The sequence below is a fragment of the Anarhichas minor genome, unplaced genomic scaffold (assembly GCF_050575085.1).
Source record: "Anarhichas minor isolate MPS153535 unplaced genomic scaffold, ASM5057508v1 ptg000074l, whole genome shotgun sequence".
NCBI classification, from domain to species: Eukaryota; Metazoa; Chordata; class Actinopteri; order Perciformes; family Anarhichadidae; genus Anarhichas; species Anarhichas minor.
The window spans coordinates 9,649,064-10,121,199 of record NW_027466520.1 but is presented as its reverse complement, the minus strand read 5'-3'; the positions used below and the strand labels follow the sequence as shown (position 1 = coordinate 10,121,199).

At 41.1% G+C, this 472,136-nt stretch overlaps 10 protein-coding genes across 16 annotated transcripts; 2 read left to right on the top strand and 8 right to left on the bottom strand.

Annotated features, from left to right (window-relative positions):
• The first annotated feature begins 48,948 nt into the window (after positions 1-48,948).
• cntnap2a (contactin associated protein 2a) lies at positions 48,949-326,858 on the top strand. The gene is made up of 26 exons (XM_076080696.1): positions 48,949-49,051; positions 158,936-159,046; positions 171,863-172,056; positions 185,943-186,090; positions 193,123-193,175; positions 193,429-193,579; positions 194,660-194,844; positions 198,000-198,143; positions 199,356-199,617; positions 217,764-217,913; positions 226,905-227,067; positions 232,273-232,379; positions 234,696-234,815; positions 235,791-235,906; positions 238,065-238,149; positions 275,201-275,357; positions 277,477-277,604; positions 290,470-290,640; positions 297,126-297,344; positions 301,695-301,931; positions 306,257-306,490; positions 307,440-307,573; positions 314,240-314,333; positions 323,874-324,158; positions 325,870-325,941; positions 326,213-326,858. The coding sequence occupies exons 1-26, from the start codon at positions 48,949-48,951 to the stop codon at positions 326,410-326,412; spliced, it is 4,023 nt and encodes a 1,340-aa protein (XP_075936811.1). The 3' UTR covers positions 326,413-326,858.
• A 3,405-nt stretch (positions 326,859-330,263) lies between these two features.
• LOC142937612 (lipocalin-like) lies at positions 330,264-331,878 on the bottom strand. Its single transcript, XM_076080637.1, has 6 exons — positions 331,758-331,878; positions 331,336-331,472; positions 331,152-331,231; positions 330,946-331,059; positions 330,718-330,819; positions 330,264-330,604 (listed from the first exon to the last, which is right to left on the bottom strand). Exons 1-6 carry the CDS (start codon positions 331,851-331,853, stop codon positions 330,585-330,587), a joined length of 549 nt encoding a protein of 182 aa, XP_075936752.1. The 5' UTR covers positions 331,854-331,878; the 3' UTR covers positions 330,264-330,584.
• A 1,486-nt stretch (positions 331,879-333,364) lies between these two features.
• On the bottom strand, positions 333,365-337,162 carry c8g (complement component 8, gamma polypeptide). Its single transcript, XM_076080751.1, has 7 exons — positions 336,980-337,162; positions 335,916-336,055; positions 335,245-335,315; positions 335,045-335,152; positions 334,774-334,878; positions 334,523-334,558; positions 333,365-333,384 (listed from the first exon to the last, which is right to left on the bottom strand). Exons 1-7 carry the CDS (start codon positions 337,160-337,162, stop codon positions 333,365-333,367), a joined length of 663 nt encoding a protein of 220 aa, XP_075936866.1.
• Positions 337,163-339,531: 2,369 nt separating this feature from the next.
• Positions 339,532-341,630, bottom strand: msrb2 (methionine sulfoxide reductase B2). Its single transcript, XM_076080144.1, has 5 exons — positions 341,516-341,630; positions 340,814-340,911; positions 340,352-340,428; positions 339,911-340,058; positions 339,532-339,680 (listed from the first exon to the last, which is right to left on the bottom strand). The coding sequence occupies exons 1-5, from the start codon at positions 341,628-341,630 to the stop codon at positions 339,549-339,551; spliced, it is 570 nt and encodes a 189-aa protein (XP_075936259.1). The 3' UTR covers positions 339,532-339,548.
• A 133-nt stretch (positions 341,631-341,763) lies between these two features.
• Positions 341,764-351,359, bottom strand: armc3 (armadillo repeat containing 3). Its single transcript, XM_076080890.1, has 17 exons — positions 351,290-351,359; positions 350,076-350,131; positions 349,801-349,918; positions 349,303-349,428; positions 349,001-349,069; positions 348,741-348,916; positions 348,344-348,538; positions 347,910-348,093; positions 347,629-347,781; positions 347,432-347,540; positions 346,589-346,838; positions 346,184-346,320; positions 345,732-345,900; positions 345,482-345,576; positions 343,381-343,548; positions 342,947-343,109; positions 341,764-342,731 (listed from the first exon to the last, which is right to left on the bottom strand). The coding sequence occupies exons 1-17, from the start codon at positions 351,357-351,359 to the stop codon at positions 342,525-342,527; spliced, it is 2,445 nt and encodes an 814-aa protein (XP_075937005.1). The 3' UTR covers positions 341,764-342,524.
• pip4k2aa (phosphatidylinositol-5-phosphate 4-kinase, type II, alpha a) lies at positions 351,255-377,385 on the top strand. Of its 3 annotated transcripts, none has more exons than XM_076080229.1 (11): positions 351,255-352,220; positions 362,244-362,341; positions 362,475-362,571; positions 363,769-363,921; positions 364,723-364,869; positions 365,110-365,148; positions 368,767-368,874; positions 372,158-372,271; positions 372,427-372,667; positions 372,918-373,021; positions 373,160-377,385. In XM_076080229.1, the coding sequence occupies exons 1-11, from the start codon at positions 352,080-352,082 to the stop codon at positions 373,238-373,240; spliced, it is 1,323 nt and encodes a 440-aa protein (XP_075936344.1). In that variant the 5' UTR covers positions 351,255-352,079; the 3' UTR covers positions 373,241-377,385. The 3 variants fall into 3 exon arrangements, with proteins under 3 accessions (XP_075936344.1, XP_075936343.1, XP_075936345.1); XM_076080228.1 differs by having other exon boundaries at positions 368,767-368,883; XM_076080230.1 differs by lacking the exon at positions 368,767-368,874 and having other exon boundaries at positions 351,257-352,220.
• A 1,603-nt stretch (positions 377,386-378,988) lies between these two features.
• Positions 378,989-388,631, bottom strand: spag6 (sperm associated antigen 6). Its single transcript, XM_076080227.1, has 11 exons — positions 388,607-388,631; positions 388,422-388,517; positions 388,167-388,333; positions 387,059-387,242; positions 386,714-386,919; positions 385,775-385,948; positions 385,546-385,698; positions 385,215-385,406; positions 380,286-380,402; positions 380,033-380,178; positions 378,989-379,508 (listed from the first exon to the last, which is right to left on the bottom strand). The coding sequence occupies exons 1-11, from the start codon at positions 388,629-388,631 to the stop codon at positions 379,445-379,447; spliced, it is 1,524 nt and encodes a 507-aa protein (XP_075936342.1). The 3' UTR covers positions 378,989-379,444.
• Positions 388,632-390,456: 1,825 nt separating this feature from the next.
• bmi1a (bmi1 polycomb ring finger oncogene 1a) lies at positions 390,457-400,412 on the bottom strand. The gene is made up of 10 exons (XM_076080374.1): positions 400,112-400,412; positions 396,337-396,471; positions 395,971-396,067; positions 395,237-395,292; positions 394,507-394,554; positions 394,213-394,321; positions 393,398-393,443; positions 392,949-393,047; positions 392,676-392,756; positions 390,457-391,801 (listed from the first exon to the last, which is right to left on the bottom strand). Exons 2-10 carry the CDS (start codon positions 396,446-396,448, stop codon positions 391,436-391,438), a joined length of 1,014 nt encoding a protein of 337 aa, XP_075936489.1. The 5' UTR covers positions 396,449-396,471; positions 400,112-400,412; the 3' UTR covers positions 390,457-391,435.
• Positions 400,413-401,730: 1,318 nt separating this feature from the next.
• commd3 (COMM domain containing 3) lies at positions 401,731-406,375 on the bottom strand. Its single transcript, XM_076080375.1, has 8 exons — positions 406,046-406,375; positions 405,028-405,139; positions 403,955-404,018; positions 403,811-403,845; positions 402,986-403,046; positions 402,842-402,898; positions 402,692-402,745; positions 401,731-401,970 (listed from the first exon to the last, which is right to left on the bottom strand). The coding sequence occupies exons 1-8, from the start codon at positions 406,182-406,184 to the stop codon at positions 401,911-401,913; spliced, it is 582 nt and encodes a 193-aa protein (XP_075936490.1). The 5' UTR covers positions 406,185-406,375; the 3' UTR covers positions 401,731-401,910.
• Positions 406,376-429,566: 23,191 nt separating this feature from the next.
• On the bottom strand, positions 429,567-471,688 carry mllt10 (MLLT10 histone lysine methyltransferase DOT1L cofactor). Of its 5 annotated transcripts, XM_076080231.1 has the most exons (19): positions 471,300-471,688; positions 466,805-466,884; positions 462,668-462,722; positions 460,056-460,165; positions 459,820-459,923; positions 459,478-459,571; positions 450,609-450,707; positions 449,950-450,286; positions 448,924-449,142; positions 448,180-448,674; positions 442,726-442,889; positions 439,131-439,248; positions 436,546-436,624; positions 435,168-435,361; positions 434,050-434,199; positions 433,632-433,687; positions 433,067-433,353; positions 432,367-432,454; positions 429,567-432,002 (listed from the first exon to the last, which is right to left on the bottom strand). In XM_076080231.1, the coding sequence occupies exons 1-19, from the start codon at positions 471,460-471,462 to the stop codon at positions 431,724-431,726; spliced, it is 3,171 nt and encodes a 1,056-aa protein (XP_075936346.1). In that variant the 5' UTR covers positions 471,463-471,688; the 3' UTR covers positions 429,567-431,723. The 5 variants fall into 5 exon arrangements, with proteins under 5 accessions (XP_075936346.1, XP_075936347.1, XP_075936348.1 ...); XM_076080232.1 differs by lacking the exon at positions 466,805-466,884; XM_076080233.1 differs by lacking the exons at positions 459,478-459,571; positions 459,820-459,923; positions 460,056-460,165; ... (1 more) ...; positions 466,805-466,884; positions 471,300-471,688 and adding exons at positions 455,755-455,844; positions 456,760-457,589.
• Between the last annotated feature and the right edge of the window lie 448 nt (positions 471,689-472,136).

The following is a 472,136-nucleotide window of genomic DNA, read 5'->3' as shown; positions in this document are numbered from 1 at the left end:
ACTAAATTCTTCCAATGCAAGCTTTAAAATGTTTAAAATGTCAAAAACCTTTAAAAAGAGATATGCATTAATACCACTGAACCATACATGATGTAACTTTTATTATAGGAGGTTATTTTAATGTTTAATTCTGGTTGAGCTTAATGGAGAATTAACCGTCAGACAATTAGATGCTTCATTGATCCCCCTCCACGGGGAGAACTACCAGGTATACAATCTTTGTTGTAGCTTAAAAAATGTACTGCAAGGTGGATGAACCAGGATCTTCCAAACTATCTATGTCATCCTGCTGTCTAAAAGTGGGATAATAAAAACAGGGGAGAGGTTGTGAACTGACACCAAAACAGCAAACTGCATTTCTTCATTATCATCTGACTGGAACAACATGGAAATTAAATTATCGTGATTTGGCTGAGGAGTCCCTGCAAACCAGTGCTGCAGGTTCATCTGAAGACACTGAGGTCATATCCTGATATTTTATTCTGGGAATGTGTGAGTACAAACTTGGGGGGTGTAACATATACATTGTAGGTATTGTATAAGCTGATTCCACTGTTTTAAAACATGATATATCTGACTGAATCTGACTGCTTTTAGTGACATTTAAATATATATTTCCAGATATTGAACTCAAAATATTTGTCCTCAGATGATATGTGTTCTAAACATTTACCGAAGCTGAAACTATCACTAAATTGGAGTGATTCTTTTTTAATTAGTCTCTCTATGTTTAATAAATATAGCCAAATACCCACTGGAAAAATATTTGAATTCATATATGAATTAATATGATATTTAGGACATGAGTGAAAGAAATGGCAATTGCAAAGACAAAAAAAAGACAAAAACCTAAAATGGTCCACAATCAATATTTTATAGCACACACATAAACACACCCTCTCACTCACACAGTACTTGCAAACAGCACGCAGCCAGACTTCACAATAACACACAAGCGCACCCAAAATTCAGACACATCAGAAAACTCACACAAGCTGCACAAATATACACGAGCAAAACACACACAGGTAAACAAACACCATGAGCACACACAGGCACACAAGCAGTGGACTGATGGTGTATGCTTCAGATATCTTCAGACAGTGGTAGAAGCAATGTAAACCGAGAAATCAAATCTCTCTCAAGGTGAATCCACTCCGGAAGCTCGTTAAAACAAATGTTCTCTCATCAATCAGCACTTGTCCTGTCTCTTAGATAGACTTCACATGGGGGGGAAATAATACACACACTTAACACACAGTTTTGCACAGGCGTGTACGGGCTGAGCACACACACACACACACACACACACACACACACACACACACACACTCACACGCACACATGCCATGCTCAGATGCATGGGAAGTAATTCATTCTGTTGGCATGCATTATAAATACATCTATGAATAAATTCCAGGCTGAGTGCATTCTTCATTGGATTTTTATTTTTTTACAAGGCCACACCACCTGAATGTTTGAAAGGATCTCTCTCTCTTCTCTCTGCATCTACGTAGCTCACCTTTCATGTCCATCATCCTTTCTAATATTTAACCCTTTCCTTTCTTCCCATGTCTGCACCTCTGTCTTTTTAAACTCATGGTATTGTTTTTCACTCACTCTCCAATCATTTTTTGGATCCGGCTCTTTCCCCTTCACTTCTTCTGTTCTTAATTCCCAAATATTATCTGTGTTATTCTTGGGAAGGACATGGGTGAGAAAGAAGAAGAGGGTCAGTGGTGGTAAAGAAAGAGACTAGCTAAAGATTACAATGCAGCGACATTCTTCTTGCAGGAAGGATGTTTATTGGGGCCAGTGGGCCAATCATTAAACCTCTGTGCAGACAGCGGCTCTTTCCAAACACTGATCAAACCTACAGGTGTTTTTTTTTAAAATTCTATTACTAATTACAGAACGCACAAAATGAAGCAAACAACATTGAGCAAATATTTTGGAATGATGCAGCCACAAAAAAAACATGAACTTTTTTGTTTCAATATCTCACACAGCTTGAACATCAGGACGCTTCAATGGTTTTCTAAGTTGGTTTTCTAACTTTCCCCGAACGTTAGTGGGAGGTTGATTTTTCTTTTTCATATCTGTAGTACATTTAAAGCTACAGCCATTTAGCTTAGCTTAGCATTACTACTGGGAACTGGGGAAAACAGACAGCCTAGCTCTGTCCAAATGTAAGAAACTGCATACCAGCAGCTTTAAAACTCACTAATTGACAAATTATATCTTTTTCTTAAAATCTGTGTTTGTTGTCATTGTTGTTTCACATTTCAACAGAGCCAGGCTAGCCTGTCCACCTCTCATCTATCTGTCTTCAAAGAAGCTAATGAGCATATTTGCCAAAATATTTGCATTACGTAGCTGAGATAATTTAGCTAAAATAATAGCTGTTAAAAAAAAAACAATAACTGAAAAAAAGCCATAGCTGTGGAAACGTGGATGAGTAACTTTCTATGTTTTTCATATCTCCCCATAATATCTGTCTTTCATTAAAATAAAGAGACGCCTGAGTCACATTTAATGCACAGCAGGAAAATCATCACAGCTGGCAGATGATTGTACCACAGAAAAACCCCATTCTCAAGAAGTGAACCTCTGCCAGGCGCAGTCTTTCTTTCTACTATGCAAAGTAATACAACAAGTTTATCAATATCTCTTGCCAATTTCTTTTTTTATTCTCCCTCTCTCTTTGCAGGAAATTGTGGTTGGGCTCCAGGTTTTGGCTATCTATCTTTTGCAGCTAATTACCATCATAGTTTGGCACATCAGATCCAGCAGGACTGTTGCCAATTTCTCACTTGGAATAACAGTGAGGTTACGTGAGGTCACAAACACTAATGTTAGTTGCTAAAGCTGAGATACCTATGTCATTTCTTCCTAAATGACCACCTGTTTACAGAGAAGCATATACTGAGAAGTATTGCTGTGGACATTTTCATAACGTCCTCTCCTAAAGGTCATATCACAGTGAAGTGAATGTGTTTGTCTTGAGTTCAATTGAATGTCTTCTATCAGCGAATACACGAGTCGCATTACAGTATTACCCCACTTACCCCTGGCAGAATACACCAGTTATTGTGAGAGATAATAAAACAAAAAATGGACTTAACTAACATGCAAATTCAGACTCTCTCCCTCCCTTTCATGAAATATTTCTCCCTTTAATATTTCCATTAGTTTAACTCCTTTCTGTCATTTCTCTTTCACCTGTTTGTTCGTTTTTTCCTCACTAATGCGCTTTTGACTTTGTCTCCTTTATTCCTTTTTATCTGCCTTGCCTTTTTCCCCGCTCCCCTTTTGTCTCTTCCTTTGCTTTCAGCTTTACTTCACCGCATTGTACGTCTGCTCTTTTCCATCATGCTCTTGGGTTTTGTATTTGTTCAACATCTTTATTTCACTAAATAATGATTTTTGTGACATTTGATAAACGTGGATAGCAGCTCAAACAAGTCGGTTCAGGTTGCTCGGGGGATCTTGCAGCTCTTCTCAGTTTGGCAACTGCTTAATAAGTAGTTGCAGGGGCTAAGTGCAGCAGAATTAGGGCTAAGTAGGCCATTTTTCTTTTTCATCTGCCAGTGACGATGACCCATTTTAGTTAGAAGTGAACAAGACACAAGAGCAATGGAGGACAGCCTCTTTTTCAGTTGTTTTGAGTCTCCTGCTGCCATGGTCAACTAGGGTAAAAACAGCATAGTGCAATCCGACGCTTGGAGGGGGATTTCTCTCACAGCTAGCAAATGCCCCTCAGTGGAAAGAGGCAGGGGTTAACTTACTATAGGTACACCTCAGCTCAGAGGAATGGGTCACCAAGAACAAAGAGAACACATTACAGGTGATTGTGACCCAGGATGTGGAAATGGAGGTGTCCGCTCTTTTAACTCCAATACATTATTATCAGCAACTTGGCAGCTTCTTCCCTGTGGCATTGCCTTTGCTGTACCGTACTTAATACCCCGACAGGCTTTCTGTCACATTTCCAGGGGAAACTGGTGGATTTCCTTGTGCTCACGATATTACTGCCTGAGGGCTGGTGTCCCTCACCTGCCTGTCCAGAAGCAGGGATAAACACCGACCTTGAGTACGGAGTGGCACCATTCCAGCAGCTAGTAAACTCATATCTGTTGAAGAGGCCAACGGATGTGCTCTTAGAGAGGACTGGGGCTGGCAGCTTAATGCTAGACAGTTATTTCTTGTTCCCCAAATGAAGCCAAAAATGAGCTCCATGGGTTATTAATCACTCATGCCTCTGATTCCACAGAGGCCTGGCACCCGCTGGGGTATACATTAGTGGATGGTGTATAGAGTGTATGGAAAGGGGTGAGATAGAAGTCTATCATCCGAAAAATGAATATGTTCACTACAACCCAAAGGCAGATTTCTGTGAAGGCCGGTATCACAAAGTTGGAGCACAACCTCTCTCACTTAGGGGGTAGAGAAAAAAAAGAGTTGGACTGGACTGGCCTCCCAGAAACGGCTGGAGGGGTTCATGGGGGAGCTGCTGTGGGCCCTGCCAGGCGCTGTGAGGGATGATGCAGATGGTGCCCGGTGATGCCACAGGGGAGGACATTTTTGAGCTCCCTGCGGTGCAGATATCAGCAGAAACTGGGGCTTGGCAGGGGGGAACGGAAGCAAACTTTCAGTGCTGTGTGGGAGGGTTGTTTTAGCCTCTTGTACACGGCATGTGTTAAGGTCAGACAGCCCAGCGAACACTTTGATGTTGATTGGATGTTGACATGAAAACCTGTGTGAATGCCTGTTAAAATGCACTGCTAATAAGTAAGTTGAAACATTGGGGCAGAATAGTTCAAGATTTAAATATCGTGTGCTATCTGAATATCAACGTTTCTTTTCCACAACTGAAAATGTGCTGAATATTTGAAACTCTGTTTGCCAAAACTTCAACAGCTTGCTAAGACCACCAGGGGCCGGAGGACAACAGCACTCCGTTAGAGGTCAACAAACCTGCAGATGGCTTTTGGCAAATAACCTAGTTTCACATTGTTACTTCATTGCCCACAGGCTTCAAGTGTTTTAACAGGCTCAGTACCTACTCAGTGTAATGGAGGAAAACATTGGGTGGGCGTCATCAGGCGTATGTGTTCTTTATGTTAAAAATAAAACACATGTTTTGCTGAATTCTTTGTTTTGAGGCCAAGTTAGCTGCTTGGGTGATGCACAAGATAAGGATGAGTGGTTAGGTCTCAGGGAGCGCTGAAAGAGATGGTCTCAGTCTCATGCCTGAGGGTGATGGAAATGTCTTCTTCTTTTTCTCTCGAAATTATATTGCCATGGGGGCAAAATGTTTAGGGCATGTGAACTGGAAGAAGATGTCCGACTGTTTGCATTCCATTCTCAGTGATGCTTGTGTGCGTCTGCTGACAATGTGGATTTCTGGGGGCTCTTCTCAGTTTCGTGGTTGTTTCTGCAATTTCTGTGTGTGTGTGTGTGTGTGTGTGTGTGTGTGAGAGAGAGAGAGAAAGAGAGAGAGAGAGAGAGTGACAGAGTGAGTTGTGTGAGTTGAGTGCTGGAAATACAAAATCAAATATATTATATTTTGATTCAATACTTGACTCAGAGAGGGTGGGTAATGAGGTAACATCAATATGCTCTTGATATGTTACCTCATGATGTGAGAGTGTAATGATATTTCCTGTATGACTATTGATGCTTTTATTTGAATCTTAACCAGGGAGCAGGATGTTGCGGCTGACTGAAAATCACAATCAAGAAAAAAAACCTAGAATATCATATTGTCTCATAACATGAAGATTGATATGTGATAAAAGAAGAATGAGATATAGCTAACACATCTTGGTGTGTGTGGGAGTTGATGAGTTACACTGTCTTGTTGAGGTATGTTACATTAATAGCAATCATTTTGAATTGTGTGTGTGTGCCCCCAGCCCATCTCCCTCTCTCACACACACTCCATCTATATCACTTTCTTCCATTAAAACACCATTGATCTGTCTCTCCCTCTCCTGCACAGTCTCTTGGGTTATGTGTTGTCTAAACACACAGACTCTGTGAATGTGACAATGAATCAATCAGTTTAATGAACGAAGTCCCTTTCTGACTCTCCATTCCTCTAAAGGACTATTAGCAGAACCCCTCCCGTCCAAATGTTTTGTCTTTCTTTTCTACTCTATATTTTATTTTAATAAAATAACTACAACCAAATAAGAAGTCTTGCATTTGTTTAATTAAGACTTCCCCTATTACTGAGTTCTCTTTCTCTCAGACTGCCCCCCCCAACCTGGTAGAAATTCAAATATTGACTCATTTTTTAAGACACTTGGAATCTCCCATTCCTAATTGTCTGAAGGCCCACTCTCAGGGTTCAGTAAGTGCATGTGTGACAGAAAGATGTTGGTGATGAAAAAACAAAGACTAAAGTCAAATGATTTTTATATTGTAAATGTGACATACAGACAGGCTGTGAGTTATTTGATTATTATGATTATTTAAGTATTGTAGCCTATTTGGATTATTTTAACAATTTAGTTCATGCGGGAGAGACCTTTTCTGACCTGAGCAAAGCTTCTTTGTGCATTTTGTGCTTATTACTTCTTATTACGGGGATCAAAAGCAACCAGATACTATTGTAATGTTTAGTATGCAGTCATTTTACAATTGATTTTATATTGATTTATGGATTACAAATTTGAACTTTTGGCTAATTTCAAGAAGTTATGGAGCACTTTCATAATGCATAATGTTGATAATGATGTACAGAAAACAACTCGTGCTACAGTATGTGTCTCCAGGAGCACATTTTGCCTTGATGACACACACACACACATAGACTCACGACACCAGCGCTGCTGTTCCGGCTGTTAAAAACACACGTTGCTATTGTTTCAGAATGTCTAATTTGTCATTAGCTGGTGCTCTTATCTATACTAAATTAACGTTGACGTCGCCTTGTCTGTTTATGATTAGCACTCTAAATTTCTTACTGTAGCTCGACTTACGAACCTTAAGTGACGTGTAATTACCCAGGAGTGAGTAACACTGGTTGCTGCGTTATCAACAATTCAAATGCACGAATCAAACGAAACTCTGGCAACAGCTCTCCCGTCACAGAGCTGATGGCCTCCAGGGAGTGCTATTTGTGAGTCCCATGTTTCTCTTCTTCTGCTCTCTTTCATTGGCGAAAAGAACATAAAAGACACTTATTCATCTTTTTTTTCCTCTTTTTTTTTGTCACACTGAATGGATTGGTGTAATCTCAGGAGAGGGTTTTTCTGGGGTTATTTGTGTGTTTGTGTGTGTGTGTGTGTGTGTGTAAGCGTGTGAGCACTCTCTGTGGGATGTTCTTCATACAGCAAGTGTTTGAGAAAAATACCAGAGTGCTACATTTTGCTTACCTTTCAGATATCACAACAGTAGCTGCATGGTGGATTTACTGGTAAGAAAGGCAGTCCACTTTTTGATCTATTGTGTTTTTCATGGAATTCAGACCTGATAAGAAATTGGAGACACACAACCCACAATATGGACTTGATCCATCAACTTGTATCTACAGTGTTATGTAAATCTGCCCGCTGAGTTTGGGTTGCATTGCTTTCATTGAAACAGCTGGGTTCCTTTACGAAGGCAAGCTGATTTTCTGTGCCTTTTTGATTTCCCTTAATCCGAGTCACCATTGCACTTGACTCCGAGAAGCCCCAAGGAAACGTAATTCAAAGATTTTCAAATGGGCTCAGGTTTGGATTATATTTCAGAACATGGGATGGACAGATGTCGGTGAGTCTGAAATTCAGAAAATCACACTTTTTGAAGGCCCTTTTATAAAGTGATAAAGGGTTTTCAGGGTGTATACTCCTTTGCAGCCATATCCTGCTGCACACTCACACTTTCTATCCAGTCACACCAAGAGGCTGCTCAGTCCAAATACCGAACGTTTTTTTACAATTGGAACTTGAGTGGAGAAGATGAGGGTCAAGTGCTTCGCCCGAGGCCCCTCTTTAAATGTCCCTTTTTCAGGTGGGATAAAGAAATACTTCTCCTCTTCCCCTGTCCTGATTTTCACAGCTTGTCCAGGGATTCAAACTGGTAATCTTCTGGTCCCAAGCTCGGGTCTCTAATCTTCTGGTTAGTATTGCCCAAATTTATGTGTAAAAAGTATCGGGTAAAGAGTTGGGGACCTGTGAAATCCTCTGGCTTCAGCACCAGGGAGAACTTGTGACAGAACAGCAATGTAATAACTTTGCTCTTCATAAAATACGTCCTCAGGCCATAACTTAAATCTTCCATCAGTATGTGCTCGCACAGATTGAGCTTTAAACTCGGCAAGGTATGAGTTGGAGACTTTTTAGCTTAGTTTGGGAGGTATGCTGCCTTAAGTCTGCATCCTCTCCAAATTACTTTTTACCTACACTCCAACTCTTTCTGCAAAAAAACATTATGCCAAAAATATACTGGATGTGGCTTCACTGACAAAAAAGAAATAGTCCCCCTCAGAGAAAGAAACCAAGCGCAAAAGAGCAAGAGAGACGCTTTTTGTGCCTTCAGACTGTTGTTGTCATTCAGAACAAGGTGCTCAAGATGCAGACAATGAACAGCTGTGTTTCTTTCTTTTTGTGTGCATACTTTGTCACGACGACTGAAGAGAAATGCATGTGTTTTGTCTGACATCAACACGTTTTATTCAGCAAGCAAGTCACGAAATAACCGTGTGTGTCTGTCACTCTCACACACACACACACACACACACACACACACACACACACACACACACACACACAAACACAAACATTCTCACAAAGTCACAATGACATAATTAATACTATACTAAAACATACATATGTGGTAACATATATGACGCCCATGTCTATAACGCATTATAAACATGAAACGCATTATAATCTGCTCATAGCACATAGTTAATGTTATAGTTAAAACATTATAAAATTGATTTATACTCTGCTTTGTATTGTACAGTGCTGTAAGCAGATTATAACGCATTATGAGTTTGTTTATACTGCATTATAGACATGGGCGTCATAGAAAGTGTTGCGGTTTATTCCACTGACAGTCAGTGGAACGTTCCACTGCCCACGCTCTCTCTTCTACACAAACTCACACACCAACACATACTTGAATCTTAATTCTGCTGTTGTTTAAGGAGGATAATAAGGTTATTGCTTCTTCCACTTCATAAATAGGAGCTCTGGATTAAGTCAGCGCTCGGTGATGACATCATTACAAAGAGCGAGGGATTATTTGGGTTTAGTAAGAGTGTCCGTGATGTTTACTCAATGTGTGTGCTTACCTCGAGAGTCTCTTCGGGGAATGTAATTCAAATTTGCTTTTGGTTTGGTTTCATTTGTTTCTGTTTCTGACTAGCGGTCCATTTCAAATCTGTAAATGAAAAGCATTGTGAGGTACATCGGTAAGGAAACAACAGGTGTGTGGAGGAGAAAATATCTTTGACTTTCGTGTTTTGACCGTTGACTTCAGGTGATATGCCTTGTGCCCGTACTGTTATATAGAATTGTTGCCATATTAGTTTGGTTAATTACCTGAGATTTTGTTGCCAGTATATACTATTTACTTATGTGCGTTTATCACCTAATCTAAGGGAATAAATTCCATTTAGTTTGGGACCAGGCATTTGTTATAGAAACAATGCTATTGGAGTTGGAAAGTTAATACAACTCAGCTAAATCAGGCAAGCATGTCAAACAGGGTAGGGAAAACAAAATCCTTGATGAAGCTCCTGTCGTACCCTTTAGATTGTTCTCAACTAGGTCAAATGTGTGACTTTTAGTTACCTTCTTTGATTGTTTATTTATGTTTTATTCAGGCATTGTTGTGTAGCAAGTAAAGCGAAGGGAGAAGATTATGAACAGGAGTTTATTACAGCTCTATTGGTTGTCCAAAATATACACTGACGATAATTGATGAGTACAATGTGCATCAGTGCCTGGAGGCTTTGAACGGACCAGGCCAGGGAGATTAGCCCTGTTTAAACAGTGTTACAGTCACTTTTATGATCTTTCATTAGAGCTGATCGTCTCAAGGTTTGTTGTGCATTTCATAGGCTTCTCTTTTTTATTACTTTATCTCTGTTTTTAATGGAATTTAGAAATACAGCTTATCTCAGAAAGCAAAGAGTCAGATGAAGCAAAGAGAAGGGAAAAAGCAGGCAGGAAAGACAAAAAAAATGAAGAGAGAAAGGGTCAAAGGAAGGAAAGGAAGGAGGGAAGAAAAATATTCATTTTGTCAGAAGCAGAGTAGAATAGATTACCCTGCAAAAAGCTGCTGTTAGGGCTAGATTTAACCTACAAGCAATCTTCCTGGAGAGTGTTTGCATGTGTGTGTGTTACTCTGCTCTACGTCTCTTGGGGCAGCTCTTTTATCCCTCAGCACAACATACCACACACAGTCTCTGCTCTCCATCTTTTTCCTTTTCTCTCTCGCATGCTTTCTATCTCACAGATGTAAAAACATACTCTTACGCAAACATTCACTCTGCCTCTAAAAATCTCCTGTTGCATTTTGTCACACATAAGCCGCTTCTCTCTCACCGACACAGCACATTTAGTGGAATAAGACCTCAAGGGTCATGTATTGTACTCAGCAATTATGTGAATTGCATTCTTTCGCTTTGTAGATTGGGAGAATAGTCACAGAGAATCGAATTACCTTCCATCCAAAATGTTTTGTCTTCACCTTTTTTGCTGGCCAGTAGGCTTTGCATGGTTTTGGGTTGCATCATTTCTTCAACACAGGATAGTGCGGAAGGATGCGCATTTTAAATATTCAAGTGAAAATTGGATAGAAAATAATACAAAAAGACATTAAAATTGGATTATTAAAATCCAGTCGCGCTGCTCAGTAGTTTCATTGTTAAAGGAATAGTATATGAGAAGATCAATACCCTATTGTCTGCAAGTTTAATATGAAGCTATTCAGCTTCAGAATCATAATCATAATACTGTATTGATCCCTGGGGGGAGATCGGTACGTTACAGTTGTTAAACTATAAGAAAAACTGAAATAATGATGTAAATAACGATGTAAATGTAAATAAATCACTATGTAAATTGTAAATAATGCCCATAATACTACAATATAGAACACCATATATACAGATAATCTAGGTAAATAATAAAAATAATAAATAAGTAATGAGAAATATAAGAAAGAAGGCATCCTCTCTGCCTCCACTGTGACTTAAGTGACGGTGCCAAATCCCCTTTATTGTGGAAAGCTAAGAAAGCTAAGGATAAAGTTTAGGAGTTATTAGATTATACTGTATCAAACTTTGTCAAAAGGGTTTTCTTGCTCTTTCTTCCAGCGGATAAAAAAAAAAAAGGCAAGTCAGTGGTTAAATGTAGAATATGCTACATGACAATTACTTGTTTCGTATGTTCAATAACAATTGAATGCTTGTTTCACGATTTTGCCCTGAAGGTATTTAGAACAACATCATACAGACGCACAGATAATCACTCAGTGTTTCCTCTCCGGTAGCACACCAGATGCTTTTGTTTATGTCTCTGATATGACATTAATTAGGAAAACAATGATGCAAGAAAATGTTCGACGGACTGGGAAACTGACTGGCTGTTTGGCTTTCTAATTCATGAGGTATACTGTAGCTGCTGACTGACTTGCAGGGCGGAAGCTTTGATGGCTGGCAGATTGGCTGTCTTGATTGACAGATTCGCCTGCATTGCTGACCGGCCGACTGCTGAGGTGATGCACCAGCAGCTATAGAAATACAATGCCCTGCACCGGGAGAGGCTGTGTAAAGAAAAAGCAGCTTGAAGATTTCACAAGTATGGAGCCACGTTGTACCTTCAATTTTAACTAAACTAAATGCCTTTAAGGGGTTATAAATGTTGACTGAAAAGAAGCAGCATGAGACAGATCATACGCAAGACTGCGAGCTCAAGCACCCAAAGCAATGGTTCTACCACTCAACAAAGGCATTCTTTAGCAGAAAGCACAAAAGGCTTTGTTAGACATAAGTTTTAGTAGGCTTGGTCTGTTTCAAGGTATTACAGTATAATATATGCTGCACGCAAAATGACTTGCACATTTTCGTGTCATTCATACGCAATTTGGTCAGCGCTGGCTGGATTTTCAATACCTTTAAAAACACAGACGCCGCTCTTTCCAGTACTGTAACAGGTATTTTCCATAGAAATGAATAAAGTTGCAATTTAAAAGGGACAGTTAGGTTAGATAACATTATATCCTTGTTCTTCCACCAGCTGTGAAATGAGGCGCTGGTTCATGTGCTTTTGTCTGGCAGTGGGCTGTTGGACCTTCAACTGTTATAACACTTTGAGACTATAGGTCATAGTGTGCACCATTGAATGTTAAGGAATATTATTAACAAATGAATTTAGTTCCCAAATGGTTGGTTATGTGGCATACTGTGGAATGCAGATACAAACCAATGCAGTGCTTTGTGAAATCAGTTACTTTTTAGGCCCATTTCCACCTTTCTCTTGTATTGCCATGAATTTTAAAATAAAAAGCCTGTGAAGGTGAACGTATATATTGTCCTCCATCACAGCTGATGTAACTTTTGAATTAAATGGAGGCCATGGCCATGTTTGCTAGTCACCAGTGAAATATTTTGACAGTGACCAGTGGAAAGTACAACATTCATTGGACTTGTCAGCCTGTCCTGCATTGATGGATCATCAACATGGGTCACTGGACACGAGTCAACTCTACCATAGACAAACTGACCTGATGCGGGTGAAGAGGTTGGTGTAAACACTATAATGCATTTTCTTTTTGGCTGGATAATTGTCTGGCTGGTTTGCAAGCTGACTAGCTGGCAGTCCAGATACTTCATCAGTACAGGCAACATATTGAACAAATGGGGTAGTCTGAAAATCAGTTTTTTTTCTCAGACCTGGATGTCAAGAGTCAGATACTTTACGCAACCTCTCCCTGCAGTGGATGGATTTCTAACAAGATGACAGCATTCTCATGAAGTTATCTTTTAAAGACCAATTCAAAAATATATTTTACCGGAGAAAAGGAGATGATCAAAGTGGGTTTGCGGGATGACCATGCCAAGTCATCGCTGTCTTGCTCTCATGTGGTCAATAAGGATTATTGATGGCTTCTTGAGTGGAACATTTTGCCCTGATCATACAGAATTTCTTAGTCTGTAAGTCTGCCTGCCAGCCATTATTGATTCTTTCCAGTGACGGAGCAAGGCAGCACAGACTGATACGAGTAAGTGAAAGAGTGAATGTTTATGTGTTTGTTTTAGTGTGCACACAAGCCAGTGTAGCGAGGGGGATGATTTTACAGAAAAAGAGACAGTTAGATTCCATGGGTTCAATCTCAAAAGAGAAATACCTCTGAGGCGACATTAATTTAGTCTCTGCAATTGTGCTCATTGCCGACTGCTGAGATATTGACTCCCCACAGCCTCACATGCAAAATGATCTTTTCTACGGCGCTGTATAATTTACTTGGGGTTTTTCCCCATATCTGCAAGTCTGTTAACTTGATATGCATCATCATTATTGCCCATGCGGGAAAGAAGTGTAAGATCATTAGAATATTGGGAAGATGAAAGATACAAAACACAGAATGATTGCTCTCTCCTGACTCCTGACATATCGTGAAAGAATATGCAATATGCAAGTATAGAGGGAAAAATATGCAATATACAAGTATTATTGGTTCAAATCATGAAGCATTGCCACTGCTTGAAAGTGCTATACTTATATTATGCTACAATTGGGTAGCATTTTGAGATGGGCTCAGGAGATAACACGTGCCAGATCTGCATTTATCAGATGCAAAAGAGAGACGCGAATGACAGAAAGTCAAGGTGGAAAGTAAGCAAGTGGGGAAGAAAACTGAGGCGACAAGTCTTGATACGGTGATATTCAGCAGACCGTGTGTATGTGATCCCAGGGATAATGGTATCGGCTGATTTGGGAAGCCTCCCTCAGAGTACACGGTTCCTTCACCCTGGAAACAAATCATGTCACAGGGAACCTCCAATGTCAATCTTAATGTGATCTCCCATCCCAGAGAATGCCATGTATATCAACCAGTGCCCCTCACTGAGAGGGAAAGAGTCAGAGGGGTTTTGTCTCAGCATAAGACATATTACTTTCTGTAGGTGTCACGAAAAGGAATACTGACCAGTGACGTGGATGTTTTTTTTCTTCCACATCTTAGTCCGTCTATTTGACTGAAACAGCCAATTAAAAAATTAAATAAGTATTAATTCCGTAGTCCACTAAAATAATGTTATTGTTTTTTCTTTCTGAAAGATGTGGAACTTGCTTCCGTACAGCGACATTCTTTTTCAGGTCTATCAGGGCAATTATTGAGCTGGGTGTTCAAATAACTAACTGTTCACAGTCTGTCACTCATCTCAGTGGGTGTCGGCCTCCTTTGACCTCTTTTATTAAGGGGCCATTTTTGACCACAATCCTGCAGTGAGCCGCATGTCCTTCGGGAGGTTGGACCAATCTAGATACACACAGGACAGTGCAGAGCTTATAAAGCCCAGCAGCAGTGTTGCAGTGCCTTACAAACTCACACAAACCAGCGTGGCAATTTCCATCATGCCCTCAAAGGCACATACATTTTTATTTTGTTAATTCTCTCACTCGCACAATCAAAATTCTTGTGCGTAAGACTTAAAAATCCGTTGTATAACCCAGATATTTGTAACTTCAGATTGAGCATCCCATTTTGGGTTCATGCATGTGTAAATGATGCCTTCAATTTTTAGGAGTTTTGTGAAAAACACATCTTCCCTTTATGTCAATCAGTCATTTTCAAAAGCAGGCACACAAGCTTCCAGTTACTCAACTTCAACTGCACCTATTTATATTTGATTTAATGAGTTTTTGACATCTTTTCAACAACATGTTGCCAGGAGGCTCATTTTACATCCTTGAATACTGCAGCTGCTCCACCAGAGGGGCTGTTTAAAAGAATCCTGCTATGAAAGATGACACATGGACAGAGACAAGCTACCACGTAGCCCTTAATAACCAATTTTCTGAAGTCAACAAATGTGAGAAGAGGATGTTCATGAGCCAGAGGCATGTTATAGATTCGGTTTGTTACAGCCTAATCTATATGGAGAATTCCAAGCTTAAAGCGACCCATTCACTCTACTCAGGCATGTATTTGCAAACCAATATGGCTGCTCTAAGTATACCCCCTGATGTGACAACCCAGCCAATGAAAGTATGCTGAAATTGTTACATCACGTGCACAGTTTCATAGGCACAGGAGCACAGTAAGCCCTCACAGATAACCAGAAACGCCAATAATTCCTTTTCACAAACACCCAGTTAGGGCAAAGGCAGCAGAGCAACCATCAGACGGCAGTAAAAAGACGGGGACCTACTGTGATAACGGCTTTGTCAAAGTAACCTCCAGACACACACAAACCCCACACACACACTCATACAAAAACAAACACAATACTCCAAAAGTAAATCTGAAACATTATAGCTATGATCTGCAGGTTAAACCGGTAATAACAGTGTTTTGCAGATTTAAAGTTCCTACTTTAAACACTTTAAATCCCTTGCAACAGCAAAAAACAATTTCTCTTTTCAACTCAGGCTTATAACTCATTTAAATTACACTGCTAGGGGGCATTCAATGACAGTGCAGCAACATGGCATCAATCACAGTAATTCACACCTTTTTCAAGAACAGAAAAACAAATGCATATTTAACTATTTGCTTATACCTATAGGTCCCACGGTAGTGGTGCATCGATGCTTTAATACCCTCTACATATTTAGAATATGTACTGCATGGCTCATGATTCATATCGATTTCCATATGGCTTTATGGATTAAACTCTTTGGGGAATTTTGAGTTTAAAGTGGAGCAATAGATTGGTTTAAACACTGAGGGGGAGCACAGGCGTTTTACAAAGCGTTAAATCGCAAAGAGAACGGACGGTTTAAGTTGAAGCTCACCGAAAACCACATACACATACCCTAGAGCGCATGCACAAAGAGCCTGTGGATGGGCGGGTTAAACAGAATGAAATTAGAAAGAGGTTGGGTACTTTTAAAATCCCATCTGGGACTCAGTGAAGCAGTCATGACACCAAATTAGCATTTACGGCGAGGAGCAATTACCGAGAGAAAAGCTAACTGCGCTCAGCGTTCTGCGACTGTACCTGCCTTTAATACCTGGGACATCGTCTCTTTCTGTCACACACAAAGACCCTACGCACACTTATGCTGACTCTCTCTCGCACACTTCTATTGCTCTTTGACGCCCTCCTTATCAGATCCACACAATTTCTAATTTATCACCACTTCCTTCATATGCACACATGAACACATTCCCATGATCCTGCTATGACATCAATTTTATGAGCTGTGCAACCAAAAGCAAAGGGAACAAGAGCAAGATATGGAAGGAGGGCATGGAGGCGGGGGTGGAAGGAATTAGAGTGAATAAGTGGCAAACGAGTAGACGTGGTTGAGAAATTCATTTTATGCATTACGCGCTAAGCCATGGCTCCTCATCCACGGGTTCTTCTTTTTGGTCCCTTATGCATTTGGAACAATATAGGGTCACCCTCCCATCGACACTAAGCCCCTGAATCTCTCTCCATGTCCCTCGCGGCTTTTGTCTGTCCACTGCTGAGACAGCAAGTAGCCCTCCACTAGGAAATGACAGGGTATTACAAAGTATTAAGAAAGAGTCAGAGTGGGAATTGGAAGCGATAAGACATGAAAGTTTACATACAGCAGCACTGCTATCTTTGGGGTTTTCCACTTAGAAAGGGATTAGTGCAAGCGGGGGGTGGCATCACGGTTGTGGACGCATATCAAAATAGTTGAGAAGATAGATATAAACGATGATCTAAAATTATCTAAAATAAACCAGGATTTCATTTGTGAATTTCCAATTTTTTGAAAGACTTAAAATTGGACTCAAATTTATTTTTTTCCATCAAACTGTTACAACTTTAAGAGAACTTAAAGTTGGATTTCGAGCCTCCTATTATTTCAAAGCAAGAGAGACAGCAAGCGCAGCAGCCATCGAGGCCCATCATAAACGTACCATTACAGAAAGAGTGTGTGAGACGCAGAGTCATATCTTGATGCCACAGGCCATATGCTCTTAAACTAACTCATATACATATAGATTACTCTCACAAACATGTATTGTCAAAAGGTTACTTTTGCATTCAATAATGAATTCTAAGTGTTTCTAATCACGGGTAGATAACATGACCAGAGCTTTGATTTGCAGCTGCTCGGAACAGTGAGTCGCCTCATCTTCCGCCTCCCAAGCTGACCACAGACTCTCTCTCGATTAGCAATCACCATGTGTTTGCTGTGTTTACAAGGGCAAAATCTGATGCATTTGGTCATTTACATGTTATTCACACCTTTGACTTTTGCATATATATGAGCCCATTTCCTTGCCTCGGCCCTCAATGAGTGCTCTTAGGCAGAGTTATGACTCGCTTCAATGAATGGCAATCGGCACGCCTAAAATCCTAAATCAGGAGTGTGTGTAAACGTTTGCTGGCAAACTTTAGGGGGATCAAGCGTGTTTGTCAACAGATTTATATTAGACTATTTATCATGAAAGTAAATATAATGTTCAATGACTATAGTTTTATAGTGGAATACACGACAGAAAATGAACATTTAAAATCCTGGAATTGACATTTTAGACACCAGTGTAACCTGGTCTTGTTTTTGTTTGTTTAATTTATTGCAGCGCTCGTGTTTTTCACTTGGAATCAGTAGGCCTTTTGCCTAACAAACCCTTTTCTTTGAGGGTGTTTTGGACTGTGGGGGGAAATTACAGCACACATAAACTTCACAATGAAAGAAATAGGGCTATTAGTTTAAGACAACAGTGGTAACCACACAGCTTCTGCTGTTCCGGCTACACTGATCCATCAATGAACAAGGAAGTTTCAGTGGTTGTGTCCTCTTGGTTTGTTTTGGAACACACACACACACACACACACACACACACACACACACACACACACACACACACACACACACACACACACACACACACACACACACACACAAGCAATGCCTTGATCATGTAGACTAAAAGGATGATGAAAACTCTAAAAACATATTCGTTAGTTCTAGTCTTTCAGCAAGCAGAAATCTGGCAGAGACAGATGCATCATCGACTTTGTACCACAAACGCAATGCTCATCGGTGAAAAACAATTACAAACATAGCTGCACCCTAAATCCAGGCTTAAATTCTCAGAACTCAAGGACTCCATCACCTTCAAAGGTACCGCACAAGCGGACATGTATTCATAGTGAATTCCCAATGCTCTATGTATGAAGACAGGCTTTTTACACCCTATGACTGCTTTCACCCTTTGGTATAATAACATGCTGCTACTCGGTGATCCAATATACAGATTGGAATTTCTTTTCTTTTAGCTATTAACGCTCCTCAAGACAAGGAGTTTCTCTGTCGTCAGTCAGTTTTTCAGCGTGTGGGTCACTTGTATTTTATTAGCGAATAATTTAATTTCTATAAAATCACGTGTGGCTCTACATTCCCCTGTGGTTCTCTGCTCTACAGCTCAAGCATTTCTTATTTTTTTTTTGCCTTTTTTTTCTGCTGTAAATCCTTGCCTCTGCAAGACCTCAACAATCTCAGTAATAACTCTCCTGACCCCAGTCCCTCACCGCTGAGGATCCCAGTGAGACCACCAGCAACCTTTTAAACCTCACTTTGCCACGACGCGGTTCAGAAGATTTATAACATCCGTGAAATCTGGCCCTTTCTCACCAGGGATTCGGCTCAAGTCCTTGTCCAAGCCCCAGTCGTTCCTTGACGAGACCCCCTGTTGGCTCAGCTCCCTGTGCACTTCTGTCTGTGCCATGCTATTCAACCATTACACCTTTATAAATTCCTCCGAGTCACTTCAGTGCTGACAACAATATAAAGGATCCGACAGGAACTGCACCCCCTACCTCCAGGCAATGGTCAACCTTATATTCCAGCTTTGCACTCAGTAGTTAATAGGCGCTCAGCATTCTCCTCCCTGTGGCGACCCGGCTATCACTGCTCTCTGTCTGGACTATTTGCCCTCCTGGGTCCTCAGCGGTGAAATGATCCATCCTGTCAGCTGCAAGACAGGAGAATCACTCCTTATCTAATGTATAATGAAAACTTCAGGCAACACCTCACCCCAGACTTTGTCCAGCCTTCGCTTTACTCCCCCCCTCCCCCCCTTTTTTACACTTACAGTTACAACAAAAAATCGACACTGTTCCTGAACCATAGTATTATCCTTTTTGTTGCCCTTTGACATCTTTCTATTGCCAGGCTACTTTTGATTTTTCTAAATTCTGTCAGTAATGTCCATGTCGTATTTGTTTAGACACACACACCGTGCTCCACCACCTCTTGCTCTCTCTGCATGACGTTTGTGAAATTATAAGTGGCCGACAGACCGGCTCATTCACATGCACACTGAAGAGTCACATGGTGTGTCAGTGAGAAAGGGGCTCTCTTATCAGCTCGAGCATCTTTTGTTTTTTTCTGAGTGCATAAAATATGTAGTTCTTTATTTAATGCACGGTTCGTGTCGTCCGTCTGATGTACTATGTAGACTATATATTATGTATATTTATATACATCATATTATATCAGTCAAATCTCAGGATATGCGAGCAAAAATACTTGCTAAGTCATGACAGAAATGTTGTTTTTAAAATCTGAAATTTAAAGGGTTTGACTGTCGAATGAAAAATATTTATCTTCTTCACTTCATGCAAAGTTTATTTCCCAAATGTTAACCAGGATTGTTTAAGAACTCCCTTGTCAGTGTCAAGTCAAAGCATATGTATTTGTCCGTGGTTGTGTATGTATGTGTGTGTGTGAGAGTGTGTTTGTGTGTAGTTATGCCACAAGAGAGTCAGACAGAGTTAAATAAGAGAAGGCATTACCATCCATCCCAGTCTCTTCCCATCGCTGGAGATGACAGGCAAATGCTGACACCGCCCTCCTTTCAAATTGAATTTGAGATATAATATATTCCTGTTTTAATATGAGTGGTAAATCATGTGGGAATAACCCACGCTCACTCACTTTTGTGCTATCTCTCTGTTTCTCTGGATCAGTGGGGGGTGGATGGATGGATGAATGGAGAGGTTAAATGTGATTTGATAAAAATCTTGCTTTCTTTGTAGCATGCAGACAGGAAAACATTAGTACATAGAGAGATACACAACAAATTCTGTCACAGCCAATCTTCTGCATACATTACAGCTTGTTTTGTACCATAGACTGTATGTAGGAAGTAGTCACTGTGACGTCACCCATTGGTTTGTGGACTACGGTTATTAAGCCTTGAGTTCGGCCTTTTGCCCGTCGCCATCTTGGCTTTTTGAAACCAGAAGGGACAAGAGAGGGTGGAGCTAAGTGCAAACGGACGCTGAATAATACCTGACCATAATTAACGGAATGAACATCATGGTGTATTGAAGAAGACTTGAATATAGCTATTGAGAGCATAATCTCATATTTATCATGTTTACTAAGGTAATAAATCAAGTGAGAAGTAGGATACCTTTCTCATATACTTCTATACAATCAAGAGGAGTCACCTCCTGATGGCTATTAGAGAGAATGCTAGTTTAACGCACATCTGTATTGGCTTCACTTTTCAGACCACAATGAAGATTTGTACCTCCCTGGCTTCACTTCACCATTTAGACATTTAAAAAATTCTGTTAAAAGTTGTTCTTCAACACATCACAAAGACTACAGCTGATAGCCAACTGACTGCTGCACTAATAGGAAAATTAATCGCTTCTTTGGCAAAAGTTAGAGTAGAGAAGACCAATGCCCGTTCACTCTCTATATGCTAAAAATAAAGCCACTGCCCCGGAGAAGTTGACCGGCAAAGAGGCTACTATTGTATGTTCCAAAACAAAAAATATACTGTATAACCCCCTGTATAACAGCAATTTTATTTTTAATTTTTGTCTCTATCACAGGAAAAAAAATGTAAGTTGCTTTGCAGAAAGACAAATACTAGACACTGTTGTGAATCTAACATGTTATGTTATAGGCCTGGAACATGAAGCGAGACCATGTGTAAAAAAGTTGAAACTTGTGATGTTTGTTTATGAAGAGTTAAAGGCAAAAATTAGGAAAATCCGGGTTTTAAATCACTGATTACCTTGACAGAACAACCAGTCACTTATTCAAGATGCTCAATTGGCATAAAAGGGAAAAATAAGATCCAACCTGTACCAACAGTGCCAGACATAATGCAACAACTTGGCCAATGACAATGGCCCAACAGCACCCGATGGCCAACCGTGAGCCTGGCGTGTGAGCTAACAGCTTAACAACAGCCCTGAGGTGATAACACCTTGTCTGCTGTGCCATCAGTCATAGTGACACCATTTAGTTTTAAATTGTTTGACTTCGTTACTTGTTCAGAATTGCGCCATTTATCAAAATTCCCATCTGCGACAAAAAGCCATGAATAATTGAGAGAGAAAAATGAAAAAATAAATAAAAATAAAATGAGGCTCTTCCATTCAGCCTTTATTCTTCATGTACTTTTCATGTTCAACAGGAAAATCGGTAAACCCTAGGAGCTAAATAGCAGCATAATGCGTTAAAAGTCTAAAATCAATTCATTTGACAGCACATATAAATGTTCTTGTACTCTGAAGTCAAACTCAGGATGCAGAATGTGTCGGATTTAAATTCTCACCTCCTGGCAATTGTTTTTCTTTCCTTTTATATTGGCACTAAATCTAGAATAGCTCAATCATATACACAAATACTTTACACACACATACACACACACACACACAAAGTGCAGAGATGAATTTGAATAATCACACCGGCTCCTACATAAAAGCCCTCGAGCTAATGCCCCATACACACATTGTTGCTGAATTTCTCCTCTGTGTTGTGATAATTACTGTAGGCAGACCGTGTAGTTTAGCAGAGATGCAAAAATTTGATGTGGCCTGCAGTCTTACCTTCCATTCATTGCTCTCAATAGAGCTCATGGAGAGATTAGGCAAAAGTCATTAACTACAGCAGAGACAAGGAGAGATGGTGAGAGAATCAAACTCACTTACTGAGCTCAATACGCGAGATAAAAAGGCACTGGTGCATGAGGGTGTGTGTGTGTGTGTGTGTGTGTGTGTGTGTGTGTGTGTGTGTGTGTGTGTGCAACCGTCCCTGTGTATGCATATACAGTAGCCTCTGTGTACGTGAGTGTGTTTGTGCATTAAAGAGAAACAGTGAATGACTTCATGCTTGCATTAGTAATTTGTATCTAAGGCTCAAACCGGAAACCCCATAAGCTTTGTTTTGTTTATGCTGTGATGCAGTGCGGAACAGTGACGCTGTCAGTGATACATTCACTGACTAATGTGAGGTGTATCAATTCTCTCTATTCATCTGTGGGCCAAGCATATTGGCTTGCAAGACCTACTGGAGGATTCACAAAAACCCGCCTGCCCTCGTGCACACTGACGGCCCTTTATACTTCAACATTCAGTCTCAGAATAAAAATAGAGATGGTAACGTCCCTGCAAATGTCAACATATGCCAAAAACCGCCCCAAAAACATTGGCATTTGCTTTCATATTCAATTCGGTTCTCCCATGATATGCAGTTAAAGGAGAAAAACAGCTGTGTAAACAACATCTTGAAATATATAACCTAGAGATCCATCCCTGTGTTCACTGTAACCTCTGCTTTGATGCATGTATTTCATTACATCCACATGTACCCATCAGTGCTTTGAGGTATTATCAACAATTTATATCTATAAAGGAGGAATAAAAACACCCAGTGGTGTCATTTTTCAAAACTCGTTTTCAGTTTCCTCTTTTGAACACCTTTTCCATATTTTGAGCCTGACATCTAAAATAGTAAAATGGTTTCGTATGTCTGTGTGAGCATGAGTGTGTGTGTGTGTGTGTGTGTCAACTGGTACCAAATGAGCAAGACTTAAGAAGCATTTATCATGATTAGTCTTTCATCAGTGGACCAGAAGAGGCCTTTAATATCATTGACAGTCATTCCTTGCTTTTTCCATCTTCATTTTACCCCACCCGTCCCTGATTCACTCAGCGCTGCTTTCCACAGGCTGTTTTCATCAAAGGAGCTCAATAATCAGCAGCCCCCACCCCACCCTCTCCACCCATCACCTCAGGCCTATAAAAGCCTTCATTAGCTTGACCTTGCTCGCTGTTTGGGCATAGGGGTGAGGGGTTGTTATCCACATTCTGGTGTCACAGACTCATCTGAGCAAGCTAACGACTGACCATTTCTCTCTCTTCGGCATTAATATGGAAAAAATAAGACTGAACTGAAGTCTGTGCACATTAAAGCGTAACCATCTTTGCCTTGTTTTCTATAAATAACAGTAAGCAGTGTAAAACCGATGATGTTACTACATCAAGAACTGTGCATATATTCTTGGGTCAAGCAAAAACTATACGAAATATTAATGTTCTAGATCTATTATTTCATCATTGAGATAATCTGATCTAAGTTGTTGAGAGTGCAGACTTTTACCCACCAGACAAAACAAACAGGAAAATCTCAATATGACCGCCTCCAGGGCTTTAAACTAAGCCCACCTGCTATTTATCATCACATCACCAGTTGAGAAATAGCTCAACTGGCAGGACAGAGCCCCATAAAGCCTGGGTCCATGTTCTCTTTTCGCATCGTTCTCAAGAACAGTAGTAGCTACCAGCACTCAGCCCTTTTATGTGTCTTTTAACGACACAGTATCTGTCTAGTTCACTTTTGATCTCCAGCGAGACAAAGGGTGACAGAGAAATGCTAGACAGTCATTTCTTACCTTTCTTGGAGGGCTGAGGAAATCAAGTGCGGTGTTAAATCTGATCCTGTCAGTGCAGTTGACGGCTAAAGGGGACTCTGTCAGAGGCTTTTCTGCTGTGTGTCTGTTGTCTGTGGGATTGTTCTTTAAAAGCTAAAGGGAAGTAAAAGAAAGTCTTTGGGAGCTTGCAGTCAGAAAAAGAAGTCATTGTATTCTGTCTGACAGAAAAAATCAATTCTTCTTTGATTTTACTCTATGGTGTTTGGATTATAACAACAGAAGATACTCACACACCTGCTGCATACAGTATGGGATGCACATAAATACATGCATACACATGTAGAACTCTCAAAACACACACTGATATGGTATGTTTTTTCTTCCTATACCTTTGGTCCTTGTTTCCCTCTATCCTTGCAAAATGATGATGGAGCAGCTCCATTTTGTAAATCATTTGTTTGGTGAAAAGATATCAGTACACCGTAGAATGTCCCAAACGTTATTTTTAGTGTCACAGTATATAGTTGATAGTTGTTAATAATAGTTAAAAGTATATCAGAAACCCTTTTACACATTCTCTGACCTAGTGCACCTTTTACATATCATGCTCATTTTCATGTTCATACTTGTATTTTGGGTTTCTACAAGAACATGTTCAGGCTACATGCTTTAATGTTCAATGTTTGTTTTAGTGCCTGTATCTTTAAGCCCTGCTCCCGAAAAAGCTCAGTAGCCTATGCTCTGATTGGCTTTTAAGAAAAATATGGTGCACCTTAGTTCTCAAGCCGTGGGTCGAGATTATAGATTTCATATAAGAAGTTGATGTAGTCACCGTGACGTCACCCATTGGTTTGTAGACTGCAGTTTTGAAGCCTTGAGTTCGGCATTTTGGTCGTTACCGCCTTGGTTTTTTGCAACCGGAAGTAACAGGAGAGGTTGGCGCTAAGTAAAACCAAACGCTGAATAACAAATGGTTTAGGTGACCAAAAAGGTTACTATTGACTCTCATGAACGGAAAACTCACTGTGAGTGTTAAAGTTGTAAGACAAAAAAACAGATAACACCCAGACCACACAACTCTGTGGTAGGGACCTGCCAATCATAAGGTAGCCACGCCCTAAAGCATACCCTGCTTTGTCATCTGTTTTACTCCAAATTGGACCGTAATTGAATAAATTAACATAATCCTGTTTTGAAGAGACTTGAAACTAGCGATTGAGACACTAAAATGAGAAGTAGGGTAACTTTCTCATAGACTTCTAAACAGTTCAACTTCTGCCTGTACTTTGTGCAACCACAGGAGTTGATGGCCAGTAGAGAGAGTGCAAATTGCCAGAGGTTGCCGCCTGGTGGAGATGGGGGAAGTATATCTTATATTTATTCTAATGTGCCTGCAAGTGGCATAGGAAGGGGAGCCAGATCTGAGTGGCTGAATGTTTTCTGACAGCTCACAAAAAATTGGGTTATCTTATTCCACAGTTTGTGGGTAGGCACCCCCGGTACCCAAATGTATGTGCACAAGCACTGAATAATTGAGCCACAAATCTGTTGTTCTCAGATAGGAGAATTTTACTTGAGTTATGCACCTTGAACTGTCTTACCAAGTAAATCAATGTGATTGTAAAAGTGCAGGCAAGGCAACAAAGCTACAATGTTTCTTTGAGTTGTGCCTACAACACAGCGAAAGGCTCAACACTGTGTCCCAACATCCATGAACTACATCCACATTTAACTGCAACCACACACCCAACACAACCCCCCCCATAGCAAGTCCACAATAGCCTATCACCCGCTAATAGCATGCTAACCAACTTCAACCAACACATCACTGTAGCGAGCAACACATACACCCCTATCTACCACATCACGTTAGGCTAAGAATATGTCAGACTAACTAGCCTCCTGTTTAGTGGAGGCTTGGTGGTCGCGTGTATGTCTGTGTGTGTGTGTGTGTGTGTGTGTGTGTTTGTGTGTGTGTGTGTGTGTGTGTGCATCACAAGCCTCAGTAGGGGAGCCGTTACTGGCCGGGTGACAGATTGTCCAGACAATTGCTTTTAACAAGCTGGAGGGAAAGTAGGGCAAAAATACTAATGTCTCGCCTCACCGATCCATTCCACCTCAATATATATTTTCTTTCGCTCTCTATAATTTATCAGTGGACGGTTCTTCCCTGCACCTCTCACACATGTATACACGCGCTAATGTGAACGTACATGTACGCACCAACATGCACAAAGGAGAGCACAGCCACAGGCACACACAGAGGAGCGGCAGGTTGGCAGAAAATGGCAACTTTATCTGTTTTTGTTTTGTCATTCTCTAGGTTTTGTTTTGGTAAAGTAAATACCAACAGCCCAAGGGAGAAGCACCTTGATTTAGAAATGATGTGTTTGTGCATATAAGTATGTGTCTATTTATTTGCATTCTGGTCACATTGGCCTGGGGCCAATGAGACCATCTAAAGTCTTAGCAGAGTGTGGTAAGTGCAAGATAGCCAGTGTAGGACAACTAATCAATTATATGGATTCATTGTTAGCTCCCAACTGCATGCAATATGGTCAGGGAGAGGGGTCTGTCAGTCAAAGAATGGAATAAAGTGTGTTTGTTTGTATGAGAGCATGCATGGAAGGGAAAAAAAAGAAAGACGGGGAAAGGAAGAAATGCAGTTTCCTGTAACAGGCGGACTGTGGGGAAGGCTGGGAGTGTATTCTCTCTAGTTTGTTCTACCTGGCAAAACAGGAAAATTAGATATTGACTGCAGAATAAATTGGTTTTTTTTCATTTCAACCAAAGCGTGTCATGAACAAGCTGAACAAGCTGCTGCATTACTGAAACAAACAGGCTAAACACGCCAGCAAATACAGTACAGAACATGTGGGCATTAGATTAGCCTTTGGACTCATGTAAATATTGACATCTGCTTATCTTAGAATCCAAAGTTGTAGGTAAAAGGCATTTCTTACAGCTACATGTGTCCTTCAGCACTGTTATTACAATAAATGAAAATACATTTTTGACCATTGCATACTTTTCCAGTGTGATATTGCTTTTGTTCATACAATCAATATAGCACTAATTAAGTGCAAATTGCCTACTGGTGTGCTAAATATAATTTGATCTAAAATCACATCATGCGAAAATTTGTTTTCATGAAAATACAGTATTCTGTCTTATTTCAATCATGTAGTCATTCCTCTGTTTTCTGTGCTTTTCACTGTCAGCCAATTCATATTGAGAAGGCGGCTGATGAACACAATCACATAATCATAGCAGAGCAGTGGCCTAAGTAGTGGCAGAAATGGAGCTAATTCAAACTACCGGCAGGGGTGGGAGTGCGACATTAAAGTAGCTTTCATTAGGGTGCCAATGGAAACTGAAACCCATGGTGGAGCTCATTTGGAGCATTATTAAAAGGCATAATTTGACCCATAATTATCCTTTCGCGCTTTTTTCCCGAGCACTTGACAATCTGCTCACAGAAGTTCTGCTCACTGTGGAGGCAATTATCAAGACGATATTCTGAGTGTGAAGAAAAGGGCAAAATTCAATCTGTTGTTGCTAGGAGATTTACGGTAAAAGAGGTGCAGCAGTAGCCAAATGCAAAATTCATTCATCTGAACTCATGATTTATAGATGGAGCAAGTGAAATGTTATCTTTGAACTGTCAAAAACGCGGTAATTTGTCCAAATCTCTGGAGTTGTGTTGTTGAATGTCAATGCCGATGAAGTAATTTCTAAACTACACCTGTTACTCAGGGTGAAATAAATATGTTTAATTGTTATTAAGTGATAAATGTGTTTCTAAATAGGAAAAATGGAATATGAGGTTCTGATAACACTTAAAACAACCAGCAGGACAAATGCTGATGAGCTCTGGAGCACCTACAGCCCCCTCAGGCCAGTTCATGTGGAGAATATTTGCAACATCTCTCTAGTTTACTGTTTAAAAAAAAAATAAAAAAATCATATTAACATCATATTGTAATGAGCTATTATTTTTTCACTCACAAATGTTGACTTCTTCCTTGCATTCGCCAACTTTATTAACAAAGGCCATACACTGTAAGAGTTATTCCAGTTAACGAACAATAAGGCAATTGCTTTCTCTCACAATTGGTTTCTATGAAAAACAAACGCTACAAATGCAAAGCCTAAGTGAAAAAGACCTGAGATGCTATGATACTTTTGAATATTTATATATAAATATAATTATTTGCTAACCTCGAAGACTCTTATCTGTCGCTGTTATGGATCTGTCGGCTTCTCTCTGCCTCTTTGTGCTCTTTTTCAGCTGAGGCAAAGTATCAACCCATGCATAAATGATTAGAGCATTTTGTTACAAAAGGATTATCATTTCTATCCCTCCTGCACAAGAACCTTTGATTGTGTAGCGCACAACAACACACCCGCAGACGCACAGGCACACATTCACACGTTTGAGTTGCATGGAGCAGCGCGTGCATTGATCTGCGGGACTCTGCTTGCTTGTCGACACAAGTGCCATTGCTGGTCCAAAATGTAAGTGTGTGCGTGTATGCGTGTGTGGGCGTGTGTGTGAGTACGTGTGCGTGAGACTGTATTTGACAGAATCAAAGGTACTTGTGCAGAGGGGATAGAAATGATAATCCTTTGGTAACAAAATTCTCTTAACATGTATGCATGGATTAAAACGTTTCTTCTCCTCTAATGTTGCATCCCAGAGAAAGAGACAGAGACAGAACTCTGACATTATTAATTTATGGATTAATTTTAAGCACTATAGCTACCACAGCTGCAAACGCTGCTGGGAAGATAACCAACTTCAAAGACCAAAGAAACTCCCAAATAAGGACAGCATAGGGTCCTTCAAATTGGGGGCTGCCAACCATATGGAGCTTTAAGATTTGTAATAAAACACATGCAATTTGGTGGGAGAGCTTTAATTCAAAGTACTTAACTGCATGGAAGGGCAAGGAAGTTGTTATTCATGATCAGTCAAACCAAATAGGTCAACATAGAAAAAAAAGTCTGGTTTTACTTTTACACTTATACAGTTAACTTAACATGAAATTAAACAATCTTATTTCTCCAAAAACACTTTTGCATTGACATCTTCAGACTTATTGCAAACAAATCTACTTTATTACCACGTTATCTGATCTCAAAATCTCACCCTCACTGTTATTTGGCTTTATTGTAAATCGGCAGGCGTATGAGACGGGAGCTGTCATTTCCTCTAACCTAATTTCAGCTGATCTATAATGGGAGAAAGTACACAGTCCATACGCACGACTGTCACGCTTGCAGAAGTCGAGGATCATTAGAGTGTCTGTAAGTATGTAGTATGTCCGTGCATGTTTATTCCACTGAACGGAAAAAGATCTGTCTATCTGGCATTACTTTGAAATGCTAAATGTGGACAGTTTGTAATGCATATTTGCATCCCAGTTCATTCTGTAACCATCCATACACATTAGTGTCAAGTCTGGGATGATTTCCTTCCTTCCCATTTGAGAGAAAATGCCCATTATTAATAATTGCACCAAGGATCAGTTAGGATCTTTTTATTCTATTGTGGCTAATATCGACATACCCTCTTGTCCTCAACAGCTATTAGCAATTTTCGTTTCAATTCTTTAACGTTGTTGGTTAACACGAATCTTACTGTAGCTGAAACTATTTTACATTATCAACCAACGATCCACACAATATGGAACTGATTATGCATAGCTGCTGATAGTGTTTTCTGCGTTAATGTGTAATACCTTGTTAAAATCCCTACTAATCAGATCCCTACTCATCAGAATGCTAATGTGAACATGTTAACACGCTCACAATGACAATGCTAACATGCGGATGTTTAGGGGGTATAATGTTACCACGCTAACATTTGGTTCCTAGCACTAAATACAAAGTACAGCTGAGGCCGATTGGAATATCATTTGTTTGGGATCAACAAAGTCACTAGGATTTATTGTCTCGGAATAATGAATATCAGATCAGATCAGATCAGATTCACAATTTATCCAATAGTTGTTGAGATAAATTGTTTAAAAGTGTGCAGCGTTGTGAGCTCAATGGCCATTCAGTTTTGGATTGTGTGGTGTCTGTTTTTTTTTTACATGTTTTCTCAATCTGATGATGAAAGCTCAGCAGGGGCTCGTGTACAGCGAGCTGGAATGATCATTAAATCCAAATGTTTCCCTATTTTTTATTTTTTTCTCTTTGAGAGCAGTGAAAACTTGGATCGACTGAGACAATGTTCCTTTGGTGTCTCTACCGGTAGAAAAGGGGAGGGGAACGGGAGCATTATTGAAGAAAGAAAGAAAACAAGGTGAGCCGCAGAGCTGGAACAAGAGATTGAATTTGAATATTAGAGTTCAGAGGGTAGCATGGGGCGCACAGGATAACGGAGGTGTGTGTGAGGATGATAAAACAGATGCAGGGTTAAGGGAGTGTGGAGGCAAGAGAGAGGAAAATGCTGAATAGAGGCCCAAAAATACTGAAGTGCTGACTCAGCTACTTGACTTAACAACCAAAAAGTGCTCAGTCCCAAACTCAGACACGTGTACAGACACAATCTGTAAGTGCACTGTAGAAAAAGAAAATTGTGTTACAATTGTTATTAAAATAAACCAGTAAAGACAAAACACCCTTTCTCTCTCAATGATTAAAGTAATAGACATCGTTGTCGTATATTGCTGACTGATATGCACACAAGTTACTCTTAATGTTCCAGCAGAAATTGACATGTTCTGACATGCAATTGAGATTTACTCAATCACTTTCTGTTTAGGTTCGTGAAGATTTGACAAAGCCAGATGGGATATTGCAGCAAAACATTTGAGGAGGGGACAAAATGATGGTGCTGTTCCCGTGTTGGTTTTTCAGTAGTGTTTGTCTGGAGCATGAGATAAGTGAAATGATGGGGCTGTGACAAATTGCAGACGTGTTGCACTCCTTTTATGAGTGTTCACTAACACTGGCTTACAATCCAGGGGCCAGGAGACCACTGTTAGTGTCCCGTCTGAAACAAAAAGTCAGCGTTGACTTATTTGTTCACGTCACTCAGTAGAAATGTGACTTGTTAATCATTCGTTAGTCATGTCAATCGCCAAGTAACGTAACTGGTTGGGCACTCACTACTCACGTGAGTAGTTAGTCAGTCAAGAAAATGTCAGCCACGATCTTTTCCACAGTGGTTTTGTTGCCTAAACCCAACTTCCTGTGAAGACGGAAGTTTATTTGAAAAGATACTACGCATTGAGCAAGTATACTGTATATTGACAAGAAAAAATACTTTATAAAACTTACGTTTTCACAACTCATTCACTGACACTCCAACATCTGGAAAAAAAGACTGTGGGTCTGATAAAACACACAAACCTACCCAACATCACCTACAAAAGCCTGGAACCAAGCTGTCCTTTTAATAAACATATACGTCAATACTAACAAATATTATGTGGCTGTCTCTGGTGGCATTTCTCCCATGGTCTTAGATACTCTTAGGAGGGCATTGCTAACTGGCCTCTGCCTTTTATGTAATGGATTTACTCTATAATGGTTTGTTTCCATGTGTACTAGATCCATTAGGAGGGTTTCATGTATTCTCTGCTAACCTCTCTCAACACAGATAACATGCTGTAGCCATGGAGATATTTCTTATTTTTTTTAATTTGGCCACGTACTGACCCGGTTTAGCAAATGATACGTTTATAATTATCTTGGAAAAGGCTGCAACACCAGCATCAGCAAATTGGAGCAGGAAGGATTTAACTTCGGGCTTTCAAGTTGGGATTTTAATCGAGCCGTATCTACATTTGGGAAAACACAACTCAATGTTTCCCAGAGCGAGAATGAGAGAATGAAGTGAGAAGCTTCTCCGGAACATCGCTTGTTTTTTCTCGAAGGAATGCATACTTGAGGTTTAACATGAAGTGATTTTTGCACAAGCTCCACATTTTTCAGCCACTGTGTCTGCAAAGTTGGTCTGTGAGTCAGTGATAATGGAGCAATTACAGGTTATAGTTGACTTGACATTGGTCTTCACTTGTGCTGGCTTTCTTATACCCTAAATGTAACCATGATCGTTTTTTTTTTAACAAATCAGTGCTGAATTTACTGGATTGAAGCAATGTAGCGTTAATATGATTTTGGATCAAATCTAAGGACAATTTCATATTCCAAATTAATTGACTTTGACTTGGTTTGATGCTGAGATACAAGTTCATTTCCCACGGTCCCTTTTACTTCGTAATTTCCCTGCATGTGAAACGGAACGTTTTGTAATTTGGAAAGTTGCACCGTTCTTCATAATTTAAATGTGACATCTGTGTATTGATGACAAAATGTTGGCCTTTTTGTACATATGTTTGTGTGTGTGTGTGTGAGCAGATGTGCATGTGTCTTGAGAGGGGTTCCCTATGGCTGTGAGGTTTAGATGGAAAACAGATGTCTCCAGTTGGAGAGAGAATTGAGGAACTTACAGGAACTTACAGGCTGTCAAACACAATTAATAATAATAATTAATAACACACACACACACATACATACATACACACAGAACTACAAGTAATGCACTGGCTCCCTGTTTCTTCATTGTAAGGAAAGTGATACCTAGTTTTTTTGTAACATTGTCATGCAGACTTGGAATGAGTGTCTATGGCTAAGCTATACAAATGTACCAGAATCACTCCATTATATATGTAAAAAGCTTCTGGAGAAGTTAATTTGGAGGAACGCTGCAGGTGGAGGAAGTGGCTTCAAGAGCAAACCAAGGAGGAAAAAAAAAAAAAAGAGTCCCTCTCTGTGTCGCTCTCTTTCATACTTTTCCTTTGTGACTTTTGTGGCTGATGAGAATTTCACTGCCTCCATCTGCTCAACCATCCAATGTTTGTGCTGCCTTGCTAACAGCTAATTGTAATTCGAATAAATTATGACATCCATCAATTTATCTGCTCAACTCAAAAATAAACACCAAAATAAACCAAACCAATACCATTAAATGAGAACAGTGTCTGCATCCATGTTTACAAAATTAGCTTTTCATGGATTGGACGTAGTTGACCTACTGTGTGTCTTTGGATGTGTGTTGCACAATTGATCTGTGGTTTGGAATGATTCCTAAGACAAACCATAGGTCTGGACTCACGTGTTTACTTGTACTAGACAGTCAGTTTACTTGAGGTCATCGGTCAAGTGCTCCCTCGTTTCTGTTGGCAAAGGTGGTTTCTTTCTTGAGCTGAGGGCTCAAGGTTATCATTGAGCCCTCAGCATTGGGTGGCAGCACTGCTGGCTGCTATACCTGGATCATTAGCTTATTAGATCATTAGACTTACCCACTGGCATCCAGCATTGGTACGCCAACAAACCGAGTTACAAGGCTGCAATTCCCCATGGACTGTTTTTGTCAAATTCTGCAGCAGATGCCAGGAGAGAGTGTCAATGTGTGTAACAGAAGGACTTGGAACTTCATTGTGAAAGAAACAACCACTTCTGTAATGAACACATGGGCAGCTCTTAAGAGCCTATCATTAAAATGTTCACGCTAACAGTGGATCACATGACTACTTTTGTGAGAAAAGGGTCACTTGTAATGACAAAGCCTCAGAGAATCATCACTCAACTCGGCTCCATGTACTGTACAGATATTGGTGGAGAGTAAAAACAAAGCTAAGAGGGAGTGAATGTTGGACTTGAATTCATCAGGGGGCCGTAAACACAACTCCAACTGAATGCTAATGTTGCATGCAAGATTGCAGATCAACTTGTGATAATATGCCAGTGTTGTGTTTTAAAAGTTGTTTCCACACAAGTGGCCAAACAATGCAATAAAGGCAAGTTGATTAATATGTGCAGGAGTTGAAGGTAGCTTGTTAACATGCAAATGTCGATTGGATCAGACATTGGACCAATGCCATTGTTTAGGTCGATTTGATGATGGATTTGTTTATCTGTTTTGATCTAAATCCATAATAAGTTATTCTTTTAAGATCGCTGAACATTTAAGATTGAATTAGTGATGGAAAATGTTTTTTTATGTGTCTTCAAGCCTCCGCCACACAGTGTCACAAATCCTCTGCCAGCAACCGAGACAAATACTTTTCTGCTTAGCCAGGGACGATTTTTTTCAGCGAACACGACACATTTCGCCCCGGCACACAGTTGAGAAACAAGATCTGCCAACAGCACATAATCTCTCCCTTCCTATTTTCTCTCATGCATTTTTACCCTTTCATTTGTACATTTATTTACTTCTTTTTGCTCTCTCCATGTTTCACTTATTCCCATTTCTCCCACACAATTCCAAATGCAGCTCAGATACAGTAGGAATAAAGAGGTGAGCTCTTATAAAGAATATTTCCCTTCCCTGGTATTTCTCTGCATGATCTCTATATAATGCATCCTTAGCCTTTTTCTCTTGTGTTCAATGGGCTGCTTTTAAGATCTGGCACCGGATCAAGTTGTTTAAGAGGAAAACATTACACTGTGTGTGTGTGTGGGTTTCTGTGTGTGTCTCAATTTCTTTGTGCATGTGGTGTATAAGCATGCACACCTGCTTCTGGGTAATGTTGTGCATGTGTGTGTGTGTGTGTGTGTGTGTGTGTGTGTCTCAGTATTCCTGCTATGTGTGCATCTTTCTGATAGGGTTTTCAGTCGTCTGTAACGGCTGAAATTGTATTTGCTAATGGAGCCATTTTGGGACAAGCAGGCTCAGACAGAAACAGAGCTATCTGACCCAAGATAATGCCTTTGTTTGGTGGCATTTCTTCCCATTGGTGCACCTCATTCATCAGCCATTTGGGCTGTGCTATTTATTCTCTATTAAACTCACATAGCATAGAAATTCAGTTCAGTTACAGTACATCTTGCTGCGTTTCTGAGATCAGCTTTATCAGTCATAACACGAGATCCCTTGATCAAGGCACTTAATGCTCCCATTCCTCCAGCAGGGCCGTTCAGTCACTGACAATAAAAAACTGATTTTCCCCTAGGTTTCAATGTGAGTGACTGTTTGAATATAAAACAGGGCGATGCTGAGCAATAACATCAGCACCAATACCATTAACTTTTTGTGTGGATAAATACAGGTTTAAAGAAACAAATTGATACATTTTGGGTGAGTTCATCTTATAATAGCTCCCTGTCCAAATTACTAATGCCAATCTCAGTACACATATAATGGTATTCATTCTCATGGGGGATAATGATGGATCATCGGTTCATCAGTTCAGTGCAGTTGCCATAAAAAAAATATTACCACCCACCATTAAATTGCTAGCATGTGACATCTGCATGCACATCTGGAGATTAAAAGCAGTTTGGTATCAGCACAGCATCGTATAGCATTACGCAACAGTGAGTTACCACCTACACCGAGTCCAATTGGGTGAATGAGGAAATCTGTTCTAAAATGAGAAGGCAACAGCCTGAAAAAGCAACACCTTGCACATTAATTGATGGTATGAATTTAAATCAAAATGTTGTTTTGTCGACAACTACACTGCTGGCCCCTAATGTCATTATTAGACAGCATTACATTTGTAAAACAGGTGTTGAAAATGCACGTGAAAGATACTGAATGATGACCATTGGGTACTGATGTTTTAAAATATGTTTTTTACAAATCAATTGTTCAAATAAACCTTCTGGTGCAAACACGTCATTTTGGATGGAACATATGAGATGGTTGTTTGTACAGGAAGCTAAGCAAAACATTGCAAATGTAACATTCAATTTCCCAATCACAGAGGATTATACGTATTGTATTCAGTCGATTATCTAATCCATCCAGTTTTACCCCTAAAGGCCAAAAGGCCCCTGGCATTTCATTAATAAAAAATAGTAGAACATGACTGTAAGATTATCTTGGGCTCCCAGCCTCCTGATTATTATGGCGTTATTGCCAATCATATATATATGGTGAAATGGGTCGTCCTCTCACCTCCAAAGTAATTGAAAAGGTTTCTATCTTTCTTGAGCCCTGGTCACTTTCCCATTAACCCCACACTCTGTAATGAAATGAGTCGTCGGGCTTCCCAATTGGAATTACCTGGGACAAGACATTACCATCATTGGTGAAAATATATTACATCGTCAAAGTTTTAATAATAAAATGGTGTGAGGGAAAGGTGCTATTGGTGGTGAGAGGGGTGATAATGAAATTGAAAGGTATGGTATGAGGTGAGTTTGAGTTCATGGTTGAAATAATGAGGGTGTTAGGTGAACTAATATTTTTGAGTCGGGGATGTGAATACGTGAATGTGAAAGGTAGCTCTTATAAATTCCTGTCTACCAAATCTATGCATATTTTAAAACGTGGGATGGCTTGGCTAAAGCTCTGAGGAAAATATTGCTGTAATATTGAGATGAATCTGGTGGCCATTACGTTTTTTATGCTATTGAGTAATGTGCCTGTCATTAAATGTAATCATGAAAGTTATACTCGCTCTAAGGGTGCAAGTTTAAGTTCAAGGGGCCGAGTATTATATTTTGAAAAGGGAAATTTATTATACTGTAAAAAGCAGAGATCATCGGATCATTTTGCTGTTTCTTTTTTTTGTGTGAACTTGATACTTACAGTATCTTACCATGAAAAAGAGCAGCCAGAAGCAGTATTGACTTTTCATCTCTTGAGCATATATTCTTCATTTTGCGCTCTTTCTCAGTCAAGGTAAGACACATCAATGAATACATACTTCTTGTGTGAACCTGCATTGATTGACCTCAAAACTGCAGTTAAAACAAAAAAAGAATATAAATTATTCAATTGTTCATCCATGTTGTTGTTGAAATTGTCTAGTAGGGTCAATGCAATGTTAAAAAGTTGGAACAATACTGTATGTTTTATGTATTCTGTGGAACATTTTATTGGCTGCACTGGAGAGATTTGGCAGGAGGATGTAAGAGGAGAGAAGAGGTGTCTGTGTGTGTGTGTGGTGTGTGTGTGTGTGTGTGTGTGTGTGCTCGGAGGTAGGGGTGGTGGGGTACAAGAAGACTTGGGAGCAGGGTGTGGGATTTTAGACTTGAGGACTGCAGCAGCACAAGGGCAAAAGGGCAGCTGTCCATATTTGTAGGTAGCCAGCAGCCAGCCAATCATCACGGATTAGGAGGCATCAAGACCTTCAGCCTCCAACGAGAAGTAAAATACGTGCACCTGCACACACAGACACACACACACACACACACACGCACACACACAAACAGACTTCCACGCTCACACACATTAGTTGAGAGTAAGGACTAGCCGGTAAAAAAAGCCTTGGATTTGCTACTATAAATCCAGCTTATGGACGAATGGCCACCACAAACAGAGAAAATGCCTTCACAGCAAAATCACAAACGCTGAGTGTTAGCAAGAGCCGGAGGGTCTGTTTAGGACTTTGCGGGTGAGAGTGATAAAGACTGGAGCAATGACAAAAGCGGGTGGGCATTTCAAGGATGGAAAAAAAGATAAAGCATTGGGCGCATGAGAGAGATCAGTATTTCTCTTACCTGCCTTATTTCGGGAGACACAGTTTGGAATCGTGCCATGGCCTCTCCAACTTATCCTCATGTTGATGGAGTGAAAGCCACGCAGATATTTAAACAAGTCTACAGCCATGCTAGTAGTTTTGTAAAGTTATACTTTAGGCACAGCATTGCCGGTTTAGCGTGTATAATGTTTACCATGTTCACCATTTTAGTTTCGCAAGCTAACATTTCCTCGTTGGCACTAGTAGAGCTGAGGCTGATTGGTATTGCAGGTATTTGGTCATACACCAAAGTATTGGCACATTTTGATTTCTGATTTGATAAAGGCGCTACATGAAAAGCTAAGGTACCACCGAAGTTTTCATCCTGACGGGACATGAATGTCTCTACTAGATTTCATGGTATTCCACCCAATAGTTGTCAAGACACTTCATTTAAAGCCACAAACATGAATCTCATGGTGGTGCTAAGTGAGGTACCACTTAAGTGATTAGGATACATCGTCTGGGAACAATAAATGTCTCTATAATGTTTTGCACCAATCCACAAAGTGAAACTACTGAACTGCAGTTATCCTATCGTTAACGTAACGTCCTCTTCATTTGAATGTGGGACATCCTCATTCAGATCTGATGGCGATCAGCCTGCTAATTCCATTTTGATTCGCCATCTCTTAGTGCCACACCTGCTCGGACACGCGCCACCGCCCCACCCCCTCGTTAGGGGGAGAACATTCCATCATTAACGAGGCGCCCAATAACCACAGTGACCTGGCAACACATTCCCAAAACATTCCATCAGTCAGTAGAGCATGTGCATGAGATCGTTAACGGAGCACTCATTAATTAGGCGATGGGATTGGCTGGGTTTGGGGTCGCTGTGGCACTTGAGATGATAAAGGATATGGCTAATGTGATCAGTCATTAGCATTTAACAGTAGGCAACTGAGATGAAACATGCTTTATAATCATCTCATCGCAGGAGAAGGGTGAAGTGAGAAGAGCAAGGTGACGCAAATATGCAAAGTTGTGTTTTAAAGGAGGACGGGAGGGAGAGAGCATGAAATAACAAAAATCTGAAGAGATCACAGAGAGAAAACCTAAAGCAAGGAAGGAAAGGAGGAGAGGAAGGGTGGGAGTTAATGAGCTCAACAGCTTTTTTTTTATTATTCCAGCTCCTTTGCAGACTTTAATGTTCCTTACAGGTCTCTGGCTCAAGCAGTTGTCCTTTTTTTATCACACGCTGAAAATGCAATTAGTGTTTTCAATTTTCCAGGCCCTTCTTCTCCACTCGGTCATAAAGTGAGGCCAGGTAATGTCCAAAGATGTTACTTCATAAAGGTAATTGGACGACTGCTTTCACATAAAAAGAAAAATACCAATGTGCTTCACCTTAATGTAAACTGTTAGAAATCAAAATCTCAAACTGTGAGGTGAATTGAAAGAAGAAACTGATACAGTATGCTGAAATGGACATGTGAAGAATGAGACATTTTGACACACCACCAGAGCACAAAATCATAAAACCAGTTATTTCCTCAAATCAACATTGGTATTCAAGGACGATTTAGACTCATAGACAACCTTCATGTCAATCAACAACTCCCTTCTTCAATCTGTCTGTTTTCAGAAGTTTACTCTGATTCCAAGAGCACCTTCCGAAGTGGAAGTTGAATTTTTCCAAAATACAACTATAGCTTTTGTTTCGTTATGTCTGCATAATGTAGTCTGTCATTGTCAGTTCAGCATATCAAAGGTGTAAAAATGTACCGAAATATGATTAGCATGGGGGAAAAAATGGAAATGATTCATGAGATAGAGGAAATTGCAACCTTGCCAGACACCTATGTGGAGCCACACAAGCCAGTCAGTGTGACAACTACAAGGCCATGACCCTATCTGTTGATGCTTTTTTGTCTTTTATTGTCTGTCTTTTTCCGCCTGGGGGTCTGTGGTTGGTCTCCTTGTAGCCTTCAGTATGATTGCCTGCACCTGTAAAGGAGAATATAAAGCTCACTTGCGGCCCACCCATCTTGTTGCCTTGGTCCTGCCTAAAAGGGCGAGCATCTCGGCCCTTTTTGGCTTTGTTTTGTTTCTTTTTGCTTATTTATTTATTGGTTTATTTGATAAGGCACATTAATAAAAACATTTCTGTAAATGCGCCAGAGTTAGCCAAAAGGCTATGTTTCATCTGTAGTCCCAAGTCCCAAGCTTGCTGCCTGCTTCTTTCTTTCTTCTTCTTCTTCTTCTACACTCACGACATGCCTGTCCACCACACAACTAACACCTACCAAATGGGAAGTTAAAAGCAGCTGCTGTGGTTGAAGGAAAGCCTCCCTCCTGAGCACATCACCCTGCAACTAAAGTACAATGTCTGGTCGTGTCTTGCACATCCCCCATCACTCATGTTCTTCATGACAGTAGCTGGGAGGTTTTTATAGGTGCAAACTCTGTTCGGTACTCACCAGAAAATGACTGTTACCTCGCTCCTGACCTGAGGCCATTGGCTAGAAATCGCACCGTATCTGTAAAATGTGCAAATACGCAAATACAAATAATACACTTATGACATTCGATAGGCCTTCGGTTTTCTTTATTTCAGATGTTCTGTAACTTCTAGAGGAGGTGACAATGCAATCAGAGGTGTGACTCCATCCAATGATTAAACGTAAAGCGGATTCATGATATTTATACACTCTATATTTCTACTGAATGTCATTACTGTTACAACAATTACTTTATTAATCTTCAACCTCTTACATATAGTTGTATTATAATCTTTAAGCATCACATAAAAGAAGGTTTGATTGTGCCACAGAGAGAATATGCAAAAACGCTGGTGCTTAAAGCCAGTTGCTGACCTTATCAACTGTATCAACATGAACTTCAGCAGCATCTGCTTATAACTGTTAAGGTTTTAATTTCAGAAATGTTAAAAAAAATACGTTGGGGATAAATATGTAGTGAAAACTCTTTTTTTCTAAATGTACTTTCTCGGTCAAAAACAGAGTTTGCACCCCACACTTTTCAACAATTCATATTATTCTGAATTATTCATCTTCTTCCAAGTTATCAGTAACTAACCAATACATAATTACTGTATAGTTTTCAGCAATGTGTTTTACAAAAAGGCATCAGCACTATTCTATAAATACACAACAGCATCTACTGAACAACACCTTCATTTTCTGTGCTATACAGTATAATCAAATGAAAGGATGCAGCCCACACGTCAACACAATTATTCCTGTAATGAGATAAAACATCAACTGGATTGGACCAAAATGTCATTCAGTCTGCCAGCCCAGAGCCCAGTTAATCCTGTTTTTTTGTTCTTTCTTTCTCTCTTTAATGTACTTCCTTTGCACACATATTGCAGAAATGCACATGATCCCGTACTAGTAGTACTAACACTCAAATAAGGAGAATCAGTCAGCAAATAAGAAGCTTAAAAACAAATCTTTATTGTAACATAAAAACAGCCAAACCTTTTAAAACTTCCATTCATGTGCAACCGTTTTAAATCGGTAATTATTTTCTCGGAGAAAGCCCTGCAATGTTCTCAATGCAATCATTTTTGACTTGGTTACTCCTAAAATATCTGTGCATGGCTATTTAAGTATGGTTAGGGTAGGGCAATTAAGAGGGTAAGGATTTGAGTCACTATGTGTGTGTTTTTTTTTTGTGATGTGCATCTTTGAAATTATTCCGATGGTATGACTTTGTGTTTGTAAAAAAGCAAAAAGAGAGAACTGGTGAAAGTTGGTGCAGTCTAAGTGTTTCCTTCTATTTTGCCTAAAACGTAATTACTAATGCAGAGTAGTTGCATAAATGTAATTTTTAGGAGACCAAGATGTTACGAAACTAATGCAAATCAACCCTTGAGGTAGAAACTTTGGCAATCCATATGAGACATGAAAAATGCCATAGTCTCGACTTGATGCTTCGTAGCACTGAGCATTCAGAGTGTTCAGTGCTCCCACAAAAAAATTCAGCCCATAGTCAGCTGCTTATTTTTATCCAGCTTGTGCTGGAGACAGCCTGTGAATGGGAAGTCGATTCATTTGAGCTGAGAGAAGGAAACCTTTTGAGAGTGAGGGTGAGAGGAGGACCAGGAATGAATAGCAGACTTGTGAACTGAAGAGATAAGGTATCTGATCTCAATCGCTTGTATTAGTCCTTGCTCTGCTTCTCTCTTTTCCCTTCCTCCTCTTTTCCCCTGCCCCTCGCTGATTCCTTTAGGCCCATTTAGTTAATTAAGGCCATGAAATGTTTCAGAAACCAATTATGCTGTGACATTATTAAAAGACCACCCTGCCTTGTAAGCGTAGATTGTGTCTGTCTCTTGTCTTCCAACTGAAAGCAAACTTGTCTGACCTGAGCAGCCATTGAAATAGGGTTTGGATTTATACAGTGAAATGTAACATCAGCAACTTTCAGTTTCTTTTGTACATTTTATTTTTCACTTCACTTGTGGATCCACATTTACTTCTATTACTTTATAACTAGAGAGCTCGACATTCTTTGCAAGTGGATTTTCTATTATGGATAAGAAGGGCCTGACATCAGTTTACAGACCATGCTTGGCCAGAGAGGATCTCTTATTAATTATGGGGAGGCGGGTGGTGGGGGAGGACTAGTAGCTGGAGATTTTTAAGAAATCCTCTAAAACACTGCTAAGACTAAGAGGAAACCGTCTGACTCGAACCATTGATACTGCGTTTATTGTTTTAACACACAACAACCCAAGTGTTGCCTCTAGACTTTGACTTAAAGGGCAGTGATGCTGTCCCCCAACAGTAATCAATGTATTTACCACTGCTGATAGATCAATTTCTATGCATGGCATTGAAATAGCCGACTGTTGTATTTACGAGAATACCATCATATCTTATCGTGATAAAATTGAACGTACGCAAAAAGATATAATCCATGTAAATGATGAGCTCCAAATTCCGAGAACATACATGTTTCTTCTTTTATACAATGAGCACGCTAGTTCATGATTCTTACTTGCTGCACAGAGAAAGACAAAAACAAATGTATCAAGACACGGAAGACTGAGATAATTTGCTCATGCTAATCAACACGACGCACAAGTTACAGTGATTCGTACAAAATGCAGAGTGGTTTGTATTGCAGTGCTGTTGTGTGTTTGAAGGGGGAGAAGCAAGGAGACATTCACAGTAGTACAGATGTTGATTTTCCTACTTCTAGCGCTATTTTGAGAACATGCAAATATTCTGCGGAACGATTGACACCAAAGGTCGTTAATTAACATAAGTCAATTCCACTGAGCTCCTTTTGGCAGTGAAATGTAGCAGCATTCTAGTACCTCTCCTCCCTGTACACGTACAATGCAAATGAAAGGCAGGCACATGCACTAAATAGCAAGCAGCAACTGCAATAAGTTGAGTGAGATACGGATGAAATGTTTCCAAATTTTTAAGATTTTTACTATTTTTTTTACATAGATTTTTACATATATTACATATGTGAAGTGTGTGAGAGTAGGGAAGAACCCTGGAAAGCTCTCTCTGTCCACCACAACATGGTGTAAGTAGGGACACCTGTTGCTGAGTAGGTAAAACACATCTCTATGGGCTCATACTTAATTGTGATAATTGTTACAAGCTGTGAAGTAATTGTCTGAATGTCACATGTATTACAGGGCTTGATACAGCAGAATAGAGTGTTGCTGACATTTGGAAATGATATCTTGTGTTCTTTATTTATTTATTTTTTGGCTTCATCATTAACAAATGTGAAACCATAACATGTAAAATTCCCCAAATTGTATATATATATATATATATATATATATATATATATATATATAGTGTAGCGACCTTGTACAGTTTGGAGTTTTGTATTAGGGGAGTCAGTCTGTCATCTCCCTCTCTCTGGCCAATCAAGGGAATGCACTGTACGTGTTGGTCAAGGTGCATGGCTGTGATTGGTAGAGCAGAGGGCTTACCTGTTCTGTGTCGTAAGCCACTGTATGAAACTTCATGTTCACTTGTGTGGTTTACGTTAATAAACCAGTTCATGCCAAGACTTTACTGTCGTCTCCGACTCGTAAGTGGATATATATCTTCCATAAGAAAAGAAAAGAAGAATGACAAAGAGTGTTGCACGTCTGACGTTTGTTATTGTTTGTTTGCAAGGGGTGGACACAAAGAAGAACTGGAAAATAAAGAACAATACGGGTAAGTTACTGTCATAAGTTGACTATTGTTTTCAACTGAGAGAAGTTAAAGCTAACGTTAACTTGAGTGCTGACAGCCCCTTCTAAGTCTAACGTTACTGCAAAAACATTTTTTTAGGCTTTACTACCAGCTTTCAACTCTCTAAGAAGAGAAGACAGGTAATTTGGGGTTTACCACCGAGGAGTATTCTATTTATTGTTTTCTATAAAACATAAATAGCCTAACTATTTATTTATTTATTTATTTATTAACTATTTATCATTTGAGTTGGTTAACGTCAGCTAATGCATGCCATTGGTGACGTTAATGTTTCTCACACCTGACACTAATAGTTGTCAAACACAGGTGTAGCTAATCGTAACTAATCACTTTACAGCTGCATTCAGGTGTGCCAATTAGGCCTCTGGTAGTGGGAACGCTGGCTCACTGGCGTGGCTGATAGGCATATCTAAATGGGAACGAGCCAGCATTAATGTTATTAGGTAAGGTTACACCTGTACTTTTCCCGACATGACGAGTCAAAACCTTTCCTGTGAGAAACTGTTCCAGCTAACAGACATAATATCAAAGTGTTCTTGACAGTTTCTCGTAATGCAATGGACTGGATAGTACATTTGTATTTTGACTGCACTTACAGGTCAAGATACAATCTACTGTATGTTCACAGCACCTCGGTCGGCTACAAGAAAGTTATTATTGCCATAATACAGCTGTACTTATACTGTACTTATCATTTTTCTCTTTTAGTAAGGTAGTGGCTTGCAGATCTATAATGAGGAGAGCAACCCACTGCTAACTTGGATGCATTTTATATATATTTAATTCTATGAACTATAAACAGTCGTTTGAAAAACACGTTTATCAGACTTACTTCTAATTGCTTTTACTTTTGACATTTTCATCCGAGTGCAGGATCTGAAGTTTATCGAGACACTTTAATGATCCAGAAATACAGTGCCTACATTGCAGAGGATCTCTATCCAGCCCCTCTCCGGGTGTTTGATGACATGATGAATTGGTGTTGCTTTCCACCAATTTGAGTCCTAATTCTCTCCCTCTCCTCTCTTTGTCCTTATCCCTTACCCTCTCGCCTCTCCCGTTCTCCTCCTCCTTTCTTCCTCACCTTCCATCCCCACATCTTCTCCTTTCTCTTTGATCTTCCTTTTTCCTTCCCCGCCTACTATGTCTTCTCTCATTTCTATACCTCTTTTTCAATCTCTCGCGTCAGGCGTTTGCAATGTTTGTTCAGGCTCCAACCCCTTTTTAAATGTTTTGAGGTGCCGATCCTGGAGGGAATGTCTAGCAGGTAGCATTTGCATGTACGTGTGATTTATTACTGTAGCTTGTGTAAAGGTGAGCGTGAAAGAGATTCACTCATCATTTATTAACCGGTCAGAGGTGAAAGATTTTTCTTTTATATATTTCATCTATATTGGCAATTATGTAAAGGTATGGAAATGTTATGAGCAACAGTGGCTGTTTGAAGTTACAGTTGTCATTGCCCATAACACTGATTGAAATATGGCATTAATGAAATTATATCACCGTGTCTGACATAACTACTGTATGAAAATTAGCAGTTATTATCCAATCCAAGAAATACTACAGTGTTGTGTAGGGGAATTATTTGTGAGATGTTGTTTGGAAAATCTGTTGAAACCCTGAAACACTATTTTAAAAATAACCCCATATCTGCTTGCTCTGGAGTGTTTGAGATATTGCTAGAGTTATTCAATTTTTTATGTGTGAGCCTTCTCTGAACTAAAGTGAGTGCTTTTTTTTCTCTAGGACTGCTATGTTTGCATGATTTGACTTGACTATGGGCCATTCCCTTTGGTTTAAACACATCAGGATTTGTTGTACACAGTTTATTGTTTGTTTCACTTAGACAAAACATTTTCTTATCACATGCGCTTCAGAAACGTAGAGCCTCATGAGAAACTTCCTTTCCCTTTTCATTTTCAGTAGGATGTTTTTTTTTTTGAAACATCTAAAAAAATCAAGCTTGTCCACTAAGTAACACAAGTAGTTTCATCTTATTCTGTGGCTGTCTTTGACACAATAACTGATGAGGGATGCTTGTGTTCCTTTTTATTTTTACTTTCCTCACAGCAGTGAACCACTCTATAGACCACTCCTGAGTTCCTCCCTGGGGTAAAATTTGGTCACATCATTCTCCAACCCTCCAGCTGTATTGGGTATTTCAACAGTAAATTCACCTTAGATCGCTTTCATTGTGCATCCAATCATTTCCTCTCCAGCGTGTATTGAACACAGTCTAGTGTTTTAACTTTAGTAAGAGTCCACTTTATTGTGCTGAGTCAGGATCCGTAATAATGCTTGTTATCGCCACAGTAATTTCCTCTCATAAAACAGACCAGAGATTCTAATCCAAACCTTGTTCATGTCTCTCTAGAGAAACCTCTTCTTAAGAAAACCTCTTCTTAAGCCCCACAGACATTTCCTCATATTGTTTGTGAGAGATAACGGCGGCTCCTTTTCTAATGATCCCACAAACACTATACGTGACATCACCTCAGAGCATTATTTTCTCTCTCTCTCTTCTACAGTGGGTAGATGACAGCAGTGAGTCTGCCAGGATAGCAGCCGTCTGTAAAAAATCTCTCCTTTCTCACAAACGTTTTGCTTAATAAAACAGTCTTACTCTGGAGATCCATCACTGCTGTCATCAACTTTTTTTCTTCAAAATCTATGGGCCATCAGTCATCACTGTGTTTTTTTTATGATACGAGCGATGGCTGTAAATTACCATGCATGACATATTGACAAACCCATTTGCAGTCCTTGTTGAGAAAGACCAATGTCATACAGCAAAAGGCATAGCGGAGGGGTGACTGGAGTAATCAACAAGCAGGGGAGGGAGACTGCAGGGAGATGATGGAAACAGACGAGAGGAAAAGGAGAGGAAAAGGAGATATAGAGGCTTATTCCTTGACATATCCCTGGCTACAGATAAGAAATCAGACTTGATATTGTGGCTCTATGGATGACAGTTTCAGCCTGTCAGGCCTCCGCCTCACTACTTTTGTCCAGATTGAAATATATCAACAACCATTTGGTACAGACATGTTGGTCACCACAGGATGAACAGACATCAGGGATGGCTGTCGCTCAGGAGGTGGAGCGGGACGTTCACTCATGCAAAGATTGTCCAGTCCACATGTCGAAGTATTATTGGGCAAAATACTGAAGCCCAAATTACTATCAGTGTATGAGTGAGCATTAGTTAATACTCTGATGAGCAGGAGGCACATTGTTTGGCAGTCTCTACTGTGTGTGTGTGTGTGTGTGTGTGTGTGTGTGTGTGTGTGTGTGTGTGTGTGTGTGTGTGTGTGTGTGTGTGTGTGTGTGTGTGTGTGTGTGTGTGTGTGTGTGTGTGTGTGTGTGTGTGTGTGTTGACATGTAGTGTAAAGCGCTTTGAATGGTTAGAAGACTAGAATGGCACGATATAAGTGCAAGTCCATTTTCCATTCACCACGAAAGACGTTACTTCCAGCATCCATGGTAATAGCATGCTGCTTTCATAATTAATCCTTCATTTGAAGAAATAAGTGAGACTTTACCACTGATGGAGCTGTCTGTTATGAATTCCATCTCAACTCACCATTTTGAAAAATGCTCCCTGCAGTAGTGATAATCGCATATTATCTTCCTGACAGATGACATGATGGGGACAAATGCGGACAGGCAGATATGGAAAGTTATTAGTTATTATGGAAACATGTTGTAGCTTCTAAAGGATGTTTCTATATTGCTTTTCGTTGGTCATATAGCAAAAACACCACAGCCACAATTCCCCTTATGATGAAGGAAAGCAGATGTGTACAATTCATACTTTCTCGTAGAAACTGCATGTCTCTACAGTTCGGGGGAAGAATTAAACAGAGCATTACACATAGGGAAATGTAACCACCTTTAAGAGCTTGGGAGCTCTTGTTCAACACTAGAACAACTACCTGGCAGTCATTTTGAATCCAAACATTTAGGACTAAAGTCTTCTAGAGCTGGACATCCATCTACAATGAGCAAAAGGATTAGAAGACATCAGAGCTGCTATGAACCAATAGTTTAGTCTGAGGGAACTTAGTTTGACTAAAATGATCTTCTTAATAATGAACACTACTGTGTAATGATGGCAGAACTGGAAGGAGCCTAAGTTAGTTCAATACTTCAAGATTACATTTCTTGCGAACATAAGATGTATGTCCCATTCAACAATTATAGAGCTAAATAACAAGTGTGATGTCTTGCTGAGCCAAATCCAGCCCTGACGTTTTGAGAATTACTTGAAAATAACTGTATTTGCTCCCCAAACAGCTCAACTTGTGCTATCTGGAAGCAATAAAACTGAAATGTGCCACGTTATTATACTTAAGTAAAATAAAAGTGCATAATCACCGACAGATGTCTCTTTACTGTGGATAGACTTTTCAATAAATGTGCAATTTCTAAAAACTTTTTTTTCCCTTTATAGTTATATTTTTGTGTTGTGTACAGCAACTATGAACCCTGTTCTCTGCAACCCTGTAAAGTGCCAGGACAAGTTGAGATACATTTCTAAATTAATTGTGTAAAAGTGATGTAACTAATATGACCGTATTCCTATTTAGCCTCCCACTGACACACCGACAAGCTTATGTGGGAATTGTACTTCCCACAAATGTCAAGGACTGTTTGTTAATAAATCCTCCTGACATTACTTATCCTCATACTTGCCCAAAAAGCATTTTGACAACGACAGCTGATAAATAAAAGAAGGAAATAAGTAGATAGTAGAGTGACTGTATTGTTGTGAGGAAAGGAGACAAATGCACAAGGCTACCACCGTCTAGAGAAGGAGGGGGGCACTGTCTGGCTATAAGAAACGGAAAAGACATTAGAGAGGGAGAGAGCCAGTAAGACTGAGATAAGTTCAGTTCAGCACCACGGACACTGCACCGGAGCGCTGGAGAGGAGAAGTCACTTCAGTGGATTTAAGCTGCGCACAGTCGTGCCTTCTTGAACTACTGGAGCCATACTGTACACTACAGTCGTACTTAGTCGTGCTCATCCTGTGCTTGTGCAGACGGTTGTTGTTTGTTTTATTTTATTCGGGAATAGCTAAATAAGGAGGCAAGATAGCTGCAGAGAGAAGTGCGGTGCATGGGCTTGCAAGCACAGGCCAGCCTGTTAGTCGGCGCGATCCTTACATCATCTCTTTATTGGAACGAGAGAGAAAGAGAGAGAGAGGGGGGGGGAGAGAGAGAGAGAGAGAGAGTGTGAGATGAGAGTGAGAGAGAGAGAGTCAGTGCAGCCAGGCTCCTCTTCGCCAGTCCTCAACTGCGAAGCGAGGCTGACGGACCGACTGGCGTTACCACCACCCTGCTGTTTATTCTGAGTGTTTCCTCTCCCTCTCCCACACTGCTGCGTCTGCACCGGCCGTGAAGATGCACCGGCACCGTCCTGCCCAGGGATCGACGTTCTTATTGTCGGTGGCTTTGTGGATTTTCAGCCACGTCAACTGTGTGCACGGAGCTTTGCCAACAACCCGTAAGTTGTTGTTCTTTATTTTTGGGATGTGTCTGCCAGCGCTGAGCGGGTGAGTCTGGATGCGGGAAGCAGACCGAGCCTGTCTCTGGAGCAGAACAGTAGAGGCAGAAAGGTGCGCTTACCGGCGAGGCTGCAGGTGCGCCCGCGGTGGTGCCAGCTGGGGCACTCTGGAGCTATAGAGCCAGGCTGCACCGGGGAGAGGGAGCGGGAGCGGGCGTACCTTCTGACTTTAGATCTACACGTGTTAACTCTCGGGGATTTCTCCTCTATTGATTTTAGCGCCCGGGATTTTATGACCGTCGGGTGATTTTTTTTGATCACGGGTTCTCACGGCTACATTTCAGTGTGTTGGTTGAGGTTTCTTGTCTTTTGTGCCGTCTCAATCCTGAGGCAGAGTGCTTTTGAGTGAACAGTTTCAAACCATTTCACAAATGGCCATTGATTCGGTCAATCCTTTCAGGGTTTTTCTGGATTAACATTATATAAGGTCACTGTATTTGTTTCCATTACATTGGATTTGCCCAACATCAATCCAAATACAGAGGTTTCGTTGAATCTCCAAATTTGTAGGAGGGAGTTATGGTCTATAGGACTTTGTGGAAGATAAATGTCTTTGCGGTCAGTGACCAGGGGATCATTAAAGATGTCTAATTGTGAGCCCATGCTTGTGTCTAAATCAGGTTGTTCATGAAGTTTCAGTGCAATTTTAATTTTGATTAATCTCTCCACTATTACCAGGTCTGGGTCTATTTTAGCCAACTTTATTTTTCAGCAAACGGTCAAACTTATGCTCAGAGATACTTTAAATACAAAGGCTTAATTTGCCTGGTTAATTAAAGGTTTTTGCGTATCAATAATTAACAACCTGTAATATTAGGATCGAGTTTGAATAGAAATTTGACTACTCAAAATTGCACTATTGTTTCCTCTTGTTTCATTGACATCTACCAAGGGGAGTCACGGCATTTAGGTCTGTAGCTTTTAGGCTTTGCTATTCTTATTGGTATGGTATTAAATGTCCATCTTAAAATAACCAATTATGTTTGGTTCGGTGTCATTCCGATGTCGCTGACGGTGACTGAGTCGGTGTGAATGATTCCCCCGGTGATCGCCAGGGCTTCTCGGGTCCCGGATGAATGTATCCGGGGACGCGCCTCATTAATCATCCCGTCCGACAGACAACAACCCGGAGACGGCACCGCGAACTATTTGCGCGTGCCTGCACATATGTCTGCGTGTGCGCGTCAGCCAATGTTACAGAGGAGAGACGTAGAGTTAAGAGGAGATGGGCTGTGCGTTTTTCTTTCACAAAGCTGTGGCTTATAAGAGCGCGCTCACAGCGAATATGAGTCACAGTCACAACATTGTATTTATAAATAACTGTATTGATCCCTTTATGGAAATCCTCCGTCCTCTTGCTCCCGTCAATTGACTGGTCTGACTGGGTCAGCAGCAGTGTCCCTGGAGCAAGTAGAGATTCAGTGTCTATCTATACAAAATAAAATCAGCTGCGGGCTTGAACCAGGTTGATTCAAAGATTTGTAATGAATGGAATATAACATATTTAGACCTGTTGAATCTTTCAAACAAGAAAGTCTATATGAATGATTTCTTATCATATATACATTTTATATGTATTTTTTTTAATACAAATCCAATAACTTGATCAATCACTTCACTATCTATTTCATATTGATATATGTTGCACTGCACAATATAAGACAACAGTACAACACAACAGGGATATTAAAGTGCGGAGAAGGATCAGGGTAGGATTTGCAAGATGGGGGGGCAAGCAGTGTGATGGAGAGCACGACGGAGAGAAAGTCATACGAACAGCATGTTGAATCGGACCAGCAGTTCCACCGCTGAGCTTAAATCTGAGTGCTGACTTTATCCTCAGGGACTAGATGTGCAACACTTGGGGGGGAATAGACAATGTCATTGTGACCAATGGTCTGAGGCATGGACTAAAAAAGATTAACATTTATATCCTACCGAGGCAAACACACTTCCAGACTAAAAGTCAATAGGCTGGTTGAACCAGACTGTGTGAAGTTTCAAGTGCACACTGCAATTCTGCTTCTATGCTTCTATGAGGTATGTTTCCTAAAATTAAAAGAGAGCATTAAGGAGATCTTTATTCTGTTTGCCCATTTGTATATGTATGTTAATTTATACAGTATGTTCATGCATTTCTGGTTTCCCAAATGATTGCATGTTGAACTATAATCTCCTAGGATTTTCTCCTATGCAAATTTAGCCTAAAGCGTCTGCAGTTTTATGTTGCATTCCATTATCACTTAATTGGCTAGCACAGCGCTATCAATGCTAAAATCTATAGCGGTCCGACAAAATTAAATGAACAGACACAGACGCATGCAACTCACATCAGCACAACGGTGCATACACAATCACAGGCACTCGCATAACTGGACAAAAGTAAGTTGCATTTGTCCTTGTTGTACTTCAGCTATATTTGTGTATTAATATGCGACTGTACTTGAAGTGTATTTTATATGCACAGATATTTGGCCCAGTCGTACAGTATTCATGAATGTTAAGTTTACTCGAACCTCGTTTTTTTTTTTAAAAGGGAAAGTCTTTCATCTAATCAGCCTCAAACCCTCCTGCCCTGCTTTGCACCATTGCTATTCATCATTCTTTGCGTAAAGGACAGGGTATATGATGTAAACACTCTCGGCACCAGTGTGAAAAGTCAAGGAGTTAGTGACACTGTGGGTGGCTTAATGGGATGTCCCTATAGAGCCTGTCTGTTATAGAATCAGATTAGGCTTTTCTCATTTCATTAAGCATGCCAGGCCCTTTGACATAAACGTCAGTCTGGTTGCACCTCCAGGGCCACACAGGGCAAGGCTAGACAAGGGTTTCCTGTTATTCAATATAATTCATTATATATATATATATATATATATATACCATGCAAAACAAAAAGTATTCAATTGCATTCTGTTGCCAAAATGTTCTTGTTTGAGTTTGAAGCATTAATAGTTCACCCCATTATATTTGACTGGGGCCTTGGCTAAGGGGTGCCCATTTAGACTCTGTATCTAAGTGGCTAATTTTAACATTTGACTGGTTGTGACTGATCCAGAGCAAACAAAAGAATACTCTGACATGTCCTCACACTCCTTCCACAGTAGCATTGATGAAAGCAGCATTTCTACTGTCAACAACTGAGTCACTGTGACCAACACACAAGTAAACCTGGTGCCTGTTGTGTAGCCCTGTATCGTGTGTGTGTGTGTGTGTGTGTGTGTGTGTGTGTGTTTGTAATGCCTCCCAGTAGGAGGTGGTAATAATGGGATTAGAGCTGGAGGAAGCGGACTGGTTTGTCTCAGATTAGATCAGCTCAATACTTGGTGTTTAGCTTTGTGTGGCGCCTGTGTATTTATGTGTGTGCACCTGCCTGTGTCTTGGTTGTGTGTGTGTGTGTGTGTTTGTCCACGTTGGTAGATTTCTAATGTATTGAGTCAAGTGAGCCAGAGTTAGGAAACAAGGTTGAGTTGTTAATTGCCATTGTTCTCGTCTCACCTGTCCTCCTCTGTCTAAATTGCCCTCTTCCTCCTTTTCTTTTATCTATCACTCCTTTGCACTCCCTTTATTTTCCTGCCATTTTGTCTTATCCCTAACTACCCCTGATGATTCCTCTTACTCCCTCACTCACCCCCCCCTCACTCCCCCCCCCCCCCCCATAGTCTGATTCCCCAGCCTTTCTCTCATCATTCTGTTTTTTCCCTCTTGCCTCCTGCCCTTTTTCTTGCCCCCAACTATCTCTAATCCTCTCTATCTCTACGTGGCTCTCATCACTGGTTTTATCATCTGGCCATAATCACTCTGTCCCTCCTTGTATGTTTTCACCCACCCAGTCTCTCTCCTCACAATCTGTCCCCTTCTCGTTGCACTACTGATTACTAATATGTTTGATTAAAAGGTTCCCACGAGCCACTTTCAAGGGAGTAGTGTGATGCATCTGCTTGTGCATGCTCATACAAACTCTGGAAACAGCACCTACTCTATGTGTCCACTGCACCAACCAGACTGACATGGATCACAGCCAAACAGACACAGAGACACTGTGTTCTCCTCTTTCAGTCTCATACAGCTCTTAAACTTTCCTTGCCCCATCAAAGTATGAATATTTTATCCCACTTAAACATGAATTCACGACGATGCTTTTGAGACAAAAATGCTTGACCACTGCTTTCCAAAAAGCACTTTATTTTCACAGCACAATGAATCCGAATTGCTTCATTTCACAGCAGTCCATAATAAATGAATATGAATTTTGTCTTGACAAGGATATTTTCACAACTTCTATGGTAACACATCCTGATGTTATACACAAGTTTACTGATGAGCCTTTACCCTTGCACACTTCAATATATGCATTCAAACATGTTTAAAGTCAATCTGTTGCTAAAGCGTTCTCCTATTTACAGTACATAGAGGCTGTTTGCTGAATGTCGTATAATTCCATAGATCATAAGCATAGCAAACATCTAATAGTAAGAAACAAATTGTCAGAGCCAGACCACCATGACTGTTTTGTTTTTGTCCATTTCCTGTCGGCTTTATACGAGGACTGCTGTATCGGTCCCCCTGCAGAATTGAAATGTCTCTCTTGAAAGTGAATGCTTCTGTGCGACTATCTATGTTTCATCATGGGAGCAAGGCCGCAGTGATACAAATCCACACTGACAGGTCATGCAGCATAATTCCCTTAACAATGTCAGTAACGTAACATGCACACACAGAGGCCTTCACCACACCACACCATGCACGGTAAGTGTGTGTGTGTGTGTGTGAGAACATGTGCAAATACGCAGGATCTCAAAGTTATTCTAGTGGAATGTGTTCTCATTAGAACCCGTTAGGATCTGTCCACCTCGTGAGACCAAGGCATTCTGAGACGGAGAGGAGGCTGGCAGGGTATGGGGAGGAAGAGAGAAGGACAAGAAAAGAGGCAGCATTTATTAGAAAAGAGGGAAGGATGAGGAGACAGCTTGTGAAAAGATGTCCAGAAGCCGAGGATTTTCTCTGACACCTTGTCGTCCGATATTACCGCTGTTATGAGCTGCATCAGAGCGCAGACTTGCATTAGTTAGAAAATGGACCGGGCTATGTCACCTACTGTAATACTGCACTTCACTTTGTGATAGCTTGATTGATCATATAACAGCCTTCATAACTGCTTGTTCAGTTAATGTTAATATCCACTACACATCATCTACATCATCATCGCTATCATCATCATAATTTAAAATATGTTTTTATAGGTACAGTATGAACACAAATTGTCAGTAAAACGTATATATTAAAAAATTATAAAATAATTAAAACGATGAAACTGCAAATGTATAAGGTTGTTCTAAATCTGCTAACCTGAGAATCCTGAAATCTCACAAGCTCTACAACAAAATGTTAATTTAGAAATCCACTGAGTCAACATGCCCCATCATCAGGCTATTTAGTGAGGCTTAGATGATAATGTGACTTTTCAGCCTTTGAAACTTCTGAACCATATTAACTATTACTGTGGACATTGCAGGTGTAAAATGAAGCAAGGTTTTTTGCTTCAACCTGACTGAGTTACCCTCTGTATTTAGTTCTGAACCCCACTTTACAGCTGGTTTTGCTGCAAGCTTAAAATAGGCCAGTATGTTTCCAAAACTGTACAGATTACAGTTTAAACTTTGTTGTTATATTACTAAGAGGAAGCTAATTGATAGGGTACAACATCTGTTCTAGATTCATCTTTGGGGAATGCCAGAATTGAGTTGCACCAGGGTACTGGAGGTGTTAGAGCAGTTAAAAGCAGTGTAAGTGAACCTGACCCAAATCATCGGTGTCAAAACAATCGTGTCAAAAGCAGCACAAAGTAAAACTGGGCAGTCCCCTCCGTCAGTGGCAGAGAGAAGGTTTAGACACACTGACTAGAGCGTAGAGTGTTATAACCGCTGTACATGCTCTTGAAGTAAATCCAATGGAAGGCATCAGTGTAAATAAATACAGCTGCTAGTGCAATAATGAGGACATGATCCCTCACTGGCATCCCACCCAGTTGTGTTGGTTGTAGCTGGCTGCAGCTAGGGACTGAATCCCAGGGGCAAGCATTTCCAGTGAGGTGACGTTGGGGTTCTGTTTTAATTGTCTCCGCCACATTCAGGAGTGTTGTAAAAATGATTAATAAATGCACATGAATGTTCACGTAGAGGTGACTGAAGATCTATACTAATACCACAGGCGCTATATTACTTGGCAGAATCGATGTATTATAGGTAGTGTTAATCGTTATTGATGATAGTGTAGCATTTATAGAAAATGTGCTGCATTTTTTAAATTACAGTGGCATGTTATTGTTTTACTACATATTGCTGTTGTAAAGCACAGCCTCTCACTGTATGCTTTTATATTTAAACCTCCTGGTTTGTTGACTTCACTTTGAGTTTGGGTTCCCCTGCCACATGGAGGCAGTAAACTCCTCAGTGGTCTGTTCTTGGATTGCTCTTTTTTTTCTTTCTTTTTTTTTTGTTATATCTTTTGTCCTTTCTGTTTGCTTTAATCCAAGCTGATAGTTCCCCAGCTAACATCCTATTGGTAATTAACGCATGCACTAAGGAAATATACAATTTCTTTGTAATAATAATTTTGATTGTAGAGCCAATATAGCATGTCTGATGTGATCCCTGACTTGGAATGCAAAAGGGATCCATAGTGACGGGCAAAATGACGTCACAAGTACAGTCATTAAAATAAGTCATTAACTATGTTGATGATAATCAGAACTACAGAGAAGTAACTGTCCTAATGACACAAAAAACAGCCATCTTCAAAATATGTCAAAGGTTTAGTAATTGAGAAAAAACACATGAGACATGAGTGTGATGGTATCAAAGTATCGATTTGCCACATGACATGGACACATTAAATGATTTAGTCAGTGTATATTACATAGTGAGTACAGTAATTTAATGAGACATTGAGACAATTACATTAACTATTTAGTTATTGCTCATGTAAAAATCATCTGCAATCATTTCTAAGTCATTAGCCAAGTGTTTGCCAGTGCTCAAGCAACATAAATCTACAATCCTTGAATTATATAGGGTTGCACAGAGAGCGTATTGTCGGTGGATAATTTAACTTTTGCTTTTGCTTGCTTCCCTCTGAGTTTAACCTATATTCTGGAACATTAACCCTTTGATCTGCACATGCCTAATGGCTGGCATGATGAATCTTGGGGATTACACATTAAAAACTGCAGCACAACATCTGTCCAGCTGTCTCACTTACGCATGCACACACACAAACGTACACAGCCAGACTCTCAGCTCGTTGATGTTGAGTCTCACCATGTCTTTCCCTCTCTATCCTTTTGTCACTCCACACATACAGTAGGGAGTCTAGTAAAAATGTCTGTGTATGTGTGTGAGAGAGCGAGTTGGTGTGTTTCTCAGGCCGTGCATGTACGTACATGTGCATATGCACAAGTCCCTTTCTGTCATAATGGATGTTGGATGAGCCACCAGCTCATGTGGAAGACTGTGGTGGAAAACGGCACTGTGGCGCAGCTAAGACAAATGTTGTTATTACTCTCAGCCTTTGCGTTCAATTTGTTTTTTAAGCCGCTTGAATACCCCATTTACAGCCCAAGATTAAGTGAATTAATCTTTGGGCTAGTTCCACTGAAGAAACACTCCTTTTTCTCTTTAGAGTCAGAGGGAAAAGCACAGAGGCTGAATGGTAACATACTGTAGCCAGCCAGTCACTTGGAAAACATAACCTGTGTATTTCTGTGTGTGTATCTCTATTTCAGTATAGTGAAGCTACAATGTACGTGTGTGCATGACTTGGTCTGTGTGAGTCTCACCGTGGTGCACGTATGAGTGTTTGTGGAAATAAAGAGAAGGGAGAAAGTAAACGGGAAAAGAAAGATAACTGGAAAGGTAAACTGGAGTTGTCTAAAATCACAGAACTACTTTCAATAGTGTTATCTTAGTGATGAATAGATCTCTCTCTTTCTCTGTCTGTGCGTGTGCATGTGTGTTTTGATCTGTTGGATTTACAAATGTTCGTTGTGTTCCCTTACTCGCTTGAATGAACATGTGTATGTTTCTTCCCGTGTGGTTGCATGCATTAAGCACACATTCTGTAGTGTGTGTGTATTTGTGTACTTGTGCAGCTATCTTTGCGAGGACCAATTTGAGTTTCAGAACTTCACAGTGACGACGTTTTTGGAAAGTGAGGACAGACCTTCAAAAGGTTCGCTTGAGGGTTCAGACTTGATTTTAAGTTTCAGGTTAGAGTTAGATAGGGTTAGGATGTGGATCAGGCACTTAGTTGTGATAGTAAAGGATACATATGCTCATATATGGATTTTTGAGTTTCTACGAGAACATATTTACATGCTTTATTGTTAAAAATGGGGCTAGGAAATGTCAATTATAGAAAGTGAAAGATAGAAGTACAAGGTTTTGTGTGTGTGTGTGTGTGTGTGTGTGTGTGTGTGTGTTTATGATCCTGATCCGTGCTCTTTAATGCTGGGTGTCTGTCGATAGAGTCTGATTCGATACTTCTAATTCCCTAATAATTTATGAAATATGCATCTGACACATCGAAAATAACAGATTTGGCCTGCCTTATATTTGATGAGCTACCTGATCCAAATACTGATTCTGAAGCATACATGTGATAAGCTTAGATTATTGATTGATTTTTAAAGGAAGGTTTAACTGGAAGAATGCGACTCCTGAAACTGACGTCAGCTACAGGGGACGTTACGTGTCGGCTGTTTGTCATTTCAATTGCTGAAAGCGATGGTCTGCACCAGCTAAAAATTAGCGTTTGTTGAGGCAAGATGTGGTCCATCAGCTCTGGTTGTAAGCTAAGATTAGTCAGACAGGGGTCACTGCTTCCTCTTTATACAGTTCTTTCACCTTCCACCTCTCTGCCTTCCTCTATATTTTTCTGTGCACATTTCACCTCTTCCTCAAGCTGTCTAGATCACCAGGTCTAAACAACACTGACACAACAAATGCGTTTACCTGACAAAAGCAAGCATTGGTCTCGTGACAACAACACTGATGTTGGTCCCACAGCTTCTCTCATGTCAGTTTTAAGACAAAGTAACAGACACACCACATTTGTGGTTTTAAAAAAAAATTAAAATGTTTGTCTTTTATAGAGAGTGGCTTTAGTTCTGCCTGGAATGCCTTCACTGGCATCTTGAGCTTTATTTTAGTTAAATATTTTCTTAAAGGAGTGAAATATCTCTGCAACATATACAGACACTTTCAGAAACTGAGTTGTCCTCACGTCCTTTTACTCGTGCCTTTTGCTCTTTATCAATCAACCAGTTGGTAAGAGCATTCCCCTAAATTCGATGCCTGAATAGCTTGTCACCAATCAAATGATTGATGAGTGATTTTCATTACTGCCAACTCTACCTCACCACTTACTGGCTCAAGGAAATGTGCGTCAGCTGCTTGGAATCTTTGCAAAATATAATAAAGTTCTTGAAAGGGTTTTGGTTACTGGGAAATGTTTCTGTATTGAAATGTGTCTTTTCTCCCACCACCCCTCCTCCAACAGACAGTGCAGTCTGTTAATATGCTCTCCAGCAATAATTCTGGTTAATCCTGACCTTTGTGCAAAGAGGTCAAATTACTAATTAATAAAAGCTGTGTGAGTTTATTAAGAATGAGCTCAATTTAGAGCTGCTGAAAGTGCCACAAAGACAATATTGAAGACGGCAGCACAGCTGTAGATTGAGTTAGGTCAATCCTTTAGCGGCTCAGTTGATTAATTTGGAGATTCATTAATTCCTCATTAAACTGTTGGTTAATGAATGTAGAACATTGAAATTCACTGTGTGCTTCACATTTCCAAACTGCGATTCCAAATGGAAATATTTGGGAGTTAGTTTTAATATCATTACTTAATAAATGCTCATCCCGTCTGCTGGCATCTCTATCGGTTGCCTAGAGATGAAATGATGGTGGCCAAATGGATGCGATTACAGCATGGCTGATCACAGATCAGTTTCAGCTCTTTAATCTGTGTCTGGGATGAACAGAGATGCTGACTGAGTACATGGCAGAGAGAAGCACACACGCGCACACAGGAAACATCAAATCTGATTTGTAGATTTATCTACTCAGCCAGCACCCTACCATGCTCCTGTATTTCAGCCGCTCCAGTGATAGATGGAATTTGTAAACATTCTGATTTCTACGTGCATGTCTTAGTATGAATGGGTGAGTGAATGTGCAGGTATGTAAGTTTGACTGCGCAGGATGTTCCTTGTTGTTTGGGAAATAGACAGTCAGATGCGACTTTAACTCACACACACACACACACACACACACACACACACACACACACACACACACACACACACACCCTTGCGTAGTGCAGCAGATATCTTCTTTGCTTTTCACTAAGGAGGCAGAAAAGTGTGCAGTCGATTGACTGTGAGAGCAGAGGAGAGGTGAATGCTTTTTGGGATTCTTTGAAGGACGCAGTGCAAAGTGCTGCCCTAAAAGCTCAGTGTGGGGTCTGATTCTTTGGCTGAATGTGAAGCTAGTGTAGTCCTGTATGTCAGGGTGTGTAGTCAAGTCTTTATAGTCCCTGCTGGATAATGACTTGTTGCTTAGTAAAATAATCTTTATTTTGTATTTTAATGGTTATTCACTTTTTGTTTTTTGAGAATAGTTCCCGCGCACTCATGGTGCTCATCCCATCAGCTGTTTAAATTAATAATCGTGGGTTATTAGGTATGCTTGGACTGTCATTGATTTTATTATATATTTACATATACTTAGACCTTCACTCATTCAACTCTCCAAAGTAAAACTTTTAAAAATATCACAAGATGATCTACGACAGAGTTTCTCAGTCCAGTTTGTTGGTTAGTAGCTTAATTGTTTGAATTCATTTTGAGTATTGTTTAAATTTGAACAGTTTGTTTGTTTTTTGTGTGATTTATTGAGTCTGTATTAGTCAGTTCATTTTCTATGTTTTATAGAAACAGAAAAAAAAACATTCACACTGAATATGTACTTTCAATAAGTCAACATGAATGACAGTGTTGATTATCATATTTATAGACTGTATAGACACTATAATGTAACATTAATTGGAACAGGAAATAAACTTAAATTGCCTATTGCCGTACATCTGAATCAGATAAACACTATTTATAACAGAACTGGAAAGGTGGTTAGTTTAAAAAGCACTGCAGTCGTCCCACACACTTTGGACTTTATCAAGAGAATGTAGCAACATTAACCAATTTAAAAGAGGGACATTTTCGTCCTATAAAACCCGATGGCTACCACTTTTATTGGGCTTTAGTTCAATATAGATGTCAATAGTCAATTGGCAATTAATGAGTTTAAGTGCACTGTTTGATTTGCCAAACTCCAACATACTTTGGATAAAAGCATCCATTAAAAGGCTTACACTTGGATGAGACCATAAATGAACTGCAGATGTTTTATTCATTTGGCCATTTAAAAAGAATCGAAGTCTGTACTCATCCAATAAATTATCCAAACCTAAAGTTAAATGCCAAATAGTTTAGTCCTTCTCTTTTGGTCTTATGAATTGATCAAACAAAAGCAGGCAATTTCATTTACACCTGTTCTCGATATGTGCAGACATACAAACGAACACAGAGACACAGAAACACACAAAATCAGAGCTCCTTTCATCTCCCAGATGAAGGGGAACAGAGGACAAGGTCACTGGAAGTGTTGTGTTTAGTCAGCAGAGTGTGTCAGCTAATGGACAGACAGGCCACAGACTCTCCCTGAATGGGATCCAACACCATTAGCAACTCGCACATTTCAAAGGGTGGTAATGGGTGATCTTGTGAAACCATCCTTGTGTGTGTGTGTGTGTGTGTGTGTGTGTGTGTGTGTGTGTGTGTGTGTGTGTGTGTGTGTGTGTGTGTGTGTGTGTGTGTGTGTGTGTGTGTGTGTGTGTGTGTGTGTGTGTGTGTGTGTGTGTGTGTGTGTGTGTGTGTGTGTGTGTCTTATTTACCTCTGTGCATCAAGGCTTGTTTGTGCATGTGAGGTTCAGCACGTTAATCCTTTGACTTCCCGGTGAAGACGGGTTGATGAGGACATAAATCACCCTACAATACAATGGCTTTTCACCTGGAATCTTCAATGGGGTTGTATGGGTTAGCATAGTATGTGCTATGATGTTAAACTATAACATCATATGGGTCAGAGATGTCCATATTAATGGGGGTTGATCTTAATAACTTATAATAAACCTGAATTTAGGCCTTGAGAATATGAATCTGTTCACTCCACCAAGTTGTGTACATAGTTGTGTATATATTTTGTAGAGGTGGAATTAGGTTGGATACGAGTGCGGTGACATGCATTGACCAAAAAACAGATTTATAACCTGTAATACCTGAGATCAATGTCTTATTTACTAGCCTTGTTGGCGGCATGCAGACTAAAATATCTTGACATCTATTAGATGGATTGCCATGACGATGTGTACAGACATCCATGGTTTCCAGAGGATGAATCTTCCGGACTGATCCACTGACCGTTCTTCATAACAGAATGCTTTAATCAATCCACCCGTCTATTCAGACCGTGTAACCGCATACTTTTATCTTGCATTACATGCAAAGTACACTATATGCGGAATACCGATGACCTACACTCAAGACTGTGTCTGAACACATCCGGTTTAGACACAGATGGCATGGCGTGTTATGGCATGTCGAAACAGGAAGCAGTCCAGCTAGGTTTTCCCCTTGGTACTTTTAAGCAAGACACTTGCATGCAGGCAGTTTTTCTTAATGCAATGCAGAACTATTAAATTGTCACGCTTATACACTGGATTGATTTTCATAACTTTAATGTACTTGAAGTGTGCACTCTGCCGCTGTATTATCTAGGAAAATAAAAGTACCGGATTGGGACTCTGTATGTTATGCATTTAACATTATGTATTGAATGAAACTCATGTGTTGGTTATTGTCTTATAGAAGCATTGTTTGTTCTGTGTTCTGAATGCAAATGGTGGAGTTATTTCTTACACGTTTTTAATTCACCTACATTTATCTGGAAACAATGTAAATAGCATTTAGCAAAAATATATTTCTATCCAACAGCATCATAAACCTCTACTGTTCTGGCAAGTGAAAGACAGTAATGTTATTTATGTCAAGGCAGGTTCACACTGTCAAAGCCCATACTGTATTCCCTCTGCTGGCATGAGAGGTGCGCTAATAAGGATCTTAGCTGCCTACAATTTGACTTGCCTCAGGGACGGGAAAATAAGTAGTAATGTTGCTACACTTTAACTTGAATCAGTGACGACTTTTCAAGCTCTCTCAAGCATTTGTGCTCTTCTCTGGAGAATCAGCCAGCATTATTATTGAAATTCATCAAAATTTGGCTAGATTGCACTCTGCCAGACTGTGCAGATTTAGGAGCATTTGTAGATAACGGTCAGTCCTGATATGACGACATATCATATTGTAGGTCTCTGATCAAAGCATCCTAACCCTGATCCATGGTGATTACTGCCATTTGTGTTTCCAGGTAATAACTCTGGCCTTTGGTATTTAGTTTAAAGTAATATAATTTAGTATAATCATCAAGGTGAAAAGAAACAGGTTGTTTTGCTATTACCTGGCTCCTCTCCCCTAAGTTACCACAACATACCCGCATTATTAAAAACAACCTGCCAAGAGGCAAATATGAGTAATGCCACATAGGTCACATGCATGCATGCATCGTCTTTGTTCATGCTATACTTGAATGACTACCCACCATTTCAAGCATAACGGCAGAAGGTCTCCCTCTCGACAAAGCATGACACTTGACAAGAATGGCTGGCAAAATCCACTAACATCCAAGTACACTTAAAGTGTTCATTTTGGGTCCTTTCATACATGATAACATGTGGAAACAATATTTTAGACTACAGTAAATCTATTTATTTTTCGCTTTACTCCCATGCTACTTTGCCTTGTGGTAACCTGTCTGCTTCCGGCTGGCTACCTGAGGATGGTGCTGCGTGCACATTGAAATCATGTGGGGAATAAGAAAGTAATTTCCTCTAAATGAAAAACATCCATAGTATACGGTTGCATCAGAGACTCCTATAGTGGTGTAGAATGTTATTGTATTTGTGAGATGTTATTGTATTTGCAGTTACTTTTCACTTTTACTGTTTGCTAGCCCTTGAAGGTCTAAGTCTAAGTATTTAAGTATGTAGCATGTAGATGTCTACTATGGTATTTGATAGTTTAGTATAACAATTGTGTTGTAGTAATGGATACTAATTGCCATTGGCATTTTTTCCATTAACATCAATGTTAAAATAAGTTTAGATGCCAACTAGTCAGGCAAGCCTCATGATAATGGCTGCTCATTTTTCTTACATGAAAGTTACATGAAATTATAGTTTCGTATTCATGTCTATGTATAAGGACAGTATGTATACGGTCATATTTAATTTCTTCATGTAATAAATGTACAAATGTAGATGGATGCTAATGTGCAAGAGAACTATAGAAAAAGAAAAAAATGGTTATAATAATGATTTATTATTGTGATCAATTTGACCCAGACAGCCGTGATCACTGTAAGAGGTTTCCACTGTATTTCTTTATTGAGAGAGTAGTGCCTATGAGCAGAGGAGACATAGAAGATAATCAATCTGTGGCCAGTGGATACATGTGGTTCCAGAGGTAGGGCTTGGAACAACTACACCATCTAATTTCTTTCTCTACTGTTCAAAGTGATGTTTTGTCCAGAGCCAGGAATGCCCAGGGCCTTCTCCTCACCCCTGAGAGCTGTGAACCAAATTTTATATGGCAGTAAATATTGATGCCGCGAGAACGACAAAGGATAGCAACCAGCTGTACTGAAGGACGAGGATAATATGAAGGGATGATCAAGGATGTTTGAAGTCCTGCAGAGCTTTCACTTTGTGATGTGAGACTTTCTTTGTTATACACCGAATGCAGTGTGTCTGTGTGTGTGTGTGTGTGTGTGTGTGTGTCTGTGTGTTTTTCTTGTTTTGTGTAAGACCGTTCTTCCAGACTTCCATTGATATCAAATGGTTGGCTGCAGGTAGCACCTTTCCATTGAGGTTGTGTTTGTTAAATAATGTACCAAATTGGCAATTATTAATGATATTTGACTTCACCTCATTGCTCCCCTTACTTTCCTTCACCTTACAATTATTAAAATGCCCTCTGACCATCACCTCCCCTTTTTGTTCTTCACATTTTACATCTTTCGTCACACTTTCATCTCACATTCCCTCCCCCTCTTTTGCTCTCTGTCCTGGTTTCACTTCCTTTAGCACTGATTCAGAAAAGTTCCTCTCCAGCTAACTCATAAGTAGTGTGCCCATAGTGTCCACCTGAGGCAGAGTTAAAAGCTTTATACTTCGATTGCGTCAGCGTATTAACCATTATGCATAATTGTATTATCTGGCCTTGTTACTGAGATAAAAAACCTTGATGTTCCTCAGAGTCACTTTGGCTTTTTTTTCTTTAAATCCTCATCAAACTTTTCTTTCGTGAAAGCAACCCACACACTGCCGCTCACTGCAGCCGCACCACATGAAACTTCTCTTTTTTTTCTAATTTGTCCTTGATTCTTCTTTCAACCTCCATTTATTTTGTCACCTACCACAGTGAGAAAAACAAAACACATAAAATCATTTGCCCGTGATCTCCCACATTCACATGCACACACACAAACACTCTCCCACAGACAGACACACAATCAACAGCAGGTTCTACGACAGCATGTGGTGACAAGGACGAGGAAAGACCACAGGAGAGGAGATAGGTGAAAATCTTCAGCTAGAATGGAGACGGTTCCAAATACCTACCGGAAAATCACACACGCATGGACATTAAATGGTCTATTTTTGCACTTCCAATTATTTATTTTGCAAGTTTTTAATACTTCATAACAACTATGACACTATTTAGATACAGAGTGATAGAGGAGCTGATGACAATGGGTTTTTGGGTGGAAAAAGAGCTACACAGAGGGACTGATTGAGAGCAAGAAAAAAGAGAGACTGACAAACAATGAAAGGAGAAATTGTTGCAGAGATGGATAAACTGCGAAAACAGTCGGGCAGAAAAAAGCCGAGACAAAGAAAAGGAGAAACTATTTTAGTGGAGAACGTGGCTACCTAGATCCCAAAAGGCAAACGTATATACTGGCTGTCTTTGTCTCTGTTTTCCCAGACTTCACTTCAAGGACTATACTAAATGGTGGAAGATAAAGTTCACTCATATTCTTTGTTTTTTGCTTCACTAAAAAAGAACCACATCCATTCAAACAGATTTTTAGACAGAAAGTCTCCATGCTCCCAAAAGTTATGCCTCCTGCTGCAAAAAGATGCTGACCACCTTGAACAATGTCCTCGTGTACTAAGCACAATCTAGAAAGTGAAGAGAAAAATGTGGAGACAAACACAAATGCATTGTTTATAATGCATCAAATTTTTTTTTTGAAAAAGCAAGATATAGTTTAGTGGTTCAAGTTTTATTTATCTTCAAAAATCCTTGGATTTTTGTGTTACTGTTAGCGGAGTTTCACTTGTTTATTGATATTTTCAAACACTGATATGGGTTATGTGTGTGACAAATAAACCCTTTGAATGCATCATAACTAAATTACAGTTTTATTCCAGTAAGGACTGATAGTAGTAGGCTTGAAGGATAGGGTAACCCACATTTACACATTCTTAAATTTAAATTAGTCAGAAATCTAATCTTTCAATTTGCCTGGCATTGGAAGAAGTATCAGCCCAAATGACATTATTGTCTTGTCTTGAGGATAGATGTGAAAGAAAACGCACATATTTCATGAATAAAGCTTCCATATTTTCAACACTGCAGCATGTGCTGTGTTTGGAGGCACAAAGCTATTCAACATCCCCTCTCCTCCTTTCTCTGCAGGCTGTCTAATGAGCCCATGTTTGAAGTGCCTTCTTTGTGTGTGTGTGTGTGTGTGTGTGTGTGTGTGTGTGTGTGTTTATTTGAGCTTTCAGGGATTTATGTGTTTATCTGCCCACATATATCTGCATCAGTGTATGTCTTCCTTTCTGTGTCAGTGTGTATGTGAGTGGTATGCAATTATTTGCATTTAGGCACCCGGCGTTGGGTTTTGGGGTGAGACTATCAGCTTATAGCTTTTTAGAACAAATTGAGGGTGTGACGCTGTCATGCACGGACACAATTTTCCGCGGCGTAATCAAGAGTAGATCGATTTTATTCAAATAAAGCCAGAGGTTGCTCTGAGCCAAATTCACGCCTGAAGGGCTTGGAAATAATGAAGCAGAGCACATGAGCAGAGAGGGAGGTGTTTCGGATAACCTAGTCTGACTATAGCTTCCTGCGGCCAAAGCATCCAGGGGGCAAACTATGTAGGTTGAAGCTGTTAAGTTAGTAATCCTCCACAACAAGGTGTCACTTTGTATGATCTAATATGCCACACAGAAGCGTCTGCCATTTGATGGACCTAATAAAGGGATGAGAAATAACTTGGTACTCTTGTAAACAATTTAATCATAAACACATTGGTTTTATAGAAAAAATAATATCCACAAAGGGTGGTTCCAAGCCAACCTACAGCTGGTTGTGGCGCATTGCCATGGAGGAAATAAGCCCGGCCCGGGCCAGCCAGCACCAGGGAGAGATCCCAAAAGGGGATCCTCCCGCACCGAGAGAGTGTCTTTGACCCGCCAAATTGAATCCCCCGAGCAGACTGCGGAGACCCGACCCATTGAGAAGTGTGAAAGATTTTCGGTTCATTAGGAAACTGTGCCAAATTTGACATGTTAATGTGGCCGAAGACATCACTGAAACTCATTCCAATGACTTTTGGGATTGCCAGATACAGTATTCTGTAAAAAAAAAAAAAAAAGTAAATCCAAACAAGGAACCAATCAAATCTTCATGTTGTACAGCCAATCCGTTTTAAATGAGACAATTCTGATATGGCTACAGCCTTCAATAATTAGCCACTGAATTGTAGTGCATAAGATGTAGTCAGCTTTGTTCCACACCCAAAATACACAAGTGTATTAATTCTTAAATCAGTGTAAAGTTGTTGCTAACAACACATCTCCACTAGTGCTGGCATATTGTTTGACACATGAGCAGTGTGTTGCATCTCATCATTTATGTCCCTACATGCAGGTTGATTTAAAGATCTCCGAAGTGTTTTACGGAATGTCTTTCTTTCATAGTAAATTATCTTTTATTTGGTTTGTTCTAATAAGCTTTTAGCTTGTTCCGCTCCAGTTGTTTCCAGTTATTGCGATCAACAAAACATTGCTATGAATCATTAGGGTGAAATAACTGTTATGAAATAATTGAGCGTTCATAATTCCCAGAAGCAATAGTTGATTGCTGTTTCTTGGAATAACATGTATTATAGCATGTAAACCCCTAGAACTGACTCATTTCTTTCTTCTTGAAAATCCCAATTATTTACATCCTGAGGGATGTTGAAACGCATGATGCCTCCAGTTGGCTCCTCAGCAGTTTGTGGAGTCCCAGAGCCACTCTCACTGCTAAACAAGCTGGACCAACCTGAACCTGCCTAATTCGCAACATCACCCAGTCATTTCCAAACTCACTTCTGGTCTCAATGGGAGAGAACCTAACTTCAAACAGCATTCTGATGCCAACGTTTGCCACATGCGAAGGCGAAGGGTGTTAACCCCAACAACTATGTAACAGGTGCTTGAGTAAGGACTCATTTACAAAAATCCTATGAAGTCCAAATTGCTCAGTGTACACAGTTTATCATTTTCTCTGGGGAACTAGAATCTGTTGTAGTAACGGCTAACTTTTTATCGTACTTCACTCTTGTGGTTGTGTCCATAGCTTCGCAGTGGTGAGCATAATGTCACGAAATGATTGTGTAAATTATGTCAAAGCCAAAGTCTGCGCTGTGAAGCTTTCATTCATGACTTTCAGAAAACATCTGCATTATTCAATGATGGAACATGTGTGCAGCTCTTTGTAGCACATTTTATTTTATTTTTTTTCTTCATCTTTTTTTTCCCATAATTCATCTTTGATGTGATCTTGTTTCCTTGATTTCTGGTATCGCATCATGTCTGTGTGCACAAGTTTAATCAGATTTCCCTCTTTTTCCAGACACTGTTGTCAGAGTTGTAAGCCCAAAATCGCTTCACAACTTCAAAGGATCTGTGTGTCTGTGAACCCATAAAGGCCTGTCTAAACCCAGGCTTTATCACTCTCTCTTCATGTCTGTCTGCTCCTCTTCCCTCGTTCATTCTGCACTGCCCTTCCTTAATCTGTCCTCACTTTCTTTAAACACACTTTTCTCCCTCTGTCAGTTTGGCTGATCAATAGGACCACCCCACCTGCCAACCAGTCATTTGCATTGCGTTTCTGTGTGTGTATCTCATAGTCGATTATCAATTCATGCATTTATCCATTTCCACAAACCTCAAATCTCTCACGTCTTCCCAGAGTTGTCTGTTCAAACCTATGTGAACCGTTGCCATGGCACTCAGACTGTCAGGCCAAGGTTGATGGGCAGAAAGATACTTGGACTTGTGTGTGTCTGTGTGAGTGTGTTTGCTAAGATGATTGGGTGAGAGCAGAGCAGAGTGAGCACTGATTGAAGCTCCGAATAACATTAAGGCAAACCTTTCTTTTCTCCGTCTCTGTCTCCTTAGCTCTCCTTTACATCCTGTCACTCATTGGCTGCCCCATCCGTCTCATCACTTACACCCCGTCTCTGAATCTTTGTCTCTATTCGTCCTATCTTCTTTCAAGCTGCCCGGATTAATCTTTTTGCTGTATTTTTGCCTTTCCGACGTCTTCAATTTTCTTTTCTCATGGAAATGTTTTCAAGAAATGCACACACAAGTAAGATAGATATGGAAAATGCAAATGCGTCTGCCTTTAGTCACACACATACTGTAAACCTCCATCATCAATCACTGTGCGTGTTTCAAAGACTACATTAGCGACTATGCAAAGCCTCTGATCCAGGTTTTGAAGGGCGTCTGTGTATTTGTATGTCTGAGTCTGCTTGGTTAACTGTATCTATGACTGCATATTTGTTATGTTGTGTATTAAAACGTGTGTGTAAGGGTCTCCTTAGTATGAGCAATTATTTTGTTTTGCTTGTGACAAATTGAAAGCAAATGCAGCGTTATTGCCAGTAGCTTTGGTGGTTTGTGCCTCCTTTGAATGCTCACCCTGTTATTAGCAGAGCCGGTTCTTGTTAGTCACTCTTTTGGAGGACTTTATAACTGAGGCAAATTATATTTCTTCTCGTTTTTTGATCACAATTCTTTCTCTTTAGGTCTTTGCTGGAGATATGACTACTGTGTATAGATACACACAGATAAAAAGAAAAAGGGCTTCAGTTACACTCATAATCATTGGTCATAACCATAAACTGTATGAAATCAATCACCCATAGGGTTCTGAAGAGGAGTGGTGTAGGGGTGGGCCTGTAGTAAAACCACAGAATTCAGCATTTTCTGAATCATTTGATTGATTTGCTTCCATACGTTAGCTTTTAAGCCAGGGATTGCCAGTGAGATTGTATCTATATTCGGCTGCTCAAGGTCAGCCGCCCTTGTCTAGTTTAGACCGTAAACAAGACTCACATGTATTATGTCTGTTGCGTTCAGGGGCAGCGGTAAGGAATGGACAACCCGGTGTCACAGAATTGTTTCAGGCGATCATAACGTTATAAATTGAGTTTAACCGATTGCTGTTTTCTTTGCAGATTTCCATTTAAAAAAAATCTCTTCTGCTTCTCACTTCTTCTATGCTGCTCTCCTCTCTGGCTCTCATGTTGTTCTTGTCTCATTACCAGTGTTGTTTATTGGCCTTACAATTTTTCTTCATACTTAGCACTGCTGCAATTTATTTAAATGTGGTTTAACTCAATGTAGTTTTGATTTTATACAGATTATGTGTAACTTAAGGGTGTTCATTTAAATGTTGACGTTCGATTTAAGATAATAAGACTGTGGTTTGTTTATTAAACCCCACAGCACCACAGAGAGGTTGGTTTTTTTTCCTGGGGCAACTTTGGGTTGTGCCTGACAAGACCCACAGTAAGGTTACACCCTAGGGAAGACTTTTTGAGGTAGTTAAAAAATGCTGTCTGTCAGGAAAAGTAGGTTTTGTTGTGTTTATTTACAGCCTCAGAGTCCTAGGCCCTGATTGGTATAGTTAACTCGAGGCAAAGTACTTTCTTCATTTTCGTATTAGAAATACAAATGTTCTCCACTGATGTAGAAAAGATATGAAAAGAGAAGAAGAGAATGGAGACCGTTTGATGCTGCTGCAGTGTCTGTATGTGCTGATTAGGATTCTTTTTTTTCACTTTTTACTATTATTATATTATATTTATTTTCCATCTTATTTTCAATTAAATATAGCATTCTATCCCTGTTTTATGTTCATTCTGTCTATTTTCCCTTATTGTAAAATACTTTGTGCTAAATTTCTTGTGTGCAAGGTGCTATTCACATGCATTGTCCACTCTTGCATGCCTCTCCATTTTGTGCTCTCTCCTTGTGAAGTTTGCGATAGGAACTCAGCAGCAAAAGAAGACAAAATATAAAGGGTGCACCCTTTTAGTAAAGGGTGCATATCCCTTTTTATATGCATGTGTTGTGAGCCTGTGTTTGTTTATTTCTGTGTGTGTGTGTGTGTGTGTGTGTGTGTGTACGTGTGTGTGCTGGGGTGTGCTTGCGTGCTCCTCTCCATACTGTGTGAAAATCCCTTTGTGACTAATGGAAAGGGTGGTACAGAGTCCAGTTCTGAACCCCTACCATCGTCACTCCAAGCCAAATGGACTCCTGTTGTCAACAGGTTTCTAGTGTTGTTGGGAGGCTCATATAACAGGGGTCAGACACAGAGCACACCACTTTCACTTTCTCTCCGTCTCCACCACTCTTGCTTTCTGCTACCCTTTCTGTTTCTGTCTTTTCCTTATTTCTCCACCTTTTACTCTGTCTGTGTCCCTCTGCCTCATCTGTGCATCATGTGTTTTCTTTGACAAATGTACATACTGCAAATACATAATGTATGTCAAGTTTCCCTCTGCTTATACATAGATTAGCGAATTAAACGGCAAGACAATTATTTTTGTAATTGTGGCTGTATAGAAACATAGACACATAGATGTACATGTGTGGATTGTGTGTCAGTACGATATGGTCAGCTCTAAAACGGTAGCTATCCTCAGCATGACCTACTGAACGGCCGGATTAAGCCCATCATCTGCATTCGGTTTGGAGTTAAGTCCCTTTGCTCACACACACGCACACACACACACACACACACACACACACACACTTGCCTATCCAAACGGAGCCAGCTGTCATCCCCTCCCCCACATATCATTTATAGCCACAAAATCAAAATGGATAGACGGGGTTAAGCTGTGTAAAAATCACCATTCACGAGTGGTCATTTTAGCATAATGCACGTGTGGCAAAGGGTTAATTGTGGCTAAGGCATTACCTCCCACAAAATCATTGTGATACTGGCTGAGTCTCACTACAGTTAAATCAGTGCACGTTTAAGTAGGAAACAGTATACTGTATACGTGTATTCTTTTTTCTTTTAAATAAACAGACTCATTTTAAGTATAATTTGGTCAAATAACAGCTTAAATCATTATATCATCAAAATAAAAAAGAACATGACACTATATATATATAATATATATTTTGCTCCAAGCATAACATCTGTGCATGATAACCTTTTTTGAATGAGGCTGTAGTCATTGGGAGCAGTAATTGGGGGTACGACACATGCAAACTCCAAGTTTTGGCGAGACATCGCAATCGGAAGAAGCGGCTTTAGGGCGCTCATTCTCACGGTGCAGCGCACACCAGCGCGTGTGTTGGATATTCTGACCGAATCCATGGAAGAATCCACTCCAACTCTGTTTTTAGTTTTACTTTGTAGTCCCACACGGTGATGTGTATGCTTGTGTGTCTGAATGTGTAACAATCATGTAAGCAAAGCAGCAGGCATATGACAGTGGCCTTCCTTTGAATGCTGTTCAGACAGTAGTTTGCTTGGCGGTGCGGTGAAACCACTCCTGATGTTCCATATCAAAGGGACGGCTGGCACACATGCTGTTTCCTGTCACAACGTAGTGCTGGTGTGGGAGCCATGCCAACTACAGAACAGAAGTGGAAAAACAAAAAAAGCATTTTGAAAACCAGATTTTATGGCATTTCATATACAGTCTCTGTTTGTGTCTATGGAATGCCTCTTCATTCAATATTAAATAAATAAATAAAAAGATCAACATGGTAAATGGACTTGTGCTTTAGCGCTTTTCTAGTCTTCCGACCACTCAAAGCGCTTCAACACATATCATTTACCATTCACAACCATTCACACACTGACAGCAGGGGCTACCGTGCAAGGTGCCACCTGCCCAACAAGACCAACTAACCCATTCATATTTTAAAATAAAAACCTTTTCATTTATTTATTTCAGGATTTATTTTGTAGCCGTATTTATTTATTTCATAGGCATATTTATTTGTGTGTATTTATTTGATATTGCATGAAATTACATTCATATCTGTGTAAAACATGTGTGCCACAACATATTCAGGAATTGGTGATTTTAATGTTTGTTTCATCTCCGCAAATACAAGGAGATGTTTGGTGGAGGGACTACTTGTACAGCCGTCTCCACTGGGTTGCTCTATGAACCTGCTCGAGCCGAGAGTGGGATTAGCGCTGCATGATTGCTTTCTCTGTGTACAAACACACTTCTACACACACCTTACACACCTTAGTACACTTGCTCATTTCCATCCTAATCCTATTTGAAAGTGCATTATGCACTGTCCCTGTTTTGTATCTTAGAATTAGCAAGAGAGAAATGAAAGAAAGCTAGGAAACGAGGACCAGGGGACGACAAGTCCAGTCTGCTGTCCTTGTCATCGGTAACCACATTACGATAACTGCACTTTCATAGTGTTGACTTGAGTAGAACATTTTAGATTGACGATATACAGGAGGTGAGTCTACTGAATTTTCTTAAGCTTTGAACCCATTCAAATGAGATAGCTGCCTCGTTATTCTTCACAAATCTGCAGCTGTAGCCCCGTACACAATACTGCCTGTAAGTAAGTAGCGAAGAAAGTTGAGTTGAAAGAAGTTGAGTCTTTACAAAAGCTAAGTAGTCTGTGACCTTCGTTCCATCCAGGTCAGAAAGGAGGTTGTGAAGTCAGTTTGGATGATGTGCATTGATCCATTGTTATCGACCGGCACCGCAGGTTTTACCCACATCCCTGTGACTACCTGAAACGGGTATCACTCATTCTCACACCCCCCCACCCTTCTATGCCCTCCATCTTTTGAGCCACCCAGAGTCCCACTCTAATCCCCCAGCAGGCCCACTCTCCATGGGACAGGATTAGAGACCTGTCCCCTACATCCAGCGAGGCTCTGGGCTATTTCTCTGCATGTGTGTGTGTGTGTGTGTGTGTGTGCGTGCATGTGTCCTTGTGTCTGTGTGTTCGCAGGAGTATCTGTGTAGAGGCACACAAGAAAGAAATGGACAATGAGCTTGAGCTACAAGGAGGTAAAATTGAATGGGACAGAAAGACACGGAGGGGGAGAGGGAAAGAGAGAGGTAGAGGTGCAGAGGTATAAATCACTAGAGCACAATGTGTCAGACGAAGGACAGAAACGTCTCCTGCAGCCCTCTGGGGTACAGACTGAAAGAGCTTCATGAGAGCGATGCCAGGGTGGAGATACCTTAAGACAGATGAGCGAAGAAGGTATAGCGTAGTGGGATGTAAAATCATAGTGAGGAGTTGGCATGATAACATTGTGATGTGAAAGTTGAAAACCAAAATCTGAAGGGTTGAAACTATTATTTGAAACAAGGTATCGTGAGTATTAGGGCTGTGTGAACCGATTGAAATTTGGGATGATGGAGTTTGGGTAATAGCTGTCTGTGACTAGTGTTGTAGGCAAGACGGGAGATGAGAGAGAGGCTGATGGAAGAGACAGTCAATAGGCGAGTAATTATACAGAATAGATTGACAGTGAAGTTACTGGCTGTAATCCTGAGTTGTTTAACAAAAGGTGCAATAAGTTTGTCATGATCTAAGCAATAGCTTTTCACTGCCCACGCTGTCTGCAATGAGGTTCGAGAAATCGTTTGTTCTTTCGTTGCTAAGGCTGCGGGACATTTATTTGTTGTATATCGAGTTGCTCAGCAAAGTGTCACTCTAATTTATCCAAAATCATCCACCATCCTTTGATCTTTGGATATGTGTACTTTTACACTTCTGCAGTACTATTTTACAATATTCAACACCTCTGGAGTCACAGTCACACTGGAAATACCAATGAATCAGAATATTGGGTGAATAGTGTAAATAAATGTGTCCCTGCATGTTTTCCATTTAACCAAATAATGCTGATGTTGTAGCGTGTATTGAAAATATGTATACGTAGATAGACTTCACATGTCCCAAGACAACATTTCCTTGAATATTATGATGATGGAGGGCCCAGTCCTTCATCATACCAAAACAAATATTAGCATAATGTTCTACGGTTTAAGTTGGGCTTAGACAAGTGTGCTTGTCAAGTGTTTCTGAGGAAACCATTTTCAAACATGACTGACTGAAGTGCAGATTATATACTCCTGTGATCAGATTACCAAATGCACAATGCCATTTATTCTCTGAACTTGTGTAGGTATGTATGTATTTATGCACTATTTCTCTTTCTTTTTGCCCTTCCTCTGTCTCCATTATGTCATCATATCAGCTCTCTTTGTCCACTCATCCTCCTGTCTCTCTCCATCCCTTTACATTACTTATCACTGCACTACTTTCTTCCTTTCTCCTCCTACCACTCTGTCTCTCTCCTTCCTCTTACTGTATCTGAAGCCACATGACCTGAGTCAGCAGTCTTTGCTTCCTCTGAGTGGAGCTCACTTGCTCTCACGCTGATGTGTCTCATGCTGTTGGCTCTGTTACAGGAAGTAAATCATGCTGGCCAATAAGTACCAGTTATCATATTTCACGATGTTGTACAAACTAACCTTGCTTCTATCTTGTTTTATTTATTATTACAGTGTTTGTGTTTGTGTTGAAAGTGCTTTTTCATCTCACTGACCGACTGGTAGCCACAAAAGTAGATTTCCTGGAAAGAGACATACACTTTTGGATGAACACACATGCGTGCACTTACACGCACACACACACACACACTGTATATATATTCAGAGACTTCTGCATTCCCCATTGAGATCACAGGTGGCACTGTTGCTGTCCAACTGTGTGTTGTAATTGGTAGCCTCCTGTTCCACTTCACTAGCCAGAATCCTCAAGTCATTTCAGACAGTGGCACACGCTATGTTAACAGTTGTGATCTGCAGCAAATATAAATTATAAAGATTTGCTTTTTCGTGCCTTCAACATGATTTCACCAAATATAATTCTGTGGATACAGCTGCTGATACTTTTTTTTTTTTTATTTGCTCACATGCAACAGCATAAAACCAGATAATAGACATAAAACGGATTGACTGGAGAGGTCAACAAGCCAAAGGCTTATACATTGGGCCTCCATCCAACTCTATTTAACAAAAGGAAATGGAAATAGAACAGAGGAAAAAAAGCAGACGATCATATGCAACATGATTTGCAAAATACAAAGAATTAATGACAATTTGAAACGCACAAAATGAACTTAAGAGCTCACAAAACCAGCAGACTTATTTCAATCAGGGGAGACTGCATTTTGATTGTACAGTAATTTATTATAAGGTCCACAATAAGATAAGATGGAACGACTTACTATTTATGAATGATGAGTGTAGAGAGAGTCTTCCCAACTAAACTTCCACTAGGCTTCATATAAAGGTAAAGTAAAGATAAGAAAGTGTTCAACATCATGAAGCTTATGGATACAAGAACAGTTTATATTAGCCAAAACTATTTTATATAATAGTAAAGCATTACGCATTATTGGAAGGAGTGGTCTCATGTCTTGCATGCATGCCTTACTTTTGCTGTGCTGCCATACATCATCCGCAAAGACGATCTGTTTTGAATTATACTGTAGATGGTGTGTTGTGTATTATTCAACATAATGTAACTGTACTGCAGTGGAGGAGAAGACAGAGATTCCACTTTCCATAGGGATTGAAAATAATAATGTAAATAAATATTCTGGTCATTGTCACATAACATCCACGCTATGTACTTTCATCTTTCTGGTTTGCCTTTTGTCTCTCTTTGTGTGGGCAGACCTGAAGAGGTGAACCAGACAGTCGGTGAAGATCGATAAGAGAACAGTCTATACTGTACCTCTAGGGCCTTACTGCATGCTTTAACCAGGCTATTGTATGATCTGGCATCTCTCATTCACACCTACAGAATGCACACACACACACACACACACACACACACACACAATGCACATATGCACACACAGCGCACACACGCTTAACACTTGCATGAAAAAAAGCTGTAGGGCTATTTATCACCATTATATTGAAAACTGGAGCAGACAATCTAATATACACTGTACAGAGAAGAGAGAGAGTGTGTGCATGCATATATCCCCGTTTGTGCATGGCCATTAGTGTGCGCTTGTGCTGTGAATTTTCAATACGAGCCTGCAATTTATGTGTGTGTGTGTGTGTGTGTGTGTGCACAAAGCCCTATTATCCCCCCACCAACAGAATGTTTAATTGGTTAAGGCGAGTGTCGAAATGAACCATTTGACCCGTCAGAGTTCAGATTTCAACTGTCTGGACGAGCAGCTTTGAACCTCAGAGGCCAGTGTGCAAAAAGGCCAAAAGGTTTTAACCTCAGAAAGGCAAATGGGCTGTTTGGAAATGGGCTGAATGTAAAAGAGGAGTCAAATTTGGAGAGAAAAATTAGAGCAGAGCAGCCGAGAGGGTAGCTGATGGAGAAAAAAAACGACACACGTAGTTACACTTGATAGAGGGTGAACGGACATGAGGGCGAGAGGAGGGAAAATGATTTATACTTAATATTGTATGTTTTGGTGGATTTGACGATGACTGGCGGTCACATTAGGAGGGCTTTCATAACACACATGGTAAAAGTTCAGTGTGAAACTAAATGTGAAGTATCTGCTAAGTGGCAGAAAAAAAGACCGTCTGGCATTAACAATATTCGCTGACAATTCATTAGTTACTCATCTGTACTTCTACACCCACAAACAAAAGCATCAAGGTCAAACCGGTAGCACAAGTGTACTGCATCTGTATATCTTTTCAACGGGCTTTCAGAAATAGCCCTGTCAGCTCATTAGCTCGTCGTCTGATTCCTAAGAGCTTTGTGGTGCATTACGCATCACCTCCTCTGATTCACATTTGACTCGTACAATTTTCTGCGTCTGCCTTAAATTTACATATTGTAGTTTAACGGATGAGCACCATTGAAACTAGCATAGAGTAGTGCTTACAGAACGCAAATAGGTTGAATCATCTTGTCTTTCGCTTACTTTTTACTGCATAATAATAATACATTTAATTATACATTTTATTTTTAGCGCGCTTTGAAAAGGTACTTAGAGGCACTTTAAATGGTATAGACAGAAACAATTAAAGCAATAACATTATAAACAAGACATGTGTTTTTTTCTTTCACAGTCTTTCCACATCAGCACGATCATTGCCTCTAACACACAAAGTGAGCCAACAGGTCATGATGTTAACCCATGGATAAAGGATGAATGGATAATCGGCTCAAATAATGACCTGCAGGCCAGTAAAAGCAACAAAAGGAATAGATTTGTTCATGGTATTGGCCGCTCATAGCCTATAGCAGGTACAGAGAAAACCCATGCACATTGATGTTTTTAGCCCCGCCTTTTTTTAGTCGGTCAGTCCTGGCTGAATCGATTCTGCTGCTGTGAGTCAAGCTTTACAGCCACCTCTGAGACACCTTCAGCATGGAGATTTGGAAACCGATGAGTGGAAGTGGCAGGGGATGGACACATGGAGCACATGGAAAACAGCATGAGAGAAGGAGGGAGGGGAAAGATGTTTGTGGCATCACGTCAATCAGTAACATTTTAGCAGCGGTGCTTTGAAGACACAGATTAGACGTTAACTGATCTTAATGTAAGAGGTACTTCGTGGTTGTCGCTGAATATCTTGTCGGCATGTTTGTGATTGTGTGTACTTGTGTGTGTGCGCAGGACACACAGGGTATGATTTATGTGAACACAGTTTATTTGTTTAACTGACTGTATTTTATACTATATAATTCAAAATGGCATTCTATTGTGCATAACACGAACACACGCAGAAACACATCGTTGCAGTCATTATGAAAGGTTGACCGTGTTTACTCGGTGCTCTACTATTGCAACAGAATTGCTTCGAAACATTTGAAATGTCAGTAGTTGCACATCTGCTTCTTCGTTTATTTAAGCACTTTGCTGTCTTAACCTTGGAGCACAAGTGAGACGTGTTAGTGGGCTTACGGAGGAATACACAGAGAAGGTGGAAAGGAAGGAAAGGGTGAGGTGAGGATGAAGAGGAAAAGCCTGAAGGCAATCTAAGGGCATGCAACATTTTACAGGGCATTTACTTGAGCTCCAATGACTTCAGCATACATACGGATTTGCAGCATATGACAAAAAATCAATGTGGGTCGCAGAATGTCTGTGTGTGCAAGAGATGGAAAAATACTGCAGGTGATAATTGTTGGAAGTTGGCTCTATCTGTCTTCATGAGTAAATTAAATGAAGTACATAATTGAGACAGAAAAGGGAGGTGTAAGGAATCGACGAGTGGATAAGGCTTAGAAGATGAACTATGAATTCCCTTTGACCTAAAGGTTCAGGCGTAAACCATAGTTTTTGCAGGAGGCTTGTTTGCGCGTAGCTTAAATCTGGAGCTGTCGACTCTCTGCCTCTGCCTCCGTTTGGAACGGAGGCAGAGCTAAGCTGTGTCGACGCCAAGCGGATCATCTCATTTGATGGCTCTCTGCAATGACACTGACAAAGAAAGAAAGACAGGGCTACATAGAAATAGAAGAAAGTAGAGAGAAGGTGTGTGGGTGCTGAGAGAGAGAGACAACAGACAGACAGAAAGTGAGAGGTAAACAGCAGGAGAAAGATAGCAAAGCAAATGATATCGGAGGAAAGAAATACATGAGAGAAATATATCTTGAATAAATCCCTCTAACCTGGAGGTGTTTGTGTGGGGATGATTTAGATCTTCTTGGCTTAGGAGAATGGAGCTTTGTCAACAACAACTACTACAGTCACCTCATATCTCCTCTTGCTCTCCGTTCTGTATTCTCTCTTTTTCCTTTGCTTGTACCTGAATGGTGTTTGTGTATGTATACCGAAAATGTGAATCCATACACTATGTTTGCACACGGTCCCTTATATGTTTTGTCTTTCTCTTACTCCTTTTCTCTGCATCTCTCTCTTCGCTTCTCCAAACAGATTTACATGAAGCAGGCATTTGGAGCTGCTTAAACTTTGTTTAAATGTTTGATTACCAGCCGCAACGTTGGTGCTTTTTTCACCTTGTGAGTGTGTGTGTGTGTGTGTGTGTGTGTGTGTGTGTGTGTGTGTGTCATCATGGCAAAATGTGGTACTGGAGACGGTATCTGTAGCAGGAACTACCACATAAGCGGTTTGGATTGCTTTGCCAGGTGTTTATACGTTTGTCTGTGGACAAATATATAGATCTATATAGAGCACTAGTTCTCTTATTGTAGTATCTCCATTTCATGACAGCGTTATACAGGGCCTTTCCTCAAGATAAGTTAAGTTATTTTATTGTTCTGTTCTTTTTCATTTTAAGTCAAGATAAACTGTGCCAACCTCTTTCTTACCCTTTGCAAGAAAGACAATTGTTTTCCTCCATTTTATGTCACTGTTTCAACACCCAGCCAGTTTCCACCCCCCCCCCCCCCCCCCCACACAACTACACAAAGTGATTTAATTCAAGATGCGGCGAGTGAACACTACCCATATTTCCAGAGATGTATTGTATCTACAGCCAAGATGAAACCTGCAATTGCTGAAAAGCTGTCAGAAATTGTATCACAGTGACATTATTTCCCTCACTCCATTTTCCCTTTAAGTATGGGGCTGAAAATGTCCTTCTTTACGACTGCATGTACGGGGCCACGGCTGTTTAGTTCAAAATTGTCCCCTATTCAAGAAACTCTGAAGAAAACGTATTACTTTTTTCTTTTTTCTCTTACCCTCTGGGTTGCTCCTTTGCGGTAGTCTTTTGTGCTTCAAAACTCTGCACCGAGGAAAAGAGGACAGTGATTGTTGAGGGTCATATTTAGTATGACTCATAACTTTATCTCCAACTACTTAGATTACACACACACACGCCTCTGAGTGAGCATGCACACACACACACATTATCTTGGGGTTATTGTCATTGTAGCAGAAATCAGAAAGCCATTCATATGAAGGGCCCTGCTGACTCGGCTTATACATGGCGCACCGTGTATTGGGAAATTGGCAAATAATGCTTTCAGTGTGTGTGTGTGCGCGCGTGTGTGTGTGTAGGTGTGTTTGTGTGTGATGGAGACAAGAGGAAGTGAATAGAAACAAGTGAAATAAGCACAAGGCATACAAAGGGAAGAGGGAGAAAGTTAGAAAAGATGGAAAGACATTTTAAAGCTGGATGAAGATGGAGAAAAGATTTCTTTCTTTTCCCCCCCCCCTTGAAGCACAATGTGATTGTCACTTCAAGAGTCTTGTATTGTCAGTCAGAGCGAGTAATATATTCCTGTTGCACTCGACTGCTTGGTACGGCAACCAAAACACTGATGCATCAACGTGTCCAAAAATAATCAGCTTTTTCCGACACAAGTAGCAGCTGAAAAATTGGATTGGTCGATCTTTGTTGTATTGTCCTTCTCTAACCTCTACAAGTCTTTCTTTCATGATGTTTCAACGTGTTTGTCTTTGTTGGCTACAGTTTTAGTCTCACATTCCCCAGGGTCTACCCATTTCACCACCTCCATACTATCCTTCTCCCTTCCAGCTTTTCTTTAACTTTATTTTTAGCCTTTGTTTGCTCCAGCAGCCATGTGCTGTATCCTTCCATACTTTGTGTGCGTGTGTGTGTGTGTGCATGCTGAGCAGGTGGGACTATGTGAGTGTTCGCTGTATGCGTGTATGTATGTGTGATTGCTTTTGTGTGTTTGTTCAGTCTGTGCTAAATGTCAGCCTCTGAAAGAGCAGATGCTGAGTTAAATGCTAATTTGAGCAAATGGTTGACATTGGCTTGATGACAGCACAGAGGTGTGTGTAGGCGTGTACTGTACTTCCACATAAGCAGTTAAATCTACGGTAGTGTGTATAAAAGATGGATAGAGGGATAGTTGGATAGATAGACAGAGCGGTCTAAACTGTCTAATGCCTGCAGCAGCCACAATATTGAATCTTAGCACTTATTAGCTCTGGTTGTTTTTACTTGTGACTGACTCAGTCTTGCCGGTTTGGCTGAGGCCTGAGGCCTGAGGCTTGGAGATGAGAAAGCAGAGGAGAGGAAATGGGAGAGCGAAGGAGAGGGAGATGAATGAACACAATTGGGTCCTAAATGTGACAGAAGCACCAGCTGTTCAGGAGCATCAGAAGTTTATTTTCTTTGTGTTGCTCACTGTAAAGGTTGGAACATCGTGTCACATTGCTTTCATTGGATAATCATGATTTTTGCCTCTAGTAGCTCCAAAAAGTGTGCTGCTTTGCTCGCTGACACTGATGTGTCTGTGTGCTTTAATGCCTCGGGTTTCTTTTTGCGGTGCAATGAAGAATGATGAGAATCCTTTGGGAGGTAACACTCCACTCAAATTACAGAGAATGCTTTGCTGTTGGCAGGCTGCTGTCAGTCCTGTGTTGCTAAATACAGTCAGAGCAGTGAAATCCACAACCTAAAGCATCCCAGGCTACTCATGTAATAACTTAACAGCACAGAATAATTTAATACAGTAGTAGTAGTAGTAGTGGTAGTAGTAGTAGTAGTAGTAGTAGTTGGAGTAAAACTAGTAGTTTTGGCATCAACCTTCACATGGAAGGAGAAATTGTGGCCTCTTATTATATTCTGGTGGCCTGGATTTCATCTACACAATATAAATATTAAGCATTGAGGAGACTGAGCACCTCGCAAAAAACAACACATAACAACTTACAATGCAATTGTATAAATACAGCCTCATTTGCTTTATTGAATTTACAGCAATATGTGTTGCAGAGTCAGCTGCTTACCTGCACATATCGCCGTCCTGCTTTGTTGAGCAGTTGAACTGAAATGTTGGTATCGATCAACAAACCTAACCGATCTCATTTTGTGCCCCCAAGTAGTGCAACATTAAAACATGTTTTTTTTTTTGTATTAACGATTTGTATTGATTTTAAAGCTTGGCACATGTCCACAAAGGTCACAGGCATAGACAGTTCTAAAATACATGGAACAAAATATGTACGGAATTCCACAAAAATGCATCAACAATGACAGTAAATGAAGAGAAAGGCAAACATACAGAGGAGTCTGTCACTTTAAGATCAAATACATTTATGATAATAAAAGCCTTATTACTTCATTGTATTTATTGTAATTTGAGATACAAGAAACATCTACACTTTTACGTATAATGCATTTCAGTTGCTTGTAGTAGTACTGACGTAGTATATGAGTCATACATAACGTCATATAATGACATATTTGTGATCAGATCAGCAGAAGAGTGCTTAATAACCTAAAATGAGCAAAATCTGTAAAAGGTGCGCCCCGGAATGAAGACTTCGACGTGCAGCAAAATTGAGTGAATAGCTATCATCAGCAGTCCAATTTAAGCTCTGACGGTGAAGTCAGCAGGGAAGGATCACCACAGTGTGAGCCTTGTGGGAGAGAGTGGGCGAGGAATAGACCAGGAAGGGGTGATGCTTTGTTTACAGGGCACAATGGAAGGTCAGTTTAAAGTGAGGGAATGAGAGAGGTGAGGAGAAACGGAAAGAAAGTGAGAGAGAGAGAGAGATTTGGAGAGTGAAAAGGGGTGTGGAGGGCCATGATGAAAGGCCATGCAGAAGTGGAGTAGGTGTTGGATGGTCGACAGAGTGAAAAACAGGTGAGACCTGTTACTTACGAGAGGACAATGGAGAGCTACTTTAAAGAGAGAGAGAGAGGTAATGATGCTCAGTGCAGAGGGGCCATTGAAGTCTGCTCTTTGAATTTAGAGAGCGCTCTTGCCTTTGGTCCTTCATGATTCTCTTCTGTGTGTGTTTGTGTGTATTTGGTGGTGGGGGGTTACTTTGAGAGAGTCTTTCGTAGCTGCCAGATATACTCTTTGTTTGTTTCCTGATTCTTTGCTGAAAGCCAAAGCGATATCAACAATGTTTGTTAGAAGTCAAAATATACTTTTACTTCTGTCTTACAGAGAGACAGCTTTCGCTTTTCTATGTTTGTGGCTATTTTAATTAGAAATACCACCCCTGCTGAGATTTTTTTCCCATTTTTTTTTTAAAATAATGTAAAAATACACAGGGAAGGCTGTTGAGCTACCAATTCATCCAATTTAAATTACAGTGCAATGCATGATTACTGCCCCAAATTGTTACACAGGCAATGAATTGATAGAATTGAAGTAAGTCATTACTAACTTACGTAAGCTATTATTGAAGTAAAACATTGCAGGATTTCTCAAGAATCATTTTTCTAGAACCTGCTTGGGTCCACAAAGAAGACGGAGAACACGCATCAGGGAGACTAATGCTGTTTTGGCTTTGATTTGGCTGATAGGTGCTGACAACCACACTTCTCCCTCACCCTTTTTCCAAATGTTCATTAGTTTCTGACTTAATTGAATTTCTGGCAAAACACTGACTTTGGCAAAAGCAAGAATGCAAGCACACAGACACAGACACACACACACACACACACACATATACACACACACACACACACACACACTCTATAACAGTGCTTCTGGCTTTCCCCGAGTGATCACCATTCACAAGGTATTTACACCTTGGTGCTGATTAATGTAGCTGTGTGTGTGTGTGTGTGTGTGTGTGTGTGTGTGTGTGTGTGTGTGTGTGTGTGTGTGTGTGTGTGTGTGTGTGTGTGTGTGTGTGTGTGTGTGTGTGTGTGTGTGTGTGTGTGTGTGACAGTGTAGATAACCATACTGAGACAGTGTGTTTTTACTGCCCTGCAGTGCTGGAATTCAAGAAGCCCTTATAAAAAAGAGAGGAGCTCTTCCATAACAAGCTTTTTACCCCTTTAACAATGTTCCACCAAGTTAAAAGCTGTTTTTATCTTGATATATATGAATTCAAACTATGCTCAGTTTAATACAATAGAAATACATAAATTCAAGTCATTTTGTAAGATTTTACAGTGGCTATGATTACATAACATTTTGGCCTTTAAACCGTTCAATAGGTTGAATTGCTGACACACTTAAGTGAATGCTTAGGCAAAAGCATAACTTTTGTAACCATGCTTTAAAGAAAGGCACCTAAAGTACAAACGTGCATAGAAACAAGAGGTCTTCTATTCCTCTATTGAGTGTATATTTTATCAGCCTAATCAAATTGTTTACAGGATATTCAGCCATGGTTTCTTTATAATGCATGTGATACTTGACTTCTTTCTTTACAGGGCTTTTACAAAGGCAATAAAGTAGTCCATGAATATGAGATCTGAGTTTACAGATGATTACAATCCGTCCTCGGCATTGTGGAGTTTGATTTATGGCTTTTTGCCGGTTACGCCCACAGTCTATCGGTATATATATATATATGGGTTACACTCATTGTCTTTTCGATTCTTCACAGTTCATTTTGTTCGTACGCCCTCTGGCGCCTCGGAGAATAATGCTGCGAACAGCGCAGAGAGTATAAACGCCCCCGTTCATGCTCGGAGCTCACGCGCCGTCTTGCGGAGGCTCGCACTACAGCGCCAAGCACGAGTATGAACACAGCTTTAGACACACATGTCCGAGAATAAAATCTCTTGGAATCATTGGGAAGACACTTCTATTCATAATCCAAAACATATCGGAACTTGGCAACCCATATACACACACACATGGAAACGCTTATATTTTAATTGAAAAATTTGAGTTTTGACACAATGAACCAAATTCCACAACAAGTGTGTAAGAAATGGCAAAGAAACCGTAAAATAAAATGAACCCCCAGTTTTAGTTACATGTCATACATTTCTCATCAGTCCCACAGCAATTAGAGTGGTCGTGCTAGAAAACCACAAGCAGTAATTAACAATATTCCACTGAGCCAATTACCGAGGCAACAGTATCCCTACTTTGCCTTTTTGAACCACAACATAGATAAGACAAATCTTGCCTCTTTCTATATAATATCTTCTTTTGTCATAAAATAGTCGTATTTCTTTATGATTGCTTTATTTTTCCTAAATTTTTCCTCCTATATAATCTAGCATACATCTTTGTTTCCCTTTTGACCCTTTCCATTTCCAATCATTTAACTTCGCTCACAACATGGACCTCATGGGATTGGCAGCTTTTATCAGGCAGTCCAAAAGTGATTGGCAGCTTTTATCACTAGACCAAAGGCTATTAGCTGTATGTGGTTTCGCTAATGTGGCTCTGTTATTTAGAGAAATAAACTATTTGAACTTTGACACATTGCTCTTCTTATCCAAGTTGGAATAAATTAAGGTTACAGGAATGAAGTTTTCCTCATTATAGCCAGGGTTCCCTGTTGAATCACCACAGGTCAAAAAGGTCTTGGCTGCTGTCTCAATAGTCCCAAACGTGCAAAAGAAATGCAATATTTTGTACCCTTTGCTTTTATTATCAAGTGTAATATACTTAATGTAATACTATTTCTGTATTTAATTTACTTTGGATTTACTTCACTCTTTGCTCTTCCATCAAGTGGGTGTGATTTTGACCTATTACCTAAAACTTTTGCTATTGTTTCTCCATATGAAGAGCAACATCTTAAACATTAGCATTACTCTGGATATGGACCTGTTATATGAATGGCTCTGAAACATTTATATTTCAACCAAAACTTTTACACAAGGAAAGCTACAGTTGCAGCTCTGAGTCTGCCAGCAAAAGAATAATTATATGTGATGTTTTCATTATACACACGCATTGACATTCATTCTTTGTTTGTTATTGTATTGTTTACAGGAACAAGATCTCATGACATTTATTTTTTTTATATGAGCAGGCATATCGTAAAAATGTTTTAATGGGCTGAAAGCAGAATTTTTGGCCACAATATCCCAAAGTGAAGATTTCACGGAAGGCCTGCAGCGCTGTCTGTCTAAAATGCACAGCTGCCTCCAGCATGCCCTCTTCTTACTGAATACAATGAATCCTGATTGAGTTTGGGGCACTGGGAGTTCAGCAGTGTTCAGGAATAATACCACACTCTATTTGAGACAGATCCCTTTTCAAGGCAATTCAATATGGAAGTCTTGCAAATTTCAACAAACGGAAGAACACTTATAGTCTCTTTTGAAAAAGAAAAGAAAAAGTATAATAGCGTAGCAAAAATAAAGCTTCCTTTTGCCATTTGGCTCAGTGCAGCACCTTTTATTTGTATCACTTGCTACAGTGATCAAAATATCATCCCAAATAGAGCTGTTGACGAACATCTCTTGCATTCTGGGATTGTGATGTTTCGCTACATCTAGTCCTTGTGCATCAATGTGTGTTTATCAGTGTTGTTCTTTGATGTCCATATCAAATCAACTAAACTAACCTTTCTTTCTGTTTAAATAAATAAACCATGCTTTTGAAGCCTTTGCTTATTCATATTTTTTAATAGACTGAAGCTCAAGAATGTGACTGAGCCTATCTACATTTATGCTGTTGACTTTTGTTCAGCATCACTTCCCACTACATCTCATCCATCCAATCACTGCCTAAGTTCACTGTCCTGCCTCTTGCCATTCACAAGTTTGTCCTTTCCCTCATTTTCTGTGTTGCTTATTTCACATGCCAGCATCGGAACAACAGCCGCGCTGGTGAAGACTTGATGACTCATGGCTCCCCACCGGGGCACACTCAGACACCCCCCCACTGAGAGCGCTACTCCAGACAGAAGTGTTTGCCAAAACTTCAGTCATATTTTTTCAACTTATTAATACCAAAGTCTCTTCATACTGAGCTCCCTTTGGTCCTTACTCTTCTACTTCCACTTTCAGATTTGGCAGGGACTCCCTCACATGGCCCTTATCTTTAACCATCTGACAGGCCGACAACACCAATCAATATGTTTCCCATCTAGCCTAGATTGATTCATAGTTATGGGACTTTTACATGGTGGGCGTTATCTTGTGATCTCTGAAAGTTGATGATGTCTAGCAATGTGTCCAATGTGTTGCTACAGGCATGGCAAGCTCTCTAACAATCAGTTCTTGTTCAAGGTGAGGGAGAATGAGTGCACTGTGCTTGCGCCTTGGTCAGAGTGCTGCGCGATTGCATTGTTAAACTGAATTTAAATGATTTCATGCCATTTTAGTATTTCACTCCATGTTTCTTTTCCTCTGACACTCGCTGCTTCCAGAATCTAAAGATGACAGGGTTTTTCTTACATTGAAAAATAATTGGCCCTCCTCCAAAGAGGTTTTAGCCAATGTCAAAGAACTATCACCGGCACCAAAATGACAAGAATTGAGAATAGAAATACCAACTCTTATCCTGAGGGAAAATGTAACTGCCACCTTGACAATGGTTAAAACTATAAACCAGTACAAAAATACCACATTCTTAACAATACCATATTCTGAACAGACATATTACATTACAAACACTAACACATTATAATATAATATAATAGCAAAAAGGAAAATTTGCATTTTGTAATATAAAACGGCAAACTTGGGGGGTTGGGGTCAGCGTCCAAGGGTATCAGGTGTACAATGCCAAATGTAAACAAAAACCATGGCTGACCATGAAAAACCGATCATGTTAACTGTCGGAGTAAGCAAGCGTAGTCACCCAACAAAGACCCATTCTGAGCCATAAAAAACCCTGGAGATCGTTTTCAATTGTTAGCCTTCTGGTTAACATGTCTTGTAGGTTTCAGAATTCAATATGCATTTACAATTACGGCCTCTTTTGATGCTGTACATTGCTGTTATTATGGGCTTGATTCCATCTGGGGAAACATACAGAAAAAGATGCCTCCAGGGGCCACAGGAATTTACAGCAAGATAAGCAGGTATGAAAAATGGTCAAAGGGATGGATGGCTTTCTGATAATGTCTCGTGAACATTAGCGTGCACTTGCAATCTTGCTTTCAGTCACTCGTTCATCTACTTTCATAGAGTGTATTTACACACAAGCACACATTTTGGCACACGACATATGATCGTGATCAATGTGATCAATGGGTAATAATGAAAGACCTTTTCTTAAATGTCACAAATTAGATTCAGTTTCGACATAAGATGGGGCAAATGTTCAAGTTTCTTTTCAGTAAACACTTTAAATGGATTTGAAATGGCCTTTAACAGAGCTGTATTTAACATCCAGAGCATTAATATAGCAGTAAAGAGAACAAATTGAAGAAAAACACCTCTTTTGTGTTGTCAAACAATGTGTATCACTAACGCACTGTAAACTGTGAACATTGCATCGTGAATGGCAGCAAGGGAAATGGCGTCCCCTTATTGACACACATTTTGAAAAATACCTTTATTTGCTCTGTACAGCCATGATGCTATTTCAAATAGTTTAGAAGCAAAAAGGGATACAGACCTATATTTAGTGCCTATTACTTCAAGGACTGTAGCTGAACTTTATTGTGTTTTGTAGGACTTTGCCATCAATTCTTTTTTTTTTTCTTATATTGTGTGCTTGCATTGCAGCTATGGTCCTAGATCTGTAAATGTCACCAAGCTGTAACATTATCAAAGCCAGGGGTTTGACTCTACACCCAATATATATGGGGCGAAGTCCTGTAGCTCAGTGGTATCGGCGGTTTGGATAGCTAGTCCATGCCGATGTGTCCTTGAGCAAGACACTTAAGCTGCACACTGTGTCAGCGGTGTATGAATGGGTATGAATGGTTAGATAGTCCTGATGGGCAGGTGGCACCTTGCATGGTAGCCCCTGCCATCAGTGTATGAATGTGTGTGAATGGGTTAAGGATGACATGACATGATGACTTATTTTTTTCCTGTTCGTCTACAGGTGTTATATAAAGTTAATCCTAGCAGTTGATAGCATATCCTAGTGCTGAAATGGCCTGTAATCCACTACAACCTCCTCGCTGACTCATGTCAGCTGAAGACCAATACTATTACAGTATTCATGAGCTTGTTTTGCTGTACGTCTCTTTGGATTTTGTGCTTGTGTGCACTGTGCAGCAACTTGACTGACAGACAGTATAACCTTGTAGTATGAATGTCAAAGTGAAGTTACCTCGGCCATGTACATGTGTCCGGGAGAGGGAAAGTGGGAGGTCCCACAGGAAGCCTCCAGTTTTTTTTCTTTGCCTACTGCCTCAGGCAGAACATATTGCAACACAAAAAAAAAAACCACACATTTAAACATATATGATGACCAAAAGAAAACATCCTCCTCTGTTTATGTTTTCTCCAAACACTCCCTGTATACAATTGTAATGTGTTAAGCATGCATTATCTGTGAATTCTATAAACGCAGCAAAGTTTGTAAAATATCTCATTCATTACACAAATCTAAATGACCGTGTGTAGCTTTATATACCAAGTGGTTCAAATGGAAAATGTAGCCGAGAGATTATTCAGAAATCTTTAACATCTTTGACTCTAACAAACTGTACAAGCTGGATAACTGTTGAACTGAACATCTAAGTCAAAGTAATAATAGGAATACCAGTCGTTCGCTTGCTGCACAATCCTCTCTTCACCAGGGCCGCTACGCTTCAGCCAACATTTTCTAACCATATCGGCAGAATAATGCGTCACAGGTTTTTGGAGTTTTTATCAAGTGGACAAATTATTTCTGAAAAAATGATCTCTGATGTAGTCTAAATAGAAAAACATTATTCATTAGTGACTGGAGCGCACTGAGTGACAGTTCCCCCATTTTCACAGTCTCGTAAAGTCTTTAACAGTGGCTTAGATTATTAATGGGACTTAATCACATTCACACAGACATTTTCAGCAAAAGTGGATATTATGTGAATGAAGCCTTTCATGTAAAATGGTGATATACAACCGTAACTGATGGCATCTGCACAGCCATCAGCCACTATTAAATCCCACTTCCACCAATAACGATAGATTGTAAAATATCCCATCTCCGCCACCTCTGGTCTCCGTTTGATTTCGGTTGGCATGTGTGTTTTTGCGTGCATCTGTATGCCATGTATAGGTATCTTAGCCAGGTTTGTGTGTATTTATCTGGGTCTAAAATTTCAATAACATTTGACACATTTATTGTCAAAGATTAAGTACAGTATACTGTGCACCAAATTACTGGAATAGAGAGGAACACAACAAGGTTGGCCATCTGAAGTGTCAATGAGGTGAATGCATTATCTGTCTCTGTGTAATTGCGAGAGGCTGTCAGCCACAGGCCACAGTGGCATATGACAGTGTTACCCTGAGGTTCTGTCCTTCCTACTTCATTAGTTCACTCAGCTTCACCGTGTCACGCCAAGAACACAGAACACCTCTCCATTCCAGCAGGACCAGTTCATGGTTAATGGCTCTGGACATGTTTAATTTTGTGGTCTTGGCTTTATTATGTAGGCTACAGTATAGAGCTTTGCAAACCAAACGCTACACAGGTATGGTTTTAGAATTGGACTTCTGGAGACTGGGGCTCTGGAGTCGATGTTTCAGAGTGCCTCTGGCACCCTTGCAGATAATAGTATTACATCAACTGTAAAACCTTTGGTCATGATCAGATAGAACATTGTTTCTGTTGCTCAAACACAAAGCACCGTTCACAGCATTGCTGGTAATGATCAAAATGAGTTTAAAGGGTGCAATGTGAGTTGCATAACCGTGTTTTCCAGCACAATGTGGAAAATAAATATAAAAATACAAACAAGAAATTTAGAAAGTAGCTCAGTTTGCATTTTGCAGAAAACATAGCATATTCCAAGTGTCCTTACTGGGTGATGTAATTCATGTGCAATAAACTATTTAAGTGAAATAATACAAGAGTCAATTAACAGCATTCCTGCTTAGCCCTGTAGAGGAGACTGGGGTTAGTCTTGTGAGACTCAATTAACTCCATGTTAACTGTGTCTCACATAGCTGGCCTGATCTTCACATGTAATCTAATTGGCCAAAGCTGTTCTCACGGTCCACCGTTCATGAACTCTCACGCTTTATACTACGTCAGTTGCTCTGTTACATACACCCACAAATTAATGTAGAACTTGCACAACTACCATAATACACAAATAGAATGGATTCATATATTGTAATTATTATACCCATGTGTTTCATCCCAGCTATGGCAATTTCAGACCTCATTCCCACCACAATTGAACAGGCAGGAATTCTGATTTATTATTTTTCCTGATCGTATCATTATAAATCCCACCTTTACAGCATTTCATTCAGATTTTATGGGCTGCCGTGACTGTGACTCATTTGGCCATAAATTCAGCCCTCAAATTCTTATTCTTATTTTCTCTACAGACTTATTAGTTCATTTCTTCCTTCGCTCTTCTCTTTGTGTCGTGCACAAGAGTGTGGTTTGTTTCACTCTCTGTGTGTGAGTGTTCATGGAAATTGAAGTGTAAATGTGTGTGTGTGTGTGTGTCCGCTATGCATATTTGAAGAACAAATAAGTGCCAGTGAGCTCTTAACACTTGCACAGATGCACTTTTTTTTCTTCTACAACTACGTTTGAAAAGTCATACATGTCATTAGCTGTCTTCAAGTGGGCTGAGAGACTGAGAGAGAAAGAGAGGGACAGAAAATGAAGGAGAGAGAGTAATTATGATCACAAGGAGGGTGAGAAGAAGAAGTTTCTCACCCAACAGAATCTCTCTTTACTATCTTCTAGTGTATCCCTCTAAGCTTTTTACCTCTCTACTATCACTCTGCGCCTCCCTCATTGGTTTTTCCTTAGCCCTCTTTTTTTACAATATACATCCATCTTCCTTCCTATAGTCGTCATCACATACCTCTTAGTCTCTTCCTTTATACCGTCTTTATTTCCCTCTATTACGCAATGTTTTCCAGGCTTAGTGACCCATATCCCTACTGTCCTAATGCCCTGCCCATTTATCTAGGAGACATCTGGGCTAACACAGACATGTGCACACAAAAAGAAAAATACGTGGTGAAAGTGGAGCTGGAAAGGGTTTAAGGAGAAGTAGGAGGGAATGATGCATCGTTTCTGTTTCAAACAGTATTAGAGGACATATCCCATCATTTCCTGGTGTTTCATGGAAGCATGGTAGTCTCTGGTCATTCCACTTTAGAAGAAGCATGCCAAAAGCTACCCTATGACAAACAGGCACTACATAAAAAAAACAAAAAAACATTAACAATACTGAAGAACAACATCAGAGGTTTTTAGAGGATTAATATATGCAAAGCACTCTTTCTTCTTGACACATTAGAGAAGAAGTTCCCTCCTCCCACAAATGAACGTGCATTCATTTGAAAAAAAATACACTGTTTTGCATATCTAAGAAGAAGAAGAAGAACAGAAATGTGTTTTCATCTGTTTTCACATTTGAAACAAATCAAAAAAAGAGAATGCTTTCATGCCTTCATTTGTAGCCATGTATGTCCTCTCTAATGAGAACTTTCACTTCACCCCCCACAGAGTAGTACTTATCTGTTGCCTGGATGCTGAGTAAATATGACTTTTCTTTCACAGCGGCAGCCACTGTAGCAAAGTACTACTCTCTCCCCAAGGTTCAGGGCAAACACATCTGGCTCAGCGAGAAATATTGTCTTCTACCAGACAGGCAAACATTTCATCTCCCATATTGGAGCGCAGCCGAAATTGAAAGTCTCATTCAGAGATGATGCCTCCTCCTCCCCCTTTTTTTTTTTTTCACCATTGACTTTATTTTATATTCACTTTTTTCTCTTTTTACGCTCCTCCACTATTTACCCCATTCCCAAATTACCTCCAAATTACCCCTGAAGTCAAATCTAATGATGGTGTTTCAAAGCGCAAATTACATCCATCATAAATTGTGGCCTGGATCCTGTTATGCATATGGTCAGGAGGCTGTCTAAAACCTGTGGAGCTCTAATTGATGCAAATGAGATAATAGCATTAAGTTGATAAAGCCGTCCGTACATGATCATCTGGCTGTGCCATTGTTTTCCTATTTGGAGAGCGGTGGGGCCTAACATGGCCCACCGCTCGAAATTTGCCACAAAGAGCTGCGCTCAAAGTTCAAATTATTTCAACTTTGACCTCGGTTGCTGCTGACCTTTTCAAAGTGCAACCAATGAGATAAGAGCTGTGTGTGACTGAGCCACTTTTTGATGACTTATACCTGCGCTGTGCTTTGCCTCTGCCTCTGCAAGTGTATGCACCGTGCTCTGCGCTCTTCCTCGCTGGGAGCCAAGATCGAATTCCTTATCATCTGAAGGCAGCTTAACTGTTCATTAGATTACCTTGTTGTAATTGTTTTCTATTGCTTCTCAGATAAACCCTTAACCTGTCCAATTTAAAATCAATCAGTCTTATTGGATGCTATTTAATATTGGTTTATTAGATCTTGTTTATTTAGAGTGGGGGCGACACGGTATGAAGGTCACCTGGACGTCAAGAAACACACACGCCTTTCTCCTCATGTTAAAACAAATTAAACACATGCAACATGCAGTAAAGTTCAATTAAAGTTCAGTGGTCTCACATTATACATGTAGCCAAGATAACTACGCTCACACCTGTGTACATGTGTGTTTGTGCGTATGTGCATCAGTCTGTATATGTGTGTGTGTGTGTGTGTGTGTGTGTGTGTCAATTGCCACCTCTCCTCATTAAAGGTAAACTGAGGCGAGGCCTGGCCGTTTGTTGGGTTGGTAATTGATGTGCGCAGCTCAGTGGGATACAAGGTTTAATTCCTCAGCGTTAACAAACAATATATCACACATGCACTCATACACACACTCGCACAAACACACTGCGAAGGAGACATAAATCAAAATCTAAGGGCCTGCCACTGCCTGCCTTACTGCAATGACAATATCATGCCACCGCTCCCTCTCTCTGTTTTTCTTTCTCAATCTTTCTTTCAATCTCCGTTAATCCCTCTCTACCTACGACTGTAGTTACACTATCGGTGCACATATCTCCTCTCTCTACCCCTCAGTTCAATTCCACTTTGACTGCAATTACAATATCACAGCACTGCTCGTCTCTCCCCTACTCTGTCTGACTCTCTGTCTCTCTCCCTCAATCCCTTTCAAGCTCTCTCTGAACAACAGATGGTCACCTCATCCCTCCCACAGATAGAGGGATAGAGAGTCAGAGAGAAGGCTGATGGGGGAGGAAGGATAGAAAGTGGAGCAATCGACTGAATGTGTGTCGAGAGAGAGAGAGAGAGAGAGAGAGAGAGAGAGAGAGAGAGAGAGAGAGAGAGAGAGAGAGAGAGAGAGAGAGAGAGAGAGAGAGAGAGCATATACATACATAAACACAGAAAACACACTACACACACCATACCCATGCAGAGAATTTAGATTAGAGCACTCTTGACAAACACTCAAATACACACAACATGCACGCAAAGAAGCGTTCCAGAATTCGCCTGCACAGATTGCATCCTGATCCCACCTGATGGCATCGGGTCAGATAATTACTTTAAGCATGATTTACATATGAATCACTAAAAGGAGATTTTGGGTGGGGAATGGAGAGGAGGGGGAGAAAGATGCAGAGGGAAAGAGACGATTGGAAGATGAGGGAGAGGCGTAGTGGCAGATTGAAGTGCAGCGTGGTGTAGGATGAGATGGAGGTGACACAAGGTGAATTACAGCGGCACTGGAGAGGGGAAACCAGGCCAAGCTTCCGTCGCTCTCGATTTTTGCTGGCTAGCAGGATTTCTGACCACCCCTCAACCCCCCCCCCCCCTGTGTCCCCTATCACCCCTCAAATTGGTATTCATGGTGTATTGTGGTGGTCACTTCATAATTGAGCCACAACCGGTGATACAGAATGATGAGCGAGGAGGAAAGAGGGAGAACGTGAGAGGGAGACGAGTACCCGATCATGGCACTAAAGCATTAAATAGTGGGGGTGCTATTTAATAGCATATTGTTGCTGAAAGTGCAGATTTGATCCCGGAGACAAAATATAGTCGAATCAAAACATTGTTATGGTGGAGATCCTAGCAGAACGTTGACCAATAATAGGATGATCATTCACTCTAAAAGGTTTATGACATGTGCATGAGAAAAGAACAGTGGGTTTTGTCAAGGCTGCCTCTTTCAGGGCACCAGTAAACTTAATGAAGCATACTGCTCATGGGAGACAGCATTTGCCCCCCTCTGACAAGCTCTATCTTCCAACCGTGTGTTTCATTACACGAGTGATAGTACGCTGAACACAAAGCAGGCACACGTCGAACGGAGACTTCCGCCTCAGCAGCAACTCTTTACCACTGGATGGATAAGTGGTGGGAACCAGAAGTTTAAAGTTAGTTAAATGGCATTTTATATTTATATTGACATTGAGTGTACTGTAGCTGTGAACAATTGTATTTATTATTATTAAAGCATTTCATTTCCGTTAAACTACACTGCAGGTTATGCGTGATTTAACATTGTCTTATCACAGTAATTAAGTTTGTACTATTAATCAGCCGAAATGAAATGGGCAGTTCTGTATCAGTTGTACCACACACTAGTGTTGCAAAACAGTGAGCCTTCTCTCATGTTTAGGTCATTACACTCTTTTAGACTGAGGCAAACATCTACAGGGGAAATCGTAGTGTATTTTTGGTTGGAGGGCAATTCTTTTCACTATTATTATTATGAGGAACACTGCGAGATTAATTTGTACTGCCTGAAGCTAAGGCATGGTAATTTGTAGGGATGACTCAGTATTCACAGCAGTGTTGTCATCTTCTCATCAGCTTTATTGACACAGAATGATGATACAAGATCCTGCAAAGTGTAAAGAAAAAATACCTAATATGTTTTCGGGTACTGAAATACAGCTGCTGAATACAGATGGGGATAACAATATTGAACAAGGGACACTGTAATAAAAACCTAAATGGCAAAGATAAAAAAAACTGCAGGACCACTCTTAAAGGGGCAGACCAATACAGCATGTAGTAAATGTCAATGTTGTGTGGATTAATATGTTTTTATTGATGGGCATTTGGGTTTAATGGATGAATCGGGTCATTTTAGCCCACTGTATCAAGATCATGAAGCATAGGAGTTCAGTTTAAACTTCACTCTGTTTTGTCCACTAACTGCCATTCAAATTGAGTGGGCTGTTGGGTAAAGCTTATGTAGACTTGTACATCTTGTTTGTCCAGTGATTACATTATCATGTTTATTTACAGTATGGTACCCACTGTTAGCTTTGTTTGCTTTTTGGGAATGCGTGTTATTATAACATAAATTACAGGAATAAGAGGTTGTAAAATATCTAGAACCACCTTTAAGTCTGATGAGAATACACTTAAAATTGCCTAGATATATGTGCAATGAGCCCATCCAGCATGAATCTCTTGGAACAATGATAACTTTCCAAGTCTATTGTTTCGCTGACACACATTCTGGCAGACATCCAGCACAGAGGAAAAACAGTCTCTAAAGAAAGCCACAGAAGTGCTTCTAGGAACTTACCGGTGCAGATTTCCCCCTTACGAACGCAACATTACATTGAATTTGTTCAGGAGATTTGCCAGGATCTGTATAGTGCTTACCCATCTTTAGAAATCTGCCACTCTCTACAGAGCTTCACATCAGCAGACGTTTGATCAGCAGAAATGACTTTATTGCTGATGTCAGTTTTTGAGTTATTGCTGCCTGATTGTGTTCAATAAATAATCTATAGGGACTAATTACATGGGGCTGAGATTGGGTATTGATAATTCCCTGCGCCTAATGATGTGTGAGAAGTTGGGGGTGTGTGTTCGTAGGTGTGTGTTTAAGAGGTGGGGGAGCAGGTTTACCAGTTTCTAAAGTCTGACATCATCATGCATGTGGGTGTGTCCGTGTTCGCTCCTGTTCTTTAAATAGCTCAGGCTTTCTAAATCCATCCTTCATGATGGACAGTTGGAAGTGAAATAGGCCAGTTTTAATTTGCTGCATGGATACCCTCCTCGGTTCTCCCTGGGGCTCTCTGCTTACCACCTCTCCTGTTAAACCAACACACTCTCAGCAGCACGCACACACCAACAGTGCATCCACGCTCACACAGAAACCTGTGCTGCTCACTTCCTGTATGTACATCTGCTTTGCACTGACATGCAGATGCATGCACACATTTATGCAGATAAAAACACACCTGCATGCAGATGTGTGTTTGTACACGCGCAACCTCGGATGGATCTCAGGAGGTGCCCTATTTAGATGAAATGAGTCAGAGATGTCATTACTACTGTCTAGACTCTTTATCACTTTTTAGAGGATATGCTCTGCTTGAGAGGCAGGAGGAACAGACAAAGTGAGCAGGGAAGTGAAAACATTGACAGTGACACAAAGCAGGGTACAGTAGAAAGTATGAGGAAGAGAGAAGTCAGAAAATAAGTCAGCGAGAAGAAGAGAAGCTGTGTCACATTCAGTAGACAGTCCTGTGTCATCATATTAAACGGCATGTAAGCCTTTATTCTCAGTAGAGCTCTCCCCAGATTTCTCATATAATCACCTCGCAATAGCATCACCATGACTGTCATGTCTGCAGGTCTGATCTGAAGACATTATACAGATTGTATAGTACACTTACTAAAAAGTAGATGTGGACACAGTGAAGTCCATTTTTACAATCCATGAACTATTTCCCCCCCCCGAGATAAATCCTGTAATACTATTATCATGTACTTTGAATTTTGGCTCTCATCAAAAGCAGTCAAGGCATCAATACAGACTGAAATATAATTCTAATATAAAGCCTACATTATTATGACAAATGAAAGATATTGTTTACATTCTGTGTATTGCATAAACGTTTATGGATGCAACAGAAGTGCCAGCAATGTTGTTGATTAGAGAGTCTTATCATCCAACTGTGCATCGTGCATAGCATTTAGCTGTAGATGTTTTTTTTGTTTGCTTATGCTCTTGAGATGAAAAGTAAAACACTCACTCACTTGCTTTAGGGCTGCAACTAAAATACATTTTCATTATTGGTTCGTCTACCGATTATTTTCTCACCGAATCAATACTTTTGCCTATAAATTGTCAGTTAAATAGTGAAATAGAAATATCACTTTCCTGTCCAGTGACATCTTCAATTTCCATGTTTTTTTTTTCCAACCATCTTGTCAAAACACAAAAACATATTCTGAAATAATAGAATGTTTGGCATTTGTGCTCGAAAAACGATGAACATCCAAAAATCATTGCCAATGAATTTTCCGTCAATGGAATTAATGTCGGAGATAAAAAGCTTATTGGTATTAACGCCACTAAAACTATCTGCAACTGTTGCCACTGCAGCCAGCGATGCTGTCCATACTCCTGCTACTACAGTACTCCACATCTAAAACTGCTGCTACTGACGATGCTAGTACTGCTTTATTGCCATTATGTTGCTGCTGCAACTATTTCTAATTCAACCAAAGCTGCAGTGCTTCTACCAATCTGGCGTCTTTGTCATCTGCGCAGCGTCAGTTGTTACTGAGGACCAGGGACAGTTCCAGTCCTTCGCCATAAGTCACTTTAAGGTTCAGCACCATGGAGAGCTCCTCAGCTGTTCACTAAAGGCTCATTCAGCCTCTGTCACACTTTTCTCACATAATTGCATTCTCACACCTCGTCGCCATCTTTATTCATTTCCCCCCTCTCTTCTCCATTTTCTCATTCTTCCCAAAGGGCCTCAGAGTGGTGGCAAAGCATTCCAAAGAGACGAAATGTCGACACAGAAGTAGTTACAGTGGCGCCCAATTAAAATGCACAGCGCAGCAGCCTGGATATGTGTCAACGATCAACATCACAGACAATTTTTGGTATGCTGGTTTGCGCTGTGAAGTTTCTTGAGACAAGTTGAGGTGTGTGATGCCGTAGAATGCCAAAATAGCTGGAGTGGTTCAAATGATTTAAACACCTGCAACACACATACAGAAGGTTAATATACCCTATTGGCACCTCTCTATAGGACCACTGAGGAAGAAGGTATTTTGAGCATTGTTACAGCAGGAGCTGTGTTCATTATTTATATCAACGGTGAAGGCTGCTGCATTCAAAGACAATAAAAAGACCCGGGGAAGAAAAAGGCGCTGGAAATTAATAGAGGTGTTGTTTGGGTGTGTAACATATTTTCTCGTACCTCTGCATGTGTATACCTTTGTGCAAGCGGTGATGATTGCAAAAGAAAATAAATCAAAAATTCTTGAAGAAAAACACAAAAAACATTTACCCACAGTAACACACACACACACACATACACACACATACAAAGCTGTTTGAGACCAGGAGGTGCTAAGTGAAGGGTGATTGCAGACAGCATTTAATTGGTTTACGGAAGAGAACAGCTGTGAGGATTGACACACAGAGATGGAGAAAGACGCACCAAAAGATGAAAGGGAAAGACATTAAGATGTAGATGTTGAGAGAGGTAAAGAGATAGAGATGGACAGATGGAGAGATTGAATAAGAGATGGAGAGAAAGGTGGAAAGAGGGTTATGAGTTTAGAGGAAAGTCCTTTGAGGGTAAACTTCAAGGATCTACCTTTTTTATCATCCCTCCAGTTTACCTACTATATAAACTTGTTTCTCTCTCTGTTTGTTTCTAACTCTGGTTTTTCTTGGTTTGTTTATTTCCTGTCGCATGCTTTCCCCGATCTTTCATTCCCTTCCCCACCGACCCCCTCTGCACCCTACAACACACATACATGTACAATAGCATCGCCCCTTCTTCACCAGAAGCCACACGGGATTCTTAATATCCATTTGCAGGGGGCTTGCATCATGCCCGGCTTTCTGTAACCCAATGTCTTTGCAGCTCCACATTCACAGCAGGGGGAAGCCTTGATGAGCACCCGCTGGCCTTAAAGGTGCTTCCCTATTAGAAGGAAGACCATGTCTAATTGGCACAGTTAAGACTTTGAAACCTTGATGGTAGATAAATCAGAAAAGTTCTTTAGTCTTAGTTGACTTCTTGGGGTGGTTGTGATTTCACAAGGTTGCATGTCCGGAGGAGGAATGTAGTCCAAAACAAGAGGCCACAGGTTAGGATTCTTACACTGGATGTGGAAATACTCTTCGGTCTCCTTTCTCACTAAAACAGCAACTAGTTATAATTGCTCTGCCCTGCGTGGAGCTTCTGACAAGCATTATTGCAGAAACCCTGCAAAGAGTTAACTGTTGCTCCACTTGCCATCAAGAACATCATGCTGAAAATGGATATTTCGTGAAACTTTATTGGTTCCGGTAAAGGTGTCTTTATCTTTGTCCTCTTCTATAAGGAGGCCAGAGCACATGATCAGCCATACAATACATCCACCTTAATGGCTTTACCAAGGACACCTCAGTAGAATGTTTCTGTTGCCCCGTACTTGAAAAGCTGCCCCATTAATGTGTCGCCTTGCTGCCAAACATCGCTGCACTTGCACATTTTGACACTCCCTTCAAAATAGGGTTCAAGGATTGTCACTGCAGCACACAATACAGCTGCACACACTGAAGGAAAAGAGCTCAAGAGAACGTTTTTGATCAAATATAGCATTCATAAATTTATAAAAAAAACAATAAACGTTTAGTACCCTTTACAGGATGTTAAGGTAACCTCCACCTCCAGTGTGTCAAGCAATTTCCGTCAGCCTGTTTAAATTTGCGCAAGAGTACAGAGGTCGAGATGAGAGAGGGATCTCAGGTTGGCATAGGGCTGAAATTAGGGTTGGAAAGTATATCTGGGATGTACAGCCTCGATCTAAAGAGAGTTCAACACATCTAAGCAGAAAGGCCAGGGGAGAATCAGAGTCTTTTGAAGTGTGAATCACAGCTGTAATTTTCCAGCAATTTAAACCATTAGGCCCATTCCCTCATACAGGACTTGATAAAGAACTCAGCCCCTCTGAATAACAGCGTAATACTTTCATCCAAACTATCCCTGCTTTAACGTTGTTCTCCTACTAATGAAGGGTAACTTCAATCGAGACCTGGGCCATTACTCTGCCAAAGTGGGATTGACTGTAAGCCTGCGGGTGGAGGGCGGTACAAAGACACACACTCGCGCACACACTCGTACGTCAGAACTCATCAGAGGATAATCTCGAACAAATCTCGCATCTCACATTCTTTATCACCTATGCACAGTATGCAATTTCTTAGTATTTAACGGGGCAGATGGACCTGGTTCATTTTGCTCACGCTCGACTAGCAACCGCCTGCCCCCCCCCCCCCCCCCCCCCATGCTATATAGTTAAGAGAATAGATAGATAATAGATCATAGACAAAACTGACACAAAGGCGGAACTCACAGAGTCGCAATTACAAGTCTGCCTGCTACTTCAGCACCACAGATAGCGTCATGGATTTATCAATACACAGCACATTTAGGCTACTGATATTCCAGAGCAGTGGTTAGGGCCATAGATGGTAACTTGCACAATCCTCAGCAGAGCGAGTGCAGGGACAGAGGGGTTGTTGGATATGTTGGTCTAGACCGCCTGTCTCATTGATCCTTTATCTTGCTACTAGGGGACGAGGGGCATCTTGGTCATTTTGCTAACAAGCACGTTCCCTCATCCCACCTCAAATAGCTATTGCCTGTGCACACATATAGACACTAGAGCCTTATTCAGTTATTGTGGAAAAATAAAGAAACCGTTAAACTGCAGCTGTCAAACTTTGAAGAATAGTCTTCATAAAGTAGGTGTGCCCTCTTCACCCCGAGTCTGTCTGAGTCTTCCTCGCGACCCAAATACTATGGTGTTATTATCATTTCTACCAGACAGTTGGATAGAGGGCTCTCAACCTGGCTTTCCATTCTGATCGTGTCGACACTGTTTCACTTCTAGCCGGTTCTTCTGATGATTCAAAGATTGTGTCTGTGCGAGTGTTTGTTTTTACGTACCATATTTCTTTCTATATATATATATATATATCTCCTCAAGCCAATGTAGAAAGAGAAACAGAATACCATATATAGTTGCAACCCTGTCTGTATTGATTTTATGGCCACACAAGCAAGGTCAAACATTTACGTAAACATTTTTAAAAGTGTTCTGAGCAACACGGCAGGCTACTCCACATATAGGATGCATTTCTGAAAAATATGAAATTCTTTTTTTTCATTATCACTTATTCTGATTAATACTTTCCTTGCAATGTTTGCTCTCACAATTTCCTATTAACTGTTTTAACATTACAATATAATACATTACAAGTTATCTTCATTTTCCCAACACATTTTCACCCCAATGTGTCAAAATAGCACAGCTTATTGCGCCTAAACTTCAAACTATTACGTTCTACACAACCCTCTGGCGTTAGTTTCAGACGTGTCAGGGTCGGCATGTCAATAAACACTGGTTACATACATAAGTGTCTTTTAAATGTAAACTTTTTTTCCCAGGTTTAGGTTTAGGCAACAAAACCACTCATTGAGGTTTGGTAAAGGAGCATGGTTGACTTGTGTTTCTAGCAAGTGACAATCAACTCACGTGACTAACGACAAAATGTCAACGTTTACTTTTAATTGTACACGGAGCATGAACAGCGGTCTCCTGGGTGAAAGTCCTGTGACGAGCGCTGACCAAACTGCAATATTTGACGCACTAGAAGTGAGAACAGGTTGATTTCCCATGGAGCAAACATTAAAAAAAACAATGTGGTTTAAACATTCACTTGCATAAAGCATGGGTTGAAGAAGCAAAAGGTTGCTTACATTATGACTTCAAAGTAGACTAAAGTCACTGAGGGGTATTTACGATTTGTAAGATGTCTGCACGTGTTGAATCCTTGATTCTCATCTCACTGTCATGATGTCTTGACGTCAAGATAGTGGACTTCTGTAGATATCTCTGAATCTCGCAGCCAACTTTTGAGTGTCAGCGTATGCTCCAGGCCGAGGGGTTCTTCAAAAAGAATGCAGCATGGTCAGAAACTTTTTTTCTTCAATGTGAATAGTCCACTAGTTTTCTTTCTGAACATGTTAGATGAGAAATGGGTTGTGCCATTTCCAGAATCTTGATTTCATTTTTAAACTACAACAACCGGGTCAAAGGTTTGCATATGAAATGTATCTTTGAAATGTACATGTGTGTCCCTGCTGTTTCTGGCTGCAGCTGCTTTCTGCTGTGGGGATATATGAACAAATATTCTTGTCTTATTTGGACACAACAGGATTGTGTAAACAATCATTTAATCTATAAATTGCTGTGCTAAGGAATGCATTGTTAATTGTCTAGTTGAGGTGGAACAAGATAAAACTGCTATCTCTTTGCTATGCTTTTTCAGCTGAAAACCAGAGACAGGCTCAGTTTCTGTTCGCTGCTGTTTTTGGGGAACCATGAGATGCAAGCAAGTGAGAGAAAGGGGTTTCTGAGATTGATCAGTGCTGTCAACCAATTATGGTTTCAGTCATTAACATTCATATCAATAACAACATTTAATTGAACAAACACAACCACAGTAACACACTGAATATGACCACTGAAAGTGTGATTGCATTCTTTCCCCCAAAGGAGCGCAATCCCCTGGAGAATATTTGATGCATTATTTGAAAGAAAATCCAATATATATTGTGCATATGAAACATCAAAGATGTATTTAAAATGAAAACAAGCTGACTGAAGTTGCACTACAAATAACGTCTATTTAGTATTCATCATTTCTTTACAGAAAACAACACTGAGACAGAAAGGATGGGAGAGAAAATAATGTCATACTGATCAAAATTCTGACTCAAACTCAAATATTCTCCCTCCGTCCCAGAGATTGAACCTGAAAGAAACACAATTAAGATCTTTGATCACCTCAGTGTTGTGCAATAAGAGGATTGATAGCACCTTCAGCTCTGGGGAGACTTCTGCAGATCTCTTTTTTTTCTTTTTGTGTGAAGCAGATCAAAGAGCGTATTCGTTAGCGAGACAGCGTGTTAATATAACTGTCAGAACCACTACAGGGTGTCATGTGAACTCTTCAGTCAGTTTGCAGTTGGATGTCTTCTGGGAGAAAAATGACATCCTAATGGAATGGTGGTCCTAGTGCTCCAAACTGGTTTTGGTCAGAAGAGGATGATAAAGCTGCTGACGCAAGGCAAAAATAATCTCTCTTTTGCTTTAAAACGAAAGTAAAATAATAATATGATGCAATGCACCCTAGTTCAAAGAATAAGGTGAACTCCCACAGCATTTGCTATACTACTTTCATATTTATAAGAGGACAGTGTGTGTGTACGGGATGGATGGAGCAGAGTAAATACAGGAAGTAATGCTTCAGAAAAGAGAATTGTCCTCTTACACTAACTAACTTTGTAGGAACTATATGAGTGAACTGAACCCTGTCTCTTCTTGTCTGACTTTTTTTCTCTCACCCTCTCTGTATCTCTCTATCCATCTGTCTCTTTCTCTGTCTATATCTCTGGCCTCAGAGCAACTCTGTGGGTGTGCATGCATTATGTGTAATCCTGCTGGGCAAGGAGAGAGAGAGCTGGAAAGAAACTATTTCTTCCTCCTCTTCCTCCTCCGATAAATTACTATTCATTGTGTCGCTTTCTTTTCTTTTTTTTTTTTGCTCTCTCCTGTACTGTTGTGCTGCTTCACCCACAGCCATGGTGACCTGCATACAGAAAGGGGAGGAGGGGGTGAAAGAAAGAGATGGATGAGTAAGAACAAGCATATGAACAACTGAGAGAATCCGGTTACAGAGGCAAATTGGAGGCAGAGGACTTGAATGTGGAAAATGTGGGGTAGAAGAATACAAAGAAGGAGTGAATGATAGCAGCATACACTACGATTGTCATATCGGCATTAGCCAGAGAGAATACACAACCTCATGATGGACACTGGCAGCTGACTACTGCTGCATCTGTTGAATGTTGAACAGGCGCCTGATGTTTTTTGTTTTCATTTGCTTATGATGCTTTTTTTCCTGCTCTGAAGTTACACTCGATTACCACTCAATTATCTCCTTGGATTGCTGAGGGAGGGGAGCGTCTTACAGCAGGACAGTGGACCCATTCATCCACGTCATGTGGGCAGGACGCCATGCAAATGCTCAGTGGTGTACTCCGCCACTGAGCACCACAGACGTGCAGTGTTTATAGTGGTGCAGTGTTTAAATCGTTTGGGACGTAGCAGATTTAGTGTTTACCCCAAAGCGTATATAAACTTTCCAACACTTTGCCGCCTTCCGGGTAGAACGATTGAAGGAATAGTTCGACCTTTTTAAAAGAAAGTGCTTACTCGTTTTCTTGCTGAGATTTATTTGAGAATATTGATACAACTCTCTAAGCTGCTGCAAGCAGCCGGTTAGCTTGATTTAGCACAAAGACTGGAAACGGGGAGAAACTGCTAGCAAAGGCAACAAAATCTGCCTACGAGCACCTTTAAAGCTCACAAGTTAATATTTTATATCTTCAGTAACAAGGGAGAATCTGGAAGTTGCTGCTCCTGGCCAAGACATCGTCTGGCACCTAACCCTGTGAAACCATTACTTTTATACACTGTCACACTGTTTTTTACTTGTTTTGATTAAACAAACAAGATGTAAAATGCTAATCTGTCAGTTTTGGATGTGCTGGAAGGCAGATTTTGTTACCCTTTGACACAGCCAGGCTAGCTGTTTCCTCATGTCTCTGGTCTGTAAGCTTACAGCCAAGATGGCTGTAGCTATCTATCACATAGAGAGAGCGGTATTGATCTCATCTCTCATCAAAATGTCAGCCTTTTGCTTTGAGTAATTCTAATCTTTTGCAAAGTACAACACAGTAACTTTATGCAACATTTGGCTGCTATTAACAGAGTGAGATTAAAATTGCATGTGAAGAGGAACATTTCAAAGTTTGATTCACAGACTGATACCTGTCAGGAAAGATCAACTTTCAAGCATTTCATTTTTTTTTCTTGCTAGAAGGGATCATCACAACTCCTTTCCCCTGTTATCCATTGAAGAGAAACCTCTCCTGGAAGCTGTCTCTAAGTGCCAGCATGAATTCATGTTTCAACACAGATACGCAGTCTTGCTTTGTGTATGACATCTTAAGACAAAGGACGGGAGTAGATGAAAGGAAGTGGCCCTTGTTCCATTGACTAAAACGTAATATGAATGGTAGAGCAGCCTCTTGACCTGTATCGATAAGAGGTGGATATGCACAGCTCAGGCAGAACAAGTCTAAATTTGTAATCAATACCAGTGTTAAGTTCGCAATGAAGGCTCAATGGGAGAGGAAACGGCCACATACTCTGATGCGCGTAATCATGCTGTTTTATTGTGCTGTATCTTTCCTCTAAGGTGTGTGTGTGCTGCCACTTTCCATTAGTTTTTACACCTTGCTTTGGAAACAAATCGTGACCTGCCGTTGGTCTCCCTCTCCCTCTTTGCAACACTCTTTCCCTCTCTTTGTCTTACGTCTTTCTCAGCGCACACATCATACTTGAAAAATCTTCTTCGCTCCTCCATTGCTCTCAACTCTGTGAAACTCGCACACTTATGAGAGCAGGCGTTTGTTTGTACTTCTAACAGCATGAATATGAAGGCCATGGCAAGTAAAAAGCTTTTTGAGTGTGCATGTGTCTTGTGTGAGTTAAGAGGTTGTGAGTAACACGCAGATTACATTTATTGGGAGAGGTTGTTGGTGAAGTGTGAGTAAAGCCAAAAGAAATCAACTCTGGCATCTTCTCAGACTGGAGTTGAATTGAATGCTGCGGGCAAATTCCAGTGTACTCACTGCAGCTTCAAGTCTGTTGGTTGATGAATGAGAAGTCAAGGTGGCAGCAGGCACTTATTTCAAATTCAACAAAACGAGAAGTGAACTGCTAGAATACATGCCGTGCATCCGGTCATGAGGCATTTCTCACCAGTTGCATTAACAGTACCCTTGTGGGGGAAAAAGTTTGGTGATTGAAGCCAAATGTGGCAATTCATTTGATGCATCCTCTCACTTTTGCATGTGTTCACCAGCCCAAATGTCTTTTTTTCAAGGTGAGGTTGAATCTGGGGAGTTAGTGAAGAAGTTAGGGGCAAGGAGAGGGAAGTTAAAGGAGCTTTATTTAACATTGTGAACATTAATATAGCTGCAAACAACTATTTGCTTTGTAAAGCACTGGTCAGCTGACAGTCGATGCTCTGTACTGCTCTCATACAGTGGTCACAGCTGATAATGCCGTCCCGACTGACGGCATCGTAGCAGAAGCGCTGTGAGCTGACTGCTCACTGTCAACTTGTTGAGAGCCGCTGAGAGACTATTGAAATCCTTGGATCTTGCACCTTCAAGATGTTTGGAATTGTAGGCCCTTTACTTTTATACATTGTGTGTATCTAAATGATTTGTTTTTATTTTCCCTCAAGCTCAATTTTAAAAGTTTAAAGGTCTCCCTCTGACGCTCTCTCTCTTTGTTACACAAACACATACACAGTATCTATTTATGGTTTATTTGATGGAGGCAGATACAATATACATAGAAAAGCTGAAGACAGCTATAAGATGTTGGTATCAAAGTGTATATTGCAGACTCAATACTGCATTGCTGTTTGTAACACCCATCCCTGGAAGGCCTTTTATGACTCTAGGAGATGAGCACAGTGCGGCCATAAGTAGATGAACTGAATACAGTGAGATACAATGAAGCACACAATAAAAATACATGTAGAGGTTTGTTGCTTAATGAACCAGGATTTAGTAGCGCTCTTAAAAGTGCTGAAATACGCAACAAATTCCAAGTGATCAGGTAGCGAGTTCCAGGACTTTGTTCCTTTCACTGAAAATATTGTCTGAGCAAAATACGTTTTGCCGAGTGGAACCTTACATTTGCCACTAGAAGCTGCTCCGGTGGATCTGCTGCTGCTCTGCAATCTCTCGAAGTATGTGCAGAAAGCCTTGAGCAGCAAGTCCTTTTAAACATTTTAACAGAAGCTTTACCTGTGAGAGTACACAGCCTTGAAGATAGGCACTTTCTTCAAATGAATGTTAAGACATATGCACAGTATTGGCATATATGCAGGCCGCTGTGTGCACCGTGCACACAAACATATGAGAATATTCATCCTGTAACAAAAAAACGGTGCTATAGGATTATAAGTGAAAGGAAGGATCAAGGTGCTTTGATACGGAGTGTGAACAGTCTTAATGCTAGTCATATGCATGAATCACCAAGCCTCAACAAATCCTCAAATGGCCTGTTAGCCTTGCACATTTCTTTAGACAAACCATTGAAATTGTTTTGAGTGCCTTTCTCCAAAGCGCATTCAAGAGGGTAAGTTGATTTTAAAGATAAAGGCAAACGTACAGCAGGCAATGAAAATGCCCTTGTTTTGGCACTCCAAGATGAAGGTCTACATGCAGATGTGAGTCCGAGTGAGGAGAGAGCCAGCATTCACAGATCCCGTACGTACATGCCGGTAGTGCTGATGTCAGTATGTGGTGTTTATTGGGCCATTTGGTGTCGGTGAATTACATCATCGAGGTGGAGTAGCAGTGCAAACCCCCTTTTTATCTTCTCATGGAATATTCATCACAGCCGAATGAATAAAGAATGCGTGGGGTCTATGCATAATATATCACTTAAGAATATGAGTGAATGTGAGTGCATTTAGTGTTTATGTGCTTTGTTGTGTGTGTGCTTGTGCACAGAATGTGGACAAAACGGTGTCTTCACTGTTTTTGTGGGCACGTTTTCCGTATGGACCCTCGGCCTGCCATGCTCGCGCTGCTGCGCTCACTTTTCCAGATGAAAGCCGCTGTGCTCGTCCTCTGGTGCCGACTCTTCCTCACACGTTAAAAGCATGTTGAACCACCAGCGCCACACATTCACACTTGCCTCTCAGTCTCACTTTGCTTCCACTGCCCTCTGCTATCTGCTGTCAGCTGAATCTGTAAGCCAAACGGGAGGTCTCAGGCTCCGATGCTGCACACTGACTACGCAGACATCAGTGTTTGAGGAACACATAGGAAGAGATGGAAGAGGGCAGTGCACTTTGTCTTTAAAACAAAATACGATCCTACATTTTATAATCATTTTTCCCTCAAACCTAGAGACGTAACCATTTTTAAATGTTCTCCAGTCTTCTAACTACTGTACACACATATCAACATGTATTCAGAAAGAGCCAGTTGTAATCCCTTTCCAAATATGTAATGTTAAATACTTTTGTGTTTTCCTTTAGAATCTAAATTTCTTCTAATGTTAGACTAACATGTATTTATAAAAATGATTTTAGTTACAGAGGATCATAGCAAACATTGTACTACCCACTTCCCCCTGGATTATTAATCCTGTCTCAACGGGGCTTTAGTAAAACAACTTGCCAGCGTGGTGCTTGAAGTGTCTGATTCTGTCCAGCAACTGACGGATCACAGCTCCTTTTTAAAAAAAATTGAAGCACTACTGTAATCCGCTGTAGGCCGCTGTACACATAACATGTCATCGCCTTCAATGGTGAAAGACTTTGTCGATGACGTTGACAGAAGGAGAGAAAAAGAGAGAAAAAGGCACTCTTAATTAAAGAAATGGAGGAATGCTATTTGTGTAAAAGTGCTTATGAGAGTGGGGAAATAATCGTAGAGATAGTTCACTTTGTGTTTCTACAGGACAGAAAGGAAAGGCGGGGCAGAGGGAGGAAGATACAGCCTGGGATGTGTGTGGGTGGCAATACAAATGGGGCGGGAGACAAACGGAAATATAAAAAAAAGTATTGTTGAGGAAAGAGGTGTCAAGGTGAACATTTCACCTTTTTGGATACTGCATGTAGACTGAGGATAGACATTTACTCGCGCTACAAGGGAAGACAAAGGGGACATAAATATCTGAAAGAAAAAGTTGTCAGCATGTAACAATGATCATAGAAACACACTTGTAAAGTCAATGCCACAGCATTTCAGACTTACCATCTCATGGGATATATAATCATTTGGCTATAAGTTGGATGCACAAAAGACTGAATGAGACAGGAAGAAAGAGACAATGGCCCAACGTGCCACATCACTCTGCCAGTCATTTACATTTGACCGTGGCAATCTCAGCCTCCATTTGCATTGACAGATTTTCGCCACTCGAGTTGGGAGCTGTCACAGGATTAAATTTAGCTGCCATTACATGCCCCCCCCTCCAGTGTTATTGCTCTGCCATTATCCCGTTGCTTTAGTGCGCGTGCACACGTGTGTGTGAGCGTGTGCTTGTATGGCCATGAAGAAAACCCATATACAGTATTTGGTACTGGACCAAGTCCCCACACGATCAAAGGGCCTTTGATCAAATCATGCGCTAAGATCACCCACTTGCACTCTCGTGTGCGCTGTCGGCGCAAATCATGCACAAACACGCTCACACAGGCACACAAACACAAACACACACAGACACACATTGTTGTGCATGTAATGTTGGGATTTCTTTCTATTTAACTATCTCGCTATCAGACGTGACCACATGCACACGCTCTCATTTGTGCTCATAGCTACGCATACATCCCCAGCTTCAAACACCAGTGATTTGACATTTCCTTCAGAGCTTTACTGTTAGTGACACAGCCTCTTTCCTCATGTGGGCTCTGCAGCCTCAGAAGCGAGAACCAACTTTGCTCGCTTCACACACTCCAAACTTCTGTCCCCCTGCTCCCTCTCTCATTACCGGCTCCCCCTCTGGACTGCCGGAGGTGTTTTTATTCTACTCTCTAGTCGTGTGCATGTGCAAAACTGTGAATAGTGTGTGTGTGTGTGTGTCTGTGCAGGCATGCAAGCTATAGCCATAATGCCCGTGTGCGGTGTCGGTGCATTCATGTGTGTGACTGTGTGCGCAATCATCCTTTCATTGCTGTTAGAAGAAAATCTTCTGCAGCTTTGACTCATGAGGGAAAATGAAGTTAGTTACTTATGCTGTTGATGATGAATACCCTTCTACTGTATGAATATCACTGCCTGATCGGTGTTCCCAAGTGAATTTGTGTGGATCATTCATATGTTAATGCAGGTGTGTGTATCGATGTGTCCTCTTAGATCCCTCAGATTTTGGTTTGGTGTTTAATCTCATGGATTGTAAAGATGGAGACAGGAGACTTAAACTGCCACCTTGATTCATAGAACATTAGGAGTTTTGAAACTGAAACGACCAAAGCTTCAGAGCAAACTGATCAAAGTCTCTATATCCTTTTGTTAACAGAACCCATGTTAAGTTTTTATGTATCAACGCTTGAGTCATCTTCAGAAACACTCTTATCTGGGCAGTACCCAGGCCACTTCTGTCCAGATAAGAGGGTTTCTGATTTAAATGTCAATTCTCACAAAAGAATAGAATAACAGCTGACCTGCCAGAACACAGAAACATGTGCGCACTTCTGAAGAGTCACACATTAATGCTGATGATTGAGACGAGTAAGCTTAGCATGTCTCGCCCCTGATGTGTTAATTGTCCCTTTGAACATTTTATTAAAATGTCAACTTGCCCGCGGGTAGTGACAGAGTGACAAAACAGAGGCCGACAGAGGAATGGACCCTCCCCCGACCTTTATAATTCCCATTCTTCCTCTCAAAACCTCATTCCACCTGCGTCTAATGAGCTGGCAAAGAGAGGACGTGCCCTTGAAGATTGGAACCCACCGGTGAACTCCATCAATACGCTGCCTCTACATTTAAACGGATGCCGCTTGATGTAAAATGTAGGCTTGTACACATTCTTTACTTTAGTGCCATTTTTGTGATTCCTTTTTAAATCCAGATATCAAAATCTTTTTTATGTGTCACACTTCCACAGGGAATCCATGATCAGAGCCTTAAGTTAAAGGACGGTGACCCCATGGTGATCTTTCAGGCATACAAGAGAAGAAAAGAGTGGAGAAGTCTTTTATGTCAGTGAGTGCTGCTGGCGCTAGCGTGTCTTATTAATACGGGAGAGGGGTCCCTATTATTCCTAAGACTATTGATCCTACTAGACCTTCTGGCTGGAGATGAATCAGGCTTACATGTTATCAAGTGGGCCCTCGCATATCTGTGACATTTCCACCAGAGACGGCTGTAATTTCCAGAGCGGCACACCCCATACCTCTCTCTTCTATATTCACCCACTTACACAATTTCTTTTTTTCAAGCACTCAGGCTGCTTCTTTCTCTCCGCACCCTTGCCCTTTTCTGAGTTTCTGCTCTTGGCAACTTCATGTCATCAACCCCCGCCTCTTGCCGTCTGTCTTTTTATCTTTTCCCCACCTTTTGCCATTTAGCTCTTTTCTTGCGATTCATCACCTTTTTTTTTTCACCCCATCTTTTCCTACATGTACGTCTCACTTAATAGTTATCTGTCTACCTCGTGGTCTCTCTCCTCCTGAACTGTCTCTCCTTTCGGTTTCTGCCTCCTCATATTCCACCTCAGCTCACTCTCTCTCATCTGCTGAATCTTTCCACCTGTCTTTATCTGTGTCGTAACCCCCGCCTCTCATTTGGGTCTACTTTATTTATCTCTCTCAGTTTCTCCATCCTCTGTCTTCTCATACTCTTCCTCTTTGTATTTTACTGAGCAGCTCTGCTTTGTTTGGCACCCAGCAGACGAGGCTGCTGACAAAGGTGAGCGAGAGCATATTTAAAATGTCACTGGCAAAGTGACAAAAGGTCATATGGAAAGTAAGAGACTCCCAGCACAGTATGGACTGACTGCTAAACAGGCATTCTTGCCTTTTTATGTGTTTGCGTGGTTTACAGCCATGCATGCATATGCATGTGTGCATCTGGCCAGGTGTGTGTGTCTTTTTGTGTTTCTATATGAGAGAGAAAATGAAAGGTAGTCAAGGTTCCGTGTTTGTATGTGGATTTCCCTGTCAGTGCATCTATGCGTGCTCCAGTGTCTGAGTCCATATCCATGCGTGTGTGTGTGTGTGTGTGTGTGTGTTGCCATGTTTATGCTGCTGGCGTCCTTGTACCTGAATGCTACTCCCTGCCTGAGGTGAGTTCATGCTCTTTCTTTCTTCTGGAGAAAGTTGCCTGCCAGACACAATACTGCACTGAGAGTGTGAGACTGTGCACTGACATAAAGGTTGCTGGTTTGAATCCAAAATACGATAAACCTGCCAGCAGCCAGGTCTTTGACATGGATCATAGGATCTCTGGCGAACTTTGCATACAAGTCAGAACACAGGAGGAAGTATAGCATTAACTTACACAAGCATCTAAATATTGGGGAGTTTACCCAAGATAATCCACAGTCATTAGTGGCATTGGGCCCTATTCAAACGATCTATAGCGCATGGTCTTAAGTGCATTAATTGTGTGGCCAACTCCGGTTTTGCTCGGTAAATAATGCATAATCTGTGCTCAAAGTAAGGCGCAAGTGGCAAAGGGGTTGTGTTGAGTCTCTTAATTAATCATAGTTGTGTTTCGGGCACAACATGAATAACACCAGAGAGAGTGTCTCTCCCTTTCAGTTTAATATCCAGATGCACCTACACCTAGCTAGTTCAACTTCGCCGTGGCAAATTGAAGGAGCAAGCTGTTTTCTGCAGCAAAAATGTTGTCTTTAAAAAGGCTAATTGGCAACAAATATGGATTCAAGCTGAATTTCTCATTTGATAAAAACAAGTTCTAGATGTATCTATCTTTTTTCAATGCATTTAAAAAATAATTAAATAGAAAAGAAGAAAAAAAATATTTGTGAATTATTTAATTATAAATCATCGCATCAAACTATATTTGCATCTTACTATCTTAATAATGCGCCTTTAACGAGGAAATACTGCTCCATTGACCAGGTTTTTGTTGATTAATGGTGCAATTGCTTTCAGCTGCCCCAAGATAGCAATTGAACAAGAATGCGCCGATCCACACCACATTTTTAAGACCAATTACACCCATGGGCACACATTTACCACTCACACAACATGGGCGCTGGGCGTGACGATGACAACTGTGTCTGTCTGAAACTAGCAGTGACACTTGCGCTGTGCTGGATGTAAGATGGCCCATTGGAACAACTTTCTAAAGAAGACACAGTTCCTATGAAACTTGTTGACAGCAGTTGTTCTGTGGACTTTACAGAGTAACCAGGACATTGTGGTGTTGGTCTACTTCATGGGGATATTTTGGGTGTTTCCCATTTGATTAATTGGCATGAGTTTTGTGCTATTCCCTTTTAAATTGTACTAAAGCTACTGAGGATTCAGGCCTATGGACAATATTCAACTTTATATTTACACAGGTTTCAAACATTAGCTGTAACCTCAAATATCGATATGTCTGTGAAACATGAGTGTGTGTGTACGTGTGTGTACTTTATGTGTAAGCAGAAACTCACATCTTTGCACACCTGGAAGAAATGTACCCACCTCACATTCTCTCAGTCAGTCAACATTGTTATTTTCTAATGAACCGCATAATTTGTGAGCTTATAGAGCTGTTTTGTTTCCCTCCTAGAGCTAATTAAAAGCAACACATAGATGTTAATTATGTTACAAACTGCTGAGTGTTAGTGACAGGTAACTTAACTTGAAAATCTGTTTGTGTGTATGGGGAGGGAGCTTTCCGACGGGATGGAAACGTGAGTTCTATTCTTTGTATTTTGTTCTTGTTTGGGTAGCTTCTACTTCTGGCTTTGTTGAATGAAGTCAGCACTTTGTTTTTTCAATTCTGGAGACGTGGAGACTTAAGATAATCATGTGTAAGACACAGAGGCTTGTTGACAGATACAGATGACTAGTCTCAAGCACAGGCAGGTATGCAGAATAATGGAGTGCTAAATGAGGAAAGGGGAGGAGGTTGGGAAACCAACTTGCACAAAACAGAAGAGCCGGGAGGCAGGTGTGAAGTTCAACAGAGAGCTACTGTCTGCAGTGACTCATTCCACAATGCTCTTGTTTTTCCAAAGCACTTTATATAGCACTTAAAGTTGTCATTTGGAGTGTGTTTTCCCCACGAGCACTTATTGTTCTGTATGGGTCTCATATTTAGTTTGAGGCTCGGACTCTCCTCGTTCACTTTGCGTGTATATACAGCCATCTGTCTACCTGTTACTGTTTCTACCCTCCTGCAGGCCTACCCCCCCCTTCTGTTTTTCAGAATGAAGAGGTACGATAATCCTTGTCTGGGGGAGAGCAACAGATCCATAATGTGTGTGTGTGTGTGTGTGTAGCATGTGTTAGGCGTGCGGTGCATGTTTGTGGGTAGTCTGATACTTAGTGCTTTCCCATTGAAGCTATGTGCCAAATGTCACTGCCTGCTTGTGAAGATTCCCTCCCCCTTTCTCACCCTCCGCTCTCATCTTATTAGTCCTCATCCATGTTTTCTAACCTGAATCTGTCTTCTTTCTCGTACCGGTTTTCTTTCATAACATCGAATTCCATTTCATTATGCATTTAATGTATTCTTTTTTTCTGTTACAATACTTAGGTGGATAGACAGATAGATGACATGGATGGATGGACATAGGAGACTATGTAGGAGAGGGACGTCAGCAGTGTGTCAGCGGTTTTGATGAGTGGATGGCAGAGCTGACACAGCATTGGGAATAAGAGGCCATCCCTCTGCTCGCCCCTCTATCCATCTCTCTTTCTATCTCTCCATCCATCCATCCATCCATCTATCCCTTGTCAAACTGAGTTTGTGCCAAGGGCAGAGAGGAAGGGGTGGCATGGAAAAGTAATTCATTGAACACAGCGCTTCCACCATAACCTGTGACTCTTGCATGTTCTCCCTCTTTCCGTCTCTTACACACACACACTCCGAAATTTCAGAGCTTCTTTATATGCAAACATTTGTGGAGATAGTGTTTAGCTGTGACTAACAAGATGACATGTTATTACTTTAAAATTAGTTTCATGTGATGAGATCATTTTAGAGGATTTGTTTATTTACTTTTACTATAAATGGAATTATTGGGAAAACTTCAAAACTGTAACAAATGTTACCTGGCCCAGTATGATAATAAGTTTATTTATATTCTACTCCTGAGCATTTCGGCTTTTTCTGGAATTGGCCTGAGAGGAATAATTGAAAACTGCCTAGTGGGAAGATGTTGTCTCCTTAATTGGTCCTTTAGGAAGGAGAGGAAGTGTGTCCTCCAGTTTGATTGGTTGAACCACTGCTTGTGAGTTTCAGTTTTGCAGGTCAGTGGCTGTGACAGGGTCCACACCTTGCTCCAACTGGTAGACCGTTCAGGTAGTAGATGCCCTTCTTAGTCCCAGACGACACAACCGGTCACAGTCAGTCTACAAAGAGCCTGAGAACTCATCATCAGCAAAAACAATAGGACACATCCTGAGAGAGATCACCATCCTCAACCACAGTGGAGGAGCCCTGATTCACCTTTTAGTGTTGATGCAGCAATGTCATATGTTATGTAAATTGTCTTTTTGTCCTAGCAAGTTGTAGATGGCTGCTTAGTATTTCCTGTTTTTTTTTTTTTTTTTTCAAATATAGGAAATCTACCTACCCTTACAACCATATACATTTCTACATGCTTTCATTTGTAATGCTATGCTGAACTAGTAACCTTAAAAAAAGCACCAAGCAAGAGATAAATACAGGTCTAATCTAATAATATCTAGTTATCAGTGTAGGGTCAGAGCTGATTGTGCATATGATACAACACCTCTAAAGTACTTGTAGGTGCTACAAGTACTGTATGTCATCTTTCCCTATTCTGGTGTTAGTCGTCAACATTTGAGAGGCCTGTGTGATGCTTATTGTCTGTGCTTACCTACGTTGCGGTAACCTGGTTATTGTCAGCCCTCTGCAGTAACCTGACTTCTTAAGGTAGAGGAGAAACCCAGGTGTCTTAATTGGGATAGGGTGTTAAGAGAAACCTGATTAACACAGCTCTATCTATCTACAAATGCACGCATGGTTTCTAACTGGTTGTTTTACAAAACCACGTGTGCATGACAAATACATCAAATATGAAAGGATAGTGGAGACCGCAGTTGCGATCAAAAGAAAATGTGAATAAGTAATTCAATCCAAAGTCTGACTAAAATTAAGACAAAATGTTCCCTAAAACAAACACTTACAGTAATATTTGCCAGGCTTCGATGAACATGTATGGTAGTGGGAAGAATTATTGGTCCGTTGTATGTAATCCCCGGTTTAATGTTGACTAGGTTACTGCAATGCAATTTGTCATAACCCGGCTCCTAGGCCATGACAAATACGGCAGAGACACAACAAATGATGGTAACGTAAAGTATTTATTTGACTAAATAAAGAAATAGATAAAGTTATGAAGTGTGTCAGTCAATAACATCAGTAGTGTCAACGTGAATGCGTGTGGGATGAAGTGTGCGTGTTGTCAGCAAAACCAAAGGAAACCAAAACCAAAATAACCGGCAGCAACTGGCTGGGAACACTCCACGTACACCGGAGAGAAAACCTGCGCCGAGCAACGTTAGAGCCGGGTTTTTATGCCCTCCCTCTTCCCGGACCAGGTGCTCTGCATCTGGTAATCTGCTCTCTAGGGACAGAGGGACAAAAGCATACTTGCAGTGATTAGAGACAGGGACCGTCACAAATGCACAAACACTTTCTGTAATTTCTCTCAGCAGAATGACTTTACTGAGTGTGTGTGTACTGTAAGTGTGTTTTGTTTGTGTGCTGGAGAGAATGCTGTGCATCTCATTAATGGATGGAGGAGCTAGATAGTGCTTTGTGTTTGGCTAATCATACTCCATCTTAGCTGCTAGTCCATACTGCCCTGCATGCCACACACACAGATACACGTTCAGATGCACACAATCTTTGACAATGTGAGATGGGAGCTGAGGAAGACCATGTTGCCATGTGTCTGTTTTCATTTGTCCTCACAAAGCTCTGTGTGTGTGTGTGTGTGTGAGAGAGAGAGAGAGAGACTGTGAGAGCTTGTGGCTGCATACTGTACTCCTGTCCCTGTGTGGGATCAGTGTCGCCGGCTGATGACCAGGAAGTAATACACGCCAAGATCAACCGTTAACAAAAGCTATTTCATTCAATTAAATCCAACCAAATTTAATCAAGGGACCTGGAGGATGAATGTGTGTGTTGTAAGGTACAAAAAAGGGCAAACAAATAAACTAAAGCAGCATACTAAACCAAACCGGTGCCTGGAAGGAGAAGGGAGGGAGTTGCAGCAGCAGGCGCAGTAGACGGAGAGAGAGCACTTATAACAGCCAGGGCTTTATAGAGGGAATGCCGGGCCCAGGTGTTACATTCATTACATTACAGTCATTTAGCAGACGCTTTTCTCCAAAGCGACTTACAATAAGTGAACATAGCTATTCAAGAGAACTACTAGTCACCAGAAGTCATAAGTGCATCTCCTTTTTTTTAAACAAGCTTCTAAGAGCATAAACCAGAGCAACAGTGCAGAAACAAACTAATACGAATACAATAAGTGCTAAGTGGAAGGCTCAGGGTAGTACTTCTTGAAGAGGTGTTGCCAGTTAGCCCTAACGATCCCCTGCCACAAGGTACCTGGAAAACATGGCACATGACAGATCAGCAGAAAAGGGCAGGGGTCATCGCAGAAAGTTTGATGTTCGAAAGCGGTGGTCAGTGACACAATTTCCACCTCACCAGCAACACACCTGCTTTGAACAGCACGAACCAAGATGTTGATTTGACACACACATAGTCAGGAAAGGAAGTCAGGAGTCCGGAGAGAAAATACATGACTGTGATCATAACCTGGATAGCCTTTTATCACTTTTTTCGATACCATTTGTTTCACAGATTTGGTACGAAACCTTTTGTACCGCAAGAATATTGTTACAAATTAACATAAAGGAGATTCCTGCATTTTTCGGCGACTTGATGGCAGGCACTTTTCTTCAGGAAACTGCTCAGAATTTGCCCTATTCAAATGCCCTGGGTCACTAGTCTGTGGTTAGAAAGTTTCATGAGGCTGTGATTACCCTAGCGGTCATACAGTGAGGTCAAGTTTTTAAAAATGGTTTCACTATGAAATGGTTAATATGGGGACCAACATCATCACAAATTAATATAATTGGTCTCATTGGACCAAGGGTTTCAGCTTTCCAGCCATACCCAATTTATGCAATTCCAAGACTGTTTAGGGACCCCAGTATGCAGAAAGAACTGTTCATGCCACAGCTGTGGTGGGGGCATTATGTTGTCATGTTGTCCATCATTCCAGTCCATTTCTGTGAAGGTGATATCTTAGGAACACCTGGAGGGAATTTCTTCAAATTAGGGAACACACAACCACCTGAACTCAAGGCAAAGACATATTAGAAGTGAGTGTAATCACTGTGAGGTCAGGTCAAAGGAACCCTGTAAATATGGCCATGCCAGTTTTTCCCTTGCCAAAGTTTAGCTGAAGTTTTTTGCGTAATATTGCCTATTTTCCACCAAGCTAGCTTGGCATGGTACCGATGGATTCCCAGGGATTTTTAGTTTCACCTGATAGTCACTCAAACTCCAAATCTGATCCTGCTAGACGCCGGATTTAACACAATATCTCGACATTGCAAATTAAATTGGTTGTTTTTCTCCAGCAAACACCTGTCAGACTGAAAGTGGATGTGGGAGGTTGAGAGCCAACATTTATAAATAATTGTGCATTGTTCTAGTCCTTTGTACAATGACTCAAGTGAGGTACAAACTCGATGACTTTGGGGAGAAACTAATGTAATTCTAAACTGCATTCCTGCAATTTATGTCAAAGAACTCAGATGTTTGGAAGATAAATGTGGACATGATTATTCGAGATATACGTCATTATAGTAATTATGTGGCAGAATAATAAATTATGGTTCAAGATCCTGATGTGTAATGTGTTTAGAGCGATGTCATAGTTTGTAACATTTTGTCCTAAAAGAACTCTCTTTTCTTCTTCATGCTCTCTGTTGGCAAACCCTCCACTGACATCTACAGGTAAGTCTCTTATTGATTGTGTGAAAATGTTGGTGTCTGTGTGTGTGTGTGTGTGTGCCCACCTGTCTTAATGATATCAAATGTGTCTTTCATTTGATATCTTTTCAAACCATGAACTGCTTTTGACTTTTGACACTGACAAACAAATGATGTTTTTTGCAATAGTGGCTTCATATCCCTCCTAAGAAAATTATAGTAATTTTGTTTGTACGAGCTAAATAAACAGATTACATCAGTATGATTGCGTCTGAGAAGCTGGAGGTAAATCCACATTGAACAGGGTTTTGATGGCTTTAACTTGATTATCTTTTGATTTCGCCTTAAGCTACCGTTTTTGTAACAGCTTAGTGGCACCCTGCCAATAATATCAAGTCTCCATGCTCATTCCTTCTGCTGCCTACATTAAAATGACTACAGAAAAGAGGAGATGAAATAGCGTATTACTGTTATATTGGAAGGCTAGCTGGCAGCTCATTTTTTTGTTCTGTGCTGTGTCGTGGTCTCTCTTTTCGGTGTGGCGATGTGGGAGTGCATGGCATATGGTTAACTTTGAACAGGCTCTTTCTTGCTCTTCTCTCAATTCTCACTCTCTTTCCGGTCAAATATGTCTGTCTTTTTCTCTCTTTGTTTTCTTGTCCTCCATTCATCGTTCATTCCGGGTAATTTGTCGCACTGTTGCTGAGGTCATATGGGAACAGTTTTGCTCGAGCTCTTTGTTTGATGTGGGCATTGGACAGCATATATTATATCTTCTTCTTTTCGTAATCATGAGTTCTACAGGCACAAGTGACACAATGGTGTTAAACTGCTATTTCAGGATCTGGATTGGCCTTTGTGCGTCTGCACATTGCTATTGTCTGTGCACTGTCAGTCCAAGGTGTTTCTAAGTTAATTGCAAGTTTCTTTGAAATTTGGCAGAAAGGAGAGTAACGCAGATGGCCTTAAATTGATTCTTTTTTTGTGTTGTGGCAGATGCGTGTGAGAGCGTTGATGCTTTTGTATGTGCTTGTCACATCTGTCCATGCGTAGATTTCATCATTTTGCACACATTTTGTTTTTGTACCTGCGAATGTGCCAGCGTCTGGCTGCACAGAGCAGGTATGAGCTGTATTTGTGACCACTTGAAACCCTCGGCTTTGATTCGACTTCCTCAAGTTATTAATCGTATTCATCGCCTTGTCTCAACTCATGTCCACCATGTACCGTGAAACACCTTGAGCTTGTCGCGATCAAGCACTTCTTAATGCCATTATACATTTATGACCACCTTGTAGGGACGTTCCGGGCATTGGCTTGTCAGCAACTCATTAGTGAAAAACGCAGGCAAACGGAGCAGCTTGACGCTGGATCCTGTCACCCTCCCCACCCCTATCCCACCCTCCACTTTAATGAGCCACATTTGCAAGGTGTGAGACGAAAGGTTCCTAGTCCGTCCACATCAACATGACAGCTAGTAGGAGACACCAACAGCTGGTGGAAGGTGGAATGAGGCATGAGGAGGTGAGAGAGGGAATGACGGACTGAAAGAATGAAGGAGGGGTAAGAGAAGTGGCTGGCGAGAATATTGCAGTAAGTGCAAGACAGCCACAGAAAAAGACATTGAGAGAAATGAGGAGTACAGCTGGTAATGGTCATCCTGTTCCTTGGGACACGCTCGTCCTTCATTAGATCCATCACCTTGCTGGAGTATGAAGGACAGAAGAAGGGAAGAAGGAAATGTGACAGACAGTGAGTGGGAAAAGGTGGGAAAAGGCTAAACATGCTCCAGAGGAGAACGCGCACAGGTGAACGGAAAATCCGTTGGAGCACAAAAAATGAATACATAATACATAATGCAAATAGAACTGCACCAACACTGACGCGGGCTATTGTTGCAGTAGTCCTCTCATTAGTTCTGTCATTGGGAAGTCTGCTCAAGGCTGTTGCTATCATTAGCAATTTACGGAGAGTTTGAAGAGTACGAGTGACCAAAAAAAGGGGACAAAGATAAAATCAGTGTAGGAGAGAACGCTTGAGTTTGTAAGGAGGGAGGAATGCACAATGAGTGGGTGTGTCCATGCCCAAGGTCTGTTTCTTACCTTAAAGAGCTTAAGGACAAAAAGGGCAAATAATAAAAAAAGGCAGACCAAAAGATACCATTCTGCTCCGTGCCTTGAGGTACAATATTCATTCATCAAGAAAAGTTGACCCTGACATCATGTATTGGCTGGTTATACTGCAATATATACGTATATATCCGACCCATTCATTTTATTATTCGTAACCAGGCAACCCCCCCCCCCCCCCCCCCCCCCCCCCTGCTTTGTTATACTTTGGAGCTAAAATTAATTCACTGTTGGTAAGTAGCGCTGTGAAAATGAGTGCTTTTTCCATCCATCGTATTCTAGAACATCATTATATGTTACTTAGGACTGCTTTGACAACAAGAGCACTTGATTACACCAGAACATATTGTCAGTATAGCTTAAGTTATTGTGTTGCTGTCTAAAATTGAACAGCCTAAATTACATCAGTCATTTTTGGGACACTGGGAAAGGCAAGATACATTCTTCAGTCACATAATACTATACTTGAATTGTTAGTTTGTCACACTGCCCTTTTTAATACTCTATGCAGCCCTGTCTACTTGTTTTATATTTCGTAGCTCCCTATAAAGCTGTAAAAAGTGAACAAGCACAGAGAATGAGTGCTGCTGAATATCGAGAGTGAAATTGACCTTTGGAACGAAATGCTGTTAAAATTCAATGTACAGTAAAAGCAGGAAGTTTTCAGAGATTGCCACATGAAATAGCTCAACGTCGTTTGGTTGGATTTGTTTGAGATTAGACGTAGGTCTAATTTTGAAGGATTAGTATTTTGACAATAGAAAGTGACCCATCACCAAAATCACAAGCCATTATAAGGAAGGAATTGTCGAAGTGCTTTTACAATACCCCTGCGACTGTAGGATGGTGATCCACGCTTGTGGTGTGAAGTGTCTGGTTAAGAAATTGAATTTAGCAGAAATACTGATTAGTGATTAGAGGGAATATTAATAAATTGGGAGAGGCTGAACTCTTGAAAAAGATGAGATTGCTGCGCTCTGCGGCAAAGCAGGGAGTGACTCTGCATTTATAAAGGGAGTGGGAAGGTCACTTTATTCTTTTGGAGCTAAGAGGAAGACAAGTCGAATCCAGAGATATAACTTCTAACCACCCAGAAAATGTGTCGGCATCCTTAGTCTGAGAATTTTGCCTTGACATTGAGCAGTTTTAATAACTTTTTTGTTCTTGATTAAGTTAGTAATTAGATCAGCCTTCTACTCTGTAAATTAACATTTTCAGGAGGATCCACTGCCACGTCTCTACTCCCCAGGCTTTACATGGGGACTAATGTAGTATTATATTATATAGATTATAATGTATTGTATCAGTGATGGCAGGCCCATCACACTTTCAGCTAACTATAACTTCATAGCCACCAAATTAGGCTCTCAGGTCCAGAAGGCTCATTAAAACTAAAACTTTTTGTTCATCATTGAATGTAGCTGTAAATAATGAATTCCACATCTTCACTCTGCTGCGCTGTGGTTGGAAATGAAGACGTGCAACATAAATATTTAAATAGTACACTGTGTTATATTTAGTTTCCCACAAAACATTTAACTGGAAAGATTTCATATATTATTTATTTTTGCGTCTATATATGCGTTTGTATGTTTATGCGTATGTCTCTATGCATAATTGCATCAACACGTATACATCTGAAGCACCATCTCTTCAATTCATGATGACATGCTATGGTGTCATTTTGACTATATGTCACAGCACCAGAAATCTAGTCAATAGAGATTCCACCATTCTCCATACCCAAACAAATCTATAAACATGTAGAGTTGGTGTCCGGAATTCAAACAGATCATAATTCCCTATCGAATATCTCTTTTATATTGCTGTGAAAACATCTTCTTTAAACAACTGTATTTATGTTGTAATTAACGCATTATTATCACATTCGTTTTGTGTCGCCCGAAGTACGATAGCGTTTTTAGGATTTTGGTGGAAAGAAATCAAGAGAGAGTCCCCCCCTTTGGGCCCTCTCTTGAACCAGAGCCCGGGAAAACCAACCCTGTGTTCCCCCTCTGCAGTCGAGCGTTCTTAACAGTTTTACAATAAAGTCCAGTGAGGCCAAGGAAATAGATATTTTTCCCAGCAGGTATTTTGACTTGTCATAGCAGGGAAGGCACAGGTGTAACTAATAACATTAACGGTGCCTCAATTTCATACTGTATGAGTGTGCCACTAAGCCCTAGCACTACGGCTGCATGCATAATAGCAGAACCCTGACACCAGAACACCTGAATGGAATGCATCCATCGTTAATCTTATTAATTACGCTTGTGCTCTTCCTTTATTTTCTGTAATAAAAGGTTCACACAAATGCTGCTAAACAATCTTGAGCAGCATTTTATAGGTATGACGGTTATAGAACATTAAAAGTTATGAGCCTAATTTTTTTGTTGCATTGCAAAGATACTTGAAGTTCAACTTTAGTTTGGTCTCAGAACTTGGCTCTCTTTGTCATGTAGATTGCCGTGTAGCAATCAAGCACAGGAAGGTCTATTTTGCTTTTGAAAGAAAGGCCTGCAGGCTTGTATTTCTTTCTAGAACTGTGCCCATTAAAGTGCTCACTCTCACAATCTACAGCTACAGTTGTGAGTATAATGCTCAGAACAAGGCAAAAAAACATGTATGTATTCTATGCAGATACTATATAGTTTAAATAACAAGTTTAAAGCTTATTTCAAAGGAAAACTGGAAGACAAAAGCATGCTGTTTCACTTTCACTGCCAGCACAGCTAGTAATAGTCGACTGGTAACGGATGGTGCTTAATTGGACGGACACCTGAGCCTCAAAATGTATTTTGAAAGGGAATGAAACAGCAATGGCACGATCAGTGGCGCCGCCGTTCTGAGCTTTAAGTGCTTACTTTGCCATCCCACCCTCTGTGAAGAATCCTCTTTGTGAGACTGAATCTAGGGAAAATAATCAAACACAACATCCCCTCGCTAGAGACAAATGATGAGCACACCGGGATGTGATGTAAATTGTGCAATACTCGTCACAGTTGAAAATGCAGCATTATCACAAAGCCACAAACTATTTCAGTCGTAGTTTTTAAAAACACTATGGGACATTGTAGTTCAGGATAAAAACAAAAAGATGACTCACCTGCTGGAAAGATGACTGCACATATTATGAATAAACCTCAAACACTTAATCAGTAATATTGTCTGCGGTTAAAGAGAGTGCAATTACCTCTGAAGTCAGTTTGTGAATGTTTGTCTTTGCAGTAGAGAGGGTGCGTTTAAAATTGTGTTCATGGAAGGGTTGAAAGAGGGGGATAAGAAGTAGAGAGGAACAATATCAGGTGCCAGTGATATCACAGAATGAGTGTTTCAACATGCGATAAAGACTTGAGCTGTGAGAGCCAGGGTGATAACGGGCAACGGGCAAAAATAAAACGGAGTACGGAGACAGGTGATGGACAAAGCGAGAGAAAAGGTGGGAAATGAGAGATGGAGCATGTGAGAGAATATGAAGGAAGCTCAGAGAAACGGGGGGAAACAAATGAATAATGAAACAAGTGGGAGCAAGTGTGCGGTGTGATAGATGGAGAGCGGTTCTATCTGTTGGTTTTCTAAGCCGGTGTGAAGAAGACCTCAGGGAAAAAGCAAGTTCTCTTTGTCAGAGAGATGCTGTTAGATGGAGGTAAAGCATGTGCTTCTTTAATGGACTGCCTTGACTTTGGCGACCTTAATGCTTTGAGGTGAACCAAAAAGAAGTCCTTTTGCTTGGCTTTTTTGCATAGACACTTTCAAACACACCGGGTGAGATTGAATTGATCTCTCTATCTCTTAGTCATGTTCATTTTGAAAGCAGAGGTCATGGATGAGAAAGGTCACTCCTTTGGAACAAGACGAGCCGTGACTGCCGTCATTCTTCAGATGAAGATGTTGTGTTGATGCACAACATTCATGCCTCTTACATAATTAATTACGCTTCCAGAAACTAAACACAACATTGTTTGACCTTGCGTTTTAATTCCATCATTGAATCCAAATTGCAGTGAGAATTCATGCTGTAATATTTTAATAATAAGCCATATTTTATCAGTTTCAGTTAATGGGTGCTCTAGGGAGGCTGCCAAGATACATACAAATTGCATGATGAAATTGCACAGTAAAAAGACCAGTCTTTTTTTAAATGTTTTTTAGACCTTGCAGTCTGATTCCAGGCATGCTATTTTAATAATGTCTTGGCACATAAAACACACAAACATGACAGCTTTCGGGTAAACAGTCTGGATTTACTTTTAATTTTAGAAAATCTCTTTTACAATGCTAACATATGACGTGACAACTTGGATGTTTGTCCCTTGCTCTGTTTTTGCATATTTTTTTTTGACTGTATATATGGATCAGATGTTTTGATAAATATTGTCATTTAGCAAGCAACAAGCCTGCTGTTGTTTTTTTTGCTGCAGATACAAGGATGGTACGTTATTTACATGTAGCTAGTTCTGGCTGAGGAACCAATGCATTGTCAGATAGACCTCTACAAATGCCCTCGCAGAATTTATCACAGTGTTTACTGTCTGCGTTATTCCGCCAATATATTTTTATTTGGCGACATGACAAATCCAGACACAGATTCCTGAATGGTGATGACCAACTTTGAGTCTGTCTTTAGCGAGTCAAAGTCATGACATCACATCTGGGTTAGCCTCTGTTTGACAACATTCTGCCTGTAACTCGATGCAATCTGTCATCCAGCATTTCTTTCATCAGTCTTTCTGAAAATATTAAGCGGGGTTTATTTTCCATACCCAAAGGCAATGTGGCATCCACTACAGCAGTTGATATCGGAAAATTAGATGTGGCTTTAACAAACAGCAATTTCTGAGTGAGCACAGAAAAAGTGCAGTTCCTACAACTAAAAGCGCTGCACTGTAGGTATTTACGTCGTCGTAATTTGGTTTCATCCGTACCCACTTCAGTTCACCAAAGCTCTCCAAAACGGTTCAGTCCACTCTGACCTGCTGTTAGTACAGACATGTCTGACTCACTTCTGCCGATGAGTTTTGACGTGTAGCCTGTGTTTCATGCGGTCGTGTGTATTTATAAGGCAAAATGTTAACTACAGGTGCATGCATGTTTGCACGTATATATGCGTCACCCCCATTAAGGGACCCTCACATTGAAGTGTCTGTCTTGCTGGGAACGTTAAAGAAAGTTATTACATCAAACCAAAGAGACTCAAGTTTCTAAATTTCCCAGACTCTCTGATCCCAGGAAATGGATTTATCTGACAGCGTATGTTGGCATAATGACTGTGTTTTTATCCTTTTGAGAAGAAGGAGAGGAAGAGGAAGTCCGTCCCCTTGTTTCACTCGGCTCATAGTTTTCTAGTGATATCAACACTGTCATCTCTGCTCCCATGCTGTTGCAGCTTCTGCTCTGGCAGTTCCAAGCATTCACTGTGATAGATCACTGTTATTACCACATGTTCTCCATTACTGGAGAACAACAGGAGGCCAGGAACACACACACACACACACACACACAATGAGCACACAGTGAAGTAATGCAAGATCGTACACAAGTATAAACACATATGTATGTCCATTTATAGACCCACTATGCAGATACAGCTATTTTTATTATTCTTGTTAATGTTATAGCACACATTAGTGCTAAGACCCACTGTACATTGCTACGGGTATAGAACAAATGCTAACACACAGTCACAGGACAGAGACACACACTTGTGCGGTACATGTACAGCACTGTAAAATATATCCGAGGAGGAGGAGGAGGAGGAGGAGGAGGAGGAGGAGGAGGAGGAGGAGGAGGAGGAGGATGAGGAGGATGAGGAGGAGGAGGAATGCAAACCCAGCACATATCAGCCACTGAGAAACTTAAGAAAGCTCCATGAGGTGGTGAAGTCTTATGCTAGAGCCAGCTGCAGGTTGTTATTGGTGTAGGATGATGGAGCCGACCACAGGCTGTTCTTTCCAAAGAGACAGAATGAACGAGAGGGAGAGGCAACCAAAAAATGAGAGCATTGGCATGACAAGGAGAAGCCTGTGGTCAATACCATACTCCAGTAAATTTAGTTTCAACTTCAGACTCCCTCTCGATTGACGTTGTATAATGACGAAGTCAAATACAATCTGTCCAGACAAAACATGTTAGCTTCCTGATCCATAGTGTGAGGTTACTGTCTGCGGCCCCCATTTGTGCTCTTCTTGTGTTTATGTGCGTGTGCATGCACGGACAGGATGCAATACTTTCTTTCTAGACAGGTAGACATACTTTCCTGGCCCCAGTGATTCCTTTAATTCTGCATAACTCGCTTAATAAAAAAAAAAAAAAAAAAAAAGACAAAATATTTTTAGCCTTTGTCCTCCTCGCACAAGTCAAATTAAAAGCACATTTTCCTCAGGGCAATGCTATTAACATAATGCACAGCTTGGCCAAAGAAGTGAAATATGCTACAACAATACATTATCCAAATCAAAGGGTGCATAGCTTGCCTGCTGAGGAAATAATCAAATTAAGAGTGCATTAGCACATTTTAGCATGTGCTCTATTGTGATCACAGCTTAATTTTTCAAAGTACTGTGAATGCGTCTACACGTATGTCTGAGTGTGCCTGGAGGGAGGAACTGGTTCTTGAAACTGATTGAAGAACAATACCTGACTGATTGAGGAACAGAATCCACAGGGATGTGGAATGAAAGTGAATGTCCTGTTTTGTTGTAACAGTACATCATTTGGCTTTTTTGCCACTTCTCTGTGCCTCCTTTTTATGATAAAAGAAAAGAAAAAAAGATCCTCTGGCTTCCTTCCTGACCTCTTTAATCCTCCATAACCGGTAGAATCATGCATGCCATCATTTGTATTGGTGTCAAACATGTTCTTGATTCTGTAACTATGAAGAAATTGACACTTTAAACCGTAACCTTCAATATAAATAGTAGATGTATACAAAGAAAAAGTTTTTACATCGCAGACACGATGTTTACAAATCAAGTGAGATTGCTATCCAAAGTTGAAGACTCGGGTGGAGAGACGAGGATACGTATATCGTCACACTTTAGGAATAAAAGGCAGACCGAGAATTGAGCCATTTCAGATATAAAAGAAAACAGGCAGACGGAGTACTAGACAGAGACTTTAGGCTCAGCATGAAAAAGGCAAAGAAGAAGAAAAGCTAAGTGTGTCTCCTTTTGAAGTTGCTCTGGAACATGCCCGAGGGTTTGGCTTTAGTGAAGAGGATTGTGATAAACCAGTTATGGTGCCAGGGGGGGGTGGTGGCGGGCATTGTCACAAAATAAACACAACTGAAGGCGCCGTCTCCAACCCACACTACATTTACACAATAGCTGTTGTTATCCAACTTCTTACATGAACAATCGAAAAATCAATATCCGAATTACAGCATGAGTCACCTGTTCTGCTAGTGAGGAGAGATAAAAAAAGACAATGGAGATGCGGAGAGAGAGCGGAGTTGTTGCCGTCAATGAAGAGTGGCAGATGGAAAGGGAGGCAGAGGGTGTGGAGTCAGCATGTAATATAAATACAAATAAAGAGGTGTGGAAAGTGTGTGTGTCTGTCTGTTTGTGTGTGTGTTCCTGCTACTGCAGACCATCGCCCGGGGTTTAGGTTTCACTGAACAGATAGACGCATGCTTTAATTGTTGAGCCAAAGGATAGGGAGAATTTGTATAGGCGGTCGTTTTGAGAAAGCAACCTCATTGGTTGATGATTCCCATATGCCTTGTTTTATAGGAGTGATTTAGAAGAACGAACAGGTGACTTAGGAAAGTCTGAGCCAAGACAATCTCTGTGAAGTTTTAAAATTGCATCCCAATTTTAAAAAGCTGTTGCAGTTTTTGCTGCAGTAATCACAAACCCTCAAGATTGTTGTGGACTGAATAAACATTGTTGGTTGACAGTCGTGCGCATGCTCGGTAGTGGATTCTCAGTGGTTTCCCTCCCTAAAACAACTGATCTGAGAACTTCTTTGCCTTTGCCCTTCTTTTACAGAGTATCACAGGGTTCCATTTTACTCTGCTTCCACTCCACCTCCAAACGCCTTTGATCTTCCATCCAATTAATTTTGTCTTTTCTACAGTCCCAGATAAAATGCATGCCTTGTCTGTCAATGTTGGCTGTTGAATGGTTTACTCATCTCTATTATATCTTCCACTCTTTTTTAAAATTCCTTTGCTCTTTTTATTCTTCGGTTTTTCATCTTAAAGGTTATTGAGACTTCATGAAAGTTGTTATCTTGTCTTCTCTTCTAACTTTCTTTCCGTGCCCATTGCTTTCTATACATTAATTGATGTAACACTTTTCACTGTAATGTTTTTTATCCAAATAAATATCAATTCTCCATATGGCACAGTGATTAATATTGTATATACAAATTGACTTGACTCGTCAACTCTGCATTTCTTCCATTAATCTGTAACCTGTGTGAGTGTCTCCTCTGCAGACAAACCTACAGTGCTATACAGGAAACTAGCACAATCAACATCCCCACACTGTTATACATCCCAGATGGACTAAGCTCTGTGCCAAAATAAGCCTCTGAAATAGATACAAGAGAATGGATTCTGCCATAGAGTGCTTTGTAAAATATTCTTTCTTCACTTTAGCATTGATTCATGTCGAGGTTTAATGCAAGTACAGCATCTTCAAGTCAGATGGAGGCGGGGTATTTGTAGCCATCTAGCTTAAAGCCACTTAACTCGGCGTCTCTTGCAGTATGCCAGAAAATAGCAGAGAAAATCCTGGAAGCCAGGTCACAATCTAAATCTCTTTTAGTCAAGCGTCGAAGCTGCAGAGCAAAACAAAGCATTTCTCAAAACAAGTGAACATCCTGGGAATGTATGTCCATGTACAGGGTTTTTGCACTATTAAAATATGACAAAATTTGAATTTTGACCTTCCATCTCATGACTGAGCGCATTGAGCTGTTCTGGGAAGCTAGAATCTACGCTGATCATCTCAATGAAAGCACTGTGGATTAACAGTAGTTACTCAAAACACAAATTGAATGACTAATCTGAAGGTCATAGCTTACTTGAGGTATGTTAAGACACCACAATATATGCTTAACATAAGGCAGAAAAACAAACAAGCCAAAGCTGCGATAGCAGTGCACAACATTTTAATATCAGTGTAGCATCTTCAGCAAAACCCAGTCAACATTACTTGCATGGTGGCAGAACAAAAAATAAAACCTCCCTCGATCATTTCTGCCATTATCCAGACATTTCTCATATCAGCCAACGTGAAGAACGTGTGAAGAGATTTCACACGTGAGTTTATCTTATTCACAGTATTTGTATGTCAATATATTTACTTGCAAATGTGTGTGCATGTCTGTGGAACACTGCTATGCTTTAGAGCTTGTTTTTACCGTACAGGTTATAAACATGTGGAGTTTTTTTTCCCTAAATAATGCCAATTTCTTAATTTCCCATTAAAGAATCAGTCTAAATGAATGAAATATTTGGGGGTACCACTTCTACTGGTTGAAGAAACACTCAAATGAATATAGATGAAAACATAAAAACTAGTGCAGTTAAAAAGACAAAGAAACAATTAAATGAAAAATAAAATGTAACCGCATCATTAAATTACACGTTAGATTTACTTTTATAGACCATTAATCACGGTTATAGTCATCACACGGGCTTCACAACACCCACGGTATGAACATTACCCCTGACCTTAGACTCTCACAGGGGAGAAAGAAAAGCTCCCACACAAACCTCATTAAGACGGCACAACACATTAAGCATACAATATATGTATTATAAATTAAATCTTGAGTGCTGAGCTGGATTTAGCTGGACCTTGTGTGTATATTCACTTGATTCCTTCACCTGAAAAACTAATCCTCACAGCTGTGCCTCTCCAAAGTCTTTTTTTTTAAAACAATCTTTCCAATGCCAAGACATCCAGACATTATTTCTACTTCAAAAATGATATTCTCCATGTCCATTGTGACAGCTACAAGGCCACAGAAAAAAAGATGTGCTTTTACCGCAGTAAAGAATAACTCGAGGAACTGTATTAGAGTTAAGTGATGTCATTTTATGGACTTATCAGGCTGTTCTTGCTGTTCCATTATTTACCATTACCCACTTAGTCCCTTTATCCATTCCTGTTGATTTAGGTTTAATCCCAGGAAAAGGGATTCCAGGGACATACAGATCAAAACTATGTCCTGGGAAATATAATAACATGGGGAATAATAATAATGGGAAAAAAAAGAAAACACATTTGTTATGCTCCAGGCATAAACCAAAAAGGCTGATACATACAAAATATAGATACCACTACAGAAATACCTAAATAAATGAGTGGCTGTGGCAGCCTCAAGGTTCGACTCCAGTGAAATGCAATCCCAACAGCTCAATTAACTTGCATTAGAGATGGCCGGATTGCGGATCATAAAGATTAACATTCCAATTAATAGCAGATGGGTTGCTCTAGTCATAGATTATTAATGAGGAAAATATGAATCACAGTGCATTCTCTAAAATGTGAACATAGCAGAGAGCAACGCAGAGCTACGGTGCTGCTGTCCGATAAACAGTGTGTGCAATTACGCACAAGGAACAGCAGCATACATTTCAGCACACGCCGCCTTGCTTCCTTCCACCAGAGTATCTGCTGCGCCAGATCAACAGCAAGAAAAAGAGACACCCTGGCTGAATGGCACTGTCCACCACCACTGCAAGCGCCAATGATCAACCCTATACTATTGTTGTGAGATTAGATACTGAGGTATTTGGTCAACAATATTGTGATATTTGATTTTCTCCATATCGCCCAGCCCTATGTCAAATGCTGCATCAAGGGTAGGTTAGGTAATCTGGTGTTTGGCATCAATGGAAGCTCAGTCGGCATTGTTTTATAACTTTGTGTCGGCAATGTAAGTAAGCCAAAAAGTACCCAGCCACAGCCAGGAACAGATTGGAGACTTACCTGTTCACACGGCAGACCAACTCACTTGCTCAACTCCCACTTTTGATAACACAGACAACTCAACATAAATGCACACAGGCCTGAAAAACTGAAAAGACTCCACACTCCAGTCAGTGTTTTAGACTACATTGGGCCGCGACTCTTAACACTATACACATGCTTCGGGATGTCACAGGAATGCTGTGTGGGCACATCTTTCCTCACTTTTACACTGTGCCTAAGCACGCACGCACATGCAGACACACACACACACACACACAATTGCGCAGTAATGCATACAACCTTACACTAGCGCACAGACTCAAACAAAGGGAAGGGTCTCGCTTTCAGCCAGCACACTCAGTGAGCCCGCAAGCACAGAGTCAACTGTTTCATCCACACTGTCGACGGGAACAGCCTTGCATCTTCTTCTGTCACACTGACACAACAAGAGAAATGCAGCGAGAAAAACAAAGCCAGGGAGACGGAGGGGAAAGGGGAGAGATGCAGAAACAGAGAGTGAAATAAAGCAGAAACAAAAGGAGACAGAGGGGCAGAGAGAAGCATAGAGAACTTTATCTGTAGCAGAAGCTGTCAATTGCAAGAGTGTAAAAACCTGACTTCCTTTACTTTCTACTATCTGTTTCTTCTCTTCCTCTCCTCCTTTCCCCTGCCTGAAAGGGAAATTCTCTCTACCTGAGACCTGTCATATTTCAGGTGGCCTGATGTGCGGTACAGACAGATAAGGAGGCAAGGAATGATGGTGGCCTCAAGTAGTGTGCTGTGGAAAGAGGAGGAACCACAAGATTAGAGGTGTACAAAAAAAGCGAATTCTAGTTTGCCAGTTGGATTTGCTGATGTGCATACAAAGCTAAGAAACAGATGAATCAAACAATTTTATTTGGGACATATTAATGGATAATAACTATATCAGCCTTTGACATTTCCTCTTGCCCGGTCTACATAATAAACAACCTCATGTAGGGCTCTGACCTCTAAGGTAGAGATTTTATTATAGTGATGTAATATATCAGTAATGCTTTTCTCCAGTCACAATAAGAGGGATCATACCTCCTTACATTATATCTTTTTCACCCATTTTGTATTTCAATATCAAACAGTGGTAACGTCCCCAAAAACGATGTACTAATGGCTCACCCCAAAACATGTGTATGATTAGTTTTAATGTGATATTCCTGTAAAGGTCTACATCTGGCACTTAAACATTTGCCACATTTCTGACTTACCAAAACCATAATCATGTACCGTTACACTATGCACGTGGCAACACACAGGAATCTTTCTGAAGTCTCTCCCATCATGCAACTCTCCCATTTAAACCTTATACAATATCTGTGCTTTTTTTTGTCGTCCGAAGTTACAGCAGAGGAGACAAACTGTCACCAGTTCCACATCCTTGCTACAAAACCTGTTTTGACAGTAGTCAAAAGAGCAGAGTTTTAAAATGTTCCAATCTATTCCTCTGTGGGGCAGAACAGCCAGCGATGCTTGCTGTAAAAAGAAGGACGTCTCTGATGGCTACATCAGTATGAATGTGTGAAAGTGATATGGTATTTGTATTCTATTCTGCAGTATATGCACATGTGAACTTGTGTGGGTGAAAAACTGTATGAACATGTGCTTTGATCTCTCTTTTTTTTTAATGTGTGTGTGTGTGTGTGTGTGTGTGTGTGTGTGTATGAGTTTGTGTGCTTGTCCTGACGTGTGCTGCAGTAATAGAAGCTGTCCTGCAGCACACAGTCTGGTGTTTGCAGCCGGAAAGCTGTCATAAACAATCTGCTCCAGCGTCAGTTAAACAGCAAGCGTGGGAGATTCGTGTGCTCTATAGGCTACGAACAGCCCCACGCTCTCTAAATAGACCAACCCATCTGCCTAATGCACTGAAATCAAAATGAGCAATGGAGATCCCACATGACATTGTGATGGTTATGCGGCAACAGGTTGGCAAGGAGGAGTGACACTGGCCGTTGACTCTGGGAGGTGTTGAGCTTTGACACTGAGTGAAGTTGAAGTCAATGTTATACTACACTGTGAAAACTGGCAGACTGTGGATATGTTCTTGCAGGAAATGTAGCTTTTTCAGGTTCAAATAATTTCACACATGAATGTGATGAGGTTGCTGTAATGTGCGGTAGAAATAGACTAAAGCCAATAAGCCAAAATACCCTGATACTATTTGAACAGGACAGATGCAGTGTAGCCTATAAATAGCTTGAATCATCGTGGTAAACCAGAACAAATAGTTTCTACCAGTGAACTGTGTCGGCTGAAGGCCTTTTGAATGGCCCAGAGGATGATTACAAAAGATTTTGGTGGCCATCATCAAGGCAAAAATGTTCCTCGATCAACTTTTTTATCCGTGGCAATGTATCTTGAAAACTAACAGCTTTATTCCCATGACATTTCCTGCAGCTGGTCTGGTCACTGTGAAGATGACTAAGTGTTCCACTTGTAAAACAAGAACTATTGGAATCTCATGGCCACAGATCATAATGTTGCAGATATCTGGTGCCCCTCTAGTTTATGTATTGTTCAGTGGGTTCGCACTCTCTTTTGGGTTGGTGTAAACATTTTTTTTCTCTTCCACAGCTCAAAATATGCTGTAATAATGATAATAAGCTATGATTTACCTGCAGGGGTTTATTGATCAACCAGTGACAAAGCCACCCACAGAGATGTCTGGCTTTGAAAAACTCTGTTTCTATTCTTTACTACACCGGGAATCAGTCATCCTCTCTCAGTTTAGGCTTTTCTATGATGGACGTTAAAGTGACTCTTATCACTGTAAAATGTGACTTAGGTCCCGTCAATTATATGTCCCCATTAGCTGTGCCAGAGACACTCCCACGCAAATGCCACTTCAATTAGGTTTGAGGTTTAATTGTGGATGTGTTATTCTGATATAATGATGCTCATGTAACAATATTGCTTCTTTAGTGGTGGTGGTTATTTAGACTCAAGCTTATTTGCTTTTGTAAATATATTTTTGCATAATTCAGTGTGTTGAAAAACAAACCTCAATATCAAAACCTGGAAGATTAGATGGCATTAAAAATGTATCAACTACATTTAGGAAAAAAAGACAACCACCTTCCACCATCTACATCTCCATTTCCAAATATATATATACAATTCTTTAATCAGAACTGACATTTTTAGGGGCCCACTGAATATAAATCTGCCTAGTATTTGTATACACGCTGCCTTCAAAGTTATGCTAAGATGCTCATTACTCACACCACAGGCACCTGTGTACAGTAACGTAAACCATCCCATGTGTCCCTGTATGGCATGTTCAGTAGACATTTTTTGAGCTGAAGTACTTAATTAGTGGAAGTCCCATGGGAAAGGCAATGAAATCCAAAATCTCAGCTTGTTGTTTTTTATGTATTCTTCATTCAGCCCACTTTTCTACTTCAACATGTGATTCTTGTCCGTGATGGCGAATGTAATTTGAGGGTTTTGTACCTCCGCTCTACCAGAGGAGTTGTTTTCCAGCCGTAGAGACTGTCTCAAAGCTGCAGCTGTTGTCTCCTCTCTAACGTCTCCCTGTTTCTGCATCTGAAAGGGATGAATTCCAGAGCAATCATTTGCATCTTGCTATAACACTGTGCCATCTGTCGGGTTGTAAAACATCCTCCCACTGTCTAAATAACAGCAAGTAAAAAAAGAAGAAGGATTTCTAGATTTTATTGCTAAATGATTCTAGAACACAAGGATAAAGAGGGTTGGAACAATAAAGAAAAACAAATATTAGAACCCATGGGTCGATGAAGACTGAAAGCTATTGGATGGATTACCATGGAATTCTTTACAGACATTCGTGTTCCCCAGAACACGAAGCCTACTAAATGCGGCTATCCCCCGACCAACTCTTCAAAGTCTCTACTTATCCAATGAATCAGTCAGACACACTGTACTCTTAACTGTTTAACCAGTCATAGCAAATAATTATACAGTTCATACTGTTTTGTGGAGCTGTCAGTAAATCCAAGCAGCCATGAAGTACAGTGTTGACATGAGCGTAATCAGCAGGGTCTCAGTGATAAGTGCTAGGTTAGAATGTCTGCACTGTACACCTGCATGATTATGATTGGATGTTACACAGCCAAGAATGAGCCAGGGATTTTGAATCATATTGCATACAGCTCATGCCAATCAGCCAATACAAGCATAACTTCAGTGCTTTGCCTGGGCTGCTGTAACATTACTCTGAGCTAAGTAAGATCTTTCACTCTCCATTTCACAAAGGTGTCTTGAGGAAGGGGGCCCCACGATCTAAATGCTTGTACTTATTTTCCTTCATGTCCTCCCATATCAAGATTAAATCCAACTTTTTTTTCTACATTCAAAATAACCTCTTTTTAGGCTTTAACCTTTTACATTTCCGTTGTGTTATTATTTGTGTTTATCTCTTCCTTAGACATATCAGTGCTTCTCTGTCTCCACTAATTTGGTCCCTTTTAAAACGAACTCCCCGAGCAGGAAAACGATTCAGCCAACACTGACTGGAGCCGTGTTCTCACGTTTAGTTGATTAGAAGTGAAAGGGGTTCTGATGTCACCTCTTAGATTGTTATTGATCGTTATTCTCTCTATCAAACAACAAGAGAACAAAATGCTGTTTCTACTTCACTCAGTGGACTCTTTCTCTTCACAGCTGGGCATCTGATAAATAGATTCAGGGTGTTCTTGTGTTATATCATGACTTCTTGTAGGTTGCAATTTCTTGGGTTACTTCAATAAACAGCATCTGGGGTTAATCAATTAGTTATGCTTTTTGTTATATCCTGTATTAGCTCTTGACATTGAAATATTCCCCAGAACTGCTTCTGAACTTAAAATGTCTGATGTCTTTTAGCCATTTACTGTAAACCACATGCATGCTATGTACATCTCTCCCTTCTAGCCTATCCCCTGTCCTCTATTTCCCTCTCCAGACAATAGAGGTCCTAAAACTTTCACCAGCAGCTATATTCCCATGACAGATGTTTATGACAAGGATGTGCTCCGCATATTCCTACACACACATGCACACGCACCACATGCACTCAAACAGCAACACACATGTACAGACACACCCACAGTGGACAACGTTAATGTCATTCCAAAGGAGATAATTCATTGCTATGGTTTTCCAAAGCCAGCTGACATGCTCATTTCCAGTATGCTGTCGGTATTCATAATAGGATGCTTCATTATGATCATTATTCTGCAATGCCAGAAAGATTTGGGTTATTAAATACAAAAAGGATAGCAAAGAAAAGATCAACCACTAAGTGTATTCTGGTTTAGATTTATGTGGGGTGCATTTATTTCCCATTTTTACATCCGGTTTTGACACATTGTGAAGTTTCCTTTTACATGCTCACGCCTGCCTGCTCTGTACCCTGTGTCCAGTGTGATTAGACAAGGGAAGAAGTTAAGAAGAACAACAACCTTGCAACTCAAAAGCATGACACCATTTCAAGCCTGAAAAGAAAAGTCAATGTTAAATCTGTTCCCCAGCTCTCTTCCGGGGATTTCGAGTCTGTACATCGTATCTCAGAACTGTGGGTTCCCAAAGGCTCCCTCGGGTCTACATACTGTACTGTACCGTTGTCACTCCCCTCTTTCATTGCTAAAACATTTCTCCCCATTTCCTTACTCTCCTTTTGTCTTCCACTGTTACCGCCACATCGTGCTGTGAATAGTAAATCTTGAGTGGTGAGCCCATGGACTCGGGATGGGATAGGGTAAGAGACAAGAATGTCAAAATAGACGGATCCACAAAACTTCAAGGGGAGCAATGTAAGACCTCTACTGCCTTGACTATATGCCAATTAGTAAAACATGTCAGCAACCTTAGGAGCAGTTGCTGAAAACCAGTTTCAAGATCATTTTAGAATGTTCGGATTTTCTGAATCAAATTGAACATCGAGGTTTCCCGACAGTGTATTGCAACCCAACGACCTACATTGACTCCCACCAGGCCTCAGCGTTGGGAAAATGTTTTTAGAGCTAACATGTCTTATACAAGTAGCAAAGACCTTTTAGGAATCGCTTGTAGGTTGGGAGCAAGTGTGCTGTTGAGAGAGATAGAGAGTGTGTGACAATCAAGTTAACAGTAACATCATAGCTGCGTGACTGTAGATGTGTTATTTTGCGTAATTTGTGCCCTGCTGTTAGTTAGTAGTTGGATTTTTTTCTATAACCGATGACTGTAAATTTAGATTGTATGCACCCGGTAGAGGTGAAATAACTTCCCCTATTTCTTTGGAGCATGTGGCCAATGTCACGCACCTTTAAATCTCCTTGTGACTCCATTTGTGACGGGGGGGGGGATTAATTGCTTTCTGAGAGAGAGTTTAAAAAAAAAAGGAGCTTTGGAAGTTGGTTCATCGCAGGTGTATGGTGTGTATCATTATTTCCATTTCAGATGATGCGGGTTGTATCACATTACTTGCATGTCTTGCTACTGCATGTTTGCTTCCTGTGAAACTGAGCGAACGTTGCTGTTCTGGCTATTTGATGCATCACCAAATTAGCTGTTACTTTTTTTATGAGCTACAACAGATGTGTTCTGGGACCTATCCGTCTTGTTTTTAAGAGTTTTTATGTAGAGGTGGCCTGTTGTCCTTCGCCAACCTTATCCTCTCCTCTCCCTTACTTATCTTCAGTCCTCTGTACTTCCCTGTAGTGCCCTCTGTCTCCTTTCAATGCCCACCGCTCAGCATTTACTGTTACTGTGATCTGACCCAGCCTCTCTGTCTCTCACTGCAGTACCACTGCAGCTCCATCAATCACGCACACGCACACACTGAGCAGTTCAGAGCAGCGAGCTGAAACAAGGATGGCTCTGTAAAAGACAGAGTCAGTTACACACACATGCTTACTCACTATACCGTCAGCTCATCAAGAGTTATCTCTATAGATCTCTAAGCCTGAGTGGAATTTTCTAATTAAGAGAGATAAAAGAAGAGAAGACTGGTGTCTGTAGTTTCTGTGTTTTTGTCTTTCTTTGTCTTACATTTTTGTGTGTACTATAGATTGCGTGCATGTGTTCACATGTATGTGGGTTAACACAGGGACTTAGGAAGAGGCCTCCCCAGACTCCTGATAAACAAACACACATGGGCAGCATCAATTTACTGGATCCTCAATTCCACGGAAAGTTGGACATTTTAAATTGGTGAGACTTGAGTGTGATTGATATGTTTACTTTTGTCTTTGACAAGTAATATCCTCCAGTCCACCTGAGCAATGGCATTTTAGTATAGAAAATCAAATAGTGTAAGGCAGTTCATATACTTAACAGAACCAAAATGAAATCCTCTTGAGATCCCATGCAGCGGGGTATTCATACACTGAACAGGCATTAAGTAAATCCACAAAGAGACATTTATTACATTTGTGCATCCACAATGAAAATTGGTTCAGAGCATGCTTCGGTTAGAATAAACGACTTTCAGTTAGTGGATGTTGAGACCATTAACTCCAGACCCATAATAGCATCACAGAGGCTTTCATTTCATGCCTTTTCCATGTGGAAAATGTCAGAGAGAAATTGCCGTTTATTTTGTAGTGGGACTAATTTTACATTAAAGGCAAAATACCTCAGGACAATATTGCCAGCTAATGATATGCCATGCTGCTAATTAAAACATTTCATTGTGCCTCGACTAGAGAATGACAAAATAGCAATTACTTTACACCATCAAAACAGTTTTTATTTCTTTACATTTTTTTAATATTGATCATACGTTACTGCCTTTTATCATCAAAAACTAGCGAGACTAACTGTAATTTGCTTCTTTTTAATAATTTAAAGCCACTTTTTCAAAGCCTTAAACTCGATCTCCTTGTTCCATTTTATAGTGTGTGTTTTGCATATTGCTCGGTTGCACTGCTAATGAGCAGCGAGACAAACTGCTCTTCACATCCGTCCTTCTTCAGAGTGGTATTTCAGAGTGAATCATCTTTAATTGCCAAAAAAGTTGGAAGATAAGTAATATTTCTGCTAAAAATTAATGTGTCTCTAGTTTCTCTCCAGTCAAGTTTTAAAAAGATGAAAGTCTGACGTCCGTGCATTGTCAATATATAGCTTTGCTTTGGTTTCTCTTTCATTTTCTTTGATGTTTTCTGCAGTTTTTAAGTCTGTCTTGGACATAATTTGTTTTCTCTTCATTGCGCTGTAATGTCCAAAATACTATTGTCATGGCCATTCTTGATGTCTTGGTGTATTTTTATGTATGTGATTGTATATGTGTATTTTGGTTCTGTTTTTGTTTTTTGTGGGACTGTGCACATAACACCCCCCCCACTAAGCTCTACATGTTGCCACCTTGCCATTTGTCCTTTCCCTTATGGCTGGCATATTCTAGTGACACAATGGTGGGCCTTGATGGTCTTGCATGCATGCTTTCCCTCTGCGCCTTCACAGCAGGGGATAACTGCACTGACCCGCAATATTATGGTCCTGCCAGGGAACAGGGCCGGTCTGTGACCCTCTCCACACTCAGCCAAGCTGTGTGGTCTGGAAGGCCTCTAGAAGGGAGCAGCATTCTTCAAAGGCTGACCAGAATGAGCCTTAAGTCATTTCTGTAGTAACATGGGACTCAGTCTCTTGTGTAACACGGGACACAATGTGGGCTGGAGTTTTACTTTCATCAAACAAATACCCAGCAAGCTTTCAGCTTAGTAATCCACTTCACCGTTGCATCATTTCAATCATTATGAAGTCTGCTGATTAATCCACTTCCAAAGGATTCACCAGCAAACCGCTGCAAGGCTATTGTTTGGAAAAAGCTGCAGGAAATGTTGAGCTAGTACCGGAGATTAGTAACTGTTAATACATGGAAGTTTTTACTTTGGCTTGAGATGAGTTTTTAATGTTTTAGGAAAAGGAATTGCTAAAGAATAAGCAGCCACCGTGAGCTGTTTGGTGAGGAGGTGTAGCTGACAGGTGCTTACTGCCGTTTGGGTGAACATCAAACCTCACACTTGTCATCAAGGTAAACAACACCTTTTAGTGTGTCCTCCTGTCATGAAAGAAATGACTCCTGCCGTGGCTACATCATGGGATCACAGTTGCTTTTCAGCTTTCCAGCCGTATGGAAACTCAGCTGTAGTGTCCTCTGTAGAATCTCTTATGATGAGAAAATGGACTTAAAATAGAAAAGTAGCCAGAGATTTGAGTCTTCATTTGAGTGCATCAGTTATTCATTGTTAATCAGTTGTTTCAGGAATCAACACTCTTCCTCTCTCTCAATTTCTTTGCTGCTTTACTACACATATGATTTGTTTTTTTCATTGCTGTTGCACATCAATGGCCATCTTCCTGTTTTCCCAACACCATTTACTCTTTTTCCTTCCTCTTCAGCGGCCTTCAGAACCAATCCATTTCCACCATATCCTGCTTCTGAAAAGAAAATACCCTAGGATGGAAGACAGAGCAAGACAGAGATAGAGAGGGAGAAGATGGCTATTGATGGCAGGCAGGATGACAGTAGTGTAGGTGAAAGAGTGCGACACAAATCGGATGGCAACAGGGCGAAGAAAAGAGAGAAACGCAGAGGTTGAGAATAAGAGCATAGAATATATGAGAATGGACAAGAAAAAGAGCAATAAGCAGAGTGCAGCATTAGTGTAAAGCCTGCAGAGCCTTCCCATATATATAACTGTGCAGTGTTTCTGATACAAATTTAACCAATTCACAATCCTCTCAATTAGCAGCAAAGGTAATAATCTCATCTGAGAGCAGTGGATATTGTTAACATCAGTTAATACATGATAAGCAAACATAGTTAGCGCTTTATTGCCACAGCACAAACACGGCTAACCGCCATAAGCCTCGTTTTGTATTGCTTGGCCATGAGCAATGCTAATTCCTGTAAAGGCTGCCAGGTATTACTGACACAGAGAACAATGCTAAATCCCCGTTAGCGAATCGCAGCCACTGCAGGGGCTTAGCACAGCTTGGGTTTCCATTAGCCTGGCAGTATAGGTGTACACACACACGGGCAAATGCATTGTCTCACACGCACACTCCTACAGCCCCCTTATTCCCATTAACCTGTGGAAGCCCCTACGTGGCTGGGAGAGAGAACCCTAATTTGTCAGCCTGCCGTGGGTCGAGGAGCCGAAGGTCGTTAGCAAATAGAGTTCACCTCTAATTACTGCTGGACTTAGCATGAGTGTATGTATGTATGTGTGTGTGTGTGCATGCACATTCTATATGTCAGTGCATCAAACACGAACAAATACTGTGTGTGTGCTTGCAAATGTGTTTTTGATTGTGTACTGCATTCATGTCAATGCTGTGTATCAGCAGCAGAGTCTGTAACTTGTTTATTGGACTCAGACTGAACTCAGATTATCCCAAAAATGTAATTAGTTTACAAATGGAAGGATATATGTGCCACACGTTGATACTGCAAATATATTTAATTCCTTCCCCCTTTTCTATACTGTCAACATCTCCCCATCTTTGCCTTTTTCTGTTTTTATGTCTCCGCCTGTCTCTGCTCTACTGTAGTGTATTTCTTTCTTTCTCTTGCTCCCTGCTTGCCTCCTTCTGTCATTCTTCTCTCTTTTTCTCTGTCTCGGAGTGCAGCAGATCCGGTGAAACAGGACTTATTGATTATAGGATTTTATAAGTTATCAAACTCATACAGTCCTCCATGCCCTCCTTGTTCTGTCTCCTGCTAGCCCTGAGTCAAGATAGAAAATGTAAGATAGAAAATGTACTCAAGCCAACATGGTACTTCTGGCTTCCATTTATATCACTTGCACTGATTCTGAACACCTGTCAATAATCCATAGTTATTTATTCTTAGAGGTTCCGTCTGATGATTTATGAGACAGCCAGATATGAGTCAATGGTCAGGGTCGGCTACAGTGCGGTGCCCCCACAGCCCTTGTGGGGATTCAATATTCCGCTGAAGGACACTTCAGCACGGCAAATGCTTGATGACAGAGAGACTTCAATTTGGATCCTCTGTTTGAAGGGCACTGCTTTTATCAATGGGCCACCATGTTGTCAACTTTATGAATTGATCTATTGTCTAAAAATGAAAGGATTGGAATCCACAAGACTAAAATGTGCCGAAACAAATCAGCTTTTTTTAAGCTGGTGTGCTTTGCTTGGCCAACGATTGTTTGTTAGAGAAAGAAAAAATGGTTTCCAACATCACTCCATGAAGTTAATGTGTGGTTTTGCAGTTCAACCTGACCGACAGAGTTGTGTGTTTACTGTGGTTACATTTTGTTGCGAATGCTTAATAACATTAGTTTCTTAATTTAAAATATGAAAATCATTTAAATAATTTAAGCCTATCAACATAGTAGTTCTGTATTAGGACTTCCAGTATTTAGCACAAATTGCTGGTGAAATACATGGTATGGCAAAGTAATCTGTTTCAGTGTATCAGACACATAACCATCATTCCATGTCTAATGCTGCTCATCTCATTTACATGTAGAGGTTGTGAGCATTAATATAACTACCTCTAAAAACTCTAGTTTTCTGCCCTCTTAGCTAACAAAAGGTAATTACAATTCTCATCTCAATCTTTCTGGTTTTTATAGCTTTTATTACTTAGACATATTTAAACCTATATCTTAATAGATTTAATACAGCAATATCAAAGGATTCCGATTTGATAAGCAGATCAGATATTGGATTTAGAAAGGTTTTATAGCCCCAGCTCTACACTTTATTATGTCTTCCTGCCTCGGACAGCCTGTCTATATATTTTTTTCCGTCTTTGCTTCCCACCAACCTCTGCTTAGCAGCCTCTTTCTGTAAGGCAAACCAGCCATATTAGACGCCAGCATGGGACTCTTTTGAAGGCAAGTTAATTGGGTATGGGCATATTTAGTGCCACACAAGTTCGTTTGTATCTCGCTGCTTTATTTTGCCCCTTCTCTTTCATCCCCTCTCCCTGTATCCGTCTCATTCTGCCCGTCAGAACATATTGTTTCCCAGCAAGGTAGAGTTTAGGGCTGACAAAGGGGTGCAGTGTAGTGGAGGGAGTGATATTATGAGCTTCAGTTGCCAGATTGGCAACAAATCTTCTTTATGAGCACACAGGAGAATAGAGAGAAGCTCACAATTTCTCCCTGAGTACTAGAGGAAATGACTGAGGCCCATTCAGACCAGCCAGTGATTCACTGATCACTTTAGTGTTGACCCACTGTGCATGTATTCACAGTGGAGGAATTGTACACAAACTGTGCATGTCTAAATATATAGTATTTCAGTGTATTTTAATGTTTCTCTGCTTCCTTCGTCTGTTTCTGTTAAACATTGCGGTACACTTGTGAAATCAGGTGCACATTCACATGCACCATAATAGACAAGCAGACAGTAAAATATGGTTGTACGCTGGGAAATTATTAGGAATTTAATACAAATGTATATTTAGTCATGTGTTGCACTTTCTCACACACACACACACACACACACAGGCAATTGCAAACATATTTGTGTTGTGCTAAATTGAATCGGCGTGGTTCTTCCCTATGTATGATGTATCAGACGCAATTTCACACATGGGATCTCAAGCTACAATTTCTCATTGCAGGGAGGAGAGAGAGAGAGAGAGTGTGTGTGTGTGTCTGATATCGGAGCAGGAGGCAACCTTCAGTTCTAAAAAGTGAAGCCATAGTGGAAGTGCCTTAAACTTGCATTCTAGTACTTCTTTTACTTTTCCTATGAATCCCACTTCTCACTTGATTTATTACCTCAGTAAACATTGTAAATATGAGTTTATGGTCTCAATCGCAAGTTTCAAGTATTCTTCAATACAGCATGATGTTTATTTAGTTATGGTCTCATTTCGAACAAGATGGAAGATAAATACTTTATGATTGGCAAGTCACTACCACAAGATTGTCCATGTTTTCGTCTTAAAACTAGAGCTTTTTCACAGAATGTTTTCAGTTCACGAAAGTTCATTTTAATTTTTTGCTTGCCTTAAAATGTCAGCGTTTGGTTGTACTTTCTCATGTCACTTCTGATCCCCAAAAAACAAGATGGAGACGGCCAAAAACCAAGAAGGCAACACCCAAAATGATGACCTTCAAGGCTCAAAAAGGACAATCAACAAACCAATGGGTGTAGTCCCGGTGACTTTGTCCACTTATATACAGTCTGTGTATTGGAGACTGGAAAAAGTTCAGTTTATGGATGGAGAAACAGGAAATACTCCACTAATAACAACCAGAATACTGAAACATTTCAGCTAATCAATGTTGAGTGTCCTCTGAGAGTAGACATGGATATAAATGTATAGTGAACTGATCTTTTTCAATCATAACATTTACATTAACATACAGTTATATTAATTGTTGAAGGTATTATTTAAACCTTTTACATCATATCCTGTGCAACTGTGTATTGCATTTAAGTAACCATGGGGGTTTGTTGCCTACATTCACTTGCTCAAGAGCAGTTGTTAATTGGAATCCAGTAGTGTAATTGAGGGTATATGCATGTATAGATTAGCTATCCATTTAGCTTTGTCCATGATGGACTATGCTTATCAACCTAATTAGAACTGGCACGGAGTGGCAGCCAAAGAATCCTTCAACCCTTTAGCTTTCCTGGATGAATAGCCACTGCAGCCTGTTCAATTTCCAAATACTGTAAACTGCTTTGTTGCCATTAATGTAACACCCACTTTCCCAATAATCTGATACGAGCGAGTCTTTTCTTATTGCAGCCGGTCAAAATTCAAATCGGCTCTCTTTGGCAGAACAAGGCGAGGTGAATATTTGTATAATTTAGGTGTAACTATATTGATGCTGATACTTTTGGACTAGATATAGTTTAGTAGTTCACTCCTGTTTTGTTTGGTCTTAAGAACCCCGTGGTACTGACCTTCTTATGATAGCAGTGTTCTTGAAACAGACTATCCTTGCATATCCTTTGTGTTTCTGTTCGAGCTCCTTTGATACCAACACAGTCACTAACTAATAAGCCAAATCCCCAAATCTCACTATGGTATGTGTGTGATGGTATTTTAATGGCCTCTGAAATTAAAGCCATTCCCACCTGAGGAACCATAGGATATAATAAATAATCCTCTGTTGTTGAGAGCATTGCACAACAACCTTACTGCTCTGAAAGGAAATACAATTGCCCACCAGAGCCTTCTTTCTGTTCTGCAATATTGGTATGAAAAAGCAATAATCACATGCTAAGATATCTCAGGGTAATATTTGCTAAGATGTTTTTTTCCTTCTGTGTCGACATATTGTGCATTTAAAGTTGTGTTATGTGATGTATCAAACATCACTCAACAGCCTGGAAGCACAGTTTGGCCATTATCTGAGAAATCATCACCAGGAAGTGCTGTACCAATAACAGGAGAACAGTATGGCTGAGAGCGTTCTGTTGGATTACTGTAACTAACATTTATGTAATATATGTGGGCCAGTTTGAGTTGGTCATTTCTTCATCTCTTGGAAAAATGACATGCAAATAATACCAAAAAAAGGAAATGATAAATGAATGAACTGGACAAACCTATTTCTACAACGAAAGAGAGAGCAGTAATGACACAAAGGACACAAATGTGTTGTCTCCGCTTACTAAACGTGAGCTGCTAATGCACTTCGGGGATTGCACTCCTATATTATAAGACATTCATAGTGTGCATTACAGTGCAGTTACCTTGGGATTCTGGTGAATTATTGGCCATATCTACAACATCTACACTCTCCACCTGTTCAAATGTGTGCTTATGCTGGATCAGTTGCTGCACTGGGCAGATGTCTCTACTGCATTACTCCACTACTGCATGCCCAGGCTTGTATATATATATATATTTATACAAGATGCGGTGTAGAGGCCCCATTTCTTCCCTTTTTCATTTTCAAATGACTCTTGCTACTTTCATTTAAAAAGTAAATGTATTGGAATACTTTTCTTTACTCAAAAGTATTTCTATTTAACAATCACTCCATTTAAATGTCTTTTCTAAACATGCTGATCTTTTAAACTCTCCTTCGCTCAAATGATGCGACCGGAAGGTAGTCTTAGTCGTTGGCTATTAAATGAGCTGTTCACTTTAATCAGGTTCTAATTGCATACATGCGAGTAACAATTTAATAAAAGATGTGGGGCAAATGTTCCCTGCGCCTTCATGTATGGATTTAGCCCCCCCCCCACACACACACACACACACACCCAGTCTATGATGAGAGTCACTTAAGCTTGCCACATTTCAGTAATTGGTTATGCTTTGCTATGCTTGAGAGATGCGCATAGCAGCACATACATAAACTCTTTCTCTCATTTACTCCCTCGTTATCATGCTTTTTGTTTTTCTGTCCGTTATTAGTTGTGCCATACTCGCACATAAGTGTATCTAAACCTGCCGTTCCTTTGTGCTCACTCTCAAACACACACACACACACACACCTATGCCCACAGTGACAGGATTCTGAAGGGTAGAGTGTATCAGTGAGAGACAGAGGGTTATGCTTCATGCAGCTCTGAGCAAATCGGTCCTGGTTGAGAGTTCACTGATTCAGGCATGTATAACTGATCGGACCTGGCGGCCAAGTCGAGAGAGAGAGAGAGAGAGAGAGAGAGAGAGAGAGAGAGAGAGAGAGAGAGAGAGAGAGAGAGAGAGAGAGAGAGAGAGAGAGAGAGAGAGAGAGAAATGCACAGTTATGAGGTGTTTTTAATTTTGGATTCAGAGTGTAAGAGAATATCATATTAATGTTTTGGAATATTACGTGAATGGGCAAAGTTTCAACCAGAGTTTACACTTTTGAGTAAAGTGTGCTGCATGTGTGCTTGGATATTCACTTTACCTATCCCTTTGTATGGGTCATGGTTGTTATTAGTAAGATTAAATCTTTGTATCCCACTTTTCATTTTGCCCCTTTCCTCTAACAGCCGTCCCACCTACTTTATGTGTCTCTTTTCCTCCCTCAACAAAAACTACATGTATTCATATGCCCGTCTGCTTTCCAAAACTGCATTAAAAAAAAACACCAGAGGAGTCCATCCAGGGGGGCCATTCGATCACCACGGACCTCCCGTAAACCAGCCCGAGGCTCCATGGATTACCAATGACACGGAGAATCAGTCATCCTGAGAAGCCCTTTAATTACCGAGATAAATAATAGATGAACTAATACAGCAGACCCACGAGGGTTTATTGAGCTGGCCGGGCTAACTGAATGGTAGACTGAGGAGAGTCCATGGTTAGAGTATTAGACAAACTGAAAAAAGTGTTGGCCACTGTTACATACAACAAACTGACTGCAAGGAGAGTGGGAACTGCTGCGAGATGATTTCAGGATTTTCTGAAGGAGGTTGAAATAATAATGGGACATAGAGACTGAGAGCTTGGTTTCCACTGAAGTATTTTATGTAAATTATAATCTGTCGATTGCCACACTGGTGAAAAGTCGCTTTCGAGATTCTAAAATGTCTGTTGAGACCAAATGTTGGTTGTAAAACATCCTTCCAACACAACTCATAAAGCAGCCACTAACGTTTTTTATAGTTGGCGCATATCAGTGCCAAATGTGTTTCTTAACTGTTGCCTTTAGACAGCGTGAAATATGGCCAACATCAGCTACAATATCAGATTGTCCAGCATTGATCATTGTTTCCATTCTTTTGGTTTAGTTGTGTGTTCTGATGACGCTTCAGTCTATATTTTGTATCTCTGACTGTTGGGAGACATTTTTATTTTTTATTTCACTTGACAGATGTAAATGTAGAGGGAGGCAGGAAAGAAAAGGTACACGTGCGTGTGAGTGTGCGTGTTGTTGGATGTCTGTCTTTATGTGTGGTTGCTTCATCCAAAACATCTCATTATGCGCTCGGTCTGCGCACACATTGGCACGGGGCACCAGATCTGTTGACAAAAATTGTTTTGGTGAGGGTTCCAAGACATGAAAAATGAATCTGGACCAAAAAATTTAGATTAACGGCTCAAGCAAAGAGCTGGCAAGCCTGGGGGTGGTGGTGGGTAGTTGGAGGGTGGTCGGGAAAGGCAGAGGATGGGAGGGGTGAAAAAGAAATAAGCCAGAGTGAAAGTGTATAATGAGCAGCATGAGAAGAGATTCTTCTTTTATAGATATATATATATATATATATATATATATAACAGCTTCCAAGAAGGAGAGAGGGAAAAATAACTAATTACATTTTAGAACTCTCCCACTCACAGAACAGACATGGAAAAGGGGGGAAACAATTCTAAAGGGTATAAGAAGTGTGAGAGAAATTAATAGAAGATTTAATTACAAATAGGGCTGCACAATATGGCTTAAAATCTTATGTCGAGTTTAGTTTTTTTTAATTTGACATTTGACATAATTCATTTCTTGATCAATTTCAGTACTTATCACAGTATATATATTTAATAACAAGTGTGCTCAATTTACAGTTTTAAGAGTATTACCCTGGAACAGAACACAAAAAAAGGATTAATTATATAATGTACAATTATTTATTATCAGAACAGGTCGGGTCTTTGAGGGTTAGTCACATGTTCAGTATTTAAAACACTTGTTGGCCATCTAACTGATGCGCACTACTGGTGGTCAGCTGTGGAATGCAAGACACCATCAAATATCAGTACAGAACTGCAGAACAGAGCATCAGTAATTTTCAATAATATCTTCTAATACTCTGCATAAATCACCAAGTAAGATTTCAGTTTCCTCATAGTATTTGTGTGTAAAAACGTTGCAGTGAACACGACTGTGCTGTCAGGCGCACAGGACGCATTGGTGCCACACACACTCTGCCTTCTCCAGTCACCTCACCACAACAGATAGCTGTCTTATGGATCGCTGTCAGTTTCACGTGATTCAGATGCAGAGAAACAGGCAATATTATCCAACGTCCAGACCTCGGTGGCCTGACCTCATAGCTGGCTACGGCCATGCTGTTCACACCTGAAGCGCATTTCTCCTTGCCGGTTCTCTGCTCCTCTCCCTCTATATGAGTGTGTGTGTGTTCACACCAAACATGATGCGAACAAGTTTGCTCAAATGTTTTCAGGGAGAATTCTTACCTCAGCTGCCATATGCAAACCTATGCCCTTGACCTCCTCCCACACAAAGTGAGTCAGATTCCAAGTAGATTTCTAAATACAGAGAGAGTTGGGGGGGGGGGGGGGAAGTGCAGGCATAGTTTTCCTTGGTGAAAACCTTCATTACCATCTTATTCAGAATATTATTATTTAAGCAATGTAAAAACATTTTGTAATATCTGTTCCTGTTGGGATTTCATTTCTTTAGAAATATGATAACCCCCCCCCCCCCCCCCCCCCCCCCCCCCCCCCACCCCCACCCCACCCCCATACCTCTCTCCAATACGAACAGAACACATTTCAAATTTAGCACATTGTCACAGAGTTAAATGGTCATTTTAATTCCCACTGGGGTATTGTGTGATTTGAAATTGAATGGGCTCTCACCCTGGGGTCTAGATGATTGTTATTCACTCCACTGCCATTCACTATTTCATGCCGCAAGGCTCTGGGAGCCCTGTGCAGAAAGGTACATAATTTAACTTTGTTTTGAAATTACAGTAATACAGGGTGAGATGTGCCTGATCTGGATACCGTGAACCAAAACTAGTGTCAGGAAAACAGTTTATTTCTTTTTGGAGCATCAGGAGACCGGAGTTAAGTAGTAGTAGTAGAAAGTCTGTTTTTCCAATAAAATTGATGTTTTTGTTTTTAGTTTTTTTACCTGATATGAATTCTGTGTGTATGAGCACTGTCCAATTTCCCCCAATATAGAATGCACATAATAGCACTTTTTGTTTGTCTGGCTGGTGTTTTCACTTACTATACATTAACTATAGAGCAGTGAAGTTCAACTCTGTCACTGTTGCATCTCTTATAAAATGTCTTTGTCAGGTCCTTTATTCTTTCTTTGATTGGAAAAGTGAGCTTCAGGCTGCTTCGTGAATATGTACCAGACGCTTGTTGGACTGTGTTGTGTTCAAAAGCTGTGAAGCTTCCAAGACATGAAGGTCACCGGCTCAACAGAGTCTTTTGAATACAAGATGCTACCAAAATCACTTCATTCTTTTTATACAATACCGTTTGGCAGCTGACATATCAAGTATTATTTGTTTCATTGTGAACAAACACAAGTTATCATTACATGCTGTGTTATTCTCCAAAGTGCATTGTGTGTATCCTTGAGGTCTCACATTTGCAAACTACATTTTCTAAGTATTTTGAATCCAGTATTATTAGCATCCATGTTTATTAGTTACCGGCACCCTTAGATTAGGTTAAATAATATGAAACCATTTACAGGCCTGTGTACCACCTCACCCATGCTTCCTCATGCACATTTTCTAAATATTGATTCATTTAAATTAAAAATACATTTCAGCATCCACCCGGCTGAGGTGTCCATGACTATATCATGTCATACAATAAGTCATACTTGTGTTTAATTCACAATTGTTGCCTGGGAGCGAAGACACTGGCAAATGGTAGCAACAACCATCTGTAATGACAATTACTGAGGCCTTTTCTATGCTGTGGAACATCTGTTAATTTGTGTACCAAACCTCTTTGTGAAGCCCACTAGGGAGCTGCTGTCGCACAATTCCAGGTGGACATGACAACACGCATATGTAACTTCTTGCTAATTAGCGAGTGGCCATTTGACCGCTTTTGAAACTCTTTTTCTGTGACCCCCAGGAAAAAGAGGAGCAGCTTCAATCCACTTTTTAAAGCAGTTTTGGAATAATTTACCAGATTTGAAGACAGATTTTGTCTTGGCTAAAGTATGCTGATTTATTACAATACAGTTCAACCGAACATTTACTGCAGATGGTTCATAGGTACCCTGTGTGTCCAGAGGGTCTCAGTTTTGTGATGCTTTTGTTTACACGAGAAGAAAACCTCTCATAGACTGATGGAGATCAAACAAAAATAACTAAGATAGACTATACTGAGTTTATAAATATTACAGAAACATTTAGGTCACTGCAGAAGGCTTCTGAGGAAGCAACCACAAATTAGTTAAAGACCACCTCTCAATCTGCTCCAGATAGACTTTGTCAAACCGAAGCGTTAACGTGGGCAAACATGGAAAACAGAAAGCAGAGGCCCACGCTGCCCCCAGCCACACCAGAGACCAAAGGCCTGTGCAGACGGAGACTTACTGGCAGTTTGGAGAGTCAGACTGCATCTCCATGTAGCTGTTGGCACTTTGGACAGCTTTCACTGTGTTCATGACTTGAGTCCAGATAAAGCCCCAAAGTCCCCAAACTTCAGCGTTCAGTGTTGTTGAGAGGACAGACTTGACGGCACCATACCAAAAGCACTCGCACAATGGTTTCACAGTCGTTAAATAAAGATAGCAGAGATTTGTGTCGAGTCTTTTGCGGGTCTGCTCAGCAGTCTGACAAAGGACACTGATTGCCGAGTTCACAAAAGGATTGCGCGGCTTCTGCCGACGCTAAACCTGGAGGAATAAGACAAAAAGGGTTAAAACAGGGTGAAATGCTCCGCTAACTTCGCTGCTGAACAAATAGCGTCTCAGTGCTCCTGTGGTATTTGCCCATATTCAAATAAGGTAATATGCATACATTTGTGACAAAATTGCCCCATTTTATGCTAATCGGCCTCATGCAAAAACAGCCCAATTCACAAAGGCAACCTTTGCCACGAGGATAATTGCAATCAGACGTAAAGAAGACTTTATGGCCGTGTTTGCGCGATAATATCACCAGCGTAATATCTTTAGTGAGTTGGACCTTAAGACGTGATCACAATTGACAGGGCTGTCAGCAGATGCAATCCATTCTTTGTGAAGTCACCCGGCAATGTTTTTCAATGGCTGACTAATTTACAGACCGCTATGTAAAACAGTGCATGTTACAGGCGGGGATTTACTCGCTTGTCCATTGAAATTGGTGATTTTTTTTAAATGCATTGACTTAGGCTCTTGTGCTAAGTACTGGTAAACTCTCTGTCAGGGCTCATTGCCTGAATGGCCAATGTGGCAGGTAGGGCAATTCATTAAAGGAGTTTGCGCCCGGCAGTTTTCCATCTTATTATGCCACATTCTTGATGCCAAAATGTAGCTTTGTGGCTGCAATCAGTGATTTTATGCCAACTAATCTTTAGGGTGTCATGCATTTCACCCTGAATGTCTTATGCTCTATTTGCATCTAATTCCCTTTAGCTCCAGAGTTGTGGCAGCGATGTAAAGCCCGTTGAACAAGCTGGCCAAACCCGGTCTATCCATGGCTCTGGTCCCCAATGGTGGCACCCGGCTGACACATCTCTTGGTTGCTATTTTTCCACATACTAGTTATTTACCTAGCTGCAAATGCCACTAAGCCACTAAATGCCGCTTTTGGTAGAAAGCCATTTTTCCTTTGCTCTCAGATCATGTCTTCTTTCCTTCTCTTTTATCTTATCTGTCTTTCTCTTCCTCACTGCACCTACCGTTTTCTCCTCTCTTATCATATCATCATGCGTAAAGCTATCTGTCTCTTGCTCTCCGGGGGAATAGGCTGACATTTACAATCGGATATTGTTGTCATTTGCTTGACCTAAAGTACATGGACATACAGAGCCCTACTTTGCACTTCAGACATGGGCAAATATCAGCAACTACAATCTCAAACTGGAGTCTCGAGCATATGACTGTGTGGTCTGCATTCATGAATGTGTTCTACCCTCTTGTCACAAACTACACTGAGCAAACATGCACTATTGTAGGTGTTTTGCACATGTAACCATGTATCAGGTGTATCATATCAGTTCCAAAACCACTACCCCAAAGGTGATACCGATTCCAATAGAGTAGTTCATTTGATACCCATCATATGACTTCACCACACCACAGACTACATGAGTTGTAGCTGCTATGGGCTAATCACACATCACATTGAATCAAAGAAAGCTTGCTGTGAAAGGGGTTGAATTCAGGTATATTTCATATATATTTCAAAATGTGCTGAAGCAGGTGTCATTGTGATATTTCGATGAATTATTGATGGGTATGATCCTAGATCTCTGTGCTGCTATTTAATCATCTCAAAGCAATAAATCACTGACGTGTTTTACTACTGCTGGTAAAGGTGAGTTCCTTTAAGATGCTTAAATATGGGAAAACAGACTCTGACAAATTTATTGCCAATAATTTCAAGGTTGTTGCCCAACCCAAATTCCCTACTCAGCCCTAAAAGTCCAAACATAAAAAAATGTGTTAAAGAAATGCAGCATATATACAGTATGTATAAAGAACCAAAGACGAAAGAAATGATACAATGTCACAATATGTTGGATTCACTACAACAGCAACCGACGTTTCCCTTTTCACTGCTGTGTCCTTGATTTTTTTATTGTCCTCTCATCACCATGTCCTGTCCAACATTCCTATTAACGATTTAAAAAATGGAAAGTCTTCCGAAAATGTGTGTTTTTAACCGTAGTTACAATTCATTAGATATTGTAGCTAGCAATACAAAATATTTCTTATCCTAAAATGTAGTCTTTGTTGACAGCTATACACTTAAAGGAAGTAAATCAATACCATGATAACTGAACACATTATTTAGCTTTTTCCATTCATAACAGAATGACCTATCTATCATGTTTGCTGTTGTGTGTGTGTACAAGATAGTACACTGCAGAAAAGCTGCTGCTGTCATCCATCATTGAACTGCTTTAAGTTTGACAAAGAAAGTGTTTTAAACAGCCTTGATGATGAACTCTACTACAGTGTAATATAGACTTTGGTATTCACTCTCAGACCTAAAATGCTGGTGACTATAATGGTCTAGTTTGCATAAAGAGGTCTCATTATCCAGTACTGGATCCAGTAACAACAGCATGTAGAAGACTGCAACTACAACAACGTGTTGGGTATCGCATCTCTAGTCTTAATGTTCATATGTTCTTGTGTGTGTGTGCATGTGTGTAGAGAGAAAGAGGGTCTTGTTTTCATAAGTCAAGGTGCAAGAATACTTTCTGAGACACTTGAGGCATGACCCAAAGATTTCTCCCAAATTCATGACCAGATGCTGCTGCATGAGAGGTGCACCTATGGTTTCAAAAGGAGATAAGCAGGAACACATCACTAGGTGGGCTGGCATGAAATCAGCTGTAATGTAGTTGTAATGAACACTTGCATGGGTGTGAATGTAACCCCTCATGCCCAAATATGCACATATGCTATGTGACACAGTGGAAGTATAAAGTTGTTTTTTTTTAAATGACTCTGCCCAACCCCATTTTCTTTGGACACTCCCCTCTCCTATACATCACTGCCCATTTCTGTGGCGGTGAGCCAGTTACCTAATGCTAGTGGATTTTACTACTATGCCAGTGCACGGTCAATGTGCCAGAGACCTCATTACGTTTTGTGTGTGTTTATAAGGGAGAACCTGTGTGGCAGTGTGTGTGTGTGTGTGTGTGTGTGTGTATATCCTGTCAAAACAGGCAGGGATGCAAAATATGGACCAGGAGGGAGGCTGCAGACCATTTTCCAAAAAGAAACACACACAAACTCTCATTATCATCCTTTGATGATGCTATTTTGTTCCTTGTGAGCCCACCTGTGACACAAAGTAATGGGGCTAACAAGCCATCAGCCCATGAAGGTAACATGGCTTTGACTTTCACCCACAATGTACACATCCAGATACAGCATAATTTGTACATACACATGCACAGAGGCACAGAATTCCCTTTCGTCTAGATCTGACTCTCCCTCACACACACTCAAACACACACACTTACACTTACACTGTGGGGCATGACAAAGAGCTATTGACTGCCTACCTGGCCTGACAGACCATTCACAATTCCTCTCTCTGTGAAACTTTATGTACTGGAAGAGGTGAGTGTGTTTGTGCATGAGTGAGTGAAAGGTGCGAATTGAGAGGGCGGAAGGAAAATGACTTCATGACCGTGTGTGTGTGTGTGTGTGTGACAGGAATATATATTTTTGTATTTGTTCTAGATGACTTTTGCTGCCGTTTTGTGTGTCATGCATACAAGTATACCACTGTAGCCGCGTTCTCAGATTTTCTCAGATGGGCCTGGACAGAGCAGCACTATAGCGCTGACTATTTTCCTCTTGGCCTTTCCAGGTCGTTGGATCCACAGTTCACTCCACTAGACAGGCGGAAGTACGTTTTTCGACTCAACGTCTACGTGATTGCATTCAGCATAATGTGCTGCAGAAAAGGCCATCAAAAAGCTGCTGTATTTTCCATTCAAATGTTCATCTATTTTTTAAGTAATGAATGATTTTCACAAATGAGCATCTCAAAGCTACATTACACGATCAACATGTAACATTCGGGCATGAGATTGAAGGAACCAACATCCATTCATGTACTACAGGAGTTGAATAATTGTGACTTGTATTAATTCCGTGGTCATTGCAGACACACCTGGCGCACCGCTCTAGTTTTAAAATGTTTTATTGAGTCATGTGACTTGTTGCCGGAAGACAACGGAGCAATCGTGAGTGAGAGTTCACAGCTGCAATGCAAGATAATGTATAAATCCATAGTCTTCAATTGAATTCACTAAAGCGCAGTAAATAATTATTGATAAGCAGTCCCAGACTCATTATGGAGAAGCAGATCATGAATGTATTTTGTCCCTATACCATTCAGTGCTTTATAAACCAACAGTTATAACAATTTTAAAGTCAATTCTTTGACACACAGGCGGCCAGTGTGTAAATATCTGAGAAATGGAGTGATGTGATCCACTCTCCTGGTCTTCTCTGGGTCTTTTTAGAGAAACAGTATTACATTGGTAGTGGTAGTAAGTCAAATTTAGGCTTTAGTCCATGACTACACACAGATTTCTGGCTTTAATGTTCGTAATTGAAGCTGAGCACTAACTTGTAATCGTTTTTCTATGGGTCCAAAGACAGTCCTTTCAGTTGTATCTGTATTTAAGTGAAGGAAATGTTGGCACATCCAATGACTGATTCTTGTGATGCACTTGTCACCTGGTGATGTTATATACATTTGAGTTATCTTCAAAATGAAGGCAGAATAAGACAGATCACTGCCTTTATTGGTAAAATCTAATTATGGAGAACCTGATCTACTGGGAGCGGTGCAATCCGCCATTTAACTTAATTACCAAACATTTATTTTTTCCTCTTTTCTAAATAAATGATGCATCCGTATCTGGCTAAAAGTCCAGATTGCTTGTTATCGTGGACACTTCGCAGTGCACTCTTGACAGTGCTCGGGAAGTCAACAATGCTTTGAATGGCCCCGTGGTTCAAGTCTGACTGACCTGACTTAGTGCTTGACCCACAAACAGCTTCCCTTAACCTCCAGCTAGGCCTTATGTTTCTGCTCTTGTGAGCAAGTCTCCTTTTGACAATGAATGTGGAAAATACAAGACTTCTGACTTTTCAGCCGAGAGTACTTGAATTTAAGAAGGTCTTCTCCGAGTCATTTGTTTAACATTTAATTAACAATGTTGTGATTTAGTACTGCTTCAACCCCTCAATGGACTTAAATGCTGAACATAACTGTTTGCTCAGCATTAGAGCATATTTTCTCATTAATATGAAATATACTAATGTTCACTGTTTTCTCTTTTTCTTCATTCTATCCATTTCCCCTCTCTCCTACTCTGTCTCTCCTATTTCTTTCTCACGTTCACATTCTTTCTCTGTCCACAGAGAAGTGCGATGAGGCTCTAGCCTCTCCTCTGCCTCACACAGCCTTCACCAGCTCGTCTGTGTTCTCCAACGGATATGCACCCGGATATGCCAAGCTCAACAGGAGAGGAGGTAGACACCCACTCACACACACACACACACACACATACACAAACATACACAGAGGAAGATGTCGATGCGCATGCACTTTCTCTCACACACACACATACATGATTGATATACATAGAGGGAAGTTCATACATCCATGCTGCAGAGAGAGGAACGAGTAAATATCTAGTCCAGGTATGTCTACATACATCCTTATGAATGATTGTACAGATGACACGCTGAGAGTTAAATGTCCAGTCTGCATAGAGAGACATGCTTCGTAGTGCTGCACAGCTGCTCTCACCCTCCTCCTCCTCCTCTTTTGCTCTCTCTATTTCCTTTTTTTCTTATTCTTCTCTCCCTTTCCGTTTCTCAGCTCCAGTCATTATCTCAGTGACTCAGACTGGAGCTTCATTTCCACATCAGTCCACAGCAGACAGAGATAGGACCAGACAATTACACCCCTCTATGTATTATACAATTAATATTTCATACTTTTCCATCGAATAGTCACACCACAGCTGAGGCAACAGAGCTCAGAGCTGGCAAATAAACACAAGGTATGCTGGTGTATTTAATCATATCAATAGAAATATTGCTGAGAGAGGACAGGACTGCTCCTCATTTAACAGTGACACCCAGCAACAAGGGGCAAAGAAGGAAGAGAAGAAGGAAAGAAATAAAGACAAACTTGTCAATGATGAGTGTAAATATACAGCTTGTGTATTCTGACCCCACATGCTTTCATTGGTTGAAGCATTTAAATCCAGTTCTCAGGGGTTATTGTTGTACAGAAAAGCTACAGTAACATATAGATCCAGTGTTAAATGCACTTACACAAGGTATAATAAGTTTCCATATTTGTATTCTATTATTAATGAAGTAAGGCTGTCACTAAAGTTATTTATTTCTAAAATAGCTTCGGACAAGTTTCATGAAATTTATAGATCAATCTGCCGATGTGTAAATGATGTCTCTTAGTAAAGAACATGTTTTCGATAAGTTACTTACTTCAAGGCAGATATGATTACTTCTCAGAAAGAAATACAAGACGCATTATCCAGCCTAAATGACTTGTTTCGGTGTAAAATGGTTATACAGTATATCCAATATAACTGCTTCTGTATGGCTGAGCAGTGCATAATCTTACTGCAAAGAGAAGGAATACTCAGCTATCTCCCTTTTCCAAAACCTGTCAATTTGGGCTTGTAATTAGGAGCCCAACATGTTCTAGTGACACCTAGTTCGAACACATCTCCAAAGTGAGATGACATGACATGACAGTCAGAACCACCACTGTGATAAACTATGTCAGACTTTGACACAAGTGTCCCAAAATGGATACATACTGTACCGAGGCAAGTGTCAAAGTAGCGGGGGGGGGGGGGGGGGGGGGATGAGGGAAAAGTATAAAGTTTCATCTCATCCTCGTCTGCGTCTTGGTGTCCTCTAAAGAATGACACTGTGTTTTTATGATGAGGTCATCACCTTATTAGCATACAACATCTGACAAGGGGGGAATATAAAATAAGATAAGTTCTGCAGAAAGGGACGATGAGGTTACACCTAGAAAAAAAAGTTCTTCACAAGGATTAGAAATATGTCAGAAAATCAACTTTTCTTATAACCAAATTCTCATTTTATCTGCTGTGAAGGAAGATGCTGCTCAAAATTGAAATCCGCATTGTTATTTCTTGTCAGTTTCTGACACAGAATACAAAACAGAAACACAGACGTCTAGGAGCGCAAAAACACAATCATATCTAAATATACACGTTCAGACGGTGACACATTTGCAGGAAACACTCCCCGAACGAAGGACACGTGAACACTTTCGCAGAAACACTCGAAGGCATAAAATAAGTCGACGCATAACTTTCACAGGAACACAAGCATCTCAAAAACAGTACTGTCCCACACACTTGCACATGTATCAATGAAAACACAAACGGCTACTGCAGCATGGAACTGCTCACGTTCAACACCCATTTACAGTCACAAAAACACAGGATCACAAACCCATGCCCACACAGTCGTACTATAAAGAGGGGTCCCTCCAAGCAGTTACATTTGGCAGCCAAATGTGCCATCAGTGGCATGAGTGTGTGCTGATAAGCCAATCTTCTACAATCTCCCACTACTATGGAACAGGGGAGGCACAAAATCAATGGGACACACCACTCATATTAAGCTTGTGTTGTGAACGCTGACGGCTATTAGAGTTTTAGGCTATAGGATTGTGTGTGTCCAGGTGTGTGCGTCTGAATCTATGTTCATTCCTGGGTGCATGTTCGTCTATGTATGTGTGTGTGTGTGTGTGTGTGTGCGTGAATAAGAGAGAGGGAGAGAGAGAGAGAGAGAGAGAGAGAGGTAAAATGATCGCGTAACGATTTTAAAGCAGGCAGCTGTCTGCTGAGTGCCAGTCAGTCACCAACCCTGCTGGTTCATTTGACTGCTGTCACACATACGCATACATACTGTGCTCCCCATCCATGTGTGTGTGTGTGTTTTGTATGAGAAACTGTATGTTTTTAAGAGAGTGTGTGTGTATGAATACCTATATTGGAATAAGGTTGTGCACATTAGTTTATTCATGTGTCTATTTGGAAGAAGGAGCCGGCTAAATGCTCCGTGTCTGGCTCCTGAAACACGTTCTTTACTAACAGCCTCATCATCATAATGCTAAATTCCCGTTATCTTTGTTTCTAAAACACAATCACTCACTCACAAGCTGTCTCTCTATGTGACATGTTGATTGTAAACTTACACCATGGTGTCTTTTTAAGACCAGCTCAGTTTAATTGCCTCTGGCTTTTGAAGACGGAATAGATTGATGGAGATGTTCTTCTTCGCTCTCTCTCTTTTACCCCTCCCTCTCTCCATATATTAATATCTAATTCTCACCATCCTTCTTTATTTTTTTTCCCCCTTTCTCTCTCGTTGTGGTGAGTCTTCCCTACCTCTCACCATTAATTCTCTCCCAACCGTCTCTCCTTAGTGCCAGCTCATGTATGAGACCCTGCTCATCTCAATAGTGTCAGGCAGAGGGCAAGGTGGGCCCACTATTGCTGCCAAAACCCTTGGGTCTATTTGCACAGAGTGAGCGAGAGAGAAATATAGATGAGGGAGAGATAGAGACAAAGAGAAATTAGATGGCGTCTAATGAAATGTAGAGAAGGTTCTTTCCATCACATGTCTTCAACTTTTCCCAACCACATAGGATCACTTGGTTGGAAAATGGGCCACAGAACATGTTCAACACTGTCATTTAGCACAGACCTTAATCAAGCTAAATTATTTGAGAAACATCTTAATACAGGAATGGCCAAACGTATGCTACAGAGGCCAGATATCTAAACCCTATATATGCAGCAAGCCCAAACAACTCTGGATTCTACATTTCCCATAATGCATATCAATAGCATCCGTCATTTATGGACCTCGAAACACAGTCGTGCCAGAAAAGGTTTGAAAAACAAAAAAAGGCGATGAGCTCCATATAGCTTTTCAATAGTGACATACATTAGCTGCGATCTGCACCCCACTCAAGGCTTTGTTCAGTGCTGCCAGCCGGAGAGTGCTGCCCTGTGGATACAGGCTGAAATAGAGTGGGCATGGACAGACTGAAGGCTAAAGAGAGAGGAGGGGAGGGAGGAACGCAAGACATGGAGACAGACTGAAATGGGCAAAAGGAACAATGTTAAAGTGATAAGCGATGTGAGCCATGGTTGACAATTTGAGCTCAAATTGTTGAATGTTGAAATTCGACTTCAAATTTGACAAAGCGATCTCAAACTTCAAGTCTTGTGTAATCGCAAAAACAATTTCCATGTGGGTGCATTTTTATTATCCCTGCCACCATGGAACTGCACCTGATAATGTGTTATTTTGACATTCATGGAAAACGTGTCATTGAAGTGGTTTCGGCTTTGGACAGAGTACCAAAATAATGAATACTTTTTGTGTGTGAAGAAAGTAAAAGAGGAATGGGTGGAATGATTTTGTGTGTCCGTAAATATCCCTGCTGCCGTGCGTGCATGTGAGCATGCAGATACTATGCATGCCCACGTTGCTGCACAGCGCAGATATGCATGCCAAGCATGACATTGGGCTGCTAATGACAAACACATGGCCGCTGATCTCTATATTCCATTTTCTCTTCTCCTCCTCTCTCTCTTCATCCATCTCCCTCTGTGTGTCTCTCTCCTCCACTGTGGCAGGTCTCTTCCTGCCCTCCATCACATCCGTGTCTCCCCTTTCTTCCTCTCCATCTCATTTTCCCTCCATACTCAATGCCACACTTCATTTTCTCAGCCTCTTCCCTCTTTCTTCGCAGAACTCATTATCAATTTTTTTCTTCATTCACATTCCCACCTTGACACTTACTTTTCAAAGTTTGAAAAAGTTGCCCTGCACCCCCCCCCCCCCCCCCTCTCCCCCCCTCTCCCCCGTATTCAAACACAGAATGTCACAGTACTGCAGTACAACTGTGATCTGACTTGCTGCACAATTAACCAGATTGCCCGCCCCTTTATTATGCATTACTTTTCACTCTGTCATCTGGCAAAGTTTTTTGATGTCTCTAGTCGTTGCAGTCATCCATCGATAATGTCGGTCCGCTCCTAATTAAATTACTTTGTCTTCATCTGCTCCCTTTGCTCCATGACAGAGAGATGAAGTACTAGCAGAGGGCTAACCAGCTGTTTTCTCGGTGCTCCCTTTTCCGGCGGCCTAGTATCTTAATTAATTAAGATACTTTCTGTTAATGTGGTTGTGGTTGTTATGAAAAGAGGCAACTTTGATGAACATACTCTCGCATGTTCTCTCGGGTGCCGGAACACGCAGACATAAAGGCAACACACCACGAGCCACCCGCCTGCTCAGAAACAATTTCTGTAATGTGTGCGTGCCCACCCACACACTCTCCCACACCAACAGCAAGACCGAGGAGAGATGTTCACATGTTTGATGCTCTGCTTTGCCACTGTCACTTTTGTCTGTGTGTCATGCCTGTCACCGGCTGCTCGTCCAAAATCACACTGTGTCTCCATTACTCAGTCTCAGATCTCATGTCTGTCCTTCTGTACTCTCTTACACATTTACTCTTCTTCATTTCCTGTTTTGTTCCCGTTGTTGCTCTATCTTGCTCACTTCGGGCAGAGTCAGGCAGCGACTGGTTACAGTAATCATCACACACACACACACAGATATATGACCACGTAGGCCATTGCAAGTAAACTTAATATTCTGTGAAAAAAAAAAAAGAATTATTAGGAGAAATTTAGGAGATACAAACTTGGATATTCTTTGCAATTGAAGTGGTAAATTTGCACGAAAATTGCCTTTGTCGAGGAACCATACATTCACTTTGCAATGTTGGATCAACTTCATCACACAGTGATCAAGCCATCTCTAAGGTCACACCAGCCGACGGTAAAATTGTAGTGCATGTGTACTGTGTGTATGTCTACACATTCATTCCCCAGGAGCGATGGACAACCCTGACTTGTCCAGTCAGGTGAGCTTTGATCAAATATCTTTGAAAGAAAACAACAACAGGAAGGAGTCAACTTGACAGCCTAAGAAGAGCTGAACAGAGGAGAGACAAGTCAGCTGAGACAGTAGAACACTGTTTGATTCAAATTCAAAGCAACCAAAGGGAGCTTTCATAACTTTACTTGTGGGCTGGTCTAATGACCCGTAGCTGAGGGTTTCTTGAACAGTGCGAACTGAGATGTGTGAGATGTGACATAAGAAAAATATCTACACGGATTGCATTAGCTGACTGGTTCAAAAGGCAGCCATTTTTTTGGCAATGGTTCCCACGGGGCATTTCCTGGTTTGATTATGTTTCACTGCCTTTGCTTAGTCAGCGCAATGCTGTTGGTACATCCCCCAAATTGCCAAGAGGACTTTTTAGTGGCTTTTGTTACGGTATGTTCATTGTTATTGGTTTTGGTGTACAATGGGCAATAACTAGCTTTGTGTGGTCCATTTGTCTGCAGCCAACAGAAACTGAACAATTGATAAAACCTGTGTGTGTGTGTGTGTGTGTGTGTGTGTGTGTGTGTGTGTGTGTGTGTGCGTGCGTGCGTGCGTGTGCATGTTTCTACACAAATATGTTTAAACGCACTCTTACGTGTGCTTGTGTGTGAAAATATGTATTGTCATAATCAGTATAGCAGTAGATTACACTGAAACACATGCTCCGACTGTGCTACCACTGCAGGGTTATCTGTGTCATCACAGATAGCTTAAACCCTGTTGTGCAAGCTTGGAGAAACTCCAGCCATGTTTTGGCCCCGGTTGGCTCCTTTTATCTCAGAAGGAGTCTCTCTCTCTCTCTCTCTCTCTCTCTCTGAATTCCATTTGGCTAGTTGTGACCTGTGAAGGGCACCGCACAGGGACATTTTCACCAGGGTGGCTTTCAGGTAGCAGATTAATCCGATTTCTAACATGCTGCTTGTTAGAAATGCCAGTTTCAGTCCCAATTCAATTGCATTATGAGGATATATTATAGGGCAGCCATAAGGGGATTGAGTTGTTCTGCACAGACACATTTTGAGACATTGCAGAATGGGTTGATAAATTGCTAAGTTACATCATCAATACCAGTGAATTTCCCCGGTGTGAAAAAAATGGATTGGATTTTTCTACACTTTCTCTGTTCATTAAAGGATCTTCGATCTGTCTTACAGTGGCTGCCATTAATTAATCAAAGTTATTTTGTATTCATCCATTCACTGTTTAAAACATCAAACTAATTGTGAAAAGGCCCATGATCAGGCACGATCAAGGCACGATTTTCAACTTGCTTTTGTTGACCAACAGTCCAAAACTTCAGGTTATACATTTAAAATGATATGAAATAATGAGAAAACACAGAGTTCTCACATTTAGGAAGTTAGTCCAGTGAAATTTTGTTTTTTTTGGTTGATTACACAACACAAATGGTGCAAACTAAGCAATAAACCAGCAGCATCTGATTTGGACAGAATACATGATATAGAAAACATGTTTTTTTCATCCCTTCACTGAATGCTCAAAGTAGACTTGCAATTTACTATAAAGCAAGGAGTTTCTGTCTGTCTTTGGACATATCCTTTGCATATCTCAAGCATCGTTCATCCGATCTACACATTAAATATTCATAAACTTTGAAAAAACAAGTGACGGCATTCTCTGCAACAGCGGGGGGGGGAAGCTCAGTGCTCTGCGAACTGAGTCGAGCGTGTCGTCTGCAGTAGGCCATTACAGACTGAGGCTCATTGACTGCAGCCACAAAATGCATCTCGACGGAAAATTTGCAGTGTTCTGGGGCCAGAAGATGTGTTTCATGTGTTTCAGGCGGGAATAAAGTCTTTGTAACATGAGGCAACATGTCACAAGAGTCACGGAATTTGGCTGCAGGTATTCTCTGGCGGCAATTCACTGCTAAAGGTTTGACTATCCCCAACTTTTAGTTTGGCCGCTCTCTGCTGCAGATTCAATCCGCCTCCCACAACTTCCCATGGATATTGCATGGCAGCTCGTCGTTGGCTGCAATTCACCGCTGCTTGGTGTGTTTTCAGCATTAAAACCGAACTCTTTTTCACTTCCCTGGACTCAGCGAGCGCTGAGTCATTCTCGACGGTTGCGCTTCCTATCCCCTGACCAGTAATCACTGCACTAGTGATTGAAATAAGCACACACAAACAAATCGATGCTCTTAGTGTATATTATCTAGAAAGCAACCTATTATCAACAGTACTCTCAAAATGTTGTCAGCTTCAATGGGGTAAAATCTAGGTGTCAGTGCTCCCCTAGTTTTAGCCTCTTGTAATTCCAATGCTTTGTTCTCTACGTCGTCTTCTTGGATTGTACTTATTCTCCATCCTTTGTCCCAATCTCTATCTCCTGCTCTTTTGCTCTGTTACTTTCCTTTCCCCTTTTCTTCATCTCTGTCTCAAAGGTGGTTTCTTTGACCTTCTCTGCTCCCCTGTTCTCTCCCCTCTCCTCCTCCCGCTCCTCCTCTCCTCCCCGAACATCTGTGTGTGTGACAGGTGAGAGAACTGTGACAGTCCCCCGACGCTCCTCCCCTCCCATTTCTCCTCCCATTTTGCGTGCCTTTTCCTACGCTTCTGTTCGCTCACAATCACTCTCTCACCTCCCATCCCCCCACTGCCAGCCTCCTCCACCTCCACTTTATTCTGTCAACCTCTTCTCGCTTCTCCCCTTTCTCCCTCAGGCTTTCACCTTTCACTGCACCTCTGTTCTTTCTTTATATATATATATATATCACTCTTCACCCCACTTCTAACCTCTGTCAAGCTGCCCCTCCTCACCTCTCACCGCTCATCTGTTCCTCTTTTTCCAGCCGTATTCCTTCCTCTCCAATCTATGACAGCATCACTTTTTTGGCCGCTTCTTTGTTTTGTTCCCCCACATCCTTTATTCGTGTCCCTTGTTCCTCCTCTGAACTCCACATTGAGCTCTGTAGCCCACAGCTCTTTTCTCATTGCTTTTTTTCGTCCGTCTTTCAAAATGCTTGCCATCACTTTTATGATCTTTGGAACCTTTTCGTCTCTACACTTCTCAATCTATCTGTCTCTTTGTCATTCCGATCTGTTACTTCTAATAAGCCTGTAACCCTAACATGCCTTCTACCCCATCCGTCCTCTTCAACCCCTTTTTCCTCAACCATTACTCTGTCCTTTCATAAACCCCTTAAAGCCATGTTCAGACCGACAGAAGCACTTTTTCAAAAAAGCAGTCTCCTCATGCATGTTGGTGAGATAGCGGGGTCAGGCTCCGTCAAAGAAAGACAGAGTAATAAAGTGGAACCTGGCTGAACTTTTGATAGAAAACAATGCAACAGCATCCAGCATTGCACAGAGCTGGTCAATCAAATAGTATGTACTTTTTGTATATTACATTGGAACGCGATTGCCGTAATTCTAATGTTTAGAGCTTGTCGAGACGGAAGATGATTGTTGCCCGAATACCTTTCCAGAGTTGTAAAATCTTTTCACCTGATTTTATGAATTGTTTTGCATCTGAAAAGTCTTCAAACTCGAAGGTGTATGGACGTACTCTAACTGGCGTTGATTGGACTGAATGATGTCACTGTCTCACCTTTTCTCACATCAATCCATACATCCATACTGTAACAGTTTGTTTACAAGACAACATGGAAGAAGATCTAGATGCAAACTTAGGCCAGAACGGGAACTATACTGGAAAGAATGGTGGCAAACAGGCTTTCAGGCAGCAGGATCAAACATAGGCAGCATGTAATTAACAAACTAACAGGACACGGCAGGCACACGATGCAGGCAGGTACAGGTAAAGATGCACATACAGGGAGTCTGGAACCTAAAGGCATGCATTCACAATCTGGCAGAGAGCCAGTGTTAGAGGGCAGATACGTATACAGAGTGTGGCTCTTCAGGAATGAAAGGCAGGTGTGCAGGACTCGGGTGACTGGGACTGGTGGGAGAATCCGGCGGTGAATGGAAGATTTGGAAAGTTCTCAAGCATTGCAGGGGCCCCAGAGGGGAAGTGAAGTGTGAAGTGGCTGAGGTGTAAAACAGGCACACAAAATGTCTGGTCATGATGTCGCATACTAATGCAGCCTCTTGCGTGTTTTACCTGCAGTGCAAATTTCAGTGCTTTAAGTTTGGTCACTTTTGCTGTAGCACTGCAGGGTAGACAATATTGGATATTTAAAATGTGACTTCTATCAACCAGTAGCGACCAATTAAGTGGCCTTGAACATTGTGCAAAAATGTTGCCAGCTGCTTTCTTTGTGGTTCTTATCACTAGTTTGTACTCTGTCATGGTTTCCGCCGGGGGATTGCAAACCTGGCATAACTTTTGAGAGTGTCCGATCGAGGAGAGAGCATGTGTGAGAATGAGTATGAAGATAGCAGTAACGTTACAGCAATGAACGTAGCAGTGTAGTGCATGTATCATTTATTTGTAGGTCAATAAATGCTACAACTCCCCAAGACCCATGAGGAGACCCAAGCTAAGTTTCCGTGTCTTGTTTGTCAGCCGGCTGATGATGAAAGTGAAGGAGGTTAGCCCTGCAGTTAGCAACAACTCTGGCGCACTTGAAGTGGACTGACCTTCAAAGTATACCAGTTCAAGCACTGTGAATGTGAAGCAGGAGATTGGATGAAGAACAGCACACCAGGTCAGCCGGCCCTGGATGAATCCATTTTTGAAGAAATACAAGACAATTTTGCTTCTTGTATTTGACACCAGAATATGTATGTCAATAGAGCGTTTGAGGATGTATGCAGAAATGTAGCCACACATCTTAGCTTAACTTTCAGAGAAACAGACACGAACATATTTTAGCAGAATTCCCACCTCTACAATGTACCACTATTAATCAGGAATTTTCATTACCGTACATTGCACATATATTCTAACTGTTCCTCTCTCACTTCCTTATATTGTCCTGAACGCTACCCATAACTTTTTTAATCTTTGCCATCTGTTCTATGTCATTTGAACCCACTTGCAGTCTCATTCTCCGTTGATGTTTCCCCCTTTCCAGTGTTGAATGGGTTCAGTTTATCTCTTTCTCCCAAGTTACTCATCCTTTTCCCTCTGCTGCATTCATCCTCCCCTCTTCACTTTTGGCCTCATCTATCACCTTCTTTACCATAACTACATTGCTCCCTTTTTGCTGTCCTTTTTTCATCCCATCCGCATGCTATCTACCAGAGCCATAAAAGCCTCTTTCATCACTCCCTCTTCTCCACACCTCATCCATCTCTGTTACTCGCCCTCGTTTCCATTTTTCTGCTTTCTCCCTTCGCTTGTCACCACCTCAACACACAGCTTCTCGTCATTCTCTTTGACTCCCCATCCTCGATCTTGTTCATAGCGTCACACTGCCTTGGTCATTGTCCACTCAGCCTGCTTTCTTAATCTTTATTTTCTGTTTACTGTCTGTTTATGATCACTATCACCTCGCCTCTCCCAAGCTCAATGCCTTACCCCTCCATCCCCTCCGACTCTCCCCCTTCTGATAGTGTTTTGTCCCCCCAAGGGAATGGCTTTGCTGCAACGGGTTTTTTGAGGTATTGACGTTTCCACTGATACGGGCCTGGTTATCTGTCAAGGCCGGGGCTGGAGTGTAATGACTCTGTAATTGGATAAGATATAGGATTTTTGCCAGGGGGGGATACATCGCAAACTGCCTCGCTCTCCATTTTATCATATGACTATCATCGTTCATGCCTCCTCCACTATACTTGGTGCTCCCCCCACTCCTTTGTACTTTCTTGGTCTTGCTATCTCTCTTTTCTAACTTTGTCCATATGGTTATGTTTTTTTCTCTCTCATTGTCATTTTAAAATCAGTCATTCTCCTTCACTTGTGCTTTCAGCCTGTCACTTTCTTATCTGTATTTGTGTCCTTTTCGAAAATTCCATCACAGAGAATCAGAGAAGACGGCCGTGACATGGCCAAGTGGCAGTCCACCACCCACTCTTCCCGATAATCATTTCACAGTTGCATTCTGTCACAAGCTCGGCTGATACATTTTTGGTGCTTTGCGTGTGTGTGTGTGTGTGTGTAGGTGCGAGTGTGCGTGAGTATGTGCACTCGTCTCTCGTTTTATGTACTCTAATGCACTCGGCATGCATTTTTCTTGTATTTCTCACACTGGTTTGACTGCTCTCACAGTAGCCCACATACCACGTTGGCATCATGCCTCTGTTGCTTTACTCTTACTTTCTAATGGCAGACGACATCAGGTTAGTGGAATCTGTCCAGCATTTTACTTTCTTTTCTGTCTAGCAGTTTTCTTGCTCTTTTTGTTTCCGCAACATTTAATATAAGGGTCATTTAACCTGTGAGGTTCAGGGGAGTTTGGCCCCTGCCTCAGGTAGACACCTGGGGGTGTGATAGGGGGCAACTTTTGGAGGACTCTCTGTCTGGCAATGAGGGCAGAGCCATGAGGTTTGAGGCTTGCACAAAGACGCAGAGAGGATTACGGTACAAACACAGTCATCTATTCCAACAGTCAAAACTGTAGCCATGGTAAAATAATAATAAAACGCTCTCCTTTAATGCTTAGTCATTTTCTAAACTATGTGCAAAAGGGTAAAGAGGAGGTTATCTAATTTCACTCAACATTAAAGTATTTCCACCTACTTTTATTGTCCATGTTTGAGACTTATGGGAAAATAAATGTTGCATGTTCCACCACAGTTAAATACCACTTAATTCTGCTCGGCACTCAAGGATGCACATATTGAACCAAAGCTTAACAAATGGAGATAACTATATATATATATCTTTTTTTTTAAATATCTTCCCCATTCCAGTTTTACCCTGTGTACGTTCTTTGTGCTTAATAGATATCAGTAACAGATTAAATACGTAATCATCAGCAATCTGCTCATATTCAAATCGTGGATTTCATTCTTAGCCAGTTGAGGTGTCTGCTGTGACAGCGACAGGTAAATAACTAGAAGATACTGAAGAAGAGTTTGTCCACTATTCCAGTTTCAGTCTTGAAACAAATGTCTGGGGCTGCTCTCTGCTGGACACTGACCATTAATAATAGGAAAGACTAGAACTGTAACTCCACATTCTCTTTGTAAAATGTCATTTTGGCGGAACCATGCTGCTCCTCTGCCAGTCTTGGACTCCAGAGCTTGTTTTCCTTGCTAATAAGATATATTGAAGTAAAAAAACAGTTCCCACTCTCTGCTACTTTTTATTTAATCATACCAGGGCCAAGCCATTTTACTTCACAGACTGACAGATACTGTTATAAGTACATCAGATATCTGTAGACAAACTGACTTCCCACCCATTATGTCACTAACTCTGCAGGTGCTGGTGGTTGGTCTCCTCTGGACAGTGACCATTACCAGTGGCTACAGGTGGACCTTGGTTCCAGGAAGCAAGTGAGCGCCATAGCGACACAGGGTCGCTACAGCAGCTCTGATTGGACAACGCGGTACCGTCTCCTCTACAGCGACACAGGAAGGAACTGGAAACCATATCACCAAGACGGCAACATTTGGGTGAGTGAAAAAGAAGTGTTGGTGCCTGCATGCGTAGATGCGTAGGTGTGTAGGTGCGCACAATGGCCAGAGGTTATCAGATAACAGTAGGACCATCAAAGGCAGAGCTCTATGGGTTTACATTGTTGGGTAATACTTGTATATAACCATATCCAAAGGTATTATTTAAGTTGATTTAACTACATTGTTATTTCCACTACTATTATTTTTTTATTGTTACAATATGTATCACTCAAGATGCATGTGGTAAAAGAACTAATCAAAAGGGAAATACTTTTTTATGATCGAAGAGGATATTAAATGACACTTAGAATGTGAAGGCTTCCTTTTCACCCCTGCGTAACCCAGAGAAGAAACCTTTTTGTCAATAGATTAGCTCTGTTTTTACCAAACGTAATATCAACCACAGCCGTTATTCAAGCACAGATTGGTTCTGGATGGAAAAATGCAGAGAGAACAACATTTGGAAATGAGCCATTAGGAGTTTATTCCTTGACATTGATGTGATCTCTGTGGCTTTATTGTGTACCTTATGTCTCTTATTCCAAATCAACAGACCTCTGTCACAGCACTTAGCAAGCACTCGATTTAGGCATCATTGATCATTAGCTGATGGGTTAAAAGCCCACACTGTTCGCTGTTGGTGAAGAGCTACAGGTGATAACAGATGGGCTTTCAGCAAGAGCAGAGAGGAAGAGAAGAATAGCCCTGTCATGAATAATGTTGATACACCAAGCTAGTCAGCATTCATTTAAATCCTGGAAGTAAAGGGGAGGGCCTGTTTGCTTTTTAATCTCCACCGGTGGAGACAGGATGTGTATTTCTTTCCCCCAGTCCACCTGATTCTTATCCGCTAGAAGACCGTAAGGTATTCACTTTGCTTTAATGGTCAAGGACGACACACATTAATTAACATCAAAATTATGTACATTTTGTAAAGATGTAAAGATTTATCAAAAAGGTATTAATCAAAAGGAGATCTTGTAAAATAAGCATCTACGTTAGTGTGACGGGGCCTTAGGGGGAAATGGGAGGGAACCAACAACGCCAGCTGGAGAATTACACCCCAGGAAATATAAGCTTAAGATATTGTTTTGAGAATTGAAAAGGCACACAGATTGTGTTACTGATATGAAACAGATGTGTTTCGTAGAATGAAGCAAAGGTTTTATTTAAGGAATCAAAAATAATCAAATTTGCAGGGACTGGAGCTGCGGGACAGGAAAAATATTAATGGACGAAAGAAAATGACTGGTACCCAATAAGGGATTGAAAAAAATGATTTATTACATGTTAAGCTAAAAAGTCTGTGCTAAAAACTCTAAAACTATCACAAATGTTAATATTCTAAAATGTCCTATCCAACATAAACCGAGCAAAATGGTGGGATTTAAGTTGAGGCCACTGGTTGGAGAGGCAGACTACACTGAGGAGTGCCCAGGGGTGCTACGGTAACACACCTCAGGCACAATACAGCCATCCTCACAACAGAAATGGTGCAGTCTACACTCGTAGACCAGTGTTTGTACATGCATGTATAAGGGGTAGGGATCTCACCATGGGTGCCTAGCCTCCCAACAATGGCACTCTACTTCACCTAAAGAAAAAGGGAACTAGTACCAAAAAGAATCAACACAAATAAGCAAACTAACCCAAATGGTTTAACAGTGTAAATTAAACAAAACGTCAAAGCAAAACAGACGCAAGCAGCAGGTGAACCTACACATGAAAAACGAAGATTAACAGGGCTCACCATGCTGCAAAATAATGCAATTTAATGTTGTGACTGCAAACTACCTCATATATGGGGCATTAACATATGCTTCACTAATCGAAAGGCAGGACAACAATGGGGTTTCCAAAACAATTTCCAGCCAAAATCTCAGTCCAGAGGTAAAATAGGCGGCTGTATTTCACAAAGGTTGGCATGCTAACTAATCACATAAAAGAGATAACTGTAACACAAAATATCACGAGCCACCACAGAGACAGAGGACAGGGGCCAAAAAAGAATGAGGCCATGCCAATAGGTGCATTTTATAAGCTGGACCTGATTATGGAATTGTTGGGGGGAGGACCCAGCCTGAGGGCTGCGTTCACAACACATTCACTACTGGGGGTGCATTCCCCACCACATTAGGAGGAAAAAGCTTTGAAAACACATGGAATAAACAGAAGCTGACCCTGTTGACCGCTGTTTCTGAAAGTTCACTACACATCGGATGCTTATTAAGTAATGAATCCGATAAGGGAAATTGAATTTTCCAAAATGCCTAAAATAATTGGAAACAAAAGCCAAGCAGTTACACATATTCAGAAGAAGCATGTTTACTTATCTGGGGTAAACTTTCCTTATTAAATAGAATTGGAGCCCAATGCGTACCCTCTCGGCTGCCACACTGACGCACCATATGGTCTGATCACGACATGAACATCCTACAGCCGAATGTTTTAACACAAGCAAATCATTGATGCAGCTTGTTAATTGTTAATGACACATAAGAAAGTGTTTCCTGACAGACTTAATTCTGAGCAGAGTATCTTTTAACTGGCTCTTTTCCTGAAACGCTGCTATGCAACTCAAGCTTTTCTACCTCTCCTGACAAGGCAGGAAAACACTGGTCAACTAATGTGTTGACAGTGAGCATGTCCTCTCATCCTAAGGTATAAAGCCTCAATAAAGATTCACGTGCACCATCACACTTTCCGTATGAAAAGATCCGAAACATGAAGAATCTTGTTTACCAGCCACCGAGTTAAAATCTCTAGTGGGTGAGTTTTTATTTTTCATGTCTGCATTTTTTTTTCGTCGGTATTAAGCTGCATTCAGCCCCAAATAGCTTCATCATTATTCTCTCTTTTAGTACTGTTAGGACTGGATGCGGTGACAAATATGGATCATTTACAGTTGAAAGTAAATTAAGCTGTTGTTTTTGTGTGCAGCATCATAATTGTTTGCCGATTATTTATTCAGAAGTGTTTTCCTTCTGCCATTAACCCTGATTCATTGCCTCTAATATTTCTGCAAATACTCCAAAACACATTAATCCTGGATGTATTTGTAACTAAAGACGATGTGTTTTTCTGTTTTGCCTCAATGTTTGACATATATATTGCTTTTTTATTTATTGCCAGTGTAATTCAAAATATTGCTTGTGTAAACAAATACAGAGCCAATAATTGTAAGCTGGGCATATACCATCAATAACCCCCAGTGCAGTAACAAGCAAATCTGGAGCCATTTGTTTCTCTCTGTCTCTTGTCTTATTTAGAAGAGGCTTTGGGTTTGCAGCAATCTACATGAGTACACACACACACACACACATGCTTAAAACTAAAGATTACACCTTTTTTTATGTAAATGTGTCTGTTTGTGTGAAACTGGCGATCATTTTGGAGCCATCAGCCCTATTGATCACAGGGACGAGTTGGGATGATAGGGCGCTTAAGCCAACTTAATGTTCCAGACACACACACACACACACACACACACATACACGTACACGTACACACTGCTACCATCAGGCCGTGTTTCAAGCCATTCAATCACATTCGGCTCAATCCCATTCACCGCTGGATGAGGTTCACACAGCGATCCCCAGAGAGAAAACCACCTGTCCTGCAGTCTTATGCATGAAGGTTCTATTCGGGCACATTTTGCCACCGATCACCGCCTGCCGTTACTCCACACTGATGACTTAACTCTTTCACTGCCAAACTGAAGGGGCAAATTTCAGTCAATGCAACAGTGTTGATGATAGCTGAATTGCTGTGACTGTGAGTCACTGGGGAGGAGGGTTGGTAAAGGCCTGGCATCTGCAGTGTTGCTTTTGTGAAATATAATGTTTTAATGTCTCTCTAACGCACTACTGAGGAGTCACAATGACATTGATAAATCACTGCGATAATTAAAACTGGTCGAACAGAGGACACCGCTAAGAGACTGTCAATACTTGCAAACTTGAATTAATCAGTTACACAACAATCATACTTGGGGGAGCAATCGTTGGCTGTAATGAAAGATGCATACAATAAATGCAGAGTCAAGGTTTGAACAAGTTTGCTGTCGTGTAATGTGGTCCACAGTATGTTGTTTGTATCTTGTGTTTTACCAGGACGCACATACACACTAGAACAGTAGTGACGTGGTGCACAGTCCTGCCTGCTACAGAGTTTGGTGATAGTATCTAGCAGTAATGTGCCTAAAAAGAAGAGGCTGAGAAGCAAATGCAAAAAAATCAGGGTTTTGATCTCTCAGAAAGAGGATGTACAGAATGCATTTAATATGTTAGTTAGACCTTAATGATACATACAATATGGTTTATACGTTGGCAATGGATGGCAATATATGACAATTTTAAAAAGATCAATTGATTTGCTTACTTACATATCCTCTAAAAATCTTCACTCGTAAAATAGTTGGAAAAAGTACAGGACATGCATTTTAGAAATTTGCACTTCTCAGTGACGGGTTACAATTTGTCTGATGTTTGTCTTGGAAACCTTTTAAGTGATCATCTTGTCTTGTTTAAGTGTCAGACTTTGATCCACAATTACAGCTTCATCATTTAATGTGTCTCCGTGGGAACATAAAAAGCTAAATGTGGTGTGTAGTGAATTATGTGGAAGCACAGGACAACAAAAAAAACATGCTCTGTCTGACTGCACATTAAAATGCAATTAACTTAACAAACTAACAAACATTTGAAGTCACGTTTTCCTCCCACACACTTGTTTACCATAACTCTTGTTCAGATAATGCCAGCAGGCCCTGTCAGAATGTTTATTAATGTGGATGAGAAGCTTGTAGCTGCCAGCACCCCAGGTCAGTTGACAGTAATGTATGTATCCAATAAACTAGCACAGTTCGTACCGCAAATCTTAAGCTGATACAGGATCAAACAGGGACACGTTAATCATGGTTTCTCACTGGACCAATGAAAAATGCTATATGTGATTTTTGGTTTTAGTACTATACTTAACCATTATGCGATCTATTCCATAATGCATTACGTTAACGTCTCTTCTTAGACGCTACAATTGCGTGTGACAGCACAAGGTTAGAGGTTGCATTCAAATGATGCAGCTTGTGTGTGTCTTTGTTGGTGTTTGGGGTTAGATGCTTCCTTAGATTATACCGGATAGGAGAAATAGTGCATCATATACAGATGACTGTGCTTCAAACAAGGTTTCTTCACCTGTAAATAGTGTGTATGTATGTTACTAATATTCACCAAGATATCTGGACACTTAATAGCAGTTACCTCAGCAGTTACCGTAAAATACTGCAGTGGGGGAAAACACAAGACATAAGACATTTTTCTGTAAATCTGCAGCATAGAGAAACTGGGATCTTTGAGATTAACAGTGGCATAGGACCCATATATTTTTATAAGCCTATGTGCTTGGAGACACATTACAGACCTTGTTATCGTGTCAACTGGCTTGGTAGTCTTTTTGGTCCCTGCTAAAAAAACAAAAATAAAACAAATCTTGGCCTACAGTCTAACAGAAGAACAAAATCAAATGTGATTAAATATATAGAATATATGATGACTTATATACTTTTTAAAAGTACACATATATAAGGCATAAACGTTGTTTAATGTATTTATAAGTGCTGTTTAGGTGCAAAGACAAACTACCATCTCGTGGCTTTTGTAAGACCCAATAGCTGGTGCTTGTGCAATTTTAGCATGAATTACAGACATTGGCAATGTCCTTTTTTGAAATAGACACTTAGCTTCGTCATCCCTACGTATTCTTGGGAAGACCGCTGTGTTGAGAAGGACCAAATGCCTCACTCATAAATTACTATTCAGCTGACGAATCTGTGGCCTGTTAAATGTCAGCTTGTAATTGAATGATCGGGAGGGGTGCTCCGGATCTCAGCAGGAGTGTGACTGCGCTGTAGTTTCACTTTGTATTTACTATGCTCCGTTTGCGTTTTTATTTTATTATTTAATTCATCACACGATGATATTTTTACGCTTCACTTATGATGAGTCTGGCTTTGACCATTTTCCTTGTGAAGCCTCTCAACCAAAGGCATATTGGTGTGAGTGGGAGAGAGAGAATGAAGTGTTGGCTTCGCTCTGATAGTATCAGGGCTATAGGAGAGGTGGGGGATATTATGTAGAGACAAATATTTGACTAATTTCTGGTCTAATTGTAGCTGTGCAATCTAGCAGCAACCACATTCAGTGCAACAGCTGTTAAGAAAAGCCTCAGATGTTTGAATATTGATAGCCTTTCATTAAGTCATCTAGAAATCATTTCAAACTGCCCAATATTCCACCCAAACCTACTGGTCTAAGTGGTGCTTCACATCAATGGCACTAATTGCTGTGGCAAGAGAAACAAACAGCCATTGTTGATCTGTCGAAGTATTCTCGAATGCGTATTTCCTCACTTATTTTTAAGTGTTCTGGAGATAGGCATCCATTAGTGTTCTGGAGATAGGCATCCATTACTAAATGTTATTTCAAAGATGCACACTACATTAAACCATGCAAATTTTTTTTACTTAAGCCAGTGACGCTATGCAATGAGTCAAGTCAGAAATGGAGATGATCTATAGCTACAGCCCAAACAGCAACTGGTACCAGCTGATAGGAGGGATTGGGGAGGGGATCAAAGGAGATTATTTACAGCAGAGGAAATGAGGTGAACTCATTTGATATTAATGCAAGATCTTTAAGAGGTTTAGCATTCTGTTTGATGTGTGTATTAATAGATATTATCCTCTTGTTTTGATCCTGATCTGATCCTTCAGATTGACCACATCAATTGCTTTAAAAAAAGGCAACTAGGCAGCACCCACATGCATGAAAAAAGATGTTCATGCACACACAAGGAACTGCAGTCAACTGCTAAAAGGAATTGTTACATCCAGAATTAAAGTCCAAAATATTTCACTTTCATCAGACCACAGAGAAACGCATTGCTCGCAGTCATGAATATGACTTTTGCGGCTTTTTTTTTTTCATCTACATTGATATAAAGTCTCCTCTAACTTTCGGCTCTATATCTTGATCCGCTGCTGTGACTTCACAGGACTTGAACGTCAGCCTCTTTAATGTCACTTCACTCCATTCCAGATAAGAGTTGTATGGAAATTAAAAATTGCTGAGTGTGAATAATGAGGATGATGAATTGAATCAGATAGAGAGGACACTTCCCAGTGAGTCATGGAAGTGTCCTGTGGTACAACTTGAGCGGCTGCTATAAAAATGTAATAGTACTGTCATGAATATGAACATTGTACTTTTGCGACGGTGGACAAGACATGGCACTGAAAAGTCTATAAAATGACACCTTTCCCATTTTATAGCAACAGTGCACAGGTGGTGCCGTTATAATCACTTCTTTTATTTGTATTATTTTGTCCACTAGACTGTTGACGGTGAGTGGCATCTGTGTGCCTCATTTTGCTAAATAGAACTTCCCTCTTTCAAAATGGTTCTCGTGTGTCCTACAACTAACGTCAAAGCTCTGGGTGAGTTGGCGGTGTGTTGCCAAAGGGGGAGTCGAACATGAATGAGTGAATAGGCTGGCCCACTCAAACATCATGTCAAAACACACACACACACACACACTCACAAATAAGGAGTCGTTAGCAGGCGCAGACGCATGCACACACACCGCAACGTAGCGCCGTGTGGTGAGTGAGGTTTCACAGCAGAGCCATGGAGGCAGACTTCACTCCATCAGTGTTGGTCCCTGGTGAGCAGAGGGGAGAGAGGGTGCCAAATGTTCACAGCCTGAGTAATGGGCTCTTAAAGCTCTATTCTTTCCCTCTGTGTGTGTGTGTGTGTGTGTGTGTGTGTGTGTGTGTGTGTGTCTCCCTGTCTGACTCTCTGTACAATTTAATTCAGTGCAAAAGATAATTTTGTGAAGTTAGATGGGGGACAAAATACTGACGATGGTATATTGCTTAGACATTTCATTTTTTTTGACAGAGGCCTTTGTTTCGTTTAGTTACTCCACAGTAATTAATTATCCTAAATGGAAGTGTAAAGAAAAGTATTGACATGGAATTTTTTTGGAAGTGTTCCTCATTTTTCAGCTAATAATGTATGTGAAGCAAATGAAAGGATCACAGTTCCCTTTGTCACCAGCTCTTCGGGAGCTCCTTTTAGCAGGTGGAAGCAAGTTAATGAGAAACTGAACTGAATAGCAATGCTTTGGCACATGACTGCAACGGACACAAAGGGTTGTAATAATGTCCCAGCTCCAGATAGAACATTGGAAACACCTTGCTAGCACAAATAAAAGCATGTATTAAAGTGTTTGATGCAAATCATCAAAAAGTGCACAGAGCAAACGATGGTCATACAATAGAATTGTTATAATGAAACATGCAGATGGTGCTGTTCAGTCCAAGCTCAGTGGGTTTTTCTCAGACAGCATTGAAGAGTGTTGGGGGAGTAATGTAGAAATGAGGAGAAGAAACAGGAAAACCGGAGACATGATGTGAACTCTCCACTGGGATAGGCAGCATGATATCAGCCATATCAAAAGCTAATATATGCATATAAATGCCCATAATACAACAGTAATTAGAAGAAATTACATGTTTCAGAATTATGCCTTTATTAATAGCAACAAACTAGACTCTCAAAAAAGGATGAAGCGCAGGTCAAGTTCCTTATTCAGCCCGACTGGAACTGTCGACCCAGATCAAAAGTCCATTTAGCTTCTGCCTGCAGCAGAAGTTGGTTGCGGTCCCCACCCCTAGTGGGAGGCTTGATTGACTGTGTAGCCTAGAAATGTTATTCTGTGAGCAAGTGTCAATAAGTGTTTAGCCAGAGGAGATGAAGAATCTCTCCCACTGAGGCAGCTTTTTGTGTTCAATAAGTCCCGTTTGCTGTATTTTACCGACATAGTTTTGAAGCAAGTGACATTAATAATGATAAGCCCACCTTGGGAGGCACAATCAGATATTTAAGTTAGAATGTTTTCCACTTTTGGGATTCATAAACGGCTTTAGTTTGTTGGAAAGAGGGCAGACGAAGCTTGTCTAATGGGTGTTGAAGTGCTATTTTGTCGTGGTAGACAAGAATTGATCACAGCAGTCTCTGAGGTATGAAATTTGCAACACATCACAGTAGCTCTACTAAAAGCTGTTGTTCTTAAATATGCCTGGGTTGTATTCACTCACAGTCTCATGCGACTTGTGTCTCTTCACTTGTTGATGAAAACAAAAGATTATTCTATTCTACTTTAAAATGTTTTAATGATTCGGGACTTGCATTTATCATTACTACAGTTTGTCCGGTCTTGGCAGGGTAGAGGCCCATACCCACGCAAACACAACCATCCACAGGGATTCACAGAAACACAAATTTCTCTATGGCCCTTCTGTTTTGTCCTGTACACTTGTCGATAAAAACAAAAGACCAGACCAGGCCTGACTGATTTCCCCTGCCTCTGTTAGGAAGGAGCACACACACACCCATGCACACACAATGGCCCTTACTCTGGGCTGGTCGAACAAAGCGTCCAGCAGCAACAAGAAAACGTCAGAAAATAGCTTTCACTTGTTGTTTCTCAGTATCTGGAGATCTGTTCCCTGGAAAGGCCTGTCTCTGGCTGTCAAAACAGAGACACACAAAAACATACATACACTCACACACACGAGAGGTATTCACTGACACACACACACACACAGACACACAGGCAGTAATGACAGATGCACATTCAGGAAATGAAAAACATGAAGCCATGAGTAAGTAACTGAGGTGAAGAAAGAGGGAGAGCTGCAGAGCAAGTAGATAATGTGTGTGTGTGTATTTGTGTGTGTATGAATGCCCGGGTTTGTGTATGGGCACACGCATGCCAACATGCATGATTATCTTGTTTACATGTCGAGTGTCTGTGAGACAGAGCAGACCACAGGGGTATTTGTTGACCAGCTGTAGTAAAGTGATTGGCTTGTAGTTTCTTGAATGACAGCAGCCCTGGTGTTCCAAATGCCCAACAAGGACACTGGCTGGCTCTCAGCTTCCCTCATTATTTTTGTTTTCCAAGTTCCCTCCACTGATCTCATGGATTGCTTAAATCATGTGACAGCTCTGCCTTGTTTTGATTCTCATCCAAGGTTTTCTCCGTAACTTAGCTTATTTTGTACTTTTAAAATACAGCATGTTCATTTTAGTAAATATTTTTCGGTTTGTATATGCTAAGGATTCCCAAGTGCACCGTGTTTTTTTCATTTTTAAAGAAATATTGAAATATTATTCATTTAAAAGTAGCATGAATATACATACATTTTAGCTAAAAATTGTGGAGAGAAACACACAAATCCTTAAAAGCATGCGCACACACATACACACACATACACTGCGTGAAATCTGAAAGTTGCCTCAGGCACTTTGTGGCCTTTGTTGCCATAAATTGCCTCAGTTCTTGATTAAACGAAACGTCAAAGTGTCTAAGCTCTTAAGTTGCCGAACCCTTACACACACATTCACCGACATAAACGCACACACGTACACACGATATGAAGTGACACGCAAGCACACACAAATTCCCAATTACTCGTTGGATGCCGGTTAATGATTGGACTTTGGAGGAGAGGGAATTAAATGGTTGACTAAGCAGACTTTTGCGAGGCGTTTAGCATCCACAACTTTTTCCTCATCTTTATCCTCCTCCTCTTCCTCTCTTCCCTATCCTACCTTCTGCCCTCTGTTCTGCATAGTAATGCCTTTGAATTGAGCTGTTCATTCAGCCAAGCACAGATAAGTGCTGTATAGCGGGAGGAACACAATAGAGAAATAAAAGAAGGAAGCTGGAAATTGGGGATGGAGCTTTTGGGTTGAGCTGGAAAATGGTTTTGTTCTCTCTTCCTTTCTATCTCCTATACCTTGACGGGCAAGGATAGGAAAGTGTCAGCTGGACAAAAAGAAGTAAAGTCTTAGACACGCAGTCAGCCAAATCCTCAGTAGATATACAGTATTCAGAGTTTTTTATTATTATTTTATTTCCAACTGTGAAAGAAGCTTAAGGGTGATATCAGGTTTTAACGCAGAAAAAGTTGAAATGGCAAGGTGTGTGGGCGGTCGTGCGTATGTGTGCATATGTGCTCCATTTGTGCATGCAAATTGATACATTTGTGCTTTTTGTGCTTGAAAACCTGAGCCAGGACCACAGGCAGTTTGGAAACTGAATAATAAAGGACAAATACGCAACAGAGAGCACAGGATGTGAGGAAGGATTTAGAAGATTTGTGAGTGAGTACAGAGTGGTAGTAGCCCCAGTGGTTATTATAGGAATATTTCAGTTTTGAGAACATCTTTAACATTTTTTTTTGTCTTTGTACAGTATGTTAAAATGTGAATGTATCCTAGCTCCACTGCAGCTCTGAGGACACTACGCCTTATAGCCTTGTTTTAGGTGATGTGTCTGTTGAGCCCTTTTTGTTCACCGACCTCATCACCGGCTCTGCCTTTTCTATGTCCTCCCCCCCCCCCCCCCACCCCAGCCTTCAGTTCACGGTGGGTTGAGCAGCGAATAGGGCAGAGACCCTAGAGATATCCCAGCGTTTTAGCTGCTGCGTCACAGTTGGTCCCTCGTCCTCTAACGCAGTTTTACAGAAAGTGGCGAGGCGACTGAACATTTACTGAATGAATGGAGAGGACACTGAGACGGAGTCCATCTCTCCGGTTCTGCAGTGTTCTCCCCCTCCCTTCGTTGGGGTGAAGGAGGGAGGAATCTATCCTCCCAGGGGAAGATAGATTACCTCTCATTAGAGATCCAGGCCGTGTTACAGATACAGGCTGCGTCTGTTGTCCCCACTCACGACAGATGGAAACGGTTTCACTCCGCGTACTTCCTGGTACGACGGAGGAGTTAAGACTCATTTTGGATATCAGCATCCTAAACCAAGACTTTCTATATGCTAATCGAGCAGTTACTGGAACTGGTTCAGCGGGGTGATCTGTTCACCGCCATTGACACATACTTTCGTTTTGAGTTGGCTCTGAAACACAGGAAAATCCTTTGTTTCGCCTTCCTTAACCTATGAGTACAATAAGCTTGTCGCTGGCGCCCCGCACCTTGAGCAAGACACTTAACCCAGAACTTTAGGTCCTGTGCACCTGCAGAGACTAGAAGCTGCAGTTAAAGTATATGGAAGGGCTCCCTGCTGAGTCATGTGGAGCTGTGTGAATTTGAAGCAGGGTGCTAATAAAGAAAAGCGTGTGTTTGTGGTCTCGGTTAACCTTTCCTGGATAAATAAAGATTAAAAATGAAAGTGAGGGAAAGGCACAGAGGAGATGGAAGCACAGTTCACCTCATGTCTCTCCCCTGCCACAATAGAATTACAGTGGCTCTGAGCTTAGTGTGAACTCTTGACCATCTCCTCCTTTGCAGATAACATATCTTCAGGGGTACATATGGGTCACTGAGGAGTCGGCTCAAAGCAGACTGACTAAGCAGAGCTTTTTTCCCCCCACACTCATCCACTGCCCTGCCCACTTCATGTCTTATCTAGAATAACACATGGCTGTCTAGTGTCTTGCTCTCGTCAACCTGCAACCTGCTCGGCTTTTAATGATGCTTCCCCCCAAACGGTCCATGCCTGCTGCTTAGTGCATTTGTGTGTAGAAGAAAAGCACGGGGAACATGGTGGTGGTGTGTATGTGTTTGTTGCAGAGAGGAGGAGGAAGCATAGAAGTGAAAATAGTTGAGGGACTGTGGTGAGGTGGACTAGTGGGTGGTTAGAGGTTCTCCCCATCATGTTACAGGTCAAGTGAAGGAAGAGACACTGAGCGGGAGGAGCAGAGGAGAGGAGGAAAGAGGGAAGAAAATGAGAGTGAACGAAGGGATGTATTAAACTGTGCATTTACTTTTGACTTTGTCAGTATTCTAGGTTTCTGCTATGCTGCGAAAAAAGTGGGTTTTCTCTATTCTGTCCCTTGTTTCTATTGCGTGAACAAAAATACATACATATGTACATACTGCATTTACATGTTTGGCTACCCCTCTCTGACAAAATTGCTTCACCAAATAGGTCAGTGTAAAAACGTATCACAGCAAAGCAGAAATGAAGACAAAGTGATAATCAAATCACAACAAGAAGGAATTCCTTGAAATTAACCCCTGCCTCTGCTGACATTATTTCTAGAGAGGCACAGTTAATGTTGTTGTTTTAGTGTATCACTTCCATTACATTTCAAAAAAACTGCCAAACGTAGCCTGCTGTCCTCAAATCCAAACCACTTTATTGTTGCTTCCATCCTATTATTTGCTGACTATGGTGAATTCTTGCCATCCTGCCCCTTTAAAGATTATTTAAAGTCTTTGGATGTGATTTTACACAAGAACCAAAAAGAAAACGTTTGATCTTCGGTCTCGTAGACTTTATTGAATGTCCAGAGTTAGGTAAATATATCAAGAGACTATTCTTGAAGGCAATACAGTGTGTTGTTTTTCTAGAGGCTGAGATCTCGGAGACTGCACGAACAGAATGTGTAGAACGCAGCGCTAATATGACAGGGAACTGTAAACCTCATCAGTCACAAGCCCCTGTGGATCTTTTGGGAACCAGAAATCAGCCGAAATATGAGATGATGTGAACAGGGACTTTCTTACATCCACTTCGAACTGAATACAATATGCAATTTCCTCTTCAAATCCCCTGCAGCCAGATTGTCTTATGGGGGCGCTTATTAGATATGTAGACTCATAATTATTTTGTATGTTTTGTGAGTGTGTATCTTTAGGGCAGGATGTGGTGAATGGAACAAATACTCTTGCTCCTAGTCTCAAAGCTGCTTGTTTGACTGTAGGCTTATTGCTTTGATGTATTTAATTTAATTGTGTGTGTGTGTGTGTGTGTGTGTGTGTGTGTGTGTGTGTGTGTGTGTTTGTCTTCACAGGCCTTCTCTGGGAACTCTAACTCGGAGAGCTCAGTTCGCCACGAGCTGCAGCGGGGAATCGTGGCACGCTTCCTGAGGCTCGTCCCGCTGGACTGGAGCGAGGAGGGACGGATTGGTCTGCGCATAGAAGTTCATGGCTGCTCCTACTGTGAGTGGAGACAAACAAACACACAAACACACATACACATTCAACGAGTAACAAAAGATATTCAGCCCAATACTTGAGCAAGTATTTGTACATGATAATACTTTAGTTCCTCCAACAAGTTAACATGTAATCGATCTATTGGGCGAGCCCAATGATGGTTTGTCAGCTCCAAAAAAGAAAAACGTCAGGTACTGAAATATGCAGAGCACAGTCACAGACGGACAGACACACAGATGCACACACACTAAGACACTGTCTCTCGCTTTCTAACAAATGTATCATCCAGGGAACTGACTCTCTTGCAGCTACTTTGCTCACATCCTATTACAGGCTGCCAAATTGATTTTGATAACAAATTTCAATTAACGCTCTGCATAAATTACTGTTATAAGTGACACACGTACATCTTTCATTCCAGAGAATGCACTACACTGTGTGTGGATATGGTCGTGAGTGAGTGAGTGTGTGTGTGTGTGTGTGTGTGTGTCTGTGTGTCCGTGTCTTTGAGTGTGAACACAAGGGCATGTATTGCATTCAAGTCAGTCCTCATCCCTTTGATTATATTTCCCTTGTTTCATTTCCTTCCTATGTTAAAAGAAAAGCAAGTCAGTAATGATAAAGATGACAAGATGTGGTACTCACACAGAGAGAGAGAGGAGAGAGAGAGATGCATAACGCATGCACAGATGCACAAAACAATAAAACACAGAAATCCAGCCCACTCTAAGTTTATATCCATCACCTGTCCCCTCCAACAAAACACTCCTGCACTCACAAACAACTTTGACAGGGAAATAATTCACTTCTAATACACGTGACTGCTTTTGTGCTTAGATAAAGTCAAGTTGTTGCTTTTTCAGTCTTTAACCAGAATAGCTTCCACCCTTGTGTTCTCTAACAGTGTTAGTCTCATTGATCTTAAATTGGACAATAAAAATTGGCATTTGATTTTGGGAACATCTGCGTTGTTATTTGAAGGGATAGTTTGGATGTTTTGAAGTGGGACTGTGTGAGTTACTCATAGTCAGTTTATTGCAGACACACTCAATGTTTGCTACATTGCTTTGCTTTTATGCGATTACTCTAGTCTGCTTCTCCAAGCTGGGTGTGTGCCGATCGTCATCTACTTTAGGTAATACACTGACTATAACTTTAAATAGGGTCTCTTAGGTTCAGCATAATAATGCTGTTATGTTTTGCTTTTTGGTGACAATTAAGAAGGTAGAGAAGATATTTTTTACAGGTTTCCAAAAGTAGGGTAACACATTGAGGCAGGTAACAACCATTACATGCTTTGCTCAGATCCTTTCATAATTTATGAGCATTATTTACTTATACTTTTCCAAATACGGTATAGCATGGAAGTATGGAAGTATAACACAACACAACCAGATATATTTCTCAACTTTAGAGAAAGAAATGACGGAACAATCAATAGCTTACACAAGAGTCAAGCTGGGTGTCAAGCACCAGCGGGTTTGTGAGTTGTAAACAACGAAGAAACAAACCTGAAATACAGTTTATACTATTTATATATAAGCAGTTTTTTTAGAAATGGATACAAGTTAACTTTAGACAACAGAAAAAGTTGGTAAATTGAGTTTGAGCCAAGTTGGCTTATTAATCTGTTTGTCACTACTGTAGCTAGCTATATGTGAAAGTAAGTATAGACTCAATAAAGACGTGATGTAGATATCAAAAGTGTTTTGCAGCTTCAAACTGTGTGTCATATACAGTATTAATATGGTTTCTGCAAACAATCTGTTTAAATTAAATATGAACTGGCTGTAATTGCCATTGGAATACATAGGGGGTTTGTGTATTCCAAATATCATCTCTTACTGTCCATAATGTACCCATTTACAGCTGTTATTTCTCCTTCAGCCAGTCACATACCAAAGAATAAGAGATACAGCAGAAACTATGCACAATAAATCCCCCAATATACACAACAGCAGAATTGGACTGAGACAGTGGTATAGCAAAATATGGGCATTATAGAGAATGAGCTTTAACTTTGTCCTACCTCCACAACCACTACTGTTAACGTGACCGGCGTCTGCTCCAGTGGAGCTGCTCATGGGCCATTAGGGGAGCACTGCGATTATGCTTAACTCTCCCAGATGTAAATGAGTTTCTGCTGTGTGAAATAACTTATGATGAAATAGATCATGTGTGCTCCCTCTAGCTTTCCTTTCTTAGATTTAAAAAGGACACTTTTATTTGAATACATATCTAGCCCTGCCACCTAATTACAGAGAAATACCCTTACTGCTTGTCCTATCTTAACTTAAGTTTCAAAGATAGGAAAAATCCTATTTTCCTATTACAGAATTGGCTCATGGTCAGGGCTGTGTCCTATCCTGTCTAAGACCTGATTTCTTATCTTAACTTAAGAAATCCTAACTATGACTGTAAATTAGATTTTTTTCAATCCTGTCATGCCTGTATCTAGTTCCGAATGTTTGTGCCTGCCTGTATCTTTGATTAGAATCGCCCAGCAGGCTACACCAGATGGACAAGCCATAATATCATATCACTCATGTGTCACCACTGGCTAGCTGACTCACAAAAAAAGACAGTTTTAGCTACAAGGAGTCAAGGAGTCGTTTTTTAATGGATTATTTATCTTGGTAGTCAATATAAATAACCATTAACACAGTCTGGAAAAGTTCAAAGCATCATCACTGAGTAGCCTTTCAGTCATTATATTTCGATGTTCATGTTGTTCCCCATCTTCATCGTCATTGCCATGCAAACCTAACAACCGTGCTGCTGCAATTTTTACCAATTATTTTTGAATTAGGAACAGGGTTTATGACATCCTAACTCAGGATACTTGGGAAATCCTTTAAATTAGGACTGTTCTGTAATAACTAGATTCCTATTCGAAGACAAAATAGGATTTTTTTCCTAAATGTCATCCACAACTGAGATAAGATAGGATTTCAGGTTAAGTAACAAGGACCCTGGTATCCTTTCATTCAACAGACAGACAGACAGTCTTTGAAGTAAACAACGACACAATTGAAAGAGCATCCCGGTTGCAGGGTCAAATAAGCACAGAGAGATGTGTTTCTAACAGATATGAATGTTGTTATTCAGACGCTGACAGAAGAAACACATAATACATACACAGAACAGACACAACAGAGAGAGAGAGAGAGAGAGAGAGAGAGAGAGAGAGAGAGAGAGAGAGAGAGAGACTTGCATGTACACACACACTCCACCTGGTCAGGTGTGTCTTCCAGAGTTGTTTGTCAGCTGTGTTTTGAAGCCCACAGTGCTTTATCATGATTATGCTGTCACTGTTCCTTTCTTCAGCATTCAGTCATAAAATGAGAACTCGCACCTTTGTCTGTTCATCTACCCACCCTTCACTCCCCAACTCTCCAGTTCTCTTAGAATCAACTTCTCCGAAATCTTTTCCTCCTTCCCAATCCAAAGATGAAAAAGAGAAGTACATTGTTCGGAAACGGCAAAGTAAAGAGGATAAAAGAAGAAAGCACAAAGAAGAATTAGTAGGAGGAGAAGGAGGCGGATAAATATAGATGTTATGTTCCCAGCATAATCACCAAATATGTTGGTTGTAGATGATAATTCTGGGTTTTGAAAATGTATGATAATTAAATGCAATACCACATTATGACTCATCTAGGACTGTGCGGTGAAAGGCAGTGTGTGTATGTGTCTGTGCCAGAGCTAGAGGGTATAAAGGAGTCGTGAGCCACCATGCTGAGGAATTTACGTGCTCATTTGCATTTTGATTAACATAGGATCAATAGAACATCAATTATTCCATAGACGAGTCAGGAAATAGTAGCGCCAGTATGTGAGAGAAAGGGAAGTGGGACGGAAACAGAGTACAAATTAAATATTCTACACAAACCAATCACTCTCATGCAAGTAGAATTTCAAATAAATGCAAGCATATCATATCTGACTTCAACCAGTGGCCGTTATGCCAACCATACTTTAAATCTGCTGTCAGGATGATGTATCACCATCATTATCTGTCGAGTCCAAGAAATGTACTTATGTAGATTTGTTTATTGTTAGCATCTATTTATGGAGCAAGACTGAGGCCAAGCGCAGACATACAAAAAAGCATCATTGTAGCCTTCAGGCTCTGACATGCAATAAGTCTATGGAAAACACATACAGCATTACAGTTTAGTTATGGATAAACATATTGACTATCATTTTCATCATTTGTTTAACTATAGAATATCAAAAGCATTGACCAAATCTATACCAGAGCATAAAGTGAATCTAATATTATTATTATTATCTAATATTGAGATTATTGTGTCTTACAGCAGAGTCACACATGCAAATACACATCTTCCAACTATATGAAAAGCATCCAAATCCTTTAGTTTAGTAAAGGCTGGTCCTACTGTGAGTGACGTGCTTTTGTGCTCGCAGCCATCTAATTTGCTGCTTGCCCAATGATTTTCCATGGATACAATTTAACATGCCAGCCAAGTGCACCTTCAATTTGCCCTGACATGACGCAGGTGGTATCTCTGTGGTATTGCCTTTGCATTGGCTGATTTCAAGTCTTTTTTTTGTTTTGTTGTGAATAACACAATCAAGCATTTATCCAAAGTGACACATTTAATAGACATTCAGTGGAGAACGACCACTATAGTGTAATCCTTTAGATTGCAATAGCTCCTTCTATTAGATTCCATATTTTTCAGTGCAATACCTCACTTAATAAATGTTAAGTGTCCTTTTCTTTTGGCATTGGCATACCATAACAGCCAATAAACAGCTTTTCTTTGTAACTCTACACACCACAAACAGCCACCATTGTGCAGCAACATCAACTTCAAATTTTCAGATTGTGATGAATAATAACTTCCAATGAAATTAATTTGAGGATTATATTGGCCGTCACATGCAGCTGTCTCTGGTAAACCACCATCTGGGTCAGGGTTGAAAATGGCGTGGTCTCCTGGGCCAGGGTCTGAAAATCTCTGCCATCTTGTGTGCACGTCGTCATCATCTGGCTGCAAACCAAGCAGTCGTTTCTTGTTACTCTCCATCGCAGTGGGTCGATCTTCGCTCTCTTTCTCTCTCATTCTTTGCACCTCACAGTCGTCTGCAGGTGGTGGAAAAGCCCTCCATCCCTCATAAAGTCTCCCTCCTGACACCAAGCACTCAACTGAGCTGGCAACCCTGTTCTGAGCAGCACACCTAGATCTGTAATATCTCATAAAACAACCGCAAAACTGTCAACTACCACCACCGTTTGCACCACAAATGTGACAGAAGAAGATGATTGGTTGGAGAGAGAGAGAGAGAGAGAGAGGGATGAAGAAAATGAAGTGATGCAAGGAAAGTAAAGAGAGAAGTAAAATAAATAAGAGTGGAGCGGAGAGGAGAGTAATGTAAAAAGACTAAAGGGAGAACAATAACTAGTGCAAGAAAAAGAGTGAGGTGTAAAACGGTGAAAGACAACCTGAAAACCCAGTGAAAGGCAGCATGGGATCATTTGGGGACCACTGAAGTTACAAACAAAGGAAACAGATGTCATTTCCTCTAACCCTCTTCTCTTGGTGTTTATAAACTGTATTACAATCATATCATACTGCTACCTCTGCATTTAACCCATCCTAAGCATTAGGAACAGTGGGTAGCTGTAAACACCAGGGGAGCAACTTGGGGCTCAGCGTCTCGCTCAAGGATCGAACGGCCAACCTAAAGGACGAGCCTCCCTGTGCAATGAGCCACAGAGTGTAGTTATAGTTGTGTGCAGGTTATAAGCGAGAAAGCACGAGGGAAGGTACAGTATAGGGACGGCGTGACTGCATACGAGTCTATATATATTTGATACGACCTTTCCCCAACTCAGTTATCCTATCATAGCCCGCACCTAAACTCCTGTCCACCTTCCTTAACCAATAACACACACACACACACACACACACACACACACACACACACACACACACACACACACACACACACACACACACACACACACACCATTAACCACTTGAACAGTTGGGATGATGATAGTTAGATTGAAGCACTGCACTTTGTTTCTCTTCTCAAAATCTCCTCCACAATGTTGCCTGTCTCCTTTCTGCCCTCTCTAGATTTAAACATTATTTTTACAAAGACAAAATATGTGTTTTGGAGCTAATTATATTTTACATTTTACAGGAGATGTGCAGCATTCAAACCTGTTGATAAGTATGTTCAACTGGCCCACGCACACACAGGTGTTTTAATTTTTGGCTCATTAGACCTCAGCTCAGGTTGAAGCTGGGCAGAGTTGTGGCTCCGCCCAGCAACCAATCAGCCACAGTGGAAACACCTGGTGGGTGTATCGTCGGCATTTAGTTTTAATGTAATGACTTTATTGTTTCACACATTGTCAGTATTCGTTAAATATCTTCTCGTTCGCATTCGAAAGTTGCCATGTGTGAAACAAATATTACTAATTCATTTCCCATAGGACTTTTAGATACATGACAATGCAATACAATAGGAAATGTCACGAACAGTCTTTTATACAACATCAATAATTTACATCTGTTTCTGTTTATGGAAAATATTACACAGCACAGGTGTTACTAATAAAATGAACGGTGTGATAGTGAGCCAAAGTGCATCAGGACCCTGAAACCGCATCAAAAGAGAATTCAGTCATCATTTATTGTATTATATACACCTGCGCTTGTCATACTATGACTTGTCAAGATGTTCTCTGTGAAAAGGGCCTATTGGGTACAGTATCATTAAATAAGTCTAGTAACCTGTAAAGAAGACATTTTGGATACACAAACCTCCTACGGTTTTGTTTGTGTTGTTTTGTAATTTCAATTACTGATTTCTTGACCCAGCCCTAAAAGATCATTGGCTTTAGTGTGCTCTTTAGTAATTTGGGATGAGGGTCTTGACCTTTCCCTTTCCACTTTGTCTCTTACCGTCACTGTCTTTCTCTCATGTTGTCCTCTTCATTATTTTTGTTCTTATCTCTCTTGTGTTTATCTGTCTTCTTTCTGTCTTTTTTAGGGGCGGGCGTGATCAACTTTGATGGACAGGGTGTAATCTCATATCGTTTTAAGGTACTGGATGTCATACTGTCGAGGTCATTCTAGACAGTTAATATCATAAAAATCAACAAATAGCAATAATATAATATGACGGGATATAAATACTTTGATGTAGATTCTGAGCAGGTGGCTGGGAGACCTGGGAAAGTGCATTCTTGTTTTGTAGTAAAGTAAAGAAAGTTGTTTTTCATTATTAGATTTCCTTTTTTTTGTTTCTAAATATAGACCACGTAAGGTGCATTGTGTTTTTTTCACATGTGTTCAGGTGAAGAAGATGAAGATCATTAAGGATGTGATTGCCCTGAGGTTCAAGACGTCAGAGAGTGAGGGTGTGATTCTTCATGGGGAGGGCCAACAGGGAGACTACATCACCCTGGAGCTTCGCAAGGCCAAGCTGCTGCTGCAGATAAACCTGGGTGGGCAACACATGCATGTCATTTACTTTGACAAAGAAATACAAAGCAAAGTATACTCCCGCCACAATGTCTATGATGTAGCTGTCTTGGTATCAATCCATTATAGGCATGTTTTACCTTCTGAGGATATTCAAACTTTGAAGAAGCTTTGTTTGTAAAAACCATAACCCTCAAAGTACACCTTAAGCATGTTTTGAAATATTGAATACAAAATATCCAAGTGATATGTCTAAGACCAAGCTATACCCACTCCGATCCTAGAATTGAATAAGTACTCAATCTAATGCATGCAGCAACTTTACACTGGTTGTGTTTGCAGCAATTTGACAGGTTGAAAGAATTGAAACCATCATTATTGACTTGACAATAATGCTAAACTTTTGTAATCTAAATGAATGCCCCTGTTTGTCAAGGTATCATTATCTTGGAGCAATGACAAAGCATCCACGCGTCGCTTTTTACCCTTTACGCTGTAAACAACAGCCACAACAATCCATAAGTGTGTGGAGTATCACTCACTGTCGACCAGCTGTGTTGCTGACAGAACTGCAGCATCAGAAGCAACAACTCCAGTGGTGCATTCTCGTAGCCAGTGTTACAACTAACGACGCTTTTAGCTAATAAATAAATGTCAGGTGTGTTATTGTTGGCAGGAAACGGCACAGAAAATAATTACATTCTAATGTGAGTGAGGATGACTACATTTGTGAAAACAAAGACTAGAATATTTTTGTGCTATGTGCTGTAAATTTGAATAATTATATGAAGATATTTGGATATTTATGAAACCATTGTACGAGGCATAGTCAATATCCCGTATGTGAAGCACTGAGCTTATTTCTGTCTATTTTGCAAAATCCCTGCCAGAGAAGTCACAAATACATTTTGAGTCTATTGGTCCTTGTTAAGCCGCCCAAATGATCTAATAATAGCTTTTGGAATAAAGGCAAATTCAACTATTGATTGCACTTATTCCGCCTGACGTATATTAAATCGTCGTGTTAAAACATGCTGCTTTATCTACAATGTCAAATGTCTGTGTTTTTAATACCTTGTATTATTATGACATGTTAATTACAGGCAGTAATCAGTATGGCTCTATCCTGGGTCATACCTCTGTGACCACCGGCAGCCTCTTGGATGACAATCACTGGCACTCGGTGGTGCTCGAACGCTACCGTCGTAATATCAACTTCACCTTGGACAGACACACTCAGCACTTCAGGACCAATGGAGAGTTTGACCACCTCGATTTAGACTATGAGGTGAGAAGCAAAGTACACTGAGTATTACATTGAGACAGGAATGTGAAGAACGCAGACGTAGAATGGCAGTCTCCCCTTTGAAATAGATGAAGAAATGAATCCAACACAAAAGCCTAATAACAGACATACGTCCAAACACAGTTACAGGAGGTGACTGGGAAACGGTCCATGTATACAGCTGTTTAAAGTATGCTTGCTACTGAAAGATCCACTACATCTATTTCTTTAAAAGACATATCAGCTTGACATCATGTTAATAATGAAACCTTTGGGTGCCAAATGATTCAACAGCTGTACGTTGATGGGTGAGTTCAAATATGAAAAAGGAACTGGCAGACCATGTAAGTAAGAAGCTAAAATGTCAGCTGATTTATTCAGCTACCTCAGCTTTGCCTGAGTTGTTTTTTGTGTGTGTGTGTGTCCGTCGAGAGCAGCTGCCAGTACAAGTGACCGGCTACTGCATAGAGAGCACATGTATTTATTTTAGTTTAACTTCTCAACCCAATATAATTGTTAATTGTACCAGCATCTGTTAAGTAGCATGCTAGCTTAGCAGGTAGTCACAATGTGTCACTTACAGGGTCCTATTTTACAAGCCAGCAGCAGCGCACACGCAGTCATTTTGCATTTATCCTCCGGTTGTGTATTTGGTATGTCCCTGGCTTTAAACAAACCTGTCTCTGCCAAGGTGGGAGGGGTGGCGCAACTGAGGCTGATGAGGTAGCACCATGCAATTTTGGGGTATTATTTTGGCATGAAATTGCATTTTTGTTTCCATCTGTTCAGACCACATCCTATTACAAACACAAGACAGTTATAGTGGCATTAAGTGACAAAGGTGCATGCCCACAGACATTTCATGCACAATGTGACGCACACACACACACACACACATAATAATACACAATCATACTGATATTTGGCTTCTAGGGTCTGACCTTATCACTCCCCACAAGGAAACTTGACAATAGTAACTTCCCCTCTAGCTTAATTTATACTCAGAGCCTACAGGTGGATGCTGAGGTGGAAGTGGAGCTTTTGAACTGCAGCAGCAGCAGCAGCAGTAAGCAAGAGCAGGGCAGCTAAAGAGAGGAGCATGCCATGTTGAGTATAGCGATCCACTTGAGTTGGCTGCCTGAACTAGCTCGCAGGCTTTGCTTCAGTAACATTTGAAGTGTGTATTTGTAATTTTGTACTTAATGATGGAGGTGAACTTAAGTCCTCCAGAAAACTGAGCGAGAGTTCTTGTTTAGGAGCCTTGGGCAGTACTGATGTGCACAGAATCCTATATGTGAGCAGTTTTCAGATAATATCTGAACCCCTCCAAAAAGCGCTGGGAGTCTCAGCAGAGCTGTTTGATCATTTCAAACCTGTGAGAGATTACCTTTACTTATTAATAGTCGTTATTTGTGATGCTTCTTGTTCTGTAAGTGTTCTGCCACATTACCTTTTCTTATGCGCTGCACTGAATTTGCAACTGCATTTAAAACGTCTACTCATCTCTGGCGGTAGCTAGGCCTCATCTGCCTGCACAGTGCATTGATACCACACAGGAAACCAGATATTGGTTTTACACTGTGCTATAATGCTAATCCATAAAACTCACATAATTAATGGCATTCAGTAATGGAATGCAAAGAGTTCAGCTAATAATACTTAAAACAGGAAATTGATTTTGGAATGCATAATGGGTATGGAATGCACTTGTGTGTAATGTGAGTGTGTGCGGTGATCACACATGCATGTGTGATCACCGCACACACACATGTGTTTGTGTGTTTGCAGTGGTATGGTTGTGTGTGACCTTTAGCAGGTGTTGCTGATATGGGTGATCTGTTCCAGTGTCAAGTGGGATACTGAGAAATGGGGCAAGACAAACCACAGTCCAATTAAACTGAAGCTGTTGAATTAAAGGATCTTCAGGGAAATCTATACAACAGGATAAAGCAGGAGGCTGTGTGTGTGTGTGTGTATGTGGTGAACCCTGAGTGGATCTTTGCAGTGTTATTGCCTGACCGAGTCTTTCTTCTGTTATAGCACAATTGTGACCAGCTTTTTGTCAGAGTGTACCTCTGTATTCCATATAGCCCACACACTCCATTTTCTATGTGTGCATATGTGCCTTTGTGTATGTGTGTGTGCACGTCTGTACGTTTTCTGCCCCCTTTCAGCCTGTAGATTAAATATCCGGATGCATTTGTGTCTACCCTTGACAGTAATTACTAAGACCACTGGAGCGTCACTACAGACACAGACAAGCATACATGCACACACACACATACACTCACACATACATACAGTTTGACAGACACATATCTACTGGTAATTGCACTCCCCCCTCCGTCAGCTTAATAACCCTCAGAGCTATGTCTGAAAGAAAAAATAAACACATGTTCTACTGTCGAAAAATATGAAACAGAGTTTACATTTTCTTCAGTTCTGTGTCCTTCAGCGCTTCCCACCAGATGCCAGTTTATTAGCCTCCATCTCCTCGCCTCGGTTCTGCTCTCATTGCATCTGTTCCTCACAAACTTCTGTCTTCTTCCTGTAACGCTTTCTCTCACTGCTCCAGCAGTCAAATTATATAAATATATAATGTATTATATAATGTGTATGTCAAGAGTATACTAAGATTTGATTAGATTTGTCAGTATTGCACTTGTAGTGCAGAACAAATATTGGGATTTTATTTGGAGCTGACACTACTTTTCCGAAATATAAATTCAAAGGAATGACTGTGTCTCAGGCCTGATCCATCCATGTCTGCATTCGTTCACACAATAGACCTAAAGGTGGCGCTACAATATTTGTCATAGGCATATTTCAATTTTTCAAAATGACCTTATTATCTTTTTTGTTGTCAGAAGTGATTAGTGAAGGCTACACTTCCTGCTAAGGCTTCATGTTTTTCTTGGTCATTTATCCACATATAAACACCCAACAATATCCAAAACTGCACCTCTAACAACCTCCATCTGACTATTATGACTTTTCATATCAGTCCATTTGATACTTTTTTTCTTGCATTAGACATTTGTATGTTTCTTCTGTAATTCCTGTTTGCGGGGGGAATAGCTAAGCAATGAAGCCAATATAGATGAGTTAATTGCCTGTTTTTTTCTCTATCCATCTCTTTGCACTCTGTTCTTCTCTAGTTGAGTTTTGGGGGGATGCCATACAGTGGGAAGCCAGTGGGAGGAGGAAGGAAGAACTTTAAAGGCTGCATGGAGAGCATCAACTACAATGGAGACAACATTACAGACTTGGCCCGTCGAAAGAAGCTAGACACCTCTAGCTTTGTAAGTGAAATGTGCATGCACACACACACACACACACACACACACAGACACTCTCATATACACACATATATATATATATATATATATATATATAGAAACAAAATACAACTCAATTGCAAACATGTAAATCTAAAGAGATTGAAGTAACATGCATATAAAGGCAGCTGAAAACCGAACATGATCATTATTGTCACACGAGCTCTTTATTTGACCTGAGTGAGAGGGCAATTTATTCACCGGACCAAAAAAGTTCAACAGATTCATAATTAATAAGACACAACTGACCCATGAGTGGCCCCTCCATGTGTTTGCCTCCTGTCTCTGTGCTCTCTCTTGATAGCGTGGCTGAAATGACTTTGGAACAGTTTGTTTTCACTAATCTCAACTGAATGAGGAGCACATTAAATCCCTCTCTTTTCCCCATCAAACGCACAGAAACCGGGATGACTACTAGACGTAGTCTCGATGTGTGTATTGCCATCCTTAAAATGAGTTACTGTTTCAAGAGCTTGTTTCAGAGCTCTCGTCTCTCCCCTTTTCCTGTTCTTCCTCAACAGTGGACACCAAGTGTATCTTCTTCGATCTTCTGATTGAACACATGGAGACACTAATCAAGTTCGTTAAAGCAGCACCTCTAATGCTCTCTGATGATTCACACAGCCGTTCATTTCTAATCAAAACAGATCTGCTCTCAAATATCAAAAACGCACACGCGCACAGGCAGAGGCAATCAGGAATCGTCTATAGTTGCTAAGGCAGCTCAATATTGTGCATCAGCGAATGATTTGATTAAGAGCACAAGGTTGGAGAAGCTCGCTGGAAATTAGTGCCTGAAATCCACAATAATGTTTGTTTTCATCCAGCACACAAACATCACGTAGGTTACTTTTCAACCCTGGGTTCAAAGACAGGATGGGCCAAAAAGAGACATTTTTTTGTAATGTGTACAAGCAACATCAGTCTTTGAATCTAGCTTCAGTCAAGAACATCTGAAGGTAAACATGCGGCAGCGAGATTCAAAGCAACAAAAGCCTGGTGAATAAATAGATGATTTCCTGTGTTGGCGCATTTCAAACATTCAAACAACTTCACATACAAGTCCACACTCAAGAGATTAGCTTTGTGTTTGACTTTACCCTTTGAAGACCAGTTGATAGCGTCCTATTATCTCACTTTGTTGGTGTCTCTCTCTCAAAATCTGTGTCTTGACAGCGTAACCTGTCCTTCTCCTGTGTGGAGACACACACCTTCCCGGTGTTTTTTAATGCCACCAGCTTCCTGCAGCTGCCGGGTCGAGCCAATCACAACACAATATCTGTGAGCTTCCAGTTTCGTACGTGGAACCCTGATGGGCTCCTCTTCTTCAGTAATCTTGATGATGGCACGCTGGAGATCTCCCTCGAGGAAAGCAAGGTTGCAGTTCATATCAATGTTACGAAGGCGACCAGGAACAACCGGGTAGACTTATCATCAGGTGAGTTTGTCAACGTTTGCAACAATAAGCAATAAACACACACCACACAATTTAAACTAGAAGCTGTTTAGTTTAGTACTTCATTTATCTTCAGTCTTAAGATTTGGCCAAGGAAACAAAATTATTCAGGAATTATTAGCATGTAATGATGCCTGTAGTTGTATTTTTTCTTTGAAGTATGTCAAAGTATGTCATAACCACAAACCTTCTATGGAAATACGAAGAATTTATGCTTTTTCTTTAACATTTCATGCACAAAGTTTTGACCAATAACTCCACTTTAACATAACCACTTTGGGGTGAATAAATGTTCTGGATGCAAAAGTAATAATTTGCACTGGCCAAATACACTTTTTAGTATGGATATATAACACCCACACAAAACGTTCCATGGTCTATTTCTTTTTCCTGCTTTTTCCATCTTTAGTTTGCTGCATGTCTCTCATCCACATTATATTTGGTGTCAAAATATGTCACGTTTGGGCACTCTGAAATTGTCTGCACATGCAGGTACACAATCACAGAATTGAGAGGGATGTTTCAAACATCCCTTTACTTGCATTGTAGACAAGATAAACAAGTAACGCTATTGCATTGCATTAGATGATAACACAAGAATGGGACTGTTCAAGGTGTGTTGCGTGAACTAATCTTATATCAGCCTCCTCCTGGTTACTGTATAGGGTCTACTGACTTGCTTATCATCTTGACCTCCTCATCATTTTTAAAATCAGATATCAAAGAGTATCGCCACACAGTCGAAGCCCTCCTTTACTGCTGCAATGTTGCTCTCACCTAGGTCGTTGAATGTCTGAAAGTTTGAGTTGTGGAGACCCGGCAGAAGAGCAAATGATGTACGCAGATGGATCCTCTTTAACTGTTGTACATGAAGTTAGATTTGTGAACATATCTATCATCAAAGCTTCCTCTGTCCCTCTTAGTCTACCACCTCTCTTACCCTCCCATTCCTCATATACCTCCGGCCTCTCCTTCTTTCTCTGTCCCCCTCTCTCTCTGTCCTTAGACGCACTCATTTATTCTGTCCACTGCTGCTTTAATAGGCCATTATGCCCAGGGGTAAGGGTTTATTACAGAGTTACCCTCTAGGCTAATTGGGCTTGAGCCTAAAATTACATCAGCATTACTAGAATATACAGACGCACAAACACACGCTCCCTCCTTTGATTCTGTTATTAGTATCTCTCAGAAAGAAAGCCACACTGGCTTCTGGCTTCAATTACACAGTGGGAGCTCAGTAGACAGTAATGAAATGCTTAGTCCCTCTTAATGGCAAATATACTGGGGAGAGACGTGCAGATGTGCACACACTAAGAGGGAGAGTGAGAGAGAGAAACGAGAGCTCCTTACAGAGACTACACAATCCAGTTTTCTTCTCCCAGTGGGGATAGATTGCTTATGATGCTATTTAGCGACAGCTTATTCATACGTATAATCAGGCATCTGCTGGAAGGTAAAACCACACAGACTTACTCCACTGATCTGCAGCCCACAGCACCCCCGTCCTCGTGCTAATGCATAAAGACTTTTGTTTTTCGAGCACGCTGGGGCATTATTCACTTTGTCTCAATAATGGATCAGTATTTGATTTTTGTCTGATTTGTTATCCGTCTACAGAGAAAGTTTTTAAAGGAAGAATGAGTAGGATTGGTTGGTTGTGGTTTCTAAACACAACATTCGAAGCGCACGCCCTCTGACGGCGGTTAGGTTACGGTGCTTGCCTGCAGGTGAAAGCCAACCCTTACCCTAGATTCACTCTTGTTTTGAAATGAGCTTTGAGCGCTTGGCATTTTGCCGAACGATATTTTTGTTTTTTTGGGCGCTGTGTCCTCCCTTGTTGTAGCTTTTTCTTGGTTCTTATAAAAAAAAGATCATGGTTTGTCTTAAAATAATAACGTAACACTGTAACATAACAACCACAAGTAGCATATATAGATAACAACCGCCACCAACGCTCCCGCCCGTCCTCAGAGGACTTCCTCACTTACTATTACAGTAGTACAGTAGTGCAGTAAGTACTACTATACTTAATATTACACCACGTAACTTTAATACCACCTAGCTCTCAATAACAATCGCTCCATATACTATGACATATTTAACGTATTCGTGGTTTGCAGAAATGTATATTGCCAACATGTTTTCCTGGCGACTAGGACAATAAGGGACGATTAAAAGGGATTGTTTTTGTCTGGGTCTATACACTGTTTTTTAAGAAACTCCTACCTGCCTTTAAGAAGCCACGTGATTAGGTGAACCTAACTCTCACATCACATGCACCTGACATTGACCACAGTGTGAATGTGATGTGAATACAGGTGAGTCAAGTATACATTTTCTAACCTACTTTCAAATAAAGCTATGCCACCTTGGCTTAAAATAAACCATATTAGCTTAAGATGGATACATTAATGACAGAGCCATGTATAGCTTTTTTTGTTTTGACCCTTAATGACCTTTGTAGTATTATAAGCTTGATTAACAATAATTTGTTTTTCTCATGTGTAGAATCAAATGACTTGCTTTTAAAGTGAAGGAGTTGCAGTCAAATCAAGCAATTTCTACCAAGAATGAGCTTCTAGTTTGCAGCTTTCATTGCATTTTTGATTCTCTGCTTCATACAAAATAGCAGAGAGCTGGAATCACTGAGAGCCTAATTAAGAGACAAACATTTAACAAACCAATATATTTGTTTTTCTCAGAAGTTGGTGGATCAAACTAAGGCAAACTAAGACTCTATTAGGATGCTCATGCCGCTCTGTTTTTGCTCTTGGTGTGTCAGCAATGCTAGACAACTGTGTGTGAACACATTATCCAGTAGAATATATCCTGGCTTATAGATGTGTTTGCTCTGGAATCTACTTTTGTTTGTGGTGGCATTTCATGGGTGTCTATTGTAAGAGACTGATATTTAGGTCTGGACCAAAGCGATAATTCATCAACCTCATAATACTTGAGTGTATTATGAGCATTAGCCTTAGTTTTCTGCAAAACCCAAGGGAATCTGCAGGTGCAGAATAAAAAGGGAGGGTGCATGAAGGATGGGAGGTGGTGAATAAAAGCTTAATGTCTCTGATGTTTTAAAAATCACCTGAATATCTCTTCATAACCTCATTCTGTCCACGGTGGGTTCCAGGTCATTAAAGTTAATTTTTTACCCTGAATGGAGATGGAGCGGCCGGTACAGTAGATCTCAGAGCTATTACGTATGCATACACACACATGCATAATGTGTGCGTGAGTCCATGGATGTGTGGTTTTGTGTGTGTGTGTGTGTGAGAGAGAGAGAGAGAGAGAGAGAGAGAGAGAGAGAGAGAGAGAGAGAGCGCCCCGAGGCTGTTTGTGACCTGCGGAAACACGCTCCTCTCTACTGTGAGAAAACCTCTATCATTTCATCCCCTTCCTACTCTGAAGCAGAGAGACAGAAGATGAAACTAAAGGGAGAATTGGGCCTTTGAGAGAACATTCTAGATTAGACTGTGGGTGTCTCCTTAACGGTGTGTGTGTGTGTGCTGCATGTGCTTTAATAGAGAGTACTTAGTTGAAATTCCTGCTGGGGCTGTGATCAAATTTTCCCATCACTTTGCTTTTACTTAGCCATTAACTCTCTTCTCTACACTTATCTTCGCATCACTGATGTGTTAGAATACAGCTTCGTTAGAGTGGGGCTGGAAAACGTTGCCTTGATGGCCATTCAACGGGACTTAAGCCTGTTTTCATGTGCAAAAACATGTTTTCCACATTTCCTCCCATGAAATGACCAATTAAACCAAAGCCAATGAAAAATGCTGCTTCTGTACCTGATACAGATATCTGGTGAGTGCTGGTATTTTACTTTGTGTTCAGAAGATGCTATCCTCTGATCGCTCTCTTGATTGATTATCAAATAATTGGGCACAAGCATTGTATCCATGGAAACAACACTCCACTGTCTCCAGTGTTTTTGCAGAAACAGAGAACTCTCATTTAGGAGGTTCTCGTGCAACAAAGTGAAGGAATATGTTTTCAAACGCTGGTTTGGTTGTCAAAGGAGACAAACGCTTTAAGTAGTGATAATTAATCTTGATTAATTAAATATGTTAGTATAGCTTCAAGAAAACATGAAAAAAGGATTTAGCTCTTGGCACTTCCCTGTTTGCTTTTAGACAGTGAAAAGTAACTGATGGGGAAATTCACAAAAAGATTGCTGGAGGCTTTTGCGGCTGCTAAACTTGCACAAATACGACAAAAATAAGCAGTGTAGCTCTCAAAGCACCCACAAAGGGTGAAAACAACGCCGAACTGGGCTGCCGAGCAAATGGCGCTCCTGTCCTATTTGCACATATCTGAATTAGGTAAGGGCTGCACAGCGGTTTAGTGGCTAGCACTGTCGCCTCACAGCAAGAGGAGCCTGGGTAAATTCCGGCCTCGACTGTGTGTAGTATTTCGGCTATAAGAGGTGTCACACTGTTTTTTAAATTAATTTCCCCCTCTCTATTATGTCTGTCCCTTCTCTAAAAGTATTAAAAAAGAGGTATATGCTCCGGAGGAAAAACGTTCATCTGCTGTGCTCTCTTGCTCTCGATCTGTTTTGCGTGTTTTCCATAAATTATTTTCTTCATTATTCGTGTTAATCGGCCTATTTGATACCACCAGGGAAATGTGTCATTCCACAGAGTAATACTCAGTGAGAGGCAAAGGCTCATTGTAAAATAAGACAAAGGAACAGGCAGCACAAACGGTTTGATTCAGCCACCTCTAAAGCAGAAATATGTTTGTGTGTTCTTTCATGGATGCATTCACACGCATCAAGTCTAGCTAGAAATAATAACATCAGTTTCCTTTAAAATGCAAAATGATCAGTCACACACACACAAAGTTGCTTGCACAGCCTGGATAGGAGGCCTCATGGCATTACAATAATAGAAAGGCCAGAGGCACAGATTTGTGGGGAAAACATACGACATCCACCCCCAATTATAATGTTATATCGTTTCATTCACCCCCCGAGTGTGTGTTCCCGTGCCTGTGTGCGTTTGTGTTTCTGTGTGTAGGCACAGCTTAGTATGTTGTATTCTCAGGCTTTGTGTGGTTGGCTTATTACCATCCGTTAAGATGTGCAAAGCTCTTCAAATTACCTTGAAGGACTGAATATTTAGGAGTGGAGGAGATGGGAGCGATGATAAATTCATGAATGACAGAAGACACTATGAATTTAATTTTTTTAAAAGCAGACAAATGAATGGATTAATTTATACCATACATACAAGATCAATTTGTAATAGAAACAGTTGGAAGGGAGAGGAGAGGAAAATTATGGGAAAAGACGAGTAGAAAAGAGGAGCAGTAAGGATGAATGAAGGTGGGAAGAGATAGGAAAGTAAGCACAAAGTTGGGCGGTAATGTTTCAGAATTGATATCCACGCTGGACAGTCTAACAAGGATTTCTTGCACTATGTGGTGTTCAACATGCCACATGTTGGCAGGGAGATGAAACAATTGTCTTGCTTCATACAGTAAAATAAATTGTAAATATCTAGCTGTCTCCAGCTCTCCCTCGCCCTCTCTCTCAACGTTGGATCAGTCTGATGCTACTGCCTGAGCATTGATCCCTTGTGGAAAATATGAGCTAAAATCAATAGAAACTAGTGCATTGCCCATTCCAAACAGGGCTGTTCGGAACGGGCCGGTTTCTTGGCCTCTGGTGTTACTGCTCGCACTTTTCTCGAGAACCGCTCATCCAAATAACTTAACACTCAAAACGGTGCTTCCTTGGGTCCTGAGCAAAACACCTGCAGTGACATAGGTCTTGGTTACACTTGTCTTTTCAATGTGACTTTTGCCATCCGACGCTTTGACTGTCAAGTCTGTGTGCTCAGAGATCAGTTCTTGCTGGCATTGTGATCCCATCAGCCAGAACACATGCCGAAGTGGCCTGGCTCGCCTTGAGTTGAGATTTAAATGAGGTGTGGACAGCATGTGAGCACAGTCCTACAGATTTGACAGCATGCGGGAAGAAAGAAGGAAAATCGGGGCCCGAGCACAGCTGAGACGCTGTCTGAGCGTCTAACTGACTCTTAAGTTACTGCTGATAAAACCACATTTCCTTTTGCTGCTTCAAAATGAAAGCTTTTAAAAGACAAAATAAGGGAGGACTTTTACTGTGAATCATTTAGAGGAAATCAAATGTGTTTATGAAAGAATTAGCAGAGCGTTGTTAGCAGCTAGTACTTAATAAAACGGTTCTACTAATTCTGCAGGAAGGAAGAGTAAGCAGCAGAAAGAATGGGGAACTTGTATTGCGAAGAATTTATAGGAAATTAAATATTTATATCACCAAATTAGCAGAGCTTTGTCAGTGACTTTTTGTCAATAAAATATGTGTACTAATACTGCAGGAAGGAAGAGTAAGCAGGAAGGGGGTTGTTCTTTCATGTTCTAGGCTTTCTAACTTCGTAATACCACTGATCCTCGCTTGGCCCTCACACCCTGTATTATAGGTAAATATTAAGCAATGAGCTTAATGTCCATGACTTTAGGACTATTAGAAACTATGACTGACATATAGCTGTAAATGGGAAAAATAATCTAGACCCAGGAAATGGCTTGGTTTCAATTACTTTGTTTAACAACTGTAGTCATGGTTGCCAGGTCTGTGTGGGAGAAAACAGCCCAACGGCCAATCGAAACCAGCCCAAAACCAGCCCAACGGCCAAAAAAAAACAGCCCAGTCCCAGAACTCAAAATACACCAATGCCAAGCCATTTACTGCTTTTAAAGTCCATCGGCATTGTTGTATTGTATTAGCAACAAAGTAACACCATAAAACACTAACAGGTTCCCCGAAACAGTTCTTTGACCTAGTTATTAAAATGTAATAAGCTACAGTATATTAACGTAAATAAAATATAGCTCTGTGGACGACACACAAACTAACCTGTTGCTTTTTCTTTCACTTTCTCTTCCTTCTTCCCTCTTCCTTCCTGCCAGGACAACATGAATATAGTGTCTTTGATTCTTATGCATTTACTGTAGTCTTTAATTCTGTTTTTACTTTCCCATTCTTTTGTAATTGTTTTTCGTATTTAGCTCACCGGGGCGTCATGTGGCAGGTGGTCCACCCGCCCTGTGTGTGTGTGTGTGTGTGTGTGTGTGTGTGTGAGAGAGAGAGAGAGTGTGTAGGTGTGTCTGTGTTTTAATATGTTATTTGGCCCTATAAGAAGCCCTAGTTAAGTGTCCCCTTTCATAATTTTAGAGTTGATAAAGACCTAAAATTTAAGTCATTCAATGAGTAAGACATAATGCCAGAGGAGGTGTCCGTTTTCAGGAATTAATGCTCGACGCTCAGCTCATAGAACCCTTCGGCTCAGCTATGAGCCAGAAAGCTAACATTATGCTGCAAGATTCAATATCAATAACGTGTACATTAATAAACTGTAAATATAATTTGACAGTATGTTTAATCTAGCTGTCAAGCCATTTTATTGTCCCCAATTCAATATCAATATTTTCTGGAACAAATGAGAGGTCATGTGTACTCTCGGCCGCAGCCTGAGGTACCGAAGTGGATGTGAGAGACAAGTATTTATATATATCAGTAAGTTCAGAGGGTGTTATAGTTGCCACCCTGTGGTGTTCAGAGGATGAGGCACTTAAGGATTACACTCGTTGTTGTAAATAAGATATGCAATTATTGTATGTTTATTTTTTTCATTTAATGTAGCCAGCACATTCATGTAGAATGGCTTACAGACTGTATAACTGGAACTACTTAGTGTCTATTATCAGGAAATAATGGACACACTACAGCCAGATTCGAGGATTCACCCAGACCATGGTCTAAAACATGTTAAAGTAAAAGCAAAATGACTGACTATGACATAGCCGTCTTTTAAAGTGACAGAAAGACTGTGTAAAGCCAGCTCTATCATTAGATGTATCTTCTTCTTCTTTTTTTTTTTAACCTGTGTTCTTACATCAGCCACTTTGTCTCTCTGGCATTGAAGCTGAGGCTTGGTGACAGTCAGCTCCACCCTCTGTTCTATTACCATGTTTCTCCACTCCTTCGGCTCAGCCGAGATGTCAGGGATGGTGGTGCTGGCCTGCCCACTTGTCTGTTTGTGTATTCGCTCAAACACTTCATGCTTTACTAGACTTTCCTACCTAGACATGTGTCTTAGTCTGCCGCAATGACAGCAGTGAATGTAATAGTGTGAGTGATGGAAAACTTCTGATGCTCAAGTTATTCTCTAAAAGACCCAATCTGTAGACTGCTCTGATAACGGTCTACAGGACACCAGATGCTGTTGGTGTATCAGTCAAACTGGTCAGTAAGGTCAAACACTGTTTTGGATTTTCACTCTGTTGGTGTACTTTGGACTTCACTGTGTGAAGAAGTATGTAAGTGTTGAAGTCATATCTGTTGTTACCATGGTAGCAGGTGCAATGTACACCGTGTGTCAATACTGTGCTTTTGCATGTGTGCAGTACACAGACATTATCTCTCACTCACACGTAGGCCGTGATAAGGTGCAGTTAAATTTGTTGCCTTTATCATTACAAACAATTTCATTAATACAGGTTGAGGACAATATTGACTTTACTTAGTAGTAAATATTTAACATCTGTAATGCATAGATAATACAACATACCATTGTGTTATAAATATTTGAATACATGGTTCCATCTTCCCATTGTTCCTGCAGCTCACAGGACCATCTCCAACTAAGAATTCTAGGCTCTTTCCTTTGGATTTATACCACTAATCTTGGCCTGTGACTATACCCAATTATTTTACCTGTGAAAGAAAGAGGTGCTTTTTAAGAGAGGAACAGTCTTACGTTTCCTTGTATTGCATTGAGATAAAAATGTGTTGTTGTTGTTTTTAACCATGCTATCAATAAAAAATATTCCCATAAATCCTCCTATGGCTTGAGTTGACAAAGGCAGCAGCATTACTAGGTAAAGCATGCAAATATTGTAAATACTGTATTTGTGACATTCTTATGCATGGCAGTTTTACAGAGAGTAGAGCCAAGTCTGAGAGACTGTGAAGTTTCACGTGCTGACGGAGTCTCTGGGGCTTTGAAGTCCCAAAATCTAATTTACAAGACAAACAATAAGTGAACTTGGATGTTGTGATAATGTTATTGTGAATTTTTTGGCGTTTTTGCATTTTTAATCTAATAAACATACTCATTTCATTCTGTCTTGACTACACCAGTGAGTAGTTCAAGTTCATTGTTCAGTGTGCCGCATTGACTGCTGCAAAATTTGCAAGGAAAATCAGTTCCGCGTTGAGGTTCTTTAACTTTCTCTTGTCTTTTAAATTACAGTACATTATTTACGTCATGTGATCATGCACATTAGTTGACAGTTTTTGCTAAGTGATTTTAGAATACAAGAGTCAACTTCTGTCTCCGTTGTCTGTAAATGACTTTATCTAATTGAGGTACCAAGGACAATATTCACAAAGTATGAAGGAAATGCAGTGTAAAGACAACTGGAAAGTGCAAATCCTAAAGGCCTTGGTGAAGATCAAATTATATCTGAAAGTCACAGAGGGAACAGCAGAAAACCACTGAAGGTGTTCCAGGTCGTAGAATCATCATAAAGCCCACAGTTTTTTTGGAGACACATATAGACCACACTTCCCTGTTCCAGCTGTAAAAGTATTGCATTTGCAATGGTGGTATGACCATTAGCTATCTCTGAATTATGCAAAATGATCTGACTATTATGGTATAAATTCACTGCCATCCACTCTCCTTTCTTGTTGTTGAAGGCAGTGCATCTGAAATAGTAGACTCCCTTGACAGGTGCTGTGAAGATGCCTGCAACAGTAGAGAATCAAGAGAGGTCAGCTCTGTCTTTCTCTTAAAGGCTTTATTAAGAAGCTCGCGGTAATGCATACCTGTAGTGAGGTTGTAAGCCCCGCCAATATTTGTGAAGACTCGACCGTAGATGAGTGGAGTTTCAGTAGTGAATGGTCCAATATGTCCTGAACTGGTCAAGCCAGCAGAGAAAGCCAGTTTCGGAGCGCCTGTAAACACAGGATGGAAGCATTTTACTAAGGGACAGTAATTTGATGCCAAGTTTGGTTATTTTTCTAGATAGCGATAACATAAACTATTGGTTAGTTTCAAGGGAAAGCCATACAAGTTATTGTTTAAAAGTAGTCTGTTTCTTATCAAAATATCTGCAATTGTCCTTTCCATCTCATCCAATTGTTTCCTGATGACTTGTGGTTCAGTCTTACAATTATTCAGCTCTTCCTCGAGAGCGTTCCCCTTCTTCTTCATGTTCTGCGCCTCCCCCTCACAGGTTGTCACTCTGGAAACCAGGGCTGTCAGTTCTGCTGATTGACCTAGAAGCACGGAAGCCAATATAACATCATATTACACTCATACCCAGTCCACGAAACCTTTATTGACTTTTCTGATTCCCTATTGTCTGTGGTGTCTGGTGTTGTAGGATTTGTTTGTTTTTCTAGTAAAAGTGTAAGCAGTAAATCCTAGAAATTCAGTCTTACAATTACCCAGCTCTGCCCTGAGAGCATTCACCACCATCTTCTGGTTCTGCGCCTCCCCCTCACGGGTTGCCATTCTGGAAGCCAGGGCTCCCATTACTGCTGATTGACCTAGAAGCACGGAAGCCAATCATTTGTCACTGCTCTTTCAAGATTTTCTAGAATCACCAAGTCTGCAATTTTGGTAATTACCTACCAGAAATCAGTCTCTCAGCCTCTTCCAGTTTTGTCTTCTGGAGCTGCTGTTCAGTCTTAGTCGCTTCCAGCTCCTCTGTAACCGCTGTCACATTGTTTTCAGTGGCTGACAGTCTGTTCATTGCTGAAATACCATAGAGACTGAGGATGAAGTTATTTTAAGCAAGGCTGTTTTAAAGTACCATTCCATGACTACTTCTTAAAAATACATTTCTGGTTTGTCATCATCTACTGGCACTGATATAACATCATATAACACTCATACCCAGTTCACGAAACCTTTATTGACTTTTGTGATTCCCTAGTGTCTGTGGTGTCTGGTGTTGTAGGGTTTGTTTGTTTTTCTAGGAAAAGTGTAAGCAGTAAGTCCTAGAAATTCAGTCTTACAATTATCCAGCTCTGCCCTGAGAGCATTCACCACCATATTCTGGTTCTGCGCCTCCCCCTCACGGGTTGCCATTCTGGAAGCCAGGGCTCCCATTACTGCTGATTGACCTAGAAGCATGGAAGCCAATCATTTGTCACTGCTCTTTCAAGATTTTCTAGAATCACCAAGTCTGCAATTTTGGTAATTACCTACCAGAAATCAGTCTCTCAGCCTCTTCCAGTTTTGTCTTCTGGAGCTGCTGTTCAGTCTTAGTCGCTTCCAGCTCCTCTGTAACCGCTGTCACATTGCTTTCAGTGGCAGACAGTCTGTTCATTGCTGAAATACCATAGAGACTGAGGATGAAGTTATTTTAAGCAAGGCTGTTTTAAAGTAGCATTTTATGACTTCTTCTTAAAAATACATTTCTGGTTTGTCATCATCTACTGGCACTGATATAACATCATATTCCACTCATACCCAGTCCACGAAACCGTTATTGACTTTTGTGATTCCCTAGTGTCTGTGGTGTCTGGTGTTGTAGGGTTTGTTTGTTTTTCTAGGAAAAGTATAAGCAGTAAGTCCTAAAAATGCAGTCTTACAATTATCCAGCTCTTCCCTGAGAGCATTCACCACCATCTTCTGGTTCTCCGCCTCCCCCTCACGGGTTGCCATTCTGGAAGCCAGGGCTCCCATTACTGCTGATTGACCTAGAAGCACGGAAGCCAATCATTTGTCACTGCTCTTTCAAGATTTTCTAGAATCACCAAGTCTGCAATTTTGGCAATTACCTACCAGAAATCAGTCTCTCAGCCTCTTCCAGTTTTGTCTTCTGGAGCTGCTGTTCAGTCTTAGTCGCTTCCAGCTCCTCTGTAACCGCTGTCACATTGTTTTCAGTGGCAGACAGTCTGTTCATTGCTGAAATACCATAGAGACTGAGGATGAAGTTATTTTAAGCAAGGCTGTTTTAAAGTAGCATTTTATGACTTCTTCTTAAAAATACATTTCTGGTTTGTCATCATCTACTGGCACTGATATAACATCATATTCCACTCATACCCAGTCCACGAAACCGTTATTGACTTTTGTGATTCCCTAGTGTCTGTGGTGTCTGGTGTTGTAGGGTTTGTTTGTTTTTCTAGGAAAAGTATAAGCAGTAAGTCCTAAAAATGCAGTCTTACAATTATCCAGCTCTTCCCTGAGAGCATTCACCACCATCTTCTGGTTCTCCGCCTCCCCCTCACGGGTTGCCATTCTGGAAGCCAGGGCTCCCATTACTGCTGATTGACCTAGAAGCACGGAAGCCAATCATTTGTCACTGCTCTTTCAAGATTTTCTAGAATCACCAAGTCTGCAATTTTGGCAATTACCTACCAGAAATCAGTCTCTCAGCCTCTTCCAGTTTTGTCTTCTGGAGCTGCTGTTCAGTCTTAGTCGCTTCCAGCTCCTCTGTAACCGCTTTCACATTGTTTTCAGTGGCTGACAGTCTGTTCATTGCTGAAATACCATAGAGACTGAGGATGAAGTTATTTTAATTAAGCAAGGCTGTTTTAAAGTAGCATTTTATGACTTCTTCTTAAAAATATATTTCTGGTTTGTCATCATCTACTGGCACTGATATAACATAATGTTCCACTCACACCCAGTCCACGAAACCTGTATTGACTTTTGTGATTCCCTAGTGTCTGTGGTGTCTGGTGTTGTAGGGTTTGTTTGTTTTTCTAGGAAAAGTATAAGCAGTAAGTCCTAAAAATTCAGTCTTACAATTATCCAGCTCTGCCCTGAGAGCATTCACCACCATCTTCTGGTTCTCCGCCTCCCCCTCACGGGTTGCCATTCTGGAAGCCAGGGCTCCCATTACTGCTGATTGACCTAGAAGCACGGAAGCCAATCATTTGTCACTGCTCTTTCAAGATTTTCTAGAATCACCAAGTCTGCGATTTTGGTAATTACCTACCAGAAATCAGTCTCTCAGCCTCTTCCAGTTTTGTCTTCTGGAGCTGCTGTTCAGTCTTAGTCGCTTCCAGCTCCTCTGTAACTGCTGTCACATTGTTTTCAGTGGCTGACAGTCTGGAGTTCATTCCTGAAATACCATAGAGACTGAGGATGAAGTTCTTTTAAGCAAGGCTGTTTTAAAGTATCATTTTATGACTTCTTCTTAAAAATACATTTCTGGTTTGTCATCATCTACTGGCACTGATATAACATCATATTACACTTATGCCGTGTTCACACCAAACGCAAATTCGTTGCCCCGCATATTCGCATCAATCGCGCCGCCGGTCTCGCCGGGGGCCATTTGTGTACATTCGCGCGAATCGCAATGGACACGCCGGAGAGGGGGCGTGGCTTATCGCCCTGAAAGCCGTTCAACTGTCCGCCATTAACCATAAAAAAAATAACCTCTATTTCTGCTTAGTACGTGTTGTGGAAGTCACCGATATCCCGGGAAACTAAACGCCGTCATGTCTGGGTTCATAATATTGTTCAGAGGAGCTCCGTGGATTTTATCGAGCTGTATTCACTGTGTCTAGCAAGCCACAGGTCGCTGTTTACTACAGCTGTATGAACACAAAATAAACTGATTTGGCTGTGATTTAACGGCAATAAACCGACAAAAAGGGACTCCGAAATAACTACGTAATGATGCCAATTTGTACTTGTCTTCTCCGACAAAAAGGGACCCCGAAACAACTACGTAATGATGCCGATTTGTAGGCTACTTGTCTTCTCAATGGAGCGGATGGATCGGTGCTAGGCTAAGCTAATATTGTAGCAGCTCCACCAACACTCAGACTAACGTCTGAGCTCTGGGTGAACACAGACGGCTACAGTATTTATTTCCTGATTCAACAACGGCAGGAAGTCAGTGATGACAGGGGAAGCAACTCAACGATGATAGGCTATCGCGCCGGGGCGTAACGCGAATATTTCGGCGAAGTTGAAACATTTCAACTCACGCGGTTGGGGCGATTTGGCGAATTTGCGTCCATCGCGGCGCAAATTCGCGTCCATCGCTCCGCGCCATCGCAAATTCGCGCCGCGCCAGTCTCATCGCGTCTGTGCATAGACTTTGTATGTAATCTACTCGCGCGAATAATTCGCGCTGCGTTTGGTGTGAACGCAGCATTACACCCAGTCCACGAAACCTTTATTGACTTTTGTGATTCCCTGGTGTCTGTCTGGTGTTGTAGGGTTTGTTTGTTTGGAAGAGTGTAAGCAGTAAATTGCAACAGGCTTCACCTTACAGATTAGGTAGACTATTAGCATGAGTCTGTTATGTTTAATCTCTCAAATATTTAATTTCAAATTGACATTAATTAATACATGAATGCTACTTTAAGCGGTGATTTTCTGTTTATACTAAAGTAATATCTAGACTACGGCGATAACAAGTGTCCATGTTGATTTTGAACATTATAAAACCAATAAGATCCTGAACAATTTAAATATATATATATAAATTCTGAGTTAACTTTACATTTGCATTGATTCTCACAAGTAATGATTCAATTAACATTACCTGGATTTAGCCCAATCTAGAGTTTATTTTTTAAACCATTTACTGACATTTCACTCACCAAATGATTAATAATCATTGCACCCCCAACCTGAACATCACAGATGTTGTCAATATAATACCTGTGTAGTCTTCCTCTAGATCAGCCAATCTGAGTCTCTGGGTTTGCAGTTCAGCCTTGGCATACGTCAGGTCCGCATTATGCTCCACCAGCATGAATCTCAGAGTTTTCAGCTCATCCCAGATATCCGTGGTAGCCAAACCACTCGTTTGGTCCTGGTTAATGCCTTTAGTGTCTTGTTGAGTTGATCTCCCAGACAGACAGTACAGGAAAACCAGCAGCAGAGCACCCCTCATTGTAAACCTCAAGGAATACCACTAGCAAATTAAATGGAATCAGGTTTGTTTAGTCAACATGTACTCTATACAAATGTCTCCCAGTGACCACAGGCGCTGTGAGCAATAGCAGAAAAAAACAACTCATTAATTATCTTGTGCCAAGTTGGCAAAAGAAGGCCGTACCTGACCATATTTAGGAAGGTTGGCTGATGCAATGACCACAGCTGTTTGTACAAGAACAACTATGCCAACACAACAGAAAATGATAAAAGGATAAAGCACCCGCAAAGTATAATTTAACATGCAGTTGTGGTATTACATTGTGGCAGTTATTTTGGACATAAGTAGTGCTTTTCTTATAAACATCATCACTGAACTTGTTTATGCAGAAGGTCAGTAGCTGCACATTTAAAATGTTTGTATTATCTGGATTAAAAGAAAAGCCACCATAAGGTTTCCATATTTAACCTGTTGAATAAATGCTTCTGCTGATATGAATAATAAACAACATTCAATAAGATGTTTTTAACAACAAAAAAGCCTTGGATGGAATGGTAAATAACAATGTTTTATATGACCTTAATAGTTGTTTTTCCTGAGAGGAAATTAAATTGCCAAAATGTCATGAAATCATCAGGGTCAAATGTTATTCTATTTCATTATGTATTATGTGATATAATTGTCAACCTTTCAGTCGTTTTAATGGGTTATTTTTCAGTTGGGAAGACATACTTGCCACAGTTTAGTGTCTTTTTCTTTCTAACGAGTATAGATGAGTGTAGATGTGAGACGACGCAAGTGAAATTATTGTGCAATATCCTCATTTTTATTTCATTCAAAATAAAAAACAGAGCAAAATGACCGGTCAGCCTTCCACTTTCTCATCAGGCCCGTGCATATGAATGACAGCTCCAAAAAAAAAGCCATGAAACCGTCTTATCTACTCAAATCTAAGCAATTCTGTTCCTCCTTCCTCTAGTCTCCTTCATTATCTGTGCTCATTTTATCTGTGGCAGACAGCCGACATGTGTGTGATTTGAGCCTGTGTGTGTGGCAAGTGCGTCACACGTGTGTGTGTGTGTGTGTGTGTGTGTGTGTGTGTGTGTGTGCGCACGCAATATTTTTTTGCACATCCGTGCAGCAGCGAGTGTGAAGATTCAATAACACTGCTATCACTGATAAGCTCATCATTCAAAGCTATTGCAGGTGATGTAAAACAGATGAGGGGACACAAGGTTACACAGTATCTATTTTCCATTACATTCAAGAGGTTATAGAGAGGGACGGGATGAAGCAGGGAGCTTGATAGTGATTACATCAAAACCAATATACTGTCAGAAATGAGATTGCCTGTAAAGGAGCACATCAAGGTATTTTTCTACCAGAACTGGCATTTTTTGAAGTCATTCAGACAAAGCAGACGCTATCCTCTAATTTTCATGCCGATATTACATTTCAGTTCATGACTTCCAAGCACAATAACAATGCAATGTTGTATCATATTGTTTTTTATTCCCTGACAGAGCTAGTGGAAATGTTTATGCATAACCACGTTCATGTGTGTCCTGTTGTGTGTGTGTGCTTGTGTGTTGCATGTGTGTGTTTGTGCATATTTAACCGGGATTGCCCTGAACAAGGCCACAGCCGTCACACACCATCTTGGCACTTATTTTATCACACACTAACACATGCACACAGTCACCCTGCTGATAGAGATTAATTAGTGCATCCTACTGACTCGAAAGCCAAGGTGTCCATGTGCATTCTGGGAAGAAATGTGACAATGTGAAAGTGTGCCTCATAGATGGTGAAGATAAATGCAGAAACTGCCACACACACACACACACACACACTCTCTTACACACAGGGGTCCAATGTACTGCCCATGCAGCAAGCTATTGTACATGTGTATTGAAGTGCATGCAGAACCATGAGTAAATGGACTCTGCTGAAATCAATTTGCACGTGACCGTACCTTGAACTTTACTACACTGTGTCCTTACTATCGATGTATTACAGTCAGTGAAGCAGTGAGTGGAGCCAAATTGAAAAAGGCAGACAATGCAGCAGATGGCCACAAGAGGAGAGGAGCATGAAGATAGAAAGAGTATAGCGAAAAGTGAAATGCAGAAACATAGGAAAGGAAATAAAGACAAAGTAAGCAACGAAAGAAATAATCAGGGACAGAGAGGGGAGGATGAATAGAGATTGGTGTCAGTAAGAGGTGATGTATAGAGGACAGGGTGATGAGAGTGAGCTGGCTTCTCTCTCGGCTCCAGTAGTAATGTCCCTTTCCAAAACATCACTCATATTTAATGGAGCACAGCTACAAGGGAAGAGAGAGAAAAGGAGAGCACAAAACTCACATGCACGAACACGCACAAACTACTCTGACAAAGGCAGACAACGCAACACAATACAGACTTGAACACACTTGCACAGAGTGCACAAAGCTTGCATGCGCAGATAGAGAACACACACAGATACACGCACACACACACACACATACTGTACGTACACTGTGGTACTCCGACGCAAACAGGGTTCTCTGAGAGTTAATGGAGTTGAGACACAAGGGCCTTGAGACTGGAAGCTGCACTCGGCTTGGAGACGGGTAGAGAGAAAGAAGGAGTGAGAGAACAAAAGAGAAGCGACGAAGAATCTGGGAGCTTTGGCTTTCATATGAGGATACGTGTAGAAGTGAAGAAAAGATGTGGTTGAGGCACATGATGGAACATGATCCTCAGCTGAGCATGTCTTAACTGTGTCTCAAAACACATTCGCCTGTCTGCTGAGATGAACGGAAAAAAGCACAAGGGTGCAATTATTGTGGACAACAACTGTTGTATAACAATGTAAACGGAGAGAGATAGCAACACATCACAGACATAAACTGTATTTCCTTGTTTCACCACCCACATACACATGATGAGTCACCCAGTAGCTTTTTCCTTAAATCTTATTCACGTCCTCGACATTATCCTTTTAAAAAAACGTATATATAAAAAGCCTGCATCTTTATCAGACTTGGATTGGGATTTATTCTTTCTTTTTTTTTTGCAGGAATCAGTTATTTGAAATTATTGGAGTCTTATTGTAAATTATTCTGTTCCAAGAAGTCAGTCAGCAAAAACTAACTTGTGCAAAGAAACTTTAGCAGTGTGTGTTTACTGACGTCAAAGTGGATCTCTGTCCCCCTCCAGGCTCAGGCCTTAACGACGGCCAATGGCACGCAATACGTTTGGTCGCCAAGGAGAACTTTGCCATGTTGACAATAGATGGCGAGGAGGCGTCTGCTGTGCGCTCCACCTCACCTCTCACCATCACCACAGGAGGAACCTACCACTTGGGAGGTAAGAGCCACCGCAAGAACATTGCCACAGATTGGACAAAAGCATTGCCATTCTCACTTTCACCTCCATTCATTGTTATCCCATCACATTCCTCTCCAGCGCCCATCTGGGAGGCATCAGAGTATAAGATGGTCATGCTTTACGGAGGTAAAAGATGGTCTAGAAATGGGGCAGTGTCAGAAAATAGCATCCAATTTACACATCTCAATGTTTTTTCATAAATTCTACGAAATATTGTCATATATCTTCAGTTTTTAGTTGCTGTGTTGTCTTAAACGTGTAATATTACTTTTTCTGGTTAATTTTCTTAGCCTCCTATTGTTTGCTTGATCAAGCCCGGGACACAGGTACATGTTATTTAATCTGCCTTTACTTTGGAGTTCTTTATTTTTGTTAATTTGTATAGAATATGTTTGGAAAGAAATGTATTGGTGTTAGTCGGCTATGAAACCAACCTGATATCACTCCCAACTCGTCAAATACGGACTCTTGGTCAGTGCCCCTCGGCTAATGATACCGATGCACAGAGGCACCCTTAAGCATCTGTATGAGAAGCACTGGGCTTTCAGCTAACTCCAACCCATCCGCGTCATTATTAGATGGTCAGAGCAAACGATGTAGTATGAATGCCAAGAAAGTCCATGTAGGACGTGTAGGAGTCCAGTGTGAAGCGTTATAATTAGTGTACCTTAGTTCTATTACACTTCTGTATACTTAACAAGCTACATAACAAGCCTACTAAAGTGGTAACCATGCCACAATTATTTCCTAAACCTAAGTACCTAAACTGAGTAGCCTTCTTGCGTAAGTAAAATAAAAAACTTTGTAAACCTACGTTGAAAGTTTCATTTTAAATAGAGACTGTATACATGTAACTATTGGAAACTGTACTTTTTCTGGGAACATGGAAGTTAGTTGTGAAAAGACACTGTAGGCGTAATGAGCGGAAACGGACACCCAGGGTACCTAAACCGCCATAGGTTGCAGCGCAGGGCCGCTGACCAGGTCTTGACGAGTTGGGTGTGAGATGTGTTGGCAGGACTCCGTGAAACTTATTCGATGAACCGTGCCAACATAAGTCTTATTCCTCTGTGTGTTTGCAGGCTAAATATGTCTATAAATCATTTATCCCACTAGAAATCTATATCCCAGTGGCCAGAGTTCAGGAAGTTGCTCACTTAGCAAGAGCACAGACACAACTAGATCACCAGATACACACAACCAGTGGGAACAAACACTAACACACACGAGGCAGCCACTATCTGTCTGAATTAGGAAGACGCCAGGTTAATGATGCCAGACACTGCTGTCCGTCTGCTGGAAGATGGCTTGTTTCTAAGTGTGCACATGTGACTTTTTGTGTGTGTGTGTGTGTGTGTTGGCACCTGTATGAAATTACAGTAACTGAAAGAGATGGTCTGGGCTCTGATAGCTCCATCAGGCCTCTGTTCCTCTCTCTTCCTCTCTCTATCAGAGTACAATCTCCTCGATCAAGCAAGACTATTTCCCCGGGCCAGTCAATAAGAATCATAGTGCCTCACACACACACACACACACACACACACACACACACACACACACATCCAGATTATTTGATTGTATGTTGTCCATCTTAATTAACTATTCTCTGCTGTTTAGTGAATCACCCTTAAGCCCATGATGAGTATTTTTTATTTCTAAAATCTAGTCTTCTGAGGCCTTGATATGCTAATTGCATTTCACTCAGGAACCATCCAAAACCGGCTACATTGTTTACTTGTTTCTTGCATTTTTTAATCCAAGGAGGATTATACAGTATAAACACTTTATCTTTTATTATCGCTTGTCTTTTTTTTCACCTGCTATTTTTTGTCTTCGTCTGTCTTTTATTTTTTCTCCCGCCTCTCCTCTCTTCTTCCTTCTCACCCTCTAGCCTCCGTTTTGATCCAATTGGTGATTTATTGATTTTGGTAAGCTGAGTTGGGAATCAATAGTGGCTGAGAGAAGAGGATCTCTGCAATGTCTTTACCCCTTGAAGAGGGCAGAGGAGACAAGCAAGAGTGAGTGTGAGAAAGGAAGAGTGAAACTGAGGAGAAGACAGATAAAAGATAGGAGGAAAGTAGAGACAAATACTGAGATGAAGAGACTTTTTTTGGCAGAGAAATTTCGAGCGAGTTTTTAAGCGAGTGCAAGACTCGAGAGAGAGAAAAAGGAAGTGAAAGCTATGTCCTTAGGAGCTGAGAGGCTGAGAGGTATGGTGACATTGAAACATAAAATCCCAGAGGCAGTACATGGATGTCATCAGACACATAACTCACATTCTGAGAAAGAAATCTAGCACGTGGCTTTCATTTGCATCCACACATATACTCACTCACACATGTATGCATCGTTACAAATCAGAGAAATACAACTGTGTTCTTTCAGAAGTTTTTATCCCCCTACCAACAGGCACGACTGGGTTTTACTCGTTAGTTTTACATGACATAATGAATACTGAGGAGCAGGGAGTCTGGTGGTAAACACAAGTTTGAAGGCTGCAGGGGCTACAGAACTGCTGATTATTACTATGGCAAGGAGTACAAAGAGATATTTAGGCCACCGCTTCACAGGCTAGGGGAGAAGTTTTAGAGAGACATTCTTAGTTCAAACTCGAAAATTTATTTTTCATGTGAAAAGGTACGTGTGTACTGTTGCAGCTTGTTTTCAGCTCCGGGAGTTATTTTAGTTTGCTCTCAACTTTTTGACAATTGGGTTTGGTTTTACTTTAGATTTGTACAGCATACTGATCAGTCGTCCAATTGCGTGACCTGATTTTATTACGACTTGCCTCCCCATTATCACAGACTAACAATGAAGGCCTGAAGCCATCTGACTCCGTGTGTATGTCGGTTCGTGTGAGCGTGCATGGCTGTTAACTGTGTTGGTGTTTTTGACCACGTGCCCTGAAACTCCTAAGCACTCATACGTAGAGGAACACACTTCATTTACAGTTCAGACAGAATATCTATAGCATTTATTCAAAACACCTCATCACATTCAGGGGCTAATTTTCATCCCAGCGCAGAGGTAGCCGAATAATATGGTGAGTGAACAAAAGACAGTTTAGCCTTTGACTTGCCCTCAATTAGTCTTAGATTGTTCAGCTTGATGAGTCAGAGAGGCCAAGCGCGTTAAGCTGTCCTAAAGCTCTCGAACCATATCCCATCAGCACTTTCTATGTGACTGTTCTTTCAGTGTGCCAGTATTCTGAACATTCAATAGTATTTTATGTACCGGATGAGGCTTCGTCTAGGCAGCCATCCGCTTCAAATCGCGTGGCTTCAAGGCACCAATCTGCTGTGTTATTCATTGGCAACAGTTGTTGATCAGTGACCACAGTTTTCACAGCCTGTAGACGAAGTAATGATGAAACTACGTCTTAATCATACACTCATTGTGACAATGGGTTTTTGACAATTGTTTTTAGGTTGTTTTAAGTTGTCCTCTCTTCATCTTATTGTGACGCATGTAGTGGACATATTATAGTGTTTGCTCTGCATGTAAAATGATTTTGGGTTCAAAGTAGCCGTCCCACATATTCCTCTTGAGTGAGTGCCACTGTAGAAACCTGTCTTGAATGCCAGAAGAAAGATGGTTTTATTCCTCAGTTTATATATTCCTCATTTAATGTTTTTTTTTTTTTTGTTTTCACTGCGGCTTAATGTTTATTAAGCATACCCAACTGGCACATTAAACCAAATTAGAACTTATTAATATTATATTGAAGCTTGGCTGCCAAGCATATGCAGGGATATACATACATTATGCATATACATACAAAGTCTGAAGCAGTGTTTTAATTGACATTGCAGAAAATACGACAATATTTCACAAAACACATCAACGAAACAAAACGTCGAAAAACACAAAAACAATTAACAACACACATAAAACTCCAGAAAACACAATGATACTTCACAAAACGCAAGAACATTTGACAACACACAATTCTGGAGGCACTGCAATATTTTTTTGCCCCCCAGGTTTTGCAGCAAGTTCCTCCTTTCTGTGCAGTGAGCGTAGATATCGCATAATGTTATATAGACATTAAAACTCCAGATTTAAGGTGTTAGCCACAATTAAGTTTGTTGTAGACTGACAGACACTGATGTGCTAGGTGTAAGATTGATTAGAATGATAATTGTGCTTAAGCGATCATAAAAGAAACTGTAAAAAATATTTTTTAAACATAACACAGCTGCTTAATGCTTTTAGATTACATTAATATGAATACCATCGAGGTTTGATGCAAAGACAAGCACGCTGACATAAAAAACATTTGCCTTATTTCCATAAGTGGTTATGTTTATTGTATTTTGAGAACTATGATGGGACATTACACAGCTCAAATGCCATTGCCAAAGAGTTGAAAGGCTAAATTATGAAGGCAATGCAGTTCCTTTCTTCACTTATCTTCCTTATTTCTGTCAACGTGTTTAGTTTGTAACACTGTTTTGTATGTGCAATGTTCATGTCAATTAATACAACACTTTTGTAGTAATTCCCTTATACAAGCTCTATTTTAAAAAGATGGAGCAACATTTCGCTGTGTCACATGTCACTGCTCTTGTTTTTCATATACTGAAAAGACATATTCCTTGAGAACAGTTTTTTTTGAGTTCAGTGGCATTAACGTTACCAGCTAAAAACGTTGCTTTGGATAAAATTGCCCTGCTTTTTTCTGATTCTGCGGCATTAAAATTCACGTGGCACTGCCTAAACCCAAGGTTACAGAGTTACAGGATATTATACTTTAGATGTCAGAGGAAAGAAAAGGCTTGGCTCTGATCCACTGTCATCGTATCTTCAACTATGCCCTCTTTCTTAATTATCTTCTTCTCCACTGTTTTCTTTTCTCCGCTTTCCCTCCCTCCCTCGTTTTCTTTCATTCTCTCCAATTTCTCAGTTTATCTTCTCTTTTTTCTTTTGTGGCCCTCATCCTCCTCGTTCCTCTCATCCCTCTTATCCTCTTTAACCGGGTCGGCCCCTTCCTATGCCAACCCTCGTCTCCTCTCATCTCCACCCTTCTATGCTTCAAGCGTCTGCTTTTAGAAGCAGCCTCCTGAACCCAAAGCCTATTTTACGGGGAGTAGTTTCTCACTCCTGACGCTGCGCTTAGAGAAATTAGTAAGCGACTGACACGAGACATCCGCAAATTGAATTTCTCAAGAGGGAAGGTGGACACTCACACAAACACACATATACATAAGGCCATAAAGTCGTGCTCTTCTCTCCACAGGAACAGTGGACAAATTGCAGTCAATTATGGGATGTTCCACCCTGGAGTATGCAGGTGTTTGATTCTTTTGGCAAATGTCATGTTTTCCCTCACATGTATTTCATGTGTATGAATAAATAACAGTTTCACAGCAGCCTATTTGCCAGTCTTAAACTTTTCCATTTCAGTCTACAGGGTGCTGTGATGAAAAACCTCTCTGACCTTTTGAAATAAAGCGTTATGATGCTTCTTACACTCAAGTTGGTTTATTCGGTCACTCCAGTATGTGAAATGTTTCACTTAGAAGTAAAACAAAAGAAAAAAGAGAATACTTTCCAACACTTGCAATGTGAATTAATACTCACAGTATATGTAGAAGTAATTGTGATACATACCAAACCTCCAGCTTCTACATACTACCACCTGTTTCTCTTCATCTTAAAGTGTGTGATGACTCAGACATTCATCAGCTTGTGCTGTTTTCATTTGTCAACTCCTTCTCACTCTCCTCCTCGGTGTATGACACCCATGCACGGTTAGTGTGTGAATACGATGCACCCGCCAGCAACATAGAGTGCTGAAAGAATGAGTCATAAACCTGGAAAAACTCATGCTCAGTTTTGTTCTAAGATATAAAATAAGTCTGTGAATACCTTGTTGGGGCCATGTGCTTGACCATGTGCTCTGAGACAAAGGGATCTTCCTAGCTTGCAGAGACATCTGCAGCCTGATCTGAGTTTCAGATAAGAGCAAGCTCCAAGGAATGTTTAGATGCGAAAGCAATAAAACATCAACACTGCGATCTAATTGGACGAGGGCCACAGACACCCCAGGACCCCCGTGGCTCAGCCCTGTTTCCACAAAACTCTCTTTCTCCCCCAAAACTTTGCCATTCCGTTCTGACTAACGTCGAAGTAAGGAAGCGCGAACACAACGTTGCTGTTTTTTTTTTTTTTAAAACCTACGTTGAAGAGTCGTTAGTCAGTCAAGTTAACAGCAACCACGCTCTTTTCCTGAGCCTAAACTTCCTTTTGAAGACGGAAGTCTATTTTGAAAAGACTCGCTTGTGACGGGCAGATATTGACACGAGATCACTGACATCATGTCCAAAACTAACACGTGAGGGACACCTATAGAATCATAAAAGCCTTCTACCACTGGCCAAGCGCTTGTATGTGAGAATGTGTTAGTATGTGTTCATCGTGCACGTTTGTGAATATATGCATAGTCTTGAGCACATCCACCATATCAGGTAGGCTACATACTGTGCTCGACTTGTGTGCAGTAAGGTAAGTAACGCATGCATGTTAAGTTCGTTTGAAGGTGTGCTCCAAGGTTGTGCTTTTTTTTTCTTGCTTCTTTACAGTCGGAGGAAACAGCTCAGGGAGAAATAGCAGCAGGTGGTTAATAGATAAGCACAGTTTTTCCTGGTGTGAATTTGGGAACTCTACATATTGTGTTTGGCAACAAATTTTGTCCCCCCTGAATATGTTGTGGAATTGTAGCCTCAAAATATTTGTTCAATTTTTACATCTAAGCATTTTGGCCGATTTCCATACCTCTTCTGAAAGCAGATATGCCCCCGAAATGTGTTTGGATGTGGTCACAAGTGTTCTGTAGCCTGAGAGCCAGCTGTGCCAGACAGGTGGTGATCAGGTATTAGGGAGCTGGGGCTGGTCTTCTAGTGTGTATTGTAATGGAAGCTCTTTGGGCGCAGCAGAGGGGCTGTGATAGTGCCAGCAAGACTGCAGGGGATTATTGCTGCTGTTCCAGATCCTGAGGGGTTATGAGAAATAGAGCTTTTGTTTATACAACACATTAAAGTCACACAGCATCGTTACATTCAGGATGAAAATAATCAAATGTGGTCAGACATGCTTTGAGCTATGGGTGTGTGTGAATTGTTTGTGGCATGTACAGATGTATGGCCCCATCTATGCTTTGTTTGCCAAGTGTTTGTCTCCGTTTGTCTCCACATCATTAATCTTGGTCTGTTTCTTCCTCTTGTTTGTCAATGCAGCTGCGATGCAGGATTTTGAATGATACAATGATACATCGCTGGTCGTGGCTTTAGAGCGACAACAAGGGGGAACTTTGACCAAAGTTAAAGCATGAATACTGTCAGGATAAATGTCCTCTTAGTCTTATTTAGCCAACTAATGTGCAAATTAGTTTAGTGCAATGCCCAGATGAACATTTACAGTGTTGATTAAAGTGACAACTTTGATCAACAAAGGCTCCCCTAGTAATCTTCAGTTGTAATATCTTTGAAGTTCTCTGTTTAAATGGGCAGCAGGTGGGCTTAATCAGGTGACACCCAACAAACAAGTAGGAAGTTTTCCTATCGTTAAATTACCCATCAGTGGTTTAGATAGAATAAAAGACAAACCACCCGCTATAGCTTTCACGCCCTACATGTTGGCTGTCACGCCCTTACAACATACATCCATTCACCCATCCGTCGTTCCATGCATTGCTCCGTTCGTTCTGCCAAACTGTCAGAAGGCTGCATTTCCTTTGCATTCATATGCTGTCCAGAGCACACAAAGTGCTGCCAGCCAGCCGGCTGCAGTCTGCTCTGTTTCCCATCTTCTTTATTCCATCTTCTCTCTCCTTTCACTGCCTGTCTGTCTCTCTCCCACTCCCCTGGAAAGACAGCAGACAGGTGTGGCAGGAGAAGAGACAGATGGCAAGGATGACAGGACACACTTTTGGGCAAGGAAATGAAAATCAAAAAATGTGAAGAAAAGGATGAATCCAGCACAAACGCACACGCGGGGACACGCATTTTACTTTTCTGCTGCTTTGTTTGACAGCATAACAGCCAGCCGCATAAACAAAAATATTTTTTGGTGCACACAAACGCACACAGTGCATATGCCCTCTATAATAAGCCTCTTTGATGCTTTGGCCTTGAGGCTAATAGGCATGCTGGAGGGTGTGACAGCTTATAACATCACGATGATGGAGATGTCATTGAGCCGCAGTCTTTTATGTGTGACCTGCGTGCTTGTGACAAAGATTGAATTCCAGGCTCTCATCTCCTATATATGACAGGGCATGCACACTGTAATAGCGCCTGTAAATGTGCACACTAAAGACAGATTTTTGTACATGTAGAATACTCACACGCCTACCATATATCCATGGACTTTCGTTTTTGCAAATGATTTAGGAAGCACACCCTCACACACACATTTCTGTCCTAGCCTTGTCCTTGTTTCAGTCAAGGCCCAGTGCTACCTCTGGACGGGCCATTGACTCTTGTATCTCATAAAGGTACTGTATACAGTAAAACCTATCTGTCCTATGGTCTATTGCGGCCTTAGCGCCGGCATTAAGGCTAATGGGCCTTGTGGATGAGCTCTAAAACCTGAGGACTGATGGAGGTTTGAGACTTGAAAAATGACAATAACAGGACACTGACCAGGTCTGTTGTTCCGCATCAAGGATGATATCATCGTTCAGTCTGATGTCTACTTCTACAGAAGGTCGTCTTTTCATGATGTGTTTTAAATCGTGGATCAAAATATTCATTTTTTGTTGTTGTTTATTGTCGTTCTCCCACACTCTCTCACCTCTTTCACTCCGGTCTGCGAATGCAAGCTGCCGTGCATCCCTTTGTTTCTGTTCCCTCTCAAATTCTGTTGTGTAGTCAGTTTATTCATCTCCAACTCTCTGGGATTTGTAATAGTAAAAAAAAATCCATGATAACGTTTTTTTGTGCTTTTGTTTGTTTTTGCTGGTTTTAGGGTATTTTCTCCAGACGCTGTTCCCACCCTCCCAGCGTACCTTCCAGGGCTGCATGCAAGCAATCTTGGTGGACGACCAACCAGCTGATTTGCATGCGGTGGAAAAAGGCACTATGGGAGCTTTTGAGAATGTCAGCCTAGACATGTGTGCAATCATAGACAGGTAAGAAGGATAATTCCTGCATGCACACACATCCATACGATCATTCATGAATGAAATGTTCAGCCAAATGCAAGGCACTAATAAGTGTCATAAATCAAATGGTTTTGAATTGGGAGAGTCATAAAAACAGTCTCTGAATTATTATCTAGAGATGTATGACTCGGAGATCTGGGTGTTGTGAGTGTAACTGTGCAAGACTATGTTTTTGTGGCTGTGTTTTGTGTGCTTGTCATAATTGATGTTGTGGATTCCCAGGGTAAGGGGATGTGTGTAAACAGTAAAAAAAATAAAATAAAAAAGAGTAGGTTTCATCCTTGGAAAACACTGTATGATCTTAATCAAACATCAAACATGAGCCACTCATTTCTCAAGTATAACAGAGCTGGATATTCTGCACAGCACGTCCCAATGTTGGCTCACTGGAAGCATTCATTACAACTTGTTGACATTCCAATTTATTTCCTTGTCATAGACAAGACAAACACACTGAGATGCATATGGAATCGTCCATGCCTTGCACTCAATTGGAGTGCTTCTTTCCACCGAATCTAATGCCAGTGGGCATAGACGAGGCATAGACGAGGCATAATCTTCAGGGATTATGCCTTGTCCTATGGTAAGCAAAAGTTCAGTGGTTTTCAGTCATGCAATGGCCAAAAAGATTTCAGTGCTTATTGACATGGAGCATGGATTGCAAAGGTAGACGTGAGTAGGAAGCTGCAATAACTAGTTGACCTTGCGCTGATTGGAACAGCATATCCCCTATCCCGAGTGATTTGTTTTCAGGTTAGGTTTGTCAATAACACTTACCCTCATCAATATCCTCAGCCAGAGAAGTAGACACCAGCAACCACTGCTTGATTTAGATCCATTTTGTCGCTGAGATACTTCAATTTAGACCAAAGCCTGGGCCAGATCATTTTCTCAAAGTTCTCAGTCCATACTGAAATGGCAGAACAATTAAAAGTTTGATACCTTATTATTTATTTTTTGCGCGGTTGAATTCACAATAGAAATGTTCACATTGACTGCTTTGGTTGTCAGGTGACTTTGTCATCATAGAAAAGTGATACTCTCCCAGTCCATACTACATTGTGAATCATTATTTCAAAAATCTGTGTTTTCACGGGTGAAAAAATGTAAAAGATCTAGTTTAAGTAATATTTTGGGCACGCTTACATTTTGACGACGCCCTCTTTCCTGGATACGTTTTCATGCCGATGCCATTTGTTTTGCCTTGCAATGTGAAGTAGAATGAAAATAGTATTATACCAGATTGTGGTGCATTAGCGCTGCTGATAGCTACCAGCAGCAGGCTGACTCAGATTTTTCTGACTAACTCTTTTGAAAGTCCGAAGATATCCACAACAGTTTTCCTTCCCTTGTCTTTCCCCATCTCAATTTCTTCAAACGTTGTGTATCAGCCCTGCATTATTTGAGGCGGGCCCTGTCCTGCCATGGAAGATGAATGGGTCCAGTGTTTCCATCTAACTAATCAGAATGTCTTTGAAGGCAGTTCAATAGCCCCGTCTGACCTCCTTTTGATCAATGCCGTTCCACTGTGGGATTCTGTTTTAGGCTGAGATGGTGGAAGAAAACACACATATCTCCACAGACACACAGTCATGCTGACACACACAGGGGCAAGGCATGTAAATCCCCATCTTTCACAATGTCCCTGTCATTCTGTAAGGGTACTGCAACACACACATGAAAGCATAATCATACTGAGGCGCTCCATTCTCTTCAAAGATCTTACATTTTCATACAAAGCCCACCGCATATGTAGTCAGTGTACTCACAGCTTGCGGAGCATAATGTCTTTTGTGACTGTCGGTGCTTGTCAATCGCAGCCCCTTATATTATAATTTTCTATTTAATTTACAGTGCATGCAATAGCATGTTGATACAGTCATGGTTTAATAGGATTTGAATACCCATGGGTGTATATAAACTGTACTTTTTGTCATCAGAACTTTTTCTTTTGTTCATGAAAGACAGCGTCACTGTTGAAATAGCAGGCAAGTACATGTGTAGTAGTGTTAGCTAAAGTGTCTTTTTCTGCACCAGTCAACACAGTCGGAGCTAGAGGTGGATAATTATTTTGCAAATGTAATTTTTCTGCAGCAGCTATGTCTCGCTCTCATTCTACACATAGTTACAATACTGACAATACAGTCCATTCACAATAACACACCAGCACTCATGTTTTCAGAATGTAAGAATGTACATCTGTAGTTCATTGTCACTTCAGGATTGACAGCTTACAGAACAGAGCTCATCCACATATGAAAAAAAAAGATGTAAGTGCATAAGAGTAATAACAGCGATCGTCTTGTCTCCGGCTCTGTGCTGCTTAGCTGCCCGACTCCCTACAGAAGGAAGAACTCAGTTAAAGGACCCCTGCAGCTCTTATGAGTCAATATTTTTTTTTTCAGCTGGCTTTCCTCATCATATTAGTTTTCACTGAAGCTTGCACTTTAATGACAAAATGTGTGCACAAGTACATAGTGTGCGAGTTTGTGTGTGGGAAAACCCAGCTCTGAGACTACAGTGCCTCAGGATCCATCCCCACCAGGCCTGAAGGCAGATCAAACCGCAGAACTTTGATGTATTCAAGATCTGAGTTGGTATTGAAATTTCAACAAGAAAAACAGTGGCGTCTGAGCTGCTATGTGCTCAATGCTGTATTCACACGGCGAAGGATAACGCTGTTTACATGCACTACACTCCTTACTCCAGGTCCTTTTTGAAATGTAGATTATGACTGTAAAAGAAACACACATGTACAACAGTCGTATACATGGAGAGTCAGCAGGATAAACCCCAATTCTGTCACCTCCTGCTTTCCATGATCACAAAGAATTTCTTTCAGTGTAGGCAGACATGCACTTAAGTTGTTCTCATTGACAGTTTTGTGCGTCTGACGTGACAGCCCTCTCACTGTCCTGGAGTCTGTCCTGGCCAACCTCAGCAGGCAGATGGTTGACATGGGAGTGTCATTAGCTTGATTAAACTCACATGGGCCTTCTAGGCTGTAAAAACTGTCTCTTTCCGTTGCTACAGCAGACATCCAACCTGCATCATTGCCTTTGGTTTTGCACCTTCAACACCTTCACAGCACATGCATCCATGCAAGGCTTTCGTTACTGACTTTGCTGATCTACACACACTGTTGGTTTTGCGTTAACTGTAGTTTGGTAAATTGTGTTGGTTTTAAGTATAACCTTGCGTTGACTCCCGCCTTGTCACAGCCAATTTGTGACAAATGGGGGCTCGTCTGGGATGTAAAAACGTCTGGTAAGGTTAAATCTAGCCTTAGTGTGACAAAGGAGGTGAAATTGAGTTTTAGCACTAAAGACCAGGAGTAAAGATTAAAGTGCCTTTGGTATTAAGCATTGTAATTAAGGGTAACACGCAAAGATTTTTCTTCTCTTGTTTGTTTGGTTACTGTTGTGGAGTTCATTAGGTGGATGTTTTAAGGGAGCAGCATTTGTGCTGGTGTATGTTATTGGTGAGAGTGGTCACATCTTAGTTGGTAGGGGCCATGCATCTCCTTTTTAGCCTAAAGTGGTCGATCTCAAAAGGACACCAAGCCGTTTTTTGTTTTCAGCTAATGTGACCAAGAGTTTGGGTGAAGACAATGTCAACTGGTTTCTAGAGGGTTGCCTGCTGGTTCTGGTGGAATCCGTGCAGATGTACCCACCACCAGTATCTGTCTGAAGACTAGGGTTGAGTCTACTTGGGTAGTAAGTGTGACTAGTTAGATAGGGCTGGCGAGGTTGTTCTCTGTGGTATCTTTGATTTCCTCATTGCACGTATTCAAGTACCTGAATTTGTGTTTTTGTCTTGTGGATTTGTAACCGTAAACATAAATGCTAGTATTGAAAAAAATAATTTGGTCGTGTGAATTAACTTTTAGCGTGGCATGCCTCAAGATGCTTAGGTTAATGGTAGTTTGGTTTGTTAGTGAGAATGGTGTTACCTCAACTGTTGTGTCTGCAACTTGGTCAAGCAGCTTTGGTAGTAAGTGCTACAGCTCATGCTTTGTTCGACTTTTTTGAAGTAGCTTGGTTTCCTCTTTGTGTTGTGCATCTTGGGATGACTTGGTTGGCTAGTGAGCCTTTGCTTCGAGTAACCTTTGGGTACGCTACTTTGGTTTTTTGATGCTTATGGTAATTCCAGTTTTGTGTGCATTTGGTAGCTGGAATTTTTGATATACAAATACTTCTGATGAACTTTGGTGCTCATTTTAATGCCTCACGCAATGTATTGAAAGTATGAAATGGTGTTTAATTGCAGCTCATAATAGCTTCCCGTTAACCAAGGTTATCAGTAATTGGCTGATACTGATGTCTATTTTTTTGTTCTTATCCAGATTTATCCACTCTTAAAATGTCTTAAGCACAATTGTTTTTGATGTGGAATAAAATGCTTTCTTAGTGTGAACAAAAGGCCATGTCAAAGTAGCTGAAGGTGGTAGGGGCTTTCTGTTTGCTATATTTAATCAACTGTCAACTAAAATATTACAGTCTCCGTTGGGTGTAATATTTATACAAGGATCAGTTCCTACCGCTGGTCTTACACTTTTAAAATGTGTTTTATTGTCCATGCAAATGCATTTGTGGCCAATAACATCGCAAATCATACAATCTGAACACAGGAAATCACTCATTATTCAGATTTTGTTTTGCTTTGACATTGTCGTATTGATGCCTCTCTGCATTAGTACAGATGTGTATTGATGTGTAAGGTTCAATGAACACTCGTAATCCTTTGCCCTACCCATACTGTATACTACTGTTCTGTAGAGGAATGTATTCAACAAAACCTTATAGACATTTTCTGTAGGTTTCACCCTACACGATTCTCAATACCAGATAATATTTTGTGTCAACATATTTAACATACAGTAATATGTCATTAGACACAATGATAGTCAAATGTGTTCTTGTATAAGAATCTAATCTCAATGTCTCACACGTGACAGATGGTAGGAAAGGAAGCAGGCCATTTATCAGATGTTAATGCTGTATATTTATATCACCACACCCAGTCATAAATCTGAATTAATCTGCTGCATGCTGGCAGTATAGACATGTGACAGTGGGCTGTGTCTAACCTTTACAAACATGTATATTTTTTTCTCCTTTAAAATGCATCGCATGTCTTGCAAATGTTTAAAAGTACTCACTCTTTCTCCAGGTGTATGCCTAATCACTGTGAGCACGGTGGCCGGTGTAAACAGACGTGGGAGAGTTTCAGCTGTACCTGTGATGGAACAGGATACGCTGGAGCCACCTGCCACACATGTAAGTGCGTGAGGGTGTATGTGTGTGTGTGTGTGTATGCGCAGTTGTGTGTTATTCGCTATCTGCCCCCTCCGCCTCTCTTAACTCGAAAACCATTGCGTTGTGTTCCTTGTGTGTTTGTTTGATTCGGACTCCCTCTGTTGCCTTTGAGTGATTTAAGCTGTTTCTTCTTCCAAAGCCACAATCCTCAGCAGTGGGACAGATGAACTTGTGAAGTGTTCAGGGGCCAAGCTTTTCTGACTGCTTTGTGCGTTTTGTTCTGGTCTGACCCGACCAAAAGCACGAGCACACAAATAGAACAGAGTCTCAAAAGATTTTTTTAAAAAGCCAACGTTTTTTTTTTTTTTAAAGGCTTATAAATTGGAGAATGCCATCCTTCCTCCCATGTGCTACAGACATTGTTCTCTTTTAAGAGAGGATGAGAATGGAACGTTTTGGCAATATTGTGTATGTCCAACATAAAACAGATTTAATATACATGAAGTGTGAGAACATTTGAAGAGTGGAGTGAGTGAAAAGGACATTGTTCAGAATATATCATTGCAGAAGGACAGTTTGAATTCATCAGAATGGAAATAAAGCGTAGACACTAATAACAAAAAATCACACAACATACATTAAGATGTTTTTGTGTGACGACATTTTTATCCGTCTGTGTTTTTCAATATCTATGAAGGACTAATTCACTAATTAGAGATAGCTGAAGGCACATTAGTGACATGATGATGGGATGAATCGGAGGACCAGCCAGGAAAATATGAGTTAGGAGACAGGGTGAATAATGCATTCTGTTTAAAGTATTTTGTGCAAGTCTCCAAACTTTACTTTAAGTGCTAATAATAAACGAGTACTTTGTTAATCAATTAGTGGATTGACCGAAGTGTCAAACATTTGCCAATTCCAAATTCTGAATTGTGAAGCTTTTCTCTGTTATATCATTGTAAGTGTTGGGTCTTGGACTGTTGTTCACTGATATCTTCTCTTTTAGAACCTACATTTGAATTTGGGTTTGTTTCCATTTCGTTAATGACTGTAATTCAGTTCTGGTGAAGGTTAAAGTGAAGCATAGGTGTTACATCATTCTAATCACATTCCCTCTACAGCAATGTATCGTGACTTTCTCTGTTGGCCTTTGAATCTTTTTATTGTTTTCGCACTGCTGTGAAGAAATCCTGGGCGAAGTGCTGGTAATTCAGCTTCCATTGTGTTGCAGCCTTTGACCAATGGCTTTGAAATATAAGTAGTGCCTCACAATTCTGTTCAGATCCTTGTGAGATGGTTCAACAAGGTTTTGTTGAAGAGGATATACTCTCTGCAAGAAACAGCATCACTAAACTCCTTGAGCAGAGGGATATCTATGAGAAAAAGGCCGATAATGAAGCAGTTAGAAGACGGAATGAAAGAAAAAAGGATGTCAGCGGGGACAGAAAGAAGAGACATGCAAAAACAGAAACCATTATAATGAGCTTAGACTAAAAGGCAGAGATGTTATTTTTGTTAAAGTCATTATTAAACCTGTGAATGGTGTCTCCTCAATCAAGGAAGTTTCACTCCAAGTCGCACACTAAGTCCAATGAATTTGAATATGTGCTATTTTAGATCCATCCCAAGATTCTACAGTTGTATCAATCTTTGGTCCATTACAGGCAGAAACATATTATAGTGTGTATATGGAGTATATGTATCCTCTTTTTGTATTGTTATTGTGGGCAACATACATAGTATAATATCATGTCTTATACTGTGATTCCTAACCCTACTCAAGATATCAGAAAATAGCTTTGAGTGGCTTTACTGTAATGACCTCTTCTCCAGCGTCAACCACAGGAGCGAAGATGAAAATTACTGCCATGCAAATCTCTGAGCACTTTTGTGTCAACCCCTCTAATTTCAGATTTAAACGTTGCCACCACCCTCAGGCCAACATTTACATTTTTAACCCCATGTGTTGTAAAGATATTAGAATAGCAATGTTGTATCTCTAGTTTCCATTATTTTTTCAACAGTGCTGTTTAAAATCATTGTCAAAAAATAAACAACTTGACGTAATATAAGATAAGAAAAATGATGAGACCAAACTCTTTGTAGGTGTCAAAATACGTTATGTTAATGTTTTTTTTTACTTTTCCTCAGAATCATCAAACATTTCAACCTTAAACAAAAGTTATTTGCCACTCAGTCATGTCCAACATATCATTTTTTGTCTGGTGTGTATTGCGCTTATGCCCCAGTGGCTATGCATTTTCAGTCTCGTTTCTTCTTCTTTCTCCTGCTCTCATGTCTCCTTATTTCTTTTTGCTCCTGCCCCACTTTTAGCCATCTATGAGCCATCATGTGAGGCCTATAAGCATCTGGGCAGGTCCTCTGACACCTACTGGATCGACCCCGACGGCAGCGGACCCCTTGGCCCCTTCAAAGTCAATTGTAACATGACAGGTGTGTGTGGGAGAGTCTGTGTGTGTGCTTTCATCTACGGTGCATCTACTGCGTGTGCGTGTGTGTGTGTGTGTGTGTGTGTGTGTGTGTGTGTGTGTGTGTGCGCGTGCACACACCTCGCTACTCTTTCCAGCCCCAGTAACCTGTGAGGGCGTAAAACTCTCCTGCCCTCCTCATTCTTAACCTCAGACAGAAACACTCTTGACCTGCTCTGCCTGGGGTTTCCATGGCAACACGGTCAATACTACTGACATCAAACTCTGAAGCGCTGCCACCCCCCCCCCCCCCCCCACACACACACACACACACACACTCAGCACAAGCACATATAAAACTGACCTGTTATGCAAACCAAAGTGTGCTCCAACGGTCCGAGTGACACTTCTGTCACTCACAGACACACATACCCAAACCGACACATGCACAACCCCAACTCAGCACGCACACACATGCACACACACACACACACACAGAGTGGAATAAGTAGGTAGTCTGGAACAGCAGAGCACGCAGGCAGAGAAAAGGCGAGACTTTTAATGAAATGTCACTGCACTCCGCTGGCTAGCCCCTTAGTCACGCTGAATAGCACACTCACATATACCTCAGAAATGTTAAGAGTTTACACATACACACACCTGAGAGACTTGAAATGCACGCACACACACACACACGCACACACATTCCCCGACTGACAGTGTGAATGAACAGGGAGATGTCTGAGTGACTGGCTCATGCTATAATAGCACAGACATGCCTATTAAACCCTGCGTCGCATAGCTGGAGCTTAGATTACACAGAAAGAACTTTGGTGCCATGTCAGCCAAACTGCTGTGTGTGTGTGTGTGCGTGTGTGTGTGTGTCAGTATGAGGGATGAATCCACAGTTTGTGTAAATGTATGTAATCTGGATATACTTAAACAAATAATTTACTGCATATAAATGGTTTATTCTTTTCTCACATGTTTGTGTGTGTAGAGGACAAAGTGTGGACAACAGTTATGAACAACCTGCCACCCAAAATTGCAGTGACTGGCTCCAGTAGAGAGAGACGCACCGTCTTACAGGTTAACTACAGTGCCTCTATGGACCAGGTAACACACACACACACACACACACACACACACACATGCATGAATTATTCATAGGAAGTCTTGTGAGAGTTTTAGATTTTCTGCTATATTAAACTAAAAAAATAGGTAGGTGCCATCAAACACTGTTTTCCACTAAATATAAGTCTTGTGCTGTTCTTCAGTGAAATACAATGGGGGAAAAAAAGCTTTTCATGTATTTCAAATTGTAGCCATCAGATTCTTAGTTCCATGTCAAGAGACTGCATACCAACATCCTCTTGTGAATGAGGTAGACTGTCAATCAACATAGTTAGCATTATTTTCTTTTAAATGATATCCAACACTTGAAGGCATGTCTAACATAGAGCATGCTTCTGCGTTCTCCACTGTCCTCAAAAAGCCCAGCCATGTCCCCTTACACTACACCGTGCCGACATTTTCTACTATGACAGGCTGCCTTCTCATGTTGTTAGCTGATCAAAAACTCCTTTGATTTCCTCCCTCAAAACGCACTGGAAAGAATCACCCTTTCATACACTCCTACAAGTAACTCAGAGTGATCCACAAACACAAGTCATAGCGTTCATGTGTGAATATCTTGTCGCCTCTTCATTTTTGATTTTATTGCAATTGTTTCCACGTCCAAGAGATTATTTTTTCTCTTGCAAAGCCCCTAATTTCTGGGTACTGTAACTATCCCTTACACTCGGCCTCACTAAAATCTCACCATGTCTGTGCTCCATTAAAATAGTACTGTTTTTGTGAAATGAGTGGGTAACGCTTAGCACAGGTGATTGGGATCATGCCTACGTGGCAGCCAGACACTGACACCTCAGTCTGCACTTTCCAGAAACTGCAAAGAAATCAAACAGAAGTAGATTGTAATTAAACAAGTCCATTTTTCAACGTTTGGTAACAACTAGTCGGAGCTAGCGGAGCTTTGCATAGAGTTGTTTGTAAAGTTGACCCAGTGCTAACGGAGTGCTCTTGAGAATCTAGTGAAACTCGATTGCCCAGTTTCCATATAAATAAATCAAGTAAACGAGTAGACCGAGCAGCAGTTGGCCAGGTTGTGTTGAGGTTGTGTCCATTTCCTCAACCTGAGCAAGATAATCAAGTGTAGAAATTGGATGAATTTGTGATATATTCTGATTGTCAATATCCATCTTTAGACAGTCTGTAGCAACGAGAGTGAAGTGAGTCATTTCTCCTTATATCTTGTAATGGCCGTAAATATACAGAATACATTTAGTCTGTAACTATGGTAACATTTATCCTTGTTTTGACAAACCAACACCATCAGCTGCGTCATACACTGATCCAGTCTTATTCACTCATTGCCATGGACTATAGAAATAATTGAGTCATTTCTTCCTATATCTTGTGGTGGTCTTTGTCAACAAAGATCTCTGTAGTCAATTAGTCGTTTTGTATGGTTTTTTTATGCTGAATGACTTATTTCAAAGAATCTTCAGAACACATATCTGGTAAAAAAACATTTAATGTGGTGCTTTTCTGTGATTCTTTGTGGAGAAACTAAGTTTTACTTATTGATTAGTTGACAAAATCATATGAGTAGTCGAAATAGAGCTTCTTCTGCTCTAAACAATGGTAACATTAATGCTGTCCCTGTTTTAACTAACCGACACCATCAGCAGCGTCATATACTGATGCAGTCTTAATTATTTTAAATGCACAATGATAATATCACTGTTCCACCTCATGTCCCGACCACCTGTCTCCTGTGGTGTTGCTGCATACAACCCAAATCTGTTCTCTCACACTAAAGAGTCAATACCTTAGTCTTGCTGGTTGCACAGGACGCACGAAGACACACGTCATCTTTTTCAAGTCATGTTCTCCGACAGCCCCTCTCAGTCAAAAGCGAACTGTGTGTGAACTTTACAGGTTTTAATGTTCCAATGAGGAGTGACTGTGGTTTTGTCCTTCCACGAGACAGTGTTTGAGCAGCATATGCTTCCTATAATTTAGTTCTCTCCTAATTTGTATGGATCACTTGTTCCAATATTCAGCTTCTCTAAATCAGGGGAACTTAAATTAAAACATTACAGTGCACTTTAATTCATTATGCAGCTCAATAATTTGCTTTTACGTGAAATTGTCCTGTCTGGCTGAATAAGATAAAAATTACAATGCATATCTGTGCTGGTGTTTCCAGGTGACAGCCATCACCACCAGTGCGGAGTACTGTGAGCAGCACATCGCCTACAGCTGCCGCTTGTCCAGACTGCTCAACACTCCAGGTAAGGGCTGAGGATGGCACTTTTATTCTCCACTGACTCAAGCACAGGTTCACAGTTCTGAGAAAGGCAGGATGTTCTTTATGTCATAGTTCATTCTAACAACGACTTTCAACCAGGAGACTTGTGTTCGAGAGCAGCGTTGAGTTATTTTGAAGTTACGTTGGTGGCGTTGGTGACGTTGGTGACGTGTTTTCAGTACTTAGGTTGTCTTGTTTACGTTTTACTTGGTTTACGTACTTATTTTAGTTCCAACAATGATGTTTTCCCTAAACCTAACTTAGTGGTTTTGTTACTTAAACCTGAGCAAGTATTTGTTTAAATTCACAACATTAACTCTGTGTTTGTTGCGCCGTTCACTGGGCTACCCAGTGCATATGAAAGGGATGCCAAGTGACGAGTTGGAGTGAGAATGTGTTGTATTTTACAAATATTATTGCCTCCCTCATTTGTTATTGAAGGCTTCACAATAGAGTTCTAGGGTCCCGGCCCTGGTTGGGTTATTGTCTATCTGTATGTTTGACTGTTGCTTTCATCGTGTCTTTACCTAGCACTACAGATAAAAGTACTGAAACAGAGCAATGGAAATGAGTTGTGGCCTGGCTGGCATCATTCTGAATAGATTAACTTGGATAACGTTCATTTAAATTGGATTTATTTGGACTCAGTCAGTTTGGCTGTAATGTGCTTCAGCAAGGCCTGGCATGGTCTTCCTTGTTTGGTTTGGATTAGTTAGGCTGGCTAGTGAAATGGCTGAGTTGTGTAAGATTTGCCCTGGATTAGATACGTTTGATTTGTGATTTGGCTGGGTTTAGTGGACTTTCAATGGAGTTTTGAATAGTTGTTCGAGAAAATAGAGAGCAGGGCTGTGTGTTTTTCACTATGAGAATAACAAACTCGCTGTCATTGTCAGAGCTGCCTTTTTCCTCTGTTTCCTTTCTGGCTCTCACACATACACAGTGCGCACGCACACACACACACCTACACACAAAGACCCACCTTAGGGATTGCTTCATAAAGACAAGACAGTTGTGGCAATTAGAGTGAGGAGATGAAATAAAAAGTGGGCGAAGTAGGGAGCGAGGATCTTGCGTTTGTTAGGTGTGTGTGTGTGTGTGTGTGTGTGTGTGTGTGTGTGTGTGTGTGTGTGTGTGCGTGTGTGTGTCCGTAGTCCTTGATTGACTGAGTAGGAATAAAGCGACAGGTGGTTACTAATAGCTGGGTATTAGTGCGGCAGACCAAAACTTTGCCATTAACTTCCACTGCACTGAGAGATGGCAACTAGACCTGCAGTGCACAGAAATACACACACCTTATTAATACGCTCTCTTTTTATACTCATGCTTAAATGCTTTTGTGTGAACACACACACACAAACATGCAAACATCCCTCCCACAACCACACACACAGTCAGTCAGTCCTTCATTAACTAGTTTACTCCTAATTCACTGCCTTGCAAGTTAGGGAAATCCAATTACCAGTTTAGAATGACTGAGGTAGTAGGACCGGCAAAAATCATTTACCCAAAAATATGTTTCATAAATTAGCTGTCAGCTTTCATCAAATTACACTGTCAACAGTATTTTCTCTGCACCACAGGCACACGCACATACGTACACTCCACTCCTTTTCTCATCCGGATCTCATCTATTACACTAGGGCTGGCATTTAAGAGCTAAACGAACCGTTAAATGAGGATTATATTCTGCCAACAGTGACATCCCTAATTTGGAACTTGGGCAGTAATTGTCCTAATTGTGTGACCCCCCCTTCCTCACCTCGTTCCCGTATTCTGTCCCTTCACCGTTTTTTATCTACCGTCTTTCACTCAAACGCATCCTGCACCTGCGCACACACAGTTTGTCTCCGTCCAACATTGGCTCATTCGCCAGATGGGTGGGTAAAATAATGGGAGAGCGTGATGCTGATGCATGCAACAACACACACAAAGAGACAGCTCAAAGGCACGCACAAACTCGGGCGATATTTCCCTTTTGTCTCCTTCCTCACCTATTTCCTCCTTTTATCTAATCTCTTCCTCTCTCCACTGCTCCTCATCATCTTCTGCTTCCACATTTATCAATTCATATCCATTTATTGTCTTTCCTCATTCCACACTTGCTTCCTCTACTCCCCCCTTTGTTTTCATTCATCCCATTTAAAGTCTCCATTTTTACCTTTAGCCCATTAAAAGGAGAATTAGCTCCCTTCACTAATGATTTAGAATCCTTCCTTTCAGTGTAAACAACCTGTAAACAACCAATGGCACAAGACTTGCACAAAAAAAGCCTTTGTGCAGATAAAAAGACACAGCTATCACTCTCTGACACACATACTCACAGCCACAGTGGATTTTGGATGAAGCATATGCTGAAGCTGGTGCAGTGCTGCACATCAGTTGCCTTGACAGGTCATGAATGTCCAATGTAATAAGCCAGGTACAGTATGTTTGTCTGCAAATATATCTGCAAATATTTCTTCAAACTGTTGTTTTTATCATGAATACTTTCACACAGAACGTGAATATTACGCAGCGAAAAAGGGGGCGTTGTTTTTCTCTGGAGCTATGTTGATTTTTCTGTGAATAAACGGATCAACCGATGACGTGTGGAACGGACAATCAACATGTACACTATAGTGTTCAACAGACAAAAAGAGGCTCCGTAGTTTCAACCAAACACATGTAGGAGAAGTGTGCTTTCAGGTTTTCTGCCAGGAATCATATTAAGTTTAGGGAGAATACCTACTTGATTAGGTTCAATTAAAGAGCCTAGATGTGTGCAATCTGCACCAAGACGGCAAACTGTAATTCTCCTTTCAATCTCGACAAAGGCATCGAGTATCAGATCCACTTCAAATGTATTCACATATGTGCACACACTCACTTTGACTCAGAGCTTTTGTAAGCTTGTGAAAACACATGCTGTGTCTCTCTCTATTGCCTGAAGCGATTGATAGAATCATTTTTAGAATCCAGGCTAATGAAGAGAGAAATATCTCTGTCGAACAAATGAGCTCATTAATCCAGTCAATTGTTCTACAGTAAGAGGTGTCTAGTATGGGCACAGTTTAGAGGCAACACTGATTCACACATGCTCTGCTTATATGAAGAAGCTTTGACTTGAGATGCTAGTCATGCAAACATGTCTACAAGACTTACAAAGTTACTCTGATTCTAAATTTCGGAGTTGGTGGACAGGGGCTTGTACCTTGAATCTGGTTACCCAAATTTGTTGCAGTAATGTAACAAAGAAGTGTAATTAAGTCTCCAATAACATACTCAAGGAATGCTATTAGTGCCTTTTATAAAAATTTAGTTACACATAAAAGTTGAACTGGGTGTAGCATTACTGACTCAAACCACTTTTGTCCAATATAATTGTCATCCAATCATGTAATCAAACAAATGTTGTTCTCACGTGCAAAGTAAGCAAGCAGCAAAATTCAGTTACAGCAAATGTAATGTTTTGTGATAATAACCTGCCCACTCTAAAATGAGATTGCTGATAGCGCTGAATAGCCAGCCTTTTTCTCTCTGCTGAGGAAAGCTTTCAACATCCAGTCAATCTGTGGGGGATGACATAAAGTTATGATTGTCAATGTAATTTTGTTTTTGTATCCAGTCATGTCAAAAATTACTATTGTACTGGTAAATGCTCTCATTATAAAGTGCTATTATTTCAGGATTTCATCAAATTATGAAACTTTTGTTATTAAGTCAGCATATTCATTGGCTGTTAAAATGTAACAGGTCACTAAAAGGTAGGGACAAGTAAGTGATAAAGCAACTATATACAGTAAATAGATAGAATGAAAAGCTTTAGTGTGAGTAGAATAAATGGGGAAAGCTGAAGAGAGAGAGAGAAAGTGGAACAGAGGGAGCAACTGAAACTCCTGTTGTCCAAGCTGTCAACACACATCAGTCACAGGTCGAGCAAAAGGACTGTGCCAACAATAAACTACTGGACTGATATCAGGGTGCAGCATAGGGCACTCAGTGGAAAAACAATGAACTTGGGACAAATGATCAACTGGCTGACCATAGAGGTGAGAACAACTCCGAATCTTTATTTATCGGCTTTATTACATTTCTCTTTTCTAATGAATATTTAAGTTCCAGTACTTTATTTTCATAAACACACTGATTAGAAAAGCCAACGGAGGAAAGATAGAGAGCGATGGACACAGGAGGAGAGGGGAGCAACAGGGGTAGCCGGAGATGTGAGATGAGTGTGGTTCGGGATAATGAGGCCGTGTGTATGCACGGCGCTGTTACAGTCCATTCCTTAGGCACTTCTGGTCTCAATTATTGCCACACAAGTCACAGCAAGCCCAGCGCTGTAATATTCCACACGCAAGCACACACACACAGGTCTTACCCATGGTGACTTTATTCTTCAGCGCTGGTTAACCACTTGTTTATTTCTTTTCTTTTTGTGTTTGTTCTTTGATGTTCATCATTAACCTTTACAAATGCAGCAGTAGACATTTTCTCTTCTCTCTCGCTTTCGCTCTTAAGCTCCTGTGCCTATCTGCAAAAATAACAGGTACCAATAATGATGCACTGCTGTGAAATGTGAACAAGGCGAGCTGACATCCAAGTGAACTGCAAAAGTTCACCGGAAAATATGAAATCCTTAACTAATTGACAATGAGTGCTGCAGTCTTCTGCACTGTGGCTATTATGTCAACTCACACCTGTTAAATTGATTTTGTCTTTTGTATTAGTAGTTTTCCTGCTGATTTAAAAACGTATAATCTGACGATGGACCTTGTTTGGGATTATGTCATTATTAATTGTATTATCCCTTTATATTATATATATTATCCCTTTTTATTAGCCTATTGTACCCACACACTGCCCGATTGTGCCACGTCTTTCATTACACGACTAATGTTCTGGTTACAGTGTCATTAATTTGTGAAGGCACTCGAGGCAAGAAGCAAGTCAGGGGCCGGGAGAGAACAAGAGCTAATATATCGAAACACAAGAGAGAGGAGAACTATCACCAGTGTCCTCAGGCGTCTCTCTCACTCTCCCCATCACCCTGTGCCGCCTATCCTTTCCCTTTCTTTTTCTTAGCCCCTGTAGACAAGATGCTAATTAACGTTAAATTATCTTCTCTATCTTTCTGGCAGTTCCCCCCCCACACCCATTTACAGGCAGGGGCAGGGGTGCTCACTGTGTTCAGTCAGTTGATAAGAGGCATTCGAGGCTGGCGTGTAAAGTTCGGCTTTATATAGAACAGCAAATTAATAGATGGAATTAGCCTGAAACCTTTCTTCTGCCTTTCAGATAGGTTTGAACTGGAGACACTTGAAGACATCTGCGGGGGTGGTAGTGGTGGTTGAAGATTTTCTAATTGCTAATGGGAAACAGCAGGAGTGTGTGTGGGTGTGTTTTTTTGTTTTGTTTTTGTGACAAAGTGGTGTTTAGTGAGAGAGACTGTACAAGACATAGAGCAACAAAGTGTGATCCGTCACAGAGAGGCCCATATCTTTTACAATCCAAAATACGTGCTCCCTGTTCGCTGTTGGCTCGGTAATGCATCATTGCCCGGGATAATGCTGTCATATGTTGTGTTGACAGAGTCATGTGTCTTTTCCCACACCATGTCTGTCTACCTGAGTGCAACACTTACAGCTCATAGCCACACAGGTGCCAGTGTCGAGGGAAAACAGTATAACATTTTACAGTACATTAAGTTGGAGTAATACGGTGTTTGCAAGGGCAGCACCGCTCTCTTTTTTTCTTTCATTTCCTCATTCTTGCTTTTTCTTCCTTTTTGTATTTCTTTCGCTCCCTTTCTTATTGTGCTTGTCATTTTCTCTACCACAGTCCCTTAATCACACTGACTCATGAGAGTCCCACGGGTGATAAACTTACGGCCCTGGTGTGTAACAGTGCATCTGTCTGATGTCTGTGTGGATGGATGTGGTTTAACTTTTGTAAAGACAACATCAGCTGCTAGTGAGGCTTTTGGTGTGTGTGTGTGTGTATCTGTGTTGTTTTCAAAGCCTCTATGTCTCTCTCTCTTACTCAGTACGTGTTTGTGTACTTCAGTGTGTGTGTGTGTGTGTGTGTGGCCATGCATGTGTGTGTGCTTATTAGCATTGCCATAGAGTGAGCGGTCCAGGCCTGCTGCCCACTGGCTGTAGCATTCATCCGACATTTCAAATACGCTCCGCACCCAGACTGCCCAGTGTTGGGCAGAGTGCACAAATTCTGTTTTAACGCGAGCAGAGACAAGAAGTAGCCATCCTTGAATTTACCTGAGCACAAGAACAAAGTTGAATTGTTAATAAGCAGTAGAGAAATTGGTTTAGTGCACAATTGAATAAAATATATTTTTTGAACTAATCTGAATGGGTTAGTTTTCCAGTAATACAAGAACCTTACAGAAATCATTTCAATCAAGTATTCTAAGAAAGGTGCTGTGCCTTCCTTAAAATAAAAGGAGTTTACATATTTTTTTTGTTTTTCACGCAAGATAAATCTGTCTGATGTACCAACACCTGGTAGAAGCTCAAATTACTTCTCCGTTTCAAGGCACAGCCAAAGATCAAATGGTATGAGCTGCTCTCGGTCATGTTTTGCTCGAGGTAAACTCGTTCACACTCGAAGGTTAAAAGCAGTCTTTTGAAGTTTGCATTCACTATGAATGCATTTGAATGTAGTGAAGAATAATAACAAGATTCATATGTTTCAGTTTTACAGATTTTCGGATACAGAAAATCAGCATCACATTTTAAATGAATAATAATAACTTGGTTATTTTTTGCGGATAATTAAAGCAATATTGCACCCTGTATTCTCTTCATTGTCATAGCAGGTTATTAAAAACATTCGAACAATGCAGAGCTTAGAATTTATTTTACTTTGAAACAACTTCATTGGTTTAGTGAATGCTACTCCTCTAAATCCCTAATTTACTTAAATCCATAACACATGAAAAGGCCAGGGACATAATTAATATTGTATCCAAATTCAATTGAATGCCATCTTACCCTTCAGAGACTAAGCTTCAACTTATATTTTAGTTTTTTGTGTCCTTGGTGCTGTAGTAGTTGGAACAAAACAAGGTTTCTCCTTCTAGTGTTTCCATAACAGCTGCTCTCAATGACAGGAGTGAGTGACATAAGCATCATTTATAAATTCCTTGATGCATCCTTGATGTTGGTCGTATAGAATTTGTGTATCGGAATTGTTTTCCCGTCTTAATAGAAATGTATTGATGTATCAATATGCTGCACATCACACCTCTGATTACAAGCTTTTGTATCAGAGCAGCTTCAAACAGCTCATGTCGACTATTTTTTTCCTGCCTTTGCTCTTTTCAGCCAAAATTAGACATCAGTCAACATAAAGAGCCTACAAGGGAGTCCATTATCCACACACAAAATGCTGCACTCAGCACATGGCATTGTCAACAATTTGCTAATGTTTTTTGTTACTGCCAGTGGGTGCATTACAGTTCAACATAAGACATTAAACTTGGTAATGATCTTCTGGGACTGAAGTAAAGGCAGGGCACGTGAGTTACAGGAGTGATGAGAGTGATTTTCACTTCATATTTTAGTCGAGAGAATATAAGCTGCACAAAGCTGCAGCTATAAAAAAGAGGCGGCATTCCCAGGAAATAAGGATATTTCCAGAAAGAGCAACAAAGATGCTGTGCACTCGTGCCCATTATGTCTCTCAACTCACAGAAAAACACATATTATTCCAAAGCACACGCCAATACTACAGACATGTCACTGAAAAACATGTTCTTAAAAGACAGGTTGAGCAATACAATCACAAAAAGTGTGAATAAGTGTGATCACACAATGCAACATCCCATCAGTGCAGTGACACAAAAGTCCACACAAAGTATGACTTACTTTTATTTTCATATTCTTTTTTCTGTTTTCATTCTGCAGCTTCTCTTTTCTCCCTGCATCTTTTTTCTTCTTCATCTTCCATATACTTATATATATATATATATATATATACTCATCTACTCTCTGAAATGCTCAGTGCTGCTGGGTGGGCTCCAGGCACTACACACACACACACACACACACACACACACACACACACACACAAATACACAGTAATGCAGGAGAGCTTCCCAGCAAATCGAACTAACAGCATGTATTATTGCTCTGGCTTCATGTCTGTAAAGAAGAGTTGCCAATCAAGCATAAACTAAACTGTTGTGCATGTTGATGGTGTATGTAAGAGGCTGTGTATGCGTGTGCGTGTGCTCCTTAAGACACTCTGGCTGATGGACCAAATAAATTGAGCATTTTAATGTATTCATTCAGTTCAATGCCTCCAACATCTAGGTAGGAATTTGTGTGTGTGTGTGTGTGTGTGTGTGTGTAGGTTATTATCAGTGAGATTTAGTCCCCAGTGGATGTTCATGCTTGTGATATTACTAGGTGGAGATTGTTGTCAGACAGCAACATTAAGCTGAATGCTCCTCAGAGAGATAAAGCCCTGCATGGTTCGCATTGAAGTGGGAGAGATTTGTGATGTGAGCATACTGAGCGATGATAAAATGAACCTGATAGCTTATTGATCTCCTTTGGGAAGTTCTCATTTTCATGGCTCTGGAGAATTCAGCGTGTTGCTCAAAGGAGATTTTTTAAATAAATGTTGTTGGTGCAGTTACGTCATGTGTCTCCCTGGATCTTTCTTTTATTCATATTTTTCAAATCATACATTGAGTTACTACACCCACGGACCTGACCTTTAAGATGAGACAAAGCTGGTAGAGATGAAAACTAATTAACTTGATGTGATGATGATATAGACAGGTTTGTCTTTGTTTTAGGTGAGTAGTTACATATCCATGTGCTTTGTGGTGAAATGAAATTCCTCATCACCCACCACCTTTACTTTCAAAATAAGCAATACATTTTCTGACATTGGTGACAAGATATTTTTAGGATGAATACTTTTAAAGTGTTTTTTTGGTTGTTACCCATGTAAAGTCAGTGTTTTGAATCAGTGAAAAAGTATTTTTTGAAAGCTTTAGGAGGCTTTGTCTGAATTCTCTTTATTTCCTGTATCGGGTGAGAAGTCCTACCTGGCCTTAAGTTCCCTTAAGGTCATCTCACTAACACAGATGCACGTCTGAATCTACAGAAGACAAATATATGTTCAAACAGTAACAATTCATGAGCAGCCATTGATGCGTTTCCGATATCATGGACTGTAGTTTATAATCATGCACTTTAGAATCATCAACAACACTTTCATCATTACCGATGCTCCAAAAGTGTCTTTCAACTCTGTTTTTCACTTTCTGATTTACTACTATTGCCGTGTTAATAATAGAGGAGTTACTGCATTTCACCTCATATTTTTCTGTAGGTAATGTTTCGTCACAGAAACCTAATTATATTGTGTTACTTATATCGTGGTAGAATCAAGACTTTTTTTTTTTTTTACATTTACTGGAATCTGTCGTACTCAGGATACTGCAGCTTTGACAAAGAACAGCACAGTGCTCCTAAGAGATATTGTCTTACAGCTGTTGCAGGTGTTTGCATGTTTTCATTTTTTCCTACCAACTGAGAACAAAGCAAGCACCTGTATGTTGTTTATTTGCCTGTGTTGCTCGGGGTTTGATTTGTTGCTGCTGTTGTGTACATAAGATAGTGGAGGAAAGCTAATCCAGAGATGTCTTTTAGTTTGCAGACTTCAGAAATAGACAGCGTCACAGTCACACTGAGCACAACTGAAACTTTAGCCAAACTCTCCAAAATACACAGATAGCTTATCAATTCAGACTTCTGTGGTGTGAAGAGAAGGACAGAAAGAAGGACGAAGGAAAACGCTGCATCTTACAGTGGCACAGTGATGAGAAGAGGGAAGAAATAGGGAAGTGGGCGCGTAAGACAGAAATTGATGTGGAGTGACAGAGAGGGAAGGAAACAAGTAAAACAGTGAGAAGAGAAGGAGGCAGAAGGGTAGAAGGAGAAGCAGATTAGTTTGTTTCCTGCCGCTTGCTCTGACATTGAAAGATATGTCGGTACTAATGTCCCAGAAAGCCTTGAATAACACAGCAAACCGATACATATCCTGCTTAATGGGATTTTCTGAGCTTTACTTGCTCCCTCTCACGTGCACACACACACACACACACACACACACACACCAGCACACCCAAGAAAAGCACATACAAATGAACAATGCACCATATGGCCACCGCCTGGCGGAAAGATAAAAGGCAAATGGAAAAATAGAAACTGCGCGCTTGAGGAGTAATTATAATATTGTCTTCTCATTTGTGAGGAGCTAAGGGGTTGATCTCCATTTTGAGGCTTTCTTAGGCAATCCTCAGCTCTCCATTCGTCCTCCCCAAGGTTGCCCGGGACAACAGAAGCATGACGAGCTGTGGCGTATGACCACAAACTGATCATCAAACATAGCGGTTTCACTGATGGATCACACTGCAGGAGGATCCCGCTCCATTATGAAGACATGCATATGCATATGCATAAGAATGGACTTTTTTTTTTTTTTACCTGCGTCTCCCTTACACACACACACACAGACACAGACACACACACACACAGACGCCCTCACACATGAACCATGAAATATTTCCAGTGTCAGTAGTGTTTATGTATGCAGCAGAGTCTGTCTGCATCAGCAAGTGCATGGTTTATTGGCGTCTGTGAATGTGTATGTGGCGATCACTGGAGGCAGTTTTAACACAGCTCTCGGATTACAGCGGGATATTGGGGCAGAGAAAGATTAGACCAATTGGAAAAACAACAGGAACAGAACAGAGGAAATATCACTCAGTGGTGCTAATGAAGCAACACGGGGCGGGAAGTCGATTATCCGACTTGACCTTGAGGGGTTTTAAAACTAACCCAGGGAAAGTTAGACAGACAAAGTTGGAGAAGATGCAGAGTTTTACAAATGCGTGTGCCTGTGTGCGTATGAAATTAACCGACTGTGTCCATCAGCGTGTACCTATCTGCTATTATGTGAGTCTTGTGCCACATTTTGATAGCTTTTCTGTGTGGAATGTGCCTGGTTCTGACTGTGTTATCAGTGTGTTCATATCCGTGTGTCAGTGTGTGTCTGTTCATTCCTGTGTAAATGTGTCCTTTTGTGCCAATGACGCATCTCTGTGGAGCAATTTTTGTCTTGTTTCTCACACAGGGAGCATAAACAAACGAATGAATATTCATGATGTTTGTCTTATCAAATGTTGGCGTACCGTGCAACATTCTCTTGTAATTACTTAGCTCCAATTGTTTGTGTGTGTTTTTGTGTACACATTTGCTCATCTGTCATACTGCGTGTTTGTACACACAGTGTGCTCGTGCATATGACGTCCTCTTCCCTTGGGTGTCAACAGATGACAGCTTTGTCATCAACTTGACATAGCCCTAATGTCTGAGTCGTAGATGTTGGCCTTTTAATTAGTCTCATAGAAAGTGAGCCGAAAATGTTTTGTTTTGTTTTGTTTTGACGGTCCATGACTAGATACCTTGGTTATAATAGGAGCAAATATGTTCATTTGACACCACCAATACTTGTGCAAAAGAATCCATTACAAATTAAATAAAGAACTAAAATGTTGGCAAGCACAACAAAACCAAACATCAGATTTAAAATCCAATCAATATCTCTTAAGTATAATGAAACTGCTTGTGCGACGCAGGTGCACACTGGTGCGGTACAGTAGGTACAATTCAAAGCTGCGTCTACATCTGCAAGATGGTGTTGATATTTACAATGGATTGTAAAAAAGGATAAATCAACAAAGACTTTAATCAAAGACAGATAGATCCTTCTAACAAGTATCGCCTATGTAGCCAAAGCCTGATATATCTTATTCCTCTGGTTCGTAGCGCTCCATTGTGATCCAAAACCAAAAACGGACCAATGAGCCACACAGTTGCACTGGCTGACTTGTTCCTTCATTATGATGAATCAGGGCACTGAAGTCTATTTTAACTTGATCCCATGTACATCGTGCTGCTGCCGTAAATACACTAGCGCACCAAATCCACGACAGAAAATAGTCCTTAGGACCTCATTTTTGTTGTGTCATCTCTGGCTGGAAGAAAGTAGCTGATGCATTTTCCCTCAGTTGGAATAGATTTAGGAATTTGGCTACGGCAGACAGAGAGCTTCCTCAACAGAAGTTCATCACAGAGTTACAAACGCAGTGGAGTTCCAGGCTGAAGATGATAGAAAAAGGATTGGATTTGGATCAAGAAAAAGCAGTAACCCAGTCCTTTATGTAGAAGACCAGACAAGGTACAGTACTCAGCACCCTTATGGCAAGACATGGAGGTCTTGGACTGAATGAAAAAGCTGAGCAGGAACTTCACAGATACCCTTTTAGGTAACAACCATGTAGTTATGTTTTGCAAAGGGAAATGGTGCACCTAGTCAATACAGACAAATCAAAACTGGATAAAAAAATGTAACTTAACCATGATCGTTTTGGATAGGATGACCTGAATAGGAAAACCCCACGGTTATAAGTTCATGAACTTTGACAACAGACTCGAGTGTACGGTTCATGAGCTAGAGCTGTTTTCTACAGAACATATAGGTGTGAAAGGAGCATTCAGAAATACTTCAGTTGTATATTTTTTCAACTTGCAGTTGTCATTTTTAAAATATGTAGGTGGCTGTGGAGTTATTTATTTATTCTACTGCCACATGTAGCATTTTGTTTTTAAATCTAAGAAGCCAATTGACACTTACTTTCTGATATATCTTTGTTTTAAAACTGTAGCTGTGTATGGGTAATTGAAAACAAGCCAACAGACTTTTATTTTTGCTTTAAATATAATGTATTACCGACATCTTTTTGTTTGGAACCTGTCTAATATAACTGCTAAGTCCAGGGACACTGTTGTTCTTTATGTTCACTGTCTTTTGCCTTGATCCCCAGGTGATGTGGTGGTTCACTTTTACACTGTGATCTGTTGGCTTTAGCTTCAAAGTACGTAGGCTTGAAAAACAGATGGATGAAGATTGCATTTGCTTGCACATTTGAACTTTACGAAAGCAGTCTAGTCAAAAATCTGAGATCCTGTCCTCTGTCGATTTGTATTTGTTGATGTTCTTTTTTTGCATCTTTCGCTTCAACACGAAGGAGTGCAATGTATGTCATATCAATAATTTCAGGGTGAAAAAACAAAACAAACGAATGATAAAGGCATACCTTATAAAAGTTGTGCATTGAAGGATCATATGTCAGCATTTTAAAAAACTCATTCCAAGTTTGTCTTATGTAGTTTTGTGTATTTATACTATAATTTAAATCAGCCACACTTAGAAAGGCATTTTGTGAAAGCCCCCTGAGAAAAAAATCCAGCATACAAAGTGTCTCGACTCTCTTTAGCGTTTGCAACAGTCCCAAAGGGCAATTGATTTGGATTACGATCAAAGAACAGCAGTAATGTTATGCAACAATAACAGAACCTGGGCATTAGCTTTTTAGTTAATACCTTCATAGGATACAAACAGCAGTTGATATTTGGCATCAACTGTAAATGTAAGGATGGGAATAAAAATGGAGCAGGAGTTTTAACGGGGTGTTTTGTGTGCTGATTACTCTTGTTGTCGCTAAATAGTCGTGTGGTCATGTGCCAACAGGCTAATGTGGGAGAGAGAGCGATACAAAGAGAGGAGGAGATGGTGAGTTAGATGAATGCTGTGCTACTCATTAAGCCATTAGAAGGAGTAACAGCTGGACACCCACAGCCATCTGCAGCATGTTTCCTGTCTAAACAAGACTGTTTAACCTGATCTCTCACACACACACACACACACACACACACACACACACACACACACACACACACACATATCGGCACATGAACAAAAACTGCACAAACTCTTAAAACCCAAACATACACACACACACACCAATCTGTTTGCTCCTTTCCCACCCACAGACCGATCTCTGATCACCTTTCTCAGTCTCTATCACACACACACAAAGATGCGCACACACTCACACGCACAGACACGCTGAACCTTCTCGCCCCCACAAGTCCTTAATTTTCCAGCTGTGTAGGCAAGCAGCAGTGGGCAGTTTGTCCCCCCGACAAGGGTCACTGACCCGGGGGAGAGAGCTCTCTGTCTCTCCCCTGACTGCCTGGATGACTGGAGCGCAGGCAGCAAGATTAACACTTGAAGAGGGAAAGGGGAGGGAGAGGGGTGACAGGGAGTAAGGGAGATGCAGTGGGAGGGAGGAAGAAATGGCGCACAGATGGGTGTGATCGAGGCAGGGTGGCACACAGAGCGGGAAAACGAGAGAGCGTGATGAGGAAAGGAAGATGAAGAGGAAGGTTCAGGCATGCAGCTTGAAGGGTGGAGAGCAGGGTGTGGTGGAGAGTGTGTGTGGGGGGGTCCAGCGAACCACAGCATGATGGATCACGATGTTAGCGGATAAGACGGATGTTGAGAGGGGGCAGGCTTGGCTTGTCGAGAGCAGCTTTTGTCAGAAAGTAACATATATACACACACACACACACACACACTTTTACACCAGCACCAAAGGAAGAGAAGGAACTTGAGCTTTGAAGGGCTAACACATTTTTTTAGGCGAATCAGAGAAAGAAAGGTGAGTGGGAGAGAGACATAAAAAAGAGAGAGAATGAAAGGCCACACTTGCATAGTCCTTTCTGATTTATGTAGCACTGTGAAAATGTGCGTAACACACTAAAAGGATTCCAAGATTTCCACCTGCCTTTCATGCACATTCACTCCATTGCTCAAGAAAGTGCTCTAGATGCAGTTTTACTCCGCTCTGTCATTCTCTCTGTCTGTCTCATACACACACACACACACACACACACACACACACACACATGCACACACACACACAAACTCTCACAAAGATCATTGACCCGACAAAGGTGGCAGCCATTGTCAATTTAGGTTTTCACTCTGTTCGTCCCAGAGTGGTGATGCATTGCAGTGGGTGCTCCTCAAACACTTTTGCCTCAACCTTGACTTAGCCACCAGAATAGTAAGCTCAGGTTAAAGACGATTAAGACATGACTTGTGCCAATGTATACACAATTTTTTGATTTTTTTACATCAGGTGTTGCAAAGTTCATCTTAGCACAGATAACAGATTTCGCACTCCTGGGTTTGGTTATGGCGGTATAGAAATAGACTATTAAGTAACCAACTAAGTGTGAAGTGAATTCACATAATTTGATTACAGCTTTGAATATATTATACTTGAATTGTACAAGGTAACAGATCCGTGATGGTAGTGCATCTGCTTATGTCGTTTGTCGAGCTGGTTTTAGAGAATCAGCCCAAGGATTTCGGCACACATAGCTACGCAGATAGCTATAACTACTCAGTAGGCGGTATTGTAAGTTATAAAAACAATGCACTGAAAAGATTTAAAAAAAACAAGGCCACCATTTTCACACATACGATTCCGTCAGAACAGTTGCATGACAATATATACAAGGAAGTCCAACCTGTTGAGAATAGTCACACGAAAGCTATTTGTTTATTTACACTCGGAGAAGTCTCAAAGCTTTCTCCCATTTAAATAGGAGCCGTGGATGTGCGTGTGTATGGGTGTGTACGCGTTTACAAGTTGAATATGCTTCTTAATTGAGCAAAAGTTGTTTTTTTCTGACAGAAAGATGTAGTAGTAATAGTTTGTAAGTAAGTAGTCATAGTATCAAGAGCACCGTGTGAGTTGCACAAGATGGCAGCAGCCCTAAAACGCGTGCTAAAAGGCAGGTAACATTAGTGGTAACGTTAGCGGCCAGTGCAAATGAAACCGCTGGAGCTGGAAGACCCGTCTGCTGGTTCCAGTCAGTTACAAAAGAAACGGAGAGAGAGTTGTGAGTAGACCTATACAACGGAAATGCATTGCTAGGAAACAGCTTGGGTCCATGTTTAAGGGTTGTTTACTTGTGGAATAAGAAAAGTAGCAGCTAGAAAGACAAAAATATGAGTAATACGTATTCAACGGTTGAAATAAATCTTTTGTCTTGAGCAGCCAGAAAGCGCCTCTGCTCCACTTTCAATGTATCTACCTTCTATTAAAGAGACACACTGACCACCACCTCCTGCTCCAACATATCCATTCTTTAATTGCCAGATGCCATTTCTTTCATGAAATCTACACGTTTTCACTGGAGTATAAATTAACATGGTCAATTCTCTCTGACAGTGACATCAAGTCCATCTGTGTCTTGTTGATTACCTGGATCCAACCTAACTAATTCCATCCCTTTTGTTATTCTCTTTTCAAACTCGCTTGTTACAAACCCCTGTGGATTTGAATTATGCAAATTGTGTATGTGGCTCAGCCGTGTTTTGGGCTGCTTTTCTCAGTCCAGACTAATCCCATCCAATTAAAGGAGCATAGAGCTTGATGTTGTTTGTGAGCGCTCCTTTACTCACATAGGTCCGTGTGTTAACCCAGGCCAGCAGTTCATAAATTGTGAGTCCAATCAAAGTGCTTAGCGTCTGATGTCCAAATTACTTCCTCAGAGGATAAACCCAAGCTACACCACAGAGGTGCTGAACTCATAACCATAAATGTGCTCAACAAGCAAATAGAAAACTACACAAAATGAGCAATTCAGCGGGCTTAATTCGTGCAGGCAAATTTGTTCATGCTCACAAATTAAAAGGCCTCCTGCAGTGACCTCATCTCTTAATGTGAGACACATCCAGACGCTGTGCAGGCCCACAGTTCTTAGCCTCAGTCAGTCCCACAGCAGCAGTTGATGCTGTTGCTGCAGCCGCTGAAGAATCAGGAAATCCCATCAATAATCAATGTAATGTCGGAACAAATCCACTGACTTTACAACAGCTTTGGAAACGTGCTTTCTGGCGGAGTTTTAGATGAGAGGATTGACACCACAAATAATAATAATAATAATAAGGGGATATTTTGTTGCACTTCATTTGATTGCTGTAGTTAAGTATCAGTATTCCACTGGCTAGGTCACTGGAAAAGCTAGTCTCTCAGGGATTTTGTTCATCTTGAGGTTGTGGAATGGAGTCAGTGTTTGAGAAAGCAATATGTTTGGACTGTTGCTATTTAATTGGAGAGTCTAACCTGTAAAACAAAATGAAAAAAAATAAACTGACAACTGTAGGAGTTTACCAATAAAAGCTGATTTGTTCATCTATTTTTCCTGTTTAAGTTTCCTTTTGGACACACTAAAATAATTTCCTCTCCATTTGTGTCATTGCCTCACTATTGGCCCGCTTTTTTTCACAAACGCAGCATAGCGCTGAAGTTATTTTCTTTATATGCGTTCTCTTTCAGTTGTATTATAATTTGAGTAGGGGCCTTCAACTTCTCACTGAGAGTATATCTTTTGGTACATGGTGTTTTTTTGTGCCTTGTGAAGTGGAAAATAGCCCACCGTCACTACTTTGAGAAATTTTACAGCCGGAGACTCTTGAGATGCCATGTCGCTCTCCCTCCGTTCTGCCTCAATGTAAAGCCATTGGTTGTTCATTGTCCTTGTTGCCAGCAACATTGCGCACTTACAGTAGGTGCCACAACAGGACTTGATGTTCTCGCAAAGCTTTCACCCATTTCAATAGGAGCCGTGGATGTGTGTATACGCGTTTATGAAGACAGAAGCAGTGGAGAGATTAAAAGCAGACTGTGAGAATGGAGGGAGGGAAGGAAGGAAGAACAGCCATTGAATAAAGTGCAGAACAGAACGACCCAGAGAGAAGAGGAACATGAAAGGTTGTACAGAAGTATGTGTTAGTGCATCTCTCCGCTGATGCCTCCTGCTGTGCACCTCTGCAGGAAGTTACATGGAGGCTACTGATGTTTCCGCACAACTCTCCCTGACTGCATTTTTCCAAGGCAGTTAGAAAATTATCATAATCCATTTTCAGGGTGCACTAGAAGACTCATGCCATGTGGTGGGCTGTAAACTGTGATTCGATTCACAGCACGATATCGAGGCACCTCTGTGCTTGCAAATGTAGAGGGGACTTTAACGGAGCCCCATTTTAGGGGCCAACTCCTTCAAAGCACATCATGTACGATGGTGTGGCCTTCAGAGGACTCAAACCAGTAGGACTAACTTGCACCTCTTCACCAAATTCATGGCTTCACCATAGCTTCATGGTGAGTATCCATTAGAAACCACAACCAATAGAGCATTTGAGCAGTCTTCGTCAACTTGTAGAGTCACCAACCGAGGCAGAGAAAAGATACACTGGCTGTTATCCTCCAAATTTGAGGAACCTGGAAAAGGTGCAGCCTTGTCAGCCCATTATGATATATTTGTTCTTAAAATGCAGATTTCAAAGCAAGCAGCCCCTGAAATGAGAAAAAAAGCAGGTGTGTCTGAGTGTTTGTGTGCATCATGTTTGCATGGATGCTTAATATGCAAGTCCCTCTGAGTTTATGTGTTGGAGTATGCACTTGCAGTGTCTGTGTTACGGTATAAGGGTACTTGTCTGTGGCTCCAAGCTTGCCTTGGGCCATCCTGTGGTGTTTAAATCTGTATATAATCTGTCATTTAGCCTTCTATCCCTGTGGCTCTAAGAAGCCTATACTGCGTCTTCAATGCTTGCGGCCCCACAACGCTTCCAGTACAATAACTCAGGCAAGCTAACAGGATCACATAACGTAGCATGACTATTGCGAACAGTGGAATTTGCTTTGTTGTTCAGCTTTCCTGCATCTGCCCCTCAAAATGTTCCGATTTCCACCCGCCTGTCTTTGTGTGTCGCTCAACATCAAGCTTTCTTCTTTGTCTCGCTCTTCTCATATTTTATCTCTCTGCCTGTTTCTGTATGTGTTCTCATCTTTGTGAAATAGCCCGATCGAGGAGCTAAAGAACTCATTGCTTTTTTCGTGTAACTCATTAAGTTCTGCATCAGATGGCCCTCATCCAGCGGCATCTCAGGTGGTGTTTCAGACTACACTGATCTTTCGATATTAAGTGAGAGGTGCCATGGGTAACTTGGTGCTGCTAAAATTGCAACATCAATTTGACAAAGCTGGGAAAGATGCATCTTGGCACCATCTCCTTGTTTTGAAAGAAAATAGCACTAATAGGCCTAATATGCCCTATGTGAGTCTTTTTTTTTTACTTATGCAAAGAAATGTAAATTTTGTTGTGTATTCTTCTATGTAAAATTATACTGATGCCTGTAATCAAGTTACTGATGATGATGGATCTTGTTACTGAAGCACCTCTGATGTGTCACTTACACTTACATACATGAATACGTTTCTATTTATAAACACAATCACACTTGCGTGAGTTAGACATTCTATCGGTTGAGGATGGCAAACAGCTTGCTAAGTGCCAAGTGCATTCATGACATTTTCAGAGATGTTTTCCAGAAAAACTTTACTATGATGTCTAAAAAAATTGGAGAAACGCTTACATTTGTCAAAACAAAAAGGTTTTACCTTCATATATAACATTTTAATAATCATCAATCAATCATCCACACAGGTTTTCGGTGCGCATTCATTTTATGACTGTCAGAATTTATTGTGAGGACGAAAGCATAGAATGTTCTTAATACCATTAGATCTATTTAAAGCCCTTCTGCAGGAATGACATAAATTGGGGTGAGCAGCACCTGAGTTTTTCAGACTTTGATTGAAGAATGCCTGTTTTTCTTCCAAGGAGCCGTCGCTTAACTGTAGAGTTTGCCGTTCGAGGGTGGTGATGAATTGCAAAAGACAGAATTGAGAGACTGCGCTCTCTCTTTCTCTCTCCCTTGGTGGTTAGCTGTGGTCACTGGTGGGGTTTGGTTTCTGTAGAGTTCAGGGAAGAGGAGGCTGGTAGAGCAGACAATCATGCCCACGTTGTCACCCCCGAGGCCTCATGCTTCATCTCAATAAGCCCCTGTCTTGCTCCAGCTCCAGAGCAGTCGGAAATAGCATTTAGGATTTATGCAGGTGTGTGTGTGTGTGTGTGTGTTCCTGTGCTAACGGTCAGAAAAAGCTTTACTCCGCCTAGCTGCCAATAATACATTATTATACAAATTATCATTTTGTTGAATAAGTACATATATTTCCCAACTAATTACCCACAGTGACTGAATTAGGACAATAACACTTGAAATGAGTAGTCCAGATTAGGTCTGTACATTTTTGGGAGATTTCTACGAGAACATGTTTACAAGCTTTTAATGTAAAAAAAAAACCCACATTGTCTGAATATGCCTTTATTCGCCTACTGTCTGAGACGCTTTGTTTTAGCGTCTGTCTCTTTAAGCCCTCCTTCCGAAAAAAAAAGCCCAATCTGATTGGCTTGCAAGAAAAATATGGTGCACCGTTGCACAATGCAATTGAATGAAATCTGGGACACAAACTTTAGCCGAGGGGTATGGCACATACGTAGTGTAACTAGAGCTGCAATGATGGAGGATTACTGCAGATGTCGCTATAAATATATTGATTGTGTCTGCTCAGGTGCTCTTCGTGTTCACTCGGCCTGACAGAACTTTTCTGAATGGCGTGTTGCCAGGCAGCCCACAAAAAAAAACTGACTGGGTTGTCTTTTTTCACACTTTGTTGGCTCCTAGGCACTCCATATACACAAAATGTATGAGTTTTTCATGAAATGTCCCCTTTAAGAACAAATATCACTTGGACCACTACAGAAAATAGCAAATGCACATTTAATATCCAGAATTTACATCATAAACGCTGCCACCGACAATCTGTATAATAATTTGGCCACAATTTAGAACATTGGCCGTACCAGTCCAGCCAAATACTAGGTTTTAGCCTATAGTCTAGTTCTACCTCTGTTTCCTTAATTCTTTCTATCAGCTCAATGCAGTGAATTCATGATGGTGTGAATGTCACATAAGAGAAGTTGTCATTGAGTGGAAATATAATGAGAATTCAATGGAAGAAGAAAAACAACAAGGAGCATCAGTTGTGTGTGGCTATGCCTTGTTAGTAAGGAAGCTCCCACACCCCTCCACTGTGATTTAATATCAGTATTTCTCTTTTCTTTTCTTACCTCTCAGTCCAATTACTGTTTGCTCTCTTTCGTACTCTTTTTCTCACTCTCTCTCTCTCTCTTGCTCCCTGATATGATTTATGTTTACTTTGTACTTCTATCACCTTTGCTTGCCACTGTTCTGCCTCTCACAAAACATTAAATTGGCTGTTGCATGAGAATTCATATTTCTATACTTTTATGTGAGTCTTCATGTATTCTATATGCCCACCATGGCCTCTGTCGTGGCAATAGACTTGATATATAGATGAGGCCGTATACTCAGGTAAATGTGATTTGTTTTGTCCAGAAGCTAATGGATCTCAATGGTAAACTAATGAATCGTAACCGATGTGAAACGTTTTGTTTACCTCTTCATGATATCGGTTACTCAGTCTATATGGCTGATTCATGGGCAACCCACGCAGCTAATTATTTTTAATTAATCCCACATTCATTACCCAGTACCACCAGCTTTTACAGGCTCAGACACTATCAATAATCGTTTGGACTGCCGATAGTATTTAACTCTATCACTGTCAACTATATGCCCCAGTGTCCAACTCATGACTGTATTAATTTGGTTGTCTACATGTCGATGCATTCATGCATGTACGCCTTGATTAAAATATGTCAGAGGGTGATATTGCGCTGACAAGGTTGCTTCCATACCCTCTCTTGCGCACTCTTCAGCCATGATCTTCCTGGAAATGATATCCCTGGAATGACCTCCAGGAATTATGAAAAGGTCTTTGCCATCTGGGAATGTGAGAGCTTCGGGACAACTGTCCTTTAGCAGCCAGTGGTCATGTTACAACAAGCGATCATTCCTGATCCCTCCTCTTGTATTTCCCTCAAGCGCTCAGAGAATTACATTTTCGCTTTGCTGCAAGCACCTTGATACATTGCTGTAATCCACCAAATGGCTGAAGTACATCCCGCCAAGGCTGTACCTAAACTGCTAATATTGTAAAACCATGATTGGAAAGTGAATGGGGTCTATCATTATACTGAGGTTCAGCATATGGGCACAGGGACAGCACTGTATGTCATGCATGTCTTTTCAAGGAACCCTCCAGCGGTTACAGTAAACACTGCATTATGGTCATATTATGGTGTGTTTTATTAATTGTATGAAAACAGAAGATATGTCTAAGCAGCAAACTACAGGATCACACTTCATTTTTACATCCATATGGTGCTGTTGAAGCAAACCGATAAGAACATTGCATCATTTTTCATGTACAAAATATTTATAATATCACGGTTTTATACAGTGTTACATCATATTGACATATAAGGCCAGTAACAAAACTTGAAAGGGTTGATTTTATTTTCAACACCCTTCTGAAATGAAGCAACATTCGGAACAAGTTACTAAAGTGTACATCTGCCTCAGAGAATTGAGACACTTCAGGGATTTTTCTCTTGTGTTTGTGTTCAGTGTTTTTTGATTATCAAGTTATTTCGGATCATGTTATTTAGGATGAAGTTTGAATTGTGGTCTATGTGTTGAAAAGTGCAGTAGCTGTGACCATGTACTTGTATGCATCCACACACACACACACATCCACACACATACAACCTCACAAACACTTGATTCCATGGCAAAATTAAAATCACAGAACTTTCATCTCGGAGACCGTTGTTCGTGTCTCGTGCGATACTAAAAGTAAAGTTGCCATTTTGAAGCTTGTCATGTGACTAATGTGAGTTGCTAATCATGTCGGTAGTTAGTCATTCGTTAGTCAGTGAAGTTAACGTCAACCAAGCTTTTTTATTAAACCTTACTAAGTTGTTTTGTTGCTTCCTACTTGTGAAGAAAGTTGCGTTGATTTACGAATTGGTGTGAGAATGAATTGGCTATAGAGCTGCTGTTCGCAGCTAAAACGTAGTGGAAACATACATGGGTGAGTAAGGTTACCACTGAGCTGCCAGGCACTAATAGATGCATATACTGCAGTCAACACAGCCTTCACTATGTCTAACTTCTAGGAGGGATCATAAACTGAAACATTTTTGACATGTTTTTGATCTTTTGTTTTTTTTCATTGTTTTTTTCTCAAGATAAGGGTTTTATTTATTTTTTCTGAAGGCTTATTTATGTGGGTACACCTACCTGTTCGTTCACACCTCTACTTATATGCTGATCCTTGCCAATACGTCTTTGCTCAACATGTTATTCATGTAAATATAGCCCAGTAACTAAGTGAGATGTACGTTTGCTCTGTCAGTCATAACAGTGTTTGACAGACAGCTGTTGAGTCGCGACTCTGCTCCATGGAGTTGATATGTGTGACCCTGGGAAGAGACAATTCCCCTCCAGCTGTAAACTAAACACACATACAGGAATAGACGATGCCTTGAAACTCTCTCTGAACTAAGTTTTTGTGAGGTGTGGGCAAGTCATTCATCTTCCCTTTTATCCATCCCTACATTAAAAAAAAACAATTTAATGTGGAGACAATTCGGAAGGTTTGAAGAATAATAATTATCTTATCCTTGTGTTAACATGAATCACCTTATTTGTATGGCCATGCTGACTGCATCTGATGTATATGTTTGTTAGAACGCATGCACGTGTAAGTGCGGGGTTGCATGTGTGCACATGTCGTCCCCTCGGGAAGGTCAGGGACATTAGTAAGATCAGTAAAGCAGTCTTGTTCATTTTATTAACTGTCTTGCTGATTACATCTTGCCCTGGGGTATGCTGCCTCCATTAGCCAGGTCAAAGCATGATTACACCAGAACAGATTAGCGTTCTATTTTCCTCACATAGAAACCACTGCGGAGGAGTTAGACCTTGGATGTAGATGCTCTAAAGTGAAGGCATAGTAGAGAGTAGCTTCACTGTGGACTTTGAAAAAGGAAAACACACATGAAAGTCAAAGGATTAGCTCTGACCTAGTCGCATTTAGATTTTCTTTCCTTTTTTGTTTTTGATAAAACTCAGTCTGCGTCTGTGAAATTGGCAGCCTTGTCCTGCGGCAAAGAGTATAAAGGTTACTCGGCTGGTGATTTAAAGGTTAAAGCATCTGTTTTTGTTTTTCAAAAGTAGTTATCAAAGAATAATTGCAGGGCCTCGAAGATGGTCTAGCAGCTTTAAACAAAACACAAATGGGAGCATCTCCAGATGACACCAGCAACCTGTCTGCAAATTGTTAAATCTGTTGCACGGTACGTAAAGGCAGAGAATCAGGAACGTTTCTTCCGAAGAATGATTTATAAATGAAGTACTGAGGACTGCCTGCAACATATTATCATACAGAAGCTGCCCAACATGCCCCTTGTTAAAAATGAACAATTCTGCCACTGGCGATTGTCTCTATTGACTAAAATGTTGAAGTTTAGATTAATAGGTACTGTCAGGTCTCTACATGCTGTGTGCCATTGGGGATTTCCCAGCTTGAAATTTAGATGGACAGATACATGTGACATTTCCAAAGTCAATTTTCAATTATGGACGAGGCCTTCTCTCCAGCTGCCCACAGTGAGCCCCGATAACTGTGTGACAGCTCCAACAAATGATGAAGGCCTGTCCTGAAATGATTGAAGTGTATTCATAATTTGCCCTCTTCTACAGTGAGACATGACCTGCACACTTTGACTCGATCATTCAGGCCCCCATTAACTGGCATTGAACCGCACCACACGCGCACTTACCCGACACTCAAAGCACTTAATGCATAACATATCTGCTACAGCACTTCCTGGTCATTTTAAAATGAAGATAACCTAATAATAGGGAGTAACACACTCGTATACACTAATGGGATTTAAATCTACAGACAAATATAGACTCTATTCATACTTAGAATGCCCATCACCATGCATAACAAAATGCTGTGCATTGCTGTTGTCACTTACATACATAAATTATAGTTGGTAATGGTTGGTTTATGTGTTTCAGAACTCCCCAAACTTTATGCAGTAGTGTCTATATCTTCATTGCAAATAAAGTTTCAAAAACTGGTCTGTGGATTGAATTAATTGGCACTCATTGACTCATACGTAAAGAGCGCATGTGCAAAGGTGTATAGTCTTTGAAACTGAAATGCATTTTCACACATTTGCACAAACCAGAAAAAGTTTATCACCCAGCTTGAAAAGTTTCAAACCCCTAATTAGAGGTCTGGATTGTGAATCTCAGATTTCTGGCTCTCGTTAAGAAGTACAAACATGTATTACTTTGGCTGACGCAGGTCTGCACACACAAACACAGTTGCACGTCCACACTTACATCATCCATGGAAGTTGGTCCCAGGCCAGTCAGCATAAATATAATACAAACTATTGCCAAAAATCAGTAAAATGCACATGCTCATTACATTCAGTTGCAACTAAGTTTTCAAACTTTCCAATCCCAGCCCCTAACTCACTCTTTCTCATATCCCTTTGTCATTCCGTTCATGTCCTCACGTAAACTCCTTCAGAACCGTCCACCGGCACCAATGAGTGCTCCGCAGATCTCTCAGACACTGTGTGCATTCGGGCTGTCAAACCAAAACCAAAGCACTTGCGCTGCCCCCAGCCAACACACCAGCCAAACGGGGAGATTGGACAGAATTGGGCTGAAAAGTTTCCTAATTATTGAACACAACACGTCATTAAGACTCTGTAATGAGCCTCCAGAAGCCAAGTGCAGCCTCACCTGTCAGCCACGTCCTCATTACTAATATGGTCATCATGTTCCACAGGACATAATGTGTCCACTAAGTATTGCTCACCTGCCCATCATTCTCTAATAATGGGCAGGTGAGCAAAACTTAGTATACTGTTAAAGTAAAATCCTGCACTTCTGAAAATAAATAGCCAATTTGTTGCTAAAGGTTTCAGGTCTTTGCCTATAATTCAACATGACCTAATAAACAATAGTTACACAAAGCACAGATACGATGTTTTATTTATATTGCATGTTTGATTCATCTAATTGCCTTAATGATTTGTGTGAAGCATTTTGAAGGGCGAATAATGTTTATTTCAAGGTAAGTTTGCAATTGAATATCCCTTTATTGTCAGACTATAATTCCCTGTGTCTTAAAAAATTCAACACTCCTCCCGATTATGACGAAAGTGTAGCACTCGAGTCGCTCTGCTGAGCATGAGGTAAACAGTGCGGCTGTTGGGTGATGTGAAGTTTCTCGCTAAATGTCTGATTAACTTTCTCAGTGTTCATTAGTGGTGATTAGTGGTGATGACACCTACTAATGCGAGCGGCAACTGTAGCTTCACAACGATCAATCTGGTGTCATTCTTTGACTGGTTTGATTTACGGTGGGTGTCATAGCAAAATAATCTCAAAGTATAAAAGCTGACAGGTAGTTTACATATCGGAAGTGTTTGTAAGGGTTATATGAATATCAAGGCACGGAATACCTTTAAAGCAAGAGGCATTTCTGTTGCCTAATGCCCCACCTATCCCCATGAAGTGTTAAATATAATCCTATTAACCTATTACTCATTCCATTGACTAATGCACTAATACATATTTATGGGCAACTTGTCTGCACATAATGCACGGGTGGCATTAATATGAACTCTGTATCTTTAAGCATTAACTGTTACAGCAGTATCAGTTGTTTCGCATTAATATACAGATTTATTCATCAAGGTCTTCCAAAGTCTGTATGGAAACTTCTGAAGTAAGTCTGTGAATGTTCATTCTGTAAGACCTCATGTTCATGCTCGGAGAGACAAAAGGTATATGACGTCACATATGTGGGACGTGGATGACTATCACAATTCCCCGTCATAATAGATAATGCTGAGTGCCTTCACATGAGGACACAGAGTAGTCGAGATATGAAATATGACCAGAACCTGGATAGAGTCTCCCCGAGACAGAAGTTTAATAAGTTGTTTATTTCCATTATCATGTTCCAGTCACATCTGTTTTCTTTCACACGCATTCTTTAGAAAATATATTGTGGTGAGTTGCCTCAAGGCACCAAACCTTTTGTATACAAGTTGTTGCTCATTTACCAGATGCTTACATGCACGCATTACTAGTTTTGTTTGTTTTGAACATTGTTTATTATTTATCTATTTACGTTAAATTTCTTTTCTGCTTTGGCTAACATTTAAGAAAGTAGGATCAATCTTTGAAGGAACGCAATGTTTTCTTTTAGACACATGCTCTCTGTAATGTGGTTGTTCTTTGATTTTGACAGACAGTAAATTTGGACTCGAGGGCTATAGGATATTTCAGAAAGACGAACCATGTGCTCTGTTCAGTGTTGTAAACTGACACGAAAGCACTCTGTCCAAGCCAGATCAAGGTGGAGTAGTAATGGGAGGATGAAGGAACATGTGGACGGATGGATGGAGTCTCAACGTTTTAACCCAAAGATGTAAAAAGACGGAGATGGGTGGAAAGAGCAAGAGAGTAATAGAGCGACTGAATGTGAAGTTCAATAAATAAAAAAAATGGTGGACTCAGCGAAGGAGATGAGGGTGAAAGATAGAATAGCAGGAGAGGAAAGAAGAGGGAGTGAGAGAGTGAGAGAAAAGAGAAAGCGAGGCGGCAGCCGCAGTCAACCTTTACAGAAATCAATAACTCAAGCTAAGATGGAGACAGCAGAGCAGTGAGGGGAAAGGAGAGAGGGAACGGAGACAGGAATACCAAAGGGGGGGGGGGGGGGGGGAAAGCAGCCGAGAGAGCAGACAAAGCTGAGAAGAGACTGAGTGTGTAAGAGAGAGCTAGAATAAGATAGGGAAGGTTTGCTGGTCTTTGTGTGCTCAGGAAGAAGCCCAGCGGGTTAGTGCCTGGCCCGGTGAGGTCAACTTCTTCACCTGCAGATCAACTGCGAACAAAGAGCACGGTAGGAATGAAGCAGAGGAAAATAATGTAGCAGGCTGGATGAGAGAAGAGTGTCAGAGGTTATCCTTTGTTCTCTTTTGACAGGCATTGTGTATACCTTTGAAATGTCTGCGCTGTTAAAGACTACGACAACTTTTCTTTGTTTTTTACTCCCCAAAGCTGTGGCTCTCAGTGTCTTCGACTGCAATAAATCCTTGCAAAAGTGTCCTCCAGTCGAATGCAATGATGAAGTCCTCCAAACATATTATGCTTCGCAAGCAACCAGCAAGACTATGCTGCATACTTGAGACTTTCAAGGCCAGAGCATTTAAAAAGTCTCATTCAGACATACAAAAATATATCAACGAAGGTTGAGTCACAAGTAACTGCCAAGTGTTTAAATCAGTACTGACAGGAATGAAGCAAAACAGAGAGTGACACAAGTAAAGCCATCTTTGATGATTGTTGACAACGCGTCTTTCTCCATCTTTCTTTCCCAATCTCCTGTCTTCACTTAAATACATTTTAACCGGGATGTGACTTGATGGGTGTGTTGTTTGATCATGCAGCAGTTGTTTGAGTATAGCAGCACAGCTGGACCATGAAAAGCAAAAAAAAGAAGTCGGAATATAAGAAAAAAAAAAAAGTGTCTTTAAGGATAAACATCTGAAATCCATCATGCTTCTGACAACAAAGTGTTGCAATGACGAACATATCACTGAGTTGTCAGCAGGATGCACATCCCTTTCATGAGTAATACAAAGCCAAAATGCAGCAAGAACTTCTTTGATAATTGATAGACACCAGAGAGACTTGTTTCTGTAGCTATATGTCACAGCAGCATGAAAGAAATGTAGACTTGTGGGCGTGTGTGTGTGCGTGGGGGCATACACACAAGTGCAGTCAGTTTATAACTTGCTAAACGGGGAAACTGTGAGTGCGTGTGGTGCTTGTTATTGGGGCTGTCGTGTAATATGAATATGAAAGGTAAATAAAAGAAAGACTGGCAGGCAAGCGGCCATTCCACAGTATTTGCACTAAATGCAAACTCTTCAACAGTGTATCTGCAAACAACAATATGGCTCCAGCTACTCATAGAGGACCAGGTTTGTGTGCTGCTGACAGTGTTTCAAAATGCCATTTCATCGCTGTGCTTTACGTAATCCTAATCCTCTTGAGTTTGTGTTTACCAAGCAGCAAACACCACAGCTGAATGTTAAACATCCTGTTGTGTCCTTGATGAATATTTTCAAAAATGATTACATCCTCGGGCAAAATATTGATACTCGAAGAGGGGATGTTTGTGGATGGGTCTGCTTGATGTAGCTTTGGCAGCTTGTGATAAACTACAGTCTGTATGTTCTCTGCGTATAGACGGAAAAAAAGCGTGATGAAGTTGAGTTATTCTGGGATCCACACTTGCACTATTTTGGCACTATATACTTTCCTAACTTGATTAGGCAGTATCTAATTAACAGATTGGCTGTTACAATTCACCTTCAACTACAGCATGAATCTTTACACCTGTGAATTTCCTTGTGACTCCCACGTCTCTCTTGTCACTGAGGAAGTGTAAAGAAGCTGCACTCGTGTTCTCTCTCACACCTATAGTCCTACAGAACATTCCTGCCACGACCGATCCTTTGCCTCTGCCTTCTCGCTTGTCATGTCCTCGTCTTGTGAGTCCTTAGTTTCTTCTTTGTCTTCTTTGTTTCTGACTGCTCTGTCTGTTTTCTCTTTCCCAGCTGCTTGTTTTCTGAACTCTGTTTTTCCCTCCACTGGCCTCTCTCTCTCTCTCTCTCTCTCTCTCTCTCTGATTTACTTTTCCTCTTCCTCTCTCTCTCTCTCTCTCTCTCCTTTCCTCTTTGCCATCGCCTCTGTGGAGTTGTTTATGCTCTGTTCATCCTCTGTAATTATGAGTGTTGTTCACTGTATCCCCATCCATATGACGAGCCTGACAGATATGCAGGGAGATGGATGGTGTGAGTAAAAAAGCAGAATGAAAAACGATTGTGTCTTGGCAGAAGCCATTTTCGTCATGACACATCTGTCCATCGGCCTTGACCTGAGGGGACACGGCACTAAATCCGACTTATAGTCATAAACACACAGGCGCACACACACACAGTGATCGAGATTACTCTACGGTAATGATGATTATAGTTGTTTATGGTCTTCAGCTTACACTTTTGTCAGTTACCACGGCTGCCTGAGATGTGTGCACATATTCTCGTATGCTCTAGTGCATACTTTAGTGTGTGGGGGGGGGGTGCAGCAGTGTCAGGTTATTGTGTCCTTCATCAAGCAGACAAGCCAATTAGGGACACAACCATTGATATTAATTTTCCCTCCCTCCCTCTCTCCACTTTCCGAGGTGTTTTTCATTTAATAGCCGAATACTCTGCGTGATGACCCGTGAAGAGTTGTAGATGGGTGCAGAGGTATGCAAAGTGAATTTACTAGAGCATAACGTTGTGCTGAACAGCGGGCAGGGGAAAGAGGCTCGGCCTCAGAGCTGTAAGGGAGGTGGATCGCGTTACGGGTGCTCTCAGGTAGAAATTGTTGCAATAACTCATTATCCTTCCCCAGCCTGTATGCTGTGTGTTCTGATGTAGACAACACATATGTCTTACCTGACATTGCATGCACTGCAGGCAACAGTGAACTAATTTCTACACTATTCCTCTTTAACCTCCTCCCTCCACCACCCAAAAGATGGCTAATTGCTTGATTTGATTATTTATAGGATGCTTTTTTTATTTTTAACAACACAAAATACCAACAAACATACAGTATTATGATTATATGACATACTTATGTTTTTTTTTTGGGGAAACATACAAAGTTATCATAGCCTTCAGTGTTTCTCAATAAAACACATTTTGTACATCCTTGGTGCCTGACAAACGCATTGCCTTCCTTGTAAAACATTTTGGAGAAAAGATGTTTGGAAGAATAAAAAATGTACATCGTTTACATCAACGTATACTCATACAACGGTTTGTTTGATATCTTACAAAAAAGTTACTATTCAGTTTTCTTACTAAAGTCCAGCAACACGTGTCAATATCCGCTCGTTGCATACGTACAGTCTTTTATTAATAAACTTCCATCTTCACAGGATACAACCTAGGCGGACAACAAAACCTCTTGTTTAGGTTTAGAAAAGGATTGTGCTTTCGGTTAAAATAACTACGGAAATGGCGTGACTTAAGTACATTATATACGTTTCACATATAGTGCACGAACAGCGGTCACCTTTAGGTGACAAACAGGTATTTTGTTTGACCCATCCTCCTCCACTCCCGTGTAGGTTTTTAAGGTTTTTATACCTCCTGGTTCATGATTAGGTGTACTACGTACAAATTGATTTTGTGAGATATCTACATTGATTTTTGAAGGTATCGCTACAAACGCTGTGTGAGAACAGCCTGTTTACATCCATGTTGGCGAGCTGGCAGTTTTCTCCTTCTTTGCCATTGTTAGCAAGATACTAACAAAACAGGGACCCATGGTCAAAAACTCCACAGGATGCATATGAGTTACCATAGAATATTCATACCCCCATTTCACCCAAATGTACTCAACCAAGAGTAAAGAATTACAAGCAAAAACAAAGGCGTTTGATATGGTGGTATGCATGGTAGATTTTTGCACACCAAAACCATAAGGACGGGCAGGGTGGGATGTGTTTCAAATACAACATCAGATCAGGATCAGAGCAACGGGAGCTTGCAATTAGCATGGATTAAAGTGTGGATTATAGCGGGACTAATGAGAACATAAAGAGACTAGATGCCAGGAAAGATTCATAGAGAAATGGGATAGACAGATATGGACCATGGAGACAGAGAGCGAGAGAGAGACCACTGAGACCAGCCGATATGAAAATGTAAGAAAAGGTGTGCAAGGCAGATATGAGGGAGGGAGGGAGTGGTAAAAAGAAACCTGGTAGAGCAAGAGATCCGGCAGAGCAAAGAGAAGGTAGAAAGACATAATGGGAAGAGAGATAAAAAAGAAAGAGGCCTCTGAGACCAAGAGATATGAGAAAGCAAGGAAGCGTGAAGTAGAGAGAAGCCTAAATATCTGGGAGCCGTAGCGACGGAGTAAATGGTGGTGGCGCCGGGAGGTACAGTGGGAGGGGCTCTTGAAGTAAATTGATGGATCGGTGGTCCGGGAGAGGAGAACGATTGAGACAATAGAGAGAGACAGGGGAGCGAGGCAAAGACTCAGAGACAGATTAAAATGAGCGGAGAGGAGAATACACAGACACACATGCTCGCATATACTGTAGACAAACAAAAGGACAGAGACAAAGAAAGACACACTCAAATCTCTTTTCCTCATATATGCACACACAAGCGCACACTGCATTATCCGTATCTCTGTGGTGAGAGCCTGGGGCATAGCTAATATGCCTCCCCACAGTCTCCCTCTAAAAACAAAGATGTTAAGAGGATAGGAGCCTAACAAAGACCAGCGGGTGCAGAGTGGAGACACCAGGCTCTCTGCACAACAAACAGAAATGCAAACCAATGATGACAACAAAGAACAGAGACCAACGGAGCCCCAACAAAGACGAATTGATCCGCGACTGCATGCAAAAACTCTCGAAGATGGGGGAGCGGACTCTTGTCTTTGTCCAGAGCCCTTCAGAGTGAATGGGCATGCACGTCTTGGTTGTCTCCTGATGGGGTCGACAGTGTGCATAAGACTTATTCTTACCCTTTCTAAATTATACATGTAGCTGCTCTTGTTAGAGAGTATTGATCCACTTTCACACTCCTTGGAGATCAGTGCAGAGAAAAGAAGAAATGTTTATATTTGCTTCTGCGCATGCAGGTTTCCGCTTACTGTCAGATACCTGTCACTCAGCAGGGCCAGAGAGGGAATTCATTGTAAGTGGAAGGCAATCATAATCACTCTTTTAGGTGTAATGACTCTGGTAAAGGTGCAAACGAAAGGTGATGTCTGAGGCAGGTTTATGAGAAAGCTAAATCTAAGGATTATGAATGCCATTCTGGCATTTCACTTCCAACTGACCGCCTTTCTTAAAAGCCATCATTTCCCAGACGGGATATGAGCGACTGAGCATGTCGAGTGCCATTTTGGACCCATTGACCTTTCAGTTCGCGTTTTTGACTGGCAGGGGTGTGATCGCTTGATATGAACTAAGTGTGGCCCATGCGCTCCAGTATTTGTAACGGACAATAGGAGTTTCATGGACACCTGTGTGCTGCGGACCAATCTGTGATAAGCTTGAAGCAGCCGACCGACCTTCCCTCCCCTCTCCTGAGGCTGCTTCCAATTGTACCACATGTCACTGAAATGTCAGCCTCAACTCGGAGCACACCCAACAGCTCATAAAGGTTTTACCCGGAAATAATTGCGTAATAGTTCAAAACTAACTCATCCCTTTGCTTTGATATAAGGAGCACAATAACAAAAAGTTAACTTTGAGGTTCACCAAATTTTCATCAACTGGCTACATTTTCAAAGAACAGAATGTGGAGAACCTGATGAGTTGGTGACGGTCAAAGGGTTTCCATAACATACTTGACTCTCCGTATTTTCCAATACCCAACTTTTGAAACGATGACAACATACAGGTGTGACCTAACTCTGGTGCATGTCATGAGTGTTTCTTTGTGTTAGGTGTTTTTTTTCTAAGGCGCGGCCTACAGACACCTACACTCTACTCAGCTCAGTCAGGCCTAATAGAAGCATACAATAAGAATAACATTTGGTTCAGTAGCCCTCCTGAAGAGTGAAAGCATTCTTGCCGCCATTTTGATCTTGTTGCATGGCTAAAGCATGAATGGTTATGAAGGAAGGATGAGGCAAGGTCTCTTATCACTCTATATGAAGACAGCGATCATGCTCTTTCTATTTTTTTTTTTTAATTGCCGTCTTGCTTTTTTCCCTGTCATTCTTCTTATCACACACAGCCTTGTAATCTCTCTTGCACTCTCTCTTGTCTTTCCCTCTCCAGCTCTATCTGTCTTTGCTTTGGGGACTATGCATCTCTGTTCAAAATGCAGCGGACATGATGAAGATGTAGACAGTAACCTCTCTGGATAAGCGGGGAGATAAATAGAGGGGGGGGGGGGGGGGTGTCTGTAGGTGTGATGTTGAAATATCAGATAGATAAAACCATCACAATAAGTAGTGTTGTGTGGCTGTCCCCGAGGACAGAAGAGGAACACAACACCGGGCCTTATCAATCCGTCAAGTCTGTTTCCTCCTCTCCTGTGAACATTTAACATGTTTGTTGAGGGATTTGGCTGTGAGAGAGCAAGGAAGGGATGAGGAGCTTGGAGTTTCGTGGACTTACTATTGGTTCTTTAGTTCATTTTATCAAAGTAATGGCTGAGACCTGGAGATATAAATAACGTAACATTGCTACAGCCACGTCCAACAGGGTAAGAAACACGAGGGAGTATACGAGCAGAAGATTAGCCAGATTAACTGAACCACTTTATTCAGAGGGGGAAATTAAAAATGAAATCCTATCGCTATAATATGTGGTGCAGGATACCTACACAACTAGTACACTAAGTGTGAAAATGATGAAGGATTTTTACAGCGGACGATTTGCACAATAATTTCACCTTTCTCCTTTCCAAATAATATTGTTGCCGTTTTAAGATCTGTATGATCATATCGTGTTTCTTGCCCATTCGGACTTCTTGTCAGCAATGTCGCTGTGTTCACAGATCTCAGCAAGTAACTTGGTGAGTTACACGTTACTATTACTCATGGCAATGATGGTCAAAAGTGCGTGAATGGGCCCGAAGTTGTAGTAAAGCGGAATAATCCTTTATTGTGGTTAACGGTGCAACAGAGCAGTGCTGCAATTCCCAAGACAAGGCATGCATCTGTCTTTTTCACTGCTTTCACTTGACAAACATTTGTCTGTTTTATTCCAGTTAATCCCTTGCTGTTTAACATGTTTTTATTATTTTGCTCCACCAAGACTCCTCCAGTATTTTTTCATATTCAAAGCAGAAATGCTACTTCAGTGTTTTTTTCTTTCTCGTGTAATGTAGCATTGAAATACACACAAACAGCTACCACTCTTAAAACTAATCTTACTCTAGTGGGACTGATAATTACCCAGGATTTAAGTACACACACACACACACACACTCTGTCCATCTCAAACATGAACTCACACTCACAAACATGCTGTTGAGCCCCATCTTGGCAGTGCCCGCTCTCTGCGGCTCTCCATATGAACTCTCTGCCAGTATGATTCCGTCTCTCCTCCCTCACATCTCCATCCATCCATGCTGTCGTTCTCTCATCTCCCCTCGACCCTCTTCCTCACTCCCCACTCTTCAGTTGTTTGTTTTGGCAGAGCTTGAACTGAATCACACAGGAGACTTAAACTGGCACAATGCAAAGCTCCCATTCCACCTGATGCCTGCTGTTACTCCTACACGACTTCTCCTCTCCTCTCCTCTCCTCTCCTCTGCCTTCTTCTATTACTCATTCTGAAAAATAGGTTTTTGAAAAGGATCAAGTTGCAATGTTTATATGGAAGCAATCTTATTCTACATGCTCCCCACCTGTCTAAAAAGCTTAGAAGATTGAAGACTTGAATCAGGTGTGTTGTGACATGGCAAGGTTGGTGAGAGGTCAAGCAGAAAGTGAGTGAATGAGACTTCTGGGGCTCTCGCTCACTGTTGCACACTTTACTGTTGACACACAAGACGGAGCAACTGTTTTCTTTTTAATGTGACTTGTGTGTGACCGCACTGATGTACCCACATTTAAAAACGTGATTCTTAGTGCAAGAAAGTCTGTTATTTATTCATTTTTTTTATGTATTAATGCAAATTTAGTGTGTATGGAGTTTGTGCCAGCAGGAGTCGCACACAGGGGCTTTAAGTTGAATCTTTTGATGCTCGATGCTGATCATAGGGTATTGCTTTGCTCTTATAAAAATATAAAAACCTTACTGCACCAACTTGCCATTTACTTTGAAAAGTAGACTCAGATCAGCTTCAAGGACGATGACATGACACTCACTAATTGGGTTGGGGGGCGAGATGCATGGCGTTTCAGATGGCTGGGGCTTAGCTTAGTTGGCTGTGGTTGGGGACCTTGCTGACCTATCTGTGAAGGTCCAAATTTCTAACTTGGTTCTCACTTGTATAGAAGTGCACACAAACACATACACATACGTGTCCACACAAGGGGAGATGATTGTGAAGTCTCTTGAGCAGGCAGTGTTAATCCTATTGACAATGGCTTGTCTGAACAGTGGCCTGAAGAGAGATGAAGCTAATTCTTTTTATGAGGACAATAAACCCACAGGTCACCAAGGCCAACACACACACACACACACACACACACACACACACAGAATATATATAAACACACACAGACACATCCGTAGCTTCCTCCGGGAGTTTCGACCCAGTTCAGAAAATAAAAGTGTGCAATAAAACAGCACAGTACATCACATCTCTCAATGCAATTGTGCTGCATCAAAAGTCAATCCCCTCCTATAAAAAATATGGCTCAGGAGATTTCATTGTCTCTGAAAGCGTTTGACAAAGCGATATTGACAATGCAGCTTATTTTCCTGGAATAAACAGGGAAATGTAATATTGTTTCACTTTCTCTTGCACATATTGTGATGTATTTTCAGACACCAAAATATTGACACCTATCTCTCTGCCTGGTTACTGTCCCGTGCCAGAATTCGTTATCCAAGGTGAAGAAAACAATATTACATTTCTTATTGAAAAGCAGCGATCCTTCACCTTTTATCCACTCATTAAAACACGCACGCTCGCAGGCACACGTGCACACAAAGACGTGTTTGTTTGTCAACAGATGTGTTTCGAAGTGCCTACGTTCTCACAGGCATTTATATAAGCACAGATTCGCACGTGATAATGCAAAAGACAAATGTAATGCTCTCAATCTGTGTTTTAGTAGATCTCTGAAACCACAGGTGTGATCTATGACTAAGTGGGCCTGCCTGTCTCAAAGGCATTTACCATCCAGCTGTGTAAAAATTGTTGAGCAAATGAATTACATTCACCATGCAGCTGCTTGCTGTCAATATAAATCACATTAATGCGACAAAAGCCTCAAACAGTGAATGATTTAACAATGAATCGCTTGCAATAGGAAGGAGTTTGGACAGTTGGTAGCACAACTTAATTGCCTTCACAAAAGTTTGTGTTTTGCTCTTTTCTGCCAGCCAGAAACCAGTAGGGACATGACTTACACGTTGTTTTTTTGTGTCTGTGTTTGTTCCGCAGATGGGACCCCCTACACATGGTGGGTGGGTCGGGGCAGCGAGAAGCACTTCTACTGGGGGGGCTCAGGCCCTGGCATCCAGAAGTGTGCCTGTGGCATCGACAGGAACTGCACTGACCCCAAGTATGACTGCAACTGTGACGCCGACCACAAACAATGGTAAGTTAGACTGTCACGTGAAAGTTCAGCGGGAGTACAAACAATTAATATTGTATTGATTCATTTCCCCAGTTTCAGTTTTCCATTGACTTTAACTAAAGTCTGCAGAAACAGCTGCCAGTGAAAACTTTTTGGTCACACCCAGTCCACCCACTGCAGTGGAGCACAGCGGGTCATACTGGGACATTCATACAGCTGAGTCAGCACATCTGTTAATTACGTCATTCTGCTGTGCATTCTGCTTCAATAGTAACTGCACACTTAAACAGGTTTCTTTTAAGCTATAAACTAAGTGATATGACTGTACTGTGATGAAACACATCAATGCTGTGCCCATCCTACTTCAGTTGCCATGTCACTAAAGCTACAGTACACCTGGGTAATCAGAAGATCTATGGCACATGTACTGTTGAAAAGCCTTAACCGAAACAGTGTTAGGTTTGTCAAACACATTGGTTTGTCTTCATCCTAAAAGCCTGTACTTTGTTTGTCCTACAGTAGATAATGTTATGTTAGAGTGGAATAACAGTGTGATTTCCGTGACATGGATCATTAACTGGTGGGAAAGCAGACTTTTTGCCTGGGAAATCTCGCTTCAGCCTTGTTCTTTTCGCACAATGCCATAGCCATCAAGTGCATATTTATCAAGTCAGCCTGAGACTGGGAGTTGTCAACCAGCTCAGGGAGTTAATGTTAATTAGCTTGCTAGCTAGAGCTGATTAAATCTGCAAAGAAAAGTTGTCACTGCAGCTAAATCTACGGCCATCGACTGGAAAGGAGAAGCAGCTTTTGTCTACTTCTGTCAATCAAGCACCAGAAAAGTACTGATTTATTATTACCGTTATTGTAAACTTTACAGAATCCAAACGGGATGGGGCTTAGTGAACGGTCAATTTACAGTCAGTGAGGGGTGTAGGGGTGATGAATCCCCGCATAACCCCTAGACTACAGTTAATATAGCAACTCTGATTATATTGCTACATCAACTGAACTTGAAGAGTGAAATCTGCCGTACCCGTGGACATTTTGATGGGACAAATTCACCGTGCTGAAGTTAAAATTATCACTACTGCTAATGCTAATGTTGGATTAATCTGTCAGCTGGACAGTCTGATGAGGTGTCTAACTTCAAACTGACTGAATGATGAATGCCACCATCAGTGATGCATTTATTCCAGAGGGACGTTTGCCTCCAGAACAAACACTTTGTGTTTCAAAGCTCCTTCAGCCAGCTGATGGATATTCTCATTAAACCAATTGCATTGCTTTCTGCGGGTGTGTGCATGTGTGTACCTACTGTATGTTTGTCTGTGAGTAATTGAGTGTTAGCAAGAAGAAGAGATTTAATTTACTTTCATGTCTCCATCCTCATCTCTAAAACTGATGAGATTACAAATGAATCTGTTCTCTCCATTAATAATGTATGCATTACTATCTTATTGTTTGGCTGAGTGAGTTTATGAAATATTACCCATACAACTCTATTTCCACTCATTACCCACATTTTGGCAGCACATAGAAAGAAACACACACACACACACACATGTGTGAATGCACACGCCGACACACATGCGCATACAGACACACGCATGCATACACAAAGCCATAAATTAGATGTTGCTGTTTTATTTCCAAACAACAATAAATAGGAAACAGTTCAAATCAAATAGTAATGTGACGAATTTAGAACATTTGAAACTCATTCCAACTTTAAAGGCTGTGATTTCAATATTGCGTGTATGTTTGTAGTATTGTTGTTGTATTATCAGTAGACTAATGATAGCAAGCATATTCTGCCATATATATACGCGTATATTAGGTTGTATGAACAATTGCGCTGCTTTATTTAAGATAATATCATCTGCGATACCTTCTTCACTGTCGTAACACTATTCCTCTGCTTCCCATGTAAGGTTATATTTTTCATCTGCAACATTAGCCTTCCCTTGGAACAGGTATACATAGTGTAGCCATATAATCACAAATGTGCAAAATACAAGGTTTCTAAACGGCAAAAAAAAAAATCATAATTAGAAAATTGAAAAAAGAGACTAAACAGTGTTTAACCTGTTTTTTCCTCGTCCCGCTCTCTGCATGTTTCTTTCAACTCGTCTGACAGGAGAGACGATTCTGGCCTCTTGATATACAAAGAACACCTGCCAGTCAGCCAGGTTGCTGTGGGTGACACCAACAGACCAGGCTCTGAAGCCAAGCTGACTGTTGGACCACTCCGATGCCAAGGAGATAGTAAGTGTTTTTATCATTTATACATACTGTATGCGTTGTGGAGTTGTAGTTGATGATGCAACACTCGGCAGCAATCTTTAGCATTTTGACTGATGGTCAGCTTGGCAGATATGTAACAGTTTTAGAATCAAGAATGATGATTGATTTGGATCAACAAGCTTATTTCAATCAGGAGAGACAAGACAATTGTTTATTTTTAACTGATGATATGTGATGATAAAGTCTTGAGAGTCTTTGGCGCTTGGACTCTACAGGGAGATTTGTAATCGAGGGGCGTCTGCACTGAGCAGCAGCGAGATAAATCCCCCCCGTCCAGACACTGGTGGTGGTGGTGGCTGATGAGGCTGTTAGAATGACGAGTTGATGAAGCTGATGGAAGATTGGGCGTGGATGGGGAGGTGGAGGGGTGTGTAACAGCAGCATGAAAAGGTAAAGAGACGATCATATTTAAAAAGACATTGCAGCAAGATGATAGGCTAACGATGAAATTGTTTCGATGTGCTATTGGACAGAGGACACCAGCTGGTTTAAACACCTGATATCATGATTGACAGCCCTGAACAATGAGTGAACATGCGTGAGGAGTGAATGGCACATGTATGAGAAATAAACTACAAGCCTACGCATACAAGAGTATAGTCTTCCTTACTGAAGTTACGCTAGAGTTTTCATTTGTGAAGATTAATATTGAGATGAAAGAACAGGAACCTATGAGCTACAATGTGCTGTAAATGTTAATGAATGATTGACTCAGGGACCTACAAAACAAGACGCACACGAGGCCGGAGGGTGCCACGGTGTGCTCTGATTCAAAGACTGAAAAGGAAAGGAATGTAGCCAGGGGCTGAATCACACTGTGCTGTAGAAGTATCAGTAAGATCAGAGCACCTGCACAGATAAAATGTAGACTTGTGTGAATATTCTGGACTACCTGCAGGTGTAAAAGGGAGCTTTTTAATAAGGCAGGAGAGCTGCAGCTGCAATGGCCTATTTGAGAGGAAATATGTGCCTTGATGACAGCTGCTGAGAGGATCGGTTCCAGTTTCAAAATAATTCTCAGCAGGTTGTAGTCTAGGGGCATGACTGCATCACCTTTGTGAGCGGCTCATCAAAGGTTGAATCTTTAATACAGCTTGTATTAAAATCCCCCTGTTGGCAAAGTGTTTAGCTTTTGAGCAGTCGGGGGGAGCACATGGCCTTTATTTAATTTGTAGAAAAGTCCCGGACAAATAGGTAATTTTACTTGAGCAGACTTTTGAAATTGTTGGGGTTATAACATGATGATTTTACTCCGTGGAAGAATTTTTAGAGGAAATTAGATGGTGCTTACAACAAAGGTCACTGGGCTGTACAGTGATGCAGAGGATAAAGGTTATCTTACCTATTAAGATACGGATGGCTCTATGATGTCTGTTGAACCATATTAGTGTTGCATCTGAAATGCCAACACATTGCTAAAGCAGGTCAAGCAGTACTGCATGGACAATGGAACATAAAGACCTAAAAAAGATAAGATCATATTCTCCTACAGTATATCTTTTGTCCAAAGAAGGTCATTTGTGATCCTCAGGAGAACTGGCTCATATGCAGGGAAGCGGCCTGAAACCAGACTGGTGGTAAACATTTCAATAATTCTGATCCTTCAAGACTGGTTGTCTGAGTGAAGTTTTTGTGTAATGCAATGCGACAGTTAGTATTTGGTTGACTCTACTGGTGTGTTAGTGTCTTGTCTCGTCTTAAAGCCCATTTAAAAATACGCTTTAAGTTGGAATAGCTCATCAAAGCTTTCAAAGCTGAACATATTGAGCTTTGAGTTATTATTTCATGTTTATGTACATTGTTTGTTTACGTGAATGTTTGGTTAGTTCAAGATACTGCATGGTTTAGCTCCCCACCCCTTAGACAAGCTCATGGTGAAATAAGACATCAACGAGGGGAGACAGTAAATATAAGACAACGCTCGGGAAAATGTGCCGAAATTGCTTTTTTAAATCAGTACCAGTAGCAGTAAAGTTGTCACTCTTCTGGCGATTCTTTCCTACGGTGTGACAAGTGTGTGTGGAGGAAGAATTAAGTTGTTAAATTTTACTCATTTACTCTGGCTCTCTGCGCTCCGTAACGTTACTACTCCACGGCTTGTTTTAGTCGTTACTTCAAAACCTCACCTCAGTGATTCCTCGACTAGCCATTAGTCAGTTTAGTTCATACGGACGTTAGCACACTACAATGGTCGCAATGGCAGCAGGACACATTAAAATGGCTGCCTCTCTGATAATCCTGTTACGTTGGTTTGAATGGGAAGGTCCGTTCTACTCCTATTCTATTTCTGTGAGCCTAAATCTGTGGCAGAGATATTCCTTTAATTTGTGAAGATGTTTTTATCGTCCTATGAGCTCTCATTACACTAGTTTCTGGTCTCCCGAGCACTCCAGGAAAGCCGGAGGAGGTTGCCATGACACTAACTCCTCTTCACCACTTGTTATATCAATGGATCATAATGACTACCAAACACGAAGGCGTTTTAACAAGGGACCCCGATCTTCATTCTTCACAACACACACTCTTCCCCTCTCAGAATCAGAACTGTTTATTGCCAAGTACATTACACATACAAGGAATTGCTCAACACTACTCCACTCCTTAACCATCAGCCCTTCATAGCGGCAGAACGCTGCAGCCAGCCCACAACGTCTACATGCAGGTGCAGTACAATATAATCTGAACACTGCACGGTATTTTAGCTGACTTGATGTCTTTGCTCAGCTCGTACCTGCTTTCGTGTAGCGGTCCTTATCCCCTGCTTGAAAAACAGTGGCCCTTTCTTTCGATCTCTGATCCAAGGTTTCTGGTTCGGATAGGATGTGCATGGTATGGGTGGGAATACAAGCGTCCACACAGAATTTAACAGTCCCAGTGCCTGAAAACCAACCAGTCTGTTAATTCAAAACAACCCGTTTTCCACAAATCAGCACTGTGCTGTCCTCAGGTAAGTTTCTCGCTCTCAACTTTCTGCTTGGTCCGACTTCCCAATGATATGCGCAGAGTGATGAAGGATGGCTGTACAGTTTACTGGGTACATGGACTATTGTGCTCCACATGTTGTAGGCTACCTGCACATTTGAACAATGTGTCAGTCATGGACCTCCAGTTGTTGTCTGGTCGTTCAGCTTGCACACATCTAGACAGTGAGGTGATGGCAATAGTTCAAATGACTGAGGATTCTATTACCAAAAAGCAAACAAGACAAGTGTCACTGTGGTGTAGTCACGCTACATAGGCTACTTTATTTCACCTTAACGAAAGAAGAAAGTGGTAATTTAAAGAATTCAAAAAAGGGAGAGAGATTTTGGTCTTAATTATCTTCTCCCTCATGTCGAAGAATATATATATTTTTTTTTTTTTATCCCAATCCCAGTGGAAATGAAACATTGTAAGTCTTGTCGGAACAATACATTCCGACATTGTTAGCCAAACTTTTGTAAAGTAACAAACCTGTTTTGATGATTAGAATTTGCTGCTGATGGTTTGAACAGGGTTTTAATTCAAATCTATCGTGAGAGAGAAAAAGAGAAAACACATGCATAGCGGAGTACAATTGGGCACATTGTTATTCTAGGGTTGCTACTTGAGTGTGAAAATAACACATTGCTCATACTCGCATTGTGCAGATCATTCAGAAAATCACTTGCTTTATTTTGACATGTCTTTCTGCTGTGAAAAATGCGCGTGAGGTTTTGTGCACTTGTCATGCATTTGTGTTTATGTATGCGTGTGTGGCCAGATGAACATATCTGAACTCTTTCCAGAGACTTCCCATCTAAACACCCCTCTTATCCTTTCATTCTCTTTTTATCTAGTAGTTGTAGTTTTGGTTGTTTCTCAGGTAAACAGTCAGATATCAGGTCCTGCAGAAACACACACACACGAACACCCTACGAGAGAGTTTAATCCTTGCTGTTTCTCTTCCTGTCTATTCCTCGAATCAGTGTTGGCGCACTGCTCACTGTGGGACTTTGGGTCAACTGGAAGACTCACACAGATTCTGCCGCTCTATCATATTGACCACCTCTCTTTCCTCCTAACGCATGAGCCTGTGGTGTTTTACTTTGTTCTGCCCTGCGGTATGTCAGTCCTGCAGTGTACTGTGTTTCTATCAGGTCGGCATGAATTAAGTGCATCACATTCTGATGCATCTGTTACACTTGGCTAAATGAAACATTTCTCATTTGAAATCTGAGTGGGCTGTTCAAACAAACTCATCAAAAGTCAAATGGATAATGAAAAATGTATCCTAATGATGTAAAGCCACACAACTATAAGGCATAGCTCCCATTAGAAGGGGATATTCAGTAGCTGCAGGGCTGGAAAAACACATACCAGTGTGTGATGCACACCGAAACAACCGCAACCATTATTTTCTATGTGCAAGCCACCTTGAAGATGATGCAGCAATTTAATTAATGCGCATCAAATGACGCAATGCTTCACGGCCAGCATGTGTTGCACTTAAGCCTTTTTTGCGGCTCCAAGTACAATCTGTTCTTTGGATGCGTGTGTGGCATCAAGCGTCTTCGGGAGTCTTTTATCTCATCCCTAGTGATTGTGACCTGAACACAAAATACACTAAAACTACAGTAAAAGGAAATGTATCATGTTTTTCTTCAGTCTGGAACAAGTGAACCAAACTACAGCTGTGAAAGCAGCATCAAAAACATAATTGTCCACTGAGAGGATTCAGGATAGAGTTGTATGAATTCTTCAATCAAGTAGTTTTGTCTTTTGAGATTGCGTCTGCCTCCCTCATCTGCTGTCTTCATTTTATTTATCTCCAAAGACGAAATAGATTAAAACAACATTGAGAGGAAGTTATGTTGGTATCTGCTGTGTGATGTAACAAAGTACCAGGGAGGTTTTGTGGAAAGTAATATCCTGTGGAGAGGAAAAAGCAAACATGGATTTAATCTTTAGCGCATGGAAGCATGATCATTACGATAATAAAGCTTCATATATTACTAAAAGGAATAATACGGTGGGGCTATGCAATCCCAGTCGAGTGTGAGGGCAGATAATTGCATTCTGCGTGTTTTACAGTCAGACGGCGCTGAATTCAAAACAAGTTTAAAAAAGGGACATGTATAAGAATGCCATAGTTCTAACTCACACAGGCTCCGCCCTCTACTTGACTCTATGGGTAAAGCTTAGTTTATACTTGCCGTAGTGAAGCCGGCCTGAGGTATGCGCCAGAAAATAACGTAAACACCCCCTGTGTGTAGTGCGCGAAGGGTCCGCAAGTGGTCCCGGTGCTTGGTCGTGCACCTCTGAATTTTTGTTACTTGGCGCACACGGCGCGCAATCACGTGACTCTCACAAATAGCTTACTGATAAAAGCACTATTTCCATGTCTAGGGATTATACAAAGAAGGTCAATTCTATTTAGTTGCTTTAGTAAAAGGAGGTCTTGAAAATGTTCTATTCAGTATATATTTTGCCAGACAAATCAAATAGTTTACAGGGTATTTAACCTTAGTTTCTTTATAATGCATGTAACACCTGGCTTCTTTCTTTACTGGGCTTGTAAAAAGGCAATAAAGTAGCCCATGAATATGAGATCTGAGTTTACAAATAATTACAATCCCTCCTCGATATTGTGGATCTTGTTACACTCATTGTCTTTTTGATTCTTCACAGTACATTTTGTTTGTACGCCCTCTGGCGTTTCGGAGAATAACTCAACGAATAGCCTATTGATCATAAACGCCGCCGTGCGTGCTCCAAGCTCGTTCACCATATGCTGAGGCTCTTGCTACAGTGTAAAGCGAGAGTATAAACAAAGATTAATACTATGCTCCAATGCATTCGCCCACTGAAAATTTGCATATGGGTAAACCGCCAATCAGAATGTGCCTACCCGAATACATGCAGACCCCAGTGTATATGGTGGCTATCGGGCCGTCTCATGACACTATTAAAGTGTATGCAGCAGCCATGTCTTCAGGCCGTTCTTTGGCCACTCTCTCGTGAAGTGGTTCTTGCATGGGGTCAGGAGGCAACACCCTGTGATGAGTGCCTCCTCCCAGCAGTGTCAACTGCCGTTGGTGCTCAAGGCCTTGGTGAAGGGTTCTTTTGAGCCTTTAAAGCGTGGCTCTCTAAAGTCTAAAGCTTTGCTGCTTGCACTGACCTCAGCTAAGAGAGTGTGTGAACTAACCGCCCTGTCGGTGCACCCCAGTTGCTTGCTGCTTCGTGGTGACCATAGCTGGGCTACTCAGACCACATCCATCCTTTCTTCCCAAGAAGTTCAGGAGTTCATTCAGGTCGAGGCTTTTACAGCTGGATGCTTTTTGTCTTCCACCCCATGCAGCTGTTCATGTGCTTCAGAGATGGTAATATAACTAGGGTTACAATAGCATCACCGTTGTTATGGTTTACTCTAATGCACAGATTTTTTTTCGCTCTCTCAGTCTGTCCAATCCTCAGGGAGACAGGAAGTGGCCTGTCGAGGTTGCAGAACATGACAGAACACCTCCCCTCACTCCTAACCGGGGTCGCACTCATCATGGCCCCTTCATCAACAACCTGGGGCCACTCTCACTAATGTCCCTTCATCAGAGCCAACACAAAAAACAAACCATGATTTAATGACCCATGACATCACATCTGTTTGTGTGTGTGGGTCTATCATGTAGCAGTATGGCAGACACAATTACCAAAGATACACCCTTCTGTCACTTGGAAGGAGCCATATTCTCTTTGTTTTACTCTTCCACTGTGTAAGTGTGAGTGTGTGTGCGTGTGCGTGAGTGTTATGGGTTAAGACTAGAGCATGAAGAATATTGAAACGTGATAATGAGGATGATGAATATTGAAACGTCTTCAAGGAACTGTTTGCATGAACTCGAGGGCACTAATGGTGCTGAGTGACAAACCTTTGAATTACAACCTGAGGTCTGAATAAACTCATAGAGGAGAACCAACAGGATTGAATACCCGTTCTGACTACATAAGGCAGTTTAATCGAATCCCGACTCTTTTACGGGTTAAGACCCCTGATATCATGGCTTTCTTCAAAAGACTTAAAGAAGACACTGGAGACCAACCAATGAGACACATTGAACTTATGAGAACAGAACCAAACATTAATTAACATACTATCTTTAACTAACCATCTACAATGTTCTCAAGACATGCTTTACATATTCAAGCTAACAAGCAGAAGCTGAGGGAATAATAAGCTACAGATATACAGTAGATATAGATATGACCCCCGTCCACTTTGAGTTCTTAAAATCACGCACAAACACCCACACACAGAGACACAACCATCTACGAATAAAAGATGAAAGGAAACTGACATTAAAGGAAAAATAACATGCACTTTAATTAAAATATTATGCTGAGCTAAGATGTGTGTAGTAATGAAAAGTTAGCTTTGATGTATTGGTTTTGGAATTAGTTTGAGGAGGGAGGATTGTCTTCTCTTTCCTATAGCTTATGTATGTGGCTAATTCTAATCTAATGACGAGACTATTTATATTTTCATGTGATTATAGAGTAAAGGTACATACTTTACTCTCACTATTATATTCCATTTCTGCCAAAGGAGCCCCCATTATCATCATTATTCATCGTACTCGTTTATTTATTCCTTATTCTCTGATTTATCCTTTATTCGTTTTAGTCGTCATTTATTCATTTATTTGTCTGTTTAGTTGTTTAGTTTTGCAGTTAGTAGTTCAATAAATATTTTATTTATAAAGAACTTGGTCATTTGATTTGTGTGTGTATGAAATAAGTGAACAACATGCCCAAGAACTCAACTAATGTTGATTTCTGTTATTTAAACTAATTGTGTCTTATAGCTGAAGCTGACAGCCATCACTCTCCTTCACTTTTTACACCAATTCATTGGTTTATGATCATTTTTAGTTATGAATAATCGTTCTATAGTTTGACATTAATTCATCAATAGTTATTAAACACAATAACGCTACATTAGAGACAATGTCTCTCTTTTATATGGAGTGACCAAATGAACAAACTAACTTTAAAATGAAGATGACTTTGAGGTATGTTTGCAATAGTGCTGGCTTAGACACCGAAACACGGAGCATACATTATATATTGGCCCATTAAGGCATATTAAACATATATTAAAAATTTCACACGTGAATTGGTACTCCGTGATGATTGATGCTTCTCATACTGAGCATGGAGCTCTGTCTCACTAAGAGCAATGGTGATTGGCTGCCATATAATGGGTTTTCATAGGCAAATGACTGATGTCTTGGGCAGTCAGGGAAAGTTTTAGCAAGGAGGTGCTGTGTGTGTGTGTATGCGCGTATGCACGCTCTGTGTGTGTTTCCGTCTGTCTTTCTGCGGTGGGCACAAGAGCAAGTAAAAGTGTAACTTTCTGTGTGTGTGTTTTACACGTGCTCAGGCATTAATGAAGGCCATTTCCATTGTTAGTTTAATAAAAGCCTATACAGGCAGACAGAGAGGAATTAGTCTCATTTATTGATGTTAAAAGGGTTTTGGACTTTTTAATAGATGGGAATAAAAATACATGACTGCAAATGTCGCAAAGCAGCATGTGTTCCATTATTTTAATATAATTCACCTGCTATGAGACATGCTTGGCCTCATGACTGACCACAAATGAAGGCTTACAAGGGTCACCTATGAGCATTGCATTCATGAAAAAGACAGCTTACATGCAGTCCTTCCTCTCATGATTATTTATACACTAAAACTTTTTGCTATCATCTCTCCATTTCTATCATTATATCTCTGAAGGTTTAGTGCTAAAAATGTATGACAACCAACTTAATTACAAAATGAGATAGACGAAGGCTTTGCAGGTCTCAAATGACAGACACAAACTAATTACCTGACGTTTCATAATGCTGTATTTACTGTAAACATACAGAACCTAGGCCATCAAATTACACGCCTCGCAGAGTTCAATTGCACGTAGATGAGATGAAATACAGGTCTCATCGGAATTGTAGAAATGAGTGCGGAAGAAGTATATGCGTGTTGGGCCACAGTTTCACTAGTTTCCGAACGATATACTGTAGGTTGAAGTGTTGTATTTTGAACAGTGATATCTGAGCCATGCCCTCAGGGGCACAGATGTATCATCTTCCGAGATTGGAGCTGCTGTTTCTCCTGTTAGATGCCACTATTTTAGTCCTCTGATTAAACCCCCCTCCCCAAACCAACAACTTTGCACCTGTAGCAGAATAAGTGGCAGGTGAGAGTGAAATGAGATGCTTGTGTTTGATCCAGCAAACTGAGTAATAAGTGCTGTAGCAGTCTTGAGATCCTCAATGTCACAATCTGCAGTGATAACACCCTTCACACTGTGTGTACTGTACATGCAGGATGAGGTTATTAATATGAGCTATTGTGGCAGTAATTGTAGCCTACTCTGCCTGTAGCCAACAGTGTACATTTGTATGCACATGAATTGAGTGTGTGTGTGTGTGTGTGTGTGTGTGTGTCCTTGTTAATGACCCGAGAAGGTGCAGTTAGTCATCCTTACCTTCTGCTGGTACTGACACGTAACCCATCTGGTCAAGCGTGGACAGATGCATCATCTAGTTGGCTTCCAGACCCGAACTTCCCCTCAAATTGTATCTCACATCATGTCAGACTCTACAGTTCAGTGGGCTAGAGGAGTCCCTGTGGCCTAATCCAGAGGTCAGCAGCTGTTTTCAGTGCAACATCATCGTTCAGTCAAATGAGTTGATGTGTCCAAAAGATATCCATATCATGCTTGTAAAGAATCATGTATCAAGATAGAAAGATACTGATGAAGTGCAGACAAATTGAGAAGAATGTAATGTAGCTGCAGATGTGCTCAGGGATGTTTGAAGGTATTTGGTCTTAAACTATAGTCCTGGACAAACTGAAATGTGTGACCTGATGACGTCGCAACCTTGGATTAATGTAAAACAGTAGCTATTCATCACACATACCCAGATCGAGCCATTGCTATATTCTAAGCTTCATGGTCATTGCAGCAACAAACCCGAGCATAAATGCTGTAACGCCTGATGTTGACATTATGTAAATTGTTGTGTGATGTGTGTCCTCTATAAGCATGTGGGTCGTGGGCACTCACTGGATTTTGTATTATTACATGCTGCTAACTGATGGCCGTCCTCTCTTCCAGACAGAAGTGATCGCTATACACATTGCTGGTCTGCTGTGTTGTTTTTGTATGCTGCACTCAGTCCTAGTGTGCATTGCGAAGTGCTTCAAATAGTGGTTTTGGTGAGGTGCACTGGGATTGGAAGTGTTGAAGGCTACCACCAAGCAACAGACTCTTGAGAACGCAAAACATGCGATCTAAGCTTTGAAAGAAGAAATAAAATCCAACATTGTTCTGATTCTCCACTAAATGAGGTGCCTAACAATCGAGTAGCTCAGCAACAGAGGTCATTTACATCCTGAAAGTAGATCTGAGATACTCTTGAAAGCCAAATTGTCTACTACATTGATGCACCTCACAATGAGACCAAGGGCATCCGCGAGCAGAGATGACAACGGGATGTGAATTTCGGGCATTTGCGTCACCTTGGAACCAATTAGACAGAGAAAAATGGCTTGTTGAGAAAACCTTAACAGGTTCCATTTGAACATTTTCTTTGAAGTGCTCATTGCTCACCGTTGACAAGGTTCCCAAAAGGGTTTCTAGTTTCCTGTTTCTATGTTCTGTAAGACTTTTACATATGAATGCATAAATGAAATGGCTTGCTTTCACGGAGGTTATAGTAACACACAAATGAACTCCCAATTAATTAATACCAAGGCTGTTTGGTGTGGCAGGCAGCTCAGTTTATATTAAATCATTTTGTTACTGTGGTCAATACATTTTTGGCATACAGTTAATTCCCCTTGCCTTATCATGCATTATGACTAGCAGTTTAATATGTGTGATATCTCAGTCAGACAGTTTTGTGCTGGGTCAGTTTTTGAAACATTTGTTTGATAAACATTTCAATATTGGAGAGTTAAATGTGCCACCCAACCTAGCCAAGCAGTTGCATCTGTGGATCTGGCACAGGGGCAATCAGATGTTTATGATTTGGCTTCTATGTTTATTCCTCTACACTGTTTTCTCTCCAACACTCAGTTTTTGTCAACCCCCTAATGTTTTGTTCTCCTTTGCTTCTCACGCCATAGTTCCCTTTTGAGCCCATTCTCTCTAACCTCCTCCCACTTCCCTCTTTTCCTCTTGTTCTCTCTCCCTCCTTCTGAAGCGTGACTCACCTCCAGGCTATATTTCTATATCCTTGTGTCCTTCTTGCTTCTATGTCTTTGTCAACCTTCTTTTTATTCTCTTGCTTGAAGCACTTGAGGTCTCATTCAGTGCATACAAATAGATATCCAAGCACATGAGACGTTATTATGTTGGTTTGTATTTGTGATGTCATATTTGCACTGTGAGGGCTGATTGTGTTAATGCAGTCTACTCAAAAGAATACTGAGCAAATGATTTCCTAGCATGTTTATAAACAGATTGTTTAGTGCTACTCCTGTAACTTTTTAATTATTTATTGTAAAATAGCATCAATATCGTACGTTAGAGCCCTTGCATTTGTTGCAATTATCAAAACAATTCCTTTGTAAACAGTCAGTGATTGTGCATTTGAGTGTCACCAACTACAGTATGTGGCCCTTCTTGCTATTATGGAACATCATAGTCAACTTAATTATTTGTTTCGCCTCTGCAGGCTTCCTCCTGTTCTATTCCCCAATTAGCCTTGTTCAATAATTGGCTTCACCTCCCGTTGAGAAATGAACAGTATTCCAACTTCAAACACACTAATCACAAAGGCCGCATCAGCAGGGGGTTGTGCGAGTGCGTGTGTGTGTGTGCGCGCGTGTGCGTGTGTGTGTGTGTGTGTGTGTGTGTGTGTGCTTGGCCACTATCTGCCCTTGCCCCTGGTGACAGGATGTAAGGAGAGGGGAGAAGCTCAGCCCTGTCATTGGGGAGCGCTTATCGCACTGAGCCAGGAGACACACAAACACACAGAAATGCATGGACACCGGTGCATACCTACACTTACAGCCATGCACTCACACAAATGCATACAACGGTATAAGCTCACACATTTGACAGGAAGCAAAGGAGTGCTAAAATGATTATTCAATAAGCTGATTAATTTTTAATCAGCAACAATCATCATAATGGATAAGCATTTGACATTTATCTAGAAATCTTCATCAAACAAAGTGGGGAGTCCTCTTCATCTTCCTTGAGTGACAGGGGCATGGCAAAGGGAGAGGAGAGGGGACAGCAGAGAAGTCACTTCATCAACCACAGTCCGATAATTCATCAGCAGCTGTTTAGCGTGCTGCTACTTTGTCTTCATTAGCAGCCGCTGGTTTTGCTTCATAAAAGTCATTAGAAAAGTTGTTATCAAAGATCCCGCAGCACTCTATCCATGTACCCTGGTCCCCTCCTCAGGTCCTCATTTAGAAGAAAATAAATAGTCTCCCTCTCTGCTGTTATGATAGGATCAACTTTCTATTGAATATCATTGAAGTTGCAGGAAATTACAGGCTAAGTTAAAACCTCAGAAAAGGAGTTTTAGTTGATGAAATAATTTGTACTGAGGAGATATTAAATGAGCCGCATTAGACAATGGACGTGAGATAACAGTGTTGTATCCAGAATAGATGGATAGCTCTTTGGAATGAAATGAAAATGGATGCATAACCATTTGAAATAAAAACCATTCCCACAATGAATTTATTCTGCAGCTTATCGTGTATGCCACAGAGCTGATGGAGGGTACAGTAGGTCCATGCCGGAATGGGCTGGGTGAGAGTTGTGATTCGATCTATTTTTCCACAGATAACTACTGGAATGCCGCGTCCTTCACCACCCCGTCATCCTACCTGCACTTTGCCACCTTCCAGGGTGAGACCAGCGCCGACATCTCCTTCTACTTCAAGACCAGCGCGCCCTACGGCGTCTTTCTGGAAAACCTGGGCAACACTGACTTCATTCGCTTGGAGCTCAAATGTAAGATGCATCTGAGTGATTGTGTGTGTGCATGGGAGTCATTTTTTCTCTCTCTGTTTGTGCCCTCTATATTCTCTCTCTTGCTCAGACTCTTTATCTGGCCTGGTGTGAGGTTTAATCCACCAGTGTGATAGGGCCGTGTGCAACCTGCCACCACACACACTCAGAGTCACATACAATCACACTGATGCTGACGCACACACCAGCAACAGTCAATTGCCTTCCTGATTATAGTGCACTACTTTGTGTGATTGCAAGAGAGAGCAATCATTTATTTAAGGTAATTGGTGTGTGCAATAATTATGTCCATTATAAACCTCTGTTTAACCAAATCACCCATTTTCAGGGTTGACATAACACAAGCTCACACACAGACGTACACAGACATATTCTCTCTCCGTCTCTCTTTCGCTCTCCTTTTCTTTTTCAAAAAAACATTCTTATAAATATGAGCGTTTTAACTCTCTTAAAAGTACAAATACACACATACACCCACACACACAGGGTCACTATGGTGTCAGTGAAATGGGTAATCTTGTGTGTATTTCGTGATGTGTGTACCTGCACACATTGAAAAGATGGACATATTCCCATGCAGGAAGCATCGGCAGTGTCACATCTCAACTCTTTCACAATTCCTAATACAAAGACGAACACATGCGCGCAAAAAAATCGATATGTGAACCATTTAAGAAGTCATCAAAATACATTTTCAGCATTAGAAAAAAACTATGCTAGTTAAAAATATCTAAAATATTGAATTACAATCTGTATTTCGTTGACTCAGCTGACAGAAACACTTAAACACTAAAGTTTATTTATTTGACATTCTGTAGCTAACCTCTGAAAACTGAGATGAGTATATGATAAAATGTGTTTTGATATGTATTTGACACATTAGCATAACAGGTGTTGCCTGCTTATTTTTGCAAACCTTATCTTTCACAAGCTTCTCCTGCCGAAGGTCAAAACTACAGTCTGTTGTTCTGAGCTGTGACAGATGTACAGGATCTCACAGTGGAGAGAGAAAAAGTGATGCATATGAACACACTGAGATAACTCTGAAATAAAACAGAACCTTACATCATCTGTGATAATGCCTCTAATGTGAAGGGGCCCTCCGCGGTCTGGTTTCCCTCTGTGGCCTCGGCTGAAAGTGAGGGAGAAGACCTGGACGACCCCTGCCTACGACAAGAGGAGATTATCACCAAGCTGACGTGGAATACCTTTTTTCATAAATTTGTTCTTGAGAAAAGTCTTCGTCAGATTGATGGTGTGTTGATAAAACCACAGAATTGTTCCTCCCTTTGTTCTTATAATGATTAATCCCATTGTCCTCTCAAATTGAAGGCATGTCCCAGTCTTAATTAGCATAAGGAGACACCCTGCCATCTACACACAAGGGCCTGAGACTGCAAGGCCGTCTGCACACACAGAAATTGAAATGCCCAAATAAAAGTCTAAAGAGGGTAGAGCAGTTTATTATTATTGATTATTTGGTGATCCGCAAATCAGTAATTAAGTAAAGATTATGATAAATTATGTTAATATAGAAAGAGTGGATGAATATACATTTCTGGGCTCGGCATAAATTATGTTAGAAACCACACATAATGGAAAAACAAAAACGCTAAAACCATCGCAATATTATCCAGAACTACAGATATCTTGAATCAGAAATTGCTATATATACAGTATTGTTCTCTCATGGTTCCATTCATTAACTGCTTTGTGGAGGTACGGGGAAACAAAACCAACACGAATCCAATGTTCACGCTACAGAAGAGAGCGATAAGAATTGTGAATTGATCGGAATCTTATGAACCAACCAATGTACAATTTATTAAATTGCATTAAAATGTTGCGATTTAGTTGATATTAAAACTGCACAGATAATCTACAAAGCTATTTGTGCTTTGTGAAATAATTCATTAAAAATGTTTTAAAGATATTTATAAAATGATTGTAATATCAATGCAATGTTATGCAACTGGAGAAGTGGAGAAAATGCTTTAACCAATCATTTTGTATGAACATGTCAGCAGTCAAATGTGCATACGTGTGCACTTGAGTGTGCATAGATTCTGTTCTTACCTAAGAACACATTGATGTCATGTAGCAGGTGTCTATGATCGTGTTCCAACGTCTCAAATTAACATCCCAGTGGCCTCAGTGGAGCCGCATTGATCACAAATATTAAAATCTCGGGCTTCAATTTATTCACATTGTGACTGTTGATAGATAACTAATTGCATTTTATTGAGATTCAAAGGAATTTGAACATGTGTTGTCAGAGAGGCTCGCTTACCATTTGCTGCTGGTGCTCCTGGCCCGCCACTTTGTGTCAAAATGCCTACCACTGAATACACACAAATATCAACGATTTTTGAGCCAAAGTGCTTCCTAAAGCCATTACACAAGGTGACATTATCTCAGCTGGTTTGCGACCTAAATGCTGCATAAGCTTTTCATTTTCTTTCCCCAAATCTTTCTTACAGTTAATCTTGGTTTTGCACAAAGTCATATGCACACCAATGCATGCACACGCTTATTCTTGCTGGAAAAAAAACTATGTGCTGACACTACACTGTACATGCAAGTACAGTGAGAAGTTTGCCAAAGGGGATTGGTCTTTGTCTTCTAAACGTGCACACGAAAACACACATATAGTAAGTACCTAGTCTGCCACGGCTGCACAGCAGGCCAGAGGAGATAGAGAGTGTGTGTGTGTGTGTGTCTCCCCCGAGGCTTTCAAAATGCCCCACATCGATTTCCTCTCCCCTCTCCCTTGCTATCATCTTACGTTTTGCCCCACAGCACACGTTTAGACACACACTCACAAAGCGACTTGCATGCACACACATGCACGCCCACACACATAAATACACACCTAATCTCGGCCCTCTCACTGGTGCAAAAACTGTATCTGCTACAATCCCGTCAAGGTATGAAATAACTAGCATTAGGCCAGAATAGCATAGCTGTGCCGTTGCAGGAGCTCAAAACACACGCATGACCTTGTACAAAACACACGTTACTGTGACCTCAGAGGACTCAAAGCCATCAGGTGGACACTTTTCCTCTTTGAATCTTAATAACATAGACAGATTTGAGATATAGAAGACATATTCTGAACCATGTGAACTGGACTGGTAACAGGATTGGGGACAGATAGAAAGCTCCCTAAATACAGAAAGGCTTGACTTCTGGGGTGCTCTGTGGCTCAGTGGAAAGTATGTATGTGCCATGTTTTGAGTCTTTAAGAGGCTGCAATTACAGTGATAGTCTTGCCCAAAGGTTATAAACACTTTCAGTCTGGCATGCAGCTGGGAAATGCTCTTTCCCACTCGGACATCGGCTTATAAATTTGTATTATTGCCTTTTTTTATGTGAAGACCAGACTGACACAAAGTTTACATCTGAAGTTCAGCACTATGCATCTCTAGCTTTCGAAAGTTGTCAGATGCCTCTATGACTTGTAAAGCAATATGAAGTTATCTACTAAATAGAAAAGCAAACCAGCCACCACTACAGACGTTTTTCCGACTTTTCTTCAAAAACTGTCACATGGGAATATTTATCTCACTATATCTGTTCTGTGTACACATTAAGAACATTAAGAAGCACTCAGGATTCTTTGGATTGTGGGCATGCATGTTTTTTGCTGATAGCATAAACAAGGTTTTATTTGAAGAGTCTTTTCTTGTCACAAAGAGATGCATCGCTTTTGAGAAGTTGCTTTAACTCTTCACTGTTCCGGCCGTCCTAGGGATGGAGAACACAGAGCAAAAGACTAACAAAGCAAATGAAACAAACAACAAAGATTGAGCAAGTATAACAGAAAAGAGGTCACAGAGAAAATACACTGCCAGCCATCTGAAGAAAGCTGAAAAACTGCAAAGTGAAACTTCACATTAGACAAAACACACATGCACATATATGCACAGCCACACAAGCAGTGAGATTTCACATAAAGGCTGAAGCATAATTTAGCTCCTTAAGCCTACATATTGAAAGATTAATAGAAAGCGAAGAGAAAAAAATATTTTTCTCTAGGCTAACATGTAAGTGTGTCTCACACACAAAAACCTACGTTACGTTAACACTTCTATCATCCATCACAGCTATTTAAATAGAGGAGGCGAGCTCTGTGCTCTGAGGGTACTTAAGTTTTCATACCTGCCTGTGGACGGAGTATAAAAAAGAAAGTTGGAGGGCATCCATCTTGCTTTGCAGTGCTGCTTAAACAACACTCAAACAATCAAACACACACTCACATGCCGTTCGGCGTTGCTATAGCAGCATTGCTATAGCAGCATTGCTATAGCTTTGTTTCTATTGGGGTATTCTGATATATGTTTGGCTTTCTTTCAACATTTCAAATAACTGATGGTGCTCCTCCCTGCCCTTCAGACTTGCTCCCTGCATAGAGACGTCATTAATTCAGTGTACTAAAACCTGTCAGAGGGCTTACACTCTGTGACTCACTGTGTTGTGTTTTGTGGGTTGTTGAATGTTTAAGCGTTTTCAGAGCTTATAGGTTAATGCACATCCAGACAAGCTTTTGCTGAGATGATTTCTGGTGTACTTGCATCTCATCTCAAGCGGAAGGGATAATGTCTGCAAGAAAGGGATCAAGGAATGAAGGAATGAAGGGGATAGGGGGGGGGGGCAAAGTGACTGATTCATAAGGGATCGGTGAGTGCAAGAAACCAAGCTTAATATGAAGAAACAAAATAACAAACACTGAAGAAATTAAAGAATGGAGGAAGTAGGGACAGGAGGAGAGACACAGGGACATGCTGGAAAGAAAAGAAAGAACAAGCAAACAAAAGAACAAAGACAACAGAAGAACTATTTGTGTCGTGTAGACTGGAATCAAGAGTTTGAAAAATGGAAGAGTAGTGAAACAGATAATTAGATAAAAGCAATATGAAAAGGAGAAAGGGGCTCGGCATATTGATTGGGCAAAGGGAAAAAAATAATGTTTGTTTCCCAATTGACCGCTACATAACATGATCCATTCTAATATCTGAGCCTAATGAAGCTATAATGGAGCAGTAATATATAAATCTGTGAAGTAGTTATTCATTATCTCTAAGACTGCAGCACACTGGTGCCAGTAACCACCATATGGCAACACCCAGAATACACAGCTTTTATACAGCGGCCTCACAGTAGTACCACATTAAGGAAAGAGTCAAATTGGGTTTTAATTTGACAATTGCAAATCATCTTTCCAGCAGCAGAAATAATACCCTCATTGTTTTCATACTGTTGCTTCGTTCCCTTCATAGGTCAAGGCAAAAATGATTCCTTTGACATTTTGCAGTGACAAGCATTAATTAAACACCTTTGGTCCACACGTTATGGAGCATATGTTGTCAGAAACGACGTATAATAACTCTAATAATAAAATGGTGGATCCAAACCAACAGTGTCTTCCAGTCAGGAAAGAGAAAAACTACTTAGCTTTAATATATGTAAAGCTGTATAATATCTAGTATGTCCAGTTAGTTGTGTCTCAAAATAACATTTCAAATGTCTCGTCATGTGGACATAATTTACCGACTGTGTCAAGTTGAGAGAGGGGTTGAAATAAGAACACACACACACACACACACACTCTTTTTCTGGGATTACACACACACACACACACACTGTTTACAGATTGATCACTGTTCCCTACAGAGTTCAAATCCATCAGATAGTGACCTCACCAATGCAGTAGCAAAAACATCTGGAATGAACAGGTGGTAGGTGGAAACACACGCCCACACACACACACACACACACACACACACACTGTAATTCAGAAATATTGATGAACATTTGACCTGCCATAGTCATAAAAGGTATAACAGTGCCCCCTGTTGTTCTGTTGAAATCTTAGGCTACTGAACTGCAGAGAAGCAATCAACTTGATGGCATTTCCATCAAAACACACACACAAATCCACTTACTCTAAGATGATGAAAATTAATGAAAAACAAGGCCATCCTGCCCTCATTTTTCATTAATTTTCCTTCTTTTTGTTCATCAACACACTCTCTCCGTCATTTATCTTCAACTGTCTCTCTGTTTCTTCTCTCTCTTTGGCTTTCATCTCCCTAAAAAAACTAGGAAAACTTCTAAAAGTCTAGAACAGAAAAAAAAAACATGAAAACTGCTGTGATACAACTGCATGCCATGCAAAACCAACAGTTCCTGGCATCTATCGACTGTCTGTGAGATTAGTCCTGTCCAAAGCTGTGAGCAGTCGTGTATTGCAAAGCTGAAATCTATACAAGCCAAATGAATCGCCTTGAAGCAAATGAGCCATTAGATTAGAAATTGAATGCATATTTACCTGCAGAGAGGACTATGACAGAACAGAGTTTTGGGCTTTTAGAAAGTTGTGATGTTTGCTTTATGTGGTTTAACATTCGACTTCGGTAGCTAAGATTCCAGGAGAATTGACTCTTTTTTTCACACTCTCCATGCAGCTCCTAAAGTTATCTCCTTCTCCTTCGACGTCGGAAACGGACCGGTGGAGTTGACGGTACATTCGGCCGCGCCCCTCAATGACGACCAATGGCATCGCGTGATGGCCGAGCGAAACGTCAAAGAGTCAGTCCTTCAGTTGGATCAGACATATCGGGCGTCTCAGCTTGCTCCTGCTCAGGGGCACACACGGCTAGAGCTGTTCAGCCAACTCTACGTGGGTAAGACACACACACACACACACACTCCTCCACACAATCCAAACAATTAACAGCGCTTATGTGTAAGAATGGCTCATGTACACACATTTGATTGCAATTTCAACATTTAATATCCGCTTTGTGTAGAAGGGACACTCACAGAGACAAACACGCCATAATTGCGAGCTCTTATGTGTGGAAGGCAAATGCCTAAGTACACATCAATAGTGTAACCGTACTTTGATTGACTTAATAAACATTCTGTGCTGTCTTTATTTCTAGTAATGTTGCCCTCAGATGCGGACATCCACTGTGAGGACGTCTGATTGTTTCAGAAGTTAAAGGCGCGGCAGCTTTTACTTGAAATCTCCGGGTTCTCTCATAAAGAGGCTTCAGTCCATCTTCGCCACAGACAGTGCTAATTAAATTCATACTAATCCAGAACACACACACACACACAGCCATTTCACGTTTAATGATATGCACACACGCACATCCTCAGAAATTAATCCATGTAAGTGATCTTGATAAAGTTAAAACTGAGCCTCTGTGCTGGCTGTGAGGGTGTGTGACTAAAACTAACTTAATTCACTTATAGAGGTCATTTCTTCTATACTTTAATACTTTGGCTCATCATTTATATTGCTGTGGATTAAGAAACTATTATTGCACAAGGACGATATCAACCCTTTGGCTTTACCTATTCCTGCACACACATTCTGTACCAGACAGATCAAGCCTTATTATCACACCAATTATGCCTACATTTTTTTAGACGTCTGGTTAGTTCCCTTCATCCTCCTCTCCGCACAATGTGTCTCAAGCTCATCAGCAGTTCACATGGCACAAGATATGTCCGGTTTCCCTCTTATTCTTTTACATCTCTGTATCACGCTGCCTTTTGTGCTGAGCTGTCAATATGCTATGAACCAAACTCTTGGGCTAAAATAGTTTCAGGGATTTGCAGATAGAAGGAAAACTGCTGAGGCGGATCACAGAATTCTTACTATCTCATGGAAAAAAAAAGTTCTGCCCAAAGGAGATTCTTCCAAATTCCAATCAGGCATCCCGATGTGATAGCCTCAACCCCCTGATCCCCGTTTATAATATAATTTCACTGTCGCTGCTGAAGCCTCCTCACCTTATCATGTCCCAATTTGGCTCTCAGTATATTTGTACTTTCGTTCAGTCAAATGAAAAGGTGCGAGAAAAGGTTTCGTTGCAGTGCGACTGGTGACTGGTGACTTTAGATTTGGTCTCTGACACTAAGAAAAGATAGACATCTCTCTGTGTTTGATTTGGAAAGAGTGGGGAGAGCCCCACAGGCGTCAGGATGTTGTCTGAACAGATTCTTCCCCTGTCACTTCACACATCGTCTCTGATTGATATCGATGCAGCCGTTTGAAAGTAGTGAGGTAGAACAAAAAACAATGCAATCCAGAGACCTAAAAAAGGAGTTCAACAATGATGTTGTGATCTGTTTGTATGATTTCACATAATCTCGCATTAGGGAAGTACAACAGGGAGCTTTATTTTGCCCACCTTGTTCTCATATCTGTGGCCGTATCAGCTCCTTCTCTCTCTTTCAATCAATATGCTCCTCATCAAGCATTTGATTGCTTTAGTGTTTACTGCACAGTGGCTCATTTGCTCTAATGGCCCTGAGAGTAAATGTTATACCATCAGCCTGCTGTCATTTCCTTCACACTGTTAACTTTTAGCTCTCCAATTCACTTCATACACGCACGTAACGATCAATCTTGTCACATTTTATTAATTTAATGCCACCATCTGTTCTTTTGATTCCCATCTTGATTAATGTTCACCATCATACCTTTTTTTTTAAAATGTTTTTGCATGTTTTTTGCTCAATTCCCTCATGGTTGGATTGTTTTGTCTTTCTTTTCTACTTTGGTTTTTCTGTCTTCCCGGATCGACGTCTTGTTGCTTGTTTCTACTCACTGCATGTGTGCGACACCTGTCACAGGGAAGCCTGCCTCGCTCACCTGCCAAGACAGTAGGTAACATTTAATGAATATAATGAAATGTCTCTGTGACATTGATGCAGACAAAACATCTTCAGTTTTCACAGTACACACAAACGGGAATGCAGCGGACCTCGCAGATCAAACAGAGTGTGTTTGGATCGGATTTTGCAGCAGCTCTACACGAGTTGTGATTGAAATAAAGCCTTGATTAATCTATTAAAATGTAACTTCTTATGCACTCATGCTGCTACTTTTTTGATTCATGCTCTGCATTAACACAAAGGTATGAGGAATGCCTGTAGATTCAGCCTTATTGCAATCCACAAGTATATTTTCCATGCAGTGATCCATCAGAAGCAAGCCCATTATGGACCTCTAAGAGAGATAGTCGGGGAAAAAAACATTGCTGTAAACTAACAGATATCAACCACTGGGCTGGTAAAATGGGATTTCTATGATAATATCAACCTCCTGGGTTAGGAAGGCTTTTGAAATGGCATTTAGGCCACATGAATCAAAAATACTCATCTAAAACCAAAACAAATTGCATCTTAAAGTGCATCTCCAATAAACATAGAGTGGGCAAACACTGTTTTGGGGATCTCAGTGCTGAAGAGCAGACAGACTTACAGGAGGAAACAGCACATACCACCATTCTATTAAACCACTCATACAATGATAATGGAAGAACAGCAGGGCAGCAGATGTGCAGCCAGTTGGTGTAGATGGGGACTCAATTTGCATTGTAGGATCAGGCTTAAAATAACAGTCCACATACATAAACATGCACACTGTATGTCCATTCTCTTAACTCTATACAGTATTTAAGTGCATACAGCATTTTCATTCATTCATTTTGTCAGTAGAGTATTACCCTGATATTAAAGGAAAATAAAAATCTATCATTGGCAGCAAGAAAGGATCATTTATTTAATGGTAAAATTAAATGAACACATAGAACAAAAATATATTTACCTGAAGTAAGAATGACAGCACAAAATATTGCTGCAATTTACTGCGCAGCAATACATTTTTGCCTGTATGCCACCATATTTACCAAAACATGTATTTCTGTGAGAAGCCAATGTTGACTTCAGTCAGTATCAGTCAGGCTCTATTACACACCATTTGTGAGTTGTACAGAATCTGTATGCACCGGTGTGTGTGTGTGTGTGTGTGTGTGTGTGTGTGTGTGTGTGTGTGTGTGTGTGTGTGTGTGTGTGTGTGTGTGTGTGTGTGTGTGTGTGTGTGTGTGTGTACCTGTGTACGTGTCCGCCCTGGTCTCTGCAGGCCTCAGAGCATGCTGTCCGTTCAATCAGAGACTGATTTAGACCTGGGTAAACAGGTGGCAGAAACCTCCAGCCAATCAGTGGTACAAAATAGATTAATTAACAGGTCTGCTAAAAGTCAAACCCTTTGTGGGAATGGAAAGTAGAGAAAGCGTGTGAAAGCCCTGCTGCATCCTGATGTGTGAATAATGTATCGGCTGGAGAAAATCAAAGTACATGTATTAGTAATCGTATTAGATCTGCGTTGTATCTGTTCGGCTAAGCCAGCAGATGTGTGTATGTGGGAATGCAGCTGTTGAGGGGGGAATCCGAATGTGTGTTCAAGTCTCCTTAACACGTCTTCTTGAACGAACGCTTTTCTATAATCCAAAGGATGCAATTGAGAGGTTTTAATAACTAAAATGCCCCTCGGCTCTTGTTAATGACAGTGTGCGTGACTGTGCGCCCATACTCGTGTACTTATCCATACAGTGTTACCGTCCTCTGCGGGTGTGCTTTTGTACGCTTGAATATGTACCTGTAGGTGCATGTTTATGAGTGTGTTTATTGCTATAGTCATTTAGGTGCACATTAATCAATTTAACACCCCTACTCTGTCCAAGTTAATGGGTAGTTAGACTGCAATGGTGCAGGGCCAGAATGACGATGGAGGCGCTTTAGAGGAATGGTTATCGACAGCCCAAGGCTAAGCATTAATGCTTGTATTGACTCATTCGCATCAGGTGCGCTGTGTGTGTGGTGTGTTTGAAATGTGTGTGTGTTTGTCTGTAGTATGTAGTTTATGCGCATTCATGCATCCATTTGCGTGTGTATACTTGTGAGATGTTTTAATTAGTGAAGAAATCAAACGAGTTGAAGGTTGTTTCAAGAACAGCGTCGCAGTCGGAACGATTAACGTGACATCAGCGGCTTCCTCCAGGCGGTAGGATATTAACATTTCTATAAAGAGATTAAAACAGCCTCTTACATTCAGAATGACTTCTGTGACCCTGACTTCCATTTGGCCTTCTTTGTATTTGTTTTTTGTCCTATCTCCCAATGCTACATCTCCTTGCTTCGCCGATACCACCACCCCTCTCTTCCTTGCTCCTCAGGTGCTGCAGGGGGGCAGAGGGGGTTCCTGGGCTGCATCCGAGCCCTCCGGATGAACGGCATCACCCTCGACCTGGAGGAGAGGGCCAAGGTCACGCCGGGGGTCAAGCCCGGTTGCCAAGGCCACTGTACCAGTTTTGGGATGTACTGCCGGAACGGAGGGAAGTGTGTGGAGAGGTATAATGGCTACTTGTGTGACTGCACCGCCACTGCCTATGACGGCCCGTTCTGCACCAGAGGTGAGAGACATTTTCAGTGTCCTATTGTTGGTCGATCATGGGACTATGAATGTCTCAAATGCATCATGCTGCTCTTCATCTTTCAAGCTTCAATTGCAAGACAAATCAATCTCTCTTCGTGTGGACTTTCAGGAACTATTTTATGTCCGATTTTATTTTCCCTTTGACGACACTGCGGGTTTTTTTGCAATTCCCTAGTAGCAGATAAATTATTGTTTTATTTCCTTTATTCCTTCCTCAAACCTAACAAACTACCTACACTGAGTCATTATCTGTCAGCGTACATTTCTCCAGTAAGTTTTACGGGCATCTTTGTGAAGCCACGTTATCGTTGGCATCGTCCCTCTTTAGTTCACAAAGCCAGAGGCAAATAGCGCCATGATTACTGCTGGAGTAGTTGCGTTTCAATGAGCGTCATTGCCTGACAACCCACTGTGGTTTTGGTTGTGCTCTGTGATTGTCCTCACTTCCTATTCAATTTGCAGCTGTCGGTGTTGAAAGTGTTCGGGCTCATGATAAAAGGCATCGATTGAGAGTGATATTGTGCTTACTCACCAATTCTCCCGGACGTAAGAGTGCACTCACTGAATGCTGAAACTGTGCAAATGCAGAGCCGAGAGATCAAACTAAAAAACAAAATGCAAGTCACTTCACTAAGCGGTGGGTAGCTCCAGGTTTTTGAAGTTCAGAGATGAGAAATGTCGCACTGTAGCTCTGCCCCTGCACTGTTGCATATTGCTACAACATCATGTTTGTTTCACAGGGATTCATTAGATGCAGCATTAAAGTTCCCAAAACAAGTTTTCATAAAACGCTCTGGGGAGAAGAGCAGCAGTGCTGTCAGAGGCTTTCCGCTAGCTCCCAGTCAGAGAGTTGATCCCCGACACGTGAATTAATTTGTTTCCTAAAGCCTAATAGTGTTTTTCCCCGTGCTCTTGGCAGGGGGGGAGGGGGGGTGACAAGATGACAGAAAAGCGAAGTGGGTGTGTGTCTGTGTTTGTGTGTGTCTTTGTTTGTGTGTGTGTGTGTGTGTGTGTGTGTGTGTGTGTGTGTGTGCGCCTGGGAAGAGGGTAACAGTGTGTGATGATATGCTAGTGTAAAACATGAGAAGACCTCCTTTGAATCCTGTCATGACCAATCAGGATTTAGAGAACAGAGATCACTGTCTGTGCGAGGGTGTGTGTGTGTGTGTGTATTAGTCGGTCTGTGCGCGTGTTAGAGAAAAGAGAGAGGCAAAGAAAGGGAGAGAGCACGGCTTTGTGTCTGTTTGTTCCTGTGCATGACATGTGACTTTTCCTCTTCCTCTTCTGTCTCTCCTGTCTCCTTCTGTTCTTTATTTTCACTCATCTGTACTTCCAGTCTTCCAGTCCTCATCTTCTTTGTATTCTTTATTCTCTCCTCCTTGTGTTCCCCTTTTCCCCTCGCTCTTCACACATCTGCCTTATTTTTCCTTGTCTTCTCTCATCTCCTTTCTATCTCCTTTCGCTTTTATCTACGATTCACTGCTTCCTCTTCTTGCTTCGCTTTGTGCTACTGTCCAGCTAAAATATTTTCTTTTCTCTCTTCTGCTTCTCCATTTTTTTCTTCTCCTCTACTGCCTCTTTCCTTTACCTATTCCTCTTTACACTTACCTTTGCCTTTTTTTCCTACTCTCCCAGTTGCCCCTCTCCTGTTTTCTTTTTCCGAACTTCTCCCCCTCTCTCCCCATCCTCCAAGCGAGTGAAAAATGCATGAAGCCAGCCATAATTGCATAGTGCATTTCCATTGTATCCATATTTACACACTGCTCAGGGGACCCCACAGTATTATTATTATACACTCTCATTCTTCTGCTTTTCTGCCCTGGAGGGTCACACGGAGCCGATGTGCACATGTACATACATATACATGGACACGCACGCACACATTCGTAGATACCTGTAGAGGTTTGCATGCTTGCACAAATTCCCTTTCCAAAACTTCTTCACACACTGACATAGAATACACACACATAAAGAGTCCCTGCCCTGGAGTGGAGTTTTCTCATTCACCCTTGTGCTTCCAGACAGTTTTTTGTGTGTGCGTGCGTGCGTGTGTTGCTGCTGAGGCTCTGGGCAGCAAATCAGAATCTCTCTTCTTTTTTTTCAGGAGGGCAGAGAAGGCTAAGACAGGTTACACAAAGGCCCGACATAGTAAAGACGATGAACAAACTAAAACCCCAACCTTTACCCCATTAACGGATTATTTAAAGTTTTAAGTCCTGCCTTTTCTTCAGGCTTATAGTTTTATCTCCGGATCAGGCGGCAACCTCTGTATTCCTTAGGGCGGGGCTACCTTGTGATTGACAGGTTACCACTGCGTTGTCCAGTCTGAGAGTTGTCAGAGTTTTCATCTTACAATTTTAACCCTTTCACAATGTGTTTTCAGTTGGTGGAAGTTAATTGTAACCTTTTTGGTTCCCAAAACAAATCTCTTTTTCGGCGTTCGGTTGTAGCATACTTATCTAGGTTAACGTAATTGGATATTTCTCACTCACTTTACAATGCACAATGCCATTTACTCGGAAACATTTATAGATTAAACAAAGCTACTTACATTTAGAGAGGATTCACAGTCTGCTGGCTTCTTAAAATGATAGTTTTTTTAAGCTGGCTAACTAACTCATATGACACGTTTAGAGTAAAAGAGGAAGCTAATGTGTCATTTCTGACCTGACACTTGATAAATGTAATGTAAGATGTGAATGAGGTAAGAAGCAAAGGTTTTTCTGTCACGTCCCTTGTCCATAGATATTGAGGCTTGTTATGTTGATTTGATTTTTCATATATTGTTTTGTAACACTTTTAAGAATTTCAATCAAGCATGCTGCTCCGACAGAAATACTGCATTTTGCCTGATTCAAAATAATGCCCTGCAGCATGGATCTTGGCAGAACAATGCAGCTGCATCAGAAGACGAAGTGAGAAGCAGGCTATTTGAAAACATCACACGCTCTTCGCTTGGTTAACGCAGAACAATTGGTAAAATGGGTCTCCCCAGACTTCCAAAGCTCGAAACAATATCAGTGCACAGCAGAATAGAGGACAAAATTGTGGTGTAGCCTGAACGCCAGCACCAGTCAGAGAACTTTCCTATTTTCTAGTAATAAGTCTTGTATTGAATTGAAGTAATGTAGCTTGAAGTATTTTGTCCGGCGGGAGACGATTGGTGACATGAAGCTTTAAAATAAGATGCATAAATGTGTTCACTTAGTATCCTTCACTCGCAAGAGGCGTAGTTCTACATTTTCTCTGCTGCCACGCTGGGAAGGCGAACATGTCAAGAAATACTCCATGGCATTTACACGCACACGTACACGTACACACACAACCCAAGGCTCATTGCTTTCCCTGGAACCATTTTCTTTAATTTCACGCACACCGTGCCTTTTTTTTTTCAACCGTAACTGACAATAGTACATTGTGCTTGCCTGCACATACACACACACACGTAAACACAAACAAGAGCATAACACGAGCATTGGAAAAATAATGCCCCATCTTCTCAGCACTTGATTACATGAATCAATAAGCCTCCTGGAATGGCTGGAGTATGCCATTAGGTCTGTTAATGTACTGGCAAACAATGTATTGTTTGGTTTCAGATGCCGGAGCACAGCAATTTAACACCCACTTTACTACACCTCCTGAGCACAGCCATATTTATGTGTGTGCTTTTTTCTCTCTCGCCATTTAATATGTTTACCCTGTTGTGTCTCGTCATGTGTGAGTTTATGTGCGGTTCCCTGTGGCTTTATTTTGATGGAAAGGGATTTTATGCGTGGCCGGGGGTATTGTTTTCGAGTCGCTCATACTTCCATCCATCTTGTGAAGGTGATATCTCAGGAATGTCTTTTTTGATCCTGATTAGATTTTGGTGACCTCACATCTGTTACATTCTCATGAACGCAATATCTCTAGAATTTGACTGTGACCTCACAAAACACGTTTTTTTTTGGCCATGACTCAAGAACTAAAATGCTAATTATGACAATTTCTCACAAATCTCTATAACATAAAATGAAGAGGCGATGACATTTTGGACAGACATGGATGTAATCTGCACCTTGATTGGTAGGCGGAGACATACGACCGTGGGGCGATAATCGTAGTTCTTTTCTTTCTTTCTGTCTTCCTTTTTCATTCTTCCCTGTTTTTTTTATGCATAGATTCATCTATAATATGATAATTCTAGTATTAGCGTAGACAGATTGACAAGCGTTTATCGTATTTGTTTGTGTTCACCCACTTGTCTTCCATGTGTGTTATTAATATGTTTTTCTTATTTACTTCTCTCCTCTATCCCAGATGTTGGGGGTTTCTTTGAGGCAGGAACATTGGTCAAGTACAACTTCATGCCCGAAGCAGTTGCAGGAGCCAGCAGGGACACAAAGATCCTGACGCACCAGCTGACGCCACATGAAGTGAATCTAACAAAGGAGGAAGTGGCCTTCAGTTTCAGCACCTCCAACGCTCCAGCTATTCTGATGTATGTCAGCTCCAAGACGCAGGATTATTTGGCTGTGGTCTTAAGGCAGAATGGTAAGCGACTCACCACTGAGAAGTCTGCACAGAGTAATGCTTGTTAGTGCGACAAAGTACATTTTCAAAGACTGTCCTTGCAGCACAGTTTAGAAAGTTCTATAATCTTCAAAAATCCTCTCCAGTCAGCGGCCTCCCACTGAGCAGCTGACAGGCAGCGAAGTGCTTCGATTAAATAAAGTAAATTGGCAGTGCCATCTAGCGTTTCACAAATCAATGTGCACAACCACAAAAATAGAACTACAAAATACTCACACTGCCTCGGGGTGCTGCTATAGATTCTTGGGCCCCCTGCACACTCAGGGCCTAAAATAGTCAATATCTATAATCCCAGTCACAGTCAAGCTGTGGGCCCTCTGAATCATTCAGGGTTTCACCCTCTATTCATCACCCTCACATTTTGGCCTTAAGTCCAGTTCATTCAGAGTACTTGTGTAGGAAAACAAGTGGGTAATGAACAAAATGAATTACAAAATGGCAAGTCTTTAGTGTCATCAATTAGTAATACACTAACTACTTGTGGATTTTTCAGCAATCGTGATTTATGCAGCCAGTCCTTGAGAACTATTTAGAAAATTCAATGTATTTATTGAAAGCATCAGAGCTTCAAAGTCAGTTTTTTCCCCCCAGGCAGTTAGACAATTGAACAGCGAGCACTTTGAATGACTCACAGGGATTAATTATTGAAGGATTTCTTCTTCTTCTTGTCTTTTATGCATTCTTATGATATACAGTTTTAAGGGCTTACCGGGCCAGGGAAAGTGCATTCCATTGCATTTGCATGTACGATTGTACTTTTTAATGTATATGACAATAAACTAAAACTTGAACTTCAGGTACTTATTGATGAGAGCTCGCGTTTAAACCGTTGTAGAGAAGTGGGAAAGAAGAGATGTGAGGTTTCATATAACCAGACCAGGTTTCAAACCACTGGCCTGTATGTCTTCAGGTTCACTACAGGTCCGGTATTACCTGGGAGGTCTGAGGGAGCCATTTTCCATAGATGTGGACCAGCGTAACCTGGCCAACGGACAGCCACATAGCATTAACATGTCCCGTGTCGACAGAAGCATCACGATCCAGGTACAGACCACACACACACACACACACATCTGACCACTCTCAAACACATATTGTAGGCTTTTAGTTGATGCTCAGAAGTCAAAAGACTCACGCTTCAATTTCATGGTCCTACTTACAAGCAAAGAAGGAGAGCATCCAACACGCACATACACGACGCCCAGCCACTATCAGCATTAAGTCAAATGGGAGAGCAGTGCCCTGTTCTTTTTTCTGCTGTGATGAAAGTGCTTGTCCTCTGCCACTGTTAATCCACTTCCACTAGACAGCCTAAGTATAGCAACAGAGAGAATGCATCGATCTGTGTGCGTTGTATGACTGCAGACTGTGGTGTTATTTGTGTATTTGGCGTGCGTGGATGCGTGCGTATGAGACACAGCAAGAGAGACTGACCGTGTTTGTGCTTGTGCATGACAATGTGTTTGCGCACATACATTTGTGTGTATCTGTGGTGGTGTGCGGGTGTTTTTTTTTTTGTTGGCTCTTGCGTTTTGTGCAGCTAAACAGCTTAGTGCGGATCAATACAGCCGAGCTTCAGTCAGTAGCTGTCAAGGATGGAGTGACAATTCAGCTAAACTATTACAGACGTTGTTCTGTGCTAAAATGCTCCAATTTGGCTGCAGGCTGCAGTTTAAGGGGGACTCAATGGATGGCAGTGGCTTGTAAAACCTCGTTACTGGTTTCATCCAGATCAGGATAAATGTGTAGTTGCATGGTTTGCTTTTTCTTATTTGAGAACCAAAAAGGAAAATGATAAAAGTTTGAATTCTTCAATTGAACAGCTACATTACAGTTTGTGCATGCATGGCCTCCTGTAGAATGTGTGATTTGAATACCTTGTTTGCACATCATGTTTTGTGCCATTATTGCTTGCAAATGGCATACATTGTAGGATTTACATAGTTCAGCCATTTCATACAGTATGCGTCCCTAAACATCCAAAGAGTAACTCAATCATATGCTCACTATCTACCCCCTAGTGGCCAGAGGGAGGCATTGCATTAACCCGAGCCATTGACTCATCTCCTGTCCGCAAAATGAGGGTGCAGACAACTGTGTGGAGAGCATCATGTCCATTATTTTGTATAACCTTGCTCTTACTGATATTTCAGCTATTTGCTTACATTCTGGCCTGTTTATTCTCTTTGGATTTATTGATCATGCTGAGAGAATCTTCTCTATCGTCGTATCCACGGTGTCCTCATGGATTACTTTCCATCCATGAGGCACTTGACCTAGGTCTGCATCTCCTCTATTTCAGAAATTATTGTAGAGAAAAAGATGTACCTTAACACCATATATAGTATTAATTTAAAATATTTATGTATAAAATGAATAATAACAATAACAATAGACCATAGATGTAATTTGACAAAGCAACCAACCCACTGCGTTAATAACATTAGAACAAATTAAGTATGAATAAGGAGAATGACAATACTATATATGAATCAACATATTTGCAGGATGTTTAATTTATTCTTTTAGAACATAGAAGTAAATTAATGAAATATAATATTTGACAAATGAGATTCAAATGTAAACATAATGATGAAGAAAATCTCAATTAGGTTTTTATTTTCAAAGGACGGGTTTGTCTCTTGCATTACACTGACACAAGATAAAATATAGTTGAGTCCATAAAGCGCGTGGTAGACGGTGAACATATGATTAGTTGTGTTCTTTCTAATTGGCTATCATGTCAAGATGTCACCGTCTCTTTTGATAAATACAAATGTAGCTCCTTCACTGTTGCTTTCATTAAGGTGTTGGCCAGAATGAATCACAGTACATTTGACAACCAATAATCATTACATCTCCTCTTCTACATAAGTCTTTATATCTTTCTGTATCTCATTGCATGTAGAGCAATGAAAAACTGTGGCAGGAAGAAAATTGAAAACTGAAACATCCTTTGGAAATCGTCCTCATTTTCTGAGCAAATCACATCCTGCAGCTGCTGATCACCCCAGTGGGAGCACTTCAACACAACACACCCCCTTTTTACTGGCGTGGAGAGAGATTGGAGCAACAGACCACTTATTTGCTTATTACAAACACATACATGCATGCACACGCTGTGTGCTCCACTGGTTGATCATTGCCTGGTTTGTGTTGAGATATTGATGTTCAGCCCAGTGTTCAGAGTGTGACTGAAATATTAACGATCAATATCCCCAGTTTACCACTCCCCATGTGCTCAGGATGTAGGCTACTCTAATAACAATCCGTTGAATGTTTTTCTCCATAATTGATAGGTTCACCACCTAAACATTAGCATGGGAACTGAGGGGGTCGGATGTAGAGAGGAAATAGATAAAGTTTATAGATAAGGCTTGAAAAGTAGAGCCAGAAGGTGTGCTAACGAAGATTACTTTGATGAGTAAAACTTTCATGTTGCCTGACTGCCTCTGGGCTCTTTTCAAGGTACAAACATGCCCTTAATATCCATGGGTAAACAGATGTGGACATGCATACCAACAGACAGTCTGGTCAACTCACTGCAAAGACTTGCCATACTTCAAAATTCATAATTATTCAGTATAATTCATCTGTCCACTACACTGCTCTCCTTCTACCTCACCATTCCTCCTACCTTCTACCTTCCCACATCCTTGAGGGCTTTTAGCTATAGTTCATTTATCTTTGGCCAGAAACCATGACTGTAGCTCACACTCACATGAATGAGTTGCGAGGAACAGGACATAGCTCTGCTCAGGAGGACAGCAACAACAAAAACACTGAACAACATGGAGTATATAGTACTATTACAAGATAGTATATAGTTTAAAGTTTGGGATGAAATGCTTGCTTATGCAAAAAATGTGTTCATGTTATTGCTTTTTTATATGTAGGTTTTCCACGAAGAGGGCCTTGGTTTCAGAAATTGTGTTTCAGCAATTGCAAAAAACTAAACAGTATTTTTCCCAAAGCAGATGCCACGATTCACCAATGAAACAATAAACTGTAGATAAACTACTCTGTATCTGTTAGGCCCTGTTGAGACCTGGCATTAACATGCGTGACAATGTGTTTCGATCACAAGTGGACAGCTCTAAATACGTCAGTTCACACCTAACATTAGAATGTGTCTCGACTGACCTCCCCGCTCTATATGCAAATATAAACGTGCATCGGGAGTTTGAGTTTTCATTCAAATTAAAATTATGACTGGTGTGTTAATTGCTTGTCAAATTAATCAGAGCACACAAGGCCCGATCTCAGGAGGGGCAAGGAGCTTTATTTCTGGGGTTCCGGCGTAACCAGCGGATATCTGGGCAAAGACTTGCCTTTCCGTACACTGCTATTTGTTTACAATTCGATGAGCAACTTGATATGCGAAACTGGAGTTGGAGTTGAGAGATGACGTGTACAACCAGATTGTTTCACAAGTAGCCAGTTCACAAGCTAATTTTAAATATTAAAAAAATCGAAATCATTGTCAGGCGATAGCCGGTGGGTTCTGTGATTGCTCGTCGGCCAATGTGTTCCGCCTCTTTCGCTCTCCACACGGACTGTTTGCCAGCATGCAACCAAAGACTGCTTGAATGTGGCCCAGGATACATTCCTGTGGACACTGGACAAGACCACCTCAGATTCTGGTCTGAGCGATCGGACGTGTCCTCGATGGGTTTTGGGTGCATAAACACCTGTACTTTAAGCTGTCCACCAGTGATCGGATTACTCAAGACGCATGTTAATGTCAGGTCTGAACAGGGCCTTAGATGTGTAAAGAGGCAGCTGTTTGCTAACAAATGGACTGTATCAGCGTAGAATGGGGAAATATGTCAGTGTTGTTTCCAGCAAGTTCTTTGAAATGCCATCCATCAACAGCATTTACAGTCAATCAACACGAGTCCTATGCTGAAATGTTGTAATTGAAAATGTAAACTGAATTATCGTTGGCTGAAACGTAGACTTGCTAATTACCGAGTTTGAAATTAGATCACAAATTATTGCATTATGCATTAACGGCTAAAATGACAATTTTGTTATAGCAAGCCACAAGCATTTGAAATTGAACAAACCCATTATTATTTTTGCGCACATGCTCGTCAGAGGCCTTGCTATAGCTGCTTTGATCTGAGATACAACAGCATGAGTGAGAGGCAGAGATTTGAGTCAGATGCAATAAGAGCCAGTTATGCTGGTGGGCCCGCCAGTGGATCAAATTCAATTTCCAGGGTAAAAGAGTGAGTGGAGTGTTTACCTGAGGCTGCAAAGGTCTCACTGCAATCAGGGCTTCAAATCTTAAAGGCATTTAGGCAAGCAACTGTTTAGTTTCAAGACACGGCAGAGAACAAGTGGGAAGACAAGTAGGAGTGTGGTAATTGGAATCTGAGAGAGAAGAGAGCAGAAGAGAAATGGAGACCAAAAGAAAAAGGACTGCAGAGTCAGAGAGAGAGGAGGGGGCTGAGAAGAGTAGGATTTTGTTTTTAGATAAAGAAAGTAGACCCACAAAATAAAATAACAAAGATAACTTTGATGCATTAAGGTTATCTCGCCCCATCACAGCCCTGAGGTTTATTTCAGGGCGTGGATTTGCATGCGCACACAAATACCTGCTGAAATGTACACACAGGCATACAGCATGCAGTGCAGGAAGCAAGTGTTTGGGTTTTTAATAAGCAGTTTGTGAGGTCTCGTCAGGTTAGCTCGCTATCAAAGGCATATCAAGGTAGGATCAAAATAAGTTCCCATCTCTGGCTTTCGCTTTCTTTCAAACTCTCACACATGAAAGTGAGGAGTCCCTTCAGGCAACAAACATCTCATCTCATCTCATCTCCTCCACTCCTCTCCTCTCCACTCCTCTAATTGTTGTTGCAGTGGTTGATATTAGTGGTGTGGGTGGCTGGCTCTGTAAAGGGAAAATACATTAATTCAGTTGTTCACTTATTAATGAGGTCAAACTATCATTGAAGTGAAAGAAAAAGGCATTTATTTGGACTTATCCTCTCTAAAGTTGAATCTGTGATGGGAGTCTTTTTTTGTCCCTCAGATATGATAAAGGAAACAGAGCTGCCATGAAAGTTCTCAGTGTGCTGTAAATTAGTTTGACTATATACAGCACATTGGCTAAATTAGATTCCTTTTGAGCACATAGTTAGGGAAAAAGATTTCACCCATTGTAAATTTTCTCTTTGTCTAACCCCTGATTACATTGCTTATGTAAGCCTTATGTAACCTAAGAGGCACCAACAGCGCTTAAAGGAGAAGATTGTGTTGCCTAAATGGTGCAGCGTAAAAGGAAAGGGTCTCAATAATTGCGGTTGTAATTGACAAAGTTTGGTAAAATTAGGTTTCTGCCCTGGCTGTCTTCCTCTGTGGACCTTTTTGTGGGGTTCTGAGACTCAGACCGCCCTCCCAGACTATGCAGCCAATTTGTTTTTTCAGATAAAAGTAAATAAGCTGAGCGCAATTTAATTGTGCCCCATTATCCCACCCTCCAGTCACCATGGAAAACAAAACCCACACAATGCTCCACTGAGACCGGGCTTTTGGAAAGAATCAAATTAGGATATGCTTTGTGTGTGCCCGTGTGTGTGTGTGTGTGTGTGTGTGTGTGTGTGTGTGTGTGTGCGCAGGAAGAGAAAGAGGGAGCAAATGTACCAGAGAGGTAGAGGGTAGGAATTCTCTGTATGGGAGGATTCTACTGATTTAAACCTGTAAACAAGAGCAACTACACACACACACCCTTTAGTGACAGTCCGGCTCAGCTCCCTGCTTGCAGGCTATATACGACAGCTATTCAACACATCAATGAAACTAATTTCCAGTGAAGCACACAGTAACAAAAGTCATTGTTTTCAATCAACCTCCCCTCTCCCGGCTTGGGCCGCTGGTGTGCTTTCTGCAGACGGGTTTGGTGTGCTGAGATACAGTTCTCCTGTGAGCAGACAGAAGGGAGGAAGGAAGAGCTTTTATTTCTGGAACACACACAGAAACCAATTTGCGGGGTTGAAATTATTCTCATCAATAGCGCCGGCTGCAGCCTTCAAGCTAATTAGAAACTTCAGTGAAACAGCAATAACAAGTTATTTATGTTGCAGTGATATTAAAGTCGTGTATTCCCTCCCTCCATCACCCTCTCTGCTCTCACGTCTCCACTGACGCTCTTCTGTGTAAACACGCTGCTTCTCCTCGCTCCTTTTTAAGTTCCCGGGAAAGGCTTTGAACCCACCGCAGACTTTAGAAATTGCATATTGTTAATTAATGTATGATCAGTCTTCTCGAGTCCTGGTGAAGAGCTGTTTGTGTTGCAGGATCATTATGGGAGATCGCTTTTGAGTTTGCGTTTAGCCGTGACTGGATTGAATAAACAAATAGGAGAAAAAAAACTTTCCGACGAAAGGGTTTTCTTTAATCATCTGGTCTGGTGTGACTTATGAGCAATGATAGTATGAAGTGAGATATTAACTGAGTGGTTTCCCCTTTACTGAAAATGTTTAACCACAAGAGGGAGCTATTGAGCCTTTGGCTGTGCTGTGTTGTAGCTTTACAGTGCCTGACAGTAATGAATTACCATCTCTTCTTCATCATCTTGTTTAATGTGCTGATGCAGGTCTTGGGCTGGGTGTCTTGTTAAAAGGCTGTGATCAGTAGTTTTAGAACCAGACTCCCTTTAAAACTAATATATTATCTCTTGCTCCCTCTCTCCGACTGTTTCAGTTGGATCATTACCCTCCAGTCAGCTACACTCTCCCAGACGCCTCCGACACACAGTTCAACCTGGTTAAGACGCTGTTCTTGGGCAAAGTCTTTGGTGAGTATGTCGGCTCGTATTTAACCATTTTCACACTGTGCACTGTGCTTTCACCACACTTACTATGATCATATTACTTTATCCTCAACTCAAATCACAACCAAACTCAAACTCGTTGCTCAGGAGCTTTTTGCAGCGTTATGGAGCTCAACTTTCTAATGGTAATCAATTCTATTGTGGATTAGTGAAAAGTCAGATCGACGCTATTGATGCTGCAAAAAAACAAAATTCAGGAAAATAAAGCATCATTCAGTTATTAAAATGTATATAATGTATGTGGATTGACCTTGCTGTAATCCCCAACTGGACACAGTGTTGTTGTTTTTCAGTTGTTGTCATATTTAGGTATATTTTGATCCACTTGCGCTGTATGTATTTATGAACTCCATTCTATTTCTGTAAATCCATACAAATTTAAACCATTTAAATGTACATACGGGTCCTTAAAGCACTAGTATACACATTAATGAGCAATAATAAATAATTAAGGAAGAAGACAAATGAATACGCTCAAAAGAAAAGAGGCTGTAATTACTCATTTGTCCACTAGATGATGCCAGAGGACTAAATGGGGGATATTGGTGCAGTACATGATCTCAGCCGCTTGCACGCACAACATTTGTGGCTGATGAGGTTATGAAGTCTGTCTGGTTAAAACCTCCCTGATATCACATTGCCTAGCAATGTTCAGAATTCCCTCGGTGCTTGACCAATTTAGATAACAGAACATATTAATCCCCAGCTTTTATTTTTCCCTTTGATGTAGCTGTTTGGGTTAGTGAGTCACTGCTATTTTGACGCATTACTTGTAGGAAACTCTAACACTGCAGTGCTGAAGTTGAGACTCATAATCTTTTACATCAGTGTATTTTTTCCCACTGACTTAACTAAGACCATTGGTCCAAACAAACCACTAAACCATCTGTCCAAACACCTTAGACTTTGATTACACACATTATTAAGAGCTAGTTATACCTTTACATATTTAGTTTCTTCTAGCTGTGGTTTGTGGCTTGGTTTTTGTCAATTCTATTAGCTTCTTCAATTACTTATAATGTTCCTCTGATGGAAGATTGTATCTCATTATTTGCATCTCGCTGCAGGCTGCTCGAGTCTATTCTATCCTGTTCTTCTTCTCTCTTCCCTTCCTTCCCCTATGTCTCTTTTGTCCTCTACCTCAAGTGTCAGGTCGGTGAGGTTGAAGTAATGGCTGACCTCACTTACCAGCCAGAACTATCGACTGCTGCACACACCGCCAGAACCCCTGGGAATACAACACCGTGCACGCGCACACACACACACACACACACATGAACAGGCACATGCACACACAGAACACAGTCATCCATCTTAACCCAACTAACACAGCACAGATGCTTTGAGGACGTGCAGGACAAAGTCACAGCACATGCCAAAACAGCCTTACACTTTACACATCAATAGACTCAACATTGTGAGTCTCCCGTAAACATCATCACAAAAATAATACATACAGACAGAACAGTGACATGAGGAGGTAAATTGGATCGAGAAGGAAAACAAAAGGATGACGAGAACATTGGGATGAGAAAGACAGAGAGAGAAAGAAAAGAGAACAAAAGCAGGCGTTTGATTTAGCACATCTCATCAGATCTGTTCCACTTCAGTGTCGGGACCACAAAGACAAGAGAGGCTGTCAGACAGCTGGGCTATCAGATTCTCTATTTCTGGGACACAGAGACTCTGTGTTTGGTACAGCGCACACACACACACACACACACACACACACTGATCGCAGCGACGTCTCCTCTATCACCTCACAATCTGCTCATTGTGGGACGGGATTAGCTGGCTTGAATAATGATAGTAGGAATACAGCGAGGTAGACATCAAAGAATAGAGAGATACGCAGAAAGAAATGTATATAACCAGTATTAATATACAGTAAACATGTGTTTTTTTCTATGAACTAACTCCTTAGTTAACTCTGTACTTGGTACTACAAATTCACATTAAAACTGTACTTGTCTATCTACATCTGCTCAAAAGGATGCCATTGATTAGGGCCCCAATATTCAATAGCCATCGTTCCCTCACTAACTGAATCTTCATTTTGCATGCGGGCTGCAAAGGGTCTACATACCATGAACAACCCCTAAAGTAATGGAATATTTTCGTGATTTGCTACTAATTTAGCCTACCTTTCGCTGTCGCTTATATTGTTTCTTCCACATTAGACACTTTTTTCCGAAGCAGTTCCTTCATTTTCCCAGTCGTCTACCTGAGTCTCCCTCAGACGATCTCTTTGAGCATCTCTTTCCATCACGTAAGACACTTTTAACTGAGTTGACCCGAGCCCTCTAACACACCAAAGCAGTGCCATCGATATGGATCTGCAGTGGTAGATATAAGACCCGACAATGCTTAGTATGAGAGCTGAAACAAAAAAAAATGCTAAACGTGCCATACTTCTAGTTTCTCCAGTGTGTTCATTTGCTGTTTTTCTGTTTTATATTGTTGGAAACTGAATATTTTTTATACACTTAATCAAATAATTGGGAAAATAATTGTTAGTTGCAGCCCTGATATACCTGCATGATCGCACTTCAGGCTCCATGCAGGCATAGTCTCACATTCAAAGTTTTGTATATAACTGACAAAAGAAAGGCACGTTTGAATGTCACCGACCAACTACAACAAAACGAATGTCAATTTAATTGCGTTTGTTTGTTGTAGCTGTCGGAGTAAAAATCTCGGGTCCAGGGTCATGAGATCTAATGTGTTTGTTGTCACGGGTAATTTTGCTAAAGTGGTATTGATCATGAAGCACAGGGGGTGATTCAGCACATGCAGCATACAGCATATGCTACTTAAAACTGCTGCAGACTGGTGTTTAATGTAACCCTATGCAGTGTGCAAAGGTAAATATACATCAGCGCTTAACAGCATATTTACAAATGCAGGGTTAGGATGGAAGTGGGCATGTCTTTCAGCATGCATCCGTGTGTGTGTGCGTGTGTTGGTGGATGGGTTGATGTATTGCGTATAGGTCTGTCCTCCCTGGGTCTCTCCATAGATGGGGGACATGAGTCATACACCAGAGCAGCAGGCACACTCCCAACCCAGTCCTCATTGCCACAAATCATGTGTGTGAGCGTGTCTATCTAAGGGAATAAATTCAGGGCCAAAGGCAGAGACGGAGCAAGAAAGATAGTGGCACTGTGAAAGTGCTGTTAGAGACGGATGATTGCAGCCTTGAGGGTTGCTTGTAAAGGACATGTACATCAGTACCACACTGAAATTGTGATTTCTCTCCTATTTTATTTTTGTATGCCGCTGGCCTCTCTTGTTCTGTTAACTCTGCCCACACTCATTTAATACGTTGCAGCCAATTATTTTACACAGACCTTAAGTCATGCTGACATTTCCAGGTGTAATTTTTCCCTTTTCCGTGTGCTTTTATTGTGCTTTTCATGCGCCTTTTCTTTCACTTAAACACATACATTGACCCTCAAGGAATAATCAGAACCATTTTCAGCAGGGCAGGATGTGAACCAACCGCCTTTTGTGTGCCTTATTAGTGGTATTAACTGCAAGTGCCCTGTTTTAACAATCATAACTCTCAATCATGTGCCTGTACAAGTGACATCTTGCCAACACCTTAAGCAATGAATATCACCACTATATATATATATGTATATGTAGATCTGTCCACTGAACAAGGTATCCTTCTCTGCTCATCCTTCAATATGCCAGATCATAATACGGTCAACTTTGTCACATGACAAGTCAGGCTCAATGGATATTTGTCCAAAATGAAATTATATATATATATATATATGTGTGTGTGTGTGTGTGTGTGTGTGTGTGTGTGTGTGTATACTAATTGAAATCAACATTGTTTTCATTGGTGAAAGGTGATTATATTCCCTCAAATAAACTAATTTGTTCATATAAAATGTAAGAACTCTCACATATTTATACATACACCTTCAGCAGATGCCACTTTATAAGTTGATGAGGGTGTTTGATCGAAACATCAATACATTAATAAATCATTTCATTGGACTGTTGATAGGTTTGGGGGTTTCGTTTTTTGAGGAGTCAGCTCGCACATTGTAGAATTGATTCTTTATCAAGTACAAATCTCTTGTACTTTACTCACCGCTGAATGGTTACCAAAGCATGCCATGATGAAGTACTATCAGTTTCCTCCCTTCCAGGCAGCCACTGGTGCAATGCCTTTGTGCTGTGACCTTTGGGCAGAGCCACCGGACGTCCTGACTCTGATTAAAGCGCAGATGAACCCTGATTTTGGATGAGGCTGATACCACAGAGTACTTCTATCTCCTACCTATCTCCAGCTGTATACTCTCTGTAATCTCAGTGTGGACTTTACATTGAGATGGACGTACCTGTGCGTGGCCACTGCTTTGTATGAGTGTGCGTGTGTCAGGGAGGATAGCATGATGTCATCCTCCCTGACTATCACCACTAGTTGTACTTAATACTGCTGAGTCCTGATCCATGGTAGTATGGCTCCGGGATCCAGGTTTTCTCCAGCTGCTGTGTCGGAGTGGGGGTGGGACTGCACTGCAGTGAGCGAGAGAGAGAGACAGACAGAGAGAGAGAGAGAGAGAGACAGACAGACAGAGAGAGGGACATCAATGTGGTACCGTGTCAAGAGATTCACATAGCACATTGAGGAAGAACGAGCGAAGAGGAGAGGAAGCTGTTTTTACCTCACAAACTGTGTACAGACACTGACACAAACTGCAGATAGGTAACTATAGTTAAATGCATCTGTCTGTGTGTGTGTGTGTGTGTGTGTGTGTGTGTGTGTGTGTGTGTGTGTGTGTGTGTGTGTGTGTGTGTGTGTGTGTGTGTGTGTATATACCTGTGTATCTTCATTTGAATGTGTACTTGCATTATGCATGAGTGTGCCACGGTCTGAGTAATTCCTCGTTGCTGTTACTCTAAACGTGTATTAAATTTGCTGCTAAACAAGATTGACATTATGCCAAATGTGTGATGCTTCATCCTTTCAAAGGGAATCCACCCCTGAAGTAATTGGATTGCAGGCAAATTGCACAGAACCCTGCTGTGTCCGTCTTGAGTCAAAAGGAAAAATGAGTCGGATAATCATTATTTTACCGCTCAGTTTGTTGCCGTGTCTCTGTTATGTCTGTGTTTCTTGGCTTGCCGTCTGGACAACCTGACATCCTGTTGGAGGAGGAAGCTAGAGCTGGCATTGACGAATACACCTGTGTGTGTTTGCATGTGTGTGTTCAGTAGGGCATAGCAACCACCAGGTGTGTTTTCCATGTCTAAAACTAACACTTCATACATCTACTTCAGCTCTTATCGCCCTCCTTGTTCATCCGTTCCTCTCCACCTCCTTAATTCATCACTCTGTTTCTCCACACCCCTCACCTGCTATCTTTACATGTCTGTATTCACTGCAGTTTGTCACCATGTCGTTTTAATGACATTCATACCAACAGTTTAGAGAGGAAGAAGAAAAGTTGTGGTCAGTTTTGACTCGATTATCAAACTAAGTATAAAAAGATATTTACACCAAGAAAAAGCATGAAAGCACAAATAGATTCATTTTTTATACATAGCAAATTTTATCTTATTTTTTGGGGTATTTTTCTCTTTCATAGATAAATTTCTACAGCTTTCTCTCTTTTAATTTCTCTCTCTCTCTCAGCTGCGACTGTGTTCGTGTGTGTGTGTGCATTACCACATGTTAAATATTAGTTTTGGTTTTACAAAGGAGTGTGGTGGGTGGATTCACATTGATATTCCTTTGATATGTCTCAAATGCATCGTACTTTCATTAACCCCACCCTCCTCCTTTTTCTGTCTCTCACCTCTACATCAGCTTCCATTTGTAGCCATGGCAACTGTGTTTGATCTCCTCTACCCTGCCCCTCCATTTGAGCGCCCCTTCTTGTAACCCCATTTCTTTCCCACTCTATTTTTTCACATACTTACCCAGACACACACACACACACCCACTAGAGACACTCTTGTCTGTCTTTTCCCCTTCTCCTCCTCCTCCCATGGCTTTCACCTTTCCCATCACCACCAGCCCTTTTTGGAGAGGCAGCCACACCCTCCCTCTCTGCTAGTTCTGCAGGTCTTGCCATCCTTCTGTCTTTATTTCATCCAGCGACCCCCCCCCCCCCCCCGCCAAAAAACTAAAATACACCACAACCCATTGTCCTCACTCCAGCCCTGTTGTCACAGCTTTATGTGCTGCCTCACCTTTTGAATTATTCATGTGATGTCACAGGCCACCCTGGTGACACACAATCAGAAGGTGCAATCCTCTGAGCAACATGCTGACCTTGTTGCTGTTGTGACGGTGTCAGCGTGTGTGTGTTTGGCGGTGGATGTGTGAGGAGTCCCATATGGCACATTTGTAGGACCTAGTTGTAATCATATGTGATGGTGCATTTCATTATTTCAATCTGAAGCCAAACGGATTAGTCTTTGCTTTTAATCATGATTAGTGTGTGTGGACCTGTAGGTTTGAGTGTGTACTTGTTTTATTGATCAGTCTGGAAACCCCCATTAGAAGACTCCAGGGTAAGGGATTACAAGCCTTATGATCAGTGTGTGGTGACTGGCTCTGAAAAGTTATTACTTGTAATGTTTGGTGTTGAGAAATGGGGATAGAGAAAAAACTCGAGGAAGGTGTAAAATACTATTTAAAGCTGTGTCGGCAAGAACTTAACATGGAAAGGTTATAATCGCAATGACGTCTTTGAGACTGCATTAGAGAAGTGTTGGTCATTTTATAGGCCACTGTTTGCGGTTTGATTTTATTTAAATAGCTATTCATGTTACTTCTTTTCTTCCTGTATGCATAGAATATTTCATAGAGCTGAATCAACACCAGAACTGAACAATCACAACTCCACAGTGTTTTTGCAGGGCTAATATAGTGGATTGTAATAGGCATGTAATTGTGTTCACCTCTTGTTCCTCCATTAGTACTAGATGGATAGGATGCCATAAAAACCAACGAAGCCTCTTATCAGTGACAACGCAGCCCCCAGTTCATCATATGTGATGTTTATGGGCAACATTATATTACGTTAAAATGAAATGCTTTCTAAGGAACAACTGCTCGTGAAATCACTGGCTACAAACAAATCTGAAACAAGGGAAGCTTTTCGCCTATTTACTCACCGGCATTGTATGCTAAGCAGCCTGTTATACTCCCAACAGAGAGCCTATTAGTATTCACACGCAGGCCTCTGCAGTGATCAACACATGTTCAGGCATACGGGAGAGAGAGGACTTGTATTCATATTCATATTCATATTCTGTATTTGTTATCAGTATTCTGCTCACTGTGCTTACTGTAAGGCACTTCTTTCCCTACTGTGTCTGTGTCTCTCCGCTTGTTCTGCACACCCCTACGCATATACTGTATATGCAAATTCATACGCACTCTCACGTACACACCGTCCACACCGTTTTTCAAGGTGTGAAGTGAATGATAGCAGATACGTTGGTCTCTGTTCCTGCAGAAAAGGGCTGACCGGCTCCATATCAGACAAGAGATGCTAAGCCACAGTTCAGGGCACAATTCACGTGCCAGCAGCATTAGTACCAAATCGAAGAAATAAAATGAAAACTAAACTGTAGAGCCTGTATCAAATGATTGTTTCAGCTCACAGATATACAGTGAATACGCACAATGCAAGTGTCTGAAGGAGGTCTGGTCAGATGATGAATACGTAGAAGACTCAGATGGTGCTGAGCTCTATTCCTGGCAGCACAATCAATAGTGTACAAACACACACACACACACACACACACACACACACTTTCATTAGACCCACCAAAATGGAATAAAGAGAGAAAATTACATTATATGCCATATCCAGATACTCAGAACCCCATCAACTGACATGTCACGGTTCAATAAATAAACACACACACACACACACACACACACACACACACATACAGACAGCAGTACTCCTGTTAGTCACCCCTTGTTCATATTTTGCTGCAGGATTGTCCAAACAGCAGTTCCCTCTGGGTGTGGCTCAGTCGTGTAGCAGCAGAGCAGTCGCGCATGTTAACACTAAAACCCAGCTCCGTCTGCACACAGGGTTCATGTGAAGGAATAAGCTATCTTGCGGCTCTGCGAGAAGTGTTGAAGACAGTTTGGCTGTTTTTGAAATCAGTCCAGGTTTGTGCTGGAGTGGAGCGTGTCTGAGGATGTTTGTTTTTACGCAGCGTCTAAGTCTTAACTGAACTGTAGGTGTTGGAGAGATTATTTTTATCATTTTGTTCGCTGCCTGCGGTTTCTCCTCTCTTTTATATTCTCTGCAGTTATGTGTGTGTGTTTGTGTGCTCTGTGTGTGTGTGTGCCAACAACAGCCAACAAGAATCATCTTTTGTATTTATTCAAAGATATAAGAAGCATTTTTGATGATTGATATGATCGTTAATGTGAGCCTACATTAGACAAGCACTGAATGATGCTGAGTGGTTTTAACACTTACACTGTCTTGATGATTGCCCCGTCGATCAAATCAGCTCTGAGAAAACTAACAAATCCCCAGTCAACACTTTTCAGCTCCAGATAACAGACAATGTTTGTCCATACTGGAAAATATGCAACCTCTTTAACCTACAAACAGCCCATATAATCCACAGATTGAACGAGGATAAAGCACTGGCTGGACTGAGCTCAGCGGGCCAGCTGGTCAGTGTGTGTGAAGTCATCTTCTTTGAAAATTAAAGAGAGATGAAAGTTAAAGTAGAGAGAGAGAGAAACACACTTTGACACAGATCTAAAAGTGCACAAATTGCTGCATTTCAACAGGCACATATGAATTTGTCTGGAAAACCTCAACAAGTACCTTCAATGAAATAACATTTTCGAAGGATAATCTTGCCGTGGAGACTGAAACTGCCACTGATGCTTTCTGCTTAAGATACATATGAGTCCACATCCTTTGCTACCAAGGCATCCTGTCAATAGGAGAATGAATTTAGAGACAGAGAGAGACAGACTGTATGAGTGAAGGGGGTGTTAATTCATTATTCATGCTCTTAATTCAACAATAGAGGTGAATGTCAGTATATGTCCCCCCCCCCCCTCTGCTTTTCCCCTCCTCCTCCTCCTCCTCCTTCTTATCTCTCTTCCCTCTCTTCCCTCCTCATTTGTGTAGATTCATATCCAAGTGTTGGTTTACTGTTTCTATGCATCAGCAAAATTTGTGCCGACCAGAAGTTGAGCTTGGCTGGACACAGGACTTATAGCATTCAGAGAAAGTGTGCTGTGTGTGTGTTCATCTTTTTGTGTGTTTTGGAAAATCAATGCTGATGCTGTCTCCTTAAAAGTTGCTGTGGTCAGTGCTTGAGATGCCTGGTTTCTCCTTGCTCTCTCTCTGTCTCCCCACCGTCTCTCTATATCAATCAAATGTCTGGGCATGGTCCCACATAACTTAACATCACATTTGACTGCTTTGACAGTCTCAACAAATAGTAAAAAAGTTTTTTTTTTTAATCTGTGTCTCTGTACAGAAACTGGACACATAGACCCAGTCCTCATCGAGCGTTACAACACCCCAGGCTTTATCGGGTGTCTTTCGCGGGTACAGTTCAACGGCGTCGCCCCCCTCAAGACTGCACTGAGAGCCGTTGCACAGGCCCAGGCCACACTGACATCCGGTCAGCCCGACAGACAACCTGCAGCCGCCTCACCGGTGTCTTACCAGGGCAAACTGTTGGAGTCCAACTGTGGGTCGTCACCTCTCACGATCCCACCAATGTCTGCCGCTACAGATCCCTGGCATCTGGACAACACAGGTGAGGATTACACCAAACACCCATAACGTGCTGCTGGCCATTTAAAATGCAGTAATGACTTCCGACAGAAACAACGGTCACTTGACATCTGCAAAATGAAATGTGTTGCAGTTCTGTTTTGAATCACCTCTAGGTGGCACATTTAGTGACGTAAAGATGCACATGTGCACACACAAGCTCAGCAATTGATCTCTCATACTTCCGTACTCCAACTGTACCTCTAAGTTGGACATGGACACACATCCATATATGCACGCACACAGACTTCTGCGCTCCTGTGGCTAAGGTTGCTTTCCACACCAGTGTTTAGTATTTCAGAGCGTCAATCATCTGGATGCAGTCCTATTCCTCAGGCTTGGTGCCAACTGTGCCTTTGGGAACGTTGAGATATCTGATATCGACCCAGTCCATTGATCTGGACTCCAGGTCCAAACTCACAGTCAGCTCTCCGCCATCCTTCCACAGAAAGGATTGGTGTTTGTCTTTCTTTACAATTTCTATAGATAGTTCTAATCCATTATTCATCCAGCCCTCCCTCAATCCGTCATGATCATTGTCTGGATTCTCATTGATTTAAAAAAAAAAGAAATTTTCATTTTTTTCAGCTCCCATCCTCCTCACTTCCGTTTTTTTCTTTCACATTTTCATATTATTGGTTCTCTCTGCTCGCCTCTCCTCTCTACCCTTGTCTGTCATCTTTTCAGAAACAATCAATTCTCGACATTATTACCGAACACATCCAAGCAGCTGACAGACTATAATGAGTATGATTGCTCTCCTCCTCTCTGTTGCTTTCCGTTTTCACCTCTGTTTCCACCTCAGCCTCCTCTTCTCCGTCTTACTCATGCGCTTTACTTCTCTGGAGAGCTATGCAGTCAGCAGCAGAAATAGCTGACAGCTCATTGCAGGGTGAAGCTCTTTGTGTGAGTGTATATGCAGGTTGCTGCAATAAGGCTTGATTATACATGTCTGCAGCTCTATCCATGCTTTCACACGAGTCCGTGCGTGTTCCTAAATGGACGAATTAAAGAAATTGTTACTGTGGATCTGAACAATGTCTTCGCTCTCCTTTTACTTCTTCCTTTTTTCACCCACCATCTCCACCCTCCTCCACTCGTTTGCAATGCACTTCTATCCATTCAGGGAGAATAACAGCAATTAGATAATTGTTGCTGACAGAGAATTCCGGCAGATAGGCAAAAGCAGCAGCTGGTGTTAACCTCTCTCTGTTATGAATCTTTAATAAAACACATGAAACAGCAATACATTAAATAAACTGTTCTAGTCATCCCCTAAGGATACTTAGCACTGGTGTATCCGTCCATTGGGCGGTCATATGTATGTACGCAGTGATCCTGAAACCACTATAGTAGAAACTGTGCACTGTGGTTTTTTGCTTCAGGGTTTAAAAGCAAAACTTTGTTGTTATAATTCTGCACAACGTATGCATGATCTAATTACATGTGATTTATTTACTGCTAAAAAAAGACCAACGGTTCTTTTTTTGAGTTGCTGCAAGCAGGACTGTGACATGTTGGTATTTCCCTGACCTCGAAATGCACTTCCACCATCTGTTTGGTATTTTCATGCTCACAAATTGGTCTAGTGAAGCTTTTCAAGTTAGTTAATATTGCTAGAATGAATGGAATTATTTTGTCTCTTTATGTGGGAATGTACGGTTTGAATGTGTCCTTTTTCTTGCTGTGCTCAGATGCAGAGTTCCCCTTCAATGAGGAGAGAGTGATTCCTGATGGAGTCAACAGAGACTCAGCCATCATTGGAGGTAAAGAATGTCATTTCTGAAAGCGGTCTTTTTCAGATTTGCATTTGAGATTACCTGAGCCTCAGGTGCCAAATTCAAATTTCAAGTTTGTCTAAAACTCCAAAACACTCAGTTTCCTATAATATTTGACAGATCCTCACATTTGAGAAGCTGAAACCAGGGGATGTTTGATCAGATGTATTTTCTGTCAATTAAACAATCAATTAATCAAGTCATTGTTTCTGCTAGTAGCAGTGATTAAAAATACAAATGATTTCCGTGTCCTTTGCAGGTATCATCGCGGTTGTGATCTTCACCATCTTATGTACGCTGGTGTTCCTGATCCGCTACATGTTCCGTCACAAAGGCACCTACCACACCAACGAGGCCAAGGGCAGCGGGGAGTCCACCGGGGAATCGGCGGACACGGCCATCATCGGCACCGACAACCCAGAAACCATCGACGAATCGAAGAAGGAGTGGTTCATCTAACGGCCAATGGCGGGACTTTGAGAGAGAAAGTCAGACCACCAGGTGCCACGGAGATGGAGGAGGTTGAATTCAATGACCAATCACAGGAAAGATGGAGGAAAGGAAATCCAGTAGGACAATGATCTCCCAGAGAGGGCGGGGATGTGGGAGAGACGTGTACAGAAATATTTTTCGTTTATTTGTTTTGGTTTTTTATATATTCAGAGTATTAGAAAAAGAAGAGGGACAGTTATGCAGCGGAGCTCTGCTCTAAGAGACTGTACATGTATATACTAACCGGCTTGTCCTTCTTTGTATCGTGCTTGGGAGTTTTCAGGAGTCCTTTGAATACTGTATATGACAAATAATTATACTTACTGGGTCGTGTGATAGCACAGATTTATTTCCAGTCTCTGTTGCATTTTGATTTTATTTTTTAACAAAAATCTTATATCAAAAATGATCAAATCAACATGCCAAACCCTGTTTTTCTTTACTTATCAGGCTGTGGTTGCACCAGTCTGTCAACGCTCATATCCGTCGAATGGCATGCCACTTATATTGTGGTAATATAGAGTTGAATATGGATGCCAAAACTTACTTTGTAAATATAATATTTTGTGTTGTTTTTTTTTCTTAAAAGATTTATTCAGAGTCCAGTACATAAATACAAATGAGAAATGTCAGATCTATATTACAATAATATCATATGTCCTTCCATTACATTATATATGTATTAAATATAGATATTTTATGTTTAAATCTTATGACATTCGATTGTATGGGACATTCCTTTCTGAGGAAGAGCAGAGACGGGTTTCTCAGAGAATGATGGGAAATCATGACACTCCATGGTCGGTTTAGCTCAGCATGGCAGCTTTCTTTTCATTTTGAACGGTCAAACCGTGAGCCTTTATTCAGACTTCTTCAGCAGTCCGTTTGTTTTTTTTGCCAAACACTTGAGTCTTACGTCAATTACTGATTGGCTCAGATTTTTGCGTTAAATGGTAGACTTTGAATTGAGGAATTCATTTAATTACACTAGACTGATGTGGGTTTGCAGCGCTTGCATGCATCTGTGCGTATATGTGTAGGTCAGATTGGGTAGTACTTTGTGTATTGGACAGAAGGGGTGCCATAATAAAACAGTTAGGACAGTCACATGGATGAGATCAAACAAATTGCCTGACACTTAATGAGTTATATTGATGCACTAAACTTCATGCATTAAGTGTTTGAAGCAGCATAAAACACAAAAAAATCGTTCAAACCTAATATTTGTTTAAGACCTGGCAAAGGTTAAGATGATAATTGGCTTTTTAAATCCGTTGTGCCTCAAAGGTGTTGAGCCATTGCGCCTTGAATTTACTAGAATAACTTGCTGCTGCATGAATTGTCATTAATCAGAGTTTTCGGGTGTCTTTATGTTTCCTGATATGAGTGGTGCTCAATCAAAGCTTGATTTTGAATTCAGAATACTTGGGTGAAAAAATCCAGCTAATTTCTCTCAAATCGTAAACAAGTCTGTCTTTCTCGAAGCATAGCCGTGTGAAGAAGTTTACACCTCCCCTCTGTGACGCACATACACACGCAAACATGCATGTTTGATAGAGCATGAGCTAAGGTCGTTCGTTCAATTACAAGAGCAACGAGTTCAGAATGAGGAGGCTGCTGCTTTGTCAGCAATGAATTGACCTTCACTCTAACAGTGCCACCGTTGTCCAACATACAAGATGTACAATGTATATTTTAACCATGTTGTTTCCCCTGTCATCGTTGCGTGTGTTTCTCTTACCGTAGCATTTACAGAACAATGTGTTACAGTTGAAACCAGCTGCCAGCTTTGTTATTTCGTTGTGAATTTGCTTTCTCTACGTCTGTTTGCTCAAATTGCAGCCATGACACCCTGTTACGTGAATGATGTTGTACATCATCGCCGCCTCATGGTTGAGTGCTAACTGTACATCACTTTATCAGAGACATTAGGACAGCTGGTGAACTCAGCCTGCCTTCTACCGCGGCCTCAAAGACTTTCTATGTCCACACATCACATCAATTAAGGCCAAACCGTTACTTTCCTTTTTTTTAGTAATTATATTATTCAGACTATACATAAACACACACACACACACGCCCTTGATATGTGGTTTGAACATAACGATGATAATGGATTATCAGCTCCGACAGACATAACCCATGTTTTGCTTTCAGTTCTAAGTTCATTAAAGAGTGTTTGATCTTTAATATCAGTCGTTTTCTATGCATCACTTTCATGTTGACATATAGATATCTTCAGACAGCGTTACGAAGAATACATTACACAAGACATTCATTGGACATCTTGGACCTTAAACCATGTAATAATCACAACATCAGGCCTTTGAATTTGACTCATGACCTACAGCTTCATGTAAACCAGGGTGAAGTGAGAGAAAGAAAGACACTGAGTCAGATGGAATGAATCACAACTACACATAGTATCTAATGAATCCCTTCATAAAGCAGTTTTAGTTAAACTGACGCAATGTCAGCCTTTGCTCTAACTATCCCATGCAGGGACAAATGACAATATTTATGTCTGGTCATAGGCTGCCCCCTTGTGGCCAAAGGGTGCAGCTTCTTTCAGACACGATTTAAGAAAAACCGCATTCAGTGAAAGGCAATACTTGATTTAATTAGTAACTCAGGAGATAAGAGAAGAAAGAAAAAACACTGTTAATCTCAAAACTAAGAACAATCAAGTGTTATATGTTCACAGACTAGGCTGTGTGGAATTAGTATAAATAAATACAAATATTTTAAAAGAAAAATAGTAATTAAACTGCACAAAAGCATAAAAATGACCAATGAGGAACTGTCTCCGTAGCCTTCAGATTAAATTACTGTGATGTGCTCTCAATGTGATGTCCTTAGTATTTGTCAGTCACACAAATTACACTCCAGTGCTCTTTGAACATAGCGTGAAGCATATCGACAATGAGACTTCAAACACTGTCGAATTCCAGATCTTCATCTTCAGACTTCAGCGTTGCAATCCTTGGCAGAGTCCCGACGTGGAACATGGCGCCTACATTACCCACAATGCAACTCGATCAACTCCAATCAGGTCGGGATATTCAGGCGATGATTCAGGTGATGACGCTTCAAACCTCTCGCCTCATACAGAGATGAGGAGTGGGCAACAGAGGTCTGGTAATTTCACTTATTAAGTCCACACGGCGCACACACACACACACACACACACACACATATTTCTGTCATATTCAAACTATCTTCGGCCCTGTAGGGCGTGATTTTACTAAGCTTCTTCTTTACATGTGTGGAGAAGTAGGTTAACGTTACTCCGTAAGACTTGTGGGTCAAACAGACTCATTTCTGGGTAACACATTCTAGTTCTACATTATGATTAATTGTATTCCATTTTTTTTAAATTTTCATTTAAATAGTAGAACCAAGACACTTTCAGACCCCTGACATTGTTTTGGTTATTATAGTGAGAGGGTGTACTGCAGTCCATAGATGTAAGTGTAAAAGCTGATGATTCAGTAACATTACTCAATTACTATCCATTATATCTAATAACAACTGTGTTTACCCATAAAATTCTTATCTGAGCAGTGTATTTTAATAACCTGTAGTGCATGATTGTAACTAACCCTCCAACTTTCTGACACTGTGCACTGTAATGTCATTTTTCTCGGGATCTAGCTTTGTGCCTGTTAATCAGCCCATAGGGGGCAGTATGTTACATTCATTCATTGATCTGACTTCCAGAAGCTCACAGACTTGAATTTTTGATGCAGTTTTTCTTTCTGCCAAAAAAACCACGCTAAACACTGAAAGATTCATTCATTATTTGTATTGGTTTTGACTTTATATCAACAAAACAGTAGAAAATGCGTTCGTAGTGATTCATTCCTTTCCTTTGTTTCACCATCAGCCCTTTTTCGTTCCACTCTGATGCCTCAGGTAATGCGTGAGTTGGAGGGAATGAGTCCTGAACTAGGATCAGGACTGGTCTTTGGTATGCAGCAGGGACATGACTAAAATGCAGAAGTTTCATTGTCTCAGGTTTGAGATGATGCAAATATCACAGTGAGCAGGAAAAACAGGAAAAACTGAGATTCCTCTGAGAAGAAAGCCGGGGACTTCCAACAGCAAGAGATGAAGGATGGAAAATAGCTGGGGACCCTTCAGACCTCGGCACACTCAGCTGTAACAACACAGATGAGGAGGCCAGTGAGCAAAAGTCTGAACTGTTTTCAGAAACAGTTCAAATGCATTCATGTCAAAGTATCTCTACAGTTGTATGTGTTAATTGCATACCATTCTGAGGCAAGATGGCGATGTTGTCAGCGAGGATGCCAGCCTCCAGGGAGAGCTGGGTAAACTTCTGCTGCAGGACGGCACTGGCCACAGGAGTGCGACCTGCAAACACAGAACGCGTTGTTTTTAAACCTAAACCAATTCCTGAATACACAAATTCAACATGCATCGCTTTCCCTTCAGGGACGCTGCACCCGGGCTGCTGCGGTGTGACTCATCCAGACTTACTGTAAAGCTTGTTGAGGAGCTCGGACACTCCGTCCTTTGTCTTGACGGTGTGGACCAGAGCGTAGTCATCGTACGCAACGTCGACAATTTGCATGTCATTGTCATTGTTCCAAACTGATGAAAGCAGAAATAGACCAGTCACGCTGCGGAATGTTTCTTGTTTGTGTCTCTTTGTGTGTTCGTGTTCGTGTGTGTGCTCTACTCACTCTGGCTGTGGAAGGTGAAGCGTCCTGGAGTGTCGGTTTTCTTAGCAAGGTGAGTCATTCTCCAGCAGGTCCCGTCAGCACTAAATGAGGGGGGGGGGGGGGGGGGGAGGTCCATTTATTTAGCATGTCTTCTACAGTAGAATCATCAAGATGTTTTCATTTAAATGGTTACATAATCACTCACTTCAGGTTGGCATAGGAGAGGTCCAGGTCTTCTCCAGTTGGCACTAACATGGCAGTGCCTGTCTTCATCCCTGCCTTATTGGTCACAAACCACTGGGCATTAGTGGCAAAGCCAACAATATACCACTTGCCTGCCATCTAAAAAAAAAAAAGACAGAAGGGGGTAATGAAGGGCGATAAAGGTTCTTCAATCAAAGCATGGTACTTCATGTTGTCTGAACTGCGGCACATGTATTAAACAACACTTATCTTCCATATAAACTACTTTTAAAAGTACAGTCTGCTCTATTAATGAAACACATTAACCAACCACAGATACTAATACCTCTTCCTTACTTTATTCCCTGGTGATTCTTGTAGCTATTAACTGTCAGTATGATTTGCAGTAGTCTTGAAGAAGTAATACTTGTGCCTCTTTCTTACCTTCTGCAGGTCGAAGTCTTGTACAGGCGTGACTGCGGCGCAGGCGGCCAGCACGCACATCAGGGCGCCCAGCATCCTCAGCAGTGTGTTCCTCATGGCTTCTCCTTTGTGCTTCTGCAGCGGTGGGTGAAGTATCAGGGAGAGGTAAGGAGCAGAGGGGAAGTGGAGGCTCCTTTATATCCTGCAGAGTCCTGCTCCCCATCCCCTCCTCCTCTCTCTGTCTCCTCCCCCGTCCTACTGCTAGCTTTTGGATTATAAAATCTTTTTGGCCTTCACTGACTGGCATGCAAATCACTGCCGTTACACAACTGGCACGTGTGGATGGAAGAGGGGGGAGGTGAGAGGTGAAGCAAAGGGAGAGTAGATACATAATGGGGTTCTTTTACCACCCCCTCCTTTTCTCCCTCCTCCATCACAAATGCTCTACATGCCTGGACTATCAAAACAACTGTTTGGTAAGAGTGCACAATTTCTTAGCCTTATGGTACATGAGAGCTAAAGAAAACACCACTTACACAACAAGAAATAACAAATTATAGTCACATTTGCTGAACTTAAGCGTCCTTGAAAGAGGGATCACATAATCTCTATGAGCAATAAACCTAAATGAAGATACAAATTTGATCTTTCTAGATATAAAAAAAAAGCAATTGTAACCAAATGCATTCTTTTGCAGCGAATTCCCTCGACAGCTGCATTGAGGAAGTGATAAGTTAGAACTTTCCAATGAAAGCATGTTTACTATGTATCATAAAAAAGCTCTGTTGCTTATGATGATGTGATTGTTCTTTGCACATCATTTTGAGTGTTGATAGTTTCATGAAACGTTTGAAACATGAGTCATTTAAGTTATGCAACAACAGAGTGAGAAGAAGAGTTGGATGAAGTAAATCATCTTGTTTGACATGTAATGTTGCGTAAGCCTCTGCTTTATGTGATGAATAATACCCCCTAAATCCATCATTGTTCATAAGAATTTGGTTGATCTACAATGTGTAATTTGTAATTTGCTGACTGGCTTTGAATTCTTCATTTGCAAAAATGCATCAGAGCTCCTTTTTGCTAAGCGACAAGACAAGCACAGACTTGCAATGAGCTGGTTATGTAACACAGAGAGGTGCTGGTTGGAGCGAGGGGCAGCGTTAAGAAGCCCATTTGGTAACCTAGTTTTGTAACCAAACTCTCGTAACCCTTTTTGGGCTCCACATCTGGGCTACATTAACTCCCACCCTCTCCCCTCCAGTCTTTTTGTCCCCTCCCCCGAAAGAAACAGAAAACATGCATACAGGCACACACTTTAGAACGTTAAACCTCTGCACAAAAAGAGGGGCGGTAGCCAGCAGAATCAGCTGGTGGCAGATCTGATGAGGCTCATTGTGGGTTTTTCTTTTTAACTGAAAACATTTGACAAAAACTTGATTATGCTCCATTTTGTTTTATTCGGCTGTAACTGGTAACAGTTCAAGTTTTCAAGACCTCAGTGCGGTCTTTCATCAACGCTCTTTTGCTGACATTCACATTTTTGAATGATACAATCCTGAGATATTCGCATGTGAACTTTGGAACACTGCAGGGCTGGAATGTCACCGTTGCACAGCTCTGCCTCCTCAGCATGTGGGGACACAGTCTGTATAACAAAGAGTGACAGGTTCAGGTTTACATAGAAGCTGTGCAGCGTTTTTAATCAGGGATTGACGATTGAATAACATGTTGTTGAGAAAGTTTAAATAACTGAACTGAACATGACACAGTCTGCAGGAGTAAATGTGAAAAGCGTTTGGGAAGGTCTCGGGTGGGTCATTGGTTTCCTTTCAAGCTGCTCCCCCCCCCCCCCCCCCCCCCCCCCCATGATATAACAGCATACTTTTTACACACCTGCAACATTTTGACATTCGTTGAGGCACTAGGAAATTATACCAATACATGGCAAGAAAGGGAGAAATATCCACGCTAAATCCATGTTGGCTGTGCTTTTGCAAAAACAGGGTCTTGCAGGGATTTTAATGAATTCTTCACCCTAAATCATACTCCTCAAAACTGAATTACATTGTAAGATATTATTTACCTCCAAATAGCTTTTACAACATCCATTATAAAGCAATACATTTAAGTGATCTAATAGATTCAGTCCATTCAAAATATATCTCATCCACAGCAGCACAATGTTTCTTAGCAATTCCATTAATCATAATCAAACCACTTTATTCAGATTACTGTACTGTAATCTCTCTCTCTCTCTCTCTCTCATTGGCATTGCTGCATAAACATGTCTACAGCTTAGACACCTAGTATTACCATACAAATAATTACAGAAAATTCCACACATATTGCAAAGAAAAAGAGCAGAAGAATACATATTTTGTCATTTAGCACCAGCACACAGCAGGAGCGCAGCTGTAAAGGTGAAATGATGGTCGACATGTAATGCACTGAACCAGTGAATCGTCAGTTACTGAATAGGTTGAAAATGCATGAAATAAGTCTGGAGCACTACAGAGCATTGGCACGATTCTGAATGTACTGCAGTGGGCAATGGCCTGTGAAAATACCCCATATACTACACATTAAGCCTGCGAGCGACATTGACAGCTAAGAACTGGCAATCATTCTCCAGAAAACCTTCTTAATTAAAAAAGCTGTATTCGCAAAATTTGTCAGCTGCTGCATTCACTTCTGTCCATTTGTATTAGTCTTATAACTATCACACTTTTCCATTATATCAAAGAGTTATGGCTATCTGTTATTTTATTACACATTAAACTTACTGATTACATGGTTCTGGTCCACAACACCACAGTGACCTAGGAACAAAACAAGTAAACAGATCTATTTAAAGGCAGCTGAGCAGGCATGTGTGTTACTACATCGTAATCCTTTATATCAGTCATTAATGCAATGGAGATCTCTTCAAGCTAGATTTGAATCTTTACTGGCTTATTATGCCATCTTACATTTAATAATTTCATTTGCTAATATAGTTTATTTCATTGTATTGTCCAGGTGGACACAGACGTACTGTAGGTGGGGAAAGGGAAGAGGTATGCCAGTCCAAAACCCTGTTTTTCAGCAAGCTGCTCAAACTTGGTCAACATTGGCTCGGACAGATTGTCTACAGACCGGCCTGCATACAGAGCACAAAAACAAACATCATGACTTTACGAATGCATTTTCAAACAAACAGTGCTGTCTCATTTTAGACTAGAATAAGAGTAGAATAAGATCAGGACTACCACCTGGCTTTTAGATGTGAAAATACCAAAACAAGGCCACGTGGCTGAGGAACCCACCATAGAGCTTCGTGGTGATCTTGCCCCGTTTCTGGTAGTGCAAGATCGCATAGGAGGTGTAGTCCGTCTCTCCAATCACTATCTTGGTGTCCAGCTCAGGACGACCTCCTAGTTGAACCAACAGAGAGAGCACGGTATGCCAAAGGGATCCGTCATTGCTCTATAATTGATCAATAAGGCTTAATAATGGAGGCACTGACCTTTAAGTGTCAGCTTGCCCGGGGTTGGTGTTACATCGTAGACCTGTAATATCTCCCAACACTGGTGATTACTGAGGACAGAAGAGAAGAGTTTGTGTCAGGTGAGATATTTGATGAAACAGTCAGTAAAAACAGGCATTATGGTTCACAACCATGTCGTTAAAACATTTGAAAACCCTCATAGAATGCTATTGTTTCATCTAAAACAATATGGAGGCATACATGATCTTCCTCTGAAGTAGATTTGGCTTGTTCAAAAAACACTGGGTGTTGTTAAAAATGTTCTAGATTGTCATATACATTTAATGTTTCATAATCTAACCACATATTTCATAATCTAACCACATTTCTCAGCCTCAGGCCTGGCTTTCTGAAGGACCAATTTCCTCCGCGTGGGCCAAATAAGATTTACAAGCTCAAATCACAACAAAGATATTACGAAATGTCCTACAAAAACAACTCATTCCATTTAAATTGTCTAAAAGTTTTTCAGATGATGAGGGGAAAGCTGGATGGATTTTTACTGTTTTTGAGGATACACAAATCTAATCAAACACATGTGGTTGAAACTTGCAGTAGAGAGATTTGTGGTATGTTTTCCCCCTCTGCCGATAAACCACGGTACTGAAGAGTCACGGTGAGCTACATGCACAGTGCATGCTGGTACTTACCGCCGTGTTTTGGTGCTAACAGATAGTGTTTGGTCAGAGGAATGCGTGAGCGTCATGACTGTGGGCTCCACCTGGGTTCCATGATTTATCAGGTAGGAGCATTTGGAGGCAGTGATTAGCAGGAACCATGTTCCTGTCATCTGCAACACATACAAGCAGGATCAGAACAGAGATGGAGGAAGAAGCAAGATTTTCAGCCTCAGACACAATATTTGCAATTTTTAAATGTTTTTTTTTTTTTACATTTCACAAACAATCCTCATCCTGTAAACCCCTTCTGCCTCGGATTTGCCTTATTCTACCAGATTCAAATGAACTTAAATAGAATATTTAGGGTGACAATAACTTTCACTACGAATGAATACATCTGCTTCAAATATCCTGTTTTATTATCTTTTGTTTTGTCGCTCAAAATCCCCCTTATTGCCGAACAACAAATTGACACAATTACACAATCATGGCCATCATGCCAACCCCCACACTAATCCATGAAAAGGCAGAATTAAACGTTTGACGCTCTGGAAAGATACTTGCTGAAACAAGCTCCAACGCTCACTTACCTCGTGTTTTCCTCAAAGCAATGATAGTTTTTATTTTTACTATTCTGTTGAGGTAATTCTGTTTCCACTGATTATTTAGAAAATCTTTTTGTTTGTGTTATTGGGACATGATGATACCAGCATGTGAGAAACAGAATCGCACTGGCAGTGTGCAAAGGTCAGAAGGCACTGGGAACTGTTTTGCTATCAGGCTGCGACTGCACTCAACTACCTGGAAACAGTGCTTTTTATATTCATTTATCAAAATAAGACATTCTCACCTTTCAGTGCAGCTTTTTGAGGAATCTTTTTCCAGCCTTGTCACAATTATAATTAGATTGGAAGTTGTAAATGGTCACTGTTTGCAAAACCATATGCAATCTGGACTCTCTGCCTATCTAGTTGTGTAGCTTGATTTAGAGACGCCAATCACAAACAAGGGATGAAAAGAGCATTTAACACACAAACAGAAATACTACACACAATAGTATATATACTCCACCCCTTCCTCCAGGTTTTTTTTACCTGTTGTATGTTTATGTTCTGTGCAGGTGGGGTCAAGTCAATTGGGTCGACGTTCGGCTTCTTGCGAGGTGGTCTTTGGGGTCGCGGTCGACTCCTAGCCCCCCCTACAGCCTCAGTGGAACCCCACAGACACGCACACATCAACACCACCACTGGCAGCATGCAACGCCATACTCCAGCCATGAGCGCACAAGAATCAGTCCTCTTCTCCTATAGGATTTCTCAGGTTCCTGTATCCTAACTTTTCTTTTTGCTCAACTTATTTCTTCTTTTTGTATTGGTATTTCTGTCCCCTCTGTCTGCAGTCAACTATTCCTAATCTGCTTTCACTCAACCTCAAACAAACAGACACAGAAGAAATGCATAAACAGACAGAGAGTGGGGAGCAAACAATGTGAAAGAGAGGATGGTCTGTTTAGTCAAATATTAACTTGGTTTACTGGCAGAGATGAGGCAGTGTGTTCATCTGAAGGCGGCAGCAATACATTATTATTAAACACTGACTTTAAAATCGAATGACCTCTACAGCATAGCCCTAGAACAAACAAAATGTGCATGTATTGAACATTTTCCATTCAAGTATACATGATTCCTTATACATATAAAACAATTGAATCTGTAAATGTGGCCCCAGACTGGAAAACACACAAAGCACCAATGTCATAACTTCCTGGGTTTTGCAATCTCTACAGACAAAGATGTCTTATTAATTCAGGTCCAGTGTATTTTGATATTTTTTTAAACATGGGAACGTGGAGTAAAAACTTTGACTTTGCTTCACCCTCCGTTTTGTGCTTCACAGAGACTTGGGTGTGTGGAAAGATAACGGACTCTATGCCCAATCTGGCAAGCTATTCTGAGCGGATCGTGACCCGAAGCTCTCCGGCCAATCGAAAGGTGGAGTAATCTGTTTTTATACCAACAGGGGCTGGTGTAACGATGTGGCAGTGATTCTGCGGCACTGTTCTCCTGATTTGGAAAGGTTTTTCATCAACTGAAAAACCCCCTTCTACTCCCCCTTTGAGTTCACTTCGTTCATGCTGGTCGGTGTTTACATTCCGCTGCAGGCCAACGTGCAGGAGGCAAAGCTCATGCGAGCCGACCAGATACTGTGTGAAGAGCGGATAAACCCGGTCTCTTTAGTCATTGTCCTTGGTGACTTTTTAAAAAATCACGCTGTCCCTCGCGCTGCGCTGGGATTAAAGCAGTGGACCAGTGAAGCTGTGGAGGATGTTTCGGCGTGCTTGGACTGTACAGACTTGGATGTTTTCTAGAATGCTACCAATAGTCTTGATGTGTACACAGAGGCTGTTAGGTCAAATATTAGCTGCTGTGAAGACGGCTAATGACCGCACCAGGGTAATCAATAACCATGAGAAACCCTGATTCACAGCTAAGAATGCAAAAGGAAGAGGCATTTAGGAGTGGGGACGAGGTCCCCCCCCCCCCCCCCCCAACACCATCACAATCACGACTCCCTCTATTCTGGAGAGGGACGTTAACTGGCTTTTTGAAAGACAGAACCTCTGCAAAGCAGCCGGCCCAGACTCAGTCTCTCTGTCCAGCCAGTGTACACCTCACTGGAGACATGCCACATACCAGCCTGGTTAAGACCTCCAGCCTTCCCTGTCCCCAAAAAAACAAGGAACACAGGACTTCACGACATCAGACGCGTCGCCCTGACCTTGGTTAATAAGTCTTTTGAGCACTTTGTCATGTGCCAACTCGAAATCCTCACCCACCCACTCCTGGACTCTCTGCAGTTCGTCTACAGAGCCAAGAGGCCAAGGCAAAGAGCAGCCCCACCCGCCCCTATCACACCATGTGACTCTCCAGTCAACACTGTGTAGTTCTTCAGCTTCCAGGGCATGTGAGATTGTGGCTGACCCCTCCCACCCTGGACAATAAATCAGCACCAAAACCTACATCCCCAGGACAATAATTTGCACATCCCTGAACAACTTTACACTTTAACTTAGACACCTAATAACATCCATAAATATTTTAAGGCATTCTTATATATATATATATATATATTTTTTTTTTTTCATACTTTATTGTATATTTCCATATTCTTATTTTTAATTATGTTTTTATACTATTGCACTTTATTGGTATGCACCAATCACCAAGTCAAATTTCTTGTATGTGCAAACATACTTGGCAATAAACGGTTTATAATTCTGAAATTAAGACATTCATAAATTTTGTTGTAATCAAAATGATCAACAACAAAAAAAAGAAGTTAATACAGGGACTTTTTGGGGGGGGGGGGGGGGGAGTATCTCAATTGAGGAGTCTGCAGTTTGAGTTTGAAGTATGTTCTGTATGTAGACTTCCCTCCAGTGCATGTATCCATTGTTACTTAACAAGAGACTAAGCTTTCTTCTTTACCAGTTTAATAAACACCAGGATGTTTAAAATTCAATTAATAAGACACCTTTACTCACAGAAAGCTTCTCACATGCAAACATGTTAAGCTCAATACCATGGAATTAGGTGGTCCTTCATTTTACCTGTTAAATGGACTTGTTTGAAATGAAACATAATTGTGTTTTCAGTACAGGTACTACTCCTGCTCATCCATGTCAGGTTTGTTGTTTTCTCTGGGTTTAAACATGAGGGCCACGCTGTTGATACAGAACCGCTGACCAGTCGGGTCTGGTCCATCATCAAACACGTGACCCAGGTGGGAATCGCACTGCAACAGACACAAACGCATGAAAGTCAGACACTAACCAAAAATACAAACATAAGTCTTGTATTTGAAGAACATTGTGAAGGAAACTCTGAATGCAAAGTATCAATGAGATGCATATTAAGCAATTCTAACTATACTGCTATATATATATAAAAAACTGCACACAAACCTATATAAGCAACTATAGCAAACTGAACTTTGGCTTTCACCGCTCAGAAAACAAATCTCACATTTTTACAAAGAACCTCTGTCCCAGCACTACCCAGGCTGTTGTCAGGGCGACGAATGATGGAGGCGAGGCTTTCATCCCGCTCCCATGTCCCATGAGCCTCTTTGAATGCAGGCCAGCCTGTCCCAGAGTCATACTTTGCCTCTGAACTTTTAAAACAGGAAGGAACATTTCCTCATTGAGCATCTGCTAACACATTTCTATACAAACATCTAACACTAAAATGATCTCATGGCTGAGAGAATACATTTTAAAAAATCATACAGTACTATTGAATAGAATTCCTTTATTGTCATTGCACAAAGTATGAAATTAAGTAGTAATCCTGACGGTGCATAGACATATATCAAACGGTAATAAAAATACAAATATATGTCATAAATAGAAAATATGTACTTGTGGAGACATTTTCACACAACGACTCTAAGTTCCAAACTGTTACCTGAAAACCGGAGCCTCACAGCAGACACAGTGGTACATCCCAACTTCAGAATGCTTAAGGTAGATCCCACTAAAGGGCTGAGAACACACACACACACACACACACACACACACACACACACACACACACAGTGTAGGAGCACACATGACTAACAGTTACATGTTTTTTTTGCTTTGTCTTCTTAAGGTTTTTGATGATAATGACTTTGTAAGTACAATACAGTAACTTGTCCTTATTTGTATTTTTGCATGCTCTGTGTTTCAAGCTGAGAGCTTCAAATTCATAAAACACCAGGTTTGTTGGACAGGTTGAACCTGACACAGGCCAACAATACAGTGATGAGCAAAGTCCACCTGGAACTGTGCTGATGTATATCAGAAAACGTATGTCAGTCTGGTATAGACGGATATAATGTGGGTTTGACACAAATCGGTGTACTGATGTGCGTGTAGTAGTACTCACCACCTCAGTCCCTTTTTCTCTGGTCACTACGTACTGTTCTGGGGTCAGTTTCTTTTGCCAGTCTGTAGTCTCGTTATAACGGGTGAGGGACTGCAGGCCTGCAGGGAGCAGAGGTAACAATGAAGAAGTCACAGAGGAGTTTTGAAGTGCATATTGCAACAGTAGAAGGACATTTTGGTCAATCGAGTATAGCCCAAGTACACATAAGTAAATAAAACGTGTTTGACAGCAATCAACCATAAAACAATTAAACCCATTGGCAGGACTTCCTGAACCTTTTCAGGAATAGAATCCGCAACATTATACCACATACCCTGAACACTATGGAAAACTGAGAAAATGTTTTTTTTCACATGACTTAGAACATAATTAACTTTACTGCTCAAGGCTGGAAGGGTAAGATTTCTGAACAAATTAGTCTTAAACTTTCACTCAATCCTAACTCCTAAAATAGATTAGAAATAGTGGAATAAAAAAAATCCCCTAATCCCAAATATATTGTTAACCCCTGCAAACCCACTCCTCTCCACAGTAGCTACTTTTTGCACCAGCAAGCTGTAGCTGTGTGTTTCCTATTCTTAGTGCTTCGTGAGAAAACTGCAGCATGGTGCACCTGCGAGAGTTTGCAGCCTGAACTACTAGATAGGATAAGTAACAACGCTTTAAGAAGTATCAGTAAAGAACCCAAACGTCCCCCAGTACCTTGAGATGTGGATACAGGACGAATGCATACCGGGATCCTCCTCGGTAACACCACGGATCTGGGCGTCGCGTGCCGAGAAACCACTTCGAAGAGGCGGGCGACTAAACGAGACATGTTTGCTGCTGCTGTGTCCGTCTAAAGTCAAGTGCTGATATCAGTGGCAGCCAATTGCGCTCGCTGCGTCGGGATCGTTCATGCCGAGGCGAGTTCACGCAGGTTCTCCCCCAGCAGATCCACGCTGTTAACATGGGTGACCCGGTCAAAAATCACCCCTCCAGCTGAGTAGGTTAAGGTTGACAGGGTTCGCTGGCGTTAGTGCAAAGGGCAAAGCAAATGTGTAGCAGTTTTACTGCGTGAAAAAAAAAAGCTGAATTGGGGGAAACTATTTGGTTGGTGAGGTGCTCAAGTCAATTCTATTTGTATAGTCCAATATCACAAATGTGCCTCAAAGGCCGTTGAACCACATTACATTTACCTTAAGAAGTATGTTACACATTTTTACTCTAAAAAAAAAAGCAGACACTTACTAGAATAAAGTTTATTCAGTGCTGAGTTTATCCAAGCAGGCAAAAATATATTTTCCTTACAATTATCTGACCTCAGTTGAGTCACACACAGGGTTTAACTGGTGCAGCACTGTGTCACTGTCTGACCCCACCTTTTCTCTGTCTTTTCTCTACAGTTACAACATTGTAACCCCTCTGTGGCAAAGAACCAGGTCAAAGCAGTGTGTTTAATTGAGAGGAAGACAAACAGTATTTTTCCTTTTGGCTTGTGTATGCACTAAAGTGAGCCACAGACAATTTGAATGATTCTCTATGAATGGTCTCCCATACATCAAATACATATACAAATCAATATCTATAATGCATCTCAGTAAAATGTCTGGTCACAGCATTATGTACTACAGTTTTTCTACACTACAGTGTTGGTCTATATTTATTTATTTAAAATGATCCCCATTAGCCGATGCCAATGGCACCAGATAATCTTCCTGAAGTCCAAAATCTATATAGTCTGGTAATGCACAGCAGCAAGGGTACTGGCTGTCAGCAAGCTCCCAGGCTGGTGCATGAGGTCTACTATGTAGCGGCAGGGCTTTGAAGAGCGCTCTTTACTGGAGGGATTCCCATTGAAGAGTACCACCTCGTTCCAAGCCCGGTTGTACTCGCCCCTGACAAGTGTGCAGCTCATCCTGATGCAATCAGCCAGACACTGAAAAGCAAAAGAAAGGAGACAGTTTGGGATATTATGATTTGGAAATAAGAGATGGAGGGGGTTATAATAGTGATACTTTAAGTTGAGGGTGGGGAGAATTTATAGAGAAGAGCTTTAAAATAGTATGTTAGGGTGAATTGTAAAGTTTGCAAAGGAAGAGATTGCTACAGAGGGGGGAAAACGCTGATAATGCTGTGTGGTAGCAGTGGCACCTTGAAGAGAAGTGCCCTATGGCAGTAGATTCCCCTGCTGATCAAGCCGATGGGAACAACATTAGACTGAAGCTGAATCTTGAGCTCGGCCAGGTGCAGCACCCATGGGAATTCGTGCATCTTTTCCATCTCCACAGCTCCGCCCATGGCTTCACTCACCAACCTGGCATCCAAAACCATGCAAACAAAACCCATTACAATGCAGGAACCTTAAAAATGTGTGGTGCATTTGTTTGGCATTCTCAAGGCTCACAGTGGTATATTTATAAAATGCTGTTAAATGCCACTTGTGTCCTTTTTTGTGAACCATTAACTCTTTATGAGTTGGTTCACAAATACAGTTTCCAGGGTATCTTGTTTCTTTTTTTCCCCATGGTTCACGGTTCAAACATTGGTGGCCAATTATATAATATGAGATTATTTCCTTCCCTTACCTGGCCAAGGCAGCACACTGCTCTCGTTCATCACTTAGGGGGATAATGAATTCTTTGGCCTTTTTAAGTAGAATCTGCAAAGAGACGTCATCCATCATCTTCCATGGTTTCTCTGTAGGAGGCTCAGGCTGGGTCTCATCTTTCCGTTTGTCATCCTCTTTCTTCTTCCTGTATTGACAGACAGTTAATTCAAAAAAAAAATCTAAATCTGGGTATTTCACCATACAATAAAGCAATAGTATATTCCGTGTTTTTAATTTGTTCATGAATTACATAGGTCTTTATCAAAATAAACCCGAGCATTTTGGATTACCATCCTGTCACAGTATCGGCAGTGACTCCGTGTTTTCCCTGTGTTTCCCAGTGTTTTTCCCCCCTCCAACTGTGTATGTCTGTCGAACCACACATACATCTCATTTCTCTAAGAACATATTTCCTCGTTTCTTCTCTCCTTGCATGGTTTCCTTGCGTCCCTCCATGCATCCCTGGTGGAAAAAGACGCAAGTGAGGGACACATGGATGCAATTTTAGAGACTTGGGATACACCCCATGTTCCAAATTGCTAATTTTCTCATGTATCCCCTTTGCAGAGGATTGTGGGTCAGAATAGCTAGAAACGCATGCTGGCTTGCATACTGCAAAATTTGACCGAATGCAGTGCATGGGACAGCCTGGTATTTTTGGCATACGGCCTTTGACATACTATGTATTGGGACATACTAAATCTTTTTCTGGCATACTAAATATGGTAGTATGGGTACTGGAACTCATACTTGTCCATGTGGTGCTCCTTTCCTGGCTTCTAGTTACCACTGATTACCCACACCTGCCTTCCATCATGCTTATCACTCTGCAGTATATCAACCCTGGTTCTTCACTCACACTTTGCCAGATTGTTATTGCAACCACAGTGGAAGTTTGCCATTCTTGGACGCTATGGTTTATCCATTCAGAGTTATGTGTTTGATTTAATTTAACTTACCCTGTTTCCTTGTGTTTCCAGAAACATTACCCTCCAACTCCCCTGCCTGCCTGCCAGCCAGCAGCCTTGTTACCATAGCCCGGAGCTACTGCATCAGCCATGCTGCCCAGCTCAGATCAGCTCAACCTCTCACTGTCCTCATCACCCTTCCCTTCTACAATAAATCCTTCATTTACTCCACATTTTCTGCTGTTTCTTCGTTTGGGTCCACCCATTACCGATCGCAACACCAACCAGTATACTATGCGCAAAAGTAAGTGAAGATAAGTGAGTATTTGACTTCTTCACCATCATGTCTTACTACTCTACATTCTCATGTTCTTGAGAATTGCTTTAAAGTTACAAAGTTAAACTTGGGTCATACATAGCCATGGACAGGTTACATAACACACTGCTTAAGAATTCCTGAGATGTTGTGAGTGGAAGCATGCTGAAGGGGGGACATGGTGGTAATGGGGTGGGCCAGAGGTACCCTGAGGGGGAACTGCTAAAAGTTAATTCATCATCAAATGCTGAAATGCTGAAAGCTTTTGGGAGCATTAGTGTGCGTGTGTGCATGTACATCCTTTTATACGTATAGTAATTTTTTTATTGTGTGTGCGTCAGCGTGCATGTGTATTACGTGCAGGCATCCTCATGGCTGTGCATGCATGTGCATGATTGTCCATTAGTCTAAACACAAAGGCTCTTCTACTGCGAGTGTGTTGCCATCTTAAAAAAATGGGGGTCGTTTACCGTGAGAGGCCATGCTAACAGAGGAGAGGAGAGGGGGGGGGATTGGAGCAGACAAGGGGAGGGTGATAGTAATTTAACAGCCAGAATAAATTGTACCGACTACCTGGTGTGGCTGGTAGTTTAGGAAACTTGTCATGTTTCAGCCAATGCTCTACCAGTATCTGTGTGGTGGTTGTTGTTAGTTTCCCACTCTGTAGTACTTGTTGTGTAAGAGGCTAGCTGTGTTAGCTGTCATCGTTATGGGAGTTCCTGGATATATTTTCAAAAACCTCTGTCTAAACTTTTTTTTAACTGGGTTGGAATCTGATGCATATTAATAATAAACAATGTTTAGTTCTATTTTTTTCAAAACTTAATGAATCACAGAAAATCAAGAAAACATACTCTGTTGCAGCATTGACAACAATGATGGGCCGTTGCTTGTTGACAGGCTGCTCGGACAGTTCCTTTAAAGTCAGAATCCTCTGACCTGCAGGAACCTAACAGAGAGAGATGTGATGTACAAGACATGTCAAACTATCCTTTGCTACAGTATTTTCTTTTCGATTTGACAACAGTAATTTATTTGAATTGGACTCGCATTCCTTTTTCACATCCATTTCAATAGTATACATACATACATAGATATACACACCTTCCCGGCATCATAGAAGCCCTCACTAATAACTTCAGTGGAGGCCAAATGACCTGTCAGGCTGTATTTGACAGACAAATTGAAGTTAAGCAGGCTGATCATGGCCAACTTGCTGAAACTGCTTCTTCGAGTCGCTGATTGGTTGATTTGCTGAAGCATTTCCAAGGCACTAAGACACACATAAACAGATATTCAGACATTGATGATAAATATAAAAATGCACGCACTAACAAACACACACTCGCATATAAACAAAAGGACCAGTACTTTATGTCAGAGCCATACATAATACTGTCTTATACTGCCATCTACTGGCTATTTTAGAGACTACTCTAAATTGGCTTGAAGACGCTACACCTTTTGTGTCGCTGTAACTTTAAAACACTCATCAAAGTTCTACATGACATCAGTCATGTTTGATGTAATAGTTGGCTGTCATCTCAGTGTCTTACCCAAATTTGCACATCTCCACAGCAGTGGGCACATCACTGGCACAGACATTGATAGCCCAGCATGCATTGTGCAACACCTCCTTATCATAGGTTTGCAGCAAATTGACCAGTGGGTGAAGGCCTCTTGCGCTTAGTAGCTATGAACAAGGAGTGAATTTTAGGTTGTCAGGGAAAGCATATAAACTATTCTTGGAAAATTCATAAGAAACTATTGTTTATAATTAACATTGTTTTTAAGTTTTATACATTTTACTGTTAAGAATAAAAACAGGAACAGTCAAACCAGTATTGGTACCATTAACTGATATTTTCTTTATGCAAAACATCTCAAAATTTCATTGTCATTCGCAAATATGACAGCAAGGCAGGAGTCTAAACTGTCATTAGACAAACACAAACACCAACCTCTGCCCTAGCTTCCGTATCGCAGGCCAATACTGCCAGGCACAGCGTGGAGTTGACCAGGACCTGTGTATCTGTGGACTTCAAGGGCTCCACCAGAGCTTGTATGGCTCCATGTGACAAGACACTGCAGCGGATGACCTCCTGTCCCGCCATGTTGCCAAGTGTGGCAGCAGAATTGGCCACAGTCCTGGGACAGCTTCCATACAGCTGCTGGACAAGGATCTCATGGCCTTCTGCCTCGTACACTGCACTGCAGATACCACAGAAATGGATGGGAGATTTACTGCAAACCTACAGACTACATGCAGTCTCAAAGTATACAACGTAGAAGGTAAAGTGTGTGTCATTTGTGTGATTTGCACAAATAAGTGGAGTTTAAGGGAAATCAAGCATTAAGAGTAAGGAAGTGAGGGAATTAAGGATGGGAGGTGGAGTTTAATGTCCCGAGAACTTAAGGAGACAGTAATGCTGAAATATGTCAGACAGTAAGAGACGAAGGGTAAAGGGATGATTTGTCGGGGGATTAAAAAGGTGGAAGATGAAATGGAGAAAGGGAAAGAAGATAGGTAGATATATTCAGTCAGTAAGAACCATGAGAAGAAAGATGAAGCATTAAATCATTTGTGAAATAGCAGACAGGAAGGCACACTGCTCAACTTTAAAATACCACCTTGAAATACCCGGTTTTAGACTGCAAACTCATCACTTAATGTTTTACACATTTGGCAGCAAGTTGCACATATCATTATTCAGACCCTGAAACTGTTAATTGTCTCGGTCCTTTTTGAGTAACTAACTGTAGGGGTCTCATTTGCATTATGTAACAGGTTGTCTGTCACTCACAATGCGTTGAGCTGGTTGCTATGTGTGAGGTTAGAGAGGGCCTGGGTTGCTGCCTCTCTAAGCACCAAACTGTCATTGCTCAGCAACCGTACAACTGCAGGGATCCCACCTGAAACACACATAAATCCAACTCATTCACACGGCATCGTTGAGAGTGTATGATGTTAAGGTGCTTGTGCGAATGTGCACGTATGTACCCAGGTCTCTGAAGCTGTCTTTGCTGGCTAGGTGGAAGCTCATGGCGGACACAGCCTGGCAGGCAGCTGTTTTCACGCTGATGTCCGCTACAGACAGAAGTTCTACAAGCACCTTCTCCACATTCTGCTCATTGAGCAGTTCGCGATTCTCAGCTACACGTGTGTATGCAAAAAACGATGACATAAACACACGGATTAACTGTTACACCCGCTTGACTTCCAAACCTATAGCTGGAAAGCAATGAAAAAAAATATTATCTCTTGTCTCCTTCTGTGCTTACAGCTCTGAGCAACCCTGGCGATGCATTTCACAGCGTTGGACTGGATTTCAGGCATATTGGGGGCGAGAACAAACTCCATCAGCCTTGTTAATCCTCCACCATTCTGGATCAGCTGTAAACTCTCACTGTCACTCATACAGTTAGCAACTACCCGTAAGGCCACAGCGTGAAGGTCTCTGAATTCCTGTAAGAAATAAAAAGATAGATAGGAGACAGAGGATGTAGTCGAGGATATAGAGGCATTAGGAGTTCAGACAGTGTTCATTCAAAGGGAACCATTTTCAGCTAATGGTGCAAACATACACTGCATACAGACAGCTATAACCCTATCCATATTTTGTCTTCATGTTTTCATTACCTAGGACTAAAGGGCAGGATGAAGACATACATAAGCATTTGTTCTGTCTCTCAGACACATGCACACACAGACCTACCATGTTGCTGAGGATATCCATGAGCTTCTCAAATCCTTGCTCTTCCCTTAAGGTGTTGCATGCATCTTTATCAGTGGTGACATTCTGCAGTGTCTTCAAAGCCAACTGCTGAATGACAGGGAAGTCCGACTTCAACAGATCCAGAAGTGGAGGGATCCCTCCCAACTCACGCACTGCCAGACGGCTTTGGTGGTCCTTCATGCATACATTACAACACGGATACAAAAGTCAAAAGAGAATAATGAAACCGTTTGAATTTCATCCATCTCAAGAATATATTTTACAAAACACACCGTGATGCGTTTAGTGGCTTTTAAGATACTGATAAATGTAACTTCTATTTGACTAAAATGAAAAACCTTATAACCACATAGCCTTGTAACCTCCTCTGAGTCACCTGAACCAGGTTAAAGATGATCTCTAGTGAGTTCTTGCTGACATCAGGGTCTGGACTGGATAAGAGCTGGATTAGAGGTGGCAGGCCCTTGTTGTCAAAGATCCGGGCCTTACAGACGAAATCCACTGACAGAGAGGCCAGGCACAGTGTTGCAAACTCATGGACAACTACATCTTCTTGAATAGGAAAGAAAATGACTGTTTGTTTCTTTTATTATATCTATTTCTGAGTCTATTCATCTCGAGATCCAAATCACTCACCTTCAAGGGACAGTTTGTCAATGATTGATGGAATGACATCTATTTTTTTCAGAGCAATCCTTACATCACCTTTCAATGGAAATATGAAACAAAGTTAATAACTTATTTAGTAAGCAAACCCATCAGTCTCTCAGTCTGTAAGTCAACAAAACAGTGAATTCTAGCCAGTTGACAAATCTCTAAGCACTCAATTGCCTGACAAGCACATAGATGGTCAGGACGTCAAATCAATTGTACTGTAAGCCACCAACAGGCTCAAAAGGCTCTTCTGCATTGATTTCGTTATATGTTGTCTGACACACCGTTGTTGGCCATGATGCCCAGGGCCATGAAGGCGTTGCGTCTGATCAGCTTGTTGATGTGAGTGATGAGCTGACAGAGAGGCTCCAATGCCCCCAGTCCCAGCAGACAAACCTTGTTCTCATCTCCTAACAACAGGGGGAGACCATGAGCAGAGACATTAAGCACGGTGGCAAACAGACCTGTATAGCATTTACTATGTGTCAGTGAAGTAGTGAAGATAAACACAGTAGAAGCTAAAACAGGGGGTGTCTATAATAGTAATATACATATAATATTATTACATGTTGATTATTTTATTTCAGCTCTTGATATATAAAATATATACTATGCAAGTGGTTTATGAGCAAGTAATCGAATGAATTAGATGATGGATATCATGGGAAATAAGCAGGAAATAAGATAAGACATTTAGTACATTTTGTGGTTTTCATCTGCATGTTTGCTCACAGAAAAAAAGCTAATATGTAGCGTTTTTTTCCGTGGGTAGTCTACTGCACCTTTTTCTGCAAATATGTGGATCGCTTCACAGGCTTTGACTAGGATGTCCTCCTCTGGGGAGCTCAGCAGCAGCACTATTGTTGCTGGAGTTTTTCCCTCAAAGGTTAGTGGCTCAAACTGTGAGAGTGAGGAGAGGGAGAGATGTAAATGCGTTATCATTGATCTCGTGTCTGTCCCCGCGGTGTATGTTTTTTTTGGGCATCTTTTATAGACACGAAATAAACAAACCTAGAAACACGTTTGCTGGCTAACGTTATGCTTTGTATACTCATACCGTTTCCGTGCATGGAGTTTCCCTCTCCTTCTTCCCTTTCTTTCCCATTCTGTGACCTAGAGAGGTAAACAATAGTTGTCACAACAGCGTTTATTCATCACGGATCGTCGTTCCGCTCAATGCAATCAACCCTAAAAGCTGCAGTCATATGCTGGCTAAACGACAGAGCTAAGCTGACAGCTTATAGCTCAGTAACGTTAGACCTGTTCACAAAACACGCTTCAACAGACAAACCACGCGGATCACTATCTCAAATATTCACGAGGACTTACCTACTCTACAAGCTAAAGGACAAATCAAAAATGCTTGATGAACACAACAGCCATCCAGAAAAAAAACAGTGTAGTGTTGTGAAAAAGGAGGTTGACACCGCGTTGCTTGGCAACCCATGCCACGTGAGCGGAACCTTCTTATACAGTCTATAGTTATATACAGTCTATGTATAACCTTCTTATATACAGTCTATAGTTATATACAGTCTATGTAGAACCTTCTTATATACATAGAACCTTCTTATATACAGTCTATAGTTAGAACCTTCTTATATACAGTCTATGTAGAACCTTCTCCGTGTTGAGAGGGTGGCGGTCTTGTCCTGTGCAGGTCATCGGAACAGTATTAAGGTAAACGTGCTATACTCTGAAGAGTGAATAAAACAAATGAGCTCTCTACAGCACCATCGCACTGAGGCTGCTTGCTCTTAGAGAATCACTGACACAGCAATGCCAGTGGGAATAGCGCAGCATGCACCAGACAACCAAATGACCTCCACCGACATTACCTGGTGGTGTGGGACGTTGTCACCCTTCTGCCTGTCCATGAAATGAGGCTCAGATTAATCTAAACGATAGCAAGCCAAGGATGGGGGATGGTGGGGACGATGCACAGGTCTTACCTGCTAATGCATTTCTATTATACAGCTGCAAACACGCGCAGTCATATGGCCACCTGGAAATGGGAACAGTGCATATACATTTTCACACATGGAGAGGAATTTTTTATTCATTCATGACGAAATCAAAATACAAATTCATACTGGTATTAAAAAGACTGCTGTGTGCTATTAAAAAGCAACAAAAAAAAAGTGTCATAGGCCTGGTGGAGGGAGGGGGTTGCAGCAGACACTGTCACCTCCCCCCCCGTCGAGCTGTCACTTGACAGCAGCGCACATGAGCCTCAATGCAGCAGGCGGAGTTGATCACCCGGTGATTTACGTCTAGATAGCCGCTCCTCGGCGTTTTGATTCAGGCGGGGCAAGAACATGACAGGATCCTCCCCTGTCATCTCTACGGACTGATCACATAGCGCGTAGGAAAGGAGGGCTGAGCCGCTTGCTAGTCGTGTGCTGCTATCTAACGTTAGCTCGCAGGCTAACGGTAGCTCGTTGGTGAACGGAGACCGGTTCTCAGTCGGCTAACGTTACGTAGCCGACTCGCTAACGAAGGTCGGAGGGACTAATGTTGGATGGTTGTCAAGAACGTTTAGTTAGTCATTCCGCGTCACGAATGTGTCATTTTAATTATTTGTTTTAAGGCTGCATAATAATTCGTGTTGCATTCTTCCTGTTTTACACGTGTCATAGTTTTACTTTAATTTATCGTTGATGCTTTGCTAGCTAGCGCGCTATTCGGCTACGCTAACGCCAGCTCAGTGAGAGCTCACATCACAGCGGAGAGCTCAAGACTAGTGAAGGAAGGAAGAGAGGCGACTTATGATGTGGGCTGAGGGAAGCGGCGGAGTGCTCGGCGAAGGGGAGCAGCAGTATTAGCGTAAACACGTCGTATTTTCTCCTATTATTCCTTGTCGAGTCATAGCGTCAGCCAAACCGTCTGGGGACGTTGGATGAAGACAATAATCGGGGCACTTTGATTTTGCGAGCTGGCTAAATGAATAGTATTGGTATTACCGAGTCGTGAGCTAGTGGCCACTGTGCCAGCTTCAGGGTGAACAAACAGTCAAGACTATCGCACAGACTGCAATAACCAACCAGCTTGCTTTAAAAAGATGGCTTCGGCGAGCAGCATTGCCGCAGCTATTGCGAGCAAAACGAAGACCAAGAAAAAACACTTCGTTGCTCAGAAAGTGAAGCTCTTCCGTGCCAGCGACCCTCTGCTCAGCGTGCTTATGTGGGGAGTCAACCATTCGGTGAGTCAGACCAGCTTATGTCCCTATAAGATCCACAGTTATGTCTCTCTCCCTCGACCTTTGATATGCCACATTAAACCTCACTAGCTGTCAACTACGAGTCCTTGTGTTGTTGCAGTTGATTGACACATACGAGATGACAGCTGTCGGCTACGTTGTTGTCAATAAATATGTCTCCTGGACTCATACAGCAAATCGTTATTTATGTTTGCTCTATTAAGTTTTGCACAGCTAATGTTACTATTCGTTTTGCATGATTTCGATATATATATATATATATATATATATATATATATATATATATATATATACATGTGTGTGTGTGTGTGTGTGTGTGTGTGAGCGTGCGTGAGCAGCGAACTCTTCTTTGGCTTCCTGTTGTGCACATGTAGGATAAGCTGCTAGGGGTCTGTGTCATGAAAGAGCATATCTTCCCATGCAAGACAGCTTATCTCTGCTCTCTGCTCTCCTTCTCTTCCTTTGCTGAATATGTGTACTGGGCCAATACTCGTATGAGAGAGAGAGAGCAAGCTTGGCAAGAAAGCAGAGGACATGCAAATATTTCTGGCACCAAATCCTAAATATTCAACCTTTTTACCAATGTTTAACACACATTATTATATTACACAAGTGGGATGGAGACAGCCAGCAGAGGTATATAATCTGTGGTTCTTTCAGGTCCGGCGCTCTTGCAATCGTATTAATATATAGCCTCTCCTTCATCCTTTACTCGGCTTGTTCCTAATAACCATACCATGATTATTACAGTAAAGCCAGCCTGTTTACACAACGGTTCATCTGGTGGTTTAGTTTGAGGAGAACTGCTTTCCAAAATGTAGAAAAAGAGATGAGCAGTCATTTTTATATTTAGTATATAAATGTCTATTCATATGTTAGTAAGACATTATTCCCATGGGAAAGGTACTAACAGTATAGTTTGTATAAAATGTTAGATTTTTTTTCCCCTTTTTAATGCAAAGTGCAGCTCTGCTTTCTTGCTCTTTATGGATGTGCACCTATGTTGGTTTTGCATCACGTGATGTTAACAGACCGTATGAGCCAGCAGTTGCTGCTTTAGCAAAGTAATTCATAATTCCTCATCTCAGTAGTAATACACCTATTTTCAGTTCTACATGATGTTAGAGACTGTTTGACTTAGTAAATCATTTTGCAGTTTTTGGCTCATGCACCAGCACTTTGTGCACAGATGATCTGGCCTCTTTTGAGCTCCGTTTGTTATTTCCTGCTGCATAGACGGTGCGATTTGATTTTTGGCCTGGTGTTAAGCGTGGTAGTTCAGTGTGCCAAGACAGCTAAAAATCCAACGCTTTTGGATAGCTTCTGTAGATGGATCACAGTCACCTGGCTGGTGTTGGTCCTGATACTGCAATCTAAGTAAGGTGCTCGAGGTTTACCTACATGCTGCTATGCAGTACTACTGATTAATCCTTCTGTTTTTGAATGTCACGTGAAATGCTTGAGAGAAATGAACATTGGCCGTGGTTACGCATGACTTTTCAATGGAACTTTTGTGGTCGGATGCACCAGATCACAACTCACTTGTGTTGACACTTCAATTCGACCTGATCGGATAGTGGTTGGATATATTTCCTGGTTAAAGAAGCGGCTGTAAAACGGAGGACAAACGCATTTAATGTCCTATAAATTCTTCATAAAAGTCCCCCCGGTAATGTTGCTGCTTACTCTTCCTCATGCTGACCACACCTCACCGAGATTGGAACTCAATGCGAGTCAGGCGGATGATATCCCAATGCGAGCAAGATCCGACATTGGAGCATACAGACTTAACAATTAATGTGTCCTGGCATGATCGGATGACAAAAGTCTCATTGAACAGACATGTGTGACCACGTTGATGCATTGACAGATATGATATTATCCAGACTGTCATGCAAGAAAACACACAAAAATACCATTGGCAACATAAAAATGGAAGTCCATGCCAGGTCACCAGATTGAGCCACTGAGTTACTGGCACGGAGTGTAAACGCTGCAGCTTGTAAGTGTTCATGTAAGGTTACTTTAAAGTATGGGGTGTGCAAAGTACACTAAAATTGTAAATAATAGGACACTGAAAAGGAATGAATAAAAGGGGAGGCCTGAGAATGCAACCAGCCTGCAGAGACGACATGTAAACACATGCACATGTTCTGGAAGATGTAACCCCCACCCCTCCAAATCCACTGTGGCCTGTCAGTCAAAAGCATCCACTCTGGTGCCTCCTGAAAACCAGACTTCTTACAGTATTGGTACTCTGGGAGCTCAATGGTTAAACACCTGAACCTGCTAAGAGGGAAAGGTAGTCTGGTACTAAAAACAATACAGAAGAGCCGTGGATAGTACTGCCACTCTATTGGTCCAATGAAGCAAAAATGTTCTGTAGAATGAGTCCAATAGTGCCAAGATGGATGAACACATATGAGACGTTCATGTGGCCCAGGACATTCGCTGCACGTTCTCAGAAGGATTCTTGTGTAACAGCTGAGAAAAGCTAGGGGGGTGTGTGTGTTTTGAAATTGCTTTGTATGGCAAAAGGTGTGTGGCAGCTGAAAAGAACCATTGTTGACAGGTAGCCAATTTTACTTTAATCCTAACACTTGCATCCCTCAGAGCCTAAATAGGTTACACTGCTCATGGTTTTACAGAAAAGGATTTCAGTGGGAATCTAAGTTGTAACCACTGAAGCTTAGTGGGTGCAAAAGCTTAAACAAACCAGAGTCTACAAAATCAATCTCAAACTCATTACAACAGCATCTCCTGGTCTGCATGACATTACAAATGTAGAATAGGTCTTGTCTCTCTGTGATCTATTCTTTGCTGCACTGAGTTCAGACATTGTGATTTGGCTGCCTCAGTGTTTTCTGTAAATAAGCCTTTCCCCTTTTATTGTATGATTGTGAAACTAGCAGAATAACCATTCTCTCTCTCTCTCTCTCTTATGCTGAATATGTGCTGACATGAACAAAATAGACGCTAAGCACAAATATAGCCCACAGGATTGCTAGCCACTTCACCTTTCTGTAATTTGTGAATGTGTAAAAGGAATTTAGTCCTTGCTTGTCTGTCAGTCCCGGGTCATTTCACGTAAAAAGCAAAATGCAGATTGTTGTTATGATGACGACACACGTCAGCTGGGCCGTAAAGTTTTGTCGCAGCTCGCGAGGAAGAGAGCGGCCTGCTGGCCACCGGCCCGCTGTTCAGCTCACTTTCTGTAACCAGTGTAGCATTAAAGCATGGCGGGATTAGCAAGCTAACTAAATAGCCAGCTGTTCGCTAGTTAATGCTTTAATGCTACACTGATAACAGAAAATAAGATGAATAAATGTATCACTTATTTAACAGGAGCAATGTGATTTCCTGCAGTGTGTCAAGAGTGTGTGGATGAATCACTAAGTTTATTTTAAATTTAACTAATTTATTCTGGCTCTCTACGCTTTGTAACACCGCTGCTCGTTTTAGTAGTTACTGCAAAACCTCACCTCAGTGTGTCCATGACTGAGGTTAAGTTGGTTTAGTTCATACGGAAGTTAGCCCGCTACAACGCTCGCAATGGCAACGGTACACAAAGAATTGCATGTTTTTCTTATCATGGGAGATTCTAAAAGTCTCTCTTTTATTGTTATGAAGTACAGTGCCACTTGAGGCCTTTTAATTAGTATAACCTTCAGACTTTTGTCTGTTGATATTTCCAAGAGGACTTTGTATAGTATAGGCAATATCTTAAATAATTAATTCTAAATATCCTTCCTTTGGGTCTTCCTCAGGTTTCTACTTTTAGTGTTTCTATGCGCCACTCTTTACTTGCTGCACCTCCATTAAACCCTCCCCAACCTGCAGGTTCATTCACTATTCTTGTCATAGCCCCTTTTTGTGTCACCCTGTCTATCTGGCTCACTTTTCATTCCCCGTCTCCTTCTCTCTTCCCTTTCTCTGCTGTGTCCTTTCTCTCTGTCTGACTCAGAGTAGCTGTGCTTGGTTCTGTGGATTGCATAAAAGGGAGATTCTATAAATATCTGCAGGAGTGACCCACAGCTAATATGTGTGGTGATTACGGTGAGGAAAACAGAAAAGCTGGAGCCTCACATTCTTTGCACCCTGAGGCAATGACAGCTAGAGGAACTCATAGAAGCATCTTGTGGTTTCATTCCAACGTGTCTCAAAAAACATAAAAAATATATATTTGATCTGCTCTTGCATGCATGCAAACATGTATGCAAGTGCCTGCATTACTAGTGTGTGCGTGTGTGTTTCCTTCGCCACAGAGTCACTGTGCCATGGGCCTGTGGCACACTTGCCAAAATGAAATGCGACATGTTGCTGAGCAGCTTCATTCCCTCAACAGCACAGGCCATATACCATAAGCCTGTTTGTTGCTCAGTCAGTCTAAATCACCATATCCTTTAATAGCTGGACTTGCACAGCACTGTTGTCATAACAGACTTGTTGACTTGTCTGCATGTACCTTGATGACAACTTTTAATTTCTGTGTGACCTATTTTGACCTTAGTCATTCGACATTTAGTGTTTCGACATAGATAGGAGTTTGTCTGTTGTAAGAACTTAGCCCCGAAGGAGATGCTAACACTGAATAATATTTGTCTGAATTATACTTTGAATAGGCTGAGTGTACCTGGCATATTCTACGGTAGTCTAACACTCAGAAACGCACACTTCAGCAGCTCAGTGTGTGCGATTTGGTGACGAACAGGGGCTGAACTACACCTGAACCAGCTGTTAGTGTCTGATGTGAATGCACGTCTCACAATACAAGGCATGACTACCATAAGCCTTTAATTGCACTGCAGATGTCTTACTCAGGTAGTTGGTTGCATTTGCCCTGTTTTATTTCTGTGTCTCTGTCTCTCTCTCACACACACACACACACACACACACACACACATGCACAGCAGTCCTTTTACCTTACCACTGCTCTACTTTTAGCATCACTGCGTCCTCATTATGGCTGACCTTTCCATGCTGTGGTTGTGAGCAGAGGGAGGAATTGGAGTAAGGGGGTAGCCCTGACTGAGAAGTTAAAGCTGCTCCACAGAATTAGGTCACATACAGCCTGTCATGGTCACATTATTTTTGTTACATTGTGAGGGACTGATCATTGCATGTGGTTTAAAGCAGAAGAAGTACTCCTGTAAGGAAGTACTGCTACAACAGTTCGAAGATTAACTGTAGACCGATTTTGGTTTGTTGATGACTAATGGATAGATAACGATAGTTGTACATTTCATCTTTTTTATCTACCTACCCTAACCCTGTTCTGCGAGGATTCCTTTTTACGGCCCAATGAATCTGTGATACCATTGTTGTACTGTGTTTAGGCCTTTCAACCTAACCTTGGTTTGGTTCCTTGGGTAATATGTATTCTTGTTTATGTGGCTAATGTTAAAATTGCTTCATACTATGAATAGTTCTGGGATTGTTAACAGGTCGGGAGATGATGTAATAGCCTTGTAAAGTGGCCAGTGAAAGGTTAAGTCCACTCTCGACTCAATGCAATCTGCTACAGCTCTATGTGACCTTTGATGCTCACTATCTGATTGTTAAATGGCAAATCTCCATTTAGCTTGTGTATCCATACTGTATATGAGTATCTTTGTGGTTCATGAATATCATCTGTCATGTTGTGGTCAGCGAGTGTACCAGTTGGTTAAGGCTCAATGTTTGTGTATTAGAGATATTTCCTAAAAAGCACAACACTGATGATGATGTGTGTGTGTGTGTGTTGAGAAAACATTCTGAAGTGTATGCTGATGGTTTTGTAAGCCGTCGCTTTATACTCTAAATACTCACTAAATACTTCTCTGCACTATTGATTTGAGTGCAGCTTTTACCAGATTGCAAATTCATGTTCCCTCTTACTGTATTTACACCTCTACATATTGGTTAATTACACGATCAGTCAGTCTTGATTACACTTTAATTAGAGCCACTTAGAATTTAATGCCTCGTGAATTAGCATAGAGGAAGTGCACGCTAACACGCTGCACTTTCAAGGAGTCGGTTCTTCCGAGCACAATGTCCCATTTCCCCACTCATTATTGACAGCTTGACACACATTTGGGCTCTGATGGAAAATATATCTTATAATGATGCTGTTCTCTCTCTCCCAGCTCCCCTGTTTATCTATACTGGTACGACTGGTATGTCGTAAAAAGTCAGCTTCTTTTCTGCGGTGATAAATCTCCCAAATCGGCTGTTGTCGATCTTCACTTAAACCAATGATGTTATTCTTAATATTAGCATTGGTCCAGGTTTGTTTATTTCCCTGACTCCTGCCATCTTGCAAGCAAAATTGTAAGAGTTGTATACATTTAAAAAGTAGCTGGATTCAAGACTGAAGATTGTATTGGGGTGACACCCAGCCAGTTCAAAATATAGCCACATGTTTGAAGTCTATGAGAGTAGCAAAACATCTCAAGAGTCCAAACTTGAGTTGTGCTTTTTATTGGGACACAAAAGTATATATGTGAATGTTCGAGTGGGCCGAGAACAAGTTTGTTGCACTACACTTATACTTCAACGTAACTTACCACCAATTGATTTGTGACTAGTTCTGTTTTCTTGTGCTTGTGGCTGCATTGTGGCTGCATTGTGGCTTTGTACAAAAGCAGCCTGTACAGCGAGAAATTAAAGTACATGTGATGGACAGTTAGTAAATACGGATATCAGTCCTATGAATCAGATGGGGACCACTCATGTATTGGTGGCACTGAAGCAAGTGAACCATGAACGCATCGGGAGAAGAAGCATGCATAAATCAAACCAAACCTTTTGAAAAATGCTTCTTATTCAATAATAAATATAAATACAACCCAAAATACTGTAGGATCCTTAAAAATGACTACCTTTAATTCAAGGTAAAGACCTGTGTTGCAGCACTAAGCCGTCCATCTCAGCCTAGAATGGAGAAATGTCTGCCTCAGTCCTTCACTCGTCATGTCATGGAGATGAGCCAATCAAACGTGGCCATTTGCTTGTGTCGGCACAACCCTCACAGGGCTTGGGCCGAAATGGGCTGAGCGGTAGCCGGGCACTGATGTATCGCATAATGCCCGGAGACAGCAGCCTCCAATGGGCCAGCGTTTAGGGGGAGAAGGCCCGCAAACGTGTTTTTGAGGAATGTCTACACTCGCTCACTCAGAGGGATGAGGAGAGGACACGCTACGCACAGACTGAGGCATTATGCATCGTTCTCACGAGGAGTAAAACCGGCTCTCTTGGTCTCCGGATTCCAAAAACTGGTATTCTGGACAGCCCTAAAATCTCTTCTAGTGACACATTCATGTTGTAGCTTGTAGGTCACTAACTGAGTTGTCAGAATTTAGAATAGATGAACAAGATGACGGTCAGTTTTAGCTTTCCCCCTCCATCCTGCTGTCATACCTGATGCTTAGTCTTGTTTCTTTCCTTTGGGAGAGATTTCTCTCCATACTTTCATTTCCCTTTTATATCTTGCTCCTAAGAAATGGCCCGATCGTTTGTATCTTTACACCAAGATTTTAAAAATTAAAACTTGTTGCAATGTCACCCAGTCAACACTATCGTCGGGCTGTCATCTGCGAGAGTGAGTCATCTATCGGTCATTGTTCAGAGAGATAAGGCAATGCCATGCTGCTGACAGAGCACACTCTACTCACTAACTTCCCGTCCGATGGAGCAACAGCACACGCTTGGTTCACCCTGGGCCGGAAAACCAGTCTTCATCACCATGGAGACAAACAGGAAGTGGTGGTGTGAAAATTGTCTGCAAGTTTGCGAGCTGCAGGAAGATGGGCCGATACGCTGGAGACATCTGATGAAACAACACACAAGAGCCACACTTAGCTCAAGATAGACATTATGACCAGAGCCGAGCAGATGAAAGGAGTATTTTTAGTTGTGCATTGTTTTTATCGAGTTTATTTTTACCTGATTTTTGTGTTTAAGCATGTTTGTACACTAGGTGTCTTCGCGTGCGTGCATGTGTGCTTTGTAAGATCAGCCACTGTCTCTGCCTTTGTGTGAAACACAGCTTTGTTGATTAGGCGACATCTCCCCACTGAGTACCCAGGATGCATCTGTGGTATAGCATCACTGTGACGTTGGTGCCTGTCACACCAGGGCACTGAAATATTTCTGGATATGGCACTTGGATCCTCTGCTTGCTCTGTCTCTCTAATGCCCTCCTTTCCGTATCTTTTTAATCACGCTTTTTTTTTTTTTTTTTTTTTTTCTCCTTTCCTACCGAGAAATTCTCTCCTGCTCTTAGGCTATCTTCTGTTAACCGTGCACACACATTTGCTTAAAGCTTACAATAATCCTAGAGGATATTTAGTAAGAATGGTAACTCTTACCTATAGTAAGACAACATCAAAGTGCTATAGGCAAGGTAAACAGGCTTGTTCTTGAAACGCTTCTGTGCTCAAATTGTGCATGTTTGCTGACTTGGTTAACAGCAAAGTTGAAATAGTGTTTCTGCTGACTATATATTCATCTTCACACAAACGCTCTCTCTCTCTCTCTCTCTCTCTCTCGAGCGGACACTCTGTAACGTTACGCAGGGCTTGCAATTCACTGGCAGAAAGCCTGACGGAGTATGCCAGGCAGTTATTGCCACCAAAGTTTGAGTGTTTAAGTGTATTCAGTACACCTACATCACAAGTGTGCTTGGTAGAATGAAAGAGTATTAATAGATTCAAGAAACTTGCCAACACTCCTGTCTGCAGCCAACAACGAATACACAAGGGTGCGCAGACACACACACACACACCATCATCATCCTATTTGTATCAAGCTGTGCCTGAGTCATAACAAATGTCAGGTCTGCGTATTGCAGCAATCAGTGATGCATGACCAGTTCCAAATTGTAACCCCTGCAATGTGCTGTATGTGTTAGAAGCCCCGTTGTTCATGCAGTTCGCAAGGTTTGAAGTGTTTTGTAATTTGCATTTTGTTGGGTGGCAATCATGACCATAAATGTGTAGAAACATGGAACTCGTATAATCAAGTGTTAACAGTCGAGACACACACGTGTTTTCAGCTGATTCGGCCGTGACCTGTTACCGGCGGGTCAGTCTTATATTTACTGCATGATAGTAACTTCACAGCCACACACACGTGTCGCTGAGTGAAGAGGACTTAAAGCTCACAATTTGTTCATCTTAAAAACATTTGGAACAACTAACTTAATCAGACACTTATTATATGGTAATTCATTCCCATGCTGCTGCTCCGAGTAATCGCAGTGACCGGCTCGTCTGCCAGCAGCACAGAGCTGTACAGCGAACGCTGACCGGCAGTATGGAGCCTTTTTGTCAATTATATAGCTGTTAGAAAGAAATTGGCAACTCTGAATCGGCAGGTTAGACTTTTAAAATATTGGATATCGGAACCGGCCAAGAACATTTGGTGACTCTCTAGTTAACAGTCTAACTCACCTGGTAGTACACAACATCTAGTTTATGTATTTTCAAACTTAAGTCTCAAATATGAGTGCAAGTAGAAAGCAAATACGCTCTTGAATGGTGAACACACTCAAAGATTAGAAAATTGCACTGCATCACAGGCGACACAGATCTTATCTTTCTTGCAGGAGTGACGCTTTTTTGTTGTAATTCCGCAACATACCACACTTTCACTCTTTATCAGAGATGACAAAGAAAAGTGACATTAATCATGCGAGTCGTTTTCGCGCTGCCAATGCAAAAACCAAATCCTTGTGTTACACTGAATGTCTTTTTTTAAATCCAGTCACGTGTAAGCCACTGCTTATCTTTACACCAGTCTGTTAAAAGATGCTGCTGATTAGGTGTGATAATATTGCATCGTGAAAAAGGAAGCACACAGCTAGCACATGAAAGAAAGCTGAACAGTGCACTCTCGGTATCCCAAGGCTTCTAGCATGACTTATGTAACGTGATTTTACTGACATGTTTTCGACTGCTTTTTATTGCTCGATACTTCACTGACCTCCCTTTCTTTTCTATGTTTTTTTTTTTTCCTACCCAGATAAATGAGTTAAGCCATGTTCAGATCCCCATCATGCTCATGCCAGACGACTTCAAGGCCTATTCTAAGATCAAAGTGGACAACCACCTATTCAACAAGTAAGGTCTTTTTAAGTATATTATACAATTATAGTATTTTATTTTCATAAACCTGTGAATTTAGAACCTAGAGCATCTCATAAACTATGTCACTGTTTTTTTTTTGTTTTTTGTTTTTTTTGTGTACCCACAGGGAGAACATGCCCAGCCATTTCAAGTTCAAGGAGTACTGCCCTCTGGTGTTTCGAAACCTCAGAGAGAGGTTTGGCATCGACGATCAGGACTTCTTGGTAAGAAACATTATCCTCAAACGTATCTGAAGAGTGTGTAATAAATGTAACCCTCTGGTCCTATTAGACCACTGAAACACTCGTAACTATTTCTAAACTAATTTGATCACAGTCTTCTTCTGTAAATGATTGCACTTTTTCCTTTCCCTCTTTTGTTTCAGCCTTGATTTCCGTTTCTTTTTTTTTCCACTCTTCCCGAGTAAATCCCCACTCCCAGAGCAGGCAATGAGTTGGCAGTATTTGGAGGTCGTTGCGTCCCAGCTCAGTGCAGCTGTCCTTCTCGCATGTTTACATTAGGGTTCGGCTGGCTGCAGTGAGTGGGCAGTTGGGGTTGTTAAGACACTGGCCAGTGCAAAGAAATGTTGTGACATTCTCAACTACTTTTCTACATGAGGCACTAGTCACATTGTGGTCAAAAAGGTTTATTGGTTTATATTTTTCTAAAGGCCTATTGGTATTATTTCTAATTCCATTGGTGAAATTCTTCAGTACAGCCAATGGGTACCACCAGCTGCAGGCTCTTTTGATGACATGCACAGTACCCATTAGTTTTCATAAGCAATGCTAGCAGTATTAAATTCAGTTCTGGGAGGGTAACAGAAGTGCAAACAGATTAACATTTTTCCCCACATTATGATAAATGTCTGGTGGAGAAAATTACAAACTAAAACAAACAGTAGGATATTCCTTTGAAAGCTTTTTTTTATTTTTTTATCTATGCCAGCCTCAGGCGAAGGGCCTCTTAAACATTTCAGCCTGTGACACAAACCACCTCAATGTTGCACCAGGACCTGGACTGTAAGTGGGCCTCTTAAGGTTCCATGGTTTTAAGCAAAAGATGCTATGGCGTGAAGAGGGGAGAGTGCACCGAGGGCAGAGGACATTAGGAATTCTTGGAGAATGAGGCGTGCAGCCAAGGCTGTTGGATCATGTTACTTTTCAGCGCCAAAGTCTGGGCAGCAGCTGTTTGTGTCTGTGTGTAGGTTTGGACAGGGAGCAGGCATAGGAGTCAGAACCCCACATGTTTAGACTGGAGGGTGGAAGGTGGTCGGACAACTAGAGCGTAGAGGCAGGACATGCAGTATTGTGGGATCCATTCAAGTACACCAGACTATTTCAACCGTTGAACCAACTAAGAAAACGTGTACTCGTAGTTGAATAAGCATTTGAAATACAAAATGTTTTCTGTGTTTTCAGAACTCTCTGACACGCAGTGCGCCTTTGAACAGTGAGGCCCAGGGACGGAGCGGGGCCCGCTTCCATACCTCTTATGACAAACGCTACGTCATCAAGACCATCAGCAGCGAGGATGTGGCAGAGATGCACAACATTCTAAAGAAATATCATCAGGTGAGAACCAGTGGTGGAGTTAGACTTTCTCGTTGCCCGCCATTTTGACTGACAGTGTTGCAAAAAATTCTGTCATATCTTATTAGCCGTCATTTCATTTTTTTTCAATTATAATAAGACACTTTTTGTCAAATTCAGCGAATATCTTCACGGTCTGCCAGCTGTTCGTTCTGTGTGCGCAGTGGAAGAAAGTGTTCAAGTTTCATATTATACATATATATAAACGCAAGCCTTGATCCTTCTATAAGACGAGCTTTCTCAAACCGTGTGTCTTTGATAGAATCAAAATACCTCAAACATAATTTGACTCTACTAGCACCCTCTTCTGATAGAAACACCTGTCTCCTAGGGGGACCACTGGACGTCGGAGACTCTGTCTTTCTCTCTCATTCTTTGAAGGAGCTTGTACAAAATTGGACTAAATTATAAAATGCATGTAATTGGTCATCTTGACCCTTTTTGTCTTCCTGCATTACAAACTGACACATTGGCCCACAGAACGCACAAGTCAAAGCCTTTTAATAACATCAATGATGCTTTCACAGCTTGTGCTCTAAAATATTGATTTTGGTTCGCTCAATAACTTTCAATAAGTGTGAGGGTTCAAATTCATTCATCATTTCCTAATCCAGCTGTTGTCAGAGCACTCTTGTCTATCTATCACTTTACAGTTGATCACAGAGTGATACTAAAGGTATCACTAACAAACCTTTCTTTCTCACTGTCTCCCCTCTAAAGGCAGTAAGCGTACAAATGCTACACACGCTTTAAACATTCATATTCCTCCTTGTCTTTTCGTAGTTTATCGTGGAGTGCCATGGCAACACACTGCTGCCTCAGTTTCTGGGGATTTACCGGCTCACCGTGGATGGAGATGAGACCTACATGATTGTCACTCGCAATGTCTTCTCTCACCGCCTTTCCGTCTACAAAAAATATGATCTCAAGGTAGGAGGGGAAACCGGATCAAGAATAAAGGAAGCAATGAAATGCAAAGTGATCGGATAGAATATGAATATTACAAGAAGTTATGTAAGTCTAATTTGTAGTTGCACTGTACCAGTTCCCTTTTTCGCACTCATTTTGTCAAGAACCGGTTGTCACTGATCATCTGAGCTTTTGGTGCAAGAATTAAAAGAATGTTAATCGTGTCGTTTTTGTCTTAATTTCCTTTTCTTTTGTTTCTAGGGTTCCACGGTGGCAAGAGAGGCCAGCGACAAGGAGAAGGTACAGTCACCCGTCAGGCGGGTTCCACCGTTATACATTCCACATAACTTTCAACCTCTGGACCTTTACTGTGTGCCTTAAAGACACAATAATAGTAATGATAATATAAACTCAGAGTGCTACAATTTAAAAGAAAATTAAACAAATGCATCAAACTAGTTCTAAACATGTAAAAAAATAATTTTAAAAAAGCATCAAAAAAAACAAGATAATCCCGTAGCCAGCAAGTGTCTCCACACCGACACCACCATGTCAATACGCAAACCACCGAGTCTTATTTTCTTTTCTTTTTTTGTGAACTTAGTAAAGCAATCACCCTCTCTATATATTTTGTGGAGAAAATGGAACAAGTGAATCCGTTAACGAACAATTTCCATTTTCTTCTTGTATTACTCTTCACGTCGTTTACTTCCACTGAACAGACTGCTGTCCTTTCAGCACATCAGGAGGTGCGTTGCTGAAAGACCTTTGCTGTCTCGATTCTCGTTTAGTTTTAGTAACAAAAGCAGATAAAAAGTGTTCAGAAACTCTGGACTTTTTTTTTTTTTTTTTTCTTTTTACAAATGCATACAAAACATCAATTTACTTTAACACTGATTTCATGTAATGAAAATGACTTTAATAATGTGATTGAACTTGATGTCCATTAAAAGCCATGTGGACAATTAGAGAATGAGGGAGAACAAACTGGTTCCAGTGGTTTGAATAACCTACACCGCTTCAAACAATTCCAGGCTCACTGTCGTCACCCAAATGGCCAAACTAACGCAACTTTAATGTCTAATTGTGTTTCCCTTTGGGTGGGGATGACAGTAGCACATGTCCATCTCCTTCAGTTAGCACCTACTTCATCACCCCATTCCCTTTCTAGCCCCTGCACGCTTTTTATGTCTCTTTAATTTGCTTCATCCTCTATAACCTTGCTTCTGCTGTTCCATCAGTTCCCCTGCCTGCTGTTTGTGTGTGAAAGATTGAGGGGTGTGTGTGTGTATGTGTTGGGTTAAGAGTTTCATTCAATCAAATGCCTTTTCACGGTGTTTTTATATAGCTGTGTGTGTGTGTGTGTGTGTGTGTGTGTGTTAGCAGTATATATGAGCTTTTGTGTGACTGATAGTGATGGAAATGTTGCGGTTTGTGGGAGACTGGCTATTTTTTGTTTTTGCTCTTGGCTGCTTGGACAGTCACCTCAAAATGAATTGTGAAGAACTTGATGGTTCGTCGTGCTTCCACTCAGGATTGTGTTAGCTGACAATTAGAATGGATGTATCAGCAGATGTGAACAATGTATTTTGTTTGGATAAATGTCTCGACCTTTTGAAGGATGGAAGTGGCTGACGGCGTCCTTGAACACTTTGACTTTGGACCACTGTTGGTTTGACGTGACGGCTCAGTGGTATTGGAGGGGGATGGTTGTCCAAAGTGTTTTGTTTTTCATTGCATGTTTCCAATCGTTGCCCTGCAAAGGTTTGTCTGACCATGAAAAAGGTTTTTATATGAAAGCGTCACAGTTTTGACCCAGAGAGGTTTGAACTTTCCAACAGGTTTCACAGGGGCTTAATCGTGGGGCGCCATGCAGTGAGGCATGGAAGACTTCAGGGAATCCCTGAACTAAATATATCCTTCTGTAAACGGAAGAAGAAACAAAACAGCATTGGCTTTAAAACGTATGAATGGAAAAACAAAGCAGCTGAGGATTACACACACACACACACGTACGTACGTGAGGCTCCTGTGTGACCTCTTTTTGGCTGCGGCTCAGCTGTGTGTGTGAAACACCATTTACAGTCTAGCAAAAGAGGAACAGGATACATTTTTGTCAAGCTACCATGAATGAAGATGTTATTTTCCAACACACTGACCACTGACTCTGAACTCACAAACGATTACAAGTTGTTGCTGTAAGTCTGGGGGGAATTCTGTGCTTATTTTACCTTTTCGGTGAAAGGCAGCTCATACAGTAAGCATTATACAGTAATAGCGAGTAAAGTGAAGCCTTTCACTATTTCAACTCTCATGCAGAATGCAAAATACATTACATCATCTCACACATACTTTTGAATCTGCACACACACGTTCTCTCCCAACTTACAACAGGTCTCTGTGTCACAACTAAGGCTCAGACATCAAAGACAAGGATCTGGCGAGAGACATGGTTTCATCACATGAAACACCTTTGTACAAACACGCAGATATGCTTACCCACCCACACCTGCACTTACCTACTACAAGTGCCCAGCGGCTATGAGTAAATGTTGTTTTTCTTTCCTTCAAGTAGTTCTTCTGTTGGTTAAGTATGTGAACACGACACTAATGACACTACACTCACACAGTGCAGTTGGCCTGTCAAAGGAAGAAGAGGGTGAATCATGCCAAACGAAAGAATAATCATGAGTTTTGTTCCGAGGGTGTGTGTGTGTGTGTGTGTGTGTGTGTGTGTCTGTGTGACAAAAAAACAAACAAAGAGAACCTTCACACACACTCAAACAACAAGCATGGCAGGATTCTCTCCTGACTGCATGACCGTCTCCCTTTCATGCATGCGTCTGCATGGTTTATAATGTTTTGTTTCTGCATCTTTTTTTAAAGTTACATTATTTGCGAACACATGTGTATGAACACCAGCTCCATTCTGTTGCACATTGTGGACATGTTTTTTTTTTTTTTTTTGCAGTTCTTGGTAGCTTCTGTCTCAGGGGGTTTTTGGCTGTCAAACAGCAGCAATTGGCTTTCGAACACATTTTATGTACAGCCTTTTACCAAGCAGTGGGTTGATGCGTTAATTGTTTTTTACTCTTAATTAATCTTAACGGAAATATGTTCTTATTCAGGCCCATCAAATCACACTGCTTGCTTTATTCCACATTACTTTCTTTGTGGTTATCCACAATTTAGTAAATGTGTAATTAAGGCCTTCTTGCGATCGCAGTATTTGTTATGTTACCTGGAAAATGTAGAGGTTTTGTTTGTAAGTTCTTAAACAGCCGCTGGTCCTTGGTTTGTGGAATACCACCCGTCTCTACTCGGCCTCTGCTCAGTAGCTATCGGCTACACTCGTCTCTCTCCTAACGCCACCACCGGCTGGTATCTCCTGTGGGGGAACATGGCTTTAATGTGTCTGTATGACTGAGTGTGAACTGTTTTGATATTTTATTAGTGGCCCTTTGTCTAGTAATTGTAATAAGCTTTTAGAAATAGCACCACACCTGAATAGATGGCAAAACACAGGTGAATAGAATGCAAATGAGTTTACGGTTGCTTGCTTGCTCTTCGCAGTTCCAGCTCCTAGCCTCCTTAGTGTAGCGCTGCAGGCTGCTTCCTTCCTCTACCAGGCATTGATGCCAGGAAACAGTCATAATACCAGTGTAGGCAGAAATACATTGAATAGAAATAAAATCCTATTGACTAGTTAAACTAACTAGTGTAACTGCAAAAAGTTTATAGACGGATCTTTCGCGTTCTTGCCCTTTCCAACCCTCTACCAATTTGAAAAAAACAATTGTGTTCTGTTACATTTTAAACACTTTGCCTTTACTTCCAACTTCCTTCCTCCCTTCCTCTCTCCTTTCTTCTCTCCTCTCCTCCACCCCTACCGTCCCTCCTTCGCTCCCCCTTTTCTAGCAGCCGCCCCAACCAGAGGATGTGCCCCTGCGGCCCAAATCTGGTAACGTTCAGCAAAGGCTGCAAACACTGCGGATTGCCACGCGCTTTTACTGCGCCATGAAACACGTAAGAGATGTAAGAGAACCAGGGCTCATATACCAGGCATGATCTATTAAACCAATCTTTTTTTTTTTATTATTATTATTTTTTATGGTCAAGCATTTTCGTTTCCTCGTCTGATCCAGTCTGATGCACTGTTATTTAAAGGCCATATTTTACACACTTTTCGTCCATTTAAAGTCACCTTTTGCTCAACTTGTCAGCAAGTTATGTTTTAGTTGCCAGACAGTTTGTTTTTGTTCCCACCATTCACTCAACGGCAACAACATGTATGTGAAACACTGGAGAGCAAGAAGTGGAGGAGTAAGGTGGCGGCATGAATGGGAGGGACATTCAAAAACTAATAATCAGGAACCAGAGATGGAAAGGGAACGTATACTTGCATTCCTGGAGAATTCTCTTGCTTCGTTGCAATTTTAAAACAAAATGCTACGATTTTCTGCAGTACAATTGATGAGCAGACCACATTAACTGACCTGTGTACACTAACCACAGCAGTATAGAGAACAGAGTGCATTTTTTCAGTTTCTGAAGAGTTCAAATCAAGATGGCAGAAGATAACGTGTCCTTTCTCTATGTCTTACATCCCACTTTGCTTTGTTAAATATAATGTGTTAGGCAGTAGTTGAGCTGGTGCCGTGGGACATTAGTTGATGGCTAGTCTGAGAAATGAGTCCCGTTTGTTTTTTTAGGCATCCTTGAGCAATTACATGTCTCAATTCTCACTTTGTTTCTAGTTTTTCGGGGACATTGTTTCCATTAAAAAGTCAAGTATATGACAGACGGTATGGTTTTGTATATTTAGCTTTTAGTATAAATGCAGAAATAGTTTCAGGACATTTGACATAAAATTATGAAATTAACTGGGTGCAAACTACAGTATTTGTTACGTACTCCAAGAGCTCTCCTACTCACCCGAACAGCTGATTGTGCATAAATTATATTCACAGCTTATACTGTGTTCACATGCATACCAATGCTAGTTAACACACGAAATGCTTGACGTTGCCTTGGCTTGCATGTGGTTGATATGAACCTGCTGATCAAAGTATTGAATGACGATTCCACGTGAATAAAGAAAGTGACTGTTGATGATAAACAAATTCTATTAAAGTCAGAGCGCATGATTTACAAACTGCATATCGGTGAATGTTACTCTACGTCAGTGGGAATATAACTGGATACAAAGGTCTAGGAGCAGCCCAGTGTTAGCATACCACAAAGACTACAGAAAGGCATAGCTTTGCTCCTCTGACACGGCAAGACATCGAGTTGCCAAAGGCCAAGATCCATTTTCCAGCCAGCTGTCCGGAGACAGAAAAGAAATGAGACCGTTTTTTTTTTGTTTTTTTTCCTGTGAAAAGAATCCACCTGTCACACAGCTTTACAAGCCTCATCAGCAACCCACCCTTTCTTCCTGCCTCTAATATATCTTTCTGTTTCTTCTACTTACCTCGATGTAGTGCAACCGCTCAAGAGTCAGAAACATTTCATTGCAGTCATTGTACTCGAGAAAAGCAGTAACGAGCCCACTGACAGAATCCTGCGCACGACTGGGAGGAAGCGTGGGGCTCAATGAACCGGTTAGAAAGTCTGAGAGTGTACGGCATAGAAATACAAGGCAGTTGAGAACGACGGCGTACAAAAGACGGGTGAATGTAAGAGTCGAGGTGTCGGTGTAGGTGACAGGCCTGCGAAATGCTTTCAGGCTATGTTCACCCTTTGCAGTCAGCCTTATGTTGCGTCCTCATTTACTTTTTATGTTGCGTTTATGGTCAGTCTAGCAAGTTGTACATCCCATATTTCTTGCAAATTGGAGGTCTATGTCTGTATATATATATATGTGCTCAAATGTCCTATTTTGTGAGATGTAATCCTGTCTTCATCCGTGTAACGGTGTAATCTGTATGTGTGCGTTTGTGTGTCAATGTGTGCCGTCCAAACTCATTCTAGTGCTACAGAGTGCTGTTGTGTTGCTGCTCTTCTCCTGCTGCTATAGAAACACTAGTAACTAAACTGCTGCTGCTGCCTTGTTACCTCATGTCCTGCTCTCTTTTTCCTAAGTGACTCGGAACAAGGCCCCGTCCCTCCTCACATAGCACCCCCTACAGGCTGCTGGCAGCTCTGCAAGCAGCCTGGTCACGAAGTCAATTGATCCCAGTGGACAGACACTTAAATAGGAGACTCCTTCATTCTGTTTGTAGGCTGAATAGTGGGAATCCGTCACAACGATACCGTATGCGCTGGCTTAACAGAGTTATAAAAAGAGTTTCTAGTTGATGCAAACCACAGTCTGGTTTCCGAGAAGCATCTTGGATGAACAATATGCGTATCATTTGTGTCAGAGAGGGATGTACTCTGTTATCAAACCGATAAGAACGGGATGCTTTTTGGAGACCAGCCCAGTGCCAACAAGGCCGTTCCATGTCTTTGATTGGACGTCCTTTCTTTCATGACACAGAGTATGGATCTACCGGATGCATTTAAAAATCTAAAGACCAAACTTCTGTGCAATTTGCCACAAAAATGCTGAATGCCGTGTGTTTGATGGCACTGAGAAGTGAATATGTTTCACTGTGGACAGTATGGAAAATATGCAAATAGTGCATCAGATGGATCTGTGCCCTGCTGTGAGCATGCTGCATGTACAACTTTGCACAGTTGGCCTTGGTTTGGACTGACCTGTACCTTGTCAGCCAACTCCTTCGACAGTGATACGTGTTGTAGTTGGCTGAATCAGACGGGCTTATCCAACAAACCACAGGCTCACAAGGCTTCTTTTATGACAAAGGGGCATTTCAACATGCACGACTTTCTTGTCAGGCAGATACAGTCAAACACGCTGTTGACATGACTCATTTCTAAGATTAGTGTTAATCTTTGTCGTCGGGCATTTCGAAATACCCCATAATTGTTACAGTTGAACAAGACGGCTATATGCTATGGTTTAGTCTTGTGTAATGACAGTTTATTACATTGTTGATGTTGTTCTGGGGAAAAGGATGAAGAACACTAGTAAACATTTTAGTAAATGTTTTCTTTCTAATCAATTTTTGACCTTTTTATGTCAAATATCTCAAACAATAATCAATTATATTGAGGGATTTGGCTTTGTGTTATTAAATGAACCGATCTGATCTCAAAGAAAACTTGATTTGCTCACCAGAAGTCTGTGACGTTGTTTTGCCCAGGTCTACTGCCTACAGTGCTTCTCAGGTTTGAACCGTCTAAGTTTTATATGTTCTGGCTGTTGTTTATTTGGCCACTAATCTCCAATACTAATGGGCAGGCAAAGGAGCTGCCCACCTACAAGGACAATGACTTCATCAATGACGGGCAGAAGATCTGCATTGACGGGGAAAACAAGAAGATGTTCCTGGAGAAGCTTAGGAAAGACGTAGAGGTATGTGTCGCAGAAAGTTACAGAAAAAGTCCACCCCCCCCTTCAGTATCGCTCCTTTCTGTCTGTATAAATACATTTTCTCTTTCATCTCCCTCCTACATAAACACTCCCGCTTTTATTTCCTCCCCTGTCCTACCTTCTTCCGCCGTCCTTAGTTCCTTGCCCAGCTGAAGCTCATGGACTACAGTCTGCTGGTGGGGATCCACGATGTGGAAAGAGCCGAGCAGGAAGACGTGGAGAGCGAGGACAACGAGCCCGAGGAGGAGGGTGAGAGTGACGGAGGAGGCATCGGAACACCCCCCGACAGTCCCAGCAACACCTTGGACAGCACCAAGCATCTGTCACCTGGAGAGTTTGATCCCGCCATTGACGTCTACGCCATCAGAAGCAATGATAGTGAGTCGCCAGACGCGATGTGTTTTTCGGGCTTATGATACAATGATAAATACAACCCGTGTAATGTGAGGGTTGTACTTTACAACTAAATAATATATACTGTACTGAGAGCTCCCCCTACTGGGTGTTGTAGTTCTCTTTCTAGTCGTCAAACCGGCTGTTTGTCTCATTTAACAATACCTGGTTTTGCCTGATGACACTGTGCTGATGTATAGATTGTCATCCAGGGTGCATTTGTTTTAAACTACAGGTGCTCCCAAGAAGGAGGTTTACTTCATGGCTGTCATAGACATCCTGCAGCATTACGATGCCAAGAAGAAAGCTGCTCACGCCGCCAAGACTGTCAAACATGGAGTATGTAGCTGCACACGAGAGCTATTCGAATGCTTCTGTTAAAAGAAAATAAAAAAAGAAGAATCACACCGACTTGAGTCGGAAGCCAAATATACTTTTTTGGTGAATGACAGTCGTCTCTGTGTCCCTTTTTTACAGGCCGGAGCGGAGATCTCCACGGTGAACCCAGAGCAGTACTCCAAGAGGTTTTACGATTTCATCACCACTATCCTGTCATAGCCTCCAGGAGCGACAGGGGGCACCGAGGCACATAGGAAAGGGAGGGCAAATGGGGAGTAGGTCGGGGCAGAGGGGTGACGGAGAGAAAAAAAAACCCATCAAGAGGCTGAATTAATAAGGTGCTGTGATGGCTTTTTATCACTCTCCCTCATGCATCCTCCTCATCCCTCCCCGTTTGTCTCTCTCTCTCTTTCAATGGCGTGCCATGCTCTGCAGCTAAAACAGAAACGTCATTCGTTTACATTTAACCTCTCCTCTGTTGACTTTTGCTCATGAGTTACTTTGAATAAGGGTGTCGAAAGAAAGCATCCAAGTCATTACATTTTTGTTTTGTTTTGTTTTTGTCTGTATGGTTGTTTATGTGGGAATATGGCTTTTTATTGCATCTAATCCAACATCCAGCACCCTGCATTATTTTTTTATCGTGATGAAGCGGAGTGTAGAGGTCAGATTACAGCACAAGGTGAGGTTCCTCTTGCAAGGGGAAGGCTTAAGCGGGATGTAATGAGAAAGTTCATGTTGAGTCTTGCCTAATGCAATTGCTTCATTTCAGGGAGTGGGAAGCAGTCTTCTAATAGGCCAACAGCCAGACCCCCCCCACCCACCCAAATGCTATACAAGCACTCGGCCAAACAAATATTCCCACTTGGGTTCCTTCTGCATCACCCAACCTTTAGACGCCACCCCGTCCCCACCCTTTCCTTCGTGTACAGTTAATGAATTGTGCTTCTGGGTTATCCTCTTGCCACACACTCACAACAAGAAACACTTTGCATTAGCCGAGATGAGTTCACTTGTTAAAGTAAATTTCGATGCTTGTTTCCAGCACGAGTTGCACCTCAGTGGTTGTCGGTGCTTTGTCCCTTTTGTTGTGATGCACAAGGATTAAGAATGAATAAGGGAAAGATGTGTACCTAGAAATGATACGTTGGGCATTGTTATGTCGGCCTGGTTTCTGTTCCTGTGGGAGGGAATGACCCAGAACTCGTGTGGCTGTAGTGATAAGAGTCCGTCACTCTTTGTTATATCTTCATGTAGGGTGTTCCAGATTAAAACATCAACAGCCCTTACCTTTCTGTTGCCATCAGCACCTTATGAAAAAATAAATCAAAAATGTTGCACTTTTATTTGTTATTTGAGGTTAGGAGCTCTTGTTCTGTTACTTGTGCTGCAACAAAGAGGGAAAGGAGCTCTGCTCTTTAAGAATTAAATCGTTAGGGGCCTGATCTCAGATCCTGTCTCCTCCTGTCCGCCTCCTTTCTCACCTATGGGTACACTTACTGTCGGGATTGGTAAGGAAGACTTTACTGCAATATTAGACGGAAAAGTGGACGAGTTCTATTTACAGGGCTTTTTGTAAACTAACCTTCCAATCCTTTTCAGAAGTGCTGTAGGGTGTCTGATTGGCGGGGCTTCGGCCCAGGCAACGGTGTGAGTGTGCGTTCAGGGCAGGCAGAAGACTGTTTACCTCCAGCATCGTACCAGCACACACTCGATGATGGCGAACGATGTGTGTGTCAGTGTTCAAAACTTGTAAATGGGGGGGAAAAGAAAGGGAAGATTGGAAAGAGTAGCTGCAGATGTAAAGATGCTCATTAAGTCATTAACACCAACTTTCTCGCATCTTTCTCTTCTCTAACCTCAGCTGTGAGTCTGTTATTCATCGTTCTTTGTGTTGTTATTGTTGACATTTTTAAAGGTGGTTTATCTGTGTTTGAATTTGGCGGTTTTATGAATTAACGTGGTAATAATCGTTTTGTTTCTGTTTGAGTTTTTTTGTATATTTTGCACAAGAGGAAAGGAACCAAATGTTACGAATACGATCCCAATTAGTTGATATAGTCTTAACAAGGGAAATGCAATATACTTGTGTGTAAGTGAGAAAAGTTGTGCGTGTGATGTTGTGTATCACTTCTGGATAACCAACTAAAACAAGTAAAGTTGTCCTCCTCGACCATTGTAACCCATGCAAAAAGCTTCCATCACAATATCTTTGTTAGGAATCACATTTATATTTTTACATTGGATTTTAGTCATGAAATATAGTTTTATTTTAAAAAAAAAAGAAAAAAAGGAGCCACCCTTGTGAATGAATGATGGTGCTGTGGTAAATGAAGAATGATGCTGCTTGAATTTACACAATACTTACAATAGATGTACTTAAAAAATTTAAAAAAAATCATAAAAAAATTGCATGTCACAGGACTAAGTTTCCTTCCCCCTCGCTAAGTCTGTGTTGTTGGCTGTTCAGGTTCTCTTTGTGTCCCTACACTTTAACCATATTTGTGAGCTGTTTAGCGTAAAATAGTCCCTACCATGCTTTAAATAACTGTTTTTCATTGTATACACTGTGCAAGATGTGTGCCTTTATATTCCAAAATTATTTAATTTTATATTTTGTAATCTTTTTTTAAAACAAAGGTAAACGGTTATTTTAACAATAGGGTATGTACTTTCACATGGATTATTCCCCCTGCTCAACCTTCTTCCACTCCACCACCTCTGTATTTAAATTTGTTCATATTATTCGGTCAGTTAAACAAAACCATTCGACTGATTGGGTTTTAACCGACATTAACAAGTGAATAGCTGTCTTATATTTGAATATGGTGGATTGGTTTGGATTCTGTAAATTGAAATCTATCATTGTGATTATTCAGTGTGTACGGGCGTCCCGTTGCTCCTCAGAGTGAGGGGGTGTCTGCTGATATTAATCCCTTGTTCGTTCACGCTGGTCCTGCCTTTATAAAGAACGTGCGTGTGTGGAAGTGCATTGTGAAATGTGTTTTGTTGTACTCGTTAACTGACAGCTGCCACCCCCCACCCCCCACCCCACCTCAGGAGTCTGTCAGCATCATCGTCACGTTTACCTTCTAACCACAGATTTCAGGAATGTTTTTTTTTTTTTTTTTGTCCAAAATTTCACTTTGATATAAAACTCCGACTCATTTCTGAAACAGGTTTATGTTCTCTTGCGTTTTGTGTAACCCTGATAGTTGATAGTTCATCCTGAGTCGGTGGTTAATTGATATTTCAGTGTTCTTTCAGTATTTCTGGGCTGTTTTGTTTCTATTGTCACATAGCTCATACTGTACATAGGTTGTGTCATAAAGAAAACAGGGAATGAGGGAACATAATCACGCTCTAGTCTGCTTTGCTCTGTTTGGCCCTGGAGGCCTCCCTCTGGTCAGATATCAGCAAGTAGAAAACAGAGCAGTGCATGCTGGGAGAGTGATTTATTTTCTTCTTTTTTTTCTGTTTTGTTTTGGGAATATTAAATCTGGCTCTTATGTAAGGAAGGCAATGATGATGCCAGAACTAAACAAATGCAAATTAATGACGATAACAACACATGCGCCCTGCTGCTGTACCTTGACTTTAATAGGTCCTTGCTTTTGTGACTTCTCTCGTGAATGAGCTCCTTCACCCATCGAGCTCCTTCACCCATCAACCCCACCAGTCAACCTGCTGCCACGTTGACTTGCCAAAAGCATCTTTCAACGGTCAGAACTACCACACATGAGCTTGAAGAACATTGTGTATAGTGTGTGTTTGTTTGAAATTAATTTTTTTTGTTGTTTTTTTACATGCACTGGGAAATGGAGCGAGGTGTGCATCACTGATATGTGAACATGTCCAAAGTTATGAGAAACAACCCTGTGCTCGTGTGGTTAAGTGTTGAACGTGTTAAGGGAAAATTTGATTACAAATGCAAATGACCGGAGGCCAGGCAAGAACTGCAGAGATGAAAAAATTCCCTTTGGGCGTTAAGATTCAAAGCCAAGACATCTTTGTGGAGAAAAAAGTGATTTAGGAATTCTTTGCATTCTTTGCATTTGCATGTCAAGTCAACAGAGCCAGGGCTCGGAAACATGCCCGTCTGCAATTGAGCTTTGGTCTCACAAAAGTCCCAAGTACTTTTAGAAAACATCTAAAAGTCTTATGCATTGCTGTGTGAGTGTGTGTGTATTTGTGTGTTTATTGCTGTCTGACAATGGTTGATGAGAGTTCTCTTTCAGTGGCAGAGAGGCTAAAATGACGATGTATGTTTATTGTTCTTCACATTTAATGATGGTGTTGAGAATACACTCCATTCCATAAGCGTTCACTCAAACCAATTAAAGCACTTGTTCTGCTTAACTCTACCTCTGGTGTTTTGTTCTTTGTTGTTTACCATTTCCAACACTTTGTTCCTTCATTTCTAAATACGTTTGTTTTACACTGATACTTTACATCTGAAATGAGATGGTTTCTAGTTTACACACAGTCTCTACTACGGAGGAGATGAACAAAGAAATGGCTTTCCCATGACTCCTAAATGATTTTTTTTTTTTTTGCAAAGAAAACTTGAAGCATTATTTTGGGGGATTAGCTCAACCTCCTGCATCAGTCTCATCCTGAGTTAAAGTCTGTCCTTTCCTCTGATATAATCAAATACATGTCAACCAACATTTGAATTAACAATGTAATCAAAGTTGGAGAACATGTACAAAAACTCTTTTCTTTTTTTTAATGTGGTTTTGTTTGTAAAAGAAAAAAAAACGCCTTGAAAAGACCGTTTGCGTTTTTCAATCGATTCAGCAAAGTTCCTAGTTGCACGTGAAGGATCAAAACGTTATAATCGCTAATAAAATATTAAACGTCACACAGAAAATGTCAATGAGACATTTTGAATTCATAAACACAGCATTTGTACATAAAACAATTATTTCGAGTATTTTATTTGCTTTTTTCTTATTTACAGAAGGATCATCGCAACAATTGGGAGCAGAAGACGTGCCTGGAAGCTTTCATTATTCTTTAATGGTCCAATTTCAAATGTAGTTGAACTAGGCTACACGAGGAGTGGAACAGTTTTTAAAGATTTCTTTCTCTCTAAAAAAAAACCCTGCTTGTGACTTTACATTCGTCACGTTTCTTTCTTGTCATGTAGACGCACAAACACACTCCGTGGGGTTCACATTTTCATAATTTGTTTAACCGCGTATAATGAAATGCCATCAAATCTAAGATATTTTTATTTCAAAGACAGGTTCACACATTTCCATTCTGTATCAATCAATTCTCTTAAAAGGTAGGTAAGTAAGTAAACAAACCTCGCACTAGGAGCGATAGGCGGTCTATTATTTTGCATCGGACTATATTGCACAGTTGGTTAAATACCAAGCTATCCTACAGGGTCGGCAGGAAAAATGCTGAGGTCGTGTTTTCGATCTAGTTTTGGTTTGATTTTTTACTGCCTGTTAAACGCGACGATTGTAGGCTATGCGTGTAATCGTTTATATTAACCTACGGTCTGTATTTATTAATTTATTGTTGAAAAAGGAAGCTGTCTTCAATTCACTAGAAAGAAAACATTTACATTGCAGACCTAAAAAAAATATAAGAAGCGATAAGAGCCCTGTAGCTGTATGGATATAAAATCAGATTTGTAAAGAGATGGGGGGGGGTGGCAGCTGCAGCTGGAGCATGTTCTGATCTCCGCTGCGGTAAGAGGCGGAGGCTCATTTGCACCGTCAGTACAATGTGAAGAACAAGCAGAGACAACCCAGCAGACAATAAACAAAGAGGCTTGCCATGTGCGCTGCAGCTGCTGCATATGCACCCACACACACACACACACACACACACACAAGCGTGCACAAACGCACAGTTGAGCTGCAGTGAGGAGTCGTGGCCGCCAGGGGGCAGCCTGACCCATGCAATAGCAGAGACAGATAGAGAATCATGTTAGTTGCGTGCAATGAAAAGTGAAGATGCATATGAGCTGTGCTTCCGGGAAGCTTCTCTTAAACAAGGGTTCTTATCCATGAGTCAGCAAGCATCCAGCCTGCTGAAGTGTCTTTGCAACACAATAATCCCCTACCATCTTCGTTGAGGCTATGTTGCTGAACCTGACCTTTGACCTCTTTATTGGGGCATAAGAGAATCGTTTCCATGAAGCTCCATTAAATGTCCTTTATTTATTTATTTCCATTTTTAGGGTCTCTTACACAACGTATCGTGACAATGTTAGCATATAGGATCTATAGCTGTCCTAATACAAGCTGCAGTTACTGCCAACATGCATTTAAAGGTGTAAAAAACAAACTTAACTCAGACACGGTACAAAAAATGGAAAACTCCCATGTAAATTAGCATTCATTTACTGTATGGTACATCTTCATGTTAACATTTCATAAAGATGTGTTGTTTGAACTGATGTTAAGCTGGCTGGTATTTCTCTAACCGCTCAAGCAAGACCTCTGAGTAGCCGGGGGAGTAGTACCTGAAAAACAAAAAAACACACAACCTGTAAATATCCTACACTGTGTTTTGTACTGAAGGATATTTTGTACGATATACACTGATATACCTTTTACCGTTATACAGCAAAATTCTGATTTCTATATTTGCTTTCTACAAACCCAATTGAACCTATTTCATTTAATGTGTTTACTCTTACTTGATTCTAATTATACTGAGTATTTCTCTCCTTTTTTTCTTCTTCATTTAGGCAAATTATTTGTTGAAGTATTTTGTTTCTCTGAATAAATGCAACAAAATTATGATTATGTTATGATTGTTATAGGATGGGGTGGAGGAAGAATATAGTCTATAAATGTGCTGCTTAGTCAGCACACAGCTCTGAAATCATTACAGTGTATACCAGTCATGTGATAAGTCACTCCTAGATTGGTGTTTACAGCTCTCAGAGGTGTACAAGGTTTTGATGTCAACAAAGTATGTGTTTTAGCATGCATGTGTGTGCGCGTGTGTGTGTGTGTGTTTGTATTGGCGAGAGAAACACACCTGACTATCTCTTCAGGAAAACAGCTGTTGATAGCGTTGATGTGCTCCTGTAGAGGGGAGCCAGGCTCTGCGTCGATCTCCTGCAATTTCTTCAGCCCCCCGCTGGTCACAAACAGACGGCGAGCCTTACTGTCATTAGGCAGCACCTTTGATGGAAGGGAAGACAGAGTGTATATATATATATTTTTTTTTTTACATTTTCAAAATGCAGATTGCTGATTCATGTTGTGATACTAGTTGTAGATACACTCACCTTGCTGAACTGGCAGACAACATGCTTGAGGATGTTGCTTGGAACATCGTAGAGCAGGGGCTCCAGACCTGGCAGGTAGGTGCACTTCTGCAGAATGCTCTTTAGAGCCTTCTTACTCTGAGAAGAACAAGAGGGATGATAAAGTCATATAAACCATTACCCATTCTCTCTTTTCTTTACCAAGTGACCTTTGACACCAGCTGACCTGTGACTCAATGTAAAATAAGAGTTTATCTCGTCCTCTTTTAGTGCTTGGTGAAACTGCTCTTAAGACTTATTTCCATTACAGAAACCAGTTACTTGTGCCTCAATATAAGTGTCAACTGATGAAATATTACAAGGTACATGCAGAAATCCATAAGTTCAATTTAGCAGCTTTAAATATCTTTTTTAAGAGCCTTTCCGTAAATTTTAAGACCTCATCGCCATTTTGAGTTCTAAGTTCTATGTGGTAAACATTCATAGTTTAGTATGTCTGAAAAAGTGAAAAGAAATGTCATTATATAGTATGTTATTAAAAAAGTTATTAAAAAGTCACACTATAGCTTGTTGAGAAACATCATAGTATAGTATGTTGAAAAATTGATAAAAATCCATAGTATAGCATGTCGTAAAATGAACACAGGTGTATGAAAACATAGCTCAATTGGTAGAGCATATGCCCTTTGACTTGAACCTGAATCATGTTCATGGTGGCCTCAGGTTCAAATCTTACTTATGTAGCCATTTCCTGATAGACGACCCATCGGTAAACTCTTCCAGTCTTACTCTATCAAAATCTTGCACACAAAAAAAAAATGTATATCCTTAAAAAAGTCATGGTATAGTATGTTAGAAAAAAGTCATGGTATAGTAAGTCATAAAAAGGTCATAATGCTTTTGTCTGGGTTTCTAGTGTATTTCACTCTTTCTACCTCATAAAAAAGTCATAACATATCAAAATAATTAAATAAAAAGTCATAGTATAGCATGTTGAAAAAAGTCATAAAAAATGGTCATAGTATAGCATGACGAAAAATATCATAAAAAAGTCATAGTATAGCATGTTGAAAAAAGGCATAAAAAAGTCATAGTATAGTGTGTTGAAAAACGTCATATGTCAGATAAAGCCTTTGACATATGGGACATAAATAAAAGATGTCCCGTATGGTCTAGCGGTAAGGATTCCTAGTATTCTCCCAGGTGACCTGGGTTTGACTCTCGGTATAGGAATCAAATTTTAAGAAGATAATATAGAAAACAAATCAAGAATTTAAAATACATCGCAAACATTCATAGTCAAAAGAAGTAATAAAAGTGTCATAGTTAAGTGTGTCTAAAAAAGTCCTAGTGTAGGATGTTGAAGAAAGCCATAAAAAAATCATACTATTCCTGGTTTTCACCCATGCCGCCCGGTTTCGACTTAAAAAGTTATAGTATAGTATATGGTAAACATTCATAGTTTAGTATGTCTGAAAAACGTCATAAAGAAATCACACTATAGCATGTTGAAAAAAGTCATAGTATAGCATGTCAAAAAATATGATAAAAAGTCATAGTATAGCATGTCGAAAAAGGTCATAGTATAGCATGTCGAAAAAAGTCATAGTATAGCATGTCGAAAAAAGTCATAGTATAGCATGTCGAAAAAAGATGATAAAACATCATAGTATAGCATGTCAAAAAAGTCATAGTATAGCATGTCAAAAAGATGATAAAAAGTCATAGTATAGTATGTCAAAAAGATGATAAAAAGTCATAGTATAGTATGTCGAAAAAAGTCATAGTATAGTATGTCTAAAAAGTCATAGTATAGCATGTCAAAAAAGATGATAAAAAGTCATAGTATAGCATGTCAAAAAAGTCATAGTATAGCATGTCGAAAAAAGATGATAAAAAGTCATAGTATAGCATGTCAAAAAAAGTCATAGTATAGCATGTCAAAAAAGATGATAAAAAGTCATAGTATAGTATGTCGAAAAAAGTCATAGTATAGTATGTCAAAAAAGATGATAAAAAGTCATAGTATAGTATGTCGAAAAAAGTCATAGTATAGTATGTCAAAAAAGATGATAAAAAGTCATAGTATAGCATGTCAAAAAAAGTCATAGTATAGCATGTCAAAAAAGATGATAAAAAGTCATAGTATAGTATGTCGGAAAAAAGTCATAGTATAGCATGTCAAAAAAGATGATAAAAAGTCATAGTATAGTATGTCGAAAAAAGTCATAGTATAGTATGTCAAAAAAGATGATAAAAAGTCATAGTATAGTATGTCGAAAAAAGTCATAGTATAGTATGTCAAAAAAGATGATAAAAAGTCATAGTATAGCATGTCAAAAAAGATGATAAAAAGTCATAGTATAGTATGTCGAAAAAAGTCATAGTATAGTATGTCAAAAAAGATGATAAAAAGTCATAGTATAGTATGTCGAAAAAAGTCATAGTATAGTATGTCAAAAAAGATGATAAAAAGTCATAGTATAGCATGTCAAAAAAGATGATAAAAAGTCATAGTATAGCATGTCAAAAAAAGTCATAGTATAGCATGTCAAAAAAGATGATAAAAAGTCATAGTATAGTATGTCGGAAAAAAGTCATAGTATAGCATGTCAAAAAAAGTCATAGTATAGCATGTCAAAAAAGATGATAAAAAGTCATAGTATAGTATGTCGGAAAAAAGTCATAGTATAGCATGTCGAAAAAAGTCCTAGTATAGCATGTCGAAAAAAGTCATAGTATAGTATGTCATAAAAAGTCATAGTATAGTATGTCATAAAAAGTCATAGTATAGTATGTCGAAAAAAGTCATAGTATAGCATGTCAAAAAATATGATAAAAAGTCATAGTATAGCATGTCAAAAAATATGATAAAAAGTCATAGTATAGCATGTCGAAAAAGGTCATAGTATAGCATGTCAAAAAAAGTCATAGTATAGCATGTCAAAAAAGATGATAAAAAGTCATAGTATAGCATGTCAAAAAAGATGATAAAAAGTCATAGTATAGCATGTCAAAAAAGATGATAAAAAGTCATAGTATAGCATGTCAAAAAATATGATAAAAAGTCATAGTATAGCATGTCGAAAAAGGTCATAGTATAGCATGTCAAAAAAAGTCATAGTATAGCATGTCAAAAAAGGTCATAGTATAGCATGTCGAAAAAAGTCATAGTATAGCATGTCAAAAAGATGATAAAAAGTCATAGTATAGCATGTCAAAAAAGATGATAAAAAGTCATAGTATAGCATGTCAAAAAAGATGATAAAAAGTCATAGTATAGCATGTCGAAAAAGGTCATAGTATAGCATGTCGAAAAAAGTCATAGTATAGCATGTCAAAAAGATGATAAAAAGTCATAGTATAGTATGTCATAAAAAGTCATAGTATAGCATGTCGAAAAAAGTCATAGTATAGCATGTCATAAAAAGTCATAGTATAGTATGTCATAAAAAGTCATAGTATAGTATGTCGAAAAAAGTCATAGTATAGCATGTCAAAAAATATGATAAAAAGTCATAGTATAGCATGTCGAAAAAGGTCATAGTATAGCATGTCAAAAAAGATGATAAAAAGTCATAGTATAGCATGTCGAAAAAAGATGATAAAAAGTCATAGTATAGCATGTCGAAAAAGGTCATAGTATAGCATGTCGAAAAAAGTCATAGTATAGCATGTCGAAAAAAGTCATAGTATAGCATGTCGAAAAAAGATGATAAAACATCATAGTATAGCATGTCAAAAAAAGATGATAAAAAGTCATAGTATAGTATGTCGAAAAAAGTCATAGTATAGTATGTCAAAAAAGATGATAAAAAGTCATAGTATAGCATGTCGAAAAAAGATGATAAAAAGTCATAGTATAGCATGTCGAAAAAAGATGATAAAAAGTCATAGTATAGCATGTCAAAAAAAGTCATAGTATAGCATGTCAAAAAAGATGATAAAAAGTCATAGTATAGTATGTCATAAAAAGTCATAGTATAGTATGTCGAAAAAAGTCATAGTATAGCATGTCATAAAAAGTCATAGTATAGTATGTCATAAAAAGTCATAGTATAGTATGTCGAAAAAAGTCATAGTATAGTATGCCGAAAAAAGTCATAGTATAGTATGTAAAATAAAATCATAAAAAGGCATAGTCATAGTCATAGCATGTCAAAAAATGACCATAGGTGTATGAAAACATAGCTCAATTGGTAGAGCATATCCCCTTTGACTTAAACCTGAATCATGTTCATGGTGGCCCCATGTTCAAATCCTACTTATGTAGCCATTTCCTGATAGACGACCCATCGGTAAACTCTTCCAGTCTTACTCTATTCACTCAAACTCTAACAAAATGTTTATCTTAAAAAGTCTAGCATGTCAAAAAAAGTCAAAACAATGTCACCGTATTGTGTGTTGAAAAAGTCAAAAAAAAGTCATAGTATATATAACAATTTGATATAAATACCATAAGGTTAGCCTGTTTTAAAATGAATTGTGTGTATTTCATCAGATTATTTGTATTGGCAGGCTAATAAAAAGTATAAGGCTAATACATTTATATATTTGCAACACTATCAAATTATTTCGATTCAAATGTTGAAATAAACCACAACTATATACAACTATATTCTAGCTCATTGTCTAACACCACTCAATAACGTTATAAATCAAAAACCATGGCATCAATAAGCACATGTTTTGTGTCCCCTGGAGACAGTTTCTGTTGTAGTGTGAGCTACTTGCATATTGTATATTACATATATATACATATTTGGTTGTGTTTTTGTGGTGAAATTTTTTTTTTTAATTTGCTTGTGTTTAGTTTTTTTGCATGGCTTTTCTTAATCTTTAGTTCGTTGAGCTCTCAGGGCTACTGTAGTTATTGGCCCAAAGTAAAAAAAACTAGTAATCCCAAATCTGTCTGTTTTTGAGAGGCAAAACATGAGCTGCAGCTCTTACTTTGGCCTGCAGGTCCTCTGAGCTGTTGGCGTCCATGTAGAGTTCCAGCAGTTTGGTCAAGAGGTTAGCGGTGGCCACCGCCTTAGCGTGCTCAGGGGTGTGATGACCTATCTGGCCGATGGACCAGGCTGTGGCCGCCTTGATGTGAGGCTCATGCTCCTCGGACAGACACAGGGCCAGCTGGGACACCCCCTGTGGCACAGGAAGACACACAGCATGATAGGGCTGGTTCAGTCAATATGACCTATATACTGGACCTAGTCTGTGGGTTTTAGGGGTGGGTTTAGTTGTCACATGGCTTAAGGAGGGGAATCACAAGAGAGATTACCACCTTGGAGAGAATGACAGCCATGGCGAGGCTCTCACTGTGAGCTGCCACATATCCCAGCATCATGATCCCAGGCAACCGCAGGTTTCCACAGCAATCGCCCAGATTGTCTATCACAGCTCCCATGGCACCACAATTCACAATCACCTGGGACAGCTGGAAACACAGACACAGATTACTTTTGTGTCCAGACATGCACGTCGGTGCCCACAAGTGTGAGAGAGTGCCGTACCTCCGGTGTGTGCTTCACCACCTCCCTCATCAGAGTGGTGACGTTCTTCTTGACATACTCATCTGGGTCTTTGAGGCAGGCCATCGCTGCGGGGAAGATCTCAGCCTCTATCACCATCTCTGCCAGGCTGACCGAGTGTTTGCTGATCTGACTGAGGGCTGATAACACCTGCCTCTGAATGGAGACCAAAATGATGTCTGAGTTATTTCCGGAGCTCATGCATTTTTTTGTAAATTCAATCACAAGCTTCATGTCCAGCATCTACGCTGAAATCTCACTGTTATTCATTAGATACCTGGTTCTTTTGAGCTACACTTGGAGGTTACATTTATTCAATTTAATTAAATTGACTATGTAGTTGTTTTTTAAGTTGAAAAAAATCTACCTGCAGTTAATGCTAATATTCTTTAAATAAAAAAAAAATGAAGATGCCACTTTTTGCTCAAATGTCACCACTTTTTCAGGTTTCCAAGGCTGATAGAAACCTGACTTCTTGTATTACAAGATCTGTAATGCACACACAATTTAGTTTTTCTATTCCACCACGTAATGTTTTGTCAGAAGTGTTGAGCTACTAAGATGGTAATTTGTCCTTGTAGTAAAATGTTTCCTGACATTCTGCATTTCAATAAAAATGTTTTGAAGATTTCTTTCTAAATCCCAATTCATCCACAATTGGATCACAATGCATTGCATGAGATGCTCATAGGGCAAGATGTTTGTTAAAAAGGTGAATAAAAGAGCAACAAGACAAATAGATGGAGAATGGAGAATAACATTGAGCCCAATAGAATCATAAAATAAATAAAATATATATATATAGTTAGACGTCTATAGCTTGAGTACATTTTTTGAACAGAACATTTTTCACAAATATGCATTTAAGGGTTCTGCTATAATCATTCATTCCTATTATGTGAGTCTTTTGAGCTCTCCTACCTTCAGTTTGGCGTCTGGGTTGAGGATCATCAGTGCCAGATGTGCAATGGCTCCATTCTCCACCACAGTCTCGGCAAGCTCAGGTGTGTGCTTGGAGATGTCGCTGAGGGTGGAAGCTGTGATGCGTTTGAGGGCCATCACAGGCTCCAGAAGACACAACACCAGCAGGGGGACCGCACCCGCGTCCACGACCGACTGAGACAACACTGCACAGCAATAGAGAGAGGTGTGAAACATGGACACAAACACACACAGAGGTAAAGGATGTAGTGCCAGTGCAAGGAGAGAATGCTGGCAAAGAATGGAAATCATAGAAATCTAAGCATGTCAGTGTGTGTTCCTTACATGCATTGTGTCGTGCGATGTAGCCCAGAGCCCAGGCAGCAGCCTCCTTCACCCCGGGGTCAAACTCCTCCAGGCAGAGAACCAGGGCATCAACTCCCCCGCAGTCCACCACAGCCTGGGACAGCTCAGGGGAGTGTTTGGCAACTGCACGCAGCACAAACGCTGCTGCCTTCTTACAGAACCTCTGAATACAAACACACACACACACACACATCCATTGTCACGGCCCAAATTAAGGTATAAACCAACATTAGACTTCCATTGTGAATGAGATACTAGGCAGCTGTATTGTTCCATGAGTTGATGACAAATATCCAAGTAGAGCCTGGAATGAGATTTGATATTTATCCCCTGTGTTGTAAAAAAAAACAATTTGTTTTTAACATAAGGATTCAATCATCTCATGTATCCTCGTCCTTGTGTTTTGTTCTCATATACTTTAATTCCTCATTGTTTGGGGTTCCATACCTACTGCATGTGTAAGAATAGGAATAATTGCAAAAATCAACTAATTATTTTCTTTCAAAAACAACTTTCTTTTCTTTTCCAGTCAATAGAAACACTGGGCTTTCATATTTGAGCATTTGTGTGTTGTCAACCCACCGTAAACAGCTGTGAAGCCACGTCAGACATTGTGATTTTGTTTCCTAAAGGTTCCGATGGAGATTTTTCGCTAAAGTGCAACAAAATTCTTCTTATCATATTTGACATAAAACGTTGAAAAATGTAACCTGAATTGTGTGCAATGTTATGCTTATAAGAGACTGCAATATCCAATTAACAACAAGAGCTAAACCCTCTGTGTCTTCTCTGAAAGAGCTGAGAGGCAGGAAGAGAGAAAACAAAGGCCTGGTTGCTCTCATGGTAAAGGGCTCTTAGGTTCTGAAGTAGCCCCCAGGCGAGCTGCCAAGTAGCCCAAAACCCACTCTAACATCCAGGGGGCTGACCCTGAGGGCCTGCAGGGCCTCCTTCCTCTCTCTTTCTCAGACAAACACACACACACACACACACACAAATGCACCAGCCTCTAAAGGGCGGAGACGGAGCATTGGACAACCTGTCTCTATGAAACTATAGCACTTGTGTTACCAAAGGATGAGATACTGACATTCTGCGAGACCAGAGAGTGGACCAGCTGGGGCAGGATGTCTTCCTTCACCACGGCCGTGGCCAGGTCATCGCTGTGGTCTGCCAGGCGGCCCAGAGCCAAAGCTGCCGTCTGCTGGATGCTGGGGACCACATCCAGCAGGAGGGGACGCAGCATGGACATCACACCTGCAGGAGAAGAGAGCAGTTAACACTTGGAATAGCAAAGCTAAAGCTAACACGGTCCACTGGTTATGATCCAGCGTTGGTTTCTTACCAGCATTTTGAAGGATTTCTATGTTTTGTGGTCTGGCTGCCAGATCAGCGACAGCTTGCACAAACTGCATCCTTGATTTCTGATACTGCTCAAAAACTGCAAAACACAAACAAACAGAAAGACAGTTTGACTTTAAGCTGCATAATCTCAATCAATTATGAACCAAAACAGCTGGTGGATCTTACCTTGAATGATCTGTCGTTGAGTCATTGTCACCCTGATGGAAAAGCGCCTCCTCCTAAAGAGTTATTATTTACTTTAATGACTTTATCACAGGATTCAATGCAGCGTTTCTCCTGGCCGTCTCCAGGTTTGAGTTGGATGGTGTTGTTGTTAAGTGTTGGCGTGGCAACAGACAGGAAGCAGATTGGCGCTGCGGTCGAAGATCGTCTCGTGTAAAGATGACTCACCCTGCTACTTTCGCAATCCGCCTTTTTTTTTAGCCTGCACAGCATGGCATTGTGCTCATTTCTTTCTTTTCAACTTCTGCTGGCCTTGCCTGCTCGAGGAGTTTGTCCTCGGATGAGCTGCCTGTGCGAGTTCTTCTTGTTGCTCTTTGTAAATCCAGTATTTAAAAAGTGACATGGCCAAAATAAAGCTTGTCATTATTATTATTAGGCCGTTATAATATGTGGGCTCATTGAAATGTGATCACTCCAAACCCTCCTTCTCTCGGTTGGTGTTTGCGTGGGTCTAATTGTGCTGTCGAGCCTGCAGATGAGAGAAAAGAAAAGGCGATGATAACAATATGTGAAGGAATTTCAACAAAAGTAGGCCTATGAATAGAAATAAGTCCAATCGGGCAAACGGACATATCACTGCGTTTGGTCATGTTATCCTACAACTCAATGGCTGAAATAAAGTCTATTTTAGATAATCCGATCCAGGACTTATTTATTACTAAACCTATATTTTTATTTCAAAGGTAACACATGTTATGCAGCCTAATTAACAAACAATTCAACGCATTTTTAAATCCACTAACATAAACCTAAAATGTGCCTTTGTAATTAGATCATACTCACGTTTTTTCACACTAGATGTAGCCTATAAATGCAGTGCGTTTTCGATTCCGTTTGAGGTCATGTTTTTACCGGAGGGATCATTTTCATATTTAATTACAACAGTAGTTGTACCATCACTCAGTTAAAGAATAGATCATTCTGTGTACTAAATCCAAATGAGCAACATTTTCGTTTGTATTGCTCTATAAGTCGACGTTATGAGGTAAGGAAGATGTTCTGTGAGAGAATAGGCTAAAATGTAAACACGTGTTTCCAATCTGATATCATCCTTTCATCTGTCCATCCGTTAATAAAGGCCTTTTCTTAAACTCTGCTGCCTTTTATTTATTTTGGCCAATGTTTAGGTTTTATTGGAAAGCTAGATTTTATTAGCCCAACACATATTTTTGAGTGGTTTAAACATCAACTCACAACTGTGAGTAGGTTATTTGTTTTATATTATAACCAATTCAACTTTGAAAAAAATAATTTTGAAAGAAAATTTTGAAAGAAAAATTGTTAATCAAAACTTCGATTTTTTTTTTTTTTTTGTTCTTTTTGTATAATCATTGGTCAGCCTACTTTAAGCGTCCAAGATATGCCTAAAATGTGACGATGAGCGTTACTTGACAATGAAAATCACACTGAAATTCAGTTCAGCAAGATAAAATAATTAATTGTTGCCTCGTAAAGAAATTAAACAAAGTCCATTTTAATTTCCCATTAAAACCGCTGCATTTCCGTGCAGTAAATGCAATTACTCATGCGATAAATCATCAACACAACACAAAAAAAAGGCTTCAATCTTCATTGAATGTATTCAGAAACATGATTGGATCACGGGCCAGACCTCTTAGCTGCTCATAGCATGGCCTCCTTAACCGAGTTATCTACATCACTGCTGATTCACAAAGACATCTGGCGCTTTGCACCTTCTGCCCATTTGAATTATTCCTTTACTTGGTTGCTTTTAATGCAAAACACCAGACTGACTGGTGATCTTCCATCACACAGATTAAATCGTTCTTCAGTAAGTGTAAAATGTTTTATTTAGATGTTTTATACTGTGCAACAGTAACAATACAATAGGTTGTCCATACAATCGAGCGATATACAAATACGGAAAACACGGGAGACATCAAAACATTTGCCATTGAGCATGACATGGAGCTGAACAGGAGCCCACGTCATTCCCTCAGAACAAAGGGGGATATGAGAATAACACCATCGCTGATTAAATATGCATTTTGTTTATATTTACACGTGGATTCTCTAAAACTGCTTAAAACGCGTTAAAGACGTGGTGGATAAGCAATCTGATTCCACTGCAGCTACAAGAAACTGATTTTTTTTTTTTTTTCCAGTAAAAGGCAATTTAAAGTTGTTTTTTCCCCTCCATGTCTTCCATGAAGCCAACAGCGCCATACACACGTATATGTTCCCTTCAGATGGAACAAGATCGATGTCTGAAACACTTCCAAAAAACCCCGTCGAAACGAGACTTCTGGGGCAAACACGCAGAATCCTCTTTTATCAAAGAAACAGAGTTATCATGAGCATGCATGTTTAAACAGACCGTTTCAAAATATCCCAACACACATGAAATAAATCATGATAAAACACGTCGAATCTGAAAAATGTAGAAGAAAATATAAAAGTCTATCTTCAGTCACTTCTGTAAAATAAAGATGCAGCTTTAAAATGGGATAAATGCTTGTCCATCTCTTTTCCAACTTTCTTTTTTTTTTGTCATCAACATCTGCTTTCATAGGCTATTAAAAACATTCCCATCCTCCCCGACTTCCTCATTCCTCTTATTTTGAAATGTCTCTGATTCCACTACGTTTAAACTTACAAGTGATGCCATAATATTTAGAACAACAAATGGAGAGAGAGAGAGAGAAAAAGAGATAACATTGTCTACACAATGGAACTACGTTGGCATGAAAACAGTAGGCCTATTAGCTGAGCGGGTGTCTGGCGTTGGCTGGTCGGGTCCGGAGTCCCGCGTCATCCGGAGGAGGTCGACGAGCCGTTCAGCGAAACATTCCGGGCCTTGCTGCCGCCGCTACCGCTGCCGAACTGAGTGAAGGACCGACTGGGGGTCGGAGGAGGAGGGGCGGCGGCAGCCGGGGTCCCGTTGACTTTAATGGGGCCGTGCGGGAGCTGGGGGTGCGGGGACTGCGCAGGCGTGCCGGGGCTCGGCAGCGACGAGGACGTGGACGGAGCCCCGGCGGGACTTCCAGCTTTGTCGCTGGCAGAATCGCTCTCGGGACCGGATCTGCTCGTGCTGTTCTGGCCTTCCTGCTGCGCGTGGCTCACCTTCATTTTCTTGCAGTTGGGTCGGACTCTGTACTTCAGCGGCAACGGGCCGTTCTGCGAGGAAGGGTGGAATAAAGAGATAATGAACTATAAGAACTGTTGAATTAAAACCATAAAAGCATAAACACACAGCCTCCTTCACACGTTTAAAGATGTCTCGAACCCTTAATTGGTCTACAACTAAATTAACTTCAAACTAATTTGTCCAAACAACCTATTTCAAAACACTGTCTGCTTAGATGCATTCGTTTCTTGCATCCATGATCAAAATATCTTCAGGATAAGCACTTCTCCTTCTCCTAATAACAATAGTAAAATATATATTCAGGTCAGTTATATTTTTTCATTCCACAGGAAATAGCCTCCATGTGGGCCTACAAGCCAAATTAAGATTTTGAAATGTATATAAAATTGTCCCTGAACCCATCCAACGACCTCCTGTCTGACTGCATTTTATGTAAAAAAATAAAATAAAAAATAAAAAATAAAAATAAAATATATATATATTTTATATATAAAAAATATTTTTTAAATTGACCACATTAGTGTCAGCACCACCAAACATGGGGAGGAAACTCAGTGCAGTGCCTATAGCCTATTGGATTTAACTTATATCACAACATGTGACCTTCCATTTATTAGTTAGTAAATTAATTCAATACACTCATTTGAAGAATAACATTGTTCGTCTTAGTCATTTTTAAGTAATTTGACACGGCATGAAAAAATAAATGTATTTAAATGTTTGCTCCAGCTGATAAGCCAAAATATAGCAAAATGTATTTGACAATGTAGAGGACTTTAATTAATACAATATCATACATTACTGGCAAAATAAGATGATTTGATTTACGATTGTTAGTTAGACGCCATCAACGTGGATAAACAAACTGAAATCAAGTCTATTTTGACCAAAAACATCTCTTACTCTTCTCCAAGTGTAGATATATGCGATATCCATTAAAGTGTAGTAATCTTTCAGAGGTTCGTCTTCATACATGACTTCAACCTAGACAGAAAAAAAGAAAAGTACATTTTAATAAAAAATGAACTAAATCTGCATTTAAATAAGATTTCAAAATAAGCCACATAATATCACAATTCCCTTTGACAGAAAAAAATGTATTCACGTAGTTTCTATGTCCAATTTATATAGCCCAAAATGTATAAATAAATAAATAATCAATTAATCAATACAGACCTGGTAGGCATTCGGGATGTCCATTTTGCTGCGCAGAAACTTCCTCAGATGCATGACTGTCATGGCTGCTGGACACTGCAGGTACCTTTTGTTAGCCACCTGCACATTATGCAAACATTCCAAAGTCACACATAAGACAATATATTTGAATAGAAATTGATTTAGAATGACTAGGCATCTAAATCATTACAGACCGGTCCACCTTAAAAAGCTGAAAAATAATGAGCAAAACAATGAAGCCCCTTCAGAGGAAACAATGTTTGGTTCAAATGCATCAGATTTCACAACAGAGATGGACAAGTAAATACTCAGTTGCAGCCTTAAAAAAAAAAAAAAAAATAAATAAATAAATAAAAAAAGTTGTCTGCAGTACCTTTTATTATTGTTTTGTTAAATGTTAACAAGAAAAAACACTGGCAGAGAAGAGAATGTGGCAAAAATCAACTCACCATATTTTGATCTTTAGACTGCTTGTCCTCCAGTGAACCTCCCAGTCTGCAAATAATTAAAATAGAAAATATGAATACTTTGCAGCTATGTGACACTTGTTTGTGTGCCAACATCATATCTACATTCAATAAAACAAATAGATTATTCACAATAAATAACAGGCTATTTAATAATCAAAAACATATAATTTAGTTATATTTGACACACACAGTACTTGTGGCGTATTACTCATGTCAACAGCCCTTATAAAGTTGTAAAATTACAATGACAAATAATTCTTGAAATAATTTCATTAAGGCTGAAACAGTGAGGGACAATCCATTACATTTCTATCAGTGCCTTCCATGTATCTAATAAGACTGCATAAGTGATATCCAGTAATGATTTTAGGACAAAGGCAACTTTCTTAACCTGGAGAAAATGTGTGTTGAGGACCCAACTTAGCAGGATATGACTCACTTGGATATCTATCATGCAGGACAGGAAAAACTAAGCTTGGAGGATAAAGGACCGTATGCGTTCTGATGAGGGTTACCAGAGGTGCTGATCGGTCTCGCAACACTCAAGTTGGATCTGATCAATTAGAATGTAGCATCTTATCTGAGACAATACGTCAAAATCTGAACAAGAGCTGATCAAATACATGACAATACGTATCAAATGCTTTCCTTAAGCGTATTATGATGTTATAATTAAGACATTTCTTGCCACTGTAACTGAATTAAATAATCAGTGTATTACTCTGTCAAGAACTACATTAAAAAAAATTAAGCATTCATAATTATTGGAACAAAACCAAACAACAAAAGCCGACCTGCAGTGATCAAAGAACTCAATAGAGAGGCTGATGATCTCATCATCTGTAATAATCCTCTTGTCCTCGTCTGCCACCTCTCCACGGTCCTCATTGGATCCATTAGAGGCTGTCGGAAAACACAGAAAGATTAAGTAAAAAAAAAAATAAACGGAAAATTAAGTAAAGAAAAATGAGTCAAAATATAACTTGGAACATTGGCCTGCAGTAACACGCCAACTGGAGGGAAATTATTTAATTTCATCCAAAACTTAGGAAATTAAATAATAAAGATATACGTGCTTTCTAACTCACCATCTACGGGGTGCTCCGCATAAAAGTCTCTCCTCCTCTTCATTTCATCTGAGGACATTCAGGAAGACAAGCAATTACGAGTCGGTTCGCGTTCTGTTTTAATAACACAGAAATAAGTCTAATTCTTAAATAACACAGAATCAGAATAGTGGTAGCCTATAGGTATATGGAAAAATGACCAACATTTGGTAGCATTACATCATGGGTCATTTCAATACAGCAAAAACAGCCTGTGCTTCACAACCAGCCAAACGTTTTACACCCATCTCATCATAATACTCGTCCTTATAGGAGGGAAATGTATGAGACATGGCAGTAAAACAACATGGAGTTTTGGCCTCACTTGTTTCGAGAGGTTTGATCAACAGCGTACAGAATGACACCAAACAAAAGCAGCACATGACAAAGTCACCACAAAAAAACAGCTGTGATGACGACAACAGATCTCAGCCACCCCGGCACCACATTTATAACAGATTATGAACATATTGAAAATATAAATACGTGTAACTTTTCTTTTGTCGGTAAGGGGGGGGGGGGGGGGGGGGAGGTAGGATACATTCTTATGTCTTCACTTCTCATTTGCAGAAGTGGTAATACAGTTGTTGTGGAGTCCCAACACTGCTGACTATATGAAACCACTGATCAAAGTGAAGCTATGGGTGCAGATACAGAGACAGAAAGTAAACACGCGTTAGATCCAGACATGGTTTGACCGTCACGCTCTTACTTTTGAAGAGGCCGGGGACCAGCTTGTACACAATGTCCTGTAGAGTTTTGTCAGACCTAGAAAGAGGAAGAGAACCTTCAGTCGAGTCATTAAGAGACTGGAATCCTCAACATTTGCAGTTGAAACCTTAAAAAGAAAACCTGATACAAATGGTTGGAATTGTTCCGCTTCAGCTAAAGCTTATGATGAAGAGAAATAACAGCATAGTACGGTAAACATATGGTTAAAGTATGCTTCCTTGTTTGTAAATGCTTCGCTTAACATATACATTCATACTCAATTCTTGCATTGCAGCACATATATATATATATATATATACAGTCTGCATGTGACACACAGCTATTCAATAGAGATCCATGAGTGGTATTCAAGGCTGTGAAAAATCTCGTATATTATGTGAGAGTGTTTCCTTGTGTCTTTGAAAGCAATCACTTGCTGATCGAGCTGTTCAGCGCACAAATAGGAAAAACACAAAGGGCAAGAAAGAGGAAACAAAGCATGATGTAGCTGCCAAACATTACCGATAAAAATGAAATTAAATAAAGTCTTAATATATTGAAAGAATATTAAAAGTATACTACGGTGCATAAATTCACAAAAAAAACTCACTAATTGTTTCATCCGCAAAACTTGTATCATAAGGAAAGATTCATTTGCTTGAATAAGAAAGAAAATCTATTTACAAAAACAATTAAAAAAAAGATGCAAAAATCTAAGTAACCACATGTTCTCACCTAATGTTGAGCAGAGGCTTCGTTTTATGCACTTGTACGTCACAGATGGGACAGTATTTGCTGGCTTCCAGATAGCGCACAATGCACATCTTGCAAACTGCAAAAAAAGAAGAGGAAAAAATAAGTCAACATCATGTCATCTGAAAGGACATCCTGAATGTACACTGTAAGCTACATCTGGTTTAAGGATTTGTTGAAGAGACCTCTCATTTGCAGCATTAACAGTGTGTGTGTGCAGGGGAACCTGCAAGAAAGCCTCCTGTAGGCTAGAACTTGCTGCAATGTATTCGCATCAGCGTGCACAACTCCATGTTAACATTTCCCACCTATATATACACACAACATTGTTTTTGTCAGCTTGCTCACATGAGTGAAGGCATTCGATGATGGTCGTTGCATCTATGAAATATCCTCCGCACAGGACGCACATGAGATGAGGATTGAGCTCGGTAATCTTTATCCTGGTCGTCCGATGCATGTTGAGAGAGGGAGACAACAATCCTGCATGAAAAGAAAAAAAAAGAGCAAGTCAAAACAACGCATGCATGGCCGGAGAGGAGACATCAGAGGGCAACGCGGACCATTTGGAGAGGGAAAAAAGGTCGCTGTTTGTTTGACTGTGTTAAGGAAACATCATCTTTTATGCTAATCAAATAATAACCAAAGGGGAAGGAGCTGGGCGGCAGATTGATGGGCAGCAGCGCCACAGAGTCACCTGACCGAGGCGCAGTGAATAATCATAAATCAATCACTTGGAGATCGATGCGGCCGTGCGCTCCTCTCCGTCGCTTCATCTTAAATCAACATGGTTGAACACATGGCAACATCAGAGGAACAGTGCCGTGCAGGTCGAACCGCAGACGGGCTTTTAATTCAAAAAGGTTTACTCGGCTCCGGCGGAAACAGGGCATCGATGGGACAGAATAATCTGGGTTTCATGGACGTGTTCTGCCATATCGGATAATCTGATGTTAAATGCGTATGCGGCACGTGATTGCGCATCAACAACAGAAACTGCAGTTTTATATTAGAAGCAGAAATCTATAGTCTTGTAGGCTAATAAGTAGAAAAACAAATCGGACCAATGAAGCATCAAATGTAGGCTGAATAAATTGGGCATCTCGTCTGATAACGTACTTCTCCATAAAAATGTAGATATTTAGTGGCCACTCCACTTTATAACAGGACGTTTACCCAAAATTGAGAAATTCTGGTGGGAAACATTAGGTACGGGGATCTGTGGCGCTTTGGGCTGAGTGTTGGTGAGCGGGAGGAGACACTGCGTCAGGTGTGCCACACGGGCTTACTGGGGAGGGGGGGGGGGGGGGGGGGGTACCTGGGCGTTTCTATGGCAACTCCTTTTTGCTTTTTAGCCCACATGGCTGGTCCCCAGTTACCAGAACGAGGCAGGATCTCGGACCAAAACAACAGCACGGCGAGCTGTCGGCGTGCAGAGCCGGAGTGAGGAGGGACCGGAGGCTCCCCGTCCCTCCGCGCACACAGACAGCGGCTGGACTGCCAGGCTGCCGACAGCACGGCTGCCATTTTGTGGAGGAAAAAAAAAAAACAGAAAAGCCCGTATCGGTTCAACTGGCTGCGGGGTTTCCTTCGAAAGAGAGGGGAGGGGAGGGGGGGGGGGGGGGGGGGGGGGGGGGGGGGCAAATAAAACCAATCTCCGACGCGTTTGCGCCAGATTCCCAAATCGTCGTGGACCACCGGGAGGAGTAGCCTACGTGTGTCCGACTCGGAGAATAATCCCCGCTCTATTGTGGGTTCGCTTCGCGCCGTGTTTTTCATGGCGTGTGCGCGATAACCAGCACCGCGCAGCACCAACATGGCCAGACGGCAGCGACGGCTGAAGCGCACACTGGATCATACTTATTTATTCTGAGCCATGTAACGACTCCCAACAGCCCGTTTATTTAACGCCAGCATTGTTTATACTTTGGGCCAATTGGCATTCAACTTCACAAACCCGGTTATGACCAACAACAGAAACTCAAACGGTGGATTAAGCGCTCCAATGCCGAAGTCTCACCGTCGTTCCATTTATCCCGGAGTCCTGCAATATTTATGAGCCAATAGGGACATGTTGGCTGTAAGGTCATTTAAATCGGAGAGTATTAATAAAAGCTAGAATTTCTTCAAGTGCACCATTTTCTGTATTTTGAAATGAACAGTCATTAAAAGTCTAAATTGTAACCCATAGGCTGGACATGATAAGGTGCTCCTCTTCAAACCCTGGATGACAGCCAGCCTGTCCAGCTCTGAACCCACACCGTTACTGCATGGAGCCACAGCCGGCACCATGCCAATGTCCCGACCTCTCCTGGCCGTCTCCGAGCAGACCACAGCGGGCAAGTTTGGACATCGACTCCGATTCCACGCATGGATAATGATGGATAATGTCTACATATAGTCAGGGAGAGCCTGTTGCGTCACGAATCGATTGACTGGTGTTTGGACAACTGCTCTCCTTCTGTCCTGTGGGAGCTGCACGCTCACTTTATAAGACTTCAAGTCAATCACTTCATAAACGCAAACGTAAAGAGCTTTATGAGGGAACGAATGCCACCCAATGGCTGCAGCACCAACCAGCAAACGCTGTAGCCTTCAAGCATGTAAAGAAACAAGACAGATGCAGCCTATGGGCTATGTTATTTTCATATGTACAGTTAAATGACGGAGTCGGTGTTGATAGCATCCATTAATTCAGAACTGAATCTTTAATTCTCTCAATAGGGCAACAAAAAAAAAAAAAAAAAATGAGGAGATTGTCCTTCGCTTATTGCAATGACCCAAACCTCGTTTATTCCCAAATGAGAGCAGCTGCTTTTGAAAAGGTTCCCCTTACACCTAAATCAACAGCAGCTGGAAATAACCCAATTAAAATCGGCACATTAACCGGCGCCAGTCAAGTCAGAAAATCCTGAAATAAAGATTCCTAATTGGCCACATGACTGAAACTTGTTTAACTCCATACAAACAAGATTAAGTTGGGCTGGGTGTGTATTAATGTTCTCGCCGCACACTGTAAAGTGAACCATCCAGTCTGTCATACATTGTAACATCTATTTACAGACCTGTGAGGCGTTCAACCTGCAAACCCGGAGAGGGGGGTTAATACATTAATTTTAACTCATTACGCACACACAGAGGGTGCCCAACAGCATTCATGAGTAAAATGATAATTTTTATCCCCCAAGAGGCAAAAGCCCTGGCTCATGTCTGCCTGTCCCAGCAAAGAGTCAGAGTCACAAAGTGCGCCAGCTTTTAGCCGTAGGAAGGTGAAAACATGCAAATCCTTAATGAGCTTAAATACCAACAAACAAAACAGGCTATGCTGACCATCACATATGAAATAAAGTCAAACTACCGATGCTCTGGCGGCAACAAGCCTTTTGTATCTTGGCCGACGAGTCGCCCACTTTATTTTTTATTTTGTATTTCTCAAAAACCCAACCACCATTCTTAATTATGATAACCATACACAAGGACATAAAGAGCGCACAGTGCATGATTAACGATGATCCAGCGTTTACCAAGCAGCCGTCATGAAACATTTATGCACAGTGGAAACGGTTTGCCTCCTTGTCACGTTCATGGGAGCGATCCAAGTTAAGTTAATAAATCCAACATTTAGTCATATACAGCCAAAAGCAACGCAACACCCTGTTCACAACAGCCCAGACATCCAGACTCTATAAAATGAAGACATTGTGTGGAAATATGAACACAGCAGGAGCACTTGGAGCACTTGCTGCTGTTAACATCTCAGCCAACCCAGCCTGGTTCGCCCGAGATCTCCCACTTTACATAAATCCAGACGACGCTATTCAAACCCCAGCCGTGATCAACTTATACAGACACATCACTCAATAGTATAGAATGCAACACCGGGTGAGCGTGGATCTTAATACGCATTCGTGCCCGAGCAGAGAACATATTTTGCCCAACAACAAAAAAAAAAAAAGTGGTGCGCAGACACACACACACAGAGCTCCACGTCGGTGATCGCTGCAGCCACCGTTGAAAGCTCCACATCAACCGCTGGATCGGTACGTGTAAAACCACAAAAAGCACCACCCCAAACCTCTCCCCGTGCCCCCGTTAGTTAGAGACGATATCGAATAAGACATACCTGGAGGCTGAACAGGGAATCGGTGGGTCTTGAGGCGAGCAGACAATGAAAGTTGGGAGGCGATCAGCAGAAAATGAATAGGAGCCGAGCCGCCATCTTGAAGCAGGCTGCAGACGCTGTCAGTGGCGGAGAGCGCACGGAGGACCGGAGCGCATTTCAGATGTGCGAATAAAACTCCTCTTCTCCTCGCCGCCCTGCGCGTCGTGAGCGTATCCGATCCGCGGCTTGGAGGGAGCCGAGTGCTCCGGGTTCGGCTCGGGAAGGCTCGCACTTCGGCGCCGATAACTTTGCCTCCAAAATAACCGCTTCACCCCGAGTGAAAAATGCAGCAGTGTGTGTGTGCTCTGGTGAAACTAACACCGTCCCTAAAATGGCTTGTAGTTCGACCGCCCCGCTTTGGTCACGTGGTCTCGTCACTTAAGGGCGCTTTGGAATTACTGTCGGTGTACTCCGATTCTCCCGATCCGCTACGCATGATATAGCCTAAAATAACACTTATGTGTACATTTTAATAGCCTTTCAACCGCAGCATGCCATAAAGGACTCAGCAGTTTGTGCGTCACTGGCGCTGAAAGGACAACAGGCAGCTGCTTTGGGGGTGCAAAAACATTAGTGTCGGTGTATGGTCTTTTTTAATGAAGGCTATGACGCATGATTTAAATAACCCATAATACACACTCATACAGTTCGACACACTTTTACATAAAAAAAGCACAGACCGTGCACTTATTATGTATCCAACTTGCGCTAAAATGGCACTATTGGGGGCGTCCATAAGTAGGCTATAATGATGGTGTGCCCTCGCCTCTCTGATGTTAAAAATAACTGCTGCACACGCACTCACACACGTTCGTGTCGTTTTGACTGTCAAAGTGTCTCAATCCGCGCACTAGAACACGCAGGCTGGAGCATCAGGCGGCTACTTTATTAATCTCTGTTCATCGTTGCTTGAAAAGACCCACGCACTGGGTTAAAACACGTCCATGTGACAAATGACTCTGATGTCAAACCTTTGTCGCAGGCTTGTCCTGACATCTGCACAAAAAAAAAAAAAAAAAAAGAATGCGCCGCGACTTTCACTTGATGAATTGGAGCCTTTATCCTTCAGCCAGCGCCGCAGAAAATGAAGGCATCTCGGATGTTTATGGAATCCGAGCCGCTGTGGCGCTTTATCTGATGAGCTTTGAACTTTCAGCAGGGTGGTGGATGCTGAAAGCTTAAGAAAGTCTAAAAAGGGAACAAAATTCTTCCAGAGCAATAAAGCTAATAAAAAAAAAGGAACGCTCTCCTTTAGTGGTCTTTTTCCCCCCCAACAGTCCGAGGACTCCAGAGAAAGCTGGGCTGAGCTTCTTGTTGCAACAAATGCTGCAGGAAACGAAGTACTGCTGTCATGAAACTATGGCAGAAATCCTCTTCAGGGTTGACAAAACACATGCCTGCCAGTTACTTCATTGGCTCCAGATTCGAAATTAACGTTTCACATCTCTCTGACACAACACCTACGATACGACAATGACACCAGCTGTATTTCTCAAAAAAACATTTCCCCACCAAATGGTCATTTCTAAAGATCAGTGAGAGCACCTGACGTTGTGAAATTATTCAATGCACATGGTGGATTGGATTTATTCTGTTTTAATTGAAACACACAGGTTGGAATGATAATTGTCTCTCACATGTCCACGTCATGTCAATCTCAGGTACAAAAGAAACTATAAAGAGAATTGCAATGCCGCTGGAAACTGCTGAAGTTCAGTGCTTTTGTGGTGCCGAAAGGGCGAGGAAACTGGACACCGGCATCACATCTGACTGGCTTTCTCCACACTCTTGGCAGCGTCTTTGAGCTTTCCCACCAAATCCTGAAAACCAGCAACCATTGATCATTTTAAATAGGAACATGTCCGGTGAGATAGCCTAAAATATCACTTAGAAAAATAATATAAACGCTGTTAATTATACTCATTATAAATAAGAATAAATTAAATGTGTATGCGTTCAGAATTATGTTATTCTATCTGCCTCGACACTGAAGAACATTAGACTGTACGTCCGAATGGATTTATCCAAATATTTTACATCGGGAATCTGACTGCAGTGCTGCCATATGATTTAAATAGCCCACATGTCAGCCCTCACATCACATAAACAGAAAACATCAAACAGCAGAGGTCATACTGAAACTTAAAAGGCTATGTAAAGGCTTCAGCGATTTAGCATAATGCATGCAGAATTTATTTTTATACTAGAACGACTTAATGTATCATCATCATCATCAACGCAATCTACCCGGTTCTGGGCCATTTATTATATATTTAATGTTGAAAAAATGACCTTTCATTTAGCCTATTATGTGGAATGTGCAGTTCAAATGATGCAATTTAAGACTTATTTTCTTTGGAAGCTGCTCCTCTCTGAAGAAGGAAACTGCCCTGCAGCATTTTTTTCTTCCTTAGGGAGGGTAAATGTGGTGCGTAAAAACGTATATGATGCAACTGCCAACTTGCTTAACTCTGGAATAGAAATGACAGTCGAAGAGCACATATATTAAAATTTGAGTAAACAAGGAAACCCTTCCTCTACCTGTAGCTGCTCCACTGTGCAGGTGAAGTTGATATCTTCCGAAGATCCTTTATTCTAATAAAAGGAACAAACAGGATCGCTATTTTACGCACAGAAACGTACCAAACACACCCAGGACAGTGAAGGTATAACAACGTATTAGAGTCTTACCTCAGTGTTCAATGAAAGCAAGTAGAAAGGCTCGTTGACCTTATCGACCTGACCGTTCTGTCGGGGAAACAACGTTTTGGTTTGGCGCAAGAAATTGTGAAACAAAAAGATATAAAAATATGCTCCAAAACTTGTTATATGTACCTTCACGTGGTATTGTAGACGCCATGACGCGTCGTTGATCTGAGGTGGACACCTTCCTATGCTAGAGGAGGGGGACAAGAAAGACTGTTGCATCTGTAATCTCGATTAAATAGAAATCACAGACGATCCGGGTCAAAGTATAGAGAAAAAGGAGAAATGTGTTCTGAAAATGTACCTCGTGAGCATTTCAGCCAGAACCCCTAAAGCTTTTCAGTATTTCACAAATAGCCCATTGAGGTCATTTAAAAGTTTTATGTGTCATACTTTTTTGTGAGATTAAAAGAAGTTGCGCGTTTCAAATTAATTTACTTTTTTTTTTTTTTTTTTTTGCAACTGTTTAAAATCAGTTCGCAGACAATGTGGCTCTTTCACAAAGAGCTTTTCTTTATAGCGCGTCATAAAGCAGCATTTACATTCAATTAATCACACTCCATGTCCTTTTCCTCTCTGCTCCTCACTGGGCTAAAGCAACAACTTGTTTTGCTCTTTCCTCATTTTCGGGAAATCCAATTCTTTAAAGTGGCGTAAAAACTCTTTAAATATATCCGTGCGTATTTTTCACATCTCATGTCAATAATCCTCATCAGTGATGTGGAGTAGACTAAACAAATGAAGCACGTCGACATTCAGTTTGTGATCATCAGTGAACTTTCAATGAGCAAAATCGTTCAGTTATATTTCAGCAGTGTTTAACTTGCAGCTTAAATAATATGTCATGTTCCAGTTTCATCTTGGAGATGCAGTTTGGATAAAATAAGTGAAAAATAACATCAAGACCTCCACAAACCTCTTCACAGCTGACAGCTTTAACCATTGCAGACTTACCTTGCTAACAGACGTTCCAGTTCCTTTCTATGTTTCTATAAAACAAAGCATGGATCAATGAGTAATGGGCAATACAGCCACAGTCACAAGACTATATGAAACAAAATAAAGATTTCATAGATGTAATATTGTTAGAACTGTCACCTGATGTGTGCTATAGAATAGTTCTACTCTGTCTGCACTGAATGAGAGTTCTTCAAGGCAGGAGCTGCGAGAACAAAACAACACTTTTATCAGATTTCACAAAACTACATTGACTTGACAGTGTTAATGTTTCACATTTTTTGGACAACTTTACATTTTAAATTGCAACACATGTATTTCTCCCGTTCCAAAAAAGAACAGATGACAGGGGAACAAATACATCAGAAGTACAAGACAACATGAAAGCTGGGGTTTTTACGTAAGTCAACAAGAAAACCAAAATAACAAAGAAACACTTTGATAGAAGTCTAAACTAGTATGTAGCTCTATATTGGTTTGCTATTATCACACACATTAAGAACTTAAAACACTGATCTTCTATATCCTGAACACCCAACTCTGATGATCAAAATATCCCCTCCCCTTCTTTGACTAAAGAGCAAAAGGTTAAGGCAATGTAGAGGCACGATTGTGAGAAACTTTATTTTAATAATAAGGCACCACAGAAACCAATATGTCAAATGTAACCACAGTAGCCTACTTATTATTTTAAGCAACTTGCAGGTGATTTCAAAAGTTGCTTAATAATGCTAATTCCCCCCAAACTAACAATAACCTGGTGTGTTGTTTATCTATGTGGGAACATTACTGCTGGTTCACCAGCATACATATCTGGGACATATGGGCCACCCATTCAGGACACACCAACAGCATGGCTAATTAACTCAGTGGCTTTGCAGTATTTGAAATCCTTTTGTTTTTGTTTTAGTTTCCTATTTTTATAGAAAATACTAAAGAGTTCACATATTTCATTAGTTGCTGAAATATTGTATCGACTCATGGTCTCTTATGAGATTCAATCAGCAGGTCGCAGTAGTGTATGTTTAGAAACGTACAGACCTGAATAAACAGTATAAAACAATGGATCTGGCAACATGTTTCCTGTCACACTGCAGGTGATACGAGCACAATTTTCATCGCCGCATGCTGAAAACTAATGAGCCTATTTTTAGCACATAGGAGGTTACAGCAGCATTGATGTAACAGGAAACCTTCTGTGTGACGTCGCCTACCTTATAGTTGACTTATCTGCGTTTTGTTTGACCGCCTCCAGTATGAAGGTGGTCGCTGCAGTGTGACTCTGTTTGAGCAGGATCTGGTCGATCTGCTTCAGCTCGGGCTGATCTGTACGAACACAAACAAACGGTATGAGGATGCCACTCTGCAGGCATTGCCTATAACACGCAGCCTTTATTGTCTATATGGGCACAACATACGCGTTTAATTGGTATAATTGATGTAGGCTAGATCCGCGATCCGTACTTGTGCTCTCCAGATTGACGTGTAGAATGGAAATCAATGACGATTTGCATGTGAATGGGCCCCTCAGCTGCATCAGCCAGGGGTCCTTTGTTTGTTTGTATATGGTGAACATTTCACTTTCTATGTAATTCTGCCATCATTAGAGAGTCGGAATGCTGCAGGAGTTGGACAACACATGGTGTGTGTGACCGAAGCAGCCATGACGGGGTAGTATAGGAGCTGTAACTATTGCACGAGGAGGTAACCAAGTCTGCTGTCATCTTTGTATTAGTTACATTTAGCCTGGTGCTTAAATCGAACTCATAATTAGCAACACACGGGGCGCTGCTGCATGGTTTCAAAGATCTGCTATGATCGGATAAAGCGAACAATCGGATGTGTCTCCATTATGGATTGTGACCAATGGTGATTGAAATAGTCGAACATAGCCTTTCTAATATGCTGAGTAGACTTGATGCCAGTTTAAATGACAAAAGGCATCCCGAGCGGCGGTAGGCTACATGTTAAAGTGGGACTGCTGCAGAATGCAAAACAGGCAGCAGAGAGAGCCAAGACCGCTTTAGCGCAGCTGATGGGTGGCTTGCTGCTGAACCACTGCGCCTCATTAAAGATCTTATTATAAACACGGGGAATCCGGTTCAGAGCGACTCGCAGCACGGCAGCGGCGCCGTAAAAATCCGCAAACGTCGAGGCAGCTCCACCGCACATCCACACGGGGAAGGAACCGGAAGGAGCGCGCGGAGACAAAAGCGGGGAGAGTCAGCTCACCGAGGACTCCGGGGTCGGCTTGAGAGGAGAGCAGGCTTCGGAAAGACGCGTCCACCAGCACCCGGTAGCTGCTCTGGTCGAAGGCGGACGGATCGGCTAGAGCCTGTAGCCCTCTCTGCACAGACTCAGACAACTCCATTTTGCAAAAGGGTGACACACTACACCAGACCACGTGACGGATCAGCTGATGTAGCGTGTGGAGCGGCAGAGGGCTGAGTTGAGGAGCTGGGGCTGGCAAATGTGGAGGAAATCCCTGGAGCTCGACAAGAAGAGGGAAATTGCTCGTAGGCTATGTGGTGGTTTTCATATTGCAGTTTCCCTCCCGTGCACCGGATTTGGTGTGCAATGAAAATATTCTTAGGCACCGTCTCTGCGGTTATATTTGCATATTTAAATATACTGAAACACAGTTTCACTCACAGGTGGGGTCCCACTGAAAACCTGAGATATAATACACCTGTAATCCACATTTCCTTTAATGTCTGTTACATGAATGCATTTTCCCCCATTCACACACAGATCTGTCTATGGCTAATTTGTAGAAAACTATTTTCTTTATAGCCTATCGTCAATAGACGACCTGACACTCTTTCATTCGGCTACAATGAAGAGCTGCAACCAGGAAATGTCTCAATCACATCACGAGATGAAGTGAAACTGACGACACAGGGGATTATTAATTGAGACGGTTCGAATGTTGTAATCACACTGTAGTCCTCTTGTTTGAAGACAGCACCAGCATTTTACAGTTTCATTTCAAGCACATTGTCAATGCAGGTTTGCTACTAATGGGAATTGAAAGCTGCTACCGTTTAAACCAGCACACATCGAATATGCCTTATTGGTATTTAAGACATTTAAAATGTGGATTGTGTAAAAGGATGCACAACATGAACCTGTTTTTACAACTAATGCACATCTGACTTGTGTGATGTGATAGGCAGCACACACCCAAAGCACAATGCGTTTTTGCTGCACTCATAGCCTAACCCTTACCTGTAACACATCATGTATGCTTATCTATTTCAATCATCTGCATATTGCTGGTCTTGTTTGCGTGGGGAACTTCCCTGCCAGAGTCTTGAGGCAGTCATCAGGAGTGTTGGTGAGCAGAGTATAGGTCACTTGTAAATTTCCATTATGTCAGGCCATTATGTTATGCCATTATGTCAGTGTAAATTTCCATTATGTCAGGCGAAAACATGTGTAATTAGTGTGTAATGCAGTGCAGTCAAGACCTGGAACCATGTGACAATAAACTCCACAGAGAAAGGAAAACCCCCTTTTTGCATTAAAAAAAACATGACTGCATTATTAACTGTTATGCCGCATACGTGCTCTGCTGGAAAATTCCCCCAAACTGTGAGAAAAAGATAAATCATTTGGGTCATGTTATCACGTGGAATGCATGCAGACATTGTTCCTCCATTGGCAAAAAATACCTGAAGTGCATTTTTGTAAGAGAAAGCCTCATGTGAGGCAATTGTTTCAGGATGACTTGCTTCTTCTTTTTATCATTTAGGCTACTTGCATTTGTACGTTGTAACTCTTCAGTGCAGTACCTCTTTAAGCTTCTGCGCTGCTCCTGACACAAGTCACCCCCAGCAGCAGTTAACGTGTCAAAGTCTTGGAGGAAAAACTATTTATTGTTTTAAAAAATGTTGCCTGTCGCGGCTGCAAGCACCGCTTTTATACATCATAATGGCAATTTTAGGCTCCATCATTTCCCCTGTGAGATCTTCGTCGGCGTGTCGTTCATTATCTAGAACCGGGACGGATTGCAATCTATCGCGCGGCCACACGCACGCTGCAGCTATCGGAGTGACCTCTGACTCCGCGCTTTGTCCAAAGTCCATTTCGGTTGCAGATCGCGTTGTGAAATAGATTAGCCTAGACTCTCTCCCTCTAAGATACGTCTCTTCTCGTGACGTGCGTCCCTCTGTCCCCGCGTCTTTCCATTTGGACGTCTCCCCTCTCTGTTTATTAACACATCATATTGCATGATCAGATATTTTTCTTTGGGAACCTGTGTCATATGCCTCATGTCAAAAATGATTTGCAACAGACTTGTGTCCGAACTGTAACAGTCATATTCAACCTGATGTATTTACATAATGCAGCTTCTTAATAATTCCTTCAAAATAAATGTCTGGCTCCTCAAATCGAATAACTGACGATGTAAATGAACACAGTCTATACACAGTCACCAATACGTAATCTTCAGCCTCATTTGTTTACATACAACTGCACAGCTGAACACGAGTTGTTTCCTTTTCATCAATATTTTGTTTCTATGAATATTTAGGCCTAAATATTAAAACGCACCAGTTTAACGAAAACACCTTTTTTTCCTGCTGTCAGAATGAAAACCAGGCTGAGGATCCTGCATCATCTTTCGTGAAGCCACATTCACTTTTTTAGAACCTCTTTGTAGTATGTACAGCTGTATAGGCTATAAGACATCTTACAAAAAATCCGTAACATGTTGAAAGATGCATGATTTGACCAAATATTATAACCTAGTCTGTTAACCTGTGACCTCTTGAAGTCAATATGGAAGCTATCAAAACTATCCGATGTGTCAGGCAAACTCAAAAGTAAGCAAGAATCTTAAATTGAATGGATATTAACATTAAGTCCTTTGCAGAAGCCAACAGTGTTTAAGTTGTGGGAGAATAAAGTGGAGTCAACTGAGTCATATAAAGTGAACTTTACAGGTCAAAAATGATGGATAGCCGACGGATGTTTAAATAAAGTTTGTTGCAAAAAAAAGAAAGAAAGGCACGCTGATCTGCATCTCTATTAAATTCTATTCTATGTTATTTTATCCTGCTGTTCCGTTTTAATCCTTGGTCGACTAAAGGTCAATACATTATATTCACTTCAGTCTAAATCATCATTTTTATCATTGTCCGTCTTTACATCCTAACAATGACACACTGGAAACATCCCCTTTAAGGAGACTGCTGTAACATGACCTTGGAAAATGTGTGCATTGTTTACAACGAGGGAACACATTTTCAAAACCAGTTCGCAAAACAAAGATATTTGACCATAACAGTGGTCTTGTTTCACCCTATACTGGATTAGACTGTTTTGTTTAGGTCTGCTTGGTCGATGCATGTGCCATTTATTGCAACAAGGGTGATCATACATTATAGAAGATAATGACAGATTGTCACGCATACCGTTTTTTTGAGTTTGCCATGATTTAATTTCCCAAAACAATAACAAAGATAGCCTATCTGAAAAGTAGACGTTAGATCTGTGGATGGAGTGAGGATTTGTAAAATAAACTAAGCTCACAGTCAAGGCCTGTCTCTGGTTTGGCAAGACGGCTTGTGTTCCTGTCTTCTTTTACAGCACTGCGACAGTAAAATCAACGGATATTTAACAACTCATCAGTCATTTCAGCGTGTGGATGGATTCCTGTAACACGAAGGTGAAGACTCGCGACTATACCTGCAGCAGCATGTTTTCACTATGGGCTGTACTTGACCACTATGGGTCTGCATTGGTGCAGTATGTTGCACGTTACTGTAGCCATCTCCGCAGAGAGCTACTGGCTCAGGGTTCCGATGTCTCATAAAAAAAGATGGCTACAGTAAAACTGTCAACAGGTTTGGTGGGATTGGTGACATCACCAAAAAAATCCGTTCAGTGCGTAATTTCATGAATTCCAATAACTCTCACATGATCGTGAATGAGGCACCGGTGACGTTAAGTGTGCTCTTGTTAGCGTGCCTTTTAGAAGTTCAACACAACAGCTCTTTAGCCCATCTGGCTGCTATTATGCACAGTGTGCAATGATGACAAAAAAAAGGGGATAAGTGGGTGAGTTCATTCATTGTCGAATAGGCTGCAGTCTTCTGATGGAAATTATGAATCACTTGATTTGTCTGACTGATCCAAAAACCCTCAAGAATACACTTTTCCTTAATTCTGCCTTTAGAACAAGAAGAGAGTGGACTGTAAACTGTATTCTCCAATACATACTCGTTTGCAAATAATTGGTATTGGTTGCCTACAACCGTAACTATATTTCTACTTGCTGTGAGCACATTTTGAAAAGAATTGTTGATACACGTTTTAGAGATACATTCCATATCAATGTGTCAGCCAAATATGTTGGGAGCTCAATAAGAGCTTTTGCTGTCATGTTGTCGTAATTCATAAGACAACCAACGTGTCCTCATACAGTGGTTCGTAGGATATCAAACTGTTGTAACCTACAGGAGATATAGGTCTGGCTTTTAGTGACTCTAATGGGATAAATAAACTCAAATTTCCATCTTTAATTCCGTGGCTGCATCATAATAAGCTTTGAGATGAATACTGAAGTAAAGGTTTCAAACCAGAAAATTATTTTCTACATATTGCATTCAAAGTTAGCTCCTCATTGGTTGTCAGTGGAGCAAAAGAGAATACGACTAAACTATTTGCATAGTTGCATAAAAACGTGTGAGAAATAAGTTCAACGCGGCAAAAAAATTAACTAGCCGATGCATTTGCCCTGCGATGTTGCATTCTACTATTTATAAGCTCCATACCCCCATGTTGTACTTTATTCAAAACGTAATTAAGCATATAGAATGAAACCACAATTCCCAAGCCACCAGCTCCGGGGTCAGGACCTCAATGTAACAACGAGGCCCCCTAGGAGAAAAAAATATACTGAATTCACAGTAGGCTAATTCTTATCTGGTTATTATTTTTAAAACTTTAAACTGACCCCAAACAGTAGCCTAATTTAAGAGGATACCTTAATTTGAGCTCACAGGAGGAAAGAAAACGTGCTTTTGCACTTTATCAAACATCAAGTCTGTTTAACCGTTTTAGCACGTTTTAAAAGTTGGGTTGCCAGCAAACCTTTCGGCTTCATTTGCTGAAACAGATTAGAAACCCTGGAACTACTCTGCTCCCCTCAGATGTGGTCCAATGGTTTATTTGTTAGACAAACAAACAGCACACACGCTGGGCTCAGATTTGTATAAGGCTATTTAAAGGTAATTTTTAAGGCAGCTGGTAGGGGGTGAAAATTGCTTGCAGAGAAAAACAACAGATCCTCAAGCATTGCCTGTGTGCATGCGTCAAGTGTGTGTACGCGCATGTGTGTACGTGATAGACGTGAGTTTTTTTGCAGAGTGATTCTGCCCCCTGTTGGAAAAAAAAAAAACTCCCCCCCCCTCCTCCCCTTCCTCCTCCTCCAATGCATTGCCTGCTGCTTTTACATTTAAATGATTTATTATCTTAACTAACACACTGATCATCATATTTACTGACATATTCTGTTGCTTGTGCTTTTTTGGGGGGGGGGGGGGGGGGGGGGGGGGGAAGATGACTTCTTTCGTGACGGAACTGTCTGTCACGAATTATGCATGGAACCATACTAAATGAATAAATAAGAAATATATGAACCCGTTCGTATGTGCAGAGATTGGCGCAGAGGAATTAAATGGGCAACAATATGATTGATTAACCCCACTTAAAAGGCGCAGAGAAGAGAGGATGCCCTGCAGAAAAAGCAGGGCCATATAGAATTTGTAATTAACGTCTCCTGTTAAGTACCTCATTAACTAGGTTATATATAGAGCTAATTAAATTATTGTCCTGCAGAGCCTATATTCCCCTCTTTATTGAATCATTTTGATGTGTAATCCATCAGATATGGTGGCGAAAAGGAGTAAGAAAGACGCGCGGATACAACTCTCTGATGATAATATGTTAATCTCAGGGGGGCGAGTCCCCCTCCCCGTCCCCAGAGGTCAGCATGGGGTCAGTGTCTTGCTCAAGGACACTTCAGCAGGGCGCGTGGGTGTGTCGGCGCAGCAGCGGCTCGAGCCGCCACCCTATACATGCAAAATAAAATGATGAGAGAGCGGCCTTGCGCATGCATATGTTTGTAAAATGTCGTGAGATTATAAAGACGCCGACGGCTTTTTAAATATCCGCTGATGGAAATTCGTGGAGGAGGTCGTGGCTAACAAAGAGCACGCGCGCCCGGTCACGCGCGCCTCCGCTGACCGCTAGGTGGCAGTGGTGTGGTTTCTCTCTCTCTCTCTCTCTCTCTCTCTCTCTCTCTCTCTCTCTCTCTGTCCTGTGAGGAGCGCATAGAAGGAATCATTGGAGGGGAACAAAGAAAGGAGGGAGAGAGAGGGGGTCTGTGAGTGCTTGCGTGCGTGTGTGTGCGGGTGAGAAAGAGAGAGAGGGGGGGGGGGGGGGGGTACGAGAGGAGAAGGAGGGGGAGGAGAGGGGGTCTCCCTTGTGACAGGACATATATGGAAATTTGAATGGCTCACATTCACCTCTACCAGAGCGCGCATGCCCGCTCTAATTCACCAGCCAGCACCAGCACCTCCCATTACGACTTGGATCTCGCCAAAGCAGCGTCACAGGTTAAAAGGCAGACGATCTGAAATGTGACAGATAGATAGAGCCTTGGTGATTTTGGGATGTATAGCAGCACACATCCATAGAGCTGTGTGTGTGTGTGTGTGTGTGTGTGTGTGTGTGTGTGTGTGTGTGTGTGTGTGTGCGCGCGCGCACTCATACTCCCATTGACAATAAAAGCTTTTGAGGTTCGACGTGATTGTAATTACAGCCCTTTAAGCCTGCCTATCACAGTAACAATATGGCAGACCAATGTGTGGCGGAGGGATATTAAATGCAAATATCACCTGACGTAAAATTCAATAACAGGGCTCAAAGTCTTTCACCTGCCGTTCACCTTGTTATATTGCTAAAATTGCATATTTTAAAAATATACATGTACAAAAATAAATAACCTAAAAATAATATAATAGGCTAATCCGCTGAATAAAGTGAACAACTACTACACAAGGGCTATGTTTAAAGTAACAACAATTAAACAAATTAGTTCCACGACTAAATATTCAGTGCCACAGATAAATACAATATAGATAAATTACCGATCATAATAAACTTTTTTATTTTTATTTTACCTTTATTATAATTATTATCGTCAAAATTCTGACAAAATTCTTAAGCCGCTTTTCATGTGATTGTTTAAAACAATATAATAGGCTATAGGTGTAATTGTGTGAGTAACCTTTCGGCCAACATTGTTGGATACAAAACAAAACTGTGATAATCATCATATATTTTAAATGTATTTGTATTTATTATTAACAATAATGTATTTTTTATACGTAGATGGCGAGAGAGCCGGTGTTTCCCCGAGCGCGCAGTAGCAGCTGCTCCTCCTCTTGCCTGCCGGTGAAAAGCAGCTTCCTGCCGGCTGCTGCTGCCACCCATGTCCCGCTCGTCTCCCCGCACGGCGGCTTCGCACCGAGCACGACGGGGAAGTCTTACAGTGTTTAGCGACTATATCGCTCGCACAGAACGTACTTACAGCTTTTTAAATAATTAAACACGAGTGTTGTTGCTTTTTTTTTTAACATATAGGCTACTCATGGGGGACCCGCCATATTTACCCTGCTGCTGACTGAGGACGGCAAGCAGTTAGGGTCTTTTAAAGTTTAACACATTTGGCTCCGCATTGCTCCACTTGGAGCCAACGTAAGGCCATTATGTTTACTGTATCTATGTTCTAACAAGGTTTATGACGCAAAACAAGCCGATCCGGACAAACAACTCTTATGCAACATTATAAAAACTCCGAAGTTAGTCACTGCCCAACACTAGTTGATGGTTTGGAAGTCGTACATTTTCCTTAAAATGAGCCAATCAGACAAGGATTTGTTGTTGTTGAATGGTTTATTCAGATCTGAGCCTGCTGAAGGCTGGTTTTAGTCAGTCCTCATTTTAAAGCCTCAATCACAGGCAGAGGTCTGGATCAAAGTGAGTTAAGTGAGTAATTGAACTTTGTGGTTGCAAAGGTTACAGTCTGGGTTGACACGTTGCCAGAAAAATCTGCGGGCTCCCCCCCACTCTTCAGCTCCCACAGGTTGACTGTTTGTTTCTCTCTCTCTCTCTCTCTCTCGCTCTCTCTCTCTCTCTCGCTCTCTCTCTCGCTCTCTCTCTCCCTTTGTGTGTGTGTGTGTGTGTCCCAGTGAAGTTTGCAGACAGTGTAGAGGAGAGGAGGACTGGTAAATGTTGGCCAGGGAGAGAGACAGTTGTGCAGGGGTTCACATCATATCACAGATCCAGCAATAACATTCATGAATATTCCTCCTTTCACCAGGCCTTGTCAATCCTCCACAAGGTCATGGTTGGCCATCTGCGTTGGGTCCAGGCTTTGAAGCCCGAAGTGAAACTGTTACAGCAGCAAATAGAATTGTTTTCTTTCATCACTGAAATGCAGATATTTAAACTCAAGGTCAGTTTGATGGTTGCAGCAGAAGTCTAAAGGACAGCTGGGCATAAAAGGATTGTTGAGATTATGAGTATGATGTTGGTGTGAATAGAATCTGTAAAAATGTTTTATGGTGCTTTGAAACAGGGCTACGTAAACACTCTTATTTTTCTGCCATGGTGTGAAAGCTTACATAGCCTATTCATTTCTGAAGGCTATTGCACATTCAAGAACCTATACCAATCAGTTCTTATCAGTCCTATACCAAAACCTGTCTATGTCAAAATATAGACTCTATGCTGCAAACTAAATTTTCTTTCAGGCTTGCACAGACCTGAGTTGTAAATACTTGGTGGAAATCAAAAATCAGGAAAACCAACATTTTTGTCTCCCTTTAGAACTTTTAGAACTTCACAGTTTCTGGCAGCAACAGTATGGTCAACATTTAGCGGCAAATGCAACATTTTCTAACCTTGTTACACATGTTGACACATGCTACGCCTATTCGCACTTGGTGCTTTTGCGTCAGTCCCTTATGCTGCCGAAACTGTCAAGGTGTTATAAACGTATGGAACTAGCTAAAAATGTTACTGTTCGCAAGGGAAAAGCAATACAAATCTTCGACACACAGTAAATCCTTGTCCTTGTCCTTGAGCAAGACACTTAACCCCAAAATTGCTCCCGTAGCTGTGCCTACGGTGTAGAAATGTGATAGACTCTGAATTGTAAGTCGCTTTGGATAAAAGCGTCTGCTAAATGACTGTAATGTAATGTAATGTAAATAGATCAAAATAAAGAAATAAACATAGCTAAATGATTAATTATCAGAAATAAATAAACAATACAAAACAGACAGACAGAGGGACAGACAGGGACAGGTAGGCGTTCGCTGCAGCCCAAATTAAAACACTTTACAATCAGGCAGGGCGAAGGACGGCCCTGAGGCGGCTCAGTTTCCTTGTACATGGGGTCTTAGCCGAGGATCAACTTTCATGCAAGCACTCCCAAGGATGTTTCTTTGTTCTATAAAGACCAGTCTCCACAGCATCTCTCTCTCTCTCTCTCTCTCTCTCTCTCTCTCTCTCTCTCTCTCTCTCTCTCTCTCTGTTTGACAAAGGAAAGAGATGAGGAAATGTAATTATGAAAGATTCAACATTACTTCAGAAAAGCCCAAAAGAAGACAATTTACACACCGTCACAAACACATACAGGGCTTGTCACACTGAAAGGGCAGTTAATTATAGACTTCTTTTATACAGTCATTCATTTATTAATGTAACAGTGTACATATGATAATAATAAAATATGTACTGTTGTGTTGCTCCGCCTTTCACTTTTACCCCCATGCCTAGTTAATTGAAGATGGTAACGTCAAGTGTAAGCACAGATTAACTGTTTGGCGATGCAAAATGTAGCTGATGTGTGCAAAAATGTGCTCACAGTTTGTGTGGAATGAATACAATGTTGGGACACAAAAGGAGCACAGCAGAAAGAAAAGTGGCAATCTCCACCTGACTCAGAGCCCATTATAGGGTGAGAGGAGCCAGAGATGTGTGTGTGTGTGTGTGTGTGTGTGTGTGTGTGCACGTGTGTGTGTGTGTGGGAGAGGGAAGGAGAAAGACACCCAAAAGGTGTATAAAGCACACGCATCCATTCACTGTCATGATCAGCAGCCATTACCAACAGCCTGAGCTGGGTGCCAATCAGACTGAATTATTCTGCAGTGGATCGACTAGCAGACAGTTGACCAATGACTGTTTCCTCTACACGGAGCCAAACTCAGCTCAGTCTGATTTCATTTCCTACCCCTTCTGTCACTCCTTCCATTGATTGGCTGCTGTGCTTTCAACTAGAACCTCTCTTTTATCAATCCCACCCTGCTTTATTTCTGTTGCTGTCTTTCCTTGCTGTTCTTCTTTTGTCCACAGCTCCCGGCTCGTCTTTTGTGTGAGTGCTCGAGGCTGAGCAGTGATGAAATCCGGGGTCCCTTTGGCAACAGGCGCTCTTAGTGCATGCATGTATGTATGTATGTATGTGTGCGTATGAGCGTCCAAGTGTGTGTGTAGTTTTTGGGGCAGGGCAGTGCAAGCAGCAGTCTGATCCATACTAATGTTCATTGATAGGAAAATCAATGGTGCATTGATCCAAGACTTGGCTCTGAGAGAGGGGGGTGGGGTGCAAGTGTGAAGACCGGAGGAAGAGCAACAGAAAGACGGAAAGATGTCGGAAGGACAGTAGAGGAAGGAAGGGATTAGGTAGATGAGGATGAGTGAGGGGAAAACGCGGGGAGAAAGAAGTTCAAACCACTGCAGGCCTCTTCAGATGACAAAGATGAGACTGCAGCCTCGTTGGCTGCTGTTGGGGGTGAGTAACTCTATGTGAGAACAACCTGTCGTGGCCTAACTATTCTCTTATCGCTCGCTGTCTCACAGAACTGCTCTTGAGAGTGGGTGAACAAGCCTCAAATGGAACCTGAGACACGAAAAAAGAGGAGAGGAGAGGAGAAGGGGAGGGAGAAAATCAATTTTCCCAGACAGAGGCAGGCTGGTCTAATGGAGGTCTAAAATAAAGAGGAGGAGGAGAGGACATATTTTCCTCTGATTACCTCCTGTAGCCTCCCTGGCAAACCTTGAAAGCTATGATCGCTACACTGGCCACGCTCGTCCGACCTTTTGCAGAATGCATGGAAATCATGTCTCCACAAGCAGAATTGCTCATATTTCTCGTTACTCCCTTCTAAAGCCACATCTAAGCTAATTTCTTCTTCTTTTCAATCTCTATGATGCTCTTTGTAGATGTTATGTAACCTGTTGTTACATCTCTGACAGAGAAAATGAGCTGGATTAAAATGGATAAAGGTTTCCATTTGGCTAAGAGGAATCATTTATAAAGTATAAAGGAAGGAAATTTGTCATTAGTGTCTCTGCCAAACGAACAGAGGTATCCAGAGTACCCCTTTGCTGTGATTGTCCGCTCGGATGGCCTGTATGATGTCATATGACCAGGTCGCTATGTTCAATTTCCTGCTACAGGTTTGATTATTATAAATTGGTGAGTGTAGTGGACATTCAATGCTATGCAGAAAATGCAGGCAGTTATTTGCTCCAGTTCTACCTGAGTGAATTTTAAACCCTGTTTATGGCTCCCGTCATAAAGTCAAATGCATGTGCCATGGTAACAAAATGTACTTGAGAATGATCAAACTGACAAATAGCAATAAATCTAAGATTTTTATTATCATTATAAACTGACAAAGCAAAAATGTCCCAGTTAGCGCATGTAAGACTGCCTCAGTTAACAAATGATTTGAAGTAAACCTGCTGCCTCTCCGACAAAACTGTTGCCACAAGCCATCTGACGTCTAAAGGCTGTGACCTGCAATGGAACCGGACAAGAAAAAAAAGGGCCAAAACAGGGACAGATGTGGCTCCAAAACCACAAAACCCCTCCAACAGCCACTGTACGTCTGCTCCTGTAGCTCAGTGATGTGCTCATTAAACCTATGAATGTTCAACCAGCTATTAAACAACCTTTCAATGAACTTTTCCTTTTCTTTGGAACTCTTACTGTACAAATAGTGTTTCTTTCCCAGGGGACGGAAACACAGAGAAAACGATCAGAAGGCTTTGAAAGGCTATTAACTGGAGCCGAGGGAGAGCTTGTAACACTCTGTCTGTCTGTCTGTTACTGTTTCTCTGTCACTCCCTCCCTGTCTCGTTGGCTCTTTGTGTTTTCCTGTCTCTCTCGGCCTGTGAGGTGAAAGTGGCTTCCATGGTAACGGCACACTCTGTTTATGCTACGACGTCTCACTTCATCACAAGCTGTTGATGGCTTTGATTTGCATGTGTGCCTCTGTGTGTGTATGTGAGGATTTGTCCCCACCCCTCCTACACGATTTCTCCCAAATACTCATGAAACACACACACAAACACACACATCATACAGGTGTTTGTGAGACCAGGACATGTTAAGCCACGGTCATCTGATGGATCACATTCCTCCATAAATAAAGAGAAGTCAACAAGCTAGAGTTGTTCAGTCTTTAAAGGAACTTTTCTTTATATTAATAGCAAAGATCAGGATAAAACCTATGAAATTCAGTTGTTTTTGGCCTCTTAATCGCCACTTAAAGGAAAAAAAACAAGACCCATATAAGAACCAATCAAAAGCAAAGAAAAACACTTTTGAGACTCTGTAAAAAAACGCACATATGCATGTATCTTGTGAAAACTGTCATATGGCCTTTAACTTTTAGAAATCTAAAACAAAACCATAAAAAGGAAATTGGCACTTTAGCTGTTAAGATTAAAACATGTAAATTTAATCATACTCATTTCCTCATTCTGCGAGCTGATCCTGTACACTTAACCACTTAAATTAGAAGCAGAAACAATGATTATGACTTCTTTTCACCAAAACCAGTCCCCAATTAGTGGAGTAGGAGGGGGGGGGGAGTAGGGGATATGGGAGGGGGTGACAGCAGAGGAGGGAGGGAGGGAGGGCCTGGCTAGCCGGACCCCCTGCAGGGCAGAAAGTAGGGAAAAATGGATTCCATACCAGGAAATCCATTAGGGCAGGGAGCAGCGTGGAGCTGGCAGCACAGAGCGGCACCGTGTTTTAAAAAAATTCCTCATTAGGTGTAATTTCTAAATTACAATCAGCATGGGTAGAATGAGAAGGCGAGGATCTGACCAACTCATCAGGATAATCAGGGTAATAGCATGATTCGGAGTGTGTGCTGCTGCAGAGGAGAAAACCAAAGAGAGCAGAGCAGAATAAAGGGTGCATTTTAATTCTGCTGCTGGACACAGACTTTAGGATGTTTTTCTGCTTTCAATTTTTATTATTATTATTATCTTTTTTTTTGCAACTAAGTGACCGATAATTGCTGTGGGGGATGGGTAGATAAAGCAACAAGTTAATGCAGAGCACGAGTCTCTATGTCTGTCAATATCTCTGTTCTTCTCTTGCTACTATCCTGCCCTCCACTCATCAATGGGGCAGACATGGAAAAATTGGTGAAAGTGAAGCCGAACAGTGGAAAAGGAGGAAGAAGAGGGACAGAACAGAGGGTGGAGAGCAAAAGAAGAGAGGGAGTGGGAGTCGAGGGGCCTCTGCGAGGGAGAGGGAGAGAGAGAGAGGAGGAGAAATGGCAGGAGGGGAGGAGGGAGGGAGGAGAAGAGGTTAATTTGCACATATTAGAGAGGGCAGGATTTTTCATTAAAAAGAGATTGAAGTTGATATATGCCTGTGCGCTCCTGACACACTGTACACTCTGATTGTGTTAAGTCCTTGACAGAACAAAGGATCCCCCCCACACCTCTCTCTCTCTTTCCATCTATCTCTAACAGCCATTGCAGCCGGCTGCAGCTCTGGCAGCATTTTGCAGCTTTATGGAGCTGTTTCATGGTTAATGGAAGCACATACAGAGTGTCATATCACCTCAGGAGCCCCCCTTGATGCATATGCATGCATTTACTTTCTCTACTATGTTAATTCATGTCCATGTAGGAGAGAAAATGGCTTTTATTGGTTTATACCTTCGATTTACCCCTATGTGGGTGTGTGTGTGTGTGTGTGTGTGTGTGAATCTGGGGAAAGCTTCAACATAACATTTGGTTCTCCTTCCTCGCTGCGAACAGGAAGCACGAGAAGCCAACGCCTTTTGATATTCGTTCCTATTCGCTGTGTCTGAAGGAAGTATTTAATGAAGAGCTATTCGTCTATGCGTGACAATACAGTTCGTTGAGTTGCTGCCACTTCCATACAGGTAGTTGGACACTGACAAAGCTTCCAGTCCATTGTTCAAGGCCGACATTCACTCAGGTAAGCTGATCTGGTGTCTGCCAGGTGCCCGAGGCAAACTTTTACCTGCTGCAGAAACAACAGACGCAATAATAACAAGAGTTCCTTCGTCTTTATGATCTGTTGTTTAGGACACACGCAACTTCTACAAATCTCTCGCTTCTTTCTTCTATTCCTTTCTTTTATCTTGTTTCCCTCCAGCCACATCTGTCATTCCACGCTGGAGGGTTATACCTGATCTTTGACCTTAGTTAGCACAGCCCTTGAGACCTGTTTCACACAAACACACACACACACACACGCATACAAGCCTGCACACACAGAGTAGGAGATATTGATTGGCGATAGATAGATAGAGCAGGGCTTGCCTGATAAGGAGGCCATATTTGATGTTTGTTCTGGCAGTAGAGAGAGAGGCAGAGAGAGATTAAATCACAATGAGCAGCCTGCTCCGTCCTTGGCTTCGTCCCGACTTCAGGCTTCACAGGAGTTTAGGGGTCGAGCTTAAAGGATGACGGGTGAGGGATTGTGGACAAGGGGCGCCCGGTCTGCTTAAATCCACTGTGGTATGAGCCATTGATTAACACGGCCTGTAATGTTATTCAAGGGTGTGTTTTTGTACAATTCAAGGTTTTTCAAATGTTTAAGCTTTTAGATGCACAACAACAACTGCTTCTATTCTAAAAAAAAAAAAAATCTTTGTTTCCCCTCCCTTGTCCTCGCTGGGCAATGTAGTGGACTGATTGACAGGCATCAATACATGTCTGTAGGCTCACAATGGGCAGGAGCACAGGTCCTGTTCCCTTCAACACGCATACGCACTCTCGCACACAAGAGCTCATTCATTCACTCTACTCTGCATATCCTTTCTGTTTCTACATCTGCAAATATACCCCTGGAAAAAAAAGAGTTACTTTTGTATGCATAAAGACTTAAAACATATAATGGTATCTTTTTTTCTGAACATATAAAGTCAACATACAGACCACTGTCAGTGTCACACAGCAACATCTATTGGAGGTATAACATTAGCTAAAAGTAGCCACCGCACTGGTCATACCAGGACCCAGAGTGGGTTGAATTTAGCGTGAGTGTGTTTTATTGCTTATGAATTCAACATTTTATCTGCAAGAGGAAGAAAGGGTTGCTTCTTCTTTCAAGCGTTCCAAAGTTCTGCTTTAAGACTTTATTTATGTCTTTGTGTACAACTTCTCATATGAAGCATGACTGCTGGAGTACATAACTGTACACATACATAATGGTACAATATGATTACACATATTGACAAATTTAGCATTTACTAAACACAGAACCAAACCACCTACCACTTATCACCTAAGTGTGGCTAAATCAAAATGGACCGAACCCCGTTGTGGTAGCGCAGTGACCTGAGAGTCCCCTTTTACATATGACCAGAGCCAACCCAGCATCCAAATCCCCCGGTCGAAAAACAGCATGTGTACGTATGAAAGGCTGTATATGTTGGCCAGTGTGTGCGTGGTCTCAAGGGTTGGGAGATTATGGCGACAAAAGGTGCACCTGGTGCTTTAGATTGAGTTTCTCTCCTCCCCTTCCTCCCTTTATCCCTCTTCCATCCCCCTCTCCCCTTCTCCTCTGACCATTTCCAACGTTACCCTGGGACTTTTAAAAGATTAGACCACAGCTTTCATATTTGGGCCACTAATGTGTGTCAACAGACAGGCGAGACTAATGGAGAATACTACATTTCAATAACAGAAATACCTCTTCCTCTACACGTCCTTGTTATTTTATACTCTTATGTAATCATGTATAGTGCGTCAGGGCAGATTATTGAGCCCTATGTAATTCAGATGTGGTATCTGTGCAGCTAGTGATGAACAGATAAGCATGTGCTCAGTTACATAGTGCATATGTCTGGTCTTTTGTATCACAATGCAATAGTTATAACAGTATCAAGAGGCAACTCCAAAGACTTAGATCAGTTACTTAAGTAAACTACAAATACAACTATGTAAAAAGATACTAAGTTACAAGTAAAAGTCCTGCATTTAAATCCTGCATTCAGAAGTACTAAAGTATTATCAGCAAAATCTACTAAACAATCAAAACTTAAAGTTCTCCTACTACAGAAAAATATTAATTATATGTCATTATTGAATTGAATTGTTAATAATTATGTGGTCACATTGGATCTGCTTTAAACTACTTTATATACAGTTACAGGGGCCACAAGCTCGAACAATGTTGGAAAACACTGCTTTTAACAAAGCATTTTATTGTATAAGCCCATCATATATTTTGTGTATGCTATTATTTTGAAAAGCACTTGTCAGATTGCAGTTATGGTTTCCCATTTGTGACACTAGAACTTTTGGGTTTAGCTTCATGGTAACAAAGTCCAAAGCTTCAATCAAATAGATTTATATTTCTCAATTAAAGGACATATTAGCTAAAATGTTTTGTATTGCCTGTTTAAATAAACCTCATAGGCAATGCTGCCTTTCATGTGTTTCCATTTGAGACATTTGACCCAACCGCCACAGCAGTTTTTAAGGTGTGATTGTTTTGTGATAAATGAATTAAACATATTGTATTAAGGCTCAGGATGAAATGCATTTACAGTTCACCAGCCGTGGCCTTTTATGAGATACAGACACACAAGTTGGCGGAGAGACATGCAGCATCTTTATGTGTGTTTTTCAAGGTCTGTGCCTGGCATTCGTCACATGGTATTGACAAGGCATGACACAAGATTCCAAGGGAGGATTTCTGTTTCCCAGTTTGACGCCCAAATGGTCTAATTTTGATCTATATGTGCACATGTTCAAACAGCACACACACACACTTACCTGCCTGCTATGAACCCTTGAAAACTTCACTGCCATCTTTTATTGTGCTAATATCTCATCACAGTTGATGCAACAAGTTCAGCACACTCATTCACACAAATATTTGCACACACAAATCTCTCTCGCGCTCTCTCTTTATACCTCTCTCGTGCCTTTTCTCCCACAGCATGTATATGTGAGCAAAGAAACTAAATCAGCTGTGTGTGTGCTCTTGTAGGCATACCCCCCCCCCCCCCCCCCCCCATTTCCAAAACACACACACACACACACACACTAGCCTTCCCCTCCAGCCCAGGGGTCTCCAGTCTGCATAATAAATGAAGCTTGCTGATAGGTGGATGAACAGGGGAGGGGGAGGGCTCTCTCTCTCTCTCTCTCTCTCAACACACTCTCACACACATCAGCCTGTGCCATTAGGCAGCCTACTATACCATTTAACAGCTGTTGCCGTTGGAGGAATCCCAGGTCTCTTTACATGCTTGTAGTTGGCTCATTTATCGTGATTGCAGCAGCAGTTGGACTCCTCCTCAGCCTCCGATATTCTGATTTCAATACTGGAAATTTGCTTCTAGCCTCCACAGGGACGAAGGCTAATCTACAATCCACTGCAGTGTCCTTGAGCAAGGCACTTACCTCTCAACTGCTCAGGCAGCCCCCAGGTGTTTGTGTGTGTGTGTGTGTGTGTGTGTGTGTGTGTGTGTGTGTGTGTGTGTGTGTGTGTGTGTGTGTGTGTGTGTGTGTGTGAAACCCTCCCTCCTCCTGCAGCTTTTAAATCATGTTTATTAGCTAATCATAAAAATACACACATACAGGTGGAGCGGAGGGATGAATATCAGAGGATTTGAGGTTGATAATTTGTTATGCATAAAGCTTTTTAAGCCGAAACCACTAAAATTGCGAGTTGAATACCAAAATCTAATTTGTGACCTGACAAGTACAAAAAAAATAGAATTTATAATAGGCTACACCTCTCTTCCCTATCACTTTTATTGTAATGGACACTGGACAATGAAATTCCCTCAACCCGCCATCACTCAGGAGCAGAATTATTTAATAATATAGACCTCTCACATAGCCAATCATTTCAGAGTAATTATCGGTAATGATCTGCCAGTGACTGATCTATTTTTACCTGATGATCAAACCAGATCTCATCTCAGATCTATATCCCGTCACATTCATTATAACCCCACACGATTACATTCATCTCTGCCAGCACCACCTGTCCTTGTAATGGTGTTTCATTCTTCACCCGGAGCCCATTCACAGTAAAGGTAAATACAGGAAATGTATGGAAATATACAATCTGGGTTATGCCTCTTGGTCCAGGTTGGATGTAAACATTTTAAGGGGAAGATACATCATATTTCTCAGTTAGTTTGTGTGTGTGTGTGTGTGTGTGTGTGTGTGTGTGTGTGTGTGTGTGTGTGTGTGTGTGTGTGTGTGTGTGTGTGTGTGTGTGTATTCAGGTTAAACGTGAGTGCATCATGAATTTCTGCTGTTATTGTATTAACAGGTCACTATGGATACTTAAAACATCCCTGTTGGTCTCTATAGATAAATATTTTTGTCCAATTTGTACCACACTAAGAAATGTCAAATATATGTTTTTAAAACAACATGGCATATGGAAAAAAAAAGACAATTACCAAGAAAAAAAAACGGGTTTCTAGATGAGTTTAATTGAATGTATACATAATTTAGAGCATTTCTGTGTGGGTCATGTGGGTTCCCTGCAGTTAGCTGCTTTGGTCGATGGTCTTCAAAACAGCACACTGGAGGTCGCCATAACAGATAGGAGCCTGTTTATTTTACAAAGAGACAAACATCACAGCAAAACGCTCAACTATTTAATCCAATAGAAATATATGAATATTATAGTAATGTAGTGAAACATGAATCGATTAAAGTAAAACAATGTTTCCAAAAACCTACAAGTCAATTGATCAACATTATAAAATATATGTAAGGTATACTGTGGAAGGTCACAAAAACATAATCATAAACGAAAATATAATTCAAAACATGATTTTATTATAAACTCTAACGTAGGCTACATGTATGTTATAATATACAAGAACATTATGCTATGTGCATTAGGCTACATGCTCGCTATGAAAATACCACAATACACGCCAGAGTCGAATCGCTCTCTGGAACAATATTTCTTCTTAAATATTTTCGGGGGAGAGTGTGAAAATTATTTTCGATGCAACATTTGACATGCTTTGCGGTGTGCTGGCGCTCTTACATGAGTCAGCTTCTGATCAAATAAACACGGTAGCCTAACGTAAATGCCAGCGCTGCTGCTGTGAACTGTCCCCTGAAGTAGAGACGGGCTCTGCTGCAGAGCTGCATTTCCCCTTTCAAAGGGGAATAGCAGAAAACACGCGATCACTTATTTAAATCCCCCTCCCATCACCGCTGAGAATGTAGCCTATACGCTCTTGGCGCACAGTAAAGTTATACTCCCCGCTTGTCTGCGGCTTTTCGGAGCTCCTTTCTTCTCGCCAGCAGTGGGAGCCGCAGACAGCGGGGGAGGATCGGCTCGATGGCCGCGCAGCGCTTCACTACGCGCGGCAGGCAAGCGGAGCAGGAGCCGCTGAGTCCCGGGTGGAGGCTGCTTTACGCCGGGGCGACGAACTGCTTACTGAAACTAGGCTATTGGCTGCAGCAACATTTCCCCCGCATATGGCGTCCAACATATAGAAACATGTATTGTGATTGAACGATTTATTCTGCCTTTCTATAAACAAAATACGTTATTACTTTTTAGCCTATATTCTCTTTGTTTGTAGACGTCTTTCAAACATTTGAAATAACCTTTTAATTTATCTAAAATATAAATAAAATACATAGAGTTACTTTTTACTGTTATGTATTTGGGGATTTTTTTTAATTTGTATTTATCTGTTTGGAGTTTAGCCATTTTCCTCTGATGGTAGCCAAATTGATATACAGAGTTTTTTTTATTTATTATTCCGCTAAATTAATATATTTAAATATGTTACATTTTGTTCATAATTGTTTGCAGTTTTTCTTGTAATTATTCTATATTTTTAGTAATTGGTTCTCAGCTGCAATTATTCATCAATGCTAAGGACAACCTCAGCTATACGGATTCGTGTATTATAGGGTGTTATTAGGGTAAGTGATTATTGTAAAACAGCTGAATTGTATTGATCTAAACTGCACTGGTGTGGTACAGAATGACTCAAACACTCCTAATGGGGAGTTTTTCCTTCTCTGTATTGACAGCCTATAGGGACAGACAGTGTGTTGTTGTAGATTGTACAGAATAGATACATATGTGGCTACATAAACAAGACCGACCGGACTAGACTTTCAAAATAAAGGAATTAATGGTGGTAAAGTTTTGTGTTTATACTTCAGTCACTGCATGTGCATCAAGAAGCTCCAAGGTGTCATTGAACTGGGAGACAGAGAGACGAAGAGAAGGTCCTGGGATGTGTAGGCTATATGCGTGTGTGTGTGTGTGTGTGTGTGTGAGGGGGGTGACATGGGAGCGTCACAGCAGAAGAATACGAGCTATCTGAGGATGAAGAGGGATGAGGCTGAATCCTGCTGCTTCTCCTCGCTACCATTATCCTACAGGAGAGAGACCTGTGGGGGGCAGACACACACACACACACACACACACACACACACACACACACACACACACACCACCCTCCACACACTTACCCTGGGAATCTCCTCAGCTGTTCCCTCTTCACTCTCCTTGCACCCTTCCTCCTCCTCCTCTTCCTCCTGCCCTGGCCCTAAAACACCTCTGTTCGCCGGATCTGGTTCCACTCGGCACCGGATCAGGGCCCCTGGCAGCTGACTGCAGGTTTCTGGTCAGGATTAAGGCTTCTAATGGCAGCCACTCTGTGATGATTTACACTGCATTATTACTGTACACATCAGCGGCTGCCTCCTCCTGCTGATGGTTTATTACACCGGAGCCTCTCTCGGCTTTATTGCTCTTTGCTCTCTCTCTTTGAGGCTGAGGTGTAATTAAATAATTTAACTGAATTACCAAACATATGCCAAAACCTGTGTAGGAATTACTCATGGCACTTGGTTAACCTGTTTTATGGTTTTGCTTTCCTTTCTGCGTGTGACGTCTTAGCTGCTCTGAGTTTGTCGGGAAATATGATGGCAACAAATACTGTGAGTATTTGAAAATCATGTTGAAAATCATGCATCTCCAAACCGCAGCTTCTCAGGATCTTTGACAATGCATTTTTCAGATAGGTGTTTTTTTAATGGTTTATTTAACTAAGGAGTAGGATAATTTTTTTTAATTGATAAAGGAGCATTGAATCTATTTATTCAAAATAATCTAAATCACCCAATTTTGACATACGTGGTTGTTATCGTGGCTCATGTAACAGTAATTAAAACTTTTTAAAACTAGATTTTGTCTTCAAGATGTTCTGTTCTGTTGTTCTAAGATGTTATTTGTATTTATTTATCTCCTTGTGTTTTTATTTAAGTTGTCTTTATTCAAGATCGATGTATCTTATTTATAACAAAACGTTGTTGTGCCTTGTAAATGCAGTTATTTGTGTGTGAAGATAAATCATTTAAATGCGTGTAATTAGTTTTTCTATAGATACAATCAGGACAAATAAAATCCAGAATCAAATCAAGGTTTATTCTCTGTGGTTTCACTCTGCTTCAAGCTTTCTTGGCTGCAGGTTTTTCCTCCTGCTTTGTTGCTTCTGAAAGACGCAAAACCATTGAAATGCTTCATTTGGAAGCAGGAGAATGAATACTAGACAGCAGCGACTAAAAGGTACATAAACTGCTCAGTCAGAAGCAGGTACCCATGTTGCTGCAGAGCATTCCTCAGTGACAGCAGCTCAGCTCGCCTCTGAAACTAGAGATATCGGCCCAACATTTGCCTAATCATCCAGAGCTTAACCCTCCTGCTGGCCGGCTATCTGCTCAGTGTGTGTGTGTGTGTGTGTGTGAGGCTGTGTGTGCGCGTGAGAGAGCGATCTCCTGTCTACTAACACCAGGGCTTAGTAGTGTTTTGACTTTGTGATCAGGCACCTGGTTGGGCAGCACACGGGGGTCCTCCATCAGCTGGTAAGCCCTCCCACCCTCGGGGAAGGTTTCTGGGTGAGTGTGATCGATGATGGACACAGCAGCTCTGCCCTCTGTGTGTGTGTGTGTGTGTGTGTGTGTGTGTGTGTGTGTGTGTGTGTGTGTGTGTGTGTGGTGCTGCTATTACCGGGGGTGGAGGGGAGGCAGCTCTGATGGTGGAGGCTTATGAAAGAGAAGGTCCTGGGTGGGGGTCGTGGTGGATGTGGGGTATGAGCTGTTTAAACAGCGTGGCTTTGATTGACAGGGCTGATAGTGAGCGGAGAGGGGGGGGGGGCACGGTGAGGGATGTTTGGTAGTGGGAGGGGTGAGTGAGCAAGTGCTTGAGAAAAGAGAAGAGAAGGGGGGGGGCTTGTGTTGTTGAATGCAGGTTAGATTGTTCGTGTGTGTGTGTGTGTGTGAGAGGAGGGGGTACTCCTGAAGGGTGGGGAGGGGGGTATTTTGGGGGGAGCAAGGGTGCAGGAGGAAAGTGAGCTTTTAATTACCAGGGCAGAAGCAGATGTAGCAGAATGGTGCCCCCACCTCTAAACACACACACACACACACACACTGGTTGTTTCTTGGCAGCTGGAAGTCATCAGCTTTGGGGGGTGTGTGTGCATATTTGTTAGGACAGGAGCCTTGAAGCACATTGTTTAAATTTAAAGATGTTCAGCTTCTATTGGCACTTGATGATTATTCATTTTCCTCCCCCTTGTTACTGAATAAATCACATCTTGCTGCTGCCATCTCTTCCATAATATTCAACATAATGAATGCAGTATAATATAAACCAGGTACACATACCATCTCAATTTACATTGTCAATTAACTTTAAATAAAACATACTTTATTTTAATAGTTGCCTATTTACCCTCTTATCTGCAGTCATGATTTATATATTTGATCAGAGGAGAAGAAAAGCATGCTATTTAATAGGTAAGGATTGTAGCAAACTGCCATGTATTATTATGAGGTATTATTTATTGGTAGAAGTCTACTGTTCTATTTTGTGCATATTTAATATGTTGTATACATTAACTTTAAAACTATTTTAGATTGCCTTTTAAACATCTGGATGGATGAAAAATAAACTTTGGCTCATTTGCAGTTTTTCCTTTGTCTCCTGTCAAATAAACAGAAACAAGATAAAATGAATGTTCCGTGCATATATGCATGTCTGTATATTCAATGCCTTCAAGATTAATAAACGGATGGTGTTACTACTATAACTAAGAAGATCCACACCAACCTTCTGTCAGCAATAAACATGTTTTGAAAATAAATTATTTGCATATTTTTTTAATTTAAAAAAAACTATATATATATATATATATTAAATAGAGAATCACAAATTAAAAAAACTATCTAATGAGTCAGCATATTTAGTATTAATTCAGGTTTAATTTAAAAAAAAATGTAATTGAAAAAGAACCTTTATATTTTATGGAAAAACAATTCTCTGTCTAATGTATATTGTTAATAACCTCCTTGATACAAAGACAGAATGCTCCCGTTACTTTATCCATAGTGTTTCTTTATTTTGGTGTTTTGAAATACGTCAGACACCCCCCCCACTTTCCAATATTTTCCACTTGTACAAAATGTATCCAAACAAATGTGTGCACAGATGAAAACACGGTGCAGAGTATAAAATGACTTCTCATCAAGAAAATGCTGCAAAACTTAAAAAAGAAACACAATGTCCCTGCACATATAAAAATAAATTAATACTTTGTGTCCAGTCACGGTCAACCATGTTTTTTTTTTGTCTGGTCCTAAAGATTCACACACACTCGCACTCGCGCGCGCACACGCACACACACACACACACACACACACAAATTGAGGCTTCATTGGCTTTCCTTCACACCAGCACAGCTAATCACAAATGTACACCAACGGCCAATGAGAAAGGTTTATGTACACTTAACGAGGTAAAAACTGTGCCACTGAACTCCCCCGTGACACACGTCCTCCCTCCTACAGCTATATACAACCACACCCCCTCCCCAATCAAGTAGCAAGTAGCTTTCAAAACACAACACAGAATAGAATTCATTAAACGGGTTTACAGCAAGATTTGACTGAGGAAAAAAAAAACAAAAAAAAAAAAAACAATCAAAACGTTACACAGTAGTACAAAATGATGTTAAGTTGCAACACCAGCAGGCTGTTAAAATATATCATCGTATGCCCATTACACGAACAAACTCCCAATAAATAAAAAGCACAATACAAAATTGGCTTCGATATTAGAGAATGCAGCAGAATATTTCCTGGTTTTATGAGAGAGACCGCACGTCCAGCCTGACATTACATCAAGTCCTTTTGTAATCTGTTGCTTTAGCTACGCAGCGTCATTACCAGTAGCATTGTGAGGAATCTGGCTGAGTGACCGGGACACAGGTAAACGGAAACAAATCCCACCTTCCCACCTTGGCCTCAGGCACTTTGGTTTGGACCCTGATCAGCCAGTCCTCATGGTTGTGGGTTTGTAGCGGCCGCTGCTGTTGGCCTGTTTAGGTCCTGATAGGCTGGTCCTGCTGGAGAGGTAGGTGCAGCAGGGGGCTCAATCAGGAAGATGAAATGTAACGACTTCCACGTGCTGACAACCAACTGCATAATATCTCTTTGTGAGTCCGTGCCGTGTGGATTAATGCATCCTTCTGAACATTCAACTTGCTATTATTATTTATTTTTTCCTTCCTTTTTACATTTCACTTCCCTGAGTGAGCCGCCTGTATCTGGCCCAGAGAAGAGACAGTCAAAAGCAAGGCTTCTGCGGTGACTGTATGAGGCTTGGCTCACTGACGTTAATGGATCTACACAAACAGTGAAAGACAAAGAGGACAGAGGCAACGGCGAGAACATGTCGGATATTTTCACAAGCCTCTCACCCAATATTCCCCTCGCGAGCACTGCGAGACAGATGTCAAACATACATCTGCTACTGTTAAGTCCTGTGGTGGGGAACTGTAGTTTCTTTTTTACATACATGTATTTCTGTTATTTTTATGTTTTTATTTCTGTGCTTGTGAGCTGAGGCCCCTGAGAGAGTGAGACAGCAGAGAGACCAGACCAAGATGGTTGTTAGTGTGGAGGATGGAGAAGCAGAGAGAAAATAGGAAGACAAAGGAAAAGAGAGGCAGTGATGCAAAAAAACCCAAAAAAAAAAACAACTAAAACCACAACACAGCAAAAAGAGAAAGAAGAAATGTGAAGAAGCTGGATGATGAGATTATGGAAGAAAATATGAAGAGAAACTCATTGAAGATAAAGGCTGACCCGTTTGTCAACTCTCCTGTTGAGAGAAGAGATCAAACACAACATGTGCTTATTTACTCACACGCTAAGTTGCTACCAGTGATATCAAATGAAAATCATTATTAGTATGACAAAATAAGAACCTGAAGCAGCACTAAAGCATCTAAAAAAATAAATCTAAAATTGGATGGACATAAATAGTACAAATGAAGACAAAATGTTAAGACTGTAACCTGAAAAAAGTAGCAAAATAAACCTGACAAGGTCAACTACAGTGAGCTGGTGACTGGTTCTCATCACTGAACCACAAAGTTGACCAACAGGCCGATCTCCTGAAGACTCTGCATATTTATTCAGAAAAACAAAACAAAAACATTGATAACCAAAACATAAAGGGCAACTGCCGTCATGTCTTCTCTTGCCCCGCGACGCCCACGGCCTTCTCGGCTAGCCGCGGCTTCTGTGGCCCCGAGGCGTGTGTGTCAGCATGTGCGTGCTGCATTGCCAGGAAGGGGTTGGCGGTGATGGCGCCTTGGCCCTGGGCGCTGGGCAGCAGGTTGCTGATGGGCAGCTGAGGGCAGGAGAGCGGGATGGAGGGAATCTGGGCAGAGGAGGAGAGGGATTGCAGCTGCTGGAGGTCCTGCTGCTGCTGCATCAGTTGGTAGAGCAACACCTGCTGCTGCTCCTGGGGGGGAGAGAGGGAGAGAGAGGAAGAGGAAGCAAAAAGAGAAGGAGGGGAGAGAGGATGAAATAAGGAGGAAATGGAGAGAGCCAGAGGAAAATGCAGGAGAAAAATATGGATAAAGTGAAAGTTTTGGACAAAAAAGGGAAATGAGAGTTGGATAAGAAGGACAAGATAGAAAAGGAAAGTGGGGTGAGCAGTGGAGGGAATAAAGAAAAAAAGAAGAGTTAATAAGCTCGGTGATTTAGGCATTGTCCAAAGGAAAATTGTAGCTCAGTGTCTTTGTGTGTGTTTAACTGTGTGCGATAGTGGTGATGGCAGTGAATAGTTGCAAGCCTGCCAGTGCATGTGTGTGTGCGTGGTGTACCGCTGAAGGCTGTGAGGACAGCAGCTGCTGGAGCTGATGCTGCTGCAGGAGTCTGTGCTGCTCAGAGAGCAGGCCGAGCCGCGCAGCGCTGAAGAGGCAAAGACACAACTCGCAGTGAGACACAATACATCTTAACACACACTTTCAAAACATCACCAGAGCTGCTGAATGCAACATACATATGACAAATATCAACAGCTCATGAACTGGATACTGAAGGAGCATTTTACATGAATTACTATTTAAAAATAAAATTAATCTTAAATGTAAATTTCAGTTGCCAAAAAAAGCAAGAAAATGATATATATTTGAATTCACATAACTACAGAAAACATGCGACACAACAATCTCTTGTGACAGACTTCGGGGAAGGAAACAGCGCTGCAGGTAGTTGTGACGCTGAATCGACTTCTGTCTCACCTGCTCTTACTAGTTGGTGGGCTGCAAGAATCCAACACGCAAGCAAAAGGAAAAAACAAGGAGAGGACGCAATAAAGCTCACATTCAAACATCTTACACGTATGTTCCCTGACACTAGGAATGATTGTGGTGTATTCAGTACTTCAAGATGTGGTGACAAAGGGGCTGAAATCTCCAAAAAAAAATGGTTTCCGGTCGCCAGACACACCATTTCGCATTATTGAGCATAACTTTGTACTTGCTCCTGTCATTCAGTTAATGAAGCAGCCATCAGACGTACCCATTATTAACGGGCAACGTGATGCCCATAGCTGCTCCTGTAGTGTGCGCGTGGGGGCTGCCGGTGCCCGCCGGTGTCTGGATCACCCCGTTCAGCGCGCCGACGATTCCCGCCATGCCCAGCCCACCGCCTGCGCCCAGAGCACCCATCAGCCCCGCCAGCCGGGCTGGGGCTGATCCCACGGCAGAGAGCCCGTTCAGCTGCGGCGGGCTCTGGGAGACGGAGGGAGGGGTGGAGAGAGATGAGGTGGAGCCACTACTGCTGTGGCCACCGCATGAAGCACCATCCTGAGCGAGAGAGAGAGAAAGAGAGAGAGAGAAACACCATTAACGATGATAGAATTAATCACAAATGTAGTTCATCTAATTCACCGTGTAATGAGGTGTAAAAGCATGACATTACCTCACATAACTAAACTTGAACGTCTGATGCTGGTTTTACTGAACCTTACTTAATTATTCTGTTATTACATTAATGATGTGTCACTGCTCTGTCTTGTATCGTAGTGCTCGACTTTGTGCTGATGCAAACTGATTTAAACTGACTGCCGGGTGTTTGTTCTTACCTGAGCTGCCACGGGTAACGATGAGTCAGTGGCTCCCAGATGGCCTCCTTTCATATCTGCAACACAAATTCGGCTGATTATGTTTTCACCATTAAGTCTGTAAAAAAGGTCAGAAAAATAATGCTGGGCACCCAGGGTGACGTCATAAAAAGTCTTATTTTGAAGAGTATTTGATTTAAATCATATATAAAACACAAAAAATCTTCACATTTGGGAAGCTGCAGCCAGAAAATATTTGCCATTGTGCCTTGTGATTAAACAACTGCAATGATCACTTAGTTATCAAAGATGTAGGATTGTATTCTCTCAATCAACTAATGGATTAACTGACTAACTGTTTCAATTCTAGTATCGGTCTGTGTGTCCCTGTGTCTCTCTCTGTGTGTGTGTGTGTGTGTGTGTGTGTGTGTGTGTATACCAGAGGAGGCCGTGCTGGAGGTGAAAGGCACTGATAGCTGAGCGCTGAGAAGCTGCAGTCTCTCTTTCTTCATGGTCAGAGTTTTAATCTGCTCCTCCAGCCTCCTGTTCTCCTCCTGCAGCTGGTGGAGGGACTTCAACATGCCCAGCACTGAAAGAGACGCAGAGAGAGATGAAGGGGGACACGATAGATTGATTTGATTGATTAGAATATTTGAGGGAAGCACTTTCTGCTTCCAGCTAAAACACATTGCTCTGATTTACTGTCGTCTCTCTGTGGGTGAGAGAAAATGTATATTCAACTTTGAAATAATTAAAGTCATCCTGTCGCAGGCTTTTCAAACTTTATGTCAGATGTGATGTTTTGTACTTTTGGGAAGAAGCTGTATTGGGGTGATCTTTTTCCACAGGCAAGAACACAGATGCTCTGACTTTCTGAAAGGCGGATGCTTCCTTAAGGCAAAACCATGCAACTCTGCTAAGCCTCCACACTACTTAAAATACCCAGTAACTGATGGTCAGATGCACTCCACAGGGAGGTCAGAGGTCAAGATCAGCTACAGAACAGGGACCCTGGTGCCTGTGCAGACTCAGCGACAAGGACAACTCAGTGAGTGGGGAGAGGAGGTGGACAATTTGCACACACAGGAACTTAAACCTAAAGTCCAGATGAAGGACGACAACTAGGCCGCATTCCCTTTTTTTAAACACTTTTTGGATCCCTGAAGGGATGTTCAGCTGGGAAGATGTAATTGACAATAACAGATAAACTGAGAAAGTGACTGAAAAGAGGGAGCCAGAGAAGGCAAAAGGGTAATAGATCAAGATAAATGGAGCAAAGTGGGGAAGGAGGAAACATTGATTAGCTGTGGGGCTGGGTATCGGACCTCAATACTTTGCTGGTCCGGACAGAAATGTGCAACAAGTACCGAAAGCTGGCTCTTGTCAGATTTGTTGAGAACTTTCTCTTCCGTTTTTCCTCAAAGGATTATATTCAAATAGTATTGCTTTGGTATCGGTGCAGAGAGTCAACACTACAATAAAAATACCTCAAATGATACCCAGCCCTGTGTGTTCAGGTGTGTTTTAGTGTGTGTGTGTGTGTGTGTGCGCTCTCACCATCTCCCTGCGCTCCCTGCTGCAGCAGGAAGCTCTGCCCTTCGTTCCACTGCCTCTCCAGGAGCTGCTCGATGCTGGTGGCCACCGGGGGCAGCGTCTCCCCGCCGCCTCCCCCCGCCCCTAGCAACCCAAGCCCCGGCCCCGGCAACGACCCCGAGGAGTCATAGCGGATCTGCAGGCCACCAATGGGAGAGCTGAATGACAGGAAAGAGAGAGAGAGGGAGAGAGAGAGCATGGATAGAAAGGGAGAGATAGAGAGGTCAATGGGGAGATTAACGACCCAACATAAACGTCAGACAAACATAGACACTGCTGGCTATAAAACTACATCAATTTGTTGTTACAGTGGTCTCTAATGAAAAGGGGCCAGGCTTTCTGTCTGTGTGTGAGAGGCAGAGAGAGAGAGAGAGAGAGAGGGACGAAGAAAGAGGACATGCGAGAGAGAAAGACAGACAGAGGGAAGTGGACTGTCTTGATGCGATAAATCTTTGTGTGTGTGCTGAGACAATCTGTTTAGTGTGAACGAGGGGAAATGAGGGACAGCAGGAGAGAGTGGAAGGGAAACGAGGAGCTTAATGTTGGGGGGGGGGGGGGAGACAAAAACGGAACGTAAAGGCAAGATTTTTCAACTGTTGAATCACACCGCAAACTTAAATACACTCACATTTTGAGTGTAAATGTCACAGTATCATCCACGTGGAATGCAAAATAAAATGTGTCAGCTATCTTCAGATTACGACACTAAATTGTTTAACTACATATTACTTAAGGTATTCAAAGTCTGTCATTTTCTCTTGACACCATATTCTTCTCTTACAATATTTTCTTTTTAAATGAAATGCAACCCTTTCCCACAAACATAGATTATGTTTCCTAAATACAAGCTGTGAAATATTACAGGTGCAGTGAAATAAATGACCAAAATTATGCTGATTGGAACCAACCTCATCAAGTGAAATTATCCATTCCACAAAGAAACAAGCAAAAATGGATTCGTATCATCAATATTCCCATCCTGAGAGATCCATTGAAATACTCCCAAATGAAGGAGATGCAGAAAATCATCAGACTGTCCCTCCATGTGTGATTAAACGCAAGAAACGAAAAAAAATATCTAACTGGAGTTGAAGGATGGTTACCCCCTTCAAAAACACAAGTTATCGTTGGCTGAGAGAGCGAGAATTGCCTGTAGGGGTGAGAGCGAAAGGGAGATTGTGCATGTGTGTGTGTGAGGAGTGAGAGGAAGAGAGAGGAGACGAGGGGCCAGCGGAGGGAAAAGCAGAGAGGGGGATGGGTGAAGGAGGGGAGGGACAGTGAGGAATGTAAATGGCGAGGGATGGGGGGGAGCATCTGTGTGTGTGTGTGTGTGTGTACTCACCGCGGGGTGGTCTTTGGAGAAGCTCTTATGGAGAAGCCCTGAGCTCCGACGCCGCCGCTGCCGTCTCCCACCTCCTGATCTACACACACACACACACACACAAAAAATCAATCGTACATCTAAGACCAAGCCCACAACAAGCAAGCTAAAGCTGAAAGCACTTTATATGTGAAAACAAATTGCATCCATAATAACATTTTCAGGTCTTTTTGTAAAGTTCTCTGTCCACACTTAAACACCTGAACAATTAGAAAGCAGCTCAATCTCTTCTTCATTGTTTTATTTTGGTGCGGACACAACTAAACACCAGGAGTGAGACCAACAGCCTGGTTAACTCAGCCGAGTGTTTGGTGCCCTCCTGCTCCTCTATGCTGTGTACTGTATATGTTATGAGAAGATGCCTCCAGCTGTAACATGTGGTTTAATACAATTAATTTCCATATGCTCTATATCTGGAACTAGTGTTGTCAGTACATTTACACAGCACTACCGCTCCCGAATCCCAAATATGTCATTTTGGATTCCTTTCAGTGGGAGCTCTGTAACACTTTGATAAGAGGTCTAACTGATTTGGTCAGGGTCAAATTCAGCCCCTGACCAAGTACATAAGTTTCCAAAAACTCATTGAGGTAGTTGTCAGACTTATCCGCGCTGGAGACTAGATGTTTTGGATGAGAAAAATGCCGGCTGAGTGCCAAAACAAAGAGAGAAAAACTTGCATAATCAAATTTAGTTGGCGTAGTGTGGACGAATTGTAATACTTGTGGCTCTGCAACCTCCACAACTTTGTCTCTCTTCCTTTGCATCTCTTTCACACACACACACACACACACAAACGCACACACACGCCTTCATTCAAACTGCATGTGCACTTCTCCCTCTACCTTCTGTGAGAGTCCCTACCTCCTCCCTCTGGGCCCCTGGCCAGACACTTCTTTTCATTTTCCTCAGTGAGAGTAATGAATCACACATGCACACACACGCAAACACACACTTTTGCATTTACACACTCGCACAAACTCCCCTCTACTTAAGACAGTCAATCCCAGCTTTTACCCTCGCCGGGTCACCACTCTAGTCCCTCGCTCGCCTCCTTTTTCGAGTCCTTTCTCTCATAACCCTCTCCGTCCTGGCACCTCCCTCCAGACACTCAAAAGCAAAGAAAAGCGGCTGCCAAAGTAAACAGGCTACATGCATACAAACACACGCACACCTTGCACGTTTGTGCTCACATGACCCTTACTAGTGCACAAACACAACTTCACGCTTGTGTAGCTGCACACACGCGCTGTACACGACTGTGTGCATAACTTCACGGTAAGGAAAGAGGGGATGTATAGCAATGATTTTCATTAATGATTAGAGATCAAATTAGTCAACTAATCTATTCGTCAATCATTGGGATAATAAATCAATCATTTGTCAATATTCAAGCAAAAATGCAAAAAATAATTCTCTGGTTTCAGCATCTCAAATGTGAGAAATGTTTGATGTTTTTTACTGTTATATAATCACTGTAAATTGTTTGGCATGCTTTTCCTGTGTTGCAAATGGGCTTCGACTACATTTCGCTGTGCATCCCCGTGTTGCATTATGAAAGTAAATATCTTTAAAAGCGTTAATATCTTTGGCTTTTAGACTGTTTAAGACATTTAAAGAGGTCACCCTGGAATCTGGGGATGCAATTGGCAGATTCACAGATAAACGCTAACACAAATCTAAAATTCTACTTTTTATCGAATTAAACTAAATACAACATGTATCGGGTGTAAAATCTAATATTTGTGTTGTTTCTGAGGTGTAAAAATATTTTTTTTTCAGGAATTACACAAAGCTTGCTTGTGTAGACACACAGAACCTGCCTAGTCTCCATCTGTTGCGCACACACACACACACACACACACACACACAATCACAATCACACACTCACGTGCACGCAGCCCTGTGGCCCCCTGTCATTCAGCCTGATTAGTGAGTTGACCTGCAGGTCAGGGTGGATCTGGCTCTGATGACTGCTGACCGGCAGCAGGAACTACCTACCTTCATCCTCCTCTTTCTTAACTCTCTCCTCCTCTCTTTACTCTTTCTTCTCTTCTCTCTATTCAACCAGATGTCTCGTATCAGGAAGTGGCTACTCTGATTACTAAAACCACGTCTTACTCCTTCATCAGCTCTTCTGCACTGGGCAGACAACAAACCATCTATTTTCTACCACGGGAGCTCCTGAAGGCAGCTACCGGCTCTCTCCACTCCTCCGTCACACCGCTACATCAGCACAATCCTCCTCTTTTACACTGGCCACAGCTTAGAGCGGAGTTCGATGTTACACATACATATATATATATATGTATGTGTGTGTGTGTGTGTGTGTGAGCCCATGTGCTGTATTTGTTAGTTTGACAGAGAGGACGGGTGAGAGAGGGGGAACAATCTCGGCGTGTAACTGGAGCTGAGTGGGAGGAGCTTGAAAATATCACGAGTGCTGACCCTTGACCTCTCTGTGGGACCAAGGGGGCGTGACCTATCCATTATCTCTCTCTGACACACATGCACGCACACACACAACATTAGGTATGTTGCCGTACCTGCTGGTGAGGCCTCGGACTGGGCGATGAGCGCTGCCATGGCCGAGTTGGGATTCAGCCTGTTGCCAAACATGTGGGAGGGAGCGAGGTTGAAGACCGACCCTGGCAGACCGCTCACCTGCAGACAGAGAATAAGCCACAAGAAGCAACGTTTCACTGGGGTTGAAATTGTATTTCTAAGTTGCATAACAGGCAGTCTTTTAGAGATTTTTTTTTTTTTTGTGCAATTATTAAACAATTGATAATTTAGAGATGGACAGGAAACAAGGGAGGAGTGTCCCCACACAATAAGGTTACATGCTATGCGCCTTAACTGCGTGGCTATCAAGAACTTTTTAAACCTTGAGAAATGAACATCAAGCAATGCCTCAAGGGTTAAACTGCTTTAATAAAATAGTGGAAATATTCATACGCAGTTAAAATAAATTGTCATTGAATTAAAAATAATTGTAGAGCTACAATTTGTGATTACTTTGATGAATTCTTATTTTAATGATTCATATATAAATTATGGATTTATTTTCTTGATTTATCAATTATAGTTAAATGTATAGAATGTCACAAAAAAAGTACAAATTTCCAGGGCTCAACGCTGCACAAATTAATACAAAATTGATAATGATAGAAACAGATGACAGGCTGAGACCAGAGTTTTGGTGTTAATGCTTGAAAATTACCCAAATGATTAGTTGATTATCTAAAGTGGTGATGATTCATTTTCTGCTGTCTTTATGTCCATTGTTTTAGCACTCTGTATTTATTTAAAAAATAAAGCAATATCATCTCTGAAGAGTGGGGAGTTTGTTTTAGTAAAGTGATATTTAAATCTCATGTTGCATAGTAACAGGTGTTTCTTTGGTGTGTATTCTACAGTACCGATGAGCCACGAGTCTATATTTGTATTACATCTTTGGGGAGGTCTGACAAGTACGTTTTTACACATTTAATGAGCCTGAATCTAAACCTGAGAGTCAATCTGATGAATCAATGGTTTGACAATTTAAATTCTCTGATATTCACTATTGAGTCCGCTTTGTCACAAAGCATCTACACATCATTTCATGCCATTGAAGCTTATTTGAATGGAGAAAAAACAACAACATTTGATCTGAATGTGGATTTGACATCACCACCAAAAAAAAAACAACATGGATATATTATGGATCCACGGCTCATTATTCTGTTTCCAACACACATGCATACGGGGCTCAGAGTGCCTCGACACCCCGACAGTACGCTGACAAAGTGTTTCTGATGCAGAGAGTTTAATCCAATTAAGGCATTTCCCAAATAAGGGCCGTGGAGTGACGGGTGGGGTAAGACGGAAGAGAGAGAGGGTGGAGCATCAGGAAGGGAATCAGGTTATCTAAAAGAACAAAATGGCTGACTGTTAAAAAGCTACAACCAAAGTAAAGGACAAAACTAAAAAACTTTTTCAGTCACTGGTTAGTTACTCTCCCAGAATTTGTTTGGTAGTTCCAGGAGCTCAGTCATTTTTATGTCAAGCAAAAAAGCAGAATGAAATTATTTTTTTGTGACTGAAGAAAAAGTTATTATTTTGTGTTGAAACACAATTTATAATGAATTGATGGGACATAGTTTAAGAGCTTAAATAGTCTGGTTTCCTACACGTTCTGTGGTTTGAGCAAATAGAGTTCTGATCAGCACCAAAAACCAAGAAAAAGAGTTTTTGCAAATGAGCAGAAAACTGAAAAATCACTAACCTAAACATCAAAATGTATAAAAAAACAAAGCTTCAGTGTGCACATCCAAATCCTGCATTTGTGAAGCTTTGCCTGCTTTTGCGTCGTATCTATTGAATGTAAAGTAATTCCGATCCATTTGCTGAATGCCATCATCTCCTATTACAAATTCATGGAAGTGGCATGTCTAAAATAATACAAATTTGGAAAACATCCTGGAAATTCCCATCGCTGTTAAATGTTAAAATCAAAGAAAGAACCTGTACCCTCCGTCCTTTCTTCCACTCCCCTCCTCCCCCTCCCTTCGCTGCCATAATCCGGCCCCCTTTTCCCATCAACATTCATTTTTCATTTTCATTCATTTTTCATTCAAAGTCTCTCTCGCACTCCCTTTCTCTGTCCTGGGCTGATAGCCAATAACAGTAGGCCGAGAGTCTGCTAGCCGACTGAAAATAGCAAATGGTCTCCGTCAATCACACACACACACACACACACACACTGAAGGAGGCCTGTTGTCGTCCTTCTAGTTGCGTAAATTCTGAAGACTTGATTCGGAAGGTGTGTGCGTCTCAGATGTGTGCATCACAATTAAAGCAGCGACAGGAAGAAAAACAAATATTTCTCTCTCTGTTAAAGTCTTCCTCCCTCTGGCTGCTCTCTTTCTGTCTATTTCTCTCTCACACTCTCACATACACACAAACAAACACAGCTACAGTCCAAACTCAACTATACATGCTGCAAACAGGAGTGATATCCTGTGCTTCCCTGGGCCTCTCGTCCTCTATAATATGTGCCGCACAGAGAGGAGCGGGGCAAGATGAAGGCCAGGCCAGCCAATTCAAGGCATGAGTGCAACACCCCCCACCACCACCACCACCACACACACACACACACACACTTGCCCCGATCCCTCCCTCCATCCCTACTGTGGTGCTTGTCAGATGTCATTACATCACAGGACAACGGAGGGAGAAAAAGAGAAATGGATGGGGACAGAGAGGAGGAAGGTCGCGGGTGCGAGAAAGTGTGTGTGAAAGAGAGAGAGAGAGAAAAGAAGGAAGGAAGAAAGAGAGGTGGTAAGTGGACACAGGAGAAAAATGGAGTTGGGTGGACAGAGACAGAGCATGGTCTTTGGGGAGGTTTTGAAAGGATGGACACTGGGGTCAGTGATTGAAGATGAGTTTCCTTTTTCTTTTTGGGAGATGGGACAGCGATTACTGGAGGGGGTTGTGCTGATTGAATTAGAGTCTATGCCCTCACTTTTGCATATCAGCGTATTTAAGCCAATGGGACACACACACAAAAAAACAACAACACTTTGAGGAAAAGCAAAACAGTTGCATCCTTCGTTCTGAAAATCAGCATAATTTATTTTGATCAGGATAAACCTGCTTAAGTGTTACTTCAACATCCAAGGTTGAAGTAACACTTAAGCAGGGGAATGTTTAATATTAATTTAATTAATGTTTTTAATTGAATCAGGCAGGAGAATCACAGACGTTTCAATAAAATGTTTAGAGACAAAAGATAAAAAGATATATTTTTTTGTGTGCTTTGAATAAAGTTGTAAGACCTTCTACAGGTCCACCGTATAAAATCAGCTGCTAAATAACTCGCTGAGAATAAAACACAATCCATACAAGGCCAGGACACACAAACAATTCACACACAATTAACATGCAGCGGATTAATAATAGCGCTGAGAGATTTGGTGCGAAAGACATTTAATTAGTGTGCTTTGGTTTATTTGTTTGTTTATGTGTGCGTGTGTGTGTGTGTGAAAGAAAGAAAGACAGAAAGAGTGGTGTGTTTAATGAGCATGTATTTTCATGTATGCGAGTGTGCGGAGGGCATTGAGAGTTGTTTAACACAGTTTAAGTGTTTGGACTCACGTGTGTCGAGGCAGTGCTGGCTAGGGGTGCGGTGGCAGTGAACGGAGAGGGAGGGGCTAGTGAAGGTGTGGGCTGCTGCTGTTGCTGTGACAACTCAGAGCCCGCTCCGCCAACGGCGACGACTCCCGTCCCCGTCGATGACCCATCGGCCCCGGAGAAAACACCTGTGGAGGAATCAGAGACAACAGACATCAACAGTGTTATCGTCATCGAATGCTATATATAAATAATACCATAAATGATTTGGAAACTATGTATTACAGTATGAAAAGCACTGGTGTAAACAATAAAAACAATGATGGCGGATTTCAATTTAGCTTTTTCAGTTTTCGGGTGCTGATGTTGTGCCTGCTGGCTAGAAAGAGATAAATGACTGTGTTAGAGGATGAATCATTTACTGAGATAAGGAAACATCTTAAATCATATTTGTTTTAAAGTACAGATCTGCTGACTTTAACCAATGCATAATCAAGTATGTGGGCTTTCCCGAGTATGGGGTCAGATAATTTGGTTTATGACTGTTAAAACTCCATCAATTATGATAAACTCAAGTTCAAGCGTACATAAATACACACCACTCAAATCAGTCACGTTAAGCTTTTACAAATAAAGACAGGAGGAACATTAATCACCTTCTCTCCATATGTATTATTTGTACAAATTCAGATAAAACACATTTTATTAAAAATCCTGAATATTATATTCTAAACATTTTGCTCCATTTTCACACACCCATACACATTCTCTTATCTCTTTGCTCTCCCTCCCCCTCACACACCCCTGTGCTCGCCCACTAACCAGGGATAAGCCCGGCCCCTGCCCCCTTTGACCCCAGCAGAGGAGAGAAGGGAGGGAAGGGGGGGGGGACAGGGCCCCTCAGCCCCACAAAAGCCTGAATGGCTCAGGGCAGCACACATTCACTTTGGGAACAAGAGATCTTTGTGCCAGGAGGGGAGGGGTGGAGGGAGAGAGAGGGAGAGCGAGAGAGAGAGAGAGAGAGAGAGATATAGGAACACTGGATGGGCCTACATACTATTTATAACGCTTTGTAATATGCACCAGAAAAATTGATACCCGAAGCAGGGCAGCCGTGACTCAGGGGGCACGAGCTCCTGCAGGATTCCTAGCAGCTGGATTAGAGGCCAAACCAACAGTTTGTCAGAGTTTAGCTCGTGCCATTGATGAACTGAGCTGCACACAAAGAGATGGTGCAAAAACAGCGGCAGTAAAAAATAAATAAAGGTTAATATTAATTCATATTGATTTGATGATGTGCGAATATAGAAGTTATTCAATATGTCGCAACAACTGAACGCCATTTGTAAATCACACACGCTGTATGCGCCGCAAGGACTGTTTGAATTAAAATGAATTGACTTGAACTAAACAGAAAGTTATTTTCTTATCTGTTTTTTTCAAGCACCCGGGAAATGACAGTTGAAGTTAAAACGTTAATGCCATTTCTAAACAATTATGCAAATTGGTTATACTTCATGAATGTAAATTGTAATCACTCATTTCTTTTTAATTTTGTCACTTTCACGTGAAAATCATTTTGCTCCAACTGAGTCTGAGGTTGTAGCTGAAAAGCAGAATGACAGGCTCCACCAAAATAAATATCTACAACCCTTGGAAATAAAACAAAACAAATTAAACTGAAAATATATATTATAGTCGCTGAGAAACTTCTATTGCGGAAGTGTATATTGTCATTAATTGCTTTTTACACTGGTGAGAACATTTTCAAATATGACAGAGATTGTTATTTAAATTGATTATCATTTGATTACTGCTTTTGATGGGAATTAAAACTTCCCCCGAGATAACAAAACACCTCTTAACATTAATACACGAGTCTGAGCTTGAAAAGCGCATACCCTATCTGTGTGACCGATAAAATGAAGACCCCCCGAAGCACAACTGCCTCCTTCCTTTTCCCTTCCTGCTCAGTACATTTGTCACCTTCAAAAATATCCACCTTGATTAGTTCAAGCTGGTATAATCTCCACAGGAAATCTATGTCTATTATTATTACGATGTTACGATATTTAGGCAGGGTTAACACCGATCTAAAAGCCAAGTGGATGACGTCACAGCTGAAATGAGTGTTGGGATTTACAAGTCGCTCAGAACTCTGTTTTAGAGCAACATGTCCATCTTTGTAGCAGTGCGATGCTAAAGCTGGGGCGTGTTTTTTTTAAAACCGGCAGACAGCCATTTAATCATGTTTAAAAATGGAACGTGGAGACAAACACTGAATACCTTCATGGCAACAGAAAGATTTATTATTCTGAGAATTTTCTACCACCAAAGATAACCAGAAATGTATTCAAACATCACAGCAATGTGTAGAGGGAGCAGAGCCACATTGCAGTCAATGCAAGTGTGTGTGTGTGTGTGTGTGTGTGTGTGTGTGTGCTTGTCTATATGCATGCATCACAAAATGTATGTGGATTTGCCACTAAATGATAAGGTTTTATCAGTTGGTGGCAAATCCACATACATTTTGTGCAAACAACCACATTTAATAGTTTCTCCCATTATGAGCAGTAAGGATTCAAACTGAACTACTGTGACCTCAACAGGAAATATTTTTACCATATACTAACTCGGTGTAGTTTATTAAGGAGGAACACGCATATTCTTATGTACATGAAAGAGCTGCCTCTTTAAAACTGTTTTTCTAAAATTCATCAGATGTGTTTTTGAGGGTTTCTGCGCAATGTGTGTGTGTGTGTGTGTGTGTGTGTGTCTTGTTTTTCTTAAGTGTCGAGTGTTTAACAGTCTTTGTTTTGGGTGAAAACATGTATTTTTAAGGTCAATCCACCACAGTGCTCACACTTGTTAAATATACTTATCAAAACTATTTTGCCACAAAAAAATGTGTAAACAAAAAATTGCAAAAAAAAACAAAACCAGAACATTTTGAAAATGTCATTTATCCAATCTCCAAATAATTCCTTCTCATAAAGAAATTTATGGGTTTGATATTTTAATTTGGCATTCAAAAAAAATCCTGTTCACTAAATATTCTGCTGGTTTTCACAACCTCCCCTCACATGTGTTGCAGCGAGACCAAGCTGCTGATAATTATGATTTCACTGGGATGGATGAGGAAAAAAAACATAAAGCCGAAGACATCTTTGACAAAAAAATAAACATTAAAAACATAATAAAAATGAGCAAATAAATACAAAAATAAACCGCAATAAGCATCTTATGCTCTCTCGTCTCTCTTATTATTCTTTGCCCCCCCCCCCCCCCCCCACACACACACACACACACACACACACACACACACACATTCATGTCCATCCAACATCTTTCCTCCCCCACACAGCAAACCCACCGCGCTCCACCAGCTCGTCCGTCCCATCAGTGACCCCCCCCTGCCGTCAAACATTAACCTAACCAAAATCTAACCCCCAGCCTCTCCCACCCTCAACACATATCTATCAGGCTAACTATCTATCCATCAGCACGGTGGAGTCAGCAGACAGGATGGAGGGGGGGGGGGGGGGGGGGGGTAAATGCTAAGAACCTCCCCATTACTGCCCTGCATTAACCCTCAGCTAAATATTTACAGTAGGAAGAAGAAAACACGGTTCTCACACACACACACACACACACACACACACACACACACACACACGATGCACAGCCATACATGACCACCAGATGTGGTCAGAAATGCCGCCACTGCTGTAGGGGAAAAGCACAAGCAGCAAAAACAGAGCTGAAGGCGGAATCACAAACTAAATGATCCTTAACCACCAACGCTGCCAATAAGTATATTAACGCGAACAGCATTGGTCCTCACGTTTGACTCAGCAACTCGTGCTCAAAGCTATGCGTATAAAACATCCACTAAACACACCTCCGAATATCAATATTTATGGATCGACATGACTTTCGCTTATGCTATTAGGAACAATTAATTTGAGGTTTTGCAATAATACAATAATTTCAACGTGTGAGACGGCCTCATGTCAAATTGCTACATTTACATGTTTAATAACATGTAACCTCACAGTAAATGCCTGACACATATATATATATATTGCCCTTTAATACATTTGATGTCAATTCACAATTAACCGCATTGAATTGGGGATATTGATGAATTTATAAAATGGCTGGCGTAAAGGTCTGATGGCACTAAACAATAACTTAATCTCTTCCAAGCAGACAAAGACTATAACATTACTTTTTTATTGCTTTGGTTTAATATACCAAGCAACAAATGTTTAGGTCACAATCAGCATACAATCAGTTCATACTTCAGGTCCTACACTGCTATGAGGAAAAACAACACCATTACTACTGATTAATGTATTCTATGGGTGCGTTTATATTTATTATAGGTTTTAAAGGTTGAGGACAAACAATTTACCAACATGAAATAAATCCCTTTAAAGATAGTAGCGCCACTGAAAAATAGTGTATAAGGAATCAGCTAAAATAAAAACAGGCTCAGTAACAGACAAAGAAACAGGTCTCTTTGGTAAATATGTTAAAGAACAGGAACACATTGGTGATTAGTATTAGATCAGCTGATTAATGATGGCTATTGGCCTGATTAGAGCATCTATTAAGCATGTACACATGCGCGTATACACAATATATATATAAGTCGACTTGGGCACTATGCAAACGCACAAACACCTTCCACCGTGCAAAGCATCAACAGGTGAGACGAGGATTTGAGGAATGAGCAGGTAATAGACAGCAGCTGAGAGGCAGCAGAGAGAGAAACAAAAGAGTGGCAATTCTGGAAGAAAGGGGAGATGTGGGCTGAGCTGTGCTGAGCCATTTCCATCAGCAGAGGGGAACTCCAAAGCATAAAGACAGTTGCCAAGCAACAGAACACGATGAAAGAAACATACAGACCACTTCCACGTGTGTGAGCAAACAGCACAGAGACCCGCACTCTGACTTCCACACACACACACACACACAAGGAACCAATAACAAAGGTGTGTCAAATCCTTCCCGTTTGAGGCAGGAAATGTTAATACTGACGCGATGCACAAACATCTTCTGGTCAACATGTCAGCGTTTAGTGGTGAGTGAGGAGAAAGATCCGCAAGTCAGGAGCTGGAGAACAACAACTGCTACAGCAATGCCACACACCAGCCACATCCCCTGTATTCATTGTGATGATGCTATGGAGAACTCAATGGGCCACAACTTCTTCTTTTTCCCCTAACAGGACGTAATTGGCTCGCGGAACTTGAATTAAACCCCGTTTCCTTATTTAAGCTGCCAAAAACAATTTCATGATTTCTGGCCATTTGTTTAGCTAAAGCAAAACCGTGAAGATGATTCCCTACATGCAGCTGCCACTGACAGATGGATCTGAGAGAGTATTTCTCAGCTAGAGATCTGTGAGCTTTCAAAAACTCTCATTATTGTTGTTAAACGTTGTGTTTTGTGTGTTAACTGTTTCCTCACCTGGCCCAGCGGTTGTGGAGCTGCTGCTGCTGCTCTGCAGACTCCCATTCCTTAGGTTCTGTATCCCACCGCTGACACCCATGACCCCCTGCCCCCTCTCTCCTCCTCCTCCTCCTCCTCCCACCCCCACTCCTAACCCACTGCTGGACACCAAGCCCGGCCGGCCTGTGAGCGTTGACGATGAAGAGGAGGATGGGGGGGCGGTGGTGGATGATGAGGAGGAGGAGGAGGTGTTGGCCGTGGAGGAGGTGGGGAGCGTCAGGGAGGGGGCTGGCTCAGAAGGTTTCACATCTGTGGTGAAGCAAGGTCCAAATCTGTTTCGCCAGTTGCCCTTCTTTTTCTTCTTCACAGCGTCGTCCCCTCCTCCTGCCGCCGCTCCTCCGATCCCCGGCACTGAGCTGGCGGGTTGGGGCCGCTTGTAGCCGGCGGACCCACCGAGGCTTGTCGTCTCGCTGGCCGTGTGACTGTGGGAATTCTCATACAGCTTCCCGCCCACTGAAATGACAGGAAAGCAGAACTGAATATGCAAAAGTATAAAGCCTGCGGCCTCTTTGTGTTCCGTTGTGGATTGTTGGTCGGGAAAGAATCTACTTCAAGAGGGAAGCAAAACCTGTGTCATCAGTTTATTATTATGGCTGCAACCATCGATTACTACACCGACAACTAATGGAGCGCGTGACCTAATAACATGAATACATTTGAACTAAACCCGTGTGACCATTGACGTAAATAAACGTCTGGTACCTGCAGAAGCCGTAGTGGCGGACATCAGAGAGCCGAAGAGTGTCGTCGTTCCCTCTGAGGCGCCGCCCTCCGAGCTCGGCTTCACGAGGCAGCTGCTGAAAGACGGCGGGGAGGAGAAGGTAGTCCCACCCCCCGGACGCAACGATGGATCGGAGAAACTTAGGAAGTCTGAGGAGGAAGGGACAGAGGGCGTCTTGCTGGCACTGGTCAACAGGAGGCCTGGAAGAAAAGAAAAACAATGAAGGGGAGACGGACAGAAGTGGAGCTGGAAAGGAAATGACAAGAAGCAGGAGAGAAACGAGGAGACATTACAGCTGGAAAAGTTTTCATACGACTCCTTTCCATCATCATGGGAGGAGCAGAAACAACACAAACCAAAATAAGCATTTTATCGGCTCTCGCGCTCTCTATCTGCTCTGCAGTCAGCCCTCCCTCGTCATGTCGTCCTCCCTTGTACCAGAGGAAGTGCCTTGAGAGCACACAAATGAATGGATACTCAAAACACACACACACACACACACACGCCGTTTCTCTACAAGACACACACAAACAAATACACACGCCTGACAAGGGCTTCAAGGTTCTGATAGTACAAAACACAGGAGCTCAGTGTGAGCTCTGACTCCTTTCAGGTCCTGACCTCCCCACATGTTCCTTCTCTCGGTGCGTTTTCTGTGCATTTTCCCAGACAGGGCCCCCGATTACAGGAGCCAGAGGCCAGTCGAGACGAAACACTGTTATCACGGCCACACAAAAAGGTCTGGTGTCTGGCCAAAATCCAGCCAATGACACACACACACACACACACACACACACACACACACAACACATGAATCACACTCTTATTTTAATAGCATTGCAATGATTACAACTGTGCTGCACTTTCAGTTCTTTGGTGGGTGGGCAGGGCAGCAACACCAGATGATTTGTCATCGCGTTTCCATTTTTATAAATAAACTGGGAATTTATAAATTCCCAGTTGTGGGGGAAATTAACATACAGGACTGTTTGCAGCCATTAATTCACCTTGGTGGAAAGGCCCAGTGGAGGAGGAGGCAGATGTGGAGGAGGTTGCCATGGTGACCACGGCAGAAGGGAGGGGTTTCCCCGAGGAGGTGAGAGACTTGCGGCCCCCCCTCTGTCCCACCGCATGACTCGCGCCGCTGTTCTTCTTGTTCTTCGCCTCGGACGCCGCCTTCCCGGCGTCCGCGGCCAAGCCATCTTTGGAGCCGCCCCCGGAGAGAGTGGACGACACTTCTTGAAAGTTCGCGGTAGTGAAGCGGGCCGCGCTGTCGTCCAGGCGCTTCTGCGAGGACGCCGGCAGAGAGGCGGCTCCCACCCCTGAGCTGCCGCTGATGTAGGTCTGGAGGAGGAAGATGGGGAAAAAGGGAGGGAGAAATAAAGAAAAAATGATGGTTGAAAGGCAAGGGAGGACAGGAACCATGAGAAGCAGCGGAAACAAGGAAAGAGAAAGTTATCAAAACAATGCCCGTTTAGAGAGGGAGGACCAAAAATGGGAGAAAGGTCAGCGGGAGGACAGGATATGTAAGCGATACAGAAGAAGAGCAACAAAGGTAAATCAAGGTGGAGGGAAAAAAAGCCACCCATCCCTGCTGTAATATTTAACTAGCTCAGTCAAAATTCACCAAAACAAAAAGGAGTGAGGAGTGGAGGAGTGCCCTCACCTTGTCCGGGACCAAGATATTAGGAAGGACGAGGGAGGGCGACATGTCCATGGAGATCTTCTTGTGTTTGGGTTTGTGCCTTTCCCGCTCCTTGTGTTTCTGAGCATGGAGAATAGAAAAAGAGGAGACACAGATGAGTGAAGCTGCTTAAGACATGATACAAAGAGGAGAGAAATAAAGATAGAGACACAGAGAGAAAAACAGACCTCCTACAACCCTTATTTCATAGCCCTCTGCATTTTGAGGAACGTTGGGAAAACACCGACTACAGAGACACACCAGATAATAGCCGTCAGTGGGAATGGGTTATTAGGATAAGCTCAGGATATAAGCACAAAAGAGGAAGTGTGTGTGTGTGTGTGTGTGTGTGTGTGTGTGTGTTTGGCCGATAGAAAGAGAGGAGCATTATATTTCAAAGGCTCAGTCTGAGATGAAAGCTAAGAGATCTACAAACACAAAGAGAGTGATGGAAGAGTGATAAAGAATGGGCAGGAGGAACAGGAATTCAGCGCGCTGCAGTTTAGAGCAGAGTGTGTCTAAGTGCCTCTTGCTGCTCACAAGGTCTCATCGTTTCATCCAATCATATCCTCCTCCTTGGACCATCACGGCTCAATTTACACCCTTTGCTATCACACGCACGCCGCCGCCGCCACCCTCCTCCTCCTCTCGCACCCCTGAGGTGGCGACTGGGTGCCAGTGCATTTACACCTCGCGTGCGCACCCCCCGACACCTCTCCGCACAGGCATAGAGGCAGACAGGTGCACGTATAATCACAATCACACGCACACGCACACACACACACACAGACACACTCTCGAAGATAGGCGGTTGAATTTATGCAGCGATCCTGAGACTCGACATGCTTGTGATGCTCAGTGTCACGACAACTCTAAAACACCAGAAAAAGCCCCTCCCCCATTCCCCCCCTCCCAGGATGCATGAAGGCTGGTGGCAGTTAAGCCAGACTTCCTCTATGTGTAGCAGTTAACAACTGTAATCTAACCCAATGCTAAGACTCTGCGGTTACACAAATGTTGCGTTCTCTTTGTGTCAGTATAACCTGGAACTCTTCCCTTCGTGTTTAATTTAAAGTAGCTTTAAAGTTGTTGAAATCTTCTTACAGTATCATGCACATAGTGTTCTGTAACAGTTAGTTTTCCTTTGAAGCTGCGCATTAACATTGACTGCATGTTGTTTTGTGGTTGCACCACTCTAACAAATTGTTGTGCTTAATTTTCTACACATTTTCCGCCCCCCCCGCCCAAAAAAAAAGCTGACATATTTTGCGTTTTTTTTGTAAACATTCGGATGCCCACTAAAATATAAAACTGATTTCTGAGAGTCTAAATGATGTTTGGCATCACAGCATCAGTTTGCACTACTGGTAAGTCCGCTGTTTGTTTCTTTTCACCCCTGGCGATTATTTTCAACTAATCAAGTAACTGTTAAGTCTGTAAAACGTCAGAAAACTGATGCAAAAATCGCATTTCCAACAGCCACGGGTGGCGTCTTAAACAGCATCTAATGGCAACAAAAAATGAGAGATGATACTGGTGAAAAAGGAGAGTGAGAGAGAGACATGAGGAGGTAAATTCTTTGGGATTCTCTTGTTGTTTTTCATTAACATTCCAGAGGTAGGTGTTGATGGACAGAGGCTGAGCTGAGAGGGTCGGATAACACACACACACACACACACACACACACACACACACGGACCCGAAGCACTGGGCGTGGGAAACATAACACACACACAATGTAACCCTGACACACCCTTATCAATCAGGTCAATTGATTATACAGGCAGAGACAAAGCCTTTCAGCGTGTCCTTTCCCCTCTTTCTCTGTCGCTGACCATTAGCAGCCCGATCATTTGACATGTCCGAGTGGTCTTTGAGGCCGTGTGGGGTAAATATGAGCGGTGGCAGAGAATGAGGGCCACGTCTATTTATCAACACACCCCACGAGCAACGAGCAACGAGCAATATCACGGTGGGCTGAAATCCTCTTCGTCTATGTCGAACGCTGGTCGTGGGATTCTAAACTGGGACGCTCACTTCTAAGGAGGCAAACACTATTCCTTATAAAAGGTCTTTTTACTTTTCGGAAAAAATATATACGTGCCTGGAAATTTCTTTAGTGTCTGGTAAACATAAGCATCTACAGTTTTGCTTTTGGTCACTAAAACTAAATGCAATAAATTAGGGCTTTAACCATCTATTGATCGATCATTTTCTCAAAAATATGATAGTGAACAACGGCCATAAATAACTCACAGATGCAAGTTGATTGTTTTGACCAACAGTCCTATTGTCATCAAATCCTCACATTTTAGAGACTGAAAGCAGACCATGATTTTTGCTTTTATGCTTGATAAATGACTTAAAATAATAAATATACTATATCTAATTATAATTATTATTATTAATAATAATATAATAAAACGAACTACTTAATGAATGCAAAAGTATAGCCTTTTTATTTTGATGTAATATGCATCTTAAATGCTTCACAAGTTAACACAATGGCCTCAGGAGGAAGATGAGAGGCTGCAGACACAGAGAGGAGGAGGGCTGAGGTAAGGCGAGGGAAGACGAGGGGAAACGGAGGAACAGGAAGTAAGGGGTAAAATAATCCGCCCAGGCTTAGCAGGAATTCCCCTGTGCAGTTTCCTGCAGGATTTCTGACCAGCCATTGTGTGTGTGTGTGTGTGTGTGTGTGTGTGTGTGTGTGTATTTCCTGCAGGCCTTTTCTAAGTGGCCAGTGTGGGGATCTTTTAGCCCCTGCTGTAGTTTGACTGCAGGGTCTAACATGAGGTGGGTATACATCCAGAGCACATAACAAATGTATGAGTGGATGTGTCGACACACGCACACACACACACACACACAACCGAGCCTGCTGATCTCTGACCCTGGAATGTGGATGGAGAGTATGCATGTGTGTGTGTGTAAGTGAGAGAGAAGTGAGATACTACTGCAAATAAGGCAGTAATAACAAAAACCAGGGCTGAGGGGCAGGATAATATGTGGACAAATCCTCACGCACGCACACACATACACAAAGACACACACACACACAAAGACACACACACACGCTGTTATTGTCTGACACAATGACTAAGTAGCCAGATAAAACGTCACACAACATGCTAAATGTTCAATTTGGATCCCACTAATTACTTTATGAATGAACACAATGAAACATCTATTGTCTTGTTTCATGCATTTCTACCAAAAACAATTAAGGACAACTCGAAAAAGATGGAAAGGGGAACTCAAAGCATCAAAGTCTATTTGGATCAGCATCATAAACAAAATCTGTACGGAGCTGTCTGCATAAACCCAGGGTTATAAATAAATGCAAACTCTCCTCAGAGCATGAGCATCTCATTCGGTGGAAATGGAACAATTGTTTGTTAAAACATGAGAAAAACAAGCTTGGTTGAGGAGCTGACTTCCTCTGATTCTAGAGCGGAGCTGACTGCAGGCCCAAGAGACACTTTCAATTTGCATCCATTCCTTCCTCATCTGAAAACACCAAGCTAACAAAACACCATGGTGCATATTCAGAAAAACTTATAACTTATAATAATAAAAACTGTGCTGATGTAGACGAGCTAAATTAGCTTCATGCAGCCATGTCAAATGTCCATCTTTGGTCCATTATCTCTGGTATCTGCCCTCTGTATCAGTTGTTCTACGACTGTGGTGTAAACAGATTTGACCAAAGAATTGTTGCAGTAAGACATACAACACAGGAGGCTAATATGCTTGCAGAGCAGAATTTTGAATTAGAAGGTTGCTGCCGCCACTTGTAATACTTTTATTTGTGATGTTTCACTGCTGGTTTACATTGTCGATACAGGCAAATTCTTCCTAATGCAGATTTGAAGCGTCCCCTTTCTGAATTGAATTGGGTAAACTCGACACATCGACACCAACTTTCAATATTTGGATCCTGTAAACTCTTCCCAGTGATTGCTTCTCAAGAAGGGAGCAAGGATAGGTGTATTTTCAAAGTGCCGTCCAAAGCAGGGCACATTGTTGGAGAGTTGGGTGGAGGGAATCAATGACACTGAACAGAGAACTCTCTTAACCAGCTTAACTGTGAAGGGACAGTCATGTACATTATATTGTGCTATACTGGGTTGAATATGTCCACCTACCTATTCAAATCTAATACTGATGGAGTATCAATCAATCATCATGGTGCTTTTTGAGTAGGATTCAGTTTGAGAAAATTCAGCTCAACCCCGTCCTCTGTTGGACAGGGGATTGGTAAAAAAATAAATAAATTGTGGAACAGATGACTTGACACCTTCTGTAAATTCCGATTCTTCTCAGCCCGTGATTACATGTTCTGCTAACAGCTGTGACTGATTAAGTCACGCTAATGCAGCATTCATTAGAGGCTGCCATCGCTGGTGGGTGTAGGTGGGCTGCAGTCAGACTAGCAGCTAAAAGCCAATCCAAATGCAACTGCTGCTGGCTCTGTGAAATACAATTCCAGCACTCACTTGGAAATCAAATTAAAGCACGTGTGTGATTTTTAAAAGGCCTTAAGTTAAACTGAAGGACACGTTGATGCGTTTTTACGCGCGACACATTTTTACACTCAAGATGGTAAGCTCGAATCAATAACATCTATAGCATAGTTTTTTTTGTTCTCGGGAAAATATTAATTACAAATTTTAATAAAGATACCAAATTAATTACTTTCAAGGCCATTCGTGCGTTTCGAAACATTTCAATATCAGTTTTCTCAAATCAACTGACGTAAAAGTGATTTTCAACACCCAGGGTAGACATTTGTTGGGGTTTTGGTTAAATATACAGTACATCTACCCTGCATAGAGAGCCCTAAACATATTACTACATTAGTTAATCAAAACCACACGCCTCTTTTCTCCATTTCCCTCGTTAACTCAAATAACATGCCTTCCGACACTCCGCTTGTCATAAATAAAAATAAATGTTCTGATAATATATTCAAAGATCATCTCCAGAAATGCTCGTTACGGAGCCATTATTAGAAGCACTGAAAGGTATTAATGCTCTTACTGCGGTATGTGCCTGTCCCTCCACAGTGGGAGCATGTTCCATTGTTTTGAGGCATAGAGAGGGTGAGATCTGAGGGCCGTCATACCTTCTTGTCCATGTCTGGGGGTCTCTCCATACATTGAGAGGAAGAGTCACTTAAGCTTTGAGACACACGACCACGGCCCCTGCTCCTTCGCTAAAAAGGCAAAGAGGAACTCCAAGTTACTGGATTAGGTCCAAAGAAGAGTCTAAAAAAAGAACTCTATGATATATATTTAAAAAATAAATAAACTAAAAAAGGCTGATTGAACTCAAAACTGAAAAACAGTCAAAAAGCATTGTGCACAAAAGTGGTGGTTATAAAAGAAAAAACAAAATACACCACTGTATAAAAGGCCATTCCTTTCTTCAACTTTCATTGACCAAATGTAACCATTTCAGTGTTGAATAACCTTCATGAACACACATTAGAATAAACGATCAGGATTGGGGGCAGCAGTGAAGACCCACACAACCACGAGCTGTGTTTTATCGTTCCTCCTTTGCCAAAACTCAGATCTGAAGAGGCATCGTGGGACATTTTCCGAGGGGGGGGGGTCTTGTTTATCGATCCCAGTCCAACTCGGATTGTTTCTCGCTCGTAGTACCGGTTGCCATGGTGATGAAGAACCACATCCTCAAATTACAGCCAAATTACCTCCAGGCATAGATCAAGGCATGCGTTTACCCAGTCTATTCAAAAGTACAGATCTATGACCAGACACTGCTTCTTCTGGCATTTCATGTAAAATGGACTCTCCGGGGCAACATGGTGCACCATGGGATAAATCCTCCTCTTCTGGCCTCACACACAGCTCATTGTCTGAGTCATATGGCAAACTCTTCCCTTTAAAAAGGGTCTCAATCTGGGTTTACAAACTGACATACTGTATGCAAGAGTTCATCAATTATTGATCCGACTGAAAAACACTCAATTATCATTCAACCTCACAGGACAAGTTTAAAAAACTCGTACCAGTGTATCAAGCAAACTGTATTTTCTCTGCACCTTTTTTTCGGGGATCATTCAGGGAGCTTCGTTATGTTTTCAATTAAATGAATATAACTTAACTGGAAACATATTGTTTTACTGCTGAAGACCAGTTGCTTTGGAAGTTGTGACAGAACTTTGCCACTTTGACCACTGAAGATGTTTGGAATATGCAGCTGTGTGCCAGCAACACCCTGTGTAGATGATTTGGAGGCCGATGCATCAACGAGTGCATTAACACTGCTTAGAAATAAAGGGGGAAATTATTCACACACAGTCTTGATGAAATCAACAACACACAAAGATAATCTAAGTTTGAAATTAGATTTGGATACCGACAGTCTGGTCAAATACCATATGTTGCTAACATGCCGTAAACATCATCAAGTGGTGTTTTATGAAAGCCACTCTGCTAACAACATTGCTTTCCTTATCATTGATTCCCCCTCGTACATTCCTGCCATCCATACAATCCCAGCTTAATGACATTATGCCCCAGCATCCAATTCATCCATTCATACACGATCAATAGAACAGCACGAGTCTTTCCATCAGCATTTGTTAACATTGCAAAATGTCATATATCTGTGTGTGTGTGTGTGTGTGTACACACCATAAAGCCTGTCCTGTGTTTCCATCCTACCACTGTTCCAGATATAATAGTTACGTCACGCTCCTGTTTTTCTATATTTGCGTCCCTCCAGCAACTGATGCAGAGTGTATACATGTGTATGTATAAGTTGCAATAGGTTGTTAACTAAGAAGTGGAACAAAATCGGGAAAGCAACAAGACGTCTCTACAGTGAATGCGGGTGCTGAAAACATATTCCTTCTGCATATCCTGCATTTGAGTGTTGATATGCCTATCCTTTTCGTTCTTCTCTTATCTGATTGAATTCTTCTCGACAATGGGCCAGCTATCCACCCATCAGGTTTGCATTATGCCGGTCGCATCGTCAGTCTACAAAAGATAAGGTAGCAATCACGGACAAGAAACCAGCAATCCGCCAATTAGGAGTGAATGCGAATTCTTTGTCAAAAAAAAACTCCCAAGTGCAGACAAAATAAACCATTTTTCTGCCTTCTCTGGGTAACCTTTATGCTCTTAACACAGACAGAAAAATGGAATTAGCTGTAAAACGTGGAATATCATAGAATTTGTGAAACTGTGGATCCAATATAGGAAAATCTGGGAGTTTTCCTTCCATTATAAGCATTTTGTTCACAGGTTCGGTTGTTGAACCGAAAAAAAAAAGACTATGTTGTCTTTGTTCGGGTAACCTGAGGCAAATTGGCGTTGGGTCGGCGCTCGCTGCTCAAAGACGCGAGCCAGAATCTCACCGATGCATCGCCTAGCATGCTAAATATCCGACCAGTCGGGGAGCTACAGCCAATGAGAAGGCAGGAATACATGTTGAAGGAAAACTTGGGGGAGGGGGGGGGGTCGCCTGTGATTCATCCAAAAAAAAAAAAAAAAAGAGGAATTCAAACACTTACAGCCTTATATATGGAATTAATGTTTTGTTTAAAACTGTACGTAATTTACCTATCAGCGCTAAACTTGCACTGCAACCCTTTTATTGAAACCATGTGTCCAATTTAAGTAAAGCAGCACAAAAGCCATTATTACTACTACTACTGTTGAGCAAATAATACAATTAAACAGACAGGACAGATCTGTTGGAAAGCTAAGAAATAAATCACTGAAATGTTATTTTCCAAAGAATTTGAAACGCTTGAATAATGATAGAGCCTGATTAAACGTGTTTGACCGTACAGTGAAAACCAGGCTCAAAAGGACCCTATGCAGCACCTGCAAACCCGACCCGCCATGCCCACTGCGGGCTTAGGACCAATACACAAAGGAGTGGAGGGAACCATGGGCCACTGATAGAGAGATTAGAGGCATCAGGAAGAGAGGAGGAAGAAGAGTAGATGGAAAGGGGTAAAGGACAGGTGGAAGAGAGGCGAACAGTGGGGAGATGGACTCATTGGTCCGGTGAAAGAGGAAGCAGATGGGGGAGAAAGACAGATGGAGGGAAAGAGGGCAGAGGCCAACAGAGACCGGAAGCTGACTAAAGGAGGGCGATGGCCGAGCAGGAAAGAGAAACCGTCCACGGAGGAAAGGACAAAAGATAGAGGAAGGGAAGAGGAGAGTAGTAGTATAAGAAGGGGACAAGGATGAGAAGAGCTAAGGGAGGGAGGGGCTCAAGAAAAAGAGGGCAGAGGTGATGGTGGGTCAACTCTCAGCGGCAGCAGAGAAGCAGCAAACCATTCACAAGGTGAAAAGGTATTTCTCACTGTGTTACAGGTGAACCAATGTGTGTGTTGTGTTTACATAGCCATCAGTGCTTGGAGTTAGTGGAAAAAATATCAATACCTCATTCAAATAGTTAATAGACAGGCAACCTTGAAGACACACTCGTGCATATAGATGTAGTCACGTACAACAAACACTGTGGCCCTCAATACACACACAAGTCATAATGGTTTCATACTTAAAACTATATAGAACTGGGATCAATGCTCAGTTATAAAGGGAATAGTGTATCCATGAGTCTAGAACAAATGTTTACGTGTATGTTTATACTATCATAGTTATAAAAACACAAGCTAGCTCCTCATTTAATAAGTGCAATCAATCATTAATCATCTTAAACTAAATACCAAATCAAAATACATAAAAATCTAACTTGCAGAAATAAGTTATGGCCACAAAAAGAAATCAGTCGAGCAGAAAGAGATATTGTGATGTGTAAAGTTGTGGTTTAAATATGACAAACACATGAGTACACTTACCAATTTGCTGTGGTGGTACTTGCAATATCCACAGTACTTGACATTGTCTGCGTCCGATCCTTGTTCCTCACATAACAACCCCGCAAACTGGGCACTGTGTCAGAGCGCAGTGTAAAGCAAATTAAATGTTAAAGACAATAATAAGAAATAGGAGAAAACTTTTCATCATTTATGTGTAACGCTGTAACACAATAAGAATCACATTGCCAACACGTGATGTGAAGGGATTTGTACTCAAAAGTATATCAAATCTTCAAGTCTGTACTTGAGTGTGAGTGAAGAACTGAAGAAACAATCTCCTCCTTTGTCTAGTGAGCTCGATGTGATGTGACCGGGTCTCACCATGTGACATGGAAGGCCTGCCTGCAGCCATGTTTGTTGCAGGTCATACAGGCTCCAGAGGCTGCTTTACTCTCTCTGCCCTGGTCCTCACAGATGTAGCATGTCTACACACGTGCACACACACACACACACACAGGTAAGAGATTATATTTTCAAAACGGACTCAGTCCCTCGTACTTGCATTGTATTATGCGATTTTGAGACATGTTTAAATGCAAAGATACATTTTGTTTTACCTTGTTGTAGCGATCGTGTGGCACGGACTGGAGTACTATGGGCTCCATAGTCGAGACATTGGCGAATTCCACTTCAGGTATGTAAAGGGCACAGACTACATGGGCCCAGCCTGCAAAGACACACACAAGCCACCATCAACTGCTGCACATATACGACAGTAAAAAGGTAGTTTGTGACAACATGTCAGATGTTAAACCATCTGTGAATCTCTTGAATATGAACAAGAGTGCACAGAATTGATGTTAATTATCGATTTGTTTCATTCGTTGGTTGCAAAGAACTGATGACCTGAAGAATACGATTGAATAACCACACCAGGACAGATGATGATGGGCCCATCTCACATCACATGACGCATCATCTCATCCGTCTCTATCGGCTCAGTGCTGAACTAAAATCTATATTTAAATGTGTTCCTCGTCAGTCCATGAAACTTTGACAACAAACCAAAAGTTGCAGTACGAACCCAAAATGGACAAGACCAGAAGGGAATGATGGATAATACTTCTTTGGCCCAAACCAAGAGAACCAAACTCAACCATAATGTTGTCTGGAGCTAACCCATCTAATTGATGCGGTGGTGACTTAAGAGGCTTCCTGTTTCCACAACAATGCACGCAACATCGCGGCTGCTAACTCTCCTGGACGGGTGAACAGTGGATTTGATCTGAGCCTGTTTCGCAAATACCCTGCAGCTGGCGATAAATAATGGATTCAACCTGTTTGTGCATCGGTTATCGCTTGTTAGGAACTTCAACCCCAGCACTCCTGCATGGAAGGTACTAATCCTGTCTGTTAACGGTCAATGCTCGGTTAAGAAGGGTCGGCTATTGGTCAGAGGAAAAAATGATTAATTAGCATCCCTAGTCTGGAGCCATTATTAATATGTTAAATTGCAGTTTTTGGTTACATTCACATAAAAAAATCAAACTGAGCTCAACTTTGAAATGCTGAATCTTAAATGTGTAAATTTGCAACTTGGTAGTTAATCTATCCAAGTAGCAGTTTATTGAGCCCTAACACACACAGCTGCTTGTCTGTGAAGACAAACCGGGGGCGGTGGAATGACAGTGGGGCATGGTGGAGTGGCAGCAAAATTGACGACAAGCTGAGGAGGAGCAGAAGGCGGTCAACGGGAGGTCAAATGGAGGTGGGAGTCTCCTGCCACACTGGAGGTGTCTGTTTTTTCCCCATAGCGGAAACAAAAACAGGCTTAAACTTACAGTTGAACCCCTGACCTGCCTTTGACCTGCTGTGCGGGACAGGGGTAGGAGGGCAGAGGGCGGGACGGAGGGGAGGCAGCGGGTGTGAAATGGGGGGTATGTTGTTGTTTTGAAGTCCCTCCAAGAATCTGGAAGAGGCCTATAAAACAGGACTATAAAAGTGGCACAGCCTTCCTCCTCAAACTGAGCATTCACGGTGTTTCCCCCTAAAAACCTAACAAAGCATCCCTTCACAAACATGCCTTACTCCCAGACGATATCACAGTCAGACAATGAGCTTACGTTTTTTAGATAACAGAGTGTGTTATCAAGTTTATTTTAAAAAATGAGTTTCTCTGGTAAACCACAGTAAAAACCATGAGACCAACACCAGGTAAAAAACAAACTTTAGCTCACGTTGTTCTTACTGTTGCAGGTAATGAACTGCATGTACAGTGAAGCCACATCTATAATTAGAATATGCTCAGGAGTGACGGTATCCAGCTCTAATTTGCTATGATGCCACATATTGAATATTATATTATTACTTAGCACTGACTTGTAGGACGTGAACTTGATGCTGATTTTAAAGCGCACTCGTTTCCATTAAAAACCCTTAAATACACGGATGCTATAAAGAGGGCACCAATATTTATTGGGCAACTGAATGACAAAAAAAAAAAAGAGGCCAGGACAAGCAGCTGTTAACGGAACTCCTGTCTCCCTCTATGTCTTTTCTTTCGTCTCTGCGATGTTAAGATCAAACACCCATTCTAGACTAATCCCTCTACTCAGCTGTTGTTTCAGTTGGGACAGTAATAAAGCAACTACTACACAGATCAACAAGTGAAGAGGAAGTGACAAGAGCAGAGGAACGGACAGCGTGGGGAAAGAGATGGTGAGAGAAAAATGGGGAGGAAAAAGAGAGGGAGAGAGAGGGGTCATGGGAAGGGTAAAATAAAAGAGAAAGTAGTAAAACGGTGTGTGTTAGTGTTGTCCTGATGCCTCCCTGCAGGCCTGGACACAATCCCACAGCTGTGCCTCTCTCCCCGACTGACTCTCTCAAACACACACACAGAATATTTACAGTCTCCACCAAACTGACCTCCCAATGAACCCAGAGAGGAGACTCCTCACAGGCCATGCACTATACCCATCCTGGCCCGCCCCCTCATAAACACACACACACATAAAACATGGACTGGCAAGGACGGCAGAGAGAGGCTACACGCACACACACACACACACACACACAACAAACAGCAACATAACTCTCCCAGCACGCTCACACCCCCTTAAACTTGCCGGTGACATAGAATTAATGACAAAATACCAAAATACACAAGCGGCTCACCACAGTTGTGTGTGTGTGTGTGTGTGTGTGTGTAAGTAGCTGAGAGGGATTCTACCTCCGTTGTCTGTCCTCTTGAGGGCTCCATCTTTGTGGGGACACAGCTCACATCTCTGTGGGTAAAGAAGACACAGCGGGTCAGAAACATCCTCCTCTACTTAAGGGGAGGTGAGCACAAAAGTATGACAAATATGCCGCTATGTGAGATAAACTGGCAAGTGGCCCTGACTTGTAGCACAAGGCCAGAAACTCTACAGGAGGACACCCTCACTACCTGCCACCTAAGGTTGTTTCTGTCTCCAAGTGTGTGTGTGTGTGTGTGTGTGTCAACAACAAGTCATAGTGCAGTTATTTCTGCTGCTGCTGAGCTTGACAATTAAACTGTTCCTCAACTTACACATAAGGTGGTGCTGCTCGTCTTAAGGCCGACACTACATGTTACAAAAAGCACTGTGTGTGTGTGTGTGTGTGTGTGTGTGTGTGTGTGTGTGTGTGTGTGTGTGTAGAAAGGCTTTCATGTCTTCTTTTCTTCTCCAACAAATAAATTGCCGTTGCGTGTTTAAATTCACACTTCACGAAAAGAGAAAGTAAGTAAAGGTGCTTCCTCTCCACATTGCCATTGTATAATTCATCTTTCTGAATAGCTGTCTGTACACCATTACTATAATTGTTATATTTACTATGATGTTCTGTTTGAAAAGTGTATAAATGTATTCACTCAATCTACAATCTGTCTGAATTTGGCACCTGTGGACTACTTTCATTTGTTTTTTAATCTCATAAAAAACATTCAAATGCTACAGGTGCTGATGAAAAATAGCTTCTTGGCTAACTCTGGTGCATTTACAGCAATGTTTGTATTAATGTGCACTGTGCCTTATCAAATAAACCAATAAATAAAAAATGAAAATGCTACAGGTGCTGATACCGTCCTACCTAATATTACTTTGTCAGGAAAACAAGGCAGAAACAGGAAGTCACGTACTTTACAGCATTCATTTTTATCAAGGACACCGACACTGATTAAATTGCTGGTTCTAGTTATCTGCTAACTTTGCACACAATGTAATTCTTTGTGAACACACACACACACACACACAGCAAGTCAGCAGGTCATTCCTAGCACCTGTACCAACAGCTACGCAAGTAAATCTTGTCCCGAAAATTATCTCGACGGGTCCTTAGAAGTTTGCCGAGGTCATATTAAGTTGAAACTCGGCAAGTCATACCAGTTTGTGGCTTTCGCGCCAAGTTTTACGAAAAGACCAAGTCCAATACGGAAACTCCTCAGACAAATTCAGATCAGTCCTAAGCAACACGATTGAGAGGTCTGTGGAGAACGGGTCAGCCCAGCAATGAGTGGAAACGCGGTGCTTTCCAGGGCCACGTTCCTGCCTGGGCAGCAACATCTTCACAAGCTGTTAGGATGCAGACTAGATAGCTTAATGTTCGCCATAATAGGCCACACACACACAACATGTGTATTTGTTAGTGTTGATGAACTGAACACGCACAAACAGCATTTAAGATAATCTTTTATAAAGCTTTACAATCCGGATTTAATAATATAATTTGGTGAAATATGATGGTAACTGGGGCAGAATACAGATTGTGGGCTGTGGACTGCTGAGGTCAAAGGTCTGCGGGACAGTGCAGACCTCTAATATAATGTCTCTACTCTGCCTTTGATACAGCACTTTATGCCAAGATGTATAGATTTAAGATGAAACGGTAGACATGGTGGGCTAAACAACACAATCATGCTTTTGAAGTCTCAAGTCAAACAATGTTACTATTTTAATACAATACAACGTATTCTTAGGTCCCCTGTTTTAAAAAAGCCAAAGGAGTTTCATTTTCTTTGGTGGAAATGTTCTCTGGGCTTGTCGAAGCAGAAATCGAAAAAAAGAAAAAGATTTCTCATTACACCTGTGACTACTTTTTGGCAATGATGCACTATATTTCCGGAAAAACCCAAACACTAGATATAGAGTGATGAGAAAATGTCTGTATCTCAGAAACTGCAAGGAGTACAGTCAAGTATTTGGTACTTTTGAACTGATAACAAATTGAATATCAAAAGATACGCACACATATGCAATGTAAAAAAACTATGATATGGAAAACATTTAATATACACAATGTTCGCGTTTTTCGTCATTTTTTTTCTAAATCCTGACTTTGACTATTGATAAAAGTGGAATTTTTCACGTGATCTAAAAATGTAGTACCGTTAGATATTTGTCCAAAGTACGTCCGTACCAGATTTCAAGACTTTAGACCAGGACCGACCCCTCTTAGTCGACAAGTCGACTAATGGGTCACTTTGGTCTTAGTCCACTCAGATCTCTTTAGTCGGTTGGTGATTCATTATGCTTCTTTTCATGCTAAATGACTTATTTACAAGAAACTTCAAAAAACATCTCTGGTAAACACAATATTTTTGTACGATTCTTTGTAGAGAAATTCAGATTTAAAGATCTGTCAATTAAATCAACTAATAAGGATATGGATGTTTATCGTCATCGTGAAAACATGCAACGAAATTAAGTCTAATGGTATAAATGTTAGTCGACTAAGGCTAATTCAACAATAATACGTTTTTGTTTTAAAATCTCCACACGAGTGCTTCAGCACCGTTTTAGAAATGATTTGCGGCCAACACACCTGAAAACGAATATCACATGACCATTCACGTGAACTGGGCATGCGGGTGCCGGTGTAAACAGGAAGTACTGTAGATTGGTGGCTTAGCTACAGAATATGCAACAGCGTACTATTGTACTGTTTAATAATAAAAGGTTGTCCTTGATCCTTGAGATCTTCCTCTTTATTTCTCACACACACACACACACACACACACACACACACACACACACACACACACAAACAAGTTAGATTTTTCAAACTTAGTTACAAGGCCGCAGGTCTCTCTCTCACCAAAAATGCACTTATTAATCAAAGTTACTAGATCATGGGTAAAGAAATTTGGTCAACACACGTCTCTCGCTGGTTTCCCCTTGGTTTCATTGTCTGTTCTCACACTCGTAGCTCGGCCGGGTGGCTGAAAGTCCCTGTCTCACTGGAGAGCATTTATGCTTTTGTTCGTTTACAGTTTCTTTCTGAACTTCACAATAGTTTTGCAGAACAAATTGAGCATTGATGAGAACAGGAAAGTTTTGTGTCCATCGTCCCTCCTCAAAACCGCAAACCATGACTTCAAACATCCACTCCACAGGGCTGATAATGCCGCTGGGCTCTAATAATAAGAATCAGGGAAGGACACGTCATGACTGCTAAGACCCAATCAAGCAGCAAACACGGGGGTCTAGGTCCTCGTTTTCAAAAAGGTCTCCGTTTCTGCCTTTCCACACGACAACACAACCCCGGACCTTTCAAACTAACGTGGCGTCAGGCATAAAACGTAGCAAAAGATATGCGTGGGTGTAGCCTAAGAATTGATTTGGTCGAGGACAGCTCTACGTTAGACCCATCAGAACAAATGCTGTGGCATTTTTACATGTCATACTAAATATAGTTAATTTTGTCAAATGTAACGGCCAGCTTCCAGTACATCTGAACTCATTTTAGTTTGTTATATATTAAAATAATCATAAATAGTTCTGTCAAATAGAACACAAACAAAACTGCCCCCAAAACACTGCTGCATGTTCTGCATTTTCATTCAGATTTGTAGAGAAATAGATTTCCTCTTTCCCCAGCAGTCCATTGAAATGATCTTGAACAACATGACATGGGATTTTCCAAAGCTAAACGGTAACTGTAGTGCAAAACAATGGTAGAAAAAGAGGTTCTGGTCATCAAATTTAACAGTGACCCCCCCCCCCCCCTCTCCCTTGCTTTGCATTTACTCACATGACCGAAATATTCAGATACAGTGGACGACTCGCACTCAAAGAAATGTTCTCAGCAGCACAAGATATATTGGCTACCCATTGAGATGAAATAGTACAAACAGTGCCTTCGAGATGCACCGTATTGTTATTTTAGGAGCTTTGTACCAAGCCCTTTGAACAGACTCGCCGATGATTCAAGACCCAACCTATTTTCTCGGCACATTTATAAATGATAGCGCTGCGCAGGAGCACGAGGTCCACCGTCTCCAACAGACAGTCCTGTTATTCCAGGAGTTTACTCATAAATGATGAATGGATAGATAGATTCTGTGACTCACCACACGGGCCGCTCTCTCCTGAGATTCACACTTTCTGCAGAACCACGGACCAGTGGGCACCTGCACGATGCCATAGCAGGCTGAGGAGAAACGGAGGGGGGACGTTTGAGTAAGTCATCACAACCTCAACAAAAGACTACATTTGATACCACAGAATACAATCACACAGGGATAATGAAACCACACCAGATCTGACTGCACTCGATAAAAATCTTTACAATATCGCACAATCTCCACGCCAGTGCCAGAAGGTAAACTCGAGACTAAACTGGTTTGAATGCAGAACTGAACGGTGTGACAGATTGACAGATTGTTGAACACACTGCTGTTGTTTTTATATATCGCTCTACTGACAGCTGACAGTTTGCCTGCACTACAAAATATTTTAAGCCCGAGGGGACAAAGGGAGAATAACTGGTAATGCATTGTTAATGTCGACACATATAGGCATCAATGATAACCGTTTGCTTTACGTTAATGTTGCCAACAGGCTGCATTTAAAACAGCCCACTCTACTTGACCTCCTCCACACATTTCTATGAAAAAAGCCAAAAGAAAGGTTGTATTTTAGAGATTAAACGATACCAAATACTCAAAATATGACAGGTAGAAGTAACTTTGTATTGTACTCACTGCTGTGTGGATGCTACATGAACAGGGTCAGAGAGGACACTTTCATACGTTCTTGTCAAATCTTAATATTTTGACAACGCATTAGCGAACAATAAAATTGCCAAGACGGACTGCAACGTCAAAACCACACCGAGTTCTTTCACCTTGAGGTATAACCTAGTTTCACGGATGCTCAGATTTAAAGTTGCAGTACAGACGGTGCTACCCTAAATACAGCAGCACTACCCTAAATAGCCTACCTCTACACATTTTCAGATTATCTCTGATCAGACCAGAGCCCATAATCCAATAGAATAAACAGCTATAATCCAGGTTTCTCAGAACAAAACACCCAAAGGTTAGTAAATTCAAATGAGGTACCTGGTGACCAGACAAAACAAGGACCAGTTGGATAGGATATTCTGCACACAGTGCACACTTTTTAATAATTATGGCTGGCTCACTTAAAAACGTGCCATGCTAACCAATCGCACGTAGAGTATGGAAATGCTTTTATGCTATCTGAACTGTTCTCTAAGATTTAGAGGAGACCTCAAACACAAGAGCAATGAGCATTGATTTTATTTAAATGCTATGAATTACAGCAAAAATATTTTTTGACTATGTTGTGGGAAAAAATCTATTGTTTTAAATTTAAAATGATAATAATTTCACGATGGAAGTTGAGGATTCTCAACAGTATATTGACTAATGTCTTGCATTATTTTCTGTGTTCATTGCAATGCAATATTACAACTTAATGTACAGTATACTTTCTTCCAAATACTCTCTTAACATTAGTAAATCGTGTACATAGTTATAGTGTATATTGTGATACTCAGTCTCGCCTGGCTGTTTAGATGCATCTCTGGATTAAACAAAGTTGTTTTGACAGATATCTAAATTATTCAAATTTGGAAAAAGTGCTCGAACTGATTAATGTCTGCTGATGACTGAAATTTAGAAACTCATTTGATATTGTTGAATGTTGCGAATTAATCTTTTCTGACAAACGTGTTTCATTTAAACAGACGCTGTCATGACTGTGGTTCAGGGGCAGCTCTGTACAAGGTAACGCATGAAAAGACAGCGCCGACTATTCTTCACAAACACAGTACAGCTCGTCTGCTTACAGTAATTCACCAGAGGAGGAATAAGCGACTTTCCAATCAGACTCAAACTCTGACATACTTTCTGAGTTCCGTGGACAGCTGTGAACATGTACTGCACACGCAGCTCCATTCATTCAACAATTGAGGGTCCACATCAGTCTGGCGTTACACACAAGCACATTTCCAGCCCATCTATTGCAGTTATAGCGGCAACGCACCCTAATGTTGTGGCAAGGAGTTCAACTGCCACATGTCGGTCTGTCTGTATTTGCATATCTCGAGAATCCTTTGCCCAATCTACTTCACACTTGGTGTGTGTATTGCTGGGGACCCAAGGGCTTTGTCAAATGTGGTGCAATTAGGACAGATGGTGGCGCTATAACAAACTTTACATTTTGGCCTGCAACTCTTGAACCCGAAGTCTCAAAAACAAAAATGATGTGGGTCCAGACGGATGGTAAAAGGTAAACAGACTTGTACTTGTAGAGCACTTTTCTAGTCTTCCGACCACTCGGAGCGCTTTAACACTACATGTCCTTCACCCATTCACACCCATGGCAGGGGCCCATCAGGACTATCTAACCATTCATACACCAAAAGCACAGCATTTGGGAGAAATTTGGGGTTGCCCAAGGACACATCAACATGGACTAGCGGAGCCCGGAATCGAACCGCCAATCCTCTGAGTGAAGGATGACCCGGTCTACCACTGAGCCACAGTCGCCCTAAAGGTGCGTTCACACCAAACGCAGCGCGAATTATTCGCGCGAGTAGATTACATACAAAGTCTATGCACAGACGCGATGAGACTGGAATGACACGAATTTGCGATGGCGTGGCGCGTAAATTCGCGCAATTCACGCGAATGAACACAAATAGTCCCCGATCATTGGTGTGAACACGGCATAAGAATCTATTCATATAACCCTTGTCCATTTGCATCTAGATTGTTTTTTTTTTTTTAAATTGTGTCTAGATCTGTTTCTTTGCTGCTACTCCAACAAATGTTGGGCAATCGTTGCTCAAATGCTTTGGGAAGGACTTATATTACAAAAAAAACAACAATATCTCCTGAACACTTTATACAGTTGCAACCACATTTGGTAGACGTGTGTGTATAAGCTGTCTGGGTGTCACAAATTTGGTGCAATTTGGCTGTAGCAACATCATCTAACTGTAAATCAAGGAATCTCCATCTCCGTACGTGTGTGCGCCCTTCGCATATCTCGAGAAACATTCATTCGATCTACTTCACACTTCGTATTGCTGGAGACCCAAGGATGTGTACAATTGGTGCAATATCAATAAACGTTGAATAAACAAGTGAACAGCTCTCTGTGCCACAGAGGAGGCGGGGCTTCAGGGCTCTGCAGACTTGAGTCGAGCAAGAAAATGAACCTGCTTTTCACTTGATTTATTAACTCAGTAAACATGAGTTTACGGTCTCAATTGCTTGTTTCAAGTCTTCTTCAATATAGCATGATGTTTATTTAGTACATTAAGATCCCAGTTGGCGTGAAATAGACAATAAAACTGGGTACGCTTAAGGGTGAGGCTTCCTTGTGATTGACAGGACCACAGCGTCGTCCTGGCTGGGAGTTGTCCGTGTTTAAGACCTTTAACCATTACATAGTTTGTTTTCAATTTATGAAAGTTAACTGTAACATTTTGGTTGCCTACAAATTATCATCCAGCGGTCAGTTGTTTAAAGTTCCACTCGTTCGTGTCACTTCTGGTTGCAAAAAACCAAGATGGCGACAGATAAAAACCAAGATGGCGGTGGCCAATTTGCCGAACTCGAGGCTTAGAAGCGACAGTTTACAAATCAATGTGTGACGACACAGTGAACTACGTCCACTTGAATTGAAAACCATGAATTGGTGTATGGTTCCATACCTAGTACACAATAATACATCAGTAATTATAATCCAGTGCTATAATATACATTATTCTGAAATATGTTGATGTTGCTACTTTCACTCAAGTTAAATATCGAAGTACTTCTTCCACCACTGCTTAAGACCAGCAAAGACAAACTTTGTTTTTAACCTGGGTCAGATAAATGTAACATCTGACTAGAGTTTTGAAAATATGTAACAGCTGGTTTACAGACATGCTACTGTCAGAACTACTTGTTACGAAACAACCTGTGGTACAAGTGTGAATACATTGCTGACATTTCAAATACTTTTACTGTATCCCCCTGCGTTGGCAAATTGTCACATGGCCAGCTGTTAACTTTGTAAACACGGGACGTCATCAGTCATTTCGGGTGAGCAATGCATCACTGCCACAATACTAGAAGCTCTAGAGATCATCGTTTAGTGGCTTCAACTTATCCAAATCCTGTACTCCCGACCTAAAAAGCAGTGTCTAATAACTGTCTCTTCATATCCAATTCAGTTTGTAATATTATTCAGTAAATTAATCCGGATTTTACACAAATCGATGAGAGCTTCCCGCGAAGTTTACACCTTTCAGACGTGAGGATGACCCTCCTTCTTCCTCTGAATCCCAGATGACAGCTTCCGAGAGGAATACGGACAAAATGAGCACGTCTACAGCGGATTAAAACAGGCATTAAAGACAGCCGCCGAGCCAAAGCGGTGGACATCGCTGCGGTGCGAGCAGAGCCTGACCTCAGCCTGGCCTTGGTGAGGGCAGGCGGAGGAGGCTGCATACGGAGCGCCCCATAACCTTGCAACAACACTACGCTAACTAGCCTGTGAGCTAACTGCTAGCTCCTAGCCGAGCTCACGGCACCAGCTTACCTTGATGCACGGCGACGTTGCAGCCGTGTCCGTCGCAGTACACAAGCGGGTTTTCCGCCCACCCCCTCTCATCAGAGCAAACACAGCAACCGCCGATCATCTCCTTCATATTATTCTTCGACAACTCGTCGTCCGCCGCCAGACAACGCTCGCCGGAGACCATCTATGAGGAAAGCGGACATGCGGAGGAATACGATACAAAGATAAACCGAAACAGTGTCCGAAGACGCTCCTCTTCTCCGTGTTTTTGCGGCTTTAGGTCCCCGTGGGTCGAAATGTCATGTTTTGAAGGTATTTACGTCCCTTTTCGACACCGTATTTTCTCACCAAAACATCCACTTCACGGCGCGACGGTGAAGAGAAGGGGGGACTCTTCGAAGAGAACAGGAAATGCGTAATGACGCCAAGCGCGTGTGTGTGCGTGCCCTCTGACAGGAAGTAAAAGACGGATGTGATTGGATGGCCGAATGCAACGTTTTACTGAGTTTCCACATGGCCAAGTTGCTTTGAAAGTTTGTAGCAAAGAGACTTCCCTTCACTCACTTTATTGGCAACATAGTTGCAAATATGTGGTTAATTGCCAAATAACTATTAAAAGCAGAATGTTTAGGACACAGATGTGAATGTTGACTTTAAAAAAAAATGTTTACAGCAAGGACTTCATTCTTGATCTGCTGAGGGGACTAAGATGAGATTGTGATGCATAGAGCAGAGCTGCATTGAAAATAAATGTGAATATCTCTTGCACCAAGTTCTGAGGTTTTACTTTCAGTGTGAGGATCATGTTAGATTATTTTACGCAATAGCTTAATTTAGAGTTGGATTGATTAGTCGAAT

Excerpts from the sequence above, each read along its gene's own strand:
- cntnap2a (XM_076080696.1), top strand. The coding sequence starts at position 48,949 with ATGCACCGGCACCGTCCTGCCCAGGGATCGACGTTCTTATTGTCGGTG. Across the intron at positions 199,618-217,763 it reads CCGGGTAGACTTATCATCAG|GCTCAGGCCTTAACGACGGC; the intron begins GTGAGTTTGTCA and ends GTCCCCCTCCAG. Across the intron at positions 306,491-307,439 it reads TGTGGTCTTAAGGCAGAATG|GTTCACTACAGGTCCGGTAT; the intron begins GTAAGCGACTCA and ends GTATGTCTTCAG.
- LOC142937612 (XM_076080637.1), bottom strand. The coding sequence starts at position 331,853 with ATGAGGAACACACTGCTGAGGATGCTGGGCGCCCTGATGTGCGTGCTG. Across the intron at positions 331,473-331,757 it reads AAGACTTCGACCTGCAGAAG|ATGGCAGGCAAGTGGTATAT; the intron begins GTAAGAAAGAGG and ends TTTTTTTTTTAG. Across the intron at positions 330,605-330,717 it reads CGCCATCTTGCCTCAGAATG|CTGAGTGTGCCGAGGTCTGA; the intron begins GTATGCAATTAA and ends GTGTTGTTACAG.
- c8g (XM_076080751.1), bottom strand. The coding sequence starts at position 337,162 with ATGGCTGGAGTATGGCGTTGCATGCTGCCAGTGGTGGTGTTGATGTGT. Across the intron at positions 334,879-335,044 it reads GATCACCACGAAGCTCTATG|GCCGGTCTGTAGACAATCTG; the intron begins GTGGGTTCCTCA and ends CTCTGTATGCAG. Across the intron at positions 333,385-334,522 it reads GGACCAGAACCATGTAATCA|ACTGTGTCCCCACATGCTGA; the intron begins GTAAGTTTAATG and ends TTTGTTATACAG.
- msrb2 (XM_076080144.1), bottom strand. The coding sequence starts at position 341,630 with ATGTCTCGTTTAGTCGCCCGCCTCTTCGAAGTGGTTTCTCGGCACGCG. Across the intron at positions 340,059-340,351 it reads TGTGAGGCTCCGGTTTTCAG|TTCAGAGGCAAAGTATGACT; the intron begins GTAACAGTTTGG and ends CTGTTTTAAAAG. Across the intron at positions 339,681-339,910 it reads CAGAGGTTCTTTGTAAAAAT|TGCGATTCCCACCTGGGTCA; the intron begins GTGAGATTTGTT and ends TGTCTGTTGCAG.
- armc3 (XM_076080890.1), bottom strand. The coding sequence starts at position 351,359 with ATGACAGGGGAGGATCCTGTCATGTTCTTGCCCCGCCTGAATCAAAAC. Across the intron at positions 348,539-348,740 it reads TCATCTTTAACCTGGTTCAG|GACCACCAAAGCCGTCTGGC; the intron begins GTGACTCAGAGG and ends GTATGCATGAAG. Across the intron at positions 348,094-348,343 it reads TGGATATCCTCAGCAACATG|GAATTCAGAGACCTTCACGC; the intron begins GTAGGTCTGTGT and ends TATTTCTTACAG.
- pip4k2aa (XM_076080228.1), top strand. The coding sequence starts at position 352,080 with ATGGCTTCGGCGAGCAGCATTGCCGCAGCTATTGCGAGCAAAACGAAG. Across the intron at positions 363,922-364,722 it reads TTCTAAAGAAATATCATCAG|TTTATCGTGGAGTGCCATGG; the intron begins GTGAGAACCAGT and ends GTCTTTTCGTAG. Across the intron at positions 368,884-372,157 it reads CCATGAAACACGTAAGAGAT|GCAAAGGAGCTGCCCACCTA; the intron begins GTAAGAGAACCA and ends ACTAATGGGCAG.
- spag6 (XM_076080227.1), bottom strand. The coding sequence starts at position 388,631 with ATGACTCAACGACAGATCATTCAAG. Across the intron at positions 387,243-388,166 it reads ACTCTCTGGTCTCGCAGAAT|AGGTTCTGTAAGAAGGCAGC; the intron begins GTCAGTATCTCA and ends GTTTGTATTCAG. Across the intron at positions 380,179-380,285 it reads TTGTCTGCCAGTTCAGCAAG|GTGCTGCCTAATGACAGTAA; the intron begins GTGAGTGTATCT and ends CTTCCATCAAAG.
- bmi1a (XM_076080374.1), bottom strand. The coding sequence starts at position 396,448 with ATGCATCGGACGACCAGGATAAAGATTACCGAGCTCAATCCTCATCTC. Across the intron at positions 393,048-393,397 it reads AGTCTAAAGATCAAAATATG|GTGGCTAACAAAAGGTACCT; the intron begins GTGAGTTGATTT and ends CATAATGTGCAG. Across the intron at positions 392,757-392,948 it reads ACATCCCGAATGCCTACCAG|GTTGAAGTCATGTATGAAGA; the intron begins GTCTGTATTGAT and ends TTTTCTGTCTAG.
- commd3 (XM_076080375.1), bottom strand. The coding sequence starts at position 406,184 with ATGGAGTTGTCTGAGTCTGTGCAGAGAGGGCTACAGGCTCTAGCCGAT. Across the intron at positions 404,019-405,027 it reads GCAGATAAGTCAACTATAAG|CTCCTGCCTTGAAGAACTCT; the intron begins GTAGGCGACGTC and ends TTGTTCTCGCAG. Across the intron at positions 401,971-402,691 it reads GCACAGTGGAGCAGCTACAG|GATTTGGTGGGAAAGCTCAA; the intron begins GTAGAGGAAGGG and ends GCTGGTTTTCAG.
- mllt10 (XM_076080231.1), bottom strand. The coding sequence starts at position 471,462 with ATGGTCTCCGGCGAGCGTTGTCTGGCGGCGGACGACGAGTTGTCGAAG. Across the intron at positions 433,688-434,049 it reads CTCCAGCACGGCCTCCTCTG|ATATGAAAGGAGGCCATCTG; the intron begins GTATACACACAC and ends TTTGTGTTGCAG. Across the intron at positions 433,354-433,631 it reads CGTTACCCGTGGCAGCTCAG|GATGGTGCTTCATGCGGTGG; the intron begins GTAAGAACAAAC and ends TCTCTCGCTCAG.